At 42.4% G+C, this 576,716-nt stretch overlaps 4 protein-coding genes and 1 long non-coding RNA gene across 13 annotated transcripts; 3 read left to right on the plus strand and 2 right to left on the minus strand.

Moving 5' to 3' along the window:
• The first annotated feature begins 8,212 nt into the window (after nucleotides 1-8,212).
• LOC138787390 (uncharacterized) lies at nucleotides 8,213-414,845 on the plus strand. 5 transcript variants are annotated; one of them, XM_069964666.1, is made up of 16 exons: nucleotides 8,213-8,543; nucleotides 8,646-8,720; nucleotides 8,815-8,898; nucleotides 11,049-11,063; nucleotides 11,407-11,490; nucleotides 11,575-11,622; nucleotides 12,358-12,432; nucleotides 410,391-410,411; nucleotides 410,559-410,573; nucleotides 411,350-411,433; nucleotides 411,518-411,565; nucleotides 411,904-411,978; nucleotides 412,122-412,222; nucleotides 412,939-413,080; nucleotides 413,996-414,191; nucleotides 414,668-414,845. In XM_069964666.1, the coding sequence occupies exons 1-16, from the start codon at nucleotides 8,321-8,323 to the stop codon at nucleotides 414,723-414,725; spliced, it is 1,344 nt and encodes a 447-aa protein (XP_069820767.1). In that variant the 5' UTR covers nucleotides 8,213-8,320; the 3' UTR covers nucleotides 414,726-414,845. The 5 variants fall into 5 exon arrangements, with proteins under 5 accessions (XP_069820767.1, XP_069820768.1, XP_069820770.1 ...); XM_069964667.1 differs by lacking the exon at nucleotides 11,049-11,063; XM_069964668.1 differs by lacking the exons at nucleotides 8,213-8,543; nucleotides 8,646-8,720; nucleotides 8,815-8,898; ... (2 more) ...; nucleotides 11,575-11,622; nucleotides 12,358-12,432 and adding exons at nucleotides 408,376-408,703; nucleotides 408,799-408,873; nucleotides 408,968-409,051.
• Nucleotides 87,736-193,502, minus strand: LIX1 (limb and CNS expressed 1). Of its 2 annotated transcripts, XM_069962959.1 has the most exons (7): nucleotides 193,204-193,294; nucleotides 189,230-189,342; nucleotides 161,345-161,508; nucleotides 139,624-139,764; nucleotides 116,580-116,675; nucleotides 102,800-102,877; nucleotides 87,736-92,501 (listed from the first exon to the last, which is right to left on the minus strand). In XM_069962959.1, the coding sequence occupies exons 2-7, from the start codon at nucleotides 189,243-189,245 to the stop codon at nucleotides 92,217-92,219; spliced, it is 780 nt and encodes a 259-aa protein (XP_069819060.1). In that variant the 5' UTR covers nucleotides 189,246-189,342; nucleotides 193,204-193,294; the 3' UTR covers nucleotides 87,736-92,216. The 2 variants fall into 2 exon arrangements, with proteins under 2 accessions (XP_069819060.1, XP_069819059.1); XM_069962958.1 differs by lacking the exon at nucleotides 189,230-189,342 and having other exon boundaries at nucleotides 193,204-193,502.
• RIOK2 (RIO kinase 2) lies at nucleotides 205,685-245,419 on the minus strand. The gene is made up of 10 exons (XM_069964660.1): nucleotides 245,312-245,419; nucleotides 242,720-242,858; nucleotides 242,240-242,356; nucleotides 239,521-239,696; nucleotides 220,064-220,152; nucleotides 217,333-217,524; nucleotides 216,770-216,862; nucleotides 214,315-214,812; nucleotides 213,014-213,110; nucleotides 205,685-205,919 (listed from the first exon to the last, which is right to left on the minus strand). The coding sequence occupies exons 1-10, from the start codon at nucleotides 245,375-245,377 to the stop codon at nucleotides 205,758-205,760; spliced, it is 1,629 nt and encodes a 542-aa protein (XP_069820761.1). The 5' UTR covers nucleotides 245,378-245,419; the 3' UTR covers nucleotides 205,685-205,757.
• On the plus strand, nucleotides 226,187-227,990 carry LOC138787387 (uncharacterized). Its single transcript, XR_011362364.1, has 2 exons — nucleotides 226,187-226,414; nucleotides 227,662-227,990. It is a non-coding gene; the product is annotated as an uncharacterized lncRNA (long non-coding RNA).
• Nucleotides 245,664-357,015, plus strand: LOC138787389 (uncharacterized). Of its 4 annotated transcripts, none has more exons than XM_069964661.1 (13): nucleotides 245,664-245,739; nucleotides 248,261-248,328; nucleotides 258,461-258,613; nucleotides 259,079-259,128; nucleotides 265,710-265,809; nucleotides 267,469-267,557; nucleotides 268,554-268,668; nucleotides 309,907-310,029; nucleotides 329,955-330,185; nucleotides 342,452-342,610; nucleotides 353,484-353,631; nucleotides 354,649-354,792; nucleotides 355,834-357,015. In XM_069964661.1, exons 2-13 carry the CDS (start codon nucleotides 248,296-248,298, stop codon nucleotides 356,277-356,279), a joined length of 1,791 nt encoding a protein of 596 aa, XP_069820762.1. In that variant the 5' UTR covers nucleotides 245,664-245,739; nucleotides 248,261-248,295; the 3' UTR covers nucleotides 356,280-357,015. The 4 variants fall into 4 exon arrangements, with proteins under 4 accessions (XP_069820762.1, XP_069820763.1, XP_069820764.1 ...); XM_069964662.1 differs by having other exon boundaries at nucleotides 259,088-259,128; XM_069964663.1 differs by lacking the exon at nucleotides 258,461-258,613.
• Nucleotides 414,846-576,716: the final 161,871 nt, after the last annotated feature.

The following is a 576,716-nucleotide window of genomic DNA, read 5'->3' on the forward strand; positions in this document are numbered from 1 at the left end:
GGGATGTTCAGGGGGCTATTTTATATGAGGGATGCACGGTGGGGCTATGCTATATGGGGGGATACACAGGGGGGCTTTTCTATATTAGGGGTATGCACAATTACAGCAATGGGGCTATTCAATATGGGGGATGCACAGCTGGGGGGGCTATTGTATAGGGGGGATGAACATGTAGAGAAGGGGGGCTATTCTATAAGGAGGGATGTACAGTGGGGAGGTTATTCTATATGGAGGGATGTATAGCTGGGGGGCTGTACTTTATGGGGGGATGTACAGCGGGGGGGGGGGGGCTATTCTACATGGGGAGTTGTGCAAAATAGCAGGGGCTATTTTATTTGGAGGGATGTATAGATGAGGATGTTGCTGGAGAAAGAAGCCTAAAATGTTTGTCTGGCAGATCCCGTGGAGATGAGTCATGACCAGAAAAACCTTCATGATGGCCAGAGCCAGATGGAAAAGAAAAGGAAAAGTGGACATCTCTCCATGCAGATAAGACGCCTACTGTGAGTCACTGAATGTAACTGCACTATAATAACTTATAAGGTCTGCAGAACCTTTATACAGCTGGGATCTACCTTTGTATCGGGGGTGTCAAACTTAGGCCCTCTAGGTGTTGCAAAACTACAATTCCCACCATGCTTTAGCTGTCCAGGCATGGTGGGATTTGTAGTTTTGTAACAGCTGGAGGCTGCTTTGGGAGAATATTTGCCTTTATATAGTGGTTGTTATTTGGTGACAGTATAGGGGTATTATCCAGTCACTCTATGGTGAGAGTAGTGGGCATGGTGTGATGGTATTACTCGTCCTGTGTATTCTGGTATTACTGGTAATATTAGTGCTTTATATAGTGGATTGTATTCAGTCACAGTGTAGCGGTATTTGTCATTATGTGGTGATAATGGCAGTGGTCATGGTTTGGTGATATTACTTGTTACTTATATACTGGTAGTATTGGCAATATTGGTGGGTTTGCTTAGTAACAGTATGGCAGTAACATGTACAGTATGGTGATAATATTTGCTTCCTGTATACTGGTGTTATTTGGTACAGTACCTATGACAGTATTATCATGCACAGAAAATTCTTACCTATGTTACCATTATATATCCCAAAATTTGTCCTAGCAGCTCATTATGTATCTTTGATTACACATGAGATCATGACCAGCAGACACATTTTAATAATTGAAACCTTACTATTTATACTGCCATTATATGGAGTGCAGAGATAGTCAGGATAAAAGGGATTTAAAAATAATAGTAACTTTTGTCCAAAAACAGCACCACCCCAGACTGTGTGTGGTATTACAACTTGGCTCCAGTTCACTTCAATGGAACTGAGCTGCAATATCTCACACACACTGAAGAGGAGCGTGTGCCATGTTTTTGTACTTTAAAGGGAATCTGTGAGGTCCATACCAGGTCTCGGGCTGTAGATCTCAGCAGACAGATGTGAGGGAGATATCACTGACAGGACCTTTAGTCCAGTGTAAACTATATAATTGTCCTTTTCATTACTAACTAAAGTTTCACAACAGCAGCCGCACTACGACAATCAATCAAAGCAGGAAGGGGCGGGGGCTGAAGGTGCTGCTGTGGCTCCACCTCTGTGACACTTCAACTGGTAATCAAAAAAGGATTATAAAAGTTTACACTGGACTAAAGGTCCAGTCCCTCGCCTGTACGCTGGGATCTACAGCTGTGTACCTGGTACAGTATAGACCACACAGGTTCTCTTTAAGGGTCCGTTCATACCTAATCCATTGCGGATTTGATCCTTCTGATTTAATCAGTTGAAATGAATGCATAAATATTTAACATCAAATCCACAGCAGATTATGTTATATCATTATTTCTAGGTGCTGATGAAGGGGTTCACATGTTTGAGGGAGTAGAGGGGGACATGGTTTAATGAAAGAATTTGCTACAGTGCATATTTTACACAGCTATCCATGATATGGTATGTGGGCTGCTGGGGTTTGATTGCCAGGGCTGGTTTTAAGTCCCAGTCTGGCCCTGGAGAACACTCATACGCATGTAAAAACTATGTCTGACCGCCTTCTGTAGTACAGTAGCGGGCTACCCGTCCTACAGGGTAGTACGAGCCCCAGCCCTAGTTATCTTGGCTAAGCAGACACCCGAAACTTCCCGATTGTCTTGCAATGCACAGTGGAAAACCTAGACTTGTAGTAACTTTGTTCCACCGAGGTCAGTTCCTGTGACTGCTGAGGTAGCTGCCCTGCTAGTTTTAGGCTACAAACACACTTGCCGGATCCGCAGCGAGTCATCTCCCTGCGTATTTGCAGCGAGAATCGCTGCGGATCCCAGCCCTATTCTTTCAATGGCAGACAAAATCGCAGCAGAGATGTACATCCCTGCTGCGATTTTGTCTGCAGCCCGCCCCATTAACCCCCCGGCCGCCGGAGATTATACATTACCGGGTCCCCGCTCCTGCTTGCTTCGGGGCAGGAGGGGGGACCCGGTAATGTATAGCCTGGCTGCCCCCCTGCTGCCTCGATCGCCCCCTCAGCAGCACTGATCGCCCCCCGCAGCCCCCGGCCGCACAATATCCCCCAGTCCCGGCTGCACGATCCCCCGCAGCCCCCGGCCGCACGACCCCCCCCCCCCCCGCAGCCCCCGGCCACACGATCGCCCCCCGCAGCCCCCTACCACGATCGCACGGGGGGGGGGATATCGTGCGGACGGGGAATATCGTGCGGACGGGGGCTGTGGGGGGCGATCAGTGCTGCTGAGGGGGCGATCGAGGCAGCAGGGGGCGGCCAGGCTATACATTACCGGGTCCTCGCTCCTACCCTGAAGCAGGCAGGAGCGGTAACCCGGTAATGTATAATCTCCGGTGGCCGGGGGGTTAATGGGGCGGGCTGCAGATAAAATCGCAGCAGGGATGTACATCTCTGCTGCGATTTTGTCTGCCATTGAAGGAATAGGGCTGGGATCCGCAGCGATTCTTGCTGCAAATACGCAGGGATCCGGCAAGTGTGTTTGTAGCCTTAGAGAGGTTCCTCTCGTGCAAAAGGTGATCCTTCTGTGGCTGCTCTCCCTCTTTGTACTTTCTATCACTGCATAGTTGGTGTGTCTCTCATAGGGAAAATCTGTGACTTGCTAGCTTGTGTCCCTGACATGACACCTGGCCTAAGCCAGGCCCTGGCTTAACTTCAGCAGAGACTTGGTTCTTAGTTGCTTCCTCACACACTGGCTAGAACCAACTAGACTGACTCCTCCCACCAGGAAATAACACCTTCCTACAGGGGTCTGACCAAACCCTCCTGTGATTGGTGGGGCTAGTGGGGAAAACACTAACTACAGTGAATATCTCATCCCCATCTGTGTGAACCCAAGGGAGTTACCTTACTAAGTCTGTATTTCCACGTTCCGTGTCCCTCACGGAACACGGATGAGGAATGCCTGTAACGGAGTCTCCCCCGCCCGGACAGCATCTGATAAGATGCCGAGAGCGGGGGAAAACTGTACTGATATGCGCTGCGCTTTAATGACAGCACCGCGCGCAGCTGATTCATTACAGCGTCGCACATATGTGTACAGTTCTCCCCCGCTCTCGGCATCTTATCAGATGCTGTCCGGGCGGGGGAGACTCCGTTACAGGCATTCCTCATCCGTGTTCCGTGAGGAACACAGAAAGTGGGAATTCAGCCTAAGCAACAGAACTTAGGGGCCTGTACCGGGTCACTACAGGTGCAGTAGTCCCCAGGCACTTAGTCTCTGTAGTTGCAGGTCCTGGCCACTGCAGTTGAAGTTGCTGGTCGCTTTCCCCCTGGTGGGGCCCCGGGGTTGCAGTGAGTAGTAGAGTAGAAGACACAAGGACTTTACTTTACACTGTTGCTGAGTTTGCTACAACAGCTCTGGAGCCTGCCAGAGAGGTGGCGGGGAGCGGGGGCAGTGGAGAGGCCAGCCAGGCTCAGAGTCCTAGCCTGAAAGGCCCCTCTGTCGCCCTGGGCCTCTGTGCAGCTGAACCGACTGCACAAGCAATATGTCCTCCACCGCCACATAGTATATCACAGGTGATGACTTTTCTGATCTGAGTCGTTCTCCCCTTTTCTTCTCCATCCCAAACTGGCATCATTACTTTTCCCATTCACAGTTGATTCCTGCACAGTTGCCACCAAAGTACTTGGCTTCTCTTTGCAGCACATTCCATACTCTCTATATAATAGTAGCACACACTGTGTCACAGGACATAATAGTGGCACTTACTGTCCGCATGGGTATGATACTGCCACACGCAGTGCCCCGAGATTATAATAATGCCACATGCTTCATCACTAGGATATAATAGTGTCCTCCTGTCTTCTGACCTGTATCCTGTGTGCTATGGCCTGCACTTGTTCTCTCTCTCCATGGGTCTGGGACCACATGTGAGGACAGTCGCCTATTATGTGAATAAAGGTGCTCAGCATCGTGACAACCTTAAGGGGTGATGACATATAGATTCCACACTCCCCTGTCTTCAGCTTCTCAAAAGCAAAGTCCCATGTAAATTACATCCTTCCATTCACCATACTGTTACTTGTACAAAAAAAAAAAAAAAAATACACCCTCTCTAGAACATACAGCCCTATGTAAGTGAGTAGAGGCTAAGTACTATCACTTCTATCAGCATGCAGCCCCATGTAAATATCCCACTCTCTTCTGCTCAGTATACAGTTCCATGTAAATATCCCACTCCCCTCTGCTCAGCAGTCCCCCCCCCCTCTTAACCAATCAAGCAAATTGCTCCTGTATCAAGAGCACCTAGAAGAAAAGCTCAAACCTGGATGGTGGTCGCAGCTTAGAAGATCATAGGGTCAGGAGGAGGAGGATGAAGCCAGGTCAGCACAAGAGGAAGAGAGACAGCAGCACTACAGCAACAGCCTAAAGGTCTAGACCCCACTTTTCAATGTAATAAATGGGTATTGTAGGTAATTATTGATGGGTGCTGGAAACAATTAAACACATTTACATTATTTCTAGAGATGAGCAAACCTCGAGCATGCTCGAGTCGATCCGAACTTTCGGCATTTGATTAGCTGTGGCTGCTGAACTTGGATAAAGCCCTAAGGCTATGTAGAAATCATGGATATAGTCATTGGCTGTATCCATGTTTTCCAGACAACCTTAGAGCTTTATCCAAGTTCAGCAGCCCCAGCTAATCGAATGCCGAACGTTCGGGTTCGGATGGACTCGAACCTGAACCCGGTTCGCTCATCTCTATTTATTTTCTATGGGAAGACACTGCTCGGTTCTCAAACTGCCTTCCTGAACCAATTTAGTTCGAGAACGGAGGTACCACTCAGGGCCGGCGTCAGCACCCGGCTAAGTAGGGCAAATGCCGGGGCCCACAGCTCCTCTAGGGGCCCACTCCCGTTTGTTACTACATTTTTTTTGCTAGTAAAAAAGAAAAAAAAGTGTAGTAACAAAGAGGACTGGGCCCCTAGAGGCCGCATGTGACAGTTAGGGGCCCGCCGATCCATACTGGGGCCCCCGAGCACCTGTCTTCCATCACAAATCTTCCCTACAGCCGAGTAGGAAAAAGGACCTTTGAGTCTGAAGGACCTTTGATGATGTCACGGGTCATGTGATCGGACACATGACCTGAGGGCAGCAGGTAGGCTCTGCAAACTAAGTGTCCTGTATGTGCTGGTTCTTCTACTTGTTTTGTGTATAGAGGTCCTGCTGTAATATATCTATATCTATTACAGCAGGATATATATATATATATATATATATATATAAATATATATATTACAGCAGGACCTCTATACACAAAACAACTAGATATCTGTATCTATCTATCTATCTATCTCCTATCTATCTATCTATCTATCTATCTATCTATCTATCTATCTATCTATCTCCTATCTATCTATCTCCTATCTATCTATCTATCTCCTATCTATCTCCTATCTATCTATCTATCTATCTCCTATCTATCTATCTATCTATCTATCTATCTATCTATCTATCTATCTATCTATCTATCTCCTATCTATCTATCTCCTATCTATCTATCTATCTATCTATCTATCTATCTATCTATCTATCTATCTATCTCCTATCTATCTATCTATCTATTTCCCTATCTCCTATCTATCATATGAACATGGTGAGACCTCTAGTTCTCCTATATTCAGGCCCTGCAGTGATATACAGTGTGTGTGTGTGTGTGTATATATATATATATATATATATATATATATATATATATACACACACACACACTGTATATCACTGCAGGGCCTGAATATAGGAGAACTAGAGGTCTCACCATGTTCATATTATAAATATATATATATAATGCTGGTGCTGCTAGTTCTCTAGTATACAGCTCCTGCTCTGTGTGTGTGTGTGTATATACACAAACACACACAGAAGGAGCTGTATACTAGAGAACTAGCAGCACCAGCATGATATATATATATATATATATAATCCTGTGACTGGGTCTGACTCCTCTAGAGTCCTGACTACTGCAGAGATCAGGAGATACAGGAGGAGAAAGATATGCAGCAGCCGCATGTTTCTTCTGCTGCAAATCTTTCCACGCCTGTCTCTCCATGATTTGCTCCTCAAAGGGGCCCGCCGAGGCTCTGTCGCCCAAGGGCCCACAAAAAGCTGGAGCCGGCCCTGGTACCACTGTATATGGACAGTGCACAGTACCACTTTTCCTTACCTGTATGCTGGGTGTAATCCTCAGTATCTGCTCTTGTTCTGTATATATGGACCCTGACACTATCTGGCAATTTTTTTAATGACAGTCACACTTCAAAATATTTTTATGTCAGTGTATTGTATGCTGTGTATATATATATATATATATATATATATATATATATATATATACATACATACAGTGGTACCTTGGTTTAAGAATAACTTGATTTAAGAGCATTGCTTTGGTTTAAGAGCTCCCTATATGGGAGCGCGAGTGGAGGAGGGGCATGGTCTGCATAGCGGGGTATACAGCCCTGTACTCTGACCCAGGAAGTCTCCCTCACCTTCTAAATCATAGCAGATCCACTTCAGGCTGGGGCTTACATCAGGGGACATCTCTTCATAGCTGTAACCCCTTTCTCCCCGGACAGAGAGTGCTGCATGTATGTGCCCACATCTGCCCTGCTCATTCCTTCATGCTCCCTAGAGTCTCTGTCCGTCCTTGTGTTTTCCATCCTCTCCATTACTGTACAATAACTTATAATATCACATATTCTGCTGTTTCTGAATGTTTGTTTTATCTTTTTTTACATGTTATTCAGAATAATAAATCATTATTGTTGGGGTGTGGAACCAATTGTCTGCATTTCTATGATTTCTTATGGGAAAATTTGCTTTGGTTTAAGAGTGGATTTGGATTACAAGCGCAGTCCCGGAACGAATTATGCTCGTAATCCAAGGCACCGCTGTAGACCCCACTATGCAGACCATGCCCCTCCCCCACTCCCGCTCCCACCCAGTACAGAGAGCTCTTAAACCAAAGCAATGTTCTTAAGCAAAGTCACAATTTTGAAAAACTGAGCTCTTAAACCAAAACACTCTTCAACCAAGTTACTGTTAAACCACTGTATATCTATCTATCTATGGACAGTGCACAAAAAATGTGAGATATCTATCTATCTATATCTCTCTCTCTCTCTATATATATGTGTGTGTGTAGGGGGAGGTTTAAAAAAGATTTAAGTAACAATAAATAAAAGTGTTGTAGGCGCACCAGTGCCGCCCCCTGCAATGCCACCCCGCACCTTTCTGATAAATCTGGTGTATTTCTGCAGTATATTAGAGGTATCTGTCAGCATCCGATTTAAAAAAGGGAGGTCGTCCTATACTGTATATACTGCAGGGGCCCTATTCAGAAACATGGTGTGAATATATTGCCATTTTATTCATATTTCCAGTAGGAATAACAGAGGAATGGCACAAAAAAGAGCAAAAAGAACAGAAGCAACATTATCAAAATCTAAAATATTCCCAACTCCTATTTTTCAACCTCTCAGACAGCTCCTTTAGTTCTATGTGTAATTTCTATAATAATGAACATTCCAATATGCTTCTATTATAATGTCCTATTATGATGTCACAATAAGATTTCCCCCCTAATCTTTTCAGCTGCTCTTGTGTTACAATGTCTAATTTGCATATTGCCCATGACATCATATTATGATGTCACAATGACATACACCATAAGACATTGTGTAATCCTGTACGCTGTGTCAGTTCCGTTTTCCTCTCTGAGGAGATAGGATCTGACTGCCAGGCGACCAGTGGTTACTGGTAGCCATTTGCTATTGTCTGCATTTTGATTATTAATAATGATGTGGCGCTCAGGACTTATAACATCGGTGCTAGTTGCCAGTTGCCTATCCTGTATTCCCTGTGATAAAGAGGGAAAAAAGGCTATGGAGAAATACACCATCCTCATCCAGGACCAGATCCTGGAGGAGACCCTGTCAGGATATCTATCCATAAAGAACATGGCCTATGCTGCACAAAACCAGATAATGGATTACCTGAACAATGAGGTCCGCATGATGGGTAATGATATTCTTACTTTTATTATTACATTTTCTGTATGAAGATTAAAAAAAATGAGATGAATGATGAAACTAATGATTGTTTTTGTCTTTTAATTTCCAGACAAATACACAATAAGTGACGTCGTGTCCGAGTATAAAAAGTCCGTGGATATCATAGCCGGATTGGAGTTTACAGGTAAATACAGAGTTTTCAATGTAGATAAAGAGAATATTATGTCATCAGAAATGGAGCAGAGACTAATTTTATTATTTGTCTTCATTTATTCTAGGGATCCACCTACTTAATGTCATTCAACTTCAGTTTCAAAAACTTCAAGAAAGGATCAAGCCCATAATTGAGGAGGCTGAGAACCGTAAGTGGAATAGTCCTTCCTGTCCGGTCCATTTCCCTTATTATAGCTCTCTGTACCAGAAGCGTCCATTCTGCAACCGACCAATCCTGCTGCCTCTAACTGCCGCTCTCAGCCTGGAATATAGGATGGGGACAGTGGAGAAGTGGTTGCTATGGCAACAAGGCCAGGTGTGGTGGTGGGCGGTTCAGACCAGTAAATGCTAATGATTACAGTTACCTGCAATGCTATGGAGACCATGGAGAACATGGAAATAGCCTTTGTAATGGCACCTTCCATTCTACCATAAAATGATTGACAAAACCCGCAAAGTATTATTTATGGGGTGAAATTGTAAAAAAAAAAAAAAATGCAATTCTGCAAATTTGGGAGGTTTCTGTGTTCATGTAATGCACTTTGCAGTAAAAATATTTTATAGGTCAGTCTGAATACTGCGATATGCATGTTTACATAGCTTTTCTAATGTTTTACTTTAAAAAAAAAAAAAGTAAAACTTTTTTTTTTTTGCAAATAGATATGATTAAAATGGCCTTATTGTGACTTATAGCGCTTTTATTTTTTTTTACCTACGGGGCCGTGTATGAGTTGTTATCTATATATAGATGTAATAAAAAATCATCAGTCCTGACTTTTTTTCTTTTTTTTACTGCTTTTTGTTTGTACTGTTCACTGTGGGGGAACAATATTGTTTTATTTTATTAGATTGGACAATTACCCACACTACAGTATATATAATGTTTATTTTATTATTTTTACATGTTTTATTTATAAAATGGCAAAAGGGGACATTTAAACTTCTATTGGGGGAGGGGCTTTGGCATATTTTTAAAACTTTTTTTTTACATTTTTTTAAATTGAGGGCCTATTACCTGCAATCATTAGATACAGTACACTGGTCAATGCTAAGCAATAGTGCCATAGCATAGCATTGATCAATGTTATCTGACAGCATGTCTGAGGCCGACTCTATGGCAGAAGAGTGAAGATCAAACTGCACGGAGGAAAGCTGTATACTGTCCCTCTGGCAGTCAGGCAATTCAATCAAGAGCCCCACCATCATGCTGCGGGGGTCCTGATCGATAATTGCCAGAAGCTGCCTTTGCCGCTTACACTTAAACGGCGAGAAAGGGGTTAATAGCAGGCAGCCAATTCTCACCCACTATGGAGAAAAGATACATCCATTATCTACATGTTACTAAAGGCATCTATGGGCAAATAACATGGCTATTGTATGGTGGGAGTTTTGCAGGCTATGTTCACACATAGTACTTCTGTCTTTTGCAACCAAAACCAGGAGTGGAACCGACAGGGCAAAATTATAATGGAAAGATTTGCACAGTTTCTGTGTTTTCAACCCAATTCTAGTTTTGTTTGAAAAAAGACCGACCGAAATACTATGTGATAACATATAAACCACATATAGAGCCTCAAAACTGGTATGATTATAAGCTCGACTGTTCGGTGAACAACCTATGTGGTAGCCTCAAAAAATATTTTTCAAGCTAAAAGAAAACTCTGGGGAAGTTTTTTTATTTTTTTATTTAATTATTTATATTATTATTATTTTATTATTTAATATTTTTCAAACTTATTTTTTAGGTGATTTTAATTTATAGCAAAAGCCAGTGACAACACATTTTCATTTGGAGCTTTTCTAGGGACATTTAAATCTCTCAATCTGGGCCAGAATCCATGCCCTTCCCATAATTTGCAGAAAACAAGACCCCAAGTTTACTACTTTAAGAAATGCCACCATGACATGAAACTATATGGGAATAGCAAATCCACTGAGAAAGTATGGCTAGTTTCTGGGCTTTTGGGGGGCTGTAAAACATCTGCCAAGGGACACATTACAGCTCATAAACAACCAAATCCTATCTGGGAATATAGACTTGGGGTACAATACATGTATAGCATCATATTCACTGTCTCCCTCATATTCTGTTTTTTCACAAATAATTTACATTTTTATATTTCACTTTTTAGGGAAGTGCCCAAACAAGCAAGATGAGTGCTTACATTTTTCTGTTAGAATATTTTACATTACTATCATTTGCAAATTATTAACACATACATAGCGACCTTGTGTGGAAACAGAAGAAATGTGACTGACAATATAAATCTGATATTTTTATTTTTCTGTCCTTTTTCAGACTTTGACAACTGTGGTAAGTAGATTTTATATGTTTCATTTAATTTCTATAAAGTTATTTTCACATGGGCATTACCTGCACTCTGTGGCAAAAGTCATGTGGTTTCACTTACAGAAGAAAACTCTCCTATTGACTTTAATGGGAGAAAATGAGTAATATGGAAAAAGAAGTGTCACTTGTTTCCATGCAGTTACTGCTCTGACACTCCCACTGAAATGAAAGGTTTAGGACAGAACACCTAACAGGACACCTTACCCCCACCCCTACCCTGCAACCACATTGATCACCACACAGTGGCGAGGTTTTTTGCCCGTATGTCTTAATATTGTACATTTTTAACATCTCTGCCTTTCCCCAGGCTTACTTGTGGAAAATTACATCCAGTGTGACACCTGTGAGGAGCAGAAGGTAATTTGTGCCGGGGGCCCTCCGAGTAATCAAGGTATGGTTACTAGTAAGATGTGATAATGCAGTAGTACCATAGAGAATAGACTGGATGATATATGATATATTTCTCTCTTCACAGAATACTTTGAGCAGTGCAGCTGTGTGTGCACCAAGCATACATGCTTCGGTAAGTTATATTATTTTTCTATATTTAAATGTACATATTTAGGCTAAGTTCACACAACATAACTTTTCTAGTAATCACGGCCGTTGTTGCTGGTGTGCTCCAACGGCCGTGATTAATAGAAAAGTTATATTGCACTGCAGTCACATTGTGTACACTCTGTCCGGGACCCCTCGCGACCACAGGAAAAGCTGACGAGCTGCACAACACTAATAGCTCACATAATCGAGAAAGCGGCTTCGGACGCACTCTCTATTGTGTGCTATTGTGAATTGGGATGCGGGCGCACACGGATGTGTCCACATCCCAATTCAGCACAAATGAAGTTCATCTGACCACTACCGCAGCACTGGCCAGGATGAACTTCACTGACACCGGCCGTTCTGTGACACGGCTGGGTCATAGAACGGCAGGTGTCTCACGTAGTGTGAACCTAGCCTTAAGCAGTAAAAACACAGGACCTGAAACAACCATGTACACTTTATTAGTAGCATTCAAAATCCTTCTAATATTTCATAGTTCCTGAATGAGAAGGGTGTTATATTATTACAAGTCTCCAATGAGAATCCTTCCGGTGCCATAAGCAGAAGTGGAGCACCATTTGGGGCAGCCTGGGTTTTGTCCTGGGGACAGAGGGGCGATACCCATCACCATGTGACTATGAGATTTATTCTCAGGATTTATTATAAAACCTCTTTAATAATTGACTCATGATTGAATTTTTTTTTCTTGTATCAGATTTAAAGACTGGATATGAGTGCACACCATGCAAAGACCACGCATACAACTTTGAAAAGGTTATTGACTGTGGAGGTAAGTTGATGGCACATAATAATCCATCTCCCTACACAAACAGAGGGAGACCCACATATGGAACCCCTCTCTATGACATTTATACATTTATTTGCCATATGGAAAGTGCAGTCCAATATTTCATGTCAACTTTTTTTCTAGAGAAAAGCAAAGCAATTGCTGAGCATGAGGATCTAATCCTTGAATGTCATCATGAGTGGTACGCAAAGCTCGAGGAAGGTTTTAAAAACCATTTCCATAAGGTAAAGCATTAAGGATTCACAATTAGGCTGGGCTTACACAGCGAAGATCATCCTGGTCGGTACTGCAGATGAACTTCATTTATGTTGATTTGGAATGGGGGCACATCCGTGTGTACCCGCATCCCAATTTAGCATTGCACACAATGGAGAGTGTGGCCAGAGCTGCATTTTCCATTGGGCTAACTGACAGATCTATGTGGCCGCTATTCAATGAAAACACACAAAACTGACATATCAGTTTTTCATGCGGCCGCTAGGGATTCGGGCTGAAGTGTATACTATGTGTATGCACTCTGGCCGGGATTCCATTGATTTCAGCGCTATGCATATTTTAAATTAATCACGGCTGTGATTAATTCTCAATATACTTTGTGTGAACATAGCCTAAATGAAGCAAAAAGTGGAATACTGTTGACACCAAAGAGGTCTTACCATCAACAATACTCATCAGCTATCTACAGGATGAGACCTTGAGTCCTGTTAGGGGAAAAAAACTTTAAATTATAAACTAACCTTGCAAAGGTTTTATTATTAGGCTATGATCAGACATAGTAATTCCATCAGTCTCTTGGTCAGTCTTTCTTTAACTAAAACCAGTTTTGGGTTGAAAACACAGAAGCGGTGCACATCTTTGCATTATAATTTTGTTCTGTCAGTTCCACTCCTGATTTTGGTGGAAAAAAGACTGACCAAAAGACTGAAGGATATACTATGTGTGGGAATACAGCCTTAAAGTTACCTTGTTTGTGTCATCCCATGGTCGGCATCATGATATAAATAATCTTTGTTATAAGCCCCTGAGATATAGAGGATTCTGACAATCACTTTTATTATTCCTCCAGAACGCAGATCCTGATATAATAGTTACTGATGAGTCCAACATTGAATTCAGGAACATCCAAATCCATGAATCAGGAAAATACACGTGTACCACCATGCTGAATTCTGGCCTGCCAATTGCTAGACATATATACAATGTGAAAGGTAAGGACACATAATAATATTGCTGACAATATTGCTAACTTTTATATTGATGTATGACTATTGTACTGTACAAGATTCCTATTCCAAAATATAAAGTGTGACATATATTCTATATTCTTACACATATTTTTACCTATATAATAGGGATGTATTTAGTAGTGGAGTTTGTTATCACTTTATAACTGTAATTTTGCAGATGTTTATGGCCACAAATGGGAAGGTTTTTCTGTTGTTGTCTGTATGACAACAGCAGTGTGAAAACTGCACAGCGTGAACAAGTGTTAGTGGAGTTCTGGCTAATTTTTTGCTTTTTGTGTCACATGTGGGGGGTCTGGCTACCTCCTTTTAGCTTGCACTCCATCCATCTCCTGTGGGTGTTTTAAACAGAGATCAGTTGCATCATGGATGCCCAGTTTTCTAGACTTATAGCCCGAGAGAGGCCATTGCTAGTATAGGGACCCTCTCTCTGGGGCTCACCCTAACGTGGTGAGATGGAGCATTCTATTTGATCAAATGATTTGCTAAGAATGTAATAAAAAAAAATAAAAAAATCTTTGGAACAGGTTTTTATTGTGTGTATGACTGAAGTGAATCCTGACACTTGCAGTTTTCTGCAGCATTATTTCTGTTTATGTCATCGAGACATGTCAAAAGTTTTGATCGGTCTGAGTCTGAGTGTTGAAACCTAACTGATCGGGAGAATGAGTGGGAGAGGACGCGCTGCTGTCTGACTTTTTTAAAAAATATGGATTAGGAATCGGAAGCGTTGCAACGTGGTCCTCTCCCCACTCGATCAATACGTATCTGTATCCATAAAAAGATGTTGAAGCCGTGGAACTGATGAGATTAAAATCCTCCTTGTAGTTGTGGGACCTGTAAATGTGTTCATTTTTTCAGATTGCTGTTAAATTCCTTTATGACTAGTGTTAAGTGAACTTGCCAAACTGCTTGTGTTTCGCAACGTTCTCCGGAGTGAACACTTGGCATTTGACTACTAGGTCCAAGGAGTCCATGAAAACATTGCCCAACTCGTAAAGTTCAGCAAGTTTGCTTCCCTTCGGATATTTTTAGATTTTGTTTTCTTGATGGTATGTACTATTAAAACTATGTTTTTTTTATTTAGTTAAAGAAGGATCAGAAAAAGTGAAGGAAGAACATCAGCCTATTCCTACGCTGCCGGAAGAGTTTGACCTTTCTTTGCCTGAACTGCCAGTTGAGGAGAAACCAGTGGTCCAGCATCATCACCCTAACAACAACATTTTCCTGGCAATATGTGGGGCTGTTTTCACTACTATCATTCTGATCTCTGCCATATGGTATGTAATGAAATAACATGCAGTAGTTATATTCTTGTAGCCAAGTTGAAGGAATCTTACCAGGTTTCTATTTTATATCAATTATTGATGAGAAGATTCAGTCAACCTCAGTATCATCTTTATAGTATCTTTTTTCCTCTATGGTTTTCTCTTAAGTATTTTTTTTTTTTTAGAAACAAAAAAATCTGTGTGAAGGTTAACCCATTAGTTTTCTCCAGTTATCTTCAGCTCTGCTAGTAGTTTATTGCCTATAAGGAGGGTAGAATTTTATAGTCTGCTACATTATTTTATCTAACAAGAAATGCATACAGTTAACCAATGCCATTATGGTCTATGAGATCTGTTAGACTATATCATGCATTTTCTCTTAGAAGATATAGATCTGTTATGGGTCAATCAGAAACAGAAATCCAATCCAATTACATTGCAAATGATATCAATAGTTATATGTAACACATACCCTAAACCACATGTTTAAATGTTTAGAACAGTAAAATTTACATCTCACTTGTAGAAAGTAGACAGCAACTAACTGGTCTTTATTTTTATTTCTTTCAGTATCTTCATGTTCTGGTGGAAAAAGAAAAAATCATCTCGTCCTCTAAAAGAAGAGGAAGTAGTGTGAGCATAAGAACGCATAGTGACGGAAAAAGAGTCCCAAAGGGAACCTTTTAAAAAAAATTCTCTTTTCCTTTTCCTTTAGCCTACCCGCCAGAAAATAATTTCCCATACCCGTCCCTCAAAAATAAAAAATATCCTAAACTTTCCCAATCGCATTTTCCTGCTTTCATTTATTAAAATGAATTGTGTGTGGCTGTACATTTTTAAATTCGGAGATAACAATGCGATTCACTTCACTATTACAGTAAGTACGCTCATCTCTAGTTATATACGTAACTTTATTACTTTTTTAAAGCCCTGCTTAGATTTGCTTCTTATTATGGCCCCACTTGAAAGTATTATCTAATACAGTCAAGTCAGGAAACCAGACCGCCCCTATTATAAGTTGAAGTTTATTTAGCATGTTTTGTAGGTGATAACTCTAGCAGAAATGATCGCTCCCGCAGGCGCCGTCATCCAGCTTGTTTAAAACCTTAATCTCACACAACTCCCCATTAACACCAACAAAACCATGGTCATAAGCCCTCCTCCTGATGACGCCCATGATTGGGTGAAACTAGTTGAGGGGCTATGCGGTCTTTGTTTTAATATACGTCAATCTGTCCCAGTGTTTATATACATACATATATTAGTAGTGATCAGTGAATAGACTGCAGCTATCTGATTCACTTTATCCCTATCGGGGATGTATTTACTATATACTAGGGACAGTTTTGTGTGTGTTTTTAAACTAGCAGTTACTATATACAGTTGTCACTATTTTAATGGAAGCCAATTAAAAGTTACATTTTAGATATGGGGACCATGTAGATGTGTTTTTGGGCTTTTGGCCCTTCTTTGGGGGTGTTAACTATAATACTAGATGCATTCTGGAGAGGCATTTACTACATTACTAGGGGTGTGGTGAGGTACACTCCCGGTGTGGAGGCAACACGGCCGGTCACTTGCCAGATGGTGAAGTGTGACACCAGTTCTATGGTGTTTGGCTGAGATATAGCCATGCCCAGTGATGGTATGTTGAGACGCCAATGCCGGTTGGCAGGGGCGTAGCTAATGTCTCCTGGGCCCTGGTGCGAGAGGCCAACTTGGGCCCCCCCCCCCCCTCCTTTCATGACCAAGTGATGCTATTGTTGTGTGTGTGTGTGTATATATATATATATATATATATATATATATACACACACAGTGGTGCCTTGGATTATGAGCATAATTCGTTCCAGGACCGTGCTTGTAATCCAAATCCACTCTTAAACCAAAGCAAATTTTCCTATAAGAAATCATGTAAATGCAGACAATTGGTTCCGCACCCCAAATATATTTATTATTCTGTACTGTACAGTAATGGAGAGGATGGGAAACACAAGGGCTGACAGAGACTGCAGGGAGCATGAAGGAATGAGCAGTACAGATGTGGGCACATACATGCAGCACTCTCTGTCCGGGGAGAGAGGGGTTACAGCTATGGAGAGATTACCCCCCCCCCACAGTCCTGTCCCCTGATGTAAGCCCCAGCCTGAAGGGGATCTGCTATGATTTGGAAGGTGTTTAGAGTACAGTGCTGTAGACCCCGCTATGCAGGCCATGCCCCTTCTCCACTCGCGCTCCCACCCAATACAGGAAGTTCTTAAACCAAAGCAATGTTCTTAAACCAAGTCACAATTTTGAAAAACTGTGAGCTCTTAAACCAAAACGCTCTTAAACGAAGTTACTCTTAAACCAAGGTACCACTGTATGTATATATATATATATATATATATATATACACACACACACACACCAAGACAGATATTACCTATTACCGCCATACTGTTACCGACCAAATCCTGTATACTGAGACCAATATTACCAGTAATACCAGTATATAGGGAGGAAACATTACCGCCACACCACAACCACTACCATCACCACCATATTGTTACTGACCAAATCCAGTACACTAAATCACCTCATCCAGTCATATAGAGGTGGCCCCAGCTCTACACAGGCTCTATACACCATATACATTACAGTGCAGTTATATCAGGTGACTCACAGGAGACGTCTTTTCTGATCGGAGTTCTTTCCTTTTCATCATCTTCTCCATCTGTCCTGGGCCGTTATGAGAACTTCTCCAAGCCACGAATCCACAGAATCTGCCAGACAGACATATTAGGCTCCACACTCTGACACCATCTCCATCTCTCTACACACTGCACATCTGTACTGTCCCCTTTACACCCTCATTTAGTGGGTAGCCCTGACTCTGTGACCTCCTAATAATATATGCCCCCCTCTGTGTATTCCCTCTCCCCCTATGTTGCCCCCCCAAATAGATGGCCCCCTCCCTTATAGATGGCCCCCTCTACCCCCTCCCTTATAGATGGCCCCCTCTACCCCCTCCCTTATAGATGGCCCCCTATACCCCCTCCCTTATAGATGGCCCCCTCTCTCCTCACCCTCCCTTATGGATGGTCCCCTCTCCCCCCACCCTCCCTTATAGATGGCCCCCTCTCCCCCCACCCTCCCTTATAGATGGTCCCCTTTCCCCCCCCCCTCCCTTATAGATGGTCCCCTTCCCCCCCCCCTCCCTTATAGATGGTCCCCTCCCCCCCCCTCCCTTATAGATGGTCCCCTTCCCCCCCTCCCTTATAGATGGTCCCCTTCCCCCCTCCCTTATAGATGGTCCCCTTCCCCCCCTCCCTTATAGATGGTCCCCTTTCCCCCCCTTTATAGATGGTCCCCTTCCTCCCTCCCTTATAGATGGTCCCCTTCCCCCCCCACCCTCATAGATGGCCCCCCTCTTTCCCCCCTCCCTTATAGATGGTCCCCTTCCCCCCCCCACCCTCATAGATGGCCCCCCTCTTTCCCCCCACCCTCATAGATGGCCCCTCTTTCCCCCCACCCTCATAGATGGCCCCCTCCTTCCCCCCACCCTCATAGATTGCTCCTCTTTCCCCCCACCCTCATAGATGGCCCCCTCCTTCCCCCCACCCTCATAGATTGCTCCTCTTTCCCCCCACCCTCATAGATGGCCCCCTCCTTCCCCCCACCCTCATAGATGGCCCCCTCCTTCCCCCCACCCTCATAGATGGCCCCCCTCTTTCCCCCCACCCTCATAGATGGCCCCCCTCTTTCCCCCCACCCTCATAAATGGCCCCCTCTTCCCCCCACCCTCATAGATGCCCCCCTCCTTCCCCCCCACCCTCATAGATGGCCCCCTCTTTCCCCCCACCCTCATAGATGGCCCCCTCCTCCCCCCCCCACCCTCATAGATGGCCCCCTCCTCCCCCCCCACCCTCATAGATGGCCCCCTCCTCCCCCCCCACCCTCATAGATGGCCCCCTCTTTCCCCCCCACCCTCATAGATGGCCCCCTCCTTTCCCCCCACCCTCATAGATGCCCCCCTCCTTTCCCCCCACCCTCATAGATGGCCCCCTCCTTTCCCCCCACCCGTACAGGCTGATAAAAAAAAAAAAAAACTTAACTCACCTGACATCGCGCTCCCACGTTGATCCTCACTCCTCCTGGTCTGTCCCCGGCTGCTGCGCGGCTGCCGGGGGTGTCGCGTCTTATCCCCGGCAGCGCGCGCATCCCAGAACTCCCTGCGCGCCGGAAACCGGAAGTCAGGGCCCAAGGCGCGCAGGGAGTTCTGGGATGCGCGCGCTGCCGGGGGTAAGACGCGACACCCCCGGCAGCCGCGCAGCAGCCGGGGAAAGACGGAGCCAAACTCTTGTGACCGCAAGCAAAACAATGCTTGCGGTCACAAGAGTGATTGATCGGGGGGCCCCGCGGGCCCCCCTTGTGGCGGGCCCGGTCGCGGCGGCGACCCCCGCGACCACGGTGGCTACGCCACTGCCGGTTGGGCACACAGGTATAGTGACACACCTCCTTTTATTTTAAAGGGCCAGCTATACCTTGTTCCCCGGTGCCGAGCCGTTGCGGGGTCCCTTGGGTACTTATTACAGTGGTCTGTAGTGGAATAGTGACCCACCTGGAGTATTGGCACTGCCAACCATAGAAAGGGAAGATGACCTAAGGAGTGTGTGTGTACTGTGTCGGTGCTTGACAAGGAATCACAGAGTCTCTTTATCATAAATAACATCTGGTTTCCTCTGAAAATACTTATATGCAGCAGATCATACAGCTTTGCTTTGATATAAGACTTTACACTTGATAAGACACTTGATACTTTAGGATCCACATCTGTAGTGAGAGTATAGAGAGTGGTACAGTCCTGCTGACTGGGTTGGGTGCTGAGAGGTATGAAAGAGGATAAGAAGAGCAGAGAGGAGGATGTCGAGAGGGGCCCAACCCAAGTAATACTGTGCTCTGCCGTAACTTCAGAGGTAGAAATAGAAGAATACTTGAGAATAGAGAGAATACTTGTGCCTGTGTTTTGACTCTTTGGTTTTTGCACCACCTATTGCCCACCAGTGTCGAGTGACCCATCATAGAGGGTGACACAAGTTCCAGACCTTGTTACCTGGGATGAGTGAAATTTTGAGGGTTCCATGCTTACACCTGCGTTGTGAGATAGAGTTCATAGGCTTCTAGCAACTTTGCTCTATCCGGATCAGTTCCTTACTTTCTTTATGTATACTGTCCTGCAATGTGTCTCTCCTGGTCCACGGCGTGGGTTGAGATGATCTCTGACTTGTCCTCTTTAGTGGAAGCTTAACACTGCATAGTGTAGAATACAGTTACTTGAGAGAAAACTGTGTCTAGGTACCTGTGTTCCACGTCTAGACCACAACTTAGAATGGGGACCTGGCACGCTGTAGAGAGCATTCTGTCATGTGTCCTTCCTCTACAGAGTCTAAAGACAAAAGACCCTAAACTTCCTCTACCCATGTAACTTACTTCCTACAGCCCCTATAAAGTGTGCTGTGAGTGGGTGAGGAGAGCGTATGTGTGAAGTAAAGAGAGAGATGATAGGATAGAAGAAGAGAGTACTCTCATTGGCTTACAGATCCATGTGATATTGTCAGGAACCGGTGACACCAGACACACAGAGACAGTGCACCCTAAGCTCAGCCCCGCCCACTGTCCTCTACCTACTTGCCCCCCTAGGCTAAACCCCAGGGCAGCAACTGGGCGGCGGTCCCTGTACTGGCTTGGTGGGACAAAAAGACAAGACAGACAAAACACAATGAGAATGGTCAGGAATCCGGGTCACAACAGTCTGGCAGCGCAGTACAAAAACCCAATCCAAGAAGCAAGGTCTATAAACAGGCAATATGGTCAGGGCAGGCAGCTAGCAGGGATGGTCAGAAATACAAAGCAAAAGAGTCAGAATAAACAGAGCAGGAGAAACAGAACCAGGCAGAGACAAGCTCAATAACCGGCCGTGAGAGGCAGGCTGGCAGACACTATATAGGAGACCAGAGGTCCAGTGCAGGAGCTGATTGGACCAGAGCCCTAATCTCCTCAGAACACCTGGGGCAAGAGCAACCTGACTGGCAGAGAGAACAGTCTATCAGACTAGCTAACCAGCATCAGAGTTAACTCCGGAGTGGCCAGGAGTATCTCAGGCAAAGCGGGTGTGGCTGAACAAACACAGAAGGAAATAGAGCAGTGTTCAGACAAGGTTCAGGAAACTGCACAAACATACAAAAACACTGAATATCAGCGCCATCTCAGGCGCGCAGCACGAGCCAAGGGGCGCACGGAGTTCGGTACAGGCACATTCATGACAGATATACAAATAAACAATAACCCCTTAAGCACTACAGCTGTGCAACAACCGAGCATAAACACTTGCAATAACGACATCTTGTGGCGAAACTCTGGTACTACTACATCACCAATTGCACTCAAAAAGTACAGGATTTTACGAAGGGTATAACCAATAGCAACACCAGTGGTGGGATATCACAGTATGATGTGTGGCATCTGAGTGGGTCTAGGGTCACTTGGTAACAGTAGCCTGGAGTGGTATAGGACCCACCGTGGACAGTTTGGGGCCTGCCTACAGAGATAGTATTAACTCAAGTGTAGGTGTGTATAGGTAGTGGTACACAAGAATAGGTCAAGTCCAACACTTGAAAAGTAGAACAGTTTACTGGCAGAAACTAAGTGCAATACAGGTGAACAGTGGTACCTTGGTTTAAGAGTAACTTGGTTTAAGAGCGTTTTTGTTTAAGAGCTCACAGATTTTCAAAATTGTGACTTGGTTTAAGAGCAGTGCTTTGGTTTAAGAGCTCCCTGTATTGGGTGGGAGCGCAAGTAGAGGAGGGGCATAGCCTGCATAGCGTGGTCTACAGCCCTGTACTCTGACCCAAGAAGTCTCCCTCACCTTCCAAATCATAGCAGATCCACTTCAGGCTGGGGCTCACATCCCGCACCAGGGCTCCTCCCGTAGACTGCTTCTTCACGGGTCCTGCACGTTGCAGCTTCATAGCGGCCTGTCTGTTGGCCAGGACTGCTGCGGCCAGTGGTGATTGGCTCAGACAGGCTGCTCTGAAGCTGCAGCGCTCGTGACCCGGGAAGAAGTAGACCGCAGCAGGAGCTCTGGAGCATGGAAGGGTAATGTATACTGTTTAGCCCTTAGGCGACCCTGGACATACTCGTACGTCCAGGCCCGCCTCCTCGCGTTCAGAGCGCCGTCCCCGGCTCGGCACTCGTTTGTTTTCGGCTGCAGCAGCCGAAAGCAAACGAGTGCCTATCTCATTGATTTTTACTGTATAACTATACAGCAAAGATCTCAATAAAAGATCTGAGTGCATATACTAGATGTCCCCTAGGAGGGCTTCCAGTATATTTGTAAAAGTAAAAATAAAAGTGATGTTATAAGTAAAAAGCCCCCTCCCCTAATAAAAGTCAGAATCACCCCCCTTTTCCCATGTTATGAATACAAATAAACAAATAAATAAATAAACATGTTTGCTATTGCCGCGTGCGTAATCGCCCGAACTATGAATCACATTCCTGATCTAGCACGGTAAATGGCGTAAGCGCAAAAAAATCCCAAAATGCAAAATTGCACATTTTTGGTCGCATCAAATCCAGAAAAATTGTAATAAAAAGCGATCAAAAAGTCGCATATGTGCAATAAGGTACCGATAGAAAATAAACATTATGGCGCAAAAAGTGACACCTCACACAGCCCCATAGACCCAAGGATAAAAGCGCTTTTAATAGAATAGAGCGATTTAAAGTGACATATATTTGTTAACAATGGTTTGAATTTTTTACAGGCCATCAGATACAATAAAAGTTATACATGTTATATATCGTTTTAATCTTAACGACTTGAGGAACATATATAATAAGTCAGTTTTACCCCAGCGCGAACGGCGTAAAAACACAAACCCCCCAAATAAAAGAAAAGCGTTTTTTGTTTTCAATTTCACCACACTTTGAATTTTTTTCTGCTTTCGCTGTGTCCTTTATGCAAAAATTCAGCCTGTCATTGCTAAGTACAATTAGTGGTGAAAAAAAAAGAGGGCTCATGTTGGTTTCTAGGTTAAAAAATGCAAGTGCTATGGCCTTTTAAACACAAGGAGGAAAAAACGAAAATGCAAAAATTTAAATTGGCCGGGTCCTCTAAGGGTTAAGCAAAGGCTGCAAGGACTTCAGTAACAATGTCCCTGTCGCCCTTGCTAAATGATTATTGGGCCGTGTAATAGGCCCAGTAAATGAGCGCTGATCTAACATAACAATACGAATTTACAGTATTCATCGGGTCCCCGTCGGCCTGTGTAATAGGGCCCTTAGAGTTACACTTATAAAATTGTGATACTTGATAAATAAGAAAAACAAGCACCGCTCCACTCCAATTGTAATGTGAAGGAACATCACCTATATCAGGGATGGGGAACCTGTGGTGCTCCAGCTGTTGCAAAATTACAATTTCCCATCATGCCTAGACAGCCACTGCCAAGGCTGTCCAGGCATGATAGGGATTGTAGTGATGCAACAGCTGGAGGGGCAATGGTTTTTTATCCCTGACCTTTATCAAGCCAGCCATTGGCAGGACGTCTGGAACATGACCCAAAGACTTTTTTTCACTTTCTAGAATTTTTGCAGTAGATGGCAATGTAGGAATCCTTTATAGTGCAGACTGTAGTGTCTCAGTTTTATATGTCTGTGTGGTTACCATTTAGCAACAATTCTAATAATAGGCGATATTAGCTTTCTCTAGATTTAGATCTTTATAGCATAGCATGGAAATAGGATCAAAACTTACCTTTGCCTCGGCTTTTTCTAGCTTTTAACTGTCTGTCCAATAATCTAAACTGTTTTGCCTGATGTTGCCTGCAAAATTATTTACTATACAATATGGAAAATGCCTAATTCTAAATATATAATGTTTATATATACCTATGATATTTGCTTCTTTCTTATAGTCGACTTTATAAACACATTTTTTTTTGCTTTGTCAATAGACTAACATTACAATGTGACATAAACCATCTGCTTAATCTGGAGTATAAGTGAAGACAGGTGTAGTGTGCTCTGAAAATCATACAAGAGTCGTAACTCATAACACCCAATCACATTACACCTACGGACCATATTCCTTTAAAGATGGCCATTTTACAACCCTACCAGCACATGTGCATGCTTTGTCTCAGTAGCAGTTATAGCAATTGTTATTCACATGCTAGGTCTGGATTTCAGCTTGTACAAACAGATGGGTGTTACACCAAGAATGGACCCGACAAGATTTATGGTTTGCAGCGTTATATACACGCATCTAATATTCCTCATGGTATTGCAGACCCTTGGTTGCCCTTTATTAACTAAAGGCAAGCCTTTATTCTGGAGCAGAAATTGAAGTGAGACTAAGCCACTTGAAATTATTGCTTGGCCCTAGCCAGACTCCATATAAAAAGGCCACCAGCGTTCTTTGCCATGAGGAGTGCAGGTAAACTAAAAAAGCATCTGTCACAGAATATCAGAGCACCGAAGGATTGCTAGACAGACAGAGAGGTGATAGGTAGGTAGATAGATAGATAGATAGATAGATAGATAGATAGATAGATAGATAGATAAATAGATAGATAGGAGATAGATAGATAGATAGATAGATAGATAGATAGATAGGAGATAGATAGATAGATAGATAGATAGATAGATAGATAGATAGGAAATAGATAGACAATTGGGGTGCTAACACTCCAGGATCTCCAAGCATTGGGCATTGGAGGAGATTTGCATTGCCCTATACAGCAGCAAGTGGGTGAATGGGTCCACAAAACAGCAGATTAACTATAAGTTGTTATTTTGATTGAAATCCTATATGGCAACTATCCTGCAAAGGGATCCCTTCACTAAGTAACCCCCAAAAGCAAATCACCTCCGTGGCCACCAAACATTGTAATGTGCCTGATAAGCTTAATAACCTGTAGCATCTAATGTAATTCCATAACCATAGTTGGTGCTGTAGATTGCAGTTGTTCAGAGTGATGTACAAACTTATGGTCCTGCAGTGGTTTGGTGGAGATTGGGTATTCGAAATCCAAATACAGGTAAGTAAAATGGGGAGGAGAGCACCGGTGGCGCGTACTCACATGCTTGCAGATGCTTGCACAAGGTTCAAAGTGCAATGTGACGTCATATAAACTATGGGAGTCCTTAAATCCCATTTAGTGCAGCTCTCAGATAAATCTGAATAGTTCAATTTTGGAGTTCCAACCCGCTGGTATTAAGGCGTTGAAGTTAAAAATATGTTTTTTCAAGAACTTAATACCAGCGGGTTTAAATTCCGAAACTGAATTATTTGCATTTATCTGAGAGCTGTCCTAAATGGGATTCAAGAACTGGAACTACAAATTTTAACATTACCTGAGGGTGGCCATGAGCTTTTCTTTGGGGAATATTTTCCTGCCACATGTGTCCTGGAAAGGGAGTCCTAGATGCAGCTCAGACAGCAGAATATGAAACCTACAGGGTTGCTGTATCTAATCCCACTGTGTGGGATACCACCTACAGGGGTGCTGTATCTAATCCCAACGTCCAGTGTGTGTGATACCATCTGCTATGATGTTGTATCTAATCCCACCGTCCAGTGTATGTGATACCATATGCTATGATGCTGTATCTAATCCTATTGTCCAGTGTGTGCGATACCATCTGCTAAAATAGTGTATCTAATCCCACCGTCTAGTGTGTGTGATACCATCTGCTATGATGCTGTATCTAATCCTACAGTCCAGTTTGTGTGATACCATCTGCTATGATGCTGTATCTAATCCTACCGTCCAGTGTGTGTGATAGCATCTGCTATGATGCTGTATCTAATCCCACCGTCCACTGTGTGTGATACCATCTGCTATGATGCTGTATCTAATCCCACCGTCCAGTGTGTGCGATACCATCTGCTATGATAGTGTATCTAATCCCACCGTCCAGTGTGTGCGATACCATCTGCTATGGCGCTGCTCAGCAGCCAGTGGATGGAGCAAGATGGGAGAGATAGGGAGGCCACGCCCACTTTCAGACAGGAGGAGACCACGCCCCCTATCTCTCAGCCAGGAGAAAAATTCATTTATTATTGTGAGCCAAACAACTGGGGATATCTCAGCAACCGCACAAGATAGGAACGCAGTTTAGGGCTCTTTTTAAAGGGTAACACGTGGGCTTTTTATTTGAGAAATTTCATTTTTTGGCTACTGAAATTATAGTTACGCTTTAAGGAAAGCACAGAGAGTCTGTCTCATTTTTCTTTCCTGTGAACGGGGATCCTGTCAGATCTGTTTTTTTTTTTGCAATCTGTTGGCACTAGCATTGTACAGGATAGACATGCTGTTGCATTTTCCTGTGTGACATTTGATTTTTTCCATTATAAAAGAAAAACACGACTGAGCCCATTAATCACCGTAATATCAGCTTTTCATATATTTATTCATTGAGGCAAACCTTTCCTATGGCTTACTCTAAACATTCTATAGTATATGAATGAATTCATGTTAAAAAAAAAATCATGAAGATTTAGCTTCTCGGCAATGAAAGATGTTATCTAACCTCATGGTCTGAAGTTTATAAAATGCTGTTTCATTATTTTTACATTTTACATAAATATCATACATCTGGACCCCATACATGCTTGAAACTTCTCAGTAACACATACTTTCCCTACCGCATAGATAAAGTCTAGATCCCTATTTCCATAGAGTGCTATTGTTCCAAATAATTATTAGATTTACTCAGTTATTCCCATTTTAATAATAACAGATCCTTAGAATACACAATTATAATGAGTTCCATATATGCATGGCTATACATATAATTTTTAGGTAGATCAATCAATATACTGTACACTTCATTCTGGATTCTGTTCAATTCATTGTTGAAGATGAAAATCATACTAGAGGCAATGTGGATAATTAAATTGATCCTCACATTCCCATAGAATACTCCTTTATTCCTATATTACTATCATATCTGGATGTATAGAACACTGTTCTATTTACCATCATTCATTGTAATTCTTGGGGTATTGGAAAGGCAGTAGTCATGACTTCCCCACAGCATAACTAATATTAGACAGTGCAATTAATGCCAACTGCTAGTTTGGCGCTCACTTACAGAGCCTATTACATGGTTCAATGATCGAGAAGCAAGGGCTTTATATATACAGCTTTTTCTGTATGTAAAAAGTAATAAAGTATATATTTACCTCTTCACGACCTCCAATGTCCTCCTGCCTTTCTGACCAGAGCCGCCTCCGAAGCTTGCAAACCCTGACCGAGATGGGACAGCACCACAGGCAGTTATTGGCTCAGTGGCCTGCTACTTCAGAGACTGGTGTAGAAGCTTCAAATGCAGGAGGCCCTTACAATCTATGAGGAAAAGGTTAGACCACAGAAAGAGATGTCAGGTGCTGGACTGTTAGCAGAGGGAGAAAATACGAGAAGCTCAGTTTTAGTTAGTTTGAGTTTTGGAAATAAGGAGCTTATAGTGTTGGAGATGGCAGAGAGGCAGTTACTGGAGTTTTGTAGGAGTTATGTCATGGGAGGAGGTATATAGCTGGGTGTGATCAGCATAGAGATGGTACTGAAAGCCAAACTTGCTGCTATTTTACAAAATGGCAGAAGTGTAGACAGACAAAAGGAAAGGACCCAGGACTGATCCCTAAGGGACCCCAACAGTAAAGGGAAGATGAGGATAAGCCAGCAAATTATTTAGTAAAAGAGCAGCCAGGGAGGTAGGAGGAAAACCAGGATAGAAAACAGTCCTTGAGGTCAATAAAATGTAACATACTGAGGAGGAGCTGGTGGTGTACAGCATCAAAGGCTACAGAGAGGTGGAGGAGAATTAGTAAAGTCTTCCCTATGGATTTGGCAGTGAACAGATCATTAGAGACTTTAGGGCCCTATTACATGGAATGCTAATCGGACGAATCAGCCTAATGGTGCGTTTACACGAAACGGTAATTGGCCCGATCGTACGATTAACGATGTCGGAGTAACAATTTTTTTTTCCATAACGATCAGCGTTTATACAGTACGATACATCGTACGGAAAATTCGTTTCGCGATCGTTTTGCGATCCTTAAGCCTATCTCACACATTGGTTAAATCGGCGAACGACTGTTCACACGGAACGATCTGCGAATTTTTTGCGAATGACGAACGACGATTTGATAACATGTTGAAAGATCAAAATGAACAATTTCTCGTTAGTCGTTTGATCGTTCGCTGCGTTTACACGTACGATTATCGTTCGAATTCGATCGTTATCGCGCAAATTCGCACGATAATCGTTACGTGTAAACGCACCATAATTCGGCCCAATATCACTCTATGTCATAGAGAAAATAATCATGTGAAGATACTCCGATCATCGCCTGATCATTTCTTCTGGTCCTGACCAAAAATCATCAGCCGCTGATGACTGTGTAAAAAAGAAAAAAACCTTTTACATACCTCTCTACGGACTCCTCTCTGAACTGAAAGGCCGCTTAGTCAATCACTGATCCTGGCCATGGTAAAGTGCTGTACTTGGCTCTTTCTGTCAGCTCCATAGGAATGAATAGAGCCGTGGGTTACGTTCGGACCTGCGGCTTTATTCATAGCAGAGCCAATAGGACCCAATACAGAGATCGGCAGGAAGTATAGGTGGGACCCCCCGCAACCTCCTACTTTTCCCCTATCCTGCGGATAGGGATAAAGTCAATTTTTCCTAGACAACCTCTTTAAGGGGAATTTAGAGACATGACAGTTCGATAACCAGCCACTATCCGACTTATACTATCGAGTACTTACAGCCCCACCACTTAATGGCCCATACACAGTCAACTAGCAACTATGTCTGGGCCATTTCCTGTAGATTTATATGTTTATTTAGCTCAGAAGTAGGGAATCTTGGCTCCCCAGCTGTTTCAGAACCACAACTCCCATCTGTCCAGGCATGATGGGGGTTTTAGTTTTGCAACAACTGGAGAGCCAAGGTTCCCTACCCCTGCTTGAGCTAAACTACATCTTGTGTCCCACTAAATAATGATATATGTGCAGGAAATTTCCCAAATGTAATTGCTAGTTGACTGTAATAGGCTTCTGCCAGTCTGGTGTGGTGTACGTATTTTTGACAGGTTATGGTATAACATATTCTAGTATAACTTAATAACATGATGTGAATCCAGACTTTAGAGAAAAAGTATTTAGAGTCTTTAAAATTCACACACACAAGTACATGTATATCAATGTTGAGGGATCCCTGCAGTATTCCGCCACATGGTGCAGCTAAAGCAAATCCCATCTGTTTACATTTCACATTTATAGCTGAATAGTGGTTGCTATTTGCTTGGGTGTTATGGAGTTGTTATACATAGATGTGCTAGTCACATCCTGTTGAGCTTTCATTCTGTTATTGCTTACAAGATAATGGACAGATTGAGTAGTAACCAGGCGTTCCTATGCACCAAACACAACCCTTCTGTAGAGGTTTCCAGACACCGCATACACTGCACAACTCACAGATCTTACAGATCCCATTTCTGTATTGTCCAGAGAGTTTGCTTCCCATCCCACATGAGCCATGCTGCTGCTTTATCCGCCTATTCATCAGTTCACCAGATTCTATTTTAATTCCAGACACCATCCTTCTTATTTATTTGCTCAATGTGTAGTCTCTGCTTATATCGTCAGTATAGAAATGTTCATTGAAAAAATATGTTAATGGTTTAAATCAAAAGGCACAGTGGAAGTTGTAGCATGTGTCTAGGGCTAAAAGCAAAGGATATTGAAGTCAGATGCATGTCAGAGGAAGAGCTTTATTTTGTATTGTCATAATTATATACACACGGTAACTTACAACCATGATCAGACGCTTATGTGTGTTGTGTATATCAGCCGTCGCCAACAAAAAAATTATTGTTTTCTGTTATTTTATCACTGTTATCATTGTTATCTTGAAATCCTATACAATACCCAAGGCAATGTCTACTAGTGAGGCTGGAACCTGCTTTTCCGTCTGTCTTCATGATCTTCTTTGCCTCATGGCTGTCTGATCTTGGTTACCCATGTTGAACAAAGACACCTATCATTAAAGGGGTTATCCAGAGAAAATCTTTTTCTTTCAAATGAACTGGTCAGAAAGTTATATAGATTTGTAATTTACTTCTATTAAAAAATCTTAAACCTTCCCATACTTATCATAGAAAACCTTTTTTGCTCTGGACAGTTCCTGTCTCGGACAGAGATGTCAGCAGAGAGCACTGTGTCAGACTGAAAAGAATACACTGATTCCTGCAGGACATACAGCAGCTGATAAGTATGGGAAGGCTTAAGATTTTTTAATAGAAGTAAATTACAAATCTATATAACTTTCTGACCAGTTGATTTGAAAGAAAAAATTTTTTGCTGGATAACCCCTTTAAGTTTATTCTTTCTCAAATTAGTTTTACTCAAGGCTGGACTGAGACTAAAAGGCTTTTATTGATCCCACACATAGTATTGCTCCCCCAAAATGCAAATTAATAGCAGAATATGGCAGAAAAATACTAAAACATACTAACACCTATTGACTCAGGAACAAATGTATGCTACCACTTTGCAAGCACTGTCAAATAATACCGCCATAGAGTTACTATAGTGGTATTATACCAGGTCTTTAGAGGTGGAGTCATAAAGCTCTGTACAATGTACAGAAGAAAACAGTACTGATCCTCCCTTGACAACTTCTTCTGGCTTCTTACTACTGCAGCCACTCTCAGCCTCTATAGCAAAATAAATCCATTCAGACCACAGGCCAGATCACCGTATTGTACATAGCAATTAGGCAGGGCTTATATTTGCCTTGTTTTTGCACCATTTAGGGACATTGAAGGTTTCGAGGAAGCCCTTTTCATCGGATCTGTATGCTGTGTTCATGTACAGTAGATATTTATAACAGAAAAGTGTGGGAACTCCACCACAGGTGGCAAACTCAGGCCCTCTAGCTGTTGCAAAACTACAACTCCCAACATGCCTAGACAGCTAAAGCTTTGGCTGTCCAAGCATGATGGGAGTTTTAGTTTTGCAACAGCTGGGGGGCCTCAGTTTATCACTTCTGAACTACACAACTAAAATTTTTTAAAAAGCCTGGGGACTACTACTACTACTACTACTACTACTACTACTACTAGCATGTAGCACAATATCACAACATACATAATAAAATGGAATACATTGTTAATTGATTTCCATGCACAGCAGGAATAGCCAAATGGAAAATAATGTTCCTGCGGCTGTCAGAGCTCTGACAGCTGCAGGAACATGTGAACACCGCCCCGGCGTTCGTCCAGTATAACAACGGGCATTGCTATAATAGATAAAATACACACAAAGTGCCTATTAACCCCTAGATGACTAAGGACGTACTGGTACACCCTGGAAGTCTGTCCCCAGCCGACCCTGGGCACACCGGTTCATCCTGAGCTATAAAGCACGTTCCGGAGCAGAGCACGCTTCATAGGAGGTGGGGGTCAGCTGCAGAGCGCGCTGCACCGTTAATGACAGCGATCGAGCTGCAGCGTGTCAGTAACCCCTAAACGACCGCTGCGTTTAAGTGTAAGTGACAGGGGCAGTCCCCTGTCACTTACCGATCGGGACCCTCGATCGCTGTATCGGACTGCCGGATGTCCTGATTGGCTTTCTGCTCATTGAGCCTGCCACAAAGATGGCAGCAGAGAGCACTGTGTCAGACTGGACAGAATACACCACTTGCAGGACATACAGCAGCAGATAAGTATGTGAAGACTTGAGACTTCTAAATAGAAGTAAATTACAAATCTATATAACTTTCTGTAACTAGTTGATTTAAAAGAAAAAGATTTTTGCTGGATAACCCCTTTAAGTCTTCATGTGGACATGAAGAGGAAAATTGGACATAAAAAATAAAAACTGTATATGTGCATCTGCACAGGGATGTGACTGAAGGGAATTGCATAGAGATTAACAGCATTAATAAGGTTGACCAATTTGCTTTTTCAAAAAGCTCTATAGTATAGAGGTAAGAGTGTTGGTTTTGGTGCTTAGAGTCGTATGTTCGACTCTATTGATGTCCAATTGCTTCTTTATTAGCTTTTAGAAACAATTCATCAATACTTAGCTGAGGAGTTGATAGCAACATTTCTTACAGATTATAGAAGAAAAATGTAACAATTCACCCCAGGGTTGTAATCATTGACTGGAGTTGAAAACTGAAAAAGAATGATGTGACTTTATCATAGACTCCTTGAAAGGCAAACTACACATACTGGCTGTGGCAATAGGGCAACCCACTTGTCTATGTGTAAGAGACTCAGGATGGAATCCCCTTTGCTAATCTTGTGATTTTTTTGTACCCATCGGGTAATGGAAGTCAATGGAAAAAGGGATCCAAATGGCATACAATTGCATCCATTTTTGCATCCGTTTTTCCATAAAAAAGGTATATGTTAAACAGATAGAAAAAAAGGTGGTGTGGACCCAGCCTTAGGGCCCTATTACACGGGACAATTATCGTGAGAAAAATCGTTATATCGTTCATATTTAAACGATAATCGTTCTGTGTAATTGCAGGCAACAATCGAAAAATCGTTCGTATGTCGTTGATTGTTGATTTAGATCTGAACCTAAAATTATTGTTAATCGTTCACTAATCATTCGCTGTAAATCCACATTCGTTCGCTCAAGTTCTGCATTTTTTCACCAATCGTTCAGTGTAATTGCACATTGTTCATTGTTTTTCTGGGATCAGAGGAAGTAACAATCGTATCTAACGACCATCATTCTGTGTAATATGGTGAACGATTTCAGGTTAATGATAAACAATCTCATTTGCAATCGTTAGTCGTTAATTATTAGAAACCGCTCCGTGTAATAGGACCCTTAGGCTGGCTTCACACAGTGTTTTTGCTGTCCATTTAACATGTACTTTAAAAGGAAAATAACTGATGGCAAAAATGAGAACTGTTGTATGCTATACTGCAGAATACATATTAATACAATATTTAAAAAAAAAAAAAAAAAGGATCAAAATGGATTTTTTTTATGTACACAAAAACGTGGTTGATTACATTTAAAATTAAATATATGGCAACAGAAACAGTGAAACGAATGGGAGGCCATAAAAGACTGAGCTTGATGGAAGCAGATGCCACACATATGTTAGCAGATGTCTAGAACCAGTCTGCAGTCTGGTAGTCTTCAAAGACAGAGCAATCCCCTGTGACGTGCCTATTTTGAGAAAATAGGAAAAGGACAGACACAAGAAGGTTCCCCAGAAGACATCAATGAGCAAAAACTGTGAAATCTGATTGATGCAAGCAGGAGCCTGGAGTAGGTAATGTATGCTTTCGGGCCGCGGGGGTTAACGGCGCAACTTCTAACATACTCTGACGGCCGCAGCAACATGCAAACACTGACCGGTGTTAGTCCAATATTACAACGGCCATTGCTTATCAACGCCTGTTGTTATACAGTGTGTGAATATAGCCTAAACATCAGCTTGGCTTTACAGAAGCCACCTTCCTGTTTGACCCATACTACGTTATACCAAATACATCCTCCTGATTTGTGCTTCCACCTACTTTGAGAGTCTCTGTTCTGTAGCTCTCACTACATTTCTGGATCACAAGTTCCCCTTTGCGCATATTGCTGCTCTCCTTACTTATAGGATTTACTTACAATGACAATTACACAATGTAAAACTTCCCCTTCCCTTTACAGCCAGTAGTTGTGAACATTAGTTGATGTCTTTGCCAGCTAGCCAACTTTGAAGTCCAGCTCCTAAACATCTTGAGTTCATTTAACTGTAAAAGCTGTTCCTATGAACGTTGGAAGCCTTTTACAGGTACATCTGTTCCACCGCCTCACACCAGAATATAGTCTCTTACAAATGTATATATGATAGCGTTACAGTGTCCATAAACGTAAACTCATCTCACATTCTTACATCATAATGATGTTTAAGTGGAAACACAGATTGCAATAGTCCATTCATAGGAGTCTGTAACTTAGATTTGTTGCAGCACCTGCAGCATTCCATCCATTTTCCTGGCAGGAGTAGAACGATTCCTATTCTAGAGTAGGTCAATGGTATTTGTGTATCCTTATCAACGCCTGCCTTAGGATACACTATACACTACACTAATGCGCTTTTTCCAAGGAAACACCTTCATATCTTGGCAGGGTTCACGTTTTTGTGCTGTAAGGAAAAGCAGCCAGTAACTATTGTTTGCTCAGAACCGAATTCAGTTTGAATGAAATTCAATTAAACACCTACTTGAATGTATTAATAATCGTTTCAGTTCCAAGTAAAATTTATTTGCATTGATTTATAGAGCTTAAGAACAGGATGAAGGCTGACATTGTTTATAGATACCGCTATTCTGCATGTGCACTCCTTAATTTATTGAACATATGACGTCTTTATGGAAAGTGGAAGTTCTGTTTGTTGATGGCCTCTACAGGTGGGGCTGCCATTCCTCAAGTTATAGAAACAAATCCAAATTTCCTTTTATAATCTCATATGTATTTGATTTTTAATAAAGTAAAATCTACATAGTTTACTGCTGGTACAAAGATTGGTTATAACCCTAGCTGGAAGCTTTAGTGAATTCAACCTTTGTTTAATGGAGGAAAGAGCTAATATAAATGTACTTAGCAGTACCAGGTGGATCAGTGGTGTGGCTGTATTGACAGGTATGGCTATTATGTGCCAGTGTGAAAGGATCCCCACGCACGAGCATCTGTCATCCTCATTTTTCCATCTGTATTATCGGTATGAGTCCTGGACAGACCGCAGGTCTGGTGATGCAAACTGACAGCGGTCAATTTAGGTCATCAGTCAAGGACTTGTCTTTAATACGGATGGCAAAATGCAGATTAATTGGAATGCACTCCAAAACACCATAGACCACAGTGTAAAGGATGACCGTGAGCTGTATTCTACATTGTTAACACAGACTATTTTGTACGGCCGCTGTTCGCCGAACAGTGGCTGTACAAAATAAACCAGTCAATTATTTTGTGCGACTGCACAGAACAACGGCCATTGTTCCATACACTTAAATGTAATTGATCACTGTCATTAAACAACGACCGGTTGTTGGCATGGCCTGAATGTAGACACTATTGTGGTTTCTTTGGTGATGATCCCCAGTGATGTTGTGTCGGACAATTGGCCAGTCATTTGCTAGATGGTAGTGTGTGTCGCCACTCCAGTGGTGGTTGGCCAAGATACAGCCAGAACTTAAGGTGTTACTTCGTGAGGCCAGTGCCAGTGAGGCACACAGATGTGGCAGCACACCTGCTTTTATTTCAGGAGGTCGGTTGTACCCTTTTCCCCTGTGGACAGTGTCCTGCCGGGCTGCTACGGGGTCCCTTGGGATAGTGTAATCACGGATGGCCAGAATGGTGTAGTGACCCTCGGAACTGCCACCCACAGAAAGGGGAAATGTCCCAAGGCTGTAGTGTATGCTGTGTCGGTGTGGGGTGAAGAATCACAGAGGCTCTTTATCATAAAAAAGCTTGGTTTTACTGGAAAGGTACTTGTGTGCAGCAAGTCATACAGCTGTTCAGACAAGATAAGTTACACTTTACAGTTCCCTTAATAAAGCACTTGATAAGACACTTGATAATACGATAACCAGATCTGTGGCAGGAATAATAGAGTGAGGAGTACAGTCGTGCTGACTGAGTAGCGTGTTGAAGGATACAAAGAAGCAGAGTAGCAGAGAGGAGGGTGTCGTGAGAGTCCCAACCCAAGCAGTACTGTGTTCTGCCAGGATGTTGGAGGATGAGGTAGAAGAATACATAGAAGAAGAAGAAGAAAAATACTTGTGCCTGTGTATTGTATTGTTAGTCTTCACTCCACCTTATGCCCACTAGATTTGGGGGACCTGTCCTAGAGGGTGACACAAGGCCCAGGCCTTGTTACCTGGGATGAGCAGAATGCTGAGGGTTCCCTGCTGACAACCAAGCTGTGAGATAGAGATCCTAGGCTTATCACAACTTTGCTCTATCTGGATCAGTTCCTAGCTTACTGCTGTCTCTGGATACGGTCCTGCTCTGTGACTCACCTAGTTCACGGCGTGGGTTGAGGTTTTCTCTTACCTGTCCTCTCTTGAAAGGGGTTTAACACTGCATAGTGTTTTGTAGCATCACTGAGAAGAAAACTGTTAGCTGTGTCCTGTCTTGCTTCCTACCCATACGGGGTTCTAGCTAAGACTGAACTTGAGATGGGGACCTGGCAGAGGGCCAGGGCCCAGAGAGGACCACTGTAGAGAGCTGTGTAGGTTGCGTCCTTCCTGTACAATGTCTAACATGAAAGACCCATACACTTCCTCTACCCATGTGACTTCCTTTCTCAGCGTATCTAAAGTGCGCTGTGAGTAAGTGAAGAGTGCAACAGAAGAAGTAAAGAGAGAGGTCATAGGAGAGAAGAACAGATTCCTGTTGGTTTGCAGATCCATGTGACATGCAAATAAACAATAACCCTTTGCATACTTCAGCTGTGCAGCATCTGAATACACATATCTAATACAGCAACATCTAGTGGCGAAACTTTATCACTACTTCTATGCAATAAGTTCAGGCTTATTTCGAAGGGTGTAACCAATAGCAACAAGGACACATAGTCGATGTTATCAGGTTTTGTATAACCTTTATGTTAATTCTGCAAGAACACTTTCTACGGCAAATGCACTATGACAGGTTTAAAGTTATGTATAATAGGCCACAGAAAAATATCAGATTTCACTCTGGGTGATCTGCTGTCTCATTGCTGTCTTATCTGCTGTGTGTTACAAATGTTAAAATATATTGTTGCAGATTGCATGACAAATAATGCATGACTTCTGCTTAAGATAAATTTCTTTTATTCTTTGAACAAGCTGTAGTGAAGTACAAGAGACATATGGCCTAATCTGCAGTGCAGTGGTTGTCATTTAGTATTGTATGTTTGTAGTGAACTTCTGGGTGTAGATGTCTGGTGGAGGCAAAGGTTATGCACTACAATTTTTTTTCAATCATCATCAGCCCCCTAAGTTTATATTTACATGAGGCTTTTTTGTTTTTTACCAATTCCTAAAAATTGTGATATAAAAACCTGCAACAAAACCACAACAAAATCAATATTTATATTCTCTATATTACTTATTGCAATAACAATATAGTGGAGTGGCCAAGAGATTTTTGTTTTTTTAAGCAGTAAAACAACAAAAACTGTAATAGTACTGACACACAGAATAAAGAAAACTGCATGTCAACAGTGTAAAATGATACGAGTTATGTTTTTTTTTTTAATTTTATTTTACCCCACCGATATTTTTGTTCCACAATAGATTTTATGGCAAAATGAAGAATGTAATTGAAAAGTATTTTGTTTTGGCTTCAAAAACAAGCTCTCATTTGACTGCATCAATAGACAAGTGGATTACAGTCTACTCCTGTATAACACACACCTTATAGCAAGACTTTATTAGTTGATAACATGGGAATGCTAGATATAGAATAATAGTGCCCTATGTTGCTGCATACTGTGCATATGTCCTATACTTAGCCTTAGCTATATTAACCCCTTCCCGTCATAAAATGTAAATGTATGCCATGGAAGCCTGTCACTTAACAACACATGGCACACATTTACACCATTAAAGGGGTTTTCCTGCCCTACAAAAACATGGCCACAACTCTTGTCTTCAGTTTAGGTGTGGTTTGCAATTAAGCTCTAACTGGAGACAAGAGTGGGGCTGTCTCTGGAAGAAAGTGGCCATGTTTTTGTAGCGCTAGATAACCTCTTTAAAGGAATCTGTCACTAGGTTTATTTCACCTTAATTGACGGCAGCAAAAACTATTGACAGAAATGCTGAACAGATCGGTGTATGACCTACATAATTTTGTTCAGCCGTTCTCCTGATATGTTGGAGAATAAGATTCTTGCCCCACCCCTCCCCCGCCCTCCAGCTGCTGATTGACAGTTTACTACCATTCTCAGCACTATATCAGACTGGAAAGAATATACAACTTCCTGCTGGACATACAGCAGCTGATAAGTACTGAAAGTATATATATATATATATATATATATATATATATATTAATTACACAAATCTGTATAACTTTCTGACCACAGTTCATTTAAAAACAATCCTTTTTCTCAGGAGTACCCCTTTAATGTTTACAAAAGCAATGCTTCATGTATATTTCTATTGGTCTGGAGTCCCAGCATCCTGCTTCTTCATACTCAAAATTAGAAACAGAATATCAAATGGGAATAGAATTTGAGCTGCGAATTCCTTGGGATTACTGAATAATTAATAGAAGACCTGCCTGTTGCACAGTAAAAGAATAATTTTTCACTCATGTTAGGATTGTGTAGATTCTGGGGAACAGTCGTGTTGTACTATAAGGCCGGAAGAGGCATCAATCATCTGGTGGAGCCAGATTTCCACAGGGATCTCTACTTAGGTATGTACAATTACATACAGACTCATCTATTGCTAAATCATGTTTGAAGGTTTGATTTTTTTGGTCTGATTCCTATACTTAAGCAATACTGGAGATTGCTCTGTGTCCCATGGTGATCTGTTCCAGCTAACAGATTTGCCATATGTCATGGAAAGCCCTCTTAGTATAGCCTAAACCTATTGCTGAAAAATAATAACCTTAATAACCCGCTGAATGATTTCATATAACTCCCACGAAAACTGTATACAAAGCCAGTTTTAGGCCAGGTGTGGCCCTAGGCAAAATTTTAAAGTGGGGCCCCAGATGCTCAGATATTGTACAACAATATAGTGACAGTTGAATCAGAAAAGTTTTTAAAAGGTTTTAAAAGATCGGGAGCACAAGTCCCTTACAAGGCCCAAACAGTGCCATCACACCATGACCTCTAACATTAGATAAAAGCTAAATTATATTCCCTTACGTCCCACAGCGGCACAATAACGGGGTATTCTTGCCCCTGTGAGCTAGGCAGGACAAAAGGAACTTTTAATAGTACCACAAAATAAACTTTAATAATGCAAATAATTAGCTCCTCCTCCCTCCAGTATAAGAGGAGGCGGATCCCAACAACCAGTGAGTCTTTTTTTGTCCTTGTAAGAAGGCAGGACATACTCCCTCCTCCCTCCCTCAAGTCTATTTCTTCTTTATAGTTTACCTTCGTTTGCCTGTCTCTGTATGCTGCTTCTGCTTTGACAGCATCGGATTCAGGCTCCCATGCCTCTCTTTGCTTTCTCTTTTCCAGTCCGGCCATTGGAACGCACTCTGAGTTCCAAGGACCGGAAATGACGTCATTTTAGAGGTTTTCCCTCTTGCCGGCTGTGGAACGCAGTTTGCGTTCCACGGCCCGGAAGTTACGTCATTTCCGCCCCTCCTGCGCTCCGAAACCAGAAGTGAGCGCAGCGTCCGTCCCTCTGGAGTGGAGCTTGCAGGATGGGCATATTTACAGGTATTTCTTTACCAGTTTCTAATACAGGCTGCTTTGTTTATTTAGCGGTCGGATTGCTGGTTAGCTTACACCCCCGCCGGAAGGAGGAGCTTAACTTTGGCGCCAAGCGCGTTTTAAAAACGCTTCCCTGACATCTGATCTTGCTGTCTCTCCTGAGCCAGCTAGATAGTGAGAGCTGTGACTCTGCTAATAGCTGCATTGTTCTCCGCTAGTAGGTGCTGCACTTCCTATGCAGACTAATCCTATGTTTTTATGTCGCATTATTTACTGTGTATTCTTTTTGCAGTCATGTCCAGAGATTCGGCTACTCGCAAATCCACCGCTAAAAGGCACCATTTGGTATGTAGATAGTGTGAGATTCCTCTACCTGATGATAACGAATTTACCACCTGTGCATCATGTCGCCCCAAGATCCAGGTAGGATAAAAAGTTATAGCCTTTATGATCTCCTGATCGAGGATACCAGGTAAAACATAATACATCTCTTATTAGGGGAAGGATGAACCTACCATCCAGGATGTAGTAATTTGGGTCAGTGATCTGGTACATAATTCCATCAACGGTTTAAAGGAATCTTTGTCTCAGCCCAGGTATTTATAAGTCTATATAAATAAGTAATATCTGTGGAAACAGAGGTAATTAGCTTATTCCTTCTTAGGAAGAGACCTAGAAGAGAGAACTCCTCTCCCTCTGCATCCCTTGAAGGTTACAAGGTCCTGGACGAAATCTACTCAGATTTTGACGAGGAGGAAGATAAGGAGAAGGAAAAGTTCCTGTTTAACTCTGAAAACTTTTCTAAACTGGTCAGACTTGTACGTAACGTAACGCAGCCCGACCAAGAAGAACCTTCATCCTCCAACACTAAAGCATTTGGCATGGATGACTTTATTTATAATCTTATTACTGCAGAATGGAAGAAGCCAGACAAGGCTCCCGCCATTAGCAAGAGATTTTGGGCATTATTTCCTATAGATGAAGATCAGTTTGAGTCCTGGATAGATCCTCCTAAAGTGGACATGGCCATTGCCAAATTATCTAAGAAGATAATTGTGCCCTCAGATGATGGCATGAGCCTTAGAGATCCTATGGATCGTAGGGTCGAGGCATCCTTAAAGAGAGCCTACTCGGCCGCTGTCGGCCAGGCCTCCATAGCGGTTTCTAACCATGAGGTCACTAAGGCTATGAAAATATGGTTAGACAAGATCGAGGAGGATGTAGATTCTGGTGTGGATAGAGATACCATCTTATCCTCTTTTAGAAAAATTAACTTAGCCATGGAATACATGTCCGACTCCACTTCGCATCAGGCCAGACTCGCTGCCCGATCTATGGCCTTATCATCTGCTGCTCGTAGGGCCTTGTGGCTTCGCCCTTGGCCTGGTGATAATCCTTCTAAATTCAACATGTGTAACATGGAGTTTTCCCCAGGCAGGCTCGTTGGGTCAGAGCTGGATACCCTAATGTTGGAACTCTCTGACAAGAAGGGCAAATCTCTCCCTCCTGTCAGGAAGCCCTTTCGGTATAGGAGAGAAAGATCTCCTCAAGGGGGCAGACAGAGCCGCTTTCACGGCAGAGGTAGAGGGTATGGAGGATACAGACAGGGAGGATACTCTAAGAGAGGTAAATCCTCCCCAAAAGGTAAAGATTTTCTGACGCCAGTCTTCCGGTAGGGGGTCGCTTATCCCAGTTTCTCCCCGAATGGGAAAAATCAATAAAGGATATTTGGGTGTTGAACATTATCAGAAGAGGTTATGTGCTTTCTTTAAATCCCCTACCGCCGGAAAGGTTTCTAGTTTCCTCGCGTCTTTTTCCAGAAAAACAGAGACTGTTAGAACAAGCCATTTGGGAGCTGATCCAACTATCGGCCGTAGAACCTGTTCCAGCCAACGAGAGACGTCAGGGAGTTTACTCTCCAGTTTTTCTGGTACCCAAACCTTCTGGAAAGAACAGGTTAATAATAGATCTCAGATACCTGAACAAATTCATGAACAAGTACAGTTTTCGGATGGAAACAATAAAGTCTGTGAAACTGACCCTGAACAGAGGAGACTTCATGGCGTCTCTCGATTTAAAGGACGCCTATTTTCATATACCAATCTACAGAGAACACAGAAAATTTCTTTGCTTCGCCGTCCATATGGGGGATCAGATTCAACATCTACAGTTCAAGGTCTTTCCTTTTGGAATCACATCAGCCCCATTCGTATTCACAAAGGTGATATCCTCAGTAGTGGCCGTGTTGAGGATGCGAGGCGTAAATGTAATACCCTACTTAGACGACTGGCTCATTATGGCAAGATCCCAAGAACAACTCAATCTAGACGTTGAACCTCCTTACCTCCCTAGGTTGGTTGGTAAATTGGGAAAAGTCGGATCTCATACCCTCCACAGTCAAGAGATACCTCGGGTTTGTCATAAACTCCCAGGACATGAGACTGTACCTCACTCCAAAAAGGAAGTTGAGGATTATGGAAGGATACCGATTTCTGAGAATCCCTCGACTTGTCTCATTCAGGACTCTGATGAGATATCTGGGTCTTCTGTCCTTATCCGCAGAGGCGGTACCTTGGGCCCTTTGGCATCTGAGACCCCTGCAGTCAGAAGTTCTTCAGAGATGGAACAAGAGAACTACGTCTCTAGACAAAAAGATCAGACTTTCTCTGGCTGTAAGAAGATCATTACAATGGTGGGCACAGGTAAAGGACGGAGCAAATATAGAAGAACCAATTTGGGCATTCCTTACTACAGATGCCTTGGGTTCAGGTTGGGGAGCTCACCTATAAGACAGAAGAGTTCAAGGAAGATGGACTGGATCAGAAAGAACCCTCTCTTCCAATCAGCTGGAATTACGAGCCATATACGAAGCCCTCATACGTCTCTCTCCTCAGATTCAGAATCAGGCAATCAAGCTAAGAGCCGACAACATTGCCGCAGTATATTATCTAAACAAACAAGGAGGCACCAGATCCAAAACACTCCTTGCAGAGGTGGGGAGAATTCTGAATTGGGCAGAGTCGAACCTGTTCAGATTGAGTGCAGTCCACATAAAAGGGACTCTGAATGTAGTGGCCGACAGACTCAGTCAGAATCTGGCTGTACCAGGGGAATGGTCTCTGAACCCTGTGATATTCAGCCAAATAACTGCCAGATGGGGCCTTCCAGACATAGACCTGATGGCAACACGCTGCAATGCAAAGGTCCCGATGTTCTGCTCTCTTTATCAGGAGGACGATCCAGTAGCAGTGGCAGCGATGACAATAGCATGGACATTCAACCTCGCGTATATATTTCCTCCAACGGCCATGATTCCGAAGGTATTAATAAAGATCAGACAGGACCAGGCATCAGTTATAGCGATAATACCTTTTTTGGCCGAAAAGGTCTTGGTTCACTCAGCTCCTGACGATGAGCAGAAGGACATATTGGAAATTGCCACTACAGCAGAACCTGGTGTCTCAGGGCACACAGCTCTGCCAGAATCTGGGATCTCTTCATCTGACAGCCTGGAGACTGATCAGTCCTTATTAAGGGCTAAAGGGTTCTCTAGCAGAGTAGTAGACACACTTTCTCATTCCAGAAGTGAGGCTACTAATAAGTCATATGCGAGAGTCAGGAGAACTTTCCAGTCTTTGTGTTTTCCCAGACAAATAGACCCCAATAACCCTTCAGTCCCAGAAATCTTAGAATTCCTACAAGATGGCTTCGACAAGGGATTGTCTCCAAACACCCTGAAGGTTCAGTTAGCAGCTCTTTCGGTCCATCTTCAGAAGAGGCTTCTGCAGATTCAAGAAGTAAAGGAATTTGTTAGAGCCATCACCAGACTTCGTCCCAGACTATGTAGACTGGTAAATCAGTGGGACTTATCCCTCGTTTTAAAAGCCTTAACTAAAGAACCCTTTGAACCCTTGGAATCAACAAATCTTAAGATGATTACTTTAAAGACCGTCTTTCTTCTGGCCATAACATCTGCCTAGAGAATAGGAGAACTGCAGGCCCTAGCATCCAGAGAACCCTACACTATCTTCTTAGAGGACATCAGTAATCAGGAGCCTCCAGAATTCACGAAAGCTCATTCCACCAGAGCCATGGAAGCTTCATGGGCAGAAAGAGCCCTGATACCGTTGGAACAGATTTGCTTGGCAGCAGCCTGGTCTACACCTCTGACTTTTTTCAAGCATTATAGGATAGGAAACACTATTCCAAGTTTTTCCACCTCAGTGGTGAACTCAGCCTTTCAACAATCCCACCCTTAGGGGCTTAAAGTACGTGCTAAATCCCCGTTATTGTGCCGCTGTGGGACGTAAGGGAAGGGTACATTTGATGGATAATGTGTTTTCCTTAGTCCCATCAGCGGCACAACTTCCCGCCCTTGGTTGTCGAGGTCTTTTCATTTGTTTTGATTTTGTATCTATTATATAAGGACTCATTGGTTGTTGGGATCCGCCTCCTCTTATACTGGAGGGAGGAGGAGCTAATTATTTGCATTATTAGGCTAGGTTCACACTATGTAACTGTGCGGCTGTATTTTTTATGCGGCTGTAAATGTGCGGATGAAACTACGGCCGTGGGAAAAAATAGACATGCGGCTGAAAACATACGGTCATTTACTTGGAAATCTGGTTCAACTAAAAATAACAAATAAAATCTTAAGAAAGTGATGCAAACACCTCTGGATGCATCTGGGAAAGCAGGGAACACAGTTTACATGAATTGCTATTACCGGGGTTTGCGATCCTCTGCACTAATGCCGATGTCTCTCATGGTTAATCTATTAAAATAATAAAACACATTTTCGTTGTAATAAAGTGCCTTTCGTTGTTCAATAATTAAATGTAAACTAATCCATCATTTTGCAATTAAATATACTGTTAAAATAAATATATATATAAATAAATGTATATTTATATATATATATTTATTTTTTGACAGTATATTTAATTGCACAATGATGGATTCGTTAGAATTAAATTATTGAACAACGAAACTGAATTTATTTAATCGAAAATGTGTTTTATTAATTAAATATTAATTAGTACAGGAAGCTCCATAAGCCGTTAATTCATATTGCCGGCAAAAGAGCATTCTGTACTAATCATCACTTTACTTTAATGAAAACATCAAATGTTTCTTCTAATTATGTTATCACAATAGCATTATTAGAAGAAACATTTAGAATTATATGTGCGCTCAGCTGATTGGCTGATCGGCTGAGCGCACATATAAAGAGCCGGTCCGCAGTACAGTGACTTCATTGTGCTGCGGACGAGCGAAGAGACAACATCGGGGTGAGTATAGAGCTCTCCCCACCCCCTCCCCAGCACTGCACCCCTCCCAGCAAGGAAGGGGGGTCAGTTAACCCCTTCCTTGCTGGGATGGGTGCAGTCTGACATCAGTCTGGCCCCCAAGAGGTTAAGGTGGATGCAATACATCCTCCCTTAACCCCTTGGGGGCCAGACTGTAAGCAGCGATCTGTAAAGATGCTGCATACTGTAAGGTGCACAACACCGCTCACAATGATAGGTGTTGTGCTCCTGTTTGTGTGTTTTTTGTGTGTTTCTCCCTTTTTGTTTTTCAGATATCGGTATCCTGGGGATTACGTCGGATTCCGTGGACTACGTCGATGACCAGCGTTTTTTTTTTTTCTTTTTAATAAAATGGTCAATGAGGGGTGTGGGGGTGTTTTTATTTGAATAAAAATTTTTTTTTACTTGTGTCTTGTCTTTATTTCTTTACTTTATAGACTTAGTAGTGGAAGCCGTCTAATAGACGGAATCCATTACTAAGTTGGGGCCTAGTGTTAGCCGGTATAAAATGGCTAACACTAACCCCCTATTATTACCCCAGTACCCAATGCCACCAGGGGTACTGGGAAGAGCCGGGTGCCAGTGGTCCCGGAGCGTCAAAATTGGCGCTCCTGGACCGGGCGGCAGCAAGCTGGTAAGATTTAGGCTGGGGAGGGCCTAAACCAATGGCTCTTCCGACCCTGGTGTTACCAGGCTGCTGTCGTTTGGTTTTTAACCCGGCTGGTTATAAAAATAGGGGGGACCCTATGCATTTTTTTTTAATTATTTATTTATTTAAAAAAAAAAACTACTAAGTCTATAAAGTAAAGAAATAAAGACAAGACACAAGTAAAAAAAAATTTTTATTCAAATAAAAACACCCCCACACCCCTCATTGACCATTTTATTAAAAAAAAAACAAAAAAAACGCTGGTTATCGTCGTAGTCCACGGAATCCGACGTAATCCCCAGTATGCCGATATCTGAAAAACAAAAAGGGAGAAACACACAAAAAACACACAAACAGGAGCACAACACCCATCATTGTGAGCGGTGTTGTGCACCTTACAGTATGCAGCATCTTTACAGATCGCTGCTTACAGTCTGGCCCCCAAGGGGTTAAGGGAGGATGTATTGCATCCCCCTTAACCCCTTGGGGGCCAGACTGATGTCAGACTGCACCCATCCCAGCAAGGAAGGGGTTAACTGACTCCCCCTTCCTTGCTGGGAGGGGTGCAGTGCTGGGGAGGGGGTGGGGAGAGCTGTATACTCACCCCAATGTTGTCTCTTCGCTGGTCCGCAGCACAATGAAGTCACTGTACTGCGGACCGGCTCTTTATATGTGCGCTGAGCCGATCAGCCAATCAGCTGAGCGCATATATAATTCTAAATGTTTCTTCTAATAATGCTATTGTCATAACATAATTAGAAGAAACATTTGATGTTTTCATTAAAGTAAAGTGATGATTAGTACAGAAAGCTCTTTTGCCGGCAATATGAATTAACGGCTTATGGAGCTTCCTGTACTAATTAATATTTAATTAATAAAACACATTTTCGATTAAATAAATTCAGTTTCGTTGTTCAATAATTTAATTCTAACGAATCCATCATTGTGCAATTAAATATACTGTCAAAAATAAATATATATATATAAATATACATTTATTTATATATATATTTATTTTAACAGTATATTTAATTGCAAAATGATGGATTCGTTAGAATTAAATTATTGACCACCGAAAGGGACTTTATTACAAAGAAAATGTGTTTTATTAATTTAATATATTAACTATTAGAGGCATCGGCATTTGGCATCATTGCCGGCTATTTTTGAAGTACTCCTTACGGACCGCCTGTCAATCCACGGCCGCGTTTCCAGCCGCAAACAATGGTCTTGTTCATTTTTTACGGGTCCGTTTACGATCGGGCCGTAGATTCAGACATAGTGTGCACTGTGCAGCCGTATATCCTATACTTGCCAGCGTACGCATGAACCACCAAAAATACCGCCGCACAATTACAGCCGCAAATACAGCCGCACAGTTACATAGTCTGAACCTGGCCTTAAAGTTTATTTTGTGGTACTATTAAAAGTTCCTTTTGTCCTGCCTAGCTCACAGGGGCAAGAATACCCCGTTATTGTGCCGCTGATGGGACTAAGGGAAAACACATTATCCATCAAATGTACCCATACCAATACTAAATAAAATCTGAATAAAATTACTGAATAAAATCTATATAAAATAATCAGAGACCATGTAAGTATTAATAGTACCGCATTGTAAAATGTCCATCAGAGACAGATAGCACGATGCAAAAAGGCGTAAGAGTGCATTGTACAGGCAGAACCCAGCAGGCCAACCTCTGAATGCAAGCAGAAAAGAGGTAGGCAGCATATTTTGTGCTTGGAGTATATACATTGGGTATAGGGTGATGCAGGTGACACTGGGCATAGATGAGTCTTTTATCATAACCTATTACACTAAATGATTATCGGCTGAAATACAGCCGATAATCGCTTGAAGTGATAGGGCCCAAAGTTTTTTGTTTTTTTTAAAGTTTAATTTTAAAAGTCCTGTATCTGGAATACCTCTTTAATAGAAATGTGCACGGTACCTGCTTGGCATCAAATGTGCAGCAGCATAATCTCTTTGGTGCGTTCACATGTACAGGATCTGCAGCAGATTTGATGGAACAGATTTGAAGTTGCAGATTGAAAGCAAATCTTCAGCTTCAACTCTGCGCCATTAAATCTGCTGCAGATCCTGTACATGTGAACGCACCCTTAGGCTATGTTCACACTACGTAAGTTTCACACTGCCGTAACTTACGCCCTTAGCGTAACATGCGGTCCCGTACGGAGTGATGATTTCTTAATTTTTTCACTTTGCTTTGCAGATCCAAAAGGTTCTGTGGGGTGTCCGGGGCTAGCCGAAGATTTCCAAGTAAAAGACCGCTGTCAGATCGCTACGGCCGCAACTTATGTAAATCCCCGGCCGGAGTTTCACACGTATATGTCCGGCCGTGAAATGCGGCCGGACATATACGTAGTGTGAACATAGCCTAACCTAAGGGTGGTTCACACGTACCGACTCGCAGCGGAAATATTGCTGCGAATTTAGCAGCGAGATACGCTACGAGTCAAGGTCCTGGCAGGTCCCAGTACTACATACTCGCAGCGGTCTGAAAGACCACTGCAAGTATGTAATGCAGCCACCCCCTTAACCCCTTCTGCTGCTGCTCGGCTCCCGCTCCGCTCTCTGTATATACATTACCTCTCTTTGCTGCACGGAGTCCCAGCTTCCTGCTCTCCCGCCCAGCCAATCAGTGGCTGCGGCTGGGCAACACACTGATTGGCTGGGCGGGAGAGCAGGATGCTGGGACCCCGTGCAGCAAGGAGAGAGGTAATGTATATACAGAGAGCGGAGCGGGAGCCGAGCAGCAGCAGAAGGGGTTAAGGGGGCGGCTGCATTACATACTCGCATCGGTCTTTCAGACCGCTGCGAGTATGTAGTACAAAGACCTGCCAGGACCTTGACTCGTAGCGAATCTTGCTGCAAAACTCGCAGTGAAATTTCCGCTGCGAGTCTATACGAGTGAACGTACCCTAAAGGGAACCAATCACCACCAACTAGCCCCTGCGGCTATACATACAGTGTAATAGGGCTGGTAGTACAGTAGCATCACCACCAGCTAGCCCAGCTAGCCCCTGCAGATATACATACAGTGTAATAGGGCTGGTAGTGATGTTTGCAAACATAAAAGTACTCGCTTTGACTGTTACACAATTCCCCCATACATTTACTTTATAAATCTTCCGCACTGTATGTAAATCATAGTTAACCAGGCTTGTTGGTGGTCCTAGGGGTTAGATGGTGGTGATGCTGTACTACCAGCCCTATTACACTGTATGTATCGCTCCAGGGGCTAGATGGTGGTGATAGGTTCTCTTTAATACACATAAAATAAAATAAAATAAAAAATAGAAATATATACATAAACACAGCCACACACTTATATAGACACATACCACACATGTGTATAACACACAGTGCACACAATAAACACACATACATAACACCGGCACATGAGGAGGACCAGCTCTTAAAGGAGGCCCAGCACATAGAGGAGGCACCTAGAGAAGGCAAAAGAGGAGGACCAGCACATAGAGGAGGCACATGAGGAGACCCAGCACATAGAAGAAGCACAAGAGGAGGCCAATCACATAGAGGAGGCTCAACACATAGGGGGGACCATGAGGAGGCACAGATTATAAAGGGGCACCATGAGGAGGCACAGCACATAGAGGAGGTGAGGCACATGAGGAGTCCCGGCACATAGAGGAGTCCCAGCATATAGAGGAGGCACATGTGAAGGTACAGCACAGAGAAGAGGTCAAGCACATAGAAGGGGCCCAGCACATATGACTAGGCCCAGCACATAGAGGGGGCACAGTGCATAGAGGGGCCCAGCAGGAGGCCTAGCACATGGAGGAGGCCCATAAAGAGGCACAGCTAATAGAAAAGGCTCAGCATATAGATGAGGCCTAGCTCATAGAAAAGACCCATGAGGAGGCACAGCACATAGAGGAGGCCCATGAGGAGGTCCAGCACATAAAGTGGTCCATGAGAAGACACATAGAGAAGGTTGAATGGAAAAAAAAAAGAAGGAGGCCCAGCACATCGATATAGTTCAAAACAGCAGATCATCGATCCTTACAGGTTTATATAAAGCACCTCTAAGCTAGGTTCACACTCCCTCCTTTTTTTGGCTGCCATCTTTTTGGACGTCTGTAATTTTGAGGCCAAATAATGACTGTGATTTCAAAATAAGAGAATTGTCCAAAAAGATGGCCGTCAAAGGGCCCAAAAATTAAATGGTGTGTGAACCTAGCCTAACACAAACAACTGTCTGTAGCCCACGCAGTCAGTGGCGGAAGACAGAAGAGGATAGAATGCACCAAGAGCAGGGGAAGGTGAGTTAGTTTTTTTCTATTTTATTTTTATCTAGTCATCATGAGGTTCATCTAGTATAGAGGGACAACTCTCAGGGGGCAGAAGCACAGGGAAACATCTAATCTAGGGGGCAGCAGCACAGGTGGGACATCTTTCATAGAGGGCAGCAGCACAGAGGACATCTACTATAGGGGACAGCAGCACAGGGGACATATATTATAGGGGGCAAAAGCACCCCAGCAGCTCTATCCTTCATTCCCCCAGTAGCAGCTCACCAGCGTTCTGTAGGAGACTTGCTGTTAGGGGAAGAATGGAGAGAGTCAGGGTGATCGCATGGGCAAAGTGCACCAGCAGCGCTTGGTACAGGCTGTCCCCTTGCGGCTTCTGGATCGTGGAGTGTCATGAGGAAGGTCTGCAGCGGGATGGTGAAAAGTTAGAGAGGAGGTGATGGGGGGTGGTTTTAGCGTCAGAGGCACAATTGGGGTGGGGGTACAGTGCTGTTCCAAGCTGTTCTGTTAGGTGCTTTCAGAGAACTATGTCGTGGCGTACTGGGCTACACTGCCCATGGCTCCGGCAGGAGTGGGATGTCGACCAGGAGATGGGGCATCCTTCACTTCCACCAGTGTCCACCAGGTGGGGCAGCCCAGCGGAGGTGAATCCTGGGCTAGGGAGAAGCAGCAGCTGGTGGACATGGGGGCTGCCTCATCTCCCAGTTGACATCCCACTCCTGCATTAGCCCTGGGCAGGGCAGCTCCGCGTGCCACAGCCCGGTTCTCTGACAGCACCGCATGGAACAGCTCGGAACACCCCTCTCTGATTGCGCCCCCCGATGCCAAAATCCACCCCCATCACCTCCTCTCCCCCATCAGCCCCTCTCCCCATCACCTCCTCTCTCATATATCACCTCTTCCCTCCCCCTCTCCCCCCTCCTCCTCTCCCCCATCATCTCCTCTCTCCCCCTCTCTCCTCCTCTCCCCTATCACCTCCTCCCTCCCCCATCACCTCTTCTCTCCCCCTCTCCCCATCACCTCCTCTCTTTTGTTGTCCTTTGTGTAGCTAATATATTGTAACGCCTGGAGTCGTGGATCCACTGAACTGTCACTAGCGATGGTGGTAACCGCACCAGGGAGCGGAGTCTAAGGGGCCCCTGGTTTTCACCAGAGCCCGCCGCAAGGCGGGATGGACTTGCTGCGGCAGGCGACCCCCAGGTCGCTACCCCTGGCTTGGTTGCTAGTGACAGCAGGCGAGGCGTGGCAGGAGCAGTAGGCAGATGGTAATGCAGGCAGAGGTCTGTAGGCGTAACCGCAGGTGGCAGGCAGAGCTCAGGGACAATGAGTAAGCAGCGGACAGGGACAAGGGACCGGGACAGTGAACAGGGACTAGGAACAAAGACTGAGGTCAGGAACAACAGGGAGCTGGGCCAAATGCTATGGGAAGCATGTAGAGGCTCCAACACCTGTGGTGAGGTATGCTGGGATTATATAGGGAGTGACCAGCGCGCCGGCCGGGACAGACAGAGACAGGAGACAGGAGGTAAGGCGCCCCCCGGGGCCGAACTAGTGGCAGCGCCGGGTCCCTGCACATGGACCCCGGCGGCTGCATGAGGCAGGGGAAAGTTGCGGCGGCGGCCCGGAGCACGGGACGCCTCCGCAGCCGTGACATATATATATACTTGTGTGGGAAAATATGCAATATAGTTACAAATAAATACAAATGGAAAAAATAGCCAGCTTACCGCCTCATTCTTGGCTTCACAGCTCTCACTCCAACTAGTGCATCCATGTGTATTCCAACGTAAAGGATTGAGTCGCCTTCCAAGCAAAATAAATGTGCATAAAGCTTTATTTTCCACCTGTTACCATGCACACATTGCGGCAATCCCCCAAAAAGAACCTACGCTTTTCAGTTGCCATCTGCAACCTTAGTCATGGCTATACTCCATCTGGTGGAATCCCATCTTATAGCCACAGGCCCTCAGTGCACGTTGTATGTAGGCTCCACCTTACTTGTTACGTTTGGCACTGCTGTACACCTGGGCTAATCGGGGATACCCACCCAAAGAGTCATATGACCGTGCAAATAATATCAATAACATAAATAAAACATTTGCAATTATATATACAACTCCCATGTCTTATTATATAACAATATATGTATCACTAATGCAATTTTCAAAGCAGTATCCAAAATGATCTTGCAGTGTCGGGCACTAAACATTTACTAGCTAATAATGAAGCAACATTTCTCTGCGTAAGTTAATACCAGGCATCGAGCATGTGTTTAAGCAAAACATCCAAAAAGCCTCTTTATCCTTGAGTAGCCACTGTACTTCACCCCCCATTAGCATAAGTACAAGTCTTGCATGGATGGTGTCCGTATTTGTAGAAACCATTGGCATTTAACCCCTTCAAGACCCCGCCCATTGATCCATGGATATCCGGGTCAAATAAATGCAATGTTCCTCCCCGCTTTGTAAGAGCCATGGTACTTTTATATTTCCACCTACAGGGCTGGTCGGGGTGTCATTTTTTGCGCCATGATCCCTAGATTTTATTAATATCATATTGGTGTAAATTTTTAACGCCTTTTTAATAATTGTTTCCTGATATCTAATTTTAAAAAATCAGCAATGCTGGTGTTTCCCCCCCCCCTTTTGCGTGGTTCACCGTGCGGGAACAATAAAGTTATATATTAGTAGATCGGACAATTCCGCACAATACGATATATAATATGTTTATTTATTTATTTTACATATTTTTATTTTTATATTGGGCAAGGAGGTATATTAAACTTTTATTGGGAGGGGGTTTATAAAGCTTTTTTTTAATACTTTTTAAAACTTTTTATTACACTTTTTTTAACACTTGTTTTTTCACTGTAAATTAGCATAGCATAGATCTGTGTTATCGGCGATCTATGCATAGAACCTGCCTGAGAGCAGACTCTATACATGGAACGCTGATCTGACAGGATGGAGGAAAGTGACTTACCCTCGCCTATCTGTACAAGCGATCGGGACCCCCGCAGCATGACTGTGGGGGTCCTGATCACTCAGTGACAGGAGCTTGCCCTGTCACTGAGTACCTTAAATGCTGCGATCGTTATAGATTGCGGCTTTTAGGGGTTAATGACAGGCAGCTGCGGGATGGCAGCTGCTTGTCATTATGTTGGGCTCCCAGGACACTGATGTGTGCAGGACTGCTCTCACTGCAGCGGTCCCGCACACAACAAACCCTTCCCACCTCAGGAACATATATGTACATTCCTACTGCACAGGGTATGTGCAGTAGGAACGCATATGTACACATTGCTAATGTGAAGGGGTTAACCATGTTAGTCATTTTTTTTTTTTTTAAACGATATTTTATTAGTGGCTTATGTAATATTTGAACATACATATTGAAAATTCATTACATATTCAAAAAGAAAGTCGCTCACAGGCAACAAAGGATTGTATGTTTACAATATCATACAGATACAATGAGCCTTTGTAATAACCTTAAAAGATATATTATCATATACAATACAACGTAGTCTTACCAAAAACATAAGTAGAAAAACAGTAATTTATAATATCACCTTAAAACATGGTATAGATGTCAGATATTCAAATATGCTACCAATAGAATGGAGAGAATTGTCTTTAACAGAGAAAGGGAAAAGCTTAAGATATTTGGAGTGCTCCCAGAGTTCCCTTTTGGGCGGCCATGCAATACCAATCAGTGTCCTTAAATTGATTAATGACAGAGTCTCTCTCTTCTATAGTAAAATCATGAATTAGAAATTGTGTCCATTTGGGGAGGAGCCACCAGCAGCATGGAGTAGCTGCACACTCTGACCGCTCCACTCCAGACCCCTTGGGCATCTCCCCCCCTCCTCCGCAGTAGAATGGAAACTAATGGCCGGTTTTGAGTCCCCTGATCCCGGGCCTGAGATGGAGTTACCAGTGATACTGAGGAGCGGTGGCTGCGGCGGTCACGTAGCGCCGAATGGCGGGGGTGGACGTAGCAGATCAGCAGATCGGAGGGAGAGGTGGAGCTCCGAGTGAACCCGAGAGATCCCGAACAGCTCCGGCGGAGGGATCCAGGCCCTGGACGTAATGGTTGGAGGCCGCGGCAAGGGGGACCCCCGAGCTGACTTGTTGGGGCTCGGGGATGCCCCGAGGATGGAGAAGAGGCCCCGGTCCCCCTCCTCTTACAGAGATGCGGGGGGGGGCAGTGGCCGGTGATGGCGCGTGTGAGAAGGCGGCCCGGCTGGCTGAATTCATCCGCCGGGAGGCGGTAATAAGAAGCGCCATAGAGAAACTACAGAGGCTCACTCAGCATGGTGAGGGACGCCGGCGGCCCACGTGCCTGAGCAAACCAGCACAGACCGCAACTTAGCTTGCATCAGGAGGGGGTAAGAACACTGAGATAACACTGGTTAAAGTCTGATATGTGGAGAGGGGGGACATGGAAAATCTGATGGAAATTGACATAGCCCTCCACTATCTAATTCTCAGATATAATACCTCACCTTAAATCCCAGAACTATAAGAAGTGAGTAAGAGCGGTCTATTGAGAGCATCATTGGGCCTTGAAATGCACCATAAAGAGGTATGAGGTACTGTAGATATGGATTGCGGATAGACATTATGATATGGGGCTTAAAAACCCTTATGAGGCACGTGAGACAATGCTGGTGACTGAACTTGTTTTTAATGACTTTTTTCAGGGCTTGGAGGTCTCTTTTTTCCTATACAAAGGATAATATTCAATGTGCTACAGCTTATATGGAAAACATGCAAGGAAAGGTGCCGTAATTGATGCAAATCTCTCTGTTAACTCTTTATAAATGCCACCAAAAGCACATTCACGAAAATCAGGTGGTAATACAGATGCATTGAACGCTAGTAGGTTGGATAAATATCTTAAATCTCCAGCTATGGCCAGTAAAGTAAGGTCTCAAAAGAATGCTGCCTCCCCCACCAGTCAGGCTCAAACCAAAGGTTCAAGATACTCGCCCCTAGACGCACATGAAGTACAACAGACACAGGAGGAGACCGATGGAGATGCAAATTCCCCAGTATTGCAGCAAATCCTTAAAGAAATTTAGAAGTGTAATGCGGAGCTGGGGGAAGTGCATTCACAAACAGGGAGCTTGACTACTGATATGACTTTTATAAGGGATGATCTCAGTAAGATTAAAGACCTGGTTGGAGAAATTGAGCAAGCGGTGCCCGCAATGCAAGCTCAGCTAAGGGACTTGCCAGCAGAGCTGGGGACGATGAAATCTAATTATAACATGTTGTCGGGTAGACTAGTTGAGATGGAAGATAGGTCAAGAAGGTCAAACATTCGCATGGTAGGGTTCCCTGAGGGTGTGGAGGGGGAAAACTGTATAGAATTTTGTGTAAAATGGATCAAAGAAAAGGTGGATAACTTTTTATTGTCTCAGTGCTTTGACATAGAGAGGGCGCACCGGGTCCCGGGAAGAAACCCCCACCGGGTGCGCCATCTCGTACAATACTAGTTAAGATTTTATTGTCAAGGGACAGAGACAATATACTGAGATCCCTAAGACAAAAAGATGACCTTCTTTACAATGGCGCAAGAATCGCCTGTACCCAGATTTTTCTAAGGCAACGCAGAAAAAAAGGGAATCATTTAGAGATGTGAAGAGAAGACTGAGGGATGGGAACATATCCTATTCCCTACTGTTTCCTTCCAAACTTAGAGTGTATGTAGAAAATAGAGCGGTCGGCACTACAAGACACCTGGGACACCTAGGACGCGGTCTAGCAAGCTACAGGGAAACGGATAGTGAACATTGCTTATGCGGTGCAGACATCTCGGGAATGCAAGTCCATAAAACACTTAAAACAGGTAAAGGAGTACCGCGTTTGATACAGCATATGAGAGAAGTGCACAAAAATGATATTTCAGCCCTTCAATTTATGGGTCTAGAGCGTGTCCAGAGAAAGAGAGGCAGAGACCAAAATAAGGTACTATTACAAAGGGAAGCGCGATGGATTCTCTCTACTAACGCGCAAGGCTTATGCGGTTTAAATGAAAGAATTGACCTTTCTATGTTCTTATAATTGTCACTGGATGTCTTTTGTTTTTAATTCTATGTGTAACGCCCCTTCTGCTGACGTCGGCGTCTTGATCCTTTAAGCCGCTGATTCAGCTGAAGAGGTGACGTCAGAGGAAGTGCTGTGATTAGCACGAAACAGCTGTAACGATCAGTGGAGGGTGCTGGTGTACTGCGCCGTCGTCTGCTATAGTCTGGACTTTTAAAGGATTTAATAAAGAAAGCTTTTATGGTGAGTGCACTCTCAAGATTCTTCTATGGTTAAAGCTTCCAAACTTAGAATTACCCATAATGGGTCTGTGCGATTCTTTATGACGCCAGCAGAGGTAACAGAATGGCTGGAGAGAAATGGCCTAAATACGGATTGATTTATGAATTGCCTGAAGTGTTATATGAGAGGTGGATATCATAAAAAGGATAACCTGAATTATGTGTATATAATAGTCCAAAACTGGCATTAACTATGATGATTGGAGGGGGGGTGGGGGTGCTTGGGGTAGGTTGGGGTGGTAGGGATTGGGGTGGGTGGAAGTTAGAGATGAAGGAGAATTACAACTTGCCTTTATCAGTTCGGAGTATGGGGGGGGGCGATGGGGAGGGCGGGAGGGGGCTGTTAGGGTGGCTGCGGGGTGGGTGGGGAGGTTGGGAGGGGGGGCAGAGCAGAGATGGCCATGCTATGGAGGGAAAGAGGTTGATGATTTGTGTTTTTTTTGTTTTGTCTCCTGGCTTCTCCTCGTTCTTTCTGCCTGGTTCTTACCCTCTTGGCTGCTATCATTCTTGTATAAGGTAAGACTAACACAGTAAAAATTTTCACTTGGAATGTTCGAGGGCTGGGAGATAGATTGAAAAGAAGGGCTGTAATGGATCTGATTGGCAGGCACTTACCAGCAATAATTGGAATTCTGGAAACTCACCTCACAATAGATACATATAATAGATTAAAAACTAGGTGGGCGTCGCAGATGTATAGTGTGGGGGTCTCCTCTTACTCAGCAGGGATTACGGTCCTGGTACATAACCAAATTAGATTTGAGGTAAAAGAAAAAAAATTGGACAGTCAGGGTCAATATATCTTTCAATACGGTAAACTCTATCAGATGGAAGTCATTCTTGCCTTTATCTATATTCCCCCACCTTTCTCTCTGGAGGTCCTTAAGATGCTGTTGGGCTTTTTGAAGGGGAAGGAGGGGTTACCGGTATACTTAAATGGAGACTTTAATGCAGTTATGGACCCCAAGATGGATAGAAGAAGCGAGGGCCGTCGGGCCTCCTACCATCCCTCCCCCCTAAGTTTGCTCGGGAGGTGGGATGGGTGGATGTCTGGCGGGCACACAACCCGCAGAAATATCAGTTTTCTTGCTTTAGCACGACATATACATCTGCCTCAAGGATAGATATGGTTTTAAGTAATGACATAGTATTTAGTAAAGTTAGTAGGTTAAAATATGAAGTTAAGTCTCTGTCAGACCATACACCAATGGTACTAGAACTGAGTGTGGAGAAACCAAGAGTGAATAAAGTATATAAAATAAATGCTCACTGGCTAACAATTAAAGATAAAGAGGGGAAAAAGTTTGCGGAAGAAATAGAACAGTTTTGGACAATCAATAAGGGTACGGCTACAGTGCACGTGGTGTGGGACGCGCTGAAAGCCTATATCAGGGGTTTGTTCTTTAAAGAGATCTGTGTATGTAAAAGAAAATTTAGAGAAAAAGAACAGACTTTACGGGAAGTGGTAAGGAACAGAGAGACGCTGTACCACACCACGGGCACAGAGCTGTCATTGAGGGCTTTACGTGAAGCTCAAGAGGATCTAGCGCGGTATCAATGTGAAAAAGCTCAGCAAAAGATCTTCTTTCAAGTGCAGAAATTTTTTTGTGAGAATGGGCGACCAAGTAAATTGCTAGCCCAAGTAGTAAAAGTGCAGGAAGAAAGAAAAGGGATCTATGGGATAAAGGATGAGAGTGGGCTTTTGAGAAAGGAACAGACAGAGGTAGAACAGGTTTTTGTTCAATATTATGAAAAATTATATAGATCAGAGCAGCAGCCCCAGGAAGTAGCTATACAAAGATACCTGGATACAATTGAAATGCCTAAACTAACAGAGTTAGAAGCGGGGGAGATGGAACACAAGATAACAAAAGAAGAGCTAAAACAAGTTATAATAAGTTCAAAAAAGAACTCAGCTCCAGGGCCCGATGGCATATCAATTGAGTTCTATTGTAAATATTTTGAAGCTCTCTTTCCTATTTTGTTGGACCTTTATAATGAATCCTGTACTCTTGGTTGTCTTCCACAGTCAATGCAAGAAGCGACCATAGTGGTGCTTTTGAAAAAGGATAAGGACCCGCTGTTGCCCGATTCCTACCGACCAATTTCACTGCTAAATTCCGATTATAAGATCTTCGCAAAATTATTAGCAAACAGGCTTCGTGATAGGGCGGTGGAATTGGTCGGTCGGGATCAAAATGGGTTTATACCCGGACGCACAACTTTCCTTAACATTGAAAGAGTGTTGGCCAACATACAAGTGGAAGATCCGGAACACTGCTCAATCCTGTCTATAGACGCGGTAAAGGCGTTTGATAGGGTGGAGTGGTGTTTACTATGGGCAGTATTGGCGCACTGTAAGCTAGGTTCTAAGTTCCTTAAATGAATACAAATGCTATATAAAGCTCCGTCGGCCCGACTGTCCATTAATGGGCAATTAACTAAAATGTTCGAGTTATCTAGAGGCACCCGACAAGGATGCCCCTTGTCACCGCTGTTATTCGCGATGTATATTGAGCCGCTCTCGGAAATAATTAATCAAGATCAGGCGATAAAAGGGTTTGGGCTAAGAGGAGTAAGCGATAAAATCGTGCTTTATGCCGATGATCATTTGCTTTTTGTACGTGACCCAATGGAGGGTATTCCTAGAGTTATGGAATTATTTGGGATGCATGGCAAGGTGTCCGGGCTAGAGATAAATTGGCATAAGTCAGTGGTGCTGCCCATTGGGATGGATGTAGAGATCCCGGAAATGGGTTTGAAAGTATTAAAGGCAGAGGATACCTTCACCTATCTAGGTATCAAAATCTCCACAGTGATAGAAAGATTTATAGAACTGAATGTGAAATCTTTAATAGCGAAAATTGAAAAGAAAGTTAAGATTTGGCAAGGACTACCACTCTATGATGGACCGAATGTCCCTGATTAAGATGGTGGTCCTTTCCCAATTAACATATGTCCTAAGAGCGTCTCCCTGCTGGATTCCCCGTAAATGGTTCAAAAGAATAGAAAATTTGTTTAATAGCTTAATCTGGAGGGGGAAGTGCGCTAGGATTCGCTATAAGTATCTGACAACACAACAGGTGGAAGGAGGGCTTCAAATGCCGGATATGGAGATTTACTACTACTCACTGCAATTACTAAATATATGTAAAAACAGGACAACTGGGATGGGATTGAAGATCCTGCAGGATCAGAAAGGGCAAGAGAAAGATTTGATAGTCTTCTTGGAAGCCAGAAATGCTAGTAAGAATATCAAGAATAAATCATCTTATGCGCACCAATGGTTTAAAGTCTGGGTGGCGATTAAGAAAATGGGTAAAATACGGGGGAGCACGTGTTACACGCCAATTTGGGGTAATGATAAGCTAATAGAATTAGATAAGATAATACCTAAAGATTTTTGGCGGATAAGGGGGGTAGAATTATTAACACAGATAGTGGTGGATGGACACATACAGCCGTTTGCATTACTGAAAGAACAATATGAGATATTAGATAGGCACTTCATTTTTTATAGACAGATAGCACACGCACTAAAAGACAAAGTAGATAAAGGATACTTGTTTACGCAACCTCATATGATCACAGAAATGTTGAAGAACATAACAGGGTGTAAGAAAGGTGAAATGGGTAAAGTAGGGAAACTTAAACAAGCTTAAAATGGAAAAGGCACTTTTAGGGGTAAAACAGAAATGGGAGTCTGAAATAGGGGATATCACAGAAGAAGAGTGGAAACAGATATTGAGCAGTATTAAATTTGCTTCCATAAATGTGAACCATAGGCTTATACAATTTAAAATCGTACACCGCCCGTATTACTCACCAGCTCGATTGCAAAAGATGGGTTATAATCGCCACTCAAGATGCCCTAAATGTGATAGGGAAGGAGCAAATAGCTTGCACATGCTATGGTACTGCCCCCAGATTCAGCAATATTGGGAGGGGATACTGGGGAGGATAGAGGAGAAGCTGGGAAACAATATCCCTAGGGAACCGAAGGTGGTTGTTCTTGGAACAACCGTCGGGATAGATAAGCATGTTAAACTTTCGCTAAAACTTATGATGATCGCTAAAATACTGATACTACCGGCATGGCTAGCCCCAGTCTCGCCACCAATGGGAAAATGGGAAAATTTAGTAGGGAAGATAAGCAAATATGAACAGATTTGCATGGCCAATAGTGAAATTGGGAAGGAAAAATATAAAAAAATGTGGGGTATATGGAATTAGTCGTAAAGAGGGGTATATGTATTTAACTTAAAGAAGGGTAAACAGAGTATCAGATGGAAGGCAACGGAATCTTTCGTATAATGTACTTCTCCTGGTCGGTGATTATGCATGGTTGTGCTTGCTCTGTCAAGGGAAGGGGGGGGGGGGTATAGGTAGGGGGGTAGGGGGGTGGGGGTGGGGTGGTGGGAATGGGTAATCGAGGGGCGTAAACAAATGTAGTAGTATATGTCAATGTGGACAATACATGTATATGCACAATGTCGTATTTTAATTGTATGCTATGGATTTGGATATAAAATAAAAGGAAATTAAAAAAAAAAAAGAAATTGTGTCCATTTGGACATAAATGTTTTTGTTGATTTTTCTTTGGTGCGCAATCCATCCAAAAGTTCCCAATGAAAGATCTCCTTCAGAGCGGAGATTACCTCAGAAATGTCTGGTAGAGTATCCAGTATCCAGTGTCTTAATAAACATTTCAGGGAAACATATAGAGTTATATGAATTCCTTTAGAAGTAAGTAATTTAGGAGAGGGAGTAGTAGAGTCTATATCAATAAAATGAAAAAGATAACTAAGAGGGAGAAGTGGTATGGCATGGCCCCAAGTGGACAAAAGATAGAGCCGCACAGAGTCCCAAAATTCCTGCACTCCTAAAGTCTGCTTTAGGAAGTGAAATGTTAGTCGTTTTGACTGCCTTTTTTTCCCTATTTGTGGGCATAGAGGGGGAAAGTGTATCTCCTATTGCTTTGGCTCTCCTGGACACCGCATCAATGCCCTGGGACAATTAAACTATTTAATACAGAATCCTTTTTCAAATTGGGCAAATACTGTCTAATGATCTTTTTTATATGAGCAAATCGCAGACTATATCTGGTGACAAATATAGGTTTTCTTTTTGTTTCCCTTATTTTCTTGTCACTATCTCAACCTATTAACAGCATTTTCCTATCCCTCCTATCTACCTTTATGCAAGCTCTATTATCCATTTCTTATAGACTCTCTCTGTCAACCTTTGTACACAATTTTCTTTTTTCTGTGAATAATCATGCTCTTCTACCGTTGTAGATCTTATGGTATGTAAGAGGGGGTGACTGCTGTTATAAAATGTGGTGTTCCCCAAAATGGGCTTTCTATAATTCCTAGTGTGTACTATTTGGCCAGCCTTACCCTCCAATGTAAGATCCCCCCCAAAAAAAAACAAGTGTTGGAATTGACATACTCCAAGAACGGATCCAACTCAGACATCTTTCCACTGCATATATGTGGGATGGTGAAACAGCCAGAGAGATGTAACTGTATATAATAATATGTATAATATATGGTTTAAACTGACATTTTGTATTTGGCCACAAGATGTCACTGTTTTGCAGTACACAGCCTGTGTTGTTAAGGATATGCTGTTGCCAAGGGAGATGAACCTGGCAGTTGGAAGATGTGACCTGAGGGAAGTCTGGAGCAGCCATTTTGATGAGAGAGCTGGCTGTAGTAGATGCAGACTGAGAGACCTGATGCCATCTCTGTAAAGTATCCTTCTTCTGGGATTCCCCAACTGCTGTGGAGAGCAGCTATACTAGTCTGTGACTGGGTCTCATCGAGCGATTTGCTGAGACAGCATAGGAGCTGTGTAAAATCCAGTTGTGGAGAGAAACGACCGCCATCTTTGTTACAGGACTTTGGCAAGAGGGGCCCCCTCATTCAGTAACAGTGATCAGCCATCTATCTAAAAGAGACCCGGTGTAACAGGCCAGAGTATACCCCCAGCCCAGACTATACCGGGGGTTAAAATGGCCTAGGCTAGATTATTCCCCGGGGTATATTTCGGCCTAGGCCAATTTATACCCCCTCAGGCCATTTTTCTACCCCCATGAAATCAGTAGCAATGAGTGACATACACGAGAAATACTTAATTTTTCAACTTTTTATTGGGGATTCGGCTTTGTCTGCTGAGTAAGCTACTGATGTAAATTTGAAAATCTAAACACACAGGAGGAGATTTATCAAACATGGGGGAGATTTATCAAACATGGTGTAAAGTGAAACTGACTCAGTCGCCCCTAGCAACCAATCAGATTCCACTTTTCATTCCTCACAGGCTCTTTGGAAAATGAAAGGTGGAATCTGATTGGTTGCTAGGGGCAACTGAGAAAGTTTCACTTTACACCATGTTTGATAAATCTCCCCCACTGTCTTATGGTGTATATGTTGTTGTGACATCATGATATGATGTCATCAGAAATATGCAAATTAGGCATTGTAACACAAGAGCAGCTGAAAAGAATAGGGGAAAATCTTACTTTGACATCATAGTAGGACATCATCATAGAAGGATATTAGGAGGTTCACTTAGAAACATTATTATAGAGATTACACATAGAATTAACCTTTATGGGGGACCCGTACGTCATACGTCCCCAATAGGTGTTCAGAGCGGGGCCGCGCGGCGACCCGGCTCTGAACCGCCGCGATCCCGGGTGCCGCGTGTAGCCCGGGACCGCGGCTATTAGCGGGCACGGTCCAATTGCTGTGCCCTCTAATCAGGTAATCGGAGGCAGCTGTCAAAGTTGACAGCTGCCTCCGATTACCGCATGCAGCCGTTCCCTGGTGTCTAGTGGTGGAGATCTCCGTGTCTGGTGCGGGCCGGGGTCCGCTCCAAGATGGTGCTGACCCCGGCTCGGCACTCGTTTGTTTTCGGCTGCAGCCGCCAAAAGCAAACGAGTGCCGATCTCATTGAACTTTGCTGTATAAGTAAACAGCAGAGATCTCAATGAGAGATCAGTGAGTATATACTAGAAGTCCCACAGGGGAGCTTCTAGTATATGTAAAAAAAAAGTATTGTTATTAGTAAAAAGCCCCATTCCCTAATAAAAGTTGGAATCACCTCCCTTTTCCCATATTTTAAATATAAATAAATAAACATGTTTGCTATCGCCGCGTGCGTAATCGCCCAAACTATTAATTAATCACATTCCTGATCTCGCATGGTAAACAGCGTAAGTGCAAAAAATCTCAAAGTGCAATATTGCGCATTTTTGGTCGCATCAAATCCAGAAAAAATGTAATAAAAAGCTATCAAAAAGTCGTATATGCGCAATCAAGGTACCGATAGAAAGTAAACATCATGGCGCAAAAAAATTACACCTGACACAGCCCCATAGACCAAAGGATAAAAGCGTTATAAGCCTGGGAATGGAGCGATTTTAAGGAACGTATATTTGTTAACAATGGTTTGAATTTTTTACAGGCCATCAGATACAATGATGTTATATATCGTTTTAATCATCACGACTTGAGAAACATGTACAAGTCAGTCAAATACCCCCCCCCCAAATAAAAGAAATGCTTTTTTTTTCAATTTCACCACACTTTGAATTTTTTTCTGGTTTCGCAGTGTACTTTATGCAAAAATTCAGCCTGTCATTGCAAAGTACACTTAGTGACGCAAAAATAAGGGCTCATGTGGGTTTCTAGGTGGAAAAATGCAAGTGCTATGGCCTTTTAAACACAAGGAGGAAAAAACGAAAACACAAAAACAAAAATTGGCCCCATACTTAAAGGGTTAAAGGGGCTGTCTGAGAGGGTGAAAAATAGAAGTTGGAAATATTTTAGATTTTGATAATGTTGGTTCTTTTTGCTCTGTTTTGTGCCATTCCTATTATTCTTACTGTATATATGAATAAAATAGAAATATATTCACACCATGTTTCTGAGTGGGGCCCCCTGCAGTATATATGGTATAGGCCGGCCTCCCTTTTTTAACTGGATTCCAACACATACCTCTTATTTAAAAAAAAAGCCACAAAATGGATTTTACTGCATGTTTTTCTCTGAAATACACTAAATTTATCAAAAAGGAGTCGGGCTTCCAAAAGAGTTGCCACAAACCCTCTAACATTTTCATTGTTGTACTCTGTCATAGGAGCAGACATAGCAGAATAATGCCAGTGCCGGACCCTCTGCATGCCAAATACTAACACCACACAACACACCCCAATGGCTGTAATGGGGTCCGGTGGGATTGCTGTGTGGTGTCTGACATTGTTCTGGACAAAGCTGCACTACATGTAACACTACTGTGTCTTGGATTTCTGTTGGAATCTGATATGAAGATGAAACCTGAGTCAGATATATACAAGGCTTTATGGATCTGAGTCTTATCATGTGACTTGGGCCCCTGACTTACTAAGATCTTGTATAAAATGGATCTCTGTAATGATAGAGAACAAATATATAAATGGCTGCAATATAGGTCATGAGAAATCACTGGCTGTATATGCTGGATTCTGCAGGACAGAAGTTGGGTTATATCTGTACATGTGCTAGATTTTAAAGGGTCAGTTCACAATTTTTCCCCCCCAAATCAACTGGTTCCAAAAAGTGCTGAAGATTTGTAATTTATTTTTATTAAAAAAAAAAAAGAGTCTTTTCAGTCTGACACAGTTCTCTCTGCTGACATCTATAGGCCATGTTCTCACAGTGTAAGAAAAGATAATCCCAGCCGCTACTGCAGTACCGGCCGTGTGATCTTTACTGCCGCTGAATTCTGGTTCAATAGTTTTTATTGAAATTTTCACCAAATTTTTAAACGTACAACAAAAATTAAGTGTAATTATACCAGGTTCTAATGCGGGCCCATCCGTGCGGACCACTACGTAAGTTCCGTAGTAATCATGACCATTGTAAAAAACGGATGTGATTACTACAGAACTTACGTAGTGGGAACATGGCCTTATACATCACAGGAACTGTCCAGAGCACTAGCAAATCTCCATATAAATCTCCACCTTCTGCAGGACATACAGCAGCTGATAAGTACTGGAAGAAGAGATTTTTCTAATAGAAGTAAATTGTCAGGCACTTTCTGGCACCAGTTGATTTATTTTTTAACCATTTAACCTTTTGGCAAAAGAAATGAAGGGCAAACTGCCCAGGAACTCAGAAAACAAAATAAAGGGCTGTCATGTTACATTCCATCTGTAACCTTTATGTCCTTCCTTACCACCCAGGTAGTAACTATTACAATAGCTCTCCAGATACTGTAGGAGTAAGCTATACCAAGGGTAACACTGACTTATAGTAACTCCCCTGGAATATTCGCTCCCTATAAGTCTGACAGGCAGATTTGTACTTGTCACCCCTGAACTTACTTCTAATGAAAGAAATGACTATAATGAATTACCTCAGAATAAGTGACTGACAGCACATAAATGTCTGTTCACAGCCAAACGTCTCTCAGGTCTGAACGCTGAGTCAGAATGTAGTTTGCAAGCAGATAAAGTAGCAGGATGGCAGACAGTTATGTTTTATCAAAATATTTGCAAACTTTATTGTGGATATAGTGACATAAAACAGTACATTTTGGACTCTTAAAGGGGTATTCCACTCAAACATAACTTTTGATATGTTGCTGCCCATGGTGACACTAACAATTCCTTCCATACTTGTTATCTATTAGGTGCTTTTTCCCCTGCACTTACTACTGCATCAAGGCTTCACTTCCTGGATAACATAGTGATGTCACGACCAGACTCCGAGAGCTGTGTGGGCTGTGGCTGCTGGAGAGGATGATGGCAGAGGGATGCTCAGTGTCCATCCAGTGCCCTGTGTCCCTCAGTGTCCCTCTGCCATCATCCTCTCCAGCAGCCACAGCCCGCAAAGCTCTGGGAGTCGGGTCGTGACATCACCATTTTATCCAGGAAGTGAAACCTTGATGCAGTAGTAAGTGCAGGGAAAAAAGCACTTTATAAGCATTTCCTGTATTAAGTGTATTTTGGTAATTTGTATAACTTTTGGGGGGCAATACAATACTTTAATAAAAATTTTCACTGGACTTCTCATTTAAAAGGTTATTGTTGATGTAATGCAACAAATGTGACCATAACCTAATTTTTATTTATAATTGTCTTATGTATATAACATTAGCTGTCCGCAAAAATCCGCAGTACTCCAACATATGGTAAGAAGGTTTATTCCATCAACACAGGTACAGAAAATTAGCAATGTTTCAACTCTCTCACAGAGTCATTCTCAAGCCTTGAGAATGACTCTGTGAGAGAGCTTAAACGTTGCTAATTTTCTGTACCTAAGTTGATGAAATAAACCTTCTTACCATATGTTGGAGTGCTGAGGATTCTTGCGGACTGTGTTTGGGATCCCCGGCCAAGGGACTTTCCTCGCTAGCACCCACTCCTTTGTTTTTGGATGTGCGGATTTTTTCTGTGCTATAACATTAGCTGATCGCAAACTAACGTGATATTTTACAATCTGTCTAATAAATTTCACTATAGGACCTTTATTCGCTAGTTCAATTACACTGTACAGAAGCGGCACAATTTCCAATAAATGGAGATGACCAGCGACCTGGAACTCTAAACTACCAAATTCTTCATTTCAGAGCTTATTCCCACGTTCCGTGAAACACGGCTGGGAAAGCCCTTTAGTGGAGTCTCTCCCCATGCAGCATTATGTATCAATATCATGCAGGGAGCAGAGAAAGCATTTGAATATTCGCAACACTGTAAAAACACATCCATATCGGTTGCAGGAACATGCCAAACGCTGGCAGTACAACACAGTCCGTTGCTTTGCAATGGACGGTGTTATACTATGGTTGAACATAGCCTTACAATGCCGCAAATAATGCAACTCTTTTAGTGCTCCCGGCATGATATTGATACATCAGGCCACGCAGGGAAAGACTCCACTACAGGGCTTCCCTATCCGTGTTTTATGAAACATGGGAAAAAGCCTTTTTTGTCTAAACCTTTAGTGGAAATGGATTGTTATTACCTGGTTTCCTTGACTAGCTTTCACCTTTCTCAATTCTTCAGGCACTATGCACCCTGGACCTAGATCTTTGAGGGGTAGTTACAGCCATAGGCTATGTTCACACTACGTATATTTTCATAAAACTACGCTTGTTGCTGCCGAAAGCAACAACGGACGCGATTAATACGAAAATATACGTACCGTTGCCACCTATGGAATCCCGGACGGAGTGTATACCCTGTCAGTGCACACTGTGGAGCAAGCCGCATATCCCATTGTGTGCAGTGAAGAGTTCTGATGCGGGTGCACACGGATGCGCCCGCATCAAAACCAAGTGGTGCTAAAGATCATCAGTAACGGCCAGGATGATCTTTTCCGGCCAGATCACGGAACGCCTGGTCTCATACAGAATGTGAGCCATACTCTTTATTCATACTCTTTGTTTCTCCAGATTTTGCTTCATGAGACACCACACCATGGATATGTTGTTGTGCACCAGTTCTTATAAGTTTACATTCAAATAGATTTTGCGTTGTATTAGGATAAACTGATTTTGACCAAGTCTGACTCCTGAGGCTAAGTGCTTGTTTTAGTGGGAAGAACTGAATTCATGTTCAGGCACCTCAGACTCGGCAATTATTCCAGGCAGAGACAATATTTTTTAAATTGAAAGCAGGTATAGTGCAAATAGTCTGGAAAGTTTAACCCTTGATCTCCTTTGCAAGTAAGATTTATAAAGGCAAATAGTGAAGGGATTAAAATATTTAAGAGATAGACACAATGGCGGAGATTTATCAAACTGGTGTAAAGTAGAATTGTCTTAGTTGCCCCTAGCAACCAATCAGATTCCACTTTTCATTCCTCTAAGATAATGAAAAGTGGAATCTAATTTGTTGCTAGGGGCAACTAAGACAATTCTACTTTACACCAGTTTGATAAATCTCTTTCCTTGTGCTTACACTTACAAGGAAATGTGGGAAGTAAGGAAGAAGGGAACAAATCTTCAAGAAGATTTCAAGCGATGCGGTCAACAACTATAAGGCTATGTTCCCTCCACCAGTGACCCAACAGGTCAACCCCCATATATAATGGTAGCAAAAACTCTTGGGGCTCCAGCATCTGTGTCACCCTGGATCCCCAGGCCACACACACCCAGTGAAGGAACATTGGGCTATATTAGGTCTCATAAGTCACAAACCCATATTCAATCTAGCAAACAGTTCTGATTTCATTCACTCATTTATCAGTCAAATTTCAATCACCAACTAATTGAAAACTTGTAGCTTCTTGTTCCTCCACATTTAATAAATATCTACAGGACTCAGTTTAAGAGTTCATTAAGGCTTCTGATTGTTACTCAAGCTGAATACAGGTCACAAAGTAAAAAAAGATGGGGACCTCTGAGCTAGGTGAACGGCCCACTCGTCATTCTGCCTATAGAAGGCAAATAATCTCTTATTGAGGAATTTCTTTATTTGTAGGACAATATCTTGAACAGGCATGTTATTCAAGTATAATGGATAGACTAATCCATAGAGATACCAAGGAAATCACTCTTGGAACACCAACAGCAAGCTGAGAACAACAGGACTCATAGTGGTTATGTGCAATTCTGGGGAAAATAGCCAAACATTGTAGACTGTTTTTCATTAGAAATGCACAATAAAAGAAACATTCCAAGATTTCTCACACACACACGTACTTATACAAACAATGGGGGGAATTTATCATTGCTTACATCAGGAAACCTCTGTAAATAAAAAAATCACACATTTAAAATTAATGGCACTTGCATAAAAAAATGGCAATTTTTTAATTTTGAAAACTGATATACAAGCCTTGATAATTCCCCCTTGCAATAATATAGTATGTTGAACATGTATGTACAAATTAGGTTTGGTTCACATAGATAAATTTTGGACCAAGTCATATGGTATCACAAGGATTGTGGAAAGACTGCGTAATGTGCCAAAGGCATGGACCTGCTGGGATACCCAACTGGTTTGACTTGGGCTAAATTTAGGAGTGGAATGTAAGTACTCTTAGGGTGGGTTCACACTACGGAAACTGCACGGATAAGATTCGGCACTTGACCCCACTCAAGGCGGCACGCATCTCCACCCATGCCATAAACACCATTCTATGACCGGGCTGATTCGCCGTCCGCCAAAAGAATTGACATGTCCAGCTACTGAGTCAGAGGACCTGTCAAAACTTACTTTAAATTACTGTAGTACTTAAATGTCTGGTTGTACAAGGTCAGTCATATAATAAATCAGTTATGAATTTATTTCAGATTCATGATAACTTGTTATGAACTGTCTGGATCCCTTCTTTTACCTCCACTGACTTATCATCTGTCTGTCAGATATCCGTGTTTGTCACTGCTATTCCAAGCATTAAAAAGCAACATAAAATCAAATGGAAAAGAGCAATCATTCTCAGATCTTATTGCCATCGTCAACAACAATAACAACATGATGTTAAACATTCCTAAATATAATGTCCAGTAAGCTATTTTATGCCTGGAAACACTAAATATTCTTGGTTTGTGCAGTAGGTAAGGTAGCAGATCATATTGTTCCCACTCACCTAATAACAATAGAAAAATGTAATATGTACAGGATTTCAGGCGGCAGTAGGTGTTATCTCAAATATGAATATTTTGCAACTTTATTAACTAAATAATATGCTGTAATACTATACAACTTTATATCTATGCTACTTAAGGAAGGTGCCATAACCTGTAATCATTACTAGAGGGGAACTGTGAAAATGCGACCCAGACCTGATATCAAACAGATTCATATTGTGCCAGCCGCTCACCTTCTGCTAGTTCTGATCAAGCAGCCCAGTGATTTAAAACATCTTTCCTTGCTTTCCTCTGCTGCTTAGGATGTCCAGGTTCATATGAATACATACAATGTCATTCCTGCTGGTTGCCAACATTCCTACAGGTAATAGAGAACAGGCTTATAAAAAAAATCCAGCTGGACAGTAACTGTTCTATGAATGACTTTCAGATGTATAGGACCAAAGTACTTTGTTCTTTTAAAGAACGAAAGAAAATATTATAGCAGCCTCTACCCGAGATCTAACAGGATGGCGCAAAATGCATTTGTTTTATATGCATTTTATGTGCATATGTGTATATTAACCTTCATCACAATTCTAACTACATAGAAGGGTTAAACATATTTGGGTTCTAATGATTTAAACAGTAGATGGTGTCAAGGTCTGAGTGTTAATCCCTGCTATAAGTCTGATCTAAATGTAGGAATATTACTATACAAAGAAGCACTGCTACTGATACTTTTTGGCTATGTTCCTTCAACATACTAAAGACCGCAAAGAACGGCCTTTGTTGTTCAAGAACAATTTTCCTGTCCGTTGCTTAAAAACAACGGTGGTTCTTTGCGATCTTTAGTACATCGTGGGAACATAGCCTTAATATTTGTCTTAGCCTAGATAAGTATATTTTAAGTTAGATCTAAGCATGAATCTCAATACCCTGGCAAAATAGCTAAATATTCTAATTTTTCTACTGATTTACTATGTTGTTCTGACAAATGTTGGTTGTGTGTCCTTTTTCCCTGCCGGTTTACTGTTCACTTTATTTATTAATGGTGTGCCACACAAAAATCCCAGAAATCCGACTAACCTGTTGTTTTTGTCTAAAAACCTAAAAAGTGGGCATGTCGTGTTCTATTAAACCGACCATAACCGACATATTTATTTAACAAATCATCATTTTTTTATGTGTTTTCATTCTGAAAATCAGCCACTTTTAGTGTGGTAGGAAGATCAAGTTTTAGTTCTGTCACATGAAAAACCCACTAGATTTGTTAAAATGACACATTAATAAATCTGGTGGTTCAGAAAAACTAAAACGTTGATGTGTAGGGTTGTTAAAAATCAGCTGACCAGCATACTAAACTGAAGTGTCTACACCCATCTCTGGACTGACAAGCAGCTCAGCCAATCACTGACTGAGATGGGACAGTGCCGCGGCCAGTGATTGGCTGAGTGGCCTGCCATTTCAGAGACAGGTGTTAAAGCTCCAGTGGTGGCTACGGTCAGCCGTGAAGCGTGGGAAGTAAAGTATTTTTGTTTATTATATACTTTCATCAATACAATTTGATGAGCGGAGCAAAGATCAAACAAAACGATTTGCTTAGTTTAAATCTGCAATTCGCTCATCTCCGGTCAGAACCTACTAAGGACCCCATGGAGAGAACTTCTGAATCCCAGCAAGAAATCTAATCATCCTGGTGAATTCCTAGATCCTATTAAAAGGGATATTAAACAATCTTCAGAGAATTTTCTTTGTGAAAGGAGTATCCTCAGAGGCATTAAAGAAAAGTTGCAAAAGGACCTCAGTGCATTTCTGAAGCCTGCTTCAGGCCAGGTTCAGGGAACTTGTGTTGTGATTAAAGGGGTATTCCCCCCCAAATTATTTTTGCATTAACACGTTGCCCACCCGTAGCTTTCCATCTTTCCAATATAAAGTTATTAAGGATTCTGCACAGTTTTGCTGTTATCTAGGTGCCCCCACCCCCACGGATTGCATAGAATCATCAGCTCTCAGTCCACTCCGACACGCTCCCTGCTCCTGCCCCGACCCTCCGAGACGGCATCAAGTGTCCTGCATCTCTTCAATGGGCCGGGTTAGCGCTTCTATCCCAGCCAATCTGAAGTGAAGGAGGACGGCGGTCGCTGCTGTTAGAGAGGGAGACAGTGATCAATCAGTGCAGCTGTCACTGTCTCCTTCTCTAACAGAAGGCTCACTGTCCCCCGTCACCTGCGGTCACTGCGGCTGCACCGTCTCACCATCTCAGCTCTGCTACACTGTCTCACCATCTCAGCTCTGCTATGCCATCACCATCTCAGCTCTGTTACACTGTCTCACCATCTCAGCACTGCTATGCCATCACCATCTCAGTTCTGCTACACTGTCTCACCATCTCAGCTCTGCTATGCCATCACCATCTCAGCTCTGTTACACTGTCTCACCATCTCAGCACTGCTATGCCATCACCATCTCAGCTCTGCTACACTGTCTCACCATCTCAGCTCTGCTATGCCATCACCATCTCAGCTCTGCTACACTGTCTCACCATCTCAGCTCTGCTACACCGTCTCACCATCTCAGCTCTGCTATGCCATCACCATCTCAGCTCTGCTATGCCATCACCATCTCACCATCTCAGCTCTGCTATGCCATCACCATCTCACCATCTCAGCTCTGCTATGCCATCTCACCATCTCAGCTCTGCTATGCCATCACCATTTCAGCTCTGCTACACAGTCTCACCATCTCAGCTCTGCTATGCCATCTCACCATCTCAGCTCTGCTATGCCATCTCACCATCTCAGCTCTGCTATGCCATCTCACCATCTCAGCTATGCTACACCGTCTCACCATCTCAGCTCTGCTATGCCATCTCACCATCTCAGCTCTGCTACACCGTCTCACCATCTCAGCTCTGCTATGCCATCACCATCTCAGTTCTGCTACACCGTCTCACCATCTCAGCTCTGCTATGCCATCTCACCATCTCAGCTCTACTACATGGTCTCACCATCTCAGCTCTGCTGCACAATCTCACCATCTCAGCTATGCTACACAGTCTCACCATCTCAGCTCTGCTATGCCATCACCATCTCAGCTCTGCTAAGCCGCCATCATCATCTCAGTTCTGCTAAGCCATCACCATCTCAGCTCTGCTACTTCATCATCAGACATAAGCATTGCATGATGGGAAATGTAGTTTCCTATCTTGATTATAGACCATGTTTTAGAAAAACTTGTAACTCCGGAACGGTAGCAGCTAGAAAGATGGGAGATGGCTCAAAATACTCGGGGGGACTTGGTGAGTAAAAATAGCTAGGTTTGGGGGCATTACATTTTTTTTTTGCTTTTGGGGGGAATACCCCTTTAACTTCTGTGAAGTAATTCAGGACCATTCCTTACATCAGCATAAGGTCCAAGTAGTGAATGATCTGCCTAAAATCCCTACACACATCTTGCACTACTGCTAGAAAGGGGGCAACTCCTCACTATTGTACTTCTCTGTACAAGAAACTGTACTTTCAAATTGCTGTGTAGAATTTTCCTGTCTAGTTTCATGCGTAAACAACCTAAGGTTTTCTGATAATCCTGCAAAAGTGGCCCAGGGCCACAGGGCCCCCTCCTGCTACTGTGACATTGCATTTGGTGACTGCAAGCCCTAAAACTCCCAGTGTTCTGCCAAGCTGTCCACTGGCCCCAGAGTCAACACACGCATTCAATTTTAGGTCCCACAATGGAAACCCTGATGTACTTATCAAATTTTATGGATCTGCATCAGAAACTCTGGTGGCTTTGGTACAGATTTAGCACTTTGATTTTTTTTGTAGTTTATATTTATTCTTCAACCTCTTCAGGTCAAATTAATTTAATTATCCTCCCCGCCTTCTAAGAAACAAAGTGCTTTTATATTTCCACCTACAGTACTGGTTTGGGTGTCATTTTATTAATATCATGTTGGTGTAACAGAAAAATTTAGATCGCTTTTTAATATATATTTTTTTAATTTATAATTTCTAAAAATCAGCAATCCTGTTTTTTTTTTTTTTTCATTCATGTGGTTTACCGTGTGGGAACAGTAATTTTATATTTTAATACATTGGACAATTCCGCACGCTACAATATATAATATGATTATTTATTTTACATATTTTTGGGAGGGGGTTTAACCCCTTAACGACATCGGGCGTAAACTTACGCCCTGGCGCCATGGTACTTAGCGCATCAGGGCGTAAATTTACGCCCGATGTTTCCCCGATCGCTGCGTGTTCACACACAGCGGTCGGGGAAGATGGCCTGCTATGATTTATAGCAGGCCATCATAGCTTCTCGGCACGGGGGGTGGTTAACACCCCCCGTGCTTACGATCGCTGCTATAGGCTGATCAATTCAGATCAGCCAATAGCGGCGATCGGAACCTTTCCGGGTCATCGGTGACCCGATGACCCGGAAAAAAATGGCGGTCGGTGCTGTCCGAGGACGGCACCGACCGCCATTACTGTAAAAAGTAATGTTGATCGCCGTGCCACCGGCCCGATCGCCGTGAACGGCCGGCCGGCCGTTCACGGCGATCGGGCCGGTGGCACGGCGATCAGAGTCCCACAAAATAGTAAATACCTGCCCTGGACCCCTCAGCTAGGTAGCCGAGGGGTCCAGAGCAGGTATTTGTACATTACTCACCTGTCCCGGGCTCCTGATCGGCGTCTTCCGGGTTCGCGGCGTCCTCCGTCATTCCGTTTGGTCTTCGGGTCTTTCCGGCGGTCCTCGTCGTCTTCTTTCGGCTATTTTCGGCTCCAGCCTCGTCATTTTCCGGATTTTGCGCTCTGCTGCCCCCTAGCGGCTGATATGTGTAATACACTTATCAGCAGCTACAGGGATATTCAGAATATAAAAAAAAATTATTTTTTTTTCCCAATTTTTTTTTTTTCTATTTTCCGCACCCTATCGCCGCTGAGTGTTGATCAGCATCGCACGAAAGTGCGCTGCTAATCAGCAACTCCTCCTTTTTGGCGTAGGGTGTTTTTTTTCTATATTCTACTGCCACGGTCTGCTTATAAGTGCCGCACATTGCGGCATTTATCAGCAACTCCTTTGTTGGCGTAGGTTTTTTTTTATACTTACTGTAAAAAAACACGGAAAAAACACTACATTACACCACACTACATTGAATAAAGTTTGACACTACACCACTACATACCCCATATACTAGTCCCCGTATAAAGATGGCCCCCAGGGTGTTTTCGGCATCAGAGGGATACGTTATTATTACCTCCGACACCGAAACAGCCAGTGAGGATGAATGGGGGGGATCCTTCTTTCCTCCATTCATCCTCATCATCCTCATCATCCAGTGACGTGTCTGGGGGTAGCGTAGCGTAGGCTGCCCCCCAGACACGTCTTTTCCGCCAGTACCGTCCCAATAAGAGATGACGGCATGGTGTGAAATTCTACACACTCTGTGACAGTACCTCAGGGTACACTTACAGATTTCGGGTACGTGCAAACTGCGGAATGGCGAAGGATAACCCTTTGTGCATTCCGCAGCTGGAACCCACCGGCGGACTGATGCGGGCGCATGTCTCCACCCGTGTCATAGACTCCATGTTATGCACGGGCGGAATCCGTCGTCCATCCAAAGAATGAACACGTTGGACGGAGAGCGGAATCCGCCCGTGCATAGAATGGAGTCTATGACACGTGTGGAGACGTGCGCCTGCATCAGTCCGCCGGTGGGTGCCAGCTGTGGAATGCACGAAGGGTTATCTGTCGCGATTCCGCAGTGTGCACGTACCCTTAGAGTGTATGTAGGAAGGGACACCTGAATCCAGCCCCCAGATGCCCCCTTCCCCCCCATCCTTGGAGTTAGTGGGGAGATCGTCCGGGAACTGATCTTCCCACTGCTGGATAAAGGATACCACCTGTACGGGGATAACTTTTATACCAGCACCCCCTCTTCCAGTCCCTCGCTGCCCTGTAGCTTGCGGCACGATCCGAAAATATCAGAAGTAGTAATAGCGCCCTAATATTTAGCAGCCATGGAGCGGACCCAGCGCTTCTGGATATGAAGGACCCCGTATCGCACCAGGACAACATTTTCCAGGTGAGGTCCCCCACACTGGAGAAAGGGAGACCCCAGAAGAAGTGCAGACTGTGGCGTAACAGGGGGATCAGGAAGGACGCCATTTTCCCGTGTGACACCTGTCCTGATCGCCCCGGCCTCTGCATACTGGATCGCTCCAAGGCGCACCACACGTCACTGGGGTTCTACATTATCTAAATTCTGTCCCTTATTCCTATTTCAGGGGTCACGTTGGTCCGGGGATTATTCTGATCGCCATTATGGAGTCAGGAAGGAATTTTTCCCTGTGATGAGGCTACTGTCGTCTGCCTCACGAGGGGTTTTTGCCTTCCTCTGGATCAACACAGGTTGAGTTTGATGGACACCTGTCATTTCCAACCTTATAAACTAATAATTGGCCTAATACCCCCAAATAAATTAGAATTGTCCCTTTTCCCCAGCTAAGTAGGTATGGCCGCCATTCCCATTAGAGGATGCCATGATGCAATTACAAAGCCTCTGTGCGGCCAGGACAGTAGAAACCCCCCACAAGTGACCCCATTCTGGAAACTACACCCCATAAGGAATCTAAGAAGGGGGGCAGCGGGGATATGGCCCCCTGGTGACGGCCACATTTGGGACGTGAAAATGAAAAAAATTGTATTTTTTATTTTCTCGGCACATGTTCTACGTAAGTGCCCGTCACCAGTGGGGTCCATATGCTCACTGCACCCCTTGTTAGATTCCTTATGGGGTGTAGTTTCCAGAATAGGGTCACTTGTCGGGGGTTTCTACTGTCCTGGCAGCACAGGAGCTTTGTAATTGCGACATGGCCTCCATCCTCCATTCCAGCCTCTAAATGGCGCTCTGTCCCTTTGGTGACTTGCCCTGTGCCCATATGGCACATTATGCCCACATGTGGGGTATTTTCGTACTCAGGGGACACTACCCTACACGTTTTGTGTTCATTTTCTTTTTTAACCCCTTGTGGAAATGGAAAAAAATCAAGGCTAGACCAACATTTAGTGTAATTTTTGTAAAATTTTTACTCTAAATTATTAATCTTGTCATGTTTTTTCATTTTCACAAGGGGTTAAAAGATAAAAAAAAACATTTAATGTGTAGAGCAATTTCCCCTGAGTACGGAAATACCCCACATGTGGACATAAAGCGCCATGCGGGTGCAGGGTAAGCCTCCGAAGGGAAGAAGCGCCATTTGGTTTTTGAAGGCTGGATTTGGATGGAATGGATTTCGAGGGGCCATGTTGCATTCAAAAGGCCCCTGTGTTGCCAAGACAGTTGAAACCCCCCACAAGTGACCCCATTATGGAAACTGCACCCCTCAAGGAATGTAACAAGGGGTGTAGTGAGCATATGGACCCCACTGGTGACGGACACAAATGTGGAACAATGTGGCGTGAAAATGAAATATTACATTTTTTACACTATAATGTTGGTTTAGCCTTGAATATATCATTTTCACAAGGGGTTAAAAGAGAAAAAAACACACAATATATGTAGAGCAATTTCCCCCGAGTCCGTAAATACCCCACATGTAGACATAAAGCGTCATGTGGGCGCAGGGCAAGCCTCCGAAGGGAAGGAGCGCCATTTGGATTTTGGAGGTTGGATTTGGCTAGAATGGATGATGAACGCCATGTCGCATTTACAGAGCCCTCGTGCTGCCAGGACAGTGGAAACCCCCCACAAGTGACCCCATTCTGGAAACTGCACCCCTCAAGGAATCTAACAAGGGGTGCAGTGAGGATATGAACCCCTTGATGACGGGCACATTTGTGCCATGAAAGTGAAAAAATGAAATTTTTCCCTTTCACGTCACATTGTTCCACATTTGTGCCCGTCACCAGTGGGGTCCATATGCTCACTGCACCCCTTGTTAGATTCCTTGAGGGGTGTAGTTTCCAGAATGGAATCACTTGTGGGGGGTTTCCAGTGTCTTGGCAGCACGAGGGCTCTGTAAATGCGACATGGCCCTTGAAATCCTTTTCAGTGAAATTCAGCTTCCAAAAGCCAATTGGCGCTCCTTCCCTTTGGAGGCTCGTCCTGCGCCCCCTTGGCACTTTATCGCCACATGTGGGGTATTTCTGTACTCGGGAGAAACTGCGCTACACATTTTTTGTCTTTTTTTGCCTCTTATCCCTTTAAGAAAATGAAAAATTGAAGGCTAGAACAATGTTTTAGTGTAAAAAATAAATTTTTCTTTTTTCACGCCATATTGTTCGGAAAATCTGTGAAGCACCTGTGGGGTCCAGATGCTCACCGCACCCCTTGTTACATTCCTTGAGGGGTGTAGTTTTCTAAATGGTGTCCCTTTAGGGGTGTTTTTTAGGTTTTGACACCCCAGAGCCTCTGCCAACCTGAAGTGGTACAGTCAAAAATGACCAAATATAACGGAGGCGTTGAAATTCACTAGGCGCTCCCTTATATCTGAGGCTTGTGGTTGCGTCAAATAGCGCAATAGGGTCACATATGGGGTATTTCTATAAACTGCAGAAACGGGGCAATAATTATTGGGGTGCATTTCTCTGGTAATAGGTTTATAATTATGAAAAATATTGGATTACAATAAAATCTCTGCACAGAAAATTAAAATTTTCAAATTCCTTACACACTTCGCTTTTATTTCTGTGACTCCCCTAAAGGGTTAAAACACTTTCTGGATGTGCTTTTGCAGAGTTTGGGGGGTGCAGTTTCTGAAATGGGGTGCTTTGTGGGGCTTTCTAACATACAGGCCCCTCAAATACACTTTAAACCTGAACAGGTCCCTAAAAATATCTGATTTTGAAATTTTACAGAAAATTTGGAAATTTGCTGCTAATGTTTTAAGCTTCCTATCGTCTAAAAAAAATGAAAGATAGTTTAATAAATGCCGCCAACATAAAGTAGACATGTTGCTAATGCTATTTAATATATAATTTATGTGGTATAACCACTTTCTGTATACGCAAAAAAGTTTCAAAGTTGGAAAAATGCATTTTTTCACATTTTTTCACATTATTTGGTTTTTTTTCATAAAGATTTGTTATGAGTATCGACTCCAATTTACCAGAAATGTAAAGTACAATATGTCACGAAAAAACAATCTCAGAATCAGCCGGATAGGTAAAAGCATCCCGAAGGTATTAATGACTAAAGTGACACTGGTCATATTCATAAAATTTGTCTCTGTCATTAAGGCCATTTCAGGCTCTGTCCTTAAGGGGTTAAAAAAAGTTTTTTTTAACTTTTTAAAACTTTTTTTTAACACTTGTTTTCACTGTAAATCATGCATTCATTAGATTGCATATACTGGTCTATACTGATATATGCCATAGCATAGCATAGCTCAATGTTATCGGCAATCTATGCATAGAGCCTGCCTAAGAGCAGACTCTATGCATAGATGGCTGATCTGACGGGACAGAGGTAAGTGGCTTACCCCCGCCAGTCGGAACAAGTATCTGCTTGTCATTAACCCCTTAAACGTGCTGTGGGGGTCCCGATCACTCAGTGACAGGAGCTTGTCCAGTCACTGAGTACCTTAATTGCTGCAATCGCTATAGATCGCAGTGTTTAAGGGGTAATGACAAGCAGCTGCTGGATCACATATATATATATATATATATATATATATATATATATATATATATATATATATGTATATATATTTATATATATATATATATATATATATATATATATATATATATATACATTCCTACTGCATTTGGTATGTGCAGTAGGAACGTATATCTACATATTGCTGACGTGAAGGGGTTAAAGCAGAAGTCCCACTAAGACTAAAATCAGCAGGCAGGCCCGGGTGAAAATAGCAAACATGTAAACTCACACCTCCTCAAGCCCGTTCACCGCTGACGGGGTCCTGCATCAACATCATGACCCCAGCTGAGTCATTATCTGTTCAGCCAATCAGTGACTTGGGCGGGACACTGTGACGTTGCCGGGTTGTAAAGTTGCTGTTGGAGGGGCCGGGTACTTGACGTACCCAGTTTCCAGCTGCAGATGTCATCCGGCAGCCGGCATCAGGATCCTGGAGTGGGGCAATGGAGGCACAAGGAGGGGTGAGTTTACATGTTTATAATTGTCAACCTCACCCACCGCTTGCCTGCTGATTTTTGTCTTCGTGGGACTTCTCCTTTAATGTAATGAAGATAATTTTTTTGCTAAATATTACCTGTAAACCTGTAATGGACTAATGCATAGAAACATCTAAACATTATGAACTGCCGCCTTTTTAAAGCATGCCAAATGTGTAGGTTAGTAGTCTAGGCCTTAATAGAGACAAGTGAAGCACAATTGTAGTTTAGCAACTTTTCACTTTAAGAGTTCACCCACACGTCGTGTAAAGACAGGAACTGAGTGAGTAGCACAACATACCTGGAGCCAGTACAAATTAAACAGGAAATCCATCCAACACCACACCAATGGGGCAGATCAAAGAAAACTGGAAAGGTTTTTATTTCAATTTGCCAAATATATGATGATGTCACTTTTGATTTCTAGCAACCTCCGAAACGCTGTCTGGGCCTGAATTTTGGCTTTCTCCTGTTCTGACTGGCTGGCAACACACACCATGACAATTCCTTTGACTTCTATGAAACTATAGAGCTATTGTCATTCAGTCTTTATTCCATAGGCCATGTCATATCTGAACAGTGATACCTTTCTGGTCAGTAGATCAGTTAGAATTTAGGTTTTCTGTGATACTTAGGGTTTAAGGCCTTAGGGTAAACATGAACCGATTTTTGTTTTTATGAAAGCCAAGAAGAACGTCAACTTTGGTTCCCTTCAAAGGACTTGGCAATGTACACAGTGACTGGGAGAAGTGTAGCTTAAAGCTTTTGTGTGTTTCCAGTTACCCGGCAGACAGGTATGTTTTCATATTCATCACTTTTAATTATTCCAAACTAGTACTTGTGCACTAATCTTGAAATCTATTCTTTATGGCTCCACAGACTACCGTCATTCTATACACTCAAGCTCTCTTTAATTTACATCTGGCATCTGACTTGGAAACCAATATTTTAAAGCCTTCCCTGTGGCTTCAGAATTGTAATTGCTTGTAAGGTATTTAGGATTATACAGTATGAAAACTATGCTAAAATTATGTAAATTGAATGAGGGAGCATGAAAACTCAGCCATACGTAGCAGAAAGATACACATCTGTGGACGAGCATGAAAGCAGAATACGTTTTAGACAGTTTTGATATTTCCCCCAGGATAGCATTATTTTTTTTTCTTGAAGGTGAATGTTCCTAAAATTATTCTAAGTCTCTAATCATACACTAAAAGGGGTTTCTAGGTAAAAAGACTCATCACGACTGATCAGTCACTGATTGGTGGGTTGTCGAATGGGGCCAGAAGCTGCTGCCTCCATTAATTGTGTGGTTTTAGGGGGGCTGCAGTGATGTTGATGGTAGTGTTGTCTATAGCATTGACTACATGGTGGGCATGCCCTTGATGATGCGAGGTGTGCAGAAAAACAGACAACAGGGAGATGAGGAGGGGGTAGTGCAATGACTTTTAGTAAAAGCTTTAACACACTTCTCAGTTACTTTTACAATCCAGTCGCTTTGGGTTTTTAAGCTGGCAGCCTTGAATGGGTTACTTTTTTTTGTGTGGAGAGGTTTCTGGTTGTCTGCATCCAAGTGCGTCACTACAAGGGGGGGGGCGGGGGGGCTGGGAGTGCTATAATCCTGAAATGCCCTTCCTGAGGGGACTGAGTATGAAAGATTTCTGCAGGGTATCTAGGCTAGACTGGAAGCTAAATAAAATGGGTCCCAGAAGGGTCCAATGGTCCTTGTACAACTTCTCCCTCAAATACAGTAAGATGCCAAGTTACCTCTGCTGCCAGCAGCTATACTCGAGCCTGTCTCAGTTTGGCATGAATCTATGTTTTGGTTTTCTGTTCTGTTTGTCATTATATCTCTGTATATTATTTGTACAATTATGTTTGATTGTACTTTTCTTATTGTTACTTAAAAGTACACATTTATACAAGGGCCCCTCTATGTGTCCCACAAATTATAAAATGTCTTCGTTTGTGACCCAATGAGCACTACATCTTACATACACGGTAAGCATTTATACCTCATCCCTGGTCCTGTGGCCTATGACAGATAGACTGGCAGGGTAGGGAGCTTATGACTTACTGCTAGGTCAAAACTTTTAACCTTATCCCTATCCTGAAGTGATTAGGATTCCCAGAGGTCCTTGCAAATAGGAGCCCTGTACAATTGCACAGCTTGCTCCCCTAATAGTATCAGCCCTGTACACATTTTGCCTTCTGCAATATATGATGCAATATTGGCTAGACGTGTTGAAAACAGATTGGAAATGCTACAAAAAGGGAGATAGATGTGCTGTACATTATCTATAAGTGCTTATAATTGCCATTAACATGCTGGCCTCTGCATCAAGGACTGCTAAACAATCCCACATTGAGAAAACAAACTCATAATTTACTGATATTTTAGCTGAAACCAGGCTTTGCATTTTATTTTGTGTAGTTAATGTAGTTATAATGTAAATAAATGAGTCTCCATATAAAAAAACAGGCTGATGAGTGGCAGATGACTGTGAGTGTAGACGAAGGCTCGGTGACATTCAGACTTGGGTATGCTGGCTTCCATGTCTGGACTTTTGCCGTAAGGTGTATTTACCAACAAGTGACATTGACAATATGGCACATTGCTTTAATGTTTGATGAAAAACAGGACTGTTTAATTCAAGTCTTTATAAATTTTCTTTGAATATTTTGCTTAGAAAGATTTCATTACATTGGGAAAATGGAAAACATTTTTTAAAGGGAATTTAATGGACTGAATATGTCAAGCTCTTTTTCTATAAAAGTTTTTAAAACATTATTGAACACATTAAATGGTATGATTAAAAAGTTAACTTTCTATTGTTCTATTGTTCACCTTTTAACTAAAAACCAACAATAGAAAGCATGATGTGCAATTTAAAAAAAAAATATTTTTAACCATTTAACATTCGACGGCTTAGTGGTCAGTTGGAAAGGGAGAGAGGCCCCCAATTTTTCTATGGAGTCCAGACATTTGTCAATACAGTAAGTACAGACCGTATTTACTGTATTAACAAATGTCTGGACTCCATAGAAAAATTTGGGGCCTCTCTCCCTTTCCAACTGACCACTAAGCCGTCGAATGTAGTCATAACTGCATAACTACAAGTGCTGGTCAGGATTGCTTGCAGTTAAAGGGACATTTGTAGAACCCGAGGGGCCCACTCGGCCACCGGGTGCTGCAAATGTTGACAGCTCAGGGGGCCCAGTGTATTGCAGGACCAGGTTACAGGGCCCCCAGATGCGGCGGGCCCCATAGCAGTCGCTTTGGTCCACTGAGAGCGGTACTACAGCCCTCACTGCACAATCCTCCTCCAAAGTATATTCAACCATTTATTCCAACACTCTACTTAGTATAGTATAATATAGCAAAGTAATTGTATAAACATATTGTTTCTTTCAATATATAGTACAGAGCAGCCTTTCAGTATGATATGATACATAGTTAGGCTCACTGTGTCTTAATAGCAAATATAGTCCTTCCAATATAGTCCTTAGCAAATATAGTCCCTGTAACATCTTTCCATGGCACTAAATATCACAAGTAAAAAAGCTATTTGTTTTTTTTTCATATGGTTAAAAAAAAAAAAAAGTAAAAAGATCCTCATTGTATTTTTCTTTTCTGCTCTGTGGATTTTACTTTCCATAACCTATATTTATTTAGGCTGCTGCCCAATTTTTGGCTTCTAGAAAACATGTCAGCTGTCAAGTAATTATTTTGATGTCTTGGTCTGCGCAAAACAAGGTTCTTTTATGTGATCAAATTCAACAATGAATCATGCTGCAAACATTTTGTAAGAAAAAAGCAGACTCGAGCCCTGCTTACCTTGCTTTGTGTTAAATATCTGTAAATGAAGTTTGATACTGATGGTAGTACAACACACACTTAGGCTATGTTCACACAACGTTTTTTCAGCTATGTTTAAAATGACGTCATTTTGAGTTAAAAAAAACGGATGTCATTTAGCTGTCTAGCCCCCCCTTAGTGCAATGACGGCTGCTGGTTACTTATTGCTCTTTGGATGCGGCTTAATTTAAAAGTCCATTGAATTTAATATTAAAAACGGATAAATAATGTTGACAAAAGAAAAACTGTGTGTGAACAACTAATAAAAAACGTCCGCTGTTTGCATAAGATGTTCGAAGATAATGAACAAGAACATTGACGTCCGCAGTAATAACGTCCGTTATTCAATACTTTGTGTGAATTGGATGTCCGTCTTTCCATTGACTTTAATGCATTGTCATTGCAGTCAGTTAAATTGCGGCAATAAGTGACTTTTTTTAAATATCAAAATCGTCCGCCTTTTCTCCATTTTTGACGTTGTGTGAACATAGCCTTATTTTGCATATACTATATATTTGGTGACATCATTTAACAACATATTTTTAAAGCATTAAAGCAAAAATCAGGGTATATGACGTCCAGTGATTCACCCAGGTCCAGCCTAGAAGAGCAGCATCTCCTCATCAAACAGACATCAAAGCAGGTAGCCTCCACTCACTTCAGGGACAACTGAAAATTAGATGTAAAATTGCCACATTCAAATTGGTTGGAAATAGCATGTACACAATGATAACTGTACATTCATAATACTGGCCACACTAGTAACCCGCCTCAGTGAATAATTGGTTGAGTAGGGCAGTTCCTATGAGGTTGGCGCATCATCAGCAACGAGGAAGTAGCAGAGAGGAATGGGCACTGGGAAAGTCAGCATGGCAACTGTAGGGTCCCAGAATAAATGAGAAAACCTTGTTTTTTTTTTGTTTTTTTTTTATTTAACACCACCCTATCCACATACACATATATTTATTTCCAGGTAACCCCTTTAGCCCCAGGTGAACGCCAATATGGCTTTTTACAACAGTCATTATTCTGATCCCGTCTGCTTTTTACACCAGGATCAGAATAAGGATCCGCACCATCATTGCAAAGGATCAGATTTCAATATAACAGCTGATCACCTGCTGTAACTACCCAGAGGGATGAAACAGGTTCCGATTGTGTAAGGGGGTTATACTTACCTATCAGAAGTCTCGCAGTGAGGTCCCAACTTCTGGTTGTCTCCATGGCAATCCTGAGGGCCTTCTGAAGGCAGCTGCCCAGAGGATACTCGGTCCAGATGCTCCCAATGTTCCAGCTCAGTCAAACAGGGTGCAGTAAAAATAGGAAGAACAAATGGACCTCCTTGTGGTGCTGTTCAAAGATGTCTTTGGAGACATTTTAGTATAACAAAACAATGTTTAATACATGTAAACCAATAACTGAACAATATGTCAGCAGATGAAGAGTTTCATCAGATTTCTGATAAGATAACATCCTGAAATGCATAATCTGCTGAGTTAAACTTTGTATTGTTTGGTCATTGTTTTATTGTTTTAGGCTATGTTCACACTACGTATGATTCCGGCCGTAGTGCGAACTGCGAATATACGCCCGTAGTTTTGAGGTTGATGCGTTCGCTTGAAAGTATACGATATACTGCTGCACATTGCACACTACGTATGAGCTTACGGCCGGATCGTATACGGCGCTGTGAAAAATGAACAAGACGGAAATGTTCCAACTCACGGCCGTGGATTTACATGCGGTCCCTAAGAAGTACTTATTTCAGCCAAATTGAACTTGATTATTCGATCCAAAAGGTTCTGTGTGGTTTATTGTGCTGGGCGAAGAGTTCCAAGTAAATGACCTGTTTCAGATCGCTTCGAAACAAACTAGGGAAGCATAACTGTACTGCGGGCGTATGTTCGCGGTTCACACGCATCCGGCCGCATGTCTATTTTTCCCACGGCCGTAGTTTCAGCCACACATGTTAATTTATTAATTTTGTTACAAGATTGACTCATTTCGAAGCTGTCAGACCCTCTTTGGTCTTGGTTCACACAGAGCTACCTACAATACCCCATTGAATCCTTCTCCCCCAAGTGCATTATTTTGCATTCAAAAACACTGAAGTGCAGTTTCCGGTCTTTTAATAATTTATGCAATAAAGCTAATAATTTATCATATTACAGACACCACATTACAGATACAAGGACTATCAACCCTGTTGCACAATACTAACTCGAAAACATTACCTATGAAAACCTTTCTCTATGTCACAAATATAATAAGAGTATAAACAAAACCAAAACCTTTGTGGTAACCAGTGTCTGTTTTGCATCTGATGAAGCCAGTGTTATGGATGGGAAAAGTGTGGACTTGCTGAATTACTGAAAGAAAAGCTGGATCAGAATTCTACCATAATCTGGTATTGCTTAAATCACAGATTAAAACTGGCAGTCCATGACATTATTGTGGAAGTAAACGCAATAAACTATTTAAAGCTTTTCTGAAAAGCATATATACTGTTTACAGTCAATGTCCCAAAAATACCAATGGCATTTAAAATAATTGCTGCTTCTTTAAGTGCTTTGTTGTCTTGCAGGAATAACAAGAACATGCCCCTTTGATAACAAGAATGACTGGCCTCAAGTATATGTCTAGCCCAAATATACCCCTGAGATCAGTGATCTGTTTTAGGCACTGTTCCCACCTAGCCAGACTCCTGTTTCACACTGATGAGGGGCAACACCCTAAAACAGCTGTCTGTGGATGGATACCTGGCTTTTTGTTTTCCCTTGTCTATACACTGACTTATAGGGCCCCTTAATATGGTGGTTTTGGTGGTTTCCCTACAGGAGCCACCCCTTGGCTGGGCCCTTCCCGGAAGGATATCTGGCTAGTCCTGTGTTTTGAGACTGTTAAATGAGGCTCCATGGGCTCTTTTATGCATATTCATATATCCCAGGGAGCAGTAAACCTAGAGTTTCACTGTAGTGAGCACTTTAGCTCAAAGGTAAGGGACATACATGCACCCAACTGTCCACATTATGTAAAATAAAACATGTCCATCTTCTTCTATTGCTCTGTGATCCAGTTTTGATGGTCATGTCCCCTTTATTGGCACATCAATTTTCATAGGTAATATCTACTGCTTACCGTAAACATCCTATAAGACCTGTCACTTTAAAGATGTTCTAACCCAGTTTTCTAATCACAGTTTAAGAAATTTGTTCAAAGTCACTCAGAAACGTTTCACTTGTTGACTAACATATCTTATGCATTAACAGTAGGGATGGTCCGAACCGAGTTCAGTTCGGGTTCGTACGAACCCGAACCCTCGGTAGTGATTCCCGCTGTCTGCCCGCTCCGTGCAGCGGGCGGATCCAGCGGGAGGACCGTGGGAATCCGATGCAGAGAGACAGACAGTGGGAATCTGATGCCGAGCGTTCAGGTTCATCCGAACCCGAACCTCGGCGGGTTCGGACCATCCCTAATTAACAGATGTCATTGTCACCAATAATCAGAGGCTGATTAATAAATACTGCTTTAAATACTGAAAAACGTTATTTACTTGCACATATGGGCAGTGATGGCCCAAGGAGACAACCCCTTTAAAATTTCCATATGCATATATCCATTCTGTCAGTTTCATATTGCTGATCACATGAGCAGTACGTACTGTATGTACCATCCGCGCTGCTCTGTTAATCGGCATCTTTCTGAAAAATGCTTTTAATCCCCCAGCTGAGTTTAAAAACTTTTTTTTTCTTTTGAAAATATGCATATCCATATATTAACCCCTTCATGACCAAGCCAATTTATGCACGGATGTCCGGGTCAAATTAGTGCAATGTTCCTCCTCGCCTTCTAAGAGCCATAGCACTTTATATTTTTACACCTACAGGGCTCGTTGGGGTGTCATTTTTTTGTGCCATGATCTCTAGTTTTTATTGATGTAAGAGAACATTTCTGATTGCTTTTTAATTATTTATTTTTTAATATATAATTATAAAAAAAAATAAGCAATCCCAGTGTTTTCTTTTTCCGTTTACGCCGTATACCATGCAGGAACAATAATGTTATATTTTAATAGATTGGACATTTCCACACGCTACGATATACAATATGTTTATTTATTATACATATTTTGATATTTAGGCAAGGAGGTATTTTAAACTTTTTTTTAAATTACACTTTAAAAAAAAGTGTAAAACATGGCATAACATAGATCAGTGTTATAAGCGATCTATGCATAGAGCCTGCCTGAAAGCAGACTCTACGCAATGATGGCTGATCCGACAGGACGGAGGTAAGTGATTTACCCCCGCCCAGTGGTACAAGCGTCGGTAGATATTCCATTATCTCATGTAAATTCTCCATGTTTATTTGCCATGAAGTTCAATAAAAAGGCATAAATATAATACAAAACCAGTATCTGTCTACTGAGTACAATGTTTTCTAAAATAAAAGCACATAGTGTGCTCACTATTGCGATATACCATTTCAGAACTGCCTGCACCTTCTAGAGGCCTGCCTGAGCACATTATAAGGAAATGCTGGTAAGTGGTGTCCTATATCCATAATAGGATGAGCTGCAACCACAGTAGAATCAAAACTGGTCATTATTTTCATGTTTTTTGTAAATCCTTTATTACAATGCATCATTTACATACATAGATTTACCATTTTACCCTAGAAAGAGTTACAGAATTTCAATTTTTTTTTAAGTAAGAAATGTTATTTGTCTTAGAAAAATGTGATCAGATCCTTATTATGTTCTGAAAATTTACTGATTTTAAACTTTTTGTAGTACCTCCTTTTGCTTCAAAATGGCAGGGTGTAGAAATGCAGACTGACCTCTATAACAGATATTGGTCACAAATATAGAGAAAAACCAAGGGCTTTGTACAATGCTGAACATGCATTATTAAAACTGTATCATTGAAAGTTTTTTTTTTTTTTAAGTTGGCACAAGCTGAAGTCCTGTAATAAATTATTTTCATACAAAAAACTACAAAAGATTTGCAAGTTACAGAATAAGAAAAAAGTGCAAATTACTAAGTGCAAAAACAGTGGGATTAACGTTTCTAGAGAATAAGCAACTAAGTATAAGAATCTAAAAGCAAACAGGCATGTTTCTGGATATTTTTTTTTATTATCTCATAAAAGTGCTGGAAGGTGGTGCCCTGGATGTTGCCTATCTGGACTTCTGAAAACCTCCTTATAAAGAGCTGATAGAGAGGTTAGTGGATAGTTCAGTGGATTTGTGGTTGTGGATATCACAGAGTTGTTGTTAATAGTGTGTATTCTGATCAGAGACTGGTTACAAATGTGTCCACAAGGGTCTATCCTAGGTCCTATTCTTTTTAATATGTTTGTAAGTGACATAGAAGGTGGTAATTGGTAATACTGCAGGTTACAGCTCTAGCTCTATTTGAAACCATCTTATACCTGGGTAGTTGACTTTTCTCCATAGAGACGGGTCAACATCTAAATTTAACCTTAACAGTAAGTGACATAGAAGGTGGTTTGGTAAGTAAGGTTGGTCTGTTTGCTGATGATACAAAAGCGTGAAATAGGGCTGATATTCCCGGAGGTGTCAGTAATATGCAAAGTGATGAGAGACGTCATTTTAACACAGTAGAAACCAAGCTCTAAAGTGACAATGTGTCATGTCAAGACTGCTTTGTCTAATGTCTGTTGGCTTTGTGATATTTCCACCATATCAATGTAACGTCTCAATGGATGACGCTTACATGTGACACAACATTTTTAAAGTTTGGATGTTCATATTTTCTATTACAATGTATGGTAGATCCATGGAGGGAGAAAAAATGTCTGTGAAAAGGAAGGAAGACTATATACAAGTTAGTTCTTAATTTACATGATGAGAAAATGTTAATGGGAAACCAACAACAGGTTAGAATAATCTAATCTGCTGTTATGTTTCCACAGAGCAGGATAATGGCACTAAAGATAAAGGTAAGAAAACTACCTTCTGTTAGTTTCCCTTTAAATACAATAGAAGGAATTCATAATTTGCACCGTTTTTTAAGCCTGCTCTTTTTCCTTTAAGCTAATTTCAGTTGCGCAATTTACTGTGTATAGCACATATTTTTTATGCACTTTTTTGACACGTGGTTGGGGTGCCAACTATTGCCTGGAGTTTCGCTAAATTTTGCTATTTATTGATTAACTGCATATAATAAACTTGTCTACAAACTTACTAAATTTACACCACATCCCTTTTATACCAAAGCCCCACCTCTTTACCAAAGTGCAAAAGTAGATAATACATAGAAAAATTAAAAATTTTACCAAAATGAGAGCTGCTAAAAACTGTTTTCAAGTTTATAAATGCCAGAAAACTGGCATGCGACCCAAAAACAAACTCCACCCTAAGTGTATACAGACCTAACATTCCTAACCAGCTCATATGGGAAATAATGTTTGAAAGTTAAAGAAAAAAGTATAAAAAATATTTTGGTACACTTATACTAGCAACACTTTGCAATTGTAACTTGCAGTTTTAAAGGGATATTGCCACCCCAGCCAGTTTTCCTGTGTGCTTTTATCATTGTTGAAGAGTGTCACTTGGGCGGGGCTTAGCATCTGTTGACCCCCTCTCCCTGACTCATCACGGGGGAGTGTGGATAACAGCACTGGACCGAGGCAGGGAGAGAGGGCTCAACAACGCTAAGCTTCCTTAGGTTACACTGTCCAACAATGATTATAGCACACAGGAAAACAGGGGTGACAGTATGACCTTAATGGGGAAAAAAAGCATGTCTTCAATGGGGAGTATTAGTGTCCATGCACACTAGGTGAATGTTGGTTCTGTGTATGAGGGTCCCAAATCTATCCTAATGACAGCTGTAAGGGGAAATAAATATCAGACGTGTTAGATTTCCCTTGTTCCCATGAGAAATATGCTGCTGCCAGAGGAGTTTGGCAACAGTATAGTCCCCTCATCTCATTGAAAACATATGCCAAACAAAAATTTAGAGAAAGTGTTTGGGCAGCGTAAGTCGCCTTCTCTTTTACTGAGGTATTAAAGATTTATGCAGATTCAGTCCTGCAGACTGACAATTTTTTTTTAGTTTCTGCTTTCTCACATTGAATTTTAGGTTAGTGTCCCGGTAATTCTCATAATTCTAGTAATGCGACACAGAAAAAACCACAGTGATATAGTCATTCTCTCCCATTAGAAGTTTTGGATAGTTATTATAACAGAAATTGTGACATTTACTGTACTCCCCCACCCCCGCCATCCATTACACATTTTATGACATTTCCACAACATTTAATGAAAAAAAGTAATCGACTATAGAAACAGCTAGTGGGACTGTTCACTTCTTCCAAAGATATGGACCAATGGTAGTGTCAGAGTAGTCTTTCCCATTGGGCAGGGTAGACAGCTGCCCAGGGGCCCATGACTCATAGAGGGCCCCTCTGTGCTCTGAAGCAATTCGCTTCTCTGTCTGTCAATGTCATTCGCACTTACTAGACGCTACGCTTCACAAATCTACTTTCACAGTTCACAGCCCTACCCTGGGTACTGTCATCTGATAAACATGGAGGGATTTATAAAAAACTGGTGCTAGGAAAACTGGGGTCCCTAGAAATATGTTGGATACTAGATACTTTTTTGACTTAAGCTGGAAAATAGAAGCAGCGACTAGGTTTGTTGGAACAGGACAACACCTAAATGTCATCCTCATGAAATCCTTTAAAACACAAAATACATGGTATAGGCAATACTATGGTAAACAGTGCATATTTCTTGCTTCTATTTTTAAAATGTCCCTGTCAAAAGTTTTGTTAAGTCAGGGTCTGGATAATAATATCCCCATCGATAACCAGAGCAAGGTGAGGGAAGCACTCGGCTAACCGCTTCTCTCCCAGTGACGCTGAAGGGGATTAAGTGCTCAATAGGGAATTAAGTGCTCAACTGCTTATCTCGCCTTGTCCTGGCAATCGGCATGAGCCTGAACACCCAGGATTCACGACTGATCAAAAGTGACAGGGACGCTTTGTGCAGGCAGTATGTATTTTTTTTTTTTGGGGGGGGGGGGGGGGCAATGCTTATTATGGGCTAAGGAGTCCTACAGGTGGCAGAAGGCATAGGAGTCTAGAGGGTGGCAGGACAGCAGAAACTTTTATGAATAGATAGGACTTTGTTAAAGAGGGGCCCACCTCAAATTAGACAAGTGTGCAAAAAAAGAAGGCACTAAAATCAGAGAGGAGAAAGCAATATCTTCTATGGCCATCTGACTCCTTAGCCCAAAATCAACAAATAAGTAAATTGCCAGTTATACTAAATGGATTATGTGATTATTTGAGAGCTCTACGATCATTTAGGATTCTTCAAGGCTTGGTCACAACTGGGAAAAAAGGATTATATTAGCAATATATTGTACAGTTATGAAGCTGATATACAAAAATGAAAGCTTGTAGTCTTGCTACAGTACAAAGGCCAGTGCTGTAAATCACTATGAAATACACACCTCTCAGTAACCATGTCTGTATAAGTTTCCTTGTTTTTAAACCTGGGTGGTCTTATATACAATAATTTATAGACCATGTTTCCGTCTACTGTTCTGCTAGGAAACTTAAAAGACAGAGATCTGCTAGTGATAACCATTTAACGTAAAGTTCAGATGATCCACATGTGCAGGTGAAGTAATGCAGTCGCTGTAGATGTGACTCAGAGCTAAGCTCAAGATTTCCTTCTTTTCTTTATAGAAACGCAGTTCTCGCCCTGCTTTTCTTGACTCCTCCAGTTCCCTGAGAGCAAGCTGTAGCTCTTGTGATATGATTCCGGGAGTCTCTTCTTCCTTCATTATCCAGTCTAATGCCATGTGGCTCCTCATTCGCTCATCTAAGGAGTACTGGGAGTAGTAGGCAATGACCTCCTGTTTGCAAAAGAAAACAAGTATATATTCAATATTCATTTTTTCTAAAATTGCAGATTGAGGAGTTGTTGTTTAACAAAAAAAAATGCATTTTTTTATGGCATTTTTTTATTTATTTTTAAAACACCATGTACAAAACCCCCCTGCGTGAATTACTGGAGCACATTAAATAAGATGTCTCTTGATGCCAACCCTACGCCCTATTAGGGCATATAGGTGTTATATCGGTCACTTGCTGGGGGACCCAGAGCAGTGACCACATTGAATTTGGTTGTAGCGGATTAGGCAACACCTATATATATATACGGTAGAGATGAAAACATCCTAATTCTAAGCCCCAAATGAATTCTTCATTTAGCCTCTTATGTTTAAACAATAAACAAAGTGAAGACTTCGTATATTTTTAGTTACAGATCTAACTAAAGAAAATTGAGAGCGGACCTTCCCTAACACATGGTTTGTGTACAACATTCTTCCATATAACACATGGTATTTATTTCATACTTTCAAACAGATTCAGAACAATGGTGATTTGGTGACTGAAACGCGGGATATGCTTCAAAAGGGTTTTAAACTCATGGCTTTTGGCTATAGGATGGACTATCACTTTGCATTGAAACAACTCCAACCACAAAAAACACAGAGCATGAAATGAAGGCCCAAAACACACTTTTTTTGTGTTCAAATTACAGCTTTATTTGAATGATATGACTAAAACAATCACAGGAGTCAGGTGAAGTGCAAGGCCACTGGGATTCACGAATACTGTGAGATCGCGAGTAGAGATGATCGAACATTGGGAAATCTTAGGTTCAATCGAACTCGAACCTTTTTGAACCTGCAGCATTTGATTCCCAATGCCTTCCTGTTCTGTGGGAAAGGTGGAGACTGCCCGAGTATCACCTGGAATACAGGGATACAGCCTATTAGCTAGGCTATATACCTGTACTCGGGAATCAAATGCTGCAGGTTCGATCGAGTTCGATCGAACCTAAGATTTCCCGATGTTCGATCATCTATAATCGCGAGCTGTCCAACATACAACACCTGGCCAGAGAGCCAGTGAACTTTAGGGCACCAATGACCCTACTTAAGATCCTCACTCCTTGATGCAAGGATGTCCAGGTCACACTGAAGCAATATACCTCCTCCCTTTCTCATAACGCTTTTATTTTTCCACCTACTGGGCTGGTTGGGACTAATTTTTTGCACCATCATCTATAGTTTTATTGGTACCATATTGTTGTAAATGGGAATATTTGATTACTTTTTATTAGTTTTCTTTCTGATATATAACAAAAAAAAAAAAAAACATCAATCCAGGAACAGTGTTTTATTTTATTAGATGTGACAATTCTGCATGCTATGATACCAAATATGTTTATTTGATCAGTAAGATCGGCGCTTTGCATGCAGAGTCTGCCTGAGGCAAACTCTACAATAGAATGTTATTACTGACCGGACAGGACAGAGCTTGGCTAGACTTCTAAAAAAGCAGGCACCACTGTCTGTGCAAACCTATGCATGTAAACAATACAGTAAACCAGACAAGAAGAAATGAACATGCACATGACCAGGTTGCACATAAAAAAAGTATTTTTATTCCATAATAATCCTTAACCTCCCAGGTGCAAACGTCTTTTAGTTTCCTAGGACTGTATCCAGCTTTTCCTGACACCCGGGGGGGAAAGGCAAGGAGCAAAACAGAGTTATAAGGCAGGCAGCTGATAAGCCACTTGTCGATCAAATGAAGTGCTTCGCTTTGTTTAGACAGGCAATTCCCTCATGTCTACTTATAAAAACAAAACATGATGTATTATTTGTTATAAGGATTTTTATAAAGTAAAAATACTTTTTATCTACAACCTGGTTAAATCATTTTCCCCAAAAAAGGGTTGGTAAAAAATTAACAATAAGTTACATAAATCCCAATGTGGCACCATTTGTCCTGCAAAAAAAACCAAGCCTTCATATGGCTATGTTGAAGAATTTTTTTAAAAAAGTTATAGTTCTTGGAAGGTGATGATGAAACAAATGCTTGGTCACTATGGTCACTAAGGCCTAAAATTGACCAGTCACTAAGGGGTAAATGCAGAACCACCTGTGCTTAAAGCGACTCTGTACCCACGATCTGACCACCCCAAACCACTTGTACCTTTGGATAGCTGCTTTTAATCTAAAATCTGTCCTGGGGTCCGTTTGGCAGGTGATGCAGTTATTGTCCTAAAATAATACTTTTAAATTTGAAGCCCCGTGCCAAACGGGAGTATCTGTGCCCTAACTTTGCACAACCTCTCTGTCCCTCCTCCCCACCCTCCTTATCATTAGGAATGCTCCAGGCAGATTGCCTCCTATTCCCCACCTGTGGCAGCCCGGTTTTTCTTTTTTCTAACGGATGAGCATAAACTGATGAGCAGACTGATGCAAACTGATTGCAAAATGTTCATCTTTTTTTAATGGTCCGTTTGTAATTTGGCTTAAAAAAACTGACTTTTGTACATCAGTTTGCATCCGTTTGCATCAGTCAGCATCAGTTTATTTTTCTTCTTTGGTTTCTTGCTGCTTCTGCGCATGCTCAGTGCAAAAATGGATGAAAACAAATGATGTGAACGGAAATACCTTCCGTTTAGATCCATCCTCATTGACTACAATGTAAAAAAAAAAAAACGGAAGTGAAAAACGGAAAAACTGAAAGAAAAATACTGCAAACACTATTTTTTTTTCTGTTCAAAAGAACGGATCTTGAACGGATTGCATGCAAACGGAGCACACTAATATATCATGGGAATCTATGGGGATTTTAACGGATTTGCCAGTTTCCGTTTTGCTTACTCCAAAACGTAAAATGTAGACGGAATGGTGCCGGATGGTCAAATGCTGATGTGAACGAAGCCTAAGGGTTCCAGGGAAGTCTAGATGAGAGTGGAATGGTAGGCTGAGGCTGGTAATTAATTGAATAAATTTTTGGCTACTTCTTGGTCTCAAATTAGCTGCAAAGTTATAGAGCCAACGTATATAAAACATAGTATAAAATACAGTGACACAGAGCAGATGTCATGACAGTAGTCCAGCAATACAAAAGACAATACAGACCATTCAGTCCACTCCACTGTGACTTTGGATACTGAAATTTCATATCCATGTTACTTGAAGGAAATAGCAGATAAATGATCACTCTGCGTTAAGCTTAATTTCTAAATACAAAAATTGGCTCAAAAGAACATAATAATATACATAAAGAATAATTGTAGCCTGTTAGAGAAGCTGTTGGTTGGTTACCTCATAGATTTTATAAAGAGTTCCACATTTTATTTCTGTACATATAAATGATGAGGTTTTAGCTATAGTATAATTTAAGGAATGAAAGGTGGAAAAGTATTATTATTGGAATTAGAAATGCAATAAATGATGATATCACTAGCTATTACATCAGATAATACAGATTATATATTAAGATTATTGAAATATTAAGATGTTTAGTTTTGTATACAGTGGCAAATTTATATCTCAAGATCCTATACCCCATATCCTTTATATATATAAAAAAAAAAAAAAGGATTTGTCACAATAGTCCACTTGCACCTAAAGTTACAACAAAGTTGTCCCTACCACACAGGTGATATCTGCCTGATTTGGCCCATGATTTGGCCCATGTAGCCATGGCAATTCTTTCCTTCTCATAGCAGTCACAAAAGAGCCCTTTGCCCATTCTTTACATAAGTGCCTATGCTTCCTTTCCTTCAGTGGTCACAGCAAGGCACTCCATTCCTTAAAGGGGAACTATCAACAGGTTAGACTAATCTGATGCTAATAGCTTTTTATTGCGCACAGGGCACTGAGGATGAAGTTAAGTCTCTTACCTTCATCCTCAGCACCATTCCCCTGCAGTTTCAATGCAATCCTTGGTCCGGTAAGGCCGTTTGGAGCACTGTCCCGCCCCAGAGCGCCGATCTGCCCCTTGCCCGTCCCTTTTCATTATTATCAGGTGGCCCCCTTGGAGTGGGGCAGTGCTCCAAACAGCCTTAGTGGACCAAGGATTACATTAAAGCTGAGTTCACACAGCGTATGACACTGGCTGTACTGCAGTACCAGCCGGATGAACTTCATTTCTGTCGAATTGGGATGCGGGCGCCCGTCCATGTGCGCCCGCATCCCAATTCACTATAGCACATGATGGAAAATGGCACTTTCCATTGTGTTCACTGTCAGTTCTGTAATCGACTATGTGTATACACTCGGGATTCAGAAGAATAAGTGAGAAGGCAATTTGCCCAAACAGTTAATTCTTTACCTGTCCACCCTGTCCATAACTATGCTCAGCCAATCGCAGCTGAGCAGCTGATGACGTGGCCGCGTCATCAGCCGCTCAGCCGCGATTGGCTGAGCACAGTTATGCTCAGCCAATCGCGGCTGACCTTCGGATGACGCTGCAGAGGGCGGCCGGCACTTGGGAAGATCCGCCGGCCGCCCGAAGAGGACGTCACTGCTGAGGATCGGAGACCGTGGTCGGCACGTGACAGGTGAGTATAGCGCACCACACTTCCGGGTACACGGGTGGGGGGGTGGGACACGGGGAAGGGGGCCATTCACAGACATAACATACATTACAAAGTTGTATAACTTTGTAATGTGTGTTATTCTGTGAATAATTTTTTAGCGCCGGACAACCCCTTTAAGGCTGTACTTCATAGGATGGCCCCTTTCACACTGCCTCCTCCCAGATTCAAACCATTGAAATTTCTCTATGCCATGATGTTTGTTAAATCCACAACAAATGTAATATATAATATGTAATTAAGTTATCATTGCTGTAATATTTATCAGCTTTTCTAAGAATTCTAATCCCTAAATCTTTTCTTTATTTTCTAGGAAATTATAACTTTAATATAGCAGCTTAAGTCATTCTTTAGAAATTCGACTTGTAGTTTTTGTCATTCTACTGTCTCAATAACATTCATGTACAAACTAATTCAATTTATGATATTTAAACTACAAAGCAGATCGCTAACAAATATAATCACTGCCATATGTTGTTTAATCACTTTCCAGTTTTCCCAAGCTTTCTTCTCAGCTCCAAATAAATCCAATTAAATATGAACATAATCCTTAACTGATAATCTAATCATTGTATGCATCAAACAGCTTCGGTTACATCACTAATCCTACTATTATCGCCTAAAAATCTGCATTCACCCATACTTTCCCCATCAAACAGATAGTATTATCAAAGTAAACACCATTGGAGAATATAAAAAAAAAAAAAAAAAATGCTGACTGTACTCATCTTCTATGTGGCCCTATAGGTGGGTGCAGGCAACTGCAATGAATACACCTAGCAAAGATGGTCAGAATGGGCAACAGTGGTGAAGTGGTAAAGTTTAAATGGCTTCATTGTACTCTGTGTGAGGAGGGACAGACAGACAGCATGGGATTACAGGATGAGTGCCACTGCTTTTAATAAGGCTGAAGAGTATTCCAAGAAAAGTTAGTAATCCCATCTGTAAACTATCTATCCATAGGCTAAGACTGGCCATTATATTATATTTAATGCAATTTCAGCTCGATTGGCTGCCAATATAATGTTTATGAGGCTGCCTGACAGTACACAGACATCTGGAAATGGGGACAAGAAGGACTGGGCGTTTTGGATTTTGACAAGTCTAAACCTTTGTTTTCCTGGGAAGATATGCTCCTGCCAGAGGTGTCTGGGAGAATTTTGTTCCAATTCTGCTCCTCTTATTACCCTCTAAATAATCAAATACATAGGCACCATAAACTAATCTAGCCATTCATCCGGATATGTTAGGAAAGATATCGGTCAGTCAAATATGCTAGTTATTTGCATGACAAACAATACCCCATGTCTGGTCACACGTGCAGGCTTGTGGTCCTCATCAGGGGAGGATTAACTTTACCATAGGCCCCGGGCTGTTCACCAAGCCTGGGCCCCCCCACCCCACTGTAACTATGGAAGCACTAGCCTGGTGTTCATAGTACGGGATAGATAATGTCATGATGTCCTGATTTGTGCAAAATTGCCATAAAAACTGTGATTTTTTGCAAATCATGGCAGAAGTGTAGCCAGGAGACAGTACACCATTGAAAGTATAAGACTTTTTGGGTGGTCATAGGCCCCTGTGTCCCTCTACATGCTATGGCTCAAAGGCTTCCACAGCCACAAGGGACTTCTCACATTCCTTGAGCTGGCACATATTTCGGGGATTGCACTGTAGGGGGCCATATTTGTCATCAACCCTAAAGGGCCACTATGTGAAGCTGCTGTTTCAATTATACCAAAGTCAGCCAAACCCATTGCATATATGGGGGGGGGGGGGCTCCTGACTGCGGCTTACCCCTCCCTATACTGAATGCTCAATGTTCATGTGTATGAGGTCAGGAGAGCTAATTCTTGGCTGAATGATCATTTGATAATTTGGCTGATAATTACTGAAGGTGTATGTGTTGAAATCAACATGTACTACACCCCGTATAAAAGGGGGACATTTACGAAGGATACGTCCGAGGTGTACGCCAGGGAGAAGGTGCAGATTCGCCCCTTCTGCCTGGCGTACGCCTGGCGTATGCCTTCCATACGCCCCACTCACCCGATGGGCGGGCTGGGGGAGCTTGGGAGGGGGGAAGACGTGGCCTCCTCCTGCGCCTCATTTATCATGATTTCCGCCTGCTCACAGGCGTAAATCAGAATCAGAATCGACACATGCTGGAAGCAGGTGTAGATTTCGTACGCCGCGCAGGTTCGGGCGCGTGCGCCTCTTAGTGAATCCTGATAGGGAAAAGGGGTGGGGCCTAATATAAGACCTTCATAAATCCCCCCAAAGAGTGTAAGTGGACTGAGCCTTTGTAAATAAAGGTGCTTCCAGAGACAATGGTGTCAAACAGCAAGACCACTTTTCTGCTGTCGTAAAGCCGTAAACCAGCGCTTGTAGTGCACTTCAAAGGCTTCTTATTAGCATCACTTGTAGATGGGTATAACACAACCAATGGAGTCAACAAAATAACAAGGACCTTGCTCTACCCAAGGGACACCACCTAGGAATGTGTTTACCTCTAAATTATTGTCTAGGATATAAAGGAACTATGCTGATTGGCTGAGACAGTGTCCCAGGGATGGACAACGTTCGGGTTATGTGTGTGGGTGTGACTGGTATATAAGATTACACTTCCTATCTCCCTCTATCCCTTCCTTCCACCCTCTCCCTTTCCATACACTCCTATCCTTTAGTTAGACTTCTCTATGGTAGATATGCATTTTCCTTTTTGTAATAAACCCCTTAAAGATCTAGTTGTCCTCAATCAATTATTAAGGCACACCAAAACCAAAGCAGATTCTATAGTACAGCCACCTTAATACTATTATCCCCCAGAGGAAATGCCTGGGTGGCCACAGCTTCACCCAGCAAAATCAGTGCCAGGAGCCAGGTGGCATGGCTGCCATTTTCAATAGGGAACATCTCCAATGACAAAACCTCTAACCCCCTTACAAGATAAATAAAACAGGTTTTTTAGACAACCCCTTAAAGTGTTTGTATAATTTGTACCTCTCTCTAGATCTACATCTGAGTGCGTATCAACTTCGTAGTTTAAACCCCCCACATTGTGAATAATAATACGAAATGTAGATGTAGTCCAAAAGCTAACTTGCCAGCACTGAGAGGGAATGTGAGTATGTGTCTATGACAGGACACTGCTGAGGCAGCATACACTCCAATTGTTTTGACGTTTTCACAGGATGCAGTGAAAATATTTTTCCCATAAACTTTCCTGAGGCGCAGTCTCCGTGTGTGTTGTGGGGCTGAATCCTTTTTTCCATTATCTGCTTCAGTAAGATCTAGGCCAAATGTTTAGGTTTATTTACTGCCAGGGCCAGGAACTATTTCTTCACAATGATTTGTGTTCTTAACTTTACCATCTGCCCTGGGAGCTTTCTTTCCTATACTATTCTCTTGGGCGTATTCTGTTATAGCTTTGTTTGTATAGAAGCAAGTCATGCCATACACCCAACAGGGAACATTAAAGGGAACCTGTCACCAGTTTTGACAACCCTGGACCCCTTTAACCTCTGTATAGGGGGTAGAAAGGGAGACATTTTTTAAAAAAGTTAAAACAACTCATGTACCATATACAAATGATTCTTCTGCTAGGCAATTCTTTAGTAGGTAAGTGTCCGGTGACATTGGTGAGAACCCCTTCCATCTAGACTTGATTGACATCTTTTCCAGGGACAGTAGATGAAGCAGGAGATGCCAAAAATTTTAAAGGAGTTGCTGCAGAGATCACAGGATACTTGCCTGCTGTAGGAACATCCAGATGCGAGAGGGGTTTTTTTTGTCTGTTTTTTTTTTTTTTTAATACACTATGATTTTGCGTTGAGCATCCCTGACAAGTCACAAGCTTCCTGGTTTCTTTCATAATGTAAAGGTGTACTTATGATTTGCTACATTTGGATTGGCACAGTTCAATATTTGAGTGTCTGATCTGTATATTGAGTTTCATCTGCCCTGCTTTTGCATTTGAATGGTTACGTCTTATTCTGTACCTTGCATTGCAATATTATCTGCAGGTCTTGTCAGGGATGCAACCTGAAGATTCCCTGCACAGTGTCACATTTTACCTCCACAAATTGTTTAAAGCGTATGTACCACCAAGTACATTGCTTTAAGTGTGACGATCTCCCCTCTGTGACGCAGCTCCATTAGAGGTTTCGTCACACTGGGGGCCGGAGGGCCCAAGCCCAGTGCTTCATGCCTGGCCGGTGCCTCGGAATAGACCGCTCCATGAGCGGGAACTGGGCGCTGGTTAAAAAAAGTACAGCAGCACCGGCATCCCCACACCGGCGCCGATTTATTCATGTAAAAGACTTACAGCTGATGGTCATTTGCTTTAACTAACATCAGAATAACAATACCTCCACACCAGGAACACATATTACCAGTATATAGTGACTGAATAACACTAACATACTGTGATCTTATAATGGTAGCTACCAGTTCTACACAAATCCATTGACTACAGGTGACATCTTTCCTGATTGTAGTTGTCCACCTCCCCATTCTTCTTCATCCGAACCAGGCTGCCATGAATATTTCTGTAAAGTTTGCTTTCCAGATGACATTGGCTCCTCACATTTCCAGAACTCTACCTACCTATTTCCCATTCTCTATACTACCTTCCTGTTGCCCCTTTAACAGTTTTATAGTGCCCTCATATCTGCTGTTACCCCCCAAATAATAGTGCCACACAGTGTGCTCCATTCACTAATAGTGCTTTCTTCATGACATCAACACAATAATAGCAGGTCCTACTCAGTATTGTGCTGGCCTGTGTCACGTTTCTGGTGCCTCTTAGGCTTGTGGAAGAGTATAGCAAATACCTTGTTGCTTTGCCACAAAGGGGAGCAAGGGATGGGTTTTAACTACATAGACCCTCCTGTCTAAGGCTGGGTTCACACTTATGGTTTTGCAATCTGTTTTTTTCATCCGTTCATTGCATTTGTGTGCATCCATTTCGATCTGTTTTTCCATTTACTACCATTATAAAAAAAAACAAAAAAAAAAAAACAGATCACAACTAGAGATGAGCGAACCGGGTTCGGGTTCGAGTCCATCCGAACCCAAACGATCGGCATTTGATTAGCGGGGGCTGCTGAACTTGGGTAAAGCTCTAAGGTTGTCTGGAAAACATGGATACAGCCATTGACTTTATCCATGTTTTCCACATAGCCTTAGGGCTTTATCCAACTTCAGCAGCCACCGCTAATCAAATGCCGAACGATCGGGTTCGGATGGACTCGAGCATGCTCGAGGTTCGCTCATCTCTAATCACAACGCATCCTTTTTTTTAACATACATAAAAATAAGGTCAGCTATGTTTTTGTGTACATTAAAAAAATTGATCCATTTTGACTTCTTTTTTTTTTATAATGGAAGTCCATGGAAAAATGGATCAAATGAGGCATATGCCAGACTATGGATAGTGTTTCTTATTTAGCTTGATCCGACTTGTATCATTTAGTAACAAATGCAACTGGATATATTCTGTACAGAATACGCCGTTTTTGTCTCCTGTCCTGTATTCAATCATACAATCAACAGTTTACTTTCTATTGGCATCATAGCTCAGAACAAGAATTGGCACCGGAGATGAATGCATCTGAATGCATAAATCACACATGTTTCTTAGTACAGCCGTTTCTTTCCAGAATGAAAAGCTATTGCATGCTAGGTAGGTGTTTATGGGCTTATACGCATGGATTGGGTAATGTGTTCGATATTTCTTACCTGACGGGAACACTTTGTGTCTCTCAGGGCTTTAAGACTTCCGTTCCAGTGCAGGAGCTGAAAGACTATCATGAGTTCCTGTAATAAAGAGGGTAATAACAGGAATTATCAATGCGTTCCACCACACTCCATATACTGTAAATATATACTCAATATATCCATTATACACAGCTATTATATGTTGTCAGTTATTTGATTAATAGGAGACATAATGATGTGATAACTTGCAAATGAAATCCTATTAATAGTTATAGTGCTAACATAAAACGTAATATAGTTCACATTAGACTGGCATAATGTATGTTTCCATAATGTTTTGTCTGCCTGCCAGTTGGCAGTATGAATATATTTCCTGTAACATACTGTATATTGCCAACTTATTCTGCAGTATTGTACAGAGATCACCAAACTTAGCCTTTTCCCCTATTGGGTCTCACAATCTAATATCTATATCTCAATCACATACTAGAGACAATTTAATAGGAAGCCACTCAATGTAGGTTTTTCCAGAGTACGTTGATACTAGAAACTCATGTATTCATGGGGAGGACATACAAACTCCATGCAGACGTCAGATTTGATTCTTCTATAGATCAAATTACTTTACTTTAAGGGGGGAAGATGACAACAGCTTTTGATAATTGGTGATATAAATGCAATCTGTCAGCTGCAATTCCTGTTGCAAACTGGTGCCATTGTTAGATAGCTTTTAAGCCAGGGAGACATATGATACCTTTCATATATCTTTCGGTGTCTTCATAACGTAGAAAAGTTGCCACAACTGGAGTTGTGGATCCGCTGTACCACCGCTGGCGATGGTGTTAGCCGTTCCAGGGAGCGTAGTCTAAGTGGCCACTGGTCTTAACCATTGCCCACCGCAAGGCGGGGTGGACTTGCTGGGGCAGGCGACCCCTAGGCCAGGGATGTCAGTGTGGCCGCGGCCGGACTGTGACAAAAATCCTTTTATGCTTTGGTGCAAAGAGTCATAGAATGCCTCCTCACTCCTCCTACCATCCCTATCCCTTCTTGATTGACAGGGATGGGAGTGGGGATGAAGAGGTGTTATCGCCCTCAGCAGTTCAGGATTGAAAAAGCTTTTTCTATGTTTGGAAAACACAAACATATATATGAAAAGTACCATGTGTCTCCTTAACCAAACAGCTATCTAACAGTGTCAGCAGTTTAGATCCTGCGAAAGAATTAGTTTTACAGAACTAAATTCTACAAACAGCAATGCAACTAAATAGAGATGTCAAGTAGAGATGACTCACAAATAGTGTTTCGCTCAGTATTTCGTTTTTCTCTGTCTTTTCCATTCCAGGTTTTGCCTAAAAATACTGACCAAAATACTAACAGAATCACTGGCCAAAATACTGTGTGTGAACATAGCCAATGGCTGTATTCATGTTTTCCAGGCAGCCTTACAGCTGCATCCAGTAATCAAATGCTAAACTATCGGACTCAAGCATGCTCAAGTTGCACAAATCTCTAATGTGACCCCACTGGGTCACTAACAGATTTGGCTTAGGGTTAAACCAGGAGACAGGGACTAATAGATTGTGTTAGTCATAGGGAATATGCAGAAGCCAGGATGATTGCAAAAGTGGCCTAATAGGATAAGTAGATTGAAAATGAGAAGTTGGAATTGTGGTGTCCCACCACAGGTGGTTTTTTATCTCTCCTTCTTTCTTACGCACACACTCATCCCCACCACTCACAGTTAGGTTCATGTAAGCCCTTGTAGGAGGAGTTACTTGGTGTCCAGTCCAGCCTCAGTTCTTACCAGAATCTCCAAGAGGGAAGAAGCAAAACCTACTGTTCCTGCTGTAGTTAAGCCAGGGCCTGGCTGCTGCCAAGACCCCTGACAGGGGCAGAGAGAGTCAATTGAGTCCAGACACGAGTGTGTACAGATGCAGCTAGTGACCAACAGTTCTTCCAGTATTTCTACTATATCTACTATGCAGTTCTAAGCATTTAATGGGAGAAGAGTCCAGGAACACCCTAACCCACGCAGAGAACACGTCTAAAAAGTGCAGGGCAGTATCCTGAAACACAAGAGGAACCAGCCTGGATAGGACAAAGCTACCAAAAGAGATATACGTATCCTATATCGCAAAGCAGGTGACTAAGAAGGCCCGGAAGCTTAGCTACACCCACATAACCATGACTGGGACTTGTTTCACCTTATTAGGATGGGTATCTCGACACTGTAGGGCAAAAGGTGGTCAGACCAAAGTCTAAACACAGGTACAAGTAAAAGGTTTACACAGAGATTTCTTCCAAAGTTTTGGCAGTGTACACTGCTACACTGGGTTGGGGCTCCTTCGACAAACTCTTCTCCTGTGCTTAACTCTCCAAGCACCGCTACAACTACCTCTCTACTTCTCTAACCACCTCCTCAAGCACAAACGAGTTCAGGCACTAAAAGTCTGTGTCAAATAGTTATCTATTTTGTGAAAATGTATTGTACTAGTGAAAGACTGCACAGTAACGCTGTTCTATTTTTACAACACTGGGACTCTGTTATACTTCGTATGCACCAGCACCCAGACACCAACCGTACACCTTGGGTTATTTTCCCCTTTCTGTGGGTGGCGGTACCGATAGTCCAGGTGGGTCGGTTGCCACTCAGGACTACCATGACAAGAGCCCAAGAGGCCCACTACAACCCGGCATGTTACCAACCATTGGGAACACAGCCACAACAAAAAAACACGTACCAACATCACACCTGTGTGCTGGACAAGCACTGGCGTCAAGACAATTCCATCTTTGGCTGAGCTGACACAACAACACCTATACCTGTACCTCACAACAGAATCTCATCACTGCAGCTCCCCTAATGAGATCAACCTAATCATCTGGTTCCTGGAGTCCAGCCCAGTGATACTCATAAGTGGGTTGGTGTCAATTCACAGAGTATGCCGTTTGTTCAATTTTTTTTAAATTTATTGTGGGTTCACACATAGTGGAATCACAGTGGATTTCACGCTGCGAGTTTGAGGCGAAATCTGCTACGATTCCCTGCACTGTAATAGGTTTCAATAGGTTTAGATATATATAGTAGAGTTTTCATTTCACTGTGGAGTATCTAAACTTCGTTCCCTTAACCCGCCCGGTGAATACTTTGCCAGTCCACGCTCTAGCCTGCTTCTGTGGCTCCTGGATCCTGGAAGCAGGCCAGAGTGCAGACCGGTAATGTATTCACCGGGCTGCAAAGGGTTAAGGGGGGCAGCGTTTACATACTCGCAGCGGAATAAAAATTCCACTGTGAGTATGTAAACTTATTCAAACTGACAGTACGGATTTCAAAGCGGATTTCTCTGCGAATTTACAGCGTGAAATCTGCTGTGATTCCGCAATGTTTGAACCCACCCTTAAAGTGTGTTTTTTAGGTAAATATTGCCATAAGGAGGCATCTAACTACAATATATCCTGTTCCCATTGGCATAGAAGAGGCAGTATACATAGAGCTAATAGGGAAGGAGACGAGTCACTGAGCTGCCAAAACCAAAACATAAGTTGAGGACATGGGTATGAGCTTTTTTTTTTTTTCCCCCATTTAATAAAGAATGACTACATGGACTTTAATTGACACTTTTTCTCATTTCATATTTCTACAAATAAAAACAAGTGAAACCACAACCCCTACAAGTGATGAGCTTCTGCTTTACGAATCTAATTTTCCTGTAGAAGCACTGAATTCATTTCTCTTAGGGAAGCATTCGGTATGGTATACGGGTTGCGATGAAGCATGCCGCATGTTTTTCTAGACAGACTCCATCTGTTTACTACTGCATTTGCTGTGTCCGAATGAAATACAGTGGCCTTCGATATAAAAAAATGATAGAAATGTTGGATTGTAGTAAAATTCTGCATGCAGTTATGTCTCAGGCAGATATGTAAATAATTACAGGTGTGGACTGGGGTCTAGGTCACAGGAGGTGTAAAAGTGCTTCTACACTACTTTCAAAGGCTGCTTTTGGATTGTGTACATCTTGTTGAAAGGTCACTGAATACTGAGAAGGCCTCTATGATGCACTCAAATACATTGCCTAGAGACAGGATGGTCAATTCCATGAATTTCCATTCTGGATAAGCTGTTAGTAGGTGCCGGGAGCGCAGAGGACAGACCAGCCCAGACAGGCCACAAATAGGCTATGTTCACACATAGTATTCTGGGCAGTGTTTCTGTCAGTTTTTGGTCACTATTTGTAGTCAAAACCAGGAGTGGAACTGACAGAGAAAAACTATAATAAAAAGATTTTCACAGCTTCTGTTTTTTCAACCCACTGGGTTTGGCTAAAAAAGACTGACAGAAATAATGTGTGTGAACATAGGCATAGAGAGGATAGTTTGATCTGCAGATCCCAGAGTCTACTCATCCGCCACCCAAACACATGGGACATCACTGTCTCTGCTCAGACCATTTGCAGGCCATTTTAACAGAAATAAACATGGTGTTGCAGCAACCCTTACATGTCCTGTCGTTGACAGAAAGCCACCATTACTTTTGTTTGCAGTGGTGAAAAAACTTGGACCAGTATGGACTAGAGAAAGAAAGTCAATTTCTCCCTTTGGTTGAATCCACATGGATAAGAACCTAGGCAAAATTTACCTGCAGATTTGCCGCCGCTCATTATGTTATGGAGGGGTCCTGCCTCGACCGTTGACTGGCTGAGCAGGCCTGAAATGTCACGTCCCAAGTCCTCTCTCTAATCAGTGCTGGAGTCACATCCCATGTCCTCTCCCTGGCATCAGTGTTGGAGTTATTTCTCCCCGGCACTTTGGCAAAAATACTCCCTGCCCGGACTTCTCCTTTAAGGAGCAGGGTCCATTTTTTTCAAATCTGACCTTTCTATTATGTGGTAATAACTCTTTATTACTCTTTAACACTTTAATTTTTTTTTTTACTCAGTAAGGGGGAGTTCACACTACGGATTCTGTGCAGGTAAGTTCCAGCGGATTCTGTCGCTCACACCCGCTCACGGCGGCGCGCATCTCCACCTGTGCCATAGACTACATTCTGTGGCCGGTCCGATTCCGCTGTCTTTTGGCAGCCAGTGGAATCTGCCTGGCCATAGAATGGTGTATATGGAGCTTGGCTCTGATACTGATAGTTACAGTGGAGGCCAGGCTATGGTTGACAGCTGGAACTGGACGTAGATGGCACGGGCACTGCTTCTGTGCCTGTTTCAACCATAGACACAACTGTACATCTATGAGCGGGAACACGCTGCAAAAATGGACGTACAATTACTTTCTTAGTCCTTCAACTGGATTAAATAGTGATTAGTTTAATAAACAAACGCACAACTATAATTCCTATTACAAGTGAATGCACAAAGGGTGTCCAGTAATGCTGCATTAACACGAAGCGATAACTCGCCCAATCGATCGTTTAATGATTTTACAGCAACAATTTGGTTTTTATAACGATCAGCATTTAGACGAATAAATTGATAGAAAATTCTTAAGAAAAATCGTTATTGCGATCGCTTAAGCCCCTCTTTTACATAGGGTGAATCTTTGAAAGACTGTTTACACGAAGCGATCTGCAATTTTTTAGCGAATGATGATTTGAGAACATGTTGAAAGATCAAAATGAACGATTTCTCGCTCGTCGCTTGATCGTTTGCTGTGCTTACACGAGCCGATTATCGCTCAAATGCGATCGTTATTGCGAAAATTTGAACGATAATCGCTCCGTGTAAATGCAGTTTATCATGATTCACGCCTGCAAACAGGTGTAAACCATGGCAGGGCCTGTGACAGTTGTCATTTGGTTAACTCTGTGTATAAAAGATGCAACATGTTACTATGGACTAGTTTTAATAATAGAAATATTTAAAATAAAATGCTAAAATTCTTTATAAATGGCAACAAAGGTAAATAAAACTTTCTAAAGTGGATAATGTAAACAAAAATACATATATATAAAATGCAAGTGCATTTCAGTTCATCTGCTCTTCAAAGAAACCTTGTTTCTTTATTTCATTAGAAACTCACTGCAGCCGCAAAACTCCAGTCCTGAAACCTACCACAGCCTTTCCTGAAAACAATATTCTTCCTTGGCCTGAACGATGAATTTCTATGTGATGAGATGGTGGTCTGTTATTCTTTCTATCCTAATTGTGTTTTCTTTAAGATTGTCAGCGCTAGTGCCAGTGAGGGGGATTGTATAACTAGAATAGTACATTGGCTTGCTGCATTATTGCACATAGGGATAGCAGTGCGTCCGTGAGTTACAGCCCTGAAAGAACACTCAGTACACATCGTGCTAGTTAAAAAATTCTGTTCTGCCACCAGTGAACAATCCTGCAACTTGTTACAAATACTAGATATTGGAATGCAGATCATTAAACTCTGCCCATGTCAGATGTGCTTCACTTGTGGTTTACAGAACATAAAATGCCTTATTGGAATCGTGGGTGGCCTGCAAATGGGGAAGGAAGTGACACATTTATAGCGGAGAGCACAAACACGTTACAAAATGATTTTTTTATTGCTAGCACTAAAATGGTGAGGTCTTATCTTCTGTCCTTTGTAGGGTTATGTAGAGCTGATTACAGGTTTACTTAACTCGCAGCGCATTGCGGAGAGCGATCTTGTTTCCATACTTGGGTGGGAAGAATAGGCCTACCTCGCTGGGCTCACACATGGCTTTCAGCTGGTTTGGGTCTATAAAAGTTCTGGAGGCACGTTTGGTTTTCAGCTTCATATCCAAAAAATACAAGTACTTCTGCTTATAATACAGTCTTTTGGTGTGCGCTTCCTGTGGTTTAGACATTGTACAGAATCCAATTCCCCCACTAGTTCACAGTGCGGTATATCACTCATATTATGAAGGATTAAATGGAAATTCCAGTTTGAGAAAAGAAATTAAATAATGATTAATATGTGAAAATGAAAGACGCTATGTCATACTGGCTGTTTTCAAACTATGTTGCCCATTTACTATATGCAGTATAGCCAGATGTGGCAGATTCGCTGCAGACTTTCGGTAAGAAATTTCAGGGAGGTAAATTTGAAGCACTGGATAAGATTTTGCAGTGTGGATTGAAATTCTTTGGCATGTCAGTTTATGTTGCATACAGGTATTTCTATTGACCTCAATGGGCAGGTCAAAAAGTTGCAGTCTGCAGTATACAGTCCGTGTGAATGGCCCCTAGGTTTATACTTAACAAAGACTTAGGCTATGTTCACACAACGTATATTTTATGACAAGGACCGCCATTGTTTTCAGTTAAAGCAACAGCCGTCCTTTTCATAGTGGATTGTGTTGCACTGAAGTCAATAGAAACAACGGCTGTAGTTCACACATTGTATTTGTTTTTCTACAGCTGTTGAAATAATTGGCATGTCAATTATTTCAGGCCGTTGTGCATTGATACGAATGCAATTTTCAATGCAACAATGGTCGTTGTTTCACTCAATAGAATGGCTGTTGTTTTTGAGTGCCGAACAATCACCGTTGTCCGTACATTGTGTGAACACAGCCTTAGGCTGGGTTCACACTATGTATATTTGAGGCTGTATTTGGTCCTCATGTCAGGTCCTCATAGCAACCAAAACCAGGAGTGGATTGAAAACACAGAAAGGATCTGTCCACACAATTATGAAATTGAGTGGATGGCCCCCATATAACAGTAAATAACGGCCATTATTTCAATACCACAGCCGTTGTTTTAAAATAACAGCAAATATTTGCCATTAAATGGCGGCCATCCACTCAATTACAACATTGTGTGAACATAGCCTTTCTGTGTTTTCAATCCACTCCTGGTTTTGGTTGCTATACAGCCTCACAAATACAGCCTCAAATATACATAGTGTGAACCCAGCCTAATACAGTAAAAATAGTATACAGTGCCGTATGACACGGGAGCTAATGTATGATGGATATCCATTATAGGCATACATAAGGTTATAATTAGAGATGAGCGAACCTTGAGCATGTTCGAGTGCATCCGAACCCGATCGTTCGGCATTTGATTAGCGGTGGCTGCTGGATATAGTCATTGGCTGTATCCATGTTTTCCAGACAACCTTAGAGCTTTATCCAAGTTCAGCAGCCCCAGCTAATCAAATGCCGAACGTGCGGGTTCGGATGGACTTGAACCCGAACCCGGTTCGCTCATCTCTAGTTATAATACTGGGAAAAACTCCAGGTAAACACTGATACTCATAGAGGGACATGTATCATCCGGCGTACGGATGATTTTCGGCAGAAAGTGCCGATTTGCGCATTATTTTATTCGCAAATGGCCGATTTCTGAATAAAATATGCGCAAATCAGCACTTTCCGCCGAGTAAGCCGTTGGGCGGGGGTGAGAAGGGGGCGGAACGGAGGGCGCGGACTCAGAGTCTGCACGATTCACCATCCGTTCCGCCAAAATATACGCCGAAAACCTACTTCAGTCCTCAGCTGGCGTAGGTTTTTGGCCGAGCGCACAGGATTTATGTAGAGGCAGTCCGCCTCTACATAAATCCCCGTAGCGCTGGAGATGCGGGGACATTTTTAAGTCCGGCGTTTTTTAATTAATAAATGTCCCCCATAGTCTTTATTTGTTGATCATAAAAGGAATGCTGTCATATCCTATGACCCACAGCAGTGAGTCCATTCACATTAATATCCTAAATAAAGTCAGTTATTGACTATATTTGGCCACTTGCACTATTTGCTTTGCTTTACTGCATAGCCGATTATGCTGCCCAGTCCAACAAAATACTATTTACACACAGGAAATGGGCAGAACCTAGACGCTAGCTGACTATGTCAGACCATTAAACTGAATAGACTGCTATTATGCATTGCAATGTCAACACCCTTGAGGGGATCCGACATATACCTAGGATGTAAAGCAATAAGAATGTATAAGCATGGCCTCATCCTTTTCTGGAACTTCAGCAGCATCATCCAGCTGTCAGTCCAGGGCCGAGTCACTTGTATAGCTCATTCGCGATCAACAAATCTTCCCTTCCCTCTCTGCACCATGCACCGTGCCAGCAGAGAAGACATGGCCAAATACAAAAAGCAGCCTAAAGCCCATCTAACCTCCTGACACCCAGAAGAGTAGCAGATAATACTTGTGGGATATGTCATATGTCCCTACACCTTACAGGGAAAAAAAATTCCAGGCAGAAGAGGGTGGGATTGGATCACCAAAATAATTCTGCCATTCCAGGCCTATTCTCACCTACTATGTTCCCCTGGTATCCTTCTGTAAAAGCTTTGGGTCTTCGGCTGAATGCTCTAGTTGCTACCACCAAGACAAACTTGTCTCTGCAGTGACAGCCCACTCAGCCAATCACTGGCCACAACTTTGTCCTGGCTATGGGATAATTTGTCTTGGAACTTACTGCCAGAGGACCTGAAAACACCACAGGAGGACCTCTGGGGGAGAGTGGTAGGTGAGAATAGGATGTTTATTAGTTGTTTTTTTTTTGCAACCCCTGCAACATATGAAAAATCTAAATATCTGGAGTACCCCTTTAATAAAGAAAGTTACACTATATTTCAAAATGTCACCGTTTCACAACAATTTTTTGCTTTTAAGGACAATGTTTCCTTTTTGCTGTACAAAAACACAAACCAGACACAAAACACTATAGATGCTAATTCCTCTATATACTTCACGAGCTGTTTCTTCTTCTATGCTAAGACATCACAGTGTAGCCTCTTGTTTCCTATGCGAGACATAAGCAGGAGCCAGCAGTGTGTTGCAACTGTAGTAACAGTAAATGTGAGAGCCAGGAAAACAAGAGGAGTGCGTGGCTAACCATTTCTGGAGTTACTGCTCTGTGTACAGTGTGGGTCATGGGAGGGCTGTTCTGCAATCTATTATGAAACGTAAGACCCCCCACCTGTTGGGAGAACTTTATTGAAGTCTATAGGAGTTTTGAAAGAAGCCAAGGTGAGCATGCTTTCTGGATTCTGTAACTCACATAGACTTCAATGAGGAGGCAAGTGCATATGTGCAAGTATTTCTCTAACATTTAGTAACATAGTAACATAGTTAATGAGGTTAAAAGAAGACAAGAGTCCATCAGGTTCAACCTAGGGATGGATTTGGTGACCAGACAGGGAGCATCATCCTATGTTCCAGAGATGTGGTGGCATTGATCAATCAAGGCCACAACATGCAAGAGGTTACATTAGAAGCTCAATTAATCTACTTTAATGTCGGCTATATACCACAGAAAAACAGTGGATGAATATAGGCAACATTTTTGTAAACTCCTCAGGCACTTGCCACAGTTGCCTCCCCCCCAAGAACTACATAATTGGCCTAGGCCAGGGATGGGGAACCTTTGGCCATCCAGGCATGATGGTAACTGTAGTTTTGCAACAGCTGGGGGGCCAAAGGTTCCCCATCCCTGGCTTAGGCCCGGCCTGGGAAACCTGCACATGAACACCTGAACATCTTGCACCTACTCTTTCTGTTGCAATCTGCCAAAATAACATTCTTCATATTCTTTCTGGCATCTAGGATGTTCAGCACAGGTCGCACAGGAAAAGGCTTACCAGATCCATGATTGGATACTACATACCACATATATAAGTGTCGTGCCCAATGTACCCTCTCACTAGCTAAGGAAATTTCCTCTTTTCTCACCTGCCTACATTGGATCTCCAGTCTGCACATAAGCGCTTATTCTTCCTTGTTATTATAACAACAGGTTAACTTAATACTAATAGTTTCCACAAAAACATTGGCACAAATTTGGTGTACGATTTTAGTAAGGAAACCAGTCATGCTTTATAATCCCAGACAACCCCTTTAAGCGTCTCAAAACTTCTAAAAGGTAATGAAATAAAGTCTTTAAAACACAAATCTTATTTTAATCGAATATTTACAGTCAAGTCTTTAGGTGGTATTTGCCATTAATGTGGTCCTCTAAAACAAATATTCTGTAATTCCACTTTCTTTGGAATTGAAAAAAAAAACATTAAAAATTCCATGGGGAAATGACTGCACAAATTGAATGTGAACTAACAGTTTTGATTGACATGAACCTGGTACAGTAATTCGGCCTATTTTCATAGAGATATAGATGTGGGCAAACGCTGTAACCGCACCCCATGCTGGGTTTCATTTCAGCCTTCCCCGAAGAGCTGTTTTCAGAGTCTATTTTTTTGGCCACTCACTGTTCTCACCTATTAATGTTTGCAGGCGAGGAAAGAACTAATTTCCTGCTGGAAAAAAAATATGGTAGGTTCATTTACCTTGGAGGACATTTTATATTTCTTTGTATTGTAGTATGTTAAATTCATGGATATGTGATCTAGCATAAATTTACTTGCATTAACAAGCTCTATTGGGACACATACATCACACCCTAAATAATCAGCATCTAAGCAATGGAAATGTTTATTTAATCTGCTCCGATAATTGGCCGATGTAGGCTTGGAGTTGACTTTCCTCTCGTTCACAGTCATCTGGTGCCTTTGCTCTTTGCTGGCACCATCTACTTTTCTTTTATGTGGTGTAGGGGGATAAGTTTACTATTGAGACAGAGTGCACAGCAAAATGCTTGGGCTGAATTAAATTTGTTATACTGACTGCATAGCTATTCTTTTGCCTTCTTATATTTCCCAAATGTACAGCAAATGTTAGCCATTGTTGGCAGCTCCTTATTTCATGTCTTGAATTTCATGAATGCCTTCTAACACTTTCTTTGATAAAGAGAAGTGTAAGCATTCATTGCTGCCTCTACTACATCAATAAGTTTTCCTTCATTTTTGATACAAGGATTGTTATACTGGTTTCTATGGCCTCATAGATAGTTATTACACGCAATGTTAAAATTTTTGAATTCTGGATGCAACCCTGGGATCCTGTGGTCCTACTGCAGAATAACAGCAGCTTTTCTGAAAGAGTTACATGAATAATCAGGTTCTGCTTAGCTATGGTTCGGAGATAAGAAAGTCCCTGCAAATTCGGTAAGGGAAGGGCCTAGAGAGCTGACCTAACACTCGCCTGTGCTTTTGCTAGGAGAATTTTTGCAATGGGGTAAGGGTATGTTCACACTAAGAAATAGGCGAGAAATTGAAGAGAAATTTTCTGCGCGGAATTCAAGTGGAAATTCAAATTGAACACAATGGGACATTGCAAAAAATAAAATAAAGCAAGGATTAAGCTTGAAATTTCTCGCCTATTCCTCAGTGAGAAAATACCTTAGTGTTGCTGCCAGTGGGGAAGGGTAGATTGGATTAGAATGCTACTGCCAGTATGGGAGGGGTGAAAATCCTTCTGCTACAGGGAAAGGGTGGGTACCATGCTGATACAAATTAAAAAAGATGAGAAGGGCAAGAATGTACAATAGGCGCCATTAGAAATTGCAGTTTGTGTGAGAATTCTACCAGTGTGGGAAGGTGAGAAGGGGAAAATGCTGTTGCCAGTCAGGATAGGTGGGGGATAAAGGAGTCAATGAGATGGAGATGAGGTGAGAAAGCTGGACAATGCTTCCACTAGTGAGTAAGGTGTGAGAAGGGGACGATGCTACTGCTAGATAAGGGGGATAATGCTACTGCCTAAGGGGCTGCACTGTGGTATGTGTTTTGGTGGCATTTTATGCTATAATTAGTTTTTTTAAGCCGCATAGTGATATGTGGGAGAGTTGCTGGAGATGAGCAAATTGCTCATCTCTAGTTGTCGCTGCTGAGGATACTGTGTGGTGGAATGTATTTACTGGAGAGACCTGGCATGACCATGGGCCATGGAGTAGCACGATTTCTGGCTATTACATAACATGCATATGGTATTTTACAATTTCACTAGTATGTGCTAGGTGGAGATTAGCTGCTATGATGTCTCCCATACATCACACACACTTAAAAGAGCAGATCCATCTTCACCATATCTCTATAGCACCACCTCAGAAGCAGCATGGATGCCATTATCAGGCAATACTAAGCAGTGGAAGCTGCAAATCCAATACGGCTGTAATATATATAACACCTACTAGATAATCTTTGTGTCTCTCTTTGCCACGGTCTGTTTAAAGCTACTCTGCCCTTCCCTTCTCTATAGACTTCCAATGAGCACCTATATCCTAATATTTCAGTGAACTGACCCAACTCGAGAAAGACTGGAACAGTTTTAGAGTTCTGAATGAATGATAGGTCTAGGAATAAGGGGGAAGCAGGGATGTGGCCTGATAAGTAAGGAATAATTATTTTCTGATGAGATCATACAAGGTTTCTTATATTTTGTATGTATTACTGATTTATGCAAAGTTTGTTAAAGAGTAGAGGTTGTAATAACTCGTATTCAGTTCTGATCCATTAACTTGGTAAGGATCCTCCATCGAATGAGTAAAATTTTCACACGTATAACAAGGCTGTTCAGGTGACTGCAGCTGTATGTGCTTATACTGTACATATGTTTAGATGTGATATCTGTATAAAGCTCCACTATGTAACAAGTAGATTTCCTTTGAAATTATGCCATGCCAAATCCAAAAACACCCTTACGCTACTCAGAGATTTCCTTCTTATGACCATTTTATACTTCACTGGCTGATTTCCATATCCTTGTACCAATTCACAATTTTGCAGAGGCATCTTGTAACAATTACATAAGTGGATGGAATAAGAGCAGAATCTCTGCTCACATATCTGAAGTATATTCACCATCTTGTTTTATAGGTTCCTAGAACATTTATACTTCTTTTATATCTCTATACGAAATCAGACAATTTATTTAATGGGGGATAAAGAGAACATTTTATAAGAATCAAGAAATATACAAATGGTATTACTTATAGTACTGACCTGGAATTCCAGCATAGTTTTGCCAACGTTGGCTTCCAACATATAATGATAAGCACCGATGCTTGTGCTTGGGTCATCTGCATCATCTACATTGCCCTGCAGAATGAAAAATAAGGGAATATTGTCAATGACGATGCACTTTCACGAACGTCTTTAAAGTTAAAGAACGGTAGTAAAATACAATACCATTTGCATTCTGTTTAAGTAACATTTATTGGTTTTATAAGCCGATTTTATGATCTGAAAGAATTTTTTTTTCTCGGTTGAGTACCCCTTTAAAGGGGTAGTGCGGCGGTAAACAATTATTCACAGAATAACACACATTACAAAGTTATACAACTTTGTAATGTATGTTATGTCTGTGAATGGCCCCCTTCCCCGTGTCCCACCACCCCCACCCGTGTACCCGGAAGTGTGGTGCGCTATACATATGTGCCGACTCGTCTCCGATCTTCAGTCTGCGATGTCGTCTTCGGACGGCCCGGCTGAATCCCTCCGAGCATCCTGAGTGCCGGCCGCCCTCTTCAGCGTCATCAGATGCTCAGCCGCGATTGGCTGAGCACAGTTTGGCTCAGCCAATCGCAGCTGAGCAGCCGTTGATGCGGCAGAGGGCGGCCGGCACTCAAGACGCTTGGAGGGATTCGGCCGGGCCGTCCGAAGACGACATCGCAGACTGAAGATCAGAGACGAGTCGGCACGTGACAGGTATGTATAGCGCACCACGCTTCCAGGTACACGGGTGGGGGTGGTGGGACACGGGGAAGGGGGCCATTCACAGACATAACATACATTACAAAGTTGTATAACTTTGTAATGTGTGTTATTCTGTGAATAATTGTTTACCGCCGTACTACCCCTTTAAGTAATATTTATTGTAGTGGTTTTATGAGAATACTCGGACATTGTGAAGCTTGGTTAAAAATTGTCAGTTTTTTTTTTTAACATGAGAAGGTATAACTAGCTATACGGGAGCCATGATGAAAAGTAACATGAAGTTACCAAAGGAAAAACAAAAATAGGTATACAGAAAATCAGCCAACCTAAATTGCACTCAAGATTCATTGCTGTGACCGAAGTTGGACAACACTGTTATGGAAAGTTAAAAATGCTTTCAGTTTTTTTTTTTTTTTTTTTTTTTTAATGGAAACCAAACAATAAACTTTGTAATTTGAATCTTGCCTATGATGTCTAGGTTAACTGAATTCCTTCATAAACAAGCCCACATTCTCCACTACACTTGTGTCTTACCCTAGCTGTGTTAGTACAGCCCAAACAGTTGCTGTGGTTGACTAAAATTTTTTGCTATATTCAAAAAAACTAAAAATAGCAGTATAGTGCAACTAGTAAGATATCACATATCAAATTGTTATTTATGGCAGGAAGGCAGCTATGGCAGCTCTCAGCTGCGCAACAAACTCACCTTTATTCGTGACCTATTCATTAAATATCTCTCAATTTTAGGTCCCCTTGAAAAAAAGCATTCCTAGGGCTCCATTACACAGAGCAATTATTGGCCGAATCAGGCCTATTTGTCCGATCATCGGCTGATCGTTTCTTTAGGTCCAGACCTAAAATCATTGGGCGTGCATTGCTACGTGTAATAGTGATGCGCGGTCGACGGTTGATGATTGTAGTATAAAATAATAATTCACCTTACCATATTCCCTGGTGTCCTCGGAGGCCTTCCCCGGTGTCTGCAGCTCTGCTTTCTGTTCCGGTTTTTGGACTGACAGGCCACAGCCTCTCAGCCAATCGATGGCTGTGGCCTGTCTCGGCCAGTGATTGCCTGAGCGGCCGTGGCCGTGTTCCAGTCTCTGCATTGACACGCCACGGCCGCTCAGGCAATCACTGGTTGAGACAGGCCACAGCCATCGATTGGCTGAGCAGCCGTGGCCTGTCAGTGCAAAAACCAGAACAGAAAGCAGAGCTGCAGACACCGGGGAAGGCCTCCGAGGACACCAGGGAATATGGTAAGGTGAATTATTACTTAATTATTTTATACTACAATCATCAACCTTGCATCTCTATTACACGTAGCGATGTATGCCCAACTATTTTAGGTCTGGATCTAAAGAAACGAGCAGCCGATGATAGTTTCATCAGCTGATCGTTCTCTCTTTGGCTGCATGGACATTGGTAACAATGCCCATGTAGCCCTTGCTGACCAATAGACGGCCTGTGTAATAGCTCAGTAAATAAGCGCCGATCTAGCTGTTTATGGATCAGGCCCTCTAACAGGACCCTTATTAATGATCTTGCAGTTTCATTATCTGACATTAGACCACATACTCATGGCTACAGATGAGTGAAGCAGATACGTTTTGCTTCTATACAAAACTGATCTGCGCTCATCTCCTTCAGGCTGCCGACTCAGGGGCGGAGGGTGGATACAACATGTGGACCGCCTGGAAAATGCCTGGAAATCATGGTATCGGCAGCCTGAGGAAGTTGAGTGCAGATCAGTCTTTCTTCATACGAAGCAAAACAAATATACTTCACTCATCTCTACTCATGGCCATATAACAGCTCTGTACAAGGGTTAAGTAGAAAGTATTACAATAGCGCCCATAGAAGTTTATAGGTTTATAAGGCACAGCACAGCACTATGGTGTCGGCACCATATGGTGGTACGTGGCTCCATAGTAAACACCCGTAGGGACTTTGCAGGCTCTGTGCCCATGGTTCTGCTGTGTGCGAGAGGCCTTATTCTCTCTGAAGTCCTCTGAAAGGTAAACAGTAGACTGCGTCTTTCTTATGGGCCTACAGGGCAACCACAGAAATCTAAAGTTCCTTACAGCCCTGCAGGTTATCCTCAGAATGCTCCTAAAGCAATTTATGAAGTTCCCTAATATATTCCTTAAGGTGGCTCCGAAAGCAGATCTTTACTTGAAGTCATTCTGAATTCAGTTCTCTCCTTGGAAATATTATTTCTTCCAGTTTATATTAAATGGAAGCCAAACTAGCAACTCGCCAGCAGTAAAAAAGAAGAAACAAACCCATTCTGGAACAACAAAAAGTTCTGCTATATAAAGCTTAGTGAAATATGCTTCACGTACAGTTTCTTTCTGTTCCACAGTGAGTATGCTATTCTGCCATTACAATGCATCCAGTATTCCCTAGACCTGTCAGACAGTATGCCAATATCTAAAACATCAATGGCATCTCACAGGAGTGTCCTGGGATGTAAATGTGAAATACACCCTCCATGTTAAAATGTTTCTTTTCATGGAAAATGCAATAAAACACAAACTGACAAAGATTTCCTGTACACGATAATTCCCCTTGCTGCACATTTTTGGGCTCATATATTTGTGGAGCCCTGCAGTGTTGGAAAGACTGCTGTCTGTTAGTATGTGTTACTATTCATAAGGGTGTGTTCACACCAGTGTTACTGTTTCTGTCTTTCAGCTCCATCAAAGGAACAGGACAACACAGGAAGTGTGAGCTAAAGGGGTACTCTGGAGATAAAAAAAAAAAATCAAGTGGTCTTATAAACTTATACAGATTTCTAAATTGCTTCTATTTAAATAGCTCAAAACTTCAAGTACTTATCAACTGCTGTATGTACTGCAGGAAGTGGTGTATTCTTTCCAATCTGAAACAATTCTCTCTGCTGCCACCTCTGTCCATGTCAGGAACTGTCCAGAGCAGGAAAGGGTTTTCTATGGGGATTTCTACTGCTCTGGACAGTTCCTAACATGGACAGAGGTGGCAGCAGAGAGCACCATATCCAAAGGAAAAGAATATATACCTTCCTTTAGGACATACAGCAACTGATAAATACTGGAAGTTTTTTTTTTTTTAATAAATGTAATTTACAAATGCCCTCTAATTGATTTAAAAAACATTTTTTTTCCAGAGTAACTCTTTAATGGGGTCCATTAAACTTCTGTTATGGTGAATAATTATTCACCTTAAAAATAAATAAACAAATAGCTAGCGTATAAAGTTGTACGCTTTAATTGAGTTTTGTGCTACTATTAACATGTAAAGTAATAGATAAGAAACTGATCTTGAAATGTTTTCAATAAAGATACATGCAGAAAATTAACAAAAGCAGAATATATGAATACAGGTAATACCTGAATTGTACAAACAGGTAGCAAAATGGTGACACTGGATGAGTAGTCCCTAAGGTTAATAACGCTAGATTCACACCTGTGTTTTTGTAGACTCTAGCTCACCAGGCATCATGGCTTGAATTCATAACAAAGCCAGGGCTGCTTTCCTTGTGGTGCATAGACTACAATACAACCCTTTATATTTGATGGATTGCTGCTATGAAGAAGAAATTTAGTAGAAACATCTGCCCCTTATGGTGGTATTACATGCACAAAATACTACACTAGCCCTCTTTAATATGGCTATAACATGGATCAGTTATAAGGCAGCCTGGACTGTGCAAATGATGACTGGATTCTTTGGGCTGCTTTTAAAGGAGTTATCCAGCGAAGATTTTTTTTCTTTCAAATCAACTGGTGTCAGAAAGTTATAAAGGTTTGTAAATTACCTTTATTTAAAAATCTCAAGTCTTTCCAAACTTATCAGCTGCTGTATGTCCTGCAGGAAATACTGTTTTCTTTTCAGTCTGACACAGTGCTCTCTGCTGACATCTCTGGCTGAGACAGGAACTGTGCAGAGCAGGGGAAGTTTTCTATGGGGATTTGCTGCTGCTCCGGACAGTTCCTGTTTCGGACAGAGATGTCAGCAGAGAGCAGTGTGTAAGACTGAAAAGAAAACATTTCCTGCAGGACGTACAGCAGCTGATAAGTATGGGAAGACTTGAGCTTTTTAAATAGAAGTAAATTACAAATCTGTATAACTTTCTGAAACCAGTTGATTTGAAAGAAAAATATTTTTAGCTGGATAACCCCTTTAACATCTATCATTCACAAAGAACAGGGATTTTAACAGGTTAAACACATGCAATTGGCTGGCAAGCACGTATTTTCTAGTTTGTTGCCTGATCGCTGGGCTTATTACATATCATCATCATCTTCTTACACCTGTGTAATAGGGCCCTTACTTCTAGCTAAGAATTGCTGATTTAGCCTAAGAGAGAAATTACAGAAATAGAAATACAGAATTGCTATTTATGAATTAACTAGAATGGTTAAGCTATTTAAAAAAAAAAAAATATATATATATATATATATATGTGTATGTATATGTACCTTACTGTGCTACATGAGGTAGGTTATTTAGAGTATACACTTTTCTAAAGTAAGAGCTATGAATAGCGATCACAGACAAGGCCCATATACCTTGATCCTATGTAAATAATAACCTGTCCTTCTTATTATTTGTGTAATATAAAGCTTTCTCGTGTCATATAATGCTGTATTATAGTGAAAATTATTTGCACCCATTTACGGACGATTTAGTGTGGTTTGCAGCACTTACATATTTCCAAATCATCACGTTACCTATTAAATCACATCATATGAGTTAAATAAGCTAAACACTAACGTCACGGCTCCTTTTTAAGGGCTGATTTATTCTCGCTTGATATTGTATGGCGATCCCGAGTAATTAATCATTTTTATGAAGATTTCTATGCTTAAAAGGAATACCCTTTGTAGACTTCTGGGCGCGACTTTCCTCTGGGATATCTAAAAGCCAGCATAAATATTTCAGCACCACAGCGTTAATGTTGCTGGATTCAGAAGCTATAAATTTTCCAATACATTTAGAGTTTTAAAAAAATATACTGGCAAAAGTGTGTGACCTTACAATATTTGCAACTGTTGGGTGCATTTTCCATGGGCATAATTGTTAGGAAGAAATCTTCACCAATGCACTTCTGGCCAGTGTAACCTACAGCCTTATAGTACGGCTATACATAAATCACATCACTACATATAACACAGTACCATGTATTCTACTTGGCTACCACTTTCTTTTAATAAGAAAAATTTAAAATTGTATGTTTGTGAATTTCCTAATTTAAATTTTAGATTTTTTTAAAACTGTATAGATTTTTTGTCCTGTATGATGCAGCTTAAAGGGGTGCTCCAGCCTGGGGGCACTTTTTTGGGGGGGCCGGGGAGGAGGTGGCTGAAATAAAAGACGTCCACTTACCTCTCCGGTTCCAGCGGCGGGTCCCGCATCACGGCACTCCGGTGCCCGGTTCCCAGCCGCCTCCTGGTGTCTGATGCCGCCCGAGACGCTACGTCTCAGGGCCGCTCAGCCACTCAGTGAAGGAGGCGGGATCCGTTTGAAGTCCGCTCGGATCCTGCCTCCTTCACTGAGTGGCTAAGCGTCCCTGAGACGTAGCGTCTCGGGCGGCGTCAGACACCAGGAAGTGGCCGGGAACCGGGCACCGGAGCGCCGTGATGCGGGACCCGCCGCTGGAACAGGGGAGGTAAGTGGACGTCTTTTATTTCAGCCACCTCCTCCCCGGTCCCCCCAAAAAAGTGCCCCCAGGCTGGATAACCCCTTTAAGGGCCAGTTCACATGGAGCAAAAGCAACAAAATTCCAAAGTAGAGAGTTTCGTCTGCCTCAGTTTTAGACAGTGGGGGAGATTTATAAAATATGGTGTAATGTGAAACCGGCGCAGTTGCCCCTAGCAACCAATCAGATTCCACTTTTCATTCCTCACACATTTTTTGGAAAATGAAATCTGATTGCTAGGGGCAACTGAACCAGTTTCTCTTTACACCATGTTTGATAAATCTTCCCCAGTGTGTCTATGAAAGGGCTCAGGTGCCTCCGCTTCCATCGCTCTCCGTTTAAAGAATTGACATTTTTAATAATCTAGAAAAACTTGAAGGAGCTATAAGGGAGAAAAAATACAACAGACTAAATGCCATAGCTACAGCATGTTGTGTGTTTGAGAAACTGACACAGACTCAACAAACACCACTCAAGCGGGGAAAAATGGGGGAAAAAAATAGAAAAAAAAAACATGTAGGTATAGCTTTTTATACTAACAACTGGCACCCTCCTTTAAAAAAAAAATAATAATTATGTGCATGAAACCATCCTTAGGCTATGTTCCAACTTTGGTAACATAGCGGGGAAAGGCGGCTGTTTTGTAATATAGACGGCCGCTAATCATGATCATGGCTGTCTATATAACGAGAGCCACTTTTCCCTGATATGTTCCTGAAGTGTGAACATACCCTTAGACAGCAAATAAACCAGCATGTTCTAAAAATTGATAAACATTAACACCTTGAAGGGGCTGGTCAGGCAAAAAAAAAAATGTGCTAAGATTTATATAAAGATAACAAACGTTCTATACTCACTTCCCCCTGTTCCCTGCAGATATTGCAACAATGCTCCTGGTCCTCTGATGGTCTCTGCCAGGTTCTGTGCTGTTCAGACCCCATAGGACCTCACTTCTCAGCCTGTCAGGACACTATAATGTCTTTGAGGGATTATGGGTTAAATCCCTTTGTCAAAAGTATAAATGTTTAAGGTGGAAACAAAGTAATATAATTGAAGATCAGTTTCAGGGAATATGTCATTGTATTGTATTATATTGCCATGTATAATAAAAGATACTCAAAGAGACCAGATTTTATTTCAGCGTCACTTATTTTTTGTGCAGTATTTTTTCTGAAATCGCTTTATCAGCTGTGGCATGGGCTAAGTACAATACTTCTCACAATGATGTGTGTATATTATGAAGTCCTTGTAGTTCTGAGATGCCGCGGAGACAACATTCTGAAGGAGGACACAATGTTCTCTATGTGCTTTACAGTTCACATAAAATGCTAACAAGTGGAAAAGGTGAATTCATCTCATAAAAGACAAGTTTCTGAAATGGTAGTAGTCGGTTAGAAAATACAAAAGATGGAGGTAATAGTTCACAGCTATCCCTGTCATAGTATAGTTGCAGAAGAAAGCTTAAACTTGGGGTGACACAAAGAAGGTACAGTAATACGTAATTATAAAAAGCAAGGTAACACCTTCGAATATGTGCCTAGCGGGGGATAGAACACAACACACAAACAACTGGCAAGACTTCCATATATTCCCCCGATTATCATGCATTTGAACAGTATGTATGAAAATAAGCATCTCCATAGAAACAGATTAAAAAGCCAGTTTCATTTTTATAACACTTTATTTAATTTTTTTAAGTGAATAAGCAGCAAATGTAACAAAGATAGGGTCTAACAAAACACAGTAATCACTGAAATCAATGAGAAGAGTGAAAAAAATTCCAATGAAGTACTCAATCAAGAGTCTCCACTGATGCCCCCAAAAATATAAATATGCAAAACAGGAGTCCGTGGAGCCTCGGTTGCGAGTCTCAAAACACAGGATAGCCAGATATCTCTAGCCTGTTGCCACGGGGTGCCTCCATGATAGGGAGAGCACCACACCACCCTGATAAATAGCCCCTTAAGTCCCACTCGGTTGCGAGTATTGGAACATAAATAGGGAAACACCAGGGTGGCCCCTTATTGTCAATGTCTAACTCAAGGTGCGAGTATTGCGATCATGACAAGGGCTTGCCAAGGCAGGCTTCCATCCACAGACAGCAGTTTCAATGGTTTTGCCCCTCGTCAGTGTGGAGTAGGATTCTGGCTAGTTGGGGCAATAGCAAATCAACCAACAAAACACAGTTATCACTGAACTCAAGGAGACTCAAGTGACTTTTTGTTTTTCCAAACTACTCTGCTTGCCCCTCATCAGTGCAGAGCAGGGTGTTGGATGGCTAGTGAGAGGTCTATTGACGTGGGTCAAAGGGGTAGTGCCTCTTCTTAAGGAAAAGAGGAAAGACATGTGGAGACTTACAGACCATTGCTGCTCCACTGAGAATTCTGGGAAGCAAGGATATGCAAAATAGCTCTCGCACCTCTTGAGCAAAGAGATGTCCCTTCAATGGTCTGTAAGTCTCCACACGTCTTTATGATGGGCTCTCCTTAAGGAGAATCACTACCCCTTTGACCTACGTCAATAGACCTCTTACTAGCCAGCCAACACCCTGCTCTGCACTGATGAGGGGCAAGCAGAGTAGTTTGGAAAAACAAAAAGTCACAAATTTTTGCACAGCTCAGTGTTTCTAAATGTGCAACAGTTTGCTGATTTACACTCTGCTCATCTAGGGGTAGGGGTGGGGGCATGGCAAGGTGCAGAGGGGGCATATAGAAGCCCTAGTATTGATATGGTATGCCTTTCTAGGCAGATCTATACCTATAATACACTGCCCTTGAAAACTCCTTTAAGTATTAAATTCTGCCTGCCTACAAGTATCCGCAGCTAATTTTATAAAGGAGCAATATAACTATAAAATTATTAAGACACTAGAATGAGACCAAGAACCTGTTTAACAAACTGGGTTACAATAATACAATGTCAAGTGAAAAACACCTTGATGGCTAAACCAATTTACCCAATATGTCTTATATCTACAAACGTCACCTAATATATAAAGCAAGGAAGTAGTTAAACATCTAAGGTAAACACCATATATCCTGCCTCCCATTAGCCACTAAATTGTAAGTCAGATTGTGGTTGAATTTTGTTTACCTGCCACCCAGAAGTTAAATGCAATTCTGTGAACTGTTCACCATCCAAAAGTTATTACTGTAAGGTCAAATTACTTAAGTGTAGCAGGAACGAAAAGCCCTGCCAATTCCTTCAACGAACTGCAAACCTCATAGGAACCCGCTTAATAAGGAAAGGATTACAATGGCTCCTTTTAATGTATTGATGATTATGGCCAAGTGTTAAGTATGTACATAGGGAACAGCAGTATGTATGGTCATTGGTGTTTATATCTGCCCTTTATCTGCAGTTTTCTCCCTTTGCAGAAGTTGTATGCAGCCCTAGGGGGTCCTGGAAACTCCTGTTTTTTGGCAGCCCTAGGGCTACATAGTTAAAGCGACTCTGTACCCACAATCTGACCCCCCAAAGCGCTTGTACCGTCAGATAACTGCTTTTAATCCAAGATCTGTCTTGCGGTCCGTTTGGCAGGTGATGCAGTTATTGTCATAAAATACTTTTAAAATTGCAGCTCCGTGCCCTACGGGCATATCTGTGTCCTAACTTTGCACCACCCCTCCGTCCCTCCTCCCCGCCTTCCTCATCATTAGGAATGCTCCAGGCAGATTGCCTATTATTCACCACCTGTGTTACCACAGCACATGGGCTGGATCATTAAGACACCCGTGCAATGTTCAAACAGAAGTAACTGTTCCAGTGGCATTCCTAATGATGAAGAGGGTGGGAAGGAGGGATGGAGGGGTGGTGCAAAGTTAGGGCACAGATACCCCCGTAGGGCACCGGGCTGCAATTTTAATTTACTTTTTTATGACAATAACTGCATCACCTGCTGAATGGACCGCAGGACCCCCCTGCAGGGGGGGTCAAATTGTGGGTACAGAGCCGCTTTAATAAGGTTGAAAGACGACAAGAGTCCATCAAGTTCAACCTAGAGAAACCCTACTGTGTTGATCCAGAGGAAGGCAAAAAACCTCTTTGAGGCAGCTGATAATTGCCCCATCACAGGGAGAAATTCCTTCCTTCGACTCCAAACGGCAATCAGAATAATCCCTGGATCAGCATATCACCAGAAATCTAGTGGCCATAGCTTCTTATGTTATATTTTTCAAGAAAAGCATCCAGGCCTCCCTTGAACTGTCTTGGTACTGTAACCCCCCATTCCCCTAATAACCTTGGTCGCCCTCCTCTTCTGCAGCCACACGGAGGCAAATGCTGACAATGACAATTGTTATTGTCACAGGTCTGGCCCCATTTGTTCCAGGGACTTGTTAACTTCTGAGAAAACATTGGTCAAAACATCTAACATGACATGCAACAAGCAACAGGTATACTGGAATGGAGTTTTTCAGGACTAGAATATGAAAGTCCTATGCTTAATAAATATCATCCTTTTAGATCGGATCGCTCTCCTACAGAGAAAGAATCCATTTAACGGAGTACACCACAAAACAAAATATGCCTCATAACCCATATGGATTTTGAAGAATGTAACAATACACTAAGGCCATATGCGTGCCCTCTAATGACGATCCTTATACTGACATTATACCATAACCTGGTAAAATGCCTAGAAAATAGAATAAAATAAATAAAGATCACCCTAAGGCATGAGTGCATTTAAGGCTATGCCTTAAAGACAACTTGGCAACTGCAGCATCTGAAGCTCCAGGAGATGCTCTTGTTATGAATTGCATTGAGTGAAGTAAGCCTGTCCTTAAGAGGCCTGTAAATTCCCACAAATTCAAATTCTTGGGGCATTAAAATACCAACCATTACACATCGGCTAGATTTTATATTTCCCATCTTTATAGTGGAACTTTTCATTTTTACTTCCCATGCCCCTCTTCTTCTTTTCCTTTGCTAGTAAATATTTTATGTGACATATTTATGTGTGCAGCAAATATTTTTGGGAAATTTTATCAAGATCCAAGATACAGTCATACTTGGTCTTGGGTACTAGGCAAAATGGATAAGAGGCCGATCATTGTATCTACAGGAGGCAGAAGTTCTGTTCCAGACATTTCCTGTGCCAGGAAACTGATTATTTCTCTGGTTTAGAAAATGTTTCTGTAATATCTAGACAATTAGCAAAACCCAAGTTCTCACACTAAACCTTTCACTTCGCTGGCCCAGGCCAATGAAAATTTTAAAAAGTTGCCAAAACATGAAAACAACTTTAAACAAAGTGGTGTATTTGCTTTGGAGAATACATTGATGGGCTTTGCTGAAAAGGTAAAAATTGTTATTCAGAGGAAAATGAGTTCAATCATTGTAGTAAGTCGTTGTCAGACTCCGGAGGGCTGAGATGGCATTGTACTACATTAAACATTGCCAAAAAAGGTGGTTGAGAAAGAAGCAGAAAGATGCCTATAAATCAATTAGAAAAACAGTCCAAGTTCTCGAAGACTAACCAGGGTGATACCAACCACTCCAATCGGTGTAAAAGTGTCACTCAAGGGGTTTTCTAAGTTATTAAAAAATTGGCGTGGGTCACTCCCCCTGTGGGTGCTGGTATTTCAGCGGCAGTGGTCACAGCATTTGCCTTTTAGGCTAGGGACCCACTTAAACAAAGTGGCTGTGAAGTTGGTGAGTGGGCTTATACAATTTAATCAAAATGTATACTAAGGCTACATTCACACGTTCCGAGTTCCGCACGGAATGCAGACGTGGAATGCCTGTAACAGACTCTCTCCCGCCCGGGCAGCATCTATGATAAGATGCTGGGAGGTGGAGGTGGCTGGGGAGTAAACCGCTAAGTGTACCCTTGTTTGTCATTCAATCGCAATTCCTAGAAGTGGCCACATGTTTGCATAAAGAGCCCCTTTAATTTCTAATCCTATTATGGTTCTTAACGTTCTTATACACATTAGATGCAAGTCAGCTGCGCTAAAAAGTTTCTATGAGACCAGCTAACTATATAATGTGTAAAGGGGGGGGGTCTTGACTTCCCCCCATATATCAGGGAAATAACTATCTGGCATATTGGATTCAATGTCCAATCCTTTTGTTTTGGCAGCAGATTATCACCCTGGGGAGCCAAGTTGTATGGGGTGTTTAAAATGTCATTTCAAATAACTTTGCAGAAAAAAAAATGATTTTAAGAAACTCTGTGATAGATTTTATTAGGCAAAAGAGTTTCCGTCTGTAGTGACAAGGCTGTTTTCCAGCCCCCCCCCCCCCCCTCAATTCTTATCTGTTTATTATCAAGGAAAAGCAAAGTGAAGAAGGGTTTGCCAAGTTCACTATAGTTTATGAAGGGTGATGGGCCCAAGGGGGATGAGTGATTAGGAAAACAAGCAAACCAGCCCATGCAGTTTGGAGACTATCTGGCCACGGAAAACACTGGATTCACTACGCAGACTGCTCAGTGCTGGTCTGGGAACTTGGTGAGGTGGGATTGCAGGATGTTGTGCTCCTATACTGCAAATTGCAGAGGTTTGTACCCTCCTCTTCCTGTTCACTCATCTCCCTCTGCCTCTCCACACTCTATAGATTATAATGGACACAACAAATCAGTCTTCACTTTGCTTCTCTAAAACCGATAATTGAGGGGGAGGGGAACAACAGCCTTGTAAGTATAGAAGGAAGCTCTTTTGTTTAATAAAACCTATTACAGTTTCTCATAATCTCTCGTAATATTGATTTCTGCAAAGGTTTTGACACTTTAAGTATATGGTTTAATCAGGAGGAATCCAAGATGTTCAGGCACGTTTAGTCTGATTTTTAATTTTTTTTTTTTTGCAATACTTCATTCTGGGGCAGTAACAGCATGGATGACCCCTTTAGAAAAAACAGTGGATCTTAATCATTGTATAATTGGCATTCAATAATTGTGCACTCGTGGAGTACTAGTCCCTTGGTTGTCCACATTTTGCAAAATATTACATGGTCTGTTGTTCCAATGATATAGAGGAAACTGATTTTTTTAGTCCTGTAGCAGCTGTATTGTGACAGCCGCTCTTAACCTCTCATACCTTTTCATCTATGTGTATGCAGAAAATTCTCTCTTCAGAGAACGTATGCTGTAAAGTCACTGAATGTTTTTTTGTTTCTTGCGTGGATTGATTCACTTTTTGGCAGAACTCAACATGAGGATGTTTGGCTAAGAATAATAAGCTGCTTTGATCAAACTGAAGAGTAATCTATGGTGCCAGCACTATACAACACACCAAAAATTACACAGTAAAAAAATAACAGCTCAGCACAGGGCCAGTAAATAATAACAAAAGGAAAAACTATAAAATAGATTTGAAAAGAAAAATAGTTTTCCAGCATCATCCTTTAACTCTAAATAAGTAAAGCTGCCCAGTAAACAGGAAAGCATGCTTATGTCCAAGCCTGCCAGGAGGATAAGGACAAACAGCGGGGACTAGGAGGCTACAAGTAGTGCTCGGGTGGTTTGTTGTCCATCAGTGCCCTACAGTCTAACTGGCAGAAATAGACAGAAATTATGTAACTATGTTCACACAATGTCAAAAAATGAGAAAAGACATCTGCCTTTTCCTATTTAAAAAGTCATCCGTTATTACTGCAATGCAATGCATTGAAATCAATGGGATGACGGAACGTCCAATGCATAAAGGGGAAGATTTATCAAACATGGTGCAAAGTGGAACTGGCTCAGTTGCCCCTAGCAACCAATCAGATTCCACCTTTCATTTTTCAAAGAGTCTTTGTGGAATGAAAGGTGGAATCTGATTGGTTGCTAGGGGCAACTGAGCCAGTTTTACTTTACACCATGTTTGATAAATCTCCCACTAAGTGTATAAAATGTCGGATGTTGTCTGCACAGACGTCAAAATAATGATCACGACAATTATTTTCGGACGTCTTTTGTAAACACTGGACGTTATTTTTTCGTTATTCACACACAGTTTTTCTTTTTTCACTAACCTTTCTCCATTTTTACTATTAAATTCAATGGACTTTTTCCGTTAAAGACACCCCCAAAGGCCAATCAGCCCACCTAAGCTAGAATAATGTACCAACAACCGTTATTGCACTGACGGGCGGCCAAACAGTGAAATGCGTCCGTCATTTCCGTAATTATGGACATCATTTTTTCTTTTTAAAAAACGGAGAGGAAAAAACGTTGTGTGAACATAGCCATAGTGTGGACAGTAACAGTTAACAGTGGACAGTATAGTTAAGAACCAGTTCAAGGCAATTAGGATGCAACAAAAATTGAAAGTGGATATACAATTTAAGGCCATGTTCACATGTCGTAAGACACCGGCCATTCTGTGACCCAGCAGGATCACAGAACGGCCGGTGTCAGAGAAGATTACCCCAGCTGCTACTGCAGTACTGGCAGTAGTGGATTATAATAGGGGCGTTTTGGGCGGCAGCCCGGGGCCCTGAGCTCCTGGGGGGCCCATGACCACCCAAAAAGACTTATACTTTCAGTGGTGTACTGTCTCCTGGCTACACTTCCGCCATGATTTGCAAAAAATCACAGTTTTTATGGCAATTTTGCAAATCAGGACATCATGACATTATCTGTCCTGTACTATGAACGCCAGGCTAGTGCTGCCATAGTTACAGTGGGGTGGGGGGGCCCAGGCTTGGTGAACAGCCTGGGGCCTATGGTAAAGTTAATCCGCCCCTGAGTACTGGACAAATGATCTTTATTTCTAATGAATTGGGAAGCGGGCGCACAAATTCACCGCTGCACACAATGGAGCATGCGGCTGGAGCCGCACCCTCCATTGTGCAAACTGACAGGTTCTCTGCAGCACTATTCAATGAATAGCAGCCGCAGAAAACTGACATGTCAGTTTTTCGTGCGGCGGATATAATTCCGGCCGGAGAGTATACGATGTATATACATTCCGTCCGGGATTCCATCCATTCAAATGCAACATGCAACAATGTTTTGCATAAATCAAATTGCAAATTGCAACAACGGCCGTGATTTATGAAAAACATACATTGTGTGAACATGGCCTAATATTGGTAGTTTTAACATAGGTCATGAAAATAGAAATCTACAATTTAATAAGAGAACGCTCATTGTTGAATACAACTGTGTCATTATGTAAAAGAACCAAGATACCCAGTTCTGTGAGATTTCCAAAAGAGCAAGGAAAACCTGTGTTATGTTAAGCTAATGCTAACCTTCCTTCTTAAAGTACAAAGCCGTTTTTAATACCGAAATTCAACAAAATCAAGAAAACTAAACTCAACAAAAATTATCATCCTGTCCATCAAGGAGGCCCAAATTAGATTATAAACCATATTATTCCAAGAACTGCTGTTTTAAATTGTACGGCTGCCTTAGAAATGTTAAATATCAGGAAAATCTTCCTTTATGGCCAAGTGCCACCACCAAACATAACATAAATCACGTCTGAGTAATGCTGTGCCATTCAAAATAAAGGCAGAAGTCAGGGATAGCCTGTTAGCAGAAACGTTACCTGAAATGTAAGCATGGCTTTGGTAACTATGAAAATCCAGCTAGGAAGGACTGATTTCTATCTTACCGTAATTTAACTTCTGTAGTCTACTATAGTCACTAAAATATTCAATAGGCCACCTGAACCTATTCAAACACTGTTACCCGCCTTCTAAGGAAATGAATAACTATTGTACGGTGGAGTCCTTACAACCCCAACATTACCACATCATATATTGGAAAGAAGAGCTGAAAGAGAACCTGTCAGGTAATTGGGGCGTCACAAACCAGCCACAGTACCTGACAGATCAGGAGAAGAGCATTCTGATGCTCTTCTCCTGAGCGCTCTGCGGCCATCTAGTGTGGAGAAGCGACACCGTTGCCATGACTGCATAGTTGACAACATTTGGAATTTCTTTCCAGGGACACTTTAGCGTTGACAAAAGGGTTGTGGCTTATTGTTTGTGTGGTCTGTGTGGGGTGTGGCCTGTCACCAGTGGTGTATTATGATGTTCTGCAACTGCTGTGCTGTATGTTGGAACTTGTAGTTCAACAATTATAGCTAAAAGATTATGTCTGGTTCTTTATAAAGTAAGAGGCTGTACATATAAAAGTGAGTGGTGCTACACCGACATCATAATACACATGGAGCCTCAGCTGCTGCAGAACCTTATAACACACTTCAGCTGCTGCAGAACCTTATAACGCACTCCAGCTGCTGCAGAACCTCATACACCCCAGCTGCTGCAGAACCTCATAACACACCCCAGCTGTTGCAGAACTTGCATAGAGGGTCTGAAAGCAGGATCCAGACATAAATGATGAGGCTGTCAGCACAAGGTGTGGTAGCCTGCACCCCACCCCCCAGGCAGCCACCAATTGTCAGCCAGATAACCCCAGTTAACCCCCCTCAGTTGTCTACAGGCTCCACCCTTTAAACAATCATCCACCTCAGCCCCCACCCCTTCTTGCTTCAGTTATAATAAAATTGGCAACAATGGCCGTAATTTTTACGAAAATACATGTTGCTTTGTCTTCTATGGAATCCTGTCCGGAGAGTATACACACAGTATACACTCTGGCCGGGATCTCTTGCAGCGCCGTAGAAAACTGACATGTCAGTTTTCTGTGGCCGCTATTCAGTGAATAGTAGCCACAGAAAACCCTGTCAGTGCACACTATGGAGCGCGCAGCTCCGGCCGCATGCTCCATAGTGTGTAGTGGGGAGTCCTGATGCAGGCGCGCACGGATGTGCCCGCATCAGAACTCTGCGGCGCTGAAGATCATCCGGCTGGTACTGCAGTACCAGCTGGAATGATCTTTTCAGAGACCAGCCGTTCCGTGACCTGTATGAACATATCCTTACACTAAAAGATTATCGTCCTGAACCGTTGGTAATGGGGCAAGTAAGTAATAGGTCCTTAAAGCGAATGCACCATCAGTATATTTGCCTTAAGCTTTTTACAGTTTTGCAATAGATGCACGCTTATATGAAATAAAATGGTTTCAAAATTGGTTACAAAAATCTCATTAGGGATTAAAACATATAACTCAGAGCTCTCCAACCTGTTAAAAAAAATTACAACTGCCTATAGTGCAAATGGTTGTCAGGGCCAAATTGGAGTTATACACCTGCAGCAGCTGGAGAGACACAGGTTAGGGAACACTGATCATATTGGACAAATGGCTAACTACAATTCTTCCTTCATGCTTTTTATTTCCATTACAGCTGAGGGCAATAAATGTAAATCTTTACAATCCACCCGCTGATAAATTTTCTAGGACAACAGTTTATTTATATTAACTCTAAAAAGAGACGCTATCTACTCTATATCCCGCACCTGCATTGTGAGTGACATCTTATATCATTATCTACATAGATTTCTATAGAAAAAAAACATAAACTGAAGACTTGAGGTCACCAACCATATTAAGCAAGGTCCTCGGAGAGAGGATCGGGAAGATTTACAATGTTAGGAGAAGAAAAGGAATACTTTAGTGGCACAGTTCTGTCTTGGGTTTGTATAACTTCATCATTGTTTATGAGACGCTGAGCGCTGCTGCTATTTGATGATTATCATCTGAGAGAAAGCAGCAGAGTCTGGACGACCTGTTCACTTGTAGAAACGGTCTATATCTAAGTGAAGTAAGTGCTGTTTGTTACGTGAGGCTGTTAGTCTGGGCAAGTGAAAGATTTGGAAAGAGCTTTTCACAGCTCTCTGATGACCGAATTAGACGTTTTTAGAAACCACAAACATGCAGATGTAATGTTTGTTTTTTATGTGAGCCGCAATAAAGTCTTTTTACTGTAGCCACAAGTTAAGGGACAAAAGAAAGTGTGGCCTAAAGTTATCTTCCACTGGATTACCACTGGCGCTTAAATAAAGTGCAGAAAATAACTTCACTGCTGAGTGTTTTGTTTGGGTCAGTCTTGGATACATGTGAAAGTTAAGTCTGTACTTGTCATTTCAAAAGATTATTATTATTTTTTTTTTTACAAACCTGCTCAGCTTGTTTACCTTAACTTCATAGGGATCTATTCCACGGGAAGATTATCGTTCATATAATCGTTAGGAACTAAGCGATAATCATTCGTTGGAATAGCAGTCAACGATTAAACGACAAACGAGAAATCGTTGATCGCTTAACAAGACCTGGACCTATTTTTATCATTGCAAATCGTTCACATGAAATAAGACGTTGTTTGCAGTAGCGACAAACGCAATAGCGATGACAAGATGACCGCAAGAACGATCATAAGTAACGATCATCGTTCCGTGTAATTGGGTGAACGATTTCAAGTTGTTCGCAATATCGGTCGTTTATCGTTAACAATTATCCGACCGATAATCGCCCCATGGAATAGGGCCCTTAGAGTGGTAACAAGGTAATTTTACATCCTCCTCATTGTGCACAGCTATCTGCATTGTTTCTAGTACATGGGGCAGGACCAGAGCTGGGCAGTTTGCCTGTAGTACACAAACAGGACTTTCTGCCTTAATTATCTGGCCAAATACAGCACAGCACCTACTGCTTACTACTACACCAAGTGAATGTGCACTAGACAGAACTATATGGCAGCGTGCTAGGGAAGGATTTATAGTACACTACTATAGATGGTATCTGGCAAGAGAAGGAGTTACCCATCCATTGATTTTCAAAGATCCTATATGAGCAGATTGCTGAGAAGAGAGACACTTAGTGGCCAAGATTTAAGAGCTGTATAAAGCCAAAAAGTGGCTGTCTCCAGGAAAAACATGTTGGGGTGGTGAATGGAGGAGAAGGGGAACATGGCCACTGGGTCAGTATGGATTTTGGATAGGGGAGTGGAGAATAGGGATGATCAAACAGCAGAAAATCTTAGGTTCTATAGAACTCGAACCTTTTTTTTTTTTTTTTTTTTTTTTTTTTAATAAAATTTTTTTTTATTAAATTATTTTTCATTTATAAAGAACAACAGCAGAGAAGGACACCACATGTGTCCAGTCCCCGCACAACAACAACACAAACAATACATAAACAGTACTGGCAACGTCCATTGCAGTATTCAGTATGTCCACTTGTATATAAAAAAGCAGTGCAATACAAGCAGTCGAATAGAAAAAGAAAAAGTGTCTGGATCATCCGTGAGGACTGACAGGACATGAGGCGGCTGGAGAGAGGTTATGTCTAAACTATGTACATAGCACAACAAACTCAGGAGACCACAGAGGGAGCGGCCCTGTCTCTTGTGAGCGACAATGGTGCCAAGCCTGGAGTGTCTAGCCAACGAGCCCATATTTTTTCGAACTTTTTCATGGCATCTCGTTTTTCGTATGCATGTTTGTCGTTGGCGATAAGCCAGTTAACCTTGGCAATGAGGGCCGAGATTGTGGGGGGATCCTGGTCAAGCCAGGATTGGGCAATCAACTTCCTTGCCATATATAGTATCCGGGCAACAGCTATTTTCTCAGGGGCAGTTACACTTAAGTCTTCCACATAGCCCAGAATACATACCAAGGGGGATTGTTCTAGTGAAATAGAAAATACCTTGTGAATAGTGGAGGCAACCTCCCACCAGTACCGTGTCAATTTGGGGCACCGCCAGAACATGTGCAAGACCCCTCTCACATCCCTCCGACATCTAGGACACAGGGCGTCAGAGCGGATCCCCACTTTATGTAAGAACTCTGAGGTTCTATACACCCTGTGTAGAAGATATAACTGGGACAACCGGTGCTGCTCCCCTATAGACAACTGAGGAGTCATCTCCAAGACCTCCTTCCACAAACCGTCCTCAAGGGGACCCAGGACAGCCTCCCATTTTTCTTTAATGGTCAGCGGGTATTTTTCAAGGAATTTATCATGTAAATGAATATATAGAATAGAAATCAGGCCAGAAGTGGATGTTGAAGTGCCCACTAAATTAATAGGCGGGATGATAATTTGGTCACTAGTTAAGGTCTCACCCTCCGCCTCACAAGCGCGGCGTAGCTGCAAATATTTATAGAAGTGGGTTCTAGGTATAGGGAACTCCTCACCCAGCTGTTGGAAAGTTTTCAGGTGACCGTTGGAAAACAATTGCGCCACCCTCCTGAGACCTAGATCCCGCCATTGTGTGAACCCTTCCAGGAAGAAGAGTTCTCCCAACCAAGGAGTATCCCATATAGAAGTATAAGCAGAGCTCCCGGTCAGACCATACATGTCCCTCACCTTCCACCAAACCCTATGGTAAAGCTGCATTGTGGGCTGTCCCGTAGTAGAGAAGCGCTTAGCCTCCAGTACCTCAAACAATTTCTTGGTAGTAAAATGGGCTTGCAGCAGTTGGGTGGTGGGATCTACTATCTCATCCATTTCCCACCCCTTAAAATGTTGCAGTTGGGAGGACAGAAAATAAATCATGGCATTGGGCACTGCCAATCCCCCCAAAGTTTTGGCCCTCTGCAGGGTCTCTAGTTTTATGCGAGGTTGTTGGGAACCCCATATCAAGTCTCTGAATAAACTATGGACTTTGTGGAAAAAACGCAGAGGAACCCACACCGGGGAATTATGCAGCCCATAGAGCAGCTGGGGCATCTACACCATTTTTAATAAGTTAGTGCGTCCCACCACTGACAGCGGGAGCCTACGCCACGCTCCTAATTTAGCTTGAAATTTAGTGAGGAGTGGAGTAAGATTCAACCTCTCATATGCTCTGATTTCTTTAGATATAATAATCCCAAGGTATTTAAATTCAGTGACAATTTTAAGTGGGAAAGGTAAGGGAGGTACCCGCCCTACATCAATATCAAGCGGCAGCAGCACCGATTTGTCCCAGCCAATAGACAACCCCGAGAATCATTTATGAGTGAGACTGCAGTCGTAAGGGAGACATCAGTATCATTTATAGAACTCGATCCTTGCCGAACCTTCCGCATTTGATTTCTGATGCCTTCCCGGTCTGTAGGAAAGGAGGAGACAGCCCGGGAACCCCCTGGATACAGCCTTTTATTACCTAGGCTGAATCCTGAAATTCAAGGCGGTCCCCGGGCTGTCTCCTCCTTTCCCACAGACCTGGAAGGCATCGGGAATCAAATTCGGAAGGTTCGGCAAGGTTCGAGTTCTATAGAACCTAAGATTTTCCGTTGTTTGATCATCTCTAGTGGAGACCTCTGAGGGTAATTTAATGTCATAGTGCATCTTGCTGCTTGGTAATCTGCCACTCGCATTTGAGGGGGATGATTCAGCACACAGCTGCTATTATTTACAATATTCCTGCTAGTGATTCTGGCATATTTATAGGGTGGCTGTTATTTTCAACCACTGTTACTGGTACTAGTCCTGTCCCCTGTTTACAACAATGTATACACATTTTTGATTTTGCTGCATCTGATACATTTCTCATATCCCTTATGATGTCTCATATTAAACCTTATTATTTAATTGTACATGTCCTTGCTCCTTCCTAATTTTAAACTGTCTTATGTGTATATGTTTATGGGATTATTGGGTTTTGTGTCTGCATGACAAAATGATTGATGTTTTTGACATACTATTGGTCATTTACTTATTTTGGGAGGTGTAGGTTATATAGGTTTTGAAGAGACCTTTTTTGGTATATTATTATGAAGTTTGGTGTTCTTATGTAGGTGGTATTTGCCAGATCTAGTAGCATGGGCCCAGACTTGCAAAACTGGGTGTAGCTAGCCAATTAAGATTACCTGAAAAGGCCAAATGTAGGCAAAAGTTGTCCCTTTTGGGACTGTTACCGCACTTTAGGCTTTAGCACTGCACACTTTTGTGACAGAAATACAAACTAGCTAGAACTCCTCACTCAACCACCTCTAGACTTGACTAGCCACCAGGAATCATCAGGAAGCTTGACTCAGGACTGGGACTTGACTCCCGTTGGTGGGAACTTTCTGGAATCATTAAACATTGGTCTCCAATAGGTGTAGTGTTGTGTGGTACTCAGCTCAAGGATTGGACAAGTGGTGGGAGCAGTAGGCCTTCAGCCCAGAGCATACCTTACAAATGTACCTGACAAGAGGTGTGCAGAGACAGTAATGGCACACCCACTCTGGGACACTACATGACCAATGTTGGAGTCTGGCAATCCAAGCAAAGGTATCTGCTGCTATTCTGCTGTATTTCCATGTATTTTGACCCGTGCCTGTTCTTTGGATTATGCTTTTTGCCTCAGCCCTGTCTGTACCGCGTGCCTCTCCTATTGCAATCGATTGTATGACCTACCTCTGAACCTGCTTGCCCTGACCCTTTACCTGGCTGACCTCACTACCTGTCTCATCCCTAGTACTGCGCTGACTCTCCTGCTCATGACCTGGCTTGCTGACCACACATAAATCAGCCTGTTCCCTGATACTTAGCACAAACTATGCCTGGTTCTTGGAACCAACCACACTTGTAGAGCGACCTCTTGTCCTCTAGCCACAGAAGTTAAACTTCCTCATCCTGAAGTGGGATAACAGGTATTTAGACTCTGCTCTCTATTCGGTTGGGTAGCACAGTGGGTCCAACACTAGCTGTCTATTACATTCCCAATGCCAAAGATTAGGAACAAATGTTTGAAGAAACATTTTACTTATGTAAAATAACCCTACCTAACATTAAGCATAGGACTGTAGCGAATTCTAGCTATAATAAATCTGTGTGTTTATCAGGCTTCTCATGAAGGTATACAGCAGGCATGGAGTTGGCTTTTTACTTACACTTGTGGAGTCAACAGCTTCCTGAACACTTTTCATAATAAATTCATGTGTGATTCTCCTGTTCGGTAATTCATTGTAGAGGGAGTTGATTAAGGCGACCTTGGCTGCGTCTCGTCGTGCTTCTGCTCTACTTGTGCAACACTAAGGAGACAATACAGGTACAACATGTCAACATTACTGTGTATTATTGAAAGACATGTAAGTTACAAAATAAAGTGATCTTTGGCCATTGTAAAACTTATTTTTTCATCTCTGATCGGGCCGATTTTAGTTTTTTCTGCGAAACCTATTGAAAATCTGCAGCTTATAGTAAGTGTACACATGATCCAGCTCCACCATCAATTACCCTGGTCATGCATTACCTTTCATCCTTGGTGAGGACAGGACAAAAAAAAAGTTTTAAAGTTTCCAATTCCACCAGTGTGTAACCAATTTTTCAATGTTTATTGCCTCTCCAAGAATAAAAGCAGCTGACATATACAAGAGTCAATGCATTGTGAGTACTCATGGTGATCTTATTCACGGTCATACTACCATTACACCTTGTGCTCCATATATATGGGCAGTGATCACTTGTAGTATTGTTATGTCTGAAGTACATAACAATACCTGCACAGTGTTTGCAGTCCTTCCTTGCATTCTACGTCTGTGTCCAGCTATAATTTGCAAGTCATGGGGTCAATTAAGTCAGTGATGTGTAGCAGACAGTATCATTTATGGCCACTCTATAAAATCTGCTGCCCTGCAAAGCTGCCGCCCTGAGCAATAGACATATTTCGCCTTAAGACAGAAACGGCCCTGGAGCCTAGTCTACTGTACATTGTACATTCACAGAAGAGGGGAATTTGCACTATTATGTCTTTATGGTACAGCCTACGAAGCAACAGCCACATGGAGGACATAATAGAGCAGTACTGGATAGTAAAAGCTGTGAATCAAAACATGTGGTAAGACCTATAACTTACAAATAGCCATAGTTTCTTTGCAGTTTCTTTGTGTCTCTCTCACTGCTTCTGCTGTCTGACCTCACTGCCATCTCACTGATCACCTATCCCTTCTGCACAAAGTTTAGGAGTGTGAGGGAGGAAAGAAGCTTGATAAGAAGAGAAAGAAGGATTTTTTTCTCATATGGCCTATTTTTTTTTACCGACAGGAAATACTGTTATGTGCATGAGACCTAACAATACATAAAGGCATGGTCTAGTTTTATATACCTTATTAGTGAAAGGGGTGCTCATGCAGAGTTTTTTCTTAAAGTTATTTTTGTGTATTACATAGGCAGCCCATTGATTTTCATGGTTACTGTGTAATACTTATATTCACCTGCAGTGCCACTGTAAAGGAATTGAACATTTACTAGTGTAGAATCTAAAAGCCTTAAAGGGGTTATCCAGTGAAAATCTTTTTCTTTCAAACAGATAAAACAGTTTTCACAAATGGAATGAGAAATAGAGCTAAGGTAAAGTTAACAATAACGTAACATGTATTAAGATAGTTTGTCTATCAAAATAAGCATGAGGATATAGTGAGTCTCTATGTGATATCATTGTATGTGTAATTATAGATTATTCATAAAACAGATAAGAAAATAAACAGAAAACTTAAGGTGAAAAAAGTGGACTTGATGTCCATAACGACCACATCTCTCTAAATTTTTTAATTGTATTGTTGCCATGGGCTATAGCCTCCTCGTAGTTATAAGTTATATTTAATTTTTGTATTAGTTCTGTTTTAGTTGGGATGTTGGACGTTTTCCAACGTCTAGTGAGTAGTAGTTTTGCTATTGTTGTAAGCAGGCAGAACAATATCCTGTGTTGAGGCACACTGTGCTGTATTCCTAGACCAAGCAGTACTAATTGATGTGTGATGGGAATTGGATATTTAAAGATCTTGAGAATCAAATCTGAAACCTCCGACCAATAATTCGTCACAAGAGGGCATCTCCACAAAATTTTCCTCATTGTCAAAGATTCCTCATTGCCGCAATTCCTCCAACACAATTGCAACACCGATGGGAACATACCATGTAATCTCAGAGGAGTATAATACCATTGTAGTCTAGATTTAATGTTGTTTTCAACATGTGAAACATAGTGGACAGCTTTGTCAGACCAGTAAAATGCTTGTTTCCAGTTGTTTTCAGTAGGTGAGATATTTAGGTCTGATATCCATTTTGCGAATGGACCTGTAGGTTCAAATGTTACCAAGTTGCCCAACAGATTGTAAATATGTTTTATCCCTTTCGGTTGTAGTTTAAATAACTGCATAAGCTCAGCACTGTATTTCAGTGAGGTGTGTTTCTTTGACATGTGATATTGTCTCACTTTTAGAAATTTATAAATTATATATTTAGTTTTGTAAGTCTAGATATGTGTGGAGAATGCCCTCTCGGAACAGTTGGCTTACCTCTAACAAACACTGGGTCATCCAATTAGATAAATCAATTGTGGGAATAGCAATGTGAAGTATGTCCAATGGCAGGTGTGGCAAGATAATATTTTGCCTTGTCCCTATAGCAGTATGTGAAATGATCCATGTTTTAAGACTCGCCATTGTCGTACATGAATAGATTTTTGGGGTGGGTAGGTGCCACAGATAAGCATACAGTAATGATTTGAGTGAGTGTGGTTTAACTAGATATTGCTCAATACTCATCCAAGGAGGGATTGTATGACCTTTAAACCAGGAGTATGTTTGGGATAGGATTATCGCTCTATGATATAATTCAATTTCAGGTAACCCAATACCCCCTGCAATTCTATGTTTGTAGAGCAATTTATAAGAAATCCTGGGTCTTTAAAACCCCATAAGTACGACAATAATATAGTTCTAACTGAGGAGAAAAATTTCTTTGGCACACATATGGGGACAGTTCGGAATATGTACATCAATTTGGGAAGGAGGAACCTTTTAAAAGAATTAAGTCTTCCTAGCCAGGACAATTCTACCTTATTAAACTGGGTTATATCCGAATGTAAGAAATTAAGGAGTGGTTGGGAATGTTAGGGAAATACCTAGGTATGATATTTTGGATTTTTGCCAATCTAGGGGATATAGGAGTTTCAGTCGGTTAGTTATCTCTATAGGTATGTTAATTGGGAGAGCCTGCGTTTTGTTAGTGTTTAATTTATAATAAGAGACCAAACCAAAATTTTCCAAAGTTAATAAGATATTAGGGAGAGAGACCAAGGGTTCAGATACTGTCAAAATAATATCGTCAGCATAGAGAGAAAGAGTAAGCTTTTCTTCACCTATGGTTATACCTCTAATATTTTCAGAAGATCTTAGCATAGCGGCCAGTGGTTCTAAAGTCAAAACAAAAAGGAGGGGTGATAGTGGGCATCCCTGTCGGGTACCATTCAATATTTGGAAAGGGGATGATAAAGAGGCAGGAGAGGTTTTCTATGGGGATTTGCTACTGCTCTGGACAGTTCCTGTCTCGACCAGAGATGTCAGCAGAGAGCACTGTGTCAGACTGAAAATATGTGGGATATACAGCAGGTGATAAGTACTGCAAGACTTGAGATTTTTAAATAGAAGTAAATTACAACTTTATATATCTTTCTGAAACCAATTGATTTGAAAAAAAAAAAAAAAAATTTTTTTGCTGGATAACCCCTTTAATGTAAGTACACTCTGTGACCAGCTTACCCAAGGTGAACAAACTCTTTAAGGTAACACTGCCCTTGTTTTAATGGCTATATTATTAAATCATTTGTATACCCTCATTTCCCACAGTTATATAATTCAGGTTTTTTTTTCATTGTTTGGGTACCACAGGGACACATAAATGACCACTGGTCCTATCAATCATTGCTTCAGTCAAAGCACCAACTATGGCAGTAAATTCTCTCAATGTTGTTATATGGACCTCTAGACTTGAATTTTTTTTATTGATGAATAGCAGAAACATCATAAAAATAACAAAGCAGATCTAATAAAAGAGAGACCCTTTAGCATAATACAATGAGACTATATGATTTATGGCATGGCTGGAAAGGTGTTCTTGGTGAGTATAGTTTGGCATATGAAAGAAGAAGAACATGTGGGCCTCATATTTTACAATATAAAACTAGTCCATTTCCACCTTGGCTTCCTTTTTATTTGCTTTGAACTTTACACGCTCATCTGATTTCCTCTCTACCCTTATGCTATGGATCTTTTCCCGACTTCTCTTCATATCAGAATAGAAGACACATTCCAGATATTGTTCAGGTTATTCCTTTCAGATCTGTAGTTTCTCCATCTCTTGACACATGATACTAATCACCATATACAATAACGTGACCCAAGACCTGCACTCAGCATGGAGAGTTTTTAAATCAGAGTTGATATTTTTTTTCTTATCTCTTGTCTTTTGATCTAGTGGTAAGATATGATTTCTATTCTTCTGCTGAGTAGGACATGTGTCAGCTTGATGGATTTATTTAATACATATTGCTCTGGTTTATGATGTTGGACATATTACTTTAATGAAAACCATTCTGTAAGTTCTATTCCCAAACAAATATTATTTAAGGATGAGCCTGTAATATGATACTAGCTGGAAGACAACCAAAGACATTACTTTATAGTCAATGGAAAAGAAAATAATCTGCCTGGACATATACTTGACCTACACTTTAAAGATTAGTCATAGTATTGGGAATCTAATGAGATGTGACATATTGAGACAACAAGCTATACTTAAGTTCAAGGTTGTATACCGCAACTTAATAGATGTCATATAGTCCATATTATATACATCTAAAAAAAAAAGAATTAATACAAAGAGGATCTATCACTCTGAAGGACCCATGATACAAGCCATGTATTTCATTGGGCACTGTGTAATTCCTCATTTCCTCTCTGGGGGTGCTGCAGGGGAATCTAAGACTAAGGCTATGTAGTCCATTTTGAGGCATAAATACAGCCGTGTTTGGAGAATTATGGCTGTAAACCAAATGTTGTGGGAATATAATCTAATACTTTCCGCTGTCTTACCTCAAATATAAGATGATAATCTTGAGGCTTAAATTAACACACAGTAAAATTAAAGCAGAATACAGCAGTGTTTTTCCATAGACTATAATTAAAGGGGTTGTCCAGCGCTACAAAAACATTGCCACTTTCTTCCAGTAACAGCACTACTCTTGTCTCCAGTTTGGGTGTAGGTTTTTCAACTCAGTGGCATTGAAGTGAATGGATCTCAATTGCAAACCACACCTGAACTGGAGACAAGAGTGGTGCTGTCTCTGGAAGAAAGTGATCATGTTTTTGTAGCGATGAATAACCCCTTTAAGCAGTCGATTAGATTAAAAATATGGCCTTTTATACCTATTTTACAGCTGTATTTTGCTGTGTAAACATAGAATAATACCTTGGGATTAGGCTAACAAAAATAAATTCCCCAAAGAAGACAATCCCTTTAAGAAAGAGTATACTTTTTGTTCCAACCAATGGATAAGGATTCTGGGTCAACCATGTGGGTCAAGCACAGGAAAGATGGTATAGTATAAAGGTTGGACAGAGTCAGGAGATCAGGCACAAGTCAAACACAGGAGGACCAGGATAGATGGATGACAGATTTAGGGTGTGCACAATGGCCTTTTAAGTCAGAGGGGGAGCACATGCATGCACCTTGCGGACTAGTCCAGGTACCAGAGCAAGAAGAGAAGCAACATAGTGGTGGCCAGGGCAAGAGACGGGGCATGGACTGGGTGGCTGCAGTGAATGACCGTATGCCAGCGGGAGCTGAATGCAGGAGTTTTGGTACTTTTACACGGTGCGATAATTTGCCCGATCGCACGATTAACGATTTTGAATGAACGATGTTTTTTTTATAACGATCAGCGTTTAGACGGAACGATACATCGTACGGAAAATTCGCTATGCGATCGTTTTGCGATCGTTTAAGCCTATCTCACACATAGGTGAAATCGCTGAAAGAATGTTTACACGGAACGATCTGCGAATTTTTTGCGAACGATCAACGATGATTTGAGAACATGTTGAAAGATCAAAATGAACGATTTTTTGCTCGTCGTTTGATCGTTCGCTATGATTATCGTTCGAATTTGACCGTTATCGTGCAAAAACGAACGATTAATCGTCCCGTGTAAAAGGACCATTACACTTTAATGCATACATATCAGGAATTGCCATTGATTAATTAACCCATTAAGCTGTCAGTGGTGCTTTAGGTGTTGAATATGAGTGTGAGGTGGATGCCGTAAGGGACTGCTGAGCGTTCTGTAACAGATGGGTAGATATAGGTTAGAAGCACTGCTCTCTTCATATACCGTGCCTACAGCCATTCCACCTGCACACATCAGGCTCTCCATCTTACTACATGTACTATTTCTGCATGACTAATCAATAAACTTCTGGGCTCAAAACAAGAAAAAGAGTCTTGTTTTTAAGATAAGCCACCTGCCGTTTTCCCAGTTTGAGATATTATATGATTTGATGGAGCAATTTTGGCAAAAACACCAACGTTTTATAATCGGTGCTATGAACGGAATCATTTTCTGTGCTCATTCTCTGTGCTCAAACCCCAAATTAATGTTAAAGTCTCCGCTTTCTTAAAGTGCTTTGTCTTACACAGTAGCAGCAGGAGATAGTTGTTATGTTTCCCAGCCGTCTGCTGAAAGGTCCTGGGATTTCAGCTGCACAAAGTGTTTGGTTTAAATCATGACAAGAATCCTTCTCTATGATCGCCCTGCTGCGCTGCATTGTGATATACTGTCACCATTCATGACAAAAAAGAGAAGGCAGCAGAACTACTATCATATGGGGAATACAGTAATGACTTACAACTACATCTCATTACCACATACAGCGACAGTATGTCCAATAATATCAGTCAAAAGCAGCAAAAGCAAAAAGATTATCTATTTTTTTTAAATAAAATCACTGCAAAAATATTTTCTGACCCCTTTAAGACTTGGGCCACACTGCGTTTTTGCTAACACAAACTGATGCAAAAAGGGATGGTAAAGGAGAGATCATGCCACAACTCCCAGAGCTGTGCGGGCTGTGGCTGCTGGTGAGGATGATGGCAGCGGGTACTGAGGGACACAGGGCACTGGAGCATCCCTCTGCCATCATCCTCTCCAGCAGCCACAGCCCGCACAGCTTTGGGAGTCGGGTCGTGACATCACCATGTTATTCAGGAAGTGACATCACCATGTTATCCAGGAAGTGACATCACCATGTTATCCAGGAAGTGAAGCCTTGATGCAGTAGTAAGTGCAGGTAGAAAAGCACTTTATAAGCATTTCCAGTAATAAGTGTATATTGGTGATTTGTATAACTTTTAGGGGACAATACAATACTTTAATAACAATTTTCGTTGGACTTCTCCTTTAAACCGATACCGTGAAATGGATGTAAAAACACAGTGTAAACCTAGCCTAACTTAACATTTTTGATTTTTTTATGTTATTGTGTTTGCATACATTAGACCCCTTGATCACTTTTTATCTCATTGTTCTGTGATATGTGATGGTATATGACGTTTCAACCATATACAGCGTGGTGTTGATAACAGTATATGTTAATAGTGTAGACATTTCCACACACTGCCATACCAGACATGTTTAAGTTTGTTTGTATTTTATCCTTGTATTTGAAAAATGACAAAAGGAAGGGAACTGAATAGAACTTTTATTATAGGGTGAATTTGTTATATTTTTATTTTTATAACAGTTTTATATACCTCCAAGGGGACTCCTAATAGCAACAACTTGATTGTTTATACAGATCAATGTAGTACCTATGTACTGCATTGATCCATTCGCTTCCTGCTCCATTGGTATAGTATACTTAGGCAAACTGTATCAATTGCCATGTCAAGCACCCATGAGAGGCATAGCTTGGCCTGTCCTGATAACAGATCAGCTCCCCATAATTGTATCATGGGCAGATGATCTGCAGCACAGCACCACCGATGAGATACTATAATCCTTCTCTCAGTTCTGACAGTGGCATCTAAATGAATAATGCAAACTGTCTGCTTTGTTGTCTTCATTAGCCCAACCTCCTGTCTGCTGTACAACTTCTAATGGACTTCCTATTTCCATGTAAACCAGGAAGTTCGCCTACCTTATCTCTCCCCCACTGCAATTTCTTAACTTTAACCCCTCCCAATTGGCTGAGTTCCTGGCTCAAGTGTACACAGGAACAAGAAGTTTATTTAGAAAGGAAGTTGGGCTAATGAAGACAAGAACAGAGATTGCATTAAAAGCAGAAGAAAAGAATGAAAGATAACAGAAAGGTAATACAACAACTTTATCACTGTAAATATTAGACAGTTGGAAACAGGTTTGTCAGGAAACCCCTTTAAATGCTGAAATATTGTAACTACAACACTATCACATTCTAACAATTTAGAAAGTATTATGTAGAGAACTGTTCGCACTTCCAGGAGAGCTGTTATGTTCTTAAAATATCACAAGCACAAGACATATCCCTACCTCCCATCAGTGCATACACAAAGAAAAATTAGGTTGGTGAGCTCACTTCTGGCTTGTAAAATCAGAAGCCTGGCACAGACGGAATGATAGAGTAATGTCATTATGTCCCCTACATAGAGAAGCTTATACAAAAACAACCTGCAGCCTATAAAAGAGAGAATATCCCAGGGAGATCAGATTCCTGGGAAATTGCCCAGTTCACCATCCTTAATACTGGCCCTTCCGCTGTTAAGGGGACATAGAACATTTATCTCATTTCTAAGAAAAAAAATATTTCATGCCAAATTATTCAATCTCATTCAATGCCAAAATTTTTAAAACAAATAAAATTTGTTTTAGTCCCGAAAATGGCATCACACTGAAATGAGCCCAAAATCAGTCAGATGTTACCCAAGGAGAAAAAGAGGGAATGCCATCTCCTTTCTTTCCAGTACGCACTTTTCCACTTTGTTCTCAAGTTGGCCATAAGTGCAGACCTTGTTAGGGATGTCTGAATATGCGAGCATCTCGAAAGATGAAAATGAAAGTAATTTTTTTCTATAATTAAAATACACAAATAAAAAAAAAAACTATTGTAAGCAGCGTGTGAACAATAGTTTTAGCACTGTCTCTATTCTTCATTTTAAACATGCTAGACAGTACATTTTGTACTACTGTAAAGATGTTCGAGACATGTTCCCACTAGGAGTTTGTTTATGCCTTTTACTTAACATTTCTGCTAATATAATCAGAAAGATTTATTGGTCAGGAAACATGTTGTACAATATCTCAGAAACTCAGTCATAGTGAGTGAGTGTCCAGCCAATACTTAATGCCTCCCCAGGTGAGCAAGTGCTACATAAAACGCACTGACATAGAGAATTCCCTCAGACAGGTAAATCTGGAAACATTAGCCAGTGGAAATGTTATAATGAAATAGAATACAAATTTGCATTACTGTTTTTTTTTTATTTTTTTGTTTTTTTATTCAACAAATATTTTTGTATGAGAACAAACCTGCTTGACGATAATGTGAAATGTTGTTGAAGGGATTACCCAGCAAAAATCATTTTCTTTCAAATCAACTGGTTACAGAAAGTTATAAAGATTTGTAATTTACTACTATTTAAAAATCTCAAGTCTTTCCATACTTATCAGCTGCTGTATGTCCTGAAGGAAGTGGTGGATTCTTTTCAGTCTGACACAGTGCTCTCTGCTGACATCTCTGCCCAAGACAGGAGCTGTCCAGAGAAGTAGTAAATCCCCATAGAAAACCTCTCCTCCTCTGGACAGTTCCTGTCTCGGACAGAGGTGGCAGTAGCGATCACTGTGTTAGACAGAAAAGAAAACACCATTTCCTGCAGGACCTACAGCAGCTGATAAGTATGGGAAGACTTGAGATTTTTAAATAGTAAATTACAAATCTATATAACTTTCTGACACCAGTTGATCTGAAAGAAAATCATTTTAGTTGGATAAAACCTTAAAGAACAAGAAATAGCGGGGCACAGATTATACACAGTACTACATTTTACACTGTATGAACCTGTTGAACCAAAACAGCTGGTGAACTAGGCACCTTCAGTCAATATGTCACAGACCTCATAGAAATTACATTTTGGGGCTTAGAGTATTTTCCAAAAGTATAAAAAAAATATCTACAGCACAGCAAACCTGAAAAACTTTAATAGACCAAACATAACATTGTGTGTACGCCAGGGGGAGTATATACTATAAGAACTTGCACCTGTGGGTTGCTGTTGCACTTTCTGTTTTGTCTTTTTATTATATGTACTTAAGCCACATGTAGCATGCAACCTGCAGTGTGAACAGAGGCATATAGGTGCGGCCAATTTTTCTTTTTTTTCTTTAGTATGTGGGGTGTGTGGCTGCCTCCTGTTGGCTTGCACTCCACCCATGTCTTGCAAGTGTTATAAATATAGATGTGGCTCCTATCTGCCCAGTTGTAGACTTGTTCAGCCCAGGAGAGGCCATTGCTAGTGAGAAAATGCTATAATAGGATCATGTCTCTAAGGACGCCTTAACATGGTGACATGGTACACTCTGAATAAATAGACCAAACATAAGTCTACTATTCTTTTGAGTCCTGTAAGGAAAATAATCATTTGGATGACATACCAAATGTGAACAGTAGTGGTGGTCTACTCAAGTGAATAGTAAACGTATGATATACATAATTACTGTTATTCCTGTATATTGCACATTGTCATGTTAAACCATTAATAAATGTACCATACAGTGCTTTCATAATTCCAATATATGTTATTAAATATTATTGCCATAGTGTGTGACACAATGTTCCTTGTAACTGAGAAGGGGAGATCTTACTAATGTAACTTTTCTGTAGCATGCCATAGGCAGTAGCAACAAGAAGAACATTATACATGTACTCTCTACATCAGTAATGAGCAGTGTAAGCTTTGTCAGCATTTTCCTCAATGTTAATCGTGTGGCTGAGAATAATATTACTAAGTTTGTTATATTTCTATGTATTATACACTCATATATAGTTTGTTGAAATATATATATAATAAAATAGTGGTAGTCATTGCTAGTATACAGTAATGTTTACCATAGGGTCCTTATACTTACAATACTTCCGATGACCATAAAATAACACTATTGTGTAACATACTGTATATATATATATATATATATATATATATATATATATATATATATATATATATATATGCAGTGGTGCCTTGGATTACGAGCATAATTCGTTCCGGGACCGTGCTTGTAATAAAAGTTAACTCTTAAACCAAAGCAAATTTTCCCATAAGAAATAATAGAAATGCAGACAATTGGTTCCACACCCCAAAAATGATGATTTATTATTCTGAATAACATGTAAAACAGATGAAACAGTGAGAAACAGCAGAATATGTGATATTATAAGTTACTGTACAGGAATGGAGAGGATGGGAAACACAAGGGCTGACAGAGACTGCAGGGGGTATTAAGGAATGAGCAGGACAGATGTGGGCACAGTATAGCAGCACTTTATGTCTGAGGAGAGAGAGAGGTTACAGCTATGGAGAGATTACCTCCACAGTCCTGTCCCCTGATGTAAGCCCCAGCCTGAAGTGGATCTGCTATGATTTGGAAGGTGAGGGAGACTTCCTGGGTCAGAGTACAGGGCTGTAGACCCCGCTATGCAGACCATGTCCCTCCTCCACTCGAGCTCCCACCCAGTACAGGGAACTCTTAAACCAAAGCAATGCTCTTAAACCAAGTGACAATTTTGAAAAACTTTGAGCTCTTAAACCAAAACACTCTTAAACCAAGTTACTCTTAAACCAAGGTACCACTGTAATATATATATATATATATATATATATATATATATATATATATATATATATATATATAATGTATATTACACGTGTGTGTGTGTGTGTGTGTGTGTGTGTGTGTGTGTGTGTGTGTGTAAGTTCAGTGCCAGAGATCTTTGTCAACTGCTAACCCACTAATTCTACTGACATAAATCATCGCTTCCACCAACATATATACATTTATCCAAGAATGTTAAAAGGAAATCATAGTTATTGTCAGCTGTTACTTTATCCCTCTATGCTTACTGTTCTAGAATGGTAACATGAAGCGTCTGGGCCCCCATATACAATCTGTAACAGGGCCCCTAACCCACCATGTGCCACTTATGTTACTGGTGTGGATAAATTGGTAAACCATATAAAGATTCCCTCTTAATATACTGATATTAACTCATTACTAGTAATTACTGTCAAATGATGAGAATTACAATCACAATGACCTGCTGAACTAGAATTTTTTTCACTTAAAATTTATGGACAGATGGCAACCCCGTTCCTCTCCCCATCTCTCTATAGGAGCTGTGCTGTTAAATGATACAATAGCCAGGTACCAGTTACTGTTTCCTGTCTGCTTGGAACAAACTTCCAGCACATGTGGTTGGTAGGTCTACAGTAACTGAATGTAAGCTTGTCTGGCATAAACATATATCTCTCCTAAGAGAAAATGAAATAATACAAAGGCAGACAAGATGGACCATGTGGTCTTTTTCTGCTGTCAATCTTCTCTGTTTTATGTATCATGGGTGGTCCACTGTACAGCAGAGAAATGTTGTTGCTGAATAGGCAGCAAAATTACTGATATAGAAAGATACAAACTGTACATAAAAAGGGCCTGCAAAAAAACAAAGGCTGAAAGTGAGTTTTGAAAAATATGTATTATTATAACATTACAGCAAAACAATATACCGAGGCATTACACACACACACACACACACACACACATATTTATGATAATCCCTTCGGAAAACAGACTTTGATGGGATTACTTGTCTATTTCTGCTTCAGACTGGGGCAGGGACGGATTAAATGTACCCTGGGCTGTCCACCCAATCTGGGACCCCCACCTGGAGGTCCCTACTAAAATAATAAGATGCCCCCCTATTCAGCTCCTAAAGGAGATAGCCCTCTTTGTAGTCCCACATAACCAAGTAGGACCTATAGAAGATGGTCCCCTGTGCAGCTGCCCCTATAGTGCTTGGCCCCCTAGTCCTATTATAAAAGATGGCCCCTCCGAGTGGTCTCCCTATAGTAGATAGCCCCCTGTGAGTAGTCCCCCTATAATAGATGGCCCCTTTGTTGTTCCCCTATAGTAGATGGCTCTCTGCACTGCCCTCTATAGTGGATGGCCGCCTGTGCTGTTGCCCCCTATAATGGATGCAGTCCTCCTCTCCAAATTCAGCAGGATTAACAGGCGCAGCTACTCCCAACAGATGAAGTATAAAAAAATACTTTATACATGTATAAAAGGCTCAGCATTACGCGTTTTAAGACCGGACCAGTCTCTTCATCAGATGCTTCATCAGATCTGATCAAGAGACCGGTCCGGTCTAGAAACGCTTAATGCTGAGCCTTTTATACATGTTTTTATTATTTTAATAAAGTAGTTTTTTATACTTCATCTTTTGGGAGTAGCTGCGCCTGTTATACCTGCTGGAATTTGGAGAGGAGGACTGCATCTTGTTACGGCCCTGGCGTGGGTTTGCAGGAAGGCTGCACACTGGTTCCCTTCTTAAGTATACGCATGGAGAGTTGTGCTCCGATCTTGCACAACTAAGCCAGGTGAGAGGGGAGCCGGTTTTACTCAGTTACTGGAATTCTATCCACCCTATTGCATTTGGTCCTGCACATGGAGCGCTGTCTTTGTTGTCTTTTACTCTAGCGCCCTATAGCGCCCTGGATGGCCCCCTATGCTGCTTCCCCCTATAGTGGATGGCCCCCTAAGCTACTGCTCCCCATAATAGATGGTCCACTGTGCTTCTGCATCTTATAGTATATGGCCCCTCTGTGATGGTGCCCACTATAGTAGATGCAGCTCCTGCGCCTGTGTCATCCTGTATCGTAAATTAACATTGCTGCAGCATCAGGCATAGGCTGCAGTGATGTTAATTTACAGTGCGGTGGTGGGAAGAGGTTAAAAAAAAGACCTCACCTCCTACACGATCCCTGTGTTCATTTCAAAGTGTGGGTCTCCTTTTCTGTTCTCCAGCACAGACAGCATTTGTTACAGACCCTACCTCTGCTTTAAGTCTCAGCCAAATGTCAGCGCTCTTTAAAAGGGGCATACATATGACCCAGGATGGCACTGCAGTGTACCACATCACTCGGCATCCCTCCAGTGGGCCCCTGAGTGATGTGCAGCACTGCAATGCCAATTCACAGTGCATGATGATATGGATAGCTTGGATAGACGCTCCCCCCAGGGAGCCTAGGAAGGAATGATTTTTTCTAGTTGTCATGCTTTATCACAAAGCTATACTTACTTGTATCCAGGTTCAGTCTCCTGAAGGCAGCTTTTTAGTCTTGTGCTGGGTCCTATTACACCAACAGACTGCCTGACAGATTTTTTTAAGCCAAAGCCAGGAATGGATTTGAAAAGAGGAGAAATCTCAGTCTTTCCTTTATTACCTGTTCCCTGTTTAAAGTCCATTCCTGGATTTGGCTCAAAAAAAATCTGTCAGATAATCTGTTAGTGTAATGACATCCCGGCCAGTACAGAGTCACATCAATCACATGACTGCCTTTGTGTGCTTAGAGGACCGAGACTTCCTGTGTTCAGTTTTTTTTTTTGTTTTTGTTTTTTTTCAAAGAGACTGAACACAGGAAGTCCAATCTAACAAAAATAATGACAGTGACACTTTATAGCATGGATGGGGAACCTTCGGTCCTCCATCCATTGCAAAACTACATTTCCCATCATGCCTGGACAGCCAAAGCTAAAGTTTTGGCTGTCCAGGCATGATAGGAAATGTAGCTTTGACACAGCTGGTGGGCCGCTAAAGGTTCCCCATCCCTGCTTTAAAAAAATTCTTCTATTAAAATGTATGAAATAAAAACTGCCTGTAATGTGAAAGCTGGACATTTGTTAATATGTTGTGTGCACTGACAGATGCTCTTCCATAGACTTTAAGGGTCCATTCACACGTACAGGATCTGCAAACAGCAGATCTGATGCTGCAGATGTCAGTGTAAAAAATTGACTGGACGCAGCTTTAAATCTGCTGCAGATCCTGTCATGTGAATGGACCCTAATAGAACAAATTAGACTGAAACAACTGACTTTTTTAATACCTTTTTTTTTTGCTTTTATTTATTTATTTATTTAATTTTACAGTGTGTGATCTCAACCTAAAGCAGAAGCAGACAAGTAGTCCCATTATGTTCTGTTGTCCAAAGGGACTGCAAATTTTCACAATTCATACTGTATGTCATCTGTTTAATACCACACAAACTTTGCAACATGAAACTAAATAAACTCATATCTTATATATACAGTACATAGGAGCACACCAGGATATTTATTAGAAACTAATAGCATACATATAGGACAACCGATCATCCCAAATAAAAGAAAAAAAAAGAAAATATATAAAAGTCCCCAGTGTTATTAAAAGTAAAAACATCTGCTGAAACCATAAAGCATTGAGTGGCTGAGTTCAGGAAGAGGGGAGCCAAATGTCAGATCAGTTGGGGCTAACATAGGTCTTACTGTGGGAAATGGAAATTGTTGTACAGTTTCATGACCATACCATGTGGTTTTGAGGATTTACTACACAGCCAAAAATGGCACAGAACTATTTTTAAAAGCATAGACATATAATATATACTGTCAGTAGAAGATGGAAGGATTACAGGATAAGTCACCCACCCAACGCAACGTAACCACAAATAAAGTATTTGATATTCATAAAACATCAAGCTTCACTCTACGAAGGCGATGCTAGAACTTAAAAGTGGAGTTTTCATCAGAAACATAAAAGCACATGGAGTATTAAAAACATCCAATACCATAATATTGGCCTTGAAAGAGATCCACATTTCAATACTTATCTCACGTCTCAAACATAAAAAAACACATTTTTTTTTTTATACACACCCAGTGGCGTTATTCCCATTACCAACCATATCAGTGATCATCACCACCATGACTCAATGACAGCTTGTTTCTATTACACAGTTCTATGGATTTATGGATTTAGCGGTGCATCGCAACTGTTATAAGGGTTCATTGGCTGGGTCTGGAATTGCGGCTTTTTTTTAAGGATTAAAATATCCCATGAACAAGGATGCCATTGTTTCGGTGGGGAACAAAAATTATCTCTATATCAAATTCTGGACAACAACCCCTTTAATTTTATATGCAATGAATTTGTATACGGTGATAATGATACTTCCTTTATGAGAGTCTATTACTTTTACTGTTTCCATGCTTTATAATAAAGAATTCAAAGAACTGTTGCCTCGAAGAGCAAGAATGGGGGTTGGTTTGTATTCCTCCAATATCTTGATGCTCGACAAGTATGTTAATCGCTCCTACGAGGATGTTATTTTTATTCATATATCAGCAAAGACGGATCTATCCTGAAGGAAAAAAACACTCCAGGGAATTCCGAAAAATATAATATATTGCTGGCTTATCATGTTTATCTGATATACAACACAGCAATTCCAGGACTTTCCCAGGATCCGAGACAATGCATAGTTAGGAGACAAAATAGAAGAAATTCTGTAACCGTGATTAAGGTGAATCCCACTTTAATAAGCCCACCATAAAATATATGGTTCACAGGATCAGGGAAAATACAGCTCTTAATGAGAAATATATTTTTACGGACTTACAATTATATTGCATTGTATGAGTTATAGAACCGTCCCAAAACTCTACGTCTTTCGGATTTTAGATTGCGATTAAGCATAAATATAAAAATAGCTGCCGTGATTTACTTTATATAATAAAGGCCCGAACCTAAACATATAAAAAGTAGAGCGTGCTTAAGCATTCAACATTCCGCCAGTTAGCATGTATGGATTTCAGGACACAACATTATTACCTTGCAAACTTGCATTAGATGATGACTTGGATAACTATGCTATAGATTTATTTAATGGTTGGTAGAAGAGATGAGCTCGACTAGAGAATGCCTGATCATATGAATACCAGTGGTAGATATAGTTGGATGCAGCCTTAGGCCATTTTCCCACGTAGTAAGAGACTGGTCGTTCCGTGACCAGGCCATGTCACGGAACGGCCGGTGACAGAGATGACCTTCACTGCAGCTGAATTCGGATGCAGGCACATCCGTGTGCCCGCATCCAAATTCTCTGCTGCACACAATGGAGCGTGTGACCGGAGCCGCACATTCCATTGTGTGCACTGACAGGTTTTCGGCGGCAGCTATTCACTGAATGGTGGCCGCAGAGAACTAACATGTTGAAATGGCTGTGTTTATTACGAAACTTACATATTGTGAATATAGCCTAGGCCTGCATCCAACTTCATCAGCCACTAATATTAAAATGCAGAGCTAGCTGACTCATCTGTTGTTACCCATAGAAAATGTTCTGGGTTAGGCTAATGCGCACTCCTAAAAACCTTATTGACCTGGGGATGCTGCAAAATGTACACCTTAGGTTATTCCTTGCTCTATGCTCCAAATCATGATACTTGCAGCACAGGCTTAAAATACCATATGTGCAAAGTTCAGGCCAGCACAATATGTCTTTAAAATCATTAAATATGGAATATAAATACAAACAACCAGCGCATTTTGGGTCCTTAAATTATGGCACCTATACCCCACACACAACATATATCTTGCTCTAAAATAAGCAGCTTTATCCAACCTCTCCATAATATTTATGGGAAGCTTGAGGATGTAAGGGTTGTAATATGAATATGCATAGTAAAGTTCTGGCCGTTGATTTTGGCACTGACTGCTCAGCCAGTCAGTGCCAGCCAGGCCATGATGTTACAGCTGTAAGAGCTGGGTAAGTGATGTACCTGGATTCCAATCGGATTCCGCCATCAGCAGGGCCCATGAGCAGCATTTTTGTTTACTATTTTCCGGCCCCTCCCTGCCTTTCTCCCTTCTTTTTTTTATTTCATGGGACTTCATTTCCCAAACCTTTTGTACTGGAGCCTTACCCAACAGACAAAATGATGCCTGGGCCTCACCAGACTGACCAAGAGAATACCGGATGCTCACCATCAATAGAGGATGTCCATGCAAATATAAAAACTACTGCTCAGCCTACCCTTCATTTGTCTCCTATAAGATTAAAATAAGTACAAAATGAGTCAGTAACGTTCCTAAAACAGAGATTGTTGCAGCCAGGCAAAGGACTGTTCAGCCTTTAGTCATTTTTGTGAAAACTGCCTTACTAGCTGTGCCTCACCAACAACTAGGGGGTGCCTTACAGTTTGAGAACCACTGGTTCAGACAGCTGGCTTTTGGCTTTAAGAAATACTGCTTCATCAACAATAAAAACTTGGTGGTTTTACTGGTGGGAGTATTTTATACTTCTCCAGTTTGTCTTTTGACATTGTGTTGAATGCCTAGAAAATGTCTGTCCAAGAGATACTAATTCACCTTAAGGAGAGTCAATCATAAAGACATCCCATTAGTAGACAGCTGTTTTGGGGTTGTTACCCCTCTTCAGTGTAGATCAGGGTGTTGGCTGGCTAGTAAGAAGCCTATTGACATGGGTATGAGAGATACTAATTCTCCTTAAGCAGAGTCAGCCATAATGATTTGTGGAGACTTAAACGCCATTACTGCTCCACTGGGAATTCTGGGAAGAAAAAAAATGCAACATAGCTCTCACATCTCTTGGGCAAAGAGATGTCCCTTCAAGTCAAGTCTCACTCTATGTAGAAGTCTTAGACCATTGACTGGGATTTTATGACAAGCCAAACAAACTCTCAAAACACACTCTTTTGAACACATGGCGATAGACCTCTCACTAGCCAGCCAACACCCTGCTCTGCACTGAAGAGGGGCAAAACCAAAAAAAAAGCTGTCTGCAGATGGGAAATCTTTCCTTTTGGAGAGATTGTTTGACTTAGCATAAAATCTCCAGTCAATGTTCTAAAAAAGAGAAAAGACGCACATAGTGAAGAACCATGAGAACAGGTTATATTTCAGAGCAGAACAATAGTACACTTACCTTATGCAGTTGTGCTCTGAGCACAGCACCACAAGAAGAATAGGGGGAGGGATAAGCTCCCACCTGTCTGCTGCCCTTCCACAGGTCCATATTGCAGAAATGGAAAATGAAGAGGATTGACGCATTGGTGAAGGTCGGCTAGTGCCAAGTCCCAGGAGTTCCAGGCGCTGATCGGCAAGTACATTTTCTATTTTGGTTCTTGAGATGATGGTCTAGCCTTCTCTTGGAGGCAATTGTCTTATGTCAGATTGGTGGCTCTTCGTGATACTTCATCTACTAATTCTCTTAAGTATTGGTGCGATCACAAACCTCTGCACAGTTTGTTGTGCAAACCCAGACCGGCCTGTCCAGTGAGGGGGCTTTTCGGCTTGGCTGTGATTGCACCAATACCCAAGAGAATTAGTGGATGAAGCTTCACGAAGAGCTGCCAATTTGACACAAGACCATCATCTCCAGTTGACCAGCTAGACCATCATCTCAAGAACCAGAATAGAAAACTTGCTACTTGCTGATCAGCGCCAGTGACTCCCGGGACTTGGCACTAGCGGAGTTCCACCATTGCATTGATCTGCTCTATTCTCCAGTCAATGTTCTAAGACTCCTAGATACAGTGAGACTTGACCTGAAGGGACACCTCTTTGCCCAAGACGTGTAAGAGCTATTTTGCATTTCCTTTCCTCCTAGAAAATGTGTGAAAAATTTGCCATTTAATACAGTGATGTAGAGATTCCTTAAGTATTGAGTACAATATATATAGTACTGCAGCTAAGTCCTAACATGCTGGACTAAAACCAACTTATAGACAAGAGTGGTGTTGTTCCTGAAAGACAACACTGTTCACACTGAGGTAAACAGGCAGGAATTCCAAGCGGAATCCCTGCTGCAGACTCCGCTCGAAATTCCACCTGCTTAACTGTCTCAATGTTAAGTATAGGGTGCTGCGGCTGTCCGTTGAAAGAATTGACATGCCAATTCTTTCAGCAGAGATCCAAGGAGAGTGGAGGCAGTGAGGCAGGCGGAATTCCGAGGGGAGTCCACAGCAGGGATTCCGCTTGGAATTCTCTCCTTTGTTCCGTAGTGTGAACAGGCCCTTAGCTTCTAATCTCACATAACAGCTTTAATAGAAATATTGATCTTTTTGGCCATAGCAATCAATATGGGACCACATTTCATTTTTATCTAGGACAGCTTTGTTACACAAGGTCAACTTAATCATAAAATAGTCATTTAGATTTAAAAAAAAAAAAAAAAAAAGTATGCAAATAAAACATTAGGGGTGTTGCCATAAATGAGCAATTCTATGAATTACTAAATCTACGAGGTCCTAAATAGTGACACAGCTATGAAAACATCAGACTGGGCTTGAACAGTGTATTATGCAACAGACGTAAAAGCCAGACAATGATTTGTACTGCATTACACGGCATTATACACTGGATGCATAGAACCAATGTTTACATTTCATCAAAACAATTTCATGGCCTATCCATCAAAATAATATGGAAAAACCTCTTGGAAACAAAAAAACACGGTGCACTTGTGTTAGGAAAACAGCAGATGTGTAACACGTCCATCAATAGTTAGCTTGGTGAGGTTTTCTATCGGCATTTTTCAGCAGAGAGATCACATTTGTGTGCAGGGAAATCTACAGATAAATATTTCTATACAGTCCTGCATATTTGACATATTTTCACACACAGATAGGAGTGTAATAAAGGGAAAAAGCAGACCATACACATTACATAAGCATACACATAATGCAGCTTGACAGCTTTGGATTAAGACCGGCCTAAATGAGTTGTCTCACAAGAGCAACCCCATTTAATATTGACGCTGGCCTGCAGACACAGGTTTGGTTACAGAGAAGCCGAAACGGCGTCTACAGGGTAAATGAAGAAGTGCATGGCATTTTTTTAAGTTCATCACAACAATAGCAGCTGCTTGTTAGTAATGGGATCCATGATGAGATCCCGGCACAAATTTAATGAATTAGGGCCGTATTACACAGCCTTATCAATAATGTAAACAAGCGCCAATCTGCTAGATTAGTGCTCGTTTACTGACCATCGTGCAGCAAGGGTTGCACGAACAACGTTAAGGATGTCTGGGCAGCCCTTGCCTAATGTAAAATAAGTTCATACCTACCTGATCAAACTCCCTGGTGCTTCTGCCTGCTCCCTGATACCTTCCTGTTTTCAGCCACGAGCAGGCCTCTGAAGTGACAGGCTACTCAGCCAATCTCTGGCCATGGTCGATGATTGGCTGAGCGGCCTGTTACTTTAGAGGCAGGCTTTGCAGTTCCACCAGCGGCTGCGGACAGAGGACAGGAAGGTACCGGGGAATGGGCAGTAGCATCGGAAGAGCGTGGTCAGGTATGTATCAATGTTATTATTTTATTTTACATAATCGGCAGCCATCGGCCACACATCGCTATTGAATGTAGTGATGTGCTTGGTGGACAATGATTTGAGATCAGGATCTAAAGACATGATCAACCGTTGATCGTTGTCTTTATTATACGACACAATGGTCTGCCGAATCAGCCTGATTCGGCAGATTATAGCTCCATGTAGTAGGGCCCTTAGGATATATGGATAACACAGATGCTCCCTTCTCTGGATACATATCAAAATAAATCCCTTGCACTTTACCTTACAGCGGTTAAAATTATTGCCATAAAATTAAACTGCATGTAAAATGAAACATTTTCACACTAAAGGAGTAGTTCGAAACATGTAAGTTTTACAGAAAAATCATTCTTACCTGAAAATTACCAAAACAGCTTCCTCCTGGTAACGTGACATAGCAAACAAATGGAGGATCTGGAGATGGGACTGACTCATAGGCCACCAAGCTTTCACTGGGGAAGATTGCCTTTCTCTTCTCTTTTTTCTCCCAGAACTCTTGAAGTAAGGCAACTACATTTACTGCAATACATATGAAATAGGAAGAATTATATTCAGTTACCAGTCAGTGAATTTTGTAATTAAGAACCAAAAAAAAATTAAATAAATAAAAGAAACTTTATGGTACTAGACGTGTGAAAAAAAATCTCCCAGACCATTAAGGAGCTGGCCTGAGACAGTGAACCCAATGGGGCCTAGCAATTTCCAATAACAACTGTCTTTGACATGTGCAATATTAGTAGAGATCCTACAGAATTGATTGTTGCTGTATAGTTGCAGTCCTGTCACTGTCTTACTACATTTATTTTATACTGCTATTTTCTGTGTAATGTATACCAGATTTTCTGCATATATGAGTATAGGGAGTTTACTACTATACTGACATCTAGTGTCAGAGTTTTGTATGTGCATGTGAGAAAGTACCTATGCAAAACACAGCTGCAAATACATAACATGTAGAATTTGTTAGTGTGTGCATAGCACCACTCCAGGCGAGCTAGATGGCAGAATCTGGTTTAGACCACTCTGTTCAGTTCAAGCCAGCCTGGTATCAGAAATTTACATAGATTTGTAAATTACTACAATTAGAAAAAATAAAGAAATAAAATCTTCCAGGAAGTGGTGTATTCTTTCCAGTCTGACACAGTGCTCTCTACTGCCACCTCTGTCCATGTCAGGAACTGTCCAGAGCAGCAGCAAATACCCATAGAAAACCTTTCCTGCTGTGAAGAGTTCCTGTCATGGACAGAGGTGACAACAAAGAGCACCTTCTCAGACTGAAAAGAATACACCACTTCCTGCAGGGCATACATCAGTTGATAAGTACTGGAAGTAATTTACAAACCTTTATAAATTTCTGATACTAGTTGATTAAAAAAAAAGAAAAAACACAAAATTCTCCAGAATATCCCTTTAAACATTACAGGCATGACTGTGGTATGGAAGAAAAGTTCTGGCGTCAGTTTTTAGTTTTATAATTACGAAATTAATCAGCACAGGATTTGTAACCCATTATAATGAAAAATTGTAAAATGTCTGAAAATTAGTAGCTTGAGAACCTTTGGGTATGTTAGAGCAGAGGTTCCCAGGAGAGGCAGGGCATGCATACAGGGTCATTCCCTTTGTATTTTCATAACAATCACAGTATTGATTTCCTCCAATGTATACATAACATTGCTACATCATGATTACTCATGTTCACCTTTGGCTCCACTGAGCGGCTTATGTTTCTACAGGAGGGGTGGTTGAAAGATGAATATCAAAACAGCAAGTTCACATCCCATACTGATGATATCAAATAAACACTATTACATTCTTGGTTTGGATCTGAGAAAATAATGAATGACTGGAACAGTACATTGAGCTGCAAGCATTCACAAAGTCTTTTTGAATTGGAGTAATTTTGGTTTGGCTACTCAACAATCAGAGGAAAAAGAACATCTGATAGATAATCTACACAGTGCATAAGCTTCAGTTTCATAAAACCTTCTATTCACCTGTAACATCAAAGTTCGTTCTATAAAAATTCTACATAAACTCCAGCCAGAGAGTCTGCAGAAAGACAGCAGAGTCCATTTAAATCAATATCAGCTGTCGGGTTTTCTTCGCTCAACCTACATTATGGATCATATTATATCCTATTCCTCCGTGTCTGGTAATTTCTAAATTATAGAAACATTTACTGGAGAAAAAATAAATATAGACAAATATAACAGCCAATATAGACAAGTTCTATCTCTACAGGCAGGACTATGAAGGCATATTTACCCCATCCATATTATAATTACATGTATGTAGCTGACGGTCTTTAAACAATATGTAATAAAAGGGAATATCCAAAAACACAAAACGGCATTAAGTGCTATAAATCAGGACATAATAAAAAACATATGGTCCATCTAAGAATCTTAAAATTAGGTAAATGTAAGTTTAGTTAAACAACAACTCACAGCAGATTATTATTCATTCATTTATTAAATTGAATCCAACAAGAAAAAAGCAATGTGTGACATCAATAGCTTGTGGAACCGCCTTTAGTGCTTGACTATATCAGCCTCTCAAACTGTTCTAGAAGAATGTGGGCCCATTCCACTTTATAGTATCTGTCCTTATAATCTCCCATTGGTCTGGTTTGAATGAGGTTCTTGAAAGATTTCCCTTTGTTAAGTCTTAATGTATAAATGAGTTGTCTGTAAATCAAAAGGATTTTAGAAAGGTTATGTGACCAATACCCTTATTACCTATGTTGAAAAAATAAACACTGTATGTGACTCCAGTATTGGTACGTGGTGAGACATCATCCTATGACCTATCCTATCACCTATGGCTTCACATATAGTATTTTGGCTGTACTTGGTCCTCTTTTTGGTTTGTATTTTTTAAAAATATATGGTTATCAGTTTATATGAAATGCCAAGCAACAATCAGGAGGTGGTGCCTCTCGTTTCAGGCTGTGGCCATTTTGCGCTACCATGTGCACGCATGAGGCACTTCCTCCTGACTGTGGCATAGCATTTTTTCACATGGACTAATAAAAGGAGCATTAGTTAAAGGGTATTAGTAAAAATTAAGTGTAAGGCCCTCTTTTTCAGCAGTTTACAGCTTAAAATATTGCTATAAATGTACCTGTACTTGGCACATTATTTGAGTCAAGTTTTGGCCTAATCACAAAAGCCAAATACAGTGGTACCTTGGTTTAAGAGTAACTTGGTTTAAGAGCATTTTGGTTTAAGAGCTCACAGTTTTTTAAAATTGTGACTTGGTTTAAGAGCATTGCTTTGGTTTAACAGCTTTCTGTACTGGGTGGGAGGGGAAGAGGGGCAAGGTCTGCATAGCAGGGTCTACAGCCCTGTACTTTGACCCAGGAAGTCCCCCTCACCTTCAAAATCATAGCAGATCCACTTCAGGCTGGGGCTCACATCAGGGGACAGGACTATGGAGGTAATTTCTTCATAGCTGTAACCCCTCTCTCCCCAGACAGAGAGTGCTGCATGTATGTGCCCACATCTGCCCTGCTAATTCCTTCATTCTCCCTGCAGTCTCTGTCCGTCCTTGTGTTTTCCATCCTCTTCATTACTGTACAGTAACTTATAATATGACATATTCAACTGTTTCTGAATGTTTGTTTCATTTGTTTTACATGTTATTCAGAATAATAAATCATAATTTTTGGGGTGTAGAACCAATTGTCTGCATTTCTATGATTTCTAATGGGAAAATTTGCTTTGGTTTAAGAGTGGATTTGGATTACAAGCATGGTCCCGGAACGAATTATGCTCGTAATCAAGGCACCACTGTACAGCTTTAGATATAGCCCAAAAACCTAAATGTATCTGCAATGTAAGCCTTTTTTCTTTAACTCCTTCCCGGTTGCCCCATGTAAATTAACATGGCAGGGGAAGGGGTTTATGAAGCAGTCTCCGGAGCTAAGCCAACTTCTATTCATGGTTGGTACCATCTGCTATCTGCAGTGGACACCTGCAACTAATGGTCAACATCAGCGCGATCAGTCATGTAATCCTTCAAATGCTGAGATCACAATATATAATTAGCTATATGATAAGTGCCACACCTGTTAAGTGTTGAATTTACTATAGTAAATCTACTAATAGAGTCTGCCTCAGACAGGCTCTACTAGCAGAGCACCAATCTATCTGATCCATGCAATGCCATAGCCCTAGTAAAATAAAACAAAAGCTATAAAAAAAAAACACTATGCGCAAAAAGAATATGTTTTCTTTCAATTAGTTGTTTGTTTTTTTCTTTGTCTTACATTTTATGGTAAACTAAAAGGTATAAAATACAAAGTACAGGTAATAGTGCAAGAAACAAATCTTCATATGACCCAGCTTATACAAAAATAAAACAGTTATCGCTTTTTGAAACCAAGGAGCAAACAAAAAAGGCTAAAACTGACCTTTTTTGGTCTTCAAGGGATTAAAAAAAAAAAAAAAAAACTGCTGCATTTGAACCACCATCATCTATGGCTTGAGAAAAGGTGTGTGAACAACAGTATTCTCCTACCAATTACTTTGCACCTATCTAATGTCCTAATGTCTCATCTTGTTTGCACATTTTCCTTCTAAATTATAAAGTGCTGCAGGTATTTATAAAATAAAAATATACTGTAGATTACTAATAACTCTTCTGGACCCTATGTGTCAACCCATACAATCAATAAAACTGGATTACAGTACTATGCCTTTTTTAAAAGCGAGAATGATTGTAATGCTAAAATTCCAAGCTATATTCAGACTGGGTGGTCATGTCAATGATATTACACTGGAACTAAACTTGACCTCCAATTTACCGCACTTCTGTTGTGAATTACTGTTCTAAACTCCTATGTATCTGTTGGAATCAGTTGCATTTTTGTGCGCTGTCAGACTTTTCATTTTCTTACATTAATTAAAAATTAAAAACCTTCAGCAAGAAATACCACATTTGGGGCAAATACTTAATATATAAATTTGTAATAAAAAAGTGTAAATAGAAAATAAAAAAACAGCCAAACAGCATATGCCTATGCAGTTAATTACAAAACATGATTTTATTATATGTCTAAAAAAAATTCTAATAAGAAAAGTCCCTTGAAACTAATAGATGATAGGCAGACAGGGGGACGACCTAATAAACAAAGCTGTCGGCTGTCATTTTCAGTCGGAAACCAGGTATGTCACATATCAAGCTCCGCCAGCTGCAATGTCATGGCCCCGCTGATGGACTGCCCACTCAGCCAGTCAGTGACTGCAGCAGTCTCCCGTCCCAGTCACTGATTGGCTGAGTAGGCAATCCATCAACCAGGCATGTAATGTTGCAGCTGGAGGAGCTGCAGGAGGCCAGCGGCTGTAAGTGAGACCTAGGAGCAGCACTACAGGGCACAGGGATAGGTAAGTATACTTTGTTTATTATGTTGTAACACCCCTCTGCCTTCCTGACATTTTTTTTCACGGGACTTTAAGGAAAAATTATTACTTTTCCTTTAAGGAAAAATGATTAATCAGCTCTTCCAAAAACAGGTCAACTAGAAAAACAAAACAAAACTCAGAATTCTTACCAATTAGACACAAACAGGTGAATTAAAGGTGAAATATGAGCTGACATTTATATGTCCCTACTGCACAGGAGACACCGAGGTGGAAGGTATGTCTCTTATCCTCATCCTCGGCACCATTCCGGTGCAGTTAGCCGTGGAGCATGGGGGGTGGGGTTAGGAACACAAGCCGTCCTAAAGCGCTTATCCGGCCGGCCCCTTTCATCATCATTCATTCATCATTATTAGAAAAGAACCGGATGGCTGGGGTGGATCGGCGCTATGGGGATGGGCAGTGCTCCTAAACACCCCCCGGGCTCCTAATGGTCTCACCGGACCATGGAGTCGAAGAGGAGGATAAGAGATATACCTTCCACCTCAGTGTTTCCTGTGCAATAGGGACATATCGGTAGGTTACAGTCAGTTAACCTGCTGATAATTATATTTTCTTTAAAGGGGAACTAAGAAAGCCAATGTAAACACATTTCAAAAACACTTAACTCTATTCCTAATGGCCCTTCTTTAACAAATTGAGTACACTGAGTTCAGAGAAATGAACCAATCAAGCTACAACACAGGCCTCAGGGCAGCAAACCTAAAGTCCAGCCGATCTCCTCCTCCACCATGGATGAACTGTCCTCACAACTCACAAGATCATTCGGCCTCCAGTTTATCAATGAACAGGTCCCAGGCCTAGTAAAACATGCAGGCCAACTTGACTCTACACTTGGCTCATCAAAACTCTGTCCCTTAATTACATTTAATGACACTCCTAAGTGTTCCCTTACAATTACATTGCACTTCATCACCGCAGCCCTACCTAAGTGTGAGCTCATAATGACACTGTATCCGCTACTGCTGTCGAGAAATGGTAGCACCTCCGTCAAGGCCCACCAGCCCAAAAATAAATACTCAAGGTAAGGAGAAAGACACAAAGACCCAGAAGTAGAACAGGCATACATCACAACATATATACCATACACCTATCACAAACACAATAACCATTAACAAACATATTGTTCACCCACTAGGTCCATGAGTCTATTGTTCTCATAGATGTCTTATTGCACCATAGTCCATCATTTTGTAGCTGCACACTATAACCACTTCACCACCAATATGGCCTTCAGTCTTTTATGGAATGGGAGCGAAGGAGATTTACCCTTCCAACAAGCGAGTGACCAACATTTTTAAACAATAAAAAAATTTACAGGAAAATTAGGTAAAATTAAACAGGAAACCATGATCCTCAAGTCAATGCTGTTGGCCTGGATCAGCACTTATTCTGCATAACGTCTTTTCTATTGGCATTGCCTGTCAGATATGCAAGCAGAACATTTCATGTATTTCAGCTATCATTTCAAGCTCGTGGGAAAGTTTGGAGAGAAGGAGCAGTCTGCTGGCCAAGACGAAAGAAGGTTTGAGTTACAGAATTACTTCAACATTTCATGTGTTAAAAGGAAAAAAAAGGCTCCAAAGGGGTTTTATGATATTAGAAAAACAAGAAAAAAAAACAAGAGTGGCAGTGCAATGCCATCTGAGAACAGAGGAATAAAAAGAGAGTGGAAGTATGTTTGCCTTATGTGGTTATGAAGAGCCTACACTACAGTGAGCTTACAGAGTGATGACTGTGTTGGTGCCAAGTCTTCTCTCGGTTATCTGCAGATGTAAGAAAAATATCTGGGACACTTCTGATAGCACTGACATCAGTAAGGATTCTAAATTGATGATACGGTATTGGTCTTGTCAAGACAGCTATACTGCCTCATCATTTCAAAACCGCAATGACTGCTTATATCAGTGCTCTCAAAACTGTCTCCCATATTTTATTCTGTATTTAAAAAATATGGCAACTTTTTTGTATAAGCCCTTATTGTCCTTAGGTTTCTTGATAAGGAATGGTGTAGTGCAGTAGCAAGTCTCTATAGCTAATCTACAGTGCTCTGAACACTTCCTGAGACAAACAGAGGTGGCAGCAGGGAGCACTGTCAGACCACAAAAAATACGTCACTTCCTGCAGCTGGAAGGTTTGAGTTTTTAAATTCATAATTTACAAAACTAATAATTATACATTTTTGGCAACAGCTAATTTAAAAACACTTTTTCCCCTCTCGAATACCCCTTTAAAGGATCTCCTAGTCAGCTATTCTCCCATAGGGCCTGTTCACACTGAGCAAAATCGTCTCTCCGCCGTGGAATCCCGCCTGCCTCAGCATCAAACAGTGTCTCTATGGGAGGACTCGTGCACGCCCGCTAAAAGAATTGACATTTCAATTCTTTGAGTGGACAGTGGCAGAAGCTGAGGTGCGCGAGCCCTCCCATAGAGACACTGTTTGACGCTGAGACAGGTGGGATTCCAATGCCATAAAGTAGATCACTAAATGCTGTTAAACACAAAACTAAGGCAAAATGGTAGCCCCCATAATAATGACAAATCTAAATTGCTCATATGTACCTATTGTGCATGGGGTGCTAAGGAAAAAGGTATGTCTCTTTCCTTCATCCTTCATCCAATTCCCATGCATTTGTAATGTAATCCTGTGTCCGGTAAGGCCGTTTGCAGTTTTGTCCCCCCCCCCCCCCCCAGGCAATGCTCCAAACTGCCTTACTGGACGCAGGATTACATTAAAACTGCATGGGAATGGTGCAGAGGATTAAGGTAAAAGATCTACCTTCATCCTCAGCACCCAGTGCACAATAGGGAGCTATCAGCAGGTTAGATTCATGTAACCTGCTGATAGTTCCCCTTTAAAAATACTAATTAAAAAATTACAATTAGAAAATTGAAACATTAGAAAAGTATACATTCTAGTCTCTATCTCTAATCAGTGAAAAAAAATCTCGGCAATACAATTGGGAAGAGCTCTGATTCATACTGGGTCAGAGGCTCATTTTATTATTTTTTATTTTGCACGTGTTCTGGACCTACCATTACTTAAACTTTCGAACCCTATTTGTGTTATAGTGGGTTGGTTCTACTCCCATTTCTGGAGCTTTGAATCAAATTTTCACCACTAGAAATGACTGTGGGCCCTGTTCATTCAGAGACCTGTTCATTGTTTGTCTTGAAAAGTTTATCTTCAGATATTGTTCTTGGCATGCCTTGGTTAAGTTTACACAATCACACTTTTAATTGGTCCTCTGGGGAACTTGTTAAGTGGGGGTCAGAATGTTCCTTTAAAATGTTTATCGGTTAATCTAGCCGTGCTTGATGTGGAGAATGATTTGACTTCAGAAAGTCTACAGTATTCTGATAATATGATTTTGTCTCAAGTTTCTTGTGTTTTAGCATACACAACACATTTCTTATGTCTTTGTTAAAAAGGTATAATCCGTATACAAGGAGGTCTCCTAAATCAGTAACTGCAGAAACGTTTAGGAAGCTCTGCAGTATTAATGGGGTCATGACAATTATCATGAAAAACCAAAACCCCTCTCCGCTATTGAGGGTCCTGTGACCATTACATAAGACCTGATCCCCACAGGCACCCTCAATATAGATTCTATTTCTCAGTCATTTCATTGTCAGGATCAGTGGTGTATACAGATTTATTTATTTAGGGGTCTATCCAGGTGTTTCAATGTTCCACTTTTGTTTACCTTCTTATGTTGAAGGTGAGGTTTAAATATGTAAGAGAGTGGATTTAGCCACCAATGTACTCATAAGGGTCTAACCTAATGAGGGAAAATTTATCAAAGTGTGTAAAGCCCCTATTACATGGGGCGATGCAGAGGAGCAAATGAGCGCCGATCTGTCAGGTCAGCGCTCGCTTGCTCCTCATTCCCTGCTCACTGCTGGTGCTATTACATGTGTCGGCAGCGAGCGGGAAAGATCAGGGGGGCTGGGGGGAGGTTCGGGGGGGGGGCTGCCCGGGTTATCCCTGGGTCGTCCGGACAGTGGGCAATTGCTGTGGGCAATTTACACCAGTTTGTATTTAGTCTATAAGAGTATAACTAGCATTTAAAAATGCTGCTCCTACAGTGTGCGCCGGATGCACACAATGTCCAGTATGGTTGAGATAAAGAAATTAGATTGTGACCCCATTAGGGAGGTAATAATGATATCTGTAAAGGGCTGCTCAACGTGTTGGGGGGTTATAACAAAAGAAAAAATTCTGAGGACTGTGAAGTCCCTATTACACAGGGAAATTCAGAGGAGCAAGCGAGCGCCGCCCTGTCGGGTCAGCGCTCACTTGCTCCTTGTCCCCCACTCACTGCCAGTTCTATTACGTGTGTTGGCAGCAATAGATCGTCTGGCCAGCCCATAGGAGATAGTGGTGGTCTGCTGCCGCCGCTCCTGTTGCTCGGAGCGATGGCACCAGATCGCTGTCATAGTGATTGTTGATGTTTCAACATGTTGGGAGACATCGTGCATGTCGGCTGATTGTTGTCTTCCATTACACGTCTCGATTTAAACCCCTAAACAGCCAGTATCGGGCAAATACGTCTGATAACCGCTTTTTGTAATAGTGCCTTAAATGGCGGCCAGCTATGCCCTGTACAACCCATATGAAATTTATCCCTATATCCAGGTCAACCATCACAGGAAAACATTTCATACTGTTCATGCACCGGGGGCATTCATACCTTTGTATCTCCACAAGTTCTGGGAATTTTTTCTCATTTAATTTTTGCTAAAGTTCCTCTGGGGAATCATTTAATAAATATTCTCTTTGGTGTCTACGAGTAAGATCACATCTCCTTTGTGTTATCTACAAATGTCATAACAATTTACATACCTTACCTGACAGCATAGTAAAAAATGAAGACCAATAAACACATGGACATATTTATGAAGGCCAAATAGGGTCACAGCAAGAGACTCATATCTTTTCAAAGACAGCTTTAATGATAAAAAATAATGTTTCACTTTGTCCCTGAAATGATCCCAACTTTTATTTCTGCTTTTACATTGAGAATTAGAGAGGTGTGAGGTGTTCTAACTTCTATTAGTACGACCAAACACTTAAAGGTCTCAGACATGGGCACCATATGCATGTGCACCTCATTTAGGCTCTGTTCACACTCACCTCAAGTTATTTTCCATTTGGAATCCATTTTTACAGCAAAAATAGTCTGCATTTTTTTTTATTGCCATCAAAAACACAGTAGGCCTGATCAGTGTGCCTGAAAGTGTACTCCCGACAACTTTGTAGCTTTTCGTATTAGAGAACAAGGTTTCTTTCTCAGCTTATCAGACTCCTTTTCTCCACCCCATGCCGCTTCCCAAGATATCAACTTTCTACATAGAAAACTGGGAACCAGGCAGAAATTTTCACAATAGAGGGCAACGATGGAATCAGCACGGCAACGGCGAAGGAGGTGGCAGAAACCTACTGTACTGAGGGTACATTGGCTTTGCTGTTTTTCTCATTTTCAATTCAATGCTGCAATCTGTAGAGCAGAGTAGTGACAGATTTTCTGCCTCACTACCCTGACGTAAATCGCCAAAATAAATACTTGGTCTAGTACACATCAATGCCTCCATGAACTAATGATAATAGGTCTAAAGAAGTTACCATTCTTTGTAACTAGAAATTTTTGGCTCTGGCTTTCTAAGTTTATTCTTCAAATTCAATGTATAGATTCTGTGCCATAAAAACACTGAGGAAATCTTTGTTATGAATGCGATGCTTTGATGTGTCACTTTTGCTTCTTTATTATGAAATATCTCTATGCATTCTTTATGTGCCATTTAATTTCATGCCCTTGTTTACCATATACACAAACACTCTCTCTTAAATTGAATCTAATTTTTGACTCTTCACAGTAGCCATCTCTAGCTGATATAACAGCTTTGCACAATTAAGGAATTCAAGAAAATATTTCTTCAATTGCACAAAGCAATGTGAAACTTTTTTTGGCAACTTTGGTTTGACAACCTGTTGCCCAATAGGCATCCACTTAGTTGGGTTGCTCATGCCCAGTTCAGTTGCAGTCTCCTGATCTGTCCCATTAGTGCTGGCAGTTGGTTTTCACTTCACATGTTAAAGAAGAGCCTGTGTTTTTGGTGGTTTTCTTACAGGAGTCACCCTTTGGCTGGGTCCTTCCCAGAGGGATATCTGGCTAGTCCTGTGTTTCGAGACTCTTTGATGAGGCTCCACAGGCTCTTCTTTTGCATATTCATGTTTCCCAGGGGGCAATGCACCTAGGATTTCACTGCATTGAGCGCTTTCACTAGCAGCCGGCAGTGTTATCGTTTGGCTGGTCTCCCTGATATCAGCGATCTGTTTCTCTTATACTTCACATGTAAGCAAGAGGTATTGTGGGAAGCGTCTGCACTGCAAGGCAACAGTAGGGTCACCATTTAGAGAGGAAACCAGGAAGTGAGTAGATCCGTGGTAGAGAAAAGGGATGCAAGTCACTTTTGTTCTCCTTTATATATAAGCAGATAATTCCTTTGCCAGCAGGTGATGTCTTTAGACTAATTCCCAAACTAGCTTTTGCCAATGCTTTCATAGTTGCTAAATATAGTAAAAACAGCTCCATAAACACTGTATAACATCAGTAAAAAAAAGAGAACAACACAACAATGGATTATATGTCATGAATGAAAAATAAAGTGACATATGCACAGGATGCAGAAGGGATGACATGTTGAAATAAATATCCATTGAGTATGGGAAATGTACATGAACTCCAGAAGTTGCTGAGCTGGCCTTTGACTTGCATTATCCCTGGTGCATGAGATGTACTTGAGGACTCTTATCAGTGACACAAGTGATTTATATAGAAGAGGTGCTAGCATAATAAAACACTTTGCTCATTCTATCCGTCATATGAAGCAGGAATGCCAAGCGGGATTATTTATATCTCTCTGAGAAGCCACAGCCCAGAAATATACAGTGGAAACCAGAGTGATAAAGAAGAGACCACAAGTGAAGTATTTGAGGCTGAAAATCCAATATGAAATCTATTACATAAAGAAATTCCATTGTGAAAGGGCTCCTAAGGCTAGATTACATTTCTTAAATCAATCAATGGCACATAATCAGTAAAACCATATCATTTAAACATAAAAATCATAAGTGCACCCCGCTGCAGCTGGCTCCCATTACGACTCGTAACTTAAGGCAAGATTCTGTAAAGTTGTTAAAAACCGACTACAGAACACATTGCGAGAGTCTGTGTTATAACAGTGTTAAAACAGTGCAAAGTGGTAGCCGCAGCCTTGAGAGTTTCAATATTATTCTTCTATTCCAAATACCGGGTGACGGGTGTTTTTTACCGCAAGGTAAAGCTATGGCTGACTGAATTATTGCAGTAATGTAGTGAGCTACCCTGATCTTTTCTAGAGGTTCTCTAGGAAATTATAGGGTCTGCTGTAGGGAACCCAGTTTCAAAAACTCTAAGGGTATTATTACACGGCTGACTACGGCCCAATCATTTTAGTAAACAAGCGCCGAGCTGCTAGATCAGCGGTCATTTACTGGACCTATTAGATGGCCCAATATTCGGGCAGCAAAGGCTGCATCGAAATTGTTAGTGTTGTCCATGCAGCAGTGCCCAAACACCTGACACCTTACCTCTCCCTGCTTCCGGTCTACTCTACGGTGCTCCACAAGTTCCCGTTCCCGGCGGCAGCAGCGTCTGTGCGTCTGGCTGAAAGGCCGCTCAGCCAATCACAGGCCGGGAGCCGCCGAGACCAGGAAGCTGCGGAGCACAGGAAAGAAGACCAGGAGCGGGGATAAGTAAGACGCCAGGTGTTTGGCGAATCGTTAGCCACCGTGGATTGTTGGTCGAAACCTAAATCAACGGTTAGCCGATTGTTGCCATTGGCTGATTGTTGTCTCTATTACACGGAGCGATAATCGGCCAAATTGGCCCGATTTGGCCAATTAGCGTTGTTTAATAGGAGATTCTGGGATTGAGAACAATTAGGGTGCTTTCACACGTACAGGATCTGCAGCAAAGCTGCAGCAGATTTGATGGCACAGATTTAGAGTTGCAGATTCAATGCAAAGTAACTCTGGGCCATCAAATCTGCTGCGGATCTGCTGCAGATTCAAATCTGCGCCATCAAATCTGCTGCAGATCCTGTGGGTGTGAACGCACCCTTAAAGGGGTTTTCCAGTTTTTTCTCAGAATAGCTCATTAGTCACTAATTGGTAGGGTCCTGACATCAGACATCTACACTGATCAGCAGTTCAAAGCCTGCACTACATAGCAAAAGGAGTTTGTCCCTCCTCACTGTGTAGCAGTGGCGACCTATAATTGCAGCTTAGCTGCTTTTCACTTAAATCTGGAGCGGAGCTGCAGTTACAGGTCGCCACCACTAAACAGTGGATGGAGACAAATTTTTTTTAGGCCCCTTTCACTGTGTAATGAGAGCACCAAACAGCTGATCAGAAAACTTTAAAGGGGTTATCCAGCGCTACAAAAACATGACCACTTTTCCCCCTACTGTTGTCTCCAGTTCAGGTGTGGTTTGCAATTAAGCTCCATTTACTTCAATGGAACTGAGTTTCAAAACCCCACCCAAACTGGAGACATTAGTAAGGGGAAAGTGGCCATGTTTTTGTAGCGCTGGATAACCCCTTTAACTACAGCAGAAGCTACAAAAGAGGGACCTCTCCAACTGGAGGACACAACATGTGTGCATTACATGGACAACCTATTGACTTTAATGGTCAAAAGTGTAATCTTCATTTGTCTCTATAATGGCCCTTGAACAAATCAGCAAAGATCACAGCTTTGTTAGAGATCCATTTGTAGGTGAGCCTGTCAGCCCATCTATCTATCACAAAGGTACAGTCATACTCTAATGATTTCAAATGACCAAAAAATTGCAGTGTCTTTTTATCACACAAAAAAACCTGACAGGCACTGACCAAAAGTAGATATCTATCAAAGAGGTGATCTGCCATATAGGCAAGACAGAAGCATTGATATTAGAGCAGCTGGGGATTTTAAAGGTGTGTACCATCTAAATTGATCCTTATGAGTATATCAGATGACAGAAATCTTAAAGGGGTACTCTGGGCAAAAACAGGGAGGGCAGGGAGTGGTGGTAACATAATAATGAAGTTATACTTGATCCTCCTGGTGCCCTGCAGCACAGTGCCATCACTCATGGTCACCTTCCGGTCTACTGCATTTCACAACCCTGTGACTTCACAGCCACACTCAGAAATGCCTCTCAGCCACTCTGTGACAGATCGGTGGGGCACCTCTGCAGTCACTGACTAGCTGAGCAACTAGTTCCTACCGGGTCATGGCGACACAGGAACCATGAGATTCTGGAGACCGGAGGTTGACAGTGAGCGGTGGTGCTGCGGCGGCTCTAGGACAGGTAAGTATCACTTTATTATTATGTTCCCCCTGCCCTCCCTGTTTTTTACCTTTGCCCTGAGTACTCATTAAAGTGTTACAGTTACAGTATGGTTTACACATGTCATTGTGTGTATTGTGTGTGCATTTATATGTGAAAGGACCCTGTCCAGCATGCGTCCTATTTATCAGCAACAGGAAGCTTGAGAAGCGTGCATGGCGTGTGTGTACATCATTTATTCAATGTGTGACTGATGTGTTTACAGCTTTGGGCTGCGTTCACACTACGTATATTTCAGTCAGTATATTTCAGTCAGTATTGCAACCAAAACCAGGAGTGGATTAAAAACACAGAAAGGATCTGTTCACACAATGTTGAAATTGAGTGGATGGCCGCCAAATAACGGTAAATAACTGCCATTATTTCAATATAACAGCCGTTGTTCTAAAATAACAGCAAATATTTGCCATTAAATGGCGGCCATCCACTCAATTACAACATTGTGTGAACAGATCCTTTGTTTTTAATCCACTCCTGGTTTTGGTTGCAATATGAGGACCACAATACTGACTGAAATATACGTAGTGTGAACCCAGCCTGAGGGTCCTATTTCACGGGCCGAGCAGGGCCCGATCAACGATGTAAACGAGCGCCCATCTGCTAGATTGGGCCTATTCCACGGCCGATGATCGTTTAGCGAGGGCTGCAGGGACATCGTTACCGATGTCCTTGCAGCCCTTGCACCATACATTACCTGGCAGGACTTCTCCTCCGCTCCGTCTTCCTCCCCGGGTCCCACGGCGCATCAGCAGCTCCAAAGCGGCCTGACTGCGCTGTCAGACAGCTCAGCCAATCACTGGCCGCGGCGGTCCTGGCCTGTGATTGGCTGAGCGGTCTGACTGCGGTCTGGCCGCTCCAGAGCTGCTGATGCTGTGCCGTGGGACCCGTGGAGAAAGACACAGCGGAGGAGAAGTCATGCCAGGTAATGTATGTTGCGCTTCTCAAATCCTTGGTCGCCCGCCTCGCACCGCTATTCCATCGTAGCAACGCGCGGTGGGGGACTGATGATTTCAGGTCTGGCCCTAAATAAACGATCAGCCGATGACACGATCATCGGCTGATCATTTTCTCTATTCCACGAGCGATAATTGGCCGAATCGGGCCGATTCGGCCGATTATCGCTCCCGTGGAATAGGCCCCTTAGTCTTATGAGTGTGTCATGTGTCCTATTGCTAACTGGTGTGTGTGTGTGTCAGGTGTGCAATGTGAATGCAGAATGTGCGCGTGTACACACTGATCTGGTGACTCACATAGTTGTGAGCAAAGTCTACCAATTATTGGCTGAGATTGTAAAACATTAGTATGAGTACATTTTTTTTATTACTGCATTTAAGAGACTTTTATCCATTTTTTTCCAAAGGTTTGTACATCTGCACTACTTAGGTAATGGGGAGTCTACAGCCACCTGCATGGCATTCACTCATTGTATACCGTACACAAAAGAACTACACAACAAACACATGAAACATAATAAGTGGGTCCTTGTAGAAACAACCTATTACCGCTTAACAGGTAGTTTAATCTAGACAGCGCGTAGCTGAATGCAGTTCTACTTCCCTGCAACGCCTGTTCTGCATTTACACAGCGTTCTACTGGAAATCAAAAGCACATGGGCCACTCGTATCTGGCTTTATAAGAACACAATGGAAAACAAACCTTTGAAGATTTTTTTTCCCTGAATTTATATAGAAGGTGCTTTCAATTTAATTTATGGTACCAGTGTTTCTTGTTGCCCAGTCTCTGAATGTACTCTGTGAATTTATTATATTTAATGATGATGTTCTGGCCTCTGCTCTGCAGTTATTGTGCATGATTATTGCTGGGGTGCATACTCACCATAGCAGTAATAATGATATGTCCCATTCCCTGAGAGCAGGATTCTTGGAAGAAGCACCGCGCAGACCACAACTGGAAGATTTCCTGGTCAGAATCTGAGGGAAAGGCTGGAGATAGAGCGCTACAGATGTTCCATTAGTGCTAATCATATTGTGGTTCATTAAAGAGAAAATATAATAATCTGTTTATAAGTGGGCTTTATTTCCCTATGTGGGCAGAGCGGCATATGGAGATGATTTGGAGTGTAAAGAAAACATGCATGTTCAGCAAACTTACATTTTTAAATAAGGAATTTTTGGGAGCAGCAACATTGGCAGTCTTGGAGTGGTCTTGGACAACAAAAGCAACCACATCATCACTGTCACCCAAACTCAAAGGGAAGCTCCACTTCTGATTAATATTGGGTTTATAGTCAGCACATGGAAAATGTGGTTTGATTTAGTTTTTTGGGAGCAAAAAGATATCAGAAAAATGGCACGATGTTATTGTGTGATCTATGTATTTACGTCATACAAAAAGTTGGAAAAAACAACTACTGTACCAACTACAGATGGCACTTTCTATTAAAGAGGTAGGACATCTTTTGCATCCAAAACAGCTTAAAGTGTACCTGTCGTTTTAACTTTCAAAATCTGAACCAAAAGCAGATGCCATACAAAACAAGTTTGCAAATTACATTCATTATTTTTTTTCCAGTTATCATGGAGAACACAGCACTTTTTTCTCAAAAAGTCAGAAAACAGGAAGTCCTGTGTTTCCCAGGCCATCTGAGCGCTCACAGAGAGAAGGCAGTCATGTGATTGATGGACACATTGAGCCGTCACTCTCTGTATTCAGTCTGTTTTTTTTCCCCAGCCAGCACATGTCTAAAAATCTGCCTTCTGGAGACTGGACCTGGATTTCTGGTAAAGTCAGCTTTGTTTTACAGCATGATAAATCTAATGAATGTATATTGCAAACTTGCTTCATTTCACATCTACTGTTAATTTAGATTTTGAAAGTTATAACAACAGGTAGACTTTAAGGCTATGTTCACACAATGTACAAACAAGATTCGTAGTTGCAAAACCACGGCCATTAGTGATGTTCATGATCATTAATAATGACCGTTGTTTTATAACAATGGCTGTGGTTTAGCGTTAAATGATCTCTCTCTCTCTAAAAAACAGCCGTCATTACTACGTTGTGTGAAAATAGCTTAAAGGTTAACTCTGGGTAAGAAACATTTAACCCTGTTTTAGCCCCACCCATAATCTAAGCTTGTTTGTAATAGGTTTCTTTTACATGAATTGGGCCGTGTGTCTGCTGCACATCCTGACGCTGCTGATAATCCTCCCCTCCTGGTCTACTCTGTCTGGACTACCCTGTCCTCCCCCTCCCTTCTGAGACAGAGGTCACATGATCTCTGTCTCTTCTGTTGCCAGGCAAGCTGTAACACCTCATCTGTAACCCCACCCAGGTGTAGATTTGTATCTTGATTTATGCCTGCGAACGGACATAAATAATAATAAATCTGGTCACGCCTCCTCTCCATCTTGCCGGGCCCCCAAGGCCTGCCCTTCAGGTGAGCGGGGGTTATGGCTGGCATATGTCAGGAAGAAGGCAGGAATCCACACCTTCTCCCTGGCCAGGGATGCATCCTTGATAAATCTCCCCCCACTGTGTTTATTGTGCAACGCAGAAGCAGATGGAGTCAGTGGTAGGCAGATACTACAAGACAGGGCCGGATACTTGGCAGCCTGGCTCTGAGGTGCAATGCATGCTGGAAGATATAGTTTCGCAGCAGGGTGCCAAGATATATAACTGGGATCATTTATTAAAGTTTGAATCTTGGGCTAGGAGCAGAGTAGACATATAGGAAAGGTGTCACACAATCAGTGGGGGAATTGGTGAGTGCACCTATATGCTTCTTTTGCATTTTATTTTCTTAATAAATGCATTGAGAAATAGACAATTGTAAATCACAAACAACATTTAAAGCAATTTTATTCCACTTTTCGGCTAATACAGATGCTATATATAGTAGAGCAAGCAGTCATAGCAATCACTGCTGGCAATCGATAAGCTACAGCACCAGTGGCAGATTATAATGTGGGCGGTTTGGGCGGCAGCCCGGGGCCCAAGGCTCCGGGGAGGCCCGCGCCGCCCACATTAAGATCCTACATAGCAGCGCCAGCAGCACATCACTTTCGGGGCCCAATGGGCCCCTGAGTGATGTTCTGCTGTGGCGCGCTGTTGACGGAGTCCGCCGCGGCACCGCCCCCTCTTTCCTTGCAGTCTTTGCGGTGCCCGTACTTCTCTCCTGGCGGCGTGATGACGTCACATCATGCGCGCCGCCAAGCAGAGAAGTTCGGGCACCGCGGGGCTGCACTGTGAGCTTCCGGCCTGCGTGACAGGCTCTCTCTCCCGGAAGCTCACCCTGGCTCCCTGCCTCCCGACTATACCCCCTGCCGCCCGGCTGTACCCCTTGCTCCTTAGCTGCTCTCCATGCCGCCCCATCTTCTCCCCCTGCTGCTACTCTTTATCATCTTCTCCCCCTGCTGCTACCCTCATCATCTTCTCCCCCTGCTGCTACCCCCATCATCTTCTCCCCCTGCTGCCACCCCCATCATCTTCTCCCCACGCTGCCACCCCCATCATCTTCTCCCCCTGCTGCTACCCCCATCATCTTCTCCCCCTGCTGCTACCCCCATCATGTTCACCCCCTGCTGCTTCCCTGCCTTCCCAGCTTCCCCCCCCCCTCCCCGGCCTCTGTCGCCCCAGCTTCTCCCCCTGTCGCCCCAGCTGCCTCCCTTCCCCAGTCACCCCCAGCTCCCCACCTGCAGATGAGTTGGGGTCGGAGAAGTCTTCATGATGCTGTGCCAAATAGAGAAGAAAGGAAAAAGTGAGCGACGGCAATTGGAGAAGACGTCACCTGTGAGTCATTAGTAACTGCACTGTAATCACTTATAGGCTGGGTTCACACACAGTATATTTCAGTCAGTATTGTGGTCCTCATAGCAACCAAAACCAGGAGTGGATGGAAAACACAGAAAGGATCTGTTCACACAATGTTGTAATTGAGTGGATGGCCGCCATTTAATGGCAAATATTTGCTGTTATTTTAAATCAACGACTGTTATATTAAAATAATGGCAGTTATTTACTATTATATGGCGGCCATCAACTCAATTTCACCATTGTGTGAACAGATCCTTTCTGTGTTTTCAATCCACTCCTGGTTTTGGTTGCTATGAGGACCTGACATGAGGACCAAATACTGCCTGAAATATACTGTGTGTGAACCCAGCCCTATAGTGTGCAGAAAAACCTATATTAGGGTCTCTGACCAGTAATAAGCAAATTTTGGATCTATAGTGTGCAGAGCCTGTGTACCATTGGGGTCTAAATGGGTCAGTGTATTGTTTGCGGTAGTGTACTGACACAGCCCCGGGGTCACTACAGTACACTAGCGAAAACTTTTAAACTAGAACCCAACTACAACTGCAGGCACTACAACTCCCAGCATATTATGAGGGCTGCAGACTGTCAGTACATGCTGGGAGTTGTAGTGCCTGCAGCTGTTGTAGTTGGGTCCTAGGTGCATTATACACTGGATGCTTTGTGGCATATAAGAATACATAGATCTGTGGGGGCTCAGTGTAGGGAAGTGACCCCAGAACATCACTAATAGGGGATAGAATAAAAACATCTCCCCCTATCCCCTATTAGTGATGTTCTGGGGTCACTTCTATATACTGATCCACCACAGACCTCTGTATTCTTATATACCCTACACAGCCTGCTGGGGTGGCTGGGGGGGGGGGGGGCAGCTCGGGGCCCAGGGTACATTTAATCCGCCACTGTACAGCACTATGCTACAGCAATGGTCAGCATTTCTCCTGGGTACTGTATGTACAAATATACTACACAATGAATGGAACAGCAGTCAAGTATTCACACAGCTGCTTTATTCAGATGGGAGTTTTGTGAGTTCTGCTTTCAAAATTTGGGGATGATTCCAGTGATCATATAACTCCCCCAAACTAGATAGCAATGGAACTTTACACTTCGACAATGGGGTCTGGGGGCCACAAAAGCTTGTGCACCCCCGATCTAGTTGAATAATAACTTGTTCATGCCTTTGCAGACCTACTCATTAACATATGAATGTACAAATACATAATATGATCTTTCAATGGCAGAACAATACAACTGCAAAAAAAAAGATTATAAATATGCAAAGGAGGCAGAACTATGCATTACTCCTTTCAATGGACACAAACACTGCAGTCATTATGTGCTATTGATAAAGTCCATAGCAAGATGTCATGCCAAGCTTTCATAGATTATCTTTCTTGTCACAGAGGTATGTCAAGTAACCACTATGTTGCCGCAAAAGTGGGTGGTTACTGCCAGCAATCTACCCTTCCAATCCATTAGGCATTATCCAAAATATGTTCTGTCTACAGGCTTTCCCATGCCCTTCATAGTGTCTTTTCAAAACATCTCTGAGATGTCTCGGGTGCTGGACCTGTAGTTCGAAATCATTTCCATCATTTGAAAAATTCTAACATTTACTCTTGAAAACACATATTCAGGCTCCGCTCCTAACTTACTTATAGGTATAGAATACATTATGGGGGAGATTTATCAAACATGGTGTAAAGTGAAACTGTCCCAGTCGCCCCTAGAAACCAATCAGATTCCACCTTTCATTCCTCACAGACTCTTTGGAAAATTAAAGGTGGAATCTGATTGGTTGCTAGGGGCGACTGAGCCAGTTTCACTTTACACCATGTTTGATAAATCTCCCCCTATATGTGTTTTTTTTCAAAGAATGTGAATATACATATAACTGTACAACATCTTCTCATATAAAGTGAATAAACTGATTGTCATATTTCTTTTAAAAACCATTGATCAAAACACTCACTCTATATATGTATATAAAATCGGCTACTCTCAAAAGGCGCTTCCTTTAGGAAAAGAAATTGGACATCAGCACCATGGGCAGGGATTCTTCTCTTCTACAGTTAAAGCTCAGAAAGAGAATATGACATATAATATCACAACAATATCTCTTCACAAATAAATATATACAGTATATATAATTTATTTATGTATATAATTGTAAAATGTAGAAATGGTGGACACATAACCATTTATGTGCCATAATACATCAATGTACCATAATACATACAAAAAAAAAAAAAAGTAACTTGATTTCCTCAGTCTTTTGGCTGAGAACATAGGATAAGGTTGTTGTTTTTTTCCATTTTGCTTCTGCTCTGTGTGTTGTGGTCCTATGCGGAGGCCTTTGTAGTGGTGGCATGGTGTCTGGTGGTGGTGTGGCCCAGCGCCCAAGGGGGTTATGTCTAGCCGCATTGGGGTTGCTTAACTACTGGGTCACTCCTCCCTCTGGCGGCATTGTTGCTGCGATGGTGGTCGCCATGTGGACCTGTCCCAATTTTTTGGGTAGGGCCCACACTAATCAGGAACCTTGAATGTTAGGAGTATATAGTGCTGAGAAGCTAAAGGGTCAGTGATAAGTTTATAAATGTGCTACCATTTTTCACTCCGCTATTTTTATAAGCAATCCGCAAATTTCCATTGAATCCGTATTGCAACCATATTTTTTGCGGCCTGTCTTTTTTTTTGCGCTACGGATCACAGCTCTGTACACAACTACAGATGTATGAATTGGGCCATTGAAATACTTTGATCCTATTTTCTGTCCATAATTGAGGATCCGCAATGAAGGACAAAATTATGTGTGAATATCAATTATTGACTTATTTTATACTTATTTTAATATTATACAGAGATTAGGAGACAATTGAAGGGTAGACTGAGCAATAGTTTATATTTTTACATGGACTTCCACCACAGATGGTGGGTCCCCAGCAAAACCAATAAGGACAAGCTGTAGGGTTATAATGCGAGAAAAAAAAGCAATAAAGGCTGGAATAGAGGTTTATCCTCTTCAGTGATGAGTCAAGCTTTCGTCTCGGATGCAATGATAGTTAGAGAGTAGTCTGGCGTCCATATGGGCAATGTCATAAAAAGTCCTTCAAAGAGGGAATACATAAAAGTTGAATGAACCTTTCCTGGTTTATTGCTGAATTTATCATAGTGATTTTTTTTTTTTATTATTCTTAGCTAATAGTTGTTTTTTTTTGCTTTAGGAATTTTTTGACCTTTTTTTGCAGAAAGCTTTTAGAAATATTCTGTGGTCATCCTCCATATCCAATAATATATATGAGATCTACCATACAATATATATGAGATCTACCATACAATATATATGAGACTTTCATTAATATTAAAGTTTGGGGGCTGCAGAGATCATTCCAGAGGCTGATTTTCAAGTATACTTTGGATCATTGTCTTGCTGTAATATCCAACAACTTTTCAGCCTTAGTTTCTTCCCTGACTGTGGAACATTGGCATTCAGGATTTGTTTCTGTTTGGTAGGATCCAACCTTTAGCACATGCCAAATGTTTTATTTGACTTTTCCACTATGATAAATTCAGCAAATAAACAGTAACTGTGCACTAAAATCTGATGAAATATGCCGTACACTGAAAGTCCCGCAGAAGACCAACTGTTTAACCCATTGGTTACGCAGCCAATTTTGGTGTTAAGAACCAGGCGGTATTTTTTTAAATCTGTCTTCTCTCACTTTACTTGGAATAACTTTGTGACAATTAAACTTATCCAAGTGATTCTGAGAATGTTTTCTTGGGACAAAATGTACTTTGTGAAAAAACTCTAAAATGTCATTTAAAAAAAAATTCTCTAGGTTTGAAATTCTCTCTGTGTAACAAAGTCACACAACATAAATGAGATAATAATTCAAATTTACAATACGTCTACTCAATGTCGCCATTCTTTGGTAAAGGTCTGGACAGGAAAGGGTTGTACATACTAGAACTGTGCTGTCTCTGCTATTCTCTCCTGGCCCTGAACTCCTCCAACACATAGAGAGGAATTGGGGCCGGGAGAGCTGTCAGAGGCTGGCACTAGAGATGAGCGAACCTGTCGGATTTCTGGTTCGTACGAACCAGAAATCTCGGCATCTGACTCTGGCTGTCTGCCGGCAGGTTCGCTCATCTCTACCTGGCACCTCTGTTGATAAATTGAACAGGTCCAAAGACAGGCTACAAAAATGGTAGAGGGTGTCAGACATAAGCCATATCAGGAAAGACTTAAAGAGGATGTACCATGAGGTACGTCCTCTTTAACCTGAAACAGGGATAGAACTGCGCCGTCACGGGGAAGCTGGTGCCGTGGTCCGTTTTTCGAACCGCGGCCCGGTCCCTCTGTACGGCGCCGTTCTTTCCACGGTTACCGGACGGTGCTCAAGCACTGGAGGTAGGCCAGCCCACCCCCAGGCCGGCCTACCTCCAGTGCTTGAGCACCGGCCGGTAACGGCGCCGTACAGGGGGACCGGGCCGTGGTTCGAAAAACGGACCGTGGCATCGGCTTCCCCGTGACGGCGCCGTTCTATCCCTGTGTCAGGTTAAAGATTTAAGGTTTTGAATCTGTATAGTCTGGAGGAAAGAAGGGAAAGGGGGGACATGATTGAAACCTTTAAAGTGACACTGTCACCCCTTTTTGTATTCTGACATCTTTACACAGGTGTAAAGGGTAAATTTTGCAGATTTTGCGTGTTCCAATAAAAAGTGATCTTTTAACATCTGCGTATTGGGATACCTTGGCGGGGCTTCATGGCAGAAGCGCCACTTAGCCCGCCCCCTCTGTGACGTCGTCGGTATATAGGCCCCACACCAATGGCAGCTGAGGGGTGGGGCCTATGCTTCGCTGACGTCACAGAGGGGGTGGGGCTAAATGGTGCTGGGGCGGAGCTAAGTGGCGCTTCGGCCGTGAAGCCCCATCCAGGTATCCCAATCTGCAGATGATCACTTTTTACTAGAGATGGGCGAACCGGGTTCGGGTTCAAGTCGATCCGAACCCGAACGTTCGGTATTTGATTAGTGGGGGCTGCAGAACTTGGACAAAGCTCTAAGTTTGTCTGGAAAACATGGATACAGCCAATGACTATATCCATGTTTTCCACGTAGCCTTAGGCTACGGCTACGCCGCTAATCAAATGCCGAACGTTCGGGTTCGGATGGACTCGAGCATGCTCCAGGTTCGCTCATCTCTACTTTTTACTGGAACAAGCACCATGACGTATGATATAATATAAGTTATGAAAACTGCTAAATTTACCCTTTACACCTGTGTAGAGATGTCAGAATGCAAAAAGGGGGTGACAGTGTCACTTAAAGTATCTTAAAGGACTAAATAAGGTTCAGGAGGGAAGTGTTTTTAGTAAAATAATAAACTCAAGAACAAGAGGACACAGTGAGAGGTTAGTTGGGGGAAAGATCAGAAGCAACATGAGAAAATATTACTTTACTACAAGAGTAGTAGATACTTGGAACAAACTTCCAGCAGATGTGGATGGTAAATCTACAATAACAGAATATAAACCTGCCTGGGATAAACATATATCTATCCTAAGATAATAAGAATGGAAATGCTAAAAGGGCGGACTAGATGGACCAGAGGGGCTTTTTCTGCCGACAGTCTTCTATGTTTCTATTCTCACTGTGATTGGTTCACCTACACAAACGAAACAATAGCAGTGATCCCCGGCTGGGCTGAATGAAGAGAGATCTCTGGCTGGATGCCAGTGTAGCAGGCCAAATTAACCACCTCCCAGATTAAACCCAGGTATAGTTTAGCCAAGGTCAGAGTATACACCAGGGGATGAACTGTCCTAGGCAAACTATACCCCAGTGTGTAAAATAGCATAGTCTAAAGTATAACCCCCCCCCCCAGGCCAGAATATACCCCAGGGGATAAGCTTTAAACCTGTGGGTATAAAACTGCCTAGGCCAGACTGTATCCCACCAGACTATAATGTTATCACTTCAATGGTTTTCTCAATGAAAAGTGTGCAGATAATTTTTTTTTATCATACTCAGGCACACAGCTGGTTCCTCTTGTTGGAAAGTACAGAACTGTGCTGACATCTTCATTACGGCAGACATGCACAATACAGCATGGATAGGACACCACTGTAACGCTCATGTCCACCATAATGAAGACGTCGGGGTGCTGACACAATGGAAGGGGCCAGAAAATAATAGACTCCGCCTCTTTGACACCATTCACAGCTCAAATAAAGGTGTTTTAAATTTAAAATAAGCGGACACAGGCAACAAAGGTTTGTTCTGAATGCTTTCAATGACATCTATCCAGTGGTGGAGCCAGCTTGGTAAGCGGTCAGGAGGTTACAGATTCACTTTAACAAAATGTATTTTCTATCCCAAACAATAATGACCACCTTTTATTATTTCCCCCTTTGGTTCACTCAATAGAAAAATACTGACCCCTTAAAGGAAAAGACTGCCCTCTCATATAAAAGTAATTCCCTCCTGGAAAATAGTGCCCCCTTTTTTTTTTTTTTTTATTCTTTATTTATCAATTTTTATAGTGCCCCCTTTTTTGTCCGGAAAACAATCAAACATTTACCCCAAACTCTAATCCTTCAAAGACTGGAGCAACTCTTCAGGCCTACAAGTTCAGATCTTGTTAAAAAGTCTGTGTAATACAGTCATATCATTGTGCTACATAAGCTAAGACTAAGATATGATCCCACTGAACTTTGGGCCACAAGCCTAAAGTGACCATGGAGCTGGTGAATGATCATAGGTTGAATGCTATACATTTCACGCTAAGGGCAAAAATAGTTAAAAGTGGCAACAAATCTGGTGATAAATCCAGGATAACAGACCAAAACTCCAGTGCACCAGATTCAGAGGGATCACAAATATTTCATGAATGGTAGTGAATAATGATGAGCAAACATCCCGATGTTCATTTTGGATCCCGAACACAAACATAAAAAAAAATAAAAATATGGTGATCGGTTTGTGTTTGCCGAACATTCACGAACAAATAAAAAACATAGTAGAAGCGTGCATTTCGGTTTACTCACATGCGTACATATTATCAGGCGCAAAGCGTAAATTATGCAGTTGTGTACGTTTCTAGAGTTACGCACATGCGTACAGATTATCAGGCGCAAAGCGTAAGTTACACGGTTGTAATATGTTCGAAAATGATCATTATAACCATTCCGATCATCAAACAAATTGTTCATGAATAATTAGCGTCATGCTCGTACAAACATTTACGAACATCACTAGTAATGAATATTTTTACACATAAAAAGGTAGCACAATATGGTGTATGGTATGCACATAACTGATTGGTATAATACCTATGAGGACTGCCAACCTGCCAACCTTTGTAAGCCACTAGGCACTGTGTTATAAACTTTAAACCGGAGAATCCAGAGAACCTGCTGATATGCCGCAGTAGCAGAGGACCTCAGTAGTGTATGGCAGTTAGTTGCACCCTTCTACTCCCCTGCATTATTTGTAAAATTCCTAAATGCTCTTATGCAAATTACTTGCTTAAGAGCATTTTGGGCGTTGCTTGGGGTCGGCGAGCATCGCCGCACCCCACCCAGCCCGCCGCCTCCCATCCACTATGCATATTCATGACTGCATAGTGAGCTCTATACACGGCGGCTGCGCAGGGAAGCCCCCCAGGCTGCCGCCGACCCTCCCAAAGGTCCCTCAGGACATATGTATAAGATAGACTTACACCTTGAGGAACCTCCGGAAGGATCGGCGGCGGCCCAGGGGATTCACGCATGCACGGGAAGCAGCTCGTCTCCGACGGGACTGCTTCCCTGCGCAGCCGGCGTGCATAAAGCCAACTATGCAGTTATAAATATGCATAGTGGGCGGTACGGGAGGGGGCAGGCTGGGCACGGCGCGTCGATGCTCTCCAGCCCCGAGCAACGCCCTAAATTCTCTTAAGCAAGTAATTTCTATAAGAGCATTTAGCGATTTTACAAGCAATGCTGGGGAGGAAAGGGGTGAAACTAATGCCCATATACTGTACTACTGAGGGACACATCTACTGTAGCATATCAGCAGGTTCTCTGCCGCTTTAAACACATGAATTCAATTTACTGTCAGCACATCTTCATTTCATTAACATGTGGGACAATCACTCACACAGGTCAGTTCTATGCATCCATCATTCTGTTAGTGCTTTTCTGTTATTTTTGTTTCACATTAAAATATATATGACACTATTTAAAGTGGTTATCAAGTGCTACAAAAACATGGCCACTTTCTTCCAGAGACAGCACCATTCTTGTCTCCAGGTCAGGTGTGGTTTGCAATTAAGCGCTATTTATTTTAATGGAACTAAGCTGCAAAACCAAACTGGAGACAAGAGTCGTGTTGTCTCTAAAAGACAGTGGGCATGTTTTTGTAGCACTCGATAACCCCTTTAATTCTAAAGTCTCCCTATATGTAATAATAGTGAACATTATTTGAGATTTACAGAACTCTGGATGTTGTATATAGGCTTTGTGGCCAGGTAGCTGTCTGGTAAAACCTTAGGTGATTATGGAGCACTTAGGGGTATTTCCAACGAACAAAGTGATCTTTTCCCCCCTCCACACCTGTGTTTCTGGTCATTCTTTTGAAAAGGGCTGTACTGTAGTTGCCAGCAGAGCAGGGCTACACCAGGGTACGCACATCTTATCAAGCAATTTGTTTTATTGTTCCAAAGCATCTAAAACAAAAAAAAAATGAAGGATCAATTAAATCCAACTCTTGCTTCATTACAGTCTACGAAATGAGTCAGATCTTCAGGCGGCCAGGAAGTGGAGTGTACCGGCTTTACCGTGGCAGCGAGACCTGTCTGATATCATGTCAAACATTTTACAAATGACAGTAAGGGCCCTATTCCACCGGACGATTATCGTTTGCATGATCGTTAGCGATTAACGATCTCAAACGACCGCTATTGCGAAAGACCTAAAAACGTTCAGTCATTTCCATGGAACGATAATCGTTACTTATGATCGTAATTGCGATCGTTTCTCTTCGCTATTTATTCGCTATTGCGTTCGTATCTATTGCGAACGACCGAACGATGTCTTATTCAATGCGAACGATTTGCGAACGAGCAACGATAAAAATAGGTCCAGGTCTTATAAAGCGATCAACGATTTCTCGTTCGGTCGTTAATCGTTAACTGCATTTCAACCGAATGATTATCGTTCAGATTCGAACGATTTAACGATAATCTGAACGATAATCGTCCGGTGGAATAGGGCCCTAAGGCTTTAACAATGTTGTATTGTTTTGAATCTATATATCATATACAGATAAAGGGGGATATTTATGAAAGGTACGCCAGGGAGAAGGTGCAGATTCGCCCCTTTTCCCTGGCGTACGCCTCCCGGACACCCCGCTTGCCCGATGGGCGGGCTGGGAGAGCTTGGGGGGGCCTGACGAGATGAGGAGGAGGCGTGGCCTCCTCCCGCGCCTCATTTATCATGATTTGCGCCTGCTCGCAGACCTAAATCATGTTCAAAATCTACGCCTGCTGGAAACAGGTGTAGATTTCGTACGTCGGTCTTCAAAAATCCCCCCCAAAGTGTCCCATATACTAAAAAGTATAAAGTTGTCGTGTGCAGAGTAAGAAATGGTTCTCAAAGGCGGACATTTATCAAGATTGGCGTACTCGTATGTCACTCTTGAATTAAGCCCTGTCCCCTTTTCCCAGGCCAGATTTACTAAGAAGAGCATGCCTCTTAGTACAGCCGGCTGGCCCTGCGCCTGGCACAAGCATTGTATCAAAAATCTACACCTGCTCGGCAGCAAGTGTAGATTTGTATCATGATTTATGACTGCAAGCGGGTGTTAATCATCAGCCAGGAAGTGGCGTGTACCAGAGATGAGTCCGACGCCCATAGAGAATGACTGCTCCAGTCATTCTCTATTGGCGTCGGACTCATCTCTGGTGAGCGCGCGCACGGCTTCCAGCGGGGATTTCTTGGCGGTGGGACGGGGTCTGGGACCAGGACCGGGGATAAGTATAAGGAACTCCACCAGGGGGGTCGAGCGGGCTTCACCCCGACAACTAGGGTGACAGGCCCCCTTCAATTATCTCTCTTTGCCACCACCACTGGTGCCTCATGTTTAATGATGTATGGAAAGGTGGTCACATGACCTCTTCTCCGGGGCTTGAAGGTCTGAGAGAGGAGTCTTCCAGGTTTAACCCTTTTTCCCAAATTAGAACCAATAACTGCGAACCAAAGTCTATCCCTCTCTCCCCAGAGGGCTGGATCTTTTTAGGCAATCCTAAGAGCTTATTCTCACATCTCCTATTCTACAGCCGGGGAAGTCCTGTAGTGGAGTGTTTCCCCGCCTGGCATAATGTGTCAATATCATGCCAGTAGTGGGAAAAGTGTTTGAATCTCTGCGGCACTGTAAAAAAGCAACTACAGTGCCAGGGGGATACAAACACTTTCCCCACTCCTGGCATGATATTAACACATTATCCCAGGCGGGGAAACACTCCAGTACAGGACTTCCCCGTCCGTAGAAAACGGGATGTGGGAATAATCCCTAACTTGACTAAGGAAGGAGTACGAGGTATGAAAGTCTACTGTTAATTAGTACCCAGAGTCCTTGCTAAACCATGGAAGTAATGGTAGAAGTTTTGGTGTTTTGTATGCTGCTGCTGACTATCTATCTGACAACTACATTTACAATGTGACAACCCAGGACATATGGTACAGATGGTCATACACAGGCTGGTAGCTGGGTTCAAGAACTGGAATTTCATCCATTCCCAAACTACATCCCATAATTGTTTAATAGGAATCCATATTATATTATGCCTAAAATTCTATTCTAAGTAGAAACCATGTTGGATAGTGAGGGCATGGCTTAGCCACATTGTATGGAGCCATTCCATGTCCACAATCGTAGCAAGATCCATGGTAAAAATCAGAAATGTAAGTATGCTGGAAATCTCTTTTGTATGTGGGCCTTATTGTATTGTTATGCACATACGGCGTATTTCACTGTGTTGTACAGAGATCATCATCACACATCAGTAGACATATCCAGTAAGCCACAATCAAACATTCACACCAATAATACATGAAAACATGTCTTCATGTCTTCTCATCAGCAAAACTGCTTCCCAACACAGGAAATTCAAACTGATCCATGCGGAACATTGTGATCCAATTTCCTGATAAATTCTATTTCTGAATGGTCAGAGCTCCTATGGCAACTTTTCCTGTATCTCACACTCCTGTATACACTGTGGGAGTCTTGTAAGGAATACACTAGCTGCACAAACTCCAGTGACCATCTCCCACTCTGAGCTCCTGGGGCCATGAGGATATTACTATTTAATAGGTACAATAAGGGCTTGTTGACTTACTAAACATACTCACCAATGAACCTCTCATCTTTCTGTTTACTTAAGAATAATGGAAATGATAAATACCCAGAAGTAAAGGGTTCCACAGTAGCTCGGCAGTCCGGATATACATGACAGCTGCCAAGTTTAAAGCATTCAGTTCAATAATGCAAGAATAAATTAAACTCTGTTAACAGATATCCTCTACAATGACGGTGCAACTACAAGTCCCAGAATAGCCTGTCAGGCATAGGCTGCTGTGCAATCAGGACCATTATAGCACATGTCATCCAGGGAGCCAGAATCTACAATGTATCCTAAGTGATCACATAATGAGAGCCAATAAAACACAGCTAAATACCACAAACCACAGCTAGAGTAATTGATATATATAGAAATATGGGAACAAGTAAATAAGCAATTGGATTATGTATACAGTTTGGTTTTCTCAGCCATGCTAGCAGGCAGAACATGCTGGTACTTGTAGTGATACGGTGCCTTTACACAGAGATTTATCTGACAGATTTTTGAAGCCAAAGCCATGAACAGAGTATAAACAGGTCATAAGGGAAAGACAGATTTCACCTCTTAACAAATCTAGCCCTGGTTTTGGCTTCAAAAATCTGTCAGATAAATCTGTGTAGAGGCATCCATACAATAGCTGCATAAACAGCTTGTTAAACTACAAGTCTACAAGCTTCTACCCATGCCATTATTAGATAAAAAGCATAAGGAACAGCGTAAACATGACAATACAAAGTATCATAAATCATAAAGTTATATGCATTTCAAAACATACATATACAATGGTTGTCTGTAGGCAGACCAAGTACTCATTATGTTATTAATGTTTCCTTTCTTCATAAAAATTTGAAAAATTTACACAATAAAAACCTATTGAACCACAGACAAATACATGGTTTGTACTTTGCTGATATCACCTGTAAAACCTGCACACCTCCTACTAACATTCCCAGCTGCATAGTCCTATTACACACAGTATACACTATAACACATAACAAAACAGATAACAACATTGTATAACAAATGTAATTCAATAAGATTTAGAGCAAGTGACTGTTCTACTATGTTACAGGCACATCAATATTCCTATAAGTGCACCCATGTGATTCCACAAGGAACCACATTGTAACCATGTATCTATGTGCAGCAGCATTCTGACACAGTGCAGCCTTGGTAAGTACTTACAGTCTTTGAAGACCATGCTGTGGTCACTCTGTGGCAGCACCTGGGTGACCAGGAGTTGTAGAGAGTCTAAGGTCCTGTCCATGTTAGCTGTGTCCCTTAGCTGTGCAGCTGCATGCACTGTACACTGTCCTCATGCCTGGATTATCCCATCTCTGCACTGAATGTGTGCAGTTCATTGATGGAGTGGATTAAGGAGAACTCTCTTTTAACATCTGCCAATCAGGCATTGGCCAGAATCTAAAGCCCCTCAGGGGGTCCTCCTCCCTGGCTTGCTTATCTTTGTTGTAGGCTGAGCTAATTAGCTGTATGACTGGGCTGACAGATCCATTCCCACTGCTTCTCTCTGGGAAACACACCCACCTACAGGCCAGCCAGAGCAAACTAGCACAGGCATTCCTCTATTCACCGCCCCCCTCAATACTACAGCAAACAATCAGCTATTATTCACTTTACTTCAAGGGTTTTTTCTTCTTATATTTATATCTTTATGTTTTACTATAAACTATAATAAATATAGTTATTAGGAAGCTAACATCGCATAGGTGTGTATATTGCTACGCTTTTCTATTAAATTTATTTATCTGTTAAATTAATATTAGTAGGTATAAAACTGATTACATTGGGTTCAATGCAAAGGAGATACTGTGGATGTCGCAGTTGAGGGCAGGGCATGTTTTGTTGCACCTTTACTGTTTCTTCTTATTTGTATGGGGATGAATGCATTTGTTCATATGGAGTCTTAATGGAGAAGTCTGGCGATTTCTAAAAGGCGGCAGCCGCAGAGGGGGAATTGATTATAAGTTAAGGTGTTAGAGCTTGTTTGCTCCTTGTTTCCCGCTCGCACTATTACATACGTCGGCAGTGAGTAGGTGAGTGTAGGGGGGGGGGGCTGCCTGGGCGATTGCTAGATCATCCGGGCAGCCCATAGAAGATAGCAGCGGTCTGCTGCCGCCGCTCCATTTCCACAGAGCGACAGCAGCATATCGCTGCTATCTAGATTGTTTGACTTTCAACATGTTGAAAGGCAATGTCAGACAATGATCAGCCAACATCGTTCATGTCGGCTGATTGTTGTTTTCTATTGCGCAAGATGATTATCGGCCGTGGCGGCTGATAATCATGTTCTGTAATAGGGCCTTAAGGGTGGGTTCACACCAAGGAATGTGCGCAGAGAAGTTCTTGCGGATACCATCGCTTGCCCACGCACGCATTTCGGCACGTGCCATAGACTCCATTCTATGGTTCGGCAAATTTACCCGACCATAGAATGCAGTCTATGGCATGGGCGGAGGTGAGCGACGGAATCATCAAGAACTTCTCTGCGTGGAGTCCTCACTGTGAACCCACCCTCACAACCTACCTCTCCCTGTGCCTGTGGTGAGTGGTGGGAGCAGCCATGGGCCCCCAGACGGGCTCTGGGATGTCCGAGGTGTCCACAATACGACCTGGCTGATGGAAACTGCTCTAGTCACTAACTGACTGAGTGGTCAGACCATCTGCCAGGACAGGCATTTTCCCCGGAGTCATAACGTCAATTTCCCCCCTGCCGGCTTTTAGAAATCATCGGACTTCTCCTTTAAAGGGAACCTGTCACCCCCCGTGCCGGGGTGAAGGCCGTTTGGCCCCCCGCTAGAGCCCCGGATACTTACTCCATCTCACCAAGTCCTGCTCCTGGAGCCGGTCCCGGGACGGAGATATCCTTGTCGGAAGCCCTGCGTGCGCGCTGCATAGATGAGTCCGACGTCCATAGAGAATGAATGGAGCTGTCATTCTTTATGGGTGTCGCACTCATCTCTGCAGCGCGTGTGCCAGGCTTCCGACAAGGATATCTCCGTCCCAGGACCGGCTTCAGGAGCGGGACTTGGCGAGATAGGGTAAGTATCCGGGGCTCTAGCGGGGGGTCGAACGGCCTTCACCCCGGCACGGGGAGTGACAGGTTCCCTTTAAATACTTCATATATCTGCCTCTGTTTGTGCATCAGTACAGTTAGGGGCTAGGTTCACACTAATTAAAAAATGGACGGCATCTTTCATAATACCGTCCGTCATTGCCCAAATAACGTCCTGTATTTTTAACATAACGGACAATATTTGTACAATGACACTCGTTCTTATGAAATATGGCCGTCATTTTTACATAGTGTGAACCTAGCCGGAGAAAACTTTACAACAGAGCTTCAAGGCAATGTCCTTACATCTATTATTAAGAAAGAGAAAAAACACTGCCTTGCAAAATTATTCACCTCTCTTGGGATTTCTCCTGTTTCTTTTGTTGTTTCATTACAACCTGAAATTAGATTTCATGTAAAGAACTTGACAAAATAGTCAGGGTAATGTTCATATGATACAGATGTGCTGCAGCTCGGTTACAAAAAGGGCTGCAGTGTTTCTGCATCAAAGCGAAAAGAAATAAGTAAATAAATATTTAAAGGGGTTATCCAGCGCTACAAAAACATGGCCACTTTCTTCCAGAGACAGCCCCATTCTTGTCTCCAGCTTGGGCGGGGTTTTGCGGCTCGGTTCCATTGAAGTGAATGGAGCTTAATTGCAAACCGCACCTGAACTGGAGACAAGAGTCGTGTTGTCTCTGAAAGAAAGGGGCCATGTTTTTGTAGCACTGGATAACCCCTTTAAATAAATATATAAATAAGTATGTGTGTATTTAAAGAAGAAGTCCAGGGAGTTTGAAAATTCGGCAGCTGGCAGAGTCGGGGGGAATTTGATAACAAGTACTAACTTACCTCTTCCCATGCCAGCGGTTAGCGGCGGGACTGGCCTTGGGAACTTTACCGGGCTCCGGGAATTCCAGGTTGCAAACGTCACAACCTGCCAAATAGACCCAGCTGCTCAGACAGTCAGTGAATAGATCGGGACGCGCTCCAGTCACTGATTTGCTGAGCGGCCTGTCCATCAGTTAGGACAGGCATTTCCTCCCCGAGTTGTGCCATCATCACAACTCGGGGGGAAATGACTTCCGGGGAGGGTGGGGGGTGGGGGGTTTATCCCACGGCCACTCCCGCGGCTCACCACAGGGAAGGGGAGAGGTAAGTGCCTACTCGTTACACAATTCTCCCCTGCCGGCTGCTGGATTTTCAAAATCCCCGGACTTAGGGCACATTAGGTGCACAAAATCTGCAGTGAATCAGCATTGTATGAATGTAGTCCTTATAGTGTAAAAAAAATAAATAAAATAAATACTGGGAAGTTGTGTCTGCAAGGGTTGTGACTGCCTCCTTAGCTATGGAGACCCTAAGGGCCCTATTCCACGGGCCGAGCAACTATGTAAACGAGCGCTGATCTGCTAGATCTGCGCTAGTTTACTGGGCCTATTCCACGGCCCCGATGATCGTGAAACAAGGGCTGCAAGGACATCGTTAACGATGTCCTTGCAGCCCTTGTTCCATACATTACCTGTCCGGGCGCAGGTCTTAGTTCAGACAGCCCCACTCCGAAGCCGATGCTGCGGCGCGGGACCAGGAGGAAGAAGAAGACCTGCACCCGGACAGGTAATGTATGATTCTGCTGAAATCATCGGTTGCCGTCGCGCACCGCTATTCAACCGTAGCGATGCGCTGGTGGCGAACGACGATTTTAGGTCTGAACCTAAATGAACCATCAGCCGATGACACGATCATCAGCTGATCGTTCTCTCTATTCCACCGAGCGAAAATCAGCCGAATCGGCCCAAATGGGGCCGATTAGGCCGATTATTGCTCCTGTGGAATAGGGCCCTTAATTTTTGTCACAATGACAAAAAATTGCATGTTCAAAGTGCCAAGATGTTATATATCATATATATAGTGAAAGGCCCCACAAAAATTCGTTATAATTCCAGGATGTTATCTAACGAAACAGAGGGGAATAAAAACTTTCGCAAGTTACTGTATGTCAATCCTTTTACTACTACTTTAAAGGGGTTATCCAGCGAAAATCTTTTTCCTTCAAATCAACTGGCATCAGAAAGTTATATAGATTTGTAATTTACTTCTATACTTCCATACTTATAAGCTGCTGTTTGTCTGGCTGGAAATGTTTTCTTTTCAGTCTGACACTGTGCTCTCTGCTGACATCTCTGTCCGAGACAGGAACTGTCCAGAGCAGGAATGGTTTTTTATGAGGATTTGCTGCTGCTGCTGCTGCTGCTGTGGGCAGTTCCTGTCTCGAACAGAGATGGCAGCAGAGAGCACCGTGCCAGACTGAAAAGAAAACACCACTTCCTGCAGGATATACAGCAGCTAATAAGAATGGAAAGACTGGAGATTTTTAATAGAAGTAAATTACAAATCTATATAACTTCCTGAAACCAGTTGATTTGAAAGAAAAAGATTTTTGCTGGATAACCCCTTTAAGATATGAAAATGGTACAGTAGTTGGAGGTTTAGGTCAGGGAGGAGAAGTTGTACAAAAATCTCTCAGCTTTGGTTTATTGAGAAACCTACTCCAGTTTCAGCGAAGTCTGCCTATTACCTTGGTAAACCTGTAACTGTAACTGTGAGATAGGGTACTATTACAAGGAACGATAATCGGCCGAATCGGCCCTATCCTATCGGCTGATCGTTTATTCTGACCTAGTTCTGACCTATAATTGTTGGCCACCGATGGCGCACCGCCACGTGTAATAGTGGTGCGTGGCCGGCGGCTGACGATTTGCTAAATAAATACATTACCTATTCATGGTCCGGGGCTTCTCTTGCTCCTCTTCTCCCCGGGTCCCACGCTGCAGCTTCAGAGTGGCTTGTCTTAGCTTACAGGCCACTCAAACAATCACAGGCCGTGACCGCCGCGGCCAGTGACTGGTTGAGCAGCCTGTCAGTTAAAGGGAACCAATCACCGGAAAAACGCATATAGAGCTTTTGAAATGTGCTGTTAGAGCACACAGCACACTTGCCACACGTGTTTTCATATCCTCCGTGCCTTCCCGGTGTAAGCCGCAAAGTAACTTTATAAAACTGGTGCCCCCATTTGAATCACACCGAGAGGGGCGTGATTACAGCGAAAGAACGCCCAGGGGACCGTGACTACCTGCTAGCCGCACACCGCCCAGGTGACTACCTCAGGTAATTAGCATACAGGGTGCCAGTTTTATAAAGTTACTTTGCGGCTTACACCGGGAAGGCACGGAGGCTATGAAAACACGTGTGGCAAGTGTGCTCTAACAGCACATTTCAAAAGCTCTATATGCTTTTTTTTCCGGTGATTGGTTCCCTTTAAGACAGGCCGCTCTGAAGCTGCAGTGTGCGGGACCCAGGGAGAAGCAGGCCGCAAGAGGAGCCCTGGACCATGGATAGGTAATGTATGCCAGTTTAGCAAGGGCTGCAAGGACATCGGTAACGATGTCCATGCAGCCCTTGTTAAATGATTATCGGGCTGTGTAATAGGCCCAGTAAACGAGCGCTGATCTAGCAGATGGGCGCTCGTTTACTGTAATTAACGGGCCCCCATTTTTGCATTCCAGCCAAGAATAACACAAGGAGTGCCCCAGGAGACTACTACCACAACCATCTTGGTGCAGTCTCCTGTGTACTGTGCCAGCCCAAGGAGTGTGGAAGGTCTTGTGCAAGAACCATAGACACTGTTATGGCAGAGAACCCTTCTGGGACTAGACTTTGACATCTAAGGACCCCAACTCTCATAATTCAATTATAATCCCACTCAGCCTCTGTCACCATACAATCCCTCTGGGTTGCTGCACAATCCTTAAAGGCAGCAACCATCCCAGCCCACACAAAGACAAGAATGGCACAATTTTTAGAATAAAGCAGCTATGTTTTTCCACTCCTGGATAACTCCTTTAAATACAGAATAGACTCTGAATAGTCCCATGCCCCTAATGTAAAATGTTGTTACCCCCCAGCTATCATGTGATAATTTCTAAAATGAATGTAACTTTGTAGTATATCTTATAAGAGAAAAATGTCTCTATTTCTACTTATCAGTCTACCTTGTTGTTTAAAACATTAACTTATTGACTGTTTACTTGCTGAGATATTGAAAGTGGATTTGGATGGGATTTTCTGTTAAAAATTCAAGACCAGAACATAACAAAACCTAATAAACATCACATGTGCACGCACATACACCAATATATAGCCTTAGAACTGCTACTTTAGGACCTTATTTTAGTTTCTGAATAGGTTTACAATCCACCAGTCACACAGACTAACCTTTCCCTAACGCCCAAACCAGAGGCTGTATCTGGAGGACATCTGGGGTACAAGTCTATAAACCACTTGGAAATCGCATACATTTTTTTTCTGTAATGAAGAACCAGTAATTGTTACATTATTCATAATTGGCTGAACTCCGCAGCGGCCCTGTGGCAAACATCTAATGGAGTCATTTTGTTCTGTAGCCATCTCAGTATGTTCATGTTCTAGGACAGAAGCAATAAACTTATATTACTTGCAGAAGTTTTGCTCGATGCCATCTGGAAGCAAATATCCGAGCAGTGGGTGCACAGGAGAATATTGAATATTTCATACATTGTACTATTTCCGCAGTTTTCTCTAAAGATTTGCTATGGCGTAGAATCCAAATGCGGGAATGTAGTTGTCACACGTTGCAGCTGTCTCCTCTAATCACCATGTAACAGATACACCCTGAGATCTGCACTGTCTGGCATTGTTTGCAGGTGGGCAGAAGTACAAGATATTTTAGAGTCCATGTTGCCAATGTGACGACCTACTCCTCAAGATAAGTATTTACAGAAGGAGATAGCGTGCAGATGGAGAATAAGTGGATACCGGGGAATTACTGAAGTCAATGGACACAGGAAATGCTGTTATGCTCAAGGCTAAAGTCTTTACCGGAGAAGACAACATGAAGAAGTCTTTTTCCCGGGATTGTGCTACGTTTTCCAGAGCTTAAAGTAAACAGCTTGGAACAAGTCTTATTTATTCTGTCAAATTGCTGAGGATATTGTTTCACTGAACCATCAAAGAACATGTTTCCCCATAAGCATTTCCTTTCGGCAGCGCCAATTTCTTCATTGATGGTTCCTTTCCAGTCTCATTGACCACTCCTATTCCCTGATTATTAATGGCTCAAGTTTAACTTCAGCAAAGTAACACGAACACTGGAGCAGCCGCCACTTATCCGACCTTCCACTTCATTAATAATGTCTTCTTTATTCTACGCCTTTAAACATTTCCTTCTTTTCAGATATTATCTCCAGGCGGATCAAAGCAGGCAGTAGTTAAAAACCCCGGATGAAACCATATCCAGTACTAACAAACGCTTAACACGGAGGACACTTTCAATTTAATTCCTTTCCAGATTTTTAATTGACTTCAACATATAGTATTCCCAGAATTGGAGCAGATTGCCAAGTTTTTGGATGTTTTAATAATTCATCAAATTCTCTCATTACGTTGGCTGCTTTTTTATTCAGCACTTTGACCTCTTTTATGATTTCCCAGTACAATGTGTCATTGGGAATGTTGGATTTATAATTCATGTTATTGGCTAGGCAGTCTGTCATTCCTGTAATCACAGCTTTCTTTTGTTTCTTAATAAAAGGATGGGCAACCTTTGGCATAACTATAATATTTCCCATGAAACCTATCTATTCATCCGGGAAGATAGACTGGAGTAACAGCTGGAATGTCTAATGTTCTCCACTCCTTCGATGACTAAGTCGAAGAAAAGTTATCCTACTAAAAAAAAAAAAAGGCTTATTAGATATGAAGAAACCATTCTTATTTGATTAGCTTTATATGACCTGCTAGCTCTATGTAATAGCTGACAGTTTTGGATAACTACTTCAGCCAAGTTCATAAGGATTTCATTCCCTTCTCCGTTCCCTGCTGCCGCCCCCACATCTCACTTTGCCACTTTCTTCGAGCTTTATAATAGTTTCCTCATCCCATCTTCATCCCTGCTCAGTTCTCTTCTTCAATAATACACCTCTTTCCCATCACTGAAGAAAAGCTCTCAAATCTACTAACCACATCGCACCTGACTACTAGGTGCACTAGGCCCCAACCCATCACTTCAATCTATCAATAACCACATCTTTCCTTCTTCATTTAAAGTGTCACTGGGTTTTTTTATTCTATTTTGCAGAAATCAATAGTACAGGCGATTTTAGGAAGGGGGGGGAGATTAGTCGCCAGCAGAGAGCAGAGATCAAAGGATTACACAGCGGGACCTGTGTGAAATTCAGAGGTTAGAAAAGTCAGTGCTGATTTCAGAGGAGATAGCCCGCTGATGTAGCTGTAAATTAACTCTTTGTTGTCCTGTTTTGGTGCCTCATCTCCCTCCACCCCTCCCCTCTTCACAAGAGAACCATAAAGACAGGGGGGAATTTCAAACTGCTTTTTCATTATTAAAATGCATTTTTCGGCTAATAAACCCAATTACAAAGTTTCTTAAAATCGCATGTACTATCGATTTCTGGGGGAAAAAATTGAACGACAGTGACACTCAAATATCCACCCCTCAAGCAATCCATCCATCCATCCATCCATCCTTGCTCCCATCCAATGTATCTTTACAGTGTACCTGTCAGCATGGCCGATGCCCTCGGCTAATTCACCCTTATCAAGACAGACACCTTGCTTAATTTGGGGATATACTGGGGTTTCTATTAAGAGAGTAAAAGATTATCAAACAGATCAACACAAATTTTGGGTACCTAGTCTTTTTCACTTTCACCTAGTAACTCATTGGTTGCCTCTGGAAGCCCACATAAGTTATTGTGAATGCTGTAGAATATAGCCCAGTTTAGTAGGAGTGTTTGGTTATGCACATATGAATGCTTGGTGTGTGCCAAATTATAAAGTCAAATGAACTCCCCTACTGAATGCCAGAACCTGCGCTAAGGAGGAAACCAGCAGCTGCAAGTAGTATACACTCCTACAGTAAAATCAACCAAATGTAATGGGGTGTATGAACCAGAATTACTCAACATTTGTATGCTGCTTGACAGCTATGTAAAGCATAAGGGTTTCAAGCAGAAGACAGCTAGCTGAAAAACAACTTAGTCAAAACTGAACAGACTTTAAAAAGAGGTTGTTTTAGGGTAGAAAAAAAATATTTAGCTGTTGTCCAAATTTAGATTCCTTATACTTACTAATCTACACTGCTCAAAAAATAAAGGGAACACGCAAATAACACATCCTAGATCTGAATGAATAAAATATGCTCATTAAATACTTTGTTCTGTACAAAGTTGAATGTGTTAACAAAGTCACCAAAAAATCATCAATGAAAATCACATTTATTACCCAATGGAGGCCTGGATTTGGAGTCACATACAAAATTAAAGTGAAAAAACACACTACAGGCGTATCCAACTTTGATGTAATATCCTTAAAACTAGTCATAATGAGGCTGAGTATTGTGAGTGGCCTCCACTTGCCTGTATAACCTCCCTACAATGCCGGGGCATGCTCCTGATGAGGTGGCGGATGGTCTCCTGAGGGTTTTACTCCCAGACCTGGACTAAAGTATCCACCAACTCCTGGATGTAACGTTGGTGGATGGAGACAGCTGTGCTCAATCGGATTCAGGTCTGGGGAACGGGTGGGCCAGTTCATAGCTTCAATTGCTTCATCTCGCAATAGTTTCTGACACACTCCAGTCACATGAGGTCTAGCATTGTCCTGCATTAGGAGGAACCCAGGGCCAACCCCACCTGCATATGGTCTCACAAGGGGTCTGAGGATCTCATCTTGGTACCTCATGGCAGTCAGGCTACCTCTGGTGAGCACACGGAGGGCTGTGCGGCCCTCCAAAGAAATGCCACCCCACACCATTACTGGCCCACTGCCAAACCAGTCATGCTGAAGGATATTGCAGGCAGTAGATCGCTTTCCACGGCATCTCCAGACTGTCACCTGTGGTCGGTGTGAACCTGCTTTCATCTGTGAAGAGCACAGGGTGCCAGTGGTAAATTTGCCAATCCTGGTGTTCTCTGGTAAATGCTAATCAACCTGTACAGTGTTGGGCTGTGAACACAACCCCATCTGTGGATGTCAGGCCCTCATGCCATCCTCATGGAGTTGGTTTCTAACCGTCTGTGCAGACACATGGATATTTGTGGCCTGCTGAAGGTCATTTTGCCATGATAGGGGTCCTGCAGCTGGGTTATGGCCCTCATATGGCCTCCTCCATGTCTCCTGATAGCGCCTTCAGCCTCTGGACACCATGCTGACAGACCCAGCAAAAACCTTCTTGCCACAGCTCACATTGATGTGCCATCCTGGATGAGCTGAACTACCTGAGCCGCTTGGGTGGGTTGTAGAGTCTGTCTTATGTTATCATGAAAGTGAAAGCACCACCAACATTCAAAAGTTACCAAAACCAGAGCCAGAAAGCATTGGTGCGGAGAAGTGGTCCGTGGTTCCCATCTGCAGAATTACTCCTTTATTGAGTATTTCTTGCTAATTGCCAATAATTTCCACCTGTTTATTCCATTTGCACAATAGCATGTGAAATTGTCAATCAGTGTTGCTTCATAAGTGGACAGTTTGATTTCACAGAAGTTTGATCTACTTTGAGTGATATTGTGTTATTTAAGGGTACGTTCACACTTACCTGATCCGCAGCATATTTTCTGGTGCGGATCCGCAGCAGATTTCATTTAAATAACTGAACACAGCATCAAATCTGCACCATCAAATCTGCTGCAGATCTTCTGCGGATCCTGTAAGTGTGAACGCACCCTAAGTGTTCCCTTTATTTTTTGAGCAGTGTACTTTCTCGGTCAATACTCCACTTAAATCTGAATACAAGATACAGTCTCACAGTTTTGGCATCTCCACTTGTGCGCTTCCTTTGACAGAGTAGAGAACTCGATTCCTGTACTGTCAGTGACATGCATAAAGTGACACTGTCACCCCCTATTAGCATTTTGACTGCTCTCCACAGGTGTAAAGGGTAAATGTTACAGCTTTCATTACTTATTTTATATCTCACCTCATGGTGCTTGTTCTGGTAAAAAGTAGTTTTTAATCACCTGTGGATTGGTATATGTGGGCGGGGCCTCGCAACCTTTGTGCCACATCTGAATAAGGCCTTCTTCTTCCTTCTCTAGAGACTTGTAATCTGATCCTTGAGCTAGCTACAAGTCATATGAAGTAAACAAGAGTCATTGCTAGGCTGATTTTGAGAGTGGATGACAATTTAGTAGTGTGTGTGTGTGTGTGTGTGTGTGATAACAGGAGACAGAAGCATTTTGTCTGATAAGATATATTCCTAAATTTCTTTGTTGAAATGAAAGTGACTATTTAAACAGATTGACTAGTTCACTTCTGTGTTATGGATGGGGAAGATACTGATAAGGGGGACAACTTAGCATCTGAAGTTAAAGTCCCCAAATCCCCACCAATCACTAGAATTAATGCTCTATTATTATAACTTCCTTAGGAGGTTAAAGCGTAACTGTCATTTCAGGGCCATTTTTTTTTTAAAACATTAAATATCAACAGTTCAAGCGATTTTAAGAAACTTTGAAATAGGTTTTATAAACCAAAAGAGTTTCCTTCTGGACTGAAAAAGCAATCTCCCAGCCTCCCCCCTCACTTCAGAAGAAGCAGGATTTCTGTCTCCATTATGTGGCTATGGAGAGGGGAGGGGCTGTTAGTAGTGACTGAGCACGAAGCAGTCTTGCAAAGCACAAAAACCTGCAATCTTCTCTCAGTAAGTTCATAGATAAGCACTGACCTTTCTGACCCCAGAATCCTGCGGTTTAGGTGCCCAGACAGTCTACAAACAGCTGACCTTCATGTCACCTCTTCCTGCTCCCTCATCTCCCTCAGCCCCTCCCCCCTTCATAGGCTTACAATGGAGAGAGCAGAGCCCGTCTTCACTGGCTTCTCTGTAATGAAGACGTGTTTGCCTGATAATGCGCAGATAAGAAGCAATCTCCCAGCCTCCCCCCCTGACTTCTTGAGTACAGAAGGAGGCTTTATTGGCTGATAAAACCTATTACAGAGTTTCTTAAAATCGCTTATACTACTGATTTCTGCAATAAAAAAAAAAAAAAAGACAGTTACGCCTTAAAGGAAGATGTGGGGAGCATACTTGATGATGTCAAAGTTATTCTCCTTCTTACTTTAGTCGTGTGGCTGGAGAAGAATGTACCTGCAACCTTTCCTGCATTTGTCACCTAACTAGTGGATAGATGATACATGTTTGAGGTTGGAATACACCTTTACCAACAATCGATACTAAGGTGATTACAACTCTTCTGTTCCCTGGTATAAATGATGAAATATACCACAGTGATCATGGTGAGGTTCACTGATAGGACAAACCTCCACTTGACCTTCATAAGAGTAAAATAATAAACTGTGCTTTATGGAAGCAGAGGTTTTTTTTCATCCACATATGTCTTGTAGATACATTAGTCATCACTCTCTGGCCATTGTGTTTGAGAAGTTGTTACATTTGGAACTCTAAGCTGTAAAATCATTGTATGACTCCATATGAAAGTAATGCAAAAAAAACAGGAAATACAGGTTTAAGAAATATATTCATTAAGTGTTAAAACACATTCATATTTTTAATGAAGCAATTGCATAGATCTCATTGTAAAAGGGCCGAGGAGCTCTACCCCCAGAAGCTGGCGGCATCTACACTACATTTGATGTTGAACATGTTCTCTCGGCGCTGCTTGGTGCACACGTTTGCTTCTCCCTTTTGCAGACGTCTTCTGATGGCAGATTTCTGCTGCTTTGTCAGCTGTCTCTTCACCTTCTGCTTCACCAGTTCCTTTCAAAGACCAAAAACAACACATCAAGGAAAGCAAAGACTGCTCCAAGTGCACAATTCTCAATGCATTACTACTTTCTATAAGCCATATACATTTCTATATTTTTCTTCTACAATACAGTTTCCTCGAAATAAAGACCGTGTCTTTTATTAATTTTTGCCCCTAAAAATGTGCTATGTCTTACTTTTCCACGAAGATGAGTTCATACGTCCCATCAGTCCCGACTCTCTCCCCTCACCGTCCCATCAGTCCCGACTCTCTCCCCTCACCGTCCCATCAGTCCCGACTCTCTCCCCTCACCGTCCCATCAGTCCCGACTCTCTCCCCTCACCGTCCCATCAGTCCCGACTCTCTCCCCTCACCGTCCCATCAGTCCCGACTCTCTCCCCTCACCGTCCCATCAGTCCCGACTCTCTCCCCTCACCGTCCCATCAACCCCAACTCTCTCCCCTCACCGTCCCATCAGTCCCGACTCTCTCCCCTCACCGTCCCATCAGTCCCGACTCTCTCCCCTCACCGTCCCATCAGTCCCGACTCTCTCCCCTCACCGTCCCATCAGTCCCGACTCTCTCCCCTCACCGTCCCATCAGTCCCGACTCTCTCCCCTCACCGTCCCATCAGTCCCGACTCTCTCCCCTCACCGTCCCACCAGTCCCGACTGTGCCCTCACCGTCCCAACAGTCCTGACATCCCACCAGTCCTGACTGTCAGCTCACCGTCCCACCAGTCCTGTCACCTCACCGCCCCACCAGTCCTCACTGTCCCACCAGTCCTGACTGTCCCCTCACTGTCCCACCAGTCCTGACTGTCCCACCAGTCCTGACTGTCCCCTCACTGTCCCACCAGTCCTGACTGTCCCACCAGTCCTGACTGTCCCCTCACTGTCCCACCAGTCCTGACTGTCCCCTCACTGTCCCACCAGTCCTGACTGTCCCCTCACTGTCCCACCAGTCCTGACTGTCCCCTCACTGTCCCACCAGTCCTGACTGTCCCCTCACTGTCCCACCAGTCCTGACTGTCCCCTCACTGTCCCACCAGTCCTGACTGTCCCCTCACTGTCCCACCAGTCCTGACTGTCCCCTCACTGTCCCACCAGTCCCGACTGTCCTCCTCACTGTCCCATCTGTGCATCCCCAGCACGCCGCCCGGCCTCTTCGCAGAGTGGTGCATAGACGTTATGTGGATGTCCTATTTTCAGGCAAACACGGTATCTATAATTCTTAGCTCTGTTCTTGTTTCAGGGTTCAGAAGTCTGTCACTTTAAGGGTACAAACCCACACACCATATACACAGCAGATACGCAACAAATACGCAGCAAATACGCAGCAGATTTGTTGGTACAGATTTGATGCTGTGTTCAGTTATTTAGATATAATCTGCTGCGTTTTTGCTGCGTATTTGCTGCGTGTTTGCTGCGTATTTGCTGCGTATCGCAGCAGTAAATACGCTGCTTATACGGCGTGTGGGTTTATACCCTAAGAGCCAACAGTTCTGATAATGGAAGAGTTAGTAAATAGTTGCTGGTAGATGCAGTTCTAGTATTCTTTCACTTTATTAGTATAACAGATGAGGTAACATTACTTGCATATAATCCATCTTTTTTATTAAATAATGCTGCTTTTGTTTGCTTGAAAAACAGAGAGATTTGTGTGGAGCGGTATACAGCGGAGACCTGCAGCACTGCTTCACCTCCTCCTACACTTGATAATGTTCTGAGAACATGGTGAGTTATGGATTCCCAATGGAACCCGTGATATAATGCCTTCCATCATGCAGGCCAGATGCAGAAGCATCCTGGCAACTATTCATATGAGAAAAACGGGGCGGCCACACACAGAGTTTTACATGATGATCTAGTTAAGATATTTTCTATTTTTAAGCTCATCAGGGAACAGAGGAATAGAGAAATCCTTTGACACAGATAAAACGCACTCAGCAAAAAGATTAAAAGGGATCAAAAGAATGAAATACCCACACACATACAGAAAAGAGACAGCACATATACATACACGCACACATGAATGGGTTATATGCAGCCATTTATGTGAATATACATTGAGGAGATTAGACTTTTGTGTGTCACCTATGAATGGGTCCGTACAATTACGGATGCACATCTGTAGTGTTGTCTGATGGTACAGACCTGTAACACCTACAGGTATTTGAATGGGGCCATAGAAATGAATGTGTCTGTAATCTGTCTGCAACTGTAGATGTGTAACCTTTACTTCCAACTAATTCTATGCTCTGAGACAAGATCCGTATGCTAGACGTCATCTTTATCAGTTGGTGGAGAACGCGAGCATCTCCAGGATGCCTCCAAATTCTTTTTTTCAGGATACAAATGCACAATGGTATATTCACCCACCACACGTGCTGAAAGTTCAGATGCTGTATGAGAAAGTGGAGTATATCCACGAAACGTTGCAGTATATGAAGTATATCCACGAAGCGTTGCAGAATCCGGCGTCTGCTTCCGCAACGCCGTTCACCTTCATGGAGTTGACAGCGCTCTGATTGAGCTTTGATTCGCCACTTATGCTCCGTGTGCACAAAGCCTTAAGTGATGATGTAGTGCATGGCCACTTAAAGGGGTTATCCAGCGCTACAAATACATGGTCACTTTTCTCCCTACTGTTGTCTCCAGTTCAGGTGCGGTTTGCAATTAAGCTCCATTTACTTCAATGGAACTGAGTTTCAAAACCCCACCCAAAATGGAGACAACCGTAGGGGGAAAGTGGCCATGTTTTTGTAGCGCTGGATAACCCCTTTAAAACTTTTTAGGGGCCAGACACTAAGCAACAATCTGTATAGATTGCTGCTCACTGTCCCCCATCCCACATTCACTGGGCTGCGCACACTGCGTCAGTGAGGAAGAGGTTAGGTAAGGGTGCACTACTTGGGGGACTTGACAGTTACCCTCCCCAGTCCTGACTGTCCTGCAGCTTCTAGTGACCATCACAATCATAACAGGTTGCACCTCTAACGATCTTTGAAGAACTTTATGGGTGCTCCCCCTCGAAGCTTTAGCTGCGGCAGCTAGTGTATGTGCATGTGGTAGCCATAGCTGCTAGCACAGCAGGAAAAAAAGTGTCCTTTATTTAGTATCCCTCCCTTTCCTTTTTTGTTTTTTAGATACCGATGTCTTGAGAACTAGGTCACATTTGGTAGATTAAGTTGATGAGCAGTGGAATTATTTTTTTTACAAAATGGGTGAAGGAAGGGTGTGTGGGTGTTTTTATTTCAATAAAAAAAAAAATCACTGGTATGTTCTGTATTTTTTTTTTTTACTCACTTTACAGGCCTAGTAGTGGAAACCGTCTGAAAAACCATTACTAAACTGGGGCTTAATGGCTTAATGATCGCCCGTCAGTCCCAGGGCATCAAAAATAGTGTTTCAGATCTAGGCAGTGGAAAGCTAGTATATTTGGAATACTTAGTGGAAAAATAAAACCATCATGGGGGTTAGACCAGGAAGAGAGAGAAATGAGGTATTTGCATCTGAGTCATGCAGGCTGCACCCTAAATGTCCCAGTATACACCCCAAAGATTGAGCATGTGAGTAATAATCCCAGTGTATGAGCCTCAGTGTATATGTGACCATTATGTGCTCAGTCTGTGGGGATTCCTAATGAACAGTGTCAGCAGTTTGGAATGTGAATTTCAGACAACAGATTCACTAAAGGGGAAGAACACCCAGCCCAAAGTCCCACAAGGGATGTACAGAAAATAGACTTAGCTTTGTGTTGTTTCTTTATATTGAAAGTATTGTGTATTGAGAATAGCGATACCAAACTAGATATCCGTATTGTCAAAATTCTGGTATGGTGACAACTCTAGTTCTTGGTATGCAGTGGTAAGTATCTAACAAAAGTGCTCCAAGTCAGGACAAGTTGCAAAACAGCCACAAGATCCCAACTGTCTATAGCTGACAGATGTGTGCAGGCAGCAGAGTTCTGCCCAGCTGGTCTGATCCTATAGATGCTGCAGTCAGTCCACCGGTCAGGCTTCTGACCACTTTTAGGTAGATGATTGCCAGAGAGTCAATTGCTGTCATATCCCCCGTCCCAAGACAGGCGCCATTGTAACAGCTAATTTCCTCCGAGACCATTTTTAATAACGTGAATCTCATTTCTCAATAACTAAAGTAAAGCCTATTTTTACAAATAATACTCTAAGATATTTCTTCCAAGATTCTGTTACATTAAGAGACTTATTGAACGCTCTATCACTATGACAGTCTATCTTCTTTGGCACCTGTTTGAGTGTTACATCCTGGTACAGGAAAACAACTTCATCTTACTGATAAAATAAGAGCCAAGTTCTGTCAAACATGTAAAAGATTCCCATTTATTTTAGAATCACTCTGGACGGGTATTCTTGGTGCCATCTAGTGGCCTTTTATTGTTAAATTCTATAAATGTACTACCAGAAGTATATTCCTGGATATAAATGCCTAAGGAAAAGTAAAGCTTACACAATCCTTCATGGTTACCAAGGTGCCATATGAAGTGTTTGTGACTCTTTGGAGCCTTCAAATGAGCAGCAAGGCAGTTGTCTACAGAGTGGCTTACCCACAAGTTAACCCCTTACGAGCAGAGCCAATTGCCATTCTTGCGCTTTGGTTTTTTCCTCATTGTGCTTAAAAGGCCATTATTTTTTGTGCCACTAGTTGTACTTTGCAATGAAAGGCTTAATTTGTGCATAACGTACACTGCAAAAGCAGAAAAAAATTAAATGCATGGTGAAATTGAGAACAAAATTTTTTTGTTGTTTGGGGAGGTTTTGTGTTTATGCCGTTCAACCTGGGGTAAAACTGACATGTTATCCATGTTCCTCAAGTTAGTATGATTACAACAATATGTAACTTGTGTAACTTTTATTTTATTTGATGGCTTTTAAAAAAAAAGTAAAAAAATAAATAAATGTTCCTTAAAATTGCTTTATGATCATGCCTGTAACGCTTTTATTTTTTCATCTATGGGGCTGTGTGAGGTGTAATTTTTTGCGCCATTATGTGTACTTGGTATCGCTACCTTGTTTGCATATATGCGACTTTTTGATCACTATTTATTAAAATTTTTCTGGATTTGATGCGACCAAAAATGTGCAATTTTGCACTTTGGATTTTTTGGGGAGCTTACGCGGTTTACCGTGCAAAATCAGGGATGAAAGAAATTTATAGTTCGAGCGATTACGCACGTGGAGATATCAAATATGTTTATTTATAAAATGGGGAACAGGGAGGATTTTTTATTATTATTAAAAAATCTTTTTTCCCCCTGGGGGACTTCTAGCATAACTACTCAGATCTCTCATTGAGATCTATGCAGTATAGATATACTGCATAGATCAAAGAGATTGGTGTTCTATTGCTCTCGGCTGCTGCAGCTGAGAGCAATAGATTGCCCAGCTGGGATCAGCGCCATTACGGCGAAGACCCCCATCCGGAGCAGACGCAGGAACCGCTTCTCCACTATTGCGTCGTGGGGGGGGGGGGGGGGGGGGGGGGCGATCCCGCCACTATGCCACCACTGATGGGAGAAAATAGCCTTTTAAACTTTGACAGCTGCATTTAAATGGCTAATTAGCGGGCACAGCGATCGGACCACGTCCTCTAATTGCCGGGATAGCGGCGGTTCAGAACGGGGTGGCTACGCGGCCCCCCCTCTGAATGCTCCTAGAGACGCTAGGGCGTACATTTACGTCCTGTGTCCTTAAGGGGTTAAGGACGTTATTAATTCTATGTGGGTATAACTGATTCTGTAAGCTGGTTTAATAGTATTTTGGTCAGTATTTTTTGCCAAAACAAGGGAGTCTAAGCCACAGTCCAACATTGGCGCAGCTTTGTATACAATGTAGTTTAATCCATATGCAAAAGAGGCAGTTTGGTGCACTGGAGTGATATCACTGCAGAGCGCTGGATAAATATTCATTAGAAGGGACGGGCCAGCCAGGGCAGATCAGTGCACTGAGGGTGGTAGTCCCGCCTCCAATGCATCAAACCACCTCATTTGCATATAGATAAAACAACAAAGTACAGGAAAATGGTACCGAAGATCAAGGTAGGAAACCTACCTTCATCCTCAGCATCCCATGCACTAAAGTATAGGGACATATCATGTAAGCTTAAAGGTCATCTATCAGCCTGTTAGAAGTATCTAACCTGCTGATAGATGACCTTTGAGCTTACATGAGACTTTTATAAGCGCAACATTTCAGGTTACTCCATCTTCTTTTGCAGGTGCACTGGAACATGTATTTGACCTTCTCATCCCTAACACCTCACTGTGGCATGGGGTTCACACATGGCGAGGAAACTTACAGGACAGAATTGGCTAGTACTATCCTAAATGCTTTCGTCTTTTTATTTTTTTTTTTTTTTAAACACTTGTAAAAAAAAAAAAAAAAAACAGGATATGGACAAAAACAAAACAAAAATAAATCTTCAAAACAGAATTTATATTCCATCAGCTATCAAACACCTGCTATATCTATGTGGACATACTGCTAATGTTGGGAAGAGGACTGGAGTCCCTCCAGTGATGTAATATATATCCTGTAACCCTTAGAGATAAAGTGATAAATCCTGACAGCTGGACCCTACAACAGCCCCCTTCCAGTTATGTGGACAAGAAGCAAAATCTATGGGGAGGAACTTACACACTAAATATTCTCTAATGAACAGACACAATGGGAAGCCATGGCTTTAACCTTAGTTTCCCTTAAATTCATGACAAGTTTGGAAGCTTTGCACAAACACCCCTGAAGATCCCGTCAGTTTTAAGTTTCCTCTGTATCTCACCATAGAACTGAGAAAAATACCTTCTTTTGCTTCCAGAGCCAGTAGTCATAAAAGTATTGTTTGCAATTAATATGATTTATGTCACATACAACGTCTGGAATCCCTCAATCCACATATTTCAGGAAAACAGACAGTGTAGGAGGGATCTTGTGACCCAGTGTCTGCATAGTGTTCTACTTACCATTAGATTTAATATGAATTATACTGACCTTATACAAACCATAGCACTAGATATCCAGTACAAATAGCCGAGTGATTGGAAAATCTGTGAGATAGGAAGTCACTTACCGGTGGGATTGTGGAGCAGCTGCCGACTGTACCCATCGACGTCACACTTGTGGTTCTTGTCCGGTGCTGATTGGTATGTAGTAAACTGTCCTCATCTCTACAAACAGGAAGACATGAAAGTACAGTACACAACCCTCAGCAACAGTTTAACCCATAAGACCCTTATACACCCTAAACATCAGCAAAACCCATCACAATATGTATGGAGATCTTTTACTTCGCCCCCAACAGATAAATGTCGGTCCTTTGGTTCACAGAGAGGAGCCTGGCAGCGGCTTATCCTTCCTACCTATATTTAAGACACATGAACACTCAAGTCAAATGGAGGGATACTGAAAGATAGGCCAGACAAGACCTAAGGAACCTTAGAACCTTAGAGCTACCACTGGAAACATATTTAAGTAAGAACAAATGGGTGTAAGTATTCCCCCCTTGTCAGCCTGACAGAGTTAGCAACCGATGAGGAGAATTATAATTTTTAACATTTTTTCCAGGTGGAATAGCAAAGGAACAGACATTTCAGGAGGACAGACCCTTTTTAAAGTTTTAGTGTAAGGGTATGTTCACACTGAGCAAAGCGATGGCCAGAAAAATTTGTCACTCTCCTAAATATGGTCCTCTCCCTGCTCAGGTCATAATACAACAGAGTCATGCAGAAAGCTTTCAATAGAACATTGGTTTTTACACTCCTTCCTTCAGGACTCTAATCTATCATGACCAGAGCAGGGAGAGGACCATATTTAGGAGAGTGACATTTTTTTTTGGCCATTACTTTAATATAATTTAAGTTAAAAACTGATGGAAAAGAGTTTAAGTTCACCCTATCTACTGGGAACGGGTACATCTATGTGCTAACATATCCTAAATAAATGAATTTTATATTGTAAATCTGATGGACACCGATGGACTATCTTTAGAGAAACTTTCAGTGCGTGATCAGTGGATGTCCGATTTAAAGGAGGCTAAACGCCCTGAATAACTGTGCTCTCTCCCATCCTCACCATAAACATGAACCAAACGTTCCAGCATTCTCTATGGGGCAGCCAGACATCTTTAGCGGTGGCTTATCTTTCTGAGAACAAAGGGCTAGGACAGTGAAATTTCATTGTGCTCGACTCCTATATGGTGGGGTCTAGGGAGACCCCGCCATACTTTATACTGACATTAGTATAAAAGTATAGTGTATATAGTGGGGATCTTAAAACTGATCAGCACAATGAAGGGTATGACAGACATCAGACAAGAGGAACAACAATCATTGTTGGGACTGGAATTTTATTATAATGAACTGAATTCCTTACCTGAATGGTCTGTATTCTTTGTTAGCCCCAGAAAGACCCACAAGGTCCGGACATTCATCTTCATAATCCCCGGGCTCATCACTTCCCTGGCTGCCAACATCTTCATCTGAGCTTAGCCTTTCATTTCCCAGTCTGTTACTTTCGTCATCACCAGCTACAGAGATTTCAGTGGTTTTCTTGTCAGCAGACTTTCCCTCCAGCTCAGCTAAAGCGTTAGTAAATTCTGTCATGTCTAAGCTTGGACCAGACTTGTCATTATTGTGTTTGCTTTCAGAGTCTTGGAGAGAAGCTCTGTCTGTGGCTTCTAATACCCAAGTGTCTTCTTCCTCTCTGTGTTCGGTTTCTTTACCATCGTCTCCATTCGATGGGGTACAGACTGTTTCAGCACCTTCATCCTCAGCATCATCTGGACCAGCTGGCTGTAAGAGCTCATCATCCTCCTGCATTTCTTTGGTATAGCCACTAACTGCAATCTCAACATCAAGGGAGCACTCTTTCCTTTAAAAAAAAAACAAAAAAAAAAACAAATAAATATATACACACACATACATATATATATATATATTATATATATATATATATATATATATATATATATATATTACATACATACACACACATTATAATCTATCATATATATATATATATATATATATATATATATATATATACACACACATACATATACACAAACACATATTTATATTATATACACATATACCGCCCTGTGTAATAAAGACAACAATCAGAGCAGGTGATTTTCAACACAGGCTGCTGTGTACACATAAGAAGCGGCACTATATGTGGCCAGTATTAAGCATTTTTCATCAGTTTTCCCTGAGACTAGCTATTATGATGTATCTTGTACACTGCACACATACAAGAGGGGATCCTGCTCCACTACATTTTTATAGTACACTCTCAGAAGTCGCTGCAGCATGAAGGACATTATAGAGCAATACTGAGCAGTGTAAGCTAGGAATCCAACACTGACACACCACATTAAAAGGAGCCGCTCTCCTTGTCTTCGTCTGTCTCTCATCCTCTGGCTCTCTCTAGACTTCTATGGGGACCTGTAACCTGATATTTTAGTAAGCCAATCTCTCTGGAGAAGACTTTAGCTGTTTTTCCAAGTAAATTTTAGAACATTTAGAGATATTACTAAATGTCCTATATTTGCTTGCACTATTGTCTTGATGGAAGTGTAGTGTTGCATGAGCGTTATTCATATAAATATAGATAAAACCCATTTAGAAAAATGAAGAAAGTGGCAGATAAAGGAGCACACTGTGTGGTATACTGTACTGTATTATACAGCAATTGATTCTGTATGTAATGGGAACGGAAGAGTACACAATTTATATGAAAACCTAAACTTTCTTTGGCACAGAAACCTCCCCTGCTTTTCAAGTTCCAATAACTACGTAAAGAGAAAAAAATTTGCTAAAAAGAAAAAAAAAATATACATATAATAATGCTTCCCAGCAGAAACGTAGTGGAGAGGCTAGAACGCATCTAAATTATGTTTCAAATGTCCTTTCAATATGGCCAAAGCTGACATATGACAATTCTTATTGTAAGTATAACTGGTTTAAAGAGCGAATTACATTTACTATAAAATTTTTTGGGATTTTCTATTACAGACTTCGAAGCTGAGAATGAGAGCTGCCCACTCTGATGACCACTTACTGCAGACACACTCTTGAGTCAAGGTTGGAGCATATCTTCTGCAAATATATCTTTTTTATGTCCTAGGTATTTGTCAAAAGTATTTTTTTTTATCAGACAGGGTGTTCAGACTCCGACCAATCAGCAGAAAGAGGGGAAGAGCAGCATATTACCGCACACGTCTCTGTCGCTGTGTCTACGAGACCTGGATGGCTCCACAGACTTACATTATGAGTCCATCCAAGTCACATGACACGAAGCTATGAGAGAATGCACTAAGCATGTACTCCCTCCGGCTCTTCCTTGATAAGCTCTCTATAACATATGACTTTTTTTATGGACATGTACATGTTTAAGTATATCAACTGACCTTATTATATGCTTGGAATGGGTAAGGAAACCCATGTGAACAATGGAAACTGATAGGACATACCAGCTCTATGTCAGTGATTGGGAACCGTCGGCCCTCTATCTTTGCTCTATACAGATGTCAGAGCAGTTTTGTTTTAGTTTTTTTAATACCTATAGAATATATTAAAGGGGTATTCCTATATAAAACATTGATGTCATACCAGACATGCTGACTGATATGTGCACTCCCAGAATGTCTGTCAAGCCACAGTTTGGACCCCACTTATACACTATTATACTTATACAATATCTATATTACAAGGACACAACTACTGCCGCATCATATTAGAACACAACTAGATATTGCAAAGAATGTGAAGCTTCAAAGTATTGGTCTATCTTGTGGTGTAATAATACTAGGTGAAGCACCACTTACTGGATGTCCCGGAAAGTGGGGAAAAGTTCACTTTCATAGTTGAAGCGTTTCAAGAAGAAATCTCGAACACATTTCACATCTCTGTCAAAGTACCTAAAAAAGAAAAACAAGATCAGTGCTTCTATAAAGCTGTATGTAACTCCATACTTTGTCTCCCCAACCATATTCAATGTCTTACTCATACGTTGTGCTCTGATCTCATAGGATGTCAGCGTCTTATTATCTAAGCTAGATCGCAATACAGCATTGTGCATTAAAACGCTTTACTGCATTTACAAGCTAAACCAATAAATCCAATGAACAGGTTCTTGGCAGCACTTCGGTCAATTCATATCTCTATCAAGGTACGAGCAGACAGAGAAATAATGCTATTAGTAGGTACTCAATATATGTAGAAATAATTTTGTATAAAAGCAGTTTGTACCTGAGCCAAGATTTGCTCTAAGGCTATATGAATGAATTCAAGGTTACTGTGTGTAGGGGATCACTCAGCTGGGGGATTTATGGCCAATAATTCTACATGATAGTTGTGTTAATAGATAGAGGCCAGGGTTAACACAGACCATTCAGCATTTGCATGAGATGTAGACACCATTTGTGGGAAATCAATCATGGTGACGTGGTCCTCATCATCCAGCATTAGATTAAACTCATTGAAGTCACCATGAATTAGACCATGATTGGCCAGCTTGATGATCAGCTCCATTAACTCGTTGTACAATGCTGCTGGGTCCTCAAGATGACGGACTTGGCACCTAAAGGAGAGAGCAAGAGGGGGATAAAACATACACTCATGTTTGGTTACCTGGCCATGCTTACATTCACTTAGTATGGATTTACCAATGGCGATTGCTGGAAGTCTGTTCCAAGCATCTACTACTCTTTCAATTAATTCACTATTCAATTATTTTCTCTTCTTCCCCCAACTAATCTTAGATTTTGTGCCCTGTTCAATTTCGTGTTAAAAACACTTCCCTTCTGAACCTTATTTAGACTTTTAAAATATTTAATGATTTCGACAATGTCCCTTCTTTCTTTCAGACTATGGGGATTTAGTTGAAGGCTTTCCTGGTAAAATTCTGAAAGAGTTGTCACATCTAAGTACAGCTTCCCTCACACGTCCATAGAATATAGTTCATATAGTAATGGATCCATTCTAGTTTATGGAACAATGTACATGATTAGTTGATTCTACAGTCCCTGCATTTGCCTGGGACCTGGCCTGCAAAAAAAATAGCACATGCCTTTATACAATCCAGGCTGCAATCCGGGCATGGTCTGTGACTGCAGGCAGCGTATAGATGAGACCGTGGGCCTTCCCTACCCTACCGATCTGCCGTTTTGCAGGCTGTAAAACCAGTATGGTATGTGAAGGAGGACTACATTGTTGAAGTTGCACAAAGTGAAATAAAAGATGATCAGGAGAATGTCCCTTTATTCTAGTTCCACAACTATTCAGTGTACAGATGGGTGTGCCAGAGCAGGGGTCTACAGCAACACAACCACTAAGCAAGAGCTGCCTGACTGCAGGTTTGCTTTCACAACCTTAGCTCTTAATAAATGTAGCAATGAGATGGTCTTTACAAAGGAGACCATAATGCTGGGCAGAAAAAGTAGGAAACATGGCTGCACTGCCACCTTGAGGACAAAGAAGAAAACACACGAGAACGCAAATTTACTTATACAAATGACCAAAAGCCACATATGTAAAATCACACTGAGCTACAATAATGATAAATAGGCCATAACATTGTACTTTTGGGTGTACATTATACAGATGGTTTGCACAGTGCTAAAACCAAGTATTTATTACCTATATTTCAGAAGGTATACTTCCCAAATGGGTGTACATACAATTATCACAAAATCAAACCCATACAGGATGATCAATAGCTGCAAAGTGTCACCACAGCATCAAAACCATGGTGTGATTTCGATATAGACCTGTCTGCTCCTGTCTTAAAAGGTATCTTTTCAATATGTGCAAATATAGGACTTTAGCACTGCTGTCTTCAGCCACAACCCTTTTAAAGTGACTCTGTACCCACAATCTGACCCCCCCCCCCAACCGCTTGTACTATCGGATAGCTGCTTTTAAGATCTGTCCTGGGGTCCGTTCAGCAGGGGATGCAGTTATTGTCCTTAAAAACAACTCTTAAACTGGCAGCCCTGTGCTCAACGGCCGGGGCTTAGATTGTGTATGCATTAGGCTGGCACTAGCCCTCCGTCCCTCCTCCCCGCCCTCCTCATCATTAGGAATGCTCTAGGCCAGGCATGTCCAAAGTCCGTCCGGAGGGCCATTTGCGGCCCGCGTTCTGAACTTTTACGGCCCCCCAGGTATCCAGCTTGCTATTATCTGCCTGTGTTATAAAGCATATAGCATGTAAAATGGTCGGCCCTCGCACATGTTCACTTCATCAAATTTGGCACTCTTCGAAAAAAGTTTGGACATGCCTGCTCTAGGCAGATTGTCTCCTATTCCCCACTAGTGGCAGCCCGGCACATGGGCTGGATCGTTAAGACACCTGTGCAAATGTTTAGCATGGAGAAAATGTTCCAGTGGCATTCCTAATGATGAAGAGGGTGGGGAGGAGGGACGGAGGGGAGGTGCAAAGTTAGGGCACAGATCCTGTAAGCCCCAGCCGTTTGGCACGGGGCTGCAAGTTTAGAAGTTGTTTTTAGCACAATAACTGCATCACCTGCCAAACAGACCGCAGGACATATCTTGGATTAAAAGCAGCTATCTGAAAGTACAAGTGGCTTTGGGGGGGGGTTCAGATTGTGGGTACAGAGTCACTTTAAGCAATGTAAAAAATTCATTGCTGGACATCTGCAATCTGTTCACATATTCAGATTTTCAATTGCAATTAATAACTATAAAGCCTGGAACAGATCATAAAAGCAGAAAACCTATAAAAGACAAACTTATTTTTTCAAATCCATTTCTGACTCTGAACACTAAAAACCTGAGAGAGTGTGAACACGCTCTTCCAGAACTATATAAATAATTAAGGTCACAACCCCATTCTATATGTTCTATTGAGGTGAGGGTTCCATGCTCAGGATATCCCTCAATAAGCCTCAGAGGCCTGTTCAAGCACAGAGTAGTGAGTATTCAGGTTCAGCAGATTTATAGGGGTGTCAGGAAAATACAGCCATCTTACGAGTAATTTCCAATGACTGTGACTTTAAGGAACTATTTATGGTTTCACAAGTAAAGTGGGTAACATGTACATACAATGCTTAACTAATGATGACATAATTTGGTAGATATAGTATATACACATTACTTACAAGGGGTAGCCATTTATGAGCTCCATCACTACAGCGTGTCTGTTGTAGTCATAGGGTTTTGGTACAGGAAATCCTCTGTCATATAAAGCCTAATAAAAGAGGTGGAATTGTTTGTCATCAATAAATCAGAAAAGTATGCAAAAGGCAAAAACACAATTACTCTGCATTTTAGGTTAAAGGGAACCTGTCACCAGGGACGCGGGCACGGAGTCCGCCCGACCCCCCCGATGCAGCCCCCGGATACTTACCCTTTCCGGTGAGTCCCGTTCCTGGAGCCGGTCCCGGGACGAAGATATCAGCGCCTGAAGCCATGCGCACGCTGTATGCAAATTACCCGAGATGAGTCCGATGCCCATAGAGAATGAATGGAGCTGTCATTCTCTATGGGCATCGGACTCATCTCCGCAGCGCGCGCGCACAGCTTCTGACAGCGAGATCTCCGTCCCGGGACTGGCTCCAGGAACGGGACTCACCGGAAAGGGTAAGTATCTGGCGGCTGCACCGGGGGGGGGGGGGGGGGTCCCGGGCGGGCTCTGTGCCCGCGTCCCTGGTGACAGGTTCCCTTTAAGCACAGATCACTTTAGCTTATATCACAGTATTAGTATAGGAATGTTTGGTGCCTGCCTGTACTTTTGGTGTTCACAGAAGAATATAGGTGGGCCTGTGAAGCCTCCAACATGAACCCCCCCAACTTTTGCTCTGAAAATACATTTGTCAGTAGCTCCTTGCTGTGCACAGCCGATACCAGGAAAGAAACACATTCTTTAGGGAGAGTTGACATGCTGCAGATTTATTGCGTATTTGTGGTATTTACTGCAACCTCCAAACCTAATGTCAGTACCATAAACATTATGCTTTGGGTGAGTGTACATGTAGAAAATGGATTGCAGAAAGTGTCCCATTCATCTATAATATCCTCATTCAAATAAAAAAGAACTTACTTTCAGTGGGGAAATTTCAGCAAAAATCTGGCACATGTGAATGCATCCTTAAAGTGGTTGTCTGAGAAAAATGAATACTTGGTCAGACTGCCGGGGACACATCAGTAATGTATACTTACCTGTCCCGTTCACCCACTGCTGCTGGATCCTGGGCCACCAGCTCTGCAATGCTTCCTGTGTTTTCATAACGTACAAGGATGTTGCATTCCCGCTGGAAATGGCCGCTCAGCATAGACTCTATACTGAGTGTCCGTTTCCAATGGGAGCGCAACATCATCGAATGTTCTGAAAACACATGAAGCGATGTAGAGCGGGCAGCCTGGGACCAGCATCAGCCCAGAAATGGGACAGGAAAGTATGCATTGCCAACATGTCCCCCGCAGCCTGGCCAAATATTAATTTTTCCTGGACAACTTCTTTAACCCCTTAAGGTCAAAGCCAATTTTCGTTTTTGCACTTTTGCTTTTTCCACTTTATGTTTAAAAGTCCATAGCGCTTGTATTTTTTCACCTAGAGACGTATATGAGAGCTTATTTTTTGCAAAACCAATTGTACTTTGCAATAACAGGCATTATTTTTCCATAACATATGCTGCGAAACCGGAAAAAAATCATTGGCGCTGTCAAATTGAAAAAAAAAAAAAGGAATTTGTTTTGATTTTGGGGAGTTTTGCATTTACGCCGTCGCCCTATGGTAAAACGGACTTGTTATGCATGTTCCTCATGTCGTTACGATTACAACGATATGTAACATGTATAACTTTTCTTGTATCTGATGGCTTGTAAAAAATTCAAACCATTGTTAACAGATATATGTTCCTTAAAATCGCTCCATTCCCAGGCTTATAGCGCTTTTATCCTTTGGTCTATGGGGCTGTGTGAGGTGTCATTTTTTGCGCCATGATGCGTTCTTTCTATCGGTACCTTGATTGCGCATATACGACTTTTTGATCACTTTATTAAATTTTTTCTGGATTTGATGTGACCAAAAATGCACAATTTTGCACTTTGGAATTTTTTGGCGCTTACGCCGTTTACCGTACGAGATCAGGAATGTGATTAATTAATAGTTGATTACGCGCGCGGCGATACCAAACATGTTTGTTTATTTGTTTATTTATTTATATTAATAAAATGGGAAAAGGGGGGTGATTTGGACTTTTAATAGGGGAGGGGATTTTTTTTATTAATAAAAAAACATTTTTAATTTTACTGTAACTAGAAGCCCCCCTGGGGGACTTGAATATACACAGCAGTGATCTCTCATAGAGATCAATGCTGTGTATATACACAGCAAAGATAGATGAGATCGGTCATAGATTACTATGGCCTGCTGCAGGCCATAGCAATCTATTGCCGAGCCGGGATCAGCATCATTCCGACGCTGAGGCCCGGCACAGGCAGAAGTACGGATCTCCCCCCCCCCCCCGCGATGCGATCGCGCGCGGGGGGGGGGGGGGGGATCCGTCCCACTAGACACCAGGGACGTGAGGTCTGAGGCCTCTAAGTGCAGCTGTCAGGTTTGACAGCTGCACTTAGAGGCTTAATTAGCCGGCTAATAGAGGCACTGCCCGTCTGCGCATGTCAGCCGGGATCAGCGCCGCTCTGAACACCCCCCACGGCTCCATGACATATCAGATACGTCATGGGTCGCTAAGGGGTTAAATGGATTTTCTATTTTCAATCAATTCCACATTCCTAGGCATAGCCCAGAACTAATTTTTTATATATATATATATATATATATATATATATATATATATACACACACACACACACATACACACTCACCGGCCACTTTATTAGGTACACCATGCTTGTAACGGGTTGGACCCCCTTTTGCCTTCAGAACTGCCTCAATTCTTCGTGGCATAGATACAACAAGGTGCTGGAAGCTTTCCTCAGAGATGTTGGTCCATATTGACATGATGGCATCACACAGTTGCCGCAGATTTGTCGGCTGCACATCCATGATGCGAATCTCCCGTTCCACCACATCCCAAAGATGCTCTATTGGATTGAGATCTGGTGACTGTGGAGGCCATTTGAGTACAGTGAACTCATTGTCATGTTCAAGAAACCAGTCTGAGATGATTCTAGCTTTATGACATGGCGCATTATCCTGCTGAAAGTAGCCATCAGATGTTGGGTACATTGTGGTCATAAAGGGATGGACATGGTCAGCAACAATACTCAGGTAGGCTGTGGCGTTGCAACGATGCTCAATTGGTACCAAGGGGCCCAAAGAGTGCCAAGAAAATATTCCCCACACCATGACACCACCACCACCAGCCTGAACCGTTGATACAAGGCAGGATGGATCCATGCTTTCATGTTGTTGACGCCAAATTCTGACCCTACCATCCGAATGTCGCAGCAGAAATAGAGACTCATCAGACCAGGCAACGTTTTTCCAATCTTTTACTGTCCAATTTCGATGAGCTTGTGCAAATTGTAGCCTCAGTTTCCTGTTCTTAGCTGAAAGGAGTGGCACCCGGTGTGGTCTTCTGCTGCTGTAGCCCATCTGCCTCAAAGTTGGACGTACTGTGCGTTCAGAGATGCTCTTCTGCCTAGCTTGGTTGTAACGGTTGGCTATTTGAGTCACTGTTGCCTTTCTATCAGTTTGAACCAGTCTGCCCATTCTCCTCTGACCTCTGGCATCAACAAGGCATTTCCGCCCACAGAACTGCCGCTCACTGGATGTTTTTTCTTTTTCGGACCATTCTCTGTAAACCCTAGAGATGGTTGTCCGTGAAAATCCCAGTAGATCAGCAGTTTCTGAAATACTCAGACCAGCCCTTCTGGCACCAACAACCATGCCACGTTCAAAGGCACTCAAATCACCTTTTTTTCCCCATACTGATGCTCGGTTTGAACTGCAGGAGATTGTCTTGACCATGTCTACATGCCTAAATGCACTGAGTTGCCACCATGTGATTGGCTGATTAGAAATGAAGTGGTAACGTGCAGTTGGACAGGTGTACCTAATAAAGTGGCCGGTGAGTGTGAGTGTGTGTGTGTGTGTATATATTATATACACACACACACACGCACACACACACATATATATACACACACACACACACCCACACCCACAGTGGTCTCTCAACATACGATATGTATTGGTTCCAGGACGACCATTGTATGTTGAAAAGTCGAGACTAAAACTCTATGGAAAACTGGTGATTGGTTCTGAACTCCCGAAAATTCATCCCATAATGAGAAAAAAAAATAAGATTTAAAGGAAAATAAGCAGATAATTAATATGGATAAAAAAAAGTTCTTACATACAACAGTCAGAAAGAGCCATTGGAGACAGTAAATTTATTTATATGCAGAAGATGGGAGCATTTTCACAGTCCTGTACAGATCACACAGCGTCCCAGAAAAATAAAATGAAGTCGCCTTCACCTGGTGTCCAAAGGAGCATCTCATCCTGGCGCAGGTAAAGGGCACATGCAGGACATGTAGTATCACACAATACTCTAGACTACAGCAGTGTTTCTCAACCTTTTCAAGACAGTAGACTCATGTGATAAGATGCTTTAGCCGTGTACTCCCAAGGTACCCCAATTAGAAACATTGCCTTAACAAGGCCAAGATCATACTGCTGCTATATGCTCTGCATAAAGTCTCTGTCAGCAATTGATTCCCAGATCATATCCTCCCATAACAATGTGACAAGTAATGTCACATAATAATGCCCCCCTGTTGCCTTCCCCCCCCTCGCAATAATAACAGCCAGTGGCCAGTAATAATGCCCACCCAGTAGCTAGGTGCAATGCTTCCTGTGCCCAGACATACCCCCTTTATACAGAAAGGCCCCCAGTAGCAGGTATGCATCTCGCAGCCAGATGTGCCCCCCCCCCCCCCAGGTATGACAACCAAGTACCCCCACTGCAGCCAGATAAGTCCCTTGTTGCCAGGTAAGCCCAGCAGTCACATTTGTCTCTTTCTGCTAGGTATGACCCTTCCAGTCAGATATGTCCCATGGAGCCAAATATGCCAGGTATGCCCCCTTCCAACCACCTATGTCCCCTGGAGTGAGATATGCCCCTTGTAGCCAGGTATGTCCCCATGTAGCCAGCTACCCCCTCCTTGCAAATAGATACATGTCCCCTTGCACTCATATACCCTCCCCCCTTTGCAGCCAGAAACATGTCTCTTTGCGGCTAGATACTTCCCCCTTGTAGCCGAATACATGTCCCCTTGCTGCCATATAACCCCCCCCCCCCCTTGCAGCCAGACACATGTCCCTTGTAAGTAAATACGTTTCTCTTTGCTAGAGTTGCGCAGCAGGTGCTAAAGTAGGAAGGACGAGGCTGGTGGGAAGAGCTACCAGAGGGCGGGCTCGGGGCTGTCATTGAGGACCAATAAGTGAAGCTTCTGAGGCCATGCGCCCGCTCTCCTTCCATTCCCCTGTAACATCACCACCGCCCCCTGTACAGAATGCTGGTGAGCTGCTGCAGGGGAAAGGAAGGTGGAGCAGTGGTGATTGGCATCAGGGCATTGCTGAATGATAGCAATGTCCCAGCACCAAAAGCAAAAGATTTTTTGTTCTGTTTTTTTATTTTGCACCTGCCACATACCCCTTCAACCTGCCCTGTACTCTAAGAAGTTACCTTCACCTGTTAAAATGTTGAGTGTTTCAGGACCCCCCCGCCTCACTCCTTATTAGTTTATTCAATGGACTCATTGTATTATCCTTCACATCAGCACATATTATATAAGCGCTGATATGTATATGTGTATATATATATATATATATATATATATATATATATATATATATATATATATATATATATATATATATATATATATTATAGCTCTTTATACATTTACTCATTCATGAATATGGATGGATGTTAGTTAGTTTGCACCCTATGAATATGGACCATTGACCATCATGCATTGATTGAAAATGGCTGAAATATTTCGTTTGGCTGGAATAAATCACTTAGGGGAGATTAATCGCACATTCTTATGGTGCGTTTACACAGACAGATTTATCTGACAGATTCTGGAAGCCAAAGCCAGGAATGGATTTGAAAAAAAAAAAAGAAATCTCAGTCTTTCCTTTCTGACCTGTTCCCTGTTTATAGACTGTTCCTGGCTTTGGCTTCAAAAATCTGTCAGATAAATCTGTCTGTGTAAACACACCATTACAGTAGGGATGTTTCTTGTTGCCCATAGCAACCAATCACAGCTGAGCACTAATATCCTTTGTTGCCCATAGCAACCAATCACAGCTAAGCACTTATAGCTGATTGTAAGCTTGATACATAAACAACAGTTATGATGACATCACAAAAACAATTGATGTCACACATGGTGCGGAATATACAGTTGTAGAGCCGAGTCTTCTGCTGTTATTTACAGGTCAGCAGCCTTGAAGACGACACGTCCAGGTAGGGAGCTCTTCACTTAGGCCTCGTTCACACATGGAGCTAAGATGAGTTTAGTAAACACCCCATCTGGGCACACGTGTGAACATGGCCTTAAAGGGGTTTTCCAGGGAAAGATGAGTTATGGTCTATGCACAGCATTGGCCATCATTCCCTGGAAAACCCTTTTAAAATGGCTGTTCTTATGTAGACAGTCCCCTCTGTGTTGTATGTCTGCTGTGTGGTAGGTTGTATATTAGATTGTAAGCTCCTGGGGGAGCAGGGCCTCTACACATGTAGCTTGTGTTACCATGAAATGTTTTGTCATGTTCATGTTAACACTGGCGACATCTGTATAGTACATTGCAGTGCAAGCTCTTAGGAGTGGGGTACTGTAGTGTACAATAGATTGTAAGCTCTTCGGGGCAGACATGTAGTCATGTACTAAATATAAGCCTGTAAGCGCTTAAAGGGAACCTGTCACCCCCCGTACCGGGGTGACAGGCTCCCGACCCCCCGTTAGAGGCCCCTATACTTACCTCATCCCGCCGGGTCCCGGAGATCTCAGCCGCTGCAGCCCGGCGCGCGCGCTGAGAGAGGAGTCCAACACCCATAGAGAATGACAGGAGAGTCCAGCGCTCCGTCATTCTCTATGGGTGTTGGACTCATCTGTCAGCGCGCGCGCCGGGCTGCAGCGGCTGAGATCTCCGGGACCCGACCGAATCCAGAAGCGGGACCCGGCGGGATTAGGTAAGTATAGGGGGCTCTAACGGGGGGTCGGGAGCCTGTCACCCCGGCACGGGGGGTGACAGGTTCCCTTTAAGAGGAGGGCCTGTGTTACTCTGTGAGCTCCTAGGAGCAGAGATTGCATTATGTATTAGATTGTAAGCTCTGTGAGCAGTACATGTATTATATATTAGATTGTAAGCTCTGTGGGCAGGACATGTACTGTATTGTAAGCTCTGCGAGCAAGACATGTATTGTGAATATTAGCTTGTAACCTCTTAAGGGCAGGTCTCCTGAATTATATAGATTGTAAGCTCTTAGGAGCAGGACATGTACTGTATATAATATTGATAAATATGTAATAATAAAAATATTATATTAATAATATAATATTAATATAATATTATATTAATATAATATTAATATAATATAATATTAATATAACAATATTAATATAATATAATAATAATATAATATTAATAATAATAATATTTTTATAGATACAACATATTGTGCAGGATTAATGTCTCTCTCTTTCCTTACAGAATGAAGTCTCCTGATCCTATATGATCTATACAGCTGTATGCAGCAGGCTAATTGTGATCCAGGGAGATCAGATCCGATCGCCACTTGTGGGGTCAGGAAGGAATTTTTTTCCCCCCCTGAGGTAAAACTCTCCGGGGGGTTTCTTCGCCTTCCTCTGGATCTCTAGGTCCGGTGACTCTCAGACCAGGATAATAGAGGAAGGGTGGGAATGACTGCGGCACGTTCTGTGGTCTCCACCAGACCTGACCTGAGAGTCACCGGATCTACTATTCAAGAGCCAGTAATAATTCATTACAATGTTGCATATTGAATAAAGAATTTGAATTTATGTTGGTGTTGCTTCGTTTTTTGTCTGCATATCTATTTACTATACTAACCATGATCAGAGCAATTGCTGCCTCTCGGCTTCAGAATAAGTACAAGGAACTGGATATAGATGATGATGGATGATAATAATAATAATAATAATAATAATAATAAAATAATAATAAAATAATAATATTAATAAAATAATAATATTAATAAAATAATAATATTAATAAAATAATAATATTAATAAAATAATAATAAAATAATAATAATAATAATAATAATAATAATAATAATAATAATAATAATAATAATAATAATAATAATATTTTTAAGGGTTTTTATGTATGAATATACTCATGTACAGATTAATACTATAAAAATAAACACCTATAATATGAGAAAACCATCAGACTACACACAGGTGGTTCCGTGGTTCACAGGTCTTTTGGTGGGCACAGTACAGATGGTAGTGGGTATACCTGCATATTCCCCCAGCAGCTTAATAGGGAATTTGCTGGGATCTGTCGTCATGGGTGAATCAAGTCACTCTGCAGCCTAAAGGGTCCATTTACACAGAAAGATTATCTGACAGATTACCTGCCAAAGATTTGAAGCCAAAGCTATAAACAGACTATAAACAGAGATCAGGTCATACAGGAAAGACTGATATTTTTCCTCTTTTCAAATCCATTTCTGGCTTTGGCTTCAAATCTTTGGCAGATATTCTGTGTAAATGGACCCTTAGGCGAACTACAAAACAGCCCCCACAGATAACCATATAGGCTAATATTTAAAACAGAGGTGACTTTATTTTATAATCTATAAAAGAAAACTTTTTCACAAATACTACTGACTGTAATCTCAGAGTTCAGCGGGGCATTAAAGGGAAACGATCAGCAGGTTAGAAGTACCTAACCTGCTAATATGCCACTATAGCGCACGGGGTGCTGAGGATGTAGGTTATTTTTTTACCTTGATTCTCGCACAGTTTTAATTTTTTTTCTAGTCATTATGCATACAATGGGTTAAACCGCCAGGATTGGTGGCATTTAGCATGGGAGTCCAGCTGTCATGCCATCCCTTTAAATGCAGCAGCCAAGCTAAATCTGTAACACTTACAGAGATTAAACGGGTAAATTCTGTAGGCCCATCAGGGGAAGGGGGGGGGGGGGAGATTTATTAAGACCGTAGTACCTGTATACCAGTCTTACCTAAACCCCTGCTGACATGCCCAATGGCAGATTTCTTTAGAGGTGCACATCTTTCATTATTTTTGGTGAAATCTGAGCAGATTATAGACTTTTCCAATGGTAAAGATTTTTACAATGGTAAATCAGGCACAAGATGAGGCCATGTTCCCTCTGCACTTTGCCTTGCCCCCACACTTACACATATGGTGAGCAGGGGGAACATCGGCAAAGAAGTCTCAGATTTTTGTGCAACTGACTGGTTGCTGAAGCAGGAAGGACGAGGCTGGTCAGGCGGAGCTAGGAGACGGTCACTGATGACCAATCAGTGATGCTCCTGAGGCTGTGTGCATGCTCTCCTTTCGTTCCCCGGCAGCATCACCAAGCCCCCATGTCACCAGGTGGGTAGAGTCAGGGGCAGTGGTGATTGGCATCTGGACATGATGGCAATGTCCTGGCGCTAAAATGAAAAGTTTTTTTTTTTACACCTCCCATATACCCCCTCAACCTGTGCCTCGTGTACCGCAGGTTGAGAAACACTGCTCTAGAGAATCACTACTAGACAGTCAACCAGTGCATGCATTTCACTAATAATGGGGTTTTACCAGTAAAATTGCCAGTTTCATTGGTTGATCATCTAGTTATTTACATGTGCTACAGATCCTGACTGTCTATAGCATTGTATAGCATTAAGAGAGAGTGCTTATACTTCAACCAAAATACAGTGAGTAGAAGCTGATGCGCCAATTTGCAAAGTGATCAGCTACCATTTGGAGTATTAGCCGTTACAGAGACAGACAAAGGATCCCTGTGCATAGAATAAGCCCGGCTTTGATCTGCAGACATTTAGTTGATGGATATACAGAAAACCAATTAGACTGAGGAATTTCAGGCTTAGGGATGACATTCCTCCCTGGGAACAGGAGAAGCTAGTTAATACACCTCTCTCGGAGCACGTACTTCACATGAGCCTCAAGCTTCCATAGGGGGAATGGGAAGATAAAGAGTGGAAATAACTAATCTCCGAGACAGCTTATTCTGCCCAAAACAACAGAGATACTCCAACACCATCCTAATGAAGAATGGAGAAATGATAGATTCTTACACAGGATTTGTTATGGTCCCAAGGTAATATCTTACTCGTGACTTTACAACGTTAGGTTTCTATATATAGTCTGAAAAGTAATCCCAGCAATAATATAAAATGGTGAAATAATCCAGAGGTTTAAACATATGTAAGAGCATAAGGGGACATGCTAACAAATATCGCATTCATCTGTATCATAAAAAGGGTATTGTGTATTACAGGTGGTAATATATTATATAGATAGATAGTACACATCCATACAGAAGCAGCAACTCACTTTCCATAGGCAATCACTGTAAGGAAAATGGACCCCTTCAATGAGCCCAGTCTGCCCAGGTATTTTGTGCATAGTCATTTCGGTAGATGCTGTGTACAACTAGGAGGTGATGTGGGAGATTTGGTACCCAATATAGACTAATGCTGTAGCCTTCATTTGCTCCAATGATAGCCCAATGGTGCCAGCAATATATGTAAATGCAACATGGTGTGTTATTCTGGCCATCAGAGAGCAACGGAAACCTAAAACGAGCGAGCTGTGATGCCAACATTCTCAGCATGTTCCTGGAGCCTTATAGGCCTGGGGTCTAAGGCAGCCTGTGGCCTAAGAGGACTGCATAGAAGAAGGAAGACACAGAAGGAGGACATCTTGGGAAAGAGGGTAGGGAAGTACAATATTTTTAGGATCACATAGGGGCCTATATTAATAATTGGGGGACCAAGGAGGGCAAAATAACTGACTGCGAAGGTTTGCTGTCTGCGGTACAAAGAGGCAAATTTACTGTGTAGGAACAAGTGGATCATATTATTGTGTTAAGGCAAAAAGGGAGTTACTACTGCTGCTCTGCGGGCACAAAAGGGCACTATTACAGTTTTGGGATTGGAAAAAAGGAAAGTATTATTACTGTGTGGGACACCAAGGGGAGCCACATTATTACTATCTGGGACACTATGGCTGAGGATAGTGCTGGAAAACTTAAATTACTTACGGTAATTGTTTTTCTTTGAGCCCATGACAGCACCCCTGGAGAGCGTCCATCCCCCTTCTCATGAGACAGGAAACAGCCGCCAGGCAATCAATCAATCAATCAAGCTTTAAAAGGAGCCGCATCCACCCCTTACACCAGTTCGTTCCACAAGTATCCTGGATTCTAGAAGATATAAACACAGCTCTGCTCTCCAGCAGAGAAAAATAGCTCCCCTCAGCGGAGAGTTCACTTCCCACCTAAGGCGGCAGAAGCAACTAGAAAAAAAGTTTTCTACATTCATTGAGAACTGAATGAATAATCTTATCTCACATGTTTAATGATAATACAAAAAAACCCCACTTAAATACAATTTTATATATATATAAAGGGTGGGTATTTAGAGGGGTGCTGTCATGGGCTCAAAGAAAAACAATTACCGTAAGTAATTTAAGTTTTCCCTTCTCGCCCTATGACAGCACCCCTGGAGACTAGACTAGGCTAAATTAGGGGGGGACTACTGCCTGCAGGACTTTTCTCCCGAAAGAGAGATCCTCAGTACCTGGCAACTGTAATCTATAATGCCTGAAAAATGTGTGAGGTGAGCTCCAAGTAGCTGCTCTGCAGATCTGCGGGATAGATGCAGCAGCCCTCTCGGCCCAGGAAGTGGAGACTGCTCTAGTTGTATGGGCACCAAATCCTGTAGGAGGAACCATTTTAGAAGAGGTATAGGTTAGGGAAATAGTATCCTTAATCCATCTGGCTACAGTTTTTGCAGAAGCTGACTGGCCCCTATTTTTGCCGGAAAAAAGGACTAGTAATTGTTGAGATTTCCTCCACTCCTTTGTCTTTTCTAGATACATGATAAGGCACCTTCTAACATCTAATGCATGGAATCTTCTTTCTCCATCGTTTTTAGGCTCGGGACAAAAAGATGGTAAAATCACCTCTTGAGAGCGATGAAAATCAGTTACTACTTTAGGTAAAAAAGCTGGGTCTGGTGACAGGACAACTCTATCTGGAAGAATGTTCATGTAGGGTATATTAATGGATAAGGCTGATATTTCCCCTACTCGTCTAGCCGTAGTAATTGCTAATAAAAAGGCCAATTTTAAGGTTAAGATCTTATCTGATAGTTCTTCTAATGGCTCAAAAGGTGATACTGACAGGGCTGTCAAAACGATGTTCAAGTCCCATGGTGGAGTCCTAGGCGTAATCGTGGGTCTAAGTCTGCCTGCAGCTTTAATAAACCGCCTAATCCATGGGTGGTCTGCAATTTTGTGATCAAATAAAGCGCTAAGGGCAGATATTTGTACTTTTAATGTGCTAGGTTTTAACCCTAACTCAAGACCCTTCTGCAGGAACTCCAGGATTTTAGGAATGTCTGGGGGTATTAACACGTTTACCGGGACAGTCATAAATTTACAAAAAGCTTTCCAAGTCCTCAGATATATTTGTGAAGTGACTTTCTTTCTGCTAGCCAATAAGGTATCAATAACTGAATTTGATAGACCTCTATCCAGCATCAGTCGCCTCTCAATAGCCAGGCCGTCAGATGAAGATTTTGCGATGATGGATGAAGAACCGGTCCCTGAGATAGAAGATCCGGAACCTCCGGAAGGACCCACGGCCTGGCTACTGAGAGTTTCCTGAGCCAAGAAAACCATACCCTCCTTGGCCAGAAGGGTGCCACTACTATGACTAGTGCCTTGTCCTGACGTATTTTCCTCAGCATCCTCGGAATCATTCGAATGGGAGGAAAAGCATAGAGCAGGCCCTTGCTCCAATCCTGAATAAAGGCATCCACTCCCGACGGAAGATCCCTGGGGTTGAGGGAAAAAAATCTTTCCACTCTCCTGTTGTCCCTGGTAGCGAAAAGATCTATTAGAGGGACTCCCCACATGGTCGTGATCTGCTGAAATACTGCTGGACTGAGACCCCACTCCCCCTGGTTGAGTGATACTCTGCTCAGGAAGTCGGCCGTGATGTTGTCCGTCCCTTTGAGATGAAGGGCTGATATGGAAGCTACATGACTCTCTATCAGCCTGAAGATGAAATGGGATACTCTCATTAGCTGAGCTGACCTGGTTCCCCCTTGATGGTTCAGGTATGCCACTACTGTAGAATTGTCTGTTAGAATCCGGACATGTTTGTTCGTAGACATGTGTAGACAACGGGATAGAGTGTAAAGGACTGCCCTTAATTCCCTGAGATTCTGAGGGTCCTGACACTCTGAGCTGTTCCATTTCCCCTGTAGGAGTAGGGATTCTGCATGAGCCCCCCACCCTGTGGGGCTGGCGTCTGTCGTGATCTGAAATATATCCTTTTTCTCCCAAGGAATGCCTTCCGTCAGGTTTTTCCGCGTCACCCACCACTGTAGGGACCTTAGTACTGGGGGAGATAGTGTAAAAGTCTTGTCTAGTGACTCTCTCTGTCTGTCCCAGGTGTCTAAAATCTGTGCCTGTAGAGTCCTGGAATGATACTGTGCCCAGGCTACTGCTGGAATGGCAGACGTCATGAGTCCCAGGACTGACATGGCCTGTCTTAGGGAACAGGAACCCCGGGTTAAAAGATCTTTTACCCTTGTTATGATCAGGTCCACCTTTTGGGGAGGAAGAAAAGAACGTTGAACCAAAGAATCTAGTCTTATCCCCAAAAAGGAGCAAATCTGGTTTGGGCGCAGGCAGGACTTTTCTAGATTTACCTCCAGACCCAGTTTGGAGAAGATGTTCTGGACTGACAGGCAATGCTGGGAGACTGCCCTCTCTGATGGCCCTACTATCAGAAAGTCGTCTAAGTATGGTATTATGACAATGTCCTGTTCTCTGACATGAGCCATGACCTCCGCTATCAGTTTTGTAAATACTCTGGGTGCCTGGCACAAACCGAAGGGGAGAGCCCTGTACTGATAATGGTGAATCCCCCCTCCCATGCGAATTGCCACTCTCAACAGATTCTGGTGGTCCGGGTAAATGGGGAGATGGTAATATGCATCTCGAAGGTCCAGAGTGCACATGTAGCAATTCTGTGACAGGTTCAGGATGGCCGACTGAATAGTCTCCATCCTGAATTTCTCGTAGCAGAGGTGCCGGTTTAGGTCCTTCAGGTTTATAATTGTGCGAAACGCACCGTTGGGTTTCCTTACTAGGAACAGGGTTGAGTAAAAACCCGACCCCCGTTCCGAACTGGGAACCTGAACCAGCACCTCTTTCTGGAGAAGAGAAAGGACTTCGGATTCTAAAGCCGTCTGTTTCTCTGGATATCGGCTCAAATCTGTTATAATAAAACGATGACCTGGGGGAGACAGAATTTTTAGTTTTAATCCATGCTTTATTGACTCCTTCACCCACTTGCTTGAGGTTATCAACTCCCATTGCTGAGAGAATCGCATCAGGCGTCCCCCCACAGGCCCCCTGGCGTCATTTTTTATCATCTTTCTTGGAGGTGTTAATTTTGGAGAACAAATAACCCCTCCCTTTACCAGGGGCTTTCCAATTTCTCTGCTTTGGATAAGATGTTTGAGCCCCCCCCCTTCCCTTGCTATGAAAGAGCCTCTTGGGAGGAGGAGGAACAGAGGGGAACTTTCGTTTACGGTCCGAGGTTTTCTCTAATATAGAATCCAACGCTGGACCAAACAACAATTCTCCTTGACATGGAAGGGCACACAATTTAGATTTAGAGGTAGCTTCCCCTTTCCAATCTTTTACCCAAATAGCTCTACGGGCTGAGTTGGAGACCGCTGTAGCTCTAGCGGCTAATCTAAGGGTATCTGCCGAGGCGTCAGTCATGAAATCCACTGCTCCAAAAATAGTGGGGAAGGCTTTAAGAAGATCTTCCCTGGGCGTACCCTCTCTGATATTGGACTCTAATTCCTCTAACCAGAGCTTTACGGATCTACCAACTGAAGTACTGGCTACCATGGGTTTAAAAATAGCTGCAGCCGCCTCCCAGTCTTTCCTAAGAAAACTATCTGCCCTTCTATCCATGGGATCCTTCAATGTGCCCGTATCCTCAAAAGGCAGAGCCCCCTGATTCCTTGTTATCTTAGAAACTGGAGGGTCAATCATAGGGGCTCTATCCCATCTCTCCGTCTCGGTTTCGTCAAAGGGATATTTGCGCTTCATAGCCCTAGGTACAAAAAATTTTTTATCCGGTTTTTTCCACTCTCTATCTATAAGATCTTTCATAGTCTGATGGATTGGAAAAACTTTCTTCTTCCTAGGAGCCAGACTTTCAAACATCTTATCTTGAATAGATAAAGTCTCTTTAGATTCCTCCAAATTCATTGTGGCTCTAACCGCCTTAACTAGGGACTCTACTTTTTCCACCGGGAATAACGGTTTGCCCGACAATTCATCTGCTGAATTATCTGAAGATACTTGACATTCCCCCTCTTCCTCTGGATCAGATTCCAGCGTAATAACGGGACTGGAAGAGTGGGATATAGACAATTCGGTTCTGGATGTAGAGGCTGAAGAAGCCGAGGTAGAGGCTGTGGTAGAGGCGGCTGACCTCTCCTTGGGCATAGCTTTTGTAACTTCATCTCTAATCAAACCCCTGCAAGTGCAAGTGAGATAACCTTTAGGGAACCGTTGGACCAGCATAACACACATCTCCAGATAAACCTCACTTAATGCTTTTCATAAAGGAAGGAGACTCTTCTTCCATAACTTTAGAAAGACACACATTGCACAGGGATTTAGAATAAGAGGAATGCAGTTTCTTATGACACATCAGGCATTCCTTTCTACTTTTTCCTTTCTTAGAAGAATCCTACAGTAGAAGTAGTAGAAAAAACAACCTCAGGAAAAATAAACACAGGAATATCATTTGGGGTACGACCCCTCTCACCACCATGCGAACCTCTGCCTGGGATTCCTGTGTCTCAGTGTGTTCAGCTTCTTCCTCCATGTTGAAGCTGAAGAAGCTGTAGCCGCAGTAGTGGGAAGCACCTCCACCTGCTATAGTATGCTGGTCCAGAAGCTGGCTGGGTTCCTGTTCCGGTTGGCACACACTTGAAACAAGCCACACTCCCGCTTTAATTCGTAGAGGGGGACCGCCCCCCCTCTCCCTCTCACCAATCGGTGGCGAGCTGCCGAACACCGCCGACAACGGACCGCCCCTCCGAGCCCCTGATAGCCGCCCAGACATCAGGTGGGTAACCAGATCTTCCCCCAAGCCCCGGAGCCCCCAGCGCAGCCCGGCCCCCGTCCACGCCGGCGCCCGAAGTACGCACGGCGCGAACCGGAAGTCTTTGCGCACCTAGGGCGCCTACCGGAAGTAGGCCGCATCACATGACTGCCCCGCGACGTCACCACGCCGACGCGGGCACGCACGTACGTACGCCCGCGTCCGCCGGAAGCCGCCGCCTGCCGCCATGAACGCCCGGCTCCTCCCCGCAGGCCCGGGACCCGGCGGAAAGAACTCACCCTGGCCGGAGGTAGAAGGGAATTGAAGCCAAAAGGAGGGGAACCAGGAAGACCGCAGACTGACCAGGTGGCTCTTTTCAGGTAAGAGGCTTACACCGGCAGGGTAACCCGGGCTATCAATCTTTAGGAACCGGGCGCCCACAGCTTCACTTGATCCTGGCGACTTTTGGGAAGGTGCAGAGGAGCTGCACCCTCCACCATCCTTCTTCTCAGAAGACAGGAAACAGAACTGGTGTAAGGGGTGGATGCGGCTCCTTTTAAAGCTTGATTGATTGATTGATTGATTGCCTGGCGGCTGTTTCCTGTCTGATGAGAAGGGGGATGGACGCTCTCCAGGGGTGCTGTCATAGGGCGAGAAGGGAAAGAGAAGATCCCAAGATGTTTTTTTCTAACGGATTCTGCAGGGACAATTTATGGCTGAAAGATATCTTTATGGTGGTTTGAGACAAAAGAAAAGGAGAGAAAAATTTTCAAATCAATGATATTACCTGTTAGTCCTTAAATGCTACTGCACTGTAATCACCCATATGGGCTACAAACATAATGAAATATATATGTATAATACACATCCTCAGGTTACAACTGAGAACTGTGAAACGTTGCAGCATCTATGGACCTGCTAGTGTGTTTTAATGGTTTACAACTACAAGGACAAATTTTACTCAAAAAGTAGTGCCAGGCATCACACAGTACCTGTTCTCTGGAACAGTGAGGAGTATTGTAGGAAATAAGAATTAACTATTTTATAAGATTGTATCCAATAATTTTGCTGCTGCTGCATTAAACGGTTGCTTAGCAATTGAAGAAGCCGACACTAAAAAAACAAAAAAAAACAACAAAACACTGATTTCCATAGACGCTGCTCTATTTCGGACTCTCTATGCTTGCTTTGGGTCTTATTAAATAAAACTGTGGTTTACCATCTCTAAAAAGCCAATAAGGAGAACCAGGAGACGAAGCCAGCATAAGCAGGGCACAGAGCTTCTCCTATAAGTCAGATTTGCTCAGTGCTGCAGATTGAACATTTTAGTCTGAAGCGCAATGTTTGTCCAAGTCACAAGCTGTTAATAAAACACCATCGCCTTGTCTTGTAATAGTAAAATTAACGCGCCAGTGCTTGCTTACCCCGGCCAAGCTAAACAACAGGACAAATCGGAAACCAAACCTGAATAGATAATTTTGTTTTACACATTCTGCTATTCCAGGAAGATGAGAAAGTAACATTGCCGCAGCAGGGTTATAACATCCTATTTAAACCTAAAAAAGAAGGCGGTCACCAAGACAGACGTCTTTACATCAGATCATTACAGTAAGGTTGTGTTTCCACATTGCTGAAGCCTAAAAACATCCGTTTTACAAGCAAAAACACTTCTGCCGCTTTCAGATGTTTTTTTTTTCGATTTTGAGTTTCTTTATTTTAGATTTTCTGACCCTTTTTTTTTTTTTTTTTTTTTTACCTTTAAAGACTTTTTTTTTTTGCACAGATGATGACCTTTGATTAAATTCCAAAGCAGCAAGAGAACTCCTTAAGGAGGAATGGAACTACCAAAGTCCCTCCAGAATTACCCAAAGGAGGGACCCATTACACGTACCCCATCTGGCCAGGTATCTCTAGCACAGGAGAGCACCTCTTCTACCAGGTCCCAATATGGACAAGAAATCACTGAGGGGTGGTATGGGGACAGCCTTTTAACCTCTCTTTTCCTGTCCCTATTATGGTATAGGGATCAACCTGGTGCTGTCATGAAGGGCAACTTGGAGGACAGACGGCTCAATAACAGGAAGTGATCCTTAGCTGTTTACTTTCCCTGCTTCAGCCACAAGGAAAATACAATACAACACGTGGCTATTCAGAAGAATGAATGGAAGCACTAGGCTTGGTAGAGTAACTGGTTCTGGCTCTCTGACCTGGCTAATATAATGGGGTCTTGGAAAGGAGACTTCCCAGTCTACAATGCCCAGATGAAATAAGCAAACGTTGAGGGATGTTGAGGGTCAGAACCTTAATGATCATACAATAAATACTGATACCAAAAATAGGCCATCAATGTAAAATAATGTAAGACCCATTCACAGAGATCACCTTTCCCTAAAGACCGATCAATTATGTGTGGTCCTGTTACAGCAAAGATTATTATTGTACCAGCATTGCTACAGGAGAAATAAAGCATGGCATTAAAACTTATCGCCATTCCGTGCTCCATCATCTGGTCAATGCTACAAGAGCCTGTATACCTGCCCTCTGGCAATGTCCAGACCCCTCCTCCCATCTATGTGGCTGCGCAAAGTTGAGTTCACTAAGGAAAATGGATGGCCTCAAGGGTCAGATTAATTACCGCTCTGATCTTTTCTTTCGGACGCGGTACTACAGGGAACAGCTCACAGACAACACTGAACTCAAGACTTTTAGCTCAGTGATGGAGTGCCCCCCCCTCCCCTTTGGTTCTCTTTCTCTGGTTGGGCCCTCAATGAAAGTTGTCTTCTTTTCAATATGATTCATGTAACTGACTATTGGCACCTGTTTTTTGTACAATTTTGACTTTGTAATTGCACATTTCATATGTATTGATAATTGTATTTTTGTTATTGCTTTTTTGTTTATAAAAGTCAATAAATTCAGAAGTTAAAGAAAAAAATGGATATTAATGGGGCAGAGTCTAAAACTGATCTCGGCTTTGTCTCTCAAAGTAGGCAGCATAGGAAGATAAGAATGCATAGGGCAAACAACGCAGATTCTGAATCAGCAATTTGGCAGGTCACGAGGATGGGTAAATATACCTTCTTTATTATGTTCTCCCCACCCCTTGCATGAAATGATTTCCCCCCCCAGCGTCAGACTTCTCCTTTAACCTAAACCCATGGCTATTATCTCACAAGTTACCTTCATGTATGCAAACTCTTTCATAGCAGCCAGACGAGACAGATAAAGCCAGGACATCTTATGTCTGTGCTTGTGATAATCGCGCTTGTTTTTAAGGTTACGAAAAGACGTTCTTCCAAGTCGGTGCAGTTTTAATGCCATCTGTTTATCCTCTTCATTTGCAACAATGTAGATGTCTATAAGGTCAATGAGAAAATTAAACTCCGAGTGTGCAGTTTATAAAATCTACATATACACAAATACAGTGGTGCCTTGGATTATGAGCATAATTCGTTCTGGGACTGTGCTTGTAACCCAAATCTCAAACCAAAGCAATTTTTTCCATGGAATCATTGAAATGCAGAAAAATGGCTCCACATCCCAAAAATAAGAAATTCTTAACAGGTAAGAAAAACATTTAGAAAGCTGGATATGTCATATAAGTTACTGTACAGTATAGCCATCAGCATCTGGTGTATAATGTATAGTAAGTGCATAAACATGAAAAATCAGCAGCAGTCTGTAGATACAGAATGGAGGTGCAGACGGGTGTAACTACCACTATAGCAGCTACTATGGAGCCCACCACATCAGGAGGGCCCCATTGCCCGCTCCAGCAATACACTGGGCCCCCTGAGCTGTCATTTGCAGCCTAAAGTGGATCTGCTATGATTTGGGAGGTGAGGTAGGTTTCCTGGGTCAGAGTACAGTGCTGTAGACCCCGCTATGCAGACCATTCCCCTCACCCACTCCCCCTCCCACCCAGTACAGGGAGCTCTTAAACCAAAGCAATGCTCTTAAAAGTTACAATTGTGAGCTCTTCTAGCAAAATGCTCTCAGTACCACTGTATATATATATTTTTTTGTAACTCATATCAAATACGCCCTATTTTTTTTTTAAATCACAATTTTGTCTATATTTACTACACAGGTGAAAGACAATTACTTTCAGCTAAGTTGGGGCCAAAAGGTGGCCATGCACCTTCAACCGCTGTGGGCCCAAATGTTCATCTAGCTAAAGGCTACGTCTTTTGTTCACCCCATACACATGAATGCTTGGCTCAGTTTAACATTCAGGTGTTCTTAATTGGGAAAACAGGACTTAAAGGAGTTATTCAGGCTTAGAAAAAAAAGGCTGCTTTTCTTCCACAAACAGCTCCACTCCTGCTATCAGTGTGGGAATTTCTTACTCCTCTTTACTCACTGAAAACACGTCCACATTTAGGACGCACTCCCTGCTTTGCTGATGACAATGTGAACATACTTGCAGTGACCTGCTGCTGTGTGTTAAAGTCATCAGCAGAGCAAGGAGAGGGCATCATTAGGGGAAGTAAACTGAGACAATGAGTAAAAAAAGAGCCCTGATGCAGTACTAGCTAAAGGTGAGTATGGTATTATTTTACCCCCTTAACCGTGAAAGAGGAAACCCAGCTAGTTTGGGCTTTCATGACCAAGCTAAATTTTCAAAATCTGACCTGTCTCACTTTATGCAGTTATAGCGCTGTGATGCATTAATGTATGCTAGTGATTCTGAGAGTTTTTTCGTGACATATTGCACTTTATATTAGGGGCAAAATTTGGTCACTATCTTAAATATCATGAAAAATTGGAAAAATGATAATTAATTGTTCCTGTTTTTTAACATACGCTATTCAGCATGCAGTAAAAATAATATAGTTATTATATTCTGTGGGTCACTATGGTTATGTCGATACCAAATTTGCATAGTTTTTTTTTTTTTAATATATTACCACTTTGGCACAACAAACTATCTTCCTGAAAAAAGGATAAAAACTGTCGCCACATTGCAAGATCCGTAGCGTTCTTATCTTTCGCACAACAGAGATGGCTTCGGGCTCATTTTTTGCGGGAAGATGTGTAGTTTTTATCGATACCAAGTATTACATATATACGACGTTCTGATCTCTTTTATTACGTATTTTTGGAAGCGGATTGATTAAATACAGTAATTCTGGCGCTGTTTTTTTTTTATTTTTCTTTTACAGCGTGTGTCATGCGATATAATTAATAAAATAGTTTTCGAGACTGGGTCGTTATGGACGAGGCGATACCAAACATAAATAGGTTTTATGTTTTTTAGGTGGTTTTATGTAATGTTTTATTAATGTATAGGGAATATAATGCATTTTTATTATTGGGGGGGAGGGGCTGGGGGGGGTTCTGTGTGTTTTGGTGCAAACTTTTTTTCCCACTTTTACACTAGTGTACATTACTAAGCAGTGATCTTTTCATCACTGTTACAATACACTGGACTACTACTGTAGTGCAGTGTATAGCCTATGTCAGCAATGAGCTGACAGGCGATCAACACAGCCATACCTCTCGTATGGCTGTGTAGAGGCTTCGCCATGGCAATCCTTTAGAAGGCCCCTGGGATTGCCATGACGAGGATCAAAGACCTAGACCTCGCTGTGGGACTTCTGATCAGGTGAGTACAGTACTGCACCTAACCGGAACCCGTTACATGCCATTGACAGCCGCCTATAACGGGTTAAAACAACCCAGAGCAGTAAATAACCGCTCCAGTTAGTTGCAGGAGGAGATCAGCTGTCATGCTGACAGCTGATCTCCTGCGCTGGTACCATTTATTCTGTCCCGCCGTAAAAAGCCGACGAGGACAGAATAAAGCCCAGTAGTGACTGCCGCAAAAAGCCAATACGGAGGTCACTAAGGGGTTAATAAAAATTTCTAAATTGCTTTAAAAAAAGATCTTTCTTACCTGACTCTTTTCCAACACCCATCTGGTTGCCAACAGAAGTGATGATGTCTCTGGATGAAAGGGTCTTTAATGCCAGGTAATCATATCCGCCATAAATCAGCCGGTAGCCCTGAACAGCTAAACAGAACACAAAAACAAAGCTTTAAACCCCCCTCAAAACATAAAAACTTGATCAGTACATTGCAACCGCTTTTCTAAGCAAATCCTAAGACTAAATCCTAAGATTAGGGGAAAGTATAACTTAAAGCCTATGTGTACGTTCACAATATGGAAAAGAGGCGGAAATTCCAAGCGGAATCCCTGTTACGGAGTCCGTGGCAGGGATTCCACACGGAATTTTCGCCTCTTTTCCTTAGTGTAAACGCACCCTCATACTCTTTCTCTTTTTTAATATGCACTACTGATTTTGAAAAATGCCTTAACACAATTTGCCTAAATTTAGGTAAATGATTATAATGATGACTGAATATTATTACTCACTCTTGGTGCGTTCATACGCTATAAGTTTATGCTTTACAAGCTCTCGTAAGATTTTGTTGCAGCCACCGTGTTTCAGACTGGCTATGGAGGCAATCAGACTGGCAGGCACAATCTCATGGTTCCTCATGCCCATTTCAACCTAAAAGAGAAACAATGGCAGTCATATATAAAAGCGATACAACCAAACCAACTTTTACCTGGTTACCCAACAAATAAGGCCTAGGTATTTGGGTAATAATATGGGGGTTAAAGATAGCCATTTTACAGTAATGGATGCCGTCTATCAGAAGGCTTCCACTACCAAGTCTGTAAAGTTAGTATAACAAATAACCCAATATACTAGACAAATCCTTCAACCGCTCATTGACTATTTTAGGGCAGAAGGCAGTGATCTATACAGATCGCAGCTTAAAGACTGGCCCAAAAATAGTAAACTGGTGATGGATTGCCACTTAACTCCTTGCTGGCTGGGAGAGCCATTAGAAGTCAATACAGAACTTACCAGGAAGTCCCTGGAACAGTAACTTGCTGGGACTATTTCCTAAGATTCAGGGGTCTGTAAGCAATTCTGCACTGTGATAGGCCTCATTCACATGTCTAGTAATTTTTAAGGCCCTTGATTCTGTCTGCTAGCTTTAATCTGTGAAAGAACTCTTGTTTGCATCTGTTTCTCGTGTGTGTTTTTTTCACTGATCACATCACTTCAGATGTAGCAGAGCAGGATGTGTCCCCCCCTAATCCCCCAGATGTAGCAGAACTGAATGTGTTGCCCCCTGCATACCCATAACCCCTAAACCGATGCGACAGAGCTGTGCAGCACCAGAAGAAATGTACAGGGAGAAGGACGCTTCACTGTGGGACCAGGAGATGATCACTGCAGATGCTGCCCCAGCCTCAACCCCAGGAGTAGGGTGGGTTCACACTGAGGAATCTGGGTGCATAATCCGCCGTGGATTCTGTCGCTCGCCCACGCGCATCTCCGCCCGTGCAATAGACTCCATTCTATGGTCGGGTGAATTCCACTGTCCACTGAAAGAATTGACATGTCAATTCTTTTGGCGGATGGTGGAATTCGCTTGACCATAGAATGGAGTCTATGGCACGGGTGGAGATGCGCGAGCGACAGAATCCACGGCGGATTATGCACCCAGATTCCTAATCCTAGTGTGAGACCACCCATAAGCAGATTCCTAGTGTGAGACCACCCATAAGCAGATATGCTGCCAATTCAGGTCAATATGTGCCGCCTCTGTGGGAGGTGTTGTCCGGGGGCTGAGTGCGGGGGTTGACAGGTGCAGTCGGTGACAGGAACAGTATCCCATAGCGGTCTATTGGGGCAGCCGTGCCACAATCTGCATCTGCATTAATACCCGTCCTATTTTGTTTGCGCCATTCATGGTATGAATGCACACACAGGATTTAATAGGCCCTATAATTGTCTGTGGCAGCAAGTCCGAGACCACATGCAATTCCACAGGCTGTGTGAATAAGGCCTTAGGGAGAGTTTCCAGGCAACTGCTGTGAACCCCCCCTGCATTGACTTACAATGTCTCTCAAGCTTCCAGTCTTATGCTGCGTTTACACGGAACCATTATCGGTCAAATTTTCGCAATAACAATCAAATTTGAGCTATAATCGTTCCGTTTAAAAAGGGGAAAAGATAAAACGACGAGCGAGAAATCGTCCATTTTGATCTTTCAACATGTTCTCAAATCGTTCGCAGATCGCTCAAACATTCACCCTATCTGAAAGATGGGCTTAAGCGATCTTAAAAACTATGGCAATAACAATTTTTCTTACAAATTTTCTAACAATTTTTTCGTCTAAACGCTGATCGTTATAAAAACCAAATTGTTGCTTCAAAATCGTTAAATGATTAATTGGGCGAATTATCGCTTTGTGTAAACGCAACATAAGTAGATTACAAGCATATGGCCTATCAGTGAGCAGTCTGACAGCTGGAATAACGCAACCTGATGGTCTGTGTACATGGGGTCCTCCAGCCCTGCGTTATTTCCCATACAGGCAGTGAGAACCCGGCTATCTGCTACTAATAAGTGACAGCACAGATTATAGCCACCTTCTGTAGGGGAGGCTGTGGGCCTGGGACAGCACAGATTATAGGCACCTTCTGTAGGGGAGGCTGTGGGCCTGGGACAGCACAGATTATAGGCACCGTCTGTAGGGGAGGCTGTGGGCCTGGGACAGCACAGATTATAGGCACCTTCTGTAGGGGAGGCTGTGGGCCTGGGACAGCACAGATTATAGGCACCTTCTGTAGGGGAGGCTGTGGGCCTGGGACAGCACAGATTATAGGCACCTTCTGTAGGGGAGGCTGTGGGCCTGGGACAGCACAGATTATAGGCACCTTCTGTAGGGGAGGCTGTGGGCCTGGGACAGCACAGATTATAGGCACCTTCTGTAGGGGAGGCTGTGGGCCTGGGACAGCACAGATTATAGGCACCTTCTGTAGGGGAGGCTGTGGGCCTTGGACTATCGGTTGCCCTAACACTGGAAACCGGATACAGTGTAGTATAAAAGCCTCTACGCTCAGTCTGTACACAACCACACGACCCCGGTCCCCGCACATACCGCGGTGAGCACTCTGAAGTCATCTCTGGACAGGTACCGCAGCAAAACCACGTTCAGCTTCCCCATGCTGTCTATGTGGAACGCACAACTCACACGTGCGTTCCACCACAACCTAGTCTACGTCATCGCGCAGTTACCGAATAGCATGCCGGGACGTCCTGGCAGCTGTGTAGTGAGGAGGGCCCAACTATCAATTAGTTTATTTCATAAAATGAATTGTAAGCAATTAATATCGGTAATCTCGCTTACAATTGGGTTATGGAAAATTGGATGTCGTTTAACACAAGATAGATTTTAGGAGTCCTGCTTATGGTTTGTTGTTGGTTTTATCGCCCTTTCAGGACCTTAGCTACCTAGGAGAAAACTGAAAAGTTTGAAGTGGGCGGGAGCAGCGCAGCCGGGGGCAGATCGGGCGCATCACTGCTCAGGTATATATATGTGATATGGCCATCTGTATACTAATGCTGGGGGTTGTAGTGTGTGTGGGTGGGTACAGTGCTGGGATTTGTAGTACTGCTGTAGCTTGTAATACAATGTAGTGATATAACCTGTGTCCGGTGCAGGTGTACAAGGCTGGGTTCACACTGTGCTGCGTTTTCAACGCAATGTGGGTTCAGCAATCGCAACAACAAACAGAAAACGCACCCAAAATGAAGTGTGAACACAGCCTAACGCAGTGTTCCCAAGCTGTTGCTCTAGCTTCTGCAGAACTCATGACAGTTGCAAGGCATGATGGTAGTTGTAGTTTTTCCAGCAGCTGATGAGCCACAGCTTGAGAAAGACTCCTAATGTAAGACAGTTCTGTTTACTGAATAGTTAGGGTCTCGTTTACACGGTGCTGTTTTGGATCTGTATTAGTACTGTACTGTCTCCATTTATACTTATATTACACACAGTCCATTTTAACCCCTTAAGGACCGGGCCTGAAATGACCAATTGTCACTTTTGCGTTTTCGTTTTTTCCTCCTCGCCTTCTAAGACCCATAACTCTTTTATTTTCCCACCTACAGGGCCATGTGAGGGCTTGGTTTTTATCAGAAACAGTTTTACTTTGTAAGGGCAGCTTTGCTTTCAATCTGCAATAAAACTAATGACGGATTTCCCAAAATATCATTTATGGGGTGAATTTGAGTGTGATTACGCAATTTTTTTGGGGGGGGGTCCAATTTTTACTTGATGCACTTTACGGTAAAACTGACATTTTTTCTTTATTCTATAGGTCAGTCTGAACACAGCGATATGCAGGTTTACAGCTTTTCTAATGTTTTACTATTTTTATTAGCAGTAAAACTATTTTTTTTTTTGCAAACAGGTGTGATTACAATGGCCGTATTGTGACTCTTACAGCGCTTTTATTTTTTCACCTACGGGGTCGTATGGGGCATCACTTTTTGCGCCATGATCTTTTTATTAGTAACATTTTTTTCTAGATCAGACATATTGATCGCTTTTTATTAATTTTCTTATACATTAATATGTAATTTTAAAAAAGCAATCTCTGTGTTTTTTTTACCGCTTATTGTTCACGCTGTTCACCATGTGGGAACAATATTGTTCTATTTTAATAGATCGGATGATTACGCACGCTACAGTATATTATATGTTAATTAGCTTTATTATTTTTATGTGTTTTATGTATAAAATGGGAAGGGGGGGGGGTGATTTTCACTTTTATTGGGGGAGGGGCTTTGGGACATTTTTTTTAAACTCTTATTTTATTTTTTACACTTTTATAGTCCTTTAGGGGACTTTTACATACATACTTTGGATTACTTACACTGATCACTGCTATGCCAGCTCCAGTCACTTACACTTAAACGCTGCGGTCACTGCGTTTTAGGGGTTAATGAAGATCAGCCACACGATCCCGTCATGGAGGATGAGGGCCTGGCTGCAGATAGCCCGCCCCATAGCCCGGGACCCCAGCGGGGTGTAGATTTACGCCTGTTTGCGCCAAGGCCCAGGCTGTGGGGGCATAAATTTACCCCCTTGTCGTTAAGGGGTTAATATGCTTTTTAACCTATAGAAGTCAATGAGTTGATCAGTATAATTAAAGGGGTTAACCAGCGTAAATCTTTTTCTTTCAAATCAACTGGTTTCAAAAAGTTATATAGATTTGTACTTCACTTCAATTAAAAATCTCCAGTCTTCCAGTACATATCAGCTGCTTTCTGCCCTGCAGGAAGTAATGTATTCTTTCTCACACAGTGCTCCCTGCTGCCACCTCTGTCCATGTCAGGAACTGTCCAGAGCAGTAGCAAATCCCTTTAGAAAACCTCTACTGCTCTGGACAGTTCCTGTCTCGGACAGAGATGTCAGTAGAGAGCACTGTGTCAGACTGGAAAGAAAACACCATTTCCTGCAGGACATACAGCAGCTGATAGGTATGGGCAGACTGGAGATTTTTACATAAAAGTAAATTTCAAATCTATAAAACTTTCTGGTACCAGTTGATTTGAAAGAAAAAGATTGTGGTCAGAGTACCCTGTTAAAGGCTTTGCCGATCACGACTCCTCTGTTCCTGTGATTGGTGGGGGTCACAGCAGTAAGGCCTCCACTGATTGCAAGACTGAAAAACTGTGTTCCAGAGGAAAAGAGCCCGTCTCATCCCTTAGCCTCCAATGGCTGTAAGTTATATTATGCTTCTTCCTAAAGTTCTGAGTGCAATTTAAACCTTTACTGATTGTTTTACAAAAAAATAGCATCTTTTGATAGAGACTTGGCATGCATGCTTGATAAATCCCCCCATTAAGTTAAACACACCAAAGATACATTGCATATACAGTCCAAGAAATAGACTGAAAGTAGGAGCATACCCACATGTGACCCATAGACCCGAGTGTATGTCAGAAATATGGTATGAACAGGCCCCAAGATCTAATGATCAGATTTCTATTTTTTATTTTTTTTTTCAGTTTCCATTATGTAAAATTTGCCTTTTATTTCCAGGATAAAATATCCGCTACTTTGACCAATAAAAGATCATGTCGTCCATGAATAACTCAGAATTTCTCCAGGTAACTTGTAATTAATTTCTAGTGTCTTGTGGAGAAACATTACTCATATTGTATAATATATCATAGTGCTAAACTGTCAGCCAATCAGGTATGAGATGCTCAGGTTGGGTACAGTCATAGGAGGTGTAGGTACCCCAATGATTGCAGTTAGTGATAAGCAGATTCAAGTGCATAGTTTGGGTTTGGCAATCGCTTGTCATTTGACACCTGGTGGCTGGAGAAGTTGGATGTTGCCTTAGGGCTGCCAGGAAAACATGGATACAGGCTATGGGCCCTATTCCACCGGACGATTATCGTTCGCATAATTGTTAACGATCTCAAACGACCAGTATTGCAAAATACCTGAAAACGTTCACTCATTTCCATGGAACGATAATCGTTACTTATGATCGTAATTGCGATCGTTATTTCTTCGCTATTTCTTCTCTATTGCGTTCGTATCTACTGCGAACGACGTCTTATTCAATGCGAACGATTTGCAAACGTTTTGCGAACGAGCAACGTTAAAAATAGGTCCAGGTCTTATAAAGCGATCAACGATTTCTCGTTCGGTCGTTAATCGTTAACTGCATTTCAACTGAACGATTATCATTTAGATTTGAACGGTTTAACGATAATCTGAACGATAATCGTCCGGTGGAATAGGGCCCTATGTCTATATCCATGTTTTCCAGAGCTCACTAAGGTGGCATCCTACTTCTCCAGCCGTCAGGAGTCAAATGACGAGCGGTCAGGTTAAAGGGGTACTCCAGAAAAATGTTTTTTTTTTCTTTTTTTCAAATCAACTGGTGTCAGAAAGTTATTCAGATTTGTATTTTTATTCTATTAAGTCTTCCAGTACTTATCAGCTGCTGTATGTCCAGCAGAAAGTAATATTATTTTCAGTCTGGAGAGCAGGAGAGTTTTTTTTATGGTGATTTGCTGCTGCTCTGGACAGTTCCTGTCATGGGCAGAGGTGTCAGCAGAGAGCACTGTGTCAGATTGGAGAGAATACACCACTTCAGCTATGTGCACACCATGGAATCCCGGCAGATTCTGTAGTGTGGACATACCCATATTCCACTTCACTTCCGCATAAGTTCTGGCAGAGATGAATAGGCGAGGAATTTCACGCAGAAAACTTTCCTCTTCAATTCCTTGCTGAATTCTTGCCTATTCCTCAGTGTAAACATTCCTTCCTGATGAAGTTGTGTTGACGACGTAACGCATGGGGGGCTTCTCCTACCTGATTCCCATCCCCCCCCCCCAAAAGCCTTTACACATGGTGATATTTTTTATTGTTTTGGGGGGGGTTATATTATTTTCACTATTGTACTTATCTTTTCATTACTCTTCATCCATTCTGTGAAGTTCAGTCTGGCCGGTACTGCAGTGAACTTCTTTCTTTTTCTTTTGAATTGGGATGCGGGCGTATATTTGTGTGCTTTTTCTGTGTTTGAATTGTGCAGTTTATATACATAGCTGCCCTCTGTTATATAGTGTGGTGCCCATCTTCTTGCTTGTTTGATGGGATTGTTTGCGACATGAGTTGTGTCAATGGGAATGCTGGACTGGTCCAGATGCTGGATAGAAAAACATTTCTTGTAGGGTTTTCATATTTGTCTCTGAATGCCAAATGGTGATGAAGCCCCATAATACTTGATGTATTTTTTCATCTGTTGGGGTTGACCTCCTTAAAGGGGTACTCCAAAGAAAAAAAAATGTTTTCAAATCAACTGGTTTATAAAAAATTATTCAGTTGTGTAAATAAATTCTATTTTAAAATCCTGTCTTCCTATACTTATCAGCCTCTGTATGTTCTGCAGGAAGTGGTGTATTCCTTCCAGTCTGACACAGCACTCTCTGCTGCCACCTCTGTCCTTGTCGGGAACTGTCCAGAGCAGGAATAAATCCCCATAGAAAATCTTTCCTGCCCCGGACAGTTCCTAAGACAGACAGAGGTGGCAGCAGAGAGCACTGTGTCATACTGAAAAGAATACACCACTTCCTGCAGGACATACAGCAGCTGATAAGTACTGAAAGGCTAGATGTTTTTAAATATAAGTCATTTACAAATCTGGATAACTTTCTAATACCATTTGATTTGAGGAAGGATTTTTTTTTCTGGAGAACCCCTTTAAAACTGTGCTTTATTGGGGAAGCTCCTTTGGACGTTCTCTTTATTTAGCAGGATCTGTGAGGCTCTGAGTTGGTGGAGTGGCTCCTCCATAGCACATGTAGTGTTTCAGGCTCATTGGCTATCTGTGTGTTTCTAGGAGCTGTTCAGATGACGGGTCGGCTGTAATGTCAGATTTCTTGGCCGTTTCACATTTATATTATAGGACGTCTTCTATGTTCCATTTAGTTTGCACAGTTACTGAAAACCCTTTCACAAATAGCGCTCGGATTAAAATCATGTTATTTTATCTAACAAATTCCTGGAAAATGGAAAAAAAATAAATCAGTACAGTAATAAAAGTCATTTCCCGGAATCATTTTCTAGGCACCTTATTTGCAAACAAGTAGGTGCTATAAAGTATTTAATAGTAGCGCTCACACATTTCAGCAGTAGTAGCAGATCCAGCGGCGGCGGTGTGGCCGACTGCAAGTTACTGCACCGCCTGGAAATCTCACAGCAGATCGTTCACTATAAAACAACTCCTTGCTGTCAGAAATATTTTTCTTTTCCACTTTGGTTACATCAAGCTGATTTTATAGGCCTGCTAGACTCCCCCCCCACCCCCCAGCCGCCTACATTCAGAAAATGTGATAATCCAGCACTTGTTTCCAGCACATAACCGCAATAACAGGATTAAAACAATTGTACCATGTTTCTTTAACACTTCATTGTTATTGTACGTTTTATTTTCCTCTTCTCTATTTATATGCACTCCACTTATATACTTGTCTTTGACTGTCGAAAAATTCAGAGTAATTCCCAATCAGGTGATATAAATAACACTGAATTTATTAGGAAGTCAAAAGAAATGGTTGCTTGCTATTCATTAAAAAAATCTACTCCCCCTCTATAGGCTGAGTACACTGGGCAGGGCGCAGCGAAGTTAAGTGGGGATGCACAGCACCACTACTTAAAGGGGAATTCCACTCAGGTAAAATACATGTTAAATCATCCCCCCTCCTGAAGACTAACAATTTATTCCATACATGTAATTACCTTTTCTGTCTCCTTCTCTTAGTTCTGAGCTGCTGCTCTCTGCTAAAGACACAGACAACTGTGTGTGAGTTTTTTACTCAGTCTCCCCCTCCTCCCTCCTCCCTTCCAAAACTGCCCAGGTAAACAGTGTCCCTGGACGGCTGTCTCTGCAATCTGTGAGGCAGGGAGGTTTAATCACAGTAAGGTCACAAGTAACTTGACCTTAGATGAACGCTCTTGCATTACACAGTGCAGAAACAGCTGGGAGATGGAGAAAACAGCTCACACACAGATTTCTGTGTCTTTAGCAGAAAGCAGCAGGCTCAGAATTGGGGAAAGGAGATAGAAAGGTAATGCCATGTATGAAATGAGTTGTTAATCTCCAGGAAAGAGGGATGATTTAACATGTATTTTACCAGGGTGAAATACCCCATTCAACCTCCTTGAGACAAGATGGTAAGCAGCAATCTATACAGATTTACAGCCTCAATTTCATAGGGCAAACATTTGTGACATCTTGGGAGCAGACTTCCTCTCATACCTTGTTTCAGAAGTATCCCTTCAGAGACGTGGGGCATCGCTGAGGTCTAGTTAATGCATAGGTGTGGTGCTGAATGTAGACTGAAACAGGGAAAATGTATTGCAACATTTTTGCTATTGTTGTATTGCAGTTCTCATGTTTGCCACAAGATGTCAGCAGGTTCCCGCATAAGATACAGCCAGACCATGTAGTTTTCAGCTTGCTGTTAAGATGGGTGTCATCTCCAACTTATTACCTTCAGGGATAATGACTGAATTACACTTATATTTGTAAGATAGATATAATATATACAGTTACCAGCAGTAATGGTTATCTATATGTATAGAACATTAGTTTTAATAATTTTATTATAGTAACAATTACTATAATTGAGAAACATACAAATTGTAATGCCAAATCTGGTAAAACAACCACCTTTTCTGCTGTGGTGTTATAGAAACCCAAGATAGTGGGTTTTTTTTGTTTTTTTTAAGGAATGTTCTGGATTAGACTGGGTTCACACTGCGTTTTTGCAATCTGTTTTATGCAAAAAAAAAAAAGTGAAAAAACTGATGGATTTGTGTGCATCCAACAGTTTTTTTTTTTTTATTTTTTGCATACACAAAAATGCATGAACCCAGCCTTACATAAATGTTATAGGAAAATATGACAGACTTAGGGCCCTATTCCACGGGCCGAGCAGGGCCCGATCAACGATGTAAACGAGCGCCTATTCCACAGCCTGATGATCTTTGAGCGAGGGCTGCAGGGACATCGTTACCGATGTCCTTGCAGTCCTTTCAGCATACATTACCTGTCAGATCTTCTCCTCCGCTCTGTTTTCCTCCCCGGGTCCCGCGCGCTCTAGCTTCATAATGGCCTGTCACTTGACAGGCCACTCAGCCAATCACAGGCCGCGGCGGTCCCGGCCTGTGATTGGCTGAGTGCTCCGTCAGCTGACAGGCCACTCTGAAGCTAGAGCGCGCGGGACCCGGGGAGGAAGACAGAGCGGAGGAGAAGACCTGCAGGTAATGTGCTTCTGAAATCATCGGTCGCCCGCCGCGCACCGCTTTTCCACCATAGCGATGTTTGGTGGGGAACAGTGATTTTAGGTCTGGCCCTAAATGACACGATCATTGGCTAATCTTTTCCTCTATTCCACCGAGTGATAATCAGCCGAATGGGGCCGATTCGGCCGATTATCGTTCCTGTGGAATAGGGCCCTTATGCTGCGTTTACACAAATCGATAATTCGCCCAATCGATCGTTTAATGATTTTGAAGCAACAATTTGGTTTTTATAACGATCAGCATTTAGATGAATAAATCGTTGGAAAATCCGTAAGAAAAATCGTTATTGTGATCGTTTTTAAGATCGCTTAAGCCCATTTCACATAGGGTGAATCTTTGAAAGACTGTTTACACTAAGCGATCTGCAATTTTTTAGCAAACGACAATTTGAGAACACGTTGAAAGATCAAAATGAACGATTTCTCGCTCGTCGCTTGATCGTTTGTTGTGTTTACACGGTACGATTATCGTTCAAATGCGATCGTTATTGCGAAAATTCAAACGATAATCGCTCCGTGTAAACGCAGCATTAATTCTGTGGGTAACAAAAAGCCAGGAAAACATATAGGGGGAGATATATCAAACTGGTGTAAAGTAGAATTGTCTTGGTTGCCCCTAGCAACCAATCAGATTCCACCTTTCATTCCTTACAGATTCTTTGGAAATTGAAAGGTGAAATCTGATTGGTTGCTAGGGGCAACTGAGCCAATTCTACTTTACAGCATGGGGGAGATTTATCAAACATGGTGTAAGCTGAAACTGGCTCAGTTGCCCCTAGCAACCAATCAGATTCCACCTTTCATTTTCCAAAGGACCTGTGAGGAATGAAAGGTGGAATCTGATTGGTTGCTAGGGGCAACTGAGCCAGTTTTACTTTACACCATGTTTGATAAATCTCCCGCATAGATTGCAAGAGCTTTTCTAATAAAAGACATATATAGCATATTGCCATATTCCACCTAGGAGCCATGTCTATGGGGACATCGGAAAGGGCTGGGAAAGCTATGCTTGGCTCTTTTTGTAACTTCTCTAGATTTCAGTAAAGTGGGCCACATAGCAATCTCTCCTTTGTCTTTTTTTAAGTGAAAATGTACATATTTAGTTTTCCCATCATTATACCATTCTGTACAATAGGTATTTATTATCATCATTCACTTGCAGGCTACACTATATACTCCATTCACGTTAGGAAGATACTTAAGGTTAGGCAGTTTTAGAAAAACATAGTAGCTTTTTTTTCCACAAACAGCGCCACACCTGTCCCCAGGGTGTGTGTGGTATTGCAACTTGTCTCCATTCACTTCATTTAAATTGGGCTGCAATGCCACATACTCACAAGAGTGGCGCTGTTCCTGGAAGAAAGTAGCTATGCTTAACCCTGGATAACCCCTGTTATTACAGACATTTATGTCGGTGTTACAGACATTTATAAAAACTTTTGACATGTCATACAGAGCGCTCAATCTGTCTCATTGTAGATGTGAGATGGATTGAGCACAAAGCCAAGGAGAGAAGTGTGCTGGTGTGCGCTTCTTCTGGCTATAATGTATATCACGTTTGACAAACCTTTGACATGTCTGATGTTGTGATTGGTGGGGGTCAAAGTGTTGAAATTGCTGCGAGTTACTACAATAAAAAGAGACGGGAGCATATATGGATTTGCAGAATGTTTTTGTGCTTCCTTTCTGCTTGGCCTATGTATGTATGCAACATTGTGGGTGTCACGGGTATACAGTATGTATTATAGGGGTACTCCGGTGAAAATCTTTTTCTGTCAAATCAACTGGTTTCAGAAAGTTATTAAGATTTGTACTTTATTTCTATTTAAAAATCTCATGTCTTCCAGTACTTATCAGCTGCTGCATGTCCTGCAGGAAGTGTTGTTTTCTTTTCAGTCTGAAACAGTTCTCTCTGGTGACACCTCTGTCTGTAACAGGAACTGTCCAGAGAAGTAAAGGTTTTCTATGGGGATTCGCTGCTGCTCTGGACAGTTCCTGTCTCCGACAGAGGTGGCAGCGGAGAGCACTGTGTCAAACTGAAAAGAATATACCACTTCTTTCAGGACATACAGCAGCTAATAAGTACTGGAAGACATACGATTTTTTTTAAATAGAAGTAAATTACAAATTTTACAACTTTCTGACACCAGTTGATTAAAAATAAAAAAAGTTTTTTCTTACCGGAGTACTCCTTTAATACACTAAAAGGTCGGTCCAAAGCTATGTGCTATACCTTTTTATGTTTTTTTTTTTTTTTTCACGCAGTACAACAACAGAAAGTTTATATACCCAGTGTGCAACATCTTCCTCAGGTTCTGTCAGACAGTATATATCCCCCGGCCTGTGAAATCTAATTGGGTTTAATTTAAATAAAGCTCCGCAGCAATGTGCACATTTCATTCCTCTTGATTTGCCTCGCACCATATTTGCCCCTTTTTTAATTTTTTAATTTTTTTTTTTAACCGCTAAGCCGTTTTGCATTTGCCTCTAATTTGTTGCACATAGCTGAGCGCTCAGAGCTAGGATCGGTCAGATTGTGTCACTTGTTTCGTAAACAAAAGAACCAACAAAGCCCCAGCGACCCCTCTCTACCCCCAGCGCTTCCCTCGCCTTTGCCAAGTGTACAGTTCAGTGTTCGGTCACCTGTATCTGTTGGTTTAGCACATTTTAAAGTAGTTCTCAGCTCCCTTCTTGTTCTCGGCAGCTTATTTTTAAGCTTCAAACATTGCCTGGCTCATTATGGCCGGCAGAAGGTTAAGGCCTTCTTGTCAGACCGGAACTGCGCACTAATTAGAGTGTGGTGCTTGGCACTGGACGTGTCGTGCCTGCAAGCTTTCCTACTGCGATCACTTCTATTCAACTTCTCCTATTATAACAGGACAATGGACATGAGTGGCAGTGGATAACTACAGCTGCTGCTGCCGCCGGAGCTCAGGCTACAAAATAGAGAGAAAAATCCGATGGATTTAGTACCAAGATGGGATTGAAGACATCTTGTACAGTACTTGCTAACCCATCTTACCCATGAAGTAGCCAGCCATCAAATATGTTGCCATCTCTTTTATAATTGATGGGATTTGGGTGGGATTTCAGTGATTTATTTTTAGTAAAAAAATAGAAAAATTTAATGGCATTCAGTTCCTATGTGTCCCCAGAGTCTGCTAAAGAGGTGTTCACTTCCCATAATGTCATGGGGTTTTGCTAGGATATGCTATTACTTTACAATCAGTGGGAATCTGACCTCTGGGACCCCCACCATGAAACTGAAGAGGACGCAGTAATCTTGTACAGGGAATTTCAGTCGGGTCCATTCATGTGAATGCGCAGTTGGGGGGAAATACTGTGCGGTTCTGAGAGTACATATTAATGCTGGGTTTACATAGAGCGATAATTCGCCCGATCGTCCGATTAACAATTTCGAGGTAACGATTTTTTTTTTATAACGATCAGCGTTTAGACGGAACGATATATCGTACGGAAAAATCGTTTTGCGATCGCTTAAGCTTATCTCGCACATAGGTTAAATTGGTGAACGACTGTTTACACGGAACGATCTGCGAATTTTTCGCGAACGATGATTTAAGAACGTTTGATCGTTCGCTGCGTTTACACTTACAATTATCGTTCGAATTCGATCGTTATCGTGCAGATTTAGTGTTCATTGATTGTTTCTTTTTTTTTTTTACACTGTATATTTAGGGATTAGCAATCCACAAAAATGACTGACATGCTCTAGTACAGACCGTAATGGCGCCAAAGATTCTGTGAAAGTCAATGTGAGCGTCCGTTGTGTAGCCGTAATTTTTATGGAAGAAACGTCCATATTGTTCATAAATCTGTAAAAATTGTGGATGAGTGAACATTTGAAATCATTTAATGCTCTAGGGAGAATAAAAATAGACGTGGTCGCACAGCCATAAACTTATCACTGATCCTTCTGCTTCTCAGCACTATATACTACTAACATCAGCATTCAACAGTCCTCCCCCACTCAGGTGGTTTCAATTAGTATGCACATATATCAAACCTAGCTTCCTTCAGTCCTATGGCTGAAAGAACAGAGTTTTTTCCCCTCATCATGCTTCTGCTCTGTGTGTTGTGTTCCATTCGATGGCCATTGATGTTGCGGCACAGTGTCTGTGGGTGGTGTTGCCCAACGCCCAGGGGGGTTATGTCTAGTGGCATTAGGGCTGCTGGACTGCCGGGTCACTCCCCTCTCTGGCGCTGTTGTTGTTGCGGTAGTAGCCGCCGCATAGGGCTGCACCATTTTTAGCTAGGGACCCACACGTATCAGGAACCTTGAAGCAGTTTGTGGGCTTATGTACTTTAATCAAAATGTAACTAACTCCTGATCTGTTACTATGGGGGAGATTACTGGCGGCGGCTGCTGCGGGTGTGTGGGATGTATGTCGGCTGAGAGGGGGCTTGGTGAAGGGGATCTCCCTTGTACTACTCCCCTATCATCTGCTCATATTATGAGCAGATGATGGGAGGAGTAGTGTATATCTGTCCCACGGCACCAAGCAGGGAGGGAAAGAGGAGGTAGTTAGATGCACCGGCACCTCTCTTTCTTCCTGCTCGGTGCCCTCCATTTGGAGCAAGTGTCCTTGCTCCCCAAATTATTCCATAAACATAGTCCATCAATAAAGGGTAGTTTTTACATTACATACTCTTCCATATACTTCAATACATTGCCAAAGACTTCTACATATACTGCGCCCCCTGCTGGACACTCCATAGAAGTTACACCTGATTTGTGACATCACGGTTTTTGAGAGAATTTGAAGACTCCCTGATCTACCAAATTAAGGGAAATAGCACTGTATGTGCATTTCCAATAATTAATGTACATTTTTAATTTGTCTAACTTTCCATAAGTAATAACATATTAAAAAATACTTTTGGCCAAAGTTGTCCTTTAATCTTAAAAAAAAATATGGAATACAGAAGTGTTACGGACAAATTTTTTGCAGATTGTGAATGATATCAGACACCATATACATATACATCTGGAAAACTACCGATCATGTGAATGTAGCCAAAGACAGTACAGAAATACACACTAAACCATTTAGAGGAGAGAGGGGCATGCTCTCAAGACGTCACAATCATTGAGGAATAGGGTTACGACAAAAGGCAAAAAGTTTTTTATTTATAGATTCAGAGGATCAGATAATGGAAGATGTTAGTTTCAAGTCATTGACAGAGATAAGTAAGGAGTTTGTGGTGGAGATTGAGGAGTATACAGTATATGGTATTCTAATCAGCACAGGCAACCAGTGCAGTGAGTGATACATTCTACCAACATGCCATCACTTTATAGGATACAGTATGCGCTCTTTATGTATAATACTTTTAAGTCTCTTGTTTTTACAGCCATGCATCTGTGTGTACTTTTTTCTTTCACTAGGCTGGGAAGCCGGTCCGTCGGTCCATGGCAGGCACACATCTTTCCATTGGCCCAGGAAATCATGGAAAGCTGCTATTAAAAGGAGATGGTCAGAATGACTTCCAGTCACATGCCTCAAGTAGGAGGTCTTCGGGAAATGAGCAAAAACTGGCGGTCAGTTTCCCTGTGTATTCCGGTATATTTCCCAAGAAAAATAAACTAAAAGGGAAATATGAAGAATTCAGACCTAAGAAAAATACATAGCTAAAAGTGGTGAAACACGACTTTAATTATTATATATGTATATGTCAGATTTTACGTTTCTTAGGAGCCAGAAAAAGCGCAAAGAGGCTGCAGAATATAGCGGACGGTCACAATATGGGATATAAGGGCTGATACCTGTATGTTTTTTATTAGGAATACATGACCATGGCCCAACTACACATCAATGAGTTTTCTTGCGTGGCTTTTTAAGTGTGACTTCACCCAGAACCCTGGGTGTTATAAATCCCTTTCTAACAGCTTTTTTCTTAAATAAAGATTTGACCTTCACTTTTCTATAGTCTGCAGGTTGTAGTAAATAGGTTTAGGTTACAGTGTCTGTAAAGATTACCTTTAATATAATCTCTTATTCTTTAGGAACTGCAGGAAGAAAATGATCAACTTAAGCAAGAACTAGAAGATTTGAGGTTGGTGAATTTTAATAGATGTTGCCCTATTAGAATTTGTTATAGAAAAGGATATGTCCGTATTCTATATAGGGTTTAATAGAACACAGCCCTTATTTTTTTTAGTTGTACAGAAAAACATAGTAAACAGTGGCATATCGAGTACAGTAAGCAGCCGTAGATGCTCTATTATGCCTCTATTCTCCATCAGTTTATATTGTCTTTTCTTATTTTGCTAGGTTTTAATTTGCTTCCTTGGTTTGTAAATCAGTTAGTAGTAAATTAGCTATTTAAAGTCTGCCTATCACATAAAATAACTTGACAAGTCAAAAGTTATTGATTCCAGTGAGTCTCACTGCTTAGACCTGCCGGGATCAGATGATATAGGCGGAGAGAGAGCATGCCCGCAATGTGATACTCTCACTGCCCGCAACGTTATACTCCCCCTGCCCGCAGCGTGATTCTCTGCCTGCCTGCCCTGTCCGTCTAGGTAGTCTCATAGCCGTAATGGTGATAAAGCCGGGGAGTGAATGGCACGGCTGCTGCAGTCTCTCCCCAGCTATATCTCCTGATTACAGAGGGTGTACCTGCTGTGATCAATAACTTTTGATTTGCTTGATGACATTTCAAAAGTTATTTTTCTGGACAGGTACTCTTTTTTTTTTTTTTTTAATAACAACCTGGTGTATGTGTAAAGTAATAAACTAGATCATACTCACCTCACCCAGTCCACTGATGGCGTTCTGGTCCCTCTGTTTTGTTCCTCTGATGTCATACTCTCCTCATACTCTCCTGATGGCCCACTGGAGCCAACCACTGAGGCTGCAGTGGGTTCAGAACATCATGAGCAAAGTGGGGAGAGTGTGTCAGAGGAGAGATGTAAAGGGAGGGGCTGGTGCTGCGCTGAGCGAGGTGAGTATGCGCCATTTTAGTACTTTACACATTTAGCAGGCTGTGAATTTTTTTTTTTAATCAGGTCAGATAACCCCTTTAAGGGAAGAATGTGAGCAATATTTACAGCCTTAGGTTTACTTATTACAAGTAGTTGACAGAAGTGTGATCTATTTTGGGCACTTTCACTGGGACATTGACTTTTTAATGTGTGGGAAGAACTGTTTCTCTCCGGTATTGCCTTGGATGAACTAGCACTGCCGTCATCATAGAGCTCAGCTATACTCTTGTGGTCACAATTTCTGATCAGCTGTGGGACAAAGTTAAGAATTCTAAGATTTCATGGGAAAGATGAAGACAGTGCAGGACCTGGCTGTATGCCTCGATATTAGAAGCACTCATGATTTGCAAGAAATGCTCGCTATTTTAATACCATGTGTAAAGGTTGGTGAGAACAGCAGGTACATGACACCCCCTCTAGGGGACCGCACCTAAATGTACTGCAAAATGGTTATAGTGTCACAACAATTTTATTTTTTATTTAGTGACTGTTTCAGTAACTTTATGTTTTATATAATTTTGAACAAGGAATTGTTTGATACTTATTTTTTGCAAAAATATTACAATAAGTTGTCTCAGGAGGAACATCTGTCTCCTGTCATTCTTTTATGCTCATGAGTACCTGGTCTCATGCTAAACAAAGAAGATTCAGTGAAATAGTCCAGGATTCAGCACAGCTGTGATCCTTGTTGCTTCAGTTCTCGAGCACTAAGGCTGCATTCACACGTTCCGAAACAGTTAAAGCTCCACACAGCTGTGTCAGTACTTTAGAGTTGAGCATTAACTGTTTGGGAGCTCACTGTATCATAACGAATTATGATGCAGGAAGTTCCAACTGTTCACTCCACTCAGGGCCGCTTTAACCAGAGGGCACATGGTGCACGTGCACCGGGCCCACTGGTTAAAGGGGCCCCCCCCGAGCAGGCCGGCCGTTGCTATGTGCGACCAATGCGGTCGCACAGGGCTCCGGCCACCAGCCTGTCAGGGGGGAGCGCCATGGATGGGTAATCTACTTACCCCTCCATGGCGCCCCCTGCAGGGCCCCCCCGTCCGCCGCTGCCCCCGCCCGCTGCTGCTGCGGCGCTTCAGCGCTGCTGCAGCAGCAGCGACACTGACAGAGAGAGAGCCATTGGCTCCCTCCCTGTCAGTCACTCTTGTGGCCGCACTTCCTGCGGTCACAAGAGGCCGCACTCTCCCTCTAGCGCCCGACGTCACTGGAGCGTCAGCGCGAGGGTAAGGGGAGTGCAGCCTCTTGTGACCGCTGCAGTGCGGCCACAAGAGGGAAGAGAAGAGGAACGCGTGGACCCAGGTGAGTAACAGTGTTTGTGTTTTTCAATGTTGTATGGGAGGGGGAGCTATATACTATTGGGGAGCACAGGGGGCTATATACACTAAGGGGGAGCACAGGGGGCTATATACACTATGGGGGAGCACAGGGGGCTATATACTACTGGGGAGCACAGGGGAGCTATATACTATGGGGGAGCACAGGGGAGCTATATACTATGGGGGAGCACAGGGGGCTATATACTACTGGGGAGCACAGGGGAGCTATATACTATGAGGGAGCACAGGGGAGCTATATACTATGGGGGAGCACAGGGGAGCTATATACTATGAAGGAGCACAGGGGAGCTATATACTATGGGGGAGCACAGGGGAGCTATATACTATGGGGGAGCACAGGGGAGCTATATACTATGGGGGAGCACAGGGGAGCTATATACTATGGGGGAGCACAGGGGAGCGATATACTATCGGGGAGCACAGGGGAGCTATATACTATGGGGGAGCACAGGGGAGCTATATACTATGGGGGAGCACAGGGGAGCTATATACTATGGGGGAGCACAGGGTGCTATATACTACTGGGGAGCACAGGGGAGCTATATACTATGGGGGAGCACAGGGGGCTATATACTACTGGGGAGCACAGGGGAGCTATATACTATGAGGGAGCACAGGGGAGCTATATACTATGGGGGAGCACAGGGGAGCTATATACTATGGGGGAGCACAGGGGAGCTATATACTATGGGGGAGCACAGGGGAGCTATATACTATGGGGGAGCACAGGGTAGCGATATACTATGGGGGAGCACAGGGGAGCTATATACTATCGGGGAGCACAGGGGAGCTATATACTATGGGGGAGCTATATACTATGGGGGAGCACAGGGGAGCTATATATTATGGGGAGCACAGGGGGGCTATATACTATGGGGGAGCACAGGGGGCTATATACTATTGGGGAGCACAGGGGGCTATATACTATGGGGGAGCACAGAGGAGCTATATACTATGGGGGAGCACAGGGAGCTATATACTATGGGGGAGCACAGGGAAGTTATATACTATGGGGGAGCACAGGGGAGCTATATACTATGGGGAAGCACAGGGGAGCTATATACTATGGGGAAGCACAGGGGAGCTATATACTACTGGGGAGCACAGGGGTCTATATACTATGGGGAGCACAGGGAAGCTATATACTATGGGGGAGCACAGGGGAGCTATATACTACTGGGGAGCACAGGGGGCTATATACTACTGGGCAGCACAGGGGGCTATATACTATGGGGGAGCACAGGGGGCTATATACTATGGGGGATCACAGGGGGCTATATACTATGGGGGAGCACAGGGGAGCTATATACTATTGGGGAGCACAGGGGGCTATATACTATTGGGGAGCACAGGGGAGCTATATACTATTGGGAAGCACAGGGAGCTATATACTATTGGGGAGCACAGGGGTCTATATACTGTGGGGGAGAGCACAGGGGGGATATATATTATGGAGAGCACAGGGGGGCTATATACTATTGAGGAGAGCACAGGGGGCTATATACTATTGGGGGGAGCTCAGGGGGGCTATATACTATTGGGGGAGAGCACAGGGGGGCTATATACTATTGTGGGAGAGCATAGGGGGTCTATATACTATTGGAGAGCACAGGGGGGCTATATACTATTGGGGGAGAGGACAGGGGGGCTATATACTATTGTGGGAGAGCACAGGGGGGGCTATATACTATTGTGGGAGAGCACAGGGGGGGCTATATACTACTGGGGAGAGTGCACAGGGGGGCTATATACTAATGGGGGAGCGCACAGCAGGACTGTATATAACTAGAGGAGCACATGAGGGTCTATATACTACAGGGACACCTTAAAACTATGGAGGCACAGAGGGGTGTAACTATGTAGGGGTACAGAGGGGTGTTACTACTGTATAGGGGTATAAGGGACCTAACTACTGGATGTGTTGGAGCCTAAAATATTTGTCTGGCAGATTCTGGAGAGAAGATTCACAGCCAGGAGAAGACTTTAAGGTGGCCCAGGCTGGATGGAGAGAAAAAGAAAAGGTGACAGACTCTGATCGGAGAAGACGCCCCCGGTGAGTCACTGGATGTAACTGCACTCTGTTATAGGGTTGTAGTGTTAGGGGTCATGATGTGGCGGTATTATGTAATGGTATCATTGGTGATATCTTTCTGTTTTGTTTAGTGCAGTTTTTATGTAATATGTAATCACTGTATGGTGGAAATAGTGTTATAAGGTAACTACTGTATGTATTGGGGCTCTTGATACAGTGTGGGGGCAAATTCAGTACATTATACAATGTGCCGAAAGGGAAGGGGGTGGGCCACTCTTGAGGGCTGTGCACTGGGCCCACCAATGTATTAAAACGTCTTTGACTCCACTGCATATGGACTTTAGTTACAGAACTTGGGAATGTAGCCTAATGCTTTGCTTACAGAAGTGGTTGGCGCACAATGTGAAAGCTAAGTCAAAATCCAAAATCTGAGTTTTGCACTGACCCTGGTCCTCATGGGATATGATGTAATGCCCTGCCATCTACTAGGCTGCACTTCAAAAGAAGAAACACCCCACAAAGTCAGGATTACACTAAAACCTAATTGGGCTAGGAACTCCAAAAAAGTAATATTTTTGCGCTACTGTACATGCTGTGTAAGTACAGTAGCACAAATGGTCGCACATGGGTTGCAGACTGACTCCATCCACCTAATGTGGAGCCAGTTTCCTCCCTAGGTAGGGTGCAGTGTGCCCAGTCCAAGGAGTGTAAAAGGTTAAGTAACCCTAACCCTCTGGGGCTGTATAGTAAGGAGGGGTGCATAGCGTACCACTGGAAAGGCCAAAATAAATATTCCTTCCCACCCTGGTACTACTAGGCTGCTGCTGTCTAGTAGTACTAGGGTGGAAATGGACATTTATTTTGTCCCTCCCCAACCTAATAATACTAGCCTGCTGCTGCCCAGTCCAGAAGTGCCATTTTTTACACTCCGGGTCTACTGGTACCTGGCTCTTCCCAGCACCCCTGGTGCGGTGGGTACTGGGATAATAATGAGGGGATTAGTGATAGCCATTTTATACTGGCTAATACCATCTCCTGACTTAGTACTGGAGAGGATGATGGCAGGGGGATGCTCAGTGTCCCTCCAGTGCCCTGTGTCCCTCAGTATCCCTCTGCCATCATCCTCTCCAGCAGCCACAGCCCGCACAGCTCTGGGAGTTGGGTCGTGACATCACCATTTTATCCAGTAGTAAGTGCAGGGAAAAAAGCACTTTATAAGCATTTCCCGTAATAAGTGTATATTGGGGATTTATATAACTTTTGGGGGGGCAGTACAATACTTTAATAAAAATTTTCGCCAGACTTCTCGTTTAATTAATTAAAATAACAACACACCTAAAAACACCCCACATCCCTCGTTGACCATTTTATTGAATATTAAAGTCCGCTGGTCATCAATGTAGCCCAAACAAATCTGATGCAATCCTCTACATACAGGTATCTGAAAAAGAAAGGGAGAAGAAAATGTTCATTACCTAGGAGGCAAACCAGGGCCAATGAGACTATTTAGGGGCAATTCTAAAACAAACAAATGAGCACCACAGAAAATAGACCAGGCGTATCCCAGATAATAAATTGCAAATAAATTTCGATAGACCAGTCTATTCTTGCCATAGCAGAAATAGACCACACACAAAAAAAATCCCCTGTTGATAAATCTTCCCAATTTTATGTAATTATGGGCTGTACACGGAACGTGTGAATGACTCCTTAGACTATAGACAGGTGGGAGATGTGTGCTGTCCTGCTCTCCTCTCAGCTGTATCTCAAGATTGTAGCAGGTCTCAGCATTGAAACCTGGTGAGATCAATAACCTGATATAGGGCTGGGCGATGAATCTTAAAAGAAAGAAAATCGAATATGGCCTCGGTCTCACGGCCCTGGCACTCCTGGTACTTTTTGTATACCTTCACTGCAGGCAGCAATTCTTTCTTTTATTGTTGGTTCTAATCAAATCTATTTCTATGCGTTATCAATAATATCTAAACTAGCATATTTTCTCTAGAAATAAACTTTCTATTGCAAGGATTGGTTTCATATGAGGCCCTATTAGTTCACATCGTCTCCCTGGTGGGTTTAAATACCTACAAACGCCATTTCCTGCCATTACTGATCCGTCATATGAACCTGATTTGGTTAAATTAGAATATGCTGTAAAGAATTTTAAAGGGTTTTTCATTGTTAAAAATAGGTGGCTAATCCAAAAAACTGGAATTTTTTTTCTTACTGAAATGATTTTAGCTGAATGGGTTGTTTCCCTGCTTGTCTGTAGATTTCAGTACAGGCAGCTGATTGATGAGGGAAAGAACCAGAGCTTAGATGAACGACGTGTCAATCTCTTGAAGTCCCAGGTTTTGCAGCTGGAAAGACAGGTAATGTATATCAACCTGCACAACATCTGATCTCTCTAAATTGGTCTGCAGGGATGGTAACTGCTGAACCTGTCATTTCTAACAACTTTGTGGAAATCAATAGTACAAGTGAATGTAAGAAACTCTGTAATAGATCTTATTAGGCAAAAGAGCTTCCTGCTGTACTTACTAGGCTGTTCTTCTTATGTTTCTTCTTATATTGTTCTTCTCCTTGTTATCTGTTCATCACTAAGGGAAAGCTGTCAACGCAACAGTGAAGCAGAGTGAGGGTGGCTTACATTGTCCATACAACTCTATAGAGGAAGGAGGGGGGGGGGTGAGTGAGTGAGTGAGTAGGAAATGTTGAGAGGATGCAGAGTTTCTGGCGAGAGAAATCAAAAGCCACACTACTCAGTGCTGGTCTGGGCACTCCTGAAGGTTTGCAACAGTGAGCCCATTTTTTTTTGGTATGTATACAGTATATAGGGGACAGCACATATGCTAGTCTGTATGCACACTTTAGCTCAGTATAGGAAAAGCAGACACGGGGATGGAGTTTGCAGGTTGTTAACCGGGGGTGGGGCTGAAATTATACTGGGTATAGCTATAACACCAGCCAGGAATGGGGCTTCAAGTCATTAGAGCAGTCCCTGACAGCTTCCCCCCTTCCTCACCAGCCCTAATTGATCTTTCCATGACTATCCAAATTAGCTCTCACACCTCTTGAACAAGGAGATGTCCCTTCAAGTCAAATCTCACTCAATCAAGGAGTCTTACAACATTGACTGTGGATTTTATACCAAGCCAAACAATCTCTCCAAAAGGAAAGATTACCCATCTTCAGACAGCTGTTTCGGATTTTTTGCCCCTCTTCAGTGCAGAGCAGGGTGTTGACTGGATAGTGAGAGGTCTATCGACCTGGGCCAAAGGGGTACCAACTCTCCTTATGGAGAGCTCGTCATAAAGACATGTGGAAGAAAGGTCTTTATGATGAGCTCTCCGTAAGAAGAGTTATTACCCCTTTGACCCACGTTGATTGACCTCTCACTAGCCAGCCAACACCCTGCTCTGCGCTGATGAGGGGCAAAAACCCCGAAACAGCTGTCTGCAGATGGGTAATCTTTCCTTATGGTGAGATTGTTTGGCTTGGCATAAAATCCACAGTCAATGTTCTAAGGCTCCTTGACTAAGCGAGACTTAACTTGAAGGGACATCTCTTTGCTCAAGAGGTGTGAGAGCTATTTTGTATATCCTTTCTTCCCAGAATTCTTAGTGGAGCAGCAATGGTCTGTAAGTCTCCACATGTCTTTATGACGAGCTCTCCGTTAGAAGAGTTAGTACCCCTTTGACGTGAAGAGACTAAAAGACCAGCCAGCTGAGTGGGAAAAAACTGCCCTGTTCCCAGCCAGTGTTATAACTATTATTCTCCAGAAACACATTTCATAGTGAATCTTATATCCCTATACATTGGGAAGCTTTGTCCTTCCTGCTAAACTCCACCTTCTTTTTAGAATGAGGAATGGTTGATGCAAAATCTAAATAAGTTGCATATTTCGGTGCATGGCTGTTTGTTCCTATATGTTCAATAAAGTAAATTTAGATGTTTGTAGCTTGTGCTTGCACCATACTGATGTCAGCCTTAGCGGAATGTTGTTGCTCTGTCTTTTCTATTTCTGCCAGGTGATGCTGCTGACAGAAGGTCTCAGCTCCAGAGCTTCTGTAGTCCTTGAACTTGGTGATGCTTTACAAGCTGTTCTCGATAAGCTGCAGTAAGTACAGAACGCAGTGGATCATTTTAGCCCTTGTTCTCATTGCATTTAAAGAGGTCGTTCACCAATTTTTTTTTCTTTCGATCAACTGCTACCAGAAAGTGCCAGAGATTTGTAATTTACTTCTATTAAAAAAAACTCCAGTCTTTACATACTTATCAGTTGCTGTATGTCTTACATGAAGTGGTGTATTTTCTCCAGTCTGACACAGTGCTCTCTGCTGCCACCCCTGTCCATGTCAGGAACTGTCCAGTGCAGTAGAAATCATCTGCCTTCCAGACTGGAAAGAATACACCACTTCCTGTAGGACATACAGCAGCTGATAAGTACTGGAAGACCTAAGATTTTTGTTATAGAAGTAAATTACAAATCTCTGGCACTAAAGTACTTAAAAGAAACTATTTTTTGGTGAACAACCCCTTTTAAAGGAGACCTGTCACCCCCCCCGTGCCGGGGTGACAGGCTTCCGACCCCCAGCTAGATCCCCTTATACTGACCTCATCCCGCCGAGTCCCGCTCCCGGAGCCGGTCCCGAGACAGATTTCCTAGTCAGAAGCCGGCATGTGCGCTGTGGAGATGGGTCCGGCGTCCATAGAGAATGAATGGAGCCGCGCGTGTGCTGCAGAAATGAGTCCGGCTCCATTCATTCTCTATGGACGCGGACCTATCACCACAGCGCAAGTGCCGGCTTTGACCAGGATATCTCCGTCCCGGGACCGGCTCTGGGAGCAGGACTCGGCGGGATGAGGTCAGTAGAAGGGGATCTAGCTGGGGGTCCGGAGCCTGTCACCCCGGCACGGGGGGTGACAGGTCCTCTTTTAGGTTCAGCATTTTTCTTGATGGCTTTTACTTCAGAGTAGGGCTGCTCGTTCCTAGGAGATAGTAACTTCTGAAATGTTCAGTTTATGATAGATCTGTGCTTCTTTTCATATTCATATTTCCAGTATGCATTTGCAATTTAATATCCAAAGTAATTGATTTGTCTTTGCAAATCAGATCTCTTCTTACCAGTGATCACCGAACTCCTGAAGTGCAAGTCACCAGGGTGGAATTAATCAGAATGATTGAGATATGCCAGTCCATGCAGGACAAACTGCGACGGAATCATCAGGTGAGGAAAACTGCAGCTACCACAGTCTCATAGAAATCAGATTTATTGATGATGATGTAGGGGATTATAGGATAAAATAGTATATGACCTGTACTCCAAGAACTAAAGTATACATACCAAATCACTGTCGATCGCGTCCTGTTCTCCCGGGCACCATCTTGGGTCGATGTCAGCAGGGGATGGTTCTGGTCTCCCTCCGCTTCGTGTCTTCCACAGCAGTGAATGGGAGAAGAAAAGGCTGCTGGTGCACATGCACACCAGCAGCCTTTTCATTGACTGCAGCGCATCACATGGCTTCCAGCTTGCTCAGCCCTGATTGGCTTAGCTTGCTGAAAGCCATGAGATGTTCTCCAGCCAATGAAAAGGCTGCCGGTGCACAGAAGATGGAGGGGACATGGCCGGCGGAAAATTCGAACAGCGGTTGTCACCGGAGGGATGGTAAGTATATATTCTGTGTGTGTCTGGTTTTTTTTTTGTTTTTTTTTTTTGTTTTTTTTTTTTTGGGGGGGGGGGGGCACTGAAGTACTCCTTTAGGAGAGTATAGTGACACTGTCACCCCCTTTTTGCATTCTGACCTCTCTATACAGGTGAAATGGGTAAATTTAGCAGTTTTCATACCTTATTTTATATAATACGTCATGGCACTTGTTCCAGTAAAAAGTGATCTTTTATCAACTGCAGATTGTGCTAAGTGGGCGGGGATTAGCAGCATTTGCGCCATTTAGCCCTGCCCCACCACCACTGGCCCCGCCCCTCCGTGACATCATCGGCACACAGGCCCATCCTAGAGGGAGTGGGGCCTAAACCTTTAGGCCAGCCTGTTCCAATAGTCGGCGGGGGGGGGGGGGGCAGGGCCTATGTGCCTATGATGTCATGGAGGGGTGGAGCCAACGGTGACGCTAATGCCACAAAGCCCCGCCCACTTAGCACAATCTGCAATTGATAAAAGATCACTTTTTACTTGAACAAGCACCATGACGTATGATATAAAATAAGGTATGAAAACTGCTATATTTACCCATTACACCTGTGTAGAGACGTCAGAATGCAAAAAGGGGGTGACAGTGTCACTTTAAGTCATTACATTCAAGAAATCTATAAGGGTCTCGGTGCTTCGGCAATAAACAGCCAACCCTTCAGCCTTTGTGCCTCCCATCTTGCATGCTGGTACATTTTGAGTCCATACATTGTATAGTCTATACAGCTGTTATGTGTCCACAACATTCTTGAGATCTCTCGCTCAGGATGCAGAACATGGAACAGAGGGGGACAGACATCGAAAAAGGCCTACATTTTAAGTATCTCTTTATTGTAAAATGAGCCTTATTTTCTTAAATTTAAAAAAAAAAATGCAGAATCCATATGGCAGTGACCAGTTGTGTTCTTTGCTAGTTCTGTAAATGGCAGTCTGTGTATTCACACATGGAGCAGCTTGAGTCTTATACTGTATCACACTGTGTGAAATCAGCAACTCTTAATATGACCGATTAGGATGCCCATCCACTTTATACCAGAGTTACACCAACAGTATGAGGTGTGTGGGAGCTTGATGATAAGGGTTGGATTTTCACAACCGGACCCTTTTGTTTTCCGAACGGTAAGCTGGAGGCAGAGCAGTCTGGCTGCAGCTTACCCTTCCCCTCCTCTTAGGGAACACATGAACATTTGGATATAGTCTGTATGACAGTTATTAAAGTTGTATATATGGTTGCAAATATGAAAAAAAAGAAGCTATACTTACCTCTCAACACTTCCCCAGTGTCCTCCTACGGGTCTCCTTTTTTCCCCAAGATGATCCTGCGTCCACTTTTGAGACGGAGATGACAGTGCAGTCAGCCACCCACTGTCCGCAGTGCTGTCCCATCTCAGTTAGTGATTGCCGGAGCGGACTTTTATCCCGGAGATCAATCTGGGAAGTGAAGGTGGAATCGTCTTGGGGGCATATAAGAGACCCATGGGAGGACACCGGAGGGAGTATAAAGAGGTAGTTATAGTTTATTGTTTTTTACATACTTGCAACCATAGAGCTATTGTTTTTCATAGCCAGACAACCCCTTTAAGCACTACCGCACCTGTGGTTACTGTATGCAGTAACAAGCTTGACATCGTTGCCAATTTACAACTATGTCTACGTCGTTCAACATTCAGAGAATGGAAGCTTAGTTACAATAGGAAAAGGGAAAAAAATATGAAATATATGATATATATCTCTTTTCCAACACTAGGTGTCTCCATGTAGCTACATAACAAGGTTCCGTCTTTTTTATAGAGATACTGCCAAAATGTTCTTTGTTATAATCATAAAGAACATGTTACTGCTTACAAAACAGATACTTGTCAATTATTTAAAAAAAGCCCATACATTGTAATTTATTGATGGGAAGAGCAAAGGTTTTTCCTAAGTATAATTTTCGGTTCAAAGTTTTTCCAAGCACAAAGAAAACCATCAGAAATTGTCCCGTTTTATGTTATTATCTTTTCTGTGCAGACAAGAAAATACAATATTTCCCTTTCTTTTTCTCCCATAATTAAATTAGGAATGCTAATCAGAATCCAAGGTAACTCCGGGGGCGCTTAACACCTGCCTGGCTGTCCTCGCCAGGCCATGCTGGGACTCAACCGTCTAGCTAGATGATGCTAATATCTATTCACAGAGGCTTTCATCTTTCATACAAGAGCACAATAAAGTCCATGTGTATCTATAAATTCAGGAAGGATTGAACAGAGCTTACAGCTACATATTTGTGAGTTAACATGAAGGGGGCGGCTACCGTACCCCATATCATCATTGCTGAAATAACACTGAATATTTATCAGCTGATTTCTGTGCCCCTTGCAGCACAATCCCTGGACTCTATATCCAGCTGCTCTTTGTCTGCCAATCTCGGTTTCTAGCTCTGTATCCACGAGAGCGATTGTCAAAATGAAATTAGTTTCCACAAAAGTAATGGTATCAATGGGACTATCAGACACGGACGAATGTGAGCACTTGGCTGTTTCAGGCGCTCCCATTCGTTTTAATAGAGAATTGTTGTGTGTATACTGTAAATCTATTGCCAAGAAAAAAGACTGGAGACCCCTCTTCCTGGTAATGACGAGGGGGGTCCCTGAGGTCAGACTCATTCTGATCATAAAACTTTAAAAAAAAAAAGGTATTTTCTCAGCGCCTTGAAGTGAACAGAGTAGAGCAGATTAGTTAGTAACAATGACTGATACATTTCTACTTGCAGGGACTGTATTTCTTATTTAAGACAATAGAACTTTAAATATAGACCCTTGTTTAACCATTTTGGCCCCTATATGTGGGGAATATGACTATGCAATAGAACATCACCTTTTGGTATAATGCCAATGAGTCTTTTTTTGTGATCGTTAGTGTGTTAGGGGGTATACATGGGGCTTCCATACAAATATTAGACATGTTTACTGAACCTGATGTACATTAATGTAAAATAGGGACCTCCTGACTCTTCCATCAAAAGCATCAGGAACGCTGTAGTTCATCTGCCCTATGCCTTTGTTCTCAGGTAGATAAGCTGCCACTGGAGGAGTCTGTCAGCATCTTACCCTTCACCTTCTCCACATTTCAAAGGAAGAGGGGAGAGGGGACCTACTGGGGTACACCTGCCTGGAGCACTTACTAGAATTCATGCTATTCATCCATTCACCTGTAGCAGCTAGGGGGGTAGCGCTAGCTCAGATTAGGGTGATTAGCTTGGGAGAGATACAGCTGCGAGATGACTGGGATGTACATTGCTCCATAGCCCGAGATCACAGTCACTGTCAGGCACAATGGCTTCACAATGGCTCCTTATGGATAAGGGGGCTGCACTGATGTTGGCACTCTGGACATTTCCCTTTGGTGAACCCCGATACTTTGACCCGCTGGTGGATTGATGCGATTGATACCATAAATGGGGAGAGACTTAAAATACTTTAGGGTCACTGAATGGGGCAACTGAAACTCTCTAGGCCTGGCCAAAGTTATCTCGGATGCTGAACATAAGCAAACTTCAGTCATTTCTTTAGGAACTTGACTAGGGTTCGAGCCTGTCTAGGCCTTATCCCCAATGGGTTGCAGCTGGTGGCTAACTCTCTTCTCTGTTTCTAACCCATGGTTCCCCTGGCATTATATAAGGGGACAATTGACTTAGCTCCTCCCTATTCTAGAAACTTCTGTGTAAAACGCAACAGTAATGATCTAGAAAAGTCAATAGGGGGCAGTGTTGCCTGACCAGTGAGGTGTTTGTGCATTAGGTAACTGTTAACTCATTCTCTGCCATAAATACTGGGAGATTAGAGCTAAACATTATAAAAAACATTTGCCTTTGTGAAAAACATTAAAGGGAATGTACCAATAGAGCAGCATCACAGAGGCGAGAAGGTTTCGTCACAGAGGGGCTGGGCGGGCCCACCTCCAATGCTTCAGGCCGGGCCGGTGCTTGTCAATAGACTGGCGCAAAGAGACATGTCAATGGTTTTGATTGGTCCGAGTGTTCAGACCTGAATCGATTGCAAAAACTAGTGGGGAGAGGACTACGCTGCAGCACGGTCCGCTCCCTGCTCTGTGTCAGTGAATGAATCAGACTCCATAGACTTACATTAGGAGCCCACTCTTCTTCCGGCTCATTCTCCTGATCGGTACAAGTCTAAACACTCTCAGATCCGGGCAGATCAAAACTTTTGACATGTCTTTTTGAAATGTCAAAAGTTTTTTCAAACGACAGTGCCACTAAAAGTTTAGTGTAGCAGTGACAGTAAAGTGTAAGTAAAGTGGATTGTGCCATCTCTAAGCACTTAGCTTCTATGACAATCCTGTAGTCATTTATATTTTATTTAACGCAGTAAGTGTTAGGAATAGGAGTGAATTAGCCGCCACTTTGCTGACATAATTTTAATAGCAATATTTGATAACGTATGTCAGATGAAGGTGCAGAAATACCTGCAGCAGAAACTGGATGGAAGGGGAACTAATTGAGGAAAATAGGTCAATGTATAGTGTGTAATTGAAAATGATGTGGAGCTAAGATTCAAGCTGCGTTACTCAAGATTTATTTTACATTTTGGAATAGTTAATATTAGATTGTGAATCCATTGGTATGCTAGTTACATATGGTTGCATATGAGTAAGATCATTAAAAGTTTCTAGCAATTACCCACTGTTGGAATTAATAAATCATATACATTACTGCATAAAAATCTGAATTCAAGACATAGCAGGTCATCTGGTGACAAGAGCTTTTTCAGACCTGCTAGGTGCACTGCTCAGCTCTTAAGGGTCACTTAGCTGGTCGCTATTGATAAGAAGGTGACAGCTGTCTTCTTTCAGGCCTTAAAGCGACTCTGTATCCACCAACCCTTCCCGCCAAACAGTTAAAATACAGAAGGGCAGTATAATACTACAAATGGATCTAGGTGAGTTGTAGGCTGGGGTTGACAAGTGGCAGTCAGGTATAATGCTAGTAGATGTAAGGTTAGACACGTGGGAGAGAAAAATCCATGCCAAGATTATTTACTGAATGGGAAAACACTGAGTAATACTGATATGGAAAAGCAAATTTACTGTAGTAACCAGCGTCAGGCAACTGCTGTTAAGGCAAATAGGATCATAGGGGAGATTTGTCAAATATGGTGTAAAGTAGAATTGGCTCAGTTGCCCCTAGTAGGGATGGTCCGAACCTGCCGAGGTTCGGGCTGTATCCCAGTTTTCCAGGCGGTCCTCCCACTGGATCCGCCCGCTGCACGGAGCGGGCAGACAGCGGGAATCATTACCGAGGGTTCGGTTTCGTACGAACCCCAACCGAACTCGGTTCGGACCATCCCTAGCCCCTAGCAACCAATCAGATTCCACCTTTCATTTTCCAAAGAGTCTGTGAGGAATGAAAGGTGTAATCTGATTGGTTGCTAGGGGCAACTGAGCCAGTTTCACTTTACACCATGTTTGATAAATCTCCCCCATAGAGTGCATGAAAAGGGGCTTAGTTAAACATGGTGGAGATTTATCAAACTGGTGTAAAGTAGAATTGTCTTAGTTGCCCTAGCAACCAATCAGATTCCACTTTTTATTTTCCAAGGAAAATCTCCCCCATAGTTCTACCACCAGTTAGACAAATCTAACCCGCTGATACATCCCTTCTGTGCACAGGGTGCTGAGGATGAAGGTACATTTCTTATCTTTATTCTCTGTCTGTTTCTGTGCATTTTGTAGTTAAAGGGAGCCAGTCACCACATTTGTGGTGATTAAGCTTCCAGGGACCCTGCACAGACTTCACAGACTTCCTATCATGTTGGGGGTTGCTGGCTCTGTAGCTTCATGTCCCAGTAAAACACTGTTTAATGCACTAGTCAACTCGGTGGTGTCCATGCCGTGACTGGTCATGGCTCTCTGTCTGTTGGCGCGTTCTGCAGGGGTGATTTAGGGTACAAACCCACTTGACGTATTTGCTGCGTGAATCAGTCTTAAAAATAAGCAGGCAAAACGCAGGTTGGCTTTATACGATTGTTCTGCGTTAAAATACGCAATCGCATATTTTTGAAGCGTGAAGCTTGTTGTTAGCAAAGCATCAGTTGTTAACAACCTGTGCGAAAAACGCATGTAGCTTCATGCTTCAAAAATACGCAATTGCGTATTTTAACACAGAACAATTGTATAAAGCTAACCTGCGTTTTGCCTGCTTATTTTTAAGACTGATTCACGCAGCAAATACGTCAAGTGGGTTTGTACCCAAAGGCAAAAAAGCTTGTTAGAAGCTGTGGAGCCAGCAACATGATAGGAGACCCGTCTGCAAGGTCTGTACAGTGTTCCTGGGAGCCTAATAAGCACAAATGTGCTCAGTGGTTCCCTTTAAATCCCTAGGCTAGTAAGGTGGTTTGGTGCACTGGGGTGGTAATCTCACCCCCAGTGCACCAAACGCCTTATTAGGCTAGGGATTTAACTACAAACTGCGTGACAGGTTCCCTTTAAAAAAATATGTTGCCTGTAGCAGTCAGTCTGATTCCTGTTTTTATCTTTTCCAAAAAGTTTGTGGTCCTTTCTTCTCTAGGAGGGTCTTCTACATGACAGCTTGTTGACAGTATGTTGTCTATGTTATTGACCACCACTCTGATCTAAAAGCAGTTGTCTGACTCTTGCACTAAATGGGCCCTTGCTCACTATTGAAATCGCGTGTATAAACTCCAGTGGATTCTGTGCGCTCCCCCCCCCCTCCTGCTTAAAGATCTGCCCATCCCATAGGCTCCATTTTATTTAGGCAGATTCCGCCGTCCGCCCAAAAAATAATTTTTTGACGGGCGACGGAATCTGCCAGACCATAGAATGAAGTCAATAAGACAGCCAGATGTTCAAGTGGGAGCGCAGGGGGAGGGTGCACAGAATCTGCCGGAGTTATCCGCACGATTTCCATAGTGTGCAAGGGCCATATTTGGTAAATCCACACCACTGGATGATGTGGGTAAATTTGTCTTAATTGGATCTACTCTGCCTCCGTAGTTACTACAGCTATGTAGACATGATTTTGCTGGACACCAGTCTTTCTTCCTTGGCTTGGTTTTCTTTACTTAGAACAGCTGAGTTGATCAGATCAAGTCGGCCAGCAGTAGGGATAAATTCTTAAATGTAGGGTACACAATATTTATTATTCTATAAAACATATATCTTATACTTGCCACTTGCAGTCATGCTATATATCCAGTTATAGGTTTTGGCAGGAATGTAGGTTGACTTACTTCATTTTGGTGAATAATAGCCAAGCATAAATATGAATTTCCAGTGTTCTTATTAATGACATAGCATTTTTCACAGTACTTAATATATGTTGAAAGTGAACTCGTCATGTAATATCCAAATATAGATGTTTTCCACAGCTGCACTTATTGGCTGCTTTCAGTCCCCCATAAAATCGTACTTGTTTCCGCTTTTGTACATGAGTTAGAAACCCAGTTAATTTCACAGTGTGTTCTTTATTGACTGCGCTGTTTAACTTAGTTTTTTTGCTCTCTGCCATATGTTAGTGATTCATAGCATAAAGATTTTCCATGTCAGTCTTGCATAGTCAGAACTGGCTAGCCTTCGCTTTTCACTTGCTGTGGTTTTTAGAAATTATAAATAGAATCCATGAATCAAGGCAGCCAGAGCGATGTGGAAGAACAGGAAATTTCTTGTTTGATGGTTCCCTACTCATGCTATAAATATAGTTTAGCAAAGTTAATGGATTAGCAGCTAAATGCAAGCTGGTTTCACCTTAATAGATACTTATGTAACTTGCTGGTGCTCTAAAACCTGGTGTCAGCAGTTCCCTGCTACTAAAAGGTTGGCATAACAAGCTCTGAATGGGTCTATCTCTGTCCAAAATATTACATATTACAACTAATGGCACACTCTGGAAGGCTTGTGGAAGGTCACATAAAATAAAAATTGCATGTGCAGATAAAATATCATTGAAAACATTAGGTCATATTGCCTTGACTTGGCTAATACCATATTTAAGGCTTTACTGACGCTACAGTTCATTGGGGGCCCATGATGGAAGCCTTTGGGCAACATTGGTGTCAGTGTACACTTAACTTAGCATATTTTGACAGAGGCGTCCATATCTTTTATTTATAATTCACTTCATTAAAAAAAAAAAAAAAAGTTTATTGAGTGTAATTTATAAGTTATAACTTTGGCCACTAGATGTTACTGGTTCTGCTCCTCTGCCTGCTATCAATACATGTTTCTTTATGAGAACTGCAGGGCTTGGACAAAAGATAGAAAGTATGGGCGGGACATTCAGAGCTCTGTGCCCTCCTGTGCTGTTAATCACAGTGCAGTTAGCCCAGCAGCAGACTTCTTTTAGAAGAAACATACGGTATATCATTTGTCTGAATAATTATGTATTTATTTTTTACTGCTGTAAATATTACTTTCCTTTGTTAAAACATGGCTTTCATTATTTCCACAATCATGTCTATCTTGGTGTGGTATTTTACAGAAGTTTTGAAATTCTCTGTCGAATATCAAAATTTTACAAAATCTGCTGCAAAAATAGCGTTATGTTACCGTCACTTTCTTAATTTTGCAAAATTTCCATTATTTTTTAGCATCTTTCATATTGGAAACATACAAGATTGTCGTCAGACAAAGACCACTAGTCTTCCCTTTTTAGCATTTCCTTTCTTATTATCTTAAAGCGTAACTATAATTTCAGTAGCCAAAAAAATGAAATTCCTCAAATAAAAAGCCCACGTGTTACCCTTTAAAAAGAGCCCTAAACTGCGTTGATAACATGTACACTCGCTGAGATATCACCAGTTGTTTGGCTCAGAGGAATAAATGAATTTTTCTTCTGGCTGACTGAGACAAAGTGGGCGTGGCCTATCCCTCATCTCACTGGCTGCGTTCCTCCATTCACTGAGCAGCACCTTAGCAGATGTATCACACAAAGTGGGATTAGATAGAGCCCCAGCATACAGTATCACAATGTAAGATTAGATTCAGAGCCCCAGCCGATGGTATCACACACAGTGGGATTAGATACAGTCATCTGCTCTCATTACACTGTAGGATAATGTCAGCTCCAGCTCTTCCCCTGCGCTGCTCCTCACACACAACACCCTCAGCTCTGCTTAGTCACCTCTGTGAGGGGAGGGGGGAGAACGTGCTGCTAGGAGGTGGGGGAGGAGGCTTTGTTTATGTTTCTCTCTGTGTCAGGGCTGTTATCTGATCCTCCTGTCAGAGTCCGTACACTCAGGACGGATCTGCAGGGAGGGGGCGTGTCCAGCAGGAATGCAGAAATAAGTCACAGCCAGAGAGGGCTGTAAGGGCATAATCAGCCTTATGTATTTAAAAAACTGTTCATTTTAGGTTATTAATGTATATTGGAAAAATTCTTATCATGACCTAAGCTAACTAAAACTGAATGGTCAAAATATTTTATAGTTGCGCTTTAAGCCTGATCTATGTTTATCTCAGGCAGGTTTAAATTCAGTTATTGTAGATTTACCTACCTTATCTGTTGGAAGTTTGATCCAAGCATCTACTACTCTTTCAGTAAAGTAATATTTTACATAGTTACATAGTTAATACGGTTGAAAAAAGACACATGTCCATCAAGTTCAACCAAGGAGGGGATGGATACAGGGAAGGGGGAGGGATGATAGGTTCTATACATATGCATTTATATTATTTTGGTCTAAGAACTTGTCTAGGCCTGTTTTGAAGCCCTCTACTGTGAGATGAGCGAACCGGGTTCGGGTTCGAGTCCATCCGAACCCGAATGATCGGCATTTGATTAGCTGGGGCTGCTGAACTTGGATAAAGCTCTAAGGTTGTCTGGAAAACATGGATACAGCCAATGACTATATCCATGTTTTCCACATAGCCTTAGGGCTTTATCCAAGTTCAATCAAATAAATGCAACAAAGGACAATGCTTCATTTAGACCAGTAGATTGGATCGTCTTTAAGCGATAGATCCATTGAGTTTCCTTCTGTGTCAATTTCCTATCAAAGTCACCCCCCCTGGGGGATGAGTGTACCACTTCCACAACCTGAAATCTGATGGAAAAGGGGGATTCCGGGTGAGCCCCTCGCATGTGTGATGCCACTGGTTTTTCTCGCGAATGTTGGATATCCCCAATATGCTCTAGGATACGTCTGCGGAACTCCCTCTTGGTTTTGCCCACATAAAATAAATTGCAGGGGCAGGAGGCCAAGTACACCACTCCAGTTGTTTTACAATTCGCGAACTCACGGCTAAGAAAGGTCTTGGTGCCACTACTGTTGGAAAATGAGTCTGATATCTTAATGTACTGACATGCCTTACATGCTCCGCACTTGAAAGTACCATTGGGGACCCGATTCTGCAACCAGTTGGTATTCGGTGAAGGTTGCACGAAGTGACTATGTGTCAGACGATCCCCCAGATTTCTACCTCTCCTATAGGTGATCTGAGGAGAGGGATCTACCAGTTGGCCAATAACAGGATCTGAGGTGAGTATTGGCCAATAGGTAGAAATGACTTTACGTATTTCTGTCGCGGCAGTGTCAAAAGTCCCTATAATGCGGGATTTAGCTGGATCTGGTTTTCTCATCTTGGGCACCAATAGGGTCTGTCTGTTCTGTGTTTGGGCGTTTTGGAAGGCCTTCTTCAACACATTCTGGGGAAAGCCACGATCACTAAACTGTTTTTTCAGGGTTAAAGCCTCATCCCTGAAGCTCTCAACAGAGGAGCAATTTCTCCTAGCCCTAAGATATTGTCCAGTGGGAATACCCCTTCTGAGAGCAAGGGGATGATGACTTTCCCATCTCAGAAGGGTATTCCCAGCTGTGGGCTTACGATACACTTTCGTGCAAATCTGGCAAATCTATCCAAGTTCAGCAGCCCCCGCTAATCAAATGCCAAACGTTCGGGTTCGGATGGACTCGAGCATGCTCGAGGTTTGCTCATCTCTAGTTATGACCAGATCCTGTGGTAGACTGTTCTTTACCATGAGAACTGTGAATCTGTGGAACAGTCTACCACAGGATCTGGTCATAACTAGAGATGAGCGAACCTCGAGCATGCTCGAGTCCATCCGAACCCAAACGTTCGGCATTTGATTAGCGGTGGCTGCTGAACTTGGATAAAGCCCTAAGGCTATGTGGAAAACATGAATATAGTCATTGGCTGTATCTATATTTTCCAGACAACCTTAGAGCTTTATCCAAGTTCAGCAGCCACCGCTAATCAAATGCTGATCGTTCGGGTTCGGATGGACTCGAGCATGCTCGAGGTTCGCTCATCTCTAGTTATGACCAGATCCTGTGGTAGACTGTTCCACAGATTCACAGTTCTCATGGTAAAGAAGGCTTGTCGCCTCCGGAGATTGAACCTTTTTTTTCTCCAGGCGGAGGCAGTGCCCCCTTGTCCTTTTGAGGGGGTTTTACCTGGAACATCTTTTCCCCATATTTCTTGTAGGGGCCATTTATATATTTAAATAAATTAATCATATCTCTCCTTAAACGTCTCTTCTCTAGACTAAACATATTTAATTCTTTTAATCTCTCCTCATAACTAACATGCTCTATTTCCCTTATTAGTTTAGTTGCCCGTCTTTGTACCCTCTCCAGCTCTAGAACATCTTTTTTATGAATCGGATTCCAAAACTGGACAGCATACTCCAGATGAGGCCGCACCAAAGCTTTATAAAGCGGTAATATTATATCCCTGTCCCGAGAGTCCATGCCTGTTTTAATGCATGACAATATCCTGCTGGCCTTAGAAGCCCCTGACTGACATTGTGTGCTGTTCTGTAGTCTATTATCTACAAGTACACCCAGATGCTTTTCCATCAGCGACTCTCCCAGAGTAACTCTCCCCAGGACATATGATGCATGCGGGTTATTAGTACCCAGGGGCATAACTTTACATTTATCCACATTGAACCTCATTTGCCAAGTGGACGCCCAAACACTCAGTGTGTCTAAGTCATCCTGTAAGATCTGCACATCCTCCATAGACCGTACTGTACTACAAAGCTTGGTGTCATCTGCAAAGATAGAAACATTGCTGTTAATTCCATTCTCAATATCATTAATAAACAAGTTAAACAGAAGGGGGCCCAGTACTGACCCTTGGAGTACACCACTTATTACTGGGGACCATTCGGAGTAGGAATCATTGACCACCACTCTCTGGGTACGATTATTAAGCCAGTTTCCAATCCAGTTACACATTAAATTTTCCAGACCGATAGACTTTAACTTACCCATCAGACGCCCATGAGGAACTGTGTCAAACGCTTTTGCAAAATCCAGGTACACGATATCCACAGCCGCGCCCCCATCCAGGCTTCTACTCACCTCTTCATAGAAACATATTAGGTTGGTTTGACAGCTTCTCTCCTTAATAAAACCATGCTGGTTATCACCTATAATACTATTAGCCACTACATATTCCTGGATGTAGTCCCTTATAAGCCCCTCAAATAGTTTCCCCACAATGGACATTAAGCTTACGGGTCTATAGTTACCTGGGGAAATTCGAGAGCCCTTTTTAAAGATCGGCACTACATTTGCCTTACACCAGTCCCTCGGCACAATACCAGTCAGCAAAGAATCCCTGAATATTTCATACAAGGGTAGAGAAATTACAGAACTGAGTTCCCTAAGAACTCTGGGGTGTAATCCATCAGGCCCTGGAGCTTTGGTTACATTGAGTTTATTTAATTTATCTTGGACCATATCTATAGAAAACCAGTTCAGTACATTACATGGGTTAGCAGCACTGGCCCCACCCACCTCAGTACTGGCCCCACCCACAACAGCTCCATCCTCTTCTTTTGTATATACAGAACTGAAGAACCCATTAAGTAACTCAGCTTTCTCATGATCCGCAGTTATTAACTCCCCGTCACCATTATTTAGGGGTCCTACATGCTCTGACCTTGGCTTTTTTGCATTAATATATTTGAAGAATTTTGGGGGGTTTCTTTTGCTATCTATGGCTACCTGCCTTTCATTGTGAATTTTTGCTGCTTTTATTAAATTTTTACAGGTTTTGTTGACTTCTTTGTAATGTTTAAAGGCTATAGCTGACCCCTCTGATTTGTATTTTTTGAATGCCCCTTTTTTGTCATTTATAGCCTTTCTAACCTCGGTTTTAAGCCATGTGGGATTGGATTTTAACCGTTTATATTTGTTACCCATAGGAATATATTTGGCAGTACAGTTATTTAATGTAGATTTGAAGATTTCCCATTTATTAGCTGCATCAGTATGTGACAGCAGCCGCTCCCAGTCTATGCCCTGAAGTTCAGCCCTTAACCCTGGAAAATTGGCCCTTTTAAAATTAAGTTTTTGCCCTACCAACATGTTTTTCTTTTCTATACTTTAAGCTAAAAGTCACTATATTGTGATCACTATTACCCAGGTGTTCATGGACAGTGACATCCCCAACCAGCTCAGCGTTGTTAGAAATAACCAGATCCAACAAGGCATCACTTCTAGTTGGTCCCCCATTACCACTACTGTCCGCTCCCGGGCAGCCCGCTCTATTTGTCTATTCAGCTGATCATCTATTACCTCAGTAATGTTGGGGGGTCTATAGATTACACCAAGAATAATTTTTTCACCTCCTTCTGTAGTTCTACCCATAATGCTTCCACATCATCACAGTCATCGCCCACTATTGCATCTTTTACACTCACTTTATTATCATTTCTGACATACAGACATACTCCTCCTCCCCTTCTGCCCACCTGGTCCCTTCTGAACAACGCATATCCCTGAATATTGACAGCCCAGTCATGTGAGGATTCCAGCCATGTCTCAGTCACACCAGCCACATCAATGGACTCCTCCAGAACCAAGACCTCTAGCTCCCTCATCTTGCTGGCTAGACTTCTGGCATTAGTAACCATACACTTTATATTAATATTACCATTATATTACCATTTTCTCTCGTTGCTTCTGCTCTTTCCCCCAACTAACCTCAGATTGTGCCCCCTTGTTCTTGTGTTCATTTTTTTTTAAATTAAAAACACTTCCCTCCTGAACCTTATTTAGTGCTTTATCATATATACACTACCATTCAAAAGTTTGGGGTCTCCCAAACAATTTTGAGTTTTCCATGAAAAGTCACACTTATTCACCACCATACGTTGTGAAATGAATAGAAAATAGTCAAAACATTGACAAGGTTAGAAATAATGATTTGTATTTGAAATAACATTGTTTTTACATCAAACTTTGCTTTCGTCAAAGAATCCACCTTTTGCAGCAATTCCAGCATTGCACACCTTTGGCTCTAGCTGTTAATCTGTTGAGGTAAGCTGGAGAAATTGCACCCCACTCTTCTAGAAGCAGCTCCCACTACTTTTATTGGTTGGATGGGCACTTCTGGCGTACCATACGGTCAAGCTGCTCCCACAACAGCTCAATGGGGTTCAGATCTGGTGACTGCACTGGCCACTCCATTACCGATAGAATACCAGCTGCCTGCTTCTGCTGTAAATAGTTTTTGCACAATTTGGAGGTGTGTTTAGGGTCATTGTCCTGTTGTAGGATGAAATTGGCTCCAATCAAGCGCTGTCCACTGGGTATGGCATGGCGTTGCAAAATTGAGTGATAGCCTTCCTTATTCAGAATCCCTTTTACCCTGTACAAATCTCCCACCTTACCAGCACCAAAGCAACCCCAGACCATCACATTACCTCCACCATGCTTAACAGATGGCGTCAGGCATTCTTCCAGCATCTTTTCATTTGTTCTGCGTCTCACAAACGTTCTTCTTTGTGATCCAAACACCTCAAACTTGGATTCATCCGTCCACAACACTTTTTTCCAGTCTTCCTCTGTCCAATGTCTGTGTTCTTTTGCCCATCTTAATCTTTTTCTTTTATTGGCCAGTCTCAGATATGGCTTTTTCTTTGCCACTCTGCCCTGAAGCCCAAAATCCCGCAGCCGCCACTTCACTGTAGATGTTGACACTGGTGTTTTGCGGGTACTATTTAATGAAGATGCCAGTTGGGGACCTGTGAGGTGTCTGTTTCTCAAACTAGAGACTCTAATGTGCTTATCTTCTTGCTTAGTTGTGCAACGCGGCCTCCCACTTCTTTTTCTACTCTGGTTAGAGCCTCTTTGTGCTGTCCTCTGAAGAGAGTAGAACACACCGTTGTAGGAAATCTTCAATTTCTTAGCAATTTCTCGCATGGAATAGCCTTCATTTCTAAGAGCAAGAATAGACTGTCGAGTTTCAGATGAAAGTTCTCTTTTTCTGGCCATTTTGAGCGTTTAATTGACCCCACAAATGTGATGCTCCAGAAACTCAATCTGCTCAAAGGAAGGTCAGTTTTGTAGCTTCTCTAACAAGCTAGACTGTTTTCAGATGTGTGAACACGATTGCACAAGGGTTTTCTAATCATCAATTAGCCTTCTGAGCCAATGAGCCAACACATTGTACCATTAGAACACTGGAGTGATAGTTGCTGGAAATGGGCCTCTATACACTGTAGACGTGTCACGGGAGAAGTGGTCGAGGGGGTGTACATCTCACCGAGGTTGATACGCACGGTGAGATGGTGAGTCCAGAAGGAACCTGTTACTCAGCAGTGTTATGCTGCTGAGATTGTTATTTATTTTTACCAGGCCTGGATTTACTGGAATGGCGGGTAGGTTGGTAGTGGGACTTGCCATTCCCTCCCCCCCGATCCAGTTCGGGTATTGCCATCAGGTGAGCAATCAGCCTGAGAAGGCAAAAGGTTGCACAGAGAGCAGGGAATTGCTCTCAGCCAGGGGTGAACAGCCTGCATGCTGGTTCTCCTGGGAGCAAGGAATACTGCCGCCGCTGGGGCCTATTCATACCCTGCGATACCGCCTATTGAAGCATCAGATAGGTAACCTGCCTGTTAGTAAGTGCCCGGTCGGGCAAGACATTTTTGTTTATTTTTGTTCATAAAAGCACGGTGTTGCTAAATTTCTGTTTGCTGGACTGTTTATGCTGCAAATAAACGCCAAGTTCCTGTTTTATAAAGCCAAGTCTGTTGTGAACTGTGTCCAAACACACCATCCCCCGGCAGGGCTCCAGACTAAAAAATTTACCTAGGAGCCATTGGCTCCTAACCTGAAAAATTTAGGCGCCAAATAGAATATTTGGTCGCCAACATTTTAAACCATGTAAAATTAATGTTATGTTAAATGGGACTTACTGTGTGCAGAGGCCGCGGCAGCCTCCTCCTCCTTTAGATTCTCTCTTTTCTTAGTTTGAAAATGTTCAACATGGAAACTTGCAACCTGACAACCATATACAGTCTGACAACCATATACAGTCTGACTCAGTACTTCAGCTTCACTTGGCTAGCCTTTTAATGAGGCTTACTCTTCTGAACTTGAACTTAAAGGGAACCTGTTGACCCCCGTGCCAGGGTGACAGGCTCCCAACCCCCCGTTAGAGCCCCCTATACTCACCTCATCGCGCCGGATCCCGCTTCTGAAGATGGTCGGGTCACGGAGATCTCAGCCGCTGCAGCCCGGCGTGCGCTGAGAGATGAGTCCAACGCTCAGAGAATGACAGGAGAGTCCAGCGCTCCGTCATTCTCTATGAGTGTTGGACTCATCTCTCAGTGTGCGCGTCGGGCTGCAGCGGCTGAGATCTCCGTGACCCGACCATCTTCAGAAGCGGGATCCGGCGCGATGAGGTGAGTATAGGGGGCACTAACGGGGGGTTGGGAGCCTGTCACCCCGGCACCGGGGGTGACAGGTTCCCTTTAAAAGCTTGCAACAGTCTATACATACTGAGCTAGACTTATGACTGCAGCCATAGTGACCCCCCACAAGATGTGTATATAGATAGATATATCTCTCACCTAGTGACTAATGCAAGTGACCCCCTACAATACAGACACCTGAGGGGCCCTGATAATAAGAATTGTGCATATATCTATCTCCCAGTGTCTGCAGCCAGTTTGCCCTACACTTATAGATGGCCCCCTCCCCTTATAGATGACCCCCTCCTCCCCCCCATTATAGATGCCCCCTTCTCCCCCCCATTATAGATGCCCCCTCTCCCCCCCATTATAGATGCCCCCTCCCCCCCCCATTATAGATGCCCCCTCTCCCCCCCCATTATAGATGCCCCCTCTCCCCCCCCATTATAGATGCCCCCTCTTCTCCCCCCCTTATAGATACCCCCTCCCCTTATAGATGACCCCCTCTACCCCCATTATAGATGCCCCCTCCTCCTCCCCATTATAGATGCCCCCTCTCCCCCCCCATTATAGATGCCCCCTCTCCCCCCCCATTATAGATGCCCCCTCTTCTCCCCCCCTTATAGATACCCCCTCCCCTTATAGATGACCCCCTCTACCCCCATTATAGATGCCCCCTCCTCCTCCCCATTGTAGATGCCCCCTCTTCTCCCCCCCTTATAGATACCCCCTCCCCTTATAGATAGCCCCCTCTCCCCCCCTTGAACATGGCCCCTCTTCTCCCCCCATTATAGATGCCCCCCCTTCTCTTCCCCCCATTTTAGATGCCCCCCCCTTCTCTTCCCCTCATTATAGATGCCCCCCCCTTCCTCCTCTATGCTAAGCAGTATTTAAAAAAAACAAACACACAAACTCACCTGACAACCCGCTCCCCCGGCGATCCTCTTCTTCTTCGGACGCTGTCCCCGGCTGATGCGCGGCTGCCGGGGGTGTCCCGTCCTATCCCCGGCAGCGCGGCGCATCAGTGAGCTCTCTGTACGCCGGGGCTGTGACTTCTGACACAGGAAGCGTCTCTGACGCGCGCTTCCTGTGCCGGAAGTCAGGGCCCCAGGCAGCTCACTGATGCGCCGCGCTGCCGGGGATAGGACGGGACACCCCCGGCAGCCGCGCATCAGCCGGGGACCGGACTTAAAGAGACAGCGCGCCGCCGCCGGGGCCAGTCGCAAATGGCGCCCAGATTAATAAATCTGGGCGCCATTTGCAAAATATTAGTCGCATTGGCGACCATTTTGGTCGCCATCTGGAGCCCTGTCCGGGAAGATCCCTACAATTGGTGCTGCGGAGCGGGCAAAACGATTGCTAGTGGCAACGGTGTGCATCAACTTGGCTACAGCTGCTTATGTCCTTGGTGAAGGCTGCTGCTTCACTCCAAAAACAGACAAGCAACATGGAGGAGATGATGAAGCAGTTAATGCAAGTGAGTTTGCAACAACAACAGGCGTTGGCCGCACAACAACAAGCTCAGGCAGCCGCTAAACAGGATCAGGCGGCCTCTAACCTTCGCCATGAACAGGCAATGGCTGCACATCAGCAAGCGATGGCTCAACAACAGAGACTTATTGAGCACCTGATAGCGAAGCAAGAGACGTCTGCAGGTGCTAATCCCCAGCTGGTGGCAGCGGCCGCTCCAGAGACTTTGTCCGTGAGAAGAGCTGTGCAGCGAGCGCTGCAAAAGATGACTGCTGATGACGATGTTGAGGCCTACTTAACTGTCTTTGAGCGGGTGGCTGAGCGAGAAAAGCTACCCTCCACTGAGTGGGCAGAAGTGATTGCGCCCTATTTAACACGAACCTCAAAAGGCCTATTATGACCTCAGTGAGCAAGAGGTCAAGGACTATCCTCGGCTAAGAGCAGTGATACTCGCCTGACTAGGAGTTACTGCTGCTGTCCGTGCCCAGAGGGTCCGCAACTGGAGCTACAGTCTGGACAAGTCAGCGAGGTCCTAGATGTACGACCTGATTCATTTGGCAAGAAAGTGGTTGGAGCCAGACACTTCTACTCCTGCCCAGATCCTAGAGAGGGTCGTGATGGATCGCTACCTACGAGCACTCCCTGATGATCTGCAACGCTGGGTGGGACAAGGTGACCCTAGGAGTGCCGACGAACTTGTCAACCTTGTCGAGAGGTTCCAGGCGACCGAGGACTACCTCCGTGATGTTCCTGTAGCACCTTCACCTCCCCGGACTGCCAGACCTGTGCCGTCAGCTGGTAAGAGACTTCCATCTATTGGGGGAGTGTGGAGGGGTGCTGATAGAGGGAAGAGCGCTCAGGGGCAAACGACTGGTGATGGTCCCAGGTGGCTAAGTGGCCCTAAAAAGGACTCCCTGCCAAGGAGACCAGGCCCTATCCAGTGCTGGAGATGCCATGAGACGGGACATGTATCTGCCCATTGCCCTCTTACCCATGAGCCCATGAAGTGTGACGCTAGCCGGCGTCAGTCGCTATTTGCGGAGCCGTCTTTTGTTGCAGTCACTGGACTAGAGACTGAACCGCAAGTCTGCAACATTACGGTCAATGACTTCCCTGTTAAGGCGTTGCTGGATTTAGGAAGCCTTGTCACCTTGGTGCATGCCAGTCTGGTGACTGGGGACTTTGTGCCAGAAAGACATATGAGCGTGGTGTGCATACATGGCGATACAAAGGTTTACCCTATAGTACTGGCTAATGTCGGGACTGAACTAAGCGCTATACAATATGAAGTGGGTGTGGTTAAAAACCTTATGCATAATGTGATATTGGGGCGGGATTTTCCATTGTTCTGGGCCCTATGGGGAAAACAACAATCCCCTGAAAGGAGTGGGGATACCCCTGAGTCTATTGCATTACCCACGGTAAATGATAAAAAAGTACAGGACGAAAATGATGTTTTTCCTTTGCAGGTCCTGGCTGGTGAGGAAGAGGTTCCTCCCATTGAGCAGAATGTTCCAGACTTAGTGGTGTCTAGGGATAATTTTGGTACTGCACAATTACAGGACCCCACTCTCAAAAATGCGAGAGAGCAGGTTGCTGTTATGAATGGGGTACCTCAGGAACCAGAAGCTGAGAAAAAGTTTCCACATTTTTCTATGACTAATGATCTCTTCTATAGAGTCACTAAAATTATTGACGAGGTTGTAGAACAGCTTCTGGTGCCTAAGTCGTACCGGCGTCAGGTACTCGACATGGCCCATAATCATGTCCTTGGGGGCCACTTGGGGACGGATAAAACGCAGGAGAGAGTCCTCCAGAGGTTTTATTGGCCTGCGATTTATGCTGACATAAAAAAATACTGTGAGTCGTGCCCCACATGTTAGCTTAGCGCCCCAGTGTCGCATTTCTGCAGTCCTTTGGTTTCGCTCCCCATCATAGAGGTACCTTTTGACCGCATTGCAATGGACTTAGTGGGTCCCATTGTAAAGTCGGCAAGGGGACACCAGTACATTTTGGTGGTCTTAGACTATGCGACCCGCTATCCTGAGGCTGTACCCCTAAGAAACACTGCATCTACAACAATTGCCCGTGAGTTGTTTTATATGTTTTCCACGGTGGGGATCCCCAAAGAAATCTTGACCGACCAAGGTACCCCGTTTATGTCAAAGGTGATGAAGGATCTATGCAAACTGTTTAAAATCTCCCACCTACGTACCTCTGTATATCATCCCCAGACAGATGGATTAGTGGAGAGGTTTAATAAAACCCTAAAACATATGTTAAAGAAAGTGGTGGAAAAAGATGGTAGGGATTGGGATCACTTACTACCTTACCTGATGTTTGCTATTAGGGAAGTGCCCCAAGCATCCACAGGGTTCTCTCCCTTCGAATTGGTTTATGGTCGTCACCCTAGGGGTTTATTGGATATAGTAAAAGAGACATGGGAAAGTGAGTCCACCCCATACAAGAGTGTTATAGAGCATGTATCACAAATGCAGGACCGTATAGCCACTGTAATGCCCCTAGTAAGGGAACACCTCCAGAGGGCGCAAAAGGGCCAAAGCAGAATTTACAATCGTTCTGCAAGAATCAGGACATTTACCCCAGGTGACCGGGTACTCATACTTGTTCCCACGGTAGAAAGCAAATTCTTAGCAAAGTGGCAGGGTCCCTATGAAATTGTAGAGAAGGTCAGTGAGGTCAACTACAAGGTACACCAACCAGGTAGAAGGAAGCCTTTTCAAGTTTATCACATAAACTTGATCAAGCCCTGGAAAGACAGGGAATCCTTGGTGGCGACAAACTCTGTTAATAATTTGTCACAACCAATCCCTCCGGTCAAGATTGGTGATACTCTATCAGTGTCACAGAAGCAGGAGACTAAAGAGTTTTTGCAGAAAAATAAAGACAAGTTTTCTGACCTTCCAGGGCGTACACATCGCATTCACCATCACATTGAAACTGAGCCTAGAAGCAGAGTAAACCTTAAGCCCTATAGGATACCAGAAGCACGGAGGGAGGCGGTGTCAGCCGAGGTAAAACGTATGCTTGACCTAGGAGTCATTGAGGTGTCCCAGAGCGAGTGGTCCAGCCCGATTGTGTTAATCCCAAAGCCCAATGGAACTTGGAGGTTCTGTAATGATTTCAGAAAATTAAATGAGATCTCCAAGTTCGATGCTTACCCCATGCCCAGGGTAGATAAGTTGATTGAAAGGATGGGTAATGCCAGGTACATAACCACCCTCGATCTCACAAAGGGCTACTGGCAGATTCCACTTACTCGTGAGGCTAAAGAGAAGACTGCATTCTCCACCCCTGATGGGCTCTTCCAATATGTAATGATGCCATTCGGGTTACATGGAGCCCCTGCCACTTTTCAGAGGTTGATGGACTTGATTCTGCGACCACATCGTGATTACTCTGCTGCCTACATCGATGATGTGGTCATTTTTAGCCCTGATTAGGAAAGTCACCTCTGTAAGGTCCAGGCGGTGTTAGATGCCATAAGCGATGCGGGGTTAAACATCAATGCAGAGAAGTGTGCATTAGCCTTAGAGGAGGCCAAATACCTGGGCTACATTATTGGAAGGGGGTTAATCAAACCACAGCTAAATAAAATTGAGGCAATACAGAATTGGCCTAAACCCCTCACAAAGAAACATGTCAGAGCTTTCCTGGGAATTACGGGCTATTACCGTAGGTTTGTGCCAAACTTTGCCACAGTTGCAGCCCCGCTAACTGACCTGACAAAGGGAGGGAAGTCAGCAATGGTGACATGGACTCCAGAGGCCGAGAAGGCTTTTCAAAGCCTTAAAGTGTCACTGTCGTGAATTTTTTTTTTGCAGAAATCAATAGTCCAGGCGATTTTAACCCCTTAAGGATCGGGCCTGAAATGGCCTTAAGGACCGGAGTAAATTTTATGAATATGACCAGTGTCACTTTATTCATTAATAACTTCGGGATGCTTTTACCTATCCGGCTGATTCTGAGATTGTTTTCTCGTGACATATTGTACTTCCCATTTCTAGTAAATTGGAGTCGATACTTATAACAAATCTTAATGAAAAAAAACAAAATAGCGTGAAAAATTGTGAAAAAATGCATTTTTCCAACTTTAAAACTTTTTTGCGTATACAGAAAGTGGTTATACCACATAAATTATATATTAAATAGCATTAGCAACATGTCTACTTTATGTTGGCAGCATTTATTAAACTATCTTTCATTTTTTTTTAAACAATAGAAAGCGTAAAACATTAGCAGCAAATTTTCAGTAAAATTTCAAAATCAGATATTTTTAGGGACCTGTTCAGGTGGGGGCTGCGTTCACACTACGTATATTTCAGTCAGTATATTTCAGTCAGTATTGCAACCAAAACTAGGAGTGGATTAAAAACACAGAAAGGATCTGTTCACACAATGTTGAAATTGAGTGGATGGCCACCATATAACAGTAAATAACAGCCATTATTTCAATATAACAGCCGTTGTTTTAAAATAACAGCAAATATTTGCCATTAAATGGCGGCCATCCACTCAATTTCAACATTGTGTGAACAGATCCTTTCTGTGTTTTTAATCCACTCCTGGTTTTGGTTGCAATACTGACTGAAATATACTGACTGAAATATACATATACTGACTGAAATATACGTAGTGTGAACAAAGCCTTAAAGTGTATTTGAGGGGCCTGTATGTTAGAAAGCCCCACAAAGCACCCCATTTCAGAAACTGCACCCCCCAAACTCTGCAAAAGCATATCCAGAAAGTGTTTTAACCCTTTAGGGGAGTCACAGAAATAAAAGCTAAGTGTGTAAGAAATTTGAAAATTTTAATTTTCTGTGCAGAGATTTTATTGTAATCCAATATTTTTCATAATTATGAACCTATTACCAGAGAAATGCACCCCAATAATTATTGCCCCGTTTCTGCAGTTTATAGAAATACCCCATATGTGGCCGTATTGCGCTATTTGACGCAACCACAAGCCTCAGATATAAGGGAGCGCCTAGTGCATTTCAATGGCTCCGTTATATTTGGTCATTTCTGACTGTATCACTTCAGGTTTGCAGAGGCTCTGGGGTGCCAAAACCTAAAAAACACCCCTAAAGGGACACCATTTAGAAAACTACACCCCTCAAGGAATGTAACAAGGGGTGCGGTGAGCATCTGGACCCCACAGGTGCTTCACAGATTTTCCGAACAATGTGGTGTGAAAAAAGACAAAAGTATTTTTTACACTAAAACGTTGTTCTAGCCTTCAATTTTTCATTTTCACAAAGGGATAAAAGGAAAAAAAAGACACAAAATGTGTAGCGCAGTTTCTCCCGAGTACGGAAATACCCCACATGTGGACATAAAGTGCCAAGCGGGCGCAGGACGAGCCTCCAAAGGGAAGGAGCGTTTGGAAGCTGGATTTCACTGGAATGGATTTCAAGGGCCACGTCGCATTTACAGAGCCCTCGTGCTGCCAAAACACTGGAAACCCCCCACAAGTGACCCCATTCTGGAAACTACACCCCTCAAGGAATCTAACAAGGGGTGCAGTGAGCATATGGACCCCACTGGTGACGGGCACAAATGTGGAACAATGTGACGTGAAAATGAAAAATTTCATTTTTTCACTTTTACGGCACAAATGTGCCCGTCATCAAGGGGTCCATATCCTCACTGCACCCCTTGTTAGATTCCCTGAGGGGTGTAGTTTCCATAATGGGGTCACTTGTGGGGGGTTTCCAGTGTTTTGGCAGCACGAGGGCTCTGTAAATGTGACATGGCGTTCATAATCCATTCTAGCCAAATCCAACCTCCAAACTCCAAATGGCGCTCCTTCCCTTCGGAGGCTTGCCCTGCGCCCACATGGCGCTTTATGTCCACATGTGGGGTATTTACGGACTCAGGGGAAATTGCTCTACACATTTTGTGTTTTTTTTTCTCTTTTAACCCCTTGTGAAAATGATAAATTCAAGGCTAAACCAACATTATAGTGTAAAAAATTTAATATTTCATTTTCACGCCACATTGTTCCACATTTGTGCCTGTCACCAGTGGGGTCCATATGCTCACTACACCCCTTGTTACATTCCTTGAGGGGTGTAGTTTCCATAATGGGGTCACTTGTGGGGGGTTTCAACTGTCTTGGCAACACAGGGGCCTTTTGAATGCAACATGGCCCCTCGAAATCCATTCCAGCCAAATCCAGCCTCAAAAAACCAAATGGCGCTCCTTCCCTTTGGAGGCTTACCCTGCACCCGCATGGCGCTTTATGTCCACATGTGGGGTATTTCTGTACTCAGGAGAAATTGCGCTACACATTTAGTGTTTTTTTTACCTTTTAGCCCCTTGTGAAAATGAAAAAATCATGACAAGATTAATGATTTAGAGTAAAAATTTAAAAAAAAATTACAGTAAATGTTGGTCTATCCTTGATTTTTTTCCATTTCCACAAGGGGTTAAAAAAGAAAATAAATGCAAAACGTGTAGGGTAATTTCCCCTGAGTACGAAAATACCCCACATGTGGACATAATGTGCCTTATGGGCACAGGGCAAGCCACCAAAGGGACAGAGCGCCATTTAGAGGCTGGAATGGAGGATGGAGGCCATGTCGCAATTACAAAGCTCCTGTGCTGCCAGGACAGTAGAAACCCCCGACAAGTGACCCCATTCTGGAAATTACACCCCATAAGGAATCTAACAAGGGGTGCAGTGAGCATATGGACCCCACTGGTGACGGGCACATGTGTAGAACATGTGCCGTGAAAATAAAAAATACCATTTTTTTCATTTTCACGTCCCAAATGTGGCCGTCACCAGGGGGCCATATTCCTGCTGCCCCCCTTGTTAGATTCCTTATGGGGTGTAGTTTCCAGAATGTGGTCACTTGTGGGGGGTTTCTACTGTCCTGGCCGCACAGAGGCTTTGTAATTGCATCATGGCATCCTCTAATGGGAATGGCAGCCATACCTATTTAGCTGGGGAAAAGGGAAAATTCTAATTTATTTGGGGGTATTAGGCCAATTATTAGTTTATAAGGTTGGAAATGACAGGTGTCCATCAAACTCAACCTGTGTTGATCCAGAGGAAGGCAAAAAACCCTCGTAAGGCAGACGACAGTAGCCTCATCACAAAATTCCTTCCCGACTCCATAATGGCGATCAGAATAATCCCCGGATCAACGTGACCCCTGAAATAGGAATAAGGGACAGAATTTAGATAATGTAGAACCCCAATGACGTGTGGTACGCCTTGAAGCGATCCAGTATGCAGAGGCCGGGGTGATCAGGACAGGCGTCACACTGGAAAATGGTGTCCTTCCTGATCCCCCTGTTACGCCACACTCTGCACTTCTTCTGGGGTCTCCTGTTTTCCAGTGTGGGGGACGTCACCTGAAAAATGTTATCCAGAAGCGCTGGGTCCGCTCCATGGCTGCTAAATATTAGGGCGCTATTACTGCTTCTGATTTTTTCGGATCGTGCCGCAAGCTACAGGGCAGCGAGGGACCGGAAGAGGGGGTGCTGGTATAAAAGTTATCCCCGTACAGGTGGTAACCTTTATCCAGCAGTGGGAAGATCAGTTCCCGGACGACCTTTCCACTGACTCGGAGGATTGGGGGGGAGGGGGCATCTGGGGCTGGATTCGGGTGTCCCTTCCTTCATACACTCTAAGGGTACGTGCACACGTCCATCCAAAGAATGAACACGTTGGACGGAGAGCGGAATCCGCCCGTGCATAGAATGAAGTCTATGACACGGACGGAGAGGCGCGCCTGCATCAGTCCGCCGGTGGGTGCCAGCTGTGGAATGCACAAAGGGTTATCCTTCGCCATTCCGCAGTGTGCACGTACCCTAAATCTGTAAGTGTACCCTGAGGTACTCTCACAGAGTTTGTAGAAGTTCACTCCATACCGTCATCTCTTATTGGGACGGTACTGGCGGAAAAGATGCGTCTGGGGGGCAGCGTACGCTACGCTACCCCCAGATACGTCATTGGAGGATGAGGATGATGAGGATGAATGGAGGAACGAAGGATCCCCCCATTCATCCTCACTGGCTGTTTCGGTGTCGGAGGCAATAACGTATCCCTCTGACGCCGAAAACACCCTGGGGGCCACTTTTATATAGGGATTGGTATATGGGGTATGTAGTGGTGTAGTGTCAAACTTTATTCAATGTAGTGTAGTGTGGTGTAATGTAGTGTTTTTTACGTGTTTTTTTTACAGTAAGTATAAAAAAAAAAAACTACGGCAAAAATGGTGTTGCTGATAAATGCCACACTTATGTGCGGCACTTATCAGCAGACCGTGGCAGTAGGATATAGAAAAAAAACACCCTACGCCAAAAAGGAGGAGTTGCTGATTAGCAGCGCACTTTCGTGCGATGCTGATCAACACTCAGCGGCGATAGGGTGCGGAAAATAGAAAAAAAATTAAAAAAAAACAAAAAAAAACTTTTATTACATACTGAACATCCCTGTAGCTGCTGATAAGTGTATTACACATATCAGCCGCTAGAGGGCAGCAGAGCGGAAAATCCCGAAAACCCGACGCTGGAGCCGAAAATAGCCGAACGTGAAGCCGAAGACCCGAACGACAACACGAGGACGCCGCGAACCCGGAAGACGCCGATCAGGAGCCCGGGACAGGTGAGTAATGTACGAATACCTGCTCCGGACCCCTCAGCTACCTAGCTGAGGGGTCCGGAGCAGGTATTTATAACTTTTGGGGACTTTGATCGCCGTGAACAGCCGGCCGATAGCGGCCGGCCGTTCACGGCGATCGGGCCGGTGGCACCTGGCCACCATTACTTTTTACAGTAATGGCGGTCGGTGCCGTCCTCGGACAGCACCGACCGCCATTTTTTCCGGGTCATTGGGTTACCGATGACCCGCAAATGTTCCGATCGCCGCTATTGGCTGATCTGAACTGATAAGCCAATAGCGGCGATCGGCGGCATGGGGGGGGGTTAACAACCCCCCATGCCGACAGGCAGAGATGGCCTGCAGTGTATTTCTGCAGGCCATCTCTCCCGATCGCATGCGGCCGGTCCGCGGCGCCCTCTTAAAGGACCCGCGTTCCGGTACGTCATGGGTCCTTAAGTGACAGTGATCCATGACGTGCCGGTACGTCATGGGTCCTTAAGAGATTAAGAAACTTTGTAATTGGGTTTATTATCCGAAAAATGCATTTTTATCATGAAAAAGCAGTTTGAAGCTCTCCCCCCTGTCTTCATTGTTCTCTTATGGAGAGAGCTAAAGAAAAGACCAAAACAGGACAACAAAGAGTTAATCTACAAATCCCTCACGGGATATCTCCTGTGACAGTCACCAGTGACCTGTCTGAGCTCGGATTACAGCTGTCACCCAGCTCCGTGCCTGTAATCCTCTGTTATCTGCTTTCTGCTGCCGGCTAACTCCCTCGTTCCTCCTCCCCCCTCCCCTCTCCCTAGAACAGACAGGGTACGACTCCTGCAACAAGTCACAATTTTCAGATTTTTCAGAGTGGATGAAAAAGACGAAGGAGGGGGGGACCTGGGAAAAGGCTTTTTACATGCAGATAATGGCAGATTTGGCTAATAAACCCAATTACAAAGTTTCTTAAAATCGCCTGGACTATTGATTTCTGCAAAAAAAAAAATACGACAGTGACTCTTTAAGTCTGCCTTGTGCCAACAACCTGTGCTAGTTACCCCTAACTTTAGGCAAGAATTTCTGGTCCAGACAGATCCCTCCAACACAGGGTTAGGTGCCGTCCTCTCACAGGTCGTGAATGGCGAGGAGCACCCAGTGATGTACTTAAGAAGGAAGCTATCCCTGGCCGAGAAAAACTACGCCATTGTGGAGCGAGAATGTCTGGCAGTAAAGTGGGCCCTAGAGTCCCTCAGGTATTACTTGCTAGGCAGGAAGTTCTAGTTAGTGACAGACCATGCCCCCCTAACATGGATGAAATTAAACAAGGAGAAAAACGCAAGGGTGACTAGATGGTTTCTGTCCCTACAAAACTTTAATTTCATTGTGGAACACAGGCCAGGGAAATTACAGGCGAATGCTGACGCTCTATCAAGGGTACACTGTCTGTGGGGACAAAATGCTCAGCCCTCCAGTCTGAAAAAGAGGGGGGGGGATATGTAGACGTGTCACGGGAGAAGTGGTCGAGGGGGTGTACATCTCACCTAGGTTGATACGCACGGTGAGATGGTGAGTCCAGGAGGAACCTGTTACTCAGCAGTGTTATGCTGCTGAGATTGTTATTTATTTTTACCAGGCCTGGATTTACTGGAATGGCGGGTAGGTTGGTAGTGGGACTTGCCATTCCCTCCCCCCCGATCCAGTTCGGGTATTGCCATCAGGTGAGCAATCAGCCTGAGAAGGCAAAAGGTTGCACAGAGAGCAGGGAATTGCTCTCAGCCAGGGGTGAACAGCCTGCATGCTGGTTCTCCTGGGAGCAAGGAATACTGCCGCCGCTGGGGCCTATTCATACCCTGCGATACCGCCTATTGAAGCATCAGATAGGTAACCCGCCTGTTAGTAAGTGCCCGGACGGGCAAGACATTTTTGTTTATTTTTGTTCATAAAAGCACGGTGTTGCTAAATTTCTGTTTGCTGGACTGTTTATGCTGCAAATAAACGCCAAGCTCCTGTTTTATAAAGCCAAGTCTGTTGTGAACTGTGTCCAAACACACCATCCCCCGGGAAGATCCCTACAACACCTATGTAGATATTGCACCAAAAACCAGACATTTGCAGCTAGAATAGTCATTTACCACATTAGCAATGTATAGAGTGTATTTTCTTTAAAGTTAGGACTAGTTTAAAGTTATCTTCATTGGAAAGTACAGTGCTTTTCCATCAAAAATAAGGACATTTCAATGTGACCCCAAACTTTTGAACGGTAGTGTAAAAATTTTGATGATGTACCCTTTCCATTCTTTCTTCCAGACTGTTGATATTAAGATCCTTAAGTTTTTCCTAATATGTTTTATGCCTTACACCTTCTAACATTTTTTTAACCAATCTTTGGACCTGTTGTATTTTATCAATATATTTTTGTAGATGGGATCTCCAGAACTGGGCACAGTATTCCAGATGTGGTCTCACCAGAGCTCTATTCAGCGGGATCACAATCTCCCTCTTCCTAGTAGTTATATCTCTAGCTATACAGACCAACATATATGCTTTCCCTACTGCCCAGTTGCACTAGTGACTCATTTTAACGCTGTCAAAAATCACTACCCCTAAATCCTTCTCTTCTGAAGCCTTTGCCAACAAAGAACTGCTGATATGCTTGTATAGAGGATTCTTCCTGGAAAAATTGAACTGCAGTTTCCATTGTTTTGGCCACTTATTTAGTAAAGCTAAATCATTTTCCATATTACTGACACCTCCAGAAATATCAACCTTATTGAAAACTTTTGTGTCATCAAGTAACAGACAACTCCTACCTACCAACCCTTCTCCTATGTCACTTGAATACATATTAAAAAGAATAGGACCCAAAAGAGACCCTTGTGGCACACCACTTGTAACCAGTCTCTTCTCAGAATATACACCATTAACAACAACCCGCCGATATCTATCCTCCAGCCAACAACAAATCCACTGAACTATCCAGGGATTAGGTCCAGTTTTGAGTAACTTCTCTATAAGCTCTTTATGGGGAACTGTAACAAAGACTGAAGTCCAGATAGGTGATATCTGCGGCACCACCTCCATCCAACACTTTTGTGACATGATCAAAAAAATAAGTGAGATTAGTCTAACCTGATCTGTCCTCAATAAAGCCATGTTGATTTGGATCCATCATCAAAGTATCCATTTTAGTACAAATGTGAAAGTAACAACGCAAATTTTATAGTGGATTTTGAGAAATGGCAGCAAATATAGTGTTATTTTACCATGAATGTCACAATTGCTGTAACTGATCAAGATAGGCATGACAGTCATAATACAACAAAAGTGATAACTGTTTTAGTGGTATTTAAACCCTGCTCACCCAATATTCTATCAGAAGTCGGCTGCTGGACTCCCTGCACTCTGATTTACAGCACAGGAGAGCTCTGAATGTCCTGCACACACTTTTGTCCAAGCCCTGCAGTTGTCATAGATGAACAGACATAGACAATAGGCAGAGGGGCAGAAACAGCAATACCTACTGGCCATTGTTGCACAAAGAAATACAGATTTTTTTTTCTTTTTTAAAACAAGTGAATTACAAATGTGTTCGATATTAATGCCTCATAGCAGAATATGTAAAGTTATTTTTAATGGCTGTACTGTATCAATAGATTTGACACTGTTGTTATTGCTTTTGTTATAATGTAAACCATTATGGCAGTGTTTTTTGTTTTTTTCAGTGTGAAGAGAGCGCAATGTGTACAGTGTACTGACTCACAGTTTGTTCTAATCCATATGTGTATTAGTCTGCTTGTAAAATAAGCTGAGTAAATTTGTAAATATATTCTATTACTTGTCTTGTACTTGTTGTAAATCATAGCTCATTTTATATGCCGGAGCTGTATTCACAATTCTGCAGGTACAGAACACTAAAGCAGCCTCCAGGCATTCACTGCTGGTTCACTGTCTGAGGAAAGGTAGATGTATTTTTTCAACTGAAGTCTCTTTAAAAGGCTCTGTTCATTGTTTAAGAGTCTAGCAATCTATCTGTCCCAATGCAGTATTATAGCTGTAAGCATTTTGATTGTTGGGAAGCTTATGGACCATTTACACTGACAACCAGTGAGAACTGTAAATGCAGCTTTGACATGTAATATAAGCAGTAGCTTGAATCAGTGTAAAGTATATAACTATTCCATGTAGGTTATCCCTATATATAAGCAGTAAAATGATATTCAGACAGTCACACAGTGCTTTAAGGGGGTTTGCCCACTAAACACACTCATACCTAGGGATATGGTCTGAATATGGAATTACTGGGGGGCTTGTGGTAACCCAAGGGGTGCCAGTTGTTGTTAGCTAGGGCAGGTGTTGCAGTACTGCAGCAGCACTTGTAACAGGGCTCGGAGTGGTATATGCCCTCCCTGGGTCCCACAGAATGCCTGTTAAAGTAGTAGGTAGTCCCTGGATTCCCTGATGCTGAATAGTGGAACAACAGAGTCCAGGATAAACATAACCACTTGAATAGTTTACTTGCAAGTTCTTAAAGTAACAGTACAGTACAGTAAGGTTCAGATAACACGGTTTCACAGGAGACTGATTGCGTTTTGTGTTAAAGGCCCTATTACACTGGTCGTCAGAGGAGCAAACGAGCGCTCTCAGCGCTCGTTTGCTCCTCGTTCCCCGCTCGCTGCCGCTGCTATTCAACGCGGCTGCAGCGAGCGGGTGAGTGCGGGAGGGGGCGGCGGGGGGCTGCCCGGGTGATCGCTAGATCGTCCGGGCAGCCCATAGGATATAGCAGCGTCTGCTGCCGACGCTCCTATTCAACGGAGCAACGGCAGCTGATCGCTGCTATATCAGTCTCTTGTTTTTCAACATGTTGAAAAACAAGCGACTGCAACGATCAGCCGACATGAAAGATGTTGGCTGATCGTTGCACTCTATTCCACGGGACGATTATCGTCCGTAGCGGCCGATATCGGCCAAATACGGACGATAATCGTTCCGTGGAATAGGGCCTTAAGTTGGAGGTAAGATACTTGGCAGTTTGCACTTAGGTAAAGGACACTTTGTAGAAAAGTGTAAAATAGCTTTGGGTGGTACTGAGGCTAGGGGGCTACCAAGGGGCCTGTTTAGAACTCTATCAGGGTGACTTTTTGACTTGACTTTATTAGAAGATACGCTGAAGCACCGTACATTTCAAATTTCTTCAACTGTATTTATATTTTTCATTTTTCAAAAGTTCACAAACTTTGCAAAAATAATAATCAGACCTTCAGTGCTAACAATTCACACCACCTCGAGTGCGGACACTTTATGGGAGTCCCATATTCACGCCTTGCATCGGCGCTCCTGGTCTTCCAGTGTCCATTGCTTTAGGCAGAGACCTTCACCATTGCACCATGGAGGTAAGGCTGGGTTCACAATGCGTTTTTGCAATCCGTTTTTTTCAACAGTTTTTTGCAAAAAACGGATGCATTTGTGTGCATCCATTTTGATCTGTTTTTCCATTGACTTGCATTATAAAAAAAGGATCAAAATGGATCCGTTTTTTTTGACGGACACAAAAACGTAGCTGACACTACTTTTGCGTCCGTTAAAAAATTGGATCAGTTTTGATCCGTTTTTTTTTTACAATGGAAGTCAATGGAAAAACGAATCAAAACGAATGCACAGAAATGCATCCGTTTTTTTTCATCCGTTTTTTGCAACGGATAAGAAAAACTGATTGCAAAAACGCAGTGTGAACCCAGCCTAACTTGACTTCCCATTAGCTAGAATGTTCAAGAAGGTATCTCTGATAGGCTAGTAGTGTCGGACGTGGGCAGCAATCAACCCCTGGCAGCATAATACAATACAGACATACAATTTCCCCATTGACCCTAATGTGCTGTAAATAATATAGGGAATACCCAGTGGCAGCATCTTGTGGCCAAAAAGTAAAAGTGCAGTTTGGAAAACGCAATATAATGCAACTGCATCAGGGAGCATAGGAACCCTCTACAGAGTACCTTCAGGGTCAACTGGACTAAAAGAGGAACCCATCAGTGGCCACATTCACACATCTTTAGAGCCTGAAAACCCACAGCTTCAGGCAGGACTGCGGATGTGCACCTGAGGCCATCCGCATGTCCATGCTGGCACAGAGCCATTTATTAAAGTGAATATACCATTAGGTATATTGCTTTAACATTTTTACCTTAATAGACTCCAGAGCTTCAGGCTAGGCTGGTGACCGAGAATAGACCAGCACAGTGCGTGGGACCCTGGGCATGGTTAAAAAAAAGGACCGCGGCATCGGCATCCCCGTGCTGGCGCCAGTCTATTAATGTAAAAATCTTGAAGCAATGTACCTGATGCGGATCCGTTCCTCAAATGCAGCCCATATTACAGTATGGGGCAATAGAAATGAATAAGTGCGCATTCTGTCTGCAAATGCAGGCAGAATACACAGATGTCCCAATCTGGGTTCCCCTTTAATTAAAGTGAATTATATGTCTATATGACTATCACTAAAGCTATACTGTAAATAGTCACCTATGGGATCTCTGCTGAGTTAAGGACAGCATCAAATCTTTTTTGATAGCCGTGTAATGGCAATAACAACCCTCAGTGTTACAGATAAATTCACTGAAACTTTTTTTTGTAATGAACCTACATTTTTGAGTGCATGTATTTATAATTTTTGTAGAAAAACAGGAGCTGATCTAATTAAATGGAATCAGGAAACCCCTGTAAATCAGATATAGACCCTCTGTGAGCTGTTGTGTATATGTGTTCAGGTATATCATACACATCCATATTAGTATACAATTAGTACGTTTGTGCTTTGCAAATATTATTACTTGATTATGGGAAGGAGAAGACGGCAGCAACGAAAAATATTTCGTTCCAGAGCCGGAGCTGCTGTTTTCACTCCGTTTGACATTCCCCTGGTGTATGTCAGTTTTTAGCATTCCCAACCAGCAATCTGTCACCATGGAATGAATAACCCCACTCAACATTTCATAATCATCCCTCTAGTATTTGCAGTCGATATGCAAACATACTATTTAGAAACATGTCAAAGAATGCAAACAGATCGGTGTTTGAACACAGGATCACTTGGCTTCCAAGTTATTTACTCTCTTCACTCAAAGGAACACATTCACTTCTCTTTTTTATTTTATATAACCTTCCATTGTTTGATTTTGTCCAGATTTTACACTCTCCACAGATATTTATTATGAGATATTAGCTGGTATTTTCCAGTTTTTTTTAGAGAGAGAGAGAGTTCTCTTTTTCTACATATAAACACCTGTCTTTAGTTATTCACCCTCCCCACCCCAGGGGAACTCGATTTTACAGTAAAGGTCTGCTAATCAAGTTCCCATTAGTGTAGAATTCCAGTGGATCCGGCATCCAATCAGACTATCCCATATTGTTAATTTGGCCTTGATGTATATACATTCCATAGGGTAACAGTACCTCCTGCCATTGTGATCTGAAATCTAGAAGCTTATATTACCAAGAGGTGCAGGTCTACAAAACTTACGAGAAACTGTGAAAGTTAGTTGTTTCTGTAGCTTGCCAAGATTACATTTTTTTTTTATTTTTTTAAAGGGTATCTGTCACTAGAGTTATTCCACACTGTCCAATGGTATAATAAAACTGGTGACAGGGACCCTGATTTTGGCACTGTGTGTTTTTTTCCTCATGCCTTATTTTCTGCTTAACATTTTTTTTTTATTACATCTAACGACTGAATGAGTGTATATTCTCTAGTCCTCGATATACATGAGCTGTTGGTCCTGACCACCCGTCTGTTGATGGTTGACACCTTTCTGTCTATGGACAGTACAGAGAAAAAGTTGCCAATCATTGGCAGATGGGTGGTCTGGAGAGTCAGCTTGTGGTTATCAAGGACATGTGAGCCGTGAGTGGACAGCATTAGGGCCCGTGCACACTAGGGAATTAGCACGGACTCTGCTTTAAGTTTTGTCTGCCCCATTGGTTCACTAGGATTTCTCATGCGCACTCCACCATCCACCCAAAGAGTTGATATGTCAATTCTTTGGGCAAATGACAGAGTTCATGAAATGCCTGTGCTGTCCTCTTTCTTGTATCAAGGAGTTTCAATAGTTGGACCATCTTAGATCATAGAGAGATTCCCTCACTTCATCACTGTACTGTACTGTAAGTTGATGGTGTCTGTCCTGGTCACTAGTTCCCATTGAATGTTATTTGCTCTTTTCCCCCAATTATGAGTGCATTTCATTGAAGTTTCAATACAAAAAAACTTTTATGCTCCTCTGTTATGGTAACAAATACAAGGCCGTATACCTGTTTGAGAGTCGGGTGGTGCATCTAATATAAAATATAATCTAAGGGTAGTAAGGTTAGTCACTCACCGTACTTCTCACCATAACCTTAGCAAGAAACCACAAGCTGCTTCCCTTGTTTTAAAGCGTTAACAGTCACTTAAAAAACTTCTCAAATCTCACGTAGACATGTCAAAAGTTTTGATCGGTCAGGGTCTCCGTGCCAAGATCCCTTCCAGTCACTAGAGAGTTCTTTACTCCTTTGCTTGCTGCTTGATCTAACTGGCAAAGTTTTGAATGATGTGGTGAAGTTCAGTGAAATGTAATACTCCCAGTGTTACAACTTTTACCTCCCAGTGTTTTTTAACTTTTAATGTTGAGATATAACGCCTTGAAGTCTTGAATTCTCTTCACCATCCACATCAAAATAAACATCATACCTAGTTTGATTAATGGCGGATATGTGTAAACTGGTAGATGAAATGTTCACAAATTCTCAATGTGAGCACTGTGCTCCACAGAACAGGATATATTGTCTTCAGGAGCTCTCTGTTTTGTAGGAGGTGAGACTGTGATGTCAAGTAATTACCTTGAAGGAAGATATTGATATTTTCATAATTTAATGATATGTTCTTGTTACATTTTCGCCTGACCATAAAATGGAGTCTATGGATCGGGCGGAGATCCGAGCGAGGGCTAGTGCCGGAATCCGTGGGAACTTCTTCGTACGGATTCCTAAGTGTGAAGGCACCCATAAAGGTGAATATCCTGGTGATAAAAGAATATGAGAGAATTGCTATGCGTGCAGTGCCCTTACACACAGGATTAGCCCCACCAACGGTGAACCCTTGGCGTAATAACAATTTCTTACTACAATTATTTTTCTTTAGGGTTTTTGTTGTAGTAACTTTTATTTCTGTACATTTTACAAGGCGAATAGAATCAAATACAGCATGCCAGGTTCCAAGTTTAAGAAATGGTTGTTGGCTTTGACCTTGTGAACAAACGTAGCAGAAAAGGTGAAAGTTTGGATGGAGAGCTAACTTTCCTGGACAGAGTGGTGTTAGGCCTTCGGAAAACTGGGGAACTTTACTGTTACGAGGAAACACTGGAGAAGGGCCAGCGTTGCAAGCACTCGCATCTATGTGTTTTCAATGGTAATATAAAGGGCTTACACACTAAAGCAAGCAGCAAATAAGCTTTACTTAACTGTAAAAAAGTATTTTCATAATTTCTTTACTGTGAAGTTGGCATCTAGCACTATTTACGCTTCATCCATGGCTGGCAGAACATCGTGAAAGCACAAACACAGGTCGCTGTTCTTTTCCTAAACCTGCCATTGCCTAACTGGGCTAGCAGTTATTGAAGCAATTATTGAAACATGATTTCATCTGCAAATCCAGTTAGAAGGATCCATGTGGTGTGTCAGGTTAACTCATTTGGACATTACTTTGTTTTACAAGAGGGTTTTACAGTGAGAACTTACAACCTAGGCTCACCTCTGGTGAACCTGCCTTAGTACATTAGGCCATTGCATTTACGATAATTCTCTAATCTAGGGCATACATACCATAAGATGGCCCATGAGTTGTTGGTTTTAGCTAATGTAAGTCCCATTGCATGCATAGGATTCTGCAACAAAATATTGAAAAAATATATATTTTGTTTGGGTTATGTTTATTTGTCCAATTACTTTTGAGCTCTAAAATGTGGAGTGTTTGTAAAGAAATGTGTACAATTCCTACATTTTCTGTCAGATATTTTTGTTCAACCCTTCAAATTAAACATTACAATCTGCACTTGAATTCTGTTGTAGAGGTTTTATTTCAAATCCAATGCGGTGGCATTGCAGAGCCCAACTCGCGAAAATTGTGTCACTGTCCAAATATTTCTGGCCCTAACTGTGTGTGTGTGTATATATGTATGTATGTATGTATGTATGTATATATATATATATATATATATATATATATATATATATATAATTTGTGTCTTGGATTACGAGCATAATTCTTTCCGGGACTGTGTTTGTAATACAGATCCACTCTTAAACCAAATCAAATTTTCACTGAAATAAAGACAATGGGTTCCACACCCCCAAAACTATGATTTTTTTTAATTCTGAATAACATGTAAAACAAACATTTAGAAACAGATAAATATGTCATATAATAAGTTACTGTACAGTATAACAATCAGCATATGGAGTATAATGTATTGTAAGTGCATTAACCTGAAAACAGCAGCAGTTTGTAGATACAGGATCCCCATAATACAGTAGTGTAGTACAACAGGCTACAATAGAGAAGCAGGGCTGTGTGGTCACATGACAGCAATAGGGAAGGGGAGTGCTCAGCATGGACCAATCAGGAAATGAGAATCACAGAGCTGTGCAGGAGGACAGTGACAGAAACTTTCTTATACAGCAGTGTGTATAGCTGAGTGTAAGTGCAGGCTCATTATTGCAGGAATGGAGAGTATGGGAGAGGAATGGAGAGTATGGGAAACACAATGGCTGACAGTGACTGCGGGGAGCATGAAGGAATGAGCAGGGCAGATGTGGGCACAGTATAGCAGCACTCTCTGTCTTGGGAGAGAGGGGTTACAGCTATGGTGAGATTACCCCCCCACAGTCCTGTCCCCTGATGCCATCCCCAGCCTGAAGGGGATCTGCTATGATTTGGAAGGTGAAGAAGACTTCCTGGGTCAAAGTACAGTGCTGCAGACCCTGCCCCTTCCCCACTCCCCCTCCCATCCAGTACAGGGAGCTCTTAAACCAAAGCAATATTCTTAAACCAAGTTACAATTTTGAAAAACTGTGAGCTCTTCTTGCAAAACACTCTTATTTCAAGTTATTCTTAAACCAAGGTACCACTATATATACTGTATATATTGTGTATACATATATATATATATATATATATATAATCTGTTATTGTTCAATTAGACTCCTTAAAACAAGTAGGTGGTTTAATTTTTATTAACTGCCAGTGACTAGACAGTAGCTTTATTTAGCCCTGACATGTCACTACAGTAATAGTCTTGGCTGCTGCTGTTGACATAACTTCAGACTTCCACCCCATTCCTATGGGACATATGAGGAAGCAAAATTCTGAATCCACTTTCAGAGGCTGCATTGACATCTAATATTAGATAATGGTCCAGTCTCTTTTATTGAGCAGGTGGTAAGTGCTTGGTTACATCATTCACGTATGTCTGCTGCCCACTCCACCCTCCACACAGGGTTACTAGATATGTATGATTGTTGTTTTCTTTACTATGTTTATGGTAAGTAGATTGTTAAAAAAAAAGCCTTTTTGATAATTAAGGACCATTCTAAAGAGTTATTTCCATCTTTAAAGGGATGGCGTATTGGCTATATGAATAGAGCCATGCTGCCTTACCCTGCACAGCTGATGGCTGGGCGCACCACTGTGCAGGGAAAATTTCGAAGGGAACGCAACAACGCCCCATCATTCTCAGGATCAGTGGGGTTCTAGTGGTCGGATGCCCACCTATCATTTTGTTAATATTCACAACTCTTAATCTGCATAAATATATTCAGCCTGCAGCATGGACCACAACCAGGCAAGGCATGGCCAGCACAGATCGTCACTAGAAACAGCCAAGAGGCAATGTCAATACATTGGTCTAGCTAAATGGTCAAGCTTCTTTTTATCAGTCAGGCGACTGTAGACTGTAGGGATGCCACTTATATATATAGAAGGGGGTGATATTGTCACTCCCTTCTTTCCATGTAAGGAGTGCATCATCACCATTCTTAAGCATATATTCTGGAAATTTCATATTTTATCATATAAAGGATTTCTTGGTGGTCTCTCCACTCAAAAATGCATGTTATTATTGGTGGACAGTGCCGTAGGGGCGGAGCTTAACGGCCACAGTGCCCCATATTTCTGCCCACATCTGCGCCGTACATGCCCTGTGACATCATCATTGCCTAGGCCTCACTCCGTCCACAGCCATTGGAATGGGTCGACCTAAAGGAGACAGGGCCTAGGCCTCTATCACTTTAAGACCTCATTTGCATATTATTTAATTGCTTATATTTCTGCGCTGCAGTGGTCCATTACAATACAAGTGACATTTACTGAATCTGTGAAGAAACCCTTTTCTACACTTTTAGTCTATGCCACAAAAAACTGCTGACAGTTCCACTTACAAAACAACTCCCGCGTTTCCTCCCCCCTTAAATAACTTTGAAATGTGTGTTAGTCATCAGCCTGGAGTCGTTCTGCCTCTTTTCCTCCCCCGACTTCCCCACACCGCCGGAAGTAAAAAAAAAAAAAAAAAAAAATATCTTACGCATTTGCTGTCGACCCCGTCCTCTTCTCCCACCGCCATTTTGTGAGGATGTGGTCACAAGTGGGGGGGCGGGCCTGGTCTTCCTCTGCTTCCCCGTCTTCCTTTAGAATGAATAGGAGCAAAAAGGCTGCTGGTGCACGTGCGCACCAGCAGCCTTTTCATTGGCTGGAATGCATCACATGGCTTCCAGCTTGCTTAGCTCTGATTGGCTGGATCCAGCCCATGAAAAAGCGGCTGGTGCGCACGCACATCGGCAGCCTTTTCGCTCTCGTTCATGCCATGGGAACCCGGCAGTAAAGAAGATCTGAAGATGCGAACGTGGTTGACAGGGACCGCGGACAGCGTTATTTTCGAATGGCAATCGACTGGTGGTATGGTGAGTATAAGATCTGTGTCTGTTTATTTTTTTTTTTTCCCTTGATGCCGGAGTTGTCCTTTAAATTTGACTAACCTACAAATTCTGTTAAAACCCAAAACAGAAACTACAAAGGCATAAAGACATCAAACAATGTATAGCTGCTATGGACTGGTTCTCTGTCAGGCTGAAAGTCAGGACAATTAAAATAAGTTGATAAAGGCCGGGGTCACAGAACCTCCCTGTGAATTATTCATTTAGCCGTTTGACTTCTGACCGCCAGGGTAGCTGATGTAGAGAATCCTGCTTTTTCTGATATGTCATTCTGTGGAGACACTTTTCATCTATAGATTAAAGCCGTAGAATATAGGAGGCAAATCAAATTGTGAAATAGAATGAATATAATTCAGTCGTATTTTAAGGAAAACAGTAGCCAAAAACGTCACTTTTTTTTTTTTTGCTGCATTTTCTTGCCACCTGAACCTATTTCGTTTTGTCGTAGGGCAGCTTGTACCTAGTGGGGTATTTATCTATCCATTCACCTACCTTTAGTTCAATATAGAAATAGCCTTAGTAATAGTTCTGTCGTCACCTTTTACTGCTTTGTGATGTCTGCCATGATTTTACCTGGTTTGTTTATATGTTTATTATACCGATTTGTGATGTCTGCTATCGATGTACCTGTTTATATGTTATTGTACTGCTTAGATGTCACTGTTGACTTCAACCTGTTTAGGCAAACAATGTATCAGGATGGAAGCTACAAGTCTTGAAATAAAAATCTTCCTTTGTTCTTTGTTTAAAGCTCTGTTATACCTATTTCTTTCTATAGTTACAATCAAATTCATGCATATAATAAAGGTAAAATGGAGTATGACTGATTGTAACTGCACCATTGTATTGTTCTTAAGGCATCTCATTGTCAACTGATATGTTTGACTTTATGGCTATTGCTTTGCATTTAAATCCAGGAAAAATCTTGATTTTAGAATATTATCTATTATTTCCTCATAGGCAACCAATATAGAAAATCTTACTCTGCCATGGATAATGTCTGTCACACAAGCAACTAAAAATCCAGTTAGTCTCTTGGATCTTTGTTATGGGAAAGTCGATAACCTGAACCTTCTCTATGTGGTAAGTCTTCTAGATGCCAGTGGGCACAATAGTAATACTTACATGGCTAGGAGTGGTGTATTTACAAATTAGAATGGTTTGCTGACTGTCATAAGAGTATGTTATCCGGTACTTCGCATTAAGATTTTTACATGAAAAGACTGGCACTGGTGCGGGGATGCTGGTCTATTCCATCCAAAGGTGGGACGTCCATGTATAGAAATAGATACAAGAAAAATTTACTATTTAAAAATAAGAAAATATCTACCATATTTTGAAATCAAGTTAACCTGTCTAAAAAGTAGAATTGCTATTTATTAGCTGATCCTGTCATGTATTTATTTACTGTATATATAGAGGAATTGATCGATTGTTGTTGACATAAAATATCAGGGTAAGTACATTGTAGTTAGTAGAGTATTCAGTTATTTCATTGTATAAGGAAAGGTTACTCAGATTTTAAAGTGTCACTGTCGTTTCATTTTTTTTTTTGCAGAAATCAATAGTACAGGTGATTTTAGGAAACTTTGTAATTGGGTTTATAAGCCGAAAAATGCATTTTTATCATGAAAAAGAAGGTTGAAGCTCCCCCCCCTGTCTTCATGGTTCTCTTATGGAGAGGGGAGGGGTTGAGGGTGATGAGGCACTAAAATAGGACAACAAAGAGTTAATTTACAGCTACATTGCCGGGCTATCTGCTCTGAAGTCAGCACTGACCGCTGTGTAATTCTTTGTTCTCTGCTGGCGACTAATCTCCCTCCTTCCCTCTCCATAGATTACACAGGGCTCGACTGATGTAAAAGAGTCGAGATTTTCTGATAAAGAGCAGTGAATGAGAGAGAGGAGGGAGGGGGGGGGGCTGGGGAAAGTCTTTTTAAATGCAGATAATTGCATATTTGCCTAATAAACCCAATTACAAAGTTTCTTAAAACTCTTTTGATTTCTGCAAAAAAAAAATACGGCAGTGACACTTTAAGATCTGAGTTTGCAGTCATTGAATCAGTATGTTCATTTTTCACTTCCAAAGACTGTAAATCTGCCAATGTCATGTGATAATAGCACAAGGCTCAGAACAGGAGAGATCTCCCATAGCTGTGATAAGCCGAGCATCTGTGTGACCACTAAATGACCAGACTTTCATCCTCTGCAAATAAATCATGAAAGTTCAATGACAGCAAGTAGAAATCCTAATGCTGCGTTTACACGGAAGGATTATCGTCCGAATTTGCACGATAACGATCGAATTCTACTTACTGAGTGCCATTGCTTATACTGCAAGAAGTGCGCCTAATGTGTATATAACAATACAGAATCCATATTCATAGACACCGACGGCATAAACCGAATAACCTTAGCATCTGTTAGTAGTGTCGGCAGATACATATACATAATTTGGAGCTGCTGACACAGCTGGACTGAAAGCTTTCCATTGTGTGGCACACGGTGCAATGTGGAAAAATAAAGAATAGGTTTTTGGAACCGCGTTAACCTGAAAGGGAACAATTTTCATTGCAATCTGATGTCTGCCAAATACTTTTCTAGCAGAGCAATAATGGACATAAAAAGATCCTAAGGATCGTGAATATAGCAGTTATCTTTTGTACCCTTGATGTAGCCCTCGCCGCGATCTGCTGATCATCCTTGCTTCTGCTTCCAGCAAACAACTAAATAGGAGCTGATTTTATTGGACAATGTCTTTAACCCCTAGGCGACCTAGGACGTACCGGTATGTCCTGGAAGTCTGTCCCCAGACGACCCTGGACGTACCGGTACGTCCTGAGCTATGAAGCGCGCTCCATAGCGCTTCATAGCAGGTGGGGGCCGGCTGCAATTAGCAGCCGGCACCTCACCGTTAATGACACGCCGCAGCGTGACATTAACTCCCTAAATGCCGAAACCGCGGTGCGGCCGCGGCGTTTAAGTGTAAGTGACAGGGGGAGTCCCCTGTCACTTACCGATCGGGACCCCTGCAGTGTGACTGCGGGGGTCCCGATCGGTAAAACGGACCGCCGGAGGTCTCTCACCTACCTCCGTGCGGTCCGATCGGCGCTCTGGTCACTGAGCCTGCACAGGCAGGCTCAATGAGCAGAGCGCCGATAACACTGATCAATGCTATGCCTATGGCATAGCAATGATCAGTGTATAAAATAAAAGTTATGTATGTACAAGTCCCCCAAAGGGACTTAAAATGTATTAAAAAAAAAGTTAAAAACACCAACACACAACCCCAAAACCCCTCCCCCAATAAAAGTCTAAATCACCCCCATTTCCCATTATATAAATAAAACATATAAAAATAAATAAACATATAATATACCGTAGCCTGCATAATTGTCCGATCTATTAAAATATAACAAGTGTCATTGCGAACGGTGAACGGCGTACACGAAAAGAGGGAAAAAAGTGCGTGGATTACTGATTTTATGTTACATTATATATAAAAAAAATTAATAAATAGTGATCAAAACGTCCGATCTTCACAAATATGGCATTATTAATAACTAGAGATCATGGCGGAAAAAATGACATACCATACAGCCCAGTAGGTGAAAAAATAAAACCGTTATAAGTGTCACAATAGGCCCATTTTATTAATATTTAATTGCCAAAAAAAAGGATTTCATAAAAAAAAAAAAATATAACAATAGAGAATCTGTGTAAACCTGCATATCGTTGTGTTTGGACTCATCTATAGAGTAATAGTATAATGTCGCTTTTACCATATAGTGCATTACGTAGACACAGGAACCCCCCAAAAGTTACCATATTGCATTTTTTTTACCTATTATACCTTTATATTTCACCTATTTATATCTTCATAAATAATATATTTGGGATTCCATCATACATGTTATGGTAAAATGAAAGACGCCATTACATAGTACAACTATTGCTGTAACAAATAAGCCATTACATGGCCTTGTAGATAGAAAACTGAAGGTGCTAGAGCTCTTAGAAGGGGAGGAGGGAAAAACGAAAGCGCAAAGATCAAAATTTGCTCGGTCCACTGGGTCATTTTGGGGCTGGTCCTCAAAGGGTTAAAGTGTCACTGTCATGAATTTTTTTTTGCAGAAATCAATAGTCCAGGCGATTTTAAGAAACTTTGTAATTGGGTTTATTAGCCGAAAAAAAGCATTTTTATCATGAAAAAGCAGTTTGAAGCTCTCCCCCCTGTCTTCATTGTTCTCCTATAGAGAGAACTAAATAAAAGACCAAAACAGAACAACAAAGAGTTAATCTACAAATGCATCGCCCTTTATCTCCTCTGACAGTCACCACTGACCTCTCTGATTACAGCTATCACCCAGCTCTGTGCCTGTAATCCTCTGTTATCTGCTTTCTGCTGTCAGCTAACTCCCTCCTTCCTCCTCCCCCCTCCCCTCTCTCCTCTCTATAGACCAGACAGTGTACGTCGGATGCAACAAGTCACAATTTCCTGATTTTTTGTAGTGGATGGAAAAGAGGAGGGAGGGGGGGGGGGCTGGAAAAAGGTCCTTTTTAAATGCAGATAATGGCATATTTGGCTAATAAACCCAATTACAAAGTTTCTTAAAATCGCCTGGACTATTGATTTCTGAAAAAAAAAAAAATAAAATACGATAGTGACTCTTTAAATTATGGACTCCAGCAAACAAAGTCCTTACCAACTGTTCTTCTTTATGTTAAATATAGTTTTAAAGGATATAAACCAGCATAATAAAATGGTGTTGCCAACTTACAGTTTATTAAAAGGGTATTTCCAACTAACTGGTTTAGAAGCCGCAAAGAGAATTGTTGTTTGAGTGGCCCAGTGGTTGGAGTCACTGCATTCAAACTCTGTGATCAACTACAGATTGTTCCCTTTTGTTCTTGTGTTCAGTTTCGTATTAAAAACACTTACCTTGTGAACTTTTTTTTAAAAGCTTAAAATGTTTGATATACTACTGCTGTTATATAAAAAATAACAAAAAAGTTTATCATTACCTATCTGTGCTCTCTGGTTTCATCTTGCGGTGTGTCTGGTGTCCTCCATTGACTGCAGCTGTCGCCACCTCCGAGGCGGACTCGTCTTAGCAGCGACAGCTCACTCAACTCACCAACTGAGGTGGGACAGTGCTGCCACCAATGTGTAGCGACCATGAGGCCAATTCATTAAGACCAATGTACCCGTAGGCTGTTTTTAAATAAAGCCCTGCCCACATGAATTTTGCTGGATTTGGTAAGATGTGCACAACACCAGGTGTACATTTTTGCCACACCTCCTCCCTGCCTTAGCGTGCCCCCTGTGCGGCCATCGTGCGAGCTGGGTGTGTCAGGAAAAAAGCACAGATTTTTGTGCAAACCATGTGCCTTTTCCCTGGCGCATGCCTGGCACGTAAATGATAAATTCCCCCCCCCCCCAATGTGTAAAGAGGGTATACACCTTCAAAAACTACCAGCCGAGTCAATGTGTTCTCTATGGGGAGGGGTAATCAGCCGCCAGACAGCTTTGGTGTCAGCTTATCCTTTCGAGAACAAAGGGGTTGACCCCTATCTCCACTGAGATACCCTGTCATTGGAGTATTTATACACTTTTTACACTAGCAACGGGTTTGGCCAACAAAGGTATAAAGTGTATGGGAACCTTAGGCACTGAGGAGGTTCACAGCTGACAGTACACTAGACACTCTTGACACGTATGAGGGGTTAGCTTTTGTTTCTTATTGTTCTTTGTTCAATATATGACTTGATGTCTTAGAAATCAACAGATACCCACCTTCCCCCAGTAGCTTCTTGTGTCCTTATTACAAAAATTTATGAATTACAAAATTTAGCAAAATTTGGTCTGGCTGGTTAAGTAAACCTGATATTGTTTGGCTATTAGGGGACGTAAAGAAATGCAACACAAAATGCTGTTTTTTGCTTCTTGGTATTTAAATAACTAGATATACTTTATTCTTCTCTATACTTTTTATACAATACTGCTTGGTTCATTTATTGGTCTTCATGCTTTCTATATTTAATTTCTCATCGAAAAATATTGTTAAAGATGCTGGTTAAGATAAAAAAACACCCAACTGTCAAGTCGATAGCCGCAGAAAATCTCATGTTGGAATCATCAAAGCTTTTAATTTAAAGATCTGATAGAGTCTCAATCCTTTATATCTCAGCTAAGCCATAGGGGAAAAAGAGACAACTGAATGAATAATTAACATGAATAAGAGTAAAGTGTGCACACACTGCAACATGTAGAGCCCTCAATTGGATAGTATCTTGTCTCAGTTACTGCAAGATTAGAAATGAGAAAAGGAGAAACTAGAGTGCATTTAGAAGTGAGGCATCAATCCAGCTTCACGAGGCAAAAATATTTCTCTTGATTTGATCGGAGAAGTCTGGCCAGACCCATTTTTTTAGCAAGTGCTGGGGAGGATAAAAGAAATAACATGCTCTTACCTCCCCCGCTCCAGCGCTGGTGGCAGCATTCTGCCATTCCTGTCCCTGGCTTCTTCCTGGTCTGAGCAGGGACACGGAGTGTCGTGTCGGCCGGGGCTGAGGTGGGATCCCACTACGGCCTCTGGCTGGCTGAGTGGATCTCAAACGACACAACAGGACCCGGCTTAGACCAGGAAGCGGTTGGGCACCGCAGCGGCAGGATGTGGCCACCGGTGCTGGAGACTGGGAGGTAAGACCATGTTATTTCTTTTATCCTCCCCTTACCTAGCACTTGCTTAAAAAAAGGGGTCTGGCCTGACTTTAAATGAGTAGAATCAAAATAATAGATTTTTATATGAAAATACAATAACAAATTTTGTTATTAATTAGTAAGAACTTTCAATAAAAAAATGCCCCTAAAGGTGCCCATAGCCCTAAAGGGAATCTGTCAGCACTTAGGCCCTACCCGAGGTGCTGACAGTGTGCTGTAGTTTGCAGTCCCCTAGTTAGCATGTTACCTTTTGTTAGTTTGTCCGTGAAGTGGATTATGCGCAATCTAGGGTCCCCTACTGTATTGAAGAGTCAAAGAGAAGTTGTGGCTCAGTCTATTCTGTTCTGTACATCATTTTCCAGCAGTGGCCTTCTTATTAACTAAGGCAGGAGCACAGTGACAGGTGACACCAGTATATAGAAAACAGAGGTGCACACAATAGCTGTTACAGCTCAGCCCCCATCTTCTTGTAGAATGATCTAGAAGCTTTTCTCATTAATTTTAATAGGACAGATACAGTCTATGGTGCCTATGGTTCACGAGGCTTCCTATAAAGCATATCACTAAATGCTGTTAAAATAGCTTGGGTAACATGGTTGCCCCCATAATAAAATAAAAAAGCAGTGGTATCTTGGTTTAAAACTTACTTGGTTTAAGAGCATTTTGGTTTAAGAGACCACAGTTTTTCAAAATTGTGACTTGGTTTAAGAGCATTGCTTTGGTTTAAGAGCTCCCTGTACTGGGTGAGAAGGCGAGTGGAGGAGGGGCATGGTCTGAATAGTGGGGTCTACAGCACTGTGCTCTGACCCAGGAAGTCTCCCTCACCTTTCAAATCATAGCAGATCCACTTCAGGCTGGGGCTTGCATCAGGGGACAGAACTGTGGAGGTAATCTATTCATAGCTGTAACCCCTCTCTCCCTGGACAAAGAGTGCTGCATTATGTGCCCACATCTGCCCTGCTCATTCCTTTATGCTTTCTGCAGTCTGTCCGCCCTTGTGTTTCCCATCCTCTCCATTACTGTACAGTCACTTATAATATCACATATTCTGCTGTTTCTGAATGTTTGTTTCATCTGTTTTACATGTTATTCAGTATAATAAGTCATTATTTGGGGGGGGAACCAATTGTCTGCATTTCTATGATTTGCTTTGGTTTAAGAGTGGATTTGCATTACAAACATGGCCCTGGAACGAATTATGCTCGTAATCCAAGGCACCACTGTAAATAAAATAATAATACTATATAATATATAATACTATAATCAGAACATGGAAACATTCGAAAAAAGAAGCATGTTTCAGTATCTGGCTCTGATCATTAAAAAAAAAGTGATACTATTTGTTTTAATTGAAATTATAGGCAAACTATATGGAATACATTTTTCATTCTAATCATTTTCATCATCCCATCTTATCACTAAGAAGATACAGTAGTTCCCCCCTTCCCCCAAGCTGTCACTGGCTCACTGGTTGTTCTTCCATGTAGGTATCAACCACTTAAAACCTGATCCTTCAACCTAAGTCATCTAATCATCACAGTATGCTCTTGTCAGTATTGCTCGTATCCTTTATGCTTGCTCATTTTTATTTCTTGCTTCCAAGAAATCACTGCTGAGATGATGCTTTCGGCTTGCTTCACACTGCCTTAAAATCCTGGAAGTTTTGCAAAAACTCCAGTGGCCAGATGTTAGCTGGAAGTCAATAGAAGTTTATGATATGCCTTACACACTGTGGTTTTTTTTTTTTTTTTTTTTTGGGGGTGGCAATTTTTTTCTCCATTCTGGCATTTTTGACGCTATGTGGCAGTTTTTCCAAAGCACAGTATACTGAGGGTGTGGTCTTTTTTTTTTTGCAAACTGTGGCGTTTCTTCTCCCATAGACTTGCTCGCAACAGAGTAAGGACCTTAGGGGCTACGTATCAGGGTGGTTTGGTGTACTCCCCACTAGGAGGCACCCCTTGGCAACGGGCTTTCTTCTCTGGAGAGAGGGATATCTGGCTATTCCCATGTTTTGAGACTCGCAACTGAGGCTCCACGGATCCTTTCTTTGCATATACAAATTTTGTAGGGGGCATTCAGTGGAGACTCTTGGTTGAGTACTCCAGTGGATTTTTCGTCTCTGATCTCCCTGAGCTCAGTGATTGCTGTGTTTTGTTGGTCTATTTTGCATTGCCTCTGGTAGCCAGAATCCTGCTCCAGACTGACGAGGGGCAAATAAACCGAAACAGCTGTCTGTGGATGGATGCCTAGCCTTGGTAATCCCTTGTCTTATGTTGTTACACTCGCAACAGAGTTAGACTTTGACTTTTAGGGGCCACCCTGGTGTTTCCCTATTAAGGTCTCAATGCTCGCAACAGATTGAGGACCTTAGGGGCTACGTATCAGGGTGGTTTGGTGTTCTCCCCACTGGGAAGCAGCCCTTGGCAACAGGCTTCCTTCTCTGGAGAGAGGGCTATCTGGCTATTCCCATGTTTTGAGACTCGCAACTGAGGCTCCACGGACCCCTTTTTTTTCATATACAAATTTTGTAGGGGGCCTTCAGTGGAGACTCTTGGTTGAGTACTCCAATGTATTTTTCGTCTCTGATCTGCCTGAGCTCAGTGATTGCTGTGTTTTGTTGATCTATTTTGCATTGTCCCTGGTAGCCAGAATCCTGCTCCACACTGACGAGGGGCAAATAAACCGAAACAGCTGTCTGGGGATGGATGCCTAGCCTTGGTAATCCCTTGTCTTATGTTGTTACACTCACAACAGAGTTAGACTTTGACTTTTAGGGGCCACCCTGGTGTTTCCCTATTTAGGTCCCAATGCTCGCAACAGATTGAGGACCTTAGGGGCTACGTATCAGGGTGGTTTGGTGTTCTCCCCACTGGGAAGCACCCCTTGGCAACAGGCTTCCTTCTCTGGAGAGAGGGCTATATATATATATATATATATATATATATATATATATATATATATATATATATATATAATCATTAACAATAATATATTTATTTATTTATTTTTTGTTTACTGCATTTTACTTTGACTTCACAGTGGTTTTATATATTCGCTATGTCAAAACCAATTTCAAAATTGACTTGAAAAGCAAGCACCATTACACAATATATGTTATTACGAGGACAAATGGAGTGGCCGAAAAGACCTAACCTATACGAGGCAACACAGAATGGGCATGACATACTCCTATTGTTTGTGTTATGGGTGTGACCTTTTCTAGCTGCACTGAAGCAAATTGACATTGACAGCCTATGATAGCCACTGATCTCGCTTGAAAAACATTATTGCAAATTCCTTCTCAGCAGAAGTGCTTTCCTTGTTGAATAATTCATTTCTGGCACTACCTCATATAGTGCACCTGCTGGCAGGATTTCACATCGCTTATTAAAATATGTGCAGCAGGCTTTACAATTAAGTCTTTGAGAATTACAACCATTTTGCTTACATAATGTTTTACAGTGCATTAGATTAGTGGTAACAAAAGGCTGGAATTTGCATTTCAACGGGACATTCTGAATGCTAGTCACAAGGGTACGGGGTCACATTGATAAAAATATTGTTAAAATTTAATTGTACGATAAAGGACAATGCACCGATTTTTATCTTTGTCATTAAATATAATTTCAAGATTTTATGTTGCTGTTTGGGGCTTTATATCCTTGTATCATTATTTAAAGTATAGTATTTTATATATTTGTTTTGTACTTTATTGTACATTTGCTTTATGTTCAATGTAAACACATCAGAATATCATTTATAGGTTGAAATAGATGAAAAATAAGGAGAATAATAGAGAAAGCAGGAGGAAAAAAGGGATATAAAGGCAAATAGGAAGCCAGATTGCTGTTCTCCATTCATCCACCGAACATGCCCAAATCCATAGTCAACTGGTATACAATTTTCCAGTGCACAATTGACCTCTTCCAACATGTTACCGTCCTAAAATTTCTCTTTTTCCTTATGATTGAAAAATGTTGTGTAATAATTTGGAACATTGGAGTAAGAATACTCTGAAAAATGGTCTCAGACCCCAGAAAGAGCAGATACAGGTTTGGGTCTTTGCTTCTTGAGGTGTGAGGTTTGCTTCTCCGCATTAGTGCAGTAACCTTTTCCCAGCAAATCTGTATGTTAGGTAGAGAAATCTACAGCATGAATAAAGACAGTGGTCCATTCCCACTGCTTTAATCTCTGTTGAGAAATCTTTATTAACCTTTTTACGATCATGGGTCATTGATGCATCAATGCCCAGGTCATTTTAGCACATCAAATAATGGGTACATAATGATCCCATAAGCTGATGTCCCTATGTCTGCCCCCTCTCCTCTGTCCCCTGCCACTGTTACAATCTTGTGACAGCGGCAGGGGAGAGAGGGGAGGAGGCAGAGCTCACGGGTGCGCGCCCAGCCTTCCCTCCTTCCCCCGCCGGCCTCTGTAGCCAAGAAACCGGAAGCCTGAGGCTTCAGGTTTCCATGGCTACCATCGGGGCTCTGCGATCACTTCACAGAGCCCCGATGGACAGTGGACAAAGAATTCTCCCTCTGTAGAGGGAGTATTCTCTGTCAGAATCCCTATAGATGCTGCGGTCGTGCTGACCGCAGTATCTATAGGGTTAACTCTCAGCACCGACTGCTGTGCCGAGAGTTGTGGTGGGTCTCCAACTATCACTGATAGGCGGGAACCGCCGCAAATGACACAGGCGCAGCTCCTGCGCCTGCGTTGTCCTGCGGCGTAAATTAACGTCGCTGCAGTATCAGGCATAGGCTACAGCGACGTTAATTTACTGACCAGCGGCGCGAGAAGTTTAACAGAACATACAGATAGAATAAAGATTCTAGTGTTCTGATGTTTGGGAGAACCTCTGTCAAGATGTCTCTATAGGAAGAAGTGGCAGACCAGAGGGTTGCAGGGTGAAGGCAAATGGCCATTTGTAGCAGTGTACAGTGATGCTGCAGGCTATACTCTGTTAAGCCTTCATTACACAAGGTGATCAGAGGGAGCAAGCCAACGCTCACTTGCTCCTCGTTCCCCGATCACTGCCGCCGCTATTATGTGTGCCAACAGCGAGCTGGTAAGTGCAGAGAGGGGCACGGGGAGCTGTGGGAAGGGCTGCCTGAATGATATTTAGATTGTCTGGGGAGTCCATAGGAGATAGATACACTGCCATCGTTGTCGTCTGTCTTTCAACATGTTCAACAGCGGAAAGCCAAAATCGTGCATGTCAGCTGATCGTTGCCTTTTGTTACACAAAGCGATTATTGGCCACAATGGCCGATAATTAGCCAAATACAGCTGATAATCGCTTAGTGCAATAGGGCTCTTACTCTGCAGCCCTTCAGACTGTCACTTCTGTATCCTATACAGACACTTTGACTACGGTCTTCCATGGACCAGAACATCAGAAATTGATGCTACCTAGATACCTAGTGCACCTGATTTAAAAGACCTGTTTCCTGTTGACTTTACTGAATCACGTGAAGAAGTTATGGTAGAAAAGATTATTCAAACATCTATTGGGCTGCTAGTGCCTTTATTAGTTCTATCCCAGTGATTGGTTCCCTTTAAAGGACAACACCGGACAAAAGTATTTTTTGATATGTTATTACTTATGGAAAGTTAGACAAATTTCTAATATACACAAATTATGGGAAATGCACATAAAGTGCTATTTCCCTCAATTTAGTAGATCAGACAGACTTCAATTTTTCTAAAAACCAGTGACGTCACGAACCGAACCAGAGCAGGGCTGGGTGTAATTCCTATGAAGCGTCCAGCAGGGGCGCAGTGTATGGAGAAATTCCATAGTAAGAATAACTATCACAAGTGCCAGCAGCCCCATCTACGGCACATAGGATGGGGCTGCTGGCACTTGTGGTGCAGCTGCCCCCGCTCCAGCAGCCCCACCACTTAAAGACCCCCAAACTACCCCTATCAGAAGTGCCGCATAGGACGGGGCTGCTGACACTTGTAGTGCGGCTCCCGCCCCCCCCTGCGCGACAGCAGATCTCAGCGGACCCCCCCCCCCCAAGGACCCCCATAGCTTACCCCTGCACAGCCTCTTCCCCTAATCTAGCCTAATCTATATGCTAATTAGGTGTTTTGGTGCACTGCTGGGGGCTGTCGCTCTTATTATCTTCCCCGCCCCCAGAGCTCCAAAACACCTAATTAGCATATGGATTAAAATCCTCATTGCACGAAAACAGCACTGAGGATGAAAGTAAGAAAGTTACCTTACATTCATCCTCAGAGCCTCGTGTCCTATATGGAGATATCAGCATGTTAATTGCCCTCACTTGAAATACAACCTGCATAATAAACAGGTGTCTTTCCTGGCACTTTTGTGTTTGGCCTTTTTTTTTTTTTTATTAAACAAAGAAAAGACCAAATATTGTCTTGGAGGGATCATGGGCAGTTTGGCCGTATGAATAACGTGGATTTAAAGTCCGTCCGGGATTTAAAAATCTCTGCTGGGGTGTGTGTATGTGTAATTGAAAAAGGCAATATACTTACTGGTCCCCGAGCCCGCACAGTGCTGCGTCCCACTCCTTGACCCACCAGCTGTCTTCTGAGCTTCCCGCCGGCTATGTCACAACCTGCTTGACGGATGCCCCGCTTAGCCAGTCAGTGACTGGGGCGAGACACTGCTGCAGTCACTGATTGGCTGAGCGGGCTGAAACCTACCAGTCTGTGATGTGGATCCTGTGTTGTTATGTACTTGGAACTAGGGAAAAGATGACAGCCAGCGGGGTCTGGGAGCTCCATGATGCAGTGCAGTGTGGGCATGGGCACCGGTAAGCATATTGCCTTTTTCAATTTTCCCCCTCCTCCTGCCCATAATTAACTTTACCCCCTCCTTAAAGCGGCACTATCAGCAGGTTCTGCCCAATGCACTTCTAAGTGCACAGCTGTTAATAATTCTTTTCTTCTCTTCTGCATTTTTTCTATATGCCCCAATTGCTCCTATGCTAATCTGGGGCTTAGGCGCATTTGGGGCATTGCCCCACCTCGGCCCGTCCACTCCCATGCAGCCCAGCCCGCCATCCCCTCCTGTGCTGCTCCCTATGCATGTATGAATATACATAGTGGGCGGGATGGGAGGGGGACAGCCTTAGTGGGCCGACGGACAACGTCCTAAATGCTCCTTAGCCCCGGATTAGCATAGGGGCAATTAGGGCATATAGAAGAAATGCTGAACAGAAGAATAGAATTATTAACAGCCGTGCACTTTCAGCAGGTTTATCTTTCCTGGCACTTCATCACTTTCTGCTGTAGTGGAAGAGTCAGAGTTGGGTGGAGGGAGATGTGAGTACCAGACGTGCAGGCTGGCTGTTCTCCTGCAGACAAATCAAATTGTCTGACTCCTGTTTTTAATACATATGAATAACACCTTTTCTGAACATAGTAAAACATGCCAGTCCCTATTTCTTTTCCTCCCAATGTCTACTGTTGGGAGATCCGATCAAGTCACATTCGTAATAAAAAAATATTGAAATAGTCACTTGGATTTCATTAAAGATTGCATGCAGTCCTTAATTAATTCACAAGATTAATATTTGCTTAAAAAATATTCCCGGGTGGTAGTGGTTAGAATGTTTACATAAGCCTGCAGAATCGTGTTGGCCTGTTGCTCCGTATTATGTTTTCTATTAAATATATTCTTCCACAGCTATTTGGACAAGTTAACACAATGAGCTGAGTATGAATCAACTAATTAACCTTTCTTCCTGAGGTTTTTGCAATATTTTGCTTCATGTTACAATGTTTTGAGACCTGAAATGACATTTGAGGATGGAATTATTTTTTTTTTTTTCCTCTTATATTTGAGACCAAGTGGTGGATAATATATTTTACATAATATTACTAAGTAGTCTGACTATATTATTAATACTTGTAAATAGAAGAACTATGTACCATTAGGCTTGCCTATTTTACTGTTACTGGGCATATGGTATGTTCCCTTAAACTGGTTAACATCATACTCTATGGGTCCTATTACACTAAGCGATTTTTAACGACTAACGATAAACGATCGCAAAGTGAAATCGTGAAATCGTTCACCATATTACACAGAATGATAATCTTTAGTTTTGATCATTACTATGATTGTTATTGCGATCATTACTATGATTGTTTTTTCCTTCTAATCCCAGAAAAACAATGAACAATGTGCTATTACACTTAACGATTGGTGAAAAAACACGGAACTTGAGCGAAATAACGTGGAATTACAGCGAACGATTAACGATAATTTTAGGTTCAGATGGATATCAACAATCATCGACATACGAACTTTTTTATCAAGTTTGTGCAATGCCCATGAAATAACAATTCTGGACCACCTATTTGTATAGCCCTGGGATGAGCGGTTTCTCTGCTATACTTACTAGAAATGTATGACTCAATAACCAGCTGGGTGTTACCAACAGGGGGTGTGGGGGGGTACCCCTACACTGTCCAACTCTATCCAATTAGTGGTGTCAGACTATGTATTGACCCAGGTGGTTATTTAGTCATACATTTTTAGTCACAATTACATAGGATCGGACATCACAGAACTATAAGGAAAGTTGTCCCTGAATTGTTTTGTTTTTTTTCATGGGGAATACAAGAATTTACTAAAACAAGCAGGTCAGGAGAGGTGACGGGTTTCCTTAATCACGAGCAGCATAAAAAACTGACAAGCTTCTATAATAAAGATGTAGTTTTACTTGCCTTGCAATACTCCTCCTGTGTCTCCTGTGTCCCTGCTGCCGCTGCCAAGCCTGTCTTAGCAGTGACAGCCTGCTTAGCCAATCAGTGGCCATGGCACTGTCTCGTCTCAGTCAGAGTGGCTTTTGCTGCAAAAACAGGTTAATCGGCATCTGCATTTATCGGGGGGAATCAGAGACAAGGCAGGAGGACACCAGGAAAGAGTGGAGAGGTAAGCATACATTTTTATTATTTTCTATATTCTGGAGTATTACAAATCACCTATTACATTGTCTATATTACACGGAATGTTAACTGGGTGTCCATATCTTCACTATTTCAGTTGACTATAGGTAGCTCCTAAAGTGGAACTATCATCAGACTAATCTAATAGCCCCCTAATGCGCACAAAGTGCCAAGGAGGAAGGTATGTTTCTTATCTTCCTCCTCTGCGTTGTTGACATGGAGTTAGTAGTTGAATCCACAACCCCGAGCACCACTAGGATCACTGCCCCAGGCAAGTTCAGCCTGATGGGGGCGGGGCAGTGCTCCTAATGGTGCTTTGGGCCCTGGATTCAAGTACTAACTGCATGTGAACGACGCAAAAAAGAAAGGTAAGAAACTTACCTACCTCCCCATACACATTAGGGAGCTATCAGCAGGTTGGATTCGGCTACCATTGCATGATTTCCCACACGCAAAGGGTAAAGGTGTATTTTTCCAATTTTTTTACCATTGCCTGTCATACATGCTAAAAAAGCTTCAAAATCAAGATTATACTCAAACCAAGACTATTGGGACAAAACAGCTGTAGGATAGTGAATACACAACATAAAATCTGTTAACAAATTTCTATAAAATGTAAAAATTAGAACATCTGCATTTATTACTTAGCATTCGCTGTGTCTTTAAGGCCTACTTTTTGCTGTTATTCTGAATCATTATATTAAACATAACAATTTTATTGCCAGCTTTATCACTGTTCCTAGGCAGTGTCATTACTTTTCAGGAGAAATTCAGAGGAATAATCTGTATTGTCACAGTTTACAAGACCAGTGAGTCCCTTTAGGCTATTGGCTATATACACTGGTCCTTCATCACTGTCAAGGGAAAAGATGGACTTTTTTACTGCCTTGGCTTTATATATTGTTTTTATGTTTTGTTTCTCTTGTGCAGATATTAAAGTTTTGGGGATGTATTCTACTGATTCTACTGTATACTTTTATAACAGAAGTAAAATATAGAACATTTCAATTTTAACATATCTTTAGTGTTAACACTTTTATTTTGTCCTACTGTTTCTCTTTTTTTAATTTTTTATTATTTTTTTAATTTACTGTTATAATTAAGCCCCTGTTACATGGGGCAACATAAAGAAGCAAACGAGGGCTGTCAGCGCTTGTTCGCTCCTCGTTCTCCGCTAGCTGCCGGCGCTATTACACACTGATGGTCTGGGCAGCCCATAGAGGATAGCAGCGATCTGCTGCCACCGCTCCTATTTTGCAAGGCGACAGCAGCATATCACTGTTACCACAGTCATTTGTCTTTCAACATGTTGAAAGACAAATTACAGCAACGATCAGCCGACATCGTTCATGTTGGCTGATCATTGCCCTCTATTACAAGGGACGATAATCACTCAGTGTATTAGAGCCTTAAGGATTCACAAGTTGTGGCCTTGGATGGTAGTTACTAATGGTGGTAATTAGAGAACTGTTAACTTCATCTGTACTTGCAATGAAACTGCAGCAATTCATGGTAAATTTTGTTGCGCTACCTTGCTAACTGATAGCTGCAACATTGCAATTTAACCTTTTTATTTTTTTTTCTATTAAAGCCATACTCTGAGCACACATAAAAATACAGGGAGGGCAGGGGGTGGTGGGGACATAATAATCAGGTGATACTTGCTCATCTCAGTGCCCCTGAAGCGCACGCCACTGCTCACAGTCACTACCGGTCTCCTGTATCATCCAGTTCCTGTGTCGTCATGACCCAGCAGGAGTACAGAGATGTCCTGCCTCACTCACTGATTTGCTGAGAGGGCTGTGATGTCACAGAACCAGGAGTGGCAGGTGACCGCGAGCAGTGATGCTCCGCTGTAGCGACACTGAATGGATATGCATCAGTAGATTATGTTCCAACCACCCCTGCCCTTTTATGTTTTTTTTTTTCTTCTTTAACGTTTGCCTGCAGTTCTGCTTTAAAGCGAATGTAGGAGTAGTGAAAAAAAATGTCACTACCTTGTTGGTGCCGCATGGCGATCTGGTGGCGTGGCCCTTTTTTTCAAAATGTTACCCAATTCTTGGTTGGAGCTGTTTTCTTCTTGTGCACCAGATTGCTCTATGCACTGGTCTAAATTCACAAGTAGTAAAGAAAATAATCAGCTCACCAACTGTTGGCTCTCTTCGGTGCTGCGGATCCACACCTGGCTGGTGTGCGCCAATATGTCCAAGGAAAACAATGATCCAGCACGTAGCAAAGAAAGATGCCTTTATTTTCCAAATGCAGGTAAAATCATGTGAATCACCATAGTGCAGGGACCCCACAGAGATCAGACGCGTTTCGAGCGCATGCGCACTCTTGCTCACTGACAATCCCTCCCACCACATTGCATACTTAAATACCCTGAAAACCAGGTGCATTGCACTAGCGTGGGAGTGGTTAAATGAACTTGTAGTATGCTATGAACATTGTTACAAAGTCAAAGCCTATATGTGTAGTTCTCCAAATTATATATACATAAATATAATAACATTATAGGACATAGTGCTAAGAAAAGGAAATGGATAAGATGATTAAGATTTACGTATTCAGTATTAGGTCTTGTTGCATCAGAAAAAGCTGTGCTATAAACACATGGGAAAATAAACAGCTGTAACCAATATAAAACATTTGACAATAATATATAAACATGATCAGCATTCCCCTATGTGTTTATAGTTACCTATCCAACCAAAACACATATAATATGAAAAATAATTCATTGTGACTACTATGTGTGATGTTGGAAAAAGATGTAAACCCAACAGTCACCGGTTGTGACCTGATCAATCTCAATGTTAAGCTATTAGGCGATATATATGGTGTGAACATGAGCCAAAAATGAACACAAAGAATGAAGTTTTGGTGATCATAAATGACAGAAAGGACATAAAAAAAATGTACACAACATGAAAATAATAAAACATAAAACATAAATGAAAAGAGAAAGAAAAATTTATGAAATGAAATTAATAATGAAATAATAATTCACGACGTACATTCATGCCCTCCGGGGCTCGTGTGCCTAATGTAAACTGCCAATAAGCCTCTCGATCACGTAAATGTTTGTATATATCACCACCTCTTGCTGATGGCACAATTTTTTCAATACCATAAATTGTGAAAAATCTACAGTTAGACTGATGGCAATTGATAAAATGTAGTGATGCACCTGATTTGTTTCTCAAAAGATTTCCAGTGATGTCATTCAAGTATTCCAATGCGCGAACTTTTAATTTTCTGCTGGTGCAACCAACATATTTTATGTTGCACATGGTGCACTCAATGACATACACTACATGAGTGGAATTACAATCAAAGTGTTGTTTAATGGAGAACTGATTAGAATGAGAGTTATTATTAAATGTACTACAAACTTTGGAAAAAGAACAGGTGCGGCACGGATGAGTCCCGCACTTAAAAAAGCCAAGCCGTTGGAGCCAGGTTGGGGACCTCTTATCTGATAGAACTAAACTCGGAGACAGCATGTCCCCAAGGGTCTTAGCCCTTTATGTTTTTTTTTTTCTTCTTTAACGTTTGCCTGCAGTTCTGCTTTAAAGCGAATGTAGGAGTAGTGAAATAAAATTTCACTACCTTGTTGGTGCCGCATGGCGATCTGGTGGCGTGGCCCTTTTTTTCAAAATGTTACCCAATTCTTGGTTGGAGCTGTTTTCTTCTTGTGCACCAGATTGCTCTATGCACTGGTCTAAATTCCCCTAGTGTAATGATATCCCCTCCCCTCATTGACACCCCTCCATTAGAATCAAACATGGGTATGTTACTGAGGGGAGGGCATACCGTCACACTACCGGACCCCCATCCAGTGCATAGGGCGGGCCATTTCACAATCGCGGGCAGCAGGCAACATTTTAAAAAAAGGACTGTGCCGCCTTGATTCCACTCCAGTCACGACAGAGTAGTGAAAAAAAAATTCACTACTCCTACTGGTACATTTGCTTGAAGTTCCTGGTTGTGCAAGTCTATCATCCATACTAGTGAATGGGGTTGTGTTGTGACTCAGAAGCAACCATGGCCAGGATGGATGTGGTGTCATCTTGGCCACTTGTCTGCTGTGTCACAAAAAGACCCCATTAACAAGACCCCATAGAACTGATTTCTGTTGCAGAAATTTCTACAACAAAACTGCTGCATATGACTTTACTGTAACACTTGTGGCACTAAGACCAAGAACAATTAAAATGAAGACACTGAAGGCTTTTATGGCTTTGTTGTGGCAAACACCTAGTTATTGATGTTTTTTAATACTGCAAACTGAACAGTTATAAAAAAAAAACACAAAAAAGTAATGTATGAATAATAATGGATAAAATATTGTTTTGTGTGTTGTATTGTTTTGCTAGATTTCACATTCACTGTATAGTTACTGTTCTGCGCTGTTATGTAAAATTCATAATATATAAGAAAGCTTTTTATTATGTGGCTGGACAAAAATGCTGTGAACTTGTTTGTTCTTTTTAGTCATTTTTTCAGATGGAAAAAAAAGGAAGGAAAAGAAACAATGTGATGCGTCCAGCAGAACATCAGTATCTTGTTTCTTGCTTTAGGCCGCTTATCTTAGTCAGATCTTTAAAATATGTTTAGATATTGATTTCAAAAGCCGATTGTCCTGTCTGGTGTTTTAGTAGATCTTGTTTATTTCAAAAGTTTGAAAGACGATTCTTCCATGACTTGGAGCATTTTCTGTGACATTCAAACACGAGATAGCCATTATATAAATGGGTGCGCGCGTGTGTGTGTGTGTGTGTGTGTATATATATATATATATATATATATATATATATATATATATTATAAACAGAGAAACGCGTCCAGCATATCCCAGTATGTGCACGCTCCATTGTGTGACTTTTCAGGCTTGTGCGGCCGCTATTCAATGAATAGCGTCCACACAAAACTGACATGTCAGTTTTTCGTGCGGCTGCTAGGGATCCCGGCCGGTAATATCCGCTGGAAGTTATCTGTGCGGATTCCGTAATGTGAAAACATACTTAATCAGCAAGCCCCTTTAGCTGGATGCCAGACACACTATGCAGCTATATACTGTTGAAGCACTCTTGTTTAACCCTTTATTACTAGGATATATATATATATATATATATATATATATATATATACACACAGTATATTATATTTATTTATTAGATGTATTCCTGTCTCGTGAAAGAAACACGTTAAGACTTCACTTTAAACGTGTTAAACTAATTTGCTCATATCACTAAGGATTCGTTAGAAAGTATCTGCAGGTAATTATGAGGTGTGAAGATGTTTGATGTTATTGTTTGACCTTTTAAACTTTTCTTGTTTTCAACAGAGTGCGCTTGAAGGGAAACTTAGCACGTTGTTCAGACACCTGCACGCTGCAAGACAAACACTGAGCGTTATTTTAGCCCCAGGAACAGAACCGACACAGTCGGCACATCACACACTTCCAGGAGTCACATATTCCAGGTTAATGAATCATTTAACAAAATGTAACCAGTCCTTGGAGGAATGTTGCAGAGATTTGCTGACAATGACCCTAATTGTACCATCTGCACCTTGGGTGAGTGGAATCCTATTGTTTCTCTTTGTTGTACAGCATCATTATCAATATTATGTATTTATTTTTATTTATTTGAATTTCACTCATAAAGACAAAAAATGTAATACTTTATTGGACTATGTAAACTATACGTTATACCCAATACATTTGTGTAAAAGAAAATTTGTGTATAAAATTTTCTTTGAACGTTTTTTGTCTCTGCTCACCCCACTCCCTAACTTCAGTTCATCAGGCTTCACTAATGTATGTTTGGATTGGTAGGCATCCCAGTGTTGAGAACCTTGTCGATTGCATGTTATATATTATAGTCTGATCTATTAAAATATAACATTATTGTTACCACACGGTGAACGGTGTAAACGGAAGAAGTAAAAAAACTCCATAAATGCTGATTTTTTTAAAATTATGTCAGAAAAAAAATAATAAGCAATCAAAAATTTTCTTTTACACTAATATAATACTAATAAAAACTAGAGATCATGGGCCAAAAAATTACACCCCATCCAACCCTGTAGGTAAAAAATAAATAAGTGTCATGGCTCTTAGAAGGTGAGGAGGAACATTGCATTAATTTGACCTGGACACCCAGGCATCAATGACCTCAGTCATGAAGGGGTTAAAATGGTAGTTAGTAGTTAGTTACACTTTAAACTATGTGAATTAGAAAGAAGTTACAGACTGATTAAATATAGAACTGTGTGATGGAGGCTTTAACCCCTTAGTGACCGCCGTGCTGCCTTTTCACGGCGGCCGCTAATAGGCTTTATTCCGACGCGTACGCCTTTTAACGGCGTACGCATCGGAATGAATTGCCGCCCGGCGGCGGCAGTGCGGGGGATCAGCTGTCAGTGTGACAGCTGACCCCCTACTGTAACTGCCCGGAGCGGAGGATTCTCCGCTCCGAACAGTTTAACCCGTTAAATGCCGCTGTCAAAGCATGACAGCGGCATCTAACGGGTTCCGGTGTGTACCGGATGGTGCCGCAGGTCCACTTACATGATCGGAGGTCCCGCGGCGCCGTCCGGTCCCCCGACGTCTCCATGGTAACTCCGGGGGCCTAATGAAGGCCCCCGGGCTTACTATGGATAAGCCATCCTGCTGACAGGGATGGCTGTGCTACTGCCTGTCAGCAGGATGGTCACATGATACAATACACTGTATTGCAAAAACCTACACAAATGTGGTATCGCCGTAACCATAGTGACCCAGAGAATACAAGTATTATGTTATTAGTGACCGCCGATATGAATTTTTACGGCGATCACTAATGGGCTCTATTGTGCTGCCATCAGCTCTTTATGGCGATGGCGCAGAATAGTGCAGCAGCGCCGGTAAGGCCCACAGCCCCCTCCTCTCAGCTACCGGAGGTCGCTGAGAAGTTGGGGCAGAGTGTGGGCTCAGTACCAGTATAACGGCGGCCACCGATACTTTCATCTCCTCTCACCGTTAATCCACAGTGAGAGGCGATGAATACATGTCCCCCCCGGAATAACCTTAGTGTTCACAGTGATTAATTCCTTAGGGTACAAACACACTTGCCGCATCGGCAGTGAGTTTCTCGCTGCGTATTCGCAGTGAGACTCGCTGAGGATCCCTGCCCTGTGTACTCAGTGGCAGACAAACTCGCAGCAGGGATGTACATCCCTGCTGCGAGTTTGTCCAAAGGCCGACCCGTTAACCCCCCGCCGGAGACTATACATCACCTGGTCCCGACTATACATCATCTGGTCCTTCGCTGATTCCCGACACGCCCCGCTCGGTCAATCAGTGCGCTGCCCCACCGCAGCACTGATTGGCTGAACGGGCCATGAAGACGTCGGGAGCCCCGTAGCCGGGATCAGGTGACGTATAGTCTCCGGCGGCCTGGGAGTTAACGGGGCAAGCTGCGGACAAACTCGCAGCAGGGATGTACATCCCTGCTGCGAGTTTGTCTGCCATTGAGTACACATGGCCGGGATCCTCAGCGAGTCTCGCTGTGAATATGGAGGGAGATGAGGCACCAAAACAGGACAACAAAGAGTTAATTTACAGCTACATCACCAGGCTATCTCCTCTGACAGTAAGCACTGACCTCTAAATACGGCTTTCACCCAGCTCTGTGTTGTGTAATCCTTTGTTCTCTGCTTTCTGCTGCCGACTAATCTTCCTCCCCCCTCCCCTCTTTATAGAACAGACAGGGTTGTGTCTGATGCAACAAGTCACAATTTCCTGATATGTTGCAGTGAATGGAAAAGAGGAGGGGGGGGGGGACTATTGATTTCTGCCAAAAATAAAATAAATACGATAGTGACTCTTTAAGGTAACCTATATGATTATCAGATTCGAAAGGTCCTTTCACCCGGGAAAAATGCATGCAGTCATGGAAACTGACAGCTCGGATATACAGCACATTTATCTGTGCTGTCAGTTTCCAGATCACACATTAGTACATACCTAGCGCGCTGCTGCTGTGATCATCCTGTTCTCTGGCTCTCCCATCCAGCCGCTGTGTCTTCTGGACCCACAGTCTGAAGATACAGTGGTTGGACGGGAAAGTCAGCGAATAACAGCAGCTCACTAGGTAAATATGCACTGCTGTGTGATCTGGAAACTGACAGCACGGATAGCTGTCAGTTTGCCTTGATCATTATTGGCCTCACATCCCTTGTTTACACAGGGAGATGTGAGGTCAATAACGAAACATGGAGATATGCACGGGCATTAACAATAAATTGTGGAGCATGTTCTGAAGACACGATCAGCCGAGGACGTCTACCTTGTCCTACCTGATTGGTCACAAGAGTGTTTTTTTGCAACACTCCTGGCTGATAATCGGCCTGTGTAAAAGGTCCTTAAAGTGTACCTGTCGTTATACAAAACTGTCATTGACATGTCAAATGTCTCAAAAATCTGGAGATAGAGCGAGGAGAAGACGCACTGCAGCATGTCCACTCTCCACTCTGATTTTAAAAAATGATACGGACTTATAATGGGCTCAGAACCTCAGACACTCAGACCCGGACTGATCAAAACTTTTGACATGTCTCTATGACATGTCAAAAGTTTTGTATAACGACAGGTACACTTTAAGGTGCCAAACCACAGACTGCTGATAAGTAAATCTGCTATCAAAAGTAGAACATAACCATGCCTCGTTGAATAAATAAAATAGTTGTTGACTTCTAAAAATATAAGATCTATAATATAATTCTGGGGCTTAGACCAGTGCTTCTGAAATTGTCAGATGCAAAACCCAGTTTTTGCGAGGAGTTGGTGTGAATGTACTCATATTTAGAGATGATCGAACAGGGCCAAGGTTCAGGTTCGTACAAACCCAAAACATCGGCATTTGACTCCCGCTGCCTTCCTGTTCCGTGGGCAAGCTGGAGACAGCCCGAGTACCGCCTGGAAGACTGCGGGAGTCAAATGCCGATGTTTCGGGTTCGTGCGAACCTGAACCTCGGCCCTGTTCGATCATCTCTACTCATATTCTGCACAGGCTTTTGTTCTGGTGGCACCAATCTCTGGTTTAGCAACATAGTTGGCTCCTTTTCTGCTTATTTTAATGTAACAGTAGGTAACAGGATCAAATAAAATGAGAGGGAAAAAACAGAATTTTAAAATGTTACAATGTACTTTGATCAATATTGAGTTCCAGACACCACCATGTACTGGCAGGTGAGGCCTAATGGATAAAAGAATAAGTGGCTCTGGCTTAGACTGATAAAAGCCATTTTTTTTCTTCCTAGTATAAACACACACTTCACTTAATTTTCTTAATTTTTTTTTCTGTAGTTTTGTAACTTTTGAACAGGCTGACAGATTTCATTTAAATTTCCCCGCAGGTATCTGCCGCAGTAAAGAAATGTTTCTGCATCTTTACAGCACATAAAGCTACATAATAAATTAATAAATTCTGTGGGGAATATTTTCCCATTTAATCTTTAATGGTTACTTAGCTCAAAGCTAATTTTTACACTCTTTTTGAACTTGAATCATAATACAGAAGGGGACCTTAGGTCGCTTTGTACCTTGAAAAAAAAGAATATGAAGTATTTGTCTGTTTATTTGTGCATTTTTATGTGATCTGTATGAATTCTAAGCTGCCAATCATGTTTACTCCTTTGACAATACTGCCGGAGAATTTAGTAATTTACCTACTATTTTTTTTATTATAGTAGAAATGTGATGATAAAATAAATAAATATACATATATATAATCACATTTCTATTATAATAAAAAATACTATATATATATATATATACACATACACACACACATATACTTTATTTATTTATTTTTTTCATGGTTTTTCTTATTAACATTAAGCATTTCATCTGTAATTAAGAATTTCTCAATGCTGTTTTACAGGCATACGCTTTAATTCCTGCTTCTGCATTTGTTCCTTCATTCTAGCAATTGGCAGGGGTCTCACCCAGACCCCCACATGTCAAAAGTTTGTTTAAATGATGCAAATGATGAATATTCTGTAAATACTTACTGTGATGTGAGGTGCATACATTTCTTTTATCACTTAAGCCCCTATTACTTGGGCGATCTCCGGGAGCAAGTGAGCATCGACCTGTCAGATCAGCACTCACTTGCTCCTCTTTCCCCACTTGCTGCAGGCGCTATTACACGCGCCGACAGTGAGCGGGGAAGGGGGCCGCAGAGAGCTGCTGGGAGGCTGCCGGGGCGATTGTTAGATCGTCTGGGGCGCCCATAGGAGATAGCGGCGGTCTATCAAGGTCGTGTTGAACATGTTGAAAGGCAACGATCAGCTGACATTGTTTGGCTGATCGTTGCCTTTTATTGCACAAAGTACTTATGGGCTGTAATGGCTGATAATCATCCAAATACGGCTGATAGTTGCTTCGTGTAATAGGGCCTTTATATGCACAATACCTGTCACAAATTAAGCCTAGGTTCACACTTCTGTCAAGGTGCCACAGTATGGAGCCTTACTGTTTTTTCAAGCCTGAACACTAAAGGCCCTCTTACACAAAGTGATTATCGCTCGTATGTGGCAAAATCGCTTTGGTAATCGTGTTGTGTAATCTAAGGCAATGATCAGTCATCATGAGCAATGTCGGCTGATCATGGTCTTACGTTGTATTTCAACATGTTGAAAGACAAACGACCTTGCCTTGATTGCAATGATCTGCTGTTTTTTGTCTGCTTGGATTCTGCTAAATAAATTGATTTTGTGCTGGAGCTCCCCAAATGGAGCCCTGGTGGAAGGGTGAAGCAAAATCATCAGTTTTAAAAATGTGATGTCAGTTAGTAAATATTTTTGAAAACCAAGAACAGGCAGACTAGACATGACTGTTCTTATTTGCGTTATTGCTTTTGTTTATAACAGAAGCCACATGGCTCTGCTTGATCCGTTGCAAAACACATGCCAATGGTGAACCCCTTTATAGAACTCTGCCGTGGTGTTTGTCATTTTGGCCGTGGTGTTTGTCATTTTGTGGCTCTGTTCACACTATGCCTGATGGATATGATTATATACCCAAAAGAAACCGTACAAACATTCTAGGTTCTATCTGGACTACTTCTGTCAAAAGCGTTCCTCTTGGTGTATTTGGACAAGTTTACACTTGACATAACAAAAAATGATGAGAGAGCGAACTGCTTTCGGACCAAAAGTCCGAGCAGTTCGCTCATCTCTACTTTTTACCTTTTTTGTTTGGCCTGAAGAATGTGAACATACCGTATCTATTTTTGATCCAGCCGCAAAAAAGTATGACTTGAAATGAAAAGTTTATTTTGCATTACATAATAAAACCCCAGCTAATTAAGTGTATCCTATTTTGGAAAAAATATTTTAGTCTTTTAATCAGATTTATATGTTCTAATGCAGTTTAACGTCCCTGCAAATTAGCCATTAACAATTTTGTAATTTCCTGGATAAATGTTTTCTTCTCAGATGTTTCCTGCTAACTAGATGTTTTCCTAGGTACAGTTAATGGTTGGGATTCCATTATAGTACACTTTTCTTTATTTTTAATTATATTTTGATCCTATAAACAGCGCATGCTTTTACTGTAATGAAGTAAAGTTATAATGTAGGTCCACCTCCTCTGAGATTTCCTAGAGGGGCTTTTATATCTCTCTTAACTGCCCAGTTTATAAACTGTATCTTTTATGAAATGTCTGCACATTGACAATCTTTTGCTAAATGCCACTTATTATTATGGTATTAAATGCTTCACATAAAATTAATGATATTACAAGGTGAGAGGGCAGTGAGATGCTAGCGAAGATGAGAAGCTGTGCTCTAGAGGAGTTGTGAAATGAAGTGCTGGTCCAGTGGGGCTTCAAAGCCGTTCTCTTGGTGTGGCAAAAGCCATCCTCTAGTCTGGTGGGGTTATGGAGCCATTCTCTAGCCTAGTGGGATGATGGAGCCATCCTCTAGTCTAGTGGGATGATGGAGCCATCCTCTAGTCGAGTGGGGAAATGGAGCCATCCTTTAGTCTAGTGGTGCTATAGAGTCATTCCTTAGCTGGGGGGGCTGCCCGGGGGATCGCTGATGGTCCGGGCAGCCCATAGGATATAGCAGCGCCTGCTGCCGATGCTCCTATTCAACGGAGCGACGGCAGCAGATCGCTGCTATATCAGTCGCTTGTTTTTCAACATGTTGAAAAACAAGCGACTGCAACGATCAGCTGACATGAACGATGTCGGCTGATCGTTGCACTCTATTCCACGGGACGAATATCGTTCGTAGCGGCCGATATCGGCCGAATACGAACGATATTGCTCCTCTAAACGACCCGTGGAATAGGGCCTTTAGTCTAATAGGGCCATAGAGTCATTCCTTAGTCTGTTGGGGCTATAGAGTCATTCCTTAGTCTAGTGGGGGAATAGAGCCATTCCTTAGGGCCCTATTCCACCGGACGATTATCGTTCAGATTATCGTTAAATCGTTCGAATCTAAACGATAATCGTTTGGTTGAAATGCAGTTAACGATTAACGACCGAACGAGAAATCGTTGATCGCTTTATAAGACCTGGACCTATTTTTATCGTTGCTCGTTCGCAAAACGTTCGCAAATCGTTCGGTTGTTCGCAATAGATACGAACGCAATAGCAAAGAAATAGCAAAGAAAAAACTCGCAATTACAATCATAAGTAAAGATTATCGTTCCATGGAAATGAGTGAACGTTTTTAGGTCTTTCGCAATAGCGGTCGTTTGAGATTGTTAATCGTTAACGATTATGCAAACGATAATCGTCCGGTGGAATAGGGCCCTTAGTCTAGTGGGGCTATAGAACCAATCCTTAGTCTAATGAGATAATGGAGCCATCCTCTAGTCTAGAGGGGCGATGGAACCATCCTATAGTCTAATAGGGTGGTAGAGCTATCCTCTAGTCTAATGGAGCTGTGGAGCTGTCCTCAAGTCTAATTGGGCTAAGCAGCCATCATCTAGTGTACTTGAGCTGTGAAGCCATCTTCATATCTGATTGTCCTAAGGAGCCATGTTTAGGTATAATGGGGCTGTACAACCATCCTCTAATCTGGTGTTGCTGTAGAGTCCTCTTTTCTAGTGAGACTATAGAGCCATTCTTTAATTTAGTGAAGCTGTCTTCTGACATCCCATAAATCGGTTAAGAAATTGGTTTAAGTGTGTTTTTCTCTTTAAAGGAGCTAAAATATTGAATTTCTTTATTAGATCACACAAAACCTCGTTTTAAGAAATTTCTGTTGTGTCTTCATGTTGCTGTCAGATACTTATAATGGGGTGCTAGGCAGGAGACCTCATTTGTTTTACTGATTGCAAGTGGATTCGTCCAGTGCATCCTGTTGACTGCTGAAGCACAAACAATGCAGCTTGGCACTAGTCTATACTTCATAATCTTGGGACAGGCCTGATTAATAGTTATGTAAAGACTTATCATGTAGGACTTTACTTCAGTATTCACCAATATATATATATTAATGATATTACATTATTTGTATAGCAAGAGCATACTCAGCAGGACCTTGTCCATATTGTATTCTCTTTTTCCACTCTGAATTTACAATCTAGTTTCCTTATGTCAACTATATCCTATATACACTGTACCTGCATAGTTGTTAGAGTCAATTTACGGGAAACCATTAATCCTATTAGTATCCGGTTAGTGTCCGGTTTTATTCCGCACTTCACAAAGAAAAGAAAATAAGCACAGTGAATAAAAGGAGCAGGATTAAAACAAATATAATCGCTTTGGATTTTATGGTCTGTAGTGAATGAATTAAATCACAGCAATAAATTGGCTTCTCCAATATTAAAGCGAATGTACCATCAGGTACATCGCTTTAAGTTTTTTTATATGAATAGATCGGCGGTGGATGCAGTCAATGGAACCGTATCACAGAGGGGGGAGAGGTTTCGTCACACTGGGGGCAAAAGGGCTCGCCTCCAGTGCTTCAGGCCGGGCCGGTGCCCAGGAATAGACCGGCGCCGTGTGTTGGAACCAGGCCGCGGTTCAAAAAAAGGACCGCACCACTGGCATCCCCACGCTGGCGTTGGTCTATTCATATAAAAAAAACTTTAAATGATGTAACTGATGGTACATTCGCTTTAAATGGGGCAATTTTTCTCTACTGTCCACAGTGCTGAACTCGGGCCTACATAAAAAAGTCATGGAACAGATCCTATGTCTTTATATCGGACCTCCATCCCTTCCCTGCTCATCCACTTCCCCTTCTCAGCCTGTAAAGAGTCAATTCACATGAAATAGATGATAAATTCATTTGAATAGAGCCTCACTATAAGCCTCACTAAATAAGTATATCACTTATTGGATTATTTATTTTATGCACTTTTAGGCTGGGTTCACACTACGTATATTCCAGTCAGTATTGTGGTCCTCATATTGCAACCAAAACCAGGAGTGGATTAAAAACACAGAAAGGATCTGTTCCCACAATGTTGAAATTGAGTGGATGGCCGCCATATAACAGTAAATAACTGCCATTCACAAGCCAAAAAGACAGAAATGGCTGCACATTGCACCCATGGCTGACACGAAAGCTTATTCAGCTACATTTAAAACCAACATCAGAAGTTAGTATATAATTTGTCCAAACCATATTGCCTCATGTACCACGTGCAGGTCTTCTGATACACATGAGTCCCTAACCAAAAGACATCACTGTGCCGGTCAGCGACCACAATCCCCGCATTACCTGCGCAAGCAGAGAAGGGGGGCCATGGAATGGCCCTGCAACCCCATTGTCACAGGACCAGACCCTAAAGGGCCCCCCCCCGAACCCCGCAGGCGCCACCGGCGGAAAAAGTGGACGCCAAGCAACACAAGTGTGAACAAGCTCTTACCTCTCTCCATTCCTCTGCAGGTAGAATGGGAGAATACTAGGAGATCCTCCCCTTATGTACACAGGTGCTTCCTGCTAATTTGGATCACATGGGTCCTACAAAGCACGAGTGCTAGCCACAATGAAAAAAGGGACAGAATACATAAAATATGCACAAGCCAAAAAGACAGAAATGGCTGCACATTGCACCCATGGCTGACACGAAAGCTTATTCAGCTACATTTAAAACCAATCAGAAGTTAGTATATAATTTGGCCAAACCATATTGCCTCAATAACTGCCATTATTTCAATACAACAGCCATTGTTTTAAAATAACAGCAAATATTTGCCATTAAATGGCGGCCATCCACTCAATTTCAACATTGTGTGAACAGATCCTTTCTGTGTTTTTTATCCACTCCTGGTTTTGGTTGCAATATGAGGACCACAATACTGACTGAAATATGCGTAGTGTGAACCCAGCCTTAATAGTGTCTTTTTAAGAGGACTACTCAAAAATTATTTTTCAGGCTGCAAACACACAGGGCGGATCCGCAGTGGATTTCTCGCTGCAGATCCCTGCCCTGTAATGTCTATGGGCAGACATACTCGCAGTGGGATTGACATCCCGCTGCCAGTATGTAAAGAGACCGCTCCACGATCCGCCTTGCTTTGGGAGTAGGGATGGTCCGAACCGAGTTCGGTTCGGGTTCGTACGAACCCAAACTCTCGGTAATGATTCCCGCTGTCTGCCCGCTCCGTGGAGCGGGTGGATACAGCGGGAGCACCGCCTGGAAAACTGGGATACAGCCTATGGCTATGGCTGTATCCCAGTTTTCCAAGCGGTCCTCCCGCTGTATCCACCCGCTCCACGGAGCGGGCAGACAGCGGGAATCTGATGCTGAGCGTTCGGGTTCATAGGAACCCGAACCTCGGCAGTTTCGTACCATCCCTATTTGGGAGTTTCCAGCTAGACATCCCGCTCGGCCACAGCCGCAGCACACTGATTGGCTAAGTTGGACGTCTAGCCGGGAACCCCCGAAGCAAGCCCGATCGCAGAGAAGGTAATGTGTATGCTCCGGCGGGGGAGGGGGGTACAGACGGACGTTGTTAACGGGGTGGTCCCTTTACATCCCCGCAGCTGTATGTCAATCGCACTGTGAGTATGTCGGCAGGGATCTGTGAGTATGTCGCTGCAAATTCACAGCGAGAAATCCACTGCGGATCCGCCCTGTGTGTTTGCAGCCTTAGGCCGGTCTCAGCCCGGATCATCATGGCCGGTACTTAAGTACCGGCCGGATGATCTTTCCTCCGTGGAGCTCTGATGCGGGCGCATCAGTGCGCGCCTGCATCAGAGCTTCCCATAGCACAGAGTGAAGCAAGCAGCCGGAGCCGCTCGCTTCACTGTGTGAACTGACAGGTCCTTCTGCGCGAGGAATTCATTGAATTCCGTCCGCAAATAATGGATCTGTCAGTTGTTTGCGGCGCCGTATGGGAACCGGCCGGAGCGTATACGATGTGTGTACGCTCCAGCCGGGATCCCATAGCAAACAATGCTATGTTCCACCCTGCAAATCTACGGCTGTAGTTCTGCGGCGAGAACTACGGCCGTAGATTTACGTAGTGTGAACATAGCCTAAATGTGTTTAATAGTCTCCACTGATGCCCCCAAAAATTTAAATATGCACTCGGTTGCGAGTCTCAAAACACGGGATAGCCAGATATCTCTAGCCTGTTGCCACAGGGTGCCTTCATGATGAGGAGAGCACCACACCACCCTGAAAGATAGCCCCTTAAGTCCAACTCGGTTGCGAGCATTGGAACATAAATAGGAAAACAACAGGGTGGCCCCTTTTTGTCAACGTCTAACTCAAGGTGCGAGTAGTGCGATCATGACAAGGGCTTGCCGAGGCAGGCATCCATCAACAGACAGCCGTTTCGGCGTATTTGCCCCTCGTCAATGTGGAGCAGGATTCTGGCTAGTTGGGGCAATGACAAATCAACCAACAAAACACAGTAATCACTGAACTCAAGGAGATCAGTTAAAAAATTCCAATGAAGTACTCACCAAAAAAATTTAAATATGCAAAACAAGAGTCCGTGGAGCCTCGGTTGCGAGTCTCAAAACACGGGATAGCCAGAATTCTGCTCCACACAGATGAGGGTCAAATACCCCGAAACGGCTGTCTGTGGATGGATGCCTGCCTTGGCAGGCCCTTGTCATGATCGCAATACTCGCACCTTGAGTTAGACATTGACAAAAAGGGGCCACCCTGTTGTTTCCCTATTTATGTTCCAATACTCACAACCGAGTAAGACTTAAGGGGCTATCTTTCAGGGTGGTTTGGTGCTCTCCCCATCATCGAGGCACCCCGTGGCAACAGGCTAGAGACATCTGGCTATCCCGTGTTTTGAGACAAGCAACTGAGGCTCAATGGACTCTTGTTTTGATGGGACAGGAAATCTTGTATGGATAAGAGACCGATCTTCTGGTTTTACCATATAATCACAAATCATCCAGACGATTCAACTCTGTTCTTATGAATGGTGGGGGTCTTCGTGGTTGAACCCCCCCCCCCACACACACACACACACACTAATCAGCCACCCCTTATCCTGGGAATAGAGGATAACTTCGTAAAAAACTTAAGCAAGTGGTGATAACTTTTATATGTGCATTTTTATAAGCACATATGGGCGGTTTTCAATAAAAAAATATAATTTTATGTTGATGTAAGTATCCTGGTTGCTCTCATGAGTGTGATATGTTTAGTAGATTGCGGTTACACATGGGGGCATATAAGGCGAGCTATAAACATTTAGCTAGCTTAAACTGTCCATGCTTTGATTTCCATTCATGTTTATGACTTTGTAATTCCTCATATATTATCTGTTTATTCAGCTTGTTTCCACCTGGGTTTTATTGAAGAAGATGCTTTCTTGGTTTCCACCGGTTGACTTTATTATGTTTGTATTACAGGCAAAAATTGAGTGTTCTGTGAGCCAGGAATTTACAGTGGAGAATGTTCTTGCAGTATTGCCAGCATTTCCCAAAGGTGCTCCTCAGCAGCGGGCAAAGAGAGCGGCTGAAGCATTAGTGAAAGCTGCCAATTATTCCCGGCTAATGGCAATGCAACAGGTATCTTAAGCGTTCCTTCAGCACAATCATTCAATCATCTATTCATTTTATAGTGCTCCACAATTGATCTGCTTGCTGTTACGTGTGAAGGAAAACTATTATTATAAACAGCTGCTCTGAAGTCTATGGAGCTTTCACAGATTCGAGCCTTTCCCAGCCAGGACCAGGAAACAGCTGCTTGAGTATGTTTTATTGCATGGATAGAGGCACATGATTCTGGAAAACCAAAACTACAGAAACACTTTCGAAATGGGCTGCCAAATCCGTGTAATACTTTCCATAGCGGCATGTCCCTTCATTCAAGACCCTGTTTAGCGTATGGATTATCCCTCGATCCCCCAAGTAAATTTTAATTGTCGGTTCCTGTCTACTTTTATCACACTGCAAATTGACACTATGAACATGAGGTATCTATGAAAGATAAAAGTCTTGAACCTATCGCAACTTTGTTTTACTGTGCATTAAAATTGGGAAGGTACACAAAAACTAGTAGTAGTCTAGTTAATAATTATATACCTATATCTTTTCCCATCCCTTTGGGAAAAAAAACATTAAGTTACTAATGGCTATGAGTATCTATCTACTCCACTATTCCCACAACCCCTTCCGAGACATCTAGTAGTAACAACAAGAGGGGACTAGTGGGGGAACTAGAAGACACTAGAATTGAAGTTGTGAGGGACTGGGTAGGTGACTATTATTTCTTTAAAGTGACACTGTCACCCCCTTTTTGCATTCTGACATCTCTACACGGGTGTAAAGGGAAATTTAGCGTTTTTCATACCTTATTTTATATCATACTTCATGGTGCTTGTTCAAGTAAAAAGTGTCCTTTTATCAACTGCAGATTGTATTAAGTGGGCGTGGCCTCGCTGCATTAGCGCCACTTAGCCCCGCCCCCTTGACACCTATTGGTTGGCCTACGTAAAGGGGGTGGGGTCTAGACCTTTCGGCCAGCCTGTTCCAATCTCCGGCGAGGGGGCGGGCTCCCACTTAACACAATCTGCAGTTGATAAAAGATGACTTTTTACTTGAACAAGCAACATGACGTATGATATGAAATAAGGTATGAAAACTGCTACATTTACCCTTTACACCCGTGTAGAGATGTCAGAATGCAAAAAGGAGGTGACAGCGTCACTTTAACCATACCCCCAGTAAGATATTAAAAAAAAAAAAAAAAAAGAAAATGGGACACCAGAAACACTTTTTTAAGGATTTTATTAATTGGCATTATTATCAAAAATGTGCTTCTTTGTCATTGAATATTTTATGATATCCTTAATATTACAGGTATTAAAGGGAAATTATGAGCAGGTTAGAAGAATTTGACCTGCAGATATGTCCCTATGTCCTATAGGGTGCTGAGGATGAAGGTAAGTTTTTTTTTACCTTCATCCTCAGTGCTGTTTTTATGTAATTTGTAGTGTAATTTATATGCTAATGAGTTTGTTTGGAGCACTGGGGTGGGACTACCAACCTATGTGCACCGATCCACCCTTTCTAATAAATATTGGGACAGTGCTCTTCAGAGATGCCACCCTAGTGCTCCTGTATGAATTTCCATTACAAAGGGTGTGCCAGCTGATGGTGGATCAGGAGGGTGGTAATCCCGCCCCCCAGTGCACCAAACCGCTTAAATAGCAAATGGATTAAACTACAAAGCTCATGAAAACAAACCGAGGATGAAGGTAAGAGACTTTAATTCAGCCTCTGTGCCCCATGGACTATAGGGACATACTAGCATGTTAGATGCTTCTTACCTTCTGAATTTCCCTTTGAAGCAGAACTTTGGCAAATCTACTGTAACATTTTAGTATTCATAGTGGAGCTTTTACACTTTAAAAAAAAAAATGATAGAAAAACACCTACAAATATCCATTATATTTACTTCTACTTTTTCTTTTGACACTTTTCTTTGATGTTTGCGGTCCTTTAACACATTTGGGTACACTTTTCAGCGATATTTATTTTCTATAATTCTTCGTAACCAGACATTGCTATTTGTCATATAAGCTGGTAAACATTTGAATTGCAGACCTTATTGTGCTCACTGTCACCAAGATGAAAATGTGACAGATATTTATACGTGGAAAAAATGTAATTTTTCCTCCACTCTGCAGGTGTTTGTTTTAGAGGCCAGAATACATACAGCACAGTGGAATCATTCTACATCTATTTTTTGCTGACAACAGGGAAGCAGGACCCAGCTGTGCTTATGAATCTTTTTGAAAATAAATACTGTCACACTGCCATGGTTCAAAACCCCTTTGTTTGAAAAATTAGACCAATGTATTTCACAGGATTTCTCTTTTTTCCATCCGCAAAAATTACTTTGCCATTCTTTTTTTCCTATTCATATTTATGATTTATTCACATAAAACATTGGTTTATTTTAGTAATTTTGACTAATATAACATAAAGGCTTCTGAGCAAAGAATTTAACTATTTCTGAAAGTGTTTTTTATTTTGTATGTTATTTTAATAGTGAATCCTGTCTATACTGTTAGGATTGTGTTTACTGACATTAGTTTTTTCCTTTTTTTTTTTAGAGTTTTCAGATAGATTTAAGTTTTCAGATATGTCAAAAATGTTTATTCTTTTTCAACTGATCTCCCTGGGTTCAGCATTCAAAACCTTGTCATTAGCTTTTTTTGCCAAGTACACTACCGTTCAAAAGTTTGGGGGCACCCAAACAATTTTGTGTTTTCCATGAAAAGTCACACTTCTTCACCACCATACGTTGTGAAATGAATAGAAAATAGAGTCAAGACATTGACAAGGTTAGAAATGATGATTCGTATTTGAAATAACATTGTTTTTACATCAAACTTTGCTTTCGTCAAAGAATCCTCCTTTTGCAGCAATTAAAGCATTGCACACCTTTGGCATTCTAGCTATTAATCTGTTGAGGTAAGCTGGAGAAATTGCAACCCACGCTTCTAGAAGCAGCTCCCACAAGTTGGATTGGTTGGATGGGCACTTCTGGCGTACCATACGGTCAAGCTGCTCCCACAACAGCTCAATGGGGTTCAGATCTGGTGACTGCGCTGGCCACTCCATTACCGATAGAATACCAGCTGCCTGCTTCTGCTGTAAATAGTTCTTGCACAATTTGGAGGTGTGTTTAGGGTCATTGTCCTGTTGTAGGATGAAATTGGCTCCAATCAAGCGCTGTCCACTGGGTATGGCATGGCGTTACAAAATTGAGTGATAGCCTTCCTTATTCAGAATCCCTTTTACCCTGTACAAATCTCCCACCTTACCAGCACCAAAGCAACCCCAGACCATCACATTACCTCCACCATGCTTAACAGATGGTGTCAGGCATTCTTCCAGCATCATTTCATTTGTTCTGCTTCTTACAAACGTTCTTCTTTGTGATCCAAACACCTTAAACTTGGATTCATCCGTCCACAACACTTTTTTCCAGTCTTCCTCTGTCCAATGTCTGTGTTCTTTTGCCCATATTAATCTTTTTCTTTTATTGGCCAGTCTTAGATATGGCTTTTTCTTTGCCACTCTGCCCTGAAGCCCAAAATTCCGCAGCCGCCTCTTCACTGTAGATGTTGACACTGGTGTTTTGCGGGTACTATTTAATGAAGATGCCAGTTGGGGACCTGTGAGGCGTCTGTTTCTCAAACTAGAGACTCTAATGTGCTTATCTTCTTGCTTAGTTGTGCAACGCGGCCTCCCACTTCTTTTTCTACTCTGGTTAGAGCCTGTTTGTGCTGTCCTCTAAAGGGAGTAGTACACACCGTTGTAGGAAATCTTCACTTTCTTAGCAATTTCTCGCATGGAATAGCCTTCACTTCTAAGAACAAGAATAGACTGAAAGTTCTCTTTTTCTGGCCATTTTGAGCGTTTAATTGACCGCACAAATGTGATGCTCCAGATGCTTAATCTGCTCAAAGGAAGGTCAGTTTTGTAGCTTCTGTAACGAGCTAGACTGTTTTCAGATGTGTGAACATGATTGCACAAGGGTTTTCTAATCATCAATTAGCCTTCTGAGCCAATGAGCAAACACATTGTACCATTAGAACACTGGAGTGATAGTTGCTGGAAATGGGCCTTTATACACCTACAGTATGTAGATATTGCACCAAAAACCAGACATTTGCAGCTGGAATAGTCATTTACCACATTAGCAATGTATAAAGTGTAAGTTAGGACTAGTTTAAAGTTATCTTCATTGAAAAGTACAGTGCTTTTCCTTAAAAAATAAGGACATTTCAATGTGACCCCAAACTTTTGAACGGTAATATTAATTTACTGAAAGCTGGGAAATGTATAAAAAATGTTTGCCATTCAAATGAATTTAAAGGGACCCAATCACGCTGAATATACCCCTAATGATAAGGAAACGTGCTGGCACATCACCCAGCACGCTTCTCAAACATCCCCCTGTACCCTCGGTGCGCTCCTTGTTTACGACGCAATTTTACATTTCTAAAGTCCCGTGCTGTATGGTAATTAGGTGTAAGTTTTCACAGTGGGTGTATGTAGTCACGGTCCGAGCGGTTGTGAGCACTGTAATCATGCCCAGAGGGGCGTGATTGAAAGACCTGCGCTCCGTTGATGTCACCCGGGGCCTGCGTTTCATGTCGGGCGGTGCGGTAACGTCTTTAGCACACCGCACAAGCGCAGTACGTCAGCGTCTTCTCCTGCCATACTGCGCATGCGCGGCGTGCTAGAGACGCCGCCGCGCCACCGTCGTGGAACGCAGGCCCCGGGTGACGTCAACGGAGCACAGGTCTTTCAATCACGCCCCTCTGGGCATGTTTACAGCGCTCACAACCGCCCAGGACCGTGACTACATACGCCCACTGTGAATACTTACACCTAATTACCATACAGCGCGGGACTTCAGAAATGCAAGATTACGTCGTAAACAAGGAGCGCACGGAAGGTACAGGGGGATGTTTTGGAAGCGTGCTGGGTAATGTACACAAGGTCAAAAATAGAGAAAAGGCGGCCAATTTTCATATTTAAAAAAAAAACGTCCGTTATTCCCGCTATTTAACTGACTGCAATGGCAGTGCATTGAAGTCAAAGGAAAGGCAGATGTCCAATGAACACAATGTATTGAATAACGGATGTTTTTACCGCAGATAAATAACGAACATGATCATTATTTTCAGATGCTTTTTTGCAAACAACAGACGTTTTTTATTAATTGTTCACACACAGTTTTTCTTTTGTCACCGTTCTTTCTCCGTTTTTACTATTAAATTCAATGGACTTTTCAATTAAGGGTCTATTCACACGTCAGTATATTTTTCCAATCCGCAAATTTCAGTCAGTATACAATCCGCAAATTCAGTCCGTATTGCATCCGTATTGCATCCGTATTGCATCCGTATTGCTTCAGTAAAATACAGACCCCATAGAGTTGTATTGGATGTGTCAGTTACTGTCCGTACTAGGGTCTGTCCTTTTTTTTTTGCGGAACGGATTGCAGCCCAGTACACAACACGGATGTGTGTATAGGTCCATTGAAATACATTGGTCCTATATTATTGCGGATCCGCAATTAAGGACATGAACAGGACGTATGAATAGAGCCTAAGGCACACCCTAAGGCCCTATTCACACATCCTGTTCCTGTCCGCAATTGCGGATCCGCAATAATATAGGACCAATGTATTTCAATGGACCTATACACACATCCGTGTTGTGTACTGGGCTGCAATCCGTTCCGCAAAAAAAAAAGGACAGACCCTAGTACGGACAGTAACTGACACATCCAATACAACTCTATGGGGTCTGTATTTTACTGAAGCAATACGGATGCAATACGGATGCAATACGGATGCAATACGGACTGAATTTGCGGATTGTATACTGACTGAAATTTGCGGATTGGAAAAATATACTGACGTGTGAATAGACCCTAAGTCCAGGGAAGGCAAGACAGCTTAATGACGTCCGTTATTTTTGACTCAAAATGACGGACGTCATTTTAAACTGAGCTTAAAAAACGTTGTGTGGACATAGACTCAGAGAGGCATTTTCCAAGCTCCAAAAATGCTGCAGGCTGGACTCTCTGCTTGATTGACAGTCCCAAGTAGGGTAAGGTGTGAAAGGGAGACACCAGCTTGCAGCATTTCAGGAGTTTCTTTGACACTTTGCACTAGAGAATTTTTATTTTTTTTTACTTTTTGGACGCACAGATGGATATATGAAAGGTACCAAATGCCTCCTCGACCTTACAGCTACTTTACCAATGTCAGCAGTTGGGAAAGTGAATCTCAGCTGACAGATTCACTCTAATGACACATCAGGCCCACAGGAGCAGTTAAAATATTCAGCAGATTTCTGCTCTGAGTTATAGAAGGGGGGGGGGGAGGTCCCAAGGGCGGCCTCCTATAATGTAAATGTAAGGCATATGGATTGAGCTTGTCTTGATATGCAGAAGGTAATCTTCCTAGTGTCTTTCAGAGATGGTCAGTAGTGGAAATAGAGAATGTGACAGGCACAAATAGTGCCACAAAAGCTTGTATGCCCCAGTTTACATGGTATACCTTAGTGCTTTCCAACAATTAACAAGAGCTGGTGATTGGCTCTGGCTGTCCAGGCATTATGGAAATTGTAATTTTGTAACAGCTGGATGAAAATTAAATTAACCTCTTAAGGACATAGGACGTACCGGTACGTCCTATGTCCTCACTTGCACTTCAAAGCGGGGCCGCGCGGCGGCCCCGCTTTGAAGTGCCGCGATCCCGGGTGCCGCGAGTAGCCCGGGACCGCCGCTATTAGCGGGCACGGTCTGATCGCCGTGCCCGCTAATTAGCTAATCGGAGGCAGCTGTCAAAGTTGACAGCTGCCTCCGATTACCGGAGGCAACGTTTCCCTGGTGTCTAGTGGGGGAGATCGCTCCTCCGGGACCTTGTCCCAGAGGAGCGATCTCCGTTACTGATGCCGGCCGGGGACGCGTCCAAGATGGCGCCGTCCTCGGCTCGGCACTCGTTTACTTCCGGCTGCAGCAGCCGAAAGCAAACGAGTGCCGATCTCATGGATCTCTGCAGCATATCTATGCTGCAGAGATCTCAATGAGAGATCCAAGTGCATATACTAGAAGTCCCCTAGGGGGGCTTCTAGTATATGTGTAAAAAAAAAAAAAAAAGTGTTGTTAATAGTAAAAAGCCCCCTCCCCTAATAAAAGTCTGAATCACCCCCCTTTTCCCAGGTTTTAAATAAAAGTAAACAAATAAATAAAGAAATAAACATGTTTGCTATCGCCGCGTGCGTAATCGCCCGAACTATTAATTAATCACATTCCTGATCTCGTACGGTAAACGGCGTCAGCGCAAAAAAATCCCAAAGTGCAAAATTGCGCATTTTTGGTCGCATCAAATCCAGAAAAAATGTAATAAAAAGCGATCAAAAAGACGTATATGGGCAATCAAGGTACCGATAGAAAGATCACATCATGGCGCAAAAAATGACACCTCGCACAGCCCCATAGACCAAAGGATAAAAGCGCTATAAGCCTGGGAATGGAGCGATTTTAAGGAACGTATATTGGTTAACAACGGTTTGAATTTTTTACAGGCCATCAGATACAATATAAGTTATACATGTTATATATCGTTTTAATCGTAACGACTTGAGGAACATGCATAACAAGTCAGTTTTACCCCAGGGCGAATGGCGTAAAAACAAATACCCCCCAAATAAAAGAAATGCGTTTTTTTTTTTCAATTTCACCACACTTCGAATTTTTTTCTGGTTTCGCAGTGTACTTTATGCAAAAATTCAGCCTGTAATTGCAAAGTACAATTAGTGACGCAAAAAATAAGGGGTCATGTGGGTTTCTAGGTGGAAAAATGCAAGTGCTATGACCTTTTAACCCTTTAAGGACATGGCCCATTTTCGTTTTTACGTTTTCGGTTTTTCCTCCTTGTGTTTAAAAGGTCATAGCACTTGCATTTTTCCACCTAGAAACCCACATGACCCCTTATTTCTTGCGTCACTAATTGTACTTTGCAATTACAGGCTAAATTTTTGCATAAAGTACACTGCGAAACCAGAAAAAAATTCAAAGTGTGGTGAAATTGAAAAAAAAAACGCATTTCTTTTATTTGGGGGAAATGTGTTTTTACGCCATTCGCCCTGGGGTAAAACTGACTTGTTATGCATGTTCCTCAAGTCGTTACGATTAAAACGATATGTAACATGTATAACTTATATTGTATCTGATGGCCTGTAAAAAATTCAAACCGTTGTTAACCAATATACATTCCTTAAAATCGCTCCATTCCCAGGCTTATAGCGCTTTTATCCTTTGGTCTATGGGGCTGTGCGAGGTGTCATTTTTTGCGCCATGATGTGATCTTTCTATCGGTACCTTGATTGCGCATATACGACTTTTTGATCGCTTTTTATTACATTTTTTCTGGATTTGATGCGACCAAAAATGCGCAATTTTGCACTTTGGGATTTTTTTGCGCTGACGCCGTTTACCGTACGAGATCAGGAATGTGATTAATTAATAGTTCGGGCGATTACGCACGCGGCGATACCAAACATGTTTATTTATTTATTTATTTGTTTACTTTTATTTAAAACCTGGGAAAAGGGGGGTGATTCAGACTTTTATTAGGGGAGGGGGCTTTTTACTATTAACAATACTTTTTTTTTTTTTTTTACACATATACTAGAAGCCCCCCTAGGGGACTTCTAGTATATACACTTTGATCTCTCATAGAGATCTCTGCAGCATAGATATGCTGCAGAGATCCATGAGATCGGCACTCGTTTGCTTTCGGCTGCTGCAGCCGGAAACAAACGAGTGCCGAGCCGAGGACGGCGCCATCTTGGACGCGTCCCCGGCCGGCATCAGTAACGGAGATCGCTCCTCCGGGACAAGGTCCCGGAGGAGCGATCTCCCCCACTAGACACCAGGGAAACGTTGCCTCCGGTAATCGGAGGCAGCTGTCAACTTTGACAGCTGCCTCCGATTAGCTAATTAGCGGGCACGGCGATCGGACCGTGCCCGCTAATAGCGGCGGTCCCGGGCTACACGCGGCACCCGGGATCGCGGCACTTCAAAGCGGGGCCGCCGCGCGGCCCCGCTTTGAAGTGCTAATGAGGACATAGGACGTACCGGTACGTCCTATGTCCTTAAGAGGTTAAACACAAGGAGGAAAAACCGAAAACGTAAAAACGAAAATGGGCCATGTCCTTAAAGGGTTAAAGGGGTTGTCCAGCCAAAAATTTTTTTCTTTCAAATCAACTGGTGTCAGAAAGTTATATAGATTTGTAATTTACTTCCATTTAAAAATCTCAAGTCTTCCCATACTTATCAGCTGCTGTATGTCCTGCAGGAAGTGTTGTTTATTTACATTCAAAAACAGTGCTCTCTGCTGACATCTCTGGCTGAGTCAGGAACTGTCCAGAACAGGAGCAAATCCCTATACAAAACCTCTCCTCCTCAGGACAGTTCCTGACTCGGCCAGAGATGTCAGCAGAGAGCACTGTTTATGATATAAATAAACAACATTTCCTGCAGGACATATAGGAGGTAATAAGTATGGGAAGACATGAGATTTTAAAATAGAAGTAAATTATAAATCCATAAAACTTTCTGACACCAGTTGATTTAAAAGAAAAAAAATTTCCCTGGACAACCCCTTTAATGTTGCTTTGAAAAAAAGACTTCAGGATACCCAAGAAAGTTTAGTGAGTGCCAGGACCATCTCCTAAAGAAGATTTAACTGTGAGATCGGTTTAACACCAGCGCAGAGTTTGCAGCAGGCAGGTGTCGTTGGCTCTGCTTGCACAGTGAGGAAAATGCATTCGCTTGCGTCCTGTGAAGAAGGCAGCAAAGAAAAATATCAAGAACAGACTGACATTGTGCAGAATGGACACTGGACTACAGAGGACTGGGTTTAGTTATTTTCTTAGATAAAACCGCCTTCAGACAGTTTGGGGCATGTGGAACAATGAGTCCAAAAAAGATAAGGTGAATGCTACCAAGAGTCTGGTGCCATGCCAACAGTAAGGCATCCCGACACATTTCATGGTTGCTTTTTCATCCAAGATATTGGGCTCACTCATAGTTTTGCCTAAGAACCATGAATAAAGAATAAGATGTAAACATCCTCCAAAACCAAAATCTCTCAATGATCCAGAAATAATGATGAAGAATAATGCTTTTTCCTGCATTAGTGTATATGCATATGGAGTAATTCTGTTGGTAAACTCCACGCTAAGTGGGTGTGTCATGGGTGTGTCCTTTAAAACCCAACACAACCAACATTTTTATAAAGCAAACCCTCTTTTTTTTTTACTGGTTTTCTATTCTAAAAACCAGCTGCTTATAGAGTTGCGGGATTATCTGGTTTTAGTTTTGTCCTGAGAAAAGCCTTCCAGATTTATGACATAAAAAAAAAAAAAAAAAAAAAAAAAAAAAAACAGGCACAACCAATAGTAAAGCGGCTTAAAATGGACACATTGTTAGTAAATGAGGCCCATTGTACCCATAGATTCCCATATTCAGTAGAAACATCTAAAATCTATATATTAACCATATTATATAAAATGCACTACAGAGGACAATAAACTGTCCACCAAGCCTATAGAGCTCCCTGAAATATCTTCACATAATTACACTATCATAGGTAAACCTGCCAAAGACGCAAATACTACATGCTGCTTCAGTGGTTGATAAGACATTTATCTACAAACCTGTGATTTCTATTCTAAAAGTGAAGATTAATCGGTATATATATAAATCAATAATAAAGATTCCAGAACGCTGTTGTTAGGCTGAGTGTAAAAATGTGTGCTATTCTGTGTTGGCCACAATTGTTCCTGGATGTTAGAACAATAAGATATCTTGTCATTATTTGTGACCTTTACTTCCTAGATCCATGCCCTGGAAGCCGAGCTTGATTTCCACAGGGGTATTTACAACCTACAAGTGCAGTACACACAAGCTCTTTTCCAAGGAATAAAACAAGCCTATCATAATTTTCAAGAAAATGTTGTGGCGGTTGTTTGTTCTCCACTGAAAGGTTAGTGAGACATAAAAATAACATTTGCACATTCTAGGTACATATGTCAGAAGAACTTTGTCAGTGTTAATAGTTTTACCCTTTCGAAAAACACTCGGTCATTGTAATTTTGTATTATTAGAGTAACAGCTACAGAATGTGCTTATAGTAGGTTGGGAAAAAATGTTAACATTTGTAAATTGATGGCATGTGCACTTTATAATCAACCCTACAGATGCAGTGTGCACCACTGCATTAACACAGCACACCGTTAAAGAGGCACGGCAAACCTGTGCCTGTTGGGTGAACAGCGATGCATACAGTATATCACTCAAATGTTAAAGGAGAACTCCGTCGAAAAAATAAAAAATCCAGTGCGGGATAGGGGAACATAATAAAGAAGCTATACTTACCTGTCCAGGTGCTCACACATCAATGCCATACTACCCACATCTCCCTTTCTTCAGCTCCTGCTCTTGCAGGAATCAGTGACTGAGCCAGGACTGAGTAGGAAGTTCCCACCAGGTTGTGACGAAACCAAGAGAAACTGGCGTCAGTGGTAAGTATGGGTGCACCTAGACAGGTAAGTCAAGCTTCTTTATTATCTTCCCCCACCCCCCCTGCCAGCACTGGATTTTTCATTTTTGTCGAAGTTCTTTTATAAGTGAGCAGCAGTTCATACAGTACTGTATGCATCAAGTGAACCGGAGCAGGCAGTCCCTGCTTCGCTATGCACCTTTTGTTGCTCACTACGCCAGTAGGAGTAATGCAGTGATTGTCTTGTCACTTTCATATTATTAGTAGCCATTCCGTAGTATTATCAGTATATCTTGTGTAGAGTACACACAGACTGCTTACCATTGGGAGAATATTTTTGATTGAATTGTCCTTGATACTCAGTTTCCATCGATAGCCCATAGACTTTTTATCTTGTTTGCACTGCTTACTCTCTATGAGCGGTCTACACTATGCTTTTGTATTGGGTTACAAAATTTGGATCATCCCGTTCCATAAAATATCTGCTTTATGATATTACAGATGTCCTCGCCTCCTATGCTGATCTTAAAACTGAAGCTTCTGAATCATCTTTGAGAAATTTCTTGACTACTTTTAAGAACAATGCAGAGCAGATCCAGGATGCTGTTGACACCTTGACCCCGTCAACTACACAGCAGCATGAAGGTAATGGTTTAACATGCGCCTCATTTCCATGTTCTGACAACAAGGTAGCACTTATACAACTTTCTGTTTCCTTTTTTCCACATTTAAGTTTCAACACACCCTTTAATGGTAAAATCTAGTTGAAGTGATCTGCTGTTATATCAAAGATGCATCTCATGAAATCATGTAGTCTGCGCTCTCAAGCCCATTTGGTACTCCTTAGAGTTATTGGCTACCAGAAACTGGTAACACATTCTGAGCAAATTTCTAGTAATGGTATCTAAGCATGGTATCTATATAGCCCTTTCATCCCTCAGTCCAACATCACAGATTTCACCAGCATAATTGGCATATTGTCATACATATACAGTATACCCCAGCGTTATTCCAATAACTTTTTTATATTTTGGCTTACATAACTTTATGAAGCATGGATTCATTTTTAGAGGGATATTTAAAAGGAATCTAATCTCTTTGCTGCAGCCACTGGATGGCTTTAAGGGTATAAAAGCAACTGTACTTTTATTTTCATTACTTAGTTTTTATTATTCCATCAGCATAGTTGTACAAGAGCATATTATATATTATTATAGTTAATTGTATTTTATGTGTGTTGAAGACGTTTTTTTTTTTTTTTTAAATATTTTGTATTTGGGTTCACTTTTTTTAATTTTATTGGTGGGTCAAGGTGACCAAAGACAGCAATTTTGGCATTGTGTTATTTTTAGTTTTTCACAGTGCAGTTAAAGGGGTACTCCAGGCAAACTTAAAAAAAACAGGGAGGGCAAAAGGTGGTGGGAATAAAACAGCCAAGTTATATTTACCCGTCCCCGTGCCCATGTAGCACTACCCCTTACAGTCACTTGCTGGTCTCCTGCATCTCCCTGTTCCTGTGTTCCTGAGGAAGAATTTTTTTTTATGCCGTAATACATTATATCTGTTGAATTAATACTTGGCATTAGCATTTACTATAAAAATGGTTTCACTTGCCCTGTACCAGACTTGTAATCCTGCTTTATGTTGTAATTCTTCTTTCCTGTGTGTATATATTTTTTTCTCAAGGTGAAGAAGCGTTCTCCAAACTTGGCAAAGAATTTTTTATCTCCTTGGACAATTCAATTGAAAACTGTAGAGAAGAACGAGATCGGTCCATTTTTGAAATAGAAAAATTAAGACAAGAACTTAATCTGGCTGTAGATGCCATCAAAACTTTAAAGATGGAAAGAAGGCATAAGGGAAGTTCTTCCAATGACCAGTCCTCGAAATCTGAGAGTGAAAGTGCAGATGGAAACACACAGGCTTCTGTTGAGCGCACACAGAATGTAGCACAAATCACATCACAACTTTTTGCCTTTGGAACAAAAAATTCTCTAACCTCCCCTACTAGGGAAAAAGAAATACCAGACAGTCAACCTCAGCAAAATCCAAGCTCAAGTACAGTTCGTCATAGAAGCAAAAGCCTCCAGAGAAGCAAAAGTGTTAGAATGCGGCCATCTTGGCAGGTTTAGTCCCATCATTTAACGAAAATATTTAAATAATTTTATGCGTGCATTGCACAATCATACTGTGAAAAGTGGACCTCACACCATCAAGCAATGTTGATCATTCTATCTAGTAGCTTGTGGTGGACTAATAAGAACGTACTGATTTTTAAAGAGATCTACTACTAGTATGTGCCTCGCTCCTTGTTGCTCAACAGTGCTGAAAATTGTTCATTTAAAAAAAAAAACATTTTACCGTGAATTATTTATGTTTTGAGTATTTTTTATGTGAACCATTTCATAACAATGTAATATTTATATTAATATGTATCATAATATGGCAACTCTTGCATTTCATCATGGGGAGGCTTTTTACTTTATAGGGATGGCTTGGAGAGTCTACAGATACTATTTATGTTTAGGCTATGTTCACACAACGTACTATTCTTTAAAAGAATGGCCGTTGTTTTCCATTAGAACAACGGTCGTTCTTTTCATACTGCAATGAAATGCATTGAAGTTAATGGAACAACGGCAGTTGTTTTCACTCAGTGCTTTGCACAATGGCCATTGGTTGGCACTCATACAAACTATATAGAAAGTGAAGAAAATATAAGACAGTTTACAGGGGTGAATGACGTGGGCTGTTTACAAGTATAAACAGAAAGAAGAACAGGCAATGCAGACCCTAGATCGAACACTGACCTTATATCCAGCATGTATTATTGGAAGGTCTCACTCACATGACAAAAGTCCGAAACTAGAAATGGGAAATTGCATTGAATAGTTGTCTTCTATGAGAGTGGTTATTTCTAGGAAAATGGCCGCTAGTCATAATTTATGCTGGACTGAAAATCTGTCACATCAAACCTGGATAAGGTAGTGGTCTTCAGGGGGTCTAAAAATTAACGTAGAATTAAAGATAGCAGACTCACTCATGTAGTGTGCTAGATGAACTAACATTGTACGAAACTTAGTTCAACATTTTTTACTTAAGTACCTGTCACAGGAAAAAACTTTGACATGTTAGAGACACATGTCATCAATTTTTATTGGTCAGGGTTTGAGTGTTCAGACCCTGACTGATTAGTAGAATGAGCACAATCCACTCCCCGGTCTGTGCCGAGATGTGGGCCATAGACTTCTATTGTGCAGCCGTCTCCTCATGTGACACAGTGCCGGGAAAGGATTGTACTAAATGAGTTTGTCTCCCCGTTGGTTCTCCCAATCAGTCGCGGTTTGAACACTGAGACATGACCCTGTAAAATTTCTCTCTCTGACATGTCATAACTAAATTTGCATTAAGGTCTCTTTAAAGTGACTACAAGTGTCCATAGTCTTCAAAGACATGAAAGGTGAAGTTATTTAAAAAATATATACTTTAGTTCTATTTACAGTAGATAAGTCTACCACACTGTATCCAGCTTATCAATGACCAATGTAGAAATCCAGGGTCAGGAAAAGGCAGTCTGAATTGAAGTTCAAAGCTGTCACTGTGTGTAGTCACTGATTAAAATTTTTACCAACACACATTGAAACTTGTAAACCAAAACTTTAAGGAAGCTTGAATATATGAAAATGTGTCGTTTGTATGTGTGTGTTCTTTCATCAAAAGAATCTTAAGGCTGGGTTCACACTATGTATATTTGAGGCTGTATTTGGTCCTCATGTCAGGGCCTCATAGCAACCAAAACTAGGAGTGGATTGAAAACACAGAAAGGATCTGTTCACACAATGTTTTAATTGAGTGGATGGCCGCCATATAACAGTAAATAACTGCCATTATTTCAATACAACAGCCGTTGTTTTAAAATAACAGCACATATTTGCCATTAAATGACGGCCATCCACTCAATTACAACATTATGTGAACAGAGCCTTTCTGTGTTTTCAATCCACTCCTTGTTTTGGTTTCTATACAGCCTCAAATATACAGCCTCAAATATACGTAGTGTGAACATAGCCTAAATGGGTTTATATCCTTAGCAGGCCCTCATTTTTTTACATCACAGAATCCCTTTAACTTGTAATTTGATACTTAATTTATTTTGCTCTTATAACTGATAACTATATCTGAACCCCCCCAAACCCCTTGTACCTTCGGATAGCTGCTTTTATTCCAAGATCTTGCCCTGCAATCTTTTTAGGACAATAACTGCATCCCCTGCTATACGGACCCCAGGACAGATCTTGGATTAAAAGCAGCTATCCGAAGGTACAAGTGGTTTGGGGGGTCAGATTGTGGGTACAGAGTCACTTTAAGCCGATCAAATTTTACTAGGAAAGTATTCAAGCCTGTTCAAAGAAGACACCCACTAATAAACACCATTTAGATTTTTTTTTTTTAAATATCTGTCTATAATTTTTATAAGGGTTGGATCGCTGCAAGACTGTGTTTCCACTTATATGTTTGGATCAAGGGTTTTAGAGATTAGCATGGATTTCCAAATTTGTGCCATGGACAATAAAGTACCGGATGCGGTGCACATCAGGTGGCCATTCTGTGAAGCTAATCCATAGCCAAACTGGTGACATATGAAACTGCATATTCTTAGGCTGTGTTTCCATAAATGCAAATGGTCTCAATTGTGTTCTTCTCCATAATCACAATTGCTCTCTCAATGCTGTCGAAACCATAAAGACCAGCCACCTCCCCCAATAGCTGCATGATGTTTCCAATAATCTTGGCAACATTGGAAGAATATTGGGGGAGAACTAGGGGCTTGATTTCTACAGTATTTGGCACACATTCCAAATGCATATATGTAAAAAAGAAATGCAATTGAATATGTTGACAAAATTCAGTTCATGTCTCCGATCTGGCTGTGGATTAGCCCCACGGAATGGCCACCTGATGTGCATTACATGTACATCATTTTCTTTCACACAGAGTCATCCTGTATGTACTACTCCTCAGAATCTCATTAAAATCAATGGCAAGTTGTCTTCACACAGACTCCAGTATGCAATCTGTGGTAGAATCTGCATAAAGATAAACATATCCCTTTTGTCGTAGAATTAAATGATGTGATTCTGGCTTCCTGTAGATTTCTACAGTGTGAGCTCATTGCTTACAGATTTATAGAGCTGCTATAGTGATAAATTCATATGTTGGAGGCTCCTACACTCTTTCTAATGATAGCTGCAGGCAATCTCTGTATCCGTAAGCTCATGTAAAGATATATTGTAAAACTTATCTCTACAGGGTTTAAACGTAAAAATAAAATCATGTTAAAAAGTCGACAGTAGGTTTTTTGTTTTTTTTTTATACAAAAGCATTTGTATAGAAATTATTGTCTAAGAATTATGGTGCTTAATTGGGAAAATAATTTATGGGGGAAAATTGCTGAAATTAATATGTTTTATAATCTGTAAAATGATTTATATTTATACTTAATTTAATGATTAATAAAAATATTTTAAAAATCATACGGGTGACCAGTGTAATTTACTTACTTCTGGGATATGCATTAGGGCCTGTTCACACAGCGCAAAAGAGGCAGAATTTCAAGCAAAGCCCACATGTCAAATCTTTGAGCGGAGGCGTACAAGAAATTCTATGGAATCAATGGGACAGGTGGAATTTCAGACAGCGTCTGCGGCGAGGGATCCACTTGAAATTCCACCTCTTTTGCTCTGTGTGAATGGACACTTATATGATATTTGATGAGGAACTGTTGAGCTGAGTTCAGATGTTGGGGGGAGAAGACTGCATAACAGCTATTTCATATATTGTAATGATGTGGCTCCTTGCTGGAATAGTACCTGAAAGTGTGAACTAAGCTTTAGGCTTGGGCTTTATAGCGATAGCATCACCAGCAAGGTAAAATTTCTGGAATACCATTAATATCATAGTTTTTCCTTGGGGGAAGAGTTGCATGCTTAGTACATCTCCCTCACTGCGATTCATTGATGGGTCAATCCCAATCAGAAGATTATATATGGATTTTTATTTTTTTAATTTATTCTTTTTTGCATTATTTGGCTATGTTCACACACCATATATTTTCGTAAAACTGCAGCCTTTGTACAACGGCCGTGATTTATACATGCCATTGCTGCCTAGGAATCCCGGCCGGAGCATATACACAAAGTATACGCGCAGGCCGGGATCCCTAGCGGCGCCGCAAACAACTGATATGTGAGTGCACACTGTGGAGCGAGCGGCCGGAAGCTCCTTAGTGTGCTGTGGGGAGTTCTGATGCGGGCACGCATGGATGCGCCCGTATCAGAACCCTGCGGCCCTAAAGATCACCCGGCTGGTACTGCAGTACTGGCCGGGATGATCTTTTCAGAGACCGGCCGTTCCGTTACGATGTGTGCACATGGCCTTAAAGGGGATTTCCTAAACAAGTGAAAGTCCTCATACACCCTATATGTTTGACAGCCATACCTATCACTCTGTATAGCTGCCGTACAAACTGTGTTATGCCTGTGTAGTTGCAGTATGTAGTTTACTATAGACTCAGGAGGTCAAACTATTATGGTAATAGTAATAGTAGCAACTCATCTGTTACTGGCAGCATAATTTCAGATATATGTTATTTAACACATATATATATATATATATAGTGTAAGTTGGATCCGCGGTAACACAGTGCGGGATGCACAGTCCTCACGGGGTTCGGCCCTCACCCCAATCGTATTCCAGAAAAACAAGCGAAGGACAGCATCTCCTCATAAAGTGCTTATTGCTTTATTGTGCCAGTTTGCAAAAAAAAAGTGCAATGTTTCAGCTCTATGAGCCTTTGTCAAGCATATGCATAGTGTTGAAACTTTGCACTTTTTTTGCAAACTGGCACAATAAAGCAATAAGCACTTTATGAGGAGATGCTGTCCTTCGCTTGTTTTTATATATATATTATTATTATATATTATTTAAATAACGTATATCTGAAATTATGCTGGCTTATTATTACCGGCTAGGTAATCTACAGTATTGCTCTCAGCTGCAGCAGCCGAGAGCAATACAACACAGATCTCATGGATCTATGCACTATATCTATGCTGCATAGATCTCAATGAGAGATCAGAGTAGTGATAGTGTGTAAAAAAAATTTATTAATGAAAAAAAAATCCCCTCCCCTAATAAAAGTTTAAATCACCCACCTTTTCCCATTTTAGAAAGAAAAATAAATAAATAGACATATTTGGTATAGCCACGTGCCTAATCGCCTGAACTACGGTAATAAATTATCACATTCCTGATCTCCCACGGTAAATGGCGCAAGTGCAAAACAAATCCAGAATTCTAAACTGTTCATTTTTGGTTGCATCAAATCAAGAAAAATTGTAATAAAAAGTGATCAAAAAGTCGCATATATGCAAACAAGGTACCGATAGAAAGTACAGATCATGGTGCAAAAACTGACACATAAACCAAAAAATAAAAGCGTTATAAGCATGGTAATAGAGCAATATTAAGAAACATTTTTTTTTTTAAGAAATAAAATAAAAGTTACACAAGTTACTGTACATATCTTTGTTATCGTACAAGTCAGTTTTGCCCTAGGGCGAAAGATGTAAACACGAACCCCCCTGCCCCCAAATTTTTCATTTTAATTTTAATATTTAATTTCACCACACATAATTTTTTTCTGGCTTTGCAGCATACTTTATGCAAAAATTAAGCCTGTAATTGCAAAGTACAATTAGTGGTGCAAAAAATAAGGGCCCATGTGCGTCCCTAGGTGAAAAAATTCAAGCACAAGGAGGAAAAATGCAAAATTGGCCCGGTTCTTAAGGGATTAAAGCCAATTGTTACTTGTGTCTATATAATGTGTTCTGTCCACTGTAACTGGTCTTACTATTTCTCCACCTTATCACCTTAATATTAAAGTATTTCACCTTGGTTTATTTCACGCCTCACTTCTGATTGCCTACATGTTCTGCGAATCTCATTTTCCTTTTGATACGTTCACTGCAGTATATGTAAGATAAGTGAATCTCATTTTAGGACTGTAGACTGTGTACATCCCAGTAATTGATAAAATACCAGCCCCCCATTTATAAAACTGTCCACAATAGGATAACCATATTTATGATTGAGTTTAGAATAAATGGTCATAGGTGTTTATTGAATATTTTTTATGCCGAGACACCGTTTCAATTCTACAATATGCCCCATGGGCCGGCATAAATTGGCAGTTTCCCTAAACGCTCTATGCCAAAACACATAGAAATATTTCATTTTAAAATACCATTTTTCCTCACGTAAAGCCTATGGGTACACTCAATCCAATCTGCTGCTCTAATGTTTAATATCGCCTAGTAACGTGCAGCTAGGGGCATGATACATTGCGCCAATAAGGTAATTCATTGCATTTTAATGACAATCTTTTCCTTCTAGTGAAACACACTTCTCTTCAAAGAGCTTGGCTGACTTGTGTCCGTATTCCCTGGGATGCAAGAACCTAGGTGTTTCTGAATAATTACTTACAATTTCCATAAAATGTGGAGCCTGTGCCTTGTATTTCAAATGGACATGCTTCAAAGAATATGAAGGTGGATTTCATCAAAATTACTGCAGCCTAAAAATCTGACATTTAATGCAATTTAGTTCATTAGATATTGTCTTGTTTTATTGTTTTTCAATAAATCTTTTGTTTCCAGTAAAAAAGAGGACAATAGCAGAAGAAGGTCAGACTTTTCTAAATTCTATTGCTAAAGGGGTGTTTCAGCTTATAACCTTTTATTACCGGTCCCCTTAATAGGTGATGCATTTAGATTGGTGCTGGTCACCCTCATCTACGGTATAACGGTAACGGCAACCATTGTTGGAGTCTCTGAGTACTATAGGAATACTGTATTTCTAAATACCTAAAGACTCCCATACAGAAAACTCTGTAGGGGCTCATGCACACAGCCGTCTTATGTTCCTTTTTTTTATTTTTAACTTCCTTAAAGAGGACCTGTCACCCCCCGTGCCGGGGTGACAGGCTCCTGACCCCCTGCTAGATCCCCCTATACTCACCTCATCGCGCCTGGTCCCGCTTCCTAATGCGGTCGGGTCACAGAGATTTCAGCTCCCGAAGCCCAGCGCGCGCGCACACAGCAGAGTCCGACGCTCATAGAGAATGAATGGGGAGTCCGATGCTCCGTCATTCTCTATGGGCATCGGACTCTCCTGTGACCGCGCGCGCCGGGCTTCAAGAGCTGAAATCTCTGTGACCCGACCGCATCAGGAAGCGGGACCCGGCGCGATTAGGTAAGTATAGGGCGCTCTAACGGGGTCGGGAGCCTGTCACCCCGGCAAGGGGGGGTGACAGGTATCCTTTAAGGGTATGTTTTGTTTTTTTAAAGAACGGCCGCTGTTTGAACAGCAGACGTGCTTTTCAGCCTGAGCGGCATTGCTTTGAAATCAATGCAATGCCACTCGTTCCAAGCACTTGCTGCACCGCCAGCAGCCGTTGTTCGGTACGGTCGTGCAAAATTATTATCATGTCAATTAATGATGGCCGCTGTTCCACAAACAATGGCCGTTATTACTCTTTCATGCACGCACAGATGCTATTTGTTCATCTGTGGTGTGTATGGAAATCAATGCTTAATTGATTTTGATACAGACCCCAAATGGGTTGTATGAAAATAAATGTTCCTGCATCTGTCAGCGCTTTAATGGCCACAGGAACATGCAAACACCGGCAGGTGTTCTGCCAGTATAACAATGGCCTTTGCTATAACGGCCAACATAGCAACAGCCGTATGCTTATTTATAAATTTTTTAAACTGTGGGGGATTTATGAAGACCAGTGTACAAGTAGGCCCTGCCCCCTTTTCCCCAGTAGGATTCACTAAGAGGTGCACGCCTCTAAGTGAATCCGGCCAGGCACCCGAACCTGCGCCCGGCGTACTAAATCTACACCTGCTTCCAGCAGCAGGCATAAATCATGATAAATGAGGCACGTGAGATGGCCACACCTCCTCCCTGCCTTGTCAAATGTTTGGACATTTAGTGCAAACAATCATTATTCCAATATTCATAGCTCAGGTGCAACCATGTATTTTTATGCCTTTTATTATAGGCACCTGGTTTATGTGATTTCAGTCTGAACACTAGCCTAGAGCCTGCTTTTTTGTGTAGACAGGAAATCTGCGTCCCTTGTTTGGATGACTACAAGATTATATCATTACGTATCTTAGAAACAGAAGATTGTCGGTAGAAAAAGACCACTTGGTCCATCTAGTCTGCCCTTTTAATATTTCCCTTCTTATTATCTTAGGATAGATACAGTGGTGCCTTGGATTACGAGCATAATTCCTTACAGGACCGTGCTTGTATTCCAAATCCACTCTTATACCAAAGCAAAACTTCCCATAAAAAATTACAATTGGCTCCTCCCCCAAAAAATAATGATTTTTTTTTCACTGAATACAATATAAAACAAATGTAACAAAAGCTTTAGAAACAGCTGAATATGTGATATTATAAGTTACTGTACAGTATAGCAATCAGCATGTGAAGTATAGGGTATAGTAAGTGCATAAACCTGAAAAACAGCAGCTGTTTGTAGATACAGAATGGAACTGCAGATCCCAGGATGGGAAACACAAGGCTGACAGACTGCAGGGAGCATGAAGGAATGAGCAGGGCAGATGTGGGCACAGTATAGCAGCACTCTCTGTCCGTGGAGAGAGGGGTTACAGCTATGGAGAGATTACCTCCACAGTCCTGTCCCCTGATGTAAGCCCCAGCCTGAAGTGGATCTGCCATGATTTGGAAGGTGAGGGAGACTTCCTGGGTCAGAGTACAGGGCTGTAGACCCCGCTATGCAGGCCATGTCCCTCCTCCACTTGCGCTCCCACCCAGTACAGGGAGCTCTTAAACTAAAGCAATGCTCTTAAACCAAGTCACGATTTTGAAAAACTGTGAGCTCTTAAATCAAAACGCTCTTAATCCAATTTACTCTTAAACCAAGGTACCACTGTATATGTTTGTTTCAGGCAGGTTTAAATTCTGTTTTGTACATTTACCTACCTCATCTGTTGGAAGTTTGTTGCAAGCATCTACTACTCTTCAGCTATCAGACACATCCCCTCTCCACCAAGCTCTGATTCAGGGTTGCCATGCCTATTTTTTTGGACAACCTAATTTAAAATTATGGTCAGTGACACATTGGAATAACAAGAAAATATTTAAAAAGTAATAGCCATACAGCACTCAGAAAAATGTAGTGAACATATTGACATCCACTGTTAATGCTAAAATTATATTTACAATGGCAGTAAACTGTAAAAGTTCCTACAAATTAAAAAACGAAGAAATCATGAATACAGACATTTTTTATTTGAGAATTAGACTTGGACTTGTTAACCCTTTGCTTGCTGATTTGGATTTTGACGTTACCTCCTGTTGCCGACTCGGAGTGTCTGACCTGTTTGTATATACCTGTCTGTGTGTTCTGTTTACCTCCCCGTATCCCTAGTTAGGCTAGGGACTGTCGCCCAGTTGCTGCCCTAGGATTTAGCCTAGGGGGGGGCAAGTAGGCAGGGACAGGGGTTGCGGGTCGAGAGAAGGGACTGCCTGCTTCCCGGACCCCAGGACTCCCTGACAGATACTGCTCCTCATTGCTCTCCCATACGTCCTGAGGGAGGAGCCTCCCTTTGTCACTGCAAATCCTCCAATATGAGAATAGGCTGCTGATTGTTTTTCCTGGCAGCCAGTTTGCCATGTTTGTACCAAAGCAAAAAATATAAAAACACATAGATCTTGTAAGGATGGGGTGGCAGAGATAAAACGAGACAGTGGACCCTAGGGCTGAACCCACCAACTGTCCCTACCTACTTGCCTTCAGTGTAACACTGAACAAGACAGACAGACAAACACAACAAAGGAAAATCGACAAGCCAAGTCAGAACCAAATGGACAACGCAGTACAGAATCATGGATCAAACGGATAGTCAAAAGGTCAAGGGGGAGGTCAGGTAACAAGTCAGGCAAACAGAGAGGTTAGGAACAGGGATCCCAGGAGTAGACAGGGGGAGCTGGGATCAGGGTATGAAGCCTAATTGCCACCGACCAGGAATTGACCGCTGGCACTTCAAATACAGGGCCAGGAGCCTGGACCAGAACAACATTGGTCCGGACTCCTGAGTCCTGACCACAATCACCTGTAGCACTGCAGGCCAAGTGGAAGCAACGTCTGCCACTCAACCTCAGTGCTAACACCGCTCAGCTGAGCGGCCGTAGTAAGCGGAGCCCGGGGCGTCCCTGGTTACCAGGGACGCCGTCAGGTATCTGTGACGTCACTTGGGAGGAAGCCGGAAGGTGGTGCCGCACTCTGGACACTGAGAGCAGAGCTGGATCCCGGTCAGGTAAGTTCCTAACAGATCTGCTATAGTCACATTCATTATGACCTAATCTATAAAATCTTTACCTTACTTATTTCACCTTGTCCGTGAATTTCTCTGTTATTTTTTTTTTTTATCCACCTCTGGGGAAAGAAAGAAATTGGCAGGTTGCTGCTCCTAACCTTTTGTTAGCCCTATCTACAACCTGAGACCATGTTGAGACCACTTTTTCAGGGTCACCTTACTTCTCACTTTGCCCCCTATATAAAGTATTTGGGCATAAATTTAAGCCTGGCTGCATTTAATACCAGTGATTTTATGTTTTCACTTAATATAATGCCGGCTTTATTACCTTTAAGGAATATCAGATGCCAGTTCCTAAGAATTATTCAGTACTTATACAGCCTAAATATTTTATACAGTAAATTTCCATAGTGGCCCTATGACATCTGCTGAATAGTTGCTTTTCCCAATTGTTTAAACACCTGTTCTATATGTAAGAAGGGCACAGTATGTTAAGCTATTACTGGACCTTTTAAAGTGGACTGGAAAATGGAAAGACAGCATGAGAGTAATTGTGGTGTTCATGAGTCAGTAGGCGCAAATGAGGCATTATTTCCCCATTTACAAGGTGTGCACTCATACTGGGTCTGCTTCTATGTGACAGTCACTATATACTTTACATAGTGGTGAGATATATCACCCCGTGCTTCTCTTTTGTGTAGGCTCTTTACACGTCTTTGTTATATGTTCCACAGCCAGTTATTCTATGCTTATTTGATGCATTGTGGATGGTCGTTTAGAGGCTATTTGCACCACTGCAGTCATTTGTGTTCCAATGCATTGTAAATGAAAACTAAAGGAAAATGTCCTTTACTAGGATTTGGCAAGTCATATGTGTCAGCATGGTAACGCAATGCTTCTAGATAACCTAATAAGTGTACATTAGCAAGAAATAGAAAGCCACCTGCCTAATATTGTGTAGGTCTCACTCATGCTTCCAAAAGCACTCTGACCTGTGGTACCCGGCACCAAGACATTAGCAGCAGATACGTGGTAGTACACGGCAGAATAACCTTCACCCCGCCTTCTCTAGCCCTCACCATGTAGTGCACCCTGGTGTAATCTCTTCCTTAGGATGGCAGTGCACACACCTGGCCATCCACATAGAATTATTTTTTTCAGTATAATGTATACTCTGCTGCTTTCTTGTTTTCCTTAAAGGGGTAGTGTCATCTCAACTAACCTATGTTAGTTGAGATGAGACTTGTAGGGCTCATCAATTTAACCCCTTCACGTCAGCCAGACGGCTAAATGCGTTTATCTTGCCGATGCCCATGTTGTAGTAATGTGTATACATTCCTGGCATAAAGAGTTTTTAATGTGTATAGGGCTGCTTCAGTGTGACCACAGTCTCAATGATTTCCATTAGTAACATGCTACAACATTGTGGATTAAAATCCTGCAGGGCATGCTTGGTCCCCCTGCTAACGCCGCCAGCACATGTCCATGCCTGTTTGAAAATTCCCAATGACCCTCTGGATGATCATGAGGAGACATGGAAGAAGATCATGTGGTCAGATGAAACCAAAACAGAACATTTTGGTATCAACTCCACTCACTGTGTTTAGAGGAAAAAGAAGGAAGAGTACAACACCAAGGACACAGTCCCAACCGTGAAGCATGGGGGTGGAAACATCATACTTTGGGGGTACTTTTCTGCAAAGGGGACAGGACAACTGCACCATATTGAAGGGAGGATGGATGGGGCCATATATATCGCAAGACTATGGCTAACAACCTTCTTCCCTCAGGACAGCATTGAAGATGGCTTGTGGCTGGGTCTTCCAGCATGACAATGACCCGAGACACACAGCCAGGGCAACTAAGGAGCTGTGTAGCATTTCAAGGTCCTGGAATAGCCTAGCCAGTCTCCAGACCTAAACCCAATAGCAAATCTTTAGAGGGAACTGAACCTCATTGTTGCCCAGTAACAGCTCTGAAACCTGAAAGATAAGGAGAAGATCTGTATAGAAGAGAGGGACATAATCCCTGCTGCAGTGTTTGCCAACTTGGTCAGGAACTACAGGTGACATCTGACCTTGTAATTGCAAACAAAGGTCTCTGGACCAAATATTACGTTCCGTTTTTCTATTGTATTAAATACTTGTTTTATGTAATAAAATGTAGATTAAATATTTAAAAAATCAATCAATGTGATTTTCTTAATTTTTTTTAAAGATTCTGTTTCACAGTGGAAGTATACCTATGATAAAAATTACAGACCTCTCTATTCTTTGCATTTGGGAAAGCTTACAAAATCGTCATTGTATCAGATACTTATTTCCCCCACTGTATATGGGTCACCTTGCAAAATGTAGCTATAAAACACCACTGTGTAGGTTTGTGATGGAGCATTATTTACAACACCTCCGAGGCACCATGTAAGACACTGGAGGGACCTCTCCTTATGATGGACACGGGGTCAGATTTGCCGGAAAAAAAAAAAATCTCTATGCATAGTATGTACAATAGATCTGAGGAAAAAAGAACTATTAGATGTGGCATTGGTATTCAGACGCGTTCTTAGAAGCTTTTATTTTGTTTCTTGTTGTTTTTGACAAACAGGAAGAAGTTAATCCGGGATTGTGCCAGTAATGGATGTGACAATATATCTGCTTTTTAACAATTTGCAGAAAACAACTGCAGCTGATTATTCTCTTTATGTGGCAAGCAACATGATGCATATTAATGGGGATTTGAAATAAAACACCCATATATGAGCCTCTTTCTTTCAGTCCTGTAGCACAGAAAATACAAATGTCTACAAATCTTATCCTGTATTTAAAAGGAACATTTTTATATTAAATGTTATGTTACCTATGCAACAATCATTATTACGTCACCACATCCAGCCCATTAAATGGAGCAACATTGTAAATCGTATTGATTTTATGTGTCCTACTATATTGTTTCTATAGCTATAAACCAATCTTGTGCGTAACCAGATTGTGCAGTTGTTTAATTTCCCTTCTTCCTCCAGATGAGGAGCCATGCATGACTGCAGGGTCAGACTACACAGGGTTTCTTTGTAGTCTGTTACCTTGGAGACACAAAAACATGCATAGGATGTGTATTTGTAATCAAAGCTAGATTATAATTTCATAAATGCAGCTAAGTAACAGTGGAGAAGTCTACACAGTTCATTTTAAACCCTCCCTGTGGAGACCTATGCGAATGCCAACTAAGCTCAGAGCAACTCAAAAAAGGTCTTTAAACATAAAAATGAAAAAAGAGGAAATAAGCCAATAACATTGTGTAACTTGGACCTCTCCAGGCACACAAGTACTTATCTAAAAATCATAAGAGACATGCTGCCATCAAGGCGCAAACGTACAAAAAAAGTTACACAAATGAGATCCATTGTGTTTCCTGGGCTAGAAGTTGCAAACCATAATTCTAACAGAATGGACTCTATAGTAGGTCACTGTTCTCTTCACAGAAGCCTATTCCTGGCCTGTGTTAATTCACACTAGTTTCAAATTGCTGTCTTTTTTGTTACGTTTTTTGTCATTTCAAAGGCTTTTGTCCCCAAACTTCCTACTAGTGACAATAAGGGCCTTAGTGCACAGAAATATTATCCTGCAAAAAAAAAAATTGTCATATCGTTTGAATTTAAGCAATAATCTTTCCATGTATATGCAGGCAATGATAAAAGGACTAACGAAAATTTGTTTGTGTATTGTTGATTGTATCTTTTGAGCTGACCAGGAAATCGTTGTTAATCGTTCACAAATCTTTCATTGTATGTACACATCGTTTGTTTGTTATTATGATCCTTCATTTACTAGAGTATACAATCAATCTCAAAAATGATCCTAACCAACGACTTTTGCTCTGTGTATTATGGTGAAAGATTTCAGGTCGTTCACAAAAGCACCCGTTTTCGATCAGTTATTGTTAATCGGAGAAAACAAAAAATTGCTTAGTCTTATTGGATCCATAATCTCAATAGGGGCTGCCTCCAGATCTACTCTTAGAATAGCACCAAGTTCCTTTACTCTCTTTCATTCTATAGCTTTCTTTCCATTTCTCAGTTGTGTTCCTATACACCATACTCTCAGGGACCCCTTTCATGATGTACAAGGCTCAGCCCACAGCTCTTACGACCGTCCAAAAACGAATCACAACCAAGGCCACAATCTAGACCACACTTAGACTACCAAGCAGGAAAACCAAATCCCATTGCATCATTCTACTGACCAACCAGGACAGGCCTTCCTACTTTGCTTACTACTGGACCTAACTACAACTTTCCTGGGTTGTACAAAAGCATTGCTCGCCGAGTCTACAGGTTACCCATTTGGAACTTAGTTTGTCTCCACAACCAAAGTAAGTGTTAAACAATTAACCAGTTTTCCCCGACAGTACTTACTAGCCATTGAATAGTAATAGCAATTACTATTTAAGCACACCATCTGTACCATGATAACCAGGCCCTAACTGCTAAAGCAGCTGTACTGTTTCTCTCCCAGAGATGAGCGAACTTGTAAAAAGTTTGCTTCAGCAGGTTCGGTAAACTTTAATGTAAAGTTCAGGTTCATGCTAAACTGAACTTTAATGAGATGCTCATTATACTTACATGTCCGTGCTCTTTCTTCTCCTTTCTGGTCCCGTCATCTTCTCTGGTGAAGGCCCGCTCAGCCAATCACAGGCTTACTGGGACAGGATAGCACCGCGGCCTGTATTAGCTGAGTGGGTTGTCACTCTAGAGACAACCAATCACAGGCTGGTGAGCTGTCTCATCCTAGTCAGCCTGTGATTGGCTGAGCGAACTGTCTCTCCTGAAACAAGAATGACAGCCTGCTCAGCCAATCACAGGCTGACTGGGATGGGTCAGCTCCACAGCCTGTGATTGGCTGAGCAGGCCTTCACAGGAAAAGATGACGGTACATGACAAGACAGCCACAAGACGACACCGGGGGAGCGCAGACATGTGAGAATAACTTTTTTTGTTTTTTGAGAGGTGAGGCCGCTTTTCCCAAACATGTCCGAAATTTGCAAAAAGGATCGACTCCGCTCTAGTAGTTACAAGGGACAAGTTCTTGCAAGGGAAAATTTACAATACCCAAATATTAAAACTCATTATTTGCCATTTCTGTAAAGTAGGATTTCAGATGTGTATTACTGTGGTATAAACGATTTGCTAGTACTTAATTTTCATAGCAAGTGTAAGTCACAGTATATATAAACTTATATTTCATAAAAGGGAATAAATCAGTAGTTGAGGGTTTATTTGAAGCCTCTACAGGGTGACACAGATTCTCAATGAGGCCTATTACATGAAAAATGAGCACTCGCAGTCATCCCCCAGATCAAGCAGTTTTTTTAATCGCTTACTATGACCTAATTTAAAGGGACCACTTGTATGTATTATTAATATTGTTTACAATTTACAGCAGTCCTATGACAAATGTATTCCTAATATCTCCACTACTGCTGTTTTTCATAAGCTGCTGCATATTTACCGCAAGCTGCAGATCATTCGTATAAACTCACCTTCCCAATTATAATGTAAATTATGAATACCCCTGGAAATCGTCCCTTTATCCTTCCAGTTCATAAATCAAAGAAGCATTTCCGTAAAGGATGGGTAATTTGCCTGGTCTACCCTGGTTATTGTGCAGGTTTTTCTCTATTTTTTTTTTCTCACTACATTAGTTTCATAGCTTTAGGATGCAAATCCCAATAGCAGTTGTAGACAAAGAAGACCAGACAGTGCTTGACATTTGCTTTCTTTATGTGTCAAATGATGTGTGAACCGTACAATAGAAATCCAGATGATTGCAGATGAAAATTTAAACAAACGTGAGTAGTGCACATGACTGATAATGAGTGATTTGCCATGCTCTCATCCGCTAAGCTGGGCGCTTACTGATTCTGTATAAGTAAGAGGTTTCCATACACATACTGATTAATCCATAGGGTGGAAAGGTGAATGGATGTTTGAATAGTATGTGTTTGAATTATAAAAAATACAACCAACAAACATAGCAATAAATATTAGTTATCAGCCCCCGGGCCTGCCATGGATATTCCTCTACACAGCCATGCCAGCATAATGCTGACATATACACTACATATGCACTACATTGGAGAAGATCATTGGCTAATATACACAAGAGTACACTAATGTACACTAGTGTAAAAGTGAATAAATCCTGCAATAAAACATAAAAACCCTCCCATAATGAAATGTAATTTATTCCCTACACAAAATAAATTGTTACATAAAACATGACCCCCCCCCAAAAAAAAAGATATGTTTAATATGACCGTGTCCATAATGACCCACAATACAAAACTATATCATAGATCAGTACATGCAATCCATTGTTTGCATGTTTTACAGTGCAATAAAAAAGGTTTTTAAAAGTATTTTTTTTAAAAAAAAACCCTATAAATCCCCCTCCCAGTAAAAGTTTAATACACCCTCTTGCCCATTATAAAAATAAAAAAATAAAAATATATAAACATAATACATATCGTAGAATGCAGAATTGTCCAATCTATTAAAATATGACATTATTGTTCCCGCGCGGTGAACGGCATAAACATAGAAAAAACACACACACCAGGTTTGCTGATTTTAATAAATTATATATCAGAAAAAAAAATAATAAAAAGCTATAAAAATTTTTATGTTACACCAATATGACATTATCAAAAACTAGAGATTATGGCGCAGAAAATGACACCCCAACCAGCTCTGTAGGTGGAAAAATAAAAGCGCTATGGCTCTTAGAAGGTGAGGAGGAACATTGCATTAATTTGATCCGGACATCCGTGCATCAAAGGACTCTGTCTTGAAGGGGTTAAACATATATGTAATAATACCACACAACTGGTCCCTGCAGTCTTAAGTAGCCTGGCACTGATGCCATCTGCTCCTGCAGCCTTCCCAACCTTGATCTTTTGGAGTTCCTTTCTCAACTGGGCACTTGTGAAGATCAGACTGAAGCCAAATGACTGATTGCTAGATTTACTGATCTGGAGGAAAAAATTTAAAATCACCTAAATTTTTTAATTAAAATAAAATAAAATGACAGTTACGCTTTAATGTTTATCTCCAACTATATAAAATTTTAATATGTGGTAGAAGTGATTATGCAGCTGTTACTAATATTCATTACTAGGGTTTAATGTTCCTTTTCCTATCTGACTACATTTTTTCCAAATATGAACATTTAACACCATAAGGAATACGGAAAATTGGATAAGCAGATACCTCTAGTAACACTTATATCCGAGATGAACAAAGGATAAAAGATTTTAAATAAGCACTCCAGCAGCAATTTTTTTGACATATAAGAGTAGCTCACCTCCAGTATTCTAGTAAGGCATTATTTCATCCCAACTCTGTGGCAGCTATACATATGGAACATTTTCATTAATGCAACTATATGATCATCCAGACCATCCAGAACATCTATGAATTACAAGACAGATCAGTCTCTCTTGTATACCTAATTTTCTACAGGATTAAATAATTACCCGTTAATTCCCTTCCCATCAAGCTCTTTCTAATGGTCCTTTTACACGGATTGATCGTTCGTTTTTGCACGATAACGGTCGAATTCGAACGATAATCGTACGTGTAAACGCAGCGAACAATCAAACGACAAGCAAAAAATCATTCATTTTGATCTTTCAACATGTTCTCAAATCATCGTTGATCGTTCGCAAAAAATTCGCAGATCGTTCCGTGTAAACAGTCTTTCAGCAATTTCACCTATGTGTGAGATAGGCTTAAACGATCGCAAAGCGAATTTTCCGTACGATGTATGGTTCCGTCTAAACGCTGATCGTTATAAAAAAAAAATCGTTCATTCAAAATCGTTAATCGTGCGATCGGGCGAATTATCGCTCCGTGTAAAAGTATCATAACTTGTCAATCTGTATGTCGCTACATGCATAGAGTGCGGCTGAAGATACATTATGCAGTAATTTCTGTATTATTCAACAGACCAGATGTGCAGTGATATAGTAAGTGAACCCTTACTGGTGATAATGTATTAATTAAAAAATAAATATATATGTGTGTAATTTTAAATATATACACATTCAATTTATATATATATATATATATATATATATATACATATATATATATATATATATATATATATATATAAAATTAAAGGGGTTGGCCACTTTATAGTAAAATAGGTCAGTACAAAGTGTTAGTAAGTGTACTCACTGTATATACTGACAGCAGCTCCCTGTGTACCTCATAGAGCTAAAATCAGACTCCCATTCACCAGGCTGGGCTGCCCTGCTCTGTTTTGTTTTAGTCCATAAAATGGCCGACATGGAGGAGTATGTGACCAGGCCCTGCCCCCTGTGTCCTCCATAGGCATATACAGGCTCAGTGGTGGACACTGGGGGGCGGGGCCTGGTCACATGCTCCTCCATGTCAGCAATCTTATGGACCAAAACACCACAGAGCAGGGGAGTCTGATATTAGCTCTATGAGGTACACAGGGAGCTGCTGTCAGTATATACAGTAAGTACACTTACTAATACTGTACACTCTGCAATTTTACTATAAAGTGGGCAACCCCTTTAAGCTATATAAAATACAAGTAGGAATGTATATGTAAGTTCCTGTACTGACAGGGGCTTCCTGATGTGAGCGGGAGCGCTGCAGCCAACTCTCATTAACCCCTTAAATGCTGCGATCTACAGCGATCACGACATTTAAGGTGCTCAGTGACAGATCAAGCATCTGTCACTGAGTGATCGGGACCCCCGCAGCCGTGCAGCGGGGGTCCCGATCGCATGTGCTGACAGGCAGGGGTAAGCTCCTTACCTCCGTCTTGTCGGATCGGCAATCTATGTGTAGAGTCTGCTCTCAGGCAGGCTCTATACATAGATCGCTGATAACACTGATCTTTGCTATGCTATAATCTAATGATTGCATATTTTCCAGTAAATAAAAGTGTTAAAAAAAGTGTAATAAATAAGTTTTTAAAAGTATTAAAAAAAACCCTTATAAACCCCCTCCCAGTAGAAGTTTAAAAGACCCCCTTGCCCATTACAAAAATAAAAAATAAATAAACATATTACATATTGTAGCCTGCGGAATTGTCCGATCTATTAAAATATAACATTATTGTTCCTGCACGGTGAACGGCGTAAACGGAAACAAAAAACCGTACCAGGATTGCTGATTTTATTAAATTATATATCACAAATTTTTTTTTGATATTAATAAAAACTAGAGATCATGGCGCAAAAAATGACACCTCAACCAGCCCTGTAGGTGGAAAAATAAAAGTGCTATGGCTCTTAGAAGGCGGGGAGGAACATTGCATTTATCTGACCCGGACTTTTGTGCATCAAAAGGCTCTGTCTTGAAGGGGTTAAAGTCCAACATAGGAAGTAACCCACTTCAAGAATTTTTCTTCTTTTCATAGTACACACGCTTCAGTATAGAATATATAGGGGAATAATTCTGCACAAAACACATCATGTACTTAGTTACATTACGTTGTTGTTTTATTCTTTTAATTAAATCTTAGTTACTGCAAATATTTGGCAATTTTGTGTAATCTATGAATTTTTTACATCATCCGATTATAACTTTTTTCTGTACTGATTCTGTAGTTTACTTGTATGGCCATTTAAAGTAAGGCAGTCATAGTTAAGGGATCTCTGCCAGTTCTCCCACTGAAAAGTCAGACTTATACAGTCCTTGTCTGTATTCCAAAGAAGATCATACTTGTTAAAATGGATAACATCTGGAGAGCATCTGAGAGCCTATTGAGGAGATCGTGATCAGATAAAAAAGAAATAACATTTTCCAGATGTGATTGCTGCCTGTCAGGAAATGGGGAATGATGGAAGTATATTTGCAATTAAATTAGGTGGAACATGGATTCTTCATGGGGTATTGTTGCTTTTCCCATATTTAGAAAATGGTGGAGATAGATAGATAGAGACAGGAGAAAGGCCGCACTTCCGAATCCAAGCAGCGGGTGCTGTACAGAGTAAGTCCCTTGGCTAGGGATCCCAATAGATACACAACGAAGTTCCACAGCACACCAGCGTCAGGTGAAAAAAAGGTGATATTTATTGCATGTGGCAAAAAATAACAGAGAGGATGCAACGTTTCTGCCTTCTCACAAGGCCGTTATCAAGCATAATGAGGAGGGGCTAGTTACTTCATTAAATAGTGGAGTTAATTAGTGACATCATCAGATCATTAAATGATTAAGATATAAAAATACATGATCAAAACAGACAATTCATAGTATATACAAGTCTCCATACTTTGGAGCGTGCAATGTACATTGTGATCTATTGTGCTCCTTAGTGATCGTGGTTTATAATGTCCATGCTCAATAAACATATAGCACTTCATAGTTCATATGTATAGAGGTCATGGGATCCACTCACCGCTGTCATAGGGGACTTTAAGAGGAGGCAAATGTAGAAGGTTCGGACCAATGTGCCGGTGGATGGTCAGGAAAAAGTTCATGGTGCTGGATGGCGTGGGGAGGAACGGACAGCGCATGCACGAGGTGCGCGCGTCACTGTAATGCGAGGTAATGTTTACCGTTCCTAAGCAACCGGCTGAGGGAGGAATGAGAAGTGTGCTGGGTCCTAAGAGCTGCCGAAAACACAGGTCTCGTGCTGGTATTTGAATCAGAATCGCAAGTCAGATCGCTACAACCCGGCTGTAATTCACATCGCTGCTCCGTACTTCCACAGGACTGTAGAAGATTAGAGCTTACCCAATACGATTATCCTGGTCTGGCTGCTCTCATACAGGTCCCGGTCTGGTAAGTTTTTATCCTCCATGTTGGCTCTAGTTGCGATGTAATAGATAAACAAGGGGTTAATCCACCATCTTGGAACTTGGTCATCGGCTAATGAACCTCTATATACAATTGCTGTACAATGTTGTTTGTGACGGGTGAGGGTTCCGGTGGCCTCTGGATCTAATTAATCAAACAAGAGAAAAAGAATTAATATATACATATATACATGATTACAGAGAACCTGTATCAAAGGGGCGAAGGGTTTGACATACTATTTGCACATCTTTGGGTTCACCTTAAATTCTACGTTTAGATAGATAGCAAAAAAAAAAAAAAAACAGCAATACTCCAAAATGTAATAAAAAGAGGTTGATACTTTTATTCAACCATGTGTCCAACATTTAGGCCTGCTCTATGGGTGTACATAGTAGGTATAAATGGCATTAAGTGCATGTTATATGCACTAAATAACAATAATAATATTATAATACTATAAAAATCAATCCAAAAAAGTTACAAAAATAATATTATATGAGCAAATACTTATACAGATACAAACTAGTGTAGTGTGTACCGGTGAATATAGTCATGTAAGGGGCATTCTAAAAGTATTACCTGAGCACAGCGTTCCATGTAGAAATACTTAGTAGGATAATGAGAACTCCCCAGTCATAGACCAGGAAGCCGATAGACAGTTACAGCAAGTAACATTGCCTATCCTGTGAGGCAATAGAGGGTTCTACATGACTAAATCTAAGTGGAAATACATAGGAATTGCATTATTGCTTTATTACTAGCTCACCATGAGTCATGCTTCAGGAGGTTACTATTGATTGTTACATGCATTATAGGGAGAGGATAAGGGAGGCTGGCGGGCACAGAATAGTGTGATTTATATGTGCCCCATATGCACTTGTATATTATGGATCTGAGTGCATACTTTTGCTTGTATGGCTGTTTCAGAAAGGCTTTGCATATTCCAAATACATTATATTGTAATGTTTTCTTAGTGACATCAACCCCTTCACGTCAGTAACATGTATATATACGTTCCTGACTGAAGGGGCTTGTGATGTGTGCGGGACCGCTGCAGTGAGAGCGGCCCGCACACATCAGAATCCAGGGATCCAAAGGTAATGAAAAGGCAGCTGGGATCCCGCAGCTGCTTGCCATTAACCCCGTAAACGCTGCAATCTATATCGATCACAGCGTTTACTCACAGGTACTCAGTGACAGAACAATCTTCTGTCACTGAGTGATCGGGACCCGATCGCTTGTACCGACGGGCGGGGGTAAGCCTCTTACATCTGTCCTGTCGATTCAGCCATCTATATATAGAGCCTGGCTCTCAGGCAGGCTCTATACATAGATCGCCGATAACACTGATCTATGCTATGTTATGACATAGCATAGATCAGTACATGCACTCTCATGATTGCATGTTTAAAGTGAAAAAAAAGTGTAATAAAAAAGTTTCTAAAAGTATTAAAAAAAAAAACCCTTATAACCCCCCCCCCCAATAAAAGTTTAAAATACCCCCTTGCCCGTATTAAAAATATATTTTAAAAAAATGAATAAAAATAAACATATTATATGTTGTAGTTTGCGGAATTGTCCGATCTATTAAAATATAACATTATTGTTGCCGCACAGTAAATGGCTTAAGTGGGGGAAAAAAACTAGAGATTATGGCGCAAAAAAAATGACACCCAAACCAGCCCTGAAGGTGGAAAAATAAAAGTGCTATGGCTCTTAGAAGGTGAGGAGGAACATTGCACTAATTTGACCCGGACAACCGTGCATCAATGGACTCTGTCTTGAAGGGGTTAATAACTATAAACCTTGCTTTGAAAAGAAGAGTGCTGGTCCATGTTGTTTTGATATTGCTGTGGTATTCTGCCTTGGACATGTGCAGCACATTGGAGCAGGAGACACTATACAGGTGGGGGAAAGCGGCAAATCGGGAAGGAGACGTGGCCTCCCCCACCCCTCTTTTTTAAGGTTTACACCTGGAAACAACCATAAACCAGACAAAAATCTACACCTGCTCTGGGCACAGGGACAGACAGCTTTACTAAGAGGTGTGTGCCTCAGCCAGGAAAAAGGGAATGGCTCTTTATCTAAGAATGGCATACAAGTAAAAATCCCCCTATATAGTCACTATATGTCTTTGGTTATTCTTTTTATTCAGTAACACTATGATAAGAGTCATTATGTAGTGGTGATAGTGTGGTGCAGTATTGTTAGGACCTTGTATTGTGGTATCATTGGTAGAACTGGTGTTATTTCTTATTTATTTATTTTTTTCACTTGTAAAGTCCCTCTAGAGGAGTTTTATAAGCAATCATTATCTTGCTTATATTTATCAATAGATTACTTACAGTATACTGATTCATGCAATACTATTAAATTTCATTGTTCTGTTAGGTAATTTGTAAGCGGTCAGCACTCCCATGTGATTAAAGAGGTTGAAACATGACTTTTAATTCATAAATATATCATAAAACCATGACCATGATTAAGCGCTATGGCGTAAAACGCGTTGGTTTTATGGTATATTTATGAATTAAAAGTTATGTTTTAACCTCTTCAATCGCATGGGAGTGCTGACTGCTTGCAACTTACCAAACAGTTCTATGTGAATTCACTGTCTAGCAAACGCCAGGACTCATTTACCCCACCCATCCTCTTATACAAGCCTGGAATCGGACAACATACGTGCTGGGTGAGCTGATTCTTTTTCCCATTGTTCTGTTAGATTGGTACTCAGTACAGCCTGTCTGATTCTGAAATGCAAAGGACATCATTTCCCCTTTAAGTACTACAGTTGCTCTTCATCACAACCTTAAAGGGGTTAAATGACTGACATCAGGGTGATTTTTGGTGTTGGTCATTGATGCTGAGTGTCGACTGCTACTGCCCATGTCTAAGTTTAGCTCCTAAGCTTGCTTAGAATTCCCAGAGGTCACATCTGTCATACATGTGCAGTGGATGTTGTTAAAGGGGTTAACAACATCAAACAGTGGTCTTCATCTCAAGTCAGTCTTAAAGGGGTTGTCCGGCGATAAAAAATTATTCACAGAATAACACACATTACAAAGTTATACTTTGTAATGTATGTTATGTCTGTGAATGGCCCCCTTCCCCATGTCCCACCACCCCCACCCGTGTACCCGGAAGTGTGGTGCGCTATACATTACCTGTCACGTGCCGACCACGGTCTCAGATCCTCAGCAGTGACGTCTTCTTCGGGAGGCCAGCGGATCTTCCCGAGTGCCGGCCGCCCTCTGCAGCGTCATCCGAAGCTCAGCCGCGATTGGCTGAGCATAACTGTGCTCAGCCAATCGCGGCTGAGCAGCTGATGACGTGGCCGCGTCATCAGCCGCTCAGCCGCGATTGGCTGAGCACAGTTATGCTCAGCCAATCGCGGCTGAGCTTCGGATGACGCTGCAGAGGGTTGCCGGCACTCGGGAAGATCCGCTGGCCTCCCGAAGAAGACGTCACTGCTGACGATCGGAGACCGTGGACGACACGATATGCGGTGAGTATAATGCACCACACTTCCGGGTCTAGCGTGGGTGGGGGGAAACACGGGGAAGGGGGCCATTCACAGACATAACATACATTACAAAGTTGTATAACTTTGTAATGTGTGTTATTCTGTTAATAATTTTTTATCGCCGGACAACCCCTTTAATGGTCCACCATCTACCTTCAGCCAGAATAGTCATTGAAAATCCCAAGACACTGTCCAAACATCAGGTTTTTTCTAATACTGCAATACTGTTTCCTCTACTGTCATAGGTCACTCTTGGGTTGGCAACAGTGCAAGCTATAATATGAACAAAGGGAACATAGTGCATGGGTGAGTATATCTTAATAAAGTAGAATTTTTAATGTGAGAGTTGGCTGTATGAGTCTAGAGTTTACCTAATATAATCCACAAAATTCTTATGATATGTAAATAGCAGTGCTGCGTATCACTAAATTGTTAAATTAAATGAATAATTACCTTCTCCAGACAAATTATTTTTAATATACAATGCTTAATGACCTATTACTCCTCTAACTCCACTGTAAAGTGCTTATAACACCTCTATTTTCCTGCTTTACTAACACCAATAACCTGCCCTGGAAAACCACAGGAGTGACTGCAGGTTGGAAGAATGTCTCAAATTTTATTACTAATGGTCGAATTTTTGTAATATTCTCACTGGTTGTGTTTCTCTCCCAGATACTCGCTCAGTAATAATTTGCCTAGTAAAACCCTTTAGTTAAACAGCACATTACACTTTTCTTTATGCAATTTTTTTCATGGTTACATTATACTTGCTTAGGCTATGTTCACACTACGTATAGAGACCGGACGTTCTGTGAACCGGCCGGGTCACAGAACGGCCAGTCTCTGCCCGGATCATCCCGGCCGGTACTTGAGTGCAGGCCGGATGATCTTTCGGCCGCAGGGTTCTGATGCGGGCGCATCAGCACGCTCCGGCATTAGAACCTCCCATAGCCCACAGTGAAGCAAGCGGCCGGAGCCGCTCGCTTTACTGTGTGAACTGACAGGTCTTTCTGCGGCCGTAATTCACTGAATTCCGGCCGCAGAAAACTGACATGTCAGTTGTTTGCGGCGGCGTATGGAATCCCGGCCGGAGCGTGTACGATGTGTGTACGCTCCAGCCGGGATCCCATAGCTTAATAGGCTGTGTTCCGCTGCACTAAAACTACGGCCGTTGTTGCCATCGGCAACAACAGCCATAGTTTTACGTAGTGTGAACATAGCCTTAATGCGTACCTGTTGTTTTAAAAATAACTTTTGACATGTCATAGAGACATGTCAAAAGTTTTGATCGGTCTGATCGGGAGAGTGACACGCTGAATTTAAAAAAGAGTCGGGCTTATAATGGGCTCCTATGGAGCCCGACTTTTTTTTTTTTTTTTTAAACTCGCAGGGAGAGGACGTGCTGCAACTGCAGTCCTCTCCCTGTTCTTTTGATTGATATAGGTCTGAACTCTCAGACCCAGACCTATAAAAACTTTTGACATGTCTCTATGGTACACTTTAATATTCCAGAAGTTTCCACTTCATAGACACAACCCCACTCTTCGTAGCATATTATTTGTGATTAACGATAAACGATTGCAAACAAAGATTATTTATCCAAAAACACAGAAAAATGCAACAGCTCACCGCAACAGCAAGATACAGACCCACCATAGACATGAAAATAATTAAAAGCAGCCCCCCCAACTGCCCAAAAAATTCCCACAAAAATAATGAGTCTCTTGGTTACTATTTGCAAACAGCGTAAACTGCCTCACCACGATAAGGTGGACTCATATCGAGGCAGACCCTACACTGTATGTACACTATGGCCTCTCCATGGCGTATAATACGCCTATGCTCTGGGCATGCAAGATCCGTCTAATACCTGCAAAAATAATTGCATCACCTGGGTGAGACAGGTGGAGTGCACGACCAAATAGAGGCAGCCACCGATTTCAGATTATTTATCGTTAACCTGAAATCGGTCTTTAGTTGCGATTGTTACTATGATCGTTTACTCCATCTCATCCCAGGAAATGAAGCTACTATGTGAAATGATTGGTGAAGGATTAATGATCGATGTGGAATTACAGTGAATGAATAACAATTATTTTAGCTCTTAGCACCAAACGAACAATAAGCAATTTCTCATTGGTCATTTGATTGTTGCCTGCATTTACACAAAACAATTATCATTTAAATTTAAACAATACTACGATAATTCCCACGATAATTGTCCCGTGTAATAGGGCCCTAAGTCAGTGCAACCGAGAGAGAACACATCTGTCCAGGGAGGCCCTGAGTCAACATCTAGGTATTGCTATTTCCATTGTTAATGAAGTTTGCAAACTCTGGCACTATCCAAATAGTGTTTATGTAGTTTAAGGCTATGTTCACACAACGTGAACACCCGGCCATTCCGTAACCCCGGCCAGGTCACGGAACGGCCGGTCTCAGCCCGGATCATCCTGGCCGGTACTTAAGTACCAGCTGGGTGACCTTTCCGGCCGCGGAGCTTTGAGCTTCCCATAGCACACAGCTGCTTGCTCGGCCGCTTGCTTCACTGTGTGAACTGACAGGTCTTTCTGCGGCTGGAATTCACTGAACTCCGGCCGCAGAAAACTGACATGTCAGTTTTTTCCGGCGCCGCATGGGATCCCGGCCAGAGCGCATACGATGTGTGTACGCTCCGGCCGGGATCCCATTGAAAATAAGGCTATGTTCCACCCCTCAAAACTACGGCCGTAGTTTCACGTAGTGTGAACATAGCCTTAGACATTTTAAGTACAATTTATTTTGTAAGGGGAATGGTAACCATCTCCAACATTTTGCCCAAGCTTCCCCCATACTCTGGAACTCACTACCCTGACACATCTGGCTCTCACCCACCATCAAGACCTTCAAAAGTAATCTAAAAGCCCACAACTGTAAACAAGACTATAACCTACAATATCTCTGCACTACACTAGCTCCCCCCTCACCTACTGTGTCCCTCCCCTCCCCTCTACCTCTATGTACCAGTGTGTAAATTACTTTATTCATGTAATTATAGTGCTTGAAAAGCACTATATTGTAATCCGTATTCTTCTTCTTCCTTTTCTTCTTCCAGCCATTTTTCTGCGCGTAATACAGCTCGGACCGCTTTGCGCACAGACTCCGTTCAAACTGCGTTTCGAAGCCCTCGGCAGTGTGAGGTGTGCTAACTATTTTTCGTTTCGATCAGATTTTTAGTTTTTAAGAAATTTACGTTTAAAGATCCCAAATTTCCCATAGAAAATAATGGCCCATTGGAAATAATGGCCACACTCTAACCGCTAACAGCCAATCACAGCACATATGCAAATAGCTGAAATATAGCAGCCAATAGGAACTCTAAGGTCTTGTCAGGCAATGTATCACAACATCCAAAGTCACATGTCCACTATTGGCCAATAGAAGATGTAATATATGGAAGGTCCTTAACGATTTTGTCTCACTGACATGAGTAAGATTGTCATGGTAACCGAGCAATGATCTTTACCATTATAAGGACCCATGTCCCCCTTAAAGGGACGCAAGTTGCTCTTAAAGGGACGGGAGCCATGTCACTCTTAAAGGGACCCAAGTTGCTCTTAAAGGGACGGGACCCAAGTCGCTCTTAAAGGGACGGGACCCAAGTCACTCTTAAAGGGTCCCATGTCGCTCTTAAAGGGATCCAAGTCGCTCTTAAAGGGACGGGACCCAAGTCGCTCTTAAAGGGACGGGACGCATGTTGCCCTTAAAGGGACCCAAGTCGCTCCAAAAGGTATGGGACCCATGCCGCTCTTAAAGAGACCCATGTCGCTAGAGCGACTTGGGTCCCTTTAAAAGCGACCCGGGTCCCTTTTAAGAGCCACCCGGTCCCTTTTAAGAGCCACCGGGGTCCCTTTTAAGAGCAACTCGGGTCCCTTTTAAGAGCGAACTGTGTTGCTTGAGTCGCTCTTAAAGGGACCCAAGTCGCTCTTAAAGGGACGGGACCCAGGTCGCTCTTAAAGGGACGGGACCCAGGTCGCTCTTAAAGGGATGGCACTCAGGGTTAAAGTTTCTCTTAAAGGGAAGTCACTGGTAAAGGGGCACTCTTTTCAAGTACTATGTATTTCCCTGGAAATGCAAATCTAGTTTGTTTTTGATCTTACAATGTTCTGTATGTTAACCTTTATCCCTTGTACAGTGATCTGGAATCAAGGGCACTTTAGAAATAATAAACACATTGTATACACTCCGTCAGGGATTGCTAGCGGCGCTGCAAAAATTGACATGTCAGTTTTCTGCGCCCGCATCCCAATTCATGAGAAATGAAGTACCTGCAGTACCGGCCGGGATGATCTTCTTTGACACCGGCCATTCTGTGACCCGGCCAGTTCTCAGAACGGCCGGTGTCTTGCGCCATGTGAACATGGCCTGAACGAACTAGATGTTGCGCCTCTAAAAATTCAGCTACAGTCTTTCTAAAGTCATTTTTGGTAGATTTTTCAGCTCTTGTTTCTTAGCCCCGGCTATGTTAGTATGCCCATGTCCCCTTGTCAGTGACTGGTAACAATGTTATCTTCCACATGACACTATTAATTCCATTTTATTGCAGTATCGAATATCTCTTATAATGTGCATTTCCCCTTTGATTTACTCGCACACACTAGATCTGCTTTCCCAGGTGTACAGTAATAGAACATATATTGAGCTCTCACTTAGATTATTCAGACATGTATGTATTTTAAAACTTTCATTTTCAGAAATCTGATCTGGAATGGTCCTTTACGTCATTTCACATGTAATATGTCCGCAGTAGATTTATACGCTGACAGTTCAGCGCCATCAATACAAAGTAACCTTCATCTCATACAAGGTCACCGACCTCCTTTGATTCCCACTAATGTGTGGCTTAGGTTGAAAAATAACACATAACTTTTATTGAAAGGGGACATTTTTTCTACATTTGATTTATGAGTTTGTCTATCAATCAAATCTTGCTCCGTATATGAGGAGAATGAAGTGTCCCTTAAGGCTCCAGGAGAGATGCATCCAGAGCAAAATCCACACACAATATTAAAGCAGAAAGTACAATCTATGAGTCAATTGTAGCTATAATTTATTTTCTGTTTTGATTTTGTCACGTTGTCAATTTTCTCAATGAGATACAGAGGCCTGATTTATAGAATGGCTGGCTAGGTAGATGTGTGCGCTCATTTCATGGTTAAAAGTAGAAAATACTGTACATTATACAAATCTGTCAATGTCGGGAATCTCCACATTGTCCCCGTTTTAATGACAAGATGCCAACTGGACTGTAGCTTTAATAAATGAAGAGTATTGGGAGTCTTCTCACCACTGAGAGGTATTATACTGTACAAGTCTGGAGAACAAGAAAATGGCTGCACATCTCACCCATGTTCAATATTAAAGCTTCTTAGGTACATTAAAAACCATCAGAAGTTAAGGGGTTATCCAGCGCTACAAAAACATGGCCACTTTTTCCCCTCTCTTGTGTCCAGTTCAGGTGTGGTTTGCATTTAAGCTCCATTTACTTCAATGAAACTGAATCTGGAGACAAGAGAGGGGGAAAAGTGGCCATGTTGTTGTAGCACTGGATAACCCTTTTAGTATATCATTTGGTCAAACAATATTGCCTCACGTACCACGTTCCTACTCTAACAGTGGCAAAGTGTTTGGTCGGCGACGACCACCACCACAAAGCCAGCACCCATGGAGGGGGTTGTCTAGCAAGCACAATGTTCAGGGCCGCACCACCCTGCAGACCCTGCAAGCGGAGGCAATGGCCACCAACCATCACCAAATGTGAACAGGTCTGAAAACTCACTCCATGTAGTACCCTTTTTTGTGGTTTTGCACTCCACCCAGTAAGACCCATATGTTACCAATTAGCAGGAGGCTGTCTACAAAGTAAGTACGTCCTCTTTCTCACATTCTAGCTGGGAGCACATGGATTGAGATTTCAGACCTGTTCACGTTTGGTGTTGGTTGGCGACCATTGCCTCTGCTTGCTGTGTCTGCAGGATGGCGCGACCCTGGCCCTGGGGGCTTGGTCCTGCGACATTGGGGTTTCTGGACCGCTGGGCTATCCCAATGTGGGCGCTTGCTTTGTGGTGGTGGTGTTCGCTGACCGATACTACACCATTTTTAGAGGAGGACCACGTATCTCAGAAGACCTACACATGGTACATGTGGCGATATTGTTTGATCAAATAATATACTAACTTTTGATGTTGGTTTTAAATGTAGCTGAGAGGCTTTAGTATCAAACATGGGTCAGATGTGCAGCCATTTTCTTGTTCTCCAGACTTGTGTGCGCTATTATATTGTATTTTCGACTAAAAATAATGATAAAATAAGCTAATGGGTCATTCTCTTTTCTCGGGTGTAAAGTCTCTTTAGTCATTTTTTAGTTAAATTAATAATACATCAGCATGTCTATGTGTGTGAAAGGTAAATGATAACCAATCTGGCTGCCGTTGCAGCCTTCACAAGGGAAACATCTGACTTCTCTAGATTCCTAAATGACAAATCTGCTTAACCATGCAATAATACACGTCTTACATATGCAGTGTTCCCGAACCTATACACGCTGCTGACTGTAATGCAGCTGTATTCTGGTTAAATCCTGTTTAGATATTGTGAGTTAAGTTTGCTTAATGTTAGGTTTTTGCGAGAAATAATGCACTGCCACCACTGGTGGGAAAAAGTGTATGAGAATTGGACCACATGACCTTTCCACATGGTGTGTATTTCACTCGGCATGGATCATGCTGCTTTGCTGCTAAGCAAAGTACATGAGGTCATGCTGCGACATAGTGGCTACAACTTGACAAGAAATCCATTCCTGGTCATGTTAATTATGGTAACTTATGGGTCACAAAATCCTATGGCTTAGCAGTCATGCAGTGACATTTACACAAAGTGATATGGTTCTCTTTGGACCAAAGAACCCTGTCTTTGAAGCAAAATCACCATGTAATCCTAGCCTTAAAGAAGCCCTCCAGTTAGTTTCTTATTTGCTCTCTGTCCCCCGTATACTGACATGTAATGATCCTTTTCCTGTGGTGGGATTCCTGCGCTATGACGCCTTTAAAATCCCTCTTACACCCACTTGCCTCTTCTCTGGCTGTCTCCCATCCAAAGAGGCCAGAAGTCGGTGTGTTCAATGGGAGCACTCTCATAGAGATGCATCAAAGACACTGATTTCCAGTCTTCAGCCCTGTTCAAAGAAGATGGGTCAAAAGAGATGTGATGTACTAGTTATCCTAATGTCTTATTTCATGGTTTGAATATGGTCAGCTCCAGTCTTTCTTCCGGGCTATGGTGTCCCGGGCCGCTCTCCTCACATCACTCTCTGATTTCGACAAATGTTTTCTCTCTGATGCATTGGGGCCACAGACTCTCTCGGCTTTACCAGCTGCTGCAGTTGCTAAGCAATGCAGAACCAGCTCCCTTTTTTAGGAAATGGGAAGCCGATTGCTCTCTAACATTCACTGCGTATCAGATCCAGAAGATCTGCACACTCATTCTCTTCATTGTCTCACACGCAAAGGAGAAGAACTATAAAATACAGTATTATCCAGGTGGTACAGGTGCCCTGCTGACGTATGCCGCATGTATTCCACTGCCTCTGGAAATTGCTGGAGATGTGTTTCCAGTGGGCATGCCCAATAATTAAAGATTTCTGGTACCGTGTATTTAAGGTTATGAGGCATATTCCGGGAAACGGGTGACCAACTCTCCCCAAGTTGCTTTGCTGAGTCTTCTTCCCCTGTCCTTGATCAAAAAGGGCGTCTTAAAACACTTCTTGATGGCTGCACAATTAGTCATCCCTAGGCACTGGAAGACTCTGGCGTGTCCCTCTATGCCTGAGGGGCTTACAGAACTCAATGCGATTAGCAGATAAAAGGAATTGGTAGTGGAGGACCACGATCACACTGCAGTGTACGCCAAAGTGTGAAGCGGATGGCTCATATTTAGAGACTCTCCAGATCTCCGCTGCTTCGTTGAGTTCTGCAGGCCTCGTTCTTTTTGTCCCACAGACCCTGAGGCGGTCTTTGGGTCCTCATACAAGGATTTCCACCACCCCTAGACGGAGAGGGAATTTTGAACTTTTGACTTTCTTTATTTCTCCTGGTGAACCTGGTTCATGCTTGCTGTAGCATGGGAACAGTTGAAGCTTTTGCTTTCTTTTCCTTTCCCTTTTTCTTTTCTAATACTTGTTCTTTTTCTGAAATAACTTGTGTGGACAGTGTGGCTGGCTTTTGGGCTACTCTATTAATATGCTGGAAGTCCAGCATTAGGTGCCTCAGCGAAGGCCAGCTTTGTTTTATACCCATGGACGCACAATTGTATTGTTTTTCATAATCTGTTCTTTTGAAAACTTTTAATAAAATCAGTTCACACATAAAAGAGATGAGATGTAGGCACCAGCGGGATTTCAATGTCGCTGAATGGTGGTGGTGGTAAAACGATTAGGCACCAGAAGCAATCTAAGCCCAAGTGTATCTCACTTTCTGGAAGACAGCAGCCATGTTTTCCTGACCCTTTCACTTTAGGAGATAACATGCTTTAATTCTTTGGGAAAAGGCCTTAAAAAAGACAGTAATAAATACTGTAAAAGTTAAGTTGTCCCGATGTGTTATAAATGTTGATGTCTAAACAGTGGCGGTCTTTGGCACCAAGCACCCCAAGTGATCGCTTGGGGCCCCCAACATCCAGGGGGGCCCCCACGCTCCACTCTTGTGCTCAAGACCGCTGGACAGGGCCGCTGCCCCGCTCGCTGCTGCCATCTGAACTGTAAGTATGAGCACTCGTAATGAGCGCTCAGTTACATGCAGCAGCACTGACAGGGCGGGAGATATTGGCTCCCTTCCTGTCAGTCATTCTTGTGGCCGCAGGAAGGGTTTTCCCTGCGGTCACAAGTGGCAGCTTTGTCCTTGTGGTGCCGACGCTCCAGTGACATCACTGGAGCATCGGCGCCAAGACAAGGGGAGTGCGGTCTCTTGTGATCGCAGGGAAAACCCTTCCTGCGGCCACAAGAGTGAAGAGAAGAGGAGACACCCAGACCCAGGTGAGTATAAGTGTTTGTTTTATTGTGTTATATACTATATGGGAGGGGGAGCACACAGGGGTCTGTTTAACTGGGGGAGCGCACATCGAGGGTCTATATAAATGGGGGGAGCACACAGGGGGGCTATATAACAGGGGGAGCACACAGGGGGGCTATATATAATGGGGGAGCACACAGGGGGCTATAGACTACTGGGGCTTCACAGAGGGGTCTATATACTACTGGGGGCAGCACACAGGGGGTCTATATACTACTTGGGGCAGCAGAATGGGGTCTATATACAACTTGGAGAGCACACAGGAGGTCTATATCCAAGTGGGGGAGCACACAGGGGGGGCTATATACTACTGGGGGAGCACACAGAGGTCTATATACTACTGGTGGGGCACACAGGGGGTCTATATACTACTGGGGGAACATACAGAGGGTCTATATACTACTTGTGAGGCACACAGGTGGTCTATATATAACTGGGGGAGCACACAGGGGTCTGTATACTACTGGGCCAGCACACAAGGGGTCTATATAATACTGGTGGGGCACACAGGGGGTCTATATACTACTGTGGGAACCACACAGGGGGTTTATATCCAAGTGGGGGAGCACACAGGGGTCTATATCCAAGTGGGGGAGCACACAGGAGGTCTATATCCAAGTGGGGGAGCACACAGGGGGGCTAAATACCCCTGAGGGAGCACACAGGAGGCCTATATACTAATGGGGGAGCACACAGGGGGTCTATATACAACTGGGGCAGCACACAAGAGGTCTATATACTTCTGGGGGAGCACACGGGGGGCTATATATAACTGGGGGAACACACAGGGGTCTATATACTACTGGGGGAAGCAAACAAGGGGTATATACTACTGGGGGCAGGAAACAAGGGGTATATACTATTTGGGGCAGCACACAAGGAGTATATATTACTGGTGGTAGTGCACAGGGGGTATATACTACTGGGGGCAACACAAAGCGGTGTATTGTTTTGGAACGCGTGTCGAGGGGGGGCCCCAGACATAACTTCGCTTGGGGCCCCAGAAATGCCAAGACCGCCCCTGTGTCTAAAGTACCGAGTAATGTGTTCTCTTCATAGTTTCTATTCTTGGTCACTCTATCCAGGGAACTATTCATTTAATAGATGTACAGTACTATATATTAGTGGATTGCTGTCTATGTGTAAGCTTAGCACTGCTGACCCCCCACTTCAAGGTACTTTAACAAAGTCCTGGTAAATCTGCATCTGCTGCAAGTCGCTGTACAGAATATATTATGGAATGGGATAAATAGCAAATCCCAATACTGTCAGTATTGGAAACACTCCCTTAAATACAGATAAGGTTAAAAAATACAACAGTCTTTCAAGCTTAACCTATACCTTAAGCTATTGGATTGTTCATGAGGTTTCACAAAATTTTCTGATTGCTTCCTTTATTGACTTCTAATTATTCACTAGTAATTGATTAAAGAAAATAGGTCATCAATATTACATTGGTGAGGGTCCAACTCCTGACCATCCCTACATATTTGTAAGGTCATTTCCAAGTACAATTATTTGAAAATGATTAAAAAACTTGTAGAGAACAGGATGTACTGGCTTACATACACATTCTGTCTGTGTCCTTATCCTCTGCCTATATTCTGTAAAGGGCACCTGCACCCTATGGAGATGTGTACTACTTTGCTTCTACCCCTAGCACTGCCATGTCCTCTCTCAACGTGTTTCCCCATCCAAGGTAATTCATGACATTTCTTCAGGGAATCAATTCCTCCACCCTGTCACCTTATATACTCCACACAAGTTACGTCACAGTGTGTGACACACGGATTTAAAGCTATTCAAATCAGTTCAAGAAAATCAGTTCAAGATAATAAATAATATATTAAAGGAAAAATAATAATCTCAGATATGTTGTATTGGATTGTTCATCCATACACTTTTCTGATTGCTTCCATTACTGACTTCTTACTTTTCGCTAGTGAATCTATTAAAGGGTTGTTTAAGCTTTAGAAGATAGGCCATTAATGTTAGATTAGTGGGATCCAACCCATGATACCCCTGCATATCGACTGTTTGAAGAAGTATACTGCCCTGTATGTTTTTACTGTATAGCTCTATTTGCAATTTTGTACGCTACCATGCAATTACATAAAGCAAAAGAGAAAAAAAGTATGTTGACCTCATATATGCCAAGAACCCACTATTCTGACAAATGTCTGGTGAATGAAGGTCTTTAGATTTGTTTGGCATATATGCCAGGAGCCTTCATGGCACATATTTTTAATGTAGAGACAAAATGTGATGTATGTGAACAGGAAGGGTTAACTAACCCCTTAAATCAACTCTCATGTTCAGTAGTTTTTGGCATCCCTTTATCTATGTCCTCTACTCCTAGAAGATTCTGTCGGCCGCCTGCTGCTTCTCCGTTTTCTCTTCTTATGATTGCTGTCTTACAAATACTTGGAGGAAATTCAATGCAGTGAAACCAGTTGTGTATAAAGCCGCAGGAGCTCTCGGTTCTCCATTAACTTTTAAGGACTGGCCACTTAAAGACCTGTTGAGAAAAACAGTATCATTGATGTGAGTGATGGCTTCCAATAATGGCGTTTCAGCAATTGCCACTTACAGAATTGAGCCGATATACAGTAAAAGATTTACCCAATGAGCTGAGACGTTTACTTTCCAGGATGTCTATTAGATTACAAACTATTACTGTGTTGATATTTCTGCTCCGCACGTGGAAGAAATATTGCTAGTAAAAGCAACCTTAAGAGTACAAACACACACACCGTATACGCAGCGTATTTACTGCTGCGATACGCAGCAGTTACGCAGCAAATACGCAGCAGATTAGATCTAAATAACTGAACACAGCATCAAATCTTCACCATCAAATGTTCACACTACGTATATGTCCGGCCGGACATATACGTGTAAAACGCCGGCCGGGATTTACGCAAGTTGCTGCCGGCTGCGTACGATCTGCGAACTTACGCCCGTAATCTACGTACGCTTCCCAAGCGGCGTACATAGCGATCTGACAGCGGTATTTTACTTGGATATCTTCGGCTAGCCCCGGACACCCCACAGAAAATTTTGGATCGGCAAATCAAAGTGTAAAAATGAAGAAATCACCACTCTGTACGGGACCGCATGTTACGCTACGGGCGTAAGTTACAGCATTTCCGTCCTGAAACAATGGTCTGGTTCATTTTTTACGGCGCCGCATACGATTCGGGCGTAAGTTCTTACGTAGTGTGAACTGTGCAGCCGTAGATCCTATACTTTCCATTGTACGCAAACTACGTAAATCTCCGGCCGCTTATTCACGAAGCGCGCTATGGCCGGAAACTTACGTAGTGTGAACCCAGCCTCAAACTGGAAAATAGTTGCCATTTTTGTGAGTGATAGAATATCCACCAGCCATCTTTCACCCTCATGATTCTACTATGTAAGGCCATGTTCACACAACATATGTTTTGTATTAATCACGGCCGTTGTTGCAATTTGCAACAACGGCCGTGATTTATACAAAACATTCGTTGTATGTGCATGAATGGAATCCTTGCCGGAGCCTATAAACATAGTATACACTCCGGCCGGGATTCTAACCAGCCGCACGAAAAACTGACATTTTTGTTCGTCCGCTATTAATTGAATAGCGGCTGCACAGAACATGAAAAGCGAATTGAATAGCGGCCGCACAGATGTCCCTAAGCTCAGTGATTGCTGTTTTATTTTATATAATTATACTCTTTCTTTTTAGGTCTGCATTATGGAGGATGTATATTGTAGTAACCACATGCGATAACTGTGTGTTGTAGCCTTGTTCTTATCCATACTATAATTGACATAAATCTGTTATATAACACAGTACCACATGACTACAGGTAGAGATAAGAGGTTGATCCAGGGATTTATTATGATGGCCATAATTGGAGTCAGGAAGGAATAAACCTGTGACCTAACAGCTGATCCTCCTGTCTTGCTTGGGCAGCCAAAGCCAACGTTTGGCAACAGGGTTTGACTTGATGGACCACAAACCACCCCACAATGTTACACTGCTACATAGTTTGGTTCAGGCTATTTTCACACACAGTATAACAACGGCCGTAGTTATACTGACCAAACACCGGCAGGTGTTTGCATGTACCTGCCCCTTCAGAGCTCTAACAGCTGCAGGAACATTTATTCCATACGGCTCATTTGGGTGTATAGAAATCAATTAAAGAGTCACTGTCGTATTTTTTTTTTTTTTTTCAGAAATCAATAGCCCAGCCAATTTAAAGAAACTTTGTAATTTGGTTTATTAGCCAGATCTGCCATTATCTGCATTTAAAAAGCCCTTTTTCCAGGTCCCCCATCCCTCCTCTTTTCCATCCACTGCAAAAAATCTGAAAATTGTGACTTGTTGCATCAGACGTACCCTGTCTGTTCTAGGGAGGGGGGAGGAGGGAGTTAGCCGACAGCAGAAAGCAGATAATAGGATTACAGGCACAGAGCTGGGTGAACACTGTAATCAGAGCTCAGAGAGGCCAGAGGTGACTGTCAGAGGAGATAGAGGGTGAGGTATTTGTAGATTAACTCTTTGTTGTCTTGTTTTGGTCTTTTATTTAGCTCTCTCCATAGGAGAACAATGAAGACAGGGGGAGAGCTTCAAACTGCTTTTTCATGATAAAAATGCATTTTTCGGCTAATAAACCCAATTACAAAGTTTCTTAAAATCGCCTGGACTATTGATTTCTGCAAAAAAAATTCACGACAGTGACACTTTAAGCATTGATTTCCATACACACCACAGATGAACAGACTGCATCCGTGTGCGCATGGAAGATTAATAACAGTTGTTAATTGACATGATCATTCTTTTACACAGCCGCAACAACCATTGTCAGTGCAGCGTGTACATGGAACGGGGTGGCATTGCATTGATTTCAATACAATGCCGCCCAGGCTGAAAAAAACAGCTGCTGTTTTTAATTAAAACAGTGTCCGTTCTTTAGTTAAAAAAAAAAGTACTGTGTGAACATAGCCTTAGCCTCAATTTTACAGAAAAATACCTAAACCATCCGCCCTGTTACTGAACCAAACTGATATGACTATAGAACCCCTTGATGATCTGTATAAGTGTTCAGTACAAGTGTGAACACTTTTAACATTGCAACCATAATGTGAACTACTAACTAACTGGGAACTGGAAAGAGAAAGATCCATCAAATCCAGGCAGTTTATTAAGTGGAAAAGTAATAAATTGGTGTGCGACAGACACACGCCAATCAATGGTCACTGACTTCTGTCTTCCTTATGGTGAGAAGTCAGTTCTAGTGCTACAATTTTTGATTGTGTGGTTTGCAGCATAGTGGGGGTCACTTCACTATTCCTGCACAAAAACATCCAGATCGCTAGAAATTTCCCTCTAAAGCTGCTAGCAGCGGTCGATAGATGTGGTAACCTGCTGCCTTACCATGTATTTTATGCAGTCTGTGGTGCCTTTAGCTGCAGGAAGTCAGTCTTTTATATAGGCGCATAAGGCAGGGGGAATGCTGGAAAATAGTCATCTGGGCTTTGACTAGTAACGGTAAGGCAGCAGTTTACCCCATCTATCAGCCGCTGCTAGTAGCTTTAGAAGTAACAGTAAATATATAACAGTAACAAAAAAAATCATTCCAATTAAAAAATCATTCTGTTTTCAGATCTTCAGCATACAATATAGACTTTTAAAGCGACTCTGTACCCACAATCTGACCCCCCAAACCACTTGTACCTTCGGATAGCTGCTTTTAATCCAAGATCTGTCCTGGGGTCCGTTCAGCAGGGGATGCAGTTATTGTCATAAAAATAACTTTTAATCCGGCAGCGCTGTGTCTAACGTCCGGGGTTACATTTGTATATGCATTAGGCTGGCACACCCTCTCTGTCCTTCCTCCCCACCCTCCTCATCATTAGGAATGATCCAGGCAGATTGCTCCCTATTCCCCACCTGTTTGTATAATGAACATGGGCTGGATCGTTAATACACCTGTGCAAAGCTCAAACAGCAGTAAATGTTGAGGAGGATGGAAAGGAAGGACAGAGAGGTTGTGCCAGCCTAATGCATATACAAATGTAAGCCCCGGCCGTTAGACACAGCGCTGCTGGATTAAATGTTATTTTTATGACAATAACTGCATCCCCTGCTGAACGGACCCCAGGACAGATCTTGGATTAAAAGCAGCTATCTGAAGGTACAAGTGGTTTGGGGGGGGACAGATTGTGGGTACAGAGTCGCTTTAAGGTCATTTCCTTTTTATTTATACACATTATTTTCCCAATTATTGTGCAGAACGGGAAGTAGTGGCTTACATACACATTTTGTCTGTGTCCTTATTATCCCCTGCCTATATTCTGAAAAGGGCACCTGCGCCCTACAGAGACTTGTCCTACTTTGCTCCTACCCCTAGCACTGCCATGTCCTGTTACTATGTTCTCTCTCAACGTGTTTCTCCATCCAAGGAAATTCATGACATTTCTTCAGGGGATTCAATTCATCACATTCTAGCAGCGTGTTTTGGATAATTCACCACCCCGTCACCTTATATACTCCACACTAGTTATGTTACAGGGTATGACCCAAGGATTCAAAGATATAACACAATGAGAATTGTCACTAGTTGCTCAATCAGTTTAAGATAATAAATAATATTATAATAATCTCAAATATGTTGTAATAAAATAAAGAATTCTAGATATGCCTTGCGTTGGCAACCATCTACAAATCTAACTTCAAATGAAGTATATTGTGTACATTAATAAAATTCTCAACATACTTTGTAGATGGTAAGTTTGGCATTAATGCAGGGCAGACTGGCACACATTCATACAACTGTGCATTATTAATCACCAACCTTCACTAGGGAGCTATAAAAAGATGTCCTGAATGTGCAATAGTATAACAACTTAGTGACTGTCGATGGACAATAATATTTAGTTGACATATAGATTGTGGAATATTTCAGTTATGTTTATATAAGGGGAAAGGAAATATATTAGAATTATATAGTAGTAATTGTTGAGGGACTGTTCACATAAGGTTTTAATGTATACATTGTGATCTTGTATATCGCAAATGTTTACAAAAATAATGTAAACAGGGCAGGATAATGCGGCTAGTTGACTAGCCTTACCATATGGACCACCACTAAGATTAAGATATTTCCAGTTTCCATCAAGAGAGGCTACTGCTCTGGTGGATTCACTTGCACAGTTACATCTAAGGACATGGCTGTAAGGCTGGTCAAAGTCTTGGAAGAATGCGTTGTTTGATCATGCGCAGTAGCCCAGCCACACCTCTATATTGCTATAAAGTTGAACACGATAGCTCTGGCACATGATCCTGATGCTGCATATATTACTCTGGGAGCAATCACAAGCATAGCCACTCTAAGCCGCTGCTAGTCATGTGAAGTAACAGCATAGTCTGGCCACACAACAGGCTCAGGTGAGTAACAGCAGCGTGTACTGTACTGAATTACAGAACTGAGCTTCAGATAGATTTTACTTGAGGTTAGCTAGAAGGTACTTGGGAAACATTATAAAAGTGGGGGGACGGGAAACACTCTTTAATGGTGCATTCACACCTACAGGATCTGCAGCAGATTTTCTGCAGCAGATTTCATTTAAATAACTCAACACAGCATCAAATCTGCTGCAGATCCTGTAGGTGTGAATGCACCCTCAAGGGAGATTTATCAAACATGGTGTAAAGTGAAACTGGCTCAGTTGCCCCTAGCAACCAATCAGATTCCACCTTTCATTCCTCACAGACTCTTTGGAAAATGTTAGGTGGAATTTGATTGGTTGCTAGGGGCAACTGAGCCAGTTTCACTTTACACCATGTTTGATAAATCTCCCTCATTGTGTCCTGTGCAGGTGGGAAGAAGCTTCTTTTTTAGCGCCTTGATTCCTAATGATTGGCCGGTACAATAGCAAGATTCTCTCCACTGCCTGTGTATAAGAGAAACTTGACAATGGGACTAAGCTCTTGAGTTTGTGTGACCACCATAATTATTTTTATTCACTTTTTATTATTTTTGTATAAAAACATGGACAATTAACCAGTTTCCAAAAATACATAAATGCAATTTTTCCAGCATTTTAAACCTGATACCAACCCTGAATCCCTTGCCACCTACCCACCATTAAAAGTATAGCGTAAATCCCATGACAAGTGTGTAACTGCAGTTTCTGGCTATGTTTCCATACAGTATTTTCGCTCAGTATTTTGCAACCAAAACCAGGATTGGATTGAAAACATAGAGAGGCTATGTTCACACACTGTTAAAATTGAGTGGATGTGTTTTGAAATAGCATACGGTATTTGCCATTAAATGACATCCATCGACTAGATTTCAACAGTGTGAGAATAGAGATGAGCGGACCTCCAGCATGCTCGAGTCCATCCGAACCCGAGCGTTCGGTATTTGATTTGCGGGGGCTGCTGAAGTTAGATGAAGCTCCAAGGTTGTCTGGAAAACATGGATACAGCCAATGACTATATCCATGATTTCTACATGGCCTTATGGCTTTATCCAACTTCAGCAGCCACCGCTAATCAAATGCTGAACGATCGGGTTCAGGTGGACTCAATCCACTCCTGGTTTTGGTTGCAAAATACTGACCTAAATACTGAGCAAAAATTCTGTGTGGGAACATAGTCTCTGAGTGTTCAAACTAATTAAAAATTAAAACTGTTTTGTGTGTCTTACAGAGACAATTATTCTTAGTTTGTGGGACACCCCTTTAAAGGGGTAGTGTGGCGCTCAGAAATTATTCACAGAATAACACACATTACAAAGTTATACAACTTTGTAATGTATGTTATGTCTGTGAATCGCCCCTTCCCCGTGTCCCCCCCCCCCACCCGTGTACCCGGAAGTGTTGGTGCATTATACATTACCTGATCCGTGTCGAGGGCCGTCCGCCATCTTGTGCCAAACGTCATCTTTGGACGGATGGCTGAGTCGCTGCCGCCCGTCCCCCCTCTGCCGCGTCACAACAGTGCTCAGCCGCGATTGGCTGAGCACAGTTATGCTCAGCCAATCGCGGCTGAGCGGCTGATGACGCGGCCGATTGGCTGAGCACAGTTATGAGACTGGTGTCGGCATGTGACAGGTGAGTATAGCGCACCACACTTCCGGGTACACGGTTGGGGGTGGTGGGACACGGGGAAGGGGGCCATTCACAGACATAACACACATTACAAAGTTGTATAACTTTGTAATCTGTGTTAGTCTGTGAATAATTCTTTACTGCCGCACTACCCCTTTAAGGTGCAACATAAATGTGAAGCAAAGGGAATACAAAACTGGAATATTAGCCTTGGTTTTTCTTCTCCTTTCTATGTAATATGACTGTAACCTATTGCTGTTGCTAGGACTGTGTGTTGCTCAGTATTCATCCACACACAGATCCTAGCTGTGAGAAAATGCGAGTAATTTAACGTCTTTCTTCTGCCAAAAAGCGTTTATTTAAACATAAATAGAACCAAGGAAATAGCCGGCAGGATGTGTGGAACAGCAAATAGAAAAGCTATTTTTTCGCAGCCGGTATAGTTGTGATAGGAAATCTGAATAATTGCATGTTTCTGCTTGATAAAATCACATTCGCTATCTATAGGAAAAACAAAGATGAATGACAGAAGCACAGTTCCGCAATGTTTCTGTCTCTGCTGATGTCTACTGTATTGAAGGTTGTCATCCATGTTATACTACTATACATAGACATTTACATACATAGACTTTTGAACTGAAGCAAATTCTGGGTGCTTTTATACCTTAATTTTTTTTTTGAACTTCTAAGTTGTTTGTGTTTATTTACTTTATTGTCTCTGTGTGGAATATACTGTATTTTAACAGGCCAGGTATCTGACTGTAAATGGAATCTAAAAGCAAACAAATAGCCAGCACTTTAGTGGAGTTTGCTGCAGCAATTTTCTATTTTTGTCTGTAAAGGGAATCAGATTGAAAACTAAATCAGATTTCCCTAAAAATAACTACCAACTAGAGATGAGTAAACTGGGTTCGGGTTCGAGTTGATCCGAACCCGAACGTTCGGTATTTGATAAGCTGGGGCTTCTGAACTTGGATAAAGCTCTAAGGTTGTCTGGAAAACATGGATACAGCCAATGACTATATCCATGATTTTCACATAGCCTTAGGGCTTTATCCAACTTCAGCAGCCACCGCTAATCAAATGCCAAAAGTTCGGGTTCGGATCGACTCGAGCATGCTCCAGGTTTGCTCATCTCTACTACCAACCCATTATAATGTATATAGGCACAGTAATGGTCACACTGCACCATTTCATCACCATAAAAAGAGTAGTGCACTGAAAAATCTCAGGGACGGATGTAATCACCATCTATGTATGATGATATGTTGGCACTATAGTAGCAACAGGAAAAAATATTTTAAGTCAATAGAGGTAGCATTGTCAATATCACTGTAATTGTGAAATTAGTTTACGAGCAGTTCTCTCAATCACACAGTATGAACTACAATTTTGCCCTGAAGTCAAACAAATTATTAACTTTTTGGGGGGTTTTCTGGGTCTAAAATAAAATACTAAAATGTAATTTAGGAGCAGGCACCATTCTTTCACTGACACTGTGTGGGTCTCCTAATGCTTCTCTGTTTACAGTCCTACAGAGTGGTGTGTTGTCCACAGGGACGTTGTCAGTCATGTACAGCTCACTGTATTCATTGGTCAGCACCTCTCATCAGTAGGACGTGATTGGCTGTCTCAATGGATGACATTTCTTCCTTCAAGGGTAAAAAAAATTAAGGTTAGAAAATTCCCCAATGCTTTTAACTGGCTGATAGTTACCCTTTAACCGGCTGATAGTTACCCTTTGTTTTATTTACTTGCAAAGGTTATTTAAAACTCTCCATTTATTTTACTAAAGTTTAAAGGGAATCTGTTACCTGTATATTATGCTCAGAGCTGCAGACATAAAATGATGTTTTTCTTATAAGCTCAGAGGCAGGGCTGAGCGGCTGCATGCATGCATTCTCCCTCCCCCACTCTTCCCTCTCCTGCATGCTAGACGTACAGGGCTCACTTCTGGAAACCAAACCCTGTAAATCAATCATGCAGAGTTCTGAGCATGACACAGAGCTCACAGATTCTCTATAAAATGATATTCACATCTGACATATTTATCCCCTATCCACAGGAGATGACTCACTAATCACGGTGGGGCTATATGCTGTAATGCCTTATGATCTGAAGAATAGGGACCTCAGGCCATTGCTTCCATAGAGAATGAATAGAGATGCAGCAGCCATGTACGACTTGCTGATCCATTCTAACAAGAGACTGGGGTCCCCATTCTTAAGATTGTGTGGGCCCTAGCAGTTGGACCCCTGTGACCAGCTACTTACGTTATATTCTATGCATAGAGGAGAACTTTATCAGATAGGACTACCCCTTTAACATGAGTTTCTATAAGAAAAAAAAACATTATAAGGCTATGTTCACGTTGTACAATGGCCGTGATTATTAAGAAAATATATGTTACCTCTCTGTCTATGGGATCCCGACCGAAGTGTATACACATAGTATACGCTCCGTCCGGGATCCCTAGTGGCGCCACAAATGTCAGTTTTCTGTGGCCGCTATTCAGTGAATAGTGGACGCAGAAAACCATGCCAGTGCACACTATGGAGCAAGCGGCAGCTCCATAGTGTGCAGTGGAGAGTTCTGATGCGGGTGCGCACTGATGTGCCTGCATCAGAACCGCGCCGCCGAAAAGATTATCCGGCCAGTACTGCAGTACCGGCCGGGATGATCTTTTCAGAGACCAGCCCTTCCGTGATCAGCCGGTCTCTTACACAGTGTGCACATAGCCTAAGAAAAATAAGAACAATTACAATAGCTTAGTAAGTGTAAGGGTCCATTTACACAGAAAGATTATCTGACAGATTATCTGCCAAAGATTTCAAGCAAAAACCAGGATTTGACTGGTTTTGGCTTCAAAGATCTGTCAGATAAATCTGTCTGTGTATACGCACCATAAGGCTGGGCTCATGTTATGTTTTTGCAATAGTTTTTTTTTTTTATCTGTTTTTACAAATAAGGGATGGAAAGGTTTTTGTGTACTGTATGTAAAAAAAATTGATGCGTTTTCATTTCCCTTTATTTATAATGAAAGTCAATAGAAAAATGGATCAAAGCGGATGCACACAAATACATCCATTTTTCCATCCCTTTTTTAAAGCCATGTTTTGTAAAAACAGATAAAAAAATGGATTGCAAAAATGTAGTGTGGCCCTGATCTAAGACACATAAAAACTTTTCTTATATGGGTTGCTATCCACTGGAAAAGTAAATGATGCATTATTTCTGGGGCTCTGATTGAAAAAAACAGCGGTCCCTTAATTTTCCATACACTTGTATGGCCATCGCTCCATTCTCTGTCTATGGGAATGATACTTATAGCTGAGCCTGATCTCGGTTAGTCCCATAGCAGTGAGTTGTGATTTTAATAATACGTTGGCAGTGTATTTTTTGAACTACTTCATTTGTGGTAAACTCCTCAAGAACCCCATTAAAAACCTTACATTGAAAGGCAAATAAATATGTAGCCCAGTTTTAGCGTATGTTTTAATATCCTCCATTTTCTCAGAGAAAATCCATTAGATTGTGATTGTTATGTTGTAGAAACGCATCATAGAATTAACAAAACAAAGATTAACATTTCCCATAAAAGAACGAGTGAACGTTAAGCAAACTGTATTCTCGGTGATTTGTTCTTGCTAATAAACGTTTCCTTTAATCCCTGTATTTGTCATCATGATGGCGGCAGTGCCTGATGCAGCTATTAAGTCCGATGGCTTCATTTTTCTAGCTTATTGCCGCAAAGGAAGGCAGTCTATGTAACTAAATTAGACCCAACTTATGTGATGATATATTCCAAGATATTCCATTGATAATGAAGTTCATGAAGTTGAATCGAGTTATCCAGATGTAGTTAATAGCTATAATAGAATAAAGTCAATATTTTTCATGCTTGCTGTACTCCGTGTACTATATTATTTTGTGCTTGCCTTCTGATGAACCCGGAGCTTTAAACACACTTTCTACACAACAGATTTACTTTCTTCTAATTGATTCATATAATGTTAGACAATCATCTTCATGGAAACCCAAATGTCTTTGTTCTCATTGTCGGCATTTAGTAGGTCGGCAGTAGGTTGGTGGGCCGCCAGTGTCCTATATCAGGGGTGTCAAACTCAGATACATAGTGGGCCAAAATTAAAAAATTGGACAAAATCGTGGGCCATCCATGATATTTATTAAAGCGTGCAGAGCGGTGTGCGCCTCTTCCAATAGTGGCGCACATAGTAGCCAGCCCTCCCATGGTGGTAATGTTACCACGCTGCCTGGACGTGACTCATTCACTTCCAGGCCAAAGGCTTAAAACTGCCTGCGTCCTAGAAGACTATAATATAGGTGGTCTGAGCGGCCAATTGGACAACCTATATTATAATCCGCTGGGACATTGGCGGGCCAGTTCTAGGAAATCAATTGATGTCCTCGGCAGGCCAGAGTTTGACATGCCAGTCCTATATCTTGCCCATGCTGCCAGGTCCTGCAATGTACCCCGCTCTGTTCCCCGGATAATGATCTCTCTGTCCATGAATTTCATGGTCTGGTCTATGGAGCCCATGTGCATCCAATGTCAGATATTTAAAGGGCCAGCATGTGCTTCCCTACATCTGTCTATTTTAAACTCTAGTTTAGAAACACCTATTGTCAGAGTTGGGGACTGAAGAACACAAGACTGGTGCAGCCCTGATGTTGGCACCCACCCCGCTGTCCCTGCCTACTTACCTCAATTGCTCTTAGGTAGCAGTGGACAACTGGGGGGCATTCCCTAACTTAAGTAAGTGAACACGGAACAAGACAAACAGACATATAACACAATAGAACAGGGTCAGAAAACCAGGGCTGTAGAGGCAATAAATTGCAGCTCTGACTCCGGTTCAGACTCCTGAACTTTATCAGGACCAACTCCGACTCCCGAATCCAGCTCCTTCATAAGTGGCCAGTAAGACACCAGGGACTTATTTGTCCAACTAATGTAAAGTAGAACTGGCTTAGAAGCTTCTGTGTAATGTCCTACATGTTCCCGGAGTGACTTTTGAGGAAATATAAGGCAAAAATATAAAGCAGATTCTCCTGTGTGTGCAGGGGATGCAGCCAGTCTCCAGCCTCCATGTCCTGAACAACTCAGAACTAGACTAGATGGAGCAGGTGGTATTTTCTTACTGACAATCTTCTATGTTTCTAACTAATATTCACCATACACAAAGACACACCGCTAACAATGCCAGATACCTGTGATATAGAGGTCAATCATAGTGATATAGAGGTCAGGCATAGTGATATAGAGGGGTCAGCCATAGTGATAGAGAGGGGTCAGCCATAGTGATAGAGAGGGGTCAGCCATAGTGATATAGAGGGGTCAGACATAGTGATATAGAGGTCAGCCATAGTGATTTAGAGGTCACATATAGTGATATAGAGGGGTCAGCCATAGTGATATAGAGGTCAGCCATAGAGATATAGAGGGGTCAGACATAGTGATATAGAGGGGTCAGCCATAGTGATATAGAGGTTACATATAGTGATATAGAGGGGTCAGCCATAGTGATATAGAGGGGTCAGACATAGTGATATAGAGGTCAGCCATAGTGATTTAGAGGTCACATATAGTGATATAGAGGGGTCAGCCATAGTGATATAGAGAGGTCACATATAGTGATATAGAGAGGTCACATATAGTGATATAGAGGGGTCAGCCATAGTGATATAGAGGGGTCAGACATAGTGATATAGAGGTCAGCCATAGTGATATAGAGGTCACATATAGTGATATAGAGGGCTCAGCCATAGTGATATAGAGGGGTCAGCCATAGTGATATAGAGGCCACATATAGTGTTATAGAGGGGTCAGCCATAGTGATATAGAGGGGTCACACATAGTGATATAGAGGGGTCAGACATAGTGATATAGAGGGGTCAGCCATAGTGATAGAGAGGGGTCAGCCATAGTGATAGAGAGGGGTCAGACATAGTGATATAGAGGGGTCAGACATAGTGATATAGAGGCCACATATAGTGCTATAGAGGGGTCACACATAGTAATATATAGAAGGGTCACGCATAGTGATATAGAGGGGGTCACACACAGTGATATAGAGGGGGCACACATAGTGATATAGAGGGGTCACACATAGTGATATAGAGGGGTCAGCCATAGTGATAGAGAGGGGTCAGACATAGTGATATAGAGGGGTCACACATAGTAATATAGAGGCCACATATAGTGCTATAGAGGGGTCACACATAGTAATATATAGAAGGGTCACACATAGTGATATAGAGGGGTCAGACATAGTGATATAGAGGCCACATATAGTGCTATAGAGGGGTCACACATAGTAATATATAGAGGGGTCACACATAGTAATATATAGAAGGGTCACGCATAGTGATATAGAGGGGGTCACACACAGTGATATAGAGGGGGCACACATAGTGATATAGAGGGGTCAGCCATAGTGATAGAGAGGGGTCAGACATAGTGATATAGAGGGGTCACACATAGTAATATAGTGGCCACATATAGTGCTATAGAGGGGTCACACATAGTAATATATAGAAGGGTCACACATAGTGATATAGAGGGGTCAGACATAGTGATATAGAGGCCACATATAGTGCTATAGAGGGGTCACACATAGTAATATATAGAAGGGTCACGCATAGTGATATAGAGGGGTCACGCATAGTGATATAGAGGGGGTCACACACAGTGATATAGAGGGGGCACACATAGTGATATAGAGGGGTCAGCCAAAGTGAAAACAGCCTCAACAGGACCCAGAAACACGCTTTACAGCAGCCACATGAACAATAGCTAAATGAAGATTCAATGACTTCATGCCTAGAAACTGAGTTTTCTAGGCATGTTGTTTAACCCGTGTAGAGGTCATTGTGCAGGTTAGCTGTCACCATCTCTTATTGTGTATGGTGAATTCTGTGTTTTCTGTATATCAGTGTCAACTATTACTGTAATCCTGGAATATAAAAATAGAAAATCACAAAAAAAAATTAACAGATCAAAAAACTTTCTCATTATTTTCTGCTCACTCAGTCCCTTTAATAGAAAATGCATTAGTACTACAAACTACGACCATGTGTCCGAATGCACTTTATACATTCCTCATAAAGGATCTTAAGAGTCCAAAATGTTACTGTTTTATGCCACTGTAGCTTAAAATAAAGTTTGCAATATTTTAATAAAACATAAATGTCTGCCGTCCTGCTTTTTTATCTGCATCCTGACTCAGCGGTCAGACCCGAGAAATATTTGCTGTCACTTATTCTGAGGTAATTCATTATAGTCATTTCTTTCATTAGAAGTAAGTTTAGAAGTGACAAGTACAAATCTGCCTGTCAGATGGAAAAAACTGGAGGAATTCCATGGCGGAATTCTCTGCTGCGGAATCCCGCCAGCCTCTGTGTCATACTGGCCGTCTATGGCAGGCTAGCACGACATGTCCATTCTTCCGCGTGGAGAGAAGAGGCGTGCTAGCCTGCCATAGACGGCCAGTATGACACAGAGGCTGGTGGGATTCTGCGGCAGAGAATTCCGTTTTGCTCCATGTGAACTGGCTCTTATGGGGAGCAATTATTCCAGTTCTACAGTGTCTGTAGAGCTATTGTAATAGTTACTACCTGGGTGGCAAGAAAGGACCTAAAGGTTACAGATGGAATGTAACATGACATGACACTCCTTTACTTTTGCCAAATGGTTAAATATTAATAATATTTAATTTAAAGGGGTAATAAAGCGGAAAAAAAATCTTTCAAATCAACTGGTGCCAGAAAGTGACAGACATTGGTAATTTACTTTATTAAAAAAAAAATCTCAAGTCTGCCGGTACTTATCAGCTGCCGTATGTCCTGCAGGAAGTGGTGTTATTTTAAGTCTTGAGAGCAGGAAAGGTTTTATATAGGGATTTGCTACTGCTCTGGACAGTTCCTGTCATGTATATAGGTGTCAACAGAGAGCACTGTGCCAGGCTGGAAAGAATACACCACTTCCTGCAGGACATACAGTAGCTGATAAGTACTGGAAGACGAGATTTTTTTTTTTATAATAAATTTTATACATTACAAATCTCTAGCAATTTTTTAGAACCAATTGATTTGAAAGTTTTTTTTTCCAGTGAACTACCTACAGATATAGCCCAACTTCTGTCCTGCAGAATCCAGCGTTTATCTATATAGTATGCATACTGATGAAGCTGCCATATGACCACTGCTAGTCTGTGTCTACAGTCATCTGCTGGCTTCTCTAGGAGAATAGAAAATACAGCCAGTGATTTCTCATGACGTATATTGCAGCCATTTATATATTTCTCCTCCGTCATTACAGAGATCTATTTTATACAAGATCTTAGTAAGTCAGGGGCACAAGTCACATAATAAGACTCCGATCCATAAAGCCTTGTATGTATCCGACTCAGAGGTTTCATCTTCATATCAGATTCCAACAGAAATCCAAGACACAGTAGTGTTACATGTAGTGCAGCTTTGTCCAGAACAATATCAGACACCACACAGCAATCCCACCGGACCCTATTACAGCCATTGGGGTGTGTTGTGTGGTGTTAGTATTTGGCATGCAGAGGGTCCGGCACTGGCATTATTCTGCTATGTCTGCTCAAATGAGCAAAACAATGAAAATGTTAGAGGGTTTGTGGCAACTCTTTTGGAAGCCCCGCACTTTCCTGATAAATTTGGTGTATTTGAGAGAAAAAAGCAGAACATAAAATCCATTTTATGGCTTTTCTTTAAAGGCTAGATTTGCCTTGTGTTCCTGCAGTACATTAGAGGTATCTGTCGGCATCCAATTAAAAAAGGGGTGCTGCCCTATACTGTAGCGTACTGCAAGGGGCCTATTCAGAAACATGGTGTGAATATATTCCCATTTTATTCATATTTCCAGTAGGAATAACAGAGGAATGGCACAAAAAGCACTAAAGGAAAGAACAAAAATGATCAAAATCTAAAATATTCCCAACTCCTATTGTTCCCCCTCTCAGACAGCTTCTTTAATTCTATGTGTAATCTCTATAATAATGTTTCTAAGTGAACATCCCAATTTCCTTCTATTATGATGTCCTACTATGATGTCACAATAAGATTTCCCCCTAATCTTTTCAGCTGCTCTTGTGTTACAATGTCTAATTTGCATATTGCCCATGACATCATCTCATGATGTCACAATGACATACACCATAAGACATTGTGTAATCCTGTACGCTGTGTCAGTTCCGTTTTCCTCTCTGAGGAGATAGGATCTGACTGCCAGGCGACCAGTGGTTACTGGTAGCCATTTGCTATTGTCTGCATTTTGATTATTAATAATGATGTGGCACTCAGCACTTATAACATCGGTGCTAGTTGCCAGTTGCCTATCCTGTATTCCCTGTGACAAAGAGGGAAAAAAGGCTATGGAGAAATACACCATCCTCATCCAGGACCAGATCCTGGAGGAGACCCTGTCAGGATATCTATCCATAAAGAACATGGCCTATGCTGCACAAAACCAGATAATGGATTACCTGAACAATGAAGTCCGCATGATGGGTAATGATATTCTTACTTTTATTATTACATTTTCTGTATGAAGATTAAATAAATGAGATAAATGATGAAACTTGTTTTTGTCTTTTCATTTCCAGACAAATACACAATAAGTGACGTCGTGTCCGAGTATAAAAAGTCCGTGGATATCATAGCCGGATTGGAGTTTACAGGTAAATACAGAGTTTTCAATGTAGATAAAGAGAATATTATGTCATCAGAAATGGAGCAGAGACTAATTTTATTATTTGTCTTCATTTATTCTAGGGATCCACCTACTTAATGTCATTCAACTTCAGTTTCAAAAACTTCAAGAAAGGATCAAGCCCATAATTGAGGAGGCTGAGAACCGTAAGTGGAATAGTCCTTCCTGTCCGGTCCATTTCCCTTATTATAGCTCTCTGTACCAGAAGCGTCCATTCTGCAACCGACCAATCCTGCTGCCTCTAACTGCCGCTCTCAGCCTGGAATATAGGATGGGGACAGTGGAGAAGTGGTTGCTATGGCAACAAGGCCAGGTGTGGTGGTGGGCGGTTCAGACCAATAAATGCTAATGAGTACAGTTACCTGCAATGCTATGGAGACCATGGAGAACACTGATATTAACCCCTTAAGGACACAGCCTAAAATGGCAATAATGACCAGGACAATTTTAATTTCTGCATTTTTGCTTTTCCTCCTCCTTCTAAGAGTCATAACTTTTTATTTTCTTTTTTAACAGTAAAACTTTTTTCTTTGCAAATAGGTATGATTAAAATGGCCCTACTGTGACACGTCTAACACTTGTATTTACACAGGGCGATGCAATGTCATTTTTTGCACCATGATCTCTACTTTTTTATTAGTATGATATTTTTGTAGATGGGACGTATTGATCACTTTTTATTATTTTTTTTTTACACAAAATGTTATGAAAAAACAGCAATCCTGGGTTTTTTCCTTCCTTTTGTTGGCGCTGTATACTGTGCAGAAACAATATTGCTATATTTTAATAGATTGGACAATTACGCACTCTACAATATATAATATGTTTATTATTTTTACATGTTTTATTTATAAAATGGGAAAGAGGGGTGATTTAAACTTCTATTGGGGAAAGGTCTTTGGCACATTGTAAAAAACTTTCTTTTTTTTTACACTTTTTGAGTCTCCCTGGGGAACTATTACATGCAATCATTAGCATAGCATTGACCAGTCTTATCTACTATGTAATACAGCCTGCCTGAGGCAGACTTTACCTGAAGGTGAATGGCGGGCAGCTGCATGATTGCATTGGCCCGTCATTGATGATGAGGACGCAGTTGCTGATAGCTATGAAGAGAGGTCAGCACCTGAGCTCACTTCATAGTTCCATATCCCAGTGTTGAGGGCATAAATGTACATCCTGAGTCTTAAGGGGTGAAGAGTTGATCCAAATCAAATGGGCAAATAACATGCTGTATGTTGGGAGTTTTGTAGAGATATGTTCTCACATAGTATTTTTTTCAGTTTTTTTCAACCAGAAACAGGAATGGAACTGACAGGTCAAAATATAATGGAAAGATTCGCACATTTTTTGTGTTTTCAACAAATTTCAGTTTTTGGTTGAAAAAAGACTGATTGAAATACTGTGTGGGAACATAGCCATATAACACAGTTATAAAATTAATTTTTTCACTAATAATTTACATTTCTATATTTCACTTATTAGGGAAGTGCCCAAACAAGCAAGGTGAGTACTTATATTTTTCTATTAGAATATATTACATTATTATCATATGCAAATTATTTACAAATACATAGTGACCTTGTGAAGAAACATGAGAAATGAATCTGACAACAAAAAAACTGATATTTGTATTTTTCTGTCCTTTTTCAGACTTTGACAACTGTGGTAAGTAGATTTTATATTTTTAATATAAATGTAATAATATTTTCTATAAAGGTTATTTTCACATGGGCATTATCTGCACTTTGTCTCAAAAGTTATGTGGTTTCACTTAAAAAAGAAACAAAAAAAAAAAATACACCCCTCTCCTATTGACTTCAATGGGAGAAAATGAACCATATGGAAAAAGAAGTGTTGCTTCTTTCCATGCAGTTACTGCTTCCATTGAAATGAATGAAAGCTTTAGAACAGTACACCCCCATACCTTGCAACCACTGTGACTGACACACAGTCACAAGGTTTTTGTCCATATGTCTTAATATTGTACATTTTATACACAATGAATGTGAAGGAAAGTGATTTTCTCACCAAGTAGCCGCAATCTTAGGGTAATGAAACCCACTTAGCTCCATGAGGAAGGAGGAGTTCGAACCTCCGAAACGTCCGCGAGGAGGACGTACTTGGGCATCCGGAAGTGAGAGTCACATCAGCTGTGAGCATGTTACGTTTTGTATGCTACATCTATGTAAACAAGAAAATAAAAAAGAACACTGAAGTCAAGTCGACTCTGTGAGTATATTGCTCCGCAGCCAAGTGGGTTTCATTACCCGAAGATTGCGGCTACTTGGTGAGAAAATCACTTTCCTTCACATTCATTGTGTATAAATTGTTTGCTTTACCGGACTGGTCGAGTTCGGGAGTGTGGAGGGTGCTCATAAGTATTGCAGTGCGTGGTTACCTGGTTTAATATTGTACATTTTAACATCTCTGCCTTTCCCCAGGCTTACTTGTGGAAAATTACATCCAGTGTGACACCTGCGAGGAGCAGAAGATTATTTGTGCTGGGGGCCCTCCGAGTAATCAAGGTATGGTTACTAGTAAGATGTGATAATGCAGTAGTACCATACAGAATAGACTGAATGATATATGATATATTTCTCTCTTCACAGAATACTTTGAGCAGTGCAGCTGTGTATGCACTAAACATACATGCTTTGGTAAGTTATATTATTCTTCTATATATAAATGTACATATTTTATGCAGTAAAAACACAGGACCTAAAACAACCATGTATACTTTCTTATTAGTATTCAAAATCCTTCTAATATTTCATAGTTCCTGAATGAGAAGGGTGTTATATTATTACAAGTCTCCAATGAGAAGCCTTCCGGTGCCATAAGCAGAAGTGGAGCACCATTTGGGGCAGCCTGGGTTTTGTCCAGGGGACAGAGGGGCGATACCCATGACCAAGTGACTATGAGATTTGTTTTTAGGAAATATTATAAATCATCTTTAATAATTGACTCATGAATGATTTTTTTCTTCTTGTATCAGATTTAAAGACTGAATATGAGTGCACACCATGCAAAGACCACGCATACAACCTTGAAAAGGTTATTGACTGTGGAGGTAAGTTGATGGTACATAATAATCCATCTCTCTACACAAACAGAGGGAGGCCCACATATGGAACCCCTCTCTATGACGCATATATGTTTTTATGCTATATGGAAAGTGCAGTCCTATATTTCTTGTTAACTTTTTTTATCTAGAGAAAAGCAAAGTTATTGCGGAAAATGAAGACCTTATCCTAGAATGCCAACATGACTGGTACGCCAAGCTGGAGGACGGTTTTAAAAACCACTTTCATAAGGTAAAAACATTGAAAATTCCTAATGAAAGAAACAAAAAGTAGAAAACTGTTGACACCAAAGGGGTTTTACCAGCAACAACACTCATCAGCTATCTACAGGATAGGTGGCAAGTGTCTGATCGCTAGGAGCCCTGCTGTGAGGAAATGGAGCTGCCAGGCATCTGCATAGCTGCTCTGTTGCAGCGAAATCCGCTGTGAATCCATGTAGTGTGAAGGTCTATGGGGTTACATATCCACAGCGGAATTTTCATTCTGTCAGTATGTGACCCGGCCCCTTTAACCCCCCGCCGAGGCCGCGGCTTTGTGTGAGGCTCCCGGCTCCCCTCACTCCCCATCAGCCAATCAGTGCTGCCATGCACTGATTGGCCAGGCACCTGGCGATGAAAATGAAAATTCCGCTACGCGTATGTGACCCATTCAACTTCACACTATCAGGATCCGCAGCGGATTTCGCTGAAAACTCGCAGCGTGAGATCCGCTGTGGATCCGGTACGTGTGAAGGTACCCTAACTCTATCAAAGTATCAGGCTTAGATGAGACCTTGAGTGCAGTTAGGGGAAGAAAATTCTTTGAATTATAAACTAACTTGGCAGTGATTTCATTATTAAAGTTACCTTGTTTGTTGTATTCCATGGTCAACACCGTGACATAAATAATCTTAGTTATAAGCCCCTGAGACATATAGGATCTAACAATCATATTTATTATCCCTCCAGAACGCTGATCCAGATATAATTGTCACTGATGAGGCCAACATTGAGTTCAGGGGCATACAAAAACACGAATCTGGAAAGTACACCTGTATCACTGTACTTAATTCCGGGGTGCCTGTGGCTAAACATGTGTACAATGTGAAAGGTATTATTACATTACATTATTACTGACATTTTACTGAATAATGGATTTAGATATATTGATGTATGACTATTGTACTGTACAAGATTCTAGTTCTAAAATATAACTAATGTAATGTAACTTCCAGGCTATGTACACACCAGTTTTTGAGCAGTTTTTTCTACCTATAAAATAGTGATATATTTAGTAATAGACGGCTGTTTATTTTCTACCTCTAATGTAATTTACGGCCAATAATGTCAGGTTTTTTATTCCACATCAGCAAGTATTAGACACGTACAATCGATTCTTTTTTGAAATGCTCAATACTTCATTTTTTGTAAGCAGCTCATATACGTGTGTACATTCTTCATACAAGAAGTAACAATATCACCCAGTGACTAAGTCTGGCATCTAAACTTTCCAAACATCCTTATCCATATCAACACATTGTGTCAAGAGCTAAATTATGGCAAAATATCTCCCCCCCCCCCCAAATCTTCAAATAAGATGTTTTGAAGCTGCGGAGCTGATGAGATTAAAACCCACCTGTATATTTATAATCACCCTGCAGATCAATACTTTTTCATTGCTGTAAAATTCCTGTATGACTTGTGTTGGGTGAACTTGCTGAGCTGCTCGAGTTTCCATAGAATTTTTTGGACCAAACATTTGGCATTTGACTACTGGCAGCTGAAGTAGGTCCAGGGAGTCCATGAAACCAATGGGTAGAGCTATAGGCGGTATCCATGTTTTCCTGACAGCCCTAGGGCAGCAGCAAACTTCTCCGGCCACCAGGAGACAACTGCCAAGTGTTCGGGTTTGGAGAATGTTGCACAACCCTGACATTTTGGCAAGTTTGCTAAAGACTATAACTTCTAATATTTTTAGATTTTGTTTTCTTGATATTATGTACTATTAACACTATTTTTTATTTAGTTAAAGAAAGACCAGAAAATGTGGTTGAAGAACATTATCTCACTCTTCCTACTCTCCCTGAAGAACTTGACCTCCCTGTGTTTGAGCTGCCAACTGATGAACAACCAGTGATCCATCATCATCAGCATAATAATACACCTTTCCTGGCAATATGCGGGGCTGTCTTTATCACCCTGATTCTGATCTCTGCCATATGGTATGTAACACTAATAAGATACTATTAGGCTATGTTCACACTACGTTCTTTTTCAGTAAGGAATGGACGCTGATTGCAATGGAATCAGCGTCCGTTCTTTACTGCAGGTGCGGCATTGCATTGAAGTCAATGCAATGCCATCCGCTGTATGCACACATTGGTATTTTAACGCCCTTTCTTTAGAAAGGGTGTTAAAATAATGTACATGCCTATTATTTCTGGACGCTGTTCCCACAATGTAAAGTCAGCCGGCGGCTGCACTTAACATTTAAGTGAATTGTAGTCAATTGTAAAAACCATTGAAGTCAATTGTAAAAAAAAAAGAACGTTCCTGCAGTTGATACAGAGATATAGACCTATTATAGATAACTATGCTATCAATATTTATCATATGTAATACATATCCTAAGCCACATAGTTTACATGTTTAGGATGGTAGACAGCAACTAACTGCCCTTCATTTTTATTTCTTTCAGTATCTTCATATTCTGGTGGAGAAAGAAAAGAACAACTCAGCCCCAAGAAAAAGTATGAGAGAAAACAAAAGAAATCCACCCCCCCCCCCTTTTCCCATTTCCTTTACCCCAACCGCCAAAAAATAATTTCCCTTACCTGTCCGGCAAAAAAAAAAAAAAAAAAAAACTCCCAATGTTATTCTCCTACTTAAATTTATGAAAAATAAAATGTATGTATCTGTACATTTTAAAATTGGTGTCCTGGTTATCTCTCAAATACTTCAGGAGCTGGACTGACTTTGCACTTTGTATAAACATTTGGAGTGTTCACACTGGGATAGATCTATCAATGTTTTAGACAGGTTTTTAGACGTGAAAATGTCGCTTAATTTTGCGCACCCGCATAGCTGCGCAAAATTTTGCGACATTTCACTGACTTAGACTGATCATGCCTACTTCAGCTTACGCTGAAAGTAGGCATGATTTATCATGTGCGACTATCTAAAATAGTCGCACATGTGTCGCAAACTCACTCCACACTAGAGGTGGTCTATTTCACCACCTATAATGTGGAGCCGGTATGCTCCATGGGTCGGGTGCAGTGCACCCGGTCCATGGAGGGTAAAGGGTTAAGTAGTGATGCAGTAGCATCACTACTAACCCCCTGGGGCTGTACAGTAAGGAGGGGTGCTTAGCACACCCCTCCTTGCAGTACAGGAGCGGGGAATCCCTTAATTAAGCCGGGATTCCCTGCCTACAGGGTTTCCCACCCAAAAGCAGAAAGCAGTCTGCTTCTGGGTGGGAAATTTAAAATCCCGGCACAGAAGTTACAGTCTGGCTCCCAGGGGCTTAAGCTCTTGCATATATTAGACCTTCCACCCCCTACGTCCTTGCGCATGAGGAAGGAGGAGCCTTATCCTCCGAAACGTCCGCAGGACACCAGGTGGACGCTTGGGTGTGTGGATCAGCCGGTGAGCTGAAGTGTACCGAGTATCTTGTTAGAAAATAAAGAAGCAAATTGGATTGCAGTACCAGTGTTTGGATTCCTTTCTACACTGGTATCCCGCTCAGCAGGAGGACTACTATCTTACGATACTCAGGTACTCTCGTGTGTTACACGTATTTACTCTCACTATTTTCTTCTGATATTGGTATTGGAGGGTCAGTGGAGACCCAATAGTGAGTGACTTAGCCTGAAGGCTTTTAGTGCGATTGATTTCTTCTATATCAAAGCAGAAATAGACCACATCTAGAAAAATCCCCTGTTGATAAATCTCCCCCACTGTGCCCATTGCCTGAAGAAGCACAGGGACTCACAATTTGGTTGCGATACCTATATAATCTAACCTATATAATAACACGGCTTACATGTTGCTCCTGAGCCATTGGTTGAGAACCAATATAGTACATGATACTTTGTATAAAAACTGACAGTGAATATAAACTTCTTAAAGGGGTATTCCCCCAAGAGCTAAAAAAATGAAATGCTCCCAAACCTAGCTGGTCTTACTCGCCAAGTCCCCCTGAGTATTTTGAGCCATCTCCTGTTTTTCTAGTTGCTGCCGTTCCTGGGTTAAAAGTTTTTCTGAGAGCCATCTATAACCAAGATAGGAAACTACATTTCCCATCATGCATTGCTTCTCCCTGATTGGACCCTTTGTACCCGCCCCCTTTGCTTTCTTCCTGCCCACTGCCAACAGGACTATGTTTACTAAGCAACAAAACACACAGTGATCATAGGGGGGTCACTTGCTGCAAAGGAGATATTCCCAAAATTAATTTTCTCTGCAGCAGGCTGTGAAGGCTGTGAGTGATGGCGCACGCTACTCCAGCTCAGGGCCGGATCCCCGGGCTGGAGTAGCAGGCGAAGGATGGCTGATCTCTGGGGATTGTGAGTAACGGGACCGGATCTCATGGATAATGAACTTTGTCCCCCTGTGAGACCCAAGTACCGGCGGGAGAAGGAGCTTGCTGGGTCAATGCATACAGAAGCGTCTCTCACCAGATCAGCGGTGCGGCTTTCAGCAGTGACCCAGCAAGCTCTGGCCCCGTCACTCACAGCCCCCCCTGAACCCGGCATTCACCCGCGGCCCGCAGCCCCCCCCTTGACTCACTGACTGGCCCGCGGCTAACACCCCCCGGGACATGTGTGTGTTATATTAGTCTGTGGATGACAGAACTGCGCTGCATCCAACCCCCGCACCCGGAACTCACCCGCTACTCCAGCCACGCCGATTCAGGTGATCCCGCGCCGTCACTCACAGCCCCCACGGAGCGGGCGCCGTCACTCACAGCCTGCTGCAGGAGAGGTAATAAACTTTGTCCTCCAGTGAGAGCCGAGTACCGGAGACTCGGCAATCTCTGTCTCCCGCCGGTACTCGGCTCTCACAGGAGGACAAAGTTCATTAGGTCTCCTGCAGCAGGCTGTGAGCGACGGCGCCCGCTCCGTGAGGGCTGTGAGTGACGGCGCCGGATCCCCTGAATCGGCGTGGCTGAAGTAGCGGGTGAGTTCCGGGTGCGGGGGTTGGATGCACTGCAGTTCTGTCATCCACGGGCTAATATTACACACACATGTCCCGGGAGGGGGGGGGGGGTTACTAGCCACGGGCCAGCCAGTGAATCAAGGGAGGGGGGGGGCTGCTGGCCGCGGGCCGCGGTTGAGTGCCGGGTTCAGGATGCCAAGGGTGATGCCGCCGCCGTCCAGCAGGTGAACAGCAGCTGTAGCTGTCTCACTATCCTCCTTCACTTCAGTGAGACGGGTTAGAAGCGCTAACCCGGCCCATTGAAGAGAGGGAGGACACGTGATGCCGACTCCGAGGGTGGGGGTCAGGAGCAGGGAGCGTGTCGGGTTGGATTGAGAGTTGATGATTCTATGCATTCGGTGGGGATAAGTTCATCTAGATAACAGCAAAACTGTGCAAAATCCATAATAACTTTATATTGGAAAGATGGAAAGCTACGGGTGGGCAACGTAATAATGCAAAAATTATTTTGGAGGGAATACCCCTTTAATATGTTTTTACAGTTGGTCACAGTATCACTTTAAGTTGTCTTGCAGCATTGTTCTTCCTTTTTTCTCTCATGAGATAAAGTATATATAGTTACATATGGGGAGATTTATCAACAATATAGGCCATTTTTTTTTAATGAAAATTTAGCAAAATTTTGCACACCCACAGAGCTGCGCAAAATTTTGCAACAATTCACCGACTTAGGCTGATCATGCCTACTTCAGCTTATGCTGAAAGTAGGCATGATTTATCATGTGCGACTATCTAAAATTGCCGCACATGGGTCCCAAACTCAGTGGGTATGCCCAGTGGGTCGGGTGCAGTGCACCCGGTCCACAGAGTGTATGGGGTTAAGTAGTGATGCAGTAGCATCAATACTAACCCTCTGTGGCTGTACAGTAAGGAGGGGTGCATGGCGCACCCCTTCTTACATTACAGGAGCAGGGAATCCCCTAATTAAGCCGGGATTCCCTTCTCTACGGGTTTCCCAGCCAGAAGCAGAAAGCATTCTGCTTCTTAGCTCGAAATTTGAATTCCCCCTCACAGAAGTTACAGTCTGGTTACCAGGGGCTTAAGCCCCCTGGGAGTCAGACTGTTCTGGCACTGCACCTGCACCAGCAAGGAAGGGGGTTAAGTGCCCCCTTCCTTGCTGGGGCAGATGCAGTTCGCTCTCCATGGGGGGGGGGTGATGGTAGGGGCTGGGGGTTACCTGCTGCCTCTTCCTCGGCAGTTGCCAGCAGTCCCGGTAAGCTCTACCCCCAGCGATGATAAGCCTCGCCCCCTTTATGGACTTCAGGTGGTACAGGGCGCGAGGCTTACCGCTGCGGGGGTCGGGGCTTACGGGACATACCAAGACTGCTGGCAACTGCCGAGGAAGAGGCAGCAGGTGACCCCCAGCCCCTACCATCAACCCCCCCATGGAGAGTGCACTGCATCTGCCCCAGTTGCACTTTACCCCCTTCCTTGCTGGTGCAGTGCCAGAACAGTCTGGTCCCCAGAAGGTTAAGTCCCTGGGCACCAGACTGTAACTTCCATGCCCTTGCTGAAGGTCACCCAGCTTTCCCAGGATCCTGTAAGGGTTAACCGTACAGAATCCTGGGAGAGATGGGTGACCTCCAGCAAAGGCATGGGAGTAACAGTCTGGCGCCCAGGGACTTAACCCCTTACTTGCTGTTTGTTTTTGCTTGTGTTTTTTTCTTTTTCAGATACTGGTAGGCAGAGGATTACGTCAGATTCGTTTGGACTAGGTCGATGACCAGAGGACTTTAATGTTCAATAAAACGGTCAACGAGGGGTGTTTTATTGAACAGGTAAGTCCGCTGGTCATCGAAGTAGTCAAAACGAATCCGACGTAATCCTCTGCATACCGGTATCTGAAAAAGAAAGTGAGAAGAAAATGCCCATTACCTAGGAAGCAAACCAGGGCCAATGAGACTATTTAGAGACAATTCTGAGACCATTTAGAGACAATTCTGAGCCAAACAAATCTGCACCACAGAAAATAGACCAGGCTTATCCCTGAGGGTAAATTGCACTTTAAATAGACCAGTCTATTCTTGCCAAAGCAGAAATAGACCACATCTAGAAAAATCCCCTGTTGATAAATCTCCCCCATAGTTTATACGGTTGAAAAAAGATGCATGTCTATCAAGTTCAACCAAGGAGGGGATGAATGGGGCTTTTGAGCCCTCCATTGTTTTTGCTGTGACGAGATCCTGGGGTAGACCGTCCACAGATTCACAGTTCTCATTGTAAAGAAGGCTTGTCGCCTCTGGAGATTAAACCTTTTTTTCTCCTTGCGGAGGCAGTGCCCCCTTGTCCTTTGATGTGGTTTTACCTGGTACCATTTTTCCCATATTTCTTGTAGGGGCCATTTATGTATTTAAATAAAATAAATAATCATATCTCCCCTTAAACGTCTCTTCTCCAGACTAAACAAATTTAATTATTTTAATCTCTCCTTATAACTAAGATGCTCCATTCCCCTTATTAGTTTAGTTTCCAGCTCTAGGACATCCTTTCTATGAATCGGGTTTCAAAACTGGACAGCATACTCCAGATGAGAAAAATGAGAGTGCACTCACCATTAAAACTTTCTTTTATTCAGTCCATTAAAAATCGCAATCCATAGCAGACGACGGCGTGGCACGCCAACACTCTCCACTGATTGTTACAGCTGTTTCGTGCTAACCACAGCACTTCCTCTGACGTTAGAGGAAGTGCTGTGATTAGCACGAAACAGCTGTAACAATCAGTGGAGGGTGCTGGCGTGCCACGCCGTCGTCTGCTATGGATTGCGATTTTAATGGACTGAATAAAAGAAAGTTTTAATGGTGAGTGCACTCTCATTTTTCTACTATGACAAGTATTGGATGAACTGTGTTTGTTCGAGTAGTTTGCACCACCTAAACTTCGGTCACACCCCGTCTCCCTTACTACCTGCATTACCTGATAGGAAACCCATCCCCAATATCCTGTAGTGCCGACTACTCTACCTATACTATTGTTGTATACTCCAGATGAGGCCGCACCAAAGATACTGTAAGAATCTTTTACACCTCGCTTACTTCCTACAGTTTGCCTTTATAAATCTTACTTGCAAAGGAGATCAGGGGTTAAACTTCCCAGACTAGTTGCAGTTGACCTGCTTTCAATTTAAAATATATTGGGGGACATTTGCTATTGAGTCTAAGGCCATGTTCACATTCTGTGAAACACCTGCCGTTCTGTGACCCAGCCAGATCACAGAACGGCGGTGTTCCTGACGATCATCCCGATGACCTTTATTCCTGCTGAATTCGGATGCGGGCGCACACAAGGGGTATTCACTACTGGGGGCAGCACAATAGGGTCTATATACTACTGAGGGCAGCTCAATGGGATCTGTATACTACTGGGGGCAGCACAATGGGGTCTATATACTGTTTGGGACAGCACACATGCGGTATATACTACTGGGGCAGCACAATCGGGTCTATATACTACTGGGGACATTACATAGTGGTCTATACTACTGAGGCAGCACACAAGGGCCTGAACCTATATGGGGACTGCACAGAGTGGCCTATATTATATAGGGGCACTACTATACTGGGGCACAGAGCATACCTAATTATTAAGTGGGGAAACAGGGATAACCTAAAACTATGGGGGTATAGAGGGGTATATCTACTACACGCGAGGTTTTGTCATTCAAGAAGCTTCCGTTTCTATTTTTTCAGAATTGTTTAGTTGGTTTACTGGTATGTTACAGGTCATTGTCTAAGGTTTTACATTAATCATTCTGACAATAAGTTATATGAGATGGTTAGGTGGCTCAGGTGAAATCTATGTTATGTATAACAAGTGGTAATAGATCAAATATATGTGAAATACATCCAAACACAGTAATATTTTACAACCATACGCTGAGCCACCACACCACGCCGAATCTAGATTATGTGATTTCTTACAATATAATTAGAAACGTAACAGTAACAAATAAAAAAGCTAATATAGATGTAAATCGTTGACTTTGGAATTATTTTTTAGTATCAGGTTATCCATGTTAGCTTCTGTGACTACGGCCTTAAATGTAACATAAAACCTTCCCTGGGATCAACTCTCCTCAAGGGACCTATACGTGTGCAGCTGGCTTGCTGACTGGGATCAGGTGAGGAACTTCATTATGTCTGCATCTCATCTGGTTGGAATCAGACACAGGATTGTGCAATTCATATATGTCTTCTATTAATGGGATGAGCTGTCAAATCCCGGGCACATGAGGATCATGTCTTTCTAGCTGCTGGACCGTAACATTAACACCTCTGGATGTATCGGAGAAGCTGTGTACACAGGATTCCTCTGGAGGCCACCCGATGAGGATGCCAGTCCTTAGGTTTAATTGGGCGTTAATTGCTTTCTGGTCCACACAGAACTCCCATCTGGTGTATAGACGCAATGATGCCGAATGACATTAATATATGACCTGTGAGCTTGTTTTTTTAGAATAATAAGGAAGACAAATGTTATGACCTAAGATTATTTAATTTTATCTATCTTTTGTTTCTTATTTACTTATTAGGATCTATAGGAAATAATTTTATATATATATAAATTGGGTGACGCCACTACAGTGGTGGTTGGTCAGGATATAGCTCAGCCAGATGGTAGGTTGTCGTGATGCTAGTGCCAGTTGGGCACACAGGTATGGAGGCACACCTACTAGCTATACCCTTTCCCCTGTGGTCAGTGATCTGCCAGGCTGTGAGGGGGTCCCTTGGGTACTTATCGCAGTGGTCCGGAGTGGATTTGTGACCCACCCGCCACCCACAGAAAGGGGAGATGACCCAAGGAGTAGTGACTGTGTAGGTGCCGCAACAATAACCACTCTGAGTCCTGCTATCATAAATAAAATCTTCTTTACTGCAGAAATACTTTGTACATTAGCTAATAATAGATTTCTGACGTGACTAGACAGAATCTGCGTTAAGAGCTTTTGGAGCAGAAGAGCTGTGCTGACTTGGTTGTGTGCTGAGAAGTAGAGTGAGCTGAGAGTAGTAGAGAGGAGTTTGTGCTGCAAGTTCAGAGTAGTGGAGAGGCGTTTGTGCTGAGAGTCCTTACCCAGGGTAGAAGTGTGTTCTGCCAGATCTTTGGAAAAAGAAGAAATAGAATACTGAAGAATACTTGAAAATAGAAGAATACTTGTGCCCATGTTTCTTAGGGTGACACAAGCCCCAGACCTTGATACCTGAGTTGAGCAAGGTGGCCAAATTACCTGGTTGCACCTACGCTGCGAGATAGAGTTCATAGACTAGTTGCAACTTTGCTCTATCGGATCAGTTCCTCTTGTTTCAGGATACTGTCCTGCACCTTTAGAGATGTTCACGGCGTGGGTTGGGGTGATTTCTGACTTGTCCTCTCCTGAGTAGCTTAACACTGCATAGTTGGAACAAAGATAGCATTTAAAAAGAAAGTCTCTCTGTCTCCCATGTGTGTCCATCAACTACTGCACTCCCATCTAGACTACACTGGACTGGAGGAGGACCTGGCAGTGCCAGGGCCCAGTTGAACTACAGCAGGGACCGTCATGTCTTGACCTGGATAAGAATCACTAAGTGTAAGTGTGTACTTCCTCTCCCCATGTGACAACTTCCTACAGGATGTGTAATACCTTCTGTGAGTGGTGGAGAAGAAAATGCAGAGAGAAGAAAGAGAATAGAGATAGGTGGAGAAAAGAAAAGTACGCAGATGATAACAAAACAATAACCCCTGTGCAGCAGTGCAATATACAAGCGCATATACAAACAATATCGACATTTAGTGGTAAAACTTAGGTACTACTTCATTACCACATTTACTTGTAGTACAGGTTTTTGCGAGGGGTGTATAGACTAGTAATACCCATGGTGGGACAACACATATGGATTATCATATGAGTAGGCCCAGACATGCTGAGTAGGCAGAAAAGGTATATCACTATATACATAGAATAAACAATCCTGACATAAAGCTACAAGATGTAGTTGTGCTAAGAGGAACCTGGCACGCAGTCAGTGAAACCTACGGCCTATTCTCTGGTGTAGATTTCACTAACAATTTATCCTGGCGAGCTGGCGTAAATTGTTAAAAATGTGATGCAAGCTGAGGCCATATCCTCTCTGCATCAGCAACAAGGGCCCTGCCCTATTCCTGCCTCTCTGGTGAGAACTGTGAGGATAGCAAATATTTGCAAAGTTTTTGCACCACAGGCATAAGCCAAAAAGACAGAAATGGCTGCACATCGCACCCATGGCTGACACGAAAGCTTATTCAGCTACATTTAAAACCAACATCAGAAGTTAGTATATAATTTGGCCAAACCATATTGCCTCATGTACCACGTGCAGGTCTTCTGATACACATGAGTCCCTAACCAAAAAAATATCACTGTGCCGGTCAGTGACCACAATCCCCGCAAAGCGTGCGCAAGCAGAAAAGAGGGGCCACGGAATGGCCCTGCAACCCCATTGTCACAGGACCAGACCCTAAAGGGCCCCCCCAAACCCCGCAGGCGCCACCGGCGGAAAAAGTGGACGCCAAGCAACACAAGTGTGAACAAGCTCTTACCTCTCTCTATTCCTCTGCAGGTAGAATGGGAGAATACTAGGAGATCCTCCCCTTATGTACACAGGTGTTTCCTGCTAATTTGGATCACATGGGTCTTACAAAGAACGAGTGCTAGCCACAATGAAAAAAGGGACAGAATACATAAAATATGCACAAGCCAAAAAGACAGAAATGGCTGCACATCGCACCCATGGCTGACACGAAAGCTTATTCAGCTACATTTAAAACCAACATCAGAAGTTAGTATATAATTTGGCCAAACCATATTGCCTCATGTACCACGTGCAGGTCTTCTGATACACATGAGTCGCTAACCAAAAAACATCACTGTGCCGGTCAGCGACCACAATCCCCGCAAAGCGTGCGCAAGCAGAGAAGGGGGCCCACGGAATGGCCCTGCAACCCCATTGTCACAGGACCAGACTCTAAAGGGCCCCCCCAGACTCCACAGACGCCACCGGAGAAAAAAAGTGGACGCCAAGCAACACAAGTGTGAACAAGCTCTTACCTCTCTCCATTCCTCTGCAGGTAGAATGGGAGAATACTAGGAGATCCTCCCCTTATGTACACAGATGTTTCCTGCTAATTTGGATCACATGGGTCTTACAAAGAACGAGTGCTAGCCACAATGAAAAAAGGGACAGAATACATAAAATATGCACAAGCCAAAAAGACAGAAATGGCTGCACATCGCACCCATGGCTGACACGAAAGCTTATTCAGCTACATTTAAAACCAACATCAGAAGTTAGTATATAATTTGGCCAAACCATATTGCCTCATGTAGCAACAAGTCTCTAGAAATAGTCTCACCTCGGCACTACTCGGAATCACGGACCTCGGCGTGCAAACTGCGACTAGTCCACCTCGGACTTAGATGGTGCTCAATCATCCGTAGCAACAGACCAAATGTAGAAGTCACTCCAGTAAAAGGATAAAGATGAGGCACTCAATCGTCCATTAGCAATGTTACTTTATTGAACAAACTTCATAGGTAAGTAGGACGCGGTCGAGTGAGTGAACGGGCGACAGCCTGTTTCGCGTGCTGACGTGCACGCTTCCTCTCGGCCCTGACGTCACTCCGTAACCTTGCCCCTTTTAAAGACGTTTTCATTACACATATGCAATCAAATACAAAATGGTAAAATCTTCAAAAAACAAAAACTAGTTACATTCTTATGATGCAGCAATACCGCCGACACAGTAAATATTTATCTATATCCATGTATATCAGAGCGATTGTTTAACCCCATCGGTCCCATAGCTTCCATGCGTATAATTAACTCTGTTTCTTTCCTTAGCAAACGTTCATGTCTATTCCCACCCTCGGGGGGGTTCTTCACCTGCAGTAGACCCATAAAGCTCAATCCAGACACGTCCCCTCCATGGGCAGACCGCATATGCGTTATCACTTTGGGACACCCTTTTCCAGTCCGTATAGACCTTATATGCTCTGCAAATCTATGGAACAAAGGACGAATTGTCTTTCCAAAATAAAAAAAGCCGTACCCACATATTATGGCATAAACTACATATGAGGTATGACACATAATAAAATCCTGAACAGTCCACAATACACTACCCAGTCGTATCTGAGTCACGTCCTTAAGATGTTTACAATAATTACACCGACCACATTTATGATTACCATGTAATTTCATACTCGTCAACCAATTTGTTTCTTTCTGTTTCTCTTTTCTGTACCTTCCCCTTACCAGTTCATCACGTATTGTCTTACATTTCCTAAATGCTAGTCATGGTCTCTGATCTACCAGTTCGCCTAGTGCATCGTCCCCTTCCAGCAGCCTCCAATGTTTATTAATTGCTGCACGTATTATGTTATTCATAGGGCCATGTTTAAACACAAAAGCAAACCGGTCAGTTTTTTCTTTTTTTACTTTCCTCTTATTAATCAGCATTTTTCGATCCAACTCTGTTGCTCTCCTCCTAGCTTTCTCAATAATTTCCCTTGGGTAGCCACGATCCATCAGCCTCTTGCTCAAATCATCAGCCTGCTGGTGGAAGGTGGCATCAGAACTGTTAATACGGCGAAGACGTACGAAGTGGCCGTACGGCACTGCCCTTTTCACATGGGGTGGATGGTAGCTACTATAACTTAACAGAGTGTTAGCAGCAGTGGCTTTATTTCGATACAGGTTCGGTCACTGATCCCCGTCCCGCGACTATCGGGCGCCCCGGAGGGCGCTCGAGAGACTTATGGATCTTGGGGATCCAGTACCAATAAGGTTTACTAGGAAATTCAACCACTAATTTTTCAGCAAATCGTTTAGACATTAACCCCAGCTCAACCCTCCGTCTCAACACTGACCGGAGTTTACCCAGATAATCACTAATGGGATCCTTTTTTAGCTTCTCATATGTGTTTAGATCACTCAACTGATGCATTGCCTCTTCCACATAGTATTCCTCCGTCATTAGCACTATGTTACCCCCCTTGTCCGCTGGCTTAATAATTAAATTCTCCCTGGACTTTAACCATTTCAGAGCCTTCAGCTCAGCCTCCGACAGATTACAATCTGCCGGGGGGTAAATTAGAGCTTTCACATCTCTCTTCACTCCGGGGCGCCCGATAGTCGCGGGACGGGGATCAGTGACCGAACCTGTATCAAAATATTTGGACTGGATCTTGCGCCCCCTATTGTTGAATGTACCATCTTTTCTCCGGCACACTAAAGACCTGCTGAGTATATTGGAGCAATTTGTTTGGATGGAGGGGTTCGCTCTGGCTAGTGTGGACGTCGAGAGCCTATACACCCGTATCCCTCAGGATGCGGGTGTGCAGGCTGTTAGACGCCGACTGCTTAATTGCGGTACTTGTGATGAAAAATTCATTTCCTTTGTGTGTGAATTACTTGGGTTTGTGCTCCATCACAATGCCTTCCAGTTCGCTGACCAATGGTTTGGTCAGCGGGCTGGAACGGCGATGGGCACGCCAGTGGCACCAACTTTCGCCAATTTATACTTGGCAGAGCTGGAGGATGAGGTCATCTTCAATGTCCACAATCCCTTTATATCTAAGGTAGCTTTATTTTTGAGATACATAGACGATGTCTTAATAATTTGGTCTGGTACCGAGGAGGAGTTCAGTCAGTTTGTATCATACATGAACTGTAATTGTTTCAACATGTCATTCACAGCCAACTATGAGGGAGATCAATTGGACTTCCTAGATGTCCATCTTCAGGTGGTGGATGGTGAGTTGAGGACTAGTGGCTATCGTAAAGCCACTGCTGCTAACACTCTGTTAAGTTATAGCAGCTACCATCCACCCCATGTGAAAAGGGCAGTGCCCTACAGCCAGTTCGTACGTCTTCGCCGTATTAACAGTTCTGATGCCACCTTCCACCAGCAGGCTGATGATTTGAGCAAGAGGCTGATGGATCGTGGCTACCCAAGTTGGATCGAAAAATGCTGATTAATAAGAGGAAAGTAAAAAAAGAAAAAACTGACCGGTTTGCTTTTGTGTTTAAACATGGCCCTATGAATAACATAATACGTGCAGCAATTAATAAACATTGGAGGCTGCTGGAAGGGGACGATGCACTAGGCGAACTGGTAGATCAGAGACCATGACTAGCATTTAGGAAATGTAAGACAATACGTGATGAACTGGTAAGGGGAAGGTACAGAAAAGAGAAACAGAAAGAAACAAATTGGTTGACGAGTATGAAATTACATGGTAATCATAAATGTGGTCGGTGTAATTATTGTAAACATCTTAAGGACGTGACTCAGATACGACTGGGTAGTGTATTGTGGACTGTTCAGGATTTTATTACGTGTCGTACCTCATATGTAGTTTATGCCTTAATATGTGGGTGCGGCTTTTTTTATTTTGGAAAGACAATTCGTCCTTTGTTCCATAGATTTGCAGAGCATATAAGGTCTATACGGACTGGAAAAGGGTGTCCCAAAGTGATAACGCATATGCGGTCTGCCCATGGAGGGGACGTGTCTGGATTGAGCTTTATGGGTCTACTGCAGGTGAAGAACCCCCCCCCCCCGAGGGTGGGAATAGACATGAACGTTTGCTAAGGAAAGAAACAGAGTTAATTATACGCATGGAAGCTATGGGACCGATGGGGTTAAACAATCGCTCTGATATACATGGATATAGATAAATATTTACTGTGTCGGCGGTATTGCTGCATCATAAGAATGTAACTAGTTTTTGTTTTTTGAAGATTTTACCATTTTGTATTTGATTGCATATGTGTAATGAAAACGTCTTTAAAAGGGGCAAGGTTACGGAGTGACGTCAGGGCCGAGAGGAAGCGTGCACGTCAGCACGCGAAACAGGCTGTCGCCCGTTCACTCACTCGACCGCGTCCTACTTACCTATGAAGTTTGTTCAATAAAGTAACATTGCTAATGGACGATTGAGTGCCTCATCTTTATCCTTTTACTGGAGTGACTTCTACATTTGGTCTGTTGCTACGGATGATTGAGCACCATCTAAGTCCGAGGTGGACTAGTCGCAGTTTGCACGCCGAGGTCCGTGATTCCGAGTAGTGCCGAGGTGAGACTATTTCTAGAGACTTGTTGCTACATGAGGCAATATGGTTTGGCCAAATTATATACTAACTTCTGATGTTGGTTTTAAATGTAGCTGAATAAGCTTTCGTGTCAGCCATGGGTGCGATGTGCAGCCATTTCTGTCTTTTTGGCTTGTGCATATTTTATGTATTCTGTCCCTTTTTTCATTGTGGCTAGCACTCGTTCTTTGTAAGACCCATGTGATCCAAATTAGCAGGAAACACCTGTGTACATAAGGGGAGGATCTCCTAGTATTCTCCCATTCTACCTGCAGAGGAATGGAGAGAGGTAAGAGCTTGTTCACACTTGTGTTGCTTGGCGTCCACTTTTTCCGCCGGTGGCGCCTGCGGGGTCTGGGGGGGCCCTTTAGGGTCTGGTCCTGTAACAATGGGGTTGCAGGGCCATTCCGTGGCCCCCCTTTTCTGCTTGCGCACGCTTTGCGGGGATTGTGGTCGCTGACCGGCACAGTGATGTTTTTTGGTTAGGGACTCATCTGTATCAGAAGACCTGCACGTGGTACATGAGGCAATATGGTTTGGCCAAATTATATACTAACTTCTGATGTTGGTTTTAAATGTAGCTGAATAAGCTTTCGTGTCAGCCATGGGTGCGATGTGCAGCCATTTCTGTCTTTTTGGCTTGTGCATATTTTATGTATTCTGTCCCTTTTTTCATTGTAGCTAGCACTCGTTCCTTGTAAGACCCATGTGATCCAAATTAGCAGGAAACACCTGTGTACATAAGGGGAGGATCTCCTAGTATTCTCCCATTCTACCTGCAGAGGAATGGAGAGAGGTAAGAGCTTGTTCACACTTGTGTTGCTTGGCGTCCACTTTTTCCGCCGGTGGCGCCTGTGGGGTCTGGGGGGGCCCTTTAGGGTCTGGTCCTGTGACAATGGGGTTGCAGGGTCATTCCGTGGCCCCCCTTTTCTGCTTGCGCACGCTTTGCGGGGATTGTGGTCGCTGACCGGCACAGTGATGTTTTTTGGTTAGGGACTCATGTGTATCAGAAGACCTGCACATGGTACATGAGGCAATATGGTTTGGCCAAATTATATACTAACTTCTGATGTTGGTTTTAAATGTAGCTGAATAAGCTTTCGTGTCAGCCATGGGTGCGATGTGCAGCCATTTCTGTCTTTTTTGGCTTGTGCATATTTTATGTATTCTGTTCCTTTTTTTTATTGTGGCTAGCACTCGTTCTTAGTAAGACCCATGTGATCCAAATTAGCAGGAAACACATGTGTAAATAAGGGCAGGATCTCCTAGTATTCTCCCATTCTACCTGCAGAGGCATGGAGAGAGGTAAGAGCTTGTTTACACTTGTGTTGCTTGGCGTCCACTTTTTCCGCCGGTGGCACCTGCGGGGTCTGGGGGGCCCTTTAGGGTCTGGTCCTGTGACAATGGGGTTGCAGGGCCATTACGTGGCCCTCCTTCTCTGCTTGCGCACGCTTTGCGGTGATTGTGGTCGCTGACCGGCACAGTGATGTTTTTTGGTTAGGGACTCATGTGTATCAGAAGACCTGCACGTGGTACATGAGGCAATATGGTTTGGCCAAATTATATACTAACTTCTGATGTTGGTTTTAAATGTAGCTGAATAAGCTTTCGTGTCAGCCATGGGTGCGATGTGCAGCCATTTCTGTCTTTTTGGCTTGTGCATATTTTTGCACCACAGGGGTGGTCTTGCAAAATCTTTGTTTTCTGCACCACTTGTGCAACATGATAAATCCCCACCCACCCACGTGAACACATTCAGGTTGTTTCTGAACAACTACAGATACTAATGCCAAACATAGCCATAGGCTCCAACTGAGTCTTTGAAAGCCAAGTGAATGTACTTTTGGCTTTTGCCAGGTAGTTTGCAAACTACTCTCTCCTATACAGTGGGTCAAAAGCAGCCACAGTTCTGTCAGGACCAGGCAGAACAAAGACAAATTTCTATGCAAGGAGCGCAGGTAGAGGTACCACAAGTCTCAGCTAGACAAGCCGCTCATATGCAGTAGGTAATGAGGGCAGGGCTGTATTTACCACTAGGCACCCGTGGTCCGGTGCCTAGGGCAGCACCTTGCAGGGGGGCAGCAACACGGAGCAGGGGGACAAAAAAAATATTTTTTTTTGTTTTTATTTTTTCAGTTTCCCTCCTCCCATTCAGACTTTCCAGTAAATCTGGTGTCTTTTCCAGGGGGGTGGGGGGTATGGTGGTATTGGTCAGGTCTGGTATCGCCAATAGGTGCGTGTAGATGGGCCGTCTTCAGGTTTAGTGCCTAGGGCAGCAGCAGCTGTTAATACAGCCCTGAATGAGGGGCATCTGTACTCACAGAACATATGGGCGGAAAACAAAAAAAAACTTTATTTGTGGCAACGCATTTCTGCCCCCAAATGCAGGGGGGCCTTTCTCAAGCACTTCAAGCTTCTGGTCTTGAAGTGCTTGAGAAATGCCCCCTGCATGAATGGACATGGATAGGTGGTGCAAGGAGGAACAACGTGATATTAGGGGGGGATTTTAGTCTTAGCACTGATCAGTGTACTGTATGTTGGAAGCAGCAGAGCATGAATACTGGTGACTGCATGGAATGGGACACATTACAGAGCACACCTTAGAAATCAATAGGTTATCCTCCAGAAAGTGTTGTGTCTAGCAGCAGCCCTATAACTGGTGTTTAGATAAGAGTCACAAGAAGGGGTGTTTCTATTACCTTAAAATGACATCATAGGAAACTTTAAAATGGGTTATCTACTGTTACTTTATTCTTAAAGTGTCACTGTTGTTATAAGTTTCCAAATCTAACAGTAGATGTGATATAGAGCAAATTTGCCATATACATTCATTATTGTGTTTGTTGTTATCATGCTATAAAACAAAGTTGAACTTACCAGAAATCCAGGTCCAGTCTCCTGAAGGCAGATTTTCTGACTTGTGCTGGCTGTGAAAAGAACAGACTAAACACAGGAATTCCAGCCAGTACAGAGTCACAGCTCAATGTGTCCATCAGTCACATGACTGCCTTCTATCTGTGAGCGCTCAGATGGCCTGAGAAACACGGGGCTTCCTGTTTTTTTATTTTGAGAAAAAAAAAAAGAGTCAGAAAACAGGAAGTGCCGTGCTTTTGATGATAATTAAAAAAAATAATGAATGTATATTGCAAACTTGCTTTATATCACATCTACTGTTGATTTAGATTTTGAAAGTTATAATGACAGTGAAACTTTAAGTGTTGATCCTGAAATAAATGCGATAATAATGTAAACCTATCTTACGTGCTGATCGAGGTTCCCTTTATGTAATATTCTATTTTGCATGAACATAAGAAACATAGACATATATAAAACAATAGATTGTGCTCATGTATTTCCACCCCAGTTACGCGTATGTAGTAATTATACTGCAGTTTATTTTACATAATCTTCCGTCATCCGGTTTACACAGCGAATAAAGAGGAGAAAACGTGTGCTGACACCCATTATCTATCCATTATCCTCATTTACTTGCTGCCTATTGTTATCCTTGGCTTTCCTTGTGATAATGAAAATAGCTGTTCAATTTACCACAAATGGCAGCGACTACAAAGTACATTTTGGAAGGAGTAGTTTTTATTTTAGGAAAGTTCCCTGCTGATTTAGCCCTCAATAGATATGCGGTAATCAGGGAAATATAATGGCTTCCCGGAATAAAAAAAAAAAAAATGCTTTCAAAATTTGCCTTATGGTGAGAAATCTGAAATATGGCTCTAAGTGAAGGAAATGTGTTTTAGCAATCACTTTACATTAGGGTCCAATTTTCTGAAAGCTTGTAAGTGCTAGACTTTGTGTACAGGTCTTTTAGACTTCATTATACATGGTGAGCAGATGGTAAAATGCTCTACGTTTTCCAGCCCCTAAAGTTCGGCAGATATTCAGCCATTTGCAAAGGCTCTAAGATACGATCTCATAATGGAGAAAATGTCTAGTCTAAAATGATATAATCATGACTGTCAACTCTCGAAATTCAGGAGACATAAAAGAAAGAAAAAGTAAAGTATAGATGGCATATTAAGATGAATCAATAGGTGGTCCCTTTTATGCTATTTTTTCTTTATATCTAATACCATTACCTGGAATTGTTTGTTTATAATGGGATTAACCTAGTAGGGTTATATTGGCTTTTGGGAGTATCTATCTATGTAGCATGTAAGGGCGGGGGTGGGGGGGGGGGGTGGATGCATCTGAATCAATGCAGTGATACTTTTGTTTACTTTGCACTTATAGATGCGTCAGTGTATAGAGTATGTAGGTTATGTATAATATTTTTTTTTATTGCATACTACTGGATGGTGGGTTGCAATATCAGATGACACTGCATCGCCGGATTGCTGTGACTGGCACCAGGAATGATGGTCTTAAAGTGTCACTGTCATTATATCTTTCAAAATCTAAATCAACAGTAGATGTTATATAAAGCAAGTTTGCAATTTACATTCATTATTTTTTTTTTGTTCTAGTTTACATGGAAAACACGGCAATGTGTCGGCTCTGGAGTTTTTTGATCTAGGAAGTCCCGAATTTCCCCTGACAGATGGCGTCAGTGGAGAGAAGGGTTGGCCATGTTAGATTTTTATCACCTGACCCTGATGTTCTGGTAGAGATAAGTTGGCACCTATTTGGCAGTAGCTTACCCAGAAGGGTAGGGTGGAAAATAGACATTTGACAGTGGAGCCAGCAGCAGTAATAGTACTGTATTGGACCCAGTATGGTTGAGAACAGACAATTGACGAAGGAGGAGAAGGCAGCACCACTTGATTGCACCCAGCCCAGTATGGTTGAGAACAGACTATTGGAGGAGGAGGCGGCAGTACCTGATTGCACCTAGGCCAGTATGGTTGAGAGCAGACTATTTGAGGAGGAGGAGGCAGTACCTGATTGCACCCAGGCCAGTATGGTTGAGAACAGACAATTGACGGAGGAGGAGGAGGATGTTCAGCCTTGGAGTGGTGGCCTGGGAATCCTTGCTGAGGATGTTATTCAGCACACTTTCCAGAACACGGACGAGTTGGATGATGTTGTTGAATCCATAGTCATGCCTGCTCACAGAGTCACGTCCTCAAAAGGGATCAACAATAGTCAGGACATGTTCGAAGAAACCTGTGCACTATGAGGTTTATCACATGTGCCATACAAGGTGTATGACTCAGCCCTCCCTGCTGCACTGCAGAGACAATGTTCCTCCCATTGTCGGCTACAACACTACCCACTGTTAGTTGACGTGGGGTCAGCCATTCATATATCGCCTCCCTGATGGTCTGGAGGAGCTCCTGCCTGACATCGTTGGTAACACACCGGGGCAGGTTGGACTGCAGTCAAAGCGGTGGATGGTTGCAAGCTGGTGGAGGCACAACTTTTGCAGAACTGGCCTCCTAAAGCACCGGGGAGGTGACAGTGGCAAGAATGGGCCAACTTCCTGATGGTCTTCTGGGGGAATGTTGACCCAATGGGCAGTAACAGACATGTACTGCCCTTGCCCATAAATAAAGGACCAGACATCAGCACTGGGGTGCACGGTCTTGGACACCAAGAATCCCAATGAGTCGCCAACATTTTTCTACGCAACTGTGCAGTGATGGGACTTTTTTTTTTTTTTCTGGGACAGTGATGGGACTTTTTTGGACTTTTTTTTTTTTGCGGCTAAATGGGGTTCTTCTATTTTTTGAATCTTTATTGTAAGATATGAACTGAGATTTTGACTTAATAAAGTAGATCAGCTTGAACACTGAAGTTGCTTTCATGTGTCTTTGTTGATACTTACAGACAGCTGTCACATTACATTTTTGATTAGGCAGCACCCAGGTATATCTGAGGGGACTAATTAACAGGGATGACGTCACACATCTTGATATTCACAGAAAACCAAGATACAAGGGATTATAGGAGTAATAATCCCTTGTATTCTGGTCTATTCTGTGATTTTATTTGTTATTATTTTAACAAGATTCGTTACGAACTTTCTCAAAGTCCGGTTCGGTGACGAACCAAACTTTTTGCAAAGTTCGTAACGAATCTGGTTTGTTATGGTTCGGTTCGCTCATCCCTAGTATGTACCAATAGATGGGTCTCAATTAGACTAGTCTGAGCCACTGTGATAAATCTGGTGCATTCTTACACTGTCTAGTCTAAGTTTACACTGTCTACAAATTCACTTTTATTTATCTCCCCCGCAGTGTTTTCTTGAACACAAATCAGAGGGTTCTGAGCAGAACTCTTGTTTATGATGTTTTTTTTTGTACCCTGCAAAATATCATGTGAATATGATATAATCCGGTTACAATGCTGTAAAACACTTTTGGTTACAAATGATTTAGTGACAATTAATGTTTATCATCTGTATTTTACAAAGAACTTGTATCCTTTTTAAATAACATAAAAAGCATAGTTGTGGTTTCTGAGCTTTTCTATTTCAGTATTTTGGGGGGAAAATGTGCAGTATTTCTGCATCTACAAGGGTCTGAGAAATTGGAATCAATTCACTAACGTTTCCACCAGTAAGCCCTAACATTAAAAAGAAAGACCTATAGCCAACCCCGCAGAAATGAGATGTTACTATCATTAAATAGCTAAAAGCCCTAGTACTGTACATGGAGAGATTATCCGCTAAATCAGGCAGATCCTGTATCTCCCTATTTATTAGAAATAGTGATCAGCTATGTTCACACAACATTTTTTCAGCTCTGTTTAAAATGATGAACGTCATTTAGCTGTCTGGCCTACCCTTAGTGCAATGATGGCTGTTGGTCCAATACTCTAGTTCTGGTGGACTAATTGCCCTTTGGGCATGTCTTTAATAGAAAAGCCATTAAATTTAAAAGTAAAAACAGTGAAAGGACGGTAAAAAAAGAAAAACTGTCTGTGAATAACTAAAAAAATAACATCCGCTGTTTGCTAAAGACGTCATAATTGTCATAATCATTATTTTGACATCCGTGCAGATAACGTCCGTCATTTTTTACATTGTGTGCATTGAACGTCCGTCATCCCATTGACAATTAAATTGCGGCAATAATGGTTGTCTTTTAAAATAGAAAAGGCGGACAACTTTTCCCTTTTTTTGTGACATTGTGTGAACATAGCCATCAGCTAACAAGTAAGCCTACGTTCTGTATGTCGGTTGATAACCGTCTTTTAGAATGTCAAAAGATAACCTGCTGCCGGCTACACATCTCTACATGTAATAAGTTATGCATGGCCGACGGCTGATTACCCCTTTAGTGACTGTTGATGCATTTTTTTTTTAAATGACGGACACTATAGGCCTTATTCTAATCCTGTCGACTTTTTAGGACGGGATCCGAAAAGGGATCTGCTGTGCTGGCATTGCAGGAGATTAGCTATCAGTTTGACAGCTGATCTCCTGCTGAATCCTCCGCTCTGGGTAGTTTAACCCTTTACGTGCCATGCTGTCAGCAGATCACACGGGTGCTGGGTGCCACCTCCCCACCGACCAGTGACTGTGAGCTATCTGGTAGACACCTCATCAGTCTGTATTGCTTGGAGAACCCCTTTAATACATCTTGGTGATCTATCTATCTATCTATCTATCCATCTTCCTTATATCTTAGAGTTTCTGCAAAGAATATATATGCCACTGTTTACCTATGTATAATTCATTGAAAGGTATATATAAGGTGTAGGAGATATCAACAACCCCTTCTTTATATATTTACCTGTATTTTAAATTTTTGTTTTGGTAACCCATCTTGTTTTTTATGTAACCAATAAAGCTTATTGATTTAATGCCCCCTTTGTAAATAGGCACACAACTTGTCTTTGGTATATATGTATTTAGAAAAACACATCACAGTGAAACAATATAAAACCTATTACCTTTTAACTATCATGCATAACAAAAAGATTAGATGGTTAGTTTATATGTGTGGGGTTTTTTAGGATCACAGTTCTGGGCTGAGCCGGCTTTATAAATCAGAAGGCTTAGACAAAAGAATATTTTATATTTTGCGCCAAACTATAAATGCAGCCACTGAATCTCTCTCCAACATTGAGACATGCTGAAATATCCAAACTTCTTTCATTTCCTCTATAATGGTTATCAGCGTAGAACAGAAGAAGAGGATTGCTAGATTGTATTGCCAACAAAAAAAGATAATTTCCATGTTTAAATTTCATTTCAAAGCACATTCACAAATAATTCTAGATCCTTTAGACTTTGAATACAAGAACAGGTTTACCACAGAAATCACCAAACCAGCTTATTATTTTAGAAAAAAAAAAATTAATTTCCCATATTCTTCAGTTTCCTTCTGTGCCACACTTTGTAGACAAATGTTTCCTTGCAACCAAATGATAGCAATTGCTTTCTGAAGTCTACTATCAGGAGCCGGCAGCAGCAATGCTACAAAAACATGTCCACTTTTTTCCAGAGACAGCACCACTCTTGTCTCCAGTTTGGGTGCAGGTTTTGCAACTTAGTTCCCTGGAAGTGAATGGAGCTTAGCTGCAAACCGCAGGCTTAAGAACTCTATCTCGCAGCGCGGTTGTCAGCAGAAAAACCCCTTAGCATTCCGCTCATCCCAGGTAACAGGGTCTGGGCCTTGTGTCACCCTCTAGGACGGGTCCCCCAAATCTAGTGGGCACTAGGTGGTGTGAAGAATAACAAAGTCAATACACGGGCACAAGGATTCTCTTCTAAGTATTCTTCTACCTCATCCTCCAACATTCCGGCAGAGCACAGTACTAATTGGGTTGAGACTCTCACGACATCCTCCTCTCTGCTACTCTGCTCCTTTGTATCTCTTAACACGCTACTCAGTCAGCACGACTGTGCTCTCTACTACATTCCTATCGCAGATCTAGTTGCTGTATTGTCAAGTATTCGTCCACCAGTGCTATTAAGTATCAAGTGTAACCTATCTTGTCAACATAAAGCTGTATCACTTGCTGCACAAGCACCTTCCAAGTAAAACCAAGTTTATTTATGGTAAAGAGACTCTGTGATTCTTCATCCCACACCGACACAGTATTCACCACATCCTTGGGACATTTCCCCTTTCTGTGCGTGGCAGTTTCAATAGTCCAGGAGGGTCTCTACACTGCTCTGGCCTTCCGTGATTACACTAACCCAAGGGACCCCATAGCAGCCCGGCAGGACACTGACCATAGGAGAAAAAGGTACAACCGGCCTTATAAAATAAAAGCAGGTTTGCCATCACACCTGTGTGCCCAACTGGCACTGGCATCACGAAGTACCTTCTTAAGGTCCGGCTGTACCTCGGCCATCCACCACCAGAGTGGAGTCACACTTCACCACCTAGCAAGTGACTGGCCAATCCTCCAACACAACATCACCGGGGGGCTCACACCACACCAGCAGCCTTCATTGGTAGACATCTTCTTATTTTGGTATAGAGAGTACTATCAATCAAGGCCAGTGGGATTAGGAAGCCATCGGGCACCACCTTGAGGATGCGTCGTTTGAGCAGTATGAAAGTTACAACAGGTTCGTTTAAAGAGATTGTGCACACTGGCAGAGAACCTGTAGAGCTCCATTATATAGTACTGTCATATTGTTCTAGGGACTATTCCTCCTTACATTGGAAAAGAAATCCAGTGTAGCATTCCACAATTTTATTTTTGTATGATACCCAATAAATCTGTCTAAATAAAACTCTATAATAGAGACACATAGAGGAGCAGTAAACTCCTCATGTTGCTCTATACAGCTGTAATATTGCCATGTGCATCAGTCCAAAGCAGGGGTAGGGAAAATTTGCTCTCCAACTGTTGCAAAACTACAACTCCCATCATGCCTGGACAGCCAAATCTAAGGCTTTGGCTGTCCAGGCATGATGGGAGTTGTATTTTTGCAACAGCTGAAGAGCCAAGGTTCCCTCTTCCTGGCCTATGCATACACTGCATACACTACGGCAGGGATTCCAAGCGGCCACACAGAAAACTGACATGGCAATTTTATGCAGCTGCTATTCATTGAACAGTGGCTCCAGGAATTAGACTGTGGCCACAATGTAAAGTACAGCTCCCGGATGTACTTTACATTGTGTGCTATGGCTAATTGGAGTGCGGGCACACCCAAATGCCTGCATTCCAATTAGGTTGAAGTGATGTTCATCCGATACTGCAGGATCGGCTGTGTTGAACCTCTCAGACAGCAACCATTCTGTGACACGGCCGTATCGCAGAATGGCCATTGTGGTGCCATGTGTGAATATGGCCTTACACTAGTTCTAGTGCATGTCCTGACCAAGTTTTTCTGTACTACTTAGTGTTTGTCAGTCACTGATTAGGACCACCTACCTGAATATGTAGCCCAACATAAGGAGAGATGTATGCAAATAAATGACAAGTTATTCAGGAATTCACCCCACTCTATACCATGGGGCCTGCCAATTGTACTGTATTTTCATTGTGACTGAGTCCCCCCACTGCTATAAAGTAATATGGAAGATGACTCTTTATACGCAAGTGCTCTCCTCTAGATATATCTAGGGGAGGATCCATACACACCATAGAGCAGTACACAGAATAAGCTCAAGGCTGTACTTTATTTTTTTTTACTAAGGACATGAAGCACCTGAAGCATTTATATGGAGTAAGTAATACACAGTAAGATTTCTAGAAGGTGGCAAGGCTCTGGAAGGTTACACGGTGGGAGTAAATTTGGACAGTATGATGTTTTTGAAATACGTATTTAATAACACTTTTTCAGAACCCTTATCATAATAATAAAATTGTGGAAATAAAAAGAGTAATACAGCTGAGCCACGCTGGGCAGCCTGATGTTGTTCTAGAAATAATCAATTTCAGCTGAATCTTGCAGCTTTTAAAAAGCATGAAAACTACGATTGATGTTTTATCGCAATTAAATTTCAGAGAACAGCGGCCGGTGAGTAATTGCTTTTGTACTTCAATAAACAACTTAACATCGAACATTTTATTTTCTGAGTAAAAATCGATTTTTTTTAAATGTATATTACTGCAAGCGGCTCTTTATATATTTTTTTTCAGTTGTTGGAAATATAAACTTAAAAATGATCTGAACTTGGAAAACTGATTTGTATTCCTTAGCTCTTACCATATGCGGTTAAATCACTGTAAACCCAACTTTTATGGTTATAGGAAAACAACCATGTTAAATCTTCTCATAATAAATCCAGGCAAAAGATAATGGAAAAATGCATTTAGCTCAGTCTCTATAAACAACAATAAAAAGTTTAGGTTTACCATGTGAATTATAGACATCAGGAAGCAGATGAGTAACTCAAAGCTCCTGGGTTGCCCAGCTACAATGGACCAGAGGAGCTGTTGGGCCTCATCTGGCAACAAATCTTTATTGTGAAGGCTACCTCTGAGTATAAGAGGATCTGGACTATAAGATTATATGTTGGGTTTAGAAACAAATTGAAGGGGTAGTGCGGCGGTAAAGAATTATTCACAGAATAACACACATTACAAAGTTATACAACTTTGTAATGTATGTTATGTCTGTGAATGGCCCCCTTCCCCGTGTCCCACCACCCCCACCCGTGTACCCGGAAGTGTGGTGCGCTATACCCACCTGTCACGTGCCGACCTCCGTCTCCGATCTTCAGCCAGTGACGTCTTCTTCGGGCGGCCGGTGAACAGCTCCGACTGTCCTGAATGCCGCGATTGGCTGAGCACAGTTATGCTCAGCCAATCGCGGCTGAGCATCGGATGACGCTGCAAAGGGCGGCCGGCATTCAGGACAGTCGGCCGCCCGAAGAAGATGTCACTGGCTGAAGATCGGAGACGGGGGTCAGCACGTGACAGATGAATATACCACACTTCCGGGTACACGGGCGGGGGTGGTGGGACACGGGGAAGGGGGCCATTCACAGACATAACATACATTACAAAGTTGTATAACTTTGTAATGTGTGTTAGTCTGTGAATAATTCTTTACCGCCGCACTACCCCTTTAAGAGAAAAAGAATATGGACTACATTTCATACTAATTAAAAAGTGGTCTAAGTAATTAAAGGGGTCAACACCACCTGATCTGGTGGCATTTGAAGGCTTAACCCTTTAAGGACATGGCCCATTTTCGTTTTTACGTTTTCGGTTTTTCCTCCTTGTGTTTAAAAGGTCATAGCACTTGCATTTTTCCACCTAGAAACCCACATGACCCCTTATTTTTTGCGTCACTAATTGTACTTTGCAATTACAGGCTGAATTTTTGCATAAAGTACACTGCGAAACCAGAAAAAAATTCGAAGTGTGGTGAAATTGAAAAAAAAAACGCATTTCTTTTATTTGGGGGGTATTTGTTTTTACGCCATTCGCCCTGGGGTAAAACTGACTTGTTATGCATGTTCCTCAAGTCGTTATGATTAAAACGATATATAACATGTATAACTTATATTGTATCTGATGGCCTGTAAAAAATTCAAACCGTTGTTAACCAATATACGTTCCTTAAAATCGCTCCATTCCCAGGCTTATAGCGCTTTTATCCTTTGGTCTATGGGGCTGTGCGAGGTGTCATTTTTTGCGCCATGATGTGATCTTTCTATCGGTACCTTGATTGCCCATATACGTCTTTTTGATCGCTTTTTATTACATTTTTTCTGGATTTGATGCGACCAAAAATGCGCAATTTTGCACTTTGGGATTTTTTTGCGCTGACGCCGTTTACCGTACGAGATCAGGAATGTGATTAATTAATAGTTCGGGCGATTACGCACGCGGCGATACCAAACATGTTTATTTATTTATTTATTTGTTTACTTTTATTTAAAACCTGGGAAAAGGGGGGTGATTCAGACTTTTATTAGGGGAGGGGGCTTTTTACTATTAACAACACTTTTTTTTTTTTTTTTACACATATACTAGAAGCCCCCCTGGGGGACTTCTAGTATATACACTGTGATCTCTCATTGAGATCTCTGCAGCATAGATATGCTGCAGAGATCCATGAGATCGGCACTCGTTTGCTTTCGGCTGCTGCAGCCGGAAGTAAACGAGTGCCGAGCCGAGGACGGCGCCATCTTGGACGCGTCCCCGGCCGGCATCAGTAACGGAGATCGCTCCTCCGGGACAAGGTCCCGGAGGAGCGATCTCCCCCACTAGACACCAGGGAAACGTTGCCTCCGGTAATCGGAGGCAGCTGTCAACTTTGACAGCTGCCTCCGATTAGCTAATTAGCGGGCACGGCGATCAGACCGTGCCCGCTAATAGCGGCGGTCCCGGGCTACACGCGGCACCCGGGATCGCGGCACTTCAAAGCGGGGCCGCCGCGCGGCCCCGCTTTGAAGTGCAAGTGAGGACATAGGACGTACCGGTACGTCCTATGTCCTTAAGAGGTTAAAGGGTAGTCCAACAAAAAAGAAAAAATCAACTGGTACCAGAAAGCGCTAGTGATTTGTAATTTATCTGTATTAAAAAAAAATTGTCTTCAAGTACTTATCAGCTGCTGTATGTCGAGCAGTAAGTGGTGTATTCCTTCCAGTTTGGAGAGCAGAAGAGGTTTTCTATAGGGATTTGCTAATGCTCTGGACAGTTCCTGTCATGGACAGAGGTGTCAGCAGAGAGCACAGTGTCAGACTGGACAGAATACACCACTTCCTGCAGGACATAAAGCAACTGATAAGTACTGGAAGGCTTGAGATATTTTAATAGAAGTAAGTTACCAATCTCTGGCACTATCTGACACCAGTTGATTTGAAAGAAATTTTTTTCGCTGGAGTACCTGGTCAATATTTGATCCTTGGTAATTACATGGAGCTATGATCAATGACCTGCAATTAGCTGATGTATGAAGGATTGTGGGGCTTTGACAAGTTGTGCATATCACCCTGTGTAATTGGGCAAGTACAGCCGACAAATGATAGCACAAAGCTACAACAATAATTGATGTGGCCCTGGCATTGTATTGTAATATTCTTATTAAAAAGTGCCAATGTGTCCGATGGGAATCGGCCTTTGTAATCCAACAAAATAGTCTGCGAGTTCTTCTGCTTTGAGTGCTGTCTGCCGAGGTTAGCCTCAGTCTCCCCTATACCCAGGGGAGTAATCAAAGAAATTGTAATAGTAAGTGCAGACTGAGGTCTTTGAGCCCAGACAGAGATCAGGTAGTGTCAGGTGTATATACTGCCTCCATCTCTGTCTACACGTTGTAATACAACCCCAATTTATTTCCCCTTTCCTTAGTGGTTTAGTCACTGGTACATGACCCTTCCTGTCTTGTTACCTCATGGAAACAATCCACATGAGATAATGAGACAGGTCGGGTCATGTACCCGGAAGCTATGGATGATTACTGAACACATTAGAACATTTAGAAGGTTGCTTGTGAAATCAGTGTTTATACTTGATAAAGGCCTTTTCAGACTTCATGAAACATGCTATTGGTATCTGATACAGCTGCGGAACGTACCTCTGTTTGTGGACGCGATGTCACCCCAGACTGCCGCCGTCTCGCTTGGTGCGTGCAGCCCCATCTCCTAGGGAGCGTACACGTGCCGACTTTGCTTAAATTTAAAGGCCCAGCGTGCTCCTAATTGGGGTTGCACCCAAACACTTCCCTATAAATTCCAGCACCTTCCTGACCCCTCTGTTGGAGCCTCTGCCTGCTTCCCTTAGTGTGTAGTTCCATCTCTCTCATGTTGTTCCTGTCCGTGGTTCCACTGTTCCTGTGCCGTACCAGCCGCTAGCCCTGCCATGTTCCTTCTGCCTGTGTTTCCCACTGTGTGTCCTGCTGTGTTCCTGCTGCCTGCGGTTCCAGACGTAAGTTCTGCTGTGTTCCTGCCTGTCCAGGTGTCTCCAGCTGCACCTCGCTCGCCGCTGTAAGCAAGCCTAGCCAGAGGTAGCAACCTCGGGGTCACCTGCCACAGCAAGCCCACCCTGCCTTACTCCGCTCCCTGGTACAGTGGATCCACGACTCCAGTCGTTACAGTATCTACTATTGGTGCGATTATCTGATTGATTGAAGAAAGGAAGGATGAAGCGTGCATGCGCGCAAAATGGCCGTCGTGTGTGTGATGCACCTGTGAGATGTGGCGTCTGACGTCCCAGATACATGCATTGATCCCATATTTTAACCATGAATAAATAAAGAAATAACACAACAGAACTGGTGAGTGCCTGCGACTTCCTTTCTTCTACTTCAAATATTGCATTTACTTTATTGCTTGAGGAGCACCCCAGTACCGTTCATAACGCTAGTTCTCATGACAAGATCCCAACACATACGGATACGTGTAAGTAGTGCCGGTGATATTTTCTCTACAGACTGTGTGATATCTGATTGATTGATTATCTGCCAGGGAAAGATGTGGATATACTCACCTGGGCTGATCCATTCTAAAGGTACGTTTAGATCCGCTACGAGTCAAGGTCCTGGCAGGTCCCTGTCAATACATACTCGCAGCGGTCTGAAAGAGGTAATGTTTATACATTACCTCTCTCCTTGCTTCACGGGGTCCCGGATTTCTGCTCTCCTGCCCAGCCAATCAGTGTGTTGCCCAGAGGCAGCCACTGGTTGGCAGGGCAGGAGAGCAGGACGCCAGGATCCTGTGAAGCAAGGAGAGAGGTAATGTATAAACAGACAGTGGGGGAGCTGTGCGGGATCCGAAGGGGTTAAGGGGGCGACTGCATTACATACTCGCAGCGGTCTGAAAGACCGCTGCGAGTATGTATTGACAGGGACCTGCCAGAACCTTGACTTGTAGCGGATCTCACGGAGAGATTTCCGCTGTCGGTACGTGTGAACATACCCTTAAGGGGGAATTCTGGTCCATATGTCCCATGAGGATCATCTGTCTGCATTGTTTCTGACCACGCTGTTGGTGCCCCTGGTGAGTTCCCTTTATATGCACTGGTAATGGGGATCACATCCATGCGATAATACGCCAGGAGGCACCCCTGTGTTTTCTCTTTTTATATGATCCTCAAGTTAGCGAAAGTTTAAAGGCGTTGTTACCAAGCTACAGCATGCACGTCACCTTTTTCACCTTCTGACTAATTGATATACTGGGCTCAGCTTCCAGCACTGAGCCCTGTAGTAAATCAGTCAAGGCAAGGAGAGGTGGGTAAGGGAGGGAGGAGGCATGCATACTTTGGCTCAGCAATGTCTCCTTGACATTCGATCTCTGAGCATGATGTAAAGATGACAGATTCCCTTTAATTAAGGCTATTTACAAAATTGCTAAATTTTGGTAATTTTAGTAAAAAAAACTGTGCCAAGATGTCCATAGCTGTAACTTTCCCTGGTGATTACAGTAGAATGCCAGGGATTCCCAGTAACCAGGACCTTATCAGCTTTAAGAAAACCCTAATTTAGCATATCAGAGAAGCAGGAGGGCTACGCAAAGATGACTTTTTATATACCAACAATCAATACTGTAATGGAATGTAATAGTAACAGATGTAATTGGACACATTACAAGAGCCATTTGGCTATTTGATCTTTTCTGTGGTCGTATGCTCATCCTCCAAAAATTGTCATAGTCAGTTGATAAAAGAATTATCTGTTACTAATTACCATGCCCTGACTTAATAGGAAGCATCTGGGAAGAGTTGCATGTTTAACACCCAATATGTTACTTTGCATAGCATGCTAGTCGCTTTGTACCACGCTTTTTGGCAACTTCCATAAACAACAACAGAGAAAGAATAAAATGCTTTCAAATTTCATTTTCTTGACAGTGGAACACGTGAGCGGTCCCTGGAAACAGTTTTGTGTTCCCATCACTTTTAGTACTCAGCAGCTGTTATGGTAACAGATCTGGAATCAGAATGCAGTTCCGTTGTATGAGACATTGTGTGTTCTAAGCATATCTAAGCTCAGTGTAGCAATGCTTGGTCTACAAGATAATGACATCTCTAAGGAGGTGGAATCTGTTAGACAACATGTGAAGAGTCAGGTCTTAGGGTATATTCACACGAACGGTCTCGCAGCGAGATTCTCGCTGCGAGACCGGCAGGTCCTGGCAGTTCCCACAAACTATATACTCGCTGCAGTCTAAACGACACACCAGGGAACAGATTTTAAGAAACTGCTGGTCTTTACCAGCGTCGGCCGCAAGCCGACCCCCAGGTCGCTACCCCTGACTTGGCTTGCTAGGGGCAGCAGGCAAGGTGCAGCTGGACACACGTAGGCTGGCAGTCAAGATATAAGCAGGACTCGGCTGGAATCAGGACAGCAGACACGGACTGGGACCACAGGCGTCAGTAACCGCAAGGGGCAGGAACCACGAACAGGAAATGGGGGCAGGAAGAGCTGGGACCACATGCAACAGGGAAAGCATGCAGAGGCTCCAACAGAGGGGTCAGGGAGGTGCAGGGATTTATAGAGAAATGTTTAGGTGCAGCAACTAATTAGGAACGTACTGTCCCTTTAAATCTGTGAAAGCAAAAGGACACTGTACATGAGTGTGGATCGGTGAGGCGCCCCAGGGGGCCAAAGAGGTAGCGGCATCGGGCCTCAGGGGAAAAATGAATTTCTTTCTGACCCCACAAGTGGCGATCAGCTATCCACATTGGATCCTGGATTATGTCTATTGTCTGCCCACTACTGCAGTGCAGGAGCTACTTACATTTATGGTACCAATTGAGGTAGATACTCTGTTGGTCATCCGCAATGATTACGGTATAAATGATATCATCCCCCGACGCACATCACGGAGACTAGATTGAGGAACACCATACGGTCTACCATGTGAACCTCAGCCAGGAGAGGTGGTGGTGGTGCACAAATCTTGACACAAGTTGCTCTTAGTGTGATTTTAACCCAGGACCCCTGTGCTGCAAGACTACAGTGCTAACCACTGAGCCAACATCAGCCAGCAATCAGCTACTAGGCGCTTGCTGGTGTCTCTTTAAGAAATGTCCCCATAAAAATAATTGCCTACCATAAGTATTTACTTTTAAATAATTAAAGAAAAATTTCAATAATTTTCCCCTTTGCAGCTGCAATAATATGATAATTCACTAGTAAATACAAATAATTATCAACTTGCATACTTTTAAAGAAACACATGTTCAGATTTACTGCCCATAGGCTAGAACAATTAAACCATTTGCAACACAGGTATATATTATCCACAGCAGCTCAATGCCTCCACAAAGTGCACCATGCAACCCATACCCCAAAGACAGTATTATCCAAGGCACCAATCACCTTGACTATGTTTCTCAAAGAGAACAATTACCTTCATGTCACCATAGATGGGGATTGGGGATTTTAGTCACTGGCACTCGTAACAAGGAATAGTAGCATTCATGTTCCATTTTTAGGAACACACATGGCTGATAAATGTTCATGGAGTTTTTACCAGGATAGTTGGATGTTACACAATGGTTTAACAAAGGGTACTTTTTGTGTGAGTTTTTAATGGCTCTTGTGGTTTCTTGAGCGGTATAAGGCTATGGAAATGTTTCATCATGGGGTATATATCATGGAGGATGATGTCCTCTATTTGTGATAGAACAACCTTCTATAGCTACAACCAGCATCAATTTGTTGCTGAAAGACAGGTTACCTTGCTTGATTTAGTGTGCATTCACACTTGAATAGTGGAGCTAAATAAATTAGGAGGGAGCCAAAAATTTTATTTATATGGGGGATAGTGCCACTACTGGTGCCCTAATAGATGGGACAGGCCATGGATTTAACCAAATTGGAGGAGCGGGGGGGGGGGGGGGGGGGGGAGCACTGGGGATGGAAGGGGTTGAAAACTTTATTGTCCAGGGGTTTCATAGGGATTTAGAATTTTAAGTATATTTAGTAATTTTCAGTAAAGGAACTACACTGAGCAGGAACACTGGGTTGTGTTTAAACATTGCTCCCACAGACTGGCTTGAATGGATACTAAATTCACAGCATCCACTGACTGATAAAAATGATTTTTTTCACAACACCCAGGGACTTGGTATAATACCCAGCCAATACCCATTGACTTGGTATAATGTCTGTTCAGCACCCATTGATTTGGTATAATGCCCAGCCAGCATCATTTGACTTGGTATAATTCCCAGCCAGCAACCAATGACTTGGTATAATGCCAGCCAACATCCAATGACTCGGTATCATGCCCAGCCAGAGCCCAGGGACTTGCTACAATGCACACCCAGTGACTTGGTATAATGCTCAGCCAACATCCAATGACTTGGTATCATGCCCAGCCAGAGCCCAGGGACTTGCTACAATGCACACCCAGTCACTTGGTATAATGCTCAGCCAGCGCCCAGTGACTTGGTATATTTTCCAGCCATCATCAAATGACTTGGTATAATACACACTCATTGACTTGGTATAATGCACACCCATTGATTTGGTATAATGCCCTGCCAGCATCCAATGACTTGGTTTAATGCACACCCAGTGACTTGGTATAATGCACACCCAGAGACTTGGTATAATGCACACCCAGTGACTTGGTATAATGCTCAGCCAGCGCTTAGTAACTTGGTATAATTTCCAGCCAGCATCCATTGACTTGGTATAATGCACACCCATTGATTTGGTATAATGCCCAGCCAGCATGTAACGACTTTGTATACTGCCCAGCCAGCATTCAATGACTTGGTATAATGCACACCCAATGACTTGGTATAATGCTCAGCCGGCGCCCAGTGACTTGGTATAATGCACAAAACCAGCACCCAGTAACTTGTGATACTGGACACTGGCTTCTCTGCTGTCACAGAAAACCACCCACAATCTACCTAGAATCTACTCACAATACACCCTCCTACCCTCTCCACTCTTCTCTGTCCCTATATCTCGCTATTGCTTTACCTGCTCTGCTCTAACTACCTGCTGCAACCTCCTCTCCACTATACACAGCTGACTGGCCGCCTCCAGGTAGCCAATAACCTTATATGTGAGGCTGACATCACAGTGGGGCTTGCAGGTGATTGGATGGGGTGCAAGGCATTATGGATAATCCCTTGCTCCCGCCAAAAGTCAATACTGTAAGCTAACATGCGCAGCCACCATTTTGGCCGCCATGTTTACCAAATTTTGTTAATAAATCGCTGTGAATTTACTTTGCAGAACGGAGCGAATTGACAGCACCATTCACAGAGAATCTTGCTTTGCCAGATTCGCTTTGCTCATCTTTACTCAATAAAATAGATCCATAGATACATGTTTTCCCCAAATTCCACTTTGACATTATCACATAGGTCTACTGTGGTGAATGGGAGATGAGCACTTGCGTTCCCTTTGGTTACTAGATGCCAACCCTTCCATTCTTGTCCATTGACCCTTTCTGACTTTTCTTTGCAGGGACTTGCTTTTTCTATAATACCTACATTATTATTTTTCTGAATTCTCTATCTTTTTTTTTTTTTATTTTGGCTTAACATTTCGGACGTTTCAGAACCAATTACTAGTTTTCCATAGAGTTTTGGTCTGAGAATAAAATATTTTTGACTTACGACGGTCATCCTGGAACCAATTAAAGGACCACTGTATACAGTCATCTACTACCAGGGACCCAACAGTTTATTTAGCCTTCATGTATGTGTCACAAAGAAAGAAAATAATTGCATCCTAATGTAAAGGCAGGATGGAGTAGCTGAGTGCTCGTAGGAACCATACTACCTTGTCCAGTGTGTTTATATACAAGTATTGGACAGCAAATGTAATCTTTGCCCTAGGTGAAGGAAACCCTAGCTATGGCTCTGTATTCCATGTAGGGGGCACAATAAACAAAAGTGATCATTGAATTGAAGAGAGAAGCAATTGCCACTTTATCACCCCCACCATTCCTTGGGGGGCTGTATGGCCGAGAAATAAGTCCATATTTCATATATTCTGCACCATTGCAGCTGCCTAAGGATTTAGAATTTCCAATAAAATTTAAAAAATGGGTCAAGATACAATATAAAATAAAGTATTGATATCTTATTGTGTGACAATGCAATGAATGATTGTCTCCTGCTCAGCAAAGTGATGCTAATACTACGCCAAATCACCTCCTCCGGGCTCTGCTACATTTATTCATTTCCAGGTTTCTCTTCAGTGAAGAAATAGACTCTCCGGGGCATAAATGACTTGAAACATATTGCCTTAGGATGATAGGAAATGAAACAAGGATGTAATGTTGACCATTATGTTGTATATTTGTCCATTTTTATTGTATCTAACAGGCCATGCAGTATTTTAAGGAACATTGCACAGAAATTGCCTTTCCCACAAGACAGATTATACTGACATAATGTGCGCAGGATGATCTAAATTTTCATGGGCTCAGCAGTTAATGAACAGTAAGCGCTTGGCTGCAAAGTTTAGTTTACATCTGATCCCAGGCTTCCACATAGTAAGGCGGCAAATTAATCTGACCTGCAGTGTTCCCTGGAAAAATGTTAAAAGCGTTGTCCTAAGTCCGCCACCTTGGATGGTTACAGAGAGAAATATTCTGTTAATGAAAGGTTTATGGGCATTAAAATTCTTCTGTCTGCATCATGGGCACAATTCACTGTCCAGATTGTATGGAAAGCAGAAATACCTTTATGTTCTCATTTCAGAAGATGAAGAGGGCAAAAGTTTCAGGCTGAGTCTTCAATGCTGCATTTTTTTTTATTTATTTATCACTGTCGGTTCTAGACCCTCCAGATCCTCTTTACTATGGATATTTTCTATTAGCTGCTTGTGGGCTATTTCTGGACATTGACACCGTTATTGTCTAGTGATCCAGAGCAATCCAAGATGGGTAAACCAGTTGTACTAGTTGCAAGAAGGTGCAAGCTTTCAAGTTACCAGAGCTGAATGCTCAGTTGTGATTGGTTGCTATGACCAGTTTATATTCTACACCCTTTGATAAATCTCCCCCATGGTTTATATAATCTTTTCTAGATGGGGAGACACTGCTGCGGCTCAGCACCACCAGTTTGACACCATTTTAATATCTTTACAAACAGCGATCAGTAAAACTGAAGTTATCAGTAATTTTATCCCTCTTGTATCTGATTGCCAAGGTATACAGCTGTGTATCTGGTATGAAGCAGATGGATTCACTTTAAATGAAAATTCATGCAGTTACATGGGATTATTTTTATTTTTCTCACCAGTTTGGCACTGGTTTTATGACTTGGTTCTTCCTTTATAAACTCTCCGAGGAGGTATGATCTTCAGGCCTGACAATAGGGGCATGTACCCTGGTGAAAGACTTATCAATTACTTACAATGTCCAATTCACTGATTTATTCAGGTCTACTTGGGAGTAAATCAAAGTAAGAAAAATTGTACGCGTTCACTCTTCTCAGAACCGACCTGGCGTAGTCATATCCATGGACACCTGAACTTCCGTCCCCAGAATAATTTCATGGCGATCAGGTCAACATACATCATGACAGGTACACTTTAAGGTAATCATACATTTTCAATAACTGACGGATTAGTTATCTTTCCCATCATCTCCCTGTCCCCCACATACTTCAGCATGGCTGAAGAGTGTCCCTGTGTTCTCTATGGGAAAGGGTAAGCCGCTGTCCTGGGCTCTCCCGGCTGTCCACCAACAGATGATGACCCCTTTGCTTTCAGAGCTATAAGCCACAGTCAAACAGCACTGGCTGCAACCTATATCTTTAAGAACAAAGGGCTCATCATTTGTCAGTGGACAGTCGACAAAGCCTCATACACTTAAAACACCATAAGTGATGGGTACAGCCAGGAAAAGTATAACGTTTATTGGGACCTTTACTAATTAACAATACCTTCTCTGTGGACCTGTTCTTTATTACTGCACTGCTCTGCCCCCACCCACTTCCCTCTGATCCCCTGACCTGGTGTCAGGGTGGCCAGCTCCTCTGTCCATAAAAGGCTGTCTGTGTGGAAGCGTGTAACGATATATTTCTCTCTGTGTCCTCCACAGCTCCTGCCTTCCTTGCTTGAGTGTAGTATAACATCATGAAGAAGCAAGAATGATGTCTACATCACATGCTCCGCCATAGAACGCCATGTATGGATGGAGGAGCTTTCCACCCTAGCATCAGGACAGGGGATCAGGGGAGGGGAGCACTCTATGTGAAGTGCCCCACCATAAACATTGTTGGAGTTTTACAAAATGTGTGTAAAGGAAGACTACCCTTTAACCATGAAATTCACCCTAACGTAAAAAACAAACAAACAAAAAACAGTATTTTAATCAAGGTCTATTTAGTTTTGATGAGTTTTTAGAGCTATATGTTGACATGCACATAACGTGGCACGCATCAACTGTACAGATCTCAAAACATTATATTTAGAAAGTGTTACTGCATTTAGGGTTCTGCTTGGGGAACACATTTAGTCTCACACAGGAATTCTTATGCATTTTTACAGAACATTACATTGATGCAAACTATCATGGAGGCGCCCATGAGCGAAAAGTGCTAGATGCCATTTTCACAATATGCCAGGTGTCTAGATACAGTATGTGTGTATAAAGGTATGATTTAGGGGGAAAATGTTCCCACTACTTTTTTTAATCTCCGTTTTTGAAAAGAAAAAATGATGTCCGTCATTTTAAGTTCAAAATTATGTCCGCCATTTCATTGTTTGGCCGCCCATCAGTGTAATGATGGCTGTTGGTACATTATTCTAATTTGGGTTTACTAACTGGCCTTTGGTTGTAAATTTAAAGCGGCACTATCAGCAGTAGCTGTGTATCTCAGGAGTATATTGCCATTAGTTTTACCATTGTCCTCCCCAGTATTGTTTCTAAAAACGCTAAATGCTCTTATGCAAATTACTTGCTTAAGAGCATTTAGGGCGTTGCTCAGGGCCAGAGAGAATCGCCACGCTGCGCCCAGCCTGCCGCCTCCCAACCCGCCCACTATGCATATTCATATACTCATAGGGGGCTTGATACACAGCGGCTGCGCAGGGAAGCAGTCCTGTAGGAGATGGGCTGCTTCCCGTGTATGCGTGAATCCCCCGGGCTGCCGCCGATCCTTCTTGAGGTTCCTACAGATGTAAGTATAAAGTCGTCTATCTTATACGTACGTCCTGAGGGACCTCCGGGAGGATCGGCGGTGGTCAGGGGGATTCACGCATGAGCCTGCGCAGCCGCTGTGTATCAAGCCCACTATGAGAATATAGAAAAGAGAAGTGTGGACAGCGCTCCATAGTGTAAAGTCTGATGGCAAATGTGTAAAGGAAAGGCGAGAAATTGGAGACTCTCACCTGTGAAGGTTGTGCATATGGAAGGCACAACACTCAGTAAAGCATGTATGTGGACCGCAGCCACTCCCAGAGACCAAACCGGTAAGCAAATGATCAAATCCTCCACTCCAAAAACTCTGGGTAGGTACAGGCGCAGGTCCAAGATAGGCAAGATAAAAATGGATGGAACTGTAAAAAATATTTATTAAAACAATGACACAACGCGTTTCGAAGTCGTGCTGACCTCTTTCTCAAGTGTCCTGTACAAAGTGTGTTCTAAGGTCTATAAAAAGGGATTGCACATGCTCAGAAGGAGCTGTGATTCAGGTGGTCTCTAATTACAGATACAAGAAACGCCCATCAGTAGGTGGAACATTGTAACTCTTGGTGAGCATATACACAAAGCAATGCCAACAAAATTGTATATGTACACACATATATACGTAGAGACATAGAATATACATAAAATACGTGAAAAATACATAATCTAATAAGTATACATATTTATCGATTTTTTATCTATTATAATATTAAAACATTAAAAATAAAAATAAAACTGTATGGAATGGGAAAAAAATAGCCTATCTAGTATTTTCAATGGTTTCATTCAATCCTCCTGCATAGTGTATCTAAACACTTTTCTATTTATCATAAAAGTGACCCGACAGATATAACATTAATCATATTAGAACAGATCCCTGAAAATCATCCGAGGAGATACCGACAATTGATCAATCGCGAATCCTATTGGATATTTAAACTATCCACTCTATCCCCACAAGGATTGAATGAAACCATTGAAAATACTAGATAGGCTATTTTTTTCCCATTCCATACAGTTTTATTTTTATTTTTAATGTTTTAATATTATAATAGATAAAAAATCGATAAATATGTATACTTATTAGATTATGTATTTTTCACGTATTTTATGTATATTCTATGTCTCTACGTATATATGTGTGTACATATACAATTTTGTTGGCATTGCTTTGTGTATATGCTCACCAAGAGTTACAATGTTCCACCTACTGATGGGCGTTTCTTGTATCTGTAATTAGAGACCACCTGAATCACAGCTCCTTCTGAGCATGTGCAATCCCTTTTTATAGACCTTAGAACACACTTTGTACAGGACACTTGAGAAAGAGGTCAGCACGACTTCGAAACGCGTTGTGTCATTGTTTTAATAAATATTTTTTACAGTTCCATCCATTTTTATCTTGCCTATCTTGGACCTGCGCCTGTACCTACCCAGAGTTTTTGGAGTGGAGGATTTGATCATTCACTATGAGAATATGAATATGCGTAGTGGTCAGGAAGTCAGGGGGCGGGCTGGGTGACGCTAGAGCAACGCTCTAAAGGCTCTTAAGCAAGTAATTTGCATAAGAGCATTTAGCAATTTTAGAAACAATGCTGGGGAGGACAGTGGTTAAACCAATGGCTATATACTACTGAATGACAGCTACTGCAGCATATCAGCAGGTTCTCTGGGAAGAACCTGCTGATAGTGCCGCTTTAATAGTAAAAATAGTAAAAGGTTGTTGGTAAAAGAAAAACTATGTGTGAAAAACGGAAAAAAAAAGGCCAAAAACATCCAAAAATAATTGAGACGATCATTATTTTGGCATCCACATAGACAACGTCTGTTATTTAATACACTGTGTGCATTGGACGTCCGTCATTCCATTGACTTCAATACATTGCATTAAAGTCAATTAAATCACAGCAAAAATAGAAAAAGCGGACTCCTTTTCTGCTTTTTGAACGTCGTTATTTGCGTATTTTGTAGTTCAAGGTTTATTTACAGCAAAAGGATTAAACAAGTCAGGAATCTATTGGGGACAATAACGTTGACATGATAAATTCTGGAATCTGAGGAATGATGGAGGTTTCTCGGAAGCCAGGGTAACCTAATGAGCAGAACATTGCGTGCTGTATTTGGAGTCTACTTTGCAGAGAGTTGAAGCTACAGCACTTCCTCATAGATGATTTACTTTGAAGCATCTTCTAATCATCCTTCATGCTCACTAAACTCCCATCAATCAGCCATGGTGAGAGCTGATGGGAGCCATTTTCATCAAGGGAACACCTTGCGTGGTGCGCACAGAAAAAGGAAGAATTGTTCAAGACCAATTTTCTCAATCTGTTTCTCTGCTGGAGTGATAGTAATCTGTGAATGGTGATTGATATCACTGTCAGCTATATTTAAGATAATTTTGCCAATTTTCCTACAAGTCTAATTGCCTGCAGATGTGTGGGACGAGACCTGACAAACTGGAAATTGCAACCTTTAGTGTAAAATTAGACGGAATTTAGTGCCTGTGACGTTCTAATAGGCTTTCTGTATCCTGCAACGTATAAAGTTATTCGCATGAAACTTAAGTAATGAATTTTTGAAGCACGAGCAAATGTTAATATCATTTATGTCTATGCTCTATTAATACTGAATGGAAAAATGAATACATTTAAAAGGTAATGATTGCTATATATTTAGAAGAGGCTGCTCTACGATAAAAAAGGATATTAGAGGTCACAAGTGAGATACCAGACTATTGAAAAAGTACAAGGTCAGAGAATGGGGTATTTTATAATTGTCACAGAAATCAGAGGTCACCTAATATTTCTTTATTTTATAGCCCCTTTTCCTATGTAACTTTATGACTTTATGAGTTCAGTCTTTATATAAATCGATAAAAATGAATTATTAATTATGTTATGTTATAAAATGTGTTTTTACTGTTATATCAGTTTTTTCAAGATTTACATTGTATATAAAGATAAGCGAACCTGGAGCATGCTCGAGTCGATCCGAACCCGATCGTTCGGCATTTGATTAGCGGTGGCTGCTGAACTTGGATAAAGCCCTAAGACTATCTGGAAAACATGGATATAGTCATTGGCTGTATCCATGTTTTCCAGACAACCTTAGAGCTTTATCCAAGTTCAGCAGCCCCAGCTAATCAAATACCGAACGTTCGGGTTCGGATCGACTGGAAGCCGAACCCAGTTCGCTCATCTCTAATTGTATATAATGGCAGGGGCGACCTATGTTTTTTGTGTTGCTTCCACTTGCTACCACTTTCAGCCATATAATGGATGACTATGCTGCACTCCAATGAACATATGGGAATCTCTGACTCTAGTGCAGCTCAGGCTATGTTACTATGCTGTACCTGCTATAAACTCCTCCAGCTATTGATTCTTGCACTGCCGTCTCCCTCTGCATATATGTAGAACAAAACTAATGTAAGGATATAAATAAAATAAAAATAAAAATATTTTTTTAAAAATCCCATAAAAAGGATGGGGTAAGGTGGAACCATCCACTTCTATTGTGGGGGGATGGTCGAGTTTTAGTTTTGTCTTGTGAAAAACCTTCCAGATTTACTAAGGGCATGCACCACATTAATGAACTGGGCTTGAAAAACCAGACACAACTATGGTATATGGCTTAAAATTGATGGATGGTTAGTAAATCAGCTCCAGTGTATCAATCATCCCTGATCTGAAGTTTACGTTAAAATGAGCTTATGTGGATAATTTCTCAGGCCCTGTCTGCCATGATGATTTTGGGGCACCCTGCATTCGTTAAGCACCCTCCCTCTGTATAACCACCAAGATGCTGCAGGTGTTTTTGACTGTGACTGTTATAAAAGTTCAATCTCGGCACTCACCATAATGCTTCATAATTTTTAATTGTAGAAAAAAGTCCATCACAAAATACGTCAACAGGACATTTCGGCGTGAAGCCTTCATCGACTGTCTTCCTCAACGCCGAAATGTCCTGTTGCCGTTGTGTTTTGTGATGCACTTCTACAATAAAAATTGTGAAGCATTATGGTGAGTGCCGAGATTGAACTTTTATAATACTGCTGGAATTGTTTCTTACTGCGAGCACCACCCATAGCCAAAGAAGTGTCGTCTAAAAGACTTTTTTTATTTGACTGTGACGGTGGGATCTAAAGGGTTATATGGTCAGGGCCAGAGATTTCTCTTATCCCAACCTTTCTGGCAGTCCAAGCTTAGCTCCTGATGTTGATTATATAAGCACATCTTTTGTGTCTCTTAGATCATCAACATATAACTGTATGCCATAGTAACTGCATCCAAGACCATCCCTTATGTACACTTAAGTCATATACTGTAGGTATAAACCTGTGCAGTAAGTTTAAGTAAGACTAGGTTCACACCACAGGGAGAAGGCACAGATTTGCCCCTTCTCCATGCCGTACGCACACACCTCTTAGTGACTTCGGCAGGCCATTGGGGATGGGGCCTAATGAAAGATCGGCGTACTAATACGGCAGTCTTCCTAAATGTCCCCCTTAGTGTTTATGCCAGGTTTTTTTCCCTCTCTTATCACCTTATTATTGGCCAAAAGATATTCTTTCAGCATATGTTTTGCCTTGATGAATTACTTTAATCTTGTTAAAAATATACTGCACATTTTAGCAGATAGCTGCATAATGTAAGTCTAGGGAGCCGTCTCACATAGAGCCTTCACCTCCCTCCCCCGCCACACACACTCATTTTACTGAGTGTTTCATGTCTTTGTGACATGTCAGAAGTTTTTTTTTTTTTTGCGACAGGTACCCTTGAAGCCATGCTTCAATAAAACATTATAACGGTCCTAATTACTTTTGCCCTCTTCATTTCTCCTTGGCTCTGACCTGCCGATGTGTTAAGATTATGATGTAAATGGCAATTATGAGACTAAGACCACAAAAGAATTGTTTTAGCATGAGGCTAAATTGAAATCCCCACGGAAATGTGAATGAATTAAGATTTGCAAATGTATTTATAGCTGCTGAGGAAACAGATCACATGTGCTGATCTCAATGTTTTATTATCGTTTACTCTTAATTACGTTTTAATTAAGATACATGATAATTCTGATAATTTTTTTAATAATATTATTGGTTCGAATGTGTTGGTGTAACATCAATTACGTTAACTTCTCCTGGCCCCTGTAATAACATTTCATAGCGTGAAAATTAAATCTAATTGATTTGAACTTTTGCATTTAATTGAATTAGGGAGGAATGAAATAAATTGTGTACAATCAAAGTGCGCTGCACAGGCGCATGATGGAATTAGCATTTGGTATTTCAGCATAGAAAATAATAAGTGTCAACCGTGTTGTCAATACAAATTATGTAAATGAGAGTGATTCCCCCCTCTGTATACACATAGGTCTATGTATTGGGCTTAAACAGGTTTATAATTCCCCAAAGTGAATGTATCCCTGGTTCCAACAGATGCCGGTGTAATATTATTATTATTAGTATTTATTTATTTATTCCAGAGCGCTTAGATTGACAGATAGATAGATAGATAGATAGACAGATAGATAGATAGATAGACAGATAGATAGACCAACCTTATGCTCTTTATCAATTTAATAAAGTAATCCAATTCAATTATTCTGGTATACCTTAAACCACCTTAAATGCCTTTAGCCACAGCTTTGTCAATGCATGTTCATTCCCTGGCCGTTTAATCAGATATTAAGGGGAAACTGAAAACATGGATATGCATATATCCATGCTGCCAGTTCCCCACAGCCGATCACACAAGCATTGTGTACTTACCTTCTGCGCTGCTCTGTAATCTGCCATCTTCCCAATAAACCCTGGGCTGACAGTGTCATAGAGGTGTGTCTGTGACCTTGTCATCACCCGCCTCACACAGCCTCTGCCCGTCCTGCTCTCTGGCCGATGCTCTAACTTCAGACGCACCTTTGTGACACTGTCAGCCATATAATAAAGATCATTTTTTAGGAAGACAGAAGATCACAGAGCAGCATGGAAGGTAAGTATGCACTGCTCATGTAAATAACTGCGGGGAACTGGCAGCATGGATATATGGCTATAAATGGTTGAACATTGACTTGAATGGACACTGTGTACCACACTTTAGCTGCCAGCAAGTTCCCCATATTTCCCCAAATTCATTCCATATGATCACAGAGGGTTTCATCAGCCAGATACCCAAAGTTGATAATCAGGGCCTAAATTTAAGATATGAAGCTGGAGCAACAGCTGGAGGGCCGCAGTTTGGAGACCCATGGCGTAGAGTATGAAATGTATCGGTTAATGATGGCAATATGCAGAATAATGTGAAAGGCGGCAATAAAAAGATATGAGAGTTAGATTAGGAAATGTAATAGGCTTGCCTAAAAAGAACTGTTTTTAAAACAGTTACACCATGGGGGAAGGTAGACAAAGATGAGGGGTAACAACATGGAAAGCTATTTGGGTTAGAGTTATTTAAATTATATCTTAGGTCAAATATTGAATTGCCCCTGTCATTAAAAAAAGAAACTTTGACCATGTCAACAGAGACATAATATTGAGCTGGGAGAAGTATGAAGACATGGAGAGAAGCATGTTTTTTGAAAGGTTGGGATCACAATAAGTTTTTGCAATCCGTTCTTTTTCCATACATTATTATATATATATATTTTTATTTTTTATTTTTTTTGGGGGGGGGGGGGGGGAGTGATGGAAAAACTGATGTATTTGTGTGCATCCATTTTGATCTGTTTTTCCTTTGACTACCATTATAAGAAAAGGATCGAAACGTATACGTTTTTCTTAGTGTACACAAAAACGTAGTGGACCACATTTTTGTGTAAATTTACAAAAACTAATTTGTTTTGATTAGAGATGAGCGAACCTGGAGCATGCTCATCCAGCATGAGTCCATCCGAACCCGAACTTTCGGCATTTGATTAGCGGGGGCTGCTGAAGTTGGACAAAGCCCTAAGGCTATGTGGAAAATCATGGATATAGTCATTGGCTGTATCCATGTTTTCCAGACAACCTTAGAGCTTTATCCAAGTTCAGCAGCCACTGCTAATCAAATGCCGATCGTTCGGGTTTGGATCGACTCGGACCCGAACCCGGTTCGCTCATCTCTAGCTTTGATCCTTTTTTATTTATAGTGGAAGTCAATGGAAAAACTGATCAAAACAGACGCACACAAATGCAAAAACAATCAAAAAAACGGACTGCAAAACATAGTGTGAACCCAGCCTTAGGCTAGGTTCACACTGCGTTTTGAGCATCCGTTTAACGGATCAGTTTTTTGCAAAAAACGGATTGCAAAAACGGATGAATTTGTGTGCATCCGTTTTTGATCCGTTTTTCCATTGACTTCCATTATAAAAAAAAAACGCATCAAAACGGATGCGCTTTTTTTGACGCACAATAAAGTACTGTTGACACTACTTTTTTGACCGCTAAAAAAAACGGATCCGTTAAACGGATGCTGAAAACGCAGTGTGAACCTACCCTTACCTGATTGGCATTTTGATGGTCATCAAGTTGGCACAATAAAATCTGTAGGGTGCCCCAGCATAAAGGTTACATAGAGACAGGATATGCAGGTTATAACAATGCACTGGTCATCAGTAACATGTTTAGTAGCCAAATGATCTTGTTCTAGTGGTAAAATGCCGTCTGAAAATAAAAGGTGCTTAGGGTTTCTTCCTGTTCAGCTTTAGTCCCTACTCCATCATACTTTAAATCTTAAAAATAAAGGATATTACATAGAGCCATCACATTTTCATTTCGTATGTCACACAGCCTGAAGAATATGAACGGTTTAGTTATAAAATACTGAGTTTGGTCACATGTACAGCGGCATTAGGAGGATGAAGTTCTGCTGTGTAAGACTGGAAAGTTTTAGGACTTTCTTCTTTGCACTTGACTACCTTTTCTGATATCCTCTGAGAGCAGCCTGAGTGCTTGAGTGCTTGGTATCAATTTTTACAGATCATTGCATTAAAACATTCCCAGTTTCACGGACGCTTCTTCCTTTTATTCGGTATTAGAATGAGTTCATCATGTAGAGCCGAGTTAAACCAATGGCAATAATAGGTCCATAGGTTAAAATGAATCACCGTGCCGCTGCTTCTCATCTTAAAGCCAACAGAGGAATGTTATATGAAAGCTATTGACTCCCGAGCAAGAAAGTACAGTACGTGCCTCCATGATGGGAGTCGAAATATCCTCAACTAGTCTGTTAGGAAGTGGATTTTGTGCTATAGCAGGCCCATACATTAGATACAACCAACAGACATACAGTGGTGTGCATATCAGTATCGCAGGGTTAAAAATGCAAAACAAAAGTGCTGATGTTTTATTCCTATAAGAAAATAAAAAATTATATTTTTATAATGACTAGTCAAAGAAACTTGGTGCGCTTATTTTTTTACCAATATGAAACACAGCACTACACTTTATTCACACTAGTTAGAAAAAGAAACTACAAAGTCTTGCCAAAACTGTCATATGGCTCACACCACTGATGGCTGATGAACCTATTGACTTAGTATACAACGGTTTTACAGGGGAAAATAATTCTGCATGCATCTCTATTTTTCCAAAACAAATATGATGGTATTTGTGAAGGTGGATCTAAATGGAGCTTTCAACACATATGTGACCAGAGCCTAAGCAACAACTGAAATGCAGAGGATTACACAGAGTTGAGTGACCTATATAAAAAGAGAAAAAAGAAACGCATTTTGGGAACAGTAACGTTCCTATGGCGGGAACAGGGCTCTAGGAAATAAATCACTCACAATTGGTGAGTGGTGAAGCTTTACCACTCACTGTAGACCAACGCCCAAGAGATTAAAGGGGTTATCCAGCGCTACAAAAACATGGCCTCTTCCTCCCTACTGTTGTCTCTAGTTTGGGTGGGGATTTGATACTCAGTTCCATTGAAGTAAATGGAGCTTAATTCCAAACTGCACCTGAACTGGAGACAACAGTAGGGGGAAAAGTGGCCATGTTTTTGTAGCCCTGGATAACCCCTTTAACAACACAATTCTGTCGGGATTGCTACACCCTCCAGAGGATCCAAGTCACCGGTCCAACATGGAAAGGCATAAAAAATGAAAAAATTGGGGAGCGATCTATTCTCTAGCAACCAGCATTAATCCTTGATATCATTAAAGTAAGTGGGTCAGGGTCCATTTACACAGAAAAATTATCCGACAGATTATCTGCTAAAGGTTTGAAGCCAGAGCCAGAAACAGACTATAAACAGAGATCAGGTCATAAAGGAACGACTGAGATTTCTCCTCTTTTCAAATCCATTCCTATCTTTGGCTTCAAATCTTTGGCAGATAATCTGTCAGATAATCTTTCTGTGTAAATCGACCCTAATGCTGCGTTTACACGTAACGATTATCGTGCAAATTTGCGCGATAACCATGGAATTCGAATGATAATCGTACGTGTAAACGCAGCGAACGATCAAACGACGAGTGAGAAATCGTTCATTTTGATCTTTCAACATGTTATCAAATTGTCGTTCGCTAAAAATTCGCCGATCGTTCAATGTAAACAGTCGTCGCGCGATAGTCCAGCCGCACGCAGCCCCGCCCGCCGCCCGGCCCCCGCTCATTCGCAGCCCGGCCCCCTGCTCATTCGCAGCCCCCTGCGCCGGCTCAATCGCCAACCCCCCCGCCGCCGCCGCTTCGATCGCCACCCCCGCCGCTCCGATCGCCCCCGCCACCACCGCTCCGGTCACCCCACCGCCGCTGCTCCGATCGCCCCCGCTGCGACCATACGTTACCCGCTCGGCGTAGCAGGTCTTCGACATCCCCGGATCCCCTCTTCAGTGCACTGATTGGAGCCATTTGAAATTCCTGGCTCCCCTCTTTAGCCAATCAGTGCTGCCTTGCATTGATTGGCTGAAGAGAGGAGTCGGGAATTTCAAACGGCTCCTCTTCAGCCAATCAGTGCTGAAGAGGAGCACTGATTGGCTGAAGAGGAGCCGTTTGAAATTCCCGGCTCCCCTCTTCAGCTAATCAGTGCACTGAATAGCGGAGCAGGGGATGTCGAAGACCTGCTACGCGGAGCAGGTAACGTATGCTCGCGGCCGGGCCGGGCCAGGCTGCGAGTGGGGGGGCCCGGCTGCAGGCGGGCGATCGCAAAACAATTTTTCCGTACGATATATCGTACCATCTAAACGCTGATCGTTATGAAAAAAAATTGTTACTCTGACATCGTTAATCGTACGATCGGGCCAATTATCGTTTCGTGTAAACGCAGCATAAGGGTGCGTTTACACAGAAAGATTTATCTGACAGATTTTGGAAGGCAAAGCCAGGAATGGATTTGAAAAGAGGATAGATCCCAGTCTTTCCTTTATGACCTGATCCCTGTTTATAGTCTGTTCCTGGTTTTGGCTTCAAAGATCTGTCAGATAAATCTGCCTGTGTAAACGCACCATTACTCACGTCTCGGAGGGGAGATTGGTCAAACTCCCCCCCGCCGCCAGGAAATCTTGTAGCTGCAATACAGCCTGTCGGTGTTGCACTTCTCAGAGAAGAACAGGATTTCTCCCCAGACGTGCAATCCCAGTTGTCTAGATCTTCTATGCGCATCCTATTGAGTCTTCTGGCGTGCTCTGCAGCTTTTTCTGGCTTCTTATATACTCTTAATTTGTCCTTTTACAAATAAAAAACAAAGCAAATAATAAAAAAAAAAGAATAGTCACAATAAAACAGAATAATCTTTGTAAGTAAACACTACGGGGGAGATATATTTATACTGGCATCCATGTACGTCAGTTTTAAATAAAGCCCCGCCACTACTAGATGTGGCAGCGAAGCAGGGGGAAGTCATTATTATGGGGGACTTTAACTACCCAAATATAAACTGGAAAGCAGAAACCTGGGGTGTCTGCTCCAGTAAGGTGGGAAACAGGAGTTCAGGGCAGACCAGGCAGGTACTGGTAGTGGGGGACTCAATTATTAGGGGGACAGACAGGGCAATCTGTCACAAAGACCGGGATCGTCGAACAGTGTGTTGCCTTCCTGGCGCTCGAGTTCGTCACATCGCGGATCGGGCTGACAGATTACTGGGAGGGGCTGGCGATGACCCAGCAGTCATGGTGCACATTGGCACCAATGATAAAGTTAGAGGTAGGTGGCGGGTCCTTAAAAACGATTTCAGGGACTTAGGCAGGAAGCTAAAAACTAGGACCTCCAAGGTGATATTCTCCGAAATATTACCTGTACCACGAGCCACACCTGAGAGACAGCGGGAGATTAGGGAGGTAAATAAGTGGCTCAAGAGCTGGTGTAGGATAGAGGGGTTTGGGTTCATGGAGAACTGGGCCGACTTCTCGGTCGGTTACAGGCTCTACGGTAGGGACGGGCTGCATCTCAATGGGGAGGGTGCAGCCGTGCTGGGGGAGAAGATGGCTAAGAGGTTGGAGGAGTGTTTAAACTAGGGCCCGGGGGGGAGGGCAACTACAATATAGTAAGTGAAGACAGAGTAGATGGAGAGCTGGGCCTAGATTATGGAACTGGGGGTGGAGCGGCGAGAGGGGTTAGAACAGTCACTAGTGACAAGAGGAAAGGGAATATGGACAAATATATTAAATGTATGTATACTAATGCTCGAAGCCTCACTAATAAAGCTGAGGAATTAGAACTCATAATGGTTGAAGAGAAATATGATATAGTGGGGATAAGCGAGACATGGCTGGACGAGACCTATGACTGGGTTGTTAATATCCATGGTTATAGTCTATTCAGAAATGACCGTAAAAATAAGAAAGGGGGAGGGGTCTGTCTATATGTTAAATCATGCCTTAAGCCTATTCTGCGGGAGGATATATGTGATGATAATGTGGAGTCTCTTTGGGTAGAAATAAGGGGAGGGACGAAGAATAATAAAATTCTTATAGGAGTGAGTTATAAACCTCCAAGTATAGTGGAAGAATCAGAAAATCTTCTTATAAGACAAATAGATGTGGCAGCGAAGCAGGGGGAAGTCATTATTATGGGGGACTTTAACTACCCAAATATAAACTGGAAAGCAGAAACCTGCAGCTCCAGGAAGGGAAGTGTGTTTTTGGAAATAGTAAAAGATAATTACCTTTCCCAACTAGTAGAGGAACCAACAAGAGGGGGGGCCCTTCTGGACCTGATCTTAACCAATAGGCCCGACAGAATATCAAAAATAGAGGTGGGGGGTCACCTAGGTAATAGTGACCATAACATAGTAAGTTTTCAATTATCCTTCAATAAAATTATTAGTAGAGGGGCTACAAAAACATTGAATTTCGGGAAGGCTAATTTCCAAAAACTAAGAGAGGACCTTGGGAACATAGACTGGGACAATGCCTTCAGAAATAAAAGTACACAAGAGAAATGGGACATATTTAAGAGCATCCTGGGTAAATCGTGTGAACGACACATACCATATGGGAATAAACGTAGTAGAAATAAGAGAAATCCAATGTGGTTAACTTCAGCTGTAAGGGGTGCAATAAATGATAAGAAACAAGCATTCAGACTACTAAAACAAGAAGGTAGTGGGGAAGCATTGAGCAACTATAGACAGAAGAATAGAATGTGTAAAACGCAAATAAAAGAAGCAAAAATAGCCACAGAAAGAAGGATAGCCACAGAAAGTAAAACGAATCCCAAAATGTTCTTCACTTATATAAATAACAAAAGACTTAAAACCGAAAATGTTGGTCCCCTCAAAAATAATCTGGGTGTAATGGTGGAGGGGGAAGAGGAAAAGGCCAATCTACTAAATACATTCTTCTCTACTGTATTCACAGAGGAGAATCCCATAACAGACGACATGACTAGGGATAATATAAGTCCTCCCATAAATCTCACCTGCCTAACACAACAAGAAGTGGGGATACGCCTTAAAAACATTAAAATCCATAAGTCACCGGGCCCAGAAGGTATCCATCCTAGAGTTTTGCAAGAATTAAATACTGTGTTGGACAGACCGTTATTCCTAATATTTAAAGATTCTATTACGACAGGGATTGTTCCACAGGACTGGCGCATAGCTAATGTGGTACCGATATTCAAGAAGGGGTCAAGGAGTGATCCTGGAAACTACAGGCCCGTAAGTCTAACATCTATAGTAGGTAAAGTATTTGAGGGGATTGTAAGAGATGCTATACTAGAGTATCTTAATGAAAATAATCTTATGACGCAGCACCAGCATGGATTTATGAGGGATCGGTCCTGTCAGACTAATCTGATCGGCTTCTATGAAGAGGTAAGTTATAGACTGGACCTGGGGGAGGCTGTGGATGTTGTGTATCTGGACTTTTCAAAGGCATTTGATACTGTGCCGCATGAAAGGTTGGTCTACAAAATGAGGATGCTGGGACTGGGGGAAAATGTATGCAAATGGGTAAGTAACTGGTTGTGTGATAGAAAACAGAGGGTGGTCATTGATGGAAAATATTCAGATTGGGTTTTAGTTACTAGTGGGGTACCTCAGGGGTCAGTGTTGGGTCCACTTCTTTTTAATATTTTTATTAATGATCTTGTAGAGGGGCTACAGAGTAGAATCTCCATTTTTGCAGATGATACTAAACTGGGTAAAGTAATCAGTACAGAGGAGGATAATATCATATTACAGAGGGATTTGGAGAAGCTAGAGGCTTGGGCGGAGAAATGGCAAATGAAGTTTAATGTGGATAAATGTAAGGTTATGCATTTGGGCCATAGAAATAATAAGTACAGTTATGTGCTAAATAATAAAACACTGGGTAAAACTACTTCCGAAAAGGACCTGGGGGTATTGGTGGACAGTAAACTCAACTTTAGTGATCAGTGCCAGGCAGCAGCTGCCAAGGCTAATATAATAATGGGGTGCATCAAAAGAGGTATAGATGCTAAAGATGAGAACATAGTTATGCCTCTTTATAAATCACTAGTCAGACCACATATGGAATACTGTGTACAGTTTTGGGCACCGGTATATAAGAAGGACATAGGTGAACTGGAGCGGGTGCAGAGGAGGGCAACAAAGGTCATTAAGGGAATGGGTGGGTTACAGTACCAAGACAGGTTATCAAGCTTGGGGTTATTTACGCTAGAAAAAAGACGTCTTAGGGGCGATCTGATCACAATGTACAAATATATGAATGGACAGTACAGAGATCTTTGTAGTGGTCTTTTTACTCCTAGGTCTGTAACAATGACAAGGGGGCATCCTCTACGTCTAGAGGAAAGAAGATTTCATCATCAGCATCGACGCGGGTTCTTTACTGTACGAGCGGTAAGACTGTGGAACTCTCTGCCACATGAGGTTGTCATGGCCGATTCATTAAATAAGTTCAAGGGAGGACTTGATACTTTTCTTGAACAATATAATATAACAAGTTATGGGCATTAGATTTCTGGTGATACGTTGATCCGGGGATTGTTCTGGTTGCCATTGCAGTCGGGGGGGGGGGGGGGGGAGGGGGGGGGAGTTTCTCCATGTGGTGGGGCGGTTGTCTTCTGCCCCATAGGGGTTTTTCGCCTTCCTGGATCGACACAGTAGGATTTTCCTAGGTTGAACCTGATGGACTCTTGTCTTCTTTCAACCTTGTTTACTATGTTACTATGTTACTATTTACCCAGCCGGATTTACTAAAAGGCGTATGCAAGTTTTTGCATGGTTTACACCAGGTGTAAACCTTGCTAAATTTGGCAGGGGAGGAGGTCATTGCGTTAATGGGGGTTATAGTTGCTGTATGCTGTGGAGAAGGTAAGAATCTGTATCTCTTCCATGGTGTGCGCTGCCGGTGGCAGTTTAATAAACCTTTTCCTACATGATTACCAAACTTTGGCTATATCTCTTACAATACATTAGATTTCACAGTGTATGGATATTTTTATTCTTACAGTAAACCCATGTTATGCTCTTTTCCCTTCACCTGTTTGAACATCCTGCAAAGAATAACTGTTGCTAGATGTGTCAAATTATGTGTGCAAAGGATGAGACATTTTTAAGTTGCCTTTGTAAAAAAAAAAAAGGGTTTGATCCTCTTTGTTTTTTAAACTAAGCAAACTTAAAAAAAAAAAAAAAAAAGAAACGTGTCAGTGTAACAAAAGGACTGGTTACGAATTTTATGTGCTCTAGCATTGACAATGTATTGTGCTATGAAGTGCTTTACACTGTGCCTTTAATTTGTATATAGGCAATGCCTGGGCTGATTTAAATAAATTCGGGATGGTCCGAACCGAGTTCGGATCGGGTTCGTACGAACCCGAACCCTCCGCAATGATTCCCGCTGTCTGCCCACTCCGTGCAGCGGGCGGATCCAGCGGGAGGACCGCCTGGAAAAATGGGATACAGCCATAGCCATAAACTGTATCCCATTTTTCCAGGCGGTCTTCCTGCTGGATCCGCCCGCTGCATGGAGCGGGCAGACAGCGGGAATCCGATGCAGAGCGTTCGGATTCATCCGAACCCGAACCTCGGCGGGTTCGGACCATCCCTAAAATAAATGTATAGGAAGGATTTAGAGCTTAGTTATAGCCCAGTATCCCTTCAGAAAGAAGTTATTCAGAGTTTAGTGCAGGAGAATGAGGAGATTGAGTGTGTCCATTTACAAGGACAGACAGGAGCAATCTACAAAGGGAAGATGTAGCACAAAGGACTCTCCAACCTGGATTAGGCCTCAGGCCCAGCCTAGCACCCCTCAGCTGGAAATACCTACGGAATGAAGGTACATTGGTTTATGCACCCACAGGTCACTCTATTCAAAACAGAGTAATTGGATCACAACACAGAGATCGGCAAGTGGTATGCCATAGGCTGTATCCCAGTTTTCTAGGCGTTCCTTACGCTGTATCCACCCGCTGCACGGAGTCGGCAGACAGCGGGAGTCAGATGCCGAGATTTTTGGTTCTTACGAATCAGAAATCCGGCAGGTTCGCTCATCTCTACCTGCGATCTCCCACTTTCCCCCTATCCTGTGGATAGGGGAAAAGTGAATTTTTCATGGATTGCCCATTTAAAGAGTCACTGTTTTTTTTTTTGCAGAAATCAATAGTACAGAGATTTTAAGAAACTTTGTAATTGGGTTTGTAAGGCAAATATGCCATTATCTGCATTCAAAAAGACTTCCCCTAAGTTCCCCCCTTCCTCCTCTCTCTCATTCACATCTCATTATTAGGAAATCACATCTTGTTTACATCAGTCGGATCCTGTCTGTGCTATGGAGAGGGGAGGGGGAAGAAGAGAGATTAGTCGCCAGCAGAGAACAAAGGATTACACAGTGGGATCTGTGTGAAAGCTGGTATTCAGAGGTCAGAGAGGTCAGTGCTGACTTCAGAGGAGATAGCCCGGTGATGTAGCTGTAAATTAACTCTTTGTTGTCCTGTTTTAGTGCCTCATCTCCCTCAACCCTTCCCCTCTCCATAAAAGAACCCTGAAGACAGGGGGGATAGCTTAAAACTGCTTTTTCATGATAAAAATGCATTTTTCGGCTAATAAACCCAATTAGAAAGTTTTTTAAAATTGCCTGTACTATTGATTTCTGAAACAAAACAAAAAATTAAACAACATTGATACTTTAAAGACTGTGCCTCCATCTTAGTAGACATTCTAGCCATATTTTCCAAATAAAGAGAGACAATTGTTACCTTTCTCAAGTTACAATTAAGGACAATTCAAGCAACAGAAGCCTGGAGGCTTACATACAGGGAGTTCCCCAGGTGACTACTACCACCAGCATCCCAAGTGTAATTCTGTCATTACTGCTCATTTGCTAATAATACCGTGATGGGCTATGTTCACACTAAGTAAAGAAAAAAGCATCCGCTTTAAAAATAGAAGAAAAAAAAATACTTCAATGAAATGCATTGAAGTCTATGGAATAATGCATGTGATTTGCACACAGTGTATTGAATGACAGACATCTTTTGAGACGAATGTTAAATAATGATCATGACAATTATTTTCGGACATCTTTTGCAAACAACAGAGTTGTTCACAAACAGTTTTCAATTAAAGACACCCCCAAAAGCCAGCTAAACTAGAATAATGTAATTGCACTGACGGGCAACCAAACAAAATAACCGACATCATTTTGAACTCAAAATGACAGAAATTTGAAACAAATATAAACGGACAAGAAAAAACGTTGTGAGAACATAACCTTGCAGTCAGTGATCAATGTAATAACGGTGTGTGCAGTATGCTTCTTATAAACCATCCGTTGTTGTGTAACATCACCTTATTTCTCAGCAGTAAGGTGTTATTATTGTTTTAAGATGTTTTTTGGCTTTTTGAATTGAAAGAAGCTGTGTTACAATACAGTATACAAAAGAAAAATACAAATTTATAGCGGTATGGGAAAATGGGATAAATTGAATTACTTTTGCAAGTTGTTTATGCTGCACGTATAACCCATATCCTTTCAATGCATCTGTCATAAGGGTCTATCTTCTCTTCAGATGTATGCGTCCAGCAAAACCAAGCAAAATGGTCTGACAACTAGAGATGAGCGAACTTTTTAAAAGTTCGTTCCGACCGGACTTCCGGATTTTTTTGAAAAGTTTGGTTCAACTGAATTTCGGATTTCTTCAGATTTCATAGTTTAAAAGCATCTATATGATACGGGGGTAGTTTATTTGGTTGAATTTAGGGCTCTATATGTCAGTAACATTGTTATCTTTTCGATATCTCAAAGTAAATTTTTTTTTTAGACCTCAATATTCACCATTACAGGGTCTATGCAGGAAATTCACCATTACAGGGTCTATGCAGAAAAAAAGGTTTATTTTACACACATGCACGAGGTATATTTGTGTCTTAGGATAACACATATATCATATACACTCTCACAAGGATCCAACTATTGTACTTGGAATGGATATCTGTAGAGCACTTTTTTTTAGAGTTTTATTCTACACACATGTACGAGTTATATTTTTGCCTTAGGATAACACCTATGTCATATACACTCTCGCAAGGGCGACAGTATAGTACTTATATGTATAGCACGTTTTTGTTCTGTGCACCCTTTGCTCTCCTATGCCTAATCTATCTATCTTTCCCCCTCTCTATTTTTCTCTCTCAATCACTATATGTTTCTCCTCTCCGCTTTCCTTTTGGTCTTTGCTTTTGTACAATATCTTCTCAGTAGTCAGTAAAGCAGCGTACAGCAGCAGCAGCGTTTTGTCACTGACGAGCCCTGTGCACTGCTAGCAGTCTCCTTCTTCTCTCTCTCTGCAGACTGCATTGTGCGGTAATGTGACTTCTTCTCTTAAAGAAATACCAACATCACACAGGGGGTAGGCTAGTGCAAGATCCCTGCTGATTGGATGTGTTCCGGGCATCATGGGAAAGCGCTTTTGCCGCCCGGAACACTTCCTGCTTTCTAAAATGGCGGCTGCCATTTTAGAGAGCAAGAAAAAAAACATTGGGAGCGGACTTCCAAAAATCCGAATCCGACCAGGCTCTGGCTTTTGGAAAAATGCAAACCGGATCCCATAATGGCCTAACCGGTTCGCTCATCTCTACTGACAACAGCCTGACATACTGTATAAGAAATTGGGAAACATACCTAATGCAGTATATTTGAGGTCATGGCTATATGCACTTACAGTGTCATGATCTGAATGCAGAAGACAGGAAGGGAAAACTGGTAATCTACTTTAACCAAACTAAGAAATTGGTCACTTTTGATACAATGGCTCAAAACCTGTATACTATCAGTTTGTTGTGAAGCTAATAGAAAGAACAATGACAACAAATATAGCTGTTTCCTGGGCACTTTTGAAAATTTTAAAATCTGTGTGAGTAATGGCAACATCATTTACCAGCATTGACTACAGCCCTAATTTCTGATACTAAAAAATGTAAACAACAAGCATTGTATTGGATTGTCCTTTACCTCTACCCCCGGCATAAATTCTGGACCTTAATGCCCAAGTAATTTTTTATTTTTATTTTTCCATGGTTGCCTCTCAAGCAGTACAACTTTTCTTTATAAAGCCATTTGAAGACTTGTCTTTTGTACTTTTTATTGGTACTATTTTGGAACACATATTACCTCTTTTTTACGTGTTTTTGGGAGGCAGATTAATAAAACACAGCAATTCTGGCATTTATTTATTTTTACTGTAGTCACTGTACCTGATAAATAATACAATCATTTTATTGTTCAGGTCATAACAGATGTAACGGATGGACAAGGCCCAAGGCCGGGAATCCCCTGGATCACCGAGGAGTGCTCTGATGTACCCCCTCTATGGAGCGTAGTCTAAGGAGCCCCCTGTTTTCGCCAGCGCCTGTCGCAAGGCAGGATGGGCTTGGCTGTGGGAGACTCCCAGGTTACAACTCTCCGAGAAGTTCCCTGTTGACCTCTGACCTAAAAGAATTAAGGAGTTCTGGAGATCGGGACTAGATGTAAAAACTGCAATATTTTAAAGTGATGCTATTAACCAGAGTAGTGCTGAAAAGAGAGCCAGAGATGAAACAATAGATCCAAATGTCTAGAATGTTGCAGGAAAGTGGCGAATGACAAGGGAGCACGGACGTGGTTACTAACTGAAATAACACCAACAACTAAGCACAGAGGTCTGCGGGTGATGCTATAAATACCCGCAGGTGATTAGCCTAGAATTCACTAGAACTTGTGTGCTGAGCCTATAAATACAGGTGAATAGGCTTTTACCTGCCACTAGAGGGAGCCCAATTCCCCAGGAAGCCTGCCCAGCACAAGAGAAAAGATGCTGGAAGACATAAAGTACACAAAGAAAGAGCAGGAGAGAAAATAGATGAGCGAAGCACAGTGCGACCCACAGCAGATATAAGATAACGGGCATGACCGTGTGCCTTACCTAATAGACGTAGTTTATTTATGTTTTATGTAGGAGAAGGGAAAATTTATTATTTATTTTATGGGGGGAATTTTTCTATTAATTTTATTTTATGTACTTTTTTTTTTACTCATCCCACTTGTGACTTACAGTGATCAGGAAATCACTAGTATAATACACTGCACTAGTCCCACTGCGGCAGGCATGACTTGGTACTTAGACATCCATGACAGCCCCTGGTCCCCCAGCTGCCATGGAAACCCATCAGCATCAGAGAGTGCGGCATCCAGAAATGGAGGTTTCTCATACTGACTGACAAGCTCTTGTAATTCCCGCATAGGGGGGGCCCGCACTGCCTTATTCTAGGCATGCCTTATAAAGTACCATTAATGGTCCCCATATAAAGAGGTATCAGCAGTCATTATTATGTTTATAATACTGCCCTGTTGTAAAACATAATAAACATCTTATCCTTACCTCTCCATGTTCCCCTGGTGTCCTGTTGCAGAGTCTCTGTTGTCCCTGCTGACTATAGATGCCGCCACTTCCAAAACAAACTGATCTTGTGAGTGACAACCTGACTGAGAAGAGACAGTGCCACAGCTGGTGATTGACTGAGTGGGCTGTCAATCACAGCCAATCAGCGCGTGGGGGGCACAAGAGACGCCGCAGCAGCACTCCAGGAAAGCATGGGGGGGGGGGGGGGGTAAGCATGAAATGTTTATTATGTTTTCCATTAGGGCAGCATTATATTAAAAAAACTTCTACCACTGGATAACCGCTTTAGAGTGCGTTCACACGTAATGGACCTGCTGCGGATCCCTGTCCTGTACACTTATGGGCAGACAAACTTGCAGCGGGATGCACATCCCGCTGTGAGTATGTTCACAGCCTGCCCCGTTAACTCCCCGGCCACCGGAGCGTATACATCACCGGGTCCCTGCTCCGGCTTGCTTCGGGGCTCCCGGCGCGTCCTGCTTGGCCAATCAGTGCACTGCCCGCCGCAGCACATTGATTGGCTGAGCAGGACGTTAAGCCGCCGGAGCCCCAAAGCAAGCCGGAGCGTGGAGAAAGTAGCTCCAGTGGCTGGTTGGTTAATGAGGTGGGCTGCGGACATACTCACAGCGGATCAGTTACGTGTGAGTGCACCCTTCCGATGTTAAATTATAACCACGATAACCCCTGAAACAACAATATTACGTTCAGAAAGCTGTATGAAAGACCGCAGTAACTGCTTCAAGAAGTTCATACTTTTCTAGCACTGAGCAGGCCATAGTTCCTTTATCTTTCTAGATGTAAAATCTATACGTCTCTGTTCATTTGACCTTTCGAGAAAACTCAGCAGTTTTATTTGTCCTAGGTAGCAATAATTCCCCTGCCAAGTGGAAAGGTTTGACCTTATCTGAATTTTTTCCAAACATCAAATAGAAGAATGAACAAGCTGCGGATAATTATTTTATGAATACAACCCATTTGGAGGCCGACGGTTGTGATTTAAATTAGATTCATGTCACTAGCATTACATATTTAAGAAGCAATGCAGCACATAGCGTTTGTGAGCAGTTTCATTATTCACTAAGTAGTGAACTTTGAAAGACCTCTCCTGGTTCATGTCTTTCTACATGAAGAAATACAGTAGATGAATTATTCACTTCTATCTGAGGAAACATTTAGCGCATCCCAGGAGATCAACTGAACTGAGGGCAAGTTTGACAAAACTTTACTCACGTATCATCATATTTTTTCATAATTTTACTTTGTTTTGATAAGAAAACTCATTATGCCAAGGGTGCTGTATATCATTGCTGGAAAGGTGAGATGGAAGGGATGTTGTTCATGTGTAGATATAAATATAATGGCTAACACCATGAATATTCCAATCTAGGTCATAAAGAACGGACCTTCCTTGTGCAACCCCTGTTTATATGGCCTAGTATTGGATGTGATATAGAGGGTCAATCACAAGGAACTTTCCCTTATTAGTCAGAGCAGCTACAAAGAAAGTCTATTGCCACGGAGGCCCTGGAATTGACCTCAACAGGCACTGTACAATGCTCCATTTCTCCTGCAGTGAAGCTAGAGGGAATACTTGCTGTCATATTCTCACATAGACTTTGGCTGGTTGCTGTAGAATACAGAATTATATTTCATTTCAAGGTATACATATTTTTTTTTTCTTTTCACAATAAACCATAAGTATTGAGCCATAGAGAAATAAGGACTCATATGGTTTAGGATCTTCTCACTTCATCAACCATATAACACTATTTATAAAGGATCACAATGATTACATTTACCATAGGGACTGTTCACACTGCCTCCTTTCCCCTATGTTCATGGTATGCATCCAGAGGGAATACCAGCTGAGGTGTACTAGCACAGGCCCCATTTACTTTAATGCCTTAAGGTATATATTTACCTGGAACTCAAAAGAGTGGTCTGCTGTGAGGTTAGGACATCAATTTTATGGGGCTCTGTAACCCATATAAGCCACTTTTCCACATCTGTCTGAACACTGGTTTATCTGCTCACTTGGTTTGGTGGACACACCCGGCTGCACCTGCTGAATTCTGTCTGGCCATGTTAGGGTTAATCTGTGTTTTGATTCTGCTGTGACTGACAGGTTTTCTGGCCAGTGGATGTGTTTGTTCTCAGGTGTCTGTGCTTGGAGATCAGGGGAATAGTCGAATTATGTCCTGGACCAGAACTCTGGCCTCCTATATAACTAACCCCAGTCTGTGCACTCATGGCTGGTTATTGACTTTGTCTCTGCCTGCTTGTGTCTTCTGTCTATTTGCATCTCCTGATCTTTGCCTTGTATCTTTGACCTTCCTTGCTTGCCGCCTGCCCCTGACGTTATTGCCTGTACCTTGACTACGCCTATTGGATTCTGATTTTGTACTTTTGCTGCCCGATTGTTGTGACCCGGACTGTTTACTATTCTTTATTGTGTTTGTTTGTCTGTCTCGTTCTGTGTGCACCTACAGTATACTAGTGCAGGGACCTCCTTCGTGGTTGTCCATGCCTGCCTAGGGCTGTTTAAGGCAAGTAGGTAGGGACAGTTGGTGAATTCAGCATTAGGGCTCACTGTCTTGTCTTGTCCCTGCCGTCCGGTTCCTGCCAGAACAACCAGCCTTCCTTTTTTTTCCCCTCACCAGGCTATGGACCCTATGACAGCTCTGGTCAAGCAAATGCAAAGCCTCAACCAGCTTGTTCTGGACCTTGTGCAACGTGTGCAGCAGCTAGAGTCTTCCTTAGCCAGAATGCTGTGCTATCAGCTGCTGTTCCCCCAGAACCTCCAGGGCAGCTTTCTGAAAGGTTCAGAGGCAATAGAAAGGCCTTTCGGACCTTTAGAGAGGGATGCAAATTGTTTTTTTCGTCTACGCCCCTGCTCCTCTGGAGATGAGGTTCAGAAGGTGGGCATAGTTATGTCCCTTCTCCAGGGTCCACCTTAGGAATGGGCCTTCTCCCTACCACCTGACTCTCCTGACCTGCAGACAGTTGACTACTTTTTTGCTGCGTTAGGCCTACTGTATGATGACCCTGACTGTGTAGCTAACGCAGAGCGGCATCTCACTAAGTTACGGCAGGGCAAGCGTCCAGTGGAGGAGTATTGTGCTGAGTTCCACCAGTGGTGCGTTCTATTAGGGTGGAATGATCCTGCGCTTAGATGCCAATTTAAGCAGGGGTTGTCTGATGATATCAAGGATGCCTGGACAGGGCATCCAGATCCTTCTACCCTTAAGTAGGCCATGAATTTGGCCATTGGCTTCGATCGCTCTCTGTCGCTCTCCTGTACATAGCCCATAACGAGTTGTAGCAGAGATACCGGCACCCAGAAGCAGCGGTAGGTGATAGGATGTCAGTGGGAAGGCTCTGGCCTATGTACAGGAGAGCCGTCTGACAGCTGTACCGGAGCTCTCCTGCGGCACAGTGTATGTACGCGCCAGATAGGAGGGCTCCGGTATAGCTGTCAGGGGACTCTCCTTTACATAAACCATGCAGTTGTAGCAGAGATGCTGGTAGCCAGCAGCAGGGCTAGGGGACTGGGCGGCAGTGGGGAGGCACATAGTTCACCCTCCTCCCCTTGTGAGTGAAAACAGCGTGAAGCAGCAGCCACAGGACCCTCTGCACCATGAGCTGCCCTGGATCAAATACAGCGCGGGCACGGGTACCGGCACCACCACCAACTAATATCAGCTCGGCTACTCCTCTAGCGCCCCCCTCCACCCCCCCCCCCATCAAACTTGCTCTGCTTGGTATGCCACAACAGAGAGGCTGCAGCTGCTGTATCTAAGCCTCTGTTGTGTGATACTGCTGCTGTTGGGGTCTGTATCCTATCCCAGTTTGCGCAATGCCATCTGCATCTCTGTCAGTGGATGGAGGGACCTCAGCACATTCCTGAGGGAAGGAGATGAGGGATAGGCCACGCCCACTTTTACACAGACCAGAGAAAAATTCATTTATTTGTCTGAGCCAAACAACTGGAGATATCTCTGCAAGCACACAAGATATCCACTCAAGTAAGGGCTCGTTTTAAAGAGTAACACGTAGGCTTTGTATTTGAGTGATTTCATTTTTTGGCCACTTAAATTATAGTTACGCTTTAATGATCATAAGAATGGGTGGGTAGGCTGTGGTAGGTTCTGTGCTATGGGGTGGAGTAGTGCTCCTAATGGTCCCTAATGGTCCTGATAGTTCCCCTATAAAGGTATTGCTACCTTTTTGGTCCCATTTTGGTCAGTGATTGGCTGAGGGGGCAGATCCTGCTCTTAGCTCTCACCTCAAAACCAGGCAAAATCAACAAACAGTGGGGGACTGGAAGAAGCTGAAAGGGGACCAGGGCAGATCCTGTGGTAGGTAAGTATATATTTTTTTTAATTTTATATTGCCCCAGCATATATGATTTCTTTTTAAACACTGGAATAGCTCTTTAAGGCCACTTTCACACTTGTGTAGGTTGGTCTGTATTTTACATCAGTATTAGTAAGACAGAACCAGGTGTGAAATATAAACAAAGAAGGCAATATACTGTATATATAAATTTTTAAACTTTGTTTCGCTCTTACTCTGGCTATGGCTTACAAATACTCAGTCAGGTCACTTTTGGTAAACATGGGTGATCATTTAATGTCAATATTTGGAAGACTCTCCATAGACTTTAATAGGTGTTTTCCATCCTTAAAACCAAGGAAGAAAATTACACACCGTATTTTTAAAAATATATACAGAATTTTTCCTTACGCTAATAGCCCCATTGATTTAAATGGGAATCAACGTACTAAAAACATAAACCTTAAAAAGTTTTTTCCTTTAGATATATACAACATGTTCTGACTATTACTTTGAAAAAAACATGCTTAACTATACCTTTGAATCGAAGGAATATATGCAGGGTAGTATTACCGCATGTGTTTTGTTCTTGTTTTATAGCGGTTGAAAAGGCTAATTCATTACAGATAATTGCAGCTATCACGGTGTATTAATTAGCGTCAGGCTATCTCCCCACAACTGTATTAAGGAAATATTTATTTTCTTTAGAAATCCTTAATAGAAGTGAGCAATCTCCAGCTGATGCCACTCATTATGGTATCGGCAGCACATGCCACTGCATTATTTTACCCAGGTCTCCAGATGCTCCATGGATCCTCCCCCCCCCCTAGAGAAATACAATTGTTCTCATGCCCACAGCTATTTTTCTTAATATAGTTTAGCTCATTTAAGCAGGACTCGGTTCCAACATATAATCTGCATCATTTAACATTAATGTGTTTAGTTCCCACAAAATATCCCTTAAAGAAATGTGCAATGAAAATGTCATTGACAATGAAATTAGAATTCATTGTGTACTCGATGCACTGGCCAGGCAGTTTTAATAAAAAAAATATATATATCCAAACAAATCTAATCTTTAAAAACATTTCTTAATCAAGGATTTGTGGTGTTATTGTATCCTTAGGCAATTATGGTACAACATGTCTATAATTCATACAGTGGGTATATTGAATGTACAACAGATTATTGATATACAGTGGTGCCTTGGATTACGAGCATAATTTGTTCTGGGACCGTGCTTGTAATCAGCAGGAGGACAGCAACAGAAACTTTATATACAGCAGTGTGAATGGCTGAGTATAAGTGCAGGCACATTATAGCAGCAGTGTATATAGCTGAGTGTAGGTGCAGGCACATTATGGAAGCAGTGTGAATGGCTGAGTGTAAGTGCTGGTACATTATAGCAGGAATGGAGAGGATGGGAAACACAAAGGCTGACAGAATGCAGGCAGCATGAAGGAATAAGCAGGGCAGATGTGGGCACATAAAGGCAGCACTCTCTGTCTGGGGAGAGAGTGGTTACAGCTTTGAAGAGATTACCTCCACAGTCCTGTCCCCTGATGTAAGCCCCAGCCTGGAGTGGATGTGCTTTAATTTGGAAGGTGAGGGAGACTTCCTGGGTCAGAGTACAGTGCTGTAGACCCTGCTATGCAGACCATGCCCCTCCCCCACTCCCCCTCCCAACCAGTACTGTGAGCTCTTAAACCAAAGCAATGCTCTTAATCCAAGTTACAATTTTGAAAAACTATGAACTTTGTTTGCAAAACGCTCTTAATCCAAGTTACTCTTAAACCAAGGTACCACTGTACAGGGAACAGTGAACCTTGAGAATCCTTGGACCTTGGTGTTTTTTTTAGGTTTTGAGTAACTGACCCAGTGACTACATTGTGTACATGAGAGTAAACATGAATAAGCTTTTCTAATAGTAGTCAATGGACAGAATTCTGGCTAAACAATAAATCATGGGCCTTTAGAAAACACATGCAAAAACATCAAACACAGAAGCGTTTTTTTTTTAATCAAAATTTAGGACTGTGTAAAAATTTTCACAATTTTCGTTCCCACATAGTATTTTTGCTCAGTATTTTGCAGCCAAACCAAAACCAGGAGTGGATGTAAAACACATAAAGATTATGTTCACACACTGTTAAAATTGAGTGCATGGCCTCCATTTAATGGCAAATAATTGCAGTTATTTTAAAACAACGGCCACTGTTTTAAAATAATGGCTGAATCGCTTTTTTCCTATCAGCATTTTGCTCATCAGGTTGTGGGCTTTGAAGTCTGCTCCACTCCGTGCTGCTCCTCTCCAGGTGTTGGAAATAGATGGATCCAGTCCTGGAAGAAGTTTCCCAGGACTGGATCGATCTTTTCTTTCCTTTTCCAGCCCCCAGAGAGAAGCTTTAGGGAGCGGAGAAGACTTCAAAGCCCACAGCCTGATGAGAAGAATGTCGATAGGCACAAAACGATCTGCTTCATTCCTACTGTAGATTCGCTCATCTCTAGGTTCAGGCTTAGGAGCTGATCTGCTCCATACCGTGCGTCTGCTGTCAGGCACTAACCAATGGTGAATATTGCATTATGGTATGTATACATCTTAGGGCAAGTGCTGCACGGACATCACTAACAATATTTGTGCAGCACTTGCTAAACAATTATCGAGCCATGTAATAGGCTCGGTAAACGCAGATCGGCACTTGTTTACATTATTGATCAGGCCGTCTAATCGGACTGCCTGGTTTTAGCTTACACTAAGTACTAGGGTTAGTAAATCTGCCCCTATGTATTTCTTTGTTACAGATACACAAAATCCAGAATTATAAGAAGTGTTTTTGCTTGCTTCTCAGCTTCTTGTAGATTACTAGAACAAGCAGGGGCAATACTCCACGTAGGTCTGAATTATTTTCCTTTACTCAAAAAGAAATCAAAATGTTCTGTCAGAATGCCTCTCCGTACAACGGTGAACGATGGGTTTTGTTTGTTATGTCATATTGCACATATTGTGCTGATTGCCACATTCTGTTTTAACATCATTTCTTGGCAGACTTTCTATCAACTTACTGGAATAAAGAACCGCAGGATTTCTGAATGTTTTCTGAGGTATATTAAATAAAAAATAACATTGGTAACCCTTTGTTATCAAAAAGACAGACTACACAGAAACTGAAGCTACTGCTAAAGGTTTATTATGTGTTTTATGAGTTCAGTAGGACTGGAAAGTGGCCCCCATTGATCCAGGTCCCCAGAGTTATGGCCTGCCACCCCGAATTCTGGAAGGAGCGCCACTTTAAACTTTGTTCATGCCCTAAGTCTTTCTTCCCCGCGATCTACAAGATGTCAGGAGCGCACACAGGACAGCAATGTCTTAGTGCAAGGACATCACCGTATCATACAGATGGTGCTGAGAATATGAATTCTCAGGCTAGAGGACTTTAACCTCAGCAACTCTGCTGATCATGGGACCAGGGTAAAGTAAGTCTATTTTCTAGAAAATAAAGGGAGCCTTATTACTTTTAAGAGACACAAAGGTGGTCTTTTTTTTTTTTTTGTAAATGTGGGCTTGGTACTACTGTTTTGAGGGCAGGTAAGAGGTATTATTACAGTTTGTGTCTCCACACAGTAAAATGTGTTGTTGTTTTTTTTTTTATCTTTTAGGGGACACAAACAAATTTCAGGCTGGGTTCACACTACGTATATTTCAGTCAGTACTGGGGTCTTCATATTGCAACCAAAACCAGGAGTGGATTAAAAACACAGAAAGGATCTGGTCACACAATGCTGAAATTGAGTGGATGGCCGCCATTTAATGCAGGGCCGTCTTAACCATTGGGCATGGTAGGCGGCTGCCCGGGGGCCCATGCGTCCTAGGGGGCCCCTGCCCTGTGTCATATTCCCTGGCCCTTTAACTGGGAGTGCTCCTGATCAGCGCTGGTAGATAGGGGCTGTGCACAGCTCCCTCTAGTGGCCGGAAGCTGCATTCTGCTTCCGGTCACTAGAGGTCTCTCTCACCCCCTGCATTCCCGTGCGGAGCAGGAGAGTGACGTCACCAGCAGAGCCCTGAGAGGAAGAAGAAGCTGGAGGCCTGAAGCACAAAGCCTGAGTGAGTATGTGCTGATACCAGAGGGGGGAGGCTAGCTGGCAGGGAAGGGGTTAATCATGGGAGTGCTCTCTGCAGGGATGCAGACAGGGCCGTGGGTGAACTGGTAAACAGGGAGGGGGAGGGATCGGGGGTGTAACACCTCTGAGTGTATATATATCTCCATTCAGTGTATACAGCAGTGTATTATATACTTATCCTCCTCCTGAGTGTGTATATATATCTCCATTCAGTGTATACAGCAGTGTATTATATACTTATCCTCCTCCTGAGTGTGTATATATATCTCCATTCAGTGTATACAGCAGTGTATTATATACTTATCCTCCTCCTGAGTGTGTATATCTCCATTCAGTGTATACAGCAGTGTATTATATACTTATCCTCCTCCTGAGTGTGTATATATATCTCCATTCAGTGTATACAGCAATGTATTATATACCTATCCTTCACCTATCACTCCATTGTTGTCTCCCTGTATGTATACTGTATAATACAATATACAGGGAAACAACACGGCTTATATATAGAGAAGGGCAAAACAACATGTCTCATATATACAGAGGGGCAACAACATGACTATTATATATGAGAACCATGTTGTCTCCCTGTATGTATACTGTATAATACAATATACAGGGAAACAACATGGTTCATATATAGAGAAGGGCAAAACAACATGTCTCATATAGACAGAGGGGCAACAACATGACTATTATATATGAACCATGTTGTTTTGCCCGTCTCTATATATGAACCATGTTGTTTCCCTGTACAGTATATTGTATTATACAGTATACATACAGGGAGACAACATGGTTCTCATATATAATAGTCATGTTGTTGCCCCTCTGTACATATGAGACATGTTGTTTTGCCCTTCTCTATATATAAGCCGTGTTGTTTCCCTGTATACTGTATAATACAGTATACACAGACTCCCTGTATTATACAGTATACAGGGAGACAACATGGCGTATATGCAGAGGGACAGCAACATGTCTCATATATAGAGAGGGGCACCAATATATATTAATTAGGCTTTTACCCACCACCTGTATACCCCACATATACCTGTACCCCCCATATATATATTTGTACACATATATCACTATTATAGGCTATATAACCACCTACCTACTGCTCCACCCTTATACCTGTATCTATATGGTAGATAAATAGGTGGTAAGGTATATTGCCTGTAATAGTGATATACTGTATGTGTGCAACATATATGACAATCACTATTATAGGCAATATACAGTGGTGCCTTGGATTACGAGCATAATTCGTTCCAGGACCGTGCTTGTAATCCAAATCACTCTTAAACCAAAGCAAATTTTCCCATAAGAAATTATAGAAATGCAGACAATTGGTTCCACACCCAAAAAATCATGATTTATTATTCTGAATAACATGTAAAACAGATGAAACAAACATATTGTGATATTATAAGTTACTGTACAGTAATGGAGAGGATGGGAAACACAAGGGCTGATAGAGACTGCAGGGAGCATGAAGGAATGAGCAGGGCAGATGTGGGCACATACATGCAGCACTCTCTGTCCGGGGAGAGAGGGGTTACAGCTATGAAGAGATTACCTCCACAGTCCTGTCCCCTGATGTAGGCCCCAGCCTGAAGTGGATCTGCTATGATTTGGCAGGTGAGGGAGACTTCCTGGGTCAGAGTACAGGGCTGTAGACCCCGCTATTCAGACCATGTCCCTCCTCCACCCGCCTTCCCACCCAATACAGGGAGCTCTTAAACCAAAACAATGCTCTTAAACCAAGTCACAGTTTTGAAAAACTGTGAGCTCTTAAACCAAGTTACTCTTAAACCAAGGTACCACTGTACCTTACCAGATAAGAGGGGCGGCGGCCGCTAGGGGGGGGGGGGTTAATTCTCACCTCTGCCCAGGGGCCCATAATGCTGTTAAGACGGCCCTGATTTAATGACAAATATTTGCTGTTATTTTAAAACAACGGCTGTTGTATTGAAATAATGGCAGTTATTTACTATTGTATGGCGGCCATCCACTCAATTTCACCATTGTGTGAACAGAGCCTTTCTGTGTTTTTAATCCACTCCTGGTTTTGGTTGCAATATGAAGACCACAATACTGAATGAAATATACGTAGTGTGAACCCAGTCTTAATCCAGGATTTTTATTTTTTTATTAATGGCCTACCAGACACAGTTCGTTAGTTTGGAAGTAACTGTATGTGGTATTGCATACTCACCCCATTGAAGTAAATAGGAGCTGCCATACAACATACAGTACAGCCACTATTAAGAGTATGAAGTTGTGTGAAGGGAGCATAGCATCTACACTAGCACAGCAGCTACTCAGCTGACGGTGCTAGGAGTCAGATCCCCACAGGTCATATTGCACATTGGGGTCTATTATTCTTTACAGGGAACATTTTTAGTGTGTGGTGGGCACTAAGTGGATCATTATTACTGTGTCAGGGCGCATTTATGTCACAGTGAAACATTACACTCTGATATGGATGTAAGTTTCTTTGCGTACAGTTATAAGGGGGATTTTCTATTTGAATGTCAATTTAAAATATCCAGCACCATCTGATTTTAATGGCTGCCCTGCAAAGTATTCTATGCGGCAAAGTACAATATGCATTTAACTGAGTATATATAATAGGTTGCCAGAGCTTTCATGATCAGCTACTAGCTGGGAGGTACACAGGGAAAAACATGGCAGTAGTAATTTTGCTTTGATAATCTGTATGATTATTAGAGTTTGACTCAACTGCATGTATAGAATGTGCTGGTGGTGTTTGGGCACATACCTATGTCCTTTACTGTGATATCAGATGGATGGAATTAATCACAGTACTCTTTTACAAGCGGCATGGAGCGCCTGCTGAAAGCACTTACTTTGTGCAACACACAATTTGCTGTTAAATGCTTTTAACAATGCCAGTCCCACCGACATGTTTCACCATGAAATCTTCAGAGGAATAGGACAATGTACTGAGCCCCTATGATACTATTGACAACTCCATCAATTAAATAAACTAGTTCACATTTTATAAAATGATGACTGATCCCTAGTATATGTTATCGCTTTATGGTAGGTGGTGGTATGACATCTAGGAATTATACTGATCCTAAGAAAAAAGGGAACATAGCCCTGGTTTAGAAATGTGTTTACTTCTAAGTTGTTCTGCACAAAAGCGGTCTTGACCATCTGACTGTGCTGAGAACTGTAGAATGAGTGTCTGGGGGGGGGGGGGGGGGGGGTCGAGTAGTTGTTATGGTGATTTATACCAGCACTACATTTCCTTCATTCTTAGGCTCATTGAATCAAATCATCAGCATCAAATCTACATAGTGAAAATCAAAGCATCAAATCTACAGGGTGAAAAGCACAGTAAATGAAAGAGTACCCATGTACCTATGAAGAAAAATTACTTTTTCCATCAGACATAAATAGGAAAGTACAACAGCAACCAGCAGGTGCCAGGACTTACCGTCAACGTGCCCTCAGCTCAGAGAGATGGTCCTACTCTCGTAATGGGCTCTCTTGGTCTCACATTGAGTCTACAAACTGGGTATCCAACTAATCTCTGTTTAAAACACCGACAGGAGATGGTTAGAGTGCAAGCCAAAGGGAGGTAGCCACACACCCCACATGTAAAGCCCTTATTACACAGGGTGATCTCTGGGAGCAAGCGAGGGCCGACCTGTCAGGTCACCGCTCGCTTGCTGCTCGTTCCCTGTTCGCTGCTGGTGCTATTACATACATCGACAGTGAGCGGGTGTGTGGAGCTGCAGGGTATAGAGGATATCGGTGGTCTGATGCCGCTGCTCTTGCGGCAGCAGATCATTGCTCTCCATATCGTTTGTATTTCAACATGTTGAAAGAGAATGGAAGACAACGATCAGCCATCATCATTCATGTCTGCTGATCATTGCCTTTTATTACATAAAGTGATTATTACATGACCGATAATCGCTTTGTGTAATTGGGCCTTAACACAGAATGCAAAACATGGCCAGCATTCCAACAACTCAGTTCGAACTATGTAGTTTGCATGCCGCCCATTTTTTGCATTTTGTCATATTAGACATGTCAAAAATTATTGATCCCACCAGGTCTCCACTGGGATCAGGAGATATAGTTGGGGAGAGAGTGTGGCAGCAGCGCAATCGACTGCCCAGCCATCTAGGTAGACTCATAGACTACCCTAGACAGAGCTGTAACAGAGATACAAACAGGGAGTGAATGGCGCAGCTTCTGTGCTCTCTACTCAGCTATACAATATCTCCTGATCCCAGACGGTCTTACCAGGTGGAATCAATAACTTTTGACATGCCTCGTGACATGTCAAAAGTTATTTTTTGTGACAGGTACTCTATGTGTCAATGCTATACCCTTAATGCTACATATATATGGCAATATGTAATTGCCTGCATAATATCTGGACATTGCTGTCCTATATTTAAAGATTTTGTAATGTGATAAAACAAAAAAGTTACAAAATATGTGTTAAATATATATATATATATATATATATATATATATATATATATATATATATATATTTAGATATAAAAAAAAAATACTAGCACCATTCTGGTTCTATTCTAGAGCTTTGTTTGCAGAATATGAGTGACAGTCTGAGCATATCTACCATCCCCAGTGAAATCCAGAAGTACAAAGCTACCTTTCTATAATGTTGTTTCTGTATTTACTCTGATGTCATGCCTCATATAGAAAATGTGTATTTAGCTTTTTCAGTTTTAAATACCCAGCGTAAGAATCTGTATATTTTAATAATTACAACATCATAAATTTTAGTATATTATGTCTGAAGCCCAAACACAGAGAAGCCTATCCACCATGGGTGTGAGCTAGTTAGCGACTACTTGTCTTTCCCACAGAGGAAATAATCATACTTACCTGTTGTCAGTATTCTCTGTGTTTATGCTCTGGGGTAATTTGTAACCATTTATGATGTAATAATAATTCAATCTCAGATGTGTTTATAGCCTTTTATTGTGAAGTTAAAGCATTACATCACGGGGTGTAATGAGAAAAACTTTACACAAAGGTTGCTTTGTGTAGTAGAATTGGCAGCAAAACAGAGAGGTGTCATACTTGTCAATCACTCTAAAGGCACAGGCTTTTCATGACACTCCAATACGTATCATTGTTTCCTACACAGCAGCAAAATATATGAGATGCATTCCTGTAGTTTAAGAGAAAAGAAGGCTACAAGGTTGGGTCCTATGAGTATATAATAAGGTGCATGGCATGCTGCTGGAGGGAACTGTAGTGGAGACTGATCAGAGAATGCTGTGCGCCAGTCTTAAACAAAGTGTTTTAGGACATGTTTAAAACTATGGATGTTGAGTATAGATCTGGTGGTTTGAGATGTTATTTGTACAGGTGCAGCACGAGTAAAGTCTTGCATATGGGGAGATGGCTGTCCTTTTACTAACCCCCTCCATAATCTGAGGACTTCTCTTATGCTGCCTTCTTTAGGATGCCCTACCCTGGACATTGAGATGATTCCCTCATGTGGTGTACCACCGGAGGTGTTATATCGGAGGGACGGTGGTCACTTGCTGGGTGTGGTAGTGTGACACCACTCCGGTGGTGGATGGCCGGGATGCAACCGGACCTTAATAGGTTGTCACGTGATGCCAGTGCCTGGTGGGCGCACAGGTGTGATGGCACGCCTGGTTTTAGTGGGTAAGGCCGGTTGTACCCTTTCCCCCTGTGGTCAGTGTCCTGTCGGGTTGCCACCGGGTCCCTTGGGATAGTGTCACAGTTGATGTAGTCACAGGTGGCCAGAGCGGTATAATGACCCTCCTGGATAGTAGGACCCGCCACCCACAGTAAGGGGAAGTGTCCCAAGGTTGTGGTGTGTATGCTGTGTAGGTAGTGATGAATGAACACAGACTTTTGGAGTAACGTTGAGTTAGTTTACTACTTGTAAATGTGCAACAGGTAATACAGAAGGTCTCTGACATACACTTGACAAAGTTCCAATAAAGACTTGCACATAGGAACGACCAGATCTGTAGGATAAGTGCAATGTAGGAGATAGTCGTGTTGGCAGAGTTGTGTTGAGGTAGAGTAGCAGAGAGGAGGATGCCGTGAGAGTGTCAACCCATGTAGTAATGTGCTCTGCCGGGATGTTGGAGGATGACGTAGAATAATTAGAAGAATAAGAAGAACACCTGTTCCTGTGTATTGACCTTTGACTTCAGTCTTCACACCACATTATGCCCACTAGCGTTGGCCAAACCATACTAGTGAGTGACACAGGTCCCAGACCTTGTTACCTCGGTTGAGTGGAATGCTGAGGGTTCCCTGCTACACACCCATGCTGCAAGACAGAGTTCTTAGGCTTACTGCAACTTTGCTCTGTCCGGACCAGTTCCTGGCTCTGTGGCTCTATAGTGGATACTGTCCTGCTCTGTGACTTCTTCTTATTCAAGGTGTATGTTGAGGTTATCTTTTTGCTAGTCCTCTCCTGAGAGGTTTAAGACTGCATAGTGCTTGGTGTAGATACTTGTGAGAAGGTTGGTAACAGTGTGCTGTCCTGCGCCCTAACCATGCGGGGCACTGGCTAAGACTGACTACTTGAGAACCTGGCAGAGGGCCAGGGCCCAGATAGGATCACTGTGGAAAGCTGTCTAGTTTGCGTCCTTTCTTCAAACTGTCCCGAACAGAAGACTCTTGCTCCTCCTCCACCCAAGGGTCTAACTTCCTCTACAGCTTATATTGTGCGGTGAAAAAAGTGCAATAGAAGAACAGAGAGGAGAGGTGACAGGAAAGAAGAAAGCAGAAATCCTACTGGTCTACAGATTCTGGTAACACACAAACACAATGACCCTTTGCGATCCTTCAGCTTTGCAGCTTCCATACACTAATACACAATACAGCAACATCTAGTGGCCAACTCTTAACACTACTTTCATCATAATAAGACCACAAAAAGTACAGACCTTTGCGAAGGGTGTATGTAACAGTAACACCCCTAGTGGGACTCCATCATTTTGAGAGTGTGGTAAAGGGCTTTTTAAAGAGGCACTATGAGCAGGTTCTAGCCAAGACATGCTGACAACGGTGCTGCTGCAGGATTCTTCAAACTGAGTCAGTCAAAAGCCCATGGAGAATTGCACATGCGCAGGAAGCAGTCCAACGGGACATCTTCCCTGCACATGTGCAGTAACTAGAGGCTATAGGCTCCGCTCCCACTGAGCAAAACTAGCGGAATTCCGCGGTGGAATTGTTCCGCCGCGGAATGCAGTTAGCCTCCCTCTCATAATGGGAGTCTATGGGAGGCGCACGCTTCTGCTCTGTCCACGCTGAAGAATGAACATGTTCATTCTTCAGCGTGGACAAAGCATGAGCGCTCGCATGAGGCTAACTACATTCCGCGGCGGAACAATTCCACCGCGGAATTCCGCTAGTTTTGCTCAGTGGGAACGAAGCCTTACTATGCATATATAAATATGCATAGTGGGCGGGATGGGAGGGGAAGATCCAAGGGGGTGCTCCGAACAAATGGGCAGTGCTCCTAAACTCATCATTAGCATATACAATTAGTCACAAGCTTGACAATGTGGACAGAAAGAATAGAAAGAAGAACAGCACTGCAGTCATAAGGTGCTGACGGATATCAGCAGGTTCATTGGCCATTAAGGCTAATCTCCTCCTGTTGGCATATAGGGAGTGATCTATCAATCAGGATTGGTGGCTCAGATGTTCCTGACCAATATTACACCTATGATCAGGACACAGCTGTTCAAAATGAATAATATTTCAATGTGATAAGGATTCGGGCAGCATAAAAGTAGTGACAAGTTCCCTTTAACTAGTTAGCAGAGACCCAGAATGATGTGGTCTTCTAAAGGGAAATGTGTATTTATAGCAAGACCCCATTTTCCATCTATTGCAAACATCTCGTATATTGCAGTAATATTTTACGTGTAATACCTGAATTATTTATGCATATTAGCAGACCTTCCTGCTTGGGAAGTTGAGAGCATAAAGAATAAATGAGGAAACAAAGTCAATAGCGTTTGTGTGAAGTTTAACAGGGACTACCTCCAAATTACACAGCTCTCTTTTAATCTATTGATTCAGGATGTTGTCAGGTAAAGGAAATGTATTCTTGATTTTTGTGCCTGTAGAGATTTCACTTACATCCTCCCAGTTTATGCTGTGACAAATGTATTTTCCATTAGCACTTCCAAAGCGATTTTGATGATGCGCATAAAACTTCTATTATCTTTCTTTGTTTGCTCACAATAATTTTCTCTTTTCTGTTCTCCTGAAATGTTTTACAGATAGCGCTGTCAATAAAGCAGCTCATTTATGGTAAAATATTACTTTTCCAAAAGGTCAGGATGAATATTTTTTCTGCGTAGGAAAAGAGGAAAGCGAAGAGGTGAAAATGGGACGAGATGTAAAAATCGAGAAACTATTATAAACTTAATGTATATGGACGATTCTTACGGATTCTCCACGGCAACTTATTATTTTCTAAAATGTTTCTTTTTCTAAGAAGAGACAGATTTTACCAAATATTGCTTTCTTGGTGAAGTGTAGTGTTTAAACGTCCATAATTAAGAGCATGACAAAATAAATGGGATCCAAACAATCTCTGTATACTGCATAAGGGTTTAGATTTGTGTGATTTCTAATGTGTTTTTCTATTCCATCATAGGAGCTGTGATAGATTCATCACATGATTGGTAATAAACCACAATGACCCCCTTTAAAAGGTATGCTGTATATCTAAAGTAAAAAAAAACCAAAAACTTTTAGAACATGATAGGCTTAGATATAATGCCACTACTTTATAATGAAAATCAGTTCTGTGTGGCCTAGAATTTGTATGCATTTGTATGCAATGAATTTACAGTAGGAAAGAAGCAGATCGCTTTGTTCCTATCGGCATTCTGCTCATCAGGCTCCGGGCTTTGAAGTCTGCTCCGCTCCATGGCGCTCCTTCCCGGGTGCTGGGAAAAGATGGATCCAGTCCAAGTAAGCTTCTCCCAGTTGCCCAGGACCAGATCTATCTTTTCCCAGCACCCGGAGAGAAGCAGCACGGAGCGGAGCAGACTTCAAAGCCCGCAGCCTGATTAGCAGAATCGCAATAGGAACAAAGCGATCTTCTTCGTTCCTACTGTAAATTTGCTTGTCTCTACACAAAACATAAAAACTCTATACAATGACCAATATTGCAACCATAATATTTCTAACCTTCAGTACTGTAAAAATTTTAGGCAGGATTGGAAAAAAATGGTTTCCAAAACAGAATTGTTAGAGCTCAAGCTGCGCGCTCGGCTCCTCGCTCTGCTGGAGCGCGCAGATGGGCTTGTAGAGACCCGTATGGTGTCCCTGGTAACCACTCAGGATGGCCAATGGTGTCCCTAGTAGCCTGCCTGGTTCCATATAGTGCTCTTTTGATGTAGCTGCAGCCGGGGTTTCACCGCCCCGGCCGATCAGCTTAGAATGTTTGTTATATGTGTTGATTGACAGCTGAAACACCAGTCAACTGTCAGCACCTGAGCTGGACCTGGATCCTTAGCCCCAATCGCTTCTGGGGCTGGGACTCCAGGTGCCATAAGTATCTTTCCTCGGCCTGCCAGTCCTTGCCTGTGTTTTTTTTTTTTTTTTAAGGTTTTATTTTTGCATTTTTCAATAATAAGAACAACAATGAAAAGTAGAGAGAAACACAACAGACAAGTAGCCTCACATAGGCAACAAGCAGTACAATTGGAGGCCAGGCAATTGAACATAGTACAAAGCTTATATATAATCACAGGGTTTCTAGTCCTTATAGTATATAGTTACTTCAAGGCATCTTATATAGAATCCAATTTCTATCACTGGAATGTACTTTTAAATGGAACAACAATAAAAAGGGGTAGATGCCCAATGCCTAGGCCTCGCAACATGGACAAAGACCAAGGAAGGGAACCACACAAATCACAACAACACACATACACCATCCAAACTCTGCAACCTACCTGCCCCCCAATCCCGAGGAGAAAACTTCACACAGCTGTTTATGACTGTATCAGTGAAGCTGTATCCAGTACTGCCAGCCACTGTAGCCAGATCTTCTCAAACTTTTTGGGGCAATTCCTCTTCTGGTAAAGCACCCTACATAAGGGAATGTATGAGTTGACTAGGGATTTCCACTGTGAGAGAGACGGGGTTTTGGTAGACTTCCATGCCATAATCACTACCTTCCTGGCACAAAATAATAGAATCTGAAAAAATAACGCTGGTATGTGCCAAAAATAACAGTATCTATGACTTCAAGTAGGCATACCTGGGGAGATAGAATGCGAGGAAACTCAAAGTGCTGATGCATAAACAATAGCACCGAAGACCAGAAAGGGAGCACCATAGGGCATGAAAATACTGAATGTAGGAAAGTTCCCGTATCGCTTTGACAATGGAAACAGGTATCATCCAATGCCATTCCTAAAAGTCGTAAACGAGCAGAAGTGTAATAGAAACGATGTAAAAATCAGAATTGTATAAGGATATCACACGCACTCACTACTGAGGACAGGAAGTAATCAGTTACGTCCTCCCAATCGTCCACTGAAAGTTCGAGAATATCAGTAAGCCATTTAGTGTAGGCTTTATCATAGGGTTTTGGGCTGACCGACTGGACAATAGTGCCTAGTTTACTAGTGTGTCTTGACCTAGCATTTATTCATGCATTGATTTTCTGGTTATCTGACTTCTGCCTCCTGACTGTTTGACTTCCCCTTTTGGATTCTATATTGTAATGCGCTGCTCGTGTGTTATTGACCCGGACCTCTGACATTGCCTTATTGTTTGTGTTTGTGTTTGATTTTGTTTTGTTCTGTGTTGCACCTAGCTGGACTTTGCCATCCAGTTTTCCGTTGCCATTTAGGGCTTCTGAGGCTAGTAGGCAGGGACAGCAGGGCGGGTGCCAGCTTCAGGGCTCACCTGTCCTTTTGTTATTCTGTCCTAACAGTCAGCTGTCAGCACCTGGGCTGTTAAGGCTAGGTTCACAGTAAAACAGAGGCCAAATACAGCCCTAATTTTGAGTAAAAATAAAACAATGTGAGAATGGATGGGGGAAATAATGGCCGTATTTTGCAAAACCAGGTAATACATAATAAGTATGTTTATTATTTGGGCAGTGGTGCTAAATTATGGTCGTTATTTTATTTGGTGTTTGCACTGACATCCAATTTCACATTGAATTTAATGAAGCTCATTATTATATTGAAAATACGTCTGTATATGATGGGAATGATTGTCCATTCCCGGTGAACTGGTTTACCCTGAAGGGACTCGGTCACCTCCAAAACGCTTCCTAAACTTAAAGCGACTCTGTACCCACAATCTGACCCCACCCCCCCCCGCCCCAAACCACTTGTACCTTCGGATAGCTGCTTTTAATCCAAGATCTGTCCTGGGGTCCGTTCGGCAGGTGATGCAGTTATTGTCCTAAAAAACAACTTTTAAACTTGCAGCCCCACAGTGATCAATCACAGAAGGATATGTTGAATCTTTTTGAATGGTGCTTGCAGGATATGAAGTCATACTTGCTGATCTTTGTAGTTCAACAACAGTAGCATATTCATATATTGACTACATCATGATCTGAGTTATTTCTTGAACAACATGAGAAAACACAGCTAAATATACAGTAATTACGCCTTAATTTGACATCCGAGAAATACGGAGTAATATTTTCCAGATTATTTCCAAATATAGCTACAACCGAAGGGACATTTCACAGCTAGAATTATATTATGTCTTCTGAGTGAAACATTGGACGGTTCTTCATGAGCTGTGCGGGATCTCTCTGTTGGCAGGCTGGAGAGTGCCAGCTGCAAAAATTACTGGCAACTTCCTTTCTCACATGTTCTTTTCTTCCACATATGGTGGAGGGACCTCAAAATTCCCAGTTTCCATTAACTTTTTTTTTTTGTTTGCAGATATAATTAGTTGACTGTTGTGTCTCAATAATGTTTTTCTTTCGGTGACATCTGCTGAGTTCAGACTCAATTGACTCTGGCCGCAATAAATTAACTTCTAGTAAGATTTATGCTCAGAACTTTGGGCAAGGGGTGTCGGAATAAGCACATTAAAGCTGGGCGAAGAAGAATCATTAAAGGGACAGTAATATGGTTCCTCGATTTTATTTCAAGACTAATCATAGTATTAGTACTATATGCAGCAAATACATGCATTTGTTTATACATTTTGATTATTATTATTATTATTTCGGTAATAGATTTTGTGTGTTTTAATTTATAGTTTTATTCCACTCGCTTATAATATTTAGTTTTAATCAACTCGCTAAACCCTACTTACTTTATTGGATTACACTGGATGTCATCCTGCATCATGTCTGTGTGCATTGGTATCTGAAGTATCTGAGTTTTTTGCTTTTTTGGACTGCAGAAAGGAAGCAATGGTATCAAGCAGATATGTAAAAAAAGGATAGTAGTCGTACACAGTTTTTTTTTAGGCTATGTTCACACTATGTAAAACTACGGCCGTAGTTCTCGCCACAGAACTACGGCCGTAGTTTTGCGGTGTGTAACATAGCCTTATTTTCAATGGCATCCCGGCCGGAGCGTACACACATCGTATGCGCTCCGGACGGGATCCCATGTGGCGCCGGAAAAAAACTGACATGTCAGTTTTCTACGGCCGGAACTAAGTGAATTCCAGCCCCAGAAAGACCTGTCAGTTCACACAGTGAAGCTCCAGCTGCTCTCTTCACTGTGCGCTATGGGAAGCTCTGAAGCTCCGCGGCCAGAAAGATCACCCAGCCGGTAAGTACGGGATGATCCGGGCTAAGACCGACCGTTCCGTGACCCGGTCGGGGTCACGGAACGGCCGGGTGTTCACATAATGTGAACATAGCCTTAATATGCAAATGTATAGGCACATTTTTGGATACATATACAACTTACTTCTAGTATGTATGTTATGTATACTTTCTGTACTATGGTTTTTTGGTGTTTGTTCCCCCCCAAAACATGGCAGTATATTGTTTTTAATACTGGTCAATAACCAGTATAAAAATGTAAACTACCAAACATGTACATGTCTTTTCCATAGTAGTATGTGGGTAGATATAGTATATACTTCAATAGTTTTTCATTTCCTATCTACAGTCCAGGATCTGGACCAGTTTTCTGCAACAAGGAATGGTTTCTCAAAAACATCAGAAATGTTCCACTGAATATTTTTAGGATTTTAAGTACTTAGACCTTATGTTTCATGGTGTCCAACAGACTCTGTGCAGAGGGGGACACCACGTGTAAGTATGACTCTTCAAGAAGACACATTACTACTTAAACTTGCTAATAATTTCTAGCCATGTTTTAAGTTTCTTGAAGGGTTTGACCTACAGTACATGGGAGCTATGTCATATAAATAGCAATTGTTTTCTTTCTCCTGGAAGGGAGCTACTTTTTAAAAACTAGCATAAAACATACTGTATTTTCTCATGCAGAATAACTTTTTCACCATTATCTAATCACTCGAAAGAAAGTGTGGATGACACCAAAGAATACCCTCAATTTAGAGGTACATTATGTACAATGTAAGGGAATTTCCTAATACTCGGCTATGAACAGATCTGAAAATAGAGCTGGCCAGACAGGGGATTTTTAATTTCCAAGCAGCTGCCCTAGACGTACACCGCCCAGTCTGAAGAAAACAATCTCTTGGCCTCAATCTGGAAAGAAAGCAGCCTTCAGACATTTTGGCATTGGGTTTGTATATGACCAACTCTCTTGTTACATTGCGCGAGCGTAACCAACACATTTATAGTAGTCAGAGCTTTGTTTAATTGGGGTCCAGAGGTCCTTAAACTGTTTTCTTAAGACCGGAGCCAGTACCAGCAGCGGGTGCACATGGTGCTGAGTCATGGGACAATAGACTTTATTATAATTAAATGCTCTTATTGTTATTTTCTTCTGTAATATCACTATATGGCTAGATGGGGTTTACCTCTAGTATTTTCAAGACATGCAAAGTGATTGTAAATATATGAAAAACTACTGTACTATTGATATAGTGACTGCTATTAAGATTTCCCAGTGGTTTCTTTAATAAAAGTATGCTTATCATTGCCACTCTTCCAATGACCTGAGTTAGATAGTCCTGGTGTCCCCACACCTTTTCCATGCTAGAGAGAACTAGAGACAGCTACAGAGCATGAATTTTGGACAAGACTTGGTTCTGACATAGCAATAGGGTAAAATATGGGGATGTGCAATATCTGACTAAAATGTACCTCAACTATTTTATGGTTACAGTATATGGACGTATGGTATGGGCATGTATAGTATCTGACTACAATGTATTTCATCTATTCATGCTTACATGGTAATATTGGATTATGTAAACGTATTGCTTTGATAAATATATAAATTATGTGGTATATTTAGCCTACTCTGGTTGTTGAGTAATAACTATGTATATAGATAAATGACAATTTGTTTATGGACTTCTGATTTACCAGTGTGGCTCCTTGTTTTTCTAGGCACAAGGATCCCATCTGGCTGGCTAACACTTTGGGGGAGATTTATAAATGATGCACCCGCGACGTACACCAGGCGCAGATTCTTGCCTTTTCCCTGGCGTCCACCAGCCATAACCCCCACTCACCTGAAGGGTGGAGGGGGGGGACGTAGCAAAGCAGGGTGGCCTCCTACCATGCTGGAGTTATCATGATTATCATACACCTGCTCCCAAAGCGGTGTATGTATGGGCAGGATCTTATTTAAGACTATCTTAATAAATGTCACCCATTGTGCTGAGAAGCTAATATTAATGCCCTCATTACAGGGGCACTTCTATGACATTTATGCCCTTTCCTAGTTCTGATAAGTGAATATTTGTGAGCATCTACAGTATGTTTGGTAATAGATGGGGATGTATCACCTATACTTTACACTAACTAAAACCAAATGCTAATATGCATTCCTTTTTTCTTACCGGTTGTTTTTTGCGATTGTAGTTTTTCAAACTTTTTTGTTCATAGTTAATGAGCCAGCCACATTGCAGAAGCTGCTGCGATAGTTTACATAGCTTTATAGCAGTTACATGGGTGGTGGACTTCCCTGAGTATGTACTCGGCCAGTAGTTGAGCTAACTGTGATGCCAATTCTGTGGTGGAAGGCCAGTGATGGTGGTTGTCGTGGCGCCAGTGCTAGTCCAGCACATAGGTGTGATGTTGGTACCTGCTTTGTGTATGGCCGGTTTTTACTGTTCCCCAATAGTCGGTGACCTGCCGGGTGGGATGGGTCCCTTGGGGTCCTGTCACGGTAGTCCTGAGTGGCAATCGACCCACCTGGACTATCGGCACTGCCACCCACAATAGGGGAAAATGACCCAAGGTGTGTAGCGGATGTGTTTCACTGGATCTGTGCTGAGAAACACCTGCAAGGGCTGACATAAGAGGTAGATGAAGTGGTACTTGTAGAGTTTAGAGTTGAGCATTGAAGAGAAGAGGAGAGGAGTTTGTCAAGGGATTCCCAACCCAATGTAGTACTGTGCTCTGCCAGAACTTTAGAGAAAATAATACAAGAGAGATACTTGAGAGAGAGAAATACTTGTGCCTGTGTTTAGACTATGTTTGACCACCTTCTGCTCTACAGTGTCGGGGTACCAGTTGAGGTTTCCCGGTTTCACCTGCGCTGTGAGATAGAGTACATAGAGTAGACCTTCATTACGGTAGCTTTGCTCTATCGGGGTCAGTTCCTCTGTACTAAGATACTATCCTGCACTGCGTAGAGAGGTTCCCAGTGTGGACTGGAATGATCTCTGGCATGTCCTCCTTGTAGTGTCTAGCACTGCATAGTGAATATAGGTAGACTAGAAGAACTGAGAGTCCCTGGTTTCTTTATACACATGGATACTTACTCTCCAACACAGCTGGACTGTCCTGGACAGGGGTCCTGGCAGAGCTAGACCCTGCCTCAACTACAGCAGTGATGCCTACTTTGTGTGTCCTCCTCCCACGAGAATCTGTGTAAGACTGCCCTACACTTCCTCCCACCAAGTGACTACTTCCTACAGCGGTGTGTAGGGAGCCCTGTGAGTGGTGGAGAAGAACATGTGTGAGAAAAAAATGAATAGGAGTGATGGGTTAGATAGATAGAGTATCTCTATTGGACTATAAAATACATAATACATAAGGAGCAGTAATCCTTTGTTTACTACAGCTGTGCGATAAGTAAAAGCTTACATACAAAACACTGACATCTATTGGTGAAACCAATAAAAACCTTCATCACCACGTGCCTTTGAGTAAAAGGCTTTTGTGACAGCTGTATCACAAGAAACACCATGGGACACCACACATGGATCCTGTAGATAGGGGACAAGTAAGAGATTGCAGGGGTTCTGACCTCCAAACCCCCTGTCGATGTCCGTACCGGTGCCCGGCTTCTGTGGAATGAATAGAGCTGGGGGTACAGCACTACGGCTCTATTCATTCCTATGGAGCCGCCAGAAAGAGCTCGTTAGACACTCTTCCGGCTTACTCAGCCCTTTCAAGCGGCTCCATAGGAATGCCGTACCCGTGGCTCTATTCATAACAAAGACGAATATGAAGATCGGAGGGGGGGTACAGAGGTTAGGGGACAGGTTAATTTTGAAAAACAAGCAGGATTAAGCTTTTTAAAACTACAATGCTTAGCCCTTTTCTTCCTGGAATGTGGAGGCCACCATATACATGAGAAATTATTGCTCAAAGCAAAAAGTGTCATACTATTAGAAGTCTCAATGAACAGTGTGAAAATGGTAGTGATACGGAAATAAAAACTAAAAAGTTACCTGTAACTGCAGCCGGTATGTCCAATTCATAGTGCAACAGTCCAAAGAAAAGCTGCATGCTGATTTCCGTTGTGATGTGGGTTCAAGCAGTGTAAGTCCCTCAGCCCAGGATTTCTAAAGTACACAAAAGTAGAAATCCGCAGCACGCCAACATAAGGTGTAGGTATAATTTATTACATCCAAGGAGAATACAAAAAATGCTACGTTTCAACTCATTATCAAGCGTCATGGGAGTGCAGGTGGAACATATTCATCAGACCAGATCTTTAATAAATCTGCTTATCTAGCATATACTTAAATAACATAATGTGCAAAAAAGTGCATTAAATTAAATAAAGTACATACAGGACCATATATAAATTCAATAACGTGCATATACAGAGAATAATATTTATGTAAATATTTATATATTTGTATTTGAACTTTATTGAATTTTTTATATGTTCTTGTGTTATTTAATGTAATGTAATGTAATGTAATGCACTTTTTTTTGCTCATTATGTATTTAAGTATATGCTAGATATGCAGATTTATTGAAGATCCGGCCTGATGAATATGTTCCACCTGCACTCCCATGATGCTTGATAATGACTGCGTAAGATAGTTGAAACGTAGTGTTTTTTTTTTTGTATTCTCCTTGAATGGAATAAATTATAAATTCACTTTAAGTTTTGTGCAGTTCATCTTGCATGGTTAGGGCTAAAGGGGTTATCCAGGTTTATCCACTTTCCTCCAGAAACATCCCAATTCTTGTCTCCTGTTTGGGTTGGGTTTTGCAATCAATGGAACTGAGTTGCAAACAAGACCCAAACTGGAGACAAGAGTCATACTGTTTCTGGAAGAAAGTGGACATTTTTTTTAAGCCTAAACAACTCCTTTAAACTTTTGTTTGATTCCTCTCTGTGGCCTGCATGGACTCCTTGTCTGTGTAACACTGTAAGGGCCTGTTCACACTGAGCAAAATCGGCGGAATTCCACAGCGGAAAGCTTGCTGCCTTGCCTGAGTTTCCTGAGGTGTTTCAGCAGCCCTAGCAACAGAATAGTGCACTTCATCAGCTTGCTGCCTGGCCTGAGTTTCCTGAGGTGTTTCAGAAGCTCGAGCAGTAGCATGGTGTATCTGATCACAAATAGAAATGGTAAAGTCAGCTCACCTCACAAAATGTCCAGAGGGACGGTTTATTCTGAGAGGGTGCATCTGATCAGCTTGCAGTCATGCCTGAGTTTTCTGAGGAGTCTCTGCAGCTCGTGATGCAGTTTTAATCGTGGCCATGCAAGATTTCCTGCCAAATAAGAGGGATTTTGCCAACTTGAAGTTAATGTTAGACACAGAAAATATAGTAGTGTCTTAAAGCCAAGTACAATACACTTTACAAATGCAAAATCAAAATCTCATTAAGAGAGTGGCTCTAAGTCAGGGCTGATCTTGGTTTAACTTAGTGGGCCCAAAAGATGCCACTGAAGTCAGTAAGACCAGCTGCAAATTGCCGCCCCTCTCTGTTATTAATGACATTTGTAGTAAGTGCCCAAAGAGCACTTGTGAGACTGCACTCTGTGAGACTGTGAGGGTTAATCACAATAAGGTCACAAGTAACTTGACCTTAGATTAACGCTCCCACACTACACATTGCAGAGACAGCCAGACAGGGAAACTGTTTACATAAGACATCTCGGAAGAGAGGGAGGCAGAGGAGGAGATGAAGAGAACAGCTCACACACAGTTATCTGTGTCTTTATCAGAAAGCAGCAGCTCGAAACTGAGGAAAGAAGACAGAAAAGGTAAAAGATATGTTAGGAACAAATTGTTAGTCTCCAGGAGGGGGATGATTCAACATGTATTTTACCTGGGTGAAATAATCCTTTAATCACTTTTAGGCTGGGTTCACACTATGTATATTTGAGGCTGTATTTGGTCCTCATGTCAGGTCCTCATAGCAACCAAAACCAGGAGTGGATTGAAAACACAGAAAGGCTCTGTCCACACAATGTTGTAATTGAGTGGATGGCCGCCATATAACGGTAAATAATTGCCATTATTTCAATACAACAGCCGTTGTTTTAAAATAACAGCACATATTTGCCATTAAATGACGGCCATTCACTCAATTACAACATTATGTGAACAGAGCCTTTCTGTGTTTTCAATCCACTCCTGGTTTTGGTTGCTATACAGCCTCAAATATACGTAGTGTGAACATAGCCTTAGTATTATGCAGAGATGAAGGGAAACGAATCACACAATGACTATATACTGTTTATTCACCTCAAATGTCTCGGCTTTATAAAGTGTGTTAAGACAGTGAAGCACAACAGTACAAAGTTGAACAGAGCCAGGTCATTCTTTGTAATAAAACAAAGACCTCGTCCTTCAGTCTTATCTAGATGAAAAAGATCACCGAGACACAAAGGAGGCGAATCATTCTGCTGCCACTCTCTTACTGTGCATTGGGAATATATCAATAAATTGTAGTCTCAATCTTAAAAGGGTTCTCAGCTTCTTTGAAAATGGACCTATTGTTCTCATTTGGTGTCGTTTTTGACAGCATTAGCAATTTGTACAATAAAATCCATTCCACTTTACTTCAGCTTGTGACAGTAAAGCGCCATTCTCTCTAAATGGATGCAGGCAAAAGTGACTGTTCATAAAGGCTTACTAATGGTTGGCAGCAGTTGGAGAATGATTCTCAAGGAAAGTATAATTAAGAAATAATACACACAGGATCCAACAAATGAGAGAAGATGTTCTAGATGATTTCTCATTTGTTTTAATATATTCATAACCGCTCTCAGTTTAAAGGGAAATTACACCCGTGAAGATATTAAGCGTAATTACCTTAAATACATCTAATTTCTTATGATACTATACAGTTTGATATGTATACTTCCATAAAATGGTTAGTACTAGCAATTTTGTCTCACCATACATTTACTTCATTATAGATATTATTGAAGCCTTTTACTGCTTAGGCTTTGTACACCTTATAAAGCATACTTATTGGTACCAATTTACATACACTTACAAAGACTGTCAAAATGAAGCAGAAAATACATGTGGGCTCTGGTTTTGGCTTATGTGTTTTTTTTTTCGAAAAGAAGACATGCCTGAAAAATAAGACCTAGCATTATTTTGCAGACTTTTTGGAGTGGGCTTGAAATATAATAAATAAATATATATATAAATTGTGGGGACTTTCTGTGAAGGGGGCAGGGAGGTATACAGTATGGGGCGCCTTACTGAAAAGGGGGAATGTATACAGTATGGGAGAAAAACTACAGAGGAAGGAGGTATTCAGTATGGATGCCTAACTACAGGTGAACTTACAGTATGGGAGCATAAAAACAGTGGGACATACAGTATGGTAGACATGATATGGGTACATTGTAGGGGCATACTGTGTTTTTCCAAAAATAAGACCTACCCCGAAAATAAGTCCTAACCCTTTTTCAGAGAAAAATAATATAATACTCTTATTTTCGGAGAAACACTATATAGATTCCCTTTAAATGCATTTTCCCAACTTAGAAATGTATGACATAATGACAATATACGTCTTAACCCTGCTGTTCTGTTCGCTTCTACTGTACACATATAATGTTCCGGTCATTTCTGACCGGGCCTATTAAAGTCTGGATTTTTAACTAATTTAAGTGTTTTATTTGAATTTCTTTTGCATTACTATACTGTGTGTGAACATGGTTATTCATAAACAAATTGAAAATGAAATCAAAAATTTAATTTCTATTTTTTTGTGTCAAAAAATGTCACATGGCCTTATTGCATTATTCATGCATATTGCACATTTGCAAAAAAAATTTGGCTCTATTTCACGCCATAACACAAATGCATTGTACGCCGACACATCAAGAATGTTATAAAAAACAACCATTGGCCACCAGTTAGTTTTGCGTTTACAGGTGTAAGTGCCTATAAGTCGATCTAGAGCAGTCATGTCTAACTCTGGCCCGTGGTGCCATTATTTTTGGCCCGCCAGGCAATTCAGAGTTTTAATTACATCTGGCCCACCATGCCTACTATATAAGACTACTGGGGAGGGTTAGCTACTATATAAGAGACTATGGGGCAGGGCTGGCTGCTATATAAGAGACTATGGGGGAGGACTGGCTACTATATAAGAGACTATTGGGGAGGGCTGGCTACTATATAAGAGACTAAATAAGTAACTATGGGAAAGGACTAGCTAATATATGAGACTATTGGGGAGGGCTGACTACTATTTTAGAGACTATGAGGGAGGGCTGGCTACTATATGAGACTATGTGGGAGGGCTGACTACTATTTTAGAGACTATGAGGGAGGGCTGGCTACTATATGAGACTATGGGGGAGGGCTGGCTACTATATGAGACTATGTGGGAGGGCTGACTACTATTTTAGAGACTATGAGGGAGGGCTGGCTACTATATGAGACTATATGGGGGCTGGCTACTATATGAGACTATGTGGGAGGGCTGGCTACTATAGCAGACTATGTGGGAGGGCTGGCTACTATAGCAGACTATGGGGAAGGGTTGGCTGCTATATAAGACTATGGTGGAGGGCTGGCTACCATATAAGAGACTATGAGGGAGGGCTGGCTACTATATGAGACTATTGGGTGGCTGGCTACTATACCAGACTATGGGGGAGGGCTGGCTACTATATGTGACACTATGGGGTAGGGCTGGCTACTATATGAGACTATTGGGGGGCTGGCTACTATATGAGACTATTGGGGAGGATTGGCTACTATATGAGACTATTGGGGAGGGCTGGCTACTATATGAGACTATGGGGAGGGCTGGTTACTATATGAGACTATTGGGGAGGGCTGGCTACTATATGAGACTATTGAGGAGGGCTGGCTACTATATGCGACACTTTGGGGGGCTGGCTACTATTTGGGCACTATTGAAAGGGCTGGCTAATATGAAAAGCAATTTTGGGAGGATTGGCTATTATATGGGTTGGGGTTAAATCATATCATAGCAATTAACATGTAATTTATCATAGTGCACAGCGATGGGAGACGCACAGGAACAACGCACGCTGCTCTGACAGTGCCAGCACCACTGCATTCGTGCTTCAATAATTATCAAGATTGGCCCGCGACTTTGTCCAATTTTTTTATTTTGGCCCACTGTGTATTTGAGTTTGACACCCCTGATCTAGACTATCATCTGCCCCTTTTGTGGCATTGTAATGTAACATCCTGTCTGGCTTTCTGTCGTCTCGGTTACTGATTCCATTATCATGGTGCACTGTGCTCATCAGAATGACACGTTTGTGTTTTTTATGGGAACGTAAGAAACTACTGTTGTACGATAAAACGTAGAACTATAAATGTCTCTCTTGCTGAGGATACCTTGCAGCAGTTCTGCCTTATTTTTTCTACAGAACCCAGCACGGTCATCTTTCTTTTCAGCAACATCTGCCCCAGTTGGTGTGATGTGAAAAAATTGTCACATGTAACATTTTGTCCTTTGAGCCCATGTATCAAATCCAAAACTACTTGCACACCTTGATTTTTTACAGCTCTTTCTCCAGGATTTTTTCCTATGTATACCTGAGCATTTACAGTTTATGAACTTTTGCTGTCCCACAGAGTCCATATTTGCAGGCTTACTTGGAGTATACTGTCTGAATGGGCACCACCACCTACCTCTGAATGACACCAGTGGTTCATCTACAGTAACATTTTCACCAGCATTATATAAAATGTATTTATGTGTAACTCTGCATGGACCAAAAGGACCTAGATAAACTGATAAATAGTAGTAGATGAACTATATAGACCAAAATGAGATTATAAGTGCTTTTTTTTTTCTTTTCTTTTTAATGGCTGGGGATTAGTATAAAAGGCTATCAGTCATTTTTGACTGAACAGTACAAGTGTAAAAAAAGACGTAGAGCAAAAAGTAAACAAAAAATAAATAAATAAATACTGCTATTAGTAAGAACCCCTCAAATGAGGAAAAGTCAATGAACCTCAAGTTTCGGAACCACATAATGAATATTTTAAAAAATATCAAATTTCAAATTCGGTCATTTTTGACCAAACAGAACAGCAGGGTTAAATGTCTGATATACCACTCCATTGGACCCTCTGGTCCCATTTGTTGCACCTTTCTATCTTCATTTTAGAATATAGCATCACAAGCTTTTAACAATTTAAAACTCGTTATTCTCTCATATATGGGGGGGGGGCGGGTTTGGAGATGCAAACCCTGGGAAGGGGGGATGGGAAAGGGTATCTGTGCATGGTGCTGGGCTGCCTGGGGCTCCAGTGGCTATTCCGGTCCTGGTACTTGGGAAGGATTTAACAGAAGGAACTTGGAAGGGGACACTGTGGTCAAAAGCCACTATTGAAAATGAGAGGAGACCAAGAGCCAGTGGTAATTTATTTACTAATTTATTTTATTATGTTTGGGATCAAACTGGGAGCTGGTGGTTATGACAAAGTTCCACTTGCAAGTACAGTGGTGCCTTGTATTACGAGCATAATTCATTCCGGGACTGTGCTTATAATCCAAATCACTCTTAAACCAAAGCAAACATTTTCCATAAGAAATCATTGAAATGCAGACAATTGGTTCCCCACCCCAAAAATAATGATTTTATATTCTGAATAGCATGTAAAACAAATGAAACAAACATTCAGAAACAGCTGAATATTTGATATTATAAGTTACTGTACAGTACAGCAACAAGCATGTGAAGTATAATGTATAGTAATTGCATAAACCTGAAAAAAAAAAACAGCCGCAGTTAGTAGTTTACAGGATGGAGATCCCCATATTGCAGTAGGGTAGTACAACAGGCTAGAATAGAGAAGCAGGGCTGCTGTCACAGGTCTATGTAGTCACATGAAAGCAATGGGGAAGGGGTGTGTGCTCAGCATGGACCAATCAGGAAGTGAGAATCACAGTGCTGTGCAGGAGGTAAGTGACAGAAACTTTTCTATACAGCAGTGTAATTGGCTGAGTGCTAGTGCAGGCACATTATAGCAGCAATATGTACAGCTGAGTGTAAGTGCAGGCACAATATAGCAACAGTGCGTATAAGCTGAGTGTGAGGAAGGGCACATTATAGCAGGAATGGAGAGGATGGGAAACACAAGGGCTGACAGAGACTGCAGGGAGCATGAAGGAATGAGCAGAGCATATATAGGTAAATACATGCAGCACTGTCCAGGGAGAGAGGGGTTACAGCCGTGAAGAGATTACCTCCTCAGTCCTGTCCTCAGATGCAAGCCCCAGCCTGAAGTGGATCTACTATAATTTTAAAGGTGAGGTAGACTTCCTAGGTCAGAGAACATGCTATGCAGACCATTCCCCTCCCCCTTCCATCTAGTACATGGAGCTCTTAAACCAAAGAAATGCTCTTAAACCAATCAGTTGTAGAATTATCTGTACAAAAAGGTGTGAAATGAATATTTATTGTATTATCGGTGACCATATGGAAAACATAAATTGTAAAATATTGATGAAGAAAACTGGACCAATTACAATCAAACATTAAACCACCTTATTTTGTAACTATGGTATAAACACATGATTACTCAAGAGGAATCTATTCCAGGTATGCAGAAGTATGTACTGTTCCTTGGTACTAGATGGGGATTAATATTTACATTTTTTGCACTTCTCACATTTTTCACCTTTTGCCCTCTCTGTTATAATCTTCACACTATTTGTTTCTAATTTATTTTCTTGACACCACTTGATCCCAGATGTCAAACTTAAAAGACTTAGGGCTCATGCACATGCCTGTATTGCGGCTTTGTTTTGTATGGAGCTGCAATAGCGCTTCTTTTGGGGTGCATGAAGCCTCTATTTTATCTCTATTTGCTTTCTGTTTCATGTGGAGTTTTTTTTTTTTTGCTAGATTCCAATCCAACAGCAAAAAAAATAAAATAAAAAATCATGGCATGTGCTGACTTCCTTTCTAAGGGTGGGTTCACGCTAAGGAATCTGGGCAGATAACCCAACGCAGATGGGTATATTGGGGTGCTCTTAACTCCCTATTGTCTTTGCTTACCCAGTTAGAGGCTGAAGTTACTCGTAGTCCCTCTAAAGCAGGGGTGGGGAACTTTTTCCCTGTTGAGGGCCAGTCAGGCATTAATAAAATCATTCGAGGGCCGCATACTGTGCACGGCAGTTAGTAGCGTGGGTTAGCAACACCCGGGGCAATACAAAGTATTGTTCCCCTAATGCCCCTGCTATTGTAGTTAACCCTCTGTGATGCCTCTAGTACCTGATGTAAATCCTTAGTGATGCCCGGTAGCAAAAGGTAACCCCCAGTGATGCCCCTGGTAGTCCTAATAAACCCCCAGTGATGCCCCTGGTAGTCCTAAAAAAAAACAGTGGTCCTAATAAACCCCCAGTGATGCTTCCGGTGGCTGATGTTAACCCCCCCAGTCATGCCCCTGGTAGCTCTAGTTAACCCCCCAGTCATGCCCATGGTAGCTCTAGTTAACCTCCCCCCCAGTCATGCCCCTGGTAGCTCTAGTTAACCCCCCCCCCCAAGTCATGCACCTGGTGGCTTTAGTTAAATCCCCCCCCCCCCAGTGATGCCCCTGGTGACTCTAGTTAACCCCTAGTGTCTGTCTCAAATAAAAAAATAAACATCCTACTCACCTTTCCTTTGCTCCCACGCTGCCCAGGTCCTCTTCTCTCCCCTCTAGCCTGTGCCCGTCTTCTGCAGGCGGCGCGCGATGACATGACATCATCGCGCGTGGCCCACAGGAGAACTAAGGTGTGTGCCGCTCTGGTGTCTGGCAGCCGTCACAGACACAGCAGGATGCTGTGTATGCCGGCTCCTGCCCCACCACAGCAGTGCACGTCACAGGAGAGCAGCAGGCCGCATCAGGAGGTCTCAGGGGCCGGAGGTTCCCCAACGCTGCTCTAAAGGGACACAAGCTGGTTTGCTCCCAATGGGCTACTCCTGTTACTTGTTCTTGTGTACTTCTACAGTTCCCATTTGCATGGTGCAGGTGCTTTGTAGCCTCACTAGCCAATCTGTTTTTGACCAGGCCTTGTCAGAAGCTTTTCAGTTCATGGTTGCAACAAGACCCTTGTTGATACCTTCTCCTTGTTGTTTAGCTAAAGGTCCTTAGTACCTCTGACCAGTATACTGAAGATACATCATAAACTTCTTACTTGTAGGAACACGTTTGGAGAAGACGGAAAACCTGGGCACTTGGTTGCATTCACCCAACAGCAAGTCCATACAACCCAGGGTCTCACTACCATTGCACACTACATTCTCTACTACAGGCTAGGTTACATTTCTCCCTAAAAGAAACGTGATTGGTGGCCAAATAGGGACTGCCCTTTTCTAGTACTTTCTTGACCATATATGGAATGTACAATACAGTATATTACCCATATCATGGTAAATACTTGTGATCAAAGTATTTACCACAATATGGATTTTTCTGGCTAACACGGTACTATACTATTTTTTTTTTTTCTAAGTATATTACCCAGATATTTGCTTGGCCATGATATACCATCGCCCATAGATGTCACTAATGAACAAGAAACACATTATGCATTGCTATACACAATAGTCAAGAATAGACAACTATTTGTGCAATACCAAGACAGTGCAAGAGGCATGGAGACATTTTTTTTGTCTTTGTGACAATTAGAGATGAGCGAACCGGGTTCGGGTTCGAGTCCATCCGAACCCGAACGATCGGCATTTGATTAGCGGGGGCTGCTGAACTTGGATAAAGCTCTAAGGTTGTCTGGAAAACATGGATACAGCCAATGACTATATCCATGATTTCCACATAGCCTTAGGGCTTTATCCAACTTTAGCAGCCACAGCTAATCAAATGCCGAAAGTTCGGGTTCGGATCGACTCGAGCATGCTCCAGGTTCGCTCATCTCTAGTGACAATGTCAACAAGGTTGTGGAGGGCCCAAGTATAGCTTCTTTTTTGGCATCACTCATGATTGTGTTTCTTTGAATAGCATTCTCTATGTGGGATTATATAAAATGCATTATCCTGCATATGATTTATTTCAACATTTCTATAGAGAATGTACATCATACTATGATACATTGCTGTATGTCTGTGAGTTTATATATACAGTGACACACCCTGTAAATACTTCTGTCAGTCTACAGCAGTGCTTCTCAAACTGTATGGTGAGGTGTTGGTGAGGTATAGCTGGGAAGGCAGTATTCACAAAAGTGACAGCAAAATTCTTTTGCTGTTTGCAACAATCTCCATTTAGTGAGGCCCAGGCTTCCCCTTGGTCTATCTGGTGAGGCCCAGGCATTGTTTTGATCTGTTCGGTGAGGCTCCAGTAGAAAAAGTTTGAGAAGCGCTGGTCTGCAGTGTACTTGTAAATGTTACAGTGGGGCTGCTGCGGCACTTCTTATCCCCTCCCTCAGTAACAACAATTCTCCTCTTCCTCCTCTTTCCCTGCTGCCATTTTATTCCTCTCCTCACCCTTCTCCCATCGGCATCAGAATGTTTTTTTTCCTATTATTATTTGTTATTTTATCTTATAAAGTCATAAAATAGAAGCTCAGACACTCTTTCCACCAATAATCCTACCCTTCACCCTAGCAATTCACTTGACTGCATAGTACAAGAGGTCCGTTTGTCCTCATCCCCAGTCTCTTAGCCAACAGTATTTGATGCTGTAACCAAAGACAATAGACTGTTTAACATGTGTAGTCTGATGATCAAAAATTAGTATCTCTACAATGGTTTCCGTAAATGTTTATTTCCTCTCTTTGGCTATGTTCACACAATGTCAAAAATATTTAAAAGGCAGACGATTTTCACATTTAAAAAAACCTCAGTTTTTGCCGAGATTTAACTGAGTGCAATGGCAATGCATTGAAGACGTCCATTGCACACAGTGTATTGAATAACAGACGTTTTTGGCGCGGGCGTCAAAATAATGAACATAATCATTATTTTCGGACGTCTTTTGCAAACAACGGATGTTTCTTATTAGTAGTTCACACACAGTTTTTCTTTTTCCACCGTTCTTTCTCCTTTTTTACTATTAAATTCAATGGACTTTTCAATTAAGCCGCAAAGTCCAATTAGTAACATCAAACTAGAATAATGTACAAACATCATTCATTGCACTAAGGGGAGGCCAGGCAGCTAAATGATATCCGTTATTTTACACTCAAAATAACGAACGTAATTTTAAACGGAGCTGAAAAAACGTTGTGTGAACATAGCCTTTCAGCCCAATGCTCTCGACATCAGATGGAAATCCATTGATGTTAGAGAGTCTGTATACTATACATGTATGTATGAACACTTACTAATAGTCTTCTTTTTACATCAGCTGTAAACGTACATCAACTGAATCAACTTCTATTCATCATCGTATCTTGTAGACATTTATGGAATATCTACATAATATGCCATAAATGTCTGATAGATGCAGGTCCCACGTCTGAGACCTATACCAGGCCCCCTACTTGAAATAGTTAGCTTGGCTGTATTTGTCCAGAGAGCATTGATCTTGACATTGGTGAAGGTCCCAGAGATGGAACCGCCATTTGTCAGACATTTATGGCACAGTGTGTTATCTACCATGCATTTCCCAGATGGGAATACTCCTATAAAGGGGTTGGACCACGAACAACAATTAGGGTTACCTAGAGGATAGGTGGTAAATGTATGTTCGGAATGGTGGTGCAAGAAACCATTGGCATTGAATGGCTGTTAAGCAACGCATTTTATCTGTATAAAACATATGACTGAAATTGATGTTTTCACAGTAGTGTAATGTGGCTGCAATTCCCAGCCTGATCGCCAATCTGGTGATCTAAACAGCGATCAGTTAGGGTCCTCAGACCAGAGGTAGGGTTGGGCCTAGTGGCAATGATACCAATACAAAAATTTATTTATTTTATGCTTGTGTGAAACCGGCCTTACGTTAAAGCAGGGGTGAGGAACCTGCGGCCCTCCAGCTGTCACAAAACTACAACTCTCATCATGCCGGAACAGCCAAAGCCAAGGCTTTGGCTGTCCAGGCATAATGGGAGCTGTAGATTTGGAACAGTTGGAGGGCTGCAGGTCCCCCATCCCTGCTTTAAAACTCATCATCACAATAAAATATAGAATTGAATGGATTTAACCTTCACCGAAGAACTTCAGCTCTAAATAACTGACTAACTAACCTTACATTTTTTTTACAAAGTGTAGTCTTTTGTCAGATCAGCCAAAGGCTACAGACACTGAGTACACCGCTGCACCTGCTCTCCACTTGTATCCGTGCTGTCAGAGATGTATGAGGTGCATTTGACAAGCAGTCTGAGCAAATATTTTATTTCATGCTCTGATTTCAGACTCCAGGTTTTCATAGCAAGTTTTGAACTTGATGCTGAGAGAAGGCGCAAAAACAAGAAATACACAATGAATATACTTGGTATCCTTCTTCTTATTCTCTCTGCAGAAAATACATTCCAAATAAAGTATATACTTTCAATGTCAATGTTGCTTTAATTTTTTTTTCAATTGAGAGACTGCACCTGAATAGGTGGTAAGAAGTAGTGAGTGCATGTTTAGAGGCATATGTGTTATGAATATGTATACAGTATATGGGTTTATTATATGGAGAAGGTGTCCATACGTGTATATCCGTATATGTAGTGTGTGTAATAAATGTATGTACTAAGCATAAGGCCATGTTCACACAATGTATGTTTAGCATAAATCAAGGCCGTTGTTGCAATTTGCAACAATCGCCGTTATTTCTGCTAAACATACGTTGTATTGGCAGGAATGGAATCCCAGCCGGAGTATACGCTCTGGCAGGGATTCCATCCAGCCACACAAAACACTCCATTGTGTTCAGCGGTAAATTAGGATGCATCCATGTGCGCCCCCATCCGAATTCACTAGAAATGAAGATCATCCGTCCGGTACTGCAGTACAGGCTGGGATAATCTTCAGTAACAATGCCCGTTCTGTGATCTAGCCAGGTCACAGAATAGCCGGTGTTATACGCCGTGTGTGGGTATCAATGCACGAATGTATAACAGCTGCAAGCATGTCTTTACATACTAAATACTACTAAATGTCCTGTATTATAGTCTATGTATAGTTGTATTATTGAGCTTTGCATTGCAATTGAGTCCATTGAGAGTAAACTTGACCACAGATATGGGAACTGCAATGTAGTTTAGTGAAAAAGTTGTTGTAGGGCACCCAGTGGGGCATATGCAGGAAGGACATTTAGGGGGTAATATATCAACAGCACAATTTTTTTTTTTTTTGCGGAGGTTTCAGTTATTACACAGTGTGCATATTCTTGCTTTCCTTGCACAAAATTTACTATTAGGTGCACGTGCATTGATAATTCTTGTGCAATGTTTTGTGCAATTTTTGGCTAATAAATTACAATAGGGTAGCTGTGGAATACTGCTGTGCATTTTTTCCACAAAAATTAAAAAATCCCAAATAATAAATCAGCCAGTTGGGAGGCAACACATAGGGTAGTTCAGAGACACACTCAGCTGGGGACACCCCACGTGGTGATATCCATTCATCCCCCCATTAGCACTTGTCACTTTCTCTACTCATGAGTTTCCCGTGTTGTTTGCATTTGTTTCATGCTACTAGTTATTTATTTCTGATATTAGGCACTTGTACTATGGATTGTTTGTAGACTTACTGTATATATGTTGTGAGGCTTGGTCTACATATTGTTTGTACACATGTGGGGCGCCACACTTTACATTACATTGGCTGCCTCTTGGCTGTTGGAACCTTTTGTATTATATTGTATTATTTTAAACATTTTTAACTGGGTTATGGTCTTGCTTTCTTTTTGTACTGTATTTGCTTTCTTTTGTACTGTATCATGTTGAATAAAGGATACATTTCTTTTGTAATGTATGGTTTTATGCCTAGTATTATATGACTTACACTCTTTCAAGTTCTCAAATAAATCTTGAGCACTGGTATTGATGTTACTTTGACATATATTACCTACCTAAGCCTTCTTGCAGACTGAATACACCTCTTTATAGCAAGGGCATTGCCTAATGGTGCTGCTCTTTTCCGGTAGGACAATACCCTGCCACACTTATTCACCATATTGTACCATGGTTGCTCTTCTGTAGGATCAGATCAGACACATTTTCGACCATTTAAATAAAAAAAATCAGCAAATCAGCAAAAAGAATATGTATAAATGAGCTTCTATAAGAAGAAACGGGCAAAATAAATGATGGTTGAAATTATTCCAGGAGAAAAGGCCCATCTGCTTTGATGCTTTGAACAATAGCTAATTATTAACAAGCCTAGTTAATTCAGGATTTTTTAATAGCAAATGGCATCTGTCCCATAATGCCTAACTAATAGTTTTGAGATTAGAACTCACACTTGCACCTGCAGAACAAGAACTGTTTCCCCTTAGGGTATTTCTCTTAGAATAGACATAAGAGGTCCATTTGTGTTGAAGATTTTCATAACAAATCTACAAAGTGACCTTGTGACACGAAATTATAAAAATTATGTAAAAACCACAAGCTTCTTAATACAATAAAAATAAGCATTACAAATAAGGAAGCACAATGCTGAAAATCTGGTAAATATTAGTGATGAGTGAACATGTTTGTAAATGTTTGGATATTCGGACGAACATGATGCTAATTAGTCGTGTCCACCGATCACGAACAATTAGTTTGATAATTGGAATGGTTAAAAAATAATTTTAGAGCATATTCGAACTTGCGAACGTACGCAACTGCACAATTTACACTTTGCACCTAATAATCTGCATGCATGTGCGTAGATCAAAACGTACGTGTTTACTTTACGTTTGTTATTTGTTCGTGAATGTTTTATGTTCGTGTTCGGGATCCGAACCAAACATCGGGATGTTCACTCATCACTAGTAAATATATATGCAAATCTGCTAAATATTGATGCCAAATGTATTATGCAGCCTTGTACTCTGTATTAGACAAAGGTGGCTAGAAAAGGGGCATGGTTAAGAGGAATATGTAAAATGAGGCAGATTTATTATTAGCATGCCAGATCTATCATACACTAAAGGGGAGATTTATCAAAGAGTGTAAAATCTTGACTGGTGCAAACTGGTCCCAGCAACTAATCACAGCTCAGCTTTCATTTTACCAGAGCTGAAAGCTGAGCTGTAATTGGTTGCTATAGGCAGTTTGCTTTGGTCTAAATTTTACACCCTTTGATAAATCTCCCCCTATGTGCCCTGGCCTGACCATGGGTCTGATGACCCAAACTGGTTGCACTAAAGGCTTGTATGGGTACCTCTGGGGTTGAAAATATCTTTTAAATATAAAATTTATTGTTTCACTTCAGCAGCACTATGCAATTTACCTTAAAGGGAATGCATCAGCACCTGGACCCTACCTGAGGTGCTGACAGTGTGCTGTAGTTGGCAGTACCCTAGTGAGAATGGTGCCTTTTGATAATTTGTCAGTGGAGTGGACAATCTTGGGTTTCCTTTTTCCTGCAGTAATGAAGAGTCAAAGAGGAGTTGTGCCTCAGCAATTGTGCCACATTCACCTCCTACCTCTTCTTCATGAATAATCAATGCTGCCGGCCTTCTGCTCACTCAGTTGTCAGTCAGTATCTGCCAACAGAGGTGTGATTTGCAATCAGATATACAGCAGTTGAAACTCCTACCCTGAGCTGTGGTCTAGGGGTAAATCACCTGTCTAGAGACCAGCAACAGTTCTTTTGTTTAGTTTGATCACCCTGATGGAAATTAATTATAAATATTTATTTATTTTTCTCATTATTGTTGTTAGGAATGTGACTTTGCGCTCCTCAGTCCATGTCGGGCGGCCAAGGAAGCGCTGAGTTTATGTCTGCTGTTGCACTGGTTTTGTGTCTGAATTGTGTTTCACTTCTCAGCCACACCTGCCTGGCCTGTCAGACTTCTGGCAGTGTAGGGGTTACTGCACTGCTGGGTCTGTTCAGCTGAGCTTGATGCTGGGATCTGGGCTGCTCCAATCAGCTGCTGGACCTGGTCTTTTTTCCTGGATAAAAAGCAGTCAGATCCTCTGTTCCCTGCTGGTTATTAGTTGTTTCTAGTCCCAGCTCCCCTGCTCCTTTCCCAGCGTTCCCTGTCCTAATCCCCTTGCTATTGCTCTGCCCGTGTTCTGACCTCTTGCTTGACATTTGACTATCCGCTCTCCTTCTGATTTTGTACTGCGTTGTCTGTTTGGTTTTGACCCTGCTAGTTGACTATCCTCCATTGTGTTTTGTTTGTCTGTCTACGTTTTGTGTATCCACCTACGCAGTGTAGGGACCGACTCCGTGGTTGTCCGCGACCGTTTAGGGTCGACTGAGGCAAGTAGGCAGGTGACAGTGGGTGGGTTCAGATCTAGGGGCCACTGTCTTTTGTCTTGTCTACGCCTGCCAGTCCTGACAGAATAACCAGCCATACCATTTGGGATTTTTTTTTTCCCCATGGATCCAATGAAAGCGCTGATGGAACAGATGCAAAACCTGAACACTTTGGTTCAGGGACTTGCTGAGCGGGTCCAAGAACAAGAGGCTACACCCCGTCAGGTGACCATGACAACCCCCACACCTCCAGAACCACCTGTTCAGCTCCCTGAAAAATTCAAGGGAGATAGGAAGGATTTCCGATCCTTCAGAGAGGGGTGTAGACTATTTTTTCGGCTCCGTCCTCGCTCTTCTGGGGATGAAAGCCAAAAAGTGGGAATTATCATGTCCCTTCTGCAAGGCCCACCGCAGGAATGGGCATTCTCCTTACCTCCCAATGCAATTGAGTTGACTTCAGTTGATTATTTTTTTTCAGCCCTAGGGCTGTTGTATGATGACCCTGACCGGACTGCGGTGGCCGAACGCCAACTGACCTCCTTACGTCAGGGTAAGAGACCAGTAGAAGACTACTGCGCAGAGTTCCGGCAGTGGTGTATCCCGTCCACCTGGAATGATTCTGCCTTGCGGTATCAGTTTCGGCTGGGTCTTGCGGACCAGTTGAAGGACTTGCTAGTGGCCTACCCCCCTCCAGAGACCTTGGAAGAAACCATGACCTTAGCTATAAGGGTTGATAGACGTATGCGGGACAGACGCAGGGAAAAGGGAACCTCTGACTCGTTCAAAGCCCCATCATCTGTTGCTTCCTTCTCTAAGTCTTCTTCTCCCCTGTCACTATCTCAAGAAGAACCGATGCAAATTGGAGCGACAGATGCTAAGACCCGACGGGCCTATCGACTACAGCACAATCTGTGCCTATACTGTGGCAAGGCCGGACATCGTGTACAGGAATGTACATCCAGACCTGGATCACCGCCGGAAAACTCCAGCGCCTGAATGATTGTCGAGGGGGTCATTCAGGCGCACAGGTACCGCTCGATATGAAAAATAAATTAATGGTGCCCATTTCACTATTTTTAGGTGAAAAATGTATTTCTGGGTTTGCCCATGTGGATTCTGGGGCATCTGCTAATTTTATTAATTCTGGGTTCTGGTCCTCTCTGGGGGTATGTCCGCTTCAGCTTAAGTGCCCGCTGAGTATTACTGGAGCGGATTTTACCCCATTGGCTCAGGGTAAGGTGAAATATATAACTCCCTCTCTTGATGTAAGGGTGGGTTCTATTCACTTCGAGTCATTGGAATTTTTAGTTATGGATAATTTGTCTTCAGACATTATTCTGGGGTTACCTTGGTTGGCACAACACAACCCAACATTTGATTGGTCCACCAGGGAATTGGTCAAATGGGGATCTAACTGTGCTTCGCATTGTGTTGCGCTGAATGTTGCAGATTGTTCTCCGGTTGAAGGAGAGATCCCTGAGTTTTTGTCAGATTTTGCAGATGTGTTTGATGAAAAAGCAGTAAATGTCTTACCGCCACATCGCCCATATGATTGTGCTGTTGATTTGGTTCCAGGGTCCAGGTATCCGAGGGGAAGAATTTTTAATTTGTCTAGGCCTGAGAGAGAGGCAATGCGTGAATACATCAAAGATAGTTTACGTAAAGGCCACATTCGCCCTTCTTCTTCTCCTATGGGTGCGGGATTTTTCTTTGTGGGGAAAAAAGATGGGGGCCTGCGCCCCTGTATTGACTATCGTGAGCTAAATAAAATTACAGTGAAAAACCAGCACCCTCTTCCTCTTATTCCTGATTTGTTTAATCAGATTGTTGGGGCTAAGTGGTTCTCCAAAATTGACCTGCGAGGGGCCTACAATCTGATCAGGATAAGAGAGGGTGATGAGTGGAAGACCGCTTTTAATACTCCCGAGGGGCACTTCGAGTACCTTGTTATGCCCTTCGGATTATGCAATGCGCCCGCGGTCTTTCAACACTTGGTAAATGATGTATTTCGTGAATACCTAGGACGATTTGTAGTGGTGTATTTGGATGACATATTGATTTTCTCTCCTGACTGGTCCTCACACATTTGTCATGTCCGTAAGGTTATGGAACTTTTAAGACAAAATCATTTATTTGCAAAATTGTCAAAGTGCCTGTTCGGCATTCAGGAGGTTTCATTTTTGGGGTACAGAATCACACCCAATTCTTTTTGTATGGACCCTCTAAAAGTGTCAGCTATTGAAAAATGGGAGCGCCCTAATTGTCTTAAAGCATTACAGAGATTCTTGGGGTTCGCTAACTATTATAGAAAATTTATCAAGGGTTTTTCTGTAATTGCTAAACCCCTAACTGATCTAACTAGGAAAGGGGCTGATTTGGTACACTGGACTCCTGAAGCCGTTCAGGCATTTGACAAGCTTAAAGGATGTTTTTCGGTGGCTCCGGTCTTGACTCAACCTGACTTCGAAAAACCTTTTGTGATTGAAGTGGATGCCTCGGAGGTGGGGGTGGGAGCTGTTCTTTCACAGGGTCCAGAGACACTCACCAATCTCAGACCTATTGCTTACTTCTCTAGGAAATTCTCCAAAACTGAATGCAACTACGACATAAAATGGGCATTTGATGAATGGAGACATTTTCTAGAGGGGGCTAAGCACAAAATCAAGGTCCTAACTGATCACAAAAATCTGGTGTATCTAGACAAGGCTAAGCGTCTTACTCCTCGCCAGGCTAGATGGGCTCTCTTCTTCACACGTTTTGATTTTGAAATAACTTTCAGACCTGGTTCTAAAAACGTAAGAGCTGACGCCTTGTCCCGTAGCTTTGAGACCAGCAATGTCCCTAGTGGGGAATCAGAGACTATTTTAGCTCCCGGGGTTGTGGTAGCCATTCTACAGCCCGATCTTGCTGCCCAAGTGGTAGAGTCTCAGTCCCTGGCCCCTAAGAACACCCCTGAGAATAAGCTCTTTGTTCCTCCTAACCTTCGTTTAAGAGTACTGGAGGAGACACATTGCTCAGTGTTGGCAGGTCATCCGGGCATAGCTGGCACTCAGTATCTGTTATCACGACATTATTGGTGGCCCTCGTGGGCTCGGGATACTAAGTTGTTTGTAGAAGCCTGTGAGACCTGTGCCAGGTCCAAGGTACCTCGCAGACTCCCCGAGGGTCTGCTTCAACCCTTACCACTGCCTGCGAGACCTTGGACTCATGTCTCTATGGATTTCATCACCGATTTGCCCCCTTCCAGGGGGAAAACGGTGATTTGGGTCGTCATTGACAGATTTTCCAAGATGTGTCACCTCATTCCTCTTAGTAAACTCCCTAACGCTCGTACCCTAGCTTCCCTGTTTATTAACCATATCTTGCGTCTGCATGGGGTCCCTGAAAATATTGTATCTGATAGGGGCGTACAATTCATATCGAAATTCTGGAGGGAATTCTGTGGTCGCTTAGGTATTACTTTGTCTTTTTCCTCCGCCTTTCATCCGCAATCCAATGGTCAAACCGAGAGGGTCAACCAATCACTGGAACAATTTTTAAGATGTTTTGTTGCAGGGTCACAAGACAAGTGGAAAGAGTACTTGCCTCTAGCTGAGTTTGCACTTAATAACCGAGAAAGTCAATCCCTCAAGATGTCGCCATTCTTTTGTAATTTTGGGTTTAATCCTAGATGTTCTTCAGTACATGCTGCCGAATCTGTTAACCCTTCTGCTGAAAAAATCTACAATAAACTGTGCACAGTTTGGGCCCAGGCTCTTCAGAACCTGGTTAAAGCCCAAGAAAGTTTTAAAAAACAATCTGATAAAAAACGTATATCTGGCCCAGAATATATGGTGGGGGATAAGGTATGGCTCTCTACTAGAAACTTAAGGTTAAAAGCCCCGTCTGGTAAACTTTCTCCTAAATACATTGGTCCTTATGTAATTATGAAAATCATTAACCCTGTGTCTTATCAGTTACAATTACCTAAGAGTTGGAAAATACATGATGTCTTTCATAAATCACTGTTAAAGAAATATGTTAACCCTGTGTTGCCGTCTACTTCCCCTGCTCCCTTGGTCGTCCAAGGTGAACTGGAATACGAGGTGGAGAGAATTCTGGATTCTCGTTGGGTCCAGAGTTCTCTACAATATCTTGTACACTGGAAGGGATTTGGTCCGGAAGAACGGACTTGGGTGGCGAGCAAAGACATGCATGCACCTCGTCTGGTTAGACAATACCACATGCGTAACCCTTCCAGGCCGGGTCCTTTGGGTGAGGGTCCTGAGGCCCCTCATAAGAGGGGGGGTACTGTTAGGAATGTGACTTTGCGCTCCTCAGTCCATGTCGGGCGGCCAAGGAAGCGCTGAGTTTATGTCTGCTGTTGCACTGGCTTTGTGTCTGAATTGTGTTTCACTTCTCAGCCACACCTGCCTGGCCTGTCAGACTTCTGGCAGTGTAGGGGTTACTGCACTGCTGGGTCTGTTCAGCTGAGCTTGATGCTGGGATCTGGGCTGCTCCAATCAGCTGCTGGACCTGGTCTTTTTTCCTGGATAAAAAGCAGTCAGATCCTCTGTTCCCTGCTGGTTATTAGTTGTTTCTAGTCCCAGCTCCCCTGCTCCTTTCCCAGCGTTCCCTGTCCTAATCCCCTTGCTATTGCTCTGCCCGTGTTCTGACCTCTTGCTTGACATTTGACTATCCGCTCTCCTTCTGATTTTGTACTGCGTTGTCTGTTTGGTTTTGACCCTGCTAGTTGACTATCCTCCATTGTGTTTTGTTTGTCTGTCTACGTTTTGTGTATCCACCTATGCAGTGTAGGGACCGACTCCGTGGTTGTCCGCGACCGTTTAGGGTCGACTGAGGCAAGTAGGCAGGTGACAGTGGGTGGGTTCAGATCTAGGGGCCACTGTCTTTTGTCTTGTCTACGCCTGCCAGTCCTGACAATTGTGTTATTTTTAAAAGTGCAAAGAATTCCCAATCGCGTCCAAATTAGTTTTAAAATTAAGTCTTTTTTATACAATCATGAGAAAAAGAAAAGAGAAATAGCTATATTTAATTTCTATCAGGGTGATTAAACCTTAGGGGAAAAAAATTATTAGCATCAAGGCAAGTGATTTACCCCTAGACCACGGCTCCAACATAGTAGATTCAACTACATCTTACTGCAGATCAGTCCTGTGTTGGCAGAAGCTGGCTGACAGCATGAGTTTTCAGAGGGCCGGGCAGCATTGATTATTCATGAAGGAGAGGGAGGAGGAAGGCATGGGGAGGTGTGTTAGAGTGCATTACAAATGCTGAGCCACAACTCCTCTTTGACTCTTTATAACAGTAGGAGACCAGAGATGCATAATCCACTCCACAGACAAATTACCAAAAGGTAACATGTATGCAAGGGGACTGTCAGGGTCAAAACATACAATGCAAATTAACATCAGTTTACAACCTGCTGCAAAGAGAAAAGGTAATGTCTCATTGTAATAATAGTTGGAGAACTGAAAGGAGAGCATGACAACTCCATTGATTTCTTGGTAGACCTTGATAAATATGGCCTAGATAGACAAATGGAAAATATATAGGAAGGAAAAAAATATCAGCAAAACAGTCTATAATGTCAAAACAAATCTAGCATGAGATAGGCATAAATATTATCTGCTATCTTTTTGAAAAGGTGTTTTTATGTTTAAATGAGTGTTTACCAGTATAGTAATAAACACATCTCATCATCTCTGTCACATTATGCAAAATCCCGTCATGTTATGTAGATTCCATTACACTTGAAGGAAAACAAACAACTCTTGAGTGAATCTGGAATGAAGATGGATTTACATAAGTAATATGCAGTCCAGATTGAAGTACAGTATAGGAGACAAAGCCTGTGGAATTTATTGTGGTGCCACAACCAGTAATAGCTCACAGTCCGGTAGGCTCAAGGACGGGGTGATTGGATGCTCTGTAGAGAAGACCAATGATAAAAGACTTGTACATTGATGGTCTTCTAATGCACATCTTCATGTTGTGTCAGGTGGGTTTAATTAAGGAGGGGGTGGCCCAAGTGGTAGGTTAGGATAAACACGCCAGATACATGTTAGTAGTGATGAAACACTGTATACTTTTTACTGATCAACAGGTCTTGCACAGAAGTGAAAGCACACATTTTATTTCCCAGCAATCCAATAGCTTGTTGGAGGTGTCTGGGGCAAGGAGGCATCTTTTGGAAAACAAGGTCCCAATACATTTACTCTGCTCTAGCCTCTTAAAGGGTAGCTGTAGCCCAAAGTCTCTTTCCTGAGGGAAACTCACTGGTTGTCCTGTAGATTTGTTGGCACACTCCAGTATACACTTACTTTGCAGGAGCTATTATGCCCCACACAGTCCCAGACGGAATTTATTATGCTAGTCCTACTTAGATATCAAGATTATAATGGTACTGGCCCTCAATATAGATGCCACAATGGTGCTAGCCCCCATTTTGTATGAAGACACCACAACAACGATGGTCCTCCCTCTCCTTTTATGATAGGGCTACAATAAATAACTACCAAGCCTCACCAGATCCTCCCGCTTTTCAAAGCATTCCACATACAAGTATATGGGACAGTGACATTATATATGCTCCTTTGCTCACAGCCTACAATGAAAGTGCATGAAGATACAAAATGCTATAAAAACTATACTACTAAACTATTATAGTACTGGTATTACAAAGTGTGCAACAAAATGGGCAATGTCCAACAACCAACACAATGTTCAATAGTCCACATGTAGTAGGATGCTGTACTATTTTTTTTTTTTTCATCAAAACTTAATTAGATATAATATTATATTAGAAAGGGCATCTTGAAGTCTAGTTTAGTACTGTATGGACTGCGATGTCATATATTATAGTCGAAAGGAGTAGTTTTCCGTTCTGGCTCCTAGAGGAGGGCATTTATATGCCTCAAATAATAAAAAAAAAAACTTTATTCATACAAGAAAAGTTTAAATGGCCTTTAAACTAAATTTCATGCAGACTACACTTTACCGCAAGCAATTATTTTCCTTGACATATAAAATGTAATTAGGTTCGGAGATTAAACAAGAATATCATTTTGTAATAAATTAACCTGAGATCACAGAAAACATTTGTCTGGTGAATTACGGCATTTTTCCCGTTATTGAAATGACCTGATATAATTACTGAACTGAGACTTTTTGACAGAAGATGATATTTTTCATTAGGGTAATCAAGCAAAGCATCAATGTTGTCACCTTGTCTTCTCATTTGCTTCTGAGTGATGATATAGTTGGTATAAATACAAAGATGCCATATACAGTTCACTTACTTCTCTTCTTGCTGTTTATCAGATAATAATCTGAATATGGATATATGTTATATAATATTAAGAGAATTGGGATTATGCATTTCTCAGCAAATTTCTTTGGTAATCCCTATTACCATTTTATTGTATAATTCATGGAGATTTCAGTGATGTGTCAATGACAAATATTTGTATGAACATCACATCCTTAGGTCACAATAACCTGACAGCTATATGTGCACTATATAGGGCACTATATGTATAGTAGGCAGGAGACACAGGGCACTTCTTGCCCTTTTACATAACCTCCTTACAATAACCTAAGGTCATGTTCACAGATTAGAACCGTGTGGATTTTGATCTGGAAACCACACAAATTTAAACACCAAAAACCATATGGTGTCATCTTTGAAAACTCTGCTCCCACTGACACCCACTGACTGGAAGATGGGGAAAGTGTAATATGGTAATATTGAGTAATAGTAGAATAAAAAAGATGATAACAATGTACCCAGGGCCGGAATGTGGCTAAAAAACAGCCCTGGCACATAAACAATATAAATAGATATTAAATAAAAAAATTAAAAAAGAGAGAGAGAGAGAGAGAGAAAGAGAGAAAGGGTGCTAATTAGAAGCACTTATGGTTAAAGACATAGACATTGTAGCAGCCTGAAGAATCCAATGGGGGAACAGACTAGGGCAAATGCCCCCTTGGTGACTCACAGGGAAATTGATTGCACATCACTAGGGAGCAGACAAGACCAGCCCATCTGGCATTTGCCAGAAATACCAGATGGCCAGTTTGGCCCTGATGTATCCTGACTATATCCTTGTGCTACTGCAGCCTATAGTGGGATTCCGGCCCTGATGTACCCTGACTATATCCTTGTGCTACTGCAGCCTGTAGTGGGATGCATTTTTCGGGATGTTACATAAACACTCCTTGCAGATGCAGTCTGTCCCAGGAAGACCGTTTGCAGGGAGACCACTCTTCTCTCCAACCACTGACTCAATGCCATGTAGTGCTCCCTCTCTATTTCGATCTTCTTCAGCAATAGTGTGTACTTTACAGTTTTGTGTCCGAGCTGCTGCAGAACATCAGAGCCAGCTGCAATGATGCTAAAGATAATCTCTTCAAAAAGAAGGTGGATGTTTTATATTAAACAATGTTGATGCACAAAAATATCCTTCGAATTCATCAAAAAGAGGTTCTGCAGCAGTCAAGAAGTGTATGATAAGGACTGCCACATGGTAAATGCTGATCGCTTTGTGACTTTTAGATGAAATATACATTGAAAGCCAAAAAAAAAGGAGATTATAGCATGTGGTCAAAAGGCCTAGAGGGTACAAACAGTCACAGAAGGACAGATCTAGTCCTGTTTCAAACCCTCAGCTTCTTAAAGACATTATGTACTTATCCCTTTGCACATTGCCTGTGGCTCTAAAAAGTAGGCATGAGGCTCAGGGGACAAAGACAGACGCGATATCATGTAAGGTTTGTTTTCCTCTTGTATTTGTGTTGTTGCTGTACATGACCATAGGTTACTGGTGGAAGGTGAACAAAGGCCAGAGTGACCTGACTGACAGCTGTGACAGGTAGACTAGTAACATAACACTCTAGGTGTTAGCTTAGCAAGTATTCTATCACTGGGTGATTATCCCTTTTGTATGACTGTGGTGATGGCGGTACGCTTAAGTCATAGCACAAGGACTGTGACGGTAGAGTTCTAAATCCAGTCCTGGGCATCTTGTTTATTTGCTAGCATGATCACTCACAAAGTAATCCTCATAATAACAGTTTAGCGGAGCAATATAGCACTGTGCATATCAGTTCTGAGGATGTTTGGGAGACTCTAAGAAGAAGTAACACAATTTATTAAAGAGGAACTATCAGCGGGTTAGAGGAATCTAATCTGCTGATATGTCCTTATCGCACAGGAGACGCAGAGGAGGAAGATATGTCTCTTACCTTCCTTCTCAGCGCCACTCCAGTGCAGTTAGTAGTGTGCTCCACAGTAGGAGCACTGGGGCACCCGTTAGGGACACTGCCAGCTCCCATAGCACCAATCCACCTCCACCCCTTTCTAATGATAATGAATAGAGCAGGCCAGTCAGGGATGTGCCTGATCGGCGCTGTGGGCGCGGGCAGTGCTCCTAACGGTTGCCCCAGGATCAAGGAGCACATGACTAACTGCACCAGAGCAGCGTCGAGAAGGAAAGTAAGAAACATACCTTTCTTCTTGATGTCTCCAGATTCATCTAACCTGCTGATAGTTCCCCTTTAAGACTTACACATAGTATTGGGCATTTGAAAAAGTCTGCTTCCTTAGGGTGCCTTCACACATTCCGTATCGCTGCGTATTTATCACTGCGAGTTTCTCGCACATAAATCCACAGTGATACTGATTGCTATAAAGTCAATGTATGTGTATTCTCGCTGCATGTTTGGTGCGATTTTGGTGCGTGTTTGGTGCGATTTTTACATGCGAGTTTTGATCTTCACATGATTTTCACAGGAGAGTTTAACATCTCAAAAACGCAGCTACTTTCGTGCGAGTTTCATGATAAATACGCAGCGATACGGTATGTGTGAAGGCACCTGATATATGAATAGTTTTGGGGGGAAAAGGGGGGGAAATGGAAATCTTTTTTTTTTTTCTATTACTTCACTTAGCCCAGTGCATGCACAGTTTTGCTTGTACAATATAAGTAATACTTTATAACATTCTCTATTTGTAGCATACGTGTCTTTATACACAAACTGCAACATCTACCAAGTTACTAGTATAAGATACCTGCATGGATTTTCCTCATACCTACTCTTCTTCTTAGGTTTCACCTAAGCTCCTGTTCTTTTTTTTACTTTAATCACCTGTCAAGCAAGTCATAATAGTATGATAGATAGGGTTCTGACCTCTGCTACATAGAACAAGCTGTGTCAAGTCCCCATTTCCGGGCAGAAAGTTGGTCATGCATCCACAACCACTCTCCATAAAAAAAAAAAAAATGGATCAGAAAAAGCTGGTGTACAGTGTGGATTTTTTGTCCATTTGGGAAATTTAAACTCAGCTTATGGCAACTAATATAGGCTGGGAAATATGGAACTGCCCTTTGACAACTCCACAGTCTTTTTTCTTAATTATAGTCTACTTTACCTATCTGTGGCACAGGAGAATACTGTGGTGACCTGTGATTTCCTTGCACTGCCGAATAATATTTTATCTATTTCTTATTATAATAATTTTTATTTAACTATTGATTGGCTAAATTGGCAATTTCAGCCATTTCGTGTCAAGACCAGGTACCAGGAAGTTGAGATCAGTAAGGACCATGCTGGTATTGGGATGGCAGCAGGGAAGGGAAGTTAGAGCCCTATTATACAGACCACTCCCAGTCTTCTCTCCTGTGCTCCGCAGCTTCCCGGTCCTCGCGGCTGCAGCGTCCGAAAGTCCTATCAGTTGAAAGGCCACTCAGCCAATCACAGGCCACGGCAGTCCCGTCCTATGATTGGCTGAGCGGCCTTTCAGCTCACAGGCTGCTCAGATGCTGTTGCCTCCGAGACTAGGAAGCTGCGGAGCACAGGAGAGAAGACCGGGAGCAGGGAGAGTTAAGATATCAGGTGGTTGGGCAAGGGCTGCATGAACATCACCCTTGCTGCCCGATTATCGGGCAGTCTAATATGTCCAATAAACGAGCGCCGATCTAGGTCCATGTAATAGGACCCTAAGGCTTAGTTCATTTATTTTTTTATGTGTTACAAAACTAAAGCCCCTTTGCTCCTGTGCTACTTTGGCATACCGTATTGAATACAGTATTTGGCAGCACAGAACATGTTAACTATTGCAGTGATGTCTCCTTGATAAAAACAGTAAAATAAGAGAAAAAGTCTATAGCCAAAAATGAATGTGCTCAATACTCTTAAGGTGCGTTTTGAGACACACATACTAAATACCAATCCTTCTTCCTGTTCTTGCTTTGCCCTTCACAATATGGTTGGTTGAACACATAGCTACTGTTCTTATAGGAATTCATCCTAAGATTTATTACTACAGGGCTGCCCCCTGTCTCCCTATATTTTTATACTCACCTCTTAGCCTTTCTTCTGTCATCTCCGTACACCCACTCCGACATCTCAGGTGTATACCTGCAGGCAGATATAGGCAGCTATAAAGTTGCTGCTTATGCAGAATATCTTTTGTCCTTGATCCCTTGATTTCTATTCCCAAATTAGTGGCCAAATATGAGCAGTTTGCTTGTTTGTCAAATTCCCTTTTTACCATTTTTGTGTCTACTTTACAGGCATCTTTTTGCCTCCACTGGTAATGTAATAGTTTACAGAGAACCAATCAGCATGATTGTGCTGGTATAGCTCCCAGTGGCACACAATAGATCTCTATAGCAGTTCCCCTAACATACCAGCAGTGTCTGCCGGGTTATCTTGCAGAAAAAAGTTTTTTATTCCAGCGAGCCCGGGAGAGGGGCAGTAACTAGTCATCTGGGTGGAGAGCCATCTGTGACTAGTCACAGCTCTTTGCCTGTCAGCACACTCTGCGGAGATGATTGACAGGCAGAGAAGCCAATAACGGACCTCTCTGCATGTCAATCTTTAGAGCGTGCTAAAAGGCAGAGAACTGTGGCTAGTCACAGGTGGCTCTCCACCCAGATGACTACTTGCCGCCCCTCTCCCGGCTTTGCGCGCTGAATAATAAAACCTTTTTTCCCCCATACCCTACAGATACTGCTGGTATGGTAGGGGAGCTGCTGTAGAGATCTATAGTGTGCAGCTGGAAACTATATTAGCACATGTGAAACTGTCTGCAGCTTTTTTGCTGTAAAGGCAATGTACAATAGGGCTTCTAATCTTGAATCAGTAGATATCAGCCTTGTTTTGCTTTAGCTCTGAAATAAAAGAGTTTGACATTTTATGCAAATAAGGTGATAAAGCTCATGGGGTCTTTGCCTGGGCTGCTAAAGCCCGGCAAAGTTCATCCCCTTCACTTCTAACTAACGCTCTCATATCTACTAGTGAACCCCCATGCCCATTAAATTGACAACCTAAAGTCTGTAGTTTAAACTCAGCCCATTCTCGTAATTATCTTGCAAGCGTATTGTACATTATAGACGGCACATATGCTTTGATCTATTTTTCCCCAGAGACCTCAGGGTATCTGCGCTTGCCCTTTTTCCCCAGAGCTACAGGCAACTAACTCCAAACACTTCCTTGTTCTTGGAAATCTGGTGTCTTCTCCTGGACTGGAAGATCCTGTTATTTGTTGATGGGTTCAGGCTAGTTGTTACAGAGCATGTCATTTCCTAATAGGGGTCAGTCCAGTTCTCTTTCTCCTTCACTGAGACATATCCACCAAAGTCTATAGGCATTCGCTTCTTTGCTTTATGGTCATAATAGCCCACACATGTATCCCTTTATATTGGGGAAAAAAAACTGTGATTAATGCCTCACTTGTGTATTTCCAGACCACTGTGATGATTGAGGTGGTATTGATTGGTCATCAGACCTTTGAAGAAATGGGCACGTACTCATGTTCCCCAGCCATTTGAATGCTAATGAGTAGATGGACTAACAACTGGGTGGTCACCACCATTCACTTCTAGCCTCATTGAGAACTGAATATTGATGACCACCCTTTTGACATTCTATGGACATGGTTGCAGTCTGTGAACTGTTAATGGGGCAGTCACCATGGCTCAGGCATGTGAATTGGACTGCTTTCCCAGCTAAGAACTAAGCAGTTGCGGTGAAACTAACAGCACTGACAGCTGAAGAACAAGGGTGTTCTAAACCAAGCAGCCTCTTGTATAAGCCTTTCCCAACAATAACTTGTACATATCGTGCCATATGCCCTCAAAGGACTAAACAAAGGCACATAAAATAACATATCCATCAATAGGTAATAGCTGACAGCTCCTGAAGCTAACATGGTAATTTCACCTGAAGATTTCAAGCACAGTGATCTTGGAGGCAGAGATTTTTATGGACCCCTAATCAGTATTCTCATTGAATAACACTATTGTTATCCTGATACGGATAGTATGTTTAATCCTCATAGTAAAGTGAGAAGTGATCGTCTTTCAGTGTAGTGTCTCTTTAAGTTGAGCTATAAAACTGTAAAGTAAAATATCAAAGTCCATCTTTCAGTGCATAATGAATGGCTGGGCATCAGATACAATAATGTGCCGCTTTACTGATGCTGAAACTGTAATTCTTTTCTTGCAATTAAGCTCAGTGACTTTTTCCTAATAAAAACTTCATTAAATTCCAGTCTACTTTTTAATTAGTGAAGTGGATTTTCCATCATGGGACTTTGTAGTAATTATACAAGTTATATAAAAGTTAGTGAGGCACATCTTCATTTAATTGTACAATCCGGTTAGGACTGATAACTATTTACCTATTTTTGTCCAAGCAAACAAAACCATAGACACTCAGTAGAGCGCACTCCCTGCTCCCCTCTGCCTGTGGACGCCGTTGCCCATGCACTTGGGCCCAGCGACACCTCCTCTAATGGCATGGCTAGCGGTGGTACAGTTGTGGTGCAGCGGATGCACAACCGCAGTTGTTATATACACATTACAGTCTAATACGGGCTGCTTTCTGCACATGCGCTATAACAAGCGGCCTAGCTATGCATATATGAATATGTATAGTGGGCAGGCCGGGAGGAGGCAGGCTAGGCGGCCCGAGCGTGTGCTCTACGAGCATGGGGAATGCCCCAAATGCTCCGAGCACGCTAATTAGCATACCAGCAATTAGCCGAAAACACTGGTATACCGGACCGCTCTGGTAGACGAAGGACGGCCAGGGAATCCAGAGGTAAATAGCATCTGGCTCATAGCAGGTTCACTGGCTCAAACCTGCTGATAGTGCCCCTTTAAGAGTAACTTGGATTTTGCAAGAAGAGCTCACAGTTTTTAAAAATTGTAACTTGGTTTAGAGCATTGCTTTGGTTTAAGAGCTCCCTGTACCGGGTGGGCGGGCAAGTGGGGGAGGGACATGGTCTGCAGAGTGGGATCTACAGCACTGTACTATTATCCAGGAAGTCTCCCTCACCTTCCAAATCATAGCGGATCTACTTCAGGCTGGGGCTTGCATCAGGGGACAAGACTGTGGAGGTAATCTTTTCATACCTGTAACCCCTCTATGTGCCCACATCTGCCCTGCTCTTTCCTTCATGTTCCCTGCAGTCTCTGTCAGTCCTTGTGTTTCCCATCCTCTCCATTCCTGCTATAATGTGTCTGCACTTAAACTCAGCTATACACACTGCTATATAGAAGTTTCTGTCACTGTCCTCCTGCACAGCTCTGTAATTCCCACTTCCTGATTGGTCCATGCTGAACACACTCCCCTTCCCCATTGCTGTCATGTGACTACACAGACCTCTGACAGCAGCCCTGCTTCTCTATTCTAGCCTGTTGTACTATGCTACTTCATTATGGGGATCTGCAGCTCCATTCTGTAACTACAAACTGCTGCTTGTTTTTTCAGGTTTGTGCCCTTATTATACATTATACATCAGCTGTTTCTGAATGTTAGTTTCATTTGTTTTTCATGTTGTTCAGAATAAAAAAAAATCATTATTTTGGTGGTGTGGAACCAATTGTCTGCATTTCAGTTATTTCTTATGGAAAAATTTGCTTTGGTTTAAGAGGGATTTGAATAACAAGCACAGTCCCAGAATGAATTATGCTCGTAATACCACTGTATATAGATTACATATGTATTATATACACCAGTTTTGGAATATCCTAAAAAAGGTAATTAGTTAAATTTGATACCTGCCGTTCAGCACAAATATATTCTTACTATGCAGACGAAGAAGGGGATGCCTAGTACGCCCCCTTCACATGTCAGGATTTCCTGTCAGTTATCATTTTTTTTGTTTAGGAAACCATCAGTATTGTCTTCAGAATTTCCTGATGCGTATCAAGAAATCATCAGGGTTTCCTGAGCTCCCATCGACTTCTATGAGGGCATCCGTTCAGGAAATCCTGATGAAATTAGGACAGGTACTATTACTTCCTGACCTATTTTCCTGAACTCCTAAATCCTAAAGGGTGTCAGTGTTCAATGCAATCCTTTGGGTCAGAAAATCCTGACAGGAATTCCTGACGAGGAAAACGGACTGATTTTCCAGAAGTAACTTACATTAATGTATCCCCTATTCACGGGACAGAGGATAAGTATGAGCTAATGGGGGTTCAATCACTGGGCCACCCTATGATCTCTAGAATGAGATCCTGACTCCTGTGATTGGAATCGAGGAGCAGGTCAGCACACTGGCCACCACTCCTTTTATTCTCTGCCAAAGGTAGCCAAGCATTAGAAAAGATTCGTCATCTCTAATGACAACAATTCCAACTTTTTTTACTGTATTCTTTTTTATTTGAAAAATCAGAAAAAGGGGTGATTTAAATTTTAAATAGAGGACTTTTTTATATTTTAAAAAGCTTATTTATATTTTTTTACTCTTTCCAAGTCTCCCTGGAGAACTTCCATTAGCGATCATTAGACGATGCATTTAAATAACCAAGATCTAATGAGTTATATCAGTAATTAGTTCCGGTGCCGCTGCCACTCTTTATATAGCAAAACTATCTATATATAGCACACCTCACAAAGAGGTCAACATCATCCATCTATCTATATACAAAAATGCAAAAAGGCCACAGCAGAGTTGGAGATCTGGTCAAAAACAGCCATTTCTATATTTAAAGCTCAATGTTTTGGCAGTATTGTCTTAAAGGAGAAGTCCGGCGAAAATTTTTATTAAAGTATTGTATTGCCCCCCAAAAGTTATACAAATCCCCAGTATACACTTATTATGGGAAATGCTTATAAAGTGCTTTTTCCCCCTGCACTTACTACTGCATCAAGGCTTCACTTCCTGGATAAAATGGTGATGTCACGACCTGACTCCCAGAGCTGTGCGGCTATGGCTGCTGGAGAGGATGGTGGCAGTGGGACACTGAGGGACACAGGGCACTGGAGGGACACTGAGCATCCCTCTGCCATCATCCTTTCCAGCAGTCACAGCCCGCACAGCTCTGGGAGTCGGGTCGTGACATCACCATGTTATCCAGGAGGTGAAGCCTTGATGCAGTAGTAAGTGCAGGGAAAAAAGCACTTTGTAAGCATTTCCCATAATAAGTGGATATTGGGGATTTGTATAACTTTTGGGGGGCAATACAATACTTTAATGAAAATTTTCGCCGGACTTCTTTAACTTGATAAGGCAATACTGCCAAATGATTGCACTTTAAGGCTATGTTCCCACTACGTTTTTGAAAAGAAAATGTTGCTGTTTGGACACCCATCAGTGCATTCTAGTTTAGATGGACTAATTGCCCTTTGGATGTTTCTTTAATTGAACAGTCAATTTAATTTAATAGTAAAAACGATGAAAGGATAGTGAAAACGTTGTGAGAACAACTTAAAACACCTGCTGTTTGCAAAAGACGTCCAAAAATAATTATGTTCGTTATTTTGAAGTCCGTGCAGGCAACGGCTGTCATTTGATTCACTGCGTGCATTGGATGTCCGTCATTCTATTGACTTCAATGCATTGCGTTGAAGTAAATCAAATCACGGCTAAAACAGACCTCTTTTTTAATAGAAAAAGCATAGCCTGTGGACTTTAAATAAAGAAATTGCTTCTTTTTACCAGATCTCTTACTTGCTGTGACCTTTTAGCAATTTTGTTTGTGGACCTGGATTGTATGCACCTCAGTTGGTCACTTTCCAAATAATATTGAATTTTCTTATTAGTGCCTAATAGAGATGAGGGAATCTCGAGCACGCCCAGGTCTGTCCGAACCTGAGCATGCAGCATTTGATCACTGGCGACCTAGGGAGTCCTGGAAAATGGATTGTACCTGAAAATGCTTGAGATTCGCTCATTTCTACTGCTAAAGGTTCTGAATATTTAAATTGGCTAATTCATTTAGTAAATGTCCATCCACCATCTAGACACAACAACTTAGTTCATTAATACTTTTAATAAGAAAAGTCCTCAAATTAAAAAAAAAAAACGGGCAGACATGGCAATCAGGATAATTTCATACACTGTATTTTTTAGAAAAAAAAACTTCGTTGCAGTTTTCTGAGCCAAACAAAGAATCAGACTGTGCAAGAATGATAAGTATAAGTCCCTCCTTTTTATTTATCATTCTTTTTGAATCCACTTCTGGCTTTGGCTCAAAAAAATGTATCAAAATCTACAGTGATGTTTTTCCAAATGCTGTTTGTAAAACCGCCATAAAAGAAACTTGAAAAACCAGGAGGAACGGCACAGTACAGCCTGATTTACTAATTATTACTGAGGAATACGCCTGTGCTTAAACTCTCCAGCTTCTGCCTTTGAGTCAGCTGCGCCTCACGCTGGGTTTCATACATAAAACATTAAACACATATGGCATCCCGTGGTTGCAGGGTCTCCGGAGAAAATAGCCATGCTGCTCTTTTACACTGTGCAGAATTGGAGGAGAGAAGTAAAAAAAGAATAAGAATGTGGGATGTGAGGAATAACAAGGAATAGTTAAACTCATCAGCAGCTCGTGCATGTTTTCAGTGTAAATGTTTTATCACGTCATTTCGATTTTATGGACGATTGTTTTTAAGTATTTATTTTTATTTCAACATAACAAAATACAACAAAACACCTAGACAAATCAATATCCACTGTAACATCAATAACCCCCTCCCCCAGCACAAAAAGGAAGGAAAGAGAAGAAACCTAGGAAACACTCTATAATATTAAATTGCTCATACCCAGAAATTTCTTTCACTGTCAAAAACATGAATCCATATTTGCAATTTATGAAATAATAGCCAAGGTGTGACTTTAAGGCTATGTTCACACCATCAAAATGACAGACATCATTTAACGACAAATGACGGCCATTATTCGTATAATAATAACAACGTCTGTTATTCGTATAATAACATCCATTGTTTTAAAAAAACAGTCGTTATTTGCCATTGAATGACACACATTTAATAAAAAACAATGTTATTTTGACAGTGTTTGAACATAGCCTAAAATAGTTTTCAAATAGCATAACCTTATTCACTAAATGTTTTTAAATAATTTTTTTATACAATTATTAATGCCTTTTCACATAATCGGTACCGGCACCATGTCACGGTACCAATACACAGGTAGAGAGAGGGCTCCTTGTCAGCTATTTTAACTGTTTAAATACTTGTCATTGGTGGTCCAATGTGATCATGGGAAGCCGATCTGTTGTAGAGGCAGCCCGAGCCCTCTGCTAGGCCTTGGATGCTGCCGTAGATCGGGAATTACTACTGGCTGCCTTTAGCTTTAACTTATCCAATTGATTCTGACATGCATTGCATTGATTGATGCTCTCGGCACTTATTTGCTACAGGTTGCCTTTAGCAGCCTGTAGCAATCAAGTGCCGAGAGCATTAATCAATGCAGTGCATCTCAGAATCAATTGGATAAATTAAAGCATCCCAGAACTTTTAATGCTCAAGGCTATTTGCAATAACGGCCTTGAGTAATACTTAACTTACACTGTGCTGCAGCTAGAGGGCATTCCGGCCAGAGTGTATACACATAGTATACACTCTGTCCCAGTACACATAGTATACACTCTGTCCCAGTACACATAGTATACACTCTGGCCGGGATCGCTAGTGGCCGCACAAAAAACTGACATGTTCATTGAATAGCGGCCACACAGCACGTCAGTTCACACAATGGTGCATGCGGCTACAGCCGGTGTTAAACCATGTGTGAACATGGCCTAAGGGGCCTATTCCATGGAGCGATAATCGACCGAATCGGCCGATTATCGTTCCGTGGAATAGAGAGAACGATCAGCCCATGATCGTCTCATCGGCTGATGGTTCATTTAGGTTCAAACCTAAAATCATCGGTCAGATTTCAAAGCATCGTACATTGACTGTCCAGGTGCGGGTCTTCTTCTCCCTGTCAACCGCCGCAGCATCTTCGGAGCGCCCTGTCTGCGCTGACAGCTAATCACTGGCCGGAACCGCCGCAGCCAGTGATTGACTGAGTTTAGACAGGCCACTCCGAAGCTGCTGCGGCAGAAGGAGAAGACCTGCGCCTAGACAGGTAATAAATGAAACAGGGGCTCCAAGGACATCGGTAATGATGTCCCTGCAGCCCTCGCTAACGATTGTCGGGCAGTGGAATAGGCCCAGTAAACGAGCACCGATCTAGCAGATCGGCGCTCGTCTACATAGTTGATCGGGCCCTGCTCGGCCCGTGAAATAGAACCCTAAGGCCAGGTTCACACTATGTAACTATGCGGCTGTATTTGCGGCTGTAATTGTGCGGCGGTATTTTTGGTGGTTCATGGGTACGCTGGAAAGTATATGATATACGGCTGCACAGTGCACACTATGTATGAATCTACGGCCCTATCGTAAACGGACCCGTAAAAAATGAACAAGACCATTGTTTGTGGCTGGACATGCGGCCGTGGATTGACAGGCGGTCCGTACGGAGTACTTCAAAAATAGCCGGCAATGATGCCGAATGCCGATGCCTCTAATAGTTAATATATTAAATTAATAAAACACATTTTCTTTGTAATAAAGTCCCTTTCGTTGTTCAATAATTTAATTCTAACGAATCCATCAGTGTGCAATTAAATATACTGTTAAAATAAATATATATATAAATAAATGTATATTTATATATATATTTATTTTTTGACAGTATATTTAATTGCACAATGATGGATTCGTTAGAATTAAATTATTGAACAACGAAACTGATTTTATTTCAACGAAAATGTGTTTTATTAATAAAATATTAATTAGTACAGGAAGCTCCAGAAAGCTGTTAATTCATATTGCCGGCAATAGAGCATTCTGTACTAATCATCACTTTACTTTAATTAAAACATCAAATGTTTCTTCTAATTATGTTATCACAATAGCATTATTAGAAGAAACATTTAGAATTATATGTGCGCTCAGCTGATTGGCTGATCGGCTCAGCGCACATATAATTAGCGGGTCCGCAGCACAGTGACTTCATTGTGCTGCGGACCAGCGAAGAGGACACATCGGGGTGAGTATAGAGCTCTCCCCACCCCCTCCCCAGCACTGCACCCCTCCCAGCAAGGAAGGGGGGTCACTTAACCCCTTCCTTGCTGGGATGGGTGCAGTCTGACATCAGTCTGGCCCCCAAGGGGTTAAGGGGGATGCAATACATCCTCCCTTAACCCCTTGGGGGCCAGACCGTAAGCAGCGATCTGTAAAGATGCTGCATACTGTAAGGAGCACAACACTGCTCACAATGATGGGTGTTGTGCTCCTGTTTGTGTGTTTTTTGTGTGTTTCTCCCTTTTTGTTTTTCAGATATCGGTATCCTGGGGATTACATCGGATTCCGTGGACTACGTCGATGACCAGCGGTTGTTTGTTGTGTTTTTTTTTATAAAATGGTCAATGAGGGGTGTGGGGGTGTTTTTATTTGAATAAAAAAATGTTTTAACTTGTGTCTTGTCTTTATTTCTTTACTTTATAGACTTAGTAGTGGAAGCCGTCTAATAGACGGAATCCATTACTAAGTTGGGGCCTAGTGTTAGCCGGTATAAAATAACTAACTATTATTACCCCAGTACCCAATGCCACCAGGGGTACTGGGAAGAGCCGGGTGCCAGTGGTCCCGGAGCGTCAAAATTGGCGCTCCTGGACCGGGCGGCAGCAGGTTGGTAAGATTTAGGCTGGGGAGGGCCTAAACCAATGGCTCTTCCCACCCTGGTGTTACCAGGCTGCTGTCGTTTGGTTTTTAACCAGGCTGGTTATAAAAATAGGGGGGACCCTATGCGTTTTTTTTTTAAATAAATAAATAATAAAAAAAAAAAACGCATAGGGTCCCCCCTATTTTTATAACCAGCCGGGTTAAAAACCAAACGACAGCAGCCTGGTAACACCAGGGTGGGAAGAGCCATTGGTTTAGGCCCTCCCCAGCCTAAATCTTACCAGCCTGCTGCCGCCCGATCCAGGAGCGCCAATTTTGATGCTGCGGGACCACTGGCACCCGGCTCTTCCCAGTACCCCTGGTGGCATTGGGTACTGGGGTAATAATAGGGGGTTAGTGTTAGCCATTTTATACCGGCTAACACTAGGCCCCAACTTAGTAATGGATTCCGTCTATTAGACGGCTTCCACTACTAAGTCTATAAAGTAAAGAAAGAAATAAAGACAAGACACAAGTTAAAAATTTTTTTTATTCAAATAAAAACACTCCCACACCCCTCATTGACCATTTTATTAAAAAAAAACAACAAACAACCTACTGGTCATCGACATAGTCCACCGAATCCGAAGTAATCCCCAGGATACCGATATCTGAAAAACAAAAAGGGAGAAACACCCAAAAAACACACAAACAGGAGCACAACACCCATCATTGTGAGCGGTGTTGTGCTCCTTACAGTATGCAGCATCTTTACAGATCGCTGCTTACAGCCTGGCCCCCAAGGGGTTAAGGGAGGATGTATTGCATCCCCCTTAACCCGTTGGGGGCCAGACTGATGTCAGACTGCACCCATCCCAGCAAGGAAGGGGTTAAGTGACCCCCCTTCCTTGCTGGGAGGGGTGCAGTGCTGGGGAGGGGGTGGGGAGAGCTCTATACTCACCCCGATGTGTCCTCTTCGCTGGTCCGCAGCACAATGAAGTCACTGTGCTGCGGACCCGCTAATTATATGTGCGCTGAGCCGATCAGCCAATCAGCTGAGCGCACATATAATTCTAAATGTTTCTTCTAATAATGCTATTGTGATAACATAATTAGAAGAAACATTTGATGTTTTTATTACAGTAAAGTGATGATTAGTACAGAAAGCTCTATTGCCGGCAATATGAATTAACGGCTTACTGGAGCTTCCTGTACTAATTAATATTTAATCAATAAAACACATTTTCGTTGAAATAAAATCAGTTTCGTTGTTCAATAATTTAATTTAAACGAATCCATCATTGTGCAATTAAATATACTGTCAAAAAATAAATATATATATATAAATATACATTTATTTATATATATATTTATTTTAACAGTATATTTAATTGCAAAATGATGGAATCGTTTAAATTAAATTATTGAACAATGAAAGGGACTTTATTACAACGAAAATGTGTTTTATTAATTCAATATATTAAACATGAGAGGCATCGGCATCGGCATACTGCAGAGGATCGCAAACCCCGGTAATAGCGATTCATGTAAACTGTTTCCCTGCTTTCCCAGATGCATCCAGAGGTGTTTCCATCACTTTCTTAAGATTTTATTTGTTATTTTTAGTTGAACCAGATTTCCAAGTGTATGACCGAATGTTTTCAGCCGCATGTCTATTTTTTCCCACGGCCGTAGTTTCATCCGCACATTTACAGCCGCATAAAAAATACAGCCGCACAGTTACATAGTGTGAACCTAGCCTAAGGGTGCGTTCACACCTACAGGATCTGCAGCAGATTTGATGGTGCAGATTTGAAGCTGCAGATTTGCTTTGAATCTGCAACTTCAAATCTGTGCCATCAAATCTGCTGCAGATTCTCTACGAGTGAACGCACCCTAAAGTGAGACAGGTCAGATTTGAAAATTAGCCCTGTCCTGAACAAGTTAAAATAGTCACTTGGAAACCTTAAAGTCCTGATCCATAAATCTAATCTTTAGCTCCCAGGTCATAGAGCAAATACTTTGACTCCAGTTTACGCATAAATGTGCAAAATTCCCAAAACTCTCATGCCTATGGACAGTAGAACAAGATCATACCCTCATGTTTTCCAAAACAAAATCCTATTAATTGGGAATTCATCCTGATCTTAAGTGACTAAGGCAAAGAGCAAAAATGGACAACTCTGAGGGTCTCTATGGGACACAATTAAAGATTCCAAATTGATCCCACCCCTCACTTAGGTCACAGTTTTAGGTTATGGTCACACAATGTAAAAATACATGACCTTGAACATTAATAACAGCCGTTGTTTTGCAACAATGGCCATTATTTGCACTTATTTTTACATTATGTGAACATAGTCTTACCCACTACATAAAATTAGCCCAAAACCAAATCTATTTTAAACTAATAAAACGCCTCATTCAGTAGAGGCAAATGTCTTTTTGAAATGCTAAGAGTTTTCCATGTTTCAAAGGACCTAAAGTATTTTGCAAATTGATATCAACTTTTCTAATATTAAACCCAATTGATTTACCTGCTATAAACCTTGATTGATCGGTAAACAATTGTTTTTATCAATTCTCTCCTTTAATTTCCCATCCATATTTAAGAGAGACATTGATCTATAAAACCACAAATATTTTGAGTTTTTAGTTAATAAAGTTCATAGGAGATCCCATCTAACCTAGACCTAGGATGCCAACTCCAACCATGTTGCCAGAGTCTTTCCACAAACATCTGCTTACTATGGGCTGGACAGGAGTTAGTTAACAACAAACTTTTTATTCTTGTAGTGTAGAAGGTGAGAAGGAAATACTACCAAAGATAACGCATTATTTTATACATAATCCACCAGCCTTTATATCGATATGGCTTTAATGTCTTTTTAGATGATATAAATGTGGGAGCTGTGTTACACAGCATGAGCTGTCAATGAGACTTGATGAAGGTATGGTAATATGGAAATCAGAGCATGATCTACATGAAGATGAAAAGGACGCTATAACTTGAATTGTCTGTAGGGTTCTTGAAAATATTTGCAATGCATATGATCTTTCCTGGTTATCATTGTCAATATGAAACCACAAAATAATAAAAAGAAAGGCTTTAATAATATTGTTGATGCATACAGCCTGATTTCTGTCTACTGAATATATCACCTTAGGGTTTAAACCCACAGACCGTATACGCAGCAGATACGCAACAAATACGCAGCAGATTTGTTGGTACAGATTTGATGCTGTGTTCAGTTATTTAGATCTAATCTGCTGCGAGTTTGCTGCGAGTTTGCTGTGTATCGCAGCAGTAAATACGCTGCATATACGGTGTGTGGGTTTATACCCTTGGGGGAAAAAAATACTTTATACGGCTTGGTTCACGTAGCATCACATTGTCTCTGCTTGCTTTTCTTCTTCCCAGTGCATCCTGGTGCCATCTTTAACCCAGGTGACAAATGCATCCAAACTAACTGTCCACAAAATCTATACAGTGAGAATCATCAGACCTGACCACTTACTTCTACTGCCTGATGGCTCAGTTGGGCGCTCAAGTTTTCATTGTAAGCACCTTTGTACCTGGGAAGGGTTCAGCATGAACATTATGGACCTAGCCCTATACACAGCGAGCTGCAATGCACTATATGGTCTGACACTTGTTATTACAGCTGCAATTGGGACTGGAAAAGATGAGGTAGCTGTCCCTCCCCCATACATCAGGTACCTTCAAGAGCCCATGACCTTGCTTCCAGTTCACTAGTGATCCTTCCTTGCATCAAATATCCTTGCAGAAATATCCCTGCCGTGTTGGAAATGCTCTGACCTAGTCATCTAGCTATCACAATTGGTTCAGCCGTCCATGGAAAGAAATGGGTGATAACCATCACAGCATATACAATCTGCTATACAATCTGCCCTTGTTAAAGTCATTCAGAGCCTTACACTTGCCCAGGCTTATTCTACTTCCATCACATCAACTTAAGGAACAGAGTGTTCACTCTCTGCCCAATATGTCCCACCCCTTGACAGGTGCCATTGTCAGGACGTAATTGGTGTCATTCATTTCATGTGTTATAGCTGATCGATGTATATAGCCATATTCACACGCCGCCATTTGAATTTAAAATAACGGCCATTGTTTTCATTCTTTAATAATTTCCATTAAAGTCTATAGAAACAACAGGCATTGGTTCACACAATGTATAAAATAACTCTTATTAATTTATGGCTGTTATTGTGCAAATATAGGCCATTATTTTAAGCTGTTTACACATAGCACTTTTTTTCCCCCGCCCATTGTATTAAAATCAATGGACCTTTTAATTAAAGACACACCCATAAGGGCCATCTTTGACTTTGAACTTAAATAATGTTCCAAAGGGTGTTATTGCAATGACGGCCACTGGAACATACCAAACCCACAGCCTTTATTTTGAGGATCAAGTAACGGACGTAGAAAATCAATGTGTGAACATAGCCTATAATTGTATTTATAACTGGAAAATGTGACTGGACTATACATGTAGTAGTAGCTGTGTATGTGTAATATTGTCAGGAATGTGCAATAGCCTGGTGTGAACTGGGCCTGTTTTTACTTTTTGTGTGACACACCCGCTTGCTTTTTACCCTCCTGGCAATGCAGGATTTACACTGCTCACTACTAGCCCTGATTGCTGCAGCTGAGCAGTGTTGTTTGATTGACACATGCCTTTGCCTCTCCGGAACCTTGAGGATCAGAGCGCCAGTCCAATGGGGATCCGGACTGGACTCTTAATCCTCATAAATGAAAGCTGAGCCAGTCTTTCCCTGCTGGATATTAAGGTTCATACCCTGATCCCAGCTCCCCCTGTCTACTCCTGTGATCCCCGCACCTAATTCCTCTGCTTGCTTGACTTGTTACCTGACCTCCCGCCTGAGCTTTGACTGTTTGATCTCCGATTTTGTACTGTGTTGCCCGTTTGGTTCTGACTTGGCTTGTTGACTCTCCTTTGTTGTGTTTGTTTGTCTGTCTTGTTCTGTGTTACACTTATATATAGGGCACGTCTTTGTGGTTGTCCGCGGCTGCTTGGGGCCATTTGAAGCAAGTAGGCAGGAAGATTGGGTGGTTTCAGACTCGTCTCATCCCTACCTCCCCGTCCTGACAAATATCTAATTCATTATGCACTTTTTTTTTTTTTTCATGACGTCAGGCTTAATTTTATTTTGTTCCTGTATTTTTTTTTTTTACTTAAAAGTTTATTTTCATACATATAAAATCAGAAAACAAGGGTATACATTGCACAATATACAACGTTCCCTACAATGCACAACATTTTTCATCAGTTTTATTTCCCTCCCCTACCCCCCCCCCCCCCCCCCCCCTTGCGACTTTGGAAGAAAGAAAAATAACTAGACAAATGAATAAATAAATAAATAAATAAATATATAAAAAAAGGGGAAAAAATTCTTAAGCAATTTTAATCTTTTATTTCCAGGCTGACCAAAGTCTATTCTATCTCCGGAGTGCTTTACTGGAGCTCTTTTTTGCCATACATTCTTCATAGAACTTAATTTTCCCAACTAACGTTTCCCATTCACCCAATTCAGTAACCTCCTCACTAAACCACCTTCTAGAAATCAAAACCTTAACGATACTAAACAGTTTGTTTGTTAGGGAATACACACCTCCATCTTCTGTAAAGCCCCCAAGGACTATGTTTACCACCCTATCTCCGATACTTAATCCCATTGAGTTCTCAATGTACCCCTTGCCAGATTTCCAAAAACATTGGATCGGGGCATATCCAAAGCATGTGAAAGAAGTCTGCTTCTTCCTCTCCACATTTTGGACAGATAGAATTCTTTTTAACCCCCATCTTTGACAACCTCAGTGGGGAGAAATAAACCTGATAAAATATTTTAACCTGAATAATTCTGTGCATAACATTCACTGATGAATTTTTAAGGTTTTTAAGAATATTAAGCCAGGTCACTTCATCAATATCACCTAATCGTGAGACCCATTTCCTTTTAGTGTTTTCTAAGTGCATGCTACCCCTCTCTCTGACCAGTTTTTTTATATATTACTGATAGAAGTTTTTTCCCCGATTCCTGTCTCATCAAAAAATCTGAAAAACTGTGCCCCTTTAACCCAAATCTCCACATTCCCTCTGGCTCTATATGCTTTTCTAATCTGTAGATACCAAAACTTATGTGTTTCTTTGAGTGCAAATTTATTCTTAAATTCCTCGAAGGACAACAATTGCCCCTCTTGATTGATTTGCGCTATTTTTCCCATTTCCCTTTGTCTTACAAATCTTCTTAAGTTACTTCCATATTCTCGTGTACATATTAACAAATGAAACTGGCCTGCACTTCCCCCCAAAATTGGCGTCAACTGCCTCATATACCGTATTTTTCGCTTTATAGGACGCACCTTTTGATAAGACGCACCCCTGATTTTAGGGGAGAAAAATAGAAAAAAAAAATATTTTGCTCATTGTCACAGTTTGGAGATAGCATATAGTGCCCACATAGTAGCCAATCCCCCATAAAGTGCCCCACATAGTAGCCAGTGCCCCCCATAGTAGCCAGTGCCCCTCATAGTAGCCAATCCCCTCATAGTAGCCAATCCCCCCATAGTAGCCAGTGCCCCTCATAGTAGCCAGTGCCCCTCATAGTAGCCAGTGCCCCTCATAGTAGCCAATCCCCCCATAGTAGCCAATCCCCCCATAGTAGCCAGTGCCCCCATAGTAGCCAGTGACCCCCATAGTAGACAGTGACCCCCATAGTAGACAGTGACCCCCATAGTAGCCAGTGCCCCCATAGTAGCCAGTGACCCCCATAGTAGACAGTGACCCCCATAGTAGCCAGTGCCCCCATAGTAGCCAGTGACCCCCATAGTAGACAGTGACCCCCATAGTAGCCAGTGCCCCCATGGTAGCCAGTGACCCCCTTAGTACCCTGTGCCCCCCATAGCAGCCATTTCCCCCCCTAAAACAACAAACCAGTAACTCACCTGTCCGGCGGCCCCAGCAGCTCCTGTCTCCCGTCGGCCGCGTACACTTCAGACATCCTCCGGGCACAGGCAGCGGGGTACAGAGACGCTGCCTGTGCCGGAAGTGTCCTGCAACCTCTATCATGAATGATAGAGGCTGCAGAACACATCCAGGACACAGGCAGTCTCTGTACCCCGCTGCCTGTGCCCGGAGGATGTCGGAAGTGCGCGCGGCCGACGGGAGACAGGAGCTGCTGGGGCCGCCGGACAGGTGAGTTCCGGGACCACCTCCGCCCGCTCGCTCAGCTGACAGCCGATTAGGAGCCCAGGAAAGTGCTGCTCATTGCATTTTCACGGGCTTCTGATCAGCTCAGCTGAGCGGCGATGGAGGGGCAGGCTGGGCGGGCGGAGGGGATCGCTCAGAGCCGCTCACTATGCATATGCATAGTGAGCGGCAATACAGGGGGCGGGCGGGACGGCTTCCATGCGGTGCTCAGCCCTGCTTGGGAGCCGTCTTCGCTTTATAAGACGCACTTAGATTTTCCTCCCACTTTGGGAGGAAAAAAAGTGCGTCTTATAAAGCGAAAAATACGGTATATCTTCATAATTCCATATTGTTGTCCCCATAATAAATTTTAGCACTGGGGAGGATCTCCAATTCATAATGCACTTGACTGGCTACAAGAAAGGACAGATTGTCTGAAACACCTCACTAGCAGGAACATTGTGTATAGCAGATGCTGTGATGGTTATCACCTTCTTGTTTCTATGGACGGCTGATGTACATGCTCCTGATCAGCAGCAGTCACATATTTCTAATATGTATAATATACACTATGGTGTCTTCTTCTAATAAAACATCTCCAGCATAACCTATATAGCACAACTCATCTATGTGTCTTCATTCCTGTACTTGGATATTTTGTAGGATTAAAAATAACCACCGTCCTGATGTCATGATCCTCCTGCATCTGATGTAATCCTTGGATGGACGTCCACAATACACTACATAATGAAGAACATTTGGGATTTGTATTGTGTGCTAATTTACTATCCGTGATCCAACATTTGAAACGAGATTGAGGTAATATGAGACTTTACAGACCACGTCATGCTTGGATCACAGCACACATCCCGGCTGCCAGGAGGCCCTTTTCCTGACAATATGTGGTGCACACCTGCTTAAGAAATCTGGAGCAATAGCTGGAGGTCATTTCTTTTCTGCATGACGCTTTCTGTGTCTGGCTTGTGTGGGATGGCATGGCTCCACTCATGAAAATTTAATTTTTTTATTTACTTTTTTTAAATTATCACATGTAACCAGAAATCTAAGTTTCTTCATATGCAGTGCAGTTTTTAATACCATGCAAGATGGACGACTCACATCGATGATCAACAGCACAACACTACAACAACTAATCTGCTCATATGAGAGATGCTATGGTGTGTGAGTTTGCTTTTAGACATAAAGGTCTAAGGTGTCAATTCATTGGATTTTACGTTTAGGGGTATTTTACATGGTTATGGGATAAGCTGGTATTGTGGTATTTAATTAATTTTTTTATGACACTTTCAAGCAGATACAGGCAATTGTATACATATACAGTGCCATGCATATGTCCATACAGTATGTAACTTCAACCTTTGAGTCCATGTACACTACTGTCCTTTGTACTGCCTATTAAAGGAGAAGTCCGGCGAAAATTTTTATTAAAGTATTGTATTGCCCCCCAAAAGTTATACAAATCACCAATATACACTTATTATGGGAAATGCTTATAAAGAGCTTTTTTCCCTGCACCTACTACTGTATTAAGGCTTCACTTCCTGGACAACATAGTGATGTCACGACCCGACCCCCAGAGCTGTGCAGGCTGTGGCTGCTGGAGAGGATGATGGCAGAGGGATACTGAGGGACACAGGGCACTGGAGGGACACTGAGCATCCCCGTAATAAGTGTATATTGGTGATTTGTATAACTTTTGGGGGGCAATACAATATTTTAATAAAAATGTTTGCTTCTCCGTTAAAGGAATATTCTGGTAAAGACAGAGAACTTTCTAATGTGTTTTGGCTTGATTCATTCCTGATGGGGGATTCCTCTACGTGGGAACTTGGCAGGGAAGCTGCTCCAGGTAGACTTGCTCATAGGTTTCTGTCTCTTCATGTAATCCCAGACAGACTGGGTGATGTTGAGATGAAGTCTCTGTGGGGGCCATAGCATCATCATTTCCACAGCAAGTAGATTTGTTGCAGATTTATTGCGGACTTTCTCTATTGACTTCAGTGGATTTTTATTGTAATGTAATTTTCATGACCTGCACTGAAACACTCAGCGGAAAATCCTTATCATACGCTACATTATCTGTAAACCCTCTACCGTATCTTTCGGGGGGGAGTTGCAAATGATAAATTCTCTTAACATACCATGCTCTATCAGGCTCTGTTTGCTTACATGAAACCTAGCAATGTCTGCGCAGCAGTACTGAGAGGCGGTATGACTATGTACCAAGAACCCGTATTGGCCCAGGGCACTGTGTTTCTATTATGGCATAATACAGTGTATTTACTAAATATGTATAGGATAGGTTTACCTTCTAATCAAATACATATCTGTATTAGTTCTGCGTTCTTTTTGTAATGTAATATATAGCCATTCCATTGACTTCTATTTAAGCGATCTGATGTCAATAATTGAACTCCGTCAGTATATAACTGGTGTAGGGATCTTCCCGGGGGATGGTGTGTTTGGACACAGTTCACAGCAGACTTGGACTTGTAAAATAACAGCTTGGCGTTTATTTGCAGCATAAACAGTCCATAACAGAAATATAGCAACACTGTGCTTTAAGAACAAAAAACAAAAAGGTCTTGCCCGTCTGGGCGCTAACTAACACAGCAGGTTACCTCTCTGACACTTCAGTCGGCAGTATTGCGGGGTGTGAACAGGCCCCAGCAGCGGCTGTCTTCCCAGCTCTCACCAAACAGCATGCAGGCTGTTCACTCCTGGCTGAGAGAGACCCCTTGCACCCTGAGCACAGCTTTTGCCTTCTCAGGCTGATTGGGATCAGAGCTCACCTGATCCCAAAACCCACACTGGATCGAGGGGGAGGGAATGGCAAGTCCCACTACCAAAACCTACCTGCCATTCCATGTAAGTCCAGGCCCGGCAATAATAAATAATAGCTCAGCAGCATAACACTGCTGAGCACAGATGCCTCCTGGACTCACCATCTCACACTGTGTATCAACCTGGGTGAGATGTACATCCCCTCGAGCACTTTACCAGTGACATGCCCACATATCCCCCCCCTCTTCTTCAGACCGGAGGGCTGAGCGTATTGTCCCCACAGGCAGTGTACCCTTGATAGGGCGTCAGCATTTGCCTGTAATTTCCCTGGCCGGTGTTCCACAGTGAAATTAAAGTTTTGTAGGGACAGAAACCACCTAGTCACCCTTGCATTCTTCTCCTTGTTTATTTTCATCCATGTTAGGGGGGCATGGTCTGTCACTAACTTAAACCTCCTGCCTAGTAGGTAGTACCTCAGGGATTCTAGGGCCCACTTCACTGCCAGACATTCTCGCTCAACTATGGCATAGTTTTTCTCGGCCGGGGATAGCTTCCTACTTAAGTACATCACCGGGTGCTCCTCGCCATTCACGACCTGTGAGAGGACGGCACCTAACCCTGTGTTAGAGGCATCTGTCTGTACTAGAAACTCTCGCCTAAAGTCAGGGGTAACTAGCACAGGCTGTTGGCACAGGGCAGACTTGAGGCTTTGAAAAGCCTTCTCGGCCTCTGGAGTCCATGTCACCATTGCGGACTTCGCACCCTTTGTCAGGTCAGTTAGTGGGGCTGCAACTGAGGCAAAATTTGGCACAAACCTACGGTAATAGCCCGTAATACCCAGGAAAGCTCTGACCTGTTTCTTTGTGAGGGGTTGAGGCCAATTCTGTATTGCCTCGATTTTATTTAGTTGTGGTTTCACTAACCCCCTCCCAATAATGTAGCCCAAGTATTTGGCCTCCTCTAAGGCTAGTGCACACTTCTCTGCATTGATGGTTAACCCCGCATCACTTATGGCATCTAACACCGCCTGGACCTTACAGAGGTGACTTTCCCAATCCGGGCTAAAAATGACCACATCATCGAGGTAGGCAGCGGAGTAATCACGATGTGGTCGCAGAATCAAGTCCATCAACCTCTGAAAAGTGGCAGGGGCTCCATGTAACCCGAATGGCATCACTACATATTGGAAGAGCCCATCAGGGGTGGAGAATGCAGTCTTCTCTCTAGCCTTAGGAGTGAGTGGGATCTGCCAGTAGCCCTTAGTGAGATCGAGGGTAGTTATGTACCTGGCATTACCCATCCTTTCTATCAACTCATCTACCCTGGGCATGGGGTAGGCATCGAACTTGGAGATCTCATTTAACTTTCTAAAATCATTACAGAACCTCCAAGTTCCATTGGGCTTTGGGATTAACACAATCGGGCTGGACCACTCGCTCTGGGACACCTCAATGACTCCTAGGTCAAGCATACGTTTTACCTCGGATGATACCGCCTCCCTCCGTGCTTCTGGTATCCGATAGGGCTTAAGGTTTACTCTGCTTCTAGGCTCAGTTTCAATATGATGACTAATGAGATGCGTACGCCCTGGTAGGTCAGAAAACTTGTTTTTATTTTTCTGCAGGAACTCCTTAGCTTCCTGCTTCTGGGACACCGATAGGGTGTCACCAATCCTGACCGGAGGGATTGGTGGTGACAGATGACCAACAGGATTTGTCGCCACCAAGGATTCCCTGTCTTTCCAGGGCTTGATCAAGTTTATGTGATAAACTTGAAAAGGCTTCCTTCTACCTGGTTGGTGTACCTTGTAGTTGACCTCACTGATCTTCTCTACAATTTCATAGGGACCCTGCCACTTTGCTAAGAATTTGCTTTCTACCGTGGGAACAAGTATGAGTACCCGGTCACCTGGGCTAAATGTCCTGATTCTTGCAGAACGATTGTAAATTCTGCTTTGGCCCTCTTGCGCCCTCTGGAGGTGTTCCCTTACTAGGGGCATTACAGTGGCTATACGATCCTGCATTTGTGCTACATGCTCTATAACACTCTTGTATGGGGTGGACTCACTTTCCCATGTCTCTTTCGCTATATCCAACAAACCCCTAGGGTGACGACCATAGACTAACTCGAAGGGAGAGAACCCTGTGGACGCTTGGGGTACTTCCCTAATAGAAAACATTAGATAAGGTAGTAAGTGATCCCAATCACGACCATCCTTTTCCACCACCTTTTTTAACATATGTTTCAGGGTTTTATTAAACCTCTCCACTAACCCGTCTGTCTGTGGGTGATATACAGAGGTACGTAGGTGTGAGATTTTAAACAGTTTGCATAGCTCTTTCATTACCTTTGACACAAATGGGGTACCTTGGTCGGTCAAGATTTCCTTGGGGATCCCCACCCTGGAAAACATATAAAACAATTCCCGTGCAATGGTTTTAGAGGCAGTGTTTCTTAGGGGTACAGCCTCAGGATAGCGGGTCGCGTAGTCCAACACAACTAGAATGTACTGGTGTCCCCTAGCCGACTTTACAATGGGACCCACCAAGTCCATTGCGATCCGGTCAAAAGGTACCTCTATGATGGGGAGTGGGACCAAAGGACTGCGAAAATGCGACACTGGAGCGCTAAGCTGACATGTGGGGCACGACTCACAGTATTTTTTTATGTCAGCATAAATTGCAGGCCAATAAAACCTCTGGAGGACTCTCTCCTGTGTTTTATCTGTCCCCAAGTGGCCCCCAAGGACATGATTATGGGCCATGTCGAGTACCTGACGCCGGTACGACTTAGGCACCAGAAGCTGTTCCACAACCTCATCATTAAACTTAGTGACTCTATAGAAGAGATCATTAGTCATAGAAAAATGTGGAAATTTTTTCTCAGCTTCTGGTTCCTGAGGTACCCCATTCATAACAGTGACCTGCTCTCTCGCATTTTTGAGAGTGGGGTCCTGTAATTGTGCAGTACCAAAATTATCCCTAGACACCTCTAAGTCTGGAACATTTTGCGCAGTGGGAGGAGCCTCTTCCTCACCAGCCAGGACCTGCAAAGGAAAAGCATCATATTCCTCCTGTACATTTTTATCATTTACCGTGGGTAATGCAATAGACTTAGGGGTCTCCTCACTCCTTTCAGGGGATTGTTGTTTTCCCCATAGAGCCCAGAACAATGGAAAATCACGCCCCAATATCACATTATGCATAAGGTTTTTAACCACACCCACTTCATACTGTACAGCGCCTAGTTCAGTCCCGACATTAGCCAGTACTATAGGGTAAACCTTTGTATCACCATGTATGCACACCACACTCATATGTCTTTTTGGCACAAAGTCCCCAGCCACCAGGCTGGCATGCACCAGGGTGACAAGGCTTCCTGAGTCCAGCAACGCCTTAACAGGGAAGTCATTTACAGTAATGTTGCAGACTTGTGGCTCAGTCTCTAGTCCAGTGACTGCAACAAAAGACGGCTCCGCAAATAGCGACTGACGCCGGCTAGCGTCACACTCCATGGGCTCAGTGGTAAGAGGGCAATGGGCAGACACATGTCCCGTCTCATGGCATCTCCAGCACTGGATAGGGCCTGGTCTCCTTGGCAGGGAGTCCTTTTTAGGGCCACTTAGCCACCGGGGACCACCACCAGTCTTTTGCCCCTGAGACGCCTCCTGAGCGCTCTTCCCTCTATCAGCACCCCTCCACACTCCCCCAATAGATGGAAGTCTCTTACCAGCTGAAGGCACAGGTCTGGCACTCCGGGGAGGTGACGGGGCTGCAGGAACATCATGGAGGTAGTCCTCGGTCGCCTGGAACCTCTCCACAAGGCTGACAAGTTCGTCGGCACTCTTAGGGTCACCTTGTCCCACCAAGCGTTGCAGATCAGCAGGAAGTGCGCGGAGGTAGCGATCCATCACGACCCTCTCTAGGATCTGTGCAGGAGTAGAGGTGTCTGGCTCCAACCACTTTCTTGCCAAATGAATGAGGTCGTACATCTGGGACCTCGCTGATTTGTCCAGACTGTAGCTCCAGTTGCGGACCCTCCGGGCACGAACAGCAGCAGTAACTCCTAGTCGGGCGAGTATCTCTGCTTTTAGCCGAGGATAGTCTTTGACCTCTTGCTCACTGAGGTCATAATAGGCCTTTTGAGGTTCGCCTGTTAAATAGGGAGCAATGACCTCTGCCCACTCAGTGGATGGCAACCTTTCTCGCTCAGCCACACGCTCAAAGACAGTTAAGTAGGCCTCAACATCGTCATCAGCAGTCATCTTTTGCAGCGCACGCTGCACGGCTCTTTTCACAGACAAAGTCTCTGGCGCGGCTGCTGCCACCAGCTGGGGATTAGCACCTGCAGACGCCTCTTGCTTTGCTATCAGGTGCTCAATAAGTCTCTGTTGTTGAGCCATTGCTTGCTGATGTGCAGCCATTGTCTGTCAGAGCCTGTTGTTGCTGCATATTCACTTGCATTAACTGCTTCATCATCTCCTCCATGTTGCTTGACTGTTTTTGGAGTGAAGCCGCAGCCTTCACCCAGGACATAAGCAGCTGTAGCCAAGTTGATGCACACCGTTGCCCCTAGCAACCGTTTTGCCCGCATCCTCCACCAATTGTAGGGATCTTCCCGGGGGATGGTGTGTTTGGACACAGTTCACAGCAGACTTGGACTTGTAAAATAACAGCTTGGCGTTTATTTGCAGCATAAACAGTCCATAACAGAAATATAGCAACACTGTGCTTTAAGAACAAAAAACAAAAAGGTCTTGCCCGTCTGGGCGCTAACTAACACAGCAGGTTACCTCTCTGACACTTCAGTCGGCAGTATTGCGGGGTGTGAACAGGCCCCAGCAGCGGCTGTCTTCCCAGCTCTCACCAAACAGCATGCAGGCTGTTCACTCCTGGCTGAGAGAGACCCCTTGCACCCTGAGCACAGCTTTTGCCTTCTCAGGCTGATTGGGATCAGAGCTCACCTGATCCCAAAACCCACACTGGATCGAGGGGGAGGGAATGGCAAGTCCCACTACCAAAACCTACCTGCCATTCCATGTAAGTCCAGGCCCGGCAATAATAAATAATAGCTCAGCAGCATAACACTGCTGAGCACAGATGCCTCCTGGACTCACCATCTCACACTGTGTATCAACCTGGGTGAGATGTACATCCCCTCGAGCACTTTACCAGTGACATGCCCACACTGGTTAGATTCTATAAGACAACCATCAGAGATGACTACTACATAGAGAAAAATGAAAAGATCTCGCACCCGACTCTTTGTACATGAGAATGGCGGCTCTTCGGGGATCACATGCACAGGTGGACAGAAATGTAATTGGGAAGATGCTCACTATGAGTTGAAGTGCACAGCTGTTCCCAGTGGGTTGCCAAGTATATGTCAGACATGCTTCATTGAAGACAGGTTTGAAAGCAGTTCTGAGACCAATGCAATTTGGAAGAGAATGAGACAAGGAATGGCAGAGGCAGGGGGCAACTCAGGACATTTATTATATATAAAGGATATTTTGCAGAATGTCTTAGGGTAATGGTTTCCTATGTAATCTCCAAGAGAGATCATTATATCGTGAGTAGTTTTTTTTATTTGAAGGAAAGGACTGGATGATATTTTCAACTTTTAGGCATGTTGTATTGGTAGGTCCAGGTGCTCCGACCCTATATAATTGATAGAGTAAAGTGGTCACATGGGTTAGCTTGTTCCAATTTGTTCCCGGGACTCATGGCTCTATAATATATATGAATAGAAGAAAAGACCAAATTCTTTCAGCTCACTTTAAAATTCATATATTTATTGTTGAGATTGTCGAGAGATATGTTCTTTCTTCATTAATCCAGACAGAGATACCATGAATAAGAGCCGGTCAGGCTCGAAACGCGTTGTTTTTTTTTTTTAAAGAATTGCAACAATAAATATATAAATTTTAAAGTGATCTAAAGGAATTTGTTCTTTTCTTCTGTGCGAGTACCCCGGAATCCAGGGGCTTAGCCTTCGAGCTCAACACATCTGTGATTTTACAAGGACTGGGCGCTGACCACGCATGTCTTTTCAAATATATATGAATAGCTTGAATATAAGAAACACTCTATAGCATGTCAGAAGCAAGGGAAATGGACACAGGCATACGTGTACAAAATAAGTGGAATCCGTATTGGTTTTTCCACTGATATTGTAAGTTAAACAGTGGCCGGATGTTGTACTGTTCAAATAGGTTTAAAAAAGAAAGGCCTAAAGGGTTAAACCCATTTGAGACACTTATGGTATATACACAGGACATGCTATTTGTGTCCCTAAATGCAGGCCCTACCTCTCATACACACACCCAACTTCAGATTGAGGACTCAACAGCTTCCTTTGGCTTGAAAATGGGTAAGAAGCCAGAAACTGCCAAATACAGTGAGTTATGCAATTTGTGTAATGTTTATTGACTTTAACCCCTTAAGGACAGAGCCAATTTCGATTTTTGCGTTTTAGTTTTTTCCTCCTTGTGCTTAAAAGGCCATAGCACTTGCATTTTTCCACCTAGAGACCCACATGAGCCCTTATTTTTTGCGTCACTAATTGTACTTTGCAATGACAGACTGAATTTTTGCATAAAGTACACTGCGAAACCAGAAAAAAATTCAAAGTGTGGTGAAATTGAAAAAAAAAAAGCATTTTGTTTATTTGGGGGAAACGTGTTTTTACGCCATTCGCCCTGGGGTAAAACTGACTTGTTATATATGTTCCTAAAGTCGTTACGATTAAAACGATATGTAACATGTATAACTTATATTGTATCTGATGGCCTGTAAAAAATTTAAACCATTGTCAACAAATATACGTCCCTTAAAATCGCTCCATTCCCAGGCTTATAGCGCTTTTATCATTTGGTCTATGGGGCTGTGTGAGGTGTCATTTTTTGCGCCATGATGTGTTCTTTCTATTGGTATCTTGATTGTGCATATATGACTTTTTGATCGCTTTTTATTACAATTTTTCTGGATTTGATGCGACCAAAAATGCGCAATTTTGCACTTTGGGATTTTTTGGCGCTGACGCCATTTACCGTGCGAGATCAGGAATGTGATTAATTAATAGTTCGGGCGATTACGCACGCGGCGATAGCAAACATGTTTGTTTATTTATTTATTTATTTATTATTTTATTTATAACCTGGGAAAAGGGGGGTGATTCAGACTTTTATTAGGGGAGGGGGCTTTTTACTGTTAACAACATTTTTTTTTAACTTTTACACTTATACTAGAAGCCCCCCTAGGGGACTTCTAGTATAAGTGCTTTGATCTCTCATAGAGATCTCTGCAGCATAGATATGCTGCAGAGATCCATGAGATAGGCGCTCGTTTACTTCCGGCTGCTGCAGCCGGAAGTAAACGAGTGCCGAGTCGGGGACGGCGCCATCTTGGAACGGTCCCCGGCCGGCTTCAGAAACGAAGATCGCTCCTCCGGGATAACATCCCGGGGGAGCGATCTCCGCCACTAGACACCAGGGAACAGCTGAATCCGGTAATCGGATGCAGCTGTCATGTTTGACAGCTGCATCTGATTACTGTATTAGCGGGCACGGCGATCGGACCGTGCCCGCTAATACCTACGTTCCCGGGCTACAAGCGGCACATGGGACTGCCGCGGTTCAGAGCGGGGTCGCCTCGCGGCCCCGCTCTGAACGTCCTTACCGGCATCAGGGCGTAAGTATACGCCCGATGTCGTTAAGGGGTTAATGGGAGTTGCACAAATGGTTTAGCCCACTTGTACAAACATGCATGTCTGAACACTCAACAGAGCTCAGCCAATCGCGGCTGAGCAGGTGATGACGGGCTGGAGGGGGCCGGCATGACGGAGGGCCGGAGCAGCCAGTCCGGCCTCCTGAAGATGACATGATCGTCCCAAGATGGTGGTCGGGGTCAACAGTGGTTCCGTAAATATGCTGTATCACACTTCCGGGTCCATGGCCGGGGGAAGGAAACATAGGGGAAGGGGGCCATTCGCTTAAATAACACACATTACAATGTTGTATACCTTTGTAAAGTGTCTTATTTAGTGAAAAAATGGCTTACACCGCAAAACCCCTTTAAGCTACTGATAGATATTACATAAGTGTTGGAGTTGACTTAACCCTCAAATTAACAGATAAATGACACAATAGATCTAGTTCTTTGGGGTAGTCCTACTTTTGCAACTGTTACTCTGTGTCACATGACTATGTTCATACCAGCTGATGGAAAATTATAATATACTGATGTGTATTTGGCAGCATTGCTACCTAGGAACACCAAGAAGAAAAAAAATCTCTCTGAGAAAAAAATGTTTCTGTAAAGTTAATATTAAAAAAAAAAAACACCCACCCACTTTCACTCATAGTATTCCAACCCCCAGTGGGGCTTTTTGGGTCTGGTCCTGTGACATTGGGGTTGCAGGGCCGTTCCATGGCCTCCCTTCCCTGCATGTGCACACTTTGCGGGGTTGGCGGTCGCTGACCGACACGGTGTGGAGTTAGCGTAGGGACCCGTGTGGACCAGAGGACCTGTGCGGTGGTACACGGGGCAATATGGCTTGATCAATTCATATACAGACACTCTGGTGTTGATTTTTAATATAGGCCTAGTGGCATTAGTATCAGCAATAGATGGGATGTGCAGCCGTTCCATTCTCTCCAGTTCGTGTTTCCCAGTGGGAGAAACCCCTGCCTCTCTATGAGGCGGCTCCATTAGAATCAATGGATGTGATTCTCACCCTAAGGCTATATTCACACAACGTATGAGACCGGCCGTTCCGTGACCCCGGACGGGTCACGGAATGGCCGGTCTCAGCCCGAATAATTCCGGCCGGTACTTAAGTACCGGCCAGGTGATCTTTCTGGCCGCGGAGCTCTGATGCGGGCGCATCAGCGTGCATCCACATCAGAGCTTCCCATAGCCCACAGTGAAGCAAGCGGACGGAGCCGCTTGCTTCACTGTGTGAACTGACAGGTCTTTCTGCGGACGGAATTCACTGAATTCCGTCCGCAGAAAACTGACATGTCAGTTTTTCTGGCGCCGCATGGGATCCCGGCTGGAGCGTATACGATGTGTGTACGCTCCGGCCGGAATCCCATTGAAAATAAGGCTATGTTCCACCCCTCAAAACTACGGCCGTAGTTCTATGCAGTATGAACATAGCCTTAGGCTGGATTCACACTACGTATATTTCAGTCAGTATTGTGGTCCTCATATTGCAACCAAAACCAGGAGTGGATTGAAAACACAGAAAGGCTCTGTTCACACAATGTTGAAATTGAGTGGATGGCCGCCATTTAATGGCAAATATTTGCTGTTATTTTAAAACAACGGCTGTTGTATTGAAATAAGGGCCGTTATTTACTGTTATATGGCGGCCATCCACTCAATTTCAACATTGTGTGAACAGAGCCTTTCTGTGTTTTCAATCCACTCCTGGTTTTGGTTGCAATATGAGGACCACAATACTGACTGAAATATACGTAGTGTGAACCCAGCCTAAGGCTATGTTCACACTACGGATGAGACCGGCTGTTCCGTGACTCCGGCCAGATCGTGGAACGGCCGGTCTCAGCCCGGATCATCACGGCCGGTACTTAAGTACCGGCCATATGATCTTTCCTCCGTGGAGCTCTGATGCGGGTGCATCAGCACGTGCCCGCATCAGAGCTTCCCATAGCTGGAGCTGCTCGCTTCACTGTGTAAACTGACAGGTCCTTCTGTGGGCGGAATTCATTAAATTCCGTCCGAAAATAATGGACCTGTCAGTTGTTTGCGGTGCCGCATGGGATCCCGACGGAGCGTATACGATGTGTGTACGCTTCGCCGGGATTCCATAGCAAACAATGCTATGTTCCACCCCGCAAATCTATGGCTGTAGTTCTGCGGCGAGAACTATGGCCGTAGATTTACGTAGTGTGAACATAGCCTCAATGTGTAATGTGTGAATATAATTAAAAAATCATGCCCATATAATCCAACCAAAAAACACATGTACCAATACACTATAATGGAAAAATACTACAAAGTTTGCATTGAAAATACTGTCTGAGGCAAGTAAATAAGCTGAAAGAGCCACAAATAATCTATGTGTGAAGGAGGTCTAACGTACAGTAGCTGGAGCCTTAATACTCATTTAAGGCCATGTTGTGTTGTATGGATCAATACTTCAATACCCTTAGGCCGCTCTTGTTTTATATGGAGTATTGTGTAGCCAACTACTTCAGATCCTTTAGAGAAAATACTAGACTATGAATAGTACATGTAAACTATAGGTAAGTATAAGTATCCAGTCTAGAAGTCAGGATTTCCAGTCTAAAAGATTTCTTACCTTTAGTAGATTTAGAAAAAAAAAATCAAATGAGTAAAACTTTTCTTCTCTATAAATATTTATATCCAGTGAAATGTTTATAAGGCTATTAATAAAAAGTAAATGAGGGAACACGACTATCAGCGGTTCCAAGCACCTGCAGGTTCTACCATGCTGCTTTAATAGGAAAGCAGGGAAGTATGCTACTGTGATTTTGATTAACATATTTCCCTCTCACTTTCTGCTCGGCTGCGTCGCCTGGTTTGTTTTTCATTACTGGGAAGTCGTTTTCTGCAGACAGGTTAAATCCATACCAAAAGAAGGACTTGTCAAGTCAGATAAAAAAAATGTATCTGCATTATGAGATTACCAAAGCGTGGATGTTAAGAACGTCCTTACAAATGTAACGTCTACTGTATCTTAATTGGATATAAACACTTAACACAACATCTTGGCCACCAGGGCTAACTCCACACTCCATTAGCCAAGTATAGACCTCCTCTGCAATTGCTCCCTCTACCTGCGGGGATGAGGATCTGAATCTACCACAGTGCACCTGAAAAATTAAAACCGACTGGTATGAAATATAATAATGTATGACATTTTATTTCCGCTTGAGGTGCCCAAAGCAACTGGTGCAAGAAAGGTATACAGATTTGAAAATTACTTGTATGTAAAATAAAAAAAAGTCTTCCAGTATTTATCAGCTGCTGTGTGTCCTGGAGGAAGTGGTGTATTCTCTCCACTCAGACATGGTGTTCTCTACTGCCACCTCTGTCTGTGTCAGGAACTGTAAACCACTATAGCAAACCTGTGCTCTGGACGGTTCCTGACATGGACAGAGGTGGCAGCAGGAATAACCTTATTGGACTGGAAATCACTACATAACTTTCTCCAGTGCCTGTGGCAGCTCATCAGTGCTAGAAGGCTGAATTTTGTTTATCCCTTTAAGAGCCTAAATGAAAAATTTTAGACATCAAAAAAGAGATTAAAAAGTTAGAAATGTATTATGTTTCTATATTTGATCATGGAAATCAAATTTTAATATTACATTACTAATCAAATCAACTGGTTTCAGAAAATTATTTAAGATTTGTAGTTTACTTCTATTCAAAAATCTTCAGTCTTCCAGTACTTATCAACTTATGTCCTGCAGGAAGTGGTGTATTCTTTCCAGTATGACACATCGCTCTCTGCTGCCACCTCTGTCCAGGTCAGGAAATGTCCAGAGCAAGAGAGATTTTCTATAGGGATTTGCTGCTACTCTGGACAGTTCCTGACATGGACAGAGAGCACTGTGTCAGACTGAAAGAATACACCACTTCCTGCAGGACATAAAGCAGCTGATCAGTACTGGAAGACTGGAGAAATCTATAAAAGTTTCTGAAACCAGTTGATTTAAAAGAAAAGGATTTTAGCCAGAGTTCCCCTTTAATTACTCAAATTATCTAATATTTTATGTCTAATTCTGATACTTTAAAAGCAGAAAGAATATTAACACTATGGGGAACATTTATCAAACTAATTGCGCCTGTTTTTAGTCTAATATATCTAGTTTGCGCTCAAAATAAATCTAGAAGAATTTATGAAGCTTTTTTAGACAAGACTATCCAAATTAGATGCGACTTTTTGAATCAGATTTTTTGTTGTTAATTAGATTGAAAGTGCGCCAGAATTCTTTTTTAGCTAAATTTATTAACTGCTTAATTTTTTAAAAAGTCGCATATATTGGCGCATCGCTACGTCTGCTCCAAACCAGGTGAATTTATTAGACTAATTAAAAGACCATTATTTTTAAGACACATTTACTATGCTATTAGACAATTTCCATAAATTTGACTAAACACATTAGATTGGAAATTATGCCAAAACATCTTTGACAAAATCGTGTTTTTAGATTTTTTAGTAAATATCCCCCTTAATTTTCTCAATGTTTTATTAGTAAGGGAATCAGTAAATAAGGCACCATATGAGGAGTTTTCCATTATGTTATTAATAAAGCTGAAAAATGTATTGTAACTAAAAAATGCCACAATGAGCTCATTTGCAGATGTACGAAAATATGGAAGTCATTTAATACCATGTAATATATAGACACGTTTTTGCATATGCCAAATGTCAAGGATTTTGATAGATGAGCTGTTCCTGAGCATTAACAACATAACCAGCTGAAGAGACAACAGACTTTTCCACCCATGTTACCTCCTGAAATTGTCTTTAAATCACATATTCTTTTTGCATATTATTGTTTTGTTTTCTAATTTAGAAGCAAATTCTTTTTAGCAAAGTTATATGTCAGGATGAAGTTAAATATAACAATTCCAAACTTAGCATACATTTAAGGCTAAGTTCACACGCCGTATAAATTCATTAAATAAAGGCCGTATTTGCTCGTTTGCAACCACAGCCTTTTTTTAATGAATTTGCTGATCACTTTAATTACTATGAAATCCCTGCCGGAGTGTATACACTCTGGATACACTCCGACCGGGATTCCATGTGGCCGCACTCTACATTGTCGGCTATGGGTAATTGAAAGGCGGGCACACCATAATGAGTCTACATTTCAATTAAAAAGAAATGAAGTTCATTGGGTCGGTACTGACAGCGGCCATTATGTGATACGGCTGTGTCACAGAACGGCCACTGTCATACAGAGTGTGAACCCTGCCTTTAAGTGAATGGACTTGAGGTCATCAGTAAGATACCCCAATATAAGGGGGAACTATATTTTTCATATAATGAAAAGGTGGAATTATATGTACTAAGCATCACTCCAAAATATCAAAAGGAAGCTATGACAAAACCAGTCTCTGGTTCTGTGGTATCAAATGGTGTTTAAAGCAATCCCTCTAAGCCACTTAGCGGCTACAGTCTACAACTTTCTGCAGATTACATTATGTTACAGTAGTTAGGCTGACAGTATAATATTTATGAGGAATGCCTGACTTTCCACGGACAGATGATATCGGTGGAGAAAATGGTTGGTTGTAGTGGCTTTTCAGTGCACAACTGTTTTTGTTCTGGAAGTGACAGACCACCTAGAGAGCAACCTGGCGGAAGCTAACCTCTTCCCTCCCCATAGATAACAAATGAATGTTTGGTCATGACGAATGTTCCTGTTAAAATGGAGGATAGGAAATAGAACTATATGTCAAATGACTGCTATAGAGCCATATAGTATCTGAGCTTTAGTAATATTCAAAAAGTAGCTGCAACAATACTAGCCAATGTCCTTCTGCAATGGAGCACATTAGCTACCTCCATGGACAGATTATTTCATGCTCTTTCATTGATAGCAATCACAGGCACAGAGGTCGGACCTTCTGCAATCTCTTACTTCTCTTCTATCCTTTGAAAAGGGGACAAGTAAGTTTTAATGGGAAAACTCCTTTAATATAGATTATACATTTTTTATTTTTTCAAATAGTGGCGTGCACCAAATTATTTGTGCTCCTTTTTTCTTAGTAAAATTATAGGGTCCGGCCAACACTTATCTAATGTGTATGCCCAGCTTTAGAAGGTATTGGATATGCCTGTTGATAATATTTTAGGATACTTGCATCCTATGTGAACTTTAAAGGGGTAGTTCCATCACAAATAGTTATCCTGTATCCACAGGATAAGAAATAACATAGTTTGGGTAAGATACCACAGTGGACCCACACTGATCCTGAAAATAAAAAAATGAATCTCTGAATGGTAGGCGCGCAGCATACATGTACAACCAGTCATCCATTCCTGATGGCATTAAAGGAGAGCTCCAGATGGCATTAAAGGCCAGCTCCAGTAAAAAAAAAAAACAGCCCGCAAACACCGTTTCAATACACACTCTCGCTTTTTAGTCTATCCTCGTTCAAATATTTAGCTGTTCGTAGGGTCCCCGGAGCCCCCCTAGGCGGTATCTGTTCTTCTTCGGGTGGGAGCATCAGATGACTAACAGCTTGCTCAGCCAATTGGAGCTGAGCAAGCTGTGAGTCATCTGACAGTGGCCTAACTAGTTAGGCTAGCCTCCCTCTGTGAGACATCATTGACTCAAGAAGGTGCTGGCCATGGTCAACAGGGATCATATAAGTATGCGTTTTCATACGCATACTACTTAAAATACATTAAAAAGTTATATAACTTTGTAATGTGTTTTAATTGCTGGGGAAAAAAAACCAGCATTGTCTTTTAACTGAAATGAGGACAAAAAATGATAAATTTAGGCACTAAACTATATATGTACAATCTGTAGAATGACTGTACTTCAATTGTAGTTCAAAAATGATCTAAGAATATTTAAATGAAAAGTAGAAACAAATTGTTAATTATAATATTTTGTGAAAAGATTTCTGTTATCTGTTTGATCTTAATATAATTTTAGGTATTAGCATCCATTATTATGACACATCAATTGTGAACTTAACAATGGCAGAATTTTAATTGTCTTGGAAGTCTGTAATTATCTCCAAGACAATACCTTAATGAATGGTTTGTAGCCCACAATTACAATGAACACCAGTGGACTTCGGCGCTGAGAATAATCCCGGCTTAATTTCTGTTTGATGTATAAGTGATCTTTATTGTGCGATAGTGAAAGTGAATAAATTACCCTTAAATTTACGTTGTCTTGAAAATTATATTTTTGACACATCATTTATTTAAAAAAATATCTGCATGTGTAAAGCTGGGATATATATTCCAAGAGATTCTTCAGTCTGAATGAATGATGGCTGCAATAGTTACACATGAAGGAAAAACCCTTATTGACTAGGCTTCAAAAAATATAATTAAAAGGGTATTTTTTGTCCTATCTTTGTCCTAATGTCCTATCCATGTGTATCCCTCTTTATTATTCTCCCCCTTTCTCTTTGGTTTAGCTAACACTTAAGCCCCTATTAGACGGGGCGACTATGAGGAGCAAAAGAGCGCTGTCAGGGCTTGTTTGCTCCTCGTTCCCAGTTCGCTGCCGCCACTATTCAATGCAGTGGCCATATGCACGTTATTCCTAGATATGATAATCATTAACTTCGTAAGCGTCTTGCCTGGGCTTCAACATAGACATATTGTATGTCTATGTTTGTTTACATGGTATAAGTTGAAAACAGAGGACCCTAGAGGAGAGCCTTCCCTTTGACATCCATAATTTCTACTACTTTGACAGAAATTCTTGCAGAAAATTTCTTGCTAAAAACATTGAGAGCCATTATCATCTAAAGTAGAGCTATTCAAGGGGTTTCCTACCCTAGGGTTCAGGGCCATCAAGCTACAAGTGTAAATTTCTCTAGCTTCAAGGAAAAAACTTCAATGCTCATTTTATGTTTGTAAAACAAAAGTCAAAAGTTGAACTTTTTGAACGAAAAAAAGCAAGTGTAGTATTCTACAGTAACTCATCATTAAACATGGTGACGGTAACATTGCTGTGTGTGGAGGCTTTGATGCCTCGGGAGCTAGAACACTTGTCATTATTGAAGAAGACATGAATTTTACACTATAGTGTAGTAGAAAATCCTTCTGAAGACGTCTCATCATCTTTTTTGTAAGCTGAAGCTAAGAGCAACTAAACTATATAGCAAGACAATAATGGGAAACACCAAAGCATCTCAGTACTTTATACTGGCCCAGAAGCAACTAAATTGGACTTCATATTGGTCCTGTCATGTCCTTTATGTATAAAGGTTTTTTATTACAGATGGTAAAATGAGTAGTTTATGCTTAGAAATCAGCAGACATTTGTAGCAATGATTGTTGTTCTGAGGATTAGGTCACATTTGGATCATCCTGGCTGCTCTTGGACTTGGTGAAACCCGAGCAACTATAACATGTTTGGTGAAACCCGAGTAACTATAACATGTTTGGTGAAACCCGAGTAACTATAACATGTTTGGTGAAACCCGAGCAACTATAACATGTTTGGTGAAACCCGAGTAACTATAACATGTTTGGTGAAACCCGAGTAACTATAACATGTTTGGTGAAACCCGAGCAACTATACATGTTTGGTGAAACCCGAGCAACTATACATGTTTGGTGAAACAAGAGTAACTACACATGTTTGGGGAAACCCAGGCAACTATAACATGTATTTTTTTTTTATTGCAGATATTCAAGGTCTCAAGCAATAGATTACTGGCAGGTGATCTATCATTGTGTTTTCTTTGTAGCAGTTATCCTTTTTAGATTGCTTGCACACGTTTCATATGTGGCCTAGTCTAACCCTTGTGCTAATTGCAGGCAGCACCTACTGTACACTTGCCACTGTTTTAAAGTCCAAGTCAAGTTGCAGAGCAGCAAATAGTAGAAATAGCAAGCACTTGGGGCAGTATATACAGTGGGGAAAATAAGTATTTGATACAGTACCTTTTTTTGCCCAGTTTCCCAACCTAGATCCCGAGAATCTATAAAGACAATTTATGATATAATAATAAATAATGTGCATTGTATTGCATGAAATAATTATTTGATACAAAAAAAAACAAAAAAGAACTGACTGTACCACCAGGCCCAGACAGAAGCACTGGAGGCGGGCTGACCCACCCTTAGTGGGAAGAAACCCCAGCCCCTCCATGACGTGACTCCATTAGAATCAATGAAACCCTATCATAGAGGGGATAGGGTTTCCTCCCACTAAGGGTGGGTCGGCCCGCCTCCAGTGCTTCTGCCTGGGCCTGGTGGTACAGTAACTTTAATGTTTGGTACATAAAGCTTTGATTGCAATTACAGAGGTCAGACTTTTCCTGTGAGAAGAACCCATTCATAAAATGTATTGTTCCATAAAGATAAGTTTCTATGTTCAGTTTGAATGTCATACATTTTCTCCTGGTAGCACATCCCTAACCCAGTATTTTCACACAGGAATATTATATTTTACAATTTATAATGACATTGTCAACCCCCCTCCCCTTACAGTTGGTTACACTTATTATACAGGGCAGAGGCTTAATTTAAAGCTGGTGAGACCCACTGCTAACTCCATCAATGGGCCCTTCTACTTTATCGTAATAGCTTCTTAATAAAGGAGTGGAGAGACTTTATGGGCCCCCTTAGGCTCCTGGACCCAAGTGCAATTACACCCTCTGTATACCGTATAGCAACTAGGGAGATACTTGCCCAAACACTTTGGATATTTTGGACTGTGTGCCGCAATTCATAGTGTGAACTGCAGTATGCAATCTCATTGAAAATAATGGGCATGTATTACACACATTGTACAGCACATATTTTGGCATGCAATACGTGCCAAAACAAATGATTAAAAAACTCTATGTGAACATAGCCTAAGGGAGTATCAATTCTTCAGTTTTCAGCCCGTGCAAGCAGGTACTGGTTAGCCAAAGGTGTTTTTCTACAAAAAAAAATCAACAGCTGAAGGATATCTGGAATTCCAGAAGCTAAGCAAAGATTTATCAGTTAGAATCACAGGTTGGCAAAGCAGAAGGTCAGGAAAGGTCACATTCATTCACAAGAAAGTTTAAGGGTATATTCACACGAACGGGCTGGTCCTGGCGGTTCCCATACACTACATACTTGCTGCGGTCTAAACGACCGCAGCGAGTATGTAATTCTGCCGCCCTTAACCCCTTCTGCTCCCGCCCGGCTCCCCCGCTGTAAGCATACATTACCTGTCCTTGCTGCACGGGTCCGGCGTCCTGCTCTCCCGTCCGGCCAATTAGTGTGTTGCCCAGCCGCAGCCACTGATTGGCCGGGCGGGAGAGCAGGACACTGGACCCGTGCAGCAAGGACAGGTAATGTATGCATACAGCGGGGGAGCCGGCCGGGAGCAGAAGGGGTTAAGGGCGGCAGAATTACATACTCGCTGCGGTCGTTTAGTATGGGAACTGCCAGGACCTGCCGGGCTCGCAGCGAGAATCTCGCTGCGAGCCCGTTCGTGTGAATATACCCTAAAGGCAAGAATCAAAACTGTCAGTGTTCATACACTGGTGGAGACACAACAGGTAGTCAGAAAACTGGGTTGTAGGTCAGATAACAGATAAGAAAATTAACCGTTCAAATCATAGGGAAACCTAGAATATCGTAAAGAAGTAAAGAAGTGCCCCTCATCCCATTTTTTTTTTATTAAGTTTGTTGCATTTAAATATTCAGAATCAGTTAATTAACTCAAAATAAGATAAAGACTATATAAGTAACTGCAATTAACCTTTTGGCTATGTTCACACTACATACGTTACATATTAATCACGTGATTAATACATAACTTACGTAGTGCTACCCTCTATGGAATCCCGGCTGGAGTGTATACACATAGCATACACTCCGGCTGGGATCCATAGCAGCGCAGCAAAAAACTGACATGTCAGCGGCTGTGGAGATCATCCGGGTGGTACGATCCTGCAGTACCGACCGGTATGATCTTTTCTGAGACCGGCCGGGTCACGGAACTGCTGGTCTCTTACAATTTGTGAATATGGCCTTTGTATGATCATTCCATCTATTTAAGATAAATAATAATAATTCCTTTATTTATATAGCAGCAACCTATTCCACAGTGCTGTATATAGCCTGTCATCACACTCGCCCATTCACTCACTCATCAGTCTATACTCACGTTTCTGTCTGGCATAGACTGTTGGAGAAAACCAAAGTACCAATGTTTACCCATGTTTACCCATGTTTACCCATCCTCGATGTCAGCTATAAAAAAATGTTAGATAAAACACATTCAGGCTATTTTTACACACCATAAAACAAAGATAAAATATAGCTGTAATTTGAAGGTTAAAATATAAAGGTATTTTGAATAAATTAATGGTGAAGTCTGGGGGGAGTAAAAAATCATAATGGCCGGGGGGGGGGGGGGGGGAATAAAAAACAAGTTATAGTCACCCGACCTGGGGTCTGCATAGAGCCACGTCCCACTCCTGGACGCCACTGCCTGTCTTCTGAGCTCCCAGCTAGCTACGTCACAACCTGGATGACGGATGCCCTGCTCAGCCAGTCAGTGACGTGTCATGACCAGGGGGAAAAATGACAGCCGGTGGGGTTCAGAAGCTCTGTGATGCACTCCTGACCACTAAACGTCAACGGGAAATTGGATGGCAGTGTACACGCCATATAGAATAACAGGTGCAATTGATGACGACTGCTCAAATAATAAATATGTTCAATATTTACTACATGCTTTGTAAAATACAGCCGTTGTTTTCCCTAATGATCATAAGCTTTGCCTGTTATGTGCACACCCCATACTGTTTTTTCATTTTCCTTTTAATGCATGTGAACAAAGCCTCAAATTGTTACAAAATAAAAACTAAAAAAAAAAAACTAAAGGAAAATATGTGTATGAAGGAGGCCTCATAGCTCAGTAATAAGAGCAGTGTTTGGTTTCCACAAGAGTTATGCTGGGTTCACACTACGTTTTTGCAATCCGTTTTGATCAGTTTTTCCATTGACTTCCATTATAAAGAAAACTCATCAAAACACCAGTTTTTTCAACATACACAAAATTGGGTTGACCACAGTTTTGTGTACATTAAAAAAAAAGATGCATTTTTTATATATTTTTTTTTTTTCAAATAGAAGTCAATGGAAAAACGGATTGCAAAAAACTTAGTGTGAACCCAACCTTATTATAATATTATCATTTTAAACAATCAACTCTGTAAAGCACAATACAAAAGGATGTTCCCAGCACATCATTGCTATACTGCGTGCTTTCACCTTGTATGAAAATGTCATGTATATATTTCAGTCTTTCATCCTAACACCTGACTGTCAGATGCAATAATGTAAACACATGTAAGCTTCAGGAGAAATGTCGTGTCACACCAACCACTCACCCCTGAAAATATGAGTATAGCATTACCAAAGTATTTTCTCACATATTACAAATTCACACGTTTTACACAACATGTTTCTGACAAACCATAGGAGATTTACCTGTTTGTTCTCAGCATATCAAATACAATATTGTAGAATTACTGCAGCACGTAGATTCTCCCATTAGGTATGAGCTAGCCCACAGCCACTATGGCCAATACTGAGAAGCTGTGTACAACGGATATCAGGCGTCTTCATATGCACCGCAGAGATATAAGGATGCTTTTAATACTGGCAGTAGGAAGCCATTAGAAATACCTGGAGGATCTCATATGTATTGGTAGTAGCACCTGTAATCATGGACCTGGCATTTATATGTAAGGAGTATCAGATTGCAAGAAAATTACTGTGTCTATATACAGTATATTATTCCAAATAAAAAAAAAAAAATTACATCATACATTGCACATATATCATGTCTGTTAGGGGAAAATAATGATAAAATTAGGGGGAATAAGTGTGCATGAAATTAAAATATGTGGCAAAATTGCTCAAAGACATAAAAATAATTTTTTTTTTACTTTTTTTACTTTATTTATGCCCCCCCCCCAAAAAAAAAAAAAAAAAAAACAAAACTGCAAAACTAGAAGGGGATCCAACAGTAAAGAGAAGTTCTTTTCAAAAAAGTACTTTAACAGTAAATAAACAATAAACGAAACACGACTGTAATTCTGAGTGAAAGTAAAACAATGGGTGAACACTAACAGAAACTGACATATTTTGCAAAAGCAGGTGGTAAATGATGAGCATGCTCGTAATTTGGACGGTTATAATCAATAATTAGCCGTTATTCTATATGGTATATGCACTTACGGCCAATTTTCTATTGATTTTAATCATGCCATTATTATATTGAAAATACAGCCTTTATTTTATGGTTTATGGACATAGCCTAAGCCTAGAGAGCAAAGTACTTGGTGGTAATATGTGAGGCTATGTTCACACTAAGTAAAAAAGAATAGTCTGCTTTTTCTTTTTAAAACATAATTCGTTATTACAACATGTTAATTGACTTTAATGGAATGCACTAAAGTCAATGGAATGACAGACGTCCAATGCACATAGTGTATTAAATGACGGATGTTGTTTGTGCGCATGTCATGATTATGACAATATTTTTGGACGTCTTTTGCAAACAGATGTTATTTTTTTGTTATTTTCTTTTTTCACCGTCCTTTCACCATCTTTGCTATAAAATTCTATGGACTTTTCAATTAAAGACACACCCAAAGGCCAATTATTCTGAGCTAGAATAATGTCCTTGCACTGATGGGCGTCATTTTTTCTTTTAAAAAATGGAGAGGAAAAAAACATTGTGGGAACATAGCCTTACGCTGTTTTTTTTTCACTTATATTGTGGGTCACTGATTATGATTGCATTTTTTGTGTTTTTTTTTATGTATCTGGCTTTGTATACAAGTGTACATTTTTGTCTGTTTAACCCCTTGCCGCAAAATGACGTTTGGGGAACGTCATGTAAAACAAGTAGTTCCCGCAACATGACGTTCCCCAAACGTCATGCTTTCCCTGCCTCCCCCCGCTGTCCCTGACGGTGATCGGGCAGCGGGAGGAGGCTGTGTCACACAGCATCCTCCCGCTGCATCTGCCCGGAGGGGAGCCGCGCTCCCCGCGGGCAGTTAACCCCATAAACGCCGCGGTCAATGCGACCGCAGCGTCTATGGGGGAGATTTGAGTTCCCCTGCCGATCGGGCGGCGGGAGGAGGCTGCAGAACGTTGCCTCCTCCCACCGCCACATGAGATGAAAATGTATAACTCAGACCCCAGATCAGCCCCCCTAGTGCCCCGATCACTAACCCTCCCCTCCCCGGGCGGCCATCACATCCAAGATGGCCGCCCCCATCCCTGCGAACAAACGATGTTTGTTCGCAGGGATGGAAATGAATAATTGATCAAAGCCCCATGCTCTCCGCCACCGGAAGTAGCGGAGAGCATGGGACAGTGATCGGGGACCCCCCCGTGTGGTCCCGGAGCAGGCGATCAGCGGTATATACTATATACCTCTGATCGCCTGTTCCCAGTACAAAAAAACACTTTTTATCCCCTGTCACCATAAATCATTGGTGACAGGGGATAAAAAGTGTCAGTGTGTCGCCCCCCAAGTCGCCCCCCACCCCCCCTGTCACCCCCGTCCCCCAGTCACCCCCCCTTCCCCATATACGTTACCTGCTCCTGGAGCTCCTTCCTCTTCAATCTCCTGGCTGGTTATGAAGTGCGCATGCGCTTCACAACCAGCCAAGCTCTGAAAATTTAAAGTGACAGAGACTAATTTGGTCTCTGTCACTGAACTATGATTACTGTGATAGAAAATATCACAGTAATCATAGTAATACAGTAAAAATGAATGTATAAAGTACAAAAAGTGACAAACATACAAAAAAATAAAACACACACTTTTTATTATAGTAATAATTGCTAATTACCCCTAACCCCCCCAGATTACCCGTCACCACCGCAGGTTGCCCATATCCGCCCCAGGTTGCCCGTAATCACGCAAGATTGCACGTAATCACCGCACGTTGCCCATAACCACCGCACGTCGCCCCTAACCACCGCACGTCGCCCCTAACCACCGCACGTCGTCCCTAACCACCGCACGTCGCCCCTAACCACCGCACGTCGCCCCTAACCACCACACGTCGCCTCTAACCACCGCACGTCGCCCCTAACCACCGCACGTCGCCCCTAACCACCGCACGTCGCCTCTAACCACCGCACGTCGCCCCTAACCACCGCACGTCGCCTCTAACCACCGCACGTCGCCCCTAACCACCGCACGTCGTCCCTAACCACCGCAAGTCGCCCCTAACCACCGCACGACGTCCCTAACCACCGCACGTCGTCCCTAACCACCGCACGTCGCCTCTAACCACCGCACGTCGCCCCTAACCACTGCACGTCGCCTCTAACCACCGCACGTCGCCCCTAACCACCAGGTTGCCCATAACCACACCAGGTTGCCCGTGACCACCCCAGCTTGCCCGTGACCACACCAGGTTGCCCGTGACCACCCCAGGTTGCCCGTGACCACCCCAGGTTGCCCGTGACTACCCCACATTACCTGTAATCTCATTTTTTATTGTATTTTAGTAACTGCGCTATTCTAATAACTATTTCTAGCTGCGGTTTTGCTCCAGCAAATTGGCGCTCCCTTCCTTCTGAGCCCTGCTGTGTGCCCATACTGTGGTTTATGCCCACATATGGGGTACCGTTGTATTCAGGAGAACCTTCTTTACAAATTTTGCAGTACTTTTTTTCTCTTGTTCCTCGTGAAATTGAGAAATTTCAAACTAAACGAACATATTATTGGAAAAATTTGTGTTTTTCATTTTTACTGTCTAATTTTGAATACTTTCCTCTAATACCTGTGGGGTCAAACCGCTCAATGCACCCCAAGATGAATTCTTTCAGGGGTGTACTTTCCTAAATGGGGTGACCTTTGGGGGAGTTCTATTCTGCTGGCACTACAGGGGCGCTGCAAACGCACCTGGCGCTCAGAAACTTCATCGAAAAAATCTGCACTGAAAATGCTAATTGGTTCTCCTTCCCTTCTGAGCCCGGCTGGGTGCCCATACAGTGGTTTATGCCCACATATGGGGTACAGTTCTACTCAGGAGAACCTGCGTTACAGATTTGGGCATGCAGCTTCTCCCCTGTTCCTAGTGAAATTGAGAAATTTCAAACTAAACGAACATATTATTGGAAAAATTCTAGTTTTTCAATTTTACGGTCTTATTTTAAATACTTTCCTCTAATACCTGTGGGGTCAAAATGGTCACCACACCCCAAGATGAATTCTTTGAGGGGTGTACTTTCCAAAATGGGGTGACTTTTGGGTGGGTTCTCTTCTGCGGACACTACAGGGGCACTGCAAACGGACCTGGCGCTCCGAAACTTCTTCAGCAAAATCTGCATTGAAAAAGCTAATTGGCGCTCCTTTTCTTCTGAGCCCCGCTGTGTGCCCATACAGTGGTTTATGCCCACATATGGGGTACCGTTGTATTCAGGAGAACCTTCTTTACAAATTTTGGGGTACTTTTTTCTCTTGTTCCTCGTGAAATTGAGAAATTTCAAACTAAACGAACATATTATTGGAAAAATTTGTGGTTTTCATTTTTACTGTCTAATTTTGAATACTTTTCTCTAATACCTGTGGGGTCAAACCGCTCAATGCACCACCAGATTAATTCTTTCAGGGGTGTACTTTCCTAAATGGGGTGACCTTTGGGGGAGTTCTATTCTGCTGGCACTACAGGGGCGCTGCAAACGCACCTGGCGCTCAGAAACTTCTTCGGAAAAATCTGCACTGAAAATGCTAATTGGCGCTCCTTCTCTTCTGAGCCCGGCTGGGTGCCCATACAGTGGTTTATGCCCACATATGGGGTACAGTTCTACTCAGGAGAACCTGCGTTACAGATTTGGGCATGCAGCTTCTCCCCTGTTCCTAGTGAAATTGAGAAATTTCAAACTAAACGAACATATTATTGGAAAAATTCTAGTTTTTCAATTTTACGGTCTTATTTTAAATACTTTCCTCTAATACCTGTGGGGTCAAAATGGTCACCACACCCCAAGATGAATTCTTTGAGGGGTGTACTTTCCAAAATGGGGTGACTTTTGGGGGGGTTCTCTTCTGCGGACACTACAGGGGCTCTGCAAACGGACCTGGCGCTCAGAAACTTCTTCAGCAAAATCTGCATTGAAAAAGCTAATTGGCGCTCCTTTTCTTCTGAGCCCCGCTGTGTGCCCATACAGTGGTTTATGCCCACATATGGGGTACCGTTGTATTCAGGAGAACCTTCTTTACAAATTTTGGGGTACTTTTTTTCTCTTGTTCCTCGTGAAATTGAGAAATTTCAAACTAAACGAACATATTATTGGAAAAATTTGTGTTTTTCATTTTTACTGTCTAATTTTGAATACTTTCCTCTAATGCCTGTGGGGTCAAAATGCTCATCCTACCCAAAGATGAATCCTTTGAGGGGTGTACTTTCGAAAATGGGGTGACTTTTGGGGGGATTCTATTCTGCGGACACTACAGGGGCTCTGCAAATGCACCTGGCGCTCAGAAACTTCTTCAGCAAAATCTGCATTAAAAAAGCTAATTGGCGCTCCTTCCCTTCTGAGCCCGGCTGTGTGCCCATACAGTGGTTTACGCCCACATATGGGGTACCATTGTATTCAGGAGAACCTGCGTTACAAATTTTGGCATGCTTTTTTTCTCATGTTCCTTTTGAAAATGAGAAACTTTAATCTAAACGTATATATTATTTGAAAATTTAAATTTTCGATTTTTTTTACGGCCTAATTGTGAATAATTTCCTCCAGCCCCTGTAGGGTTAAAATGCTCATTATACCCCTAGATTAATTCTTTAAGGTGTCTAGTTTCCAAAATGGGGTCACTTATGGGGGTTTCCAGTATACAAGCCTTCTAAATCCATTTAAAAAAAGAACTGGTCCCTAAAAAAAATCAAGTTTTGGAAATTTTCACAAAATGTGATAATTTGCTAATAAATTTCTAAGCCCCGTAACACCCTAAAAAAGTAAAACATGTTCCCCAAATTATGCCAGAATAAAGAGGACATATTGGTAATGTGATTTAGTAACTAATTTATGTGCTGTGACTTCCTTTTTTAGAAGCAGAGAATTTCAGAAGTTCATAAAATGCAAAATTTTAAAATTTTTCATGATATTTTGATGTTTTTCACAAAAAATACACAAAGTAGTGACCAAATTTTGCTACTAATATAAAGTGTCATATGTGACGAAAAAACAATCTCAGAATCGCTAGCATACATTAAAGCATCACTGAGCTATAAGTGCATAAAGTGAAACAGGTCAGATTTTGAAAAATGAGCCTGGTCATTAAGGCCAAAACAGGCTTTAGAGGCAAGGGGTTAACCCCTTAACGACATCGGGCGTGAACTTACGCCCTGGCGCCCTGGTACTTAGCGCATCAGGGCGTAAATTTACGCCCGATGTTTCCCCGATCGCTGCGTGTTCACACACAGCGGTCGGGGAAGATGGCCTGCTATAAATCATAGCAGGCCATCATAGCTTCTCGGCACGGGGGGTGGTTAACACCCCCCGTGCTTACGATCGCTGCTATAGGCTGATCAATTCAGATCAGCCAATAGCGGCGATCGGAACCTTTCCGGGTCATCGGTGACCCGATGACCCGGAAAAAAATGGCGGTCGGTGCTGTCCGAGGACGGCACCGACCGCCATTACTGTAAAAAGTAATGTTGATCACCGTGCCACCGGCCCGATCGCCGTGAACGGCCGGCCGGCCGTTCACGGCGATCGGGCCGGTGGCACGGCGATCAGAGTCCCACAAAATAGTAAATACCTGCCCTGGACCCCTCAGCTAGGTAGCCGAGGGGTCCAGAGCAGGTATTTGTACATTACTCACCTGTCCCGGGCTCCTGATCGGCGGCTTCCGGGTTCGCGGCGTCCTCCGTCATTCCGTTCGGTCTTCGGGTCTTTCCGGCGGTCCTCGTCGTCTTTTTTCGCCTATTTTCGGCTCCAGCCTCGTCTTTTTCCGGATTTTGCGCTCTGCTGCCCCCTAGCGGCTGATATGTGTAATACACTTATCAGCAGCTACAGGGATATTCAGAATATAGAAAAAGTGTTTTTTTTTTTCCCCAATTTTTTTTTTTCTATTTTCCGCACCCTATCGCCGCTGAGTGTTGATTAGCATCGCACGAAAGTGCGCTGCTAATCAGCAACTCCTCCTTTTTGGCGTAGGGTGTTTTTTTTCTATATTCTACTGCCACGGTCTGCTTATAAGTGCCGCACATAAGTGCGGCATTTATCAGCAACTCCTTTGTTGGCGTAGATTTTTTTTATACTTACTGTAAAAAAAACACGTAAAAAACACTACATTACACCACACTACATTGAATAAAGTTTGACACTACACCACTACATACCCCATATACTAGTCCCCGTATAAAGATGGCCCCCAGGGTGTTTTCGGTGTCAGAGGGATACGTTATTATTGCCTCCGACACCGAAACAGCCAGTGAGGATGAATGGGGGGGATCGTTCTTTCCTCCATTCATCCTCATCATCCAGTGATGTGTCTGGGGGTAGCGTAGCGTACGCTGCCCCCCAGACACGTCTTTTCCGCCAGTACCGTCCCAATAAGAGATCACGGTATGGTGTGAAATTCTACAAACTCTGTGAGAGTACCTCTGGGTACACTTACAGATTTAGGGTACATGCACACTGCGGAATGGCGAAGGATAACCCTTTGTGCATTCCGCAGCTGGCACCCGCCGGCGGACTGATGGAGGCGCATGTCTCCACCCGTGTCATAGACTCCATGTTATGCACGGGCGGATTCCGTCGTCCATCCAAAGAATGAACACGTTGAACGGAGAGCGGAATCCACCCGTGCATGGAATGGAGTCTATGACACGGACGGAGACGTGCGCCTGCATCAGTCCGCCGGCGGGTGCCAACTGCGGAATGCACGAAGGGTTATCTGTCGCGATTCCGCAGTGTGCATGTACCCTTAGAGTGTATGTAGGAAGGAACACCCGAATCCGGCCCCAGATGCCCCCTCCCCTCCCATCCTCGGAACAAGTGGGAAGATCGTCCGGGAACTGATCTTCCCACTGCTGGATAGTGGTTACCACCTGTACGGGGATAACATTTATACCAGCACCCCCTCTTCCGGTCCCTCGCTGCCCGAGCTACTGTAGCTTGCGGCACGATCCGAACATATCAGAAGTAGTAATAGCGCCCTAATATTTAGCAGCCATGGAGCGGACCCAGCGCTTCTGGATATGAGGGACCCCGTATCGCACCAGGACAACATTTTCCAGGTGACGTCCCCCACACTGGAGAACAGGAGACCCCAGAAGAAGTGCAGAGTGTGGCGTAACAGGGGGATCAGGAAGGACACCATTTCCAGTGTGACGCCTGTCCTGATCCCCCCGGCCTCTGCATACTGGATCGCTCCAAGGCGCACCACACGTCACTGGGGTTCTACATTATCTAAATTCTGTCCCTTATTCCTATTTCAGGGGTCACGTTGGTCCGGGGATTATTCTGATCGCCATTATGGAGTCGGGAAGGAATTTTTCCCATTGATGAGGCTACTGTCGTCTGCCTCACGAGGGTTTTTTGCCTTCCTCTGGATCAACACAGATTGAATTTGATGGACACCTGTCATTTCCAACCTTATAAACTAATAATTGCCCTAATACCCCCAAATAAATTAGAATTGTCCCTTTTTCCCAGCTAAATAGGTATGGCCGCCATTCCCATTAGAGGATGCCATGATGCAATTACAAAGCCTCTGTGCGGCCAGGACAGTAGAAACCCCCCACAAGTGACCCCATTCTGGAAACTACACCCGATAAGGAATCTAACAAGGGGGGCAGTGGGGATATGGCCCCCAAGTGACGGCCACATTTGGGACGTGAAAATGAAAAAAATGGTATTTTTTATTTTCTCGGCACATGTTCTACGTAAGTGCCTGTCACCAGTGGGGTCCATATGCTCACTGCACCCCTTGTTAGATTCCTTATGGGCTGTAGTTTCCAGAATGGGGTCACTTGTCGGGGGTTTCAACTGACCTGGCAGCACAGGAGCTTTGTAATTGCGACATGGCCTCCATCCTCCATTCCAGCCTCTAAATGGCGCTCTGTCCCTTTGGTGGCTTGCCCTGTTCCCATATGGCACATTATGCCCACATGTGGGGTATTTTCGTAATCAGGGGAAACTACCCTACACGTTTTGTGTTAATTTTCTTTTTTAACCCCTTGTGGAAATGGAAAAAATCAAGGCTAGACCAACATTTAGTGTAATTTTTGTAAAATTTTTACTCTAAATCATTAATCTTGTCATGATTTTTTCATTTTCACAAGGGGCTAAAAGATAAAAAAAACCACTAAATGTGTAGAGCAATTTCCCCTGAGTACGGAAATACCCCACTTGTGTACATAAAGCGCCATTCGGGTGCAGGGTAAGCCTCCGAAGGGAAGGAGCGCCATTTCGTTTTTGAAGGCTGGATTTGGATGGAATGGATTTTAAGGGGCCATGTTGCATTCAAAAGGCCTCTGTGTTGCCAAGACAGTTGAACCCCCCCACAAGTGACCCCATTATGGAAACTACACCCCTCAAGGAATGTAACAAGGGGTGTAGTGAGCATATGGACCCCACTGGTGACGGGCACAAATGTGGAACAATGTGGCGTGAAAATGAAATATTACATTTTTTACACTATAATGTTGGTTTAGCCTTGAATTTATCATTTTCACAAGGGGTTAAAAGAGAAAAAAACACACAATATGTGTAGAGCAATTTCCCCCGAGTCCGTAAATACCCCACATGTGGACATAAAGCGCCATGTGGGTGCAGGGCAAGCCTCCGAAGGGAAGGAGCGCCATTTGGATTTTGGAGGTTGGATTTGGCTAGAATGGATGATGAACGCCATGTCGCATTTACAGAGCCCTCGTGCTGCCAAAACACTGGAAACCCCCCACAAGTGACCCCATTCTGGAAACTGCACCCCTCAAGGAATCTAACAAGGGGTGCAGTGAGGATATGGACCCCTTGATGACGGGCACATTTGTGCCATGAAAGTGAAAAAATGAAATTTTTTACTTTTACGTCACATTGTTCCACATTTGTGCCCTTCACCAGTGGGGTCCATATGCTCACTGTGCCCCTTGTTAGATTCCTTGAGGGGTGTAGTTTCCAGAATGGGGTCACTTGTGGGGTGTTTCCAGTGTCTTGGCAGCACGAGGGCTCTGTAAATGCGACATGGCCCTTGAAATCCTTTCCAGTGAAATTCAGCTTCCAAAAGCCAATTGGCGCTCTTTCCCTTTGGAGGCTCGTCCTGCGCCCCCTTGGCACTTTATCGCCACATGTGGGGTATTTCCGTACTCGGGAGAAACTGCGCTACACATTTTGTGTCTTTTTTTTCCTCTTATCCCTTTAAGAAAATGAAAAATTGAAGGCTAGAACAACGTTTTAGTGTAAAAAATTTTTTTTTCTTTTTTCACACCATATTGTTCGGAAAATCTGTGAAGCACCTGTGGGGTCCAAATGCTCACCGCACCCCTTGTTACATTCCTTGAGGGGTGTAGTTTTTTAAATGGTGTCCCTTTAGGGGTGTTTTTTAGGTTTTGGCACCCCAGAGCCTCTGCCAACCTGAAGTGGTACAGTCAAAAATGACCAAATAAAACGGAGGCGTTGAAATTCACTAGGCGCTCCTTTGTATCTGAGGCTTGTGGTTGCGTCAAATAGCGCAATAGGGCCACATATGGGGTATTTCTATAAACTGCAGAAACGGGGCAATAATTATTGGGGTGCATTTCTCTGGTAATAGGTTTATAATTATGAAAAATATTGGATTACAATAAAATCTCTGCACAGAAAATTAAAATTTTCAAATTTCTTACACACTTAGCTTTTATTTCTGTGACTCCCCTAAAGGGTTAAAACACTTTATGGATATGCTTTTGCAGAGTGTGGGGGGTGCAGTTTCTGAAATGGGGTGCTTTGTGGGGCTTTCTAACATACAGGCCCCTCAAATACACTTTTAACCTGAACAGGTCCCTAAAAATATCTGATTTTGAAATTTTACTGAAAATTTGGAAATTTGCTGCTAATGTTTTAAGCTTCCTATTGTCTAAAAAAAATTAAAGATCGTTTAATAAATGCCGCCAACATAAAGTAGACATGTTGCTAATGCTATTTAATATATAATTTATGTGGTATAACCACTTTCTGTATACGCAAAAAAGTTTCAAAGTTGGAAAAATGCAGTTTTTCTAATTTTTTCACATTATTTGGGTTTTTTTCATAAAGATTTGTTATGATTATCGACTCCAATTTACCAGAAATGTAAAGTACAATATGTCACGAGAAAACAATCTCAGAATCAGCCGGATAGGTAAAAGCATCCCGAAGTTATTAATGACTAAAGTGACACTGGTCATATTCATAAAATTTGTCTCTGTCATTAAGGCCATTTCAGGCTCTGTCCTTAAGGGGTTAAACACCCAATTAGAAAAAAAAATTGTTTGTATGCTTCCTTATTTCTTAAAAACAATTGGAAGAATCACTTCACTACTAGAGAGGAGCGAGTAGTGAAATATTCGACTTTTGAGAATTCAAATCGAATAGGCACCGAGATTCGACTATTTGAACAAATATTTGATCCCTTATAGTCTATGGGAAAAAAATTCTCGGCACTTGGAAATCCAAATTCGACCACTTGGAGGTCACCAAGTCCCCCATAAAACCTCCCTAAACGATGCCAACAACTCCGGAATGACACTGTGACATCAGGGGGAGCATGCCTGGGTGCACTCAACACCCCAAAATCGCAGTATAATGCCGCTCTCCGCAGTTGCGAAGGAAAAATATTTGCAAACGCTTTATAGCAATGTTCACACATTTCGTTC

This window comes from Dendropsophus ebraccatus, chromosome 3 (assembly GCF_027789765.1).
Source record: "Dendropsophus ebraccatus isolate aDenEbr1 chromosome 3, aDenEbr1.pat, whole genome shotgun sequence".
In the NCBI taxonomy this organism is placed as follows: domain Eukaryota; kingdom Metazoa; phylum Chordata; class Amphibia; order Anura; family Hylidae; genus Dendropsophus; species Dendropsophus ebraccatus.

Excerpts from the sequence above, each read along its gene's own strand:
- LIX1 (XM_069962958.1), bottom strand. The coding sequence starts at position 193,285 with ATGGACAGGACCTTAGACTCTCTACAACTCCTGGTCACCCAGGTGCTG. Across the intron at positions 161,509-193,203 it reads CAGCATGGTCTTCAAAGACT|TAAATGTAGTTGCCTTACTT; the intron begins GTAAGTACTTAC and ends TATGTATTGCAG. Across the intron at positions 92,502-102,799 it reads ACACAAAGTGTTCCCGTCAG|GAGGTCATTGCCTACTACTC; the intron begins GTAAGAAATATC and ends TTTTGCAAACAG.
- LOC138787390 (XM_069964666.1), top strand. The coding sequence starts at position 8,321 with ATGATGTGGCGCTCAGGACTTATAACATCGGTGCTAGTTGCCAGTTGC. Across the intron at positions 8,721-8,814 it reads AGCCGGATTGGAGTTTACAG|GGATCCACCTACTTAATGTC; the intron begins GTAAATACAGAG and ends CATTTATTCTAG. Across the intron at positions 411,979-412,121 it reads AAAGGTTATTGACTGTGGAG|AGAAAAGCAAAGTTATTGCG; the intron begins GTAAGTTGATGG and ends TTTTTTATCTAG.
- RIOK2 (XM_069964660.1), bottom strand. The coding sequence starts at position 245,377 with ATGGGGAAGCTGAACGTGGTTTTGCTGCGGTACCTGTCCAGAGATGAC. Across the intron at positions 242,859-245,311 it reads ACTTCAGAGTGCTCACCGCG|GTTGAAATGGGCATGAGGAA; the intron begins GTATGTGCGGGG and ends TTTCTCTTTTAG. Across the intron at positions 205,920-213,013 it reads GCTGCTCCACAATCCCACCG|GAACTGGTGAAGCAGAAGGT; the intron begins GTAAGTGACTTC and ends GGTCTTTGAAAG.
- LOC138787389 (XM_069964661.1), top strand. The coding sequence starts at position 248,296 with ATGTCGTCCATGAATAACTCAGAATTTCTCCAG. Across the intron at positions 267,558-268,553 it reads GCTGTTCTCGATAAGCTGCA|ATCTCTTCTTACCAGTGATC; the intron begins GTAAGTACAGAA and ends TTTGCAAATCAG. Across the intron at positions 353,632-354,648 it reads TGTTTGTTCTCCACTGAAAG|ATGTCCTCGCCTCCTATGCT; the intron begins GTTAGTGAGACA and ends ATGATATTACAG.